Genomic DNA, 453,971 nt, shown 5'->3' on the forward strand with positions numbered 1-453,971 from the left:
GGAAGGTGGCAAAAGTTAAGCAGTCCTCCCTTTCCTTGACAGAGCAGGTGTCAGGACAGCCATAAATATATGCCAAGCAGTTGGAGGACCCAGCCGAGCTTGGAAACAAGGAAAGGAAAGTTGGAATCACAACTCTGGACTTGGGCATGTAGGGTTTGAATGGGCCTGAATAGTGAGCAACTAGAGCTGACCAGTTTTAGCAAGGACGTACGTGGCTCTAGGAGGTGTGGGAGTGGGACGTGCCTTCTCTTGATGTTTCAGCCAGTGGCCACCAGTCCTGGTCCACCTGAGTTTAGAACATATATATTCCTCCAAGCTGGTTCCTCCACCAGCATCCTCTGGTTGTCCTTGAACAGAAGCCTGAGGTTGTCCCAAGTTCTAGGTAGATGTTCAGAGAACTTGGTTTTCTCTTCATCTTATAGATGGGATGACTCAGGCTATATCCCCAGGAGCTATTTATCCAATAACTCTGAGGAGTAGGAAAGCCAAACCAAAGGTTCATATGGGTGGTAGGGCAGGCTTAGTGGGGAAGGGGTCAGATCTGGTCAGGACTATGTGGATTTTCCAAGACACTCCAAAGGGAAAGTTAGATTGGTTTTTTGAGCAGTTGTTGCTATGATAATTTTTCCCGTTATGTTTGCTTACATGTCAGACATTAGTGGTTAATAGTGACCTAGTGAACTTCACTTTCTGCTACTGAAATCTCTTTCAATTCTACAGGTTTCCAGCACTTAGACTGGGAATTAAATGTTTCAATGAAACCAAATAATAACAACAAAATATAAACCAATGTAATTCAAAGGGTGACCCAGAGAAAAGAGTCCTCTAGTATTCCCTAAGGTCTGATACAAGATATGGCTAAAAATCATTTCTAGAACATCCTTTCCTGTAAAGCAACCACACTCAAACCCAGATACTATGAGCAGAAGTGTTAAATAAAATTCTGGGCCGAGAGAGAAATAAAATGTGGCAATCCTACGAAATCTAAGATAACTAAAGCCCTGCAAATATGTGGATCTACTCATAATTTATTTGTTTCTGCCTTGAACTGAATTGCCTTAAGATATAGTATTTGCCAGACTATGGGGGTTGGTTTCTTTTTAATTTTTTAAAACAGGGCAAAACATATAAAATAAAATTCTTTTTCTTAACCATATTTCAGTGTTCAGTGGTGCTAACTGTAGTCACATTGTTGTACAGCAGACCTCCAGAAATTTTCCCTCTTGCAAAACTGAAACTCTGAACCCATTAAACAGCAACTCCCCCTTCCCCTCCCACTACTGCTGGCAACCTCCATCCTACCTTTTGTTTCTTTGAGATTGACCACATTAGATCCCTCACACAAGTGGAATCATACAGTGCTCGTCTTTTTGGAACTGGTTTATTTCACTTAGCATCATGTCCTTGAGTTCATCCACAGTGTAGCATGTCAGAATTTCCTGGTTTTAAAGGCTGAATAATATTCAATTGTATGTGTAAATATCACATTTTCTTTTTTTATAATTTTTTAAGTATTTATTTATTTATTTGGCTGCACCAGGTCTTAGTTGTGGCATGTGGGATCTAGTTCCCTGACCAGGGATCGAACCCGGGCCCCCTGCATCAAGAGCATGGAGTCCCAACTACTGGACCACCAGGGAAGTCCCCACATTGTCTTTATTCATTCATCCTTGGTGGACACTTATTTTTATAGCTCGGCTATTGTAAATAAGGCTGCAGTGAACATGGGAGTGCTAAGATCCCTTAAAGATGCTGCTTTCAGTTCTTTTGGATAAATTCCCTAATGTAGGATAGAGGAATAATATGGTAGTTCTATTTTTAATCTTTTGAGGAATCTCCATACTCCCAACCCATAGGGAATGGGTTTTTCAATATGCTTTTCTCCAATAACCCCTCTGAAAAATTTAGACACTACCATTTACTTTCAATTCAGTGAAAGAGAAAGATGAGTGGAATTAGACCCAACACTGAAAGAAAACACAGTAAAGAAACCAAGAAGTTCATCCAGGACAGTGACCCTCAGATTCCTAGACCCGCTGCCAGACACTCTGATTCATGACATTTGTGACTGTGGTCAGAGCCAGGTTTGGGAGCCATTGACTTAGGGCAGAACGGGGGCAGCTGTCACATCAGACAGTGTCCCAGCTCCAGCAGGCACAGCTCAGGCGGGGAGGAGGTTAGATCAGGCCAGGTCAGCCAGGGTCAAACCAAGCCAAGCAGGACAGAACTTGGTTCAGGCACTAGGCCTTGCCTTCTTTCTGACAAATTGTCAAGTGTTGGGCAAGCAGAGCAGCAAAACGACTACAGAGGGTCAGGTCTACAGGGTCAGCACCCTGGATAGCTCCCCGCTGGCAAAAGTCATCCCAGCAAGCCTGAGGTCTTTTACTCTCAAAGACCAGAGCTTCTAAAAAAGGTCCACCCCTTGGAGGCAGGTCCACCCCCTGGAGACTCTTGCTAAAAGAGTCTCACACTTATGCCAGATACAGGTCCTGTAGTGTACGAGAACCATGCTTTTTCCCACCACCACAGCTCCAGCTTTTGGTTTCTCTCTCAAACAGGAAGGACTCAGGATTCCAGAGGGCAGCCATGCCCCTGGGGACGAAACAGTTTAGTTTGGGTGGCAGAGTACATGGGAAATTTATCTTCCTAGGCTTGAATCTTTTCCAGTTGAATACCAGGTCCTGCCAGATTTTTCCTCCAGTGGCTTTTCACACTGCCATTAATAAAAAAAAAAAAAAAGCTTTTAAATGAAGGCTCATTATGGATAAATTGATACCTGGACACTTTGAAGATAACAATTGATCATGTCCCATGACAACTTCATTTGCAAGACAGGCATTCAACTAAATGAAAGAGATGCTGGTATTGAAAAGACTCAGTGAAATGCAAAACCTACTTTCACCATCCTCCACCAAAAAAAGTTACTGTTCTAGAGGGGCATTGATATAGAAGTCCAAAAAGAAGCAAAGATTTTCTAAGCAAATGTGTTTTCTCAGAATCCAAAGCCTTAAATACAAACATATTATAGAGCAGAGATACTTGCAGTGGCAATCCAAACATGACTTTTTATGTCATTCTCATTCTTCTAACAGATTCTAACTCAACCTGCAGCCAGTAGGCTCTGTGTTGCAAATTGGATGCTGAGATATGGAATAGGATCCTTAATACTCAGTGCTGACAAAGCTGCGAGCTCTTGTGAAATCTCTCAGGCAACAATTGCTACATGGAATTAGCTTGGAGATGGTGAGTTGATCTCTTTAAGGATGCTTAATTTAAATAGGGTGGTAATTTGCCCAGATGGTTACAATGTAAGAAGTTCTCAAAAGATGAGTGAAAATACATTTATGGCACCTCTAACAAAGCATGTAATGAAGAAAAAGACCTTCAGAAGCAGACATTCCCTAGGTTGTACTCTTCATAGTCTTCTGTTATCCCATTAAAGACAAAACCCCAGCCCTACCCACCATCAGTCACTCCCATCAGGAAGCACACCTGAGCCTCCTAGATAGCTTCCTCCACAAGAGGGCAGACAGCAGTATCAAGCAGTGTCAGCAGTATTTTGTCTTGTGGAACTGAAAACCACAGCCACAGAAAGATAGAGAAAATGAAAAAGCAGAGGACTTTGTACCAGATGAAGGGACAGGATAAAACACCAGATAAATAACTGAATGAAGAGGAAATAGGCACCCTTACAGAAAAAGAATTCAGAATAATGATAGTGAAGATGATCCAGGACTTTGAAAAAAGGACTGGATGCAAAGATCAAAAAGTTTATCAAAGACCTAGAAGAATTAAAGAGCAAACAGAGATATACAACACAATAACTGAAATGAAAAATACACTAGAAGGAACCAATAGCAGATTAACTGAGGCAGAAGGGCAAATAAGTGACCTGAAAGACAGAATGGTGATAATCACTGATGCAGAAAAGAATAAGGAAAAAAGAATGAAAAGAACTGAAGACAGTCTAAGACACCTCTGGGACAATGTTAAACGCACCAACATTCACATTATAGGGGTCCCAGAAGGAGAAGAGAGAGAGAAAGTACCCGAGAAAATATTGGAAGAGATTCTAGTTGAAAACTTCCCTAACATGGGAAAGGAAATAGCTCCCCAAGTGCAGGAAGCACAGAGAGTCCCAGGCAGGATAAACCCAAGGAGAAACACGCCAAGACACATAGTAGTCAAAGTGACAAAAATTAAAGACAGAGAAAAGTTATTAAAAGCAACAAGGGAAAAATGACAAATAACATAGAAGGGAACTCCCATAAGGGTAACAGCTGATTTCTCAGCAGAAACTCTGCAAGCCAGAAGGGAGTGGTATGATATATTTAAAGTGATGAAAGGGAAGAACCTACAACCAAGAATACTCTACCCAGCAAGGATCTCATTCAGATTCGACAGAGAAATCCAAAGCTTTAGAGGCGAGCAACAGCTAAGAGAATTCAGCACCACCAAACCAGCCCTGCAACAAATGCTGAAGGAACTTCTCTAAGTGGGAAACATAAGAGAAGAAAAGGACCTACAGAAACAAAAACAAAACAATTAAGAAAATGGTAATAGGAACATACATATCAATAATGACCTTGAATGTAAATGGACTAAATGCACCAACCAAAAGACACAGACTGGTTGAATGGATACAAAACCAAGACCCATATATATGCTGTCTCCAAGAGACCCACTTCAGACCTAGGGACACATACAGACTGAAAGTGAGGGGATGGAAAAAGATATTCCTTGCCAATGGAAATCAAAAGAAAGCTGGAGTAGTGATAAAATAGACTTTAAAATAAAAAATGTTACAAGAGACAAGAAAGGACATTACATAAAGATCAAGGGATCCATCCAAGAAGAGGAGATAACAATTATAAATATATATGCACGCAACATAGGAGCACCTCAATACATAAGGCAAATGCTAACAACTATGAAAGAGGAAATGCAAGGCAGAAATAGAGACACAGGTGTAGAGAACAAACACAAGGACACCAAGTGGGGAAAGCAGGGAGGGATGGCAGGGATGAATTGAGAGATTGGGATACCAAATTGTACACTCTAAATATATGCTGTTTATTTTCTGTTAAAAAAAAAAAGACAAAACCCCAGAAGGTCCAATCAGCTTTGGGTTTTGCCCCATAAGGAACAAACTTAAAGGGTGAAAACCATAATCTTTTGCTTGTGGATTTTTTTCTCTTTATATTGATTCTGAATCACTGTCACCTGGTGTAAAATTAGGTGAAATTGGGTGATCATGCTGGAAGATGTATAAAACCATCTCCACCCTGCCCAAAACCCACATCAATGTTTGTGCCAGAAATGACAGGAAACATTGAACTGAAAGATGCCCAAGAAAACTATGTACATCTCTACTGCCTAAGTTGTTGAGGTTGAGGGGAGGAGAGGACTTGGGTTTTCTGTAAAGGATTAATTTGGAAAAATCAGTCTTTTGTCATCATAACTGACACCTATTTTATGTATCAACATTCATTGGTTTAATTGGAACCACATCAAGCCCCTTGGCTTTATTGTTTAGAGATGGCATTCTAGCCCAATTTTACAATGAATAACTTTCTAATTATTTCCACATCTTAATTTCTACTCAATTATAAGGGGTTTCTTTTTAAGTTTTTGTTAAGGTAGCAAGCCTGTTTCCAAGGTAGCTAGTTGAATTTGATCACCATGTCCAAGTCACTTCCATAAATGCACTTGTTATAACTTTGGGCTGGTGCACCTCATCTCACAGCAGCGCTTCTCTAAGACTGTCCGCGAACACCTGCATCACGTCATCTGGGATGCACATTACACGTGCAGACTCCTGGCCGCTGCCCCAAATGTATGAAATCGGTGTTTCTGAGAGTGGAGTCTGAGAAGCTGCTCATTCAGGAAGCTCTCCAGGTAACCATGTACACAGGGAGGTTTGAGACCCACGGATTCACAGTCTGGAATCAACCTGCACCCCTTCCCATTTCACCACTTGACTCATTCAATAGTCAACTTATGATTGCATTGGTTTTTCATTTACTTGTTCAACAAGTATTCATTGCACAAGCATTATGAACAAAGTACTTGATTGGGCATTGGAGAAACACAAGAGCTCAAGACAGAAATGTTCCCTGGAAGCACAGGGGCCAATTCCGTCAGAGAGGACAATCAAAAAATAATTTCATAAGTATTTGCTCAACTACACTTTTGACAGGTGCTACTAAGGAGAAATGGAAGATGTTTATACCAGGAGGAAGGGACAGCCTGGGAGTTCAGGGAGGTTGCCTCTGGGAATGGATGCTCAGACAGGGATGGGAAGCCTGGGTGGGGAAGAGGGCTCCAGAGAGAGCGGTCCAGGCGGAGGGAGCCTAAGCCAAAGCTCTAAGGAAGGAAGAGCCACAGCAAAGCAGTAGGAAGGCAGCTGCCAGAGTGGGCAAGGGCCAGACCACACCAGCCTTTTCAGTCCTGTTGAGGATTCTGGATTTTATCGTGAGGACGGTAAGGATCTGCTCAAGATCTTTAAATACGCCTGTTTGTCAGTGAGCTCTGCAGCTGTGTAGATGAAGCAGTGAGAGCAGGGACAGCCCGAGCACAGCAAAGGCTCAGGGAGGGCTCTGCCCAGTGACAGTGGGGCAGAGAGAGGAACTGTGCACTAGAAATACTGGGTTGGCCAAAATGTTCGTTTGGGTTTTCCATAAGACTTTACGGGAGAACCTGAATGAACTTTTTGGCCAACCCAATAAAACAAGGGAAGATGTTAAGTTACGTCTGATGGAGGCGGTGCCCTGGAACATTTAAGGATGTTAAAATCTTGAAAACCTACTTTTACTGATTTAAAAAATAGCTCTCACCACTGTAATTGCCTTTTATCCTCAGTGACAGTCATTCATGAGAACAAAAATAACCTCAGTGGATACCCAAATTATTCACTCCATCTCATGCCACCGAACTTTATGTGGTTTGTGGCTGCAGCCTCATGGCTGTCAGAGAAGTTGGATTTGTTTGGGGCCCTCTCTCTGGCGGGAAGCGCCACCCCTATTAACATGCAAGTTGCAATCGTGGTGGCTTTGAGGAACACGACACTCAGATCATGGAATCTATCATTCTACAGAGTAAACACAGGTTTAAGTCAAAAGGCAATGTGTTATTTTTAAAGAATTGTCAACCACTATTTTAGTCAAAAACACAGAGTGAGGTTAAAGCAACTGGAAAGAGGCTGCAAAGGAAACAGAAGGAAATCATTTTGGAACTTCTAATCTGTAATAGGTCAGCCCCTCTTTTTATCCTGGTCTGTAATAAACAACAAAGCCCTTTACTTTCCATCCTCAGCACACTGATAATGTGGTTTGAAACTTTCATTTGGATTATATGCTGTAGAAGCTATACTTTGAAAACATGGTCAGCTATCATAATGATTCTCTACTGATAGAAAAGTATTTGTCAACACCAGACTTCACAAACAAACTTCATTTATTTTACGTCACCACTGAGTCAAAATCTGTGAGATCCAATCTGATCTGAGGTTTACATTTAATATGATTATAATCCAAAAGATTATTATGCAAATTTCTAACATAAACAAAATTGGAAGAAGAATGTAAAAGACCTTTAAATATAAAAAAAAAAAAAAAGTATACTATTCACAGGTGTCATCTATTTAATACGTGAGGGCTAGTGCGATCTTTAATAAAGTTCCCAAACATTTGAGAATGTATAGCATGTTTTTTCTGATAGCCATAGTTAGATAATTAATTCTGATTAATTAAGTATATATTAATAAATATGTAATTATATATTGCGATATAATTATTTTATATTAATAAAATTTTTATATGCCATATATACTACAAAGAATTTACCAGTTCTTAAAAAATTGGATAACTAAAAATATTATTGCCAGAAAACTGGACATAATTAACCTGCTTTTTCTTACTTATTTATGTTTTAAATTTACCTATAATAAAATATCTCACATTCAGTTCTCTGAGCTATAACACATGCAGAGATTCTTGTAACCACCACACACAGGCTACAACATGACTCCATCACCCCAAGAATTCCTTCACGTTGACCCTTTGAAGTCTGACCCTCTCCCCACCCCAACCCCTGGGGACCGCTGGTCTGGTCTACACCTCTGCTGTCCTGGCTTTTTCAGAATGTCACGTTTGTCATTTTTTGAATCTGGCTTCTGTCACTTAGCACACTTCCTGTGAGGTTCACCCACCTTGTTGCCTAGTGCTTTACAGCCCTCATGCCATGGATACAGCAGTATTCACGTAGAAAGTGCATAGAAAGTGCAGTCACGAAAGAAGAAATAATGTTGCAGCAATATGGGTGGACCTAGAGATGATCATACTAAGCGAAGTCAGTCAGACAGAGACAGACAAACACGATAATGATATCACCTACATGTGGACTCTTTGAAAATGATGTTAAGGAATTTATTTTCAAAACAGAACCTGACTCACCGACATAGAAAACAAACTTAGGGTCACCAAAGGGGAAAGCAGGGTGCCGGGGAGATAAATGAGGAGTTTGGGATTGATGTGTACACACTACTGTATGTAAAATAGATGACCAACAAGGACCTGCTGTACAGCACAGGGAGTTACTCAATGTCTTGTAATAACCTTTAATGGAAAATGATCTCAAAAAGAATAGCTATATATATGTGTATAAGTGAATCACGCTGTACACCTGAAACTAACACAAGATTGTAAATCAACTATATTTCCACTTAAAAAAATGTTAAGTAAAAATTAAAACAAGAAAGTGCAGGAGACACAGTGCAGCCAGCTCAGCAGCACCACTGAGTGCTCCTGGGTGTAAACAAGATCTCAGGGGCAGCTGGCAGGTTTGCAGTGTGTTTCTAACAAAAGTGCCTGTACCAAAACCACAGTCGTTATCTGATCTATGCCTCCCCTGCTGAGCTGATTGTCAAGGCTTCCCAGCTGCCCATCGATTTAAATCCAAACTCCTCCTCAAAGTTCTCTCCGAGCATATTCTCAGTCTTATCTCCACCGGCTCCCTAAAACAACCTACTTTTCAGCCAAACTGGGCTGTTCATTCCTCCCTGAAGCACTTCTCAGCCTTGGAACATCGTGCCTTCTCATTCTTCAAGGACCAATTTCAATGCTGTCTTTCCTAATTCCTCCCTTTCTTCCCTCAAGGCTGCCCCACAGTGGACTTAATCTCCAGTTCACGTGGCGTGTTTGGTACCTCTCTTAGGGCACTGTTCACACCCGGTCTCACCCTCTCCACCCCTCCCCTCTGCTGCTCTCCTGCCCCCACTGGGTCACCTGCTCCATCAGGGAAAGCTGTGTCTTTCTCATCTCTGGGAAACAGCACCCAGCATGGCATCTTCAACTATTATTAAAGGGTCGTATTAGAAAATAAATGTCTGGCTCTGGAAGACAAGAGAGAGAAAAGAGCAGACATCTGAAAATTGTCAGAAAAAAAAAAAAAAGGGAATCGTGACTCTCATGCCAGCAGAAAAAATATTTTGCAGCACGTTCCTGTTGAAAAGCATATGACAGTCATTTCTGGATGAAAAATTTTAACTTGTGAAAAAGCGTCTGTAGGGCACTGGTGTTTTATCTTCTGTTAAATAGGGGCCTATATGTTTAACACTCCTGGCCTCACGTGCCGTCAGAGTGAGGCAAAACAGTGTTTCTCACTGGAGTGACTCATGGAAGCCGATCCTCTGGAGGATCAGAAAAAGGGGCTCCACTTTAGCTTCTAAAACATCACACGAGTCGGTTGCCTATGACAGGGCGCGTCATCTCTCTCATGGCCACTGGTGTGACTGTCCTGCCTTCCTCAGGTGGTTTATAAACACTGTATGGGCAGGAATTACATCTTAGGTGTTTTAAAATCTTGTGTCCACTGAAACCCTCCCCGTCCCAAGGTCCTCCTAGATTCCCATCACCCATACATACACATTCATACACAACACACACGCTGACTCCTAAGCCATTTGAGCCTTTGAAGTGCCGTCCCAACCACTTGCCCGCTTCCGGGAGTGACACCCAGCTTTGCAGGCTGCATCCTCCCTCCCACTCCTCCTCCAACAGGTGTGAGTGCTCAGTGGATGTCACCTGGCACCAGTGAGGATGGCCGTAGTCATCCTATGAAATCAACAGCAGCGAGGGAGAGAAGGGGACAAGGTCGTAGCTCCAGCCCCATCACTACCCGGATCCACTGCCTCGGGGAAGTCACCAGCCTGCCCAGGGCTCTGGTTTCCTTGCCTGTAAACTGACAGGTGGTATCGAGTGTGTTAGATCCACGCCCCATCCTAGTTCCAGTGTCTTCTGGCTCTAACCTTGGGGCTCTCTCAATGTCTGCGGGGCAGGTACTTTCATATTTGGCCCTGATCTTCATCGCTGTCTAGCTTTCTCTCCAGACAAAGCTGAGCCCAAACATGGGCGCAGCTTTCTTCCCCGCCCCCCGCCCCAGCCTTTCCTGGAAATAGGAGCACAGGAGGATGGCCCCACTGAGCCATCTTTAGAGTAAAGAATAGGAAGGAAAGAGAAGTCTATTTCTTTTTGTCCTGTTTTTAATAACTTCCAAGTTAGAAAGTTATTGATGGGAGGAGAGCCTCATCAATAGTACAGACATATAGCTCTCAGGAGCTGCAGATTCTGGTATTCACAGACCCTCAGTATCTCAGCTTTAATAGAAAATAAAAATGATCAGACCTTGACTTTATACTCACAGCACGTATCTGAGTGTTTACTCAGAACACATGCCCAGGCTCTGGACAACTACAGGACAAATGTAGGAATTTTTAAAAGTCATCTGCTTAGAGACCTTAGCAAAGTGTCTTTGTCATTTTCAAATCTGATGTTTATAATTTCTCTACTGGGGAAGATGTTGCATTCCAAAATTAGAAGTGAGTTAACAAAATAAAAGCATTTCAGAGTTATCTAAAAAAAAAAAAAAAAAGAAAGTCATCTGCTTAGAGCATTTTTGATGACCTCTCTCGAACATGAAATGGTGTGTGCTCATCGTGATTCAGATGAGTTTGTCTCTATTCCCACAAGGCTTGACATCAGCCTGGTGAGTCAGCAGAAAACCAGCATCTTTACCACATTTACTATTTGCTGACAATCATCCCAGAAATAGCTGCCCTTGAGACACTATAAAAGCTTTCCTTTCCCCTCTTCAGGCAAAACATTTTAGGGGAAGAAGAGAATCTTGGCTGAATCCTGGTGTTCTCAATAGGTAAGGATGTACATCCTTGGCCCATTACAGGGAAGAAGCACGTTGCCCGGGGCCCAGTGATCTGACCCACACTCAGACTGGCCAGTTGATTAGAATTCCATGCAAGGGCCTCCCACTGGAGGGGAGTTCAAATAGTGCCCCCACAACTCAATACAAGACACTTAGGCTTTCTCTCTGAGCCTCAGTTTTCTCATCCCTAAACTGAAACACAACCGTGGCTTCCCCACATCGCTGTGCAAGACGGACCAGCTGGTCCACATGAAGCTCCCAGCACAGAGCCTGGACCACATGACACTCCCAGTGTGTTGTTATCCTCACGGGTCATTTGACTCCATCAAAGTGCCCAGGTGCCCTCTCACTGGCTTTTCAGGAAAGCCTTCTTCTGCCCTTTGGAGTCAGGCCCTTTCAACAACTCAACCTCACCCTCAGGTCGATCAGGAGGGCTGGCAGGTGTAGCTACTATAAATGAACTCATGGTTGGTAAATAAACTGTAATTAGACTCAGTGTTCTTAATAAATTCTCAAGCCATAGGCTGTACATTTGTTTTAAAAATCTGATGATTGACACAGATATTTAAATATTTAAAATCTTATAGGCTAATCAGTGAAAGAAACAGTAACATTTTTATTGAAATATAGTTGATTTACAATGTTGTGTCAGTTTCAGGTATACAGCAAAGTGAATCAGTTATACACATATATATTCTTTTCCATTATGGTTTATCCCAGGATATTGAATGCAGTTCCCTGTGCTCTACAGTAGGACCTTGTAGTTTATCCATCCTGTATGTAATAGTTTTCCTCTACCAATCTCAAACTACCAATCCTTCCCTCCTCCTCCCCTCTCCCCCTTGGCCACCACAAGTCTGTTCTCTATGTCTGTGAGTCTGTTTCTAGAAACAGTAACTTAAAAAAAAAAAACTTATTTCATCCCTGAGGCTGTTTTAGAAAAAAAGTGTTCAGAAAAAAAGATTCGTTTCAAAAGGAATTTTTGTCTCTTTGTCACTTCGTTGAATACTTACACTTCCTCACACTAGTTAAATTAGACTTAAAATTAGATTTTAAGGCAGAAACAATTCTCTGCCTTTAATAACGCTATTTAAAATGCAAATTACATTGCAGACAAAAAGAATTGGAGTTTTTGTAGCTTAAAAATAAATGGAATTCCGGAGTCAACATCACATAAATAGGTGTCCATCTGGCCAACCTTATGATTGCCAATTTCTTCTCTTTCAATTGTTTATGTTTAACAAGAGTTTAAACAGCTCCCTCTTGTGGCCTAAAAAGTCATTTGCGACTCAGAGTTTGGTCAACTTCTTAGGTCATTTTATTCACTGCACATTTTCTTAATAAACTATGTATTTGCTACAGTGGTGGGAAGCAGCCGGGAGCTGGGGTGCACTTGTTGCCTATGGACACAGCACATGGATGGGGTCAGAGTTCAAGTTCCAGGCTGGGACTCTGGCATCACGTTCATGCTGCTTCTAATTCAGGGGCTGTGTTTCTCGAAAATGCTTTAGCCAGAGCCACTCACGGAGGGGATGCTTGCCTCCAGGGCCTGACTGAGCTGCATGGTGCTCAGAATTCCTGATGCCCAGTCTACCCATTTTTAGCTGCAAAGCTTCAGATCATAAAGGTTTAAAGGAAAGTCCCCTGAATACATTTTTCTGGTAAACGTTGTGATGTCAACTTTAATCAGTTGTTCATTCCAAAAATATTTGGTAGTAGGGGTGGGAGGGGGCAGGCTGCCTGGCGCTGGAACAGACACTGAGATACAGCAACCAAACCAGACAAGGCCTGCTGATGCCACAGCCTAGTGGGAAGAGGAGTTGCTGTTTAACGTGGGGTGTGGCCATCACTGTCAATGAAAAAGACAGATTCCGTGTGAACGGGGCGTCTGGGAAGGCAGCCTCTCTGAGAAGTGGCTGAGTAGGAATTTGCCAGATTAAGGAGGAAAAGTAACAGGTGCCCAAGTGGAGAAGAGGGAGGCCCTTGGCTCTTGAGGGACTGGGAGCACACAAAGGTGGGGGTGGTGTTGGGCCGAAGCCAGGGGCTTTGTGACCCTGGGTGGGCAGCAGGCATCATCCTAACATGCTGTGGTCTCTTTGACAGGCCACACTGGCTGCCTGTGCAGACAGGACAGCAGGGGAGCGGGAATGGCAGTGAGGATGCGCCCCAAGGACCATGTGGCATCCAGGCAAGATGCCCGTGGCCTGGGTGGTGTGTGAGGAGAGGGCGGGGGAGCACGTTTTAGATCTATTTGAAGACCACATTGATACACTTTGATGATGAAACCAAAGTAAGAGATGGAGGGGAGGTTTCAAATGACCCCCACACAGCAAAAACAGGGAATAACCCACAACTACGCACCACAAAAATACGGATGAATCTCGCACACAACGTTGAATGAAAGAGCCGGAAGACAAGCCCACACAGAAGACACCTCCGCGCAGCTTCCACCTCCTCCATCCCTGAGGCTGCTGAGCGCCGGGCTCCGCCTATTTGGCGGCATGTTACAACCCCGTCTGCCTTCCAAAGTCACACCCGAGAGAACCCACATGCAAAATCAAAGCCCAAGGTTTGAACAGTAAGAGACAACCAACCCATAAAGAAATTTCTGTGGAACTCCTTGGATGTCCCAAAAACCACTCTGAGCACAACATACGTGGGACATCCTTTTTGAGCATTGTATTCAATGCAGCATAATCTGAACATTCTGACTACAGATTGAGGGGTGTGAAACCAGAATTCATACATTTTTCTGTGAAGATAGAAACGCTCGGTGTGAATATAAGTTGAGAGACCCTCTGTGCCACACGAACCATGAGAAATATTAGTTTAAATTTGCTGCTTGTTTTACGCCCTTTGTATCACACATTTTTTAGCCACTGATACTGAAATCAAAATAGATGTTCTCGCCCCAAAGCAGAAAGCTTCTCCTTTGTCAGGAAAACAAATGCCAGCCTTTTGGATTGTCTGAGAGCTAGAATTAGTTTGAATAAGGAGCCTAAGTCTTTCAGCTGAGGGAAACGTGTTTGAATGTGGGAGGTCGTCTGAGGACACGATCTAAGAATTTCCTCTAAAAGTATCTGGCAAGAACGGGGAGAAAACTAACAGGAAACAAAACATGGCCCAGGCTGTTGGTGTGCAATTTGGTGGCTAAATTTGTTGATTCCCTTTGTCGACGAAAAATCAAGTAACAATCAATCTAAGAAGAAAGAGAAGAGAATTTTATTCGAGCCAAACTGAGGATTATAACCCGGAAAACAGATTCTCAGAAGCTCTGAGAATTGCACCATTAATCAGGAATTAGAGATGCACTTTTATACATTTTTGGGACAAAGAAATTACGTATCATATTGACAAGTTAGCATTGTATCCAGAGTTCCGTCAACAAGTTTGGTTTTTTTTTCAATTATGTATGTACAGACAAGCCTTTGGTCAGTGCGGCCCCTTGTACCCTTGTGTGAGATGAAAAAGAAATATATTAATCAGAGAATTACAATATTACAAAGCTGGCATCTGAAGAAAGGGGGCAACTTTTTCTCACAGGTTGCTTTCATCCTCCTGCCTTGAGGAGGTCCAGTTTAATGTAGAACATAGATGCACACTGCACATTGGGAAAAACCTGCCACAAAGGGGGCACGTCCTTTGTCTTCTTTTTTCTTCTTTCTGTCTTAGTTTGATTGTCCGGACACAGAATATCTGTGAGTTTCCTTATCAGCTTCAAAGGTAGATGAGTGGGTAGTGTTTAAGCAAAATTGTTTTGTTTGTTCTGACAGTTCCCATGCTCAGTCATGAACTTTATCAGCTCAGTCCTATAAAGAGGAAAAACGATCTTTGTTAGGGCAGGAAAGAAACGTTCCTCCATCTGCTTTAGATGCCGTATTACATTGACCGTTCTCAGATTTTGATACATGTGTTTCATTCTTCATATTTATTCTCAAGGAAAAGAGAAAAGCACGACTGTAATTCCTCAAAGAGAAGACAGGAAGCTTTCACAAGTCAGAGAGAGAGAACCACACCATGACTCCATTTTCCTAAGAGCATTTACCACCACAGGCTGGAATCTGCTGCCCTTGCTGGCTTTACAGCAGGATCCCAGGAGAGTGGATCTGAGATGCAGTGGACCCTGGCAGCCATCCTCATGCCCTCCCCCGCCCTCACTCCCCACCCCAGGCGTGCTGTCCACTCTCAGCTCTCCTCTGAGTCCCTCTGGGAATCATTCTCAGCCGAGAAAAGCCAGCTCACTCAAGGTCATGCCCTCCTCCTGGGTCAGCCTGCACCAAGACTGGTCAGTGTGGGGTATAAAAGTTCACACACACACACACACCCCGAAATTTGGGAAACCTTGAAAAGGCTTCAGTGTCAGCTCTCCCTGTGGGGTCAGCTGAGGCCTTTGGCAAGATTTTGCTAGAGTCCACCTTCACCTTTGCACAATCCTGTTTCCCTTCCTTCTGCAGACAGATGAATGGTCTACTGGCTGCCTGCCACGTGGGCGTCCCGGGAGCACAGCTTGCAACGGCAGAGGGAAAAATCTGGTGTGCTGATTCACTTGTTTTCCTAGATCTAGAGGTGAGGGATGGGGGTTCACGGGTCTGACTCCTAATCATCTTTCATCTTTCTTTTCTCTGGGGAATTTGAAGGGCTGGGATGACAAGAGGTCCCATTTAGGAAGACATTCAGATCCACTTCAGGTGACTACACACCAAGGCAGTCCTCAGGCTGTAGATTAATCTCTGTAGCCACAAGGAATTGAGGCAGAAGATACTGCCTGCCCCCTGGAGCTCTCTCCTCCTCTCAGGACAAGAACTTTCTGGTTCTCCTCCTTACCCCATGATTGGCCAACCCTTTTATTCTCCTTTATTAATGAAGAATACACTACCCCAGGTATGCTGACATGAGTGAAAACATTGTGCTACAGAGCTGTTAACACTTCTCCTTCTTCAGCATTTCCACAGTGGTAAGAATAAAAAGATCTGTGGAAAGCATTTACTTAATTAACAGCTATGCATTGAACACCTCCTAGGCACGCCTATGGTTTACAGTTTGGGAAAGAAAAGTGATTAAGAGACATTCTGACCCTTAGAAGTTTAACATCTGGTGCAAAGAATCTCAACCCTATCAAACCCAACACTCCTTCTTAAAACAAATATTTTGTAATACTACCATCATGATTCTGTATAAAATTCCTAAGTAGTTTACCTACAAATTCAAAAAAACCATTATAATGCCCTAATTGTAAATTATAACATAAATTTATAATATAAATTATAAAATATAATATTGTATTTTGTAGTTATAAAATATAAACATAAAGAAAGCAAGTTGTAATTTTTTAATGTAGTTCAGTGTATAGCTACTACAGAAATAATCAGTTGCTATGCCTTAAAATAGCCCCTGCCAATCACTGTGGTAACCAAAACTTCCAGAAATTTTCTAAAATGCTACCAAGAGCTGTTCTGCCTTTCCTAAAAATCACTGATCATTTAAGAGAAGAAGAGGAAATTATTTGCTACGTATTTAAAAGATGGCACCTACTTCTAATATTTTAAGAATCCTGCTTGAGCTTATGTATTTTTATTCTAATTAGAACAAGACTACAGAAGAACAGCTTTTTCAAATAACACCCTGTTCAGGGCTAAATGTGTCCCTACAAAATCCATATGTTGATGCCGTAACTGCTGTACCTCAGAATGTGACTGTGTTTGGAGATGGTGCCTTTAAAGAGGTAATTAAGTTAAAGTGAGGTCATAGGAAGACTCGTGTCCTTATGAGAAGAAGATTAGGACACAGAAAACACAGCAGAAGGACAACCACGTGAGGACACAGTGAGAAGGCAGCTGTCTGCAAGCCAAGAAGAGAAGCTTCGAAAGAAACTAAACTGCTGACAGCTTGATCCTGGGCTTCAGCCTCCAGAATTGGAGAAAAAACAGTTCTGTCATTTAAGCCTCTCAGTCTGTGGTATTTTGTTACAGCAGCCGTAGCAAAGAAATACACACCCCTAGGTGGGATTCGGGAGGGTACACAGCCCTGGATGCCCTGCCCAGAACTGGTATAAGCAAGCAGGAAGGAGAGGACGGAGGAGCACTTGAGCAGAAGCAGCAGAACAGGAGGGCTGAATGGCTTTCGTGTTGAAGGAAGTGCATTGCCTGCTCACTTAATTTAGCACTGCGTGCGGCATTTGGAGAAAGAGAGGCACCGTGCTCGTGGAGAAGTCTGTTAACAATCATCTCTGTGTCAAAGCGGTGAAAGAGCAGTGGTGAGCAAAAACCCAATTCCCAACTGCATTCTCAAAATGTGGCATGTGCAAAAATACATAAGGGCAATGGTGCAAACACATGTCCCATACATGCATGGTTAGCAAAAGTTCGCTCCAACACAATGGGGACAAAAGTACTTTTATTGAATACATTAATCTGTAAAGACTCGTTTTCATTTCTGCGTTCTGTTCTACCACACGTTCACGTCCACGCACAGGTCTGATGCTCCTCCAATCCGCTAGTTTGCCGCTGTGTCGTGTACACGTTCATCATCACTGCCAAGTCACAACACAGCTAAATTTACAAACAAGAAGATTTTCTTTCTTACAATCAGCTTTCCTACGAATCCTCACTTCTTGTTTCAGCACTACTAACATGGCAGCGATGTCTTCCCTAATGTGTAAAAGTCCACATCAGCCCCCTTCCAAGGGACGGTGTGGAGAAGTAAGAGGAGTGGATGGGACACCCGCCTGCTTACAGGGAAAACAGCACACGAGCAAGAAGAGCGTGGACACCATGCGAACTGTGCAGGGGAAATGTCTGCTCCGTGGCATTAATTTGTTTATATCTAGTAAGTCTTTATCATGCTCTGGACTTTGCTGAAGACTGCAGAAATGCTAAAAAAAAAAGTGTAAAAGGACTCTTGCCCCCAAGAAATTATCGTCTACTTGGAAAGACAGCACGAGCATACAAAGCAGTCATCAAGAGGGCAGCTGGGGGCTGAAGTCTGAGATACTGAGCAGGACCTGCCCTGCCTAGGGCACCCGAGGTTAGTCCTCAAGCCCGAGCCAGCTCCTTCATTCAGCGAGAACACAGGATGGAAGCACACCCAGGCCCCTTCACGCCTACAGAGCATTGAGGTGACACCTGTCAGGGTGAGTTACCTCATCAGCAAGCCCAGAGTATCACCATCGCTCCAGTATTATCTCAGCTTTGTTAAAGGTATCTGTGTCTGTGTATTTTATTAATTGTCTTTTTTTAAATAAATAAACATTTATTTATTTATATTTTTGGCTGCGTTGGGTCTTCATTGCTGCACACAGCCTTTCTCTCGTTGCGGAGAGCAGGGGTACTCTTTGTTGCAGTGTGTGGGCTTCTCAGTGTGGTGGCTTCTCTTGTTGCGGAGCACGGGCTCTAGGCGCATGGGCTTTAGTAGTTGTGGTGCACGGGCTCAGTAGTTGTGGCTCTCGGGCTCTAGAGCACAGGCTCAGTAGTTGTGGCGCACAGGCTTAGTAGCTCCGCAGCATGCGGGATCTTCCCGGACCAAGGCTCGAACCCATGTCCCCTGCATTGGCAGGCAGATTCTTAACCACTGCGCCACCAGGGAAGTCCTATTAATTGTCTTTTATTCGTGAGTAATATTGTGTACGGAGGGCAAGGTGGGTAGATTTGAGGCAGTGTTCATGGGAAGGCCCCCAAACCCTGAGCAGAGGCACTGGGTAAATAACTTCCCGGCCTGGTTTCTGGTTCCCCTCGACACCACCAAAACTACGTTCAAAACGCCTATGTTCAGGGGGAAACTGCCTGGTTAGGAAGGAGGGAAAGCTAAGAAAGCAAGGGAAGAAGAGTCTCCAAGAGTCGAAGGATTTTATGAGATCTCTTTTACTGGGGTAACTGGAGTCTCCGAAGGTCTTCCCAGCCTTTCATCTGGATGGGCCGTACGAGATACAGCTCAAGGTTAACTGGTTCCCAGCCTGCTCTTATAATCCACCTTTGCCCCCTGGAAAGCCCCTCAAGCCTTTCTGAGGGTGCTGGGGCGGCTGTGTGTGCACACACAGCCCCTCTGCTCCCACTCCCTGCCCTCGCTGGCAGCATCGGGGCTGGGCCCTCGTGGAATCTGCACCATCTGCCAAGGAGGAAACCCTGGGGACTTTACAGCCTGGGGTCTTTGCTGCACCACAGTCAGTCGCATTGCTCCAGGTAACAGGCAGACAGATCCTTTAGCCTTGCTGGGTCACACTTTTTCAGTTGAGAATAAACACAGAGCTGCCGTGTCCCAGGGTGGAGCAGTCCTCTCTCCTCTGCCAGCTTGACAGGCATCCAGCACACAGGGCTGGAGAGACACAGCCACATTAGCAGGTGGCACTTACAGAGCACATGATCCATGCCACGCACTGCTTGAAGCTGGGTACTGGGATCAACTTAAAACACTTCTAAGAAGGACACAACTGCCAACACCCCCATTTGTAAAAGGAGATTGAGTGGCTTGTCCAAAATTGTCACCAGCTTTGCTACTAGGCAGTAGAGCTGGGAGACCTGACCTCAGGCCCTCCGGCCACAGAATCTGTGATCTGATCCTTCAAGCTGCCCTCAGCCTCCCATCCTTCCCTCAGGCTCCGTGGACACCACTCTCCTCCAGCCAAATCCCTGATGCAAATATATGTCTTGGGGTGTTGGCTGAAGCTGGGGCCCCCACCCCACCAACATCTTACTAAGTTTATTTTTCCCATTGCAATTTAAAAGCAGGTCTCCCATGCTCACTTCGGCAGCACTTATACTAGCGTTGAAACGATACAGAGATCGGCATGGCCCTGTGCAAGGATGACTTACACGTCCCTGAAGCGTGGCATATTTTTCTTCCAGTGTTTTCTTAGGTCAGTCTCCCAAGGCAATAGAGATAAAAACAAAATAAACAAATGGAACCTAATCAAACTTATAAGCTTTTGCACAGCAAAGGAAACCATACAACAAACAAACAAACAAAAACACGAAAAGACAACCTACAGAATGGGAGAAAGTATTTGCAAATGATGCGACCTACAAGGGCTTAATCTCCAAAATATACAAACAGCTCATACAACACAATGGCAAAAAAAACAAACAGCCCTATTCAAAAATGGGCCGAAGACCTTAACAGACATTTCTCCAAAGAAAACATATAGATGGCCAGTAAGCACATGAAAAGATGTTCAACATCACTAATTATTAGAGAAGTTCAAACCAAAACTACATTGTGGTACCACCTCAGACCAGTCAGAATGGTCATCATTAGAAAGTCTACAAATAACAAATGCCGGAGCGGGTGTGCAGAAGAGGGGGCCCTCCTACACTATTGGTGGGAATGTAAGTAAGTGCAGCCGCCATGGAAAACAGTATGGAGGTGCATCAGAAAACTAAAAGCAGAGCTACCTTATGATCCAGCAATCCCACCCCTGGGCATATACCTGGAGAAAACTGTAATTCAAAATTTACATCACCCCTATATTCATAGCAGCACTATTTACAATAGCCAGGACATGGAAGCAACCTAAATGTCCATCGACAGATAGATGAAGAAGATGTGTATAACAAAGGGAGATCAACTGGATGATGGATGATGCCTTAGAAGGCTGGGATGGTGGGGGGGGGGGAGTCGAGGGAGGGAGGGAATATGGGGATATGTGTATAAATACAGCTGACTGACTTTGGTGTACCTCAAAAACTGGTACGAGTGTAAAGCAATTATATTCCAATAAAAAAAAATGTGGTACATGTATACAATTGAATACTATTCAGCCATAAAAAAGGAGGAAATAATGCCATTTGTAGTAACATAGATGCAACTAGAGATGATCACACTAAGTGAAATGTCAGAACAAGAAAGACAAATACCATATGATATCACTTGTATGTGGAATCTAAAAAACTGATACAAATGAACTTATTTACAAAACAGAAGCAGACTCAGGCATAGAGAACAGACTTGTGGTTACCGGGAGGGAGAGGGAAGGACTAGGAATTTAGGGTAGGTAGATGCAAACTTATATTTAGGGTTTTTTTTTTTTTTTTAGTTTATTTATTTATTGGCTGCATTGGGTCTTCCTTGCTGCACACAGACCTTCTCTAGTTGTGGCAAGCAGGGGCTACTCTTTGTTGCGGTGCATGGCCTTATTGCGGTGGCTTCTCTTGTTGCGGAGCATGGGCTTATTGCGGTGGCTTCTCTTGTTGCGGAGCATGGGCTCTAGGTGCACAGGCCTCAGTAGTTGTGGTATGTGGGCTCAATAGTTGTGGCTCGCGGACTCTAGAGCACAGGCTCAGTAGTTGTGACGCACGGGCTTAGTTGCTCTGAGGTATGTGGGATCTTCCCGGACCAGGGCTCGAACCCGTGTCCCCTGTATAGGCAGGCAGATTCTTAACCACTGCACCAGCACGGAAGTCCCCAAATTTACATTTAGAATGGATAAACTACAAGGTCCTGCTGTAGAGCACAGGAAACAATATTCAATATCCTGTGATGAACCATAAGGAGAATACAAATACAAAGAATGTATATATAACTTAGTCACTTTGCTGTACAGCAGAAATTGGCACAACATTGTAAATCAACTATACTTCAATTAAAAAAGAGAGAGGGGGCTTCTCTTGTTGCGGAGCATGGGCAACAACTATTAGGTATAAAATAAGCCCCAAGGATATATTGTACAACATGGGGAAGGTAGCCAATATTTTATTTTATTTTATTTTATTTTTTTATAAATTTATTTATTTTATTGGCTGTGTTGGGTCTTCGTTGCTGCACACGGGCTTTCTCTAGTTGTGGCGAGCGGGGGCTACTCTTCCTTGTGGTGCGCAGGCTTCTCATTGCAGTGGCCTCTCTTGTTGCAGAGAACAGGCTCCAGGCACGTGGGCTTCAGTAGTTGCGGCACATGGGCTCAATAGTTGTGGCTCACGGGCTCTAGAGCGCAGGCTCAACAGTTGTGGCGCATGGGCTTAGTTGCTCCGCGGCATGTGGTATCTTCCTTGGGCAGGGATCAAACCCGTGTCCCCTGCATTCAGCCAATATTTTATAATAACTACAAATGGAGTATAACCTTTAAAAATTGTGAATCACTATATTGAAAACCTGTAGCTTTTATCATATTGTACATCAACTATACTCCGATTTAAAAAGAAAAGAAAAGGAAGCCGGAGAGATGAAAAAACAAACATCCTCAACTTAGTTTCTACCTTTGGCCACTGAACCAGTGGTTGCTATGATGCTACTGCCAAACCTGGTCTCTGTAATTATTACCCAAATCCCTAGGCATTAAAGGCAAACAACCTACCTAGTTCCTATCTCTGCCAGCCCTCAAAATGCACCTTTTCCTCCCCAAGCCAACCTCAACCTCACCTAAGTGAGAGTTCACAATTTCATGTGGAATAATTTGTGAGCGCTGGGTCTCAAATGGATCTCAGGTGCAGCTAATACACATAATAAAATCTCAAGGTCTTCCCAACTAGAGGTGTAACCTATAAACAAACTGCTTCTAATAGCAATTCATTCTGTGACAGACACTGCACGATGAAACCATCCCACAGAATAAAAGAGCTTCTGTTTGCACAGAATACCATGGCAACTGACAATTGCCTCCCAATAGAAACATTAGAAAAAAAGCAATCTAATAGAGATTTGGAAGAATCAGAACTTCCCTGAGAGCCTGGTCAGTTGGAATATTTGCTCCTGGCTTGAGCTGTGAGGCCCCAAGAAGCAAAAGCTGGGCAATGACTCGGAGAGGGAGCTCGCGGGAGATGGCAGGGAGCTGTCATTTGGGGGAGAGAGAAGTAAAAGCCCAGGATCGTGGAAACCACCACATCCTCTACAGCCATCAGGGCAGCTGGAGGGATGGCGGTGGTGGCCATGCAGCGGTGGGCAAGAGGCAGGTCATCCCTCTCATTCCCTGCCCTGCAAACACTTCTACCTCTCACTGCTATTCCACCCGCTAAGGCCACGCTGAGTCAGCTGTTGAAGCTGGTACCTTGCAGCAGGCTCCCTGGGGTGAAATCCCATGCAACCATTCAAACCCACTCTCTGGGCAGCCTCTTCCTCTTGCATTAGACAAAAACTCTTACAGTCACCCTGTAAGATATCAAAAATTCTTCCGGCAACGTTAAGTCATTAAAAATTTGTTTCAATTCAGTGACAACTATACCCAGTCTGGTGCAACAAGTTAAAGTTTCAATCTTCATTCAAAGTTAACACTTTCTCTCGCAGCTAAGCCTTGACATGGCCAAGTGGACCTGGGGCTTCTCTCTCCTTGGCCTCTTACTTCCACACCTGGGCACCCATTCACTCAGGTGCCTCTAGGTTCTTAGGAGCTGAATCCCACCCCAAATTCTCCAGACACGTGTATGGTGGAGGAAGACCACTACTGGTTTCTGACCACCTACACCATTGATTGACTCGACCAATTCATTAAAATATCCATTTGACTTTTTGGTTTAATAAAAATTTAGAGGATAACACTGTGCTAGATACTGCATAAGACACACTCCCTGCCATCCAGAAATTTTGCCTCTAGTTCTGATGAGAAAACATGTACACAAATAACTAAGACCACAAGGCTGTGTATACTATGGCCCTATTGGTCATGAGCACAGTAAATGCTATAAGAAATTAGCAAAGGAAACTATCCTTTCCAACACAGCTCATCGGAGAAGACTGTGTGAGGAAGTGGGATGTGAATTTGAAATGTGAAGGCTGTGTAATAATTATAGTCCTATATGATGTTTTACATGCATGTTATTACTTAATCCTTTCAACAACCTTGTGAAGAGAGTATATTATTATCTGCAGTTACGGCTGAGAAAATTAAAGCCTGGTGATATCAAGTAATTTGTCTAAGTTCTCATAGCTGGGAAGTGAAGGATCAGGGATTCAAACCAACATTGTCCATTTCTGAAGTCTAGAGAGAAGCTTCCAAAATGGGAGGTGGAGGTGGAATAACAGATGAGGGAACAAAGTAAGGAGGGAGAAAGATGGTCCCGGTGTGGCTAATCTGATGCTTGACTGAAGAAGTCATCTCAGCAGGGGCGTGGAAGATGCCCTCGGGGTTAGTCAGGGCAGCGGACTCCATCACCTCCACTCTTAGAAGAGCAGCCTTTAAGAACTCTAACAGAAGAGCGTGTCTGGAAGAGACGTGTCCCGTCTGCGAGCTCCCAGCTCCCCTGGTGCTAGCCACACGACAAGCTTTTCCTGAGCTCCAGCCTAGGTTTATTTCTTTATTTCCTGTGACAGCAGGATTTGATCTAACAGCTCTGTACAGGAGGGTCTCTACCTGCACAGTGCTGTGTTCAGGCATCCGGGCAGCTCAGGCTGGTTCGGCGCCTTTTCCTCAACCCGGATGAATGAAAATGCCAGTCAAAAGTGTCCAGTGCGGTAGGCTGCTTTGGTTTAATCTTCTGGGGTGTTTAGAGGGTGGGAGGTGGAGGGGGGAGACATAAGAGATGCAGGGGAGAGTAACAGTCAATAGACTCAGACTAGGGAATTAAAGAGTGGGATGACCTACAGGATGGATCTGTTGAAACTAAGAAAAATTAATTCATCTGCTTGAAGACAAGTGCGATTTTCTGTGAGTTCTTAAAGTGACGTAAACTGCCATTTAGCCACAAAATGGCCTTTGTAATTTTTTCAGAAAGTATGTATTACCTATTGTTGTGTTTGGTGATTTATGGAGTTAGTTTCTTGTGAAATGATGAGACTAGTGATTTTTCTTCCAAAATTAGCAGTTCACGTGCTGTTCCTTTGTCTCCTACGTGACCATCTCTTCCCCCTGCTGGAGCCCAAGTCTGGGTTCATGTGCTTTAATCCACAAACACAGTCACATTTGTCACCAAGGGTTTGCATTTGCTAGACTCCCTAGCTACTACTTTTCCCCCCAAATAAAAAAGAGACAAAGTGGTAAGTGCAACCCTTGACAGCTGCAGGAGAATGAGCTAGAACTTCAAAACCGGGGGGTGGGGGGAGTGGAGGTGGTACGGTGTTCCACTTACTGCAGGGTCTGGTGCTGTGTTGCAATCCCTATAAGGGTTCCTGTCATTGAGGTCGGGGAGGAAATTTCAAAAGCATCAGGCAATACAATAATGTATACTTTCCACGTGGTTTTCCCTGTTTCTCAGGATAGGTACGGTCTTGGGTTTTGGATGCTTTTTTGATACAGTAATGTTTGAAACCTCGCTTTTATTCTCCAAGAAGAGCAGCAAATGTGAATGAAATGCCTCTCTAGGAGATGCAGAGTGGTTTGCTGACAAGCTCTGTAGTAAAGAATTGTGCTCAATTTTGTTTCTCCTGCAAGTCCTGATAATTTTCTTCTTGTAATAGCTATTGTCTTATAATAGCTTCCTAGCATGTAGAACAGTTACACATGAAAACAAAGGCATGCAGCATTTGACCCATCAGACTGGATTATAATAAAAGTCTTTTCTCAGGACAGGAAGAAAAAATAATGGATAATGCCTAACAATAAGTGTATTTTTCATGCATTAGATACCTATAAATTAACTGCATATCCTGAATATAAATGGCTGCTAGGAATTGTAAGATCCCTAAGATAAAAATAAAATAAATAAACCAGAACTCATCAAGTCTCACTTTCAGGCTATTTCCCACAGAAACACACTCTAGGCTTCCAGGAAATTCTCTGGACTTTTTAAACGAACATTCTGAATATAGCCACGCTCCATGCCCTGGCTTCTTATTTCGCCTGTATAAACAGGTGTGACCCACTGAAAATTGCAGAGATGCACTTATGTGCCAGGAAAATATAACTGCAGACATTTTTTTTTTCTGGAAACTGGGATGGAGCCCTCCTGTGGCTAACTTAATCCAGCAACGTTTCCTTGATCTAAGCAGAAAAGCATGCAAAGAAGCAGCTTCACTGCAGCTGTAGCCATGACAAGGTGCTTTGAGTCTAAGAGGCCTGGGAATAAACAGCTCTATGATAAATACACATTTCCTTAGAAAGAGGAAATAAAGCCTGAGGACAGAAGGAACCGAGGTTACCTCCTTACTTTGTGGGCGGCCTCTGAAGCCATTCTCATCAATTTCATGGTGTGATATACCAAAGGGAAAGGCCTGCAATCCGGAGTTGCATCAACAGTGAGAGAATGTTTGTGCCTTAAAAAAAAAGAAAACCACCTATTTCCATGACTCAAATGTCCCAAATGTTAAACGAAAAAGAACTTTCCATTTAGCCAGAAATAATGTATCTGGCAGGTGCTATAGGTTGAATGATTGTGTCCTCTGCAAGTTCGTATGTTGAAAACCTAATGTGAGGGTGTGGGGAGTGGAGCCTTTGGGAGATGATGGCGTGGTGAGGGCAGGGCCCTTATGAGGGAATTAGTGCCCTTATGAAAACGACCCCACAGAGCTCCCTCACGCCTACTGCCAGTGCGGCTACCGTGAAAAGACAGCCGTCAGCGAGGAAGAGGGTCCTGTGCAGACACAGAATCTACCAGCGCCACGATCTTGGACTTACAGCCACCAGAACTACATGCATAAATGTCTGTTGTGTATAAGCCACCAGTGCATGGTCTTTGTTATAGCGGCCCTCATGGACCAGGGCAGACGCTGGTACCGAGAGTGGGATGCCGCTGTAACAAATCCATTAAAATGTGGAAGCTGCTTGGGAAGGGAGTAACAGGAGAGACTGGAAGAGCTTTGAGGTTCCCGTGAGAAGAAGCCCAGTTGCCATGAGCAGACCATGAAGGGCGATTTTGCTGAGAGACCAGAAAGGAAAGAAGAGAGCTCCAGAGAAGGCCTCAGTCTTCTTAGAGAATACCTAAGGTACCCTGAGCAGAGTTTTGGTGGGAACATGAACAACGAAGGCCATTCTGATTGAGATCACAGACGGAAATGACACACAGATGAGCAGGTGATGGAGGAGAGGCCAACCTTGTTACAAAGTAGCAACGAGCTTGGAGGAATTACTTCCTACCTGAGGGTTTTGGAGGATGTACAACTTCCAAGGGATGAAACTGGATATTTGGCTGAGAAAATTTCAAAGTAAGGGTCGAAGGAACTGCCTGATGCATCTTGACTGCTTTTAATAAAATGCAAGAAGAGAGATCTGACAAAGATGGAATTGTTAATCAATTATTAGTCAGAATCAGGGCTGCCTCTCCCATTACAGGCCCATAGAGCAAGGGCCTGGGGGCAACCGGTTTCAAAGAAGGGGCCCCACGCAGTGGGGCTCACCTGGGAGCTCTGCTCTCCGCGCTCCATCGCCCCCCAAGCTGGGCTCCGGGGTGGGCCCAGGTGAAGCGAAGCTGTGGGGGCGAGGCTGCCTCATCCTAGATTTCAATGGATGCCCCCAAGAGCCTCAGATCCAGGCAGAGAACTGCCAGGGGAGTGGGGCCCCCACTGAGAACACCCACTAAGGGCCGTGCCCAGCAGAACAGCAGAGGGAAACCAGTGGAGTCAGCGGTGCAGTGAGTTCCTGTCGGGAGAGCCGCATGCCTGGACCCCCACCCAGCAAACCCACAGGGGCAGGCCATCCAGAGCCCAGCAAAGGGGGGATCCGGAATCTCCGCCCTAGGGTATCCGGAAGGCAGAACCTCCACCCAGTGGGCCAGAGGACAGAACACCGAGTCAGAGGGTATTCCTGAACCTTGAGGTGTGACGAGCTTGCCCTGTTGGATTCTGGAGACTCTGGGGACTATGTCCTTCCTATCTCTCTTTGGGACTGGAGTATCTGTACTATGCCTGCCTCACCACTGTGTTTTGGAAGCATGGGTTCATGGCTGGAGAGAAAGTGGAGTCTCACCCACATCCGATTTCAATAATGTTTAGCGGAGACTTTGGACGTAGACTTTCGAGTTGATGATGTATGAGAAGGACATCAGTGGCGGGGGCAGAGGGCAAGGTAAAATTTGGTGTTGTCAGCCCAAACAAACCAAGACAGCGAGCCCCAGTTTATCCAAGACACAGCTCAAAACCAGAAAGTAATCGCAGGAAAAAAACACTGTTCTGAACTTGACCTTTCGAACGCCACTCCTTGTCAAGGACCAGAGAGGGCTTGCTGTCCTGCCGGCTGAGACGCACCAGAGGGTCTGCTCACACATCCCCCTCACAATGCAAAGACCATGTCCCACCTGCCTTTCCACATCTCCCTATCTTGGCTCTTCCTGCAGATGCTTTCTCTTCTCTCTGGAGTGGTCCACCTAAGGCCAGAGGTCCATCACTCTTGCCTGTGGACCTCTTCTCCAAAACTGTCCTTGGGTGCAGTGGCTGGCCACACTCCCTAAAAGTGTGTGAGCTGCACAACCTCGAAATCTCACCTCCTTCCTAAAGGAACTGCTTCTGATACGTCTGTGTGGGGTGGACTGCCACCGACTCTAGGTAGGATGGTACCCAATGCCTAGGTTATTTCGGGGTCATCTGAATGTGCTTAGGAAATCACAGAAACCAATTCTCAGTGTCTCACACATGAGTGACCCCCAACATTTGTTAAATGATTGCCTGGATGGATAGATGAATGGTTGAAAATGTGGTTGTGTTAGACATCAATTTCATTCCTAATTTTTAGGTAATGCATTATTCATGTTCATTGTGACATATATATATGGCTTCTACAGTTACAAAGAAAAGGAGCGCTTGGTGTCTTCTCTGTGTGATCATCTTTTACATGGATACCTATGTTGGGGAGGATAAAGCTGGATACTTTATAACAGGTGACTGCCATTTCCATTGGTTAATATAATAAACATTTATTTCTTGCTCATGAAGCAGTCCAATAAATTCAGCTGTGCTTAGCTGTCAGTGGCTTTCTACCCATGATGACTGAGGCATCCAAGTTCTTCTACCTTGTGGCTTTGCCATCCCCTGCGGCCACAGGGCTCTCTCCAGCCACCCAGCAGAGGAAGAGGAAGGGGAGAAGGCTCACATGCTTCTCAAGAAAACCTGACCTGGTGACAGGTGTCTCTCCTGCCTACAGTGTCTCTCCTGCCTACAGTCCATCAACAACCTTGCGTCACTGGACACACCGGGATGCAGAGTAGACTGGGAAGTAAAGTCCCTGGCTGGACTACTGCCTCCTTCCAGTACAAACTCATGCTAAGGAAAGGTGAGCACAAACTTTTGGCCGACAGCTACCACCTCTGCTATTTAACTTCAAAAGAAATATAAAACAATTAGCAAAGATTATTTTTAACGAGAATGCCTGATACTGTTTTGAAAAGAGCACTCTCGGGGCTTCCCTGGTGGCACAGGGGTTAAGAATCCGCCTGCCAGTACGGGAGACACGGGTTCGATCCCTAGGCCAGGAGGATCCTGCATGCTGCAGAGCAACTGGGCCTGGGCCTGTGCACCACAGCTACTGAGCCTGCGCTCTAGAGCCCACAGGCCGCAACTGCTGAGGCCTGAGTGCCTGGTGCCCGTGTTCCGCAACAAGAGAAGCCACCGCAATGAGAAACTCAGTGAAGAGTAGTCCTCACTCTCCGCAACTAGAGGAAGAAAGAAAGAGAGAGAGAGATAGAGGGAGAGAGAGGGCGGGAGGAAGGAAGGAAGGAGGGAGGGAGAGAACGAGAGAACGAAAGAACAAAAGAAAGAAAAGGGCACTCTCACATACGACTTCTAGGTGATAAAACGTTTTTTTGCTCCAATTTCAAACTGCTTTATTTAGAAAGCAATTTGGCAATAGGTGTTATGACTCCAAGTTTTTCACGTCTTGGGATCCAGCGATCCTTCTGAGAATCCACACTAAGATAATATTCCAAAATGTAAGATATTGAATGTAGAGTTACTCATAGCAACAAAAAGTTAGGAAAAATAGTGAAAACTTATGACTGTGAGAATAACTCATTATCTTATTAAACATTTGCCCAATGGCATATTTATGCAGCCATTGAAATATTTATGAAGTATTAAACAATGTTTTTTATGAAGCTTTATTTTTTTAGATCAAGTTGTAAAATTTTAAGAGCAGTATTATCTCAATTACTTAAAAAAGAAACAACTAGAAAAATACTGATGATACTAAATATTAGCTGAGGTTGCTTCTGGGTGGTGGGATATGATAATTTATTTTTCCATACTATTCAGACTTTCTAAAATTAATGTATATTGTAACTGTATACTCAGAAATTTAAAAATAAAATTGGAGGGTAAGGAGAATGACCTCACACAAGACAGATACTACCCAGCAGAATTTGGTTGCATCCTTTCAGTTAACTCCTCCCTGGGCTCTATCTCCTGTTTCCTTGGCTGTTTCCCCCATTCTTGGTCTTGGCCACTGCTTTTGATGACCGCTGTAACATCACTGGCTAACGGAGATTAGCCAGTCGCTATTTATTGAGCATCCACGATGTAGCACTTTGTGCCACTTGACCAGTTACACCCCTGTAACTGATCAAGTCCTCATCTCAACTGAGCTTGGTCCCCTAATCAATATTGCCCTTTGCTGCTGTGTCACTTGTCATTTCCTGGTAATAACACTACCTGCTCAGAATTTCAGGTATGATCAACTCTGTGATCTTCTGAGAATAAAATGATTAGCACAGTTCTTCAAAGGACGCTGGTCTGGAATAAGGCATCTGGAAGACTAGAGTGTGATAAAGACAACATGATGCTTCTACCTTTTTATGTGGATGAAGGAGTACCAATGCTTCACGTGTGGAGGACTCTTCACTTGCCTGTGAGCTCCTAGAACACAGCACCTGCGTTGTCTTGGCTTTTCCAGTGCCTGACACAGTTCTGATCCATAACTGGCACTTAATAAATGTTTCCAATGAGTAAATGACTAAATGGATGGGAGGAAGGGTGAGTAACTACATAATGGTGGTGATGGCTATATGCTGACAGAGATCAGCCAGTCAATATTTATTGAGCATCCATGATGTGCCGCTTTGTGCTTGGAGCTAGATTCCACGAAATTGTAGTAGAAAAAAAAGTGGCTTGGTGCATCAGCTGGACTTGTCATCCAGTGTAAATGTGAAGATTCAGGAATCTGTGAAGTCTTTTTTAGAGGTGTCTGGATCATCCCCCTAGTGCTTACTAAAGGTTACATGGTCTCAGGGCTACTGATTTGGATTAAGCATTGTTAGGCAGACCAGGCAGAGTATGGTCACTGTTTAGCTGGGTAGTCTGCCAGGGTCCAGTGGTCACAGATAGGGTCAGCATGCAGTGTCAAAGATGACGCGATAGTCTGCAGTCCATCAGTGTGGCAACCATCTGGGACAAGCTCTGTCTGAAGCTGCCCTTGACTTTCAACCTGCAACGTAGACAAAAATGGACACTTCCCACTTCTCCCTGTCCTCTGGGTTTAACACAAGCACCTGGGTTTCCCTAATTAGCTTTCTTACTGCCAACACTCCCTACAAGAAGTCCTTTTTTGGCCAGAACAGGTTAGGAATCTGAAAGCCCTAGGGACTCTGGCTTTCTCAATGCTGGTGCTACCCTCCAGGGCGGGGGCAGTGCCTTGTCAGGGGCTCAGTCCTGATTGCTGGGGTTAATGGGCCCCCCACCCAGAGCCTCATTCTGCCTCAGTAGGAGTCTGGCTGCACCCCAGGACCTGGAATTCCAAGTGCATCCTGTCTTGCCTTTTATTTGCAGCAGCTTTCATAACAAACGCAGAAAGAAGTGTTTATTCCAGAGGCCAGATGTGACATCTGTTGTCTTGAAAGCATGAAAAAAATTGGAAATAAATATTCCTTTTAAAATTGTATCTTGGATCAGGAGCTTAAAGTTAGCTGAATCCTAGAATCAATCACTCTCTTAAAGAATACATAGGAATTCTTGATTCCATTTTCATTGTCTTTTATTAATTCATGTTTCTCTAATAGTCTACCCCCTAAATAGTAAACCCAGTGACTTTTAGCTCTAAAGAGATATTCATTTCATAGCTACTATTGTTGCAGTGTGTTTTCTCAATCTCTAGTGTGAATAGCATCCTTTTTATTTTAGCATTTTATTGGGTCTGAGAACCTTCAACTATGTGACCTTAAACATTTCACTGATTTTACTTGTCACTATATGGTTCTGGTAGTCCATGTGTGAATTCTTATTCTTTAGAAGATTACAGAATCAGGTGTGTGTATTTTCTTTTACATATACTTCTATAGAAACATATATTTTAAACTATAATAATTCTTAAAGGGAAAATCAGAAGTCCTGTCAATCAGCAATCACTTCCCGTTTTCATACAAAGAATTTCATTCAGAAGTCCACCAGCACCATCACCAACAAAAATATCTATTTTAAAGTATGTTGGTGATAATTGTGTTACCTCAAATTTGGCAAAAAAGAAAAATAATCCAAAGAAATATCACCTTTTCCCCCAGCAAGGTCAGCAATCTTATACAAATCTGTGGATATACTGTAGGTTAATTCTAGGGAGACTTTAGTTTGTCTCACTGACAAACTTATTAACAAAAAAGAATACCTTTCGAAGATACAGATCTCAAAAGAGGATCTTATTTAAGACCGACTCAGTAGAGTAAAACAAAAGCTTGGGTGGATAGAAATTGTATGATTTCAAACTATTGAAGATGAATCAGGGCTGGGCAAGAAAAACACGGTCCGGGAGGAACAGAAAAGGACTCTTTTAAAGGAGACAAAGGAGCACCCGGCCTTGCCCCAGTGACGGCCTGGGGAGGAAGGCGACCACCACCGGGTCCGAGTTTGGGCCGGGATCCACGAGCCCCCGGGGATGCTCAGGCGGGTCAGCACGCGGGACGCGCACGCGCGGACGGAGGGCGCACCTGCCCGGCGACCGGGGTGGGCGGGGCCTCTGCCGCGCGCTCGGGCCCGGAGGCGGGCCGGGGGCGGGGCCTTCCCTAATGTTTGTGTGAGCGGCCGCGCGGGGAGGTGATTGGTGGCCCTTGAACCGGAAGCGGTCGGCGGCGCGCGGGCTCTGCGCTGCATAGGCTTCTCCCCTCAGCGGCAGCAGGATGGTGGGCGGCGGCGGGAAGCGCAGGCCCGGCGGGGAGGGACCGCAGGTACCGCGAGGGGTGGTCCGGGGGTGGCGCGGCGCGTGTGTCTCCGGCTGGAGCGGAGAGCGGTGCCTGGCGTCTCTGCGTCTTTCGGGGGCGGGTTCTCACAGCCCGGGGGCCTCCCCGGGGGGCGGGTTGCACAGCCTAGGTCCCCCGGGGCCGGGTTGGCGCAGTCAGGAGGGCCTCCCTCGGGGGCGGGTTGACTCAGTCCGGTCCCCCCACACTACCCTCCCCCATCCCTCTGGGCCGGCCGGCCCCGCCGCGTGGAGAAGGCGCCGTGAACGCCCCGAAGGAGGGCGTGTGGAGCCCGCCCCGAAGCGGGAGGCGCGGTGGAGGGGTGGCCGGGCGCAGCGCGGAGCTCGGCTTGGGGGAGCCCGGGGTGGGGAAGGGGAGGCGCTCCCCGCGGAGGGGCGTCTGCTCAGGCTTTCCTGCCACCTCGCACGTCCTGTCACCACTGCAGGAGCAGCAGGGAGTCAGGCAGGAGAGAAGTAAAGGTTTCCCAAACTTCCTCTGGCCACGCTGTCAGCTGGGTGGGGTGAGACCATGCAGAAGGGCCCCATTCTGGGCATTCTTTGCCACGGTCCCGCTTTCTAGAAACAGAAGGGTAAGGGCACTTCCGTCCTAAACTCTGGTTGTTGGGGATGCTGAACTAACGTGTGAGCTCAGGCAGAGCTGAAAACACCCTTATCTCCCTTCGCAGGGGCAGGGAACTGCTTTGGCAGTGTTAGTGTTAGAAATAAAGCCTCAGACATGAAGACTGTGGCCAACAGTAATAGCTGACATTTATGTATTCTGTGCTAGCACTGTTCTGTGTATTTATACAAGTAATTTATTCCTTGTGAGAATCCTGCGATACAGGTACTACACAGGCCTTTTTGTGTAGATGAGGAGACCGAGCACTGAGAGGTTGGGTAACTGGCGGCAGGTGACAGAGCTGGAAATGGGAGGAGTCAGGAATCAACCCGGGCAGCCTAACCATTATGCAAAAATGGCTTTCAGCAAGGTAAACGTAAGGTTCTTCCAGCGTCTTAAGTTTGAGCCAGTCTTTGAAAGTCTAATCAAAGGCTTACACAAAGAAGGGAGGATGGGTCAGGACTTGATATGCTCCTGCTGTTGTGTGTTTGTAGTTGGAGAAACAGCATGAAGTGGTTGAATCTGCCAGGGAGGCAGCCCACCTGGGGTTAAATGCCTGTTCTTCCACTTTCTAGTGAGGGACCCAGGGGAAGTCACTTAACCTCAGTTTCCTCCTCAGTGGAAGGTGGATCTAGCTCATGAGGTACTCCTGAGGAGTAAATGAGTTAATCCATAGAAGGAGTTTAGAGCAGTGACCTGTCGTCATAGTAAGTGCATAACAACTAGTTACTATTGTTTGTACTATTATTATCATATTACTGTTTGCTGTTATCACCATCAATTTTTGGATCCATATTTCAGCAGTCTTTTTGTTCAGTTTTATTTTTTTATGAGCTCGGACACGTTATAATCCTTGACATACACTGTTACCTTGGCCATGGTCCTCTTTTATCTTGTATGTTTAATAATAGGACAAACACCTGTGAGGCCGTTGCCCAGCCCAAGCTCTGAAAGGCTGACAGTAGCGCTCCATCTTCATCTTCCTCACCTGTCCTTTCTGCCTAACTGCTTCCTGTCTCCCCCATTCCATGTAGCTACCATCCTGAATTGTTTTCCCTTGTCTTCTTTTTATAGCTTTATCACCTACGAGTTTATGCCTGAACAATATATATTGTTTTTGAATTTCATAAAAAGGCTATCATGCTGCATATAAGGTTCAGGGACTTTTTTCTTCCTTCAACATTATATAATTAAGATTGATCTATTTTGTGTGTGGCTCTATTTCCTTTTCACTAAGCAAAATATTCCATTGTTTGAAAGTCCTGTAACCATTCTCCCATTAATAGGCCTGTTTCACACTCTTAAAACAATGCCGTTAAGAACATTCTTGTTTATGTCATCTGGTTCATGAATACATTTTGCAGACATTGAACGATACCTAAAGTAACGTCAATAAACTTGAGCCCGCTGGAAGAAAATAAATATGAAAAACATCAGGTTACAGTTTCTCAACCTTGGTTCTGTGGACATTTGAGCCAGAGAAGTGTTTGTTAAGAGGCCTCTCCTGTGCTTTGTAGGGTGTTTAGTAGCACCCCTGGCCTCTACCCACTAAACTCCAGTAGCACACACAACCCCCCTCCCAAATTTGTGCAATCGAAAGGTCTCCAGATACTGCTAAACGTGTCCCCTTGGGGGCACAGTGGCTGCGGGTTAAGCAGCACTGATGTAGATGTAAAGGAAGGACAGGAAGGAAAGGATCCAGGTTCCTAGAAAGAGGACACACTGCTGCTCCCGAGACTGAAGATGTGTACCCTCCAACCAAGCTTTTTATCTTTATGGAAATTGGTCACATCTAATAGGCATTCTAAAGCCTAGCATACTTACAGAACGAGCCTATACGGCAGAGATGCTGGAGGTGAGTTTTATAACCTAGATTGACATTAAACGACCTTTTCTGAAATCATTGTTTTAACTGGTAAATCCCTTTGTATCCAGTTATTTCTGATAGTTTGCTTCTGGTATGATCACTGAGTCTAAGTGAAAGGTGTGATGACTCCTTACAAGGCAAAACCTGCCCTTTTTTTATTCCTCTTTTCCTGCTCTCTACCTTTTCTTTTATACTTTTTGGTTTTTTTTTGTTTTGTTTTCTGTGTTTCCATTATCTTAGAGAAATATGTTTAAAGACTTGCTGTGTATGTCCCTCTTTACACCTGTATATTATGAACTGTTCTTTCCTTTTCTCCCTTGGCCAAAAGAATCCCCAGATTTTACTCAGAAACACCACTTATAGAGTTTTAAAGAAAACTCATGTATTTCATACAGTTGGGTGAGAAAAAAAAAAAGAGCAATATTGTTAAGCTTTGCCAAGTTGCTGAAATTACTTTTGGAGAAACAGTGTTTTGTGTGCCGATTTCCAGTGTGAAAAGCCAGTGGATGTGAAGAAGAGTAAAGGCTGTGAAGCTGACGTGCCTAGTGACCTTCGAAAAGAAGTAGAAAGTCATTACAGGCTTTCTCTGCCTGAAGATTTCTATCACTTCTGGAGGTTCTGTGAAGGGCTTGATCCAGAGCAGCCAGCTGGTGAGTTGCTCCAGAATCTTTCTCCTCCTTCTGCCAGTGGAAAAGACAGTAGGAAACTGGACCCTGGATGTAAATAGTTCATGGAAAAGGAACTTTGCCAAAGATGTTTCAAATGAGAGAAATGTAAAGTAATGGTATCATCATGTCACTGTCACCTGTTACACTGGCGAAGGTACACCTTTCCACTACATGCTGTGATGAGAGCTTGAAGGAGAACAAGCACATACCTGAATGTGTTGCAGGACTTTTAGGTGACTTAGCAGTGCTGCTTCTAGGAATTTGTCTTATGGATAAGGTGAACCCAAAACTATGTTCAACCGTATTGAAACAAAAAGTAGAAAATGGCTTAAATGCTCATCAGTTATGCATCTATTCAGTGGACATTTATAGTTTTAAAAGGATCAGGGAGATTTTTAGGCAGTGATGAAGTATCATGCCTGAAATATTTTAAGTGCAAAAAGGAGAGTGTGCAGCATATGCTGCTGTTAGTCAAGAATACACACACACACACACACACACACACACACACACACACACACACACGTATCCCTATTTACTTCCTGTGTGCCTGTACTATCTCTGAAAGGCACACTAAAAACTGACAACGTTGTAACAGAGTTACTTGTCATTGTTACCCTTTTGTAGTGTTTAAATGTCTTCACATGAGGTGGGGGGAGGGGGGCCGTCCCATACACTGTTGACAGAAATGTGTCCTGGGAAATAACTGAATCTTGGCAGTATATCAAAACACTGCAACTGTGCAGCACCTTCTCTAAAATACTCATGGATGTGTACAAACGTGTTAGCAGAGTGTTCACTGAGGCATTGTTTAGAATAAAAAAGATAAGAAACAGTAAATGCCTATCAATGGTAGACAGATTGAAGAAACATTTAATAGCATGGGAAAGTATTCAGAAGATTTAAATGAGGACAGGATGAAGACTGAAAAACTACAAAACAGCATGATCTCCCTTTAAAATATCTGTATGTTTATATCTTTTCATAGAGGGGGGAAATTAAACTGTCTCTGTGCCATTTTCCACCTTGTTACCTCTTCCAAGAATGCTCTTCCTCTCTCCATCCTCACCTGCTTACATACCCAGGTCCTACCTGAAGTGCCTACCACACTCTTAGAGAAGCACGAGGGCCCATGTGGTGTTGTAAATGTGTACATCTGAGCAGACTTCGTGACTCATCTGTGGGTAGAGAAGGAGGATGGGCTTGTCCAGGATGAGGGTGAGCCGGGTGGATGGTGAAGGAGGCAGGGAATCAAGAAGGATAATCAGCTGAGCAGAGGGACGGGCAAGAAGATACTTGCATTAACCATATTTTTAGTTGAATTGTTTGTCCTCATGTGCTGTCTTGCCTCTCCCTTGGTCTGGCTGTGCTACAAATATTAAGGCAGACAGCAACATAGTAATGAGACAAGGTAAAGGTTTGCAGCTCTAATATGCCCATAGGAACACAAAACAGTCTTGTTTTGGCCAAAATAAGAAACAGCAGGAATGTTTGAAATGTCATCAGTGGTAAAGTTAAGAGAAATCCTGAGTGTAAGTGCCACATCTTCATTGCTCTGATTTCTTTGCCATTGAGTATTTACAACTAACATCTTCACATGTAACTAAAGATTTTTTTTCTTTTACTTTAGAAGCTCTTTTTTAAGACAATTGCTTAGAAATGTTTTCTGAATGGAAGGCATTATTTCCTATCTGCCTCCAGAAAGGTACCATCTAAATAAACTTGTTTAATTTATAGATTCACTTTCTGCAAGCCTTGGACTTCGATTAGTGGGTCCTTACGATGTCCTTGCTGGAAAACATAAAATGAAGAAAAAATCAGCAAGCCTGGATTTTAACCTTCACTGGAGATTTTACTATGATCCTCCTGAGTTCCAAACCATTATTATTGGAGATGGTAAAACTCAGTTCCACATGGGGTATTTCAGGTAAAGGGTCTTTTCTTCTAAAATACAGCTCCTGTCCCTTTAGCAAGTGAAAGCAGATGATCAGTGGCCTCACCCAAGGTGAAGGGCATGTACTCTCCCCTGGTGGGTACACGAGCCATCTGCCATTTTAACCTACTAACCTACCCTGGGATGGGTGAACTCGTTAGGCTTAACCTCACCAGCTTTTCCTCTACGGTTATAAACATTTTTTTCCTTTTGGGTTCAGAAGAGCTCTTTTAGCCCAGGAAAGGTAATTCAGAGCAGCTGCTGTGACTCAAGTTAGCCATGCTCTTCCAGGAGCCGTAGAATTAAGAATGCACTTTGGAGGCAGACTGGTCCTCCTGTTTATTATTACGTGGGTGACCCTGTGCCAGTCCTTAGTGGCTGTGACTTTCTGTCACTCAGTTTCCTGTCTTGTAATCATTAGACACACCTAATAGGAATATTTGGAGGGTTCAGTGGATACATGCAAGATGCTCAGACTGTTAGAAATAGAGCTGGTGGGAGGAGGGACTCCCTTGTCCAGTTGGAGAGATGCTGCTGTTGACAGTGCGGTGGGGAGAACAGGATGTGGAGAAGGGTGCTGGGGTGCCGTGGTTGCACAGGGCTGGGAGCTGGGGCACCTGGACCTTCTGGCTTCCCGCTGCCTTACCAGGACCGTGGCTGAGTCCCTTCATTTCTGTATTGGTTTCCTCACTCTTAGAATAAGAGGATTTGGTCATATATACACATTGGATCCTTTCACCACTAGTATTTTATCATCCTTTCTGTCCTGTTTGTTTTGGTTTTTCCACCTTCTTTCTTGTTTTCACAGACTATAAAACTGGAGTAGAGATGATTGTGTATAATTTCACCTCTTTCTTTTGACAAGCTTTATTCCCCCTTTCTTGTATTCAGGTATAAAAGTAACTAGGTCCTAAGCATCTTAATTTTAGATTCTCCTGTATAAATACGATTTGTCATAAATATTCCTAAGAAACCTAGAGCTAAACCTGGTGAATTCATTGGCAGTTTTTTAAAAACATGCAGATATAAATTGTTTATAGACCTAAAATTCTACTTTCCTGATAACATAAATTGTGGGCAGCTAAATTTTTATTACCTTTTGCTTAAACAGGGATTCTCCTGATGAACTTCCTGTGTTTGTCGGTACAAATGAAGCAAAGAAAAATTGTATCATTGTTCAAAATGGAGATAATGTGTTTGCTGCAGTCAAGTAAGAAAATATTTTATTTCAATACCTCTCCTATTTATATTTGTTTACAGTTTGTGTAACTGTATCAGTCCGTCTCTGAGGGGAATTGAGGTAGCCAAAAATTTAGATACCTGGAGATCGTTTCTATGACTCTTGCAGACATCTTATCCACACTTCAATTTTTCACCAAACAGTAGACCTCTTTTACAACTAATTACTTTATTTAATGAAAATATTACTTGGAGGCCGACAGGACACTGAGACTCAGCTGCCTCTGGGGATGGGGCAGTCAAAGGTCTCTACACACTGTGGAGCCCGAGCTTGGCCTCCAGCCCCTGATATCAGGGCCTTGCGTCTGCGGGGGTTCAGGGGGCAGCTGTGCCCCACATGGAGCAGGAGCTGAAGCACAGGGAGAGTAGGGCTGCAACTCCTGGGGCTGCTTGGAGCCCAGCCCAGCGAGCTGCCCACACTGCAGGGCCACTCACACGGTCCAGAGGCACTGAAGCAGCTGTGCAGTGGACAGTCTAATAAGATGAAGAAAGCATCTTAATCACCTTAAATATAATAAGTAGATTGTGTTTTGTGTGCCCTCTTTTAATACCCTACTATTCAAAAAGACTTTCATTCCCTGTGATTTAATTGCACAAATTTGCAGTAAACAGAACTCAAACAAAGTCGATCAGTGAACCTGCTGGGCTGCTCTGTGCATACCAGTGTAGCTAAAAGGTATGGGAGATGTCCCTAAAACACTCTTTTTTCTCTACTGGTACCTCTGATATTTATATGAAATGTTGTTTGCTATTTATAATTTATGTAATTCTTTACACCCTTCATATTTATTGTTGAGTTTAAATTTGCACCGTCTTTGTTGGAAACTGTAGTTGTTTATTTCCTTATTGTCTGTCTCCTGCACTAACGTGTGAGTTCATGAGGGCACAGGCTTTTCTTTTGCCCAGCACCTGACCTGTGGTAGATGCTCTGTGAGTCATTTATTCATTCCACAAACTCTTTGACAGCAAAAACAACTAAGTTTTCCTTAGTCCTGTTGGTTTTATTAAAAAGAAAGATACAGTTGTTATTTAAGATAATACAAGATTGTTGTGGCATTTTTTTTAGCTAATTGGAAAACAGAAAAGGAAAAAGAAAACAAAAATACATTGGTGATAAATTTACAACGTAGGTGAAGACCAGCAAGTGAGTACCTGTTACTCAAAAAATGTTTTGTACTTCCAATAATTTATATCAAACACAGAGATAAAAAGGTTATAATGCTTTTCAAGTATTGAAGTATACATAGTATAATTTTTTGAGACTTAAATCAGCTAATCAAAACAATTTACTTCTGTATCAGCCTGAGTAAAGTCTTTTTAGGCAGACCATTTGTTAAAAACAAATTATTTTTATGCCCAGGGAAACTAGTTCTCTTTGTGTAAGATTTAATAGTAGTCAAAGAACTGCAGATTCAACTAGCAAAGATGAGTAGAGATTAGAGAGTGGTAATACCCAGTGATGGTTAGGGTGTAGGAAACTTTTCTGATATGTGTTAATTGGTAAAATGTTTATGGAGAGCAGTTGGAATAAGGTTGTTTAAATATTTTTTCAAAGATTTCTTAACAGATAATGAACATTGCCGGATACTGTGCTATACCTTAAGTCAGAAAGTCCATTTCTAGCTATTTATCTGAAGAAATTTTGCATGGGTACACAGATACCTGTGTATATTTCAGATTGTTTACAAAAAATGAAGGATTAGGAAAAAAAACGTATGTATCCTGAAGTAGAGAAAATCAGGTAACTACATAGACAGTATCCATACAGTATAACACCAGGCTATTGACTGCTGGTTTGGGAGGTGTTGATATGTTATGAGAAGAGGTCAAATAACAGAACAGTGTGCGGCGGTTCCCTTGTCATATCCTCTGATGCACATAGAAATCTGGATAGAGTGAAAGTTTTAAAATACTTATCCTTGGATAACAAAATTAGGAATGATTTTAATCTGTTTTTTTCTTTTTCTTCTTTTCCCTCAAATAATTGTAGCAATACTTTGGGCCTCACATACGTCCTAAAAGGTTCACAGACCACTCTGACCACTGCTGTTTAGCTAATGGTTTCAAACCTACCCATGGAAACCTCCGGGGCTGCTGGTTAAAAGTGTTTCTCCTCATCTCCACTTCAGCATGTCTAGAGAAGGACTTGAGAACTTTTTTTAAAAATACGCATTCCAAGTAAATCTTAAGTATAACCCCAAGCTGTACTTCTATAATTTTAATTAAATTTTAAAAATTCATTTCAAATGAACATTTTAAATGAACATTCATTTTAATGAACATGTAATAAACGCTTACTTTGTACAGGGCCCAAAGACCATTTAAAACACTTGGTACTTCGTAAAAAAGTAAATGTAGCCAATATATCAGATCTCGGGTTGAAATGACACTGTCGAATAGTCTCTTTTCCTCTTGTCTGCACCCCCACATTCTCTGCCACCCTACCTTGCTGTACTGCGTACTTTTAATCAGGAACCCAGGAGGTTCTGATGTGTAGTCACATTTAAAACCATTAACTAAACAGCAGCTATCAGACAGTAGGGTGTGGCCCCCCAGGGATGCCTGCCCGCTCCCTAGGAGACCTGTGAGGTGCGAGCTCTGGGTAATGGCAGGATACGGTTCTCGCACCAGTGGTATACAGGTGGAGGCAGGTACATGCTGCTGGCGCCTCAACGGGGATCGGGGCGGCGGCACCGGGGGAGGAGGGGATAGTGTGTTACCACAGCAGCGATGTGACGCGGGGGGTCACTAAGAAGGTCCGTGATGGCGCAGTAAAGGCAGATCAGATCCCTGCCGCTGGGCACATGTCTTCCTAAGGTTCTGTGTGATGGGAGGGGAAGTACGGAAAAGACACTTCACCACTTAGGGGTTTTGGTTTGTCTCATGGAGAAAGGCCTCGTGAGGCCGAGTTGTGAGCTCAGCTTTTTTCCACTTTACTGAAGAGAGTAACTGACAAACACTGGTTACTTTGACATGAGTGTTTGGCAGACATTTTCTCAAATGAACTGATGAAAACAACTGACTCTATTTGTTGCCAGTGGTAAAATTTAAGATTTCAAAAGCAAAGATGGACTTGGGGAACGTTGTAACCACCCTTATGAGCTGGACAGCTTCTCACTTCCTGAAGACTTTTCTCATGAAATTGGTGTGATGTTAATGAATGTGTTTTTTTAATATTGTGATAGAATGGAGTAAATCTGGTGCAGTGAAGAGTCTCACTCTTTGGGAGCTCTGCATAACTTAGTGAAGCGGTGTGTTTCGCATGGCCACTGCAGGGGTCACTCCAGGCTCACGGGCTCCCTTTAGGTGTATTGGAACAGCACAGGACGTTCTGGCTGTTTCCCTGTGCACATTGCATCCGAGTACTGAAGAGTAGCTTTGAAGCTGAGAGACAGAAGCTTAAAAAACTGGAGCGGAAATAGTCCAATAATACAGTAACGCTAGGAAGACCAGTACCGAGGGCTGTCAGTAGAGGTGGACGTCTTCTGAGAGGGCGTTTCCTGTGGGCCTGATGAAGGTGAGAGCCTCGCTGGAGGCAGAGGAGGAAGGGTGCTGTATGTTGTTGTTGTAGTTGGAGTCTGTTGGGACACGGCTGCTGAGACTGCAGGTGTGCTTTACTATGACTCTGTGCTCTAATCGGGAGACAGTGATTTTGGTGGCCTTGGCTGCTGTGGCATTTGAATCCACGTACACTGATTCTGTCAACTTGAGTAAGTTGGTTATCCTCTATGCCTCAGTTTCCTGATCTGTAAAACGGGGGTCAGAATAGCACCCACACCATCCAGCCCTTAGCAAACTGCCGAACATTAGTGGTGGACAGGAGTGGGTTTCCTCCTGAGAGCCTGGTAGTGGCTGCAGGAAGGGGACACACTGTGTCCAGCTGGGCACTGTTTCCAGCTCTTTCTTTCACTCTTGACCTTCTGCTCTGATGGCAAAAGTGGTGTGGGTTTGTTTTTGTTTTTGTTTTTTGGAGTAGAGTTGATTTACAATGTTGTGTTAGTTTCTGCTGTGCAGCATAGTGAATCAGTTATACATACATATTAACTCTTTTTTAGATTCTTTTCCCATATAGGCCATTACAGAGTATTGAGTAGAGTTCCCAGTGCTGTACAGTAGGTCTTTATTAGTTATCTGTTTTGTATATAGTAGTGTGTATGTCAATCCCAATCTCCCAATTTATTCCCCCCCCCTTAACCCCCGGTAATCATAAGTTTGTTTTCTGCATCTGTGACTATTTCTGTTTTGTATATGTAGATAAGTTCATTTGTACCCTTTTTCTAGATTCCACATGTAAGTGATATTGTATGATATTTGTCTTTCTCTGTCTGGCTTCACTCAGTATGACAGTCTCTGGGTCTATCCAGGTTACTGCAAATGGCATTATTTCATTCTTTTATAGCTGAGTAATATTCTTTATCCAGTCCTCTGTCGAGGGATATTTAGGTTGCTTCCATGTCCTGGCTACTGTAAATAGTGCTGCAGTGAACATAGAGGTGCATAATTCTCTTTGAATTTGGGTTTTCTCCGGGTATACACCCAGTTGTGGGATTGCTGGGTCATATGGTAGCTCTGTTTTTAGTTTTTAAAGGAACCTCCAGGACTTCTTAGGTGGCGCAGTGGTGAGGAATCCGCCTGCCAATGCAGGGGACACGGGTTCGAGCCCTGCCCTGGGAAGATTCCACATGCTATGGAGCAGCTAAGCCCGGGCACCACAACTATTGAGCCTGTGCTCTAGAGCCCGTGAGCCACAACTACTGAGCCCATGTGCTGCAACTATTGAAGCCCACGCGCCTAGGGCCCGTGCTCCACAACAAGAGAAGCCACAGCAATGAGGAGCCCGCACACCACAGGGAAGAGTGGCCCCCACTCACCACAACTAGAGAAAGCCCGTGTACAGCAACGAAGACCCAATGCAGCCAATAAATAAATAAAATAAATTTTAAAAAATAAAAATAAATAAATAAATAAAGGAACCTCCATACTGTTCTCCACAGTAGCTGTACCAGTTTGCTTTCCCACCAACACTGTAGGAGGGTTCCCTTTTCTCTACACCCTCTGCAGCATTTTGAACATAAAATTATTTCTGTAACTGGCAATAATATATTGTTCTATTCATATACCTTTAAAAATTATTTTGAATTGTGCTTTGTATTAGCTTATAAAATAGTTTTGCTTCCTTTTATATTTTTTAATTTTATCTTAACACAGATTTGAAGGTAACATTTAAAAGAATCTGCTGATGCTTAAGTATTATAAACGTCCTCTGGCTCTTTAAAAGTAAAAAATCCTTTTTGGTGTCTCCAAAATCTGTCACGTCCGACTTCTCCCAGGCAGTACGCCAGATCTTACCATCGAGCAATGCAACATAAACTTGGCTTAACCTTATTTTGTAAATACCTTATGTCTTTGATGTAGACATTATGGAGGTAATACAAAGAAATCTTATTTGCTGTTTCTGTGACTGGCAGCTGTTTATTAATACTGCTTTTCTCTTGTTTGAAGAATCTGTTAGGGACGTTGAGAGGACTCTGGTGGTTATTCTGCAGTCTTTCCCTTGCATGGAGTTTGATGTCTTTAACTTGGCTCCCCTTAACTTCCCAAGGCCTGTGCTTAATACAGTGGCCTGCATACTAATGAGGGCTTTTACTTCTTTTTCAGATTATTTTTGATGAAAAAACTTAAAGAAGTAACAGATAAAAAGAAAACTAGTCTCTTGAAAACCATAGATGAGAAACTCACAGAAGCAGCCAGAGCACTGGGGTTCTCACTGGAACAGAGAACCCTGAAGATGAAACAGAGAGACAAGAAAGTATGATTTACGTCTGTTAGTCTGACTGTTCTGCTGTTTTAATGGGGGGGTTTCCTCTCTTGCTTCCTTCCCACCTGCACCTTCTCTCCTCCTCTCCTGCCCTGTCCTGAGGAGAGCTGGACGCCGCCCCCATGGGGCTCCCTCTGGGGCTGTGCAGGATCTGGACTGGGAGGGCCTGCGCATTGTTGGCCAGGCTGGGCCACGGGATGCGGTGCCCTTGCTGTGGTTGCAGAACTCGGGCCAGGCCTTCTCACTCTTTTTTAAATCTTGATTTACCAGTTACTCATTTCATAGATGAGTAAAAGCAGCTTTGTACATAGTAGCTGCTTACATTTCTTTTTTCAGTCACTAAGCTCTGTTGATTTCATGCAAAGTGTTTTTTGGGGGGCAGATTTGTAAAGGTCTGCCTTGCAGCGCTTTATGGTGAGCCCCTCAGGTAGTTGGTATTCTAGAGCCGTGTACTGAAGGAGTGTGGGTTTCTCCAGGAAACGGTGTGTAAGGAGGCCTCTCTCATTTGCCTTATTGAGCCCACCAACGCTTCCTTTGGCGTCTGCAGAGTGAGTGGAGCTTTGTAAACAGCAAATACCTCTGCGTTTTGGATCCTTTGGGTTTTTCTCTTATAATTGTCAAGAGTAAGTTAATAGAGAAGCTAGAGGAATTCTGCTTTGGGGTAAATGTGAATTCTGTCGGGGTTGTCCTAATAATCCTGGGGAGGAAGGACATTTATCACTGGAGTGAGGGTGCCCAGCCTCTCCAGCCTCTCACCTGTGTCTCCTGCGTGTGGCTGCTTCATCTGAGCATCCTAGGCCAAACAAAGTACTAGGTAACCCTGAATAAACTAGTACTGGTAACTAAGTATTCCAGCTTACTTATTGAAAATCCTACCTCAGTTCCTCTTCTGATCTTGATTCAGCTGCAGGGGTGATGTTCTGATAAGTTATAGTCGCTGTGTCGCAGTCTAATCAGCTCTTTCTTCAGTCCTTGAGATTGGAAGTCATTTCTAAAAATGTACATTTGAATGAAACTCCTTGCAATAGGACATTTTTCAGTTGCTCTAAGATTTCATATCGCCATTTTACCTTTCTAGTTTTCCTAGGGAGCCTCTCCCACCTTGCTGAGTAGGAAGGAGAGCACTCCTCACCCCATAGTGATGGATCCTGATTTTTCTTGACTAGAGACTAAGTTTCTCTGGACAGAACAGCTGCCAACACATTCTGTCATCAGAGCCTGTTTTATTTTTCTGCCATCAGCCATAATTTATTTCAGATGAGATTTCATTAATTTTTCCTCGTAACTATGAGTCAGATGTGATTGGGGTTTAAATTTCAGAGGAATATTTGTCCTGACCCCTCCCCCCATGAGGTTTCTTTTTCATATTTAGTATTTGTTTTTCTTACAAAAATAGCTGGTAAACACATAAATACAAAGAAACAAAGAACTTCTGAGACAACCATGATTTTATCTTCCCAAAGACAACATGTTGGTGACATTGCTTCCAGATCCTTTTCTATTTTAAGTTTGTTCTTTTATTGTTATTCTGAGATCTTCATTTGATAAATATTTTCCTAGTCCAGAAAAAAATTCAGTTCCGCTAGTATATGTGAGTTAGTGACTTTGTGCTTATGTGTGACAGTAACATATGCATTCTAGGATAATTGAGCGCTCCATGACACACTGGAAATTGGTGATCTCATACCGACTGTACCTTACAGTGCTTTGGCCTGAAGTCCTGGTGAACTGCTCATTCCACCCCTACAACTAACAGGCAAGCAGAGTAGGTTTGCAGAGGCTTTGCTCCTGGTCCAAAGTGACAGATCTGAGACTTCAGTTCACATCTTTCTAGTTAGCGTTCCTTCCACCCTGTCTTACTAATTGGCTATATGCCATGTTACCTTTTATTATGAACATTGAGTTAATGTTGCTGTAAAATGAGGGTCCATCACTCCATCCACCTCTGGTACTTTTTTTTTTTATGTTTATTTTATTTGGTTGCACCAGGTCTTAGTTGCGGCAGGTGGGCTCCTTAGTTGTGGCATGCACACTTAGTTGCAGCGTGTATGTGGGAATCTAGTTCCCTGACCAGGGATCAAACCCGGGCCCCCTGCATAGGGAGCATGGAGTCTTAATCACTGCACCACCAGGGAAGTCTCCCACCTCTGGCTCTGATGCCTCACAACATCACCCACCCTTGTGCAGGGTTTTTCTAAATTGGTAATCTCATTCTTTGTAATAAAATTAGGATTCTGATGGTTTACTAATAATTGATACCTCTTTATGGACAATTAGTACAGTTTATCATCAGGGAAAATATACATAGCAGGGTTTTTGTTGGGTGTCAGCCTGAGTCGGGGAGAAGGCAGTCACGACATCACTGTTCTCTTTTTCCATCGTCGTCAGTACTGCTTTATGAACACACTGTGGGCCTCCGTCCACGTGCTGCATGGCAGGTCTGCCTCAGAAGGGCGCTGCGCTGATGTTCAGAGTTTAGGCCGCCTGCTGTAAATAACTGTTCACACCTTTACTTGCACACTTAGCTGATTATTTCCTTAGAAGAAATTCCTAAACATAGTAGGGCCAGGTCCAAAGTGGTTTTTTTTCCCCCCCCAGATCATTATCTAATTTCTCCTCTTTTTTTTAGCTTTTTAAATTTTTAAAAATTTTTTTATTTTGTACAATAAACTGGATATATTTAGAGTGTACTATTTGGTATCCCAGTCTCCCAGTTCATTCCCCCTGCCCCCGTCCTCCCCGCTATCCCCTCTTGGTGTCCATATGTTTGTTCTCTACATCTGTGTCTCTATTTCTGCCTTGCAAACTGGTTGATTTGTACCATTTTTCTATAGTCCACATATATGTGTTAATATACAATATTTGTTTTTCTCTTTCTGACTCATTTCACTCTGTATGACAGTTTCTAGGTCCATCCATGTCTCTAAAACTGTCCCAGTTTCCTTGCTTTTTACAGCTGAGTAATATTCCATTGTATATATGTACCACATCTTCTTTATCCATTCATCTGTTGATGGACATTTAGGTTGCTTCCATGTCCTGGCTATTGTAAACAGTGCTGCAATGAACATTGGAGTGCATGTATCTTTTTGAATGATGGTGTTCTCTGGGTATATGCCCAGCAGTGGGATTGCTGGGTCATATGGTAGTTCTATTTTTAGTTTTGCAAGGAACCTCCATACTGTTCTCCATAGTGGCTGTATCAATTTACATTCCCACCAGCAGTGCAAGAGCGTTCCTTTTTCTCCACACCCTCTCCAGCATTTACTGTGTGTCGATTTTCTGATGATGCCCATTCTAACCAGTGTGAGATGATACCTCATTGTCGTTTTGATTTGCATTTCTCTAATAATTAGTGATGTTGAGCAGCTTTTCATGTGCCTCTTGGCCATCTGTATGTCTTCTTTGGAGAAATGCCTGTTTAGGTCTTCTGTCCATTTTTTGACTGGGTTGTTTGTTTTTTTGATATTGAGCTGGATGAACTGTTTATATATTTTGGAGATTAATCCTTTGTCTGTTGATTCATTCGCAAATATTTTCTCCCATTCTGAGGGTTGTCTTTTCGTCTTGCTTATAGTTTCCTTTGCTGTGCAGAAGCTTTGAAGTTTCATTAGGTCCCACTTATTTATTTTTGTTTTTATTTCCATTCTAGGGGGTGGATGAAAAAAGATCTTGCTGTTATTTACATCAAAGAGTGTTCTTCCTTTGTTTTCCTCTAGCAGTTTTATAGTGTCTGGCCTTACATTTAGGCCTTTAATCCATTTGGAGTTTATTTTTGTGTATGGTGTTAGGAAGGGTTCTAATTTCATTCTTTTACATGTAGCTGTCCAGTTTTCCCAGCACCACTTATTGAAGAGGCTGCCTTTTCTCCATTGTATATCCTTGCCTCCTTTGTCATAGATTAGTTGACCATAGTTTATCTCTGGGCTTTCTGTCCTGTTCCATTGATCTATATTTCTGTTTTTGTGCTAGTACCATACTGTCTTGATCACTGTAGGCTTTAGTAGAGCCTGAAGTGAGGAAGCCTGATTCCACCAACTCCGTCTTTCCTTCTCAAGATTGCTTTGGCTATTCGGGGTCTTTTGCATTTCCTTACAAATCGTAAAATGTCTTGTTCTAGTTCTGTGAAAAATGCCATTGGTAATTTGATGGGGATTGCATTGAATCTGTAAATTGCTTTGGGTAGTATAGTCATTTTCACAATGTTGATTCTTCCAATCCAAGAACATGGTATGTCCCTCCATCTGTTTGTGTCATCTTTGATTTCTTTCATTAGTGTCCTATAGTTTTCTGAGTACAGGTCTTTTACCTCCTTGGTTAGGTTTATTCCTAGGTATGTGATTCTTTTTGTTGCAATGGTGAATGGGATTGTTTGCTTAATTTCTCTTTCTGGTCTTTCATTGTTAGTGTATAGAAATGCAAGAGATTTTTGTGTGTTAATTTTGTATCCTGCAACTTTACCAAATTCCTTGATTAGCTCAAGTAGTTTTCTGGTGGCATCTTTAGGATTTTCTATGTATAGTATCATGTCATCTGTGAACAGTGACAGTTTTACTTCTTTTCCAGTTTGGGTTCCTTTTATTTCTTTTTCTTCTCTGATTGCTATGGCAGGGACTTCCAAAACTATGTTGAATAGCAGTGGCGAGAGTGGACATCCTTGTCTTGTTCCTGATCTTAGAGGGAATGCTTTCAGTTTTTCACTATTGAGAATGATGTTTGCTGTGAGTTTGTCATATATGGCCTTTATTATGTTGAGGTAGGTTCCCTCTATGCCCACCTTCGGGAGAGTTTTTATCAAATGGGTGTTGAATTTTGTCAAAAGCTTTTTCTGCATCTGTTGAGATGATCATGTGGTTTTTATCCTTCAGTTTGTTAATATGGTGTATCACATTAATTGATTTGCATATATTGAAGAATCCTTGCATTCCAGGGATAAACCCCACTTGATCATGGTGTATGATCCTTTTCCTGTGTTGTTGGATTCTGTTAGCTAGTATTTTGTTGAGGATTTTTGCATCTAAATTCATCAGTGATATTGGTCTGTAATTTTCTTTTTTTGTAGTATCTTTGTTTGGTTTTGGTATCAGGGTGATGGTGGCTTTATAAAATGAGTTTGGGATTGTTCCTTCCTCTGCAATTTTTTGGAACAGTTTGGGAAGGATGGGTGTTAGCTCTTCTCTAAATGTTTGATAAAATTCACCTGTGAATCCATCTGGTTCTGGACTTTTGTTTGTTGAGAGATGTTTAATCACAGTTTCAATTTCATTCCTTGTGATTGGTCTGTTCATATTTTCTATGTCTTCCTGATTCAGTCTTGGAAGGTGATACCTTTCTAAGAATCTGTCCATTTCATCCAGGTTGTCCATTTTAATGGCATATAGTTGCTTGTCGTAATCTCTTATGGTGCTTTTTATTTCTGCAGTGTCCGTTGTAACTTCTCCTGTTTCATTTCTAATTTTAATGATTTGAGTCCTCTCCCTCTTTATCTTGATGAGTCTTGCTAGAGGTTTATCAATTTTATTCATCTTCTCAAAGAACCAGCTTTTAGTTTTATTGATTTTTGCTATTGTTTTGTCTCCATTTCATTTATTTCTTCTCTGATCTTTATGGTTTCTCTCCATCTACTAACTGGGTTTTGTTTGCTCTTCTTTCTCTAGTTTCTTTAGGTGTAAGGTTAGATTGTTTATTTGGGATTTTTTTTGTTTCTTGAGGTAGGATTGTATTGCTATAAACTTCCCTCTTAGAACCGCCTTTGCTGCATCCCATAGGTTTTGGATCGTTGTGTTTTCATTGTCATTTGTCTCTAGGTATTTTTTGATTTCCTCTGATTTCTTCAGTGATCTGTTGGTTATTTAGTAGTGTATTGTTTAGCCTCCACGTGTTTGTGTTTTTACAGTTGTTTTCCTGTAATTTATTTCTAGTCTCATAGCATTGTAGTCAGAAAAGATGCTTGATATGATTTCAATTTTCTTGAATTTACCAAGGCTTGATTTATGACCTAAAATGTGATCTATCCTGGAGAATGTTCCATGTGCACTTGAGAAGAATGTGTAATCTGCTGTTTTGGGATGTAATGTCCTATAGATATGTATTAAATCAAGCTGATTTATTGGGTCATTTAAAGCTTGTGTTTCCTTATTAATTTTCTGTGTGGATGATCTGTCCATTCGTGTAAGTGGGGTGTTAAAGTCCCCCACTGTGATTGTGTTCCTGTCTATTTCCTCTTTCATAGTTGTTAGCATTTGCCTTATGTATTGAGGTGCCCCTATATTGGGTGCATATATATTTATAATTGTTATCTCTTCTTCTTGGATTGATCCCTCGATCTTTATGTAGTGTCCTTTCTTGTCTCTTGTAACATTTTTTATTTTAAAGTCTATTTTATCTGATATGAGTACTGCTACTCCAGCTTTCTTTTGATTTCCATTTGCATGGAATATCTTTTTCCATCCCCTCACTTTCCATCTGTATGTGTCCCTAGGTCTGAAGTGGGTCTCTTGTAGACAGCATATATATGGATCTTGTTTTTGTATCCATTCAGCCAGTCTGTGTCTTTTGGTTGGGGCATTTAGTCCATTTACATTCAAGGTAATTGTCGATATGTATGTTCCTATTACCATTTTCTTAATTGTTCTGTTTTTGTTTCTGTAGGTCCTTTTCTTCTCTTATGTTTCCCACTTAGAGAAGTTCCTTTAGCATTTGTTGTAGGACTGGTGTGGTGGTGCTGAATTCTCTTCGCTGTTGCTCGTCTGTAAAGCTTTTGATTTCTCCATCAAATCAATGAGATCCTTGGCTGGGTATTCTTGGTTGTAGGTTCTTCCCTCTCATCACTTTAAATATATCATGCCCCTCCCTTCTGGCTTGCAGAGTTTCTGCCGAGAAATCAGCTGTTAACCTTATGGGAGTTCCCTTGTATGTTATGTGTCGTTTTTCCCTTGTTGCTTTTAATAACATTTCTCTGTCTTTAATTTTTGTCACTTTGACTACTATATGTCTTGGTGTGTTTCTCCTTGGATTTATCCTGCCTGGGACTCTCTGCACTTCCTGGACTTGGGCAGCTATTTCCTTTCCCATGTTAGGGAAGTTTTCAACTAGAATCTCTTCCAGTATCTTCTTGGGTCCTTTCTCTCTCTCTTCTCCTGCTGGGACCCCTATAATGCGAATGTTGGTGCATTTAACTTTGTCCCAGAGGCCTCTTAGGCTGTCTTCAGTTCTTTTCATTCTTTTTTCTTTATTCTTTTCTGCATCAGTGATTATCACCATCCTGTCTTCCAGGTCACTTATTCGCCCTTCTGCCTCAGTTAATCTGCTATTGGTTCCTTCTAGTGTATTTTTCTTTTCAATTATTGTGTTGCATATCTCTGTTTGTTTGTTCTTTAATTCTTCTAGGTCTTTGGTAAACTTTTCTTGCAATCTTTTGATCTTTGCATCTAATCTTTTTTCAAAGTCCTGGATCATCCTCACCATCATTATTCTGAATTCTTTTTCTGGAAGGGTGCCTATCTCCTCTTCATTTAGTTGTTTTTCTGGTGTTTTATGTTGTCCCTTCATCTGGTACAAAGTCTTTTGCCTTTTCATTTTCTCTGTCTTTCTGTGGCTGTGATTTTCATTTCCACAAGATGAAATACTGCTGATACTGCTTGATACTGCTGTCTGCCCTCTTGTGGAGGAAGCTGTCTAGGAGGCTCAGGTGTGCTTCCTGATGGGAGGGACTGATGGTGGTTTGGCTGGGTGGGCAGAGCTCAGTAAAACTTTAATCCGATTTGATGGGTGTAGCTCAGTGACACTTTAATCTGCTTGTCTGCCAATGGGTGGGCTGTGTTCCCACCCTGGTGGTCCTTTGGCCTGAGGCGACCCAGCACTGGAGCTACAGGCTCTTTGGTGGAGCTAATGGCAGGCTCTGGGAGGGCTCAAGCCAATGAGCACCTCTCAGAACCCCTGCTGCCAGTGCCCCTGTCTCCTCGGTGAGCCACAGCTGCCCCCCACCTCTGCAGGCAACCCTCCAACACCAGCAGGTAGGTCTGGTTCAGTCTCCTATGGGGTCACTGCTCCTTCCCCCTGGGTCCTGGTGTGCACACTGTTTTGTGTGCCCTCCAAGAGTGGAGTCTCTGTTTTCCCAGTCCTGTGGAGGTCCTGCAATCAAATCCCGCTGGCTTTCGAAGTCTGATTCTCTGGGGATTCCTCCTCCTGTTGCTGGACTCCCAGGTTAGGAAGCCTGACGTGGGGCTCAGAACCCTCAGGACTTCTGTGGTATAACTGTTCTCCAGCTTGTGAGTCACCCACCCAGCACATGTGGGATTTGATTTTAACGCGAATGCACCTCTCCTACCGTCTCATTGCAGCTTCTCCTTTGTCACTGGATGTGGGGTGGTTTTTTTTGGTGAGTTCCAGTGTCTTTCTGTCGATGGTTGTTCAGCAGTTAGTTTTAATTCCGGTGCTCTTGCAAGAGGGAGTGAGTGCACATCCTCCTACTCCGCCATCTTGATTCTTCCAAAGTGTTTTTTAAAGAAATTTGTAAAGGTGTTAAAGAAGTTAAGAGTGTGTGCGTGTGTGCATGCCTGTGTGTGTATGAGTGTGTGTGTGCGTGTGTGTGTTCTCTGCAGAACTCCCCCTAGGAATTACTCGTGTGCACCCCACCTGCAGGGTCTGTGTACCCCTCTCCCCGCATCCTCACCAGTACTGGTCTTCCCAGTCCCTGAAAACTATAAAATGATCCGCCGTTGTTTTTATCACCATTTCTTTGATTGTAAAGGACATTAAGTTGTTTTCATTTCTCTGCTGGCCATTGGTATTTCTTCTGCTTGAACTTTGCCCGTTTTTCTCTCAGGTTAGAATTACTTGTGTTTTAATTTGGGTGTTAGTCTATTATTTATAAGACTTACTTTAAATGTTTAAAGACATTCATCTTTATTAATTTTATTCTTATATGTATATATTGCAGGTGGTTTTCATCAGTTCATTTGTTAATTTTGTTCTTGGTTTTTACTTGAATTTTTTTTTTTTTTATGTAGTCAAATCTATGTTTTTTCCTTCTCCAACCCAAAATCATAAAAAAAAAATTTCCTTTCTAGTAGTTTTATGGTTTTATGTTTACATTTAATTGTGGTATCAGGAATAAGATACAGTGTAACTGTGACTTCATGTGTTTCCCAAGTGGTAAGCAGTTGTCTGGGGGCTTGTTTGGAATAACCTGTCCCCTTTGTTGCTTAATGAAATCAACAAGAGGGTGGAGAAGGGGCACAGAGACTGGGTGCAAGGGCCTTAAAGCTGAACACAACCTTCCCTCAGGAATGTCACTGCACGGAGAGATACTCAAGCAGATGATTTGTTCAGGAAAGACCTAAGAGTAATGCCACTAGTATGAGTAAGAGAAAAACGCAGACTGGAAGGGTTATGATGAGAGTTTTGTTTGGACCTCTGTTTGTCTTTAAAAATTAACACTTAAAAGCTTACTGTTTATGTTATTTGCCTCCATAAAGGGCACCACAAAAGTAGAAATTGCCCTACTTTGGGGGAGTTTGCTGACAAGCCTTAATTTTCCAGATAAAAATGGGGGACCTGGATTTCACAGGATGGAAAGTTGTGTCCTCCACATCTTCCTGCTGCCAAAAACCTTCTGGGACCAGCTCCTCGGGCTCTCTGCCTAGAAGATCCTGTGGCCATGGGTGAAACTGGCACGGTGCCCTGCCTCCTGTAGTAGGACGCATGGCGCCCACCTCTAGACGGTTGACACAGTGAATGAAAGCCAGCCATTTTACTGTTGCATAATTACTTCAAATGCCTGGCTTCATGTCCTTGACGTCTAGCTAATTTTAAAGGGAAGAAATAATAATCTTCTGCCCTGGGGTCCAAATTTACTGAAATAAAATGGCACCGAATTCTGTCACAAGTCTTGAGGGTGTGTGTGTGTGTGCTTTAATTTCGGGGTTTTTTCCCCCTGTTGTTGTTTTCATCTATTTACCATGATTAAATTTTGTTTTCTCTCTTTAGGTTGTGACAAAGACCTTCCATGGGGCAGGCTTGGTTGTCCCAGTAGATAAAAATGACGTTGGCTACAGAGAGCTCCCTGAAACGGATGGTAACGTATTTCTCATGAACATGTACGTTATGTGTAAATATATGTGGAGGAAGGTTTCCTTATGTTGAGAAGTAGGTGAGTACACTTGCCTTTAGGAAACAGTGAAGGGCTCAGTCTCTAGGGTCAGTGAGGCCTGAACTGAAACTGGGTTTGCAGCTATGTAACCTTAACGAGTTATTTAACTTTACTAAACCGTGGCTTTTCCATCTGTCACACGGTTAGTAATGGTCAATACCGTTCATGGGGTGTTTGGGGTATAACTGAGCATGTGAGTGCTTAGCACCCTGCTTGCCTGATGGCGCTCAAAATAGAGTATTCTTACACGTTTAAAGAATGCGGGGAATTTCCTGGCGGTTCAGTGGTTAAGACTCCACACTTTCACTGCTAAGGGCAAGGGTTCCATCCCTGGTTAGGGAAGCAAGATCCCACAAGCCAAGCTGTGCAACCAAAAAAAAAGTGAACCTATGGTCTAGGTGACTTTTTCTAAACTATGTCAGAACCTTTGTCATTATTATAGTAACTGCTAAAGTAGTATGCATTTGTATAGTGCTTTGTGAAAAATTTTACATCTGTATAAGCCTGTTTAGCTGTTAAAAGCCAATCCTGAGTTACTTCATCTGTAAGTATAAAAACTTTGAAAATGGACTGTTCATACACAGTCTAATTGTTGCTGTGTTGAAAAAAGGGTGAAATTGCTCTCAACTCTCCCCTGCCCCCTCTCCTTTTGTCCTTGGACCATCCTTGTCGGCATTGCCTTTTCATCATCCTGCTCGCTTGGGGGTGGGGGGTGAGGGGAATAAAAAGGAGAGGAAAATGAGACTTGAAGGCAGGCCCTGGCATCCCCACCCAGCACGTGAAGTGCAGGCCCCCACCCCCTCGTTGAGGACAGAACTGTGGCCTTGCCCGCCCCTCCCCCGGAGGACCCCATGGGGCAAAGCACTGCACGTTGGGCCGCAGTGCAGGGGCTGAGTTTGTAGTCTAGCTTGGTTTTGACTCATTTCAATGTAAAAACTGCAACAGTGTTAAGGTTTTCTTATATTGACCATATGTTTGGCTATATTGGGCTAAGTTAGCTAACAATTTCATATTTGTTTTGATATGGGTGCTAAGGTGGGCCAGAGGGGAGAGGGGCTGTCTTGGGGGTGGGGGGGCCGGGGCTGTGGGCTCTGACTGCCTGCTGGTCAGCCTTCTGCCTGTACCCCAGGCTTTTCCTCCGCCTCTCTGTGCGCTAGTGCACCCGGAACTTTAATAAGCAGCTTTATTGTCTTGTTTGGGAGAGACTGAGAGCATTTGTTGCAGAGATCATGGTCTAAGACATCAGGGGTGTAAAACTGGGTAAACCCCTGTTAAGCTCCCCTGGTTGTGGGTCTGTATTTTATGTCCAAGATCACTTTTATTTACTTGTACTTTTTTCTAACATTCTAGACATTAGATCCTTGAATGAGAAGCGGTAGCAGACATAGTTATGGTCTAGTGTCTCGCTCTTCTGTTTGCCAGAAGGTGTAAGTGGCTGGTGGTCTGCAGCTGTGTGGCTGCTCAGCGGGCCAGAGTGGTTTGCTCCAGTCTCCCCGAGGCTCTTTACACTTAACACTGTAACCTGGCCAGTAGGATACCATTTATTGAGCAATTTATTGGTGTTGTGACTAACGTTGTCAGGTGATGTGTACACAGTGTTACTTAATCTTCACCCAGGTCTTTACAGCGGGTCTTATTCTCACGTCCGGGAGGTACGGGACCTCAGACGTGGCCCTGATTGTCGAGTGATTGCTGAGCCGGCGGCCCGACTGCCCTGCGACGCAGCCTCTGGCTCAGCGTCTGTGTGCTGGGGGTGGTGGCTGCAGGGAGGAAAGAAGAGTTAAGTACTGAAGCTCCAAATTGGGGAGTGTTCTGTGCAGTGACAGTGAAGGCTACTTAGTCTTTCAGCTTGCGTTCTGTGACGTGACCTTCTGCAGAATGTGTTATTGGTGGAAGAACGTATCTGTCCTCCAGTAAATGTCACTACTATTTGTTCAGTGCAATACTGACCTGCCCCCGATGGGGGGGGGGGGGGGGCAGGGGCAGAGCCCACTCCGTTACCCCCACAGGGAGGCTGTGTGCCGTGTGCTCGCATTCTGAGGGTCAAGTCCTGGCAGAGGTTCATCACCGTCATCAGCTTATGTTTGTGGTTAGTGTCAGTAGGATGTATGTATCAGTCCCTCATACGTGACACTCAGCGTCGCAAGTTCCAGGAGTGACTGTTCATGTCAGCCACACCTCGTCCCCGCTGGCACAGCAGCCCCGTGTCCAGGAGTGTGTCTTGTTGCTCCCTGTGAGTGACGGCCTGTCTGCATTATCGGATTTTCTCACTGTCAGAAAGGATGTCTACTTGGGCATCGTTCAGCACCTGCCTCCTGAGAGCTGACGCACACTGGCACCAGAAGGCAGGGAGAAAAAAGTTGATAGCCAAAATAGAAATGTTAAACCACTCTTTTTTTTATTTAGGTAAATGTTAACAATTTTCTCTCTATTCTTACCCTAAGTCACACGTTTGCCATGGCTGCACTTCCCCCACTTTAGTAAAAATATAATTCTACAATGATTTCTTGTCTCTTTTATGATTTTTTTTCTCCCTGTATTTAAGTAAGGTAGGACAAGGGCAAAAAGAGCAAACTTTAGGATTATTATTTTTTTAATCTCATTCATAGTGTGGATGAGCCCAGGGGTGGGCTCCATGCATTCTTGGTCTCTGTGTTGTTTTTTTTTTCAACCATTTAAAAATCGGAAAACATTCTTAGCTTGAGGGTAGTTAAAAACAGAGGTGGGTCAGGTTTGGCCATAGTCTGTGGAGCCTGGACTAGCCCAGGGAAAATCTCTGGAAGCTGGTGCAATTCCTGATTGAAGCTAGAGTCATCAAGAAAGGGTCACACTTTGCTAATACAAGAAATCTTTTTTGTTAAGTAAGCCATTTTTATGCTTGACTCTTGAGTAGAAAAATCATAAAGTTGCTGTTGTAAATTACAGTGCCAGCCATGGAGGCCTCCACTGCACTAGTACAGAGTCACCCAGGTTACAGTCTGCACCAAGGTGGTTACAGGTAACCTTGTATGCTTGGTCTTGCAGCCAATCTCAGGAGAATCTGCAGGACCATCGTGGAGGCCCCCAGCGATGCCGAGAGACTCAAAGCTTTCGCTCCTGTTCAGGAAATGATGACTTACGTGCAGTTTGCTAATGATGAGTGCGATTATGGGATGGGGCTGGAGCTGGGGACGGACCTCTTCTGCCATGGTTCCCACGTGAGTGAGAACACCCCAACCCCTCCCCACACACACACACCTGCTCAGTTCCGTCCCCAAGTCCAGCACGGGTAGGGTATGGATTCAGCTTGAATTTCAAAATGAACTTTTTGAAAAGATTTTTAAGCAGATGTGCTAAGAATATTTTTCATTTGACGTTCATCTTATATTCTGGCCTAGGTGAATGACCAAGATTTTTTGCCTTCAGGTATATATTAAAGTGACTTATTAGCTGTCTACTGCTGTGCCCTCCAATTGGGTGTGGACACACCTTCCCAGCTCCGTCTCAGTGTCCGTGGCGGGGATTGTTCTTGTGCTTGAGTTCCTGGATGAAGAGTAAATGCTGTTTCTAAATGTGCTTTAATTTTGTTAAATATAGGAGATGGTATTTTATCATCAACTGCTTGCTCATTACATAGGAAAAACTTACGTAACAGTTACTGCAGTGGTTCCTCAGCTATAGATGTCTCCAGCTCAGGGAGGCAGGAGCTGTGGTGACTCCAGCAGGCTCCTGGGCTAACCTGGAGTAAGTCCAGTCGCCCCAGGAGTAGCTGTGTGAGCGTGGGCAGCACTCCCCGCACATTTGTACCATCTCATGACCTCTGTCTGCCCACTGTACAGACCACTTAATTCTCCCGTCCCCTACCATGCAAAGCAGAAGGAAACCTTGGTGCTCAGGTCCACACAGGCAGGCAAGTCCAGAGTCAGTATCTAAATCAGAGGTTCCCAGGCTGTGGAGTGCAGTCACCTGGAGACAGTGGCAGGAGGGATGCTGTGGGTCTGCGCCCATCCCTGGAACAGCCCCCCGACTCGGGCATCAGAATCCCCAGGGGCTTGTTCAGCACAGGCGGGTACCCCCCAGCCCCCTGGGCTTCACTGAGTTCTTGGTGGGTCCTGAGCATTTGTGCTTCTGGTAAGCTACTGGGTCAGGCTAGTGCTGCTGTCAGAGGAGTCTGTTTTGGGGACTCTGTCTTTCTCACGTAGGGTTGTTATTAGTAAAAATAATCAAAAATGGTTAGCCAGAAAGAGTCAGTGACCGATCAGAATAGTGCTTGACCTGCCAGAAAGTGAGCCGGCTTCATAGAAGCACGGTTTTCTGAGACTCCAGCAGCATCTAAGAACAGAGGGAAAGGTGGAGCAGGTGCCAGCATCAGTCGTCAGCTGTCCTAGGGGCATGTCTGCAACGCAGGCGTCTAGGCCCTTGATAAACCTGAGGCAGTGACTTCAGGGCTGGAAGCCTACGTCAGGGGTGGGGAGAGAAGGAACTGAAGATACTCAGTGTGCTGTGAAGACCCATTCTGTTCTTACTGACAGTGTCAGCTGACGGAAGTAACGATTAAAGTCTTGCCTGGTGGGGGTGCACTGAAGAGAAGGAAAAAGCATTTGAGTGTACTTGGGAGTGAGGGAGCTTAAAATTTTTACTTGGTTTTCTTCTGAGTTTTCTTCAAGACGTGCCCTTAGTCCTGAGGAGCTGCAGTCTCCAATGGGACTCACTGTTCTAATGCAGACGCTGACTGAAGTCAAACGCTGTGGGGAGTGGCCTTTGTTAAACAGCCGCTTTTTTCAGTATTCTACCTGCTGCAGTCTCTGGTTAATGTTCTCTTCTTTCATTTTTCAGTATTTTCATAAAGTTGCTGGCCAGCTTTTACCTCTTGCATATAATCTGTTGAAGAGGAATCTTTTTGCAGAAATTATTGAAGCTCATCTGGCAAACAGAAGCAGAGAGGACGTGGACCAGCTTGCAGCATGAGGCGGGGGTGCCTCTCTTGGGTGTACAGTATTTCAGAGCTTCAGTATGAAACGTGATATTTTGTTTTTAAGGAACAAGGAAAATAAATGGATGGAAGCATTTGCTAAAAACTTTTCTACGGCTCTTGCAGCTGGTTTTGTTTTCCGTGCTGTCAGGTCATCTGCCTCACGATGCTCTCATCACATGTGGAGAGGGGATACGGCCACCCCGGTCCTCTCCGATGTCACAGCAGATCATGTCTGACGCCTGTGGACAAGCACGTGGTCCTCTCCTCCCAGAAGTCCTGATCCAGCTCTTAACAAGCAGGCAATGAGGCATTTCTTTCCCAGACTTGAGTTAGCAAGAGCTGCAGCTGTACGGACTGGGCTTCTGGGCAGCGGGGAGGGGAAGGCGCCGGAGGGTAGACCCGGGACCCACCCCAGATCCCCCACAGCCACCTCTGAACAGTACCTGCGGGCGCCCTGGGCCTTGCCCCACGAGTGTCCACTCACCCCTTCAGATCCACTCCTTCCAGCGGCCCCTCCTCGGGCTCAGTCTGTACGCTACCAATCAACATAGCACAGGCTACTGATACAGCATGTGGTCAGCATTACCATTAACCTCCTCCACTGCAGATCACTCCACTGGGTTTCCAGTAGAGTCGGTGGGTAGCTGCGTTTTACCAGATTCAGATCCTTTTTAAACCTGACAACATCCTTCACCTTAAAACCTCAGAGCTCAAGGTGAAATGAAAAACAGTACACTGTGGGTTGGACCCTTTAGTGAGGTTTCCCTTGTGAGGTTCAAGGTGGAAAAGCCCACAGGTCACCTGGCTCACCCCCCATCTGGTAGGACTGACTGGCCCTGCCCGTGAAACTCTCCAGAGTTACTGTCTCAGCCCCCTCCTCAGAACAGACCTGAGACCTGTACTCTTCATGGCGGGAGTGGGAGGAGACGGGCAGGAGCCTGACAGCAGGACTCACTCCCTGATGAGGCTGTGGGCTTTGAGGTCCCTCAGTAACGCAAACCTTTGAACATACACACACCTGTTAACCACAGTGCCCTTCACTCAGCGCTAGGTGAACCCACACTAGCATGGTCTGGGGAACTGCTTTGATGAGATGCCCAGGAGTGGGGGAGCCTTGACTTCTGGGGTCACAAGTGCCCTCAGCTGCAGCCCACGTGCAGCACCCGTTCTCCTCTCTACGGCCGTGCTGCTGTCGCGGGTGGTTAAGACTAAGCTGACGGGGTCTTTCTCTCCTTTTCATTCCTGTCCATGAACATCCACATCCTGACAGAAGAGCTCAGATTCTAAGAACGGACACAGTCCCATTATGAGAGGCCCTACCTGCGAGTCCTGGGCCAATCTGAATGCAAGGCTGCTTTATGTTAAAACATGACAATAACAATTAGCTCACATGTGCTTTGATTAGCAAAGGACCAGATCATGTTTGGTCTTAAATAATCTAACCTTTTAAGAAGCTCTTGAGCTTTTCCCCACAGATTTCTTTACTTTCTAAGGTGCTTGTTAATACTGCGGCAGTATTTAGAAATAATTAACATTTATCTAAAATACTGATTATTAAACTCAGGTATTCAATTTGCTAAACTAGAAATCCTAGATTCCTTTAACTTTGCCATTTGTTGACCGAACAACCTCAAATGTAAGTTTTTAAAATTTGCCTTGTGATCAGTAATCCAGATTTCAGCAGGATTTCCTACCAAGGAATAAGTGAAAGGGGACCAAAAAAAATTCAGCTTTTCATCCATTCCTTACACAAAGGTGAGTGCGAATCTTCAGGAAGCTGAGTATATTGGAGCCAATACAGGATTTGGACTCCAGTGCCAAGAACATGGCGGTTACAATTTGGATACAGTAGTTGTGAGCAGGGCTTCCTGAGGACAACAGTCTCGTGAAATAAATACATTTCCAGTCTCAAAGCCCAGCAGTGGTGCCCCAGGGCTGGTAACACATTTCAGGAGGGGCTGGCCTTCTAAGGTCTGAGCCTTGGTCACTAAAGAGCAAGCTCCTGCCAGCCCAACACCAAACCTTCCTTTCTTACCTTTTTCCTGCACTAAAGGCATGGTCCTTTGAAACTTTGTTTATTGGTTATTTTTATCTATGACTCAGTGGCTACAGTGGCCTCCAAATGCCACCTGTCTTTCCTGTTCATTTTAAGTACCTGGGCTCTTTCATAAATAAAGCACTTTGACCCAATCAGAATTTAACAAAACCATTACCCAACTCAAATTTAGCTAAGCTCACACTTGGGACTTAAAAAAAACCTCTCAAAGACATAGAATGATAACACCCAAGAAAAAAGTGGAAACAAACCTCACCCAAGATCATGCTCTCAACTGTCTCCACAAGGACGCACCTGATCAAGGCCATCTGTCCAACCTGCTCCCAGCACAGTGCCTGTTAAGTCCGTGTGTCTGCAGACGAGCCTCCCCACACCCTGAACCCTGCCGTTTACTCTCAGTGACCTAGACTAGTGAGGGCTGGGGGCCGCGTCTTCCCGAATGGAACCTGTGGAGACACAGCCACGCCTCTGCCCTTGGACGTTACCTGTGGCTGTGACATGAAGACCCCGTGGCTCACAGAGCCTAAAGCACTTACTACCTGGTCCAGACAGTGCTCCCCTTTGGCCCCCAACTCCAGAGTCACACCCAGACCTTGTCAGGACCAGTTACGGGAACCCCGCCCCATCTCAACTGCAAGCACCCAGGCTTCAGCATCCACCTTCCCTCTGTTCCTCTTGCAGCCTGGCCACCCACCACCTCCCCCAACTTCACACCGGGCCCCTCACCCGCCCAGGCTCCTGCCCTCCAGCACTAGGGGCAAGCCCAGCCCCCTAGCTACTGCCCTCTGCTAGCAGCTCTCAGGGCAGGACCTTACAAGAGCTGCCCGAGGACGAGGACGCTCCCGCTTGACTTGGGTGGCCCTGCTGGGGTCACACCCGTCTCCCTGCATCCTGCTCAGCTTGTTCTGAGAAAGTGGAGGCAGGAGGCAGCCTCAGCAGGTTCACAGCGGCATCTGCTCCCACCCCCTCTGCCTCCCAGCCCTGGAGTCCCTCCCACGCAAGGGCTCTCAGAGCAGCAATTCTCCCTCTCATACATCCCCACTGCTTAAAACACACCCACCCACCCACACACATACCCCCCCCCACACACCCCAAATGAGTAAACCATGAAGACCTTGCTGGCTGTGTTAGTGATTCCCGGCTTGGGCAGGAGGGGCTCCAAGGGGCGGCCCTCTGGGGCAGCAGGAGAGAAGGTGCATGGTCGGGGGTTCAGGTGACCTGCCTGCAGGGGACAGAGGGGCCTGTGGTGGATGACCTCACTGGTGCTGACCGGGCACCTCCAGGCTGCCTGGGATGGGGGGAGGCAGGGGCTGGACCTGCCATTAGCTGAGGGACTGAGCCATAGTTTGGTGACATGGGCTTGGCACAAGGGATTCCATCGGGGCCTGCTGTGTCTTATAACAACATCAACACCAAAACCACACTATCCTGCAGCTTACAACTCCACTCCCTCCATCACACATCCCACTTCTGAACGTGGTCACAGTCACCTTCAATCCCTTCCCATCTCTGCAGGCCCCCCTCCAGTCAGACTGCTGCCTGACCCTCCTAAATCTGCTCCAGTCAGTCATCAGTTCTGTCCACGGGGCCAGTGCGCATCCTCACTGACCGGCTGTCTGCGGCTGTGACTCACATGCCCAGGGGCCCCCGTCTCCCGCAGCGGGACCCTCCGCACTCAGTCTCACGCTGCCCCCCGGCCACTCGACCGCACGGTGGCCTCATCCTGCCCCACGACAAGGCCTCCACGCTTCCCAGGTGGCTCAGGTGAGGCCTTTGCCCTGAACACGAATCTCGGAGACACCCCCACCTGACCCAGCCGGTACCGTGAGCTCCCTCAGCCCAAAGCCTTGGAGACTTGGATGCCCACGCCCCCGCCCCCGCCCCAGCCCTGCACGTGCCGGCTGCTCCACCCGAGGGTGAGAAGCCCCCACTCGCCCTCACGGTCTATCCCCACAGAGCAGCCTGGAGGTGGGTCTCCCCGGGGACTAGAAGCCAAACTCCTGCCCGGCCCGCCCGGCCCTGCGACCTACCTGGTGTCCGCACCTGCCCGGGGTTCCCACCTCAGGACGCGAGCTCCTCGGGGCGCCTCCCCCGCAGGAAACCAGGTCAGCGCGCTGTCCCCCTGCATGCTCACCTCGTCCCTCTGACACGACCAGCACCCCTGCCTCCCCGCGGCTCGGGCCCCCCACCCGCACCCCCCAGGCGTGGGACTAATGCACGCGGGTGCCCGGGATCACGCAAACACACGTGCTCAACAACCGCAGCAACGAACCCCGAAGCGCGTCAGCCCCTGAGACGCCGCGTGCCCGGGGGCCCCGAGCAGGGAGCGGCGGCGGGCACAGTCGGTGCTCAGTCCTCACCGAGGAACAGCACCCGCCACCGACAACATGAGGCCCACCGGTGCACGCCGCCGGCCACCACCTCCTCGCAGGCCGTTCTGTCAGCAAACCTCCCCGCTGGCTCTTCCCACACACCACGCGCCTTCCGTGCCTCCTCTCAGCTGTGACAGCCAACTGCGGGCCAACTCTCCGCGGCCGCAAGCTGCCGCCGCCACTAGCGCTGGTACGGACGCCCTGCTGCTGCGCCAGCCTCTCGCCCCGTCGCTTCTGCTTGCAAAGGCCAGCGCCGGCCTCGTACCGAGAGACGCGGGGCACCCCTGCCGGGGCTGCGGCCACACGGGGCGGCAGTGACCACGGGGGACGGGGACAGAGGGAATCAAAGGCCACACCACACGTTGTCGTATAGATTTTAATAGATTTTCTGATTGACTCATCACAGTAACCATTTTTACTGTAATGATATGCAGCTTTACTACACTATTATAAATAAAAACAGATAAATACAGCTCTAGGCAACATCACAGATTAACAAACTAAGCATTCTTCATGAGCCAAAACTGAAAACAATTATGAATAAGAGGAGATGCTGACACCCGTGCCCATCCTCATCATACCTTCTCTGAAAGGGTACTCAAATGAGGTGCTCCACCTATGGCCGTCACTCATCCGCCAGCGAGCCAGCCTGTCTACTCCATGGTCTCCAGGGTTCCCTCATTTGGTTGAAAAGCAGACACACCCCAATGTATCCAAAGCAAAAATGGAACAGAGTGACAGAGGGAACCACAAACGCAGTGGAGACACGGCCCACTTCCCGTGTCTCAGCAGGTGGACACACGGAGAAGGAAATCAACATCCACCAGAGATGTCCGTCTCTGAAGCAGGACCTGAAATCGGAAAGGAAACATGGGATACAAAATCCACGTCACGTGTGACGTCCTGAGGCCGCACCTCTACGGGCAAATGCAGGGATGACAGGTCGAGAGGAGACGCACAGGACCATCGTTCAGGAAGCACGGCCCTCCAGGCGCCAGGAAGACAGCATGGAGGCAGCCAAGTGGGGGCAGCGAGGGCAAAACACTAACTGCAGGCAGAGAGCAAAGCTCAGAAGGTCTCCTGGAATCCCTAACATTTTGCTCTACTCTCAACTGTCATTCTAATATGGCTTCATGATCTTATAAATCTTCAGGTTCGTAAAGATCTTCCGTGATCTCATAGATCTTACAGGTATATTAAGAACCAGGAAGTGAAGAACCACTTCCATAATGTAAAAACAGCGCATTGCCAGTTGTGTTTCAGAAAATGTCTGTCTGTAAAAATTCATTTTGCCTTCCAAAATGCATAATTCAGAATTTTTAGGCCAGTGCTTCAAGTAAACTGCCTTTGTCAATAGTGAATTAAGACCATGATTAAGACAGTATTTCCGAAACCCAAAATTCCAAACACACCCCAGTACATTTTCAACTCATTCTGCGAAAAAGTGTGATGTGGATTCCAACCGTCACTGGACACCTGGACGTGACCTATGCAAAAATTCACAGGTTCTGTTCAGATTAACATTTTAATTGCTACCTCTGCAATTCTACTGTTTTCATTTGATTTTTTTTTAAAGTTAACACGATATATTTAACTTTTGGTTTTAATCTGCAAAATATGTAGTGTTTCAGCTTCCAGTTAATGAGTTAAAATGGACAGGTCAGAAGACAACCCAGGGGATGGCAGTGAAAGATCAGAAAAGGTTTCCGTACACATCTGATCACAGAGAAATAACCACAACCATGTCTTAAACCCTTGTTCCCACTGTAAACTTTGTTCATATCTCCATATTCCTAAGTCTGAATTAGTCTATAAAAATCACATTAAAAAGGTAAAATTATTTAAGTGCGATATTAACTGATCTGTATTTTATAAATTTTAATCCATAAAAATATAAATAAGAATGGTAAATTTTTAAGAAAGAAATATACATTTAGTGCAAGTTATGAATTACATTTCTTCTTCAGTGTCAGCAGTAAAACACCTTAAGAAAAAAAAAAGACTGATCTAATTTCAAGGAAAAGAAAGTTCCAGTGTTGAAACATGCAACTCATACCAGGTGCAGCTAAACAGAATACTTCCTTCTTGTCACTGTCAAAGCAGCAGCTCTTGGTTCCTTAGGCTCAACAGTACTTGTGTATTATAGGAGTTTTAGAAACAGAAAATCTGCATAAGACCAGGCCACATTATCCATAAAGTCGGGGGGGGGGGGGGGGGAAGCAAAAGAAAACTGTTTATCCTCACAAGTCAAGTTCACTGTTGTTGATTCTGAACCACACGGCACACAAGCGAGAGCTCGTTTCTGCTCTGTGGAGGTTTTCCCTGCGCCACTGGCCTCTGTCGTGGCGCACGTGACTGTGCCAAGCATCTCGTGATGGGACAGACTACAGGGTTAAGGGCACAAGAAACACTCCCTTCTTGTGATGAAACCTCAGTACAACCTCAGTACATCTCAATATGAGAAAGGACTGCTTCCAAATGGCACACCAACTTACAGAGGCTTTGTTACAGCTCGAGAGAGAAAGAGAGGAGGGGGGAAAAGCCCGTCCGGAATGTAGAAAGGTAATGCTTTAACTGTACACTTCATGAGTTAAACAGAACAGTTTTGATAAAAAAGGGCGAGACTCTGCAGTCTTAGAGATGGCTCAATTCAGAGGGATCCCTCCTGAAACAGGGCCTGCTGGCACGTCTCTGCGGTGCTGGAGAGGAGGCCGGGGCCTGGGGGGCAGGCTCGGGCTCCCTCCCTGCGGAGGGAGCCCAGGCCGCATCCCAGGCAGAGACAGGAGACCCCATGCTGCTCTCGTGGGACGGGAGACACTCACTCGCCTCCTTCTCTCTCTCCTTTCCCTCCCCAAACAATGCCTCCATTCCACCAGCAGTACTTGCAAACCGTGTTGTAGCAGCCTGGCTTTTCTATTTCCTTTTCTGAAGGGAGAAAACCAAGCCGACGCCCCTGGTTAAAGTGTGGTGCTGCCCAGCAGGCGGGCCTCCTCCCCGGGCTCCTCTCCCTCTGACGCTGCGGGGCTCAGTTGAACATTATTGAGGCGGGGTCTTGGTTTGCCGTCTGGGCCATATGACGGAGGATATCTTTTTTTGTGATGATACCAAGGAGGCGTCTAAAAAGGAGAAACAGAAGGTTGCTGTTAAAATTAAAAGGAAAAGAAAAGAGACGCTAAATCCATAGCTAAATCCTTTGTGTTGACAGGAAGAGAGCAAAGCAAGCACCTGATTTTGTATTTTCTAAAAGCATTTGGTTGGTAAAGATAATTAAATCCCCCGCAGCCACCCTTTGACGTAGCGGGCAGGACGTCACTAATAACTTGGTGTCCTTTCCCGGAGACCAAGGACTTGGCCCCCCTGAAGCAGAGCCACTCTGAGCAACGTGTGCCAGTGAGAAAAGGGCAAAGACAGGAGGATGCAGAACAGGAAAGGACACTGGCCTCACATGAGAATTCCCACCACATCAAGAAAGTAAAATGTCAGATGACCAAGTACCCTCAATAGTCCACTTTTTTAAAAGCTAAAATTAACTAATTTGAAGAAAAATAACTTAAGGATTTCCCAGCTGTATGCAGAATCTTCATGAAAGCACACACAAATGAGATAAAATGCATATAAAAGTCAACACAGAATTTCAATCTCAAACTTCAGAATCCCAAGAATAAATCTCTAAGACAACCTAAATTTCTAGTACAGTTATCAGTGTCTTCCTTTTTTGATCTTGGTCAAAAAAGTTAAAATACAGTGCTTTTATGAACATCTGAATTGTTAATGCTTACATTAAAAGATAGGTGAAAAAATCAAGAAGCAGTCCTAAAAGATGATCACAGATGAAGCAGAAAGCAGAATGAATGAGTAGCTACTTCTTATTCTTGTTAGTAGGTTTTTTACAAAGGATGAATGAAACCCTTGTGAAGGATCAGCACACAACAGGGGCGCCTGATCAGTGCTGGACTGAAGTGAACTGGGACAGGTCTCACAGAGGGACGGCAACTGCAGGGCAAAACAGTTCCAGGCATCAACTGCCAAAGCCAGACGACTTACGATTCAAAATCACCTTCAGTCATGACTGCACCGGACACAGAGCCAGCTACCACAACCGCATGGGACCCTCAAAGCTGCTGACAGCATTCTAGAAATGGCCTACAAAGGACACCGGGACCCAGGCCCCAGGATTCTGTGGGTGGCAGAGAATGGATGCCCGGTGCTCTGCTGGGCTAGGGAAAGGACAGTGGGCGTCTCAGCCCACTGAACTGTCTGTGATCTCGACAGCACTGAGCTCGGTGACAACTACGTCTGGGCTTAGATGCCCCACAAGACGGCCAAAGACTAGGGAGACCAGGGCACAAACAGAGAGACGCGGCTGGGGGGTGGCGCATTCTGAGCAGGACAGGGCGTCTGCAAAGGCGGATATTTGCTGCTGTTGTAAGAACACTGAAGAGGATTTGCTCCTCCACTGACCACAACTCCTACACAGCACTAAATCCAAAGACCGGCCCTGAAGGGAGGCGGGACTCCCTGGCCCTTCCTACGATGGGGCATGGACACGCCCCCCAGTTTCCGGGACCGGAGGGGCCAGAGAGCGGGCATGTGTGGGAGGGAGGGGTCACGGTCCCCAGCTTCCCACCTCAGCCCTGGCTGTCTAACAGCGTGCGCTCGGGTGTGTGTGGAGGGAGGTGACGGTCACAGGGCACCCCCCACCCCAGGTCTAGGGGGCAGCTGCGTGATCACCAAGGGCTCGGTGCGCCGTGTCAGCTCCTCCAGGTGCTCTACCATGTTCTTCTTGGTGATGATCCCCAAGACGGTCCTGCAACAGACCACGTGATGCTAATGACTGGGAGAACTTGGCCGGGAGGGCTTCCAATCACAATGATAAAGAATGCGAGAAAAAATTAAAACGTGAACCATAAGAATGCTTTAATGAGCTTTAGGAAAATAAACACAAAAATGATCTGAAATCCCAGGTCCCACTGCATAAACTCTACTGACTTTCCAAAGTGACATGATCCTATTTTACATACTGGTGGGTGGTTACCCTTTTTAAATTAAAAATCAAAAGCTTACAATGAAGACAGACTACCTAAAAAGTACAAAGAAACATTAACACACAGCTATGAAACTCTGAAATGCAGTTTCATTTGAAAAGTGCTCTTCCGCAGAAGAAAGTGCTTTTCTTAGATCTGACATGTCAGCCCACGGCCTCCTCACTGGATCCATTCCAGCGGGCAGGGAAAGGGGAGAAGGCTGGGCCTCCTCAGGCTCTGGCCTTAAAGCCTCCTGCCTATCAACAGACTTAAGAAATCCCTTGGCTTTTACTATTACTTGGAATTAAAATGAAAGACAATGCACACTAAATAAATAAGGCTAATACACGTGATCCCTAATTTCAGGGCCTGCTGAATACCACTTCTTAAAATAAGATTCATAAGGTGTATTTATGGTTAGGGGTCAAAATGATTTTTACTTTATACCTTTTTCTCTAAATAATGATTATTTCTCAGTTAATATTATTATAACATCAAGCAATATAATGGACATAAATTCTCATGAGGGTACTTGAAAATAACAACTGCTTTTAATTATTAAAATTCTGGTTACTGGCTTTATAATGGAAGTGAGTGAATTCAACTACAATATATGACAATATAGACAGTGAATGTCAAGAACTCTAAAACACTTGTTAATTTTTGAATTCTGGAAGTCCACGCAGCATGCCCTTCAGGGTGACTGGACGTCCCTGCAATCTGGTTAAGTCAGCTCTGTTATCACACTGCCTCAGACTGTCCCAGCTTCCTGAAGACTGTCACAGGGGGCCTCGCTCAGTCAAAGGCTCTGGTCCCACAGTGATGTTGTCATAAAGCAGTCACTGGGGGATGCCTGGGGTGGGGCAGCAAGAAGGAGGGTAAGGAATGGAAAAGGCAGAAACAGGTCCTTTGCTAACGTTTTCTCACTGTGTTTTAAAATAACGAATGTATCCTTACAACAAACTGAACAGTTCTCAGTGCACGGGAGCAAGCTTCCCTCCAAAAGGCTCAGAAAATGCACTACATAAAATAAACACTCACTCAGTAGATGTCCTCCTCTGACTAAATATTTGAGGTAAAACAAAAACCATCAATTCACTTTCATTTATAGTTGGAATCAAGAAATGTGAACACCCTGACAATTAAGTAAAAGAAACCCACTTTAATTCTTATTCATTCTTTTCTACCCAATTACATACAGTGATTAATTTCAGTTAATATGTTAGTAAGCTCTGCCAAACTGCAAGGTACACAGTAAGGACAGTCACAAATTCATTAAGGAGAAAATGGCAAATTTATAGACTTATAAAGTAATTGTATTTACAAAGTAACAGCCCTAAAAAGGAAGAAATACATATATTTCCTGTCTTTAGTCACTGGAGAAAAGAGATCTGACAGTAATAAGGGCAAATTCACCGCTGCTTTATTAATTTCAGAAGTGCAAGGAAAATCAATGCAAAATGTGATTGGTGTAAAAAACAATTTTCTGTTTCCTTGGGGGGGCAGACAATGATGTCAGAGTAAACAGGGCACAACCCAGCGTCTACTCTTCCCAAAGTATCGATATTTGTTTCCAAGAAACTTCAGTCCCAGGAGTTCTTCTGCCCCCACCTTCCTCCCCCTAAAAGAGTGCATGTTTGGAAAATCACCCCTGCTGTTCATTCCGTCTGAGAAGCTCCACAGTAAAGAACCTCAACTGTATCTAATTCAACACTTTCCAAATGCACACGGTCACAACACTCCTTCTGAGCAATGCTAGTTAACATCCTGCTGGCTCCACCAAGACTAAAAGACTTTGAGAAATTCTGCTAATGAGAATACAAAAGCTAGGGAATGCTCAAAGTTGACAGACACTACCCCCACCCCACTAGTCTCACTTTCTCCTGTCATCTCAGGGTCTAGGTTCCTCAGGTCTTCTTTGCCCCAAATACAGTTATTTTCCACCTCTAAGGACCCCATACAGACTCTAACATGTTGACCATTAGACTCTCTGCTAAAATGCAGAAGATATGAGCTCTCTTCTTCTATCAATCTATTTTCCTTGAAGGACAGAAGTAAGGAAAATATAAACAAGGCAAATAAAGATATTCCTTTAGAAAAAGCCACCTCCCACCCCAGGCTTTTTTATAAACAGGCAGGGTCAGGTAAGACCCTCATAGCTGTCCCCCCACCCCGCCCCTGCTCCCTCACTTCACTCCTTTCCAGTATCTGTGCTGCTGAGAACCTGGACTCCGTCAGCAGAGTCACAATGGTACTGAACCCGCACAGCCTGTGACGTGCTTCACCAGGACGGGAGGAGGACATGCACACTTGTTATGACATAAGAGGACAAGCCACACCAGGCACAGAGAGCAACACAGAGCAGGTCACCAGTTAAGACAACTCAGCTCAGCTTCCAAGGGAGCCATTTATTACTAAAAGGACCCCAAACCAGTAAAGCGCTACGAAAAGGTACTCCATTTAGCAAATACTTACTAAGTTTTTAAACAATGAACTTTGGTACGTTATTCTTTAAACATTAAACAGGAAAAAAATAGTTATTTACAACACATCTCTCCTCCCGTCATCATCTGTGGCACCTGACCGTCACACTCCCCGCCCTTGATCAAATGATTTACTTCCTGTTACCTAGAGTTATCTTAACTGGTTAGCACAGTGCAAACATCGATCACGGATGAGTGCTCTAGCTTTCTGTTTCTATTCCTAACCCAGTATGGGCTAATATACTGTCTAAGAAAACAGCAGTTTAAGCAATCACAAAGAAAGAAAATAAACCCTACCCGTCAATTACCACATAAAGCAAAGCGGCAGCAAGAGGTGGGGCTTTCGAGCTGGAAGGCTATGTGACCCCTGAGCTACACCGAGCTGACCACGTGCCTGGGCACACCTCTCAGCTTCAAGGACCGCCTCTGTGCAGGGGACCGCAGAGGTAAATGAGAAACACGAAGGAGGTGTTCCAGCAGGAGGTGTTCACTGCCCCTCCTTTCTCTAGAGGGCCATGTGTTCTGTCTGTGCAGGATGTCTGTCAAACTGCTGGGTCCTCTAAGTGGGCAGTGTTTTGACCAGCCTCACGTGGTCCAGGGGAATCATCCCATCCACACGCAGTCCAGCCTGGCTGTCATCAGCCTTCAGGTGAAACACTGTAGCTGAGGATTCCAACTAGGAGGAGCAACGCACTGGGAATCAAGGGGCCCAGAGAGAGCGGGTGGGAGGCAGACCCAGCTCAGGGGCGGGGGCAGCGCTGGGCAGTGGAGCGCGTGCTGAGGCCGGGGCCGCAGAGCGTCTCCCAGCTCCCTGACACCTGCCAGACCACAACTGCCCATACCCGGACCGTGGGGAAACACGGCCAGTTTACATGCAAAGGGCAGAAAAATCAATGTATACGTTTTAAATACACAAGTGCTTATCTGCCAGCACTTTATTCAAAACATCTGTGGATGGAGATCATAGGAAAGTGGAAATAAAGTGCCTGCAAAAGGTTTTCAGCTAATTCACAAACCTCGTTTTAATTATACACCATTTCCCTTGTTACACGATAAATCAAACAAATAGCACAATATTCAGAAAGTTATTACTGTATTAGAGATGAACACCCTACCCATGAAATACTTACAAAAAGAGAACTGGCTGTTGCAGTACTCCATGCAGTGGGGTCCACTGCCCTCTAAGTGGGGAAACACCCTCAGCTTGGAAGCCCCCCCACCCCCGGTCCCCCCACCCCCCCGAGAGGCGTCTGCCTTGCTGCAGCTCTGAAGTGCTCCCGAAGAACGTCACTTTCTGTTTTGGCAAAGACCTGGCAGATGATGCTCTGCTCACTCTTGGAAAGTGGGACTTTGCGCGGCTGATCCTAAAAGGCAGACGTCCCCCCTGCCCCCACCAGCCCAGGGTGGGGGGTGGGGCTGGCGGGGCTCCCCACAGGGCCCGTGTGTGGACCCCCTAGAGGGTCCCGCAGGCCGGCACTGTGAGTTCGGTCACACAGAACTCACCCGTTGTGAGTGACCAGGCACTGCCGCAGGCCCAGCTTCCGGAAGATGTCCACCACGATCTCCATGGGCGTGTGGTCCGTGACCGTGAACGGGCTCATGTCCAGGATGCTGCGCAGCTTCAGGGGCCGGGGGCTCTCCGCAGGGAGGGACGGGGTGTGCTGTGCAAAACACACGCGCGAACTGCCCACGATCCCTTCCTGTTTTTTTCTGGCACTTTCTGAAGAGACAGAGAAGAGCAAAAATTAAAAATGGATAGACTTCCTTGTGTTTGTTTTATTCAGAGATTTAAAACAATAAACAAACATATCCACGTGGTCCCTTCATTTTATCCTATCTTCCTCACCAAGAAAAAAACGGACTGAAAAGCCATTTAGCAATTTCTTATATTCGACAGAATTAGTATCCACCAGCAACAAACCATCCTCACGCAAATAACATACTTTTGGTATAATTATATCATGGTATAATTTTCTTTGCTGTTGTCTAACTTTGGGGGACAAGGAAGCATGCTGGGAATATGGGATTTTAAACCCGAGCAAGTAACAAGAGCACCATTTACTCAGGAACCCACCCTTGAGTGGCCTGCCTGTGCCATGGCCACTCCTGCTGCCTTGGAGGTGGGACCACAGAGAATTTCATCCTCGCTTGGACGGTGTTTGTCTATCCTACCCCTGTGAACCAGCTAGTTCTTTCTCTTCTCAGATGTTCAAGCTTATTTTCTAGGTGAGTCATGAGGTGGCTGAAACTACAATTACACACATAATGGACACTGACCAACTTCTGAGGTTTATCTGTAAAGGCTCTGTTAATTCCTGCTCTCTGGGGCTCTGCTTCAAGTGCTCCTGTCCTGTGGTCAACTTCCTCTGCCACCTCTGAAAGTGTGAGACAAGAAGTGGCCAAGATGCAGAAAACTGCAGAGGAAGGACAGAGACCACAGGGAGGAGAGGAGAAACCTACGAAAGGGAGAGAATACACAAGGAAAATGAAACAGCTTATGCTCCTAGCTAGTATGAATTCAAAACTGTGTGTACAAATATGGTATGTGTCATACTGAACGTATCTTGAACATGAGTTTTGCTACAAAAATATTTAAGCCAAAATAAGCAACAGCGCTACGTTGAGCAGTGCGCACAGCTCCTAAACACATACCGCAACGCTTTCTACTCCTTCTGACCAGCAAGGCCCTGCTTCACCGTGTTGTCATACTCAGTGACATTCTAGCGCTGACTCCCCAAAGCATGAGAAAGGCAGGAGAAGCAGACAGCCCATCAGCAACTGACATAAATGACTCGTGAAAAATGCTCATTAAGCCGCTTTTAGCCTGTAGAAGATTCAGGCAAACGGCCTGTGAATGGAGCAACATAAGTGCCGTTAGCATGTATGACAGTTGTTTTGTGAAACCTCGTAGCGACAGATTCCAAAAACATCCCCCAGCGACCTACAGCGCTTTCATTTGTATTAATTTTAGAAAGCAAAGAAGACTCTATATTCATAAAATGGTGTTTCAACCACCTGAGCAGGTACAAAGGTAATTTTAACTCCCACAAAGACACAACAAAAGGCTGGTCCAGGTACTGCAGTTCAGATTATTGAGTAAATGCTATTTCACGGTCTGGGGTTGATAACACTGCCATGGGGGGAAAGCTTTAGCAGACTCTCTCTCCCAGGTGCACGAGCTAAAGCTTTACTCTGGACAGAAGCTCCTAAGGGGGAAGGAGAAAAGTACAAGGGGAGCAGCCTGTTCCTGCACTACATACCCTTCTAATTGCGTTCAATACGTCAACGGTACTCAAATCCTCATACATTAAGAATCCCTGTAAAACTCACAGCTTCTAGCACATACACAGAAAGCCTCAAGTACACTTTTATACTTTAAGGTGGAAAACAGAAAAGATGATTCAATTCACACTATAATCATAATAAATATATGCTTCATTTTAAACAAATCTATAAAACATTCAGCCTCATTTTTACTTCTGGACACAAAAATGCAGGAGGAATGTTTCTCCATTTGGACTGAATTTTAACACGGTAAACGGTCATTTACTCCTGGTGACAGCACATGGCAGAACCACTACTTAGTGCAATCTGAAAATACCTTACAAAATTACAAATGCACTACTCTCTGGCCCAACAATTCCATTTCTACTATTTTCCTACATTTGTGCATAGGCAAAACGTCAACTACACAAAGTTATCAGATATGTGAGGCAGCAATTTTTATCACAGCAAGGCTGAAAACATCTTAAACGTCCATCAGTGGGAAGCTGATTTAAAAAAATCACGATGTATTCTATGGTAGATCCACTCAATGGAGTACTGTGTAGCTGTTAAAAATAGAATCATCTGGAAAGATGTCCAAGAAAACATTGTTTAGTGAAAAAAACAAGATACAGAACAGTATGTATTGGATAGCACGGTATAACTTGTATTAAAAAAAGGTAAAAACACGTATGCTTATACAAGCAGAGAATTATACCTACAGAAAATGTAAGAAGCCAAGGAGACAGCTGTCTACGAAGCTAAACTGGTGATTACAAGATCATGGGTGAGAGATTTTTCACTATATACTTTTAGTCTTCTGGAATTTGAACTACGTGAATATATTATCTACATATAAACTAAAAAAAAATTCTAATTAAATAAAGTTTAATGCCGAATTTATAAATTTGGAGAAAACTGTTCTTATAAAATCTTGAGTTTTCCCACCCCTAGACATAGTATAGTTCACAATTTACTCAAGCATTCTTTTTTGTCCTTTGATAAACTATTTTATATAAGCTACATATATTTTACATATATTGTATTTTACATATAATATGTATTTTATATATTATATACAAAACCTAGTGTATAGATCTATTTTTCCCACTCAAAAACTAAACTAAAACTTTATCAAAATATGTTGGTAAATAATTAAGGTATGGTAAAAAACATCATGCTGTGACTAACCTTTCTGATACCATGATTTGATACTTCACACATCTAAAGTACCCCTATTCCCTGAATGAAGATAACTGACATTATCTTCTATCTCAAAATTCTATTTCTCAAGACAGTTAATAAAATCAACTTTTAAAAATATATCCACAGAATCAATGGGAATATAAATAATTCTTAACTTTACCACCTTCATCTTTTAAAAATCCTGGGCTGTTTCCTTCAAATTTCTACATAAATTCCAAAATCCTGACCCTTTTCTTTATCGCTTACTATTACAACTTAAAGAATAGAAATGTAAACAACAAAACTCTTCTCTGACTTTTGGTTGCCATGGTGACGGCTCAGAGGCTGAAACACGTGGATGCGGCCACATCAACCACACACTCCGCCCACTCTAGCAACTACCATTCTATTACCTAAAGCAAAACTTGCAATGCTGGGATTGGTAGGCTTTGAAAAAGTCTTCCAAAGCTGTAGCCTTTTTCCTTAACTGAACTGGATATTCTGCATAGGCTCTTTTCTTTTCTTTCTTCCTTTTGCCTGAATAGCTCTTGTAAACTGAGAGCGTCCCGTTTGATTTGAGAAATACTGCCCATCTACACTATCTAGCCTTCCTTCTTCAAATGGCTCAAGAACTGAAATATCTTACAATCCTTTGGCAATGGCCACAGAGGTAAGTTGGAGGGTGGTGACAGGCTCATGGAATAACCTTTGGGGACAGGCCGAACGCTCTACATTTGCAGCTCCAAGTCTTCTGCTGAACAAGGGGAGTATAAAAGCAATGGCTGGACGAAAATACCCTCTATCACCTGTGGGGGTTTGGGAAGAGGAGTTAGATTGTTTTGAAAAGGATAAGAAGCTTTACTGGCCTACGCATCAATACTGCAGGACTACAAGGAAAGGGGATAAATAAATTTTGCAGGAACAAAATTGGTTTCCTCCTCAGAAAAAGTTTATCTCCAAGAAATAAGACAGGATGGCTAATGCCTTTAAACTATATTTTCAGGAATGTCAGCACAGAATACAAAAGGACTTACATACTTTTCCAACCTGGCATTTAACCAAAAATATAATCTGAAAAATGTTTTTTTCTCTTTAAATTATAATATTACAATACTGTAAAATCTAAATCCAAAAATTGAAAAAGTAAAACCCTATGGATCTGATATGAAACAGACAAAAGATGATGGAATTTTCAATAATTTGCATTCAAATAAGCCAACTTTATTAAAATACAAGAGTGTGGGACTTCCCTGGTGGCGCAGTGGTTAAGAATCTGCCTGCCAACGCAGGAGACACAGGTTCCATCCCTGCTCCAGGAAGATCCCACATGCCGTGGAGCAACTAAGCCCGTGCGCCGTAGCTACTGACCCTGCGCTCTAGAGCCTGCGCCCCACAACAAGAGAAGCCACCACACTGAGCAGCATGTGCACCACAATGAAAAGTAGCCTCACCTCACCACAACCAGAGAAAGCCCATGCGCAGCAACAAAGACCCAACACAGCCCATACATACACACAAACGTACACACAAACATAAGAAAGTATTTAGCTGTATGCCCCGGCAGTTACTCAGGCCTCAGAGTACGTGCTATTATGAATACTGCCAACAAGACTTATCTGAGCGAGAAAAGAAAGAGTCTGACTCCAAACTCTGATAACAAGGCCAAATCAAAGATAAAACATTATTTAGCTGGAAAACAACTCATGGAAGTATAAATTCCTTTCCTAAGATTTGGCACTTCCCTGGTGGTCTAATGGTTAAAACTCCGTGCTTCCACTGCAAGGGGAGTGGATTCTGTCCCTGGTCAGGGAACTAAGATCCCACATGCCGAGCTACAGAGACAAAATGTTAAAAACCAAAAAACCTAACATTTTAAGAGACATAAAACATACCACCTGGCCCCACAAACCCAACCAATTAAATTTTATAACTTTCCTTTCTTTCAGAAATCTATTATATATTTATATCTGTCCACCTAGGTGTCTAGATATTGACAGAGCCATAGTTAGATTGTATGCATGTGTGTATTTTTTTTTAAAAGGGTACCTATGGCAATTGTCAGGTCTCTTCTGAGGGCAAATCCCACTAATCTCTGAGACTCTTTGGACATTATGACAGGAAAGCCATTGTAGCTGGTCTCGTTAATCATGTTTTCTATGTCATCCACGGTCATGTTGTCCTGGGTCAGGACAGCCAGGGGAGGGTCGCTCCTCCGGGGTCTCATGACATCAGCAGCCAGGGTGGTATGAGTGAATTCTTCTTTTGCATCCAAGAAAGGGTACCCATTTAGCCGGATGTGAGCTTCATAAATGCCTTCCCTCCCAAAGGCATCTCCAACCCATTTACTGGTCATTACTGCAGCCATAAGGGGAACAATATACTCCAAGCCTCCTGTGAGCTCAAAAACAATGACCACCAGGGACACAGTCATCCTTGTCACACCACCTGCAAAAAATAAAGACATGGGTCAGGAAGGTAAGGGTCCTCACCAATCCATGGTGGCAGGATTTCTGCACTAGGCAGGTGAACACAAATTATAAACAGAACCTAGTGAAAGGGATCATCATTATTTTAATCAGATCTAGAGAAACATCAATCGTCTCTGTTTATAACACAGAAGATTATTAAAATAACATTTCAAATCTGGTTTACTTCAGGTTAAAAAAAAAAAAATCACAGCTAACCAACTAATACAGTTGGCCATTTTGATTTACTCCTATAACAAAGACATAATTTCACCCCTATAAAAGCTTACAATTAATTCTTAAAGAATTTGGTGAAGCACATCATAGTAACTTGTTTACTACCAATTTACAAATTAAACCCATGTAGGTAGAATATTAAATTAATACATCTCTCCTCTAAATCTCTTCAAAATGAATAAAACATTTTGACGCTTTTGTGGTTTTTGTTAACAGTGTAATACCGCTACTCAGAAAACTCATCTGAACTACTCCAAGTACCCACCAAATCACCACGTGAACCCCCCTCTCTGCTGAGGCCTCCATGACCCAGGCTTCTCCACCCATGTTGTGTCTGTCCCGTGTCTCTGGCTACCCACACCTTATCTTACAGCTGAGCTGGTCTCATCTCCAACTGTAAAGACTCTGGGTAACCCACTGTTACAGAAATCACCACATACTCGAAACCAAACTCCTCTTCTTCCCCAAAGAGATCCCATCCCACCCCCCTGACTCTAACACCAGGTACCACACTCCTCCTGACAAGCCAGTGGCCACTCTTGGTTCATCCCTTTACTGTATCCCAACACCTAGACTCTCACCTAGTCCTAGCTGGTTTGCAATGCAGGTATCTATCTAGGGGTCCCATTCTCATATTCTCACTATCACCAACCTAGTCAGGCCCTCAAGACTTGGCTCCTGAGTTTGAATACTGTTTCCTCTAACCTCCCTGACTGCAGGCCCCACTACCTTCCATCCACTTTATAAGCCGTGTCCCCAGGTTAATCTTCCCTAAGTGCTACCTTCACCATGTTGCTCCTTTGCTCAAAAACCTATCAAGGCTTGTCAGTTTATACTGTATCAAGCTTAAGCTCTTCCTTTTCATTTTTTAACCTAAAAATAGAAGGGAGAAAGAACCTACTATATATTAGGTATCTACACGATGCCCTAGGCAGTTTACAAAGGCTTTTATTTTTTTTAACCAAGTATTTATTTTACCAGGCACAGTGCTGACAGCTTTATATGCATTTTATTTTATATAACCCTCAAAAACAACTGTAGGAGATAAGTAGTTATTATTTCCATTTTAAAGATAAAGATAAAAATCAAGAGGTAAAGGAACTTTCCTAAAATCATCACACTAAAAATGGCAAAGCCACAACCCTGTCACAGATCTGACCAATTCCAAGCCCAAATTCATCCTGACATAAATCACTACCTCCTTCTCACAAATCCAACTTTACCTCTCAAAGTGCCCAAAATGCACTACTTCAACACTGCCACTTTCTTCAAAGCCCCACGAATGCTGAGTTCATCCATCCCAATCCCGCTGTGGGCACATTACTATCCTCTTCAACAAAGTCAGTTCCTTCAAACCCTGCTCCTTTCAGAATAAAATGCACATCCGCCCCAGCTGAGCCACTGCCACCCTCCTCCCTCTGGATTCCTGCAGGGCTCACGAGGCTCTCGCACTGGAGCTGATAGCCACGCTCTGTGCTCCCCTGCTGAACCAGCACTGGCCCTGTCCTCCCACACGCCTCTCGCTGGGGGAGGGCCCACGTCCACACTTCTTTCTGTACCACTCACCGCACCCCGCAAGGTGCTCAACAGAAAGTGGATGCATTCTTGCTACTCTGGAAAAAGATTCTTCCTGTCACTTTCATTTGACATTACACAGCTGAAGACCAGTAACTACACAATTTTGGCTCACTGAACAAAACTAAGTCAAAATACCAATTATAATTAAATCTTATAACCAAAGTTTAGCCCACATTTTAAATATAAAATAAAATAAAATAATGACTTTTCATGTCCAAGAGGACGGTAAATAGACTCAAGAATTCAATGCAGATATTTTACTTTTCATTAAAGAGTAGTCACCTTTTTTTCCTTTTGCTGTAAATGCACCTTAAATGGAGACAGGCTGCTAAAAAAACATTTTACTAAGGCGAACAGGGAATCACAGAGCCAGAGTAAAGGTACTCCAAAGCTCTGCTAAGGACTAACCCAGGAACCACACTAGAGTCGCTGTAGGTAAGCCAAGATCCCAGACAACGAGAAAACAAACACCTCCTCGGCCAGGACTCAAATCAAGCCTCTGTTGTACTGAGATGTTTTCTGTCATAAAGCATCACACAACATTAAAAGGATGTTAACTACTCCTACGGTTTTGCATTAACAAATGTTCAGGGACAGGTAAAATGAAAACTAGTTCTGCAGAGGCCACATGCCTCGGCCGTGCCCTCCACCCCACCCCTTTCTCTCAGCCACAGCCACACACACGCACGCACAGGGTCCTGTTACCTAAGCACGCGGCCGCACCAACCATGGCGTACAGGCCGGGGGTGATGCAGTCGGCCCCGACCTCGCACCACTCCTTGAAGATGAACCAGTCGTGGTGATAGTAGGCCAGCTGCTCCACGGCAATGCCCACGATGCGGCCGGCGATCGCACCGATGGCCATGCTGGGGATGAACAAGCCGGACGGGACCTGCGACAGGGCAGACGCTCGGTGAGGCACGTCCTCTGAACACCTGCTTCCGACCGACAGTCTAAAGTGACCCACAGAGTAAGATCCTGGTGCGAAGAGAACTACAGCAAACCCCTGTTCTAATAGGAACCCTAACAATCCCACAAGCTCAGTTACAAAGTAACATGCCACATTCTCCAGCCCAAAGAGAAGGTAACCCAAGGGTTATTTCTCCTTCAGCTCAGGGGTTTCTTAATGCCAGTCCCTTATACACACACATATATGAAATTGTCAAAAGGAGCAGAGTTTTCTTGATTGAATTTAGTGAGGAAACTAGGTACAATACAGACTATTGAAAGACCAACAGCTCCAACCTGCTGGGCATGAAATGAGCCCAGCACAGGGGAATGCATGTTGACGAGGGTTGTCGGGTCATTAAAAGAAGATCCACGTAGAAGAGATCAAAACAGATGTTTCACTCTCCCACCAGGTATGTCCTCAGACAGAGGGCTTTAGCGGTCTGCCCACTGCCTCCAGCTTCCAGTGGGAGAAAGCTGGATTTATAGTCAACTCACTGTAGAAGCAGGGACTTTAGCAGCTCCTCTAACTTGACTTGCTTAGAAAAAAGGGAAAACTTGATGGTTTTTCTATTATTTAACCCTTACACCCAGTGGACTGAGACAGAGGACAACAGAAGAGAGAGACCATGGTTCAAAAACTGAGGCCACCGCAGTTCACTGAAGTGGAGCTGTCCTCCACTTGGCTCACGGCGGTGGAAGCACGTCACTAGTGAATGGTAACGGCTGTGTCAACAACATTCAGAAAGCAGCGGTTCGCAGACAGACATCTGATTCCCCATACACATCACAGACGATCATAAGAATTACATTTACTGGCAAATCACTAACTGATCTTATTCTCACTTTCATAAATTCAAAAGAAGCAACAAGGCAGGGCACAAGGCCTGGCTGCCTGAAATCCTTGGTGGAAAGGCCTGGTGCTCCCAGGCCTAGTAACTGAACTCTGAGCTGGCAGGGCCCTCTCAAGCTAAAATCCCACAGTGACACAGGAGGCAGAGCAAGGGCTCCCCACAGATACCCATACCCTAATTCCTGGGAATCTGGTCTGCCGCACACAGGGAGGAATTCAGGTTGTTAATCAGCTGACCTTAAAGCAGGAGATTATTCCGGATGATGTGGGTGGGCCTGAAGTAATCATGAAGGCTTTTTAAATGTGAAAGAAGGCTTTAGAAGAGTTAGTGTCAGAAGGCTGAGATAAAACAAAGACTTGACCAGCCATGGCAGCTCTGAGGAAGAAGGAAGGGGACCAGGAGCCAAAGCACGTGGAGGCTGGAAAAGGCAAGAAAACGGACTGTCCCCCAGAACCTCCTCAAATGCTTAAGAGCCTGCGTGCATCTTAATTTCAGCCCAGTGAGACCCAATTTGGATTTCTGATCTCTGGAACTAAAATAAATGTGTATGATTTTGTGGTAATGTGTTACAGAGGCAAGCTAATATAAGTGGCTTTAAAACACGGCCACTAATTCTCTGACATCCCTCTCACTTCGAGGTAGTGTGTGTCCTCCCCCTGAACCCAGGGCCTTTGTGACCGCGCAAGCAGAACACAACAGGAGGCCTGCTGCCGCGGGACATCCTTGGCTAGGTTACAAATGGTCCTTTTGGGACACTTGCTCTGGGAACCCTGAGGAATCTACCCACCGCCCTGATGCCACCGTGTGGGAAAAACCAGAGAAAGAGAGACAGACAGATAGACAGCGCAGGAGCCCAGATGGTCCACCCCAGCTGTCTGAACCTGTAAGCCCAGGTGCCTGACACATGAAAGGCTTTGGCATGACCAGCCCGAGCCGTGGCTGATGACAACTGTGTAACTGACCACAAACTCAGCATGCCCAGCTGAATGCTTCGCATCCTACTGACCCAATATCAAGAGCACAGTAAGCAGTTCTCTTAAGCTGCTGGCTTTGGGGTACGTTGTTAACACATCAACAGATACCATGCTCGACAATATACCCTAAAAAATTCTTCTTTTCATTACCAATAATTAAACCCAAAAGATAACTTTTTCAGCCTACATTTTATGAGGCAACCATCTTTAGAGAGAACTTTCATTTCTCATTCCACATACAAGCTTTTGCACACACCAAGATTACTTACATATCACAACACATGAGCACTTACCTTGATACCAAAAGTGAACACCGTCATTATGATTTTAAATATGAGTGCCAAGCACAACTGCCATATGGCTGAATACACTCCAAGGCCTGCTGGACGATCAGGAATGTCGTCAACGATTTTACTGGCATTCATGTCATTTCTGTAGTCACAGAGAGAAGAGGACTCCAGGGGGCCGCAGTCTGTGAAGAGCTCTTTAATCAGCTCGCTGGTGTTGAGCCTCGTGTAGGGGTTAGGGAAGGCTACCACAGCCGTGATGGCTGCAACAACGATGACCTCGAGAACAGGGTACTTCCCAAACTTGGTGGATTTGCGTCGACGACACCAGGCAATATTTGCCCTAATGAAAAAGGCTCCCCATAGCCCTCCAAATACCCCGAGGAGAATAAAAGGAAACAGTTCAAAAAGGTACCACGGGGTATGATACTCCACATAAAAAAGGACCAGACGGCTATTACCAAATGGATTGATGGATCTCAAAACAAATGCAGCCACTAAAGCAGCAAAAAATGATCTCCATAAAGTTTTAAGAGGAAAATAATAGCTAACCTTAAAAAAAGAAAGAAAAATTAATGCTATAATTTTATAAGACATTTCTGATATAACTTGAATGGTAAATATCAACACTAAATTTTGCTGCAGCTAGAATTTACATATAATGGATTTTACTGTGGTAAGAAATACCACTATTTTAGTAACTTTGGCTATCACATCATTACAAATTCACAATATCAAATTGATTGTAAATGTCTAATAATTATTTAAAATACCTAGCATTGTGTTATTTTCAAAATGAGCTTCACGCCAATTCAATCATGGTGGTTAACAATAAATGCACCATCACCAACTCCTGTTAGTTCACAAAGAAGGATTTAGTTTCCCTCTTCTATGTTAAAGCAAAAAGAAGAACATAAACAACTCAGGGAAAAAAGTAAATTTTAAACCATTTTTAAGTCACATTTTTGTGTAAATGTGTAAAAAAACTCTTAAGCATCAATGAGAAAACAAACAAACAAAAGATCCCACTGAAGAGACTAGAATTATTTCCTTAAACAGCAATAACTGCCACAGAAATAATCACAGAAGAACTTAAAAAGACTATTTAGAACCTGATTAAAAATTTTTAAATAAAAACAAGGCTATAACTTACCCAGTAAAGATTGTTTCCAATATTTCCTATGAAGTCAAATTCATTTGTGCTTACTTTTAATTATGTCAACAAGGTTAAATTTTAAATAATCACTAACATTTATACATGAATAATTTTTAAAAGACTTTTCTCAACAAAGAACATACATATTACTTTTTATGACTTTTTTAATGTAAGAAAGAGTAAAAAACAGCTATGAATATAAATTTGAAAACTTAAAAAAGTCTGTATCTATTACATGAGCTATAAAACTGAAGAATGTGCCAAAATACATGTGTAATGGTAATTATACACAATTTTAATTGCTGGTTGTTGTTTTCTCTGAAACCTACCTCTTCCAGGCTAAAAAGAACTCCTCCAATTGGTGCACCAAAAGCTACAGAAACACCTGCAGCTGAGGCAGCTGACAGCACCTACAAAGAGGATGTGGCTTATTTTATGTTCTTATAAACACAAATATACCAAATACAAATTCTTCATGTTACTCAAATGTTCGAAATGCCCTTCTGAATTTAACTCGCATGTCTCCCTCTCTCCAAACAAAGGCAAATATTTCTTCTAAAAAGACTTTCTTCTCTTCTGCTTTAATTGAAAGGTCATTCATATATTCAATAGTCAGAAAACATTTGTGGAAATATACCAACAAAAACAAGATGTAAAGAAGAAACGGCAATGACCACAGACAACCTTCAAGATGTGTGCCTGAGAAGACCAGTGGAGAGAGCCGTAAGTGGGGCTCAGGGAGAGCTGTTTATTTTTAAATAGGATATTATTTCTTCAGATTTCAAAGCTCACTGCTTCATCATTAATAATTACCTTTAAGTCCACATCCTAGTGAAATGTCCGGGGAACTTAAAACCTATTGAGTTTCCCTATATTTTCAGTCCCCTAATTCCTCTGAAGAGAATGCTACTTGCCACCATGGGAGCCTCCTGTGAAGGCACAGATGACAGCTGCCCCAAGAGCCCAGGCTCACCACCCAGAGCCCCGACACGCAGGCCACAGGAAGGAAGAAACAGCACTCACAGTCCTGCCTCCAGCCCTCCAGGCTGCCAGTGGACACTGCCCACCTCCCACCAGTGTGAAGCCAAACACACATATCAAGCCAGTGGGCATCTACTTGTAATTAAGTATTTTTCTAAGAGTCTTTATTCCTTTTACTACTTTACACCAATAAATATCTGAGGCTTCCTCAAATGGTGAATTTTGACATCTCTGAAAGAGAAATCTGAAATAATAAAAATTAAATTGTAAGTGTTGGGAGACGAACTCCATAGTCAGCCTGTTACCTGGTAAACTGAACAAATACTTGTTTTAATTAAATTGTACCTGGCTTTAGAATACAGACTCTACTTATTTGGGGGAGGAGGGGAAGCCAATCTAGCTTACTATTTTGTTTTCCTCCACCAACAGGGCTGCAGACAACACACAACTGAATTCTCTGATTCTATGTTTAATAGAATTTTACAATCAAGCTAGCACCCACATACCTATAAGTCACAGATGTTTTAATCTGTTTCATAGGTATCTAAGAATCATTTAATTTAAACACATCAAGGAAGTGGGCAAAGGAAGAAAGCCAAAATATGAGGCTTAAATGCCCTCAACTGACATGTGAACTCCAGCCATTTATACACCAAGGTGTCAGAATCAAGTTGATGTCATAAACATTACTAATCTTCACAGTGTGCATGTTAAAATCTAGGTGAATTTAATTTCTATAATATTTTCTAATAAATTAATTTTTATACTTATAATGAATAAATAAAAATTACAATCTTACCCCACAAATGTCAAGATACAATAGCAAGTAAAGGAACTGCACTGGGCAGACAAATGCAGATGAGAGTGGGAAACCGGAAGGGACTGGGCTCCCAAAGTCTAGATCTAATAAGAAGGTTCCAGGAGCCCATTTTTCTTCTAGAAAATATCCACAGCAACCTGGAAACATCAGGGAACTCTATGATATATCAAGTTTAAAGGTCTCCTAGAAGATCTCAGGCTGGCCTAAAAAAATGGTGAAGGAAATTGCCCTAAAGAGCAAAATAAAGAGGAAGTCCTCTATCCCCTTTGACGTGAATCTCTGATGTAAACCCCAGGAGGTTGAAGGCCCCCCCAGCTTCCTAAGGTGCCAGAGAGCTCTCTGAGATGACACACCTCTCCCACTGGCATCAGACACCTCCTCCAGAGAAAAACAGCTGATGAGATGTCCCACCTCAGGAGAAAAACTGACTGGGGAGAAACAGGAGTAAAAACAGGGCTACATTTGGGAAACATTTCAGAGGAGGAAAGGTGTCAGGCAAAGCAAAAACAAATGCAAATCTTTCTGAAACTCAACGGAAACCAACGGCCACCAGGCCATCTAAAACGTCCCTGAAATCCAGGAGTAAGTCAACACTGGGGGTGATCTCCAGACAGACACCGGAACGCATTCGAAAAGGGGAAAGGAACACAAACAATTCTCACATTACAACTGTAATCTGAATATAGAACGTACCCAAAAAAGTGACATGTGATCTTTACACCAGGAAATTCTTCACTGATTAAGTGTACCAAACAAATGTTCATGTGTCAAACAACAGAAGACGCTTACCTCTCTTTTTTTAGCTTCATTTGTGCTGTACTTTGGAAAGAGGTAGGAAAAGATATTTCCACAGCAACAGGCAACGTGTACCAGGGGCCCTTCTTTTCCTAAACTCAAACCTGATGCCACAGCCAGTACTAATGTGATGGTTTTAATCATTAAAGTCCATTTTCCCAAGTAGCCTCTGATGATGAATCCACTCAAAATAGTTTTAATCTACAAAGGAAAGATCAAGGCAGCTTAATTTCTTTTAAGAAGCATGAGAACTTAGCAAGTTACTCTCGTTTTACTCACCCTGCAAATTTTGGTGGACTATGGAACGGTTCACTATTCATTTCTCAAAAGCTTGAACTATTATGCTCTATATAATAAATCTGTGACGTATTCTAATTCTCTTCCCCAGCAAGGACAGAAGGCAACCCTATCTCACGAACAAACTAAAATATCAGGCCATATTAAGGGGCTACAGATGTCAATACAAGGGGTATAATTACATCATCAGTAAAGAGTAAAATCTGAGTATTTCTATTATAGAAATACAATATAGTTAGATACATTTCAGACATTCTGTGTCAGAAATATTTTGCCTTTAGAGATATTATGCCTTCTCAGAGTACTGTAATCATATGTAATATTTTCCTACATATTAAGAAGGATGAGTGACAACTGCTAAATTCTACATGGTATTGCTCCTTATTAAAGATATTCTTAATTAATACAGCTTTAAAGTCACTAAAATTGTTTTCAAAAGCAATGCACTAGAAAAAGCTAGTAATGTATTTAAGACAGAAAAATTAAAGGGAAAAGAAAACAAGTTCACATCATGTTCAATCCTACGTACAGTCTTAAGTTATTTTTGATAAAAAAAAATTTGTACAATTGACCCACTATGATCCCAGTATTTATTTTAAAGTACAAAATGGTTGTAAATATTATCTGCCAAATTCAAGGATTATTAACTTATCTAATTAAAAGATAGTTATAAAAAAAGAATAAATGTATTCAAATCCAGTTCATAAGAGAAAAACATCAACTAATTCACCAAAGAACTTTAGGCTGCAAGATATTTTCCAGGCTCTTGGCGTTTAGGGGAGTGCTGATATTCATTTAGCCATGTACTAAATTAGTGGTGAGAAAAAAAAAAATCAACCTCCACAGATAACAATGAAATGACTATGGGGAAGAATTTCTTTGAACGATGTCTACTATCAGCTGACATTTTTTAATTTTTTCTTTTTCATATTACTAACCACTTCCCCAGAAAAACCAATGCTTCCCCCCTAACAGGCAGAAAGACAGGTGTCATGGTCACAAAATGTTAATGACACTAAGCGCTGCAAGGCTTACCTCTGGGATCCCAGAGCCACAGGCATAGGGAGCAAACACCTTCACCAGGGAAACAGCAAGAAAGGCGAAACTCAAGGCCCAGAAGATGTACATTATGTAGTTCATGATGTATGAACCAGGACCCTAAAAAACAAATAGTTCAATAACATGAACTTAATTTATGGGCACCGCTAATTCAAGTGCTTGCCACTTAAGCAGCTTGGGTAAAACTTGTAAAAGGCTCCTGGTTTACTGCCACAATAATAAAAGCTTTACATGAACAAAATATTTAAGTAGAACCTAGAAACATATTTGTATACATACCAAGTAAACAATCTACTAAATATTTTTCCTAGCTTCCTCCTAATCCCCAAAGTCTTGTTGCCAAGAATCTCAGCTGCACGTCAATCTCTGCCAACCCACAAACCACCTCTAGTTGGTGAAGACAAAAGTGCCTTCACAATCAATTCCATTTTGCCACAATTCTCTTGAAGATTAAGGGAGAAACAGCATCCTGCCCATCTCACCAGCAGATATATTCTTTTCAGCTCTAAGATTCAGCTACAACAAAATTTTAAAAACATGTCCATATCGGATCATGTAACCATATATGTATGTATATAATATAATAGTCTAACTTCTAAAACACTCTTTATAGAACATCAACAATAGTAAAATAATCATTTAAATACTGTAATGCCACAAAGAAAAATCTAGGGATTTCTGCAAGATATCTCCAGTTAGGAGGCTTATTTTAACTGAAGTTTTTGGTAATTCATACTTCCCAAACAATTGTGATATAATACGTTAATAAGCAGTTTGTGGTCACACAGCTCCTACTGCACTTCTTTTCTACAATAAGAAACACACTTTACATCATAACCCAGCAGACTTGTGACTGTGCAGTTAACTAATACAGGAGCTTCCTGAAACAATACTTACATTTTACTCACAGCAATGCAGTCTCATATTTTCCATTCTATCCTATTATATTTCTTTATTTTCCTTTAATGCAGCTGCAACCATCTAACATGTGATTAATTCTATAATTAAATGAACTGGAGACTCATTTCACTGTGTCAGTTATTAATTCACTTTGAGACAAAGCAAGACTCACCTCTGCTTGACCTATGATTAGTTCCGCCCATGTTTTCCACTGTGGACATTTATCCCTCTCCTCAAACGTGGTTTCGTTAGACCCCCAGCAGCACTGTTCGTGGTTGTACCACAGTGCACTAAGGCAGATGCCCTCCTTTAGGTCAGTCATCCAGTCGGCAGCAATGTCTATTAATCCAGCCAACGCCCCTGGAAAATATGTTGAAGGTGGTGAAAATAGTCCATTTCTGGGGAGCCCAGAGCTATCAGCTTAAAAGGGTCAAGGAAAGCTGGGGCCTCCCTATAAATAAAGGGTCATAAAGGGAATACTAAACAAATTTAAGGTTTCAAATCTTATTATAAATAAGTTTATATTACTTTTTAAAAACTATAAATAGCCATTCTTTAAAATAAAATTGTTCTTCTTTGCTTGAAATTAAAACTAGTTACACATCATCAAAATTCACTGTGATTTTTAAAATGTGTCTGAATCTTCCAAAGACAGCCACCTGTCAAGAGGGGCTCATCTCTAGTTGTAAAGTCAGAGTTTTTACTAGTGTGTTTTAATCTGAAACCCAAGCCATAGATTTACGAAGAATCTCAAACTCGTTAAAATGGAATATCCATTAGAATTAGTGAAACTCATGGCATTAATGAATTACTGTGACAGATTAACTTTTTTTTTCTTTTAACAGAAAATCAAAAATATCATCTTACTGACAGAATACAAAGAATACACAAATTTATGGTCAAAATCTACGTTCTTCTCACATACAAAGACCAATGGGTCACATAAACACTGGCCATTTAGGGATATCAGTACTTGCCTCTATTCTCTACACAAATTTTAATTTTCCCTATTGTTCTTCGGGACATAATCTTCCATGGTAGAAGCTAAGAGCCAGTAAAACACATCTTCAACTGCAATTACAGTCTCCCCAGGGGGCCTCTGGGTGCTCTGCAGCCCGCAGGGAGCTAAAGTGCAGGCTCTGACCGTAGCCTGCCCACTCTCTAGCTACATGACCTTGGTCGAGTCACTTAAGCTCTCTGTGCTTAGTCCCCTTTTCTGTTAAGACTCAGACAGTAGGACTGCCATGAGGTTTACACACAACGTAAAGCTTTGGAGCACTGCACGACACACAGGAAGCACTCAATACATATTAGCTATTTACTGTGATGTTAACATTAAAATGTACTTCACTGAGCATCTGGTCCAAACCTCGTATTTTATAGATAAAGAAACTGAGCAGGAAAGATCAACCAAATTGGACAGACACACACGGTGACAGAGCCTAGACTAGAACTCTGAGCCTCCTGCTTCCTAGTCTCATAATTAAGAAGATTTTTTGAAGGAAAGAAACAAAACGAATGCTTCTAAAACTCCAAAAGTACCCAAAAAAACTGCAGGAAGGAGGGGAGCATTATTTATATTGTCCTGTTAACCAAAAAAGGATCGCATTAAAAATGTTCTTTACCTGATGCCAATCCGGTTAGTGTTACTACTAGCCATCCTGACCACGCATCATACAAACTTTTTGTCATTTCCCATGCTGATTCTTTCTTTTTGCTGTTGATCTGAAATTAGAAATGTTTATGCTTCATTTTTCAAACTACAAATAGAAGCCACAATTCTAGAATCTAACAATTTTCTCAGTTACTACAAATGGAACAGTACTTTCTAAACTAAATAATGGGATAAGTGAGTCTGGTGTAGAATCACAAGGTCAGACAGTTGCTACACCTGTGAACCAGATGACAAGCATTTACCCAGAAATCTGTATTCTTAACAAGAACTTCAGAATGAGAACAAGGGATCCACAAACCACATAAAGTCTGACATATACTGTTTTAAGTTTAATCAAAGTTAGCTGTTATACATCTTTTATATTAACAGAAATAAGACATTATAGCTTGAAATGTCTGTCATTCCCTGCTCATTCTCTGGGTCTAGCAGTTAAGTGGAATATTATTGTTTTTAAAAGTTAAAGTCAGTGAATAACAGCACTATGCCCATAAAAAATAGTTATGTGAATAAACGGGCTGCCAAAATGTGCAGGCCTGTAACATGCAGTTATGAAGAGCTCCAATCCCATTGGAGGGGGTCCAATCACTGCAAAAGGCAGAAACATCACTACAAATACAGAGGAGGAGGTAAGATTAGAAGGACGGTAATTGATCTGATTTCCAGATCTCACTCTAAGACACAAGAAGGCAAGTCTCTCCTCTCTTAGTAAGAATGCACTTCGTAAGAAACCTATCCCTAACTCGCCCAAACCTCTTCTTTCCTACTACCATGGCCGCTTTACAAAGCCACATTCTCAGACTAGGACTTCAGTGTGCCATCGTCCTGAGGGAGGGCTACAGCCGGAATTCAGTGATCTGCTCTATTTCAAACATTTGGTCTATTTTAAGCCACAAGGCTCCATTCAAAAGACTCAGTAAATTCTAAGTTAAATGAGGCAATTTTACTCCTATATTATAAGCAACCAATAACATATTTTAACCATTCTTTAGGACAGAAGGTACCTCATTCCTTTCAAAAGCAATAAACTTCATGTTGGTTTCTCAATAACTGTTATGTTTAATAAAATATAATATTAAACGAAAATTTAAAAATCATCTAAATGTTCTTCAATATAGTACTGGTTAAATAAATTGCAGTACATCTATGTGATGAGAAACTCTAAAATTGCAGCCATTTTAAAAAAGAATAAGATGAATGCAGTATCATGTGGGGGAGAAAAGCAAGGTGTAAGTGTGTATAGGATGCTACCATTTATCTAAGAAAAGTAAGCATATAAATATATGTGCTTGGGAATTCCTAGGTGGTGCAGTGGTTTAGAATCCGCCTGCCAATGCAGGGGACACAGGTTCGATCCCTGCTCCATGAAGATCCCACATGCTGCAGAGCAACTAAGACCATGCGCCACAGCTATTGAGCTGCCACTACTGAAGCCCACTAGCCTAGAGCCCACGCTCCACAACAAGAGAAGCCCCACTCGCCGCAACTAGAGAAAGCCTGTGTGCAGCAACGAAGACCCAACAACAGCCACTAAATAAATAAATAAATAAATAGATGGAATTAGGTATATGCACTGATGTAGAAAATTTTTTTTAATTCGATGTTTTAAGAACAAGAACTTCCCAGCTTTACTAGATTTTTATGCTTATATAAGCATATGTTAAAGCACTGAAAATGATATTTGACCCACTTAGAAAGAGATGATTGATGTGAATAGCCAGGACACTCACTACTTCACTTATTGTTATATTATTTGAAATGCTTTCAAGGACCGTATACTACTTTCATAACCAGAGGAAAAAAGCATGCGTTGTGGTTTAAGTTTCAACTTTCTCTAAAATTTTATGAACATGGTATCTATGGACCCTTTCCTACCCTTCACTTTAGAACACATTTAAACCCTCCCTGAATATCTCAGTGACTCTGTAAAGTGACATACTTCCAAGTACAACTGTGTTTATTTACCTAACAATCACACAAGACACAGAATTTATAGTATGTCTGATTTTGTTTTGGCACATTGGATTAAAACAGTGGTTCTCCTGGTGTGGCCCAGACACGCTGCAGGTCCCCAAAACCCAGGGGTCTTCAAGGTCAAAGCCATTTTCATAGTAATACTAAAACATGATGTGCTTTTTTCACCGCGTTGATGCTTTCACTGATAATGAAAAAGCAGTAACAAAACTGCTGGGTCCTCCGCAAAGTTAAAAGGGTGGCAATCCAAACACCCTGGCGCTGCCACTAACAGCTAAAAGGTAAGTGCCAGTGTCACCTTGAAAGGTCTTTGATGAAGCAGTAAAAAGTATTACGCCCAGTCCACCGAGTCTTCCTAAGACTATGTGTGATGACTGACCTAGATATAACAGCACTCCTGATGTGCACTGGAGTCAGAGGTGATGTCTTCAGGAAAAGCACCTGTGTGATCTACTTGAGGTGCAAAATAAACCACTTACATGGAACACCGGTCTTACTTGAAAGAAAAACCAAACCATGGTTTTTCAGACCTGGAAATCTGACAGGTATTCTCAAAAATGAACCGACTAAGCCTGTCATTTTGAGTAAAATGTGTATTTGTTTCCAATGACAGAATTTGAGCTTTCAAGTAAAACTGAATTTTGGAAAAATTGTATCCATCACTATAAGAATGACAGATCCCACTACTTAAAGACTTCTCTGAGGAGATCAGTGTTGATACTAACAAATGTAGCTTTTTTGATACTGTATAATGATATGGTATGATGAAAGTGTCAGCTACTGAAAGAACTGCATGAATCAATGAGTCAGTATTATTTTTTTAACTATTTTTCAAAGGATCATGGCATAATGTTACAAAATCATCCATTCAAAGTTCAACAGGAACAAAGAAATTTTAATGTAACAGGAGACAAAAAGTTCACTGATACAGTTTCAGATTACACATTGCATCTGACCTTTAAGAAACTACCACTTGTCACTGTTGCAGTATCAAAGAAGAATATCCACAATGATCTGAAAAGGTTATTAAAATACTCCTGGCTTTTCCAACTACATGTCTGTGTGAAGTTGGATTTCTTCATGTACACGAATCAAAATATATCACAACAGACTGTAGCAGCAGATATGAGAATCCAGCAGTTTTTAGTAAACCAGACAATAATGAATTGTCACTCTTGCTAAATATTTTTTTATTTTGGAAAATATTTTTCATAAGTATGTTTTTTATGTTAACATGTAATGGGTTTGTTATTGCTACTTTTAAATGAATTAATATTTTTGAAATGTCTCTGTTTTAGTATATAATATGGTATTATGTCTCATTTTCAGTTATACCCTACTTATAATGCTTCCAGAAAAGGTAAATATTGACTGATGAATCTCAGAAGCAGTACTTTTCATAAACAATATAATCTAAGTCCAATTTCAGGTTTAATAAACATATACATTATTATGAAAGGTAATACCTAATTTGCACAAGCAATTACTTCATTTACAAATAAATTTCAGAGCTCAAATTTGCAAACAGACTTTTGGAATTTGGAATTTTATTTTCAAGAGTTTTCTCTTTTAGAATTTATTTTTGGATTACACTGTATCAGTAAGGCACAATCAACAACAACAAAGATAAGTTGTAGTGTTTAGTGAAAGCCATTCTTTTTTTGATTAGTGATTCACTGCAACATTCAATATACCCTATACAGGACTCAATATGAGAAATACCTCAGAATTTAAAACCAAGAAAGTAGATAAAACAGCAAAACTCCAGGAAACTATCACCACAGTAAGCAACTTCTTTTCCCAACAACTTAAGTTATGTAATATGTTTCCGCTTCTGCCCAGCTGCTGTGCTGCTCAAAGCCAGATAACCCGAAGGACTGCTACATCTTGAACTTGGCTTCACCCTCCTTCAATTCACATGCCCTGTTCTCCCTTTCCTTCCTGTTTTGTCTTACTATACTTCTTTGATTTTAAGCTACTTCAAATCCTTTCCAGAAAGACACAGGATATAAATAAACTTTTTAAAAATTACGTAAAGGAAAAACATATTACTTATAAAATACAGAAATTTACTTAAATGTACTTCTAATGTGTAACATGTTTTGGCAGCCTGAGATCAATGGCAGAAATATATTATTAAGTGACCTAATTGTGTACTATTATTTAAGGATTAATGAAGACACTTACCCGTCTATGCCTTTCTCTGTCTTTACATTTCTCCCGCACCCAATCAATGGTGTGGAAATCATCATAGGTGCCAACACCCGGGATGGGCTCATCCAGAAGGTCCAGCAAGTGTGTGGAACTGCTGATGCTGCCTCCGTTCGTCATGGTGTAATGAGTCCCTGCAAAGCGGAAAGGGAACAATGAGTGTGTTCTGTGAGAGACAATGGTGAACTATGCAGCCTCCTCAGCAGTTCATTAGGAATTCATAAAGAAATAGTATCACTTGAAATAATTACAATCAAATACAGGAAGGAAAGCATTAAGAAAATTCATCTGAAACTTGGAAACAGGCAAAAAGACTATGGCATGTCCTTTGCAACTCATACTAGAGCATCAGAAATACACCAGCCTAGGGATTTCCCTGGTGGTCCAGCTGTTACGACTCCACACTCCCACTGCAGGGGATGTGGGTTCACCTGCCTCATGGCACAGTGAAATACATAAACACACAAATAAATAAATAAATAATCTTTTAAAAATTTAACCTAAAAAAATAAATACACCTGCCTAATAGTCATCAGACACTCTGGAAAAGGGAATTTTGTTGGACTTACTATTTACTACTGATTAGGGCACAGACTGTGCAAAGTCAGTTAGACAATGACTTACAGAAGATGGATAAGTTGAAAATTATGACTTCCATCTGGCAAAAATGTAAATGAATTCTGTCTAGGAGAAAGAAAATCGTCAGCTGTAGTATTGGTTTTGCTGTTTGATTTTTGCCCCATAAGAAAGTTCTTTTCACTGACTATGTCTATCTCAGTTTCACACATCCTCCTCTAAATCAGCTTTGTCATCAAGCTGGTTCCCTCAGGAGAGTTAAGTAAATATTTGACAAGTGTCCACTATGTTGTTACATAGTGTTACATGTTGCTACAGACTTGAAGGTACAAGGAAGGAGACTGAAAGACAATTCACAAAAAAGAAATAAAAACTAGCTATTAACTTTGAAAAGAAATTCACTCTAATACAGAAAAAGAAATGCAGATAAAACCTACAATATCATTTTCCTCTATCAGATTGGTAAAGATTAAAAAAGGTGGCTAATGCACTGAGTTGGCAAAGTTATGGGGAAAAGAGGTCCTGCCACAAAATCATTAGCTTTAGTATAAACTTGTCTAACCTCTTTGGGCAGGCAAAGCTACACAGATATTCTCCAACCCAGCAAGCACACGGCTAGGAATCCTTCATGCAATGATCCTTGTAGAAGTCCAAAAATCATGCACAGTGTGGGCAGAACATGTTACTAGTGCTCCAGAAAGAAAGCAAAAACAAATGAATGCCAACCTGCTTATAATCTAAACGCGGGGTCAGCAAAAGAGCCAGAGAGTATATCTTTCAGGCTCTGGAGGCCATCTAGTCATAACTACTCAACTCTGCCACGGTAGCACAGAAGAAGGCATAGACAATACATAAATGAATGAATATGGCTGTTTCAATAAGAGTTTCTTTACAGGTGAAGAACGAGATTTGACCTCATCCCTGACCCTATTTTCAAGTGCAGATTAGCATGTTTAATTTGAAAATATTTTGGTATAATTTATTTTGGTTTAACAGTTATGCTTACATGTATATTTAAATACAGAGTAAACAGTATGAAAAGAGATGAAACAACATGTTAACAGTGGTTACCTATGGGAAGTAGATTTGTTAGAAAAAGCAGAGAATGAACTTTGATCTTCTGCATAATCCTTGTAGATGTGTGTGTGTGTGTATATACACACATACATACATGTAATATATATGTATATATACATCACAGTGAAAATTACTTTTCTAAATAAACACACACTATTAACAGAGACATGAATAGGACTGTGAGAATAAAGACATTCTAATGGATCTAACCGTTAGATAAGTGAAAAGAGCAACAACTGCTACCATAAGGCCCAGATTCTAGTCCTAGTTAGCCAAGTAACTTTGGACAACTCATCTTCAAACATTAAGTATCTAAATGATACGTTATACCTTATAACAAAGACATATAAGCAAAGAAGCATTTGAAATTTTTCTACAGCCCTAGAAGCTTAGAAAAGCTGGTACATAATTTCAAATAGGTGATCTTAGCATAAGATCTTCAGATTACACATTACATCTTCAAATTATGTAGCAGTACTATAGATTATATACCAAAAATAATCATCTAAAAGTGTGTCATTTTAATAGAAACGTACTAATTGATATAGAACATAAGGAGTGGCACTATACTAACATTTAAACAAACACACATCTTCTGTAAAAGAGAAACCTGCTTATTTTATTCTGTGGCTTTTAAGGAACAGAGCAACATTCCCAGACTACTCTTGTAGTCTGACTGTACCAGAGCAGAGCAGGACCCCATGGGGGCCTTCCCCCATACCCTCTGCTTTAGCTCCTCTCTGAAGTACTCAGATAATAGTAACTGAAGCAAACTTCCTGAGCTGTTTTGCAGATGTGAACCACCCCCCTCCACCACCACCACGTGGAAGAACTACTAGAGGACCAGGAGCACATAGCCCCAGGCCTCCTGGAGCCTAAGGACTGATACTGTCAACCCCTGTGACACCGCCCTGTTCCTCACCCTCAGCCAATCAGAGAACGGTGCACAGGCTGATCAGGTACCCTGCGACCTCCCCCTCACCTGGCCTTTAAAAATGCTTTGCCAAAACCTTTCGGGGAGCTCGAGGTTTTTTAGGGCATGAGCCACCTCATCTTCTTGCCTGGCCCTGCAATAAACCTTTCTCTGCTCCAAACTCCGATGTTTCAGTTTGTTTGGCCTCACTGTGCGTCGGGCACATGCACTTGTGTTAGCATGATGGTTTAAGCAGACTTGTTCTCTTTTGTGTATACGGAAACTATCATAAATGTTAAGTCATTCACAAAATGATCACGTGGCAAAGCCAGAACCTGAACTTTCCCCCATCACTATAAATAACGCCTACATTAGAGCAGGAGAGGATCAGTGGGGGAGATGAGAGGGAGAGCCACACAGAGCCGCCACGCCAATACAGGGACTCATTTTATCACTGTTCAGGTAAAAGCCAAATAAACACTGTGGGCTGCAAGCTCTGTTTCTTCATCATTCAAAAAGGCAGTAGGAGCAAGCATTAACACAGAAAGGATTAATGTTTTAAACAATGTAATAAATACTGAATATTGTACTAATAAATTTAATGTCTCTACTTCAACCAGTTTACAACAGAACTCTCTCCTACCTCCCTATTTAATACATTTGAACGCTTGTCTTGGAAAGGTGTAAAACTTCTAAAAGGAGACTAGCATACTGATTTCAGTGTTTTGGCAGCACTCCGGGAATAAATAATTTATCATTTTGGCTGAGGGTCTGAAGGCCCAATCACTGCGATGGCCCATGAGCACTTACATAAAACATACGTGCCAACCTTCCACTTCAAACTTTGCATACACTAGCTCTTCCGTCCTCCCTCTATCCTGATTTTATTCACCAATTTCCACTTCGTAAAAGCTAACTGAAAGGCCACAGATTTTCTTAAGAAAAAGGGACTGGAGAGTAAAAATAAGAGCATTTATAATATCTTGACAAATTTCGGAACCCGTGACTCCACCTTCTGTACAATAATATTAAGCTTGGTCACTCTGAAGATGTTTCCGGAGGGAAGTATCAAAAGCTTCTATGATACCACGTAGGAAGACTTCTGGGGTACTCTGCCCAAAATGCATAAACAACAAGACAAACCCAAACTGAGGGAAATTCTACAAGATAAATGGCCTGCATTCTTCAAAAATGTCAAAGTCACCAGAGACAAAGAATGACTGAGGAGCTGCTCTAGATTAAAGGAGACCAAAGACATGGCAACCAAACTCAACCCATGCCCTGGACGAGCAGAGCAGGACCGGGACAAACGTGTCTGCGCTTTTGTATTAAAGGACAGGGCAACAAGCAGCACATCTGAAAACAGCCTGTAGCTTGAATAACAGGTCTGTACTAATGTCAATTTTCCGATTTTGAAAACTGTACTATAGCTATATATAAGCTGTATATCATTCCATAAGGAAATACACACTGAAGTATTTAGGGGTTAAAGTGCATCATGTCTGCATCTTACCCTTACAGGGTTCAGGAAAAAAATAATGTGGTATACATACACACCACATACATATAACTGATAGTACATATTATGTATTACACAGAGAACAGCACATATAACAGACAGAGAAAGAACAAGACAGAGGATGAACAAATGTGGTAAAATGTTAACATTTTAAGAATCTGGGTGACGAGTATATGGGATTCTTTGCACTACTTCTCAACATCACTAAGTCTGAAATTAAAAGAAAAACATTTTTAAGTCTACTGTGATATATTCTGCAAACTTCAAACTTTTCCCCTATTTGTCCTTATCTGGGTAGAGTTGAAGAGACATGAACTACTTATCTTTATTTATAACTCTTCTACGCAAAAATCAAAAGCAAAATTTCTATACCACCTAACATGCATGCACACATTATGTCACCAGCGCCATGATAAGAATTTCCAGCCATCTGCAGCATGAAGGTACTAAGCAAACACAGCATGTACTCCTCCAATAGGCTTCTGAACTAGGAAGGAAAGCAGGAGAGACCACTATGCTTGTTTTCAGACGCAGCAAAAGCGCAGCACCACACACATTCACAGAAGCCGTGTGTCCTGCTTCAGTGACTTTCAAAGCATTAGTCTGTGGAAACTATCCTGACATCTAATTTACAGAACTACGCAGCAATACAAAATTCCAGAAAATTGGAAATAATGTATTCAAACTTTTTAAACAAGAGGACCCTGTGCACCAATGATTTATGTTTTGGGGCTTTTATGTACGTCCCTTGGAATTTCTGGGGCTGCCACTGCATATGTTAGGGTGGGGATTAGTCAGAGCAGTTTCTGTCCCCAACAGACTACTTGAAGTCAGTCTGTCCCCTCATGCCTATTTCTTCCTACCTGACACAGCAATGCTGTTTGAAAAAATGCAGAGTATGGGAGAAATACTGATTGGTCTTCTTGGTTTTGGGGAGCCCACCGAAACAGAGATTCACTGTTTCCCCTCTAAATTATTCCTAAAAGAGGTCTCAGTCCTTCTTGAGACTCTTGCTATCAAATTGGCTTAGAAAATAACCAAAATGCGGGGCTTCCCTGGTGGCGCAGTGGTTGAGAATCCGCCTGCCAACGAAGGGGACACAAGTTCGATCCCTGGTCTGGGAAGATCCCACAATGCTGAGGAGCAATTAAGTCCATGCGCCACAACTACCGAGCCTGGGCTCTAGAGCCCACAAGCCACCACTACTGAGCCCATGTGCCACCACTACTGAGCCCACGTGCCACAACTACTGAAGCCCGTGCACCTAGAGTCCCTGCTCTGCAGCAAGAGAAGCCACCGCAATGAGAAGCCTGCACACCACAACAAAGAGTATCCCCCACTCACCACAACTAGAGAAAGCCCATGTGCAGCAACGAAGACCCAACACAGCCAATAAATTAATTAATTAATTAATTAATTTAAAAAAGAAAGTAACCAAGATGGATTTTGGTATGAAAGTAAAATAAAAACTTTTTGCTAGTTGATTAGAATATTTCTTTGGCTCTGATAAATATAATTAAAAGGAATCTCCAGCAAGAGAAAGGCAGACATTTCTTTTTATTTTTTGGCCACACCACACAGCACAGCACAGAGGGATCTTGGTTCCCCCACCAGGGACTGAACCCATGCCCCCTGCAGTGGAAGAGCTGAGTCTTACCACTGGCCCACCAGTGAAGTCCCAAAAGACAGACATTTCAATCTGGCTTTAAGCTCTCTCTCCTTTCATTCTGTTTCTTTCTTTCTTTCTTTCTTTTTTATAAATTTATTTATTTATTTATTGGCTGTGTTGGGTCTTCATTGCTGCATGCAGGCTTTCTCTAATTGCAGCGAGCAGGGGCTACTCTTTTGTTGTCGTGCGAGGGCTCCTTGTTGCCGTGGCTTCTCTTGTTGAGAAGCATGGGCTCTAGGCGCGTGGGCTTCAGTAGTTGCAGCACACAGGCTCAGTAGTTGTGGCTCACGGGCTCTAAAGTGCAGGCTCAATAGTTGTGGCACACAGGCTTAGCTGCTCCGAGGCACGTGGGATCTTCCTGGAGCAGGGATTGAACCTGTGTCCCCTGCATTGGCAGGCGGATTCTTAACCACTGCTCCACCTAGGAGTTTCTTACTGGGCTATTACTGACAACTGAAAGATACATCATACTGAATGCAAAATCAATTAACATATTTTTTATGTTTAAAGTCTGCTTTAGGATTGCTGAATAAAATTCAAGAATCAGCTGGCTATTAAAAAAAAAGGATTCACATTTTCACATATTTTCTTTTACAGCTTGTTTTGCCAAACATGGAAATCTAAGCAGTACAAAGGAGAAAAGGAAAGACTTTCTGTCCTACTCTAAACTGGGTAGGTAACATTCATGTCTAACAGGATCACAGAAATGCCTATATATCCCACACTAGGAGTAATTTTAAAGCTATTATGTTTCCTAACAATAACAATGGTTTTTAAATATTCCTAATTATTAATTTGTTTGTGTATAGTTCACTGCAACCTAGATTGGTTTAAAGTTCAACTTCCATATGATGAGATGAACATAAATAAATTATATTTGCGTGTTAATAAAATTCTTATAAGCAACAGTGTAAGTTATCCAGCCTCACCTCTACACTTCATCTTATGCACGAACGCAGCACATACTTTGTAGGTAATGCCACAAGCACAAATTAAAGTTCTCGCATATGTGGCACTTCCCTGGTGGTCAGCAGTTAAGAACCCTGCGCTCTCAATGCAGGGGGTCTGGGTTCTATCCCTGGTCAGGTAACTAATATCCCACATACGACAACTAAAACTCTTTTTATAGTGCATGAACACAGAATGACATGATTTACTTGGACTTCCCATTTCTCAAAGCATCTGCAGCTCTTATCGATCTATCTGAGGAGACAGTAGCAGAGACGCACAAGGACACCTTTTGGAAACACTACTAATCAAGGTCCTTACCCGACACTATTTCCTGTCCTCTCCACATGTGTTCCCCAACAACTGAAGAAACACCCACCACCACAGGAAAAGAAGCACACCACAGAACACAGAGAACAAGATTCAGCACTGTGGCTTCTGAGTTTCAAACTCAGGCTTTTGAAACCCAGAGAAAAGGCAAAATCTTAAAAGCCAACACCTTTGGGTTGTAAGCGATGGGTTTCTGGGTTCCAAAACGTTTTAAGTGAAAAAAAGAGTTTCTGAAAAAAGAACAGATGAAAAAGCAATTCTACACAGTTACATAAGGTCCGCGGGGGAAGCAAGGAGAGGGAATAGAGTAAACAAGAGAGTTAAAATAATGAAACTGGCAACTGGCTTCAGCTTTTAACATTTTCTACCAGAAAAAGAGATGAGATCAAACTAGCCACATTTACTTACAAGTTTTTCATTACTTAGCGTATTTTCATTACTCAACATACTTTCTAAAAACCATCTCATGTCATTAAATGCATGTGAACATTGTCTGCAATGGACCTCAGACTACCATAGTTAATTGCTGCAATATACTCTATCATTTAGATTAGTCTGCATTACAAACAGTATATACAGTGAATATACATCTACCTACTTAAGTCATCCTCTTTTCCAATTAATTTTTAAAATTTTAATCTTTCCTGTTCTTAACTTTTTTCCAACCCTATGTCCAGATATTTAATATTAATAACCAGATATATCTCCAAACTTAAAATAACCACATTACCTAGTAACTGTCCTCAGATTAGATTAATATTTAGGTAATGGACACTTATTGTCTCTGCCCACCTAGTAACCCTTTCCCCTTCTTTCTGAAACAGAACCCAATTATTTTTAGGAAACATCTATTCATCACTGCATTCAGTCCTGGTGGGGGCATCCATCAAAATATCTTCCCCTGCCCAGCTAAGAAAACAGCATGCAATCCAAGGTTGGCTAAACAAACCCTATCTCCTGAAAATATAAATCCTGAGCAGAATGATACAAAGACATTAGGAGTCCATTAATTTTAACACCTGAACTTCAAAAGAATATAGGATAAGTCCCTGTACCTAGATCCCCAGATCTCAGAGTATAAGAAAGTATGATCTGAAAGTAGTAGCTCCCAAATTTAAGACAAAAACTTTTCTGGAGGTCTGACTACCAAATGCCAGTGACTACCCAATGGCTGAAAAACAGCAACAAGAAAAGACTAGAGAAAAGATCACTTTCTTTTCAGAGTAGCCTAGTTGAAAAATTCCATGACCTTAACGCACTTTGAAGTCAGAAAGACCTAGAGTCAAATCCCAGCACTGCCACATAAGCCAGCACTAACTAGAACTACGTATTAACCCCTTCCAGGTGATTTCACCCACTTTCAGAGTGTGGTACGTGGACTGCAGATAAAACATGTAAAACACCTACTAATCTATCTGACAAATAGTAGGAAATCAATAAACACAAGTTATTGTTTCGGCTCAAATATTTAGCCATTTAACGTTTCATCAGGCTTTATTATGTTACTCATGTGGTACTTATCTTAACCAAAGGATGACAATATGACAAAGGGAAGAAAAAAGTCTTACAAATTTGAGCAATGAGTTCTTCTGCAACTGTGTACTGAGCAAAAATCCTTCAGATTTTTAACAGATAACTTAATTCATTATGCCTGTTATGGACACAAAAACAAATTTCTAAAACGTACGGTCAATGATCAACCTTTCCATAAAATGGACATCTCATAATTTAAATATCACCAACAATATTTCATAGTTCAAGTATCACTAACACTAAAATATCAATACCTCAGCAAGTAGGAAAAATTATCCAATCAACAAGCTGTAACTGGCTTGCAGCTTTCTTGCAAAAATAACTTTATTGATAAGAGGACTTTTTGCCTTATTTTTTTCCCAGACATAAAACTTTATAACATTCATGCATACTTATGTAAACACAAACTTATTATTTATTAATATCTATAATCTAAACAAAAAGAATTTTTTAATTATCTGCAGGAAAATTTAAAGTTGTTATTTATTTTGTTTTAGATTCATTTTGGTTTTTTGTATTGTAGTATAGTTGATTTACAATGTTATGTTTCAGGTGTACAGCAAAGTGATTCAGTTATACATATATATGTCTTCTTTTTCAGATTCTTTTCCCTTATAGGTTATTACAAAATATTGAGTTACGTTCTCTGTGTTATACACAGCAGGCCCTTGTTGGTTATCTATTTTATATATAGTAGTGTGTATGTTAATCCCAAACATATGAATGTTTATGTATATTTATACATAAACATAATTTATTCCCCCTGCTTTCCCCTTTGGTAACCATAAGTTTTCTAGGTCTGTAGGTCTATTTCTGTTCTGTATATAAGTTTATTTGTATCACTTTTTTAGATTCCACATATAAGTGATATCACGTATTTGTCTCTCTTCACCATGCTTCACTTATGATAATCTCTAGGTCCATCCATGCCGCTGAAAATGGCATTATTTCATTTTTTATGGCTGAATAATATTCCTGTGTGTGTGTGTATGTATGTATGTATATATATATACACACACATACCACATCTTCTTTTATCTATTCCTCCATCAATGTACATTTAGGTTGCTTCCATTTCTTGGCTATTGTAAATAGTGCTGCTATGAACAATGGGGTGTATGTATCTTTTCAAATTATGGTTTTCTCCAGATATATGCTCTGGAGTAAGATTACAAGATCATACAGTAGCTCTAATTTTAGTTTTTTAAGGAACCTCCATACTGTTTTCCATAGTGCCTGCACCAATTTACATTCCCACCAACAGTGTAGGAAGGTTCCTTTTTTCCACACTCTCTCCAGCACTTATTATTTGTAGGTGTTTTAATGATGGCCATCCTGACTGGTGTGAGGTGATATGTCACTGTAGTTTTGATGTGCATTTCTTATTATCGATACTGAGCATCCTTTCATGTGACTGCTGGCTATTTGTATGTCTTTTTTGGAGAAATGTCTATTTAGATCTTCTGCCTACTTTTGATTGGGTTGTGTTTTTCTTGGTATTGAACTGTATGAGCGGTTTGTATATTTTGGAGATTACTCCCTCGTCAGTTGCATTGTTTGCAAATATTTTCTCCCATCCTGTAGGCTGTCTTTTCATTTTGTTTATGGTTTCCTTTGCTGTGCAAAAGCTCTTAATTAGGTCCCGTTTGTTTACTTTTGTTTTTATTTCTCTAGGAGATGGCTTCAAAAAGATACTGCTGTGATTTACGTCAAAGTGTTCTGCTTATGTTTTCCTCTAGAAGTTTTAGAGTATCTGGTCTTACATTTAGGTCTTTAATCCATTTTGAGTTTGCTTTTGTGTATGGGGTTAGAGAACGTTCTAATTTCATTCTTTTACATGTAGCTGTCCAGTTTTCCCAGCACCACTTACTGAAGAGACTGTCTTTTCTCCATTGTATATTCTTGCCTCCTTTGTTGTAGATTCATTGACCATAGGTGCATGGGTTTATTTCTGGGCTTTCTATCCTGTTTCACTGTTCTATATGTCTGTTTTTATGCCAGTATCAAACTGTTTTGATTACTGTATCTTTGTAGTATGGTCTTAAATCAGGGAGCCTGATTCCTCCAGCTCCCTTTTTCTGTCTCAAGATTGCATTGGCTATTCAGAGGTCTTTTGTGTCTCCATACAAAATTTAAGATTTTTTGTTCTAGTTCTATGAAAAATGCCATTGGTAATTTGATAGATAGAGACTGCACTGAATCTGTAGATTGCCTTGGGTAGGACAGTCATTTTGACAATATTGATTCTTCCAATCAAGACCATGGTGAATCTTCCCATTTTTTTACGTCGTCTTCAATTTCTTTCATCAGCCTCTTACTGTTTTCAGAGTACAGGTCTTTTGTCTCCCCAGGTAAGCTTATTCCTAGGTATTTTATTCTTTTTGATGTGATGGCAAATGGGATTGTTTCATTAATTTCTCTTTCTGATCTTTTGTTGTCAGTGTATAGAAATGCAACAGATTTTTGCGTATTAATTTCATATCCTGCAACTTTACCAAATTCATTGAGCTCTAGTGAAACAGGAGGGAAGGGGGCAGGGCACAACCTTTGAAAGAAGGACATAGCCTGGATGGAGGACAAGTCGACTTCCACTAGACCTTAAGCCTCAGTACACACTCACTGTAACACATCTGCAAGCCAAATGACACACCCACAGGCACCAGGACAGTTCCAAGGCCAGACCATAAGGATCAAAAAGTGGGCGGTGGCCCAATTCCTAGAAAGCCCCGCCCCTTTCTGAAATAGCTGGAATACTCTCACTCATTAGCCTATGAAACGACCCACCCCTATAAAAACTGACAACCCCGTACCCTGGTGCCTTTCTCACCTTCTGAGATGGCCCACACTCTGTCTGTGGAGTGTGTTTCCCTCTAAGTAAATCCACTTCTTACCTATCACTTTGTCTCTCACTGAATTCCTTCTGCAATGAGACATCAAGAACCTGAGCTTCATTAAGTCCTGAAACCAGGTGTGTGATCTCAGTTGGAAGACCCTGGGTTGTTCTGGCTAGGTTCGATTCCCAGCTGCATGGGTTCAAGTCCCAATCTGAGGTGCATGGTTTCACTGGTAGTTTTCTGGTTACATTATTATTTAAAAAAACATTTTCACTAATGGGAAAAGAATAGTCTCTTCAACAAATGATACTGGGACAACGGGCTAGCTACATATAAAAGAATGAAGTTAGACCCTACCTACCTCACATCATACATGAAAATTAACTCAAAATGGATCACAACCAAATGTAGAGCTAAAATTATTAAAGTCTTAAAAGGAAACAGGAGTAAATCCTTGTCACTTTGGATGAGGCAATGGTTTTGTAGATAAAACACCAAAGCACAGGCGGCAAAGGAAAAAAAACAGATAAATGATACTACATCAGAATTAAGAAAATCTTTCCCACCAGACACTGTACATAATAATAATGTATTGAGTGCTTACTGTGTGCTAGACACTGTTCTCAGCACTTTACATATATTAGCTCATTTAATCCTCAGAACAACCCCAGGAGATAGGTATTATGAACTCTATTGTATAAATTAGAAAAGGCTGGTACAGTGAGTTAAGAGATATGCCCAAGGCCACACAGTAAGTAGTGGAACACAGATTCAAACTCAAGTAGTTTGATTCCAAAGGCATTTCTTAACACTATGAGTACTGCCTAAAAATAACTTCATGGTTTGTTTGCGTGCATATCTGAAGATATACGGATGCTCTTCTCTGTGAGTAGGTTAAGACTGTTTATGGTGCCTTCTCCCAAAACCTTGTGCTTATGCACTGATCACTCTTACAATTAATACAACCTGACCCTTCACCATCACCAGCCCTCTCTGCCTTTGGCTCCAGACCATAAGTCTGATGCAACAGTTGTCACTGGCACTGCTTTGGTACCAGCACGCACATGGTCGTGCTTCAGCAGAGGTCAATGACAATTCAATATCCCATTCTCATCCTCAGGTTGTTCCAAACTCATCTTAGGCAAAGGAAGCCAAGCCAACTACCCTTCCAGAGGTTACTTAGAAACTGGTTTTCAAACTTTTTAAACTGTGGCCCACAGCAAGAATCATTTCTGACATAGTGTATAGATATGCACTTAAGTAAAACCAAAGTTTAGTGTATTTACTATTTGGCATATACTCTGATGTTTTTACTGTCTACTTCCTTCCTTCCTCTTTTTTTCTTTTTTTAAATACTGGTCACAACCTAACATGCTGAACCCTGTAATTTGACAAACACTGAACTAGAGACATACAGATATTAATGAAATTATCTGCTTTCCCACAAATAAAAACCTTTATATTCCCATCCACTAGTCCTCAACATATATTTGCCGAACTGAGTTACAAAAACAAAACAAAACAAAAAAACACAACTTGTTACACCTTAAACTGAACTAATTTATTAGTAAATCTCACCATCACACATCTTCAGTAGTCTAAGTCTTTTTCTCAAAGGGGAATATACAAATAATAGTTTTATGTGCAAAAGTAGGTATATATTTGTTTACTAAGACTATTACTTATTACCTCTGGGGTCAATCTCAAAAGATGTGAGAGCAGTGATCCTTGCCATGTAAGCTCATAGCCAGATTACTGTCTTATCACACACATGTAAAACATTTATGCTTTTATTTTAAACAATGGAAGAAGGCAGGCAGAAATCTAAAATCCTGCATACTCCCTGACAACCCAGTTTCATCTGTATACTAAGAGCAGGAAGTCTAGTCCCCAATGCATTTTTTTTCCTACCTCTGTGACCTTACTGATAAGAAATGGTCACCCTGGTGAAGGAGGGGAAAGTGGATATTGTAAGTTGATAGCAGAAGTTCCAGAATGTTAGCAGACTTCGAAATGAGAGATTAAAAATGTAACAGCAGGGCCTTCCTAGGTGGCACAGTGATTAAGAATCTGCCTGCCAATGCAGGGACACGGGTTCAATCCCTGCTCCAGGAAGATCCCACATGCTGCAGAGCAACTAAGCTCGTGTGCCACAACTACTGAAACCCATGTGCCTAGAGCCCATGCTCCACAACAAGAGAAGCCACCACAATGAGGAGCCCATGCACCACAATGAAGAGCAGTCCCCGCTCGCCACAACTAGAGAAAGCCCATGTGCAGCATTGAAGACCTAACACAGCCATAAATAAATACATTTATTAAAAAAAAAAAATGTGATGGCAAGCACAGTGTTAGTACTTAGTAGGTGGTCAACTAAACATCTGCTGGATAAATTAATATGATAAAGTATTCGGTCTTTAAATTTGTTCTGCCATCCACAGTCATACTTAACTGCCATCTATTTAAACAACAAAAACTTGGAAATTAAAACCAAATGGCAAAGAAGTTGACAGAAGATATACAACTGGTAAGTAGCAATGCTAAATTACCCAATTCAGTTTCCTTCTCTGTTCTACTAACACCCCAAAACAAAAAGCCACATTCTTATGTAGGGATGATAAAGTCAACATTATGACATCTGTATAACTGGAAACAAGTTCTGTGTTCATTATCTCTGCATATAAGATGATTTGTATATTACATGAATAAAAAGACTCATGAAATTTGTTCTCTTAAATGGAGGAGGGAACAAATTGACAAACTAAAGCAAAACCACTTTTGATCTAGTTAAGGTTGTAAAGGACTACCAAAAAACTACAAACTAAACATATGTTTATTTAAAAAAAACCAAAAAACATTTAAAATACAATTTAAGCCACCATTCTCCTCTGGCCCCTTCTCAGCACAAAACAGAGACCTTAACACTGGGAAAATAGCCAAAATCACAAACCTAATCTACGTGGCAAGAGACCTGCTCATGTTTTGATATTTTGAAACACAAAGCATTTTTAACTTACAACCAGCCGTGAGATGGTATAAAATTAATCATACTAAAAGTGTCAATTTTAGAAAATAGAGCTACAGATAGTAATATGAAACATTTTATTGAAGATTTTAAATTCATATACTGTGGGAGAAATAAACAAAGATAGACTTTGTTTTATACTATTATTTTAAAATAAAAAGACTTTTTGATATCAGATAAAGAATCTCTATTTGTTCTTTTTAATTTACAGACACTTAGATATATTAACTTGCAAGAAGAGATTTAATTTTCTAGTTAGCTAGAAGATTAAAGGTAAGAGAAGTGTAATAAGGACCTGAATCCTAAAATCATTTTACAAAGAATCTAGAGAACGCCCCTATGGCAATATCATCTAACACCTGGATTTTCAAATAATGTACAAAAACGCCAACTACTGATACTTTCAGGAGGGAATAAAAGTGAACAAACTCACCTATTATAATATGAAGAAAAATGCTTTACTTAAATATATCTCTGAGCTAATGGATGTCAAGAAATGATTTCAGGTAGAAGCTTAAAAAAAAAAAAAAACAAACCACCCTTGGGAGTTCCCTGGCAGTTCAGTGGTTAGGACTCGGCATGTTCACTGCCATGGGCCTGAGCTCAACCCCTGGTCAGGAAACTAAGATTCTGCAATCCGCTCGGTGGGTCAAAACAAACAAACAAAAAGAAACCTCCAAACTTTATTTCAAAAGGAAAGCCACACCTCTTGTGATTTAAGACTGGTATTAGTCTAGAGTTCAAGTTCCTCTGGGATCTGGCATTCCTCTATGCCTTCCTATATGGCCCCTTTTACTGACCCAGTGACACGACAAAACTAATCAGGGAACAACATACTAGGTATTTGGTCCCATCAGAGCACTTAAGAGCCTATCCTTCCCCCAAGGAATACGTATCAAATCCCCTGGGGACTTGGAAACTCAGCCCACTTTGATAACACTTGTCAAAAAAAAGACTGATCCCACCCCCCAAACAGACCCAGAGAACACCCAGTCTGTATCAGTCATAAGAAATTTATCAGCTTCCCTGGGGTTTTGTCTGTTTGTTTTCAAACCTGGGAAGCCTTCTTACACCCCTACCAGACAGCACACGCCAAGCTATCACAGGGACATACACAATGCAAAGCGGTGTGTCGCCAACATCTGAGTAAGAGCCTCATCATCTGCATCGAACCCTGACTTTCTTTGAGCAGTTCTTTACCTCGGATTTGTCACCAGGAAATGGGGATTGTAACCATTCCTACCTCACAGTCTGTGACGAGGATTAAAATGGATTGTTACACATCAAGGAGCTGACACACTTAAAGCACTTATTACAACAGGGAACAGGTATTAGCAATAATTAACATCACCATTACCACCCCCACCGGTTCTCCATAGCAGCTGTGCTTGCCTTACACACACAAGAGCTCAACAAAAACTTCAAATGAAACCATATTCAAGTAATGCTAAAAGTCCCAAAGATCAAATCCATTATAAGGGCCTGTAGAATAAAAAAGAATTCAACCTCCAAACTACCTAAACTTCATGAACAAATAAGGAAGAAAGTCAGAGTATAAAACTAAAAATCCAAATAAACCAAAGTTTTATCCCCCCCGATAAAAATAGAAGAAACATTTTATCAAAGAACTTAATAGTGTCTATATAGGAAATTTACCCCCAAAGATAACTATTTATAAAATGTTATATTAATTTCTAATTTCTAATCCATCAATAATACATTAATTCTATTTTTAATCTACACACATTTCTAGTCTCCATATTATTCACTTAAGTTGGAACCGTAATCATTTACCATCTCACCTTGACAAGGAGCATTAAATCTAATTTACTCCACAAAGCTAATTCCTAACTCTAGCACTCAGGGATTCAGCAGCCATGTTTTCTTCATTCATATCCTTTACAATTTTATACTTGGATTATCTGCCCCTTCACTCTTTCCCAGCCCCAAGAGATATTTCTAGTATTGTAATTTTGTCCTTACAGGGAAGCTGATTCTTTTTCTTGATTTATGTTAGCTGCTTGTCTCCACATCTCCAGTTCTTTGTTTTGACCCATGGCCAGAAAAGGTCATAAATTATGCAACACAAATAACCTCTTACCCACAGATACTAGGATACTACAGAACAGTCAAGTGAGCCTAATAACCAACTGATCTGCACTACAAAGACACAATGTTACTTGTAAATAACACTGGCTTAGGTTAATTGAGTAAAGTCTCATCAAGGGATAAGAAACTCATCTGGGCTGCCAAGAGTGGGACTGACTCAGACCTTAAGCAAGATTCCTAAAGGACTATTTCTGAAAATATAATAGAAACAAAAAGCTTCTATTTTACTAATAATCATATCAGGAACCATGCCTACTCGCACATAAGCTTTGGCTTATTTCTTATTACTTGCACACCTTATACAGAGATGGGGTCCATATGTAGGTTATGTCAAAGACTGTCAAACCTAAAACCAGGATTTAAGTTTCCCAACCCCAGATCTTCTAGTTTATTATAAATCAACAAACGGAGGTTGCTGATTTATAACAACACTCAAAGAAAACACAGTTCAATTACTGATTAGCAAATACTGTGACATTTGAACAGTCACCATTCATTCACATTGCTTCCTGTTTAAAGAAATCCCTACCAGAAAAGGGATGATGGGAATGTAAGAAAAAGGAGAGCACAGGAACACATCAGAATTGGAAAAACAAACAAACCCAATTCTGGGTGCTAAGATTATGAGAAAATTTAATTTTCTTCTTCATGCTTTTAGGTATTTCCCCAAATGTTTTAAAATAATTTATATATACATATACATACATATCTTACTAAAAAGGTAACCAAGAGAAAGCACAATATATGTAACATGATCGTCACATAGTTTTGCTCAAAATTCAAAAAGCAAGCTTTTACTAACAACAGAATCCTATGGGATATATACTGTTGCAACTGTTCAGAGCCTAAAATATTGTCTGGAACACACAATTCAACCAATAAATATTTGTTAAATATATTACCACATTTTGATCCTAACAGAACTTAATAATAAAATAAAGGTGTTATCAAAATACAAACCATATTTTAAACAGAAGAGGCTAAATATGCTCAGGAAAATCATGACTTCCTTACTTACAAAATGAGTTTATAATATCATGCAGGAAATTCAAACTAATGTGGCTCATAAATGAAGTCATCTAGCTAAGAGATTTTTCTTGAGGTTCAAATTTTTTTCTAGAACTGCCAGTCTATTTTTAGAATAATCAGCTTAAGAAAAATGAAAAAAGGGTAGTTTAATTAACATGTAATCAATTCTGGCAGTGCCTGCCAAGAGATTTACATGAATGCTGGGCGCTTTGCTGATTTTTTACAAACTACTGACTCTTATTTTTTCTGATGTGTAAAAATGATACTATATGTTTTTATCATATAAATTTTTACCAGATACCTGTGGAAAACAATGTAGTCAGTCAGCTGAATGCACACTAAAAAATATTCGCATAAAACTGTGTTCCTCTTTATTGCCATTTGAAAGTGTTCTAAAACGCAGATAGAGATTCTCCTAGGAATTGACTTAGGTAACTGGCAGCAGCTGAAATCCAATGGCACCTGGACACACACTGGATTTCTCGGTGTCGATTAAGGTAGAGAAATACCACTGCCCGCGCCACCCGACAGGACCTGGGCGTGCTGTGACGGCAGCTGCGATGCGCACAGAGGGAACAGCCGGACCAGGACCCTCCACCGGCCTCAACATCAGCGGCCCCGGACCAGCCCTGCCGCCCGCATTACCTCGCTTGTGCAGCTCCCGCAGGGGGATGCAATCTCCTCCCCCGTCGTAGGGCAGGTAGGGGTCGGAGGCGGCGTCCATGGCCATGGTCCGCAGGAAGAAGCGGAGGGAAAGCTCGCGATCTCACAGCCCGCGCGCTCCCCGCAGCCCCGCCGCAGCAGGTTGGGCAGCCGCCATACCCGACCCGTCGGCGCGCGCAGCCTCGCGGGCTGACGTCACCAAGGCGCCGCGGTTGCCAGGGCGACAGGCTCACCTCCCCATCAATCACGCCCCGCTACGTGTGGCGGTCACTAAGCCGGGGGTGACAGACCAAACAGCTTCCACAGCAAGGGGGCAACCACAGTAAGGCGACAGCTGTGAAAGGAAATTCTGCGTGTACACAAGGAATGAACCTTTTCATTCCTAATGGAGATGAATGGGAGCGACGCTCTAATAAGGCCGTGTGATTTTACAGTATAAATATACTAATTTGTATGTAGTAACGTCACGTGAATCATAAATATAAAGAACTAGAAGATACCAAAGGCTTCGAGAGACTTGGTTTTTAATGTCTATTCTTAATTATCTAAAATGTACTAATCAGACTTCTACATGGATTCAAAAATTTAGTAGCTGGGCCGTTACTAATCCCCTTGAGCTGCCTCTTATTACCCTCCTTCAAGGAACTGGCTAGTAAGACATTCCAGCTCTGAGGAGAAAGAAACCTAACATTTTAATTAACTTAGCTAGTTGTGAAACTATGCAAAAGTGATTTACTAGGTGGGAGATGTTCCTCTCTCCTGACTTCTACCTCACAAAGATTTTTGCTGTGCTTTTAAAAAAAAAGGGGGGGGGATTAGTGAGATATGTCTCAAAGCGTACTGTCTCTTTGCTAGACATTTTATGAAATTCAGAAATAAAGGAACTCTCTTTGTTTCAAAGTGTCATTCCAAAAAAATTAAAAAGCCAATGTTCCTTTAAACTGAGTTCAAATTTTTACAGCTGCCTCTCAGGTGATTCCTCACTAGGAAATTCTCCTGAAATAGCTAAGGTGGAGTAATGCCACTAAACAAAAATGTGCTATTCATAAGAAGCAGTTCAGGACACAGAGGTTTTGTAAAATTTGTTTTCCTAAGTATTGAATGAACCAACCCTAAGGTCTATTCCAATTAAGTGATTTTATTTTATATGAGAATTGGGGGCAAGAGAAGGAAAGAGAGGACTCAGATGGCAGTAAAAGAAATTCTATTCAACTTGTCTAGTACATCTTTGGGGAACTTTTTAAAATATTACATTAAATAAAGTTTTTACATTTCAAAAAGTCTGAACCTCAGAAAGACATACCTTCTTATAAAAATCCCACCTGGGATTTGGGAAAAAAAGGTTCTGGGAAAGGAACATAGACTAGTTACTGCCATAGGAATATTCTATCTAATTCTGATTCTGGCTATTAACACTTAAGATATGACCATGGGTGGTTTTTTCTTTCTCTTTGTTGTATTTTTCAAATTTTCTTGGAAATTTTTTTCCTTTTTTCTGCAAGGAAGAAGGCCTCAGAGCCCAGCCTGCCCCCACCCTACCCCAAGCACGATCCTGTCCTGATGCAGCTCCCAACACCTGAAATGATTTTTTTAAACAAAGAAAGCTAACTTTTAAACAAAGAGCTAACCTTACTAAATTAACTAAGTGTAAATTTGGTCCTTTTTGGTACTTTGGTACGTTAACTTCTACTATTATAAGACTTTTTAAAAATATATGCTATATGGCATTTATAAATAACTTGGTTTTTATACTACTTACATCCTTCCGTGCCTTTTTATAAAATGAAAAGCTACAAGATTTCCTGGTAATTTCCTGGTAGGCACTCTCTTAACCTGTTTTTCCTGATTTACAACTTGGTCATACAGGAAAAATGAAAATGATAGCTAGCTAACACTATCTAGAGGGGGAAGAATACCTTACCTATAAAATACATTGACACTGTTGCATAGGTAAAAGTTTTATAGCGTAAGTACAAAGTTTTGACTATTTTAAAGAACATAACTAAAAAGTTTTAAAGAGAAAGGAATGAGGTGGAAGTGGGGAGGACAATGGTACATTCAGTTTTGTATTTTATATGAAATTCTACATTGTTTAAAATTTTAAAATAAATATATTATTTAATTTGGAAATGATTACTTTTGTAATAAATCTGAAAATTAAAATTTCTCATGGTTATGGGGCCCATGGCTTCCACTTGCTCTTTTTTTTTTCATAAATTTATTTATTTAATTTTTTTATTTTTTGGCTGCGTTGGGTCTTTGTTGCTGCACTCTGGCTTCCTCTAGTTGCCCCTAGCAGAGGCTACTCTCCATTGCAGTGCTCGTGCTTCTCACTGCAGTGGCTTCTTTTGTTGCAGAACACAGGCTCTAGGTGCGCCGGCTTCAGTAGTTGTGGCACACAGGCTTAGTTGCTCCACGGCACATGGGATCTTCCTGGCCCAGGGATCGAACCCATGTCCCCTTAACCACTGTGCCACCATGGAAGTCCCTGCCACTTTCTCTTAAAGTAAAACAATTATTATTCAGGCTGAAGTGCTCCACTTACACTTTAGAAAAGGAAGAGGTAAACTGGAAGATGTGGCCAAAGAGGACTTGCACACAGATTAGGTATTATGAGACTAACAACCAGAATTAAGTTGAAGAGAGCAGAAGACAAATTCAAGAATTCCTAGGAACAGCTGTGGGGCGGGGCAGGGGGATGCTCATGTCACCTACAAATTGGCACTTGCCATCTGGCTCTACAAAGATCAAACTATAAGCCGATGCAGCTGCTGACCTTTAACACCCCCTACTTCTTTGGAGCAGCTCCTCAGAGCTATTGGGAGCTCTGTAGGTAGAGTTCAGGTGGAGATCAGGAATGCTGCACTCTGTGCTCCGGGAAAAACGGGCAGAACAGGTCTTCAGATAGATATTTTCAGGGGAAGATTTTATGAGCCCAATTCTTGCATCTCCTCGTATTTAGAAAAGCACTAAAATCCTTCATGGTGATGTCTCCTCCTCGTGACTAGCAGTAACCCTCACAGAAACCTCTTGTAAGAAATATGTTTGATTGAACGTATTCCCCATTCACCAAAATCACATATATACTGACCTCCCCCCCCCCCCCCCACCTCTTTGGAGCAGCTCCTCAGAGCTATTGCGGGCTCTGCAGGTGACATGAGCATCCCCCTGCCCCGCCCAACAGCTGCGCCTAGGAATTCTTGAGTTTGTCTTCTGCTCTCTGAAATGCTGTTTCCCGGGCTATATTCCTCATTTTGCCCCAAATAAAACTTAACTCGCAACTCTCACGTTGTGCTTTTTTTGTTTTTTAGTCGACACGCAGGACAGAACCTCTTGAAGAACCAAAACACTGAAGTGGCAGCATAAAAAAGGACTTAAAATTTCAAAAGAGGAAGGTATTTCTACTTCCAAATGTACCCCCGATTCTAACCTCAAATTGATGTGGGATTCTGGAGGTGTGTGAATCAGGGAGGCACAGTAGATTATATGTTTATAATCATACACTATAACTACACATGTATAACTATATATAACATTAACCTTTAAGCCCCTCCTAACCCACATGATCCAAGAAATCTACATTAGAAGTACTTAAGAAATAAAAAATGTTTTTTGCCTTTAGATCTAACTACCAATTTACAGGAAATACAGGAAACAGAGAAACATGTTAAATGATAGCTCAGGAACACAAACAGGAAAACTCAAAATGGGAAACGACCTTATTTGTTCATTTCTTCAACAAATAAACCGTAAGGAAAAAGAAAAGGAGGGGGGCCCTAAAGAATTTTTTTTTTAAGATTTAAAAGATTATCAACCAGTTTCAATGTACAATATTTTATGAAACAATTGGGGAAATGTAAAATAGACAAGATCATTGATTATAAGGAATTATTTAAAAATAATTTTATCTTTTAGACATACATAATGCAATATATATAGAAAAACAACAACAACCCAGAGCTGGACAGTAGTTAAAACAGACCTCCATGCAGAACTTGGCTCAATTTTCTTTGGATTAGGGTTTACATGCTTTTTTTTTTTTTTTAATTCCTTTAAAAAAAGACACTTGCAATCACTATTACCATTTAACAGTTTACTAGAGGTTCTAGCCAGTGCAGTCAAGCAAAGGCGGATAGGGAGGGAAAAGCTATAATGATTAGGAAGAAACAAAAGTGCCACTACTTGCCAAGGATATGACTATATCTTAAAGACATCTCAGATAAGTCATTAGAACTAGTAAGAGTTGAACAAAGTTGATGAATTTTTAAAAATCAATATTCAACAAATGAATTTCAAAATATACCAGCATATAGAATATTAAATTTTAAAATAAAAATAGCATTAAATAGCAATAGCAGTAAAAAATTACCTAGAAATGAGTGTAACAAAGAATGAAAACAGAGACTTCCCTGCTGGTCCAGTGGTAAAGAATTCGTCCTGCAATGCAGGGGACGCAGGTTTGATCCCTGGTAGGTGAACTAAGATCCCACATGCTGTGAGGCAACTACGAGTGCTAACCACAACTGCCGAGCTCCAGCACCTCAACTAGGGAGCCGGAATGCCGCAAACTACAGAGCCCGGGCTCTGGAACCTGCACACCCCAACTAGAGAAGAGAAAATCAGAGTGCCGTAGCATTGGGACCACTGGCTATCTCCATGAAAATTTTTTTAAAATACACTCTTATCCATACACACCCACAAAAATCACTCAGATGATTATAGACTTGAATGTGAGAGGCAAATAAAGCTCTTATAAAACAATAGGGGAAAATATCTTCATGAACTCAGGGTAGGGAAACTTTTCTTAATCAAGACACAAAAAGCATTAGCCATAACGCAAAAGATTATTACACAGGACCACATTACAATTAAGAACATCTGTTCAACCTGGTGTACCTCCAAAAAAATAAAAAAAAATAAAAAAAAATAAAAAAAAAAAAAGAACATCTGTTCATATCCCACCAAAATTTATATATTGAAAACTAATCCCCAATGCAGTGGTATCTGGAGGTGGCAGCTTTGGAGGTGATTAGATCATGAGGGTGGAGCCCTCATGAATGGGATATAAGTGCCCTTATAGCAGAAACTCCAGAGAGTTCCCTAGAGGACACAGAAAAAAATGGCAGGCTGTGAACCAGAAGCAGTGCCTCCTCAGCACACATGGAATCTGCCAGTGTCTCACTCTTCAATTCCCGGCCTCTAAAACTGTGAGAAATCAGTGTTTGTTGTTCAAGCCTCCCAGTCTGTGGTATTTTTGTTATAGCACCCCAAACAGACTAAGAGAGTAAAATACCCCCTAAAGAATAAAAGCTATTTACAACACATGTAACAAAAAGCTTGTATATAGGAAATAAGTAACTATTACCTATTTGTAAGACAGATATGCCAATAGAAAACTCAGCAAATGACTTGAATAGGTACTTCAAAAATTTTTCTCAAATAATGCATCAGCAAGAAAAGATGCTGAACCTCTTTGGCCACTGAGGAAATGCAAATTAAAACCACAATCAGCAGATGGACAAAATTAAAAGTTGGACATCAAGTGGCTGGTGAATGTGGAGCAAGGGAAGCTCTCATACGTGCTCACCTGAGTGTACCTGGAACACCACTAAGGAAAACACAGCTCACGACCCAACAGGTTCACAACCAGCCCAATGAAATTTGTGCACAAACCCACAAGGTTACATGGATAATATTCAAAATAGTACTGTCTGTACTCACCAAAAACTGTTAAAAACTCGAAGATCCGCCAGTAGTAAAATGAATAGGTATACTGTGGTATATTTACAAAAGAGTGATATAGTCTAGGGCAACATCACAAGAGCTACTACCTGCAACAAAGAAGATTCTTGAAAATCATGCTGCATAAAAGCAAGAAACAAAGGAATCATTCCATTTATTTAACCTTCAAAAACAGGGCAGTGCTGGACTTCCCTGGTAGCACAGTGGTTAAGAATCTGCCTGCCAATGCAGGGGACACAGGTTTGATACCTGCTCCGGGAAGATCCCACATGCTGCAGAGCAACTAAGCCTGTGTACCACAACTACTGAGCCTGCACTCTGGAGCCCACGAGCCACAACTATTGAGCCCATGTGCCACAACTACTGAAGCCTGAGCGCCTAGAGCCTGTGCTCTGCAACAAGAGAACCCATCGCAACAGGAAGCCCACACACCACAATGAAGAGTAGCCCCCACTCACTGCAATTAGAGAAAGGCCGTGCACAGCAACAAAGATCCAATGCAGCCAATAAATAAAATAAATAAAAATAAATTCATTAAAAAAGCTGAAAAGAAAAAAAAAACAGGGCAATGTTGCATTATAATCCCAATGATGCATACTTAGATGGTCAAACCATAAAGTAAAACAAAAAAAGTGACTAGACAAAGAGAAAACAGCATTTATCTCTAGGAAAAAAGAAGGGGTTGTGATCAGGAAGCTTCTAGAGTACTGTATGCTTTATTTTCTTAACCAGAAAAGCTGGTGAACCAGAGGATGTCTGGGATTCACTTAGTGGTAACATACCAATGTCACCTTCTTAGCTGAGAAAAACGGGCCCTGGACACCTAAGAGGTTAACAGTCTGGGAAACTGAGTGAGAGGTATTTGGGACCTCTTTGTACAATCTTTGCAACTTTTTTATAAATCTAAAATTAGTCCAAAGTAACGTTTATTTTAAAAAATGAGCTGGAGGGCTTCCTAGGTGGCGCAGCGGTTGAGAATCCACCTGCCAATGCAGGGGACACGGGTTCGATCCCTGCTCCAGGAAGATCCCACATGCCACGGAGCAACTAAGCCCATGTGCCACAACTACTGAGCCTGTGCTTTAGAGCCCGTGAACCACAACTATTGAGCCCATGTGCCGCAACTACTGAAGCCCATGCGCCTGGAGCCCATGCTCCGCAACAAGAGAAGCCACGGCAATGAGGAGCCTGCGCATCACAATGAAGAGTAGCCCCCACTCACTGCAACTAAAAAAAAAAAATCCCGTGCACAGCAAAAAAGACCCAACACAGCCAATAAAATAAATAAATAAATAGATAAATTTATTTAAAAAAAAAATGAGTTGGAAAGAGTTAACTTTGGGTTCCAAAGGTGTTTGCCTTGTACTCATTAAGTTGTACAATTTTGCTTTACACATTTTTCTGATGTGTTATACTTCACAATTCAAAAGTCTTTGAGTTAGAAATTTATCCTAAATATCTCTAATTCTATTAATGTTTAGTGTGGATTTATTATTCTTTTTTTCTTCCCTATCCTCAACCCCTCTAGTGGAATCTTATGTACAGTCACAATCAGTTACAGGTAACAGGTTCATAAGTATCTACATTGACTTTCATTTCACCTAAGCACAGATTCTTCCAAGGAATTTCCTCTAAACATTAGTGGTTTAGAATGGTTTAAGCAGGTCCACAGACTTCCTATGATTTTATGCATTTACTTCAGGACATGATTTTATAGGCTTAGTTCACAACTCCTGAACCCTTTTCCAACTGCAATTCTTAACTAGAAGCACAACACAAAACAGGATTTAACTGTTTTCTCAATTCTCCCTTCTATATGCACAGAAGCAAAGTTAATTCATTACACTGACCTAATAATTTTAGTTAACTTTCTATGGACTTCTTTTTGTAGAGCAATGACAATAATTACACGTGACATTTGAGTTACAAATCATCAGGCTCTAAAACTAATCTCACATTTTTCCAATGACCTTTCTGAGAATATCCAACCAGTATTTGATTGGTTTTGCATTGGTATTTTAGGCTAATTTCATCAAGGCACCACTTTACATGACCAAGGTCATTTTCCTAGTTCATTAGCAACATCTTGTATTACAGCACTTCATAAACTTAGTATGGGTTAGTTCTCCCTAAGTGCATGACCTTACCCTTATCCAAGCACACAAATGTGGGAAGTACCCTATTCCACACGTATTAAGTAGGAGATACAGATGCAGAAAATGTTTACAAGGTAGTTGGCAGCAGAATGAGAAGGGTGTCAAACGTATTAGGAACATGACACTGCTTGGAGTAAGTATCAGATGAACCCTAGAATTATTCACTCATTTCTAAAAATAATTCTGAGTAGACTGTTTGAAAGAGTTTTGACCTTCTGCTGACAGAGAGCCATTATTAAGTGGTAGTGGTAGTGCTTTATTAACTTAATTTTAAGAATTTCTAAAAAACCCTTTACTGAGTATTCATGATGCAACCATTTCATGTTTTTTAAAGGGTTGAGTTTATATGAGCCAAATGCCTCGCCTATTAGAACAATGCCACCAATGTTATCGGTAGATGCCAGATGAAACTAAAATCAACTTGTCACCTACTGAAGACATCATGCACAAACATAACCTTTGAAAAGCTCTAGCAAAATCAAATTGTCTTAACTCAGAATACATTTCTTGGATTTCTGAGCTTTTATACACACAAATTTGCTTAAATTTATAAGCAAAAACAAGTTATAAGTTATATTAACTATCAGTAATTTGCTTTTGCTTACAAATCCCATGCAAGGAACTGAGTTTACTAAAAAATTATTTTATTAATGTTTTCTACCTGCAGCTGACATCAAAGAACTTCACTATTCTTATTCACAGAAATTGACCAACTCCAACTCTTACCAGCCTTTAGTTTTCAGCAACAATTCTACCATCCATTTTCAAACCACTGTATTCACTACACATGAACAGATATTAATAAATGCCTTCTTCCAGTAATTTTTTCTAGGAATTTAGAATACATTCGTATATTCAAATATTATGCAACCATTAAAAATTATTAAGGTAAGGTTTTGTAACATAAGGCAATGCTTTTAATATTAACTGAAAAAGGTCCCACCTCATACATGGCACTACCAGCTTCATACACTAGGAATATAGAACATTTACTCTCTCTTTCACCTCCAAACAATCAGCATGTCTGGCTGATTTCACCTGGGAATCTATATTGAATCTGTCTGCTCTGCATCTGTCATCCTGCCCATCAGAGAACCATCACCTCCCATCTAACCTACTAGACTACCTCCCTGCTCTCACTACCTTCCAATCCATCTGCTCACATGGCTGCTGAAAAATCTTTTAAAATTACTAACATCATACTCTTCCCCCCCCCACCATTACTCTTTAGGAAAAAGTGCCAAAACCTTAAGATGCAGGATTTCAACCTTGCTTAACTACCTCTTGAGTTAATCAATTAATTTGGGAAGTTGCAGGATATAAAATTAACACACAGAAGTCTTTTGCATTTCTATACACTAACAATGAAAGATCAGAAAGAGAAACTAAGGAAACAATCCCATTCACCACTGCAACAAAAAGAATAAAATACCTAGGAAAAAAACGTGTACTCAGAAAACTATAAGACATTGATGAAAGAAATCAAAGACAACACAAACAGATGGAGAGATATGCCATGTTCCTGGATTGGAAGAATCAACATTGTGAAAATGACTATACTACACAAAGCAATCTACAGATTCAATGCAATCCCTATCAAATTAGCAATGGCATTTTTACAGAACTAGAACAAAAACTCCTAAAATCTGTATGGAGACACAAAAGACCCCAAGTAGCCAAAGCAATCTTGAGGGAAAAAAATGTAGCTGGAGGAATCAGACTCCCTGACTTCAGACTATACTACAAAGCTATAGTAATCAAGACAGTATGGTACTGGCACAAAAACAGAAATATAGATCAATGGAATAGGATAGAAAACCCAGAGATAAACTATTGTCAATTAATCTATGACAAAGGAGGCAAGAATATACAATGGAGAAAAGGCAGCCTCTTCAATAAGTGGTGCTGGGAAAACTGGAAAGCTACATGTAAAAGAATGAAATTAGAACACTCCCTAACACCATACACAAAAATAAACTCCAAATGGATTAAAGACCTAAATGTAAGGCCAGACACTATAAAACTCCTAGAGGAAAACTTAGGAAGCACACTCTTTGACATAAATCACAGTAAGATCTTTTTTGACCCACCTTCTAGAGTAATGGAAATAAAAACTAAAATAAATAAGTGGGACCTAATGAAACCTCAAAGCTTCTGCACAGCAAAGGAAACTATAAGCGAGATGAAAAGACAAACCTCAGAATGGGAGAACATATTTGCAAACGAATCAACAGACAAAGCATCTCCAAAATGTATAAACAGTTCATCCAGCTCAATATCAAAAAAACAAACAACCCAATCAAAAAATGGGCAGGGGGCTTCCTAGGTGGCGCAGTGGTTAAGAATCCGCCTGCCAATGCAGAGGTCATGGGTTCGATCCCAGCTCCAGGAAGATCCCACATGCCGCGGAGCAACTAAGCCCGTGTGCCCAAAAAATAAATAAATAAATAAATAAATAAAACAAAAAATGGGCAGAAGACCTAAATAGGCATCTCTCCAAAGAAGACATACGGATGGCCAAGAGGCACATGAAAAGCTGCTCAACATCACTAATTATTGGAGAAATGCAAATCAAAACTACAATGAGGTATCACCTCACACCGGTTAGAGTGGGCATCATTAGAAAAATCTATAAACAGTAAATGCTGGAGAGGGTGTGGAGAAAAGGGAAGGCTCTTGCACTGTTGGTGGGAATGTAAATTGATATAGCCACTATGGAGAACAGTATGGAGGTTCCTTGAAAAACTAAAAATAGAGTTACTATATGACCCAGCAATCCCATTACTGGGCATATACCCAGAGAACACCACAATTCAAAAAGACACACACACCCCAATGTTCACTGCAGCACTATTTACAATAGCCAGGTCATGGAAGCAACTTAAATGTCCATCAACAGATGAATGGATAAAGATGTGGTACATATATACAGTGGAATATTACTCAGCTGTAAAAAGGAATGAAATTGGGACGTTTATAGAGACATGGATGGACCTAGAGACTGTCATACAGGTCATACAGAACTGAGTCAGAAAAACAAATATCATATACAAACACATATATGTGGACTATAGAAAAATGGTACAAATCAACCAGTTTGCAAGGCAGAAAGAGAGACACAGATGTAGAGAACAAACATGGACATCAAGTGGGGAAAGCAGGGCAGGGGGGTGGTTGCAATGGGATGAACTGGGAGACTGGGATTGCCATATATACATTATTAATAAGAAAAAAATATCAAATTGTACACTTTAAATATATGCAGTTTATTTATGTCAATTGTATCTCAATAAAAGTTCTTAAAAAAAAAAAACCTTAAAATGCAGGATTTCAACCTCACTTAACTACCTCTTCAGCCTCAGCCCCTCCCCCTCTCTAGTTCCTAACTCCTTCCTCCCTGAGGGCCCCCTACTTGTACCTGCACCTATACCTGAACTCCCAGGACCCCCATTTCACACCCTCCCTCACCTGCCCCACCCCTCATTCTTCAGTTCTCACCTCAAATGACACATCTTAGATTCCCCACTTGTATGTTCTCATACTCACACTGCTTTTTTTTTTTTTTAATATTTATTTTATTTATTTATTTTTTTGGCTGCATTGGGTCTTCATTGCTATGTGAGGGTTTTCTATAGTTGTGGCGAGCAGGGATGGCGGCGGGGGGCGGGGCTACTCTTCCTTGTGGTGAGCACACACGGGCTTAGTTGCTCCGCGGCACGTGGGACCTTCCCGGACCAGGGGTTGAATCCATCTCCCCTGCATTGGCAGGTGGATTCTAAACCACTGCACCACCAGGAAAGTCCCCACACTGCTTCTTTACAGCATTTACCATAACACCACAGTAACTGGTTCTTGTGGGATTATTACTTACTTTAACGGTGCTCTCTCTCTCAGCAGAGCACAGACTCCATAAGACAGACTCACACCATTCTTGTTTGCTGCTCTATCTCAAGCGCCTAGTATCGTGCCTGGCCCATAAAGGAGCCTAAGAATTATTTGCTGAATGGAATATACATAGAATTAAGTCTAGAGAAAATACACCAAAATAATCAGTTATCTATGGTTAGTAGGATTATGAGTAATCTTAATTTACTACCTTTTATTTTTATCATTCACATTTTCTATAATAAGCACATTTTGCTTTTATTATTTACAAGTTAACTGTTTCCAATTCATATTTTAAAATAAACATTACTTTGGACTAATTTTAGATTTATTAAAAAGAAGTTGCAAAGGTTGTACAAAGAGGTCCCAAATACTTCTCACTCAGTTTCCCAGACTGTTAACATCCTATGTGTCCAGGGCACATTTTCCTCAGTTAAGAAGGTAATATTGGTATGTTACCACTAAGTGAATCCCAGACATCTTCTGGCTCACCAGCTTCTCTGTTGCTGTCCTCTCTCTACTCCAGGGTCCCATCCAGGCACCACACTGCATTTAGTTATTACTGCATCTCCCTCCACTCCTCTGGTCTTGACAGTTTCTCAGTCTTTCTTTGTTTTTTGTGAACTTGTCCTACAAAATATGCCCTCAGTCTAGCTATGTCTATTGCTTCTCTTGTGCATAGACTGGGGTTATGGATCTTTGGAAAGAATATCACAAAGGCAAGTGCCCTCCTCGTCACATACTGGGGGTATGTGATATCCGCATGGCCTCACTGCTGGTGGGAACTGCCAGCACCTGCTCATGGCCATGGTGGTCAGCTTTCTCCACTGCAGAGCTACAATCTTCCCCTCCTCTATTCTTTGAGTATAGCCCACCCTCAAAGGTGAAGGAGGTAGGAATTAACCTCCTCCTCCATGAGGGTGGAATAGCTACATAAATTATTTGGAATTCTACATGGAAGATTTATCTTTTTTCCCCCATTTATTTATTTGTTCAATCATTTACATCAGTTTATATCATTTATGTCACATATATGTACTCATTTATATTTACCTTACACTTTGGTTATAATCCAATTCTACCTTATTTTCTTGGCTCAAATGGTTCCAGGTTTTGCCACAAGGTGCTCTCTCAGGTTAGTTCCAGTGTTCCTTTGACACGCCTTCATCTTTTTGTTTTTGAGCACGTTCTTCCGTTACTACACATACTCTAGGCTCATCTTGTATTCTCCCTGCCCCAGTTTTAGTATCAGCACTTCTCCAAGGAAATCCAAGTCATCATTAAGCCTTAAAGTTAACTGTATAAGATTATTATGAACCCAAGATAATCTATGTGAATGTCATGATGTAATCTGTTTGATGGCTACACTAAGTAGAAGTAAGTTTAACCTTTGAGCACCCGAGCCAAAATTGCCACAAAGGACTCTCATGTATAACAGAAACATTTCCACCATTTCTTTTACTATATTCTTTTATTTTGTTTTCAAAACTAATCTGAGTTGGGTGGGTAGAACAGATATTCATATTTTGCCTTCATTTTCCAGATAAGAAAAATGAGAAACTGAAGTGATGACAGTGACTAACGTCAGGGAGCTAGAAATAAGACAGCCAGTATCTGCCATCCTGTGCCTTTTTCCTCCTGGATGACACTGCCACTCTGGGTCCCTGTGCAATACAGCTGTGACAACATGGGTGAATGACAATTCCTGCCACAGCACTGAATATCCTACTGGCTTCACAGGTGTCCAGTTAAACTAAAACTTTTCTCAATAAACCTATATTAGTTCAATAAATAAAAAGGAAAAAAAAACTCCTAAACACTATAAAATAAGACTAGCTAATATGTTAAGTAGATGAATATTTTATAAAGCAGCAAACTTAACAAGTTTCTACTGGATGTATGCCAAGATACTAAATGCTGTACAAGAGAGGATGGAATGAACAGCATCTGTGGCTGTCCACGGTTCACTAATATCCCAGCCCCAAAAAGTTAAGAAATAAGGAAAATAAGATTGCTAATCAAGAGTTAAGATATGTCACCAGTACATAATGGATCAGCCCTACACAGAACAATGCAGACAGAAAAATAAATGACTTACAGGCCAACATGAATTACTAGAATAATTAGACTGAAAGGTAGTGGGCTTAGCCTAGCAGGAAGGCAAACTACAACCAAAACAACTAAGAAAAGTCAAGAAAGCAAACACACACAACAGAAGCAATACAGTTCATGACACAGGAAGGGCCCCTGGGCCAGCCCTGGGAAACAAGGGAAGGCTCTCCAGGGGCATGAGGTGTAACCTGAGAAGCAAAGCACATGTAATAACTGGTATTACAGGCAGAGAAAACATGCACAAAGACCTGGAGATATGTCAGCCCGCACAAACCCAAACCTGACATTTACAAGGCCCAGGGCAAGATGACCAAAGAAGGCCCATTTGCCATATGACTAAGTATTTAAGTTATAAAGCAAGTTAAACCATTCATGAAATATGTTCTATCTTCCTACACTGACAAATACACCTTATAGTAGTTGGACGTTTTGGCTCAGTTTTATAAATCTGAAGACAAATCGGTGACAATTTGGAAAACACTGTAAAGCATTAAAAAGAAAAAGAAAACTCCATCACCCAGAGAAAAACCATTATTTTGGTGTATTTCCCTCCAAATTTGTGTGGGGTATGTATGTGTATGTAGTATTTTAAAAGAACTGGGATCACATTATACAAACAGATTTTATCCTTTCTATATAAGCCCTTCCATTCTTACAGTTTATAATACAACACAGAAAGTCACCTTATTCAGTTACCCAAAGTGCATTTTGCAGCTGGTTTCTCAAGTCAGAATTCTCAGTGTGGTCATGTGTGCCCCACAGACCCCTGGAGATGCCCAAGGTCTTTTTCAGGAGGTCTGTGGGGTTAAAACATTTTCATAATAAGACATTTATGTATAACTAAAATGATACATTTGCACCAGTTTCCTATTGCTGCTGTAGCAGATTACCACAAACTTAGTGATTTGAAACAATACAAATGTACTCTGTTCCAGTTCTGGAAGTCAGGAGTGTAAAATCAAGGTGTCTGCAGGGATGAGTTCCTCTGGACGCTCCGAGGGAGACTTCACTCCTTGCTCTTTTCAGCTTCCTTCCTCGGTGCACGGCCCCTTCCTCTTAGCACTCCAACCTGGGGTCTCAGCCTCATCCTCCTTCCTGTCTCCTCCTTTTAAGGCCCCTTGTGATTACAATGGAGCTACCCAGATAATCCAAGATAAATCGCTCCATCTCAAGATTTCTCACTTACTCAAAACTGCAAAGTCCTTCCATCATGTAAAGTAACACATTTACAGGCTCCAGGAATCACTGGGGGGAAGCGGGAGATTATTCAGCCTACACAACATTACCTGTCTTTTCACTCTACAGTATCTACGGTACACGAGCAATACTAGGTACAAGGCTGCCATCTAGCACAAATCCAAGCAGTGGCAGCAAGATGGACTAGCAGGCCGTTTTGTTCAAAATGGACAAGCAGTGCCACCATGTTAGCACCAGAGAACAGAAGCCTGTTTCCCTTCCAAATGCCCTTCATGAAACAGTAAAAGTTATTTGTCTTATGAAATCACAACTCTTGAGTATACATCCTTTTAATGGGAAGAATACACAAAGCCTTTCTGTGTATACTATTGAACAACGGTTCCCTCTTGAGGAAAAGTGAAAATTAAATTTTGGAAAACTTGTGTTCACCAGTGTGAGCCCGACAGCTTCCCAACAGTTAAAGACTTCTGATGGGATTATGGGACTGGTGGCAACGCTACAAAATGTGACTTGTTGGTTTTGTGTAATAAAATGTGTGAACATTAGCAAGATCTGCATAAATCTGTTATGGGCTGAACTGTGTCTCACCAAATGCATATGATAAAAGTCCTCACCCCCAGCACCTCAGAATGTGACTGGACTGGCAGGTAGGGCCTTTAAAAAAGTAATTCCAGGAACTTCCTAGGTGGTGCAGTGGTTAAGACTCCACCTGCCAATGCAGGGGATAGAGGTTCAATCCCTGCTCCAGGAAGATCCCATATGCCGAAGAGTGTGCCACAACTATTGAGCCTGTGCTCTAGAGCCCGTGAGCCACAACTACTGAGCCTGTGTGCCACAACTACTGAAGCCCATGCGCCTAGAGCCTGTGTTCTGCAATAAGAGAAGGCACCGCAATGAGAAGCCCTCGCACCACAATGAAGAGTAGCCCCTGCTGGCCGAAACTAGAGAAAGCCTGTGTGCAGCAACAAACCCAACACAGCCAATAAATAAATAAATAAATAAATAACTTTTTAAAAATTAAAAAGTAAAAAGGTAATTCCAGTTAAATAAGGTCACCAGGGTGGGGCCTAATCCAGTAGGACTAGTATCCTCAAAGAAGAAGCAATTAGGACACAGATATATACAGACTATGTGAGGACACAGGGAGAAGACAGCCATTTACAAGAGAAAGACCTCAGAAGAAACGAACAACCCTGACAAAACCTCCATCTTGGACCTTCAGCCTCCAGAACTGTGAGGAAATTAAATTCTGTTGTTTAAGCCACCCAGTCTGTGGTACTTTGTTACAGCAGTCCTAGTAAACTAATAAACCAGTGACTCAATTTCCAAATAACTAATGCATATTATAAAAGCATGCGTGGGTAATAGATCCACTCAAAGCAAAAGATAGGCCAATGGATTTTAATTTAACGCAACACAAAAAGTTCATTAGTATGGGTTCACTTGCCACATTGCAATTAAAAGTAGTAATATTTGATACTACTACTTTGGGTGTATTATCAAAGAAGAACATCCACAATGATCTGCAAAGGCTATTAAATTATTTCTTCTTTAACTATATCTTTGTATAAGGCCAATTTTCTTATATATTTCTCATGTTTCAATTGAACAACACATTACACAATGTTGAATGAAGAAACAGATCTAAGAATCTGGATGTCCTATTAAGCTATACATTAGAGATAGTTAGAAAAACATGAAACAATGTCACTCTTCTTACTCAATTTATTTTTACTTTGAAAAATAGTTATTTTTTCATAAAAAATGTTATTGTTATAAGTAGTTATGGTTATTTTTAAGTGAATTAATAAAGGATTGAAATTTAATTTTGAATATAGTAAATACTGATAGCTGTAACACACATTAAAAAAGAAAAAAGCTTGTTAGACTCCTCAATAATCTTTTAAGAATAGAAAGGGATCTTGAGAACAAAAGGTCTGAGAACTATTGCCTTAAAAAGTATACTTAAGAACTTGGTGTACCCCCCAAAAAATAATAAATTAAAAAAAAAAAAGTATACTTAAATATGAGCCGAAGCCAGGCCTTTTGTGGATACGTGAGAGAATGCTTTGTTTTGTTTTACTTTTTTTTTCTTTTTTAAATGTCTGTGCTAGCTATCATAGCTGCAATCATGACCTTGCCACATGGAATGTAAGTTTTGGACATTCCATTCATCATTTACCTATGACTTCCAGTAGGTACAAAATTATTTTCAAAAAAGACCCCCGACCCTGCCCATGAGTACAGCCTCCACTTTTCATTAAGAGTTCTAGTGGCTTCTATTCAGTCTTAGGTTTTGTTATACTTTCCAACTACTTACGGAAAATGAGCTGAATGTAAGTAAATAGCTCTGCTATAATTTTAAAATATAATTCTAAAATCACTGCTATCGGGACTTCCTAGGTGGTGCAGTGGTTAAGAATTCACCTGCCAATGCAGGGGACATGGGTTCAATCTCTGCTCCGGGAATCCCACGTGCCTCGGAGCAACTAAGCCCGTGCGCCACAACTACTGAGCCTGTGCTCTAGAGCCTGTGAGCCACAACTATTGAGCCCGTGTGCTGCAACTACTGAAGCCCACGTGCCTAGAGCCTGTGCTCCACAACAAGAGAAGCTACCTCAATGAGGAGCCGGAGCACCACAATGAAGAATAGCCCCGCTCGCCACAACTAGAGAAAGCCTGTGTGCAGCAACGAAGATCCAACGCAGCCAATAAATAAATAAATAAATAAAGTTACAAATCAAATCAAATCAAATCACTGCTAATATATATTTAACCTTCGGTAAAAAAATAACAACAATAATAGAATTTGATGACTTCTGAAACTCTCCATACTGTCCATCTATTCCAAGATTCTCTGAAATACATCTATGGATCCTGCCAGAACACCATAAATAATCAATGCCTGTGCCATATAATAACAGTACCCTTGTGGAATTGGGTATTGTGATTCAAGTCAGCAATATGGATGGATGTTATCACAAAAGCCCTGTGAAAATCACTGCTGTTTACTCCAAGCATAGTCTTGAAAATCAGTCTAGTATGTAGATAAGAACCACTTCATAATGTTACTCAAAAGCAGATTATCTTAATATCAGTAATAGGGCATCTGCTGAGAAACTGATTGGGTTTTTCTCTCATAAACACTATGAATCACTTAACTAAACAGGTTTCCTCATTTCACTTGCTGCTACAAAGCTTAGAGCCAAATTCCTAGTCTCCCCTCAGAAAGTAAGTAGTATATTGCTAGTAAGTTTTCATTGGCCTCATTCATCTCTACATTTTATGTCCTTGCAACCTGTTTTCCTTTGCTTCATCCTTCTCAAATACTTATGTTAATTATTGAATTTTGTGTGTCTTTATATGCTGCTTTACGTCTTTTCTTTCAAATGAAGTAAAACATTAGTGTATTTCTCACTGAAAATACATTAGCATTTTTAACTAACAAGATCTAAGATCCTGGTTAATATGAATCCACTTTTAAGAAACAACGCAGTTTCCTGGGGCTGATGCCATGCTTCTGTGTCTGCAGAACAACGGGGTGGACCCTGGACTGTGAGGTTTGGCCGAATCCTAAGAGGCATCCTGCAGATGGCCAGTCAGCTTCTGGCAAGGTCCCTCTGCATCCACTTCACCGGGCCCTTCCTTCTGAAATTTCTAGCATAGGCAGTACCGACAAACATATCAATCAGAGCAGTGTGCGACAAATAAGGTCACAAAATTTTGAATAAAGCTAAATCTAACAGTAGATATTCAAATGAGAATGCTGGAACCTCTTGTAACAGCTCAGAAGGTAAGTTAAGTTTTAGTAGAGGTGGAAGGGTCACAAGACCTGGAACAGAACAATCCACCTCTCAGCCCCAAATGCTATGCAGTCATGTGTGGTTTCTGAGTCCTGAGGCTCAGGATGCGACACATATGTGAAATAGAACACAAATTTGTGATGTCTCTGCCTTCTGTTCCCAGTGATTATACACCCCAAGGTCTTGGACAAAAAACATAACACCTGCCATTTGAATTTAGTATTTCTAAAGTTTTTTTTAAGGTTCTCTACAGACAGAAGCAATCAGGAGTGAGCCCTCTGGACACTACTGTTCCTCGCACACTTTCTCTCTCGGCTTGTGACACTACCATCTACACACAATCTAAGAACCTGGGAGTTACTCTTGATACAGCAAGTAAGCCATACTGTTCACAATTCACTCACGGTAAGAAGGGCTATAAGAATCTAAATTTTAAACTCATTACCATCATTAACAGATTAATCACTGAGAGTTCATATGCTGAACAGTGGCTGACTCAAGGTTTCACCATCAGTTTTCTTACTCCCAGTGAAAACAGTACATTTAGAATAACGCTGCAGTTGTACAGAGGAATGCTCGTGTGTTTCATTTTCAATGAAGCAAGAACTATATGGTTCTCTTTATACAACTGTGACAACAAAATCCTGGCCCTCTCTTCCTGCTCTTGTAATGAAAAGTTTTGCATTTTCCAAAGAACCTGAATTACAGACTAAAGAGACTCATTCAATATACTTAATATAAATACACATCAAGTCTAATTTTTCAGCTTTTCACTGGTTTAGATTTTTGATACTATTAATTAGTCATCACTATTAAGGATAACTTCTATTTTTTAATCACAGTGTGTTCTGGATTATTTGGGATTCACTCTGAGCCCATAAGGCTGATTTCATTTTTTGAGATCTGAGTCCATCTCTTTAAGTTATTTTCAAAACAAGGTCTATGCGACAAATAAGTAATTCAATTATCCATTGGAGTCAAGGGAGTCCAAAGTGGTTTATCTCTACAACCTAAATCCTAATCCAGAGTCATGTTTTAGCTTTAGAGGTACATCCCTTTTTAGTACTACTGGAAATGTTCCTGACATCTCACCTGAATGCTATATTAAAGGAAACTGTTCAAGCTGGGGAAAGAGTCTACTACATCCAAAGGGGAAGGAACACAGAAGAAAGGAGGACCACTGCTAGTTACAGAGGGAAAAACTAAGGCTAAGCAACTTGCAGGGGCTACAGAGCCAGTAACTGGCAGAGCCAAGGTGTAAGTTCAGGTCTAAACTTGAAAGCCAATGAACAAAAGATTTCTACTCAACACATATGCCAAACACTACCAGTCCTTTCCAGTGATTATTCCTTGGTATTCTAGAGAGATATTGAGTCATAAAAGAATACTCAGGACTCAATTGCTTGTCCTACTGTCTACTTCCATGCTCTAGACACTGAGCAGACACAAAGATGAACTCTCCCCTTGCACACCTGCTGTGGCCCAGGTCGGGAGGTCTCACTGAGACCCCCACTTCTTCTATTGTAGGACGGAGCTCTCCCAGCTACTGTGAACAGAACCACGTCGGCTCTGCTGAAAGAAAGGATATCACCATCCTACCAAGGACAGTCTCTGTCTCACAACCTAATACCTTTTCCTACTGCTGGGCCTTCATACATTACCTCCCTTTCCAAAAAAAACTCTTAGCAGTTCTAAACATGTATCAAAATAATATCCTTTTTTCGAGATGTAACATTTAGAATCTGTACCACCCAATTTGACACTTACATAGTACTTACATAGTTGCTATAAACTACTGTTCCACAACTTGTACCTTCAACTACCCTAACTCAGGACAGACTCTGTACGGAAAACATTAACATTTGCTTACCCTATGGTCATTCCAACTTCTCCCTTGCTAACAGAATCTTAATTTCATATGGCTGGTAATGTGCCTAAGTGCAGGGAACAAATCATGATTGTTCTAACCAGTCCATAATCCCCCAAGTCAGTGATCAGTCTAGGTGTGGTCATGTAACCCAGTTCTGGCCAGTGATGTGAGAGGAGGTCTACTGACTGGGTTCTAGAAAATTATCCTCCTTGATCTAAGAAAACAAAAAACAAAAAAAAAAACCCTTTTTTGTTCCCTTGCCTTCCTTCCTTCCTACGTGACAGTCTGTCCTATAGAAACCTGTGGATGAAAACCACCAACACTGGATGCCTGTGTGGAAAGATGGAAAGAGCCAGGTCCTCCTGTGTCTTTCTACTGCCCTGAGTTACTTCCCTGCTTCACATACAGGGCCAAGGAGCTACTTTAACACAGGAAAATGGGTATGCTGTTAAATTTCACCTGATTTTTCAAATTATGAATACATGTGTTTATCTGGTTTATAACTCTGTAATTAAAATTAGGAAAAAAATCCATCAATGATGAAAAGAGCACATGACTAAAAATGGCAAAATACTGTTGTTTTTTAAATCACAGAACATTCAAAATAGCCAGAGAGCATACAAGGCAGCAAGAACCTGAAGTGCTAACATTGTGAAAAGAAGTGAAACAGGTAAACCCAACAGCCTTGGCCACTGTTTGCTCTGAGCCATTTCCTGGTTCAGAGCAGCACCGTGACTGAGAGGCCCAGCTGAGAGCTTTCACCAGGCTCACGGCACCATGGAGACAAAACCACCAAGGCAAGTGGACTTGATCAGGCCAATATCCTGGAGAAAAGAGACAGAACAGTTCATTCCATGATGCTTGTCCCTAAAAGTATCTACAATTCCTAAACTTCATGAGCAAGAGGGTGAGAAACCAAGCACAGAGCAGTGGTTAAGAGACTAAAATGGTAAGCAGAACTGTCATCCGTCTCAAAATGCCAGGGAGACAGAAAGTGAATTTCAGGGCCCAATAAAGAGAAAGAGTCTTTGTAAACACACTAGGCTTTCTACTAAAATCCTTGAGGGCTGTGCCCTAAAAATAAAGTGAGCCAAAAATAGACTAACCCTCAGAAAGTCTGAAATCAGGCTGCAAATTTTCTCCATCTTTGATGGGATCATCATAATTGGATCCTAGATTACCAGCCTGCCAAAAAAAACTAAATACACTACTGGTGGGACTTCCCTGGTGGTGCAGTGGTTAAGAATCCACCTGCCATGCAGTGGTTAAGAATCCACCTGCCAGACTTCCTAAGTGGTGCAGTGGGTAAGAATTCGCCTGCCAATGCAGGGGACACGGGTTCAAGCCCTGCCCCAGGAAGATACCACATGCTGCGGAGCAACTAAGCCCATGCACCACAACTAATGAGCCTGCGCTCTAGAGCCCGTGAGCCACAACTGTTGAACCCATGTCCCGCAACTACTGAAGTCCACGTGCCTAGAGCCCGTGCTCTGCAACAAGAGAGGCCACCACAATGAGAAGCCTGCGCACCACAACGAAGAGTAGCACCCCCTTGCCACAACTAGAGAAAGCCCATGTACAGCAACGAAGACCCAATGCAGCCAATTAAATAAATAAATATATATATAAATACATAAATAAACTTAAAAAAAAATCCACCTGCCAATGCAAGGGATAAGGGTTCGATCCCTGGGCTGGAAAGATCCCACATACCATGAAGCAACTAAGCCCGTGTGCCACAACTGCTGAGCCTGCACTCTAGAGCTCGAGAGCCACAAGTAGTGAGCCTGTGTGCCACAACTACTGAAGCCCACATGCCTAAAGCCTGTGCTCCACAACAAGGGAAGCCACTGCAATGAGAAGCCAATGCACCACAACGAAGAGTAGCCCCTGCTCGCCACAACTAGAGAAAGCCTGTACACAGCAAAGAAGACCCAACACAGCCAATAAATTAATTAACTAATTTTTAAAAAAAAGAAAAAAAGAATCCACCTGCCAATGCAGGGGACACAGGTTCAAGCCCTGGTCCGGGAAGATCCCACACGCCTCAGAGCAACTAAGCCCATGCACCACAACTACTGAGCCTGCAAGCCACAACTATTGAGCCCATATGCTGCAACTACTGAAGCCCACATGCCTAGAGCCTATGCTCTGCAATAAGAGAAGCCCACGCACCACAACAAAGAGTAGCCCCCACTTACCACAAATAGAAAAATCCCACGTGCAGCAATGAAGACACAATGTAGCCAATAAATTAATTTTAAAAAATCAAATGGAAATTCTATGGCTGATAAATAACTGAAATTCAAAATTCAATAGAAAACAATAATAGTGCTACATACCTGTTGCAACAGCCGAAATCCAGGACATTGACAACACCAAATGCTAATGAGAATATGGAGCAATGGAAACTCTCATTCACTGCCAGTAGGAATGCAAAAACGGTGTGGCCACTTTAGAAGACAATTTGGCAGTTTCTTACAAACTAAACATATTATTTGATCCAGTTATCACCTTCCTTGGTATTTATCCCAATGAGTTGAAATATTCAAATGAAAAGAAAAAAAGATAGAAAATACAGAAAAGAGTATAAGAGACACAAGGGTCTCAGTGAAAAGATGTAACACATGTGATTGGATCCCAAAAGGAGAGGCAAGGGGGAAGGGCAGAAACAATATTTAAGGACACGCTGGTCAAAATTACCCAAATATGAATTTTAAAGAAAAAATCAAGTCATAATTCGGGAGCTCTAATAACCCCAGCCAACATAAATACAAAGAAAACCACACTTACGCTCACTGTGGTTAAGCTTCTGAAAAACCAAAGACAAAGAAAAAAGCCTTCAAAGAAGCCAGAGTGGGGAAAAAATACAACTGATAGCTGACTTTTCAACAAAGGCAAATGACACCAAAATTACATCTTTAAAGTGTTCAAAGAAATCTAAAACTAGATGTAAATCTAAAATACAGCTCCAAAAATATCGTTCAAAAATAAAGGTGAAACAAAGGCTTGCACAAAACCTGAGTGAATTTATTGCTAGCAGATTGTAATTAAAAGAAATACTAATGAGAGTTCTTCAGGCAGAAAGATAACTATCCCAGACAGAAACATGAAAATGCAGGATAGAAATTTCTGAAGAACAATGGAAAAAGTAAAGTCACGAAATCCAAATAGGCATTGATATAAGAAAACAATAATAATGTCTCATGCAGTTTAAAATATACAAAGAATTGAAATAGAGGACAGCAATGGCACAAGAAGCAGGAGGCGGATAAAAAAAGGTAAAGTATCCTAAGGCCCTTACATTTTCCATAAAGTGGTAAAAGTACTAATTTATAGTAGCACCAATAAATTAAGAGTGCATGTTATAATCTCTAGAGTAACCCACCAAACAAAATATAAGAGAATGCATAACTAACAGGGTACTGGGGGGAAGAGAAAGAAAGCAAGGAAAAAAAAAAAACCAAAAAACCACAACTGTGACAAACAGAACACAAATACAAAGACAGTAGATTTGAACTTCTGTCAGTGGTTACATGGACTACATTTACATAAAACCAATGAGAAAAAGTTAACTCATATATATGCTGGGTTTTGGTATAAAGATAGCCAAATATTTCAATGTAACAGAGTACAAAGTCCAGAAGGAAACCTACAGAAATACACCCACTTGATAGATGACAAAGATGTCACTGCAGTATACTGGAGAGTGAAAGGTTTTTTCAATAAATGGGCCAACTAGTTATCCATATAGCAAAAAATGAATCTGAACACTTAACTCACATCACATATAAAAATTAATTGCAGGTAGATTATAATCTAAATGTGAAAGACACAAGAAATAAAACTTCTAGGAGAAGAGAGAATATCTTCTTGACCTTGAGCTATGGGAAGCTATCTTAAACAGAACACAAAAAGTATAAAGAATAAAGGAAAAGATTAACTTTCATTAAAATTGACCACACCTTCATTGAAAGATTCCATTAAGAGTGAGAAGGCATACCACAGAGCAAGAGAAGACATTAGCAACACATAAATCTAACAAAGGACTGGATCAGAATGCATAAAGAACTCTTATGAAATAGGCAAAAAGACTGAACAGGCACTTCAAAAGAGGCTATCTAAAAAGCCAATCCATATACAAAAGGCATTTAAACTCAAAAGTCATCAGACAAATGCGAAATACGAGACTACTGCACCCATACTAGAATAGCCAACATTTTAAAAACTGATAACATCAAGTACTGGTGAAGATGTGAAGCAACCAGAACTCTCACACACTGCTCACAGAACGTACAGCCTACAACCACTTTGGAACTACCCTTTAACAGTATCCTGGTAGCAATGAGACCCACATATCCTGTCACCTAAGATGCCATTCTGAGGTATAAATCCTACAGAACTGTGTACATGATATGCACTAAAACATAAGTACATGAAAATTCTCAGCACCATTAATAGCCAAAATCTAAAAAAAAAATTTTAAAAATAAAAAATCTAAATGTCCTTTAACAATATAGATGGATAGATAAATTGCAGCATATTTACATGATGGCATACTACATGGTAGTGAAAATAAATTAACTACTGTTATATTCAACACCACAGATGAATCAAAACATAAGTAAATGATACCAGACTCCAAAGAGTTTATACAATATAAATCCACTTATATAAAGTTTAAATACCTGCAAAAGTAATCTATGGTGATAGAAATCAAAATAATAGTTACCTTGAAAATTGGAAGAGAGAACAAGGGAGGATTCTGGGGGAATTGGTCATGTTTTATTTCTTGATTGAGGTATTTGAGTGTGCTCACTTTGTAGAAATTCATTAATTTCCATGCTTGTGAGGTGATGATTATTGTGACAGTTAATTTTATTTGTCAACTTGACTGGGCTAAGGGATACTCAAACAGCTGGTAAAACGTTATTTCTGTGTGTGTCTGTGAGGGTCTTTCCTGAGGAGATCGGCATTTGAATTGGTAGACTAAAAACTTCGTTTTCTGCTTGATTTGGGACATCTTTCTTCTCCTGCCCTTGGGCATCAGCACTCCTGGATCTGGGCCTTCAGACTCAGACCAGGACTTAGGTCACTGGCTCTCCTGGTTGTCAGGCCATTGAGTCTGGACTGGAACTACTCAACTACTCCACCGGCTTTCCTGGGCCCCAGTTTGCAGATGGCATATGGTGGGACTTCTCAGCCTCCACAATCACATGAGCCAATCTTTCGTGATAAATCTCTTTCTATATGTCTCTCTCTTATAGATTTATAAATATTAGTTCTGTTTTCCTGGCAACTCCAATTACAGTTGTATACCTCTCTGTACTATGTTATACTTAAATGTTAAAGTTTATCCCTATATAGGGGTTTCTTTTGGGGTAATGAAAACTAGACACAAATGGTAGTTGCACAACACTGTAAATGTACTAAATGCCACTGAATTGTACATTCTAAAATGGTTAAGTTTATGTTACATGAACTACATCAATTAAAAAGAGAAGTAACCCCAAAATTTAACCTCAGTAAAACAATGTGTATATTTACTAGCAAACATTTATGACTACAAATATTAAGAGCTGTAATGCCAAACTTACCAACTGCTGTGTCACCGTCTAACAAATTGTCATCTTCAGAAGTCTGAAAGTCCATAATCACACCTGCTCCATCTAAAAGCTCCTCATCACTGCTCGCACTTGTTATACTGTTGTAGCTGTTTCTATAGTAGCCTCTATGGAACAGCTGCTCAGACTCCATTTAGCTGTCTGGTTATCTGAAAAAAAGGGGGGGAAGGAACGGCTTAACACTTTCCAACATATAATAAAAATCATCTACTTTAACAATTCAAAGAAAATTTGTGATCTCTGTATTAAAGAAAAAATAATACCAACTTCACTCAACATAGCAATAGCTAACTCTATGGTGTTAAGTCCTTGGGGCTCACTTAATAATTCTATTCTCACCAAGCAGCTGTAAAAAGGAATGAGGAGTTCTTCAGGCAGTGGCATAAAATGATCTCCAAGATCAATTGTTAAGTTAAAATACGAAGTACAGAGAAGCGTTTACAGTATACCACAATATATATGGGGGTTCTCCCCCAAAAAAGGAGGGGCTGCAGTAGAGGGTGAAATGCAGGTTGTGTATGTTCAGACCATCTCTGGAGGGAGTTCCAACAGAGTTGCTTGCCCACAGGGAAAAGGAACAGTGGCTGAAATACCAGGTCTGAGAGGGAAACTGTATGTCTCTTTTGAGTATCTTATCAGATGCAAATACTAACTTTAAAATACTGTCATTTAAACAATTTTAAAATTTCATTCTCCTTTCATCATTTTAAAATTTAAACCTTCAGAGCCCATGGTCAAATATCAGCCATGAAAAATCTGATAACAGGTCACGGATCCCATTTTTTCCCAGCAGATAACAAGCAAGCACAGGTTTTCACTGTTCTTACTCCATACTTTAAAAACAATGTAACTCCTAAATAGTTTGATGTTTTGAATGCATCCACCTACTTGCTCAACACAAAACATAAGTGAGCTAGACACCAGCAACAAGCTTGAGAGGTTCCTGTGTGGGACTTCAAAGGCAGAGTCTCAGGAGCAGTCCAACCAGTAAGCCTGGTAAAGCAAGACTTCTTAGCTTTGTCAGGATGAGCACACACAGAAAGTGAAGTATGACAGAAATGAGGCACACTCCACTTGCAGTGCTGAATTTTAACACTGAGACTTGAAGTGTTTTAAGACAAGCTCTCGTCCTCAGCAAAGTCTCCTTTGGCACGCTGAAAAAACCTCAAAGAGCTATAACAATTAAAAATTATCTGTAAGGCTTTTACACTTTTTAGAAAAACAAAATACTGATAACTACTTTTAAAAGATATATAAATTCCCTAACTTAAAGACCCCCTGAGAGAAGGTGAAGCTTGAGAGCTCTAGTCTCAGCATGTGGCACAGTGACAGGAACATAATATACAGATAATAGTGGTCAAAATGCCAGACTGTTTACTCAGCCAACCAGATAAAATGAATTCAGTCTTCAATAATGAATCCTCTCTACAACAGTGTTAGTCTGGTCTTGGGAGAACAACCAAAACCTAGCACCTCAGTTACAAAGAAAATCTTAAGTATTTACTGCTTTGCAACTTTATTAATATTTTATGATTACCGCTACCAAAGATGGTGTATTATACTGAGATTTGCTAGAAGATACTAATTAAAACAAGAGTTTTATTTCTAGGTAAATATTAGAATACTATAAAAATAACTGTTCATGCTAAGAACTATGTAGTGTCCACAGAGGTGATCAAATTCAATATTGTGGCTCTTGAGTAAGCAACTAAAAGGCTTAAAAAAAAAAAAAAGCACTAATAGTTTGAGTCATTTTAATTTTAATGTAGCAAAGCATGTATGCTAAGGTTCTGCAAAGAACACAGACACTCTATTCTTCACTTTTTTACGTGACAGTCACACTAGAAGTGCTTAAAACATGTGATAACATGCATCAATGAACATTAATTTGCTAGAGGCTACACATCACTGAGAAATCACTCTAAAATAAAACTGTTTGTGTCCTAGGCCCTCAATCGGCAAATTACAACATATCTCCTCCATATTCTCCCTGAAAGTCCCTCAAAAACTATTAGTGATAACTGGTAACTTAACCCTTTCAAAATGTTTAAAGAACTTCATTTCATGAACACCTCTGAGACATCTAGACTGCACCTTTCTTTAAAACAACAGCAACCAACTCTGTTAAAAGTTTATTAAGCTCAGGCCTGCATGGATTCCTATTTCTATAAATACAAAAACTTAAAAAAAAAAAGCTGTTCTTATTAATTCAGAAACTTGTAGAGCTGAACTGTCTGATCAGCAGCCACTAGCCCTGAAACAAAGCTCTAAGGAGAAACACCTACTGGAGTTGGGTGACTTCATGACAAAAAAAGAATGTTGAATGTTTCATTAATAAATTTATATTGATTCCATGCTGAAATAATACTTTAGATATACTGGGTTATAAAATATACTATTAAAATTAATCTAATCATTTTCTTTTTACCTTTTTAATGTGTATACTAAGAAATTGGAAATTACATATGTGACTTGAATTTGCAGCACAAATATTTTTATTGCATGGCACTGCTATAAAATAGTCAAACTTCTATGGTAGCATAAAGCAAATACACAGAAGGAATCTGGACACCAGTGTTTATTTTATTTATTTGGTTGCACTGGGTCTTAGGTGCTGCAGGTAGGCTCCTTAGTTGTGGCATGTGAACTCTTAGTTAAGGCATGCATGTGGGATCTAGTTCCTGACCAGGGATCGAACCAGGGCCGCCTGCACTGGGAGTGAGGAGTCTTAACCACTGCACCACCAGGTAAGTCCCATGGACACCAAGGTTAAATAGCTTTAGGTTCCAAACTCATTTCCCAGGCTTGACCAAAAAGACTAGTTAAACCATAATACAGCAGCTGAAATTTTGCATATAAAAAAATGAAAACAACACTACAAAGTCATTTCTTTGTTTTAAATTTTCAAAAATATATTTAAGGGACTTCCCTGCTAGTGCAGTGGTTAAGAATCCGCCTGCCAATACAAGGGACAAGGGTTCAAACCCTGGTCTGGGAAGATTCCACATGCCACGGAGCAACTAAGCTCTTGTGCCACAACTACTGAGCTTGTGCTCTAGAGCCTGCGAGCCACAACTATTGAGCCCATGTGCCACAACTACTGAAGCCAGTGGGCCTAGAGCCCATGCTCCACAATAAGAGAAGCCACCGCAATGAGAAGTCCGCGCACTGCAACGAAAAGTAGCCCCCGCTCGCTGCAACTAGAGAAAGCCCGCGTGCAGCAATGAAGACCCAATGCAGCCAAAAGTAAGTAAATAAATAAATAAAATTAATTAAAAACATATATATATATTTAAAACCATTTCAAAACATTACAACAGACACAGAGGCTTGCGAATATACCCTTGCAGAGCTATAAAGAGTAGCGCTAACCCATGGAAATCTCCAGGAAGAAGCCTGGTGCACTGCAGTGAGTTCTCAAATGATCTATGCCCAGTGACCTTGACCCCTCTCACATGATCTCCACACTGCAGCCAGCACGGTCTTTTCTAAAAGCAGGTCTGATGGGTCACCTCTGCCCACGCCATGGATTAAGGTCTTAATCACGTCTCACCACACTTAGCAGACAAACTTTTCCACACACCAGACAAAGCCCGTGCAGACCGGCCTGGGCCACCTCTCCTGGAATGCACATCTCCCTCTCAGTCCCACCAGACTAAACCTGGCTCCTGCCCCAGGCTCATGCTCCCTGGGCCTAGAACAGACCCTCCCCTCGTCATCTAGGTAACGCTCCTACACATTCCTCAGCTCTCACCACAAGTATCCCTTTATTTGGTTAACAAACTCTCAAGAATTTACCATATGTCAAGAACCATCCTAAGCACATGATAAGTTAACCCATTTAACTTTGTACTTAACACAATCACAACCCTAAAGCTTCAGTGCTATTATCATCCCCATTTAACAGATGAGAAAACTGAGGCAAAAAGAGTTGTAGTAACTGCCCCAAAGTCATGCAGCTGTAAGGAAAGCCTTCCTAACCTATCTCATATCTGGGCCAGGCTTCCCTGACCAGGTCAAATTCTTACTGTGCATTCTCACACTTCTCCTCCATAGCACTCACCCACAGTGTAACATTACCCCGATTCACTCGATAATTAACATTTGTCCTCCCCTCCAGAAGGTGGAGTGAGGCCTGGCTGTGCCCATTTGTGCCAACTCTGCATGTTCAATGCTTAGCATAGTACCACGCACCTAGGAGGGGTTCACTTTTTTAAATTAAACTTTTTGTTTCGAGATACTGTGATTTCACATGCGGTTGTAATAAATAATACTGAGAGCTCCTGTGTACCCTTTACTCAGCTTCCTCCTATGGTAACATCTTGCATAACCATGACATTGACACAGAACTTTCCATCACAAGGACTCCTCACGCTGCCCTTTACAGTCACACCACTTTATCCCAGTCCCCCACCCCTTCCTTAACCCCTGGCAACCCACAGGCTGCTTTCTGTTTCTACAACTCTGCCACTTCAACAACGCTGTATAAATGGAATCGTGCAGTTGATGACTTTGGGGATTAGCTCTCTGCACTCAGCATGACTCTCTGGAGAGCCATCCAAGGGTTGTGTCTGTCAACAGGTCCTCCCTCTTCGTTGCTAAACAGTGCTCCATGGTATGGACATACCACACATGTTTGTTTAACCATTCACCCACGGAAGAATATCTGGCTCTTTCCTAGATTTGGTCTATTATAAACAAAGCTGCTATCAATATCCATGTACAGACCTTTTGCGAACTTAAGTCTTCATTTCTCTGGGATAAAAGCCAAGGAGTGCAATAGCTGGGACATATGGTAACTGCACATCTGGCTTTTCAAGAAACTGCCAATGTAACATCCCTACCAACAACATATGGGTTAGCCTGTTTCTCTACATCCTTGTCAGCACTCGGTGATGTATTTTTTTTTAGCCATCCTGATAGGTGTGTAGTGGTATCTCATTGTTCTTTTAGTTTGTATTTTCCTAACGGCTAATGATGTTTAACATATATTTATTTATGTATGTATGTATTTTTATATTTTTGGCTGCTTTGTGTCTTTGTTGCTGTGCACGGGCTTTCTCTAGCATGGTGAGCAGGGGCTACTCTTTGTTGCAGTGCACAGGCTTCTCATTAAGGTGGCTTTTCTTGTTGTGGAGCACGGACTCTAGGTGCACAGGCTTCAGTAGTTGTGGCACGTGGGCTCAGTAATTGTGGCATGAGGGCTCAGTGGTTGTGGCACAAGGGCTCAGTAGTTGTGGCTCACGGGCTCTAGGGCTCAGGCTCAGTAGTTGCGGTACATGGGCTTAGTTGCTCCGCGGCATGTGGGATCTTCCTGGAGCAGATATCGAACCCGTGTCCCCTGCATTGGCAGGTGGATTCTTAAGCACTGCACCACCAGGGAAGTCCCTGAACATATTTTTACGTGCTTACCTGACTATCTGCATGTCCTCCTCAGTGAAAGGACTGTTCATATCTTTTGCCAATTTTCTAACTGGACGGTTTTACTTCTGAGTTTCATATTTTAGAATACATATTCTAGGGCTTCCTAGGTGGCGCAGTGGTTAAGAGTCCACCTGCCAATGCAGGGGACACGGGTTCGATCCCTGCTCCAGGAAGATCCCATATGCCGCAGAGCAACTAAGCCTGTATGCCACAATTATTGAGCCTGTGTGCTGCAACTACTGAAGGCCATGCACCTAGAGCCCGTGCTCCACAATGGGAGAGGCCACGGCAAGTGAGGAGCCTGTGCACCACAGTGAAGAGTAGCCCCCACTCACCGCAATACAGAAAGCCTGTGTGCAGCAACAAAGACCCAACACAGCCAATAAAATTAATTTAAAAATAATAATAGAATAAAATTTAAAAGAATATATATTCTAGATACTAGTCCTTTGTGAGATATGTTGTTTGCAAATATCTTCTCCCACTCTGTAGTCTGGTTTTCTTCCTTTTAACAGGGTCTACCACAGAGCAAAAAAATTTAATATGATGAAGTTCAGTTTATCAATATTTTCCTTAAGGATTGTGCTTTTGGTGTCAACTGCAGGAAATCTACCTACCAAAGATTTTCTCCTAAGTTTTTTCTCAAAATTTTTATACTTTTACATTTTACATTTAAGTCTGTGGTCCATGTTGAATGAATTTTTGTTTAAGTTGTAAGGTTGAAGTTTGGTTTTGTTTTTGGACATATGGATGCCCAACTGTTCCAATGCCATTTGCCAAAAAGGTTAATTAGCTGGGTATATTTGTGTGAGTCTATTTCAGAGTTCTCTGTTCTATATCGTTGATCTGCGCGTCTACACCTACAGCAATAATGCACAGTACTGACTACTGTAGCTCCTGAAATTGGATAGATTGATTTCTCATACTTAATTCTTTTTTCAAAACTGTTTTGGTTATTCTAGTTCCCCTGCCTTTCCATATAAATTTTAGAATAGTCTTGTCTATCTCTACAGAATCCTGCTGGGTCAGTTAATATCTACGGTATGAATGAATAACAAATGCACAACAAATGACTGATACATCTGTACTTAGACCTTGTATGAGAACTCAAATTCAACAAGACCTAAGCTGAATACACATTCGCCCTGAACCTGCTCACCCTCCCACTCTCCCTATCTCATTTTACAGGATCACCATCTACCCAGCAGCCAAAGTCAGTTTTCAGAGTCAATGATTACTGTATTTAACAACTATGTGGTGAGCATCCAGCATATGTTGGGGTGATGAGTAAGAAACAGTCCCTGTTCCCAAGGCAGTGAAGGTGAAAGAGACAAACAGCGACATATGGTATGAAAAGTACCATGTGAGAGGTATACACAAGGTACATGATGCAGGAACAAGCTGCTGCCTGGGAAAGTCTGCAAACACTGAAAGAGGAAATGAGTACTGAAGGATTAGAATGAGTTAACTAGGCCAACTATGAGGTGACAAGTCAATAAAGGGAAAAAAAAAAGTACATGCGAAAACACAGTAGCATGATAAAACCTGCTCGGGTAGCTCATGTAAAAGGTGGGGGGTAGTTCCCAGGTCTGGTGGTTGAGACTCTGTGCCTCCACCACAAGGAGCATGGGTTCAATCCCTGGTTGGGGAACTAAGATACCACAAGTGCGTGACCAAAAAAAAAAAAAAAAAAGAGTTGAGGGGCTGGAGAGTAGCTGGGGAGGTGGATGGAGGCCAGAGAAAGGGAGGGGTTCCTAGGTCCTGCTGAGTATCTTACTTACTCATGTCAACACATAGGAAACCATTAAGAGATTTAAATGAAATCATCTGATCAGATATGAACTTTAAGAAGCCAACAGCAGCGGCAGCGTGGAAGGCAGATGAGAAGGGCAAGAGACTGAAGACCATAAATCCAGGGAGGAGTCAGGTGGCCCTTACTCCAGGGAACTCTTGAATAGCCCTGAATGTGGCACAGTGAGGGCATCACTGAACTGAGTCACAGCGACACGAAGGAGCAGGAAGGGCTACGAGAAGCACTTAAGAGGCCATGGTAGTTAACAAAATGTGACGAATGGTGAAGGAGAAATCTAAAGTATCTGCTTGGTTTCTGACTTGATTAATTGATTCAAAACAGTTGGAAGAAACAAAGTGCAGTCTCCTACCTCTTACAGCAACTAAAACCAGAGCATTCTCTCCAACGTCAGGATTACACACCCAGGCTTTAGTCCTATTCAAAGCCAGACTACAGTCAGGGGATGGTGCACCAATCTAGCCCCCAAACTGCACACACTGAGCAGTTCAGCACCAGGACTAGGGGGTGGCGAGCAGAAAGGGTGAGACCCTGGAAATGGGGCTAAGGGACCCAGAGCTGAGGGAGATACACTGATTCTTCACTGCTCCCAACAAGGTTCTGCCCTCTCATCAAGGGGACCGGGTAAGGGCTGAGGACCACGGCTAAGTTTCAAAGGTGTGTCAGTCAGCTATGTGACCGAACAGCAGGCACAATCTGCCATAAAGAATAAATGAAAATCCCAAATGTCAACAACCAGAGAGATGAACAAAAGTCTCAAGACCAATGACAGCAGGGAGTGGAACTCTGACTGATAGAGCCACTTGGAAGTAACGGGCTTTCTCATGTAAATATTTTAAGAACTACGTGTGCAAAATACTCGTTAAAGATTAAAATGTGATGATAAATTTCAACATAATCACTCATTTACTAAAGTTTATAAAATGGCTACTCATGTACCAGGAACTGTAAAAAATATAAATAATTTTTATTAATGGCATATTTGTATAGGCCTTACAGCTTTCAATAAACTTCAGCATAAATTATATATTGTCCTCAAAAGGTATATGGTAATTTTTTTCTGTAAGTTACTATATATCCATATAGTAAAAGGCAACATATGACAGATGTCACAGAAGACACTAGAATTGTTACAAGAGCTCAGAGAAAAGACCACATCCCACTGTAATTGATAAGAAGCCTTCTTTGGAGGAGATACACTTGAATTGGACATTAAAAAGTAAGTGGGGGGAGGTGGTCCAGTGGTTAGGACTCCAAGCTTCCAATGTGGGGGGGCCTGGGTTCAATCCCTCTTCCAGGAACTATGATCCCACAAGACGCACAGCGTGGGGTGGGGTGGGGAGGTAAGTGGGATTTTACGGCGCAGTGATGGGAGAAGAGGTTAGTTAACTGAAGCAACAGCTAGGGTGAATCAAGCTATGTAGCCAAGAAGGCGACGAAGACATTTGGAGATGAGTATGTGCACAGAACACAAGTCCCTACAAGATTTCATGGTCAGTTAAGTTTGGGAAATAAAACACACCCCGTCTAGAACTGTAATGGCTAACAGCATAAGAAAGTTTCTTGAGAAATCCTGTAGTAAACATTAACTTCATAAACAAACTTCATTAAAAGTTTCTGAAATTTATTTTACCAGGGAATGACCCCTCCACCCCTTATAACATCATGAAACTTAGATCAGAACATCACCATATTAAAAAAGAATTTATCCTGATACAAATTGTCAATACTTACAAGAGATGACAATAATGAAAGTGATCTCTCCCCAAAGTAATATTTCTTGATATTTTATTCTACTGTCCATCAAGCTGTCTGCATGTTTAAATTGCTGTGTCTTAGATATTTTTCTTGAAAAAAGTATCAAACAGATAACCTGCTAAAGGAAGTAGCTGTCTATTCTGAAGAAAATTTCCTAGATTCATAATTTCTTTTAGATCCAGTCAAAAGTTAACTGCTAGATGATTTTAAAAGGAAAATCACACACAAATATAAAGCTCAGACTATAACACGTAAAAAGGTAAACAATCCAACAAAAAGATGCTGTGGAAGACTTACACTTTGAAAACTAAATAATTTCCATGACTTTACAAGACATAAATCGTTCAGCTACTTCCCATGAGGACAACAAACGTATTTACATTTACCTGCCTTGTTTCCAAAGTTGCAGATCAAATCTCTGTATTTCAGCAATGCAAATGGACAGTTTCCCCATGTGGGTTCATCTTTCATTTTATACTTCACTGAAGAACACTGATCTTTAAGAATCAAAATGTATCACAGCTACAACATTTTTATACACATGTGAAAGTGCTAACTGAAAAACACAAGAGTTTATTAGAGTAGTAGGATGAGGATTAAAAAAAAAATTTCCCAGAGTTTCTGTAATTTTACATTGCTTTTACAACTGGAGAATAAATGGACCTATGGTGCCAATCTCTCTCACCCTATCCTTTCTTCCAGCATATTGTTGAGTCTTACTCCCAATGAAGTGCAGCCACTGAGAGCAAGAGCTCCGAAATCACACTGCCAGGCTTCCATCTCAGTTCTGGGCAAATTAATTAAATCCTCTATGCCTCAGTTTCCACATCTCTATAATAGGAAAAATGAAAATACCTACTTCAAGGGGTTGGAGTGAGAATTGAGATAATCCACAAAACCACTTAGGAAAGACCCTGAATCACAAATTCACTCAATAAACATTAACATATAATATTTCAGATCCCTGCTGAAATGTCTGACTACAAACTAAGCTGAAAGTTCTATAAAGCAGTGATAGTGGCCAAAACTCACAGGATACTGCTTTCATATCTGACCCACCACAGAGCTCAAACCTGGCTTCCTGAGAGGTCTCAAAATTATTACCCACGTCACAACAGGAAATGGAAAGCCTATCACCAGCATGACCTGTAAAACAGCCAATTCACTAACATAAAACCATAACTTCAGCAGATCTTTCCCCTAAACTGTATATATGCAAAACCAGGTTAAATATTTGCATTCCTAATGAGCTATGTATAACTGAAAACACATGCTAAAACACAAGTTCCAACTAAAGATGTAGGTACTATACATTCATATTGACCTCTTAAAATAATCTGGCCTGTTTTTCAAACAAAGAATCACTCTTTGAAGAGTATGGGGGTAAGGTGTGGGAGGAGATGCAATGGGTTCTGCCAACAGTTGCTGTTCCTATTAACCAGAGGTCTTAAAAGCAAGCTTAATCTGAGTAAATACCTGTAGGGCACACACCTGGTTTTGAAGCCACACTATGTAACAAGAAAACAATCAGCAGCAGCACCTTTTAAGATGAAAATCAACAATCTATACATGAGCATTTTAACTCCTCTGTGTACGCTTGTGCTACACAGACAGTATTTCCTAGTGACTCATAAAGCCAAGTAAAACTGACTTGACATCAAATTATTTCCGTGTAGACCTCGTCAAGAGAAGATTCTTCTAAATTAACTCTTGAGATGAAAAGAAAAGCATTTCTGGAAAGATTCAACAATCAAAGACATAAACCACAATGATGCTGCAGTAACTGAATTCCATGCTATAAACTCAAAACAGTTTCTAGTCTGCAGAACTTAACTTTTCAATTACTAAAAATAAAAATTAAAAAAAGGTACGGTCACTGTTGATTCATTTCTTATAAAAAAGAATTTTCTTCCAAAGGAAACACAAATCTCAGCCTCTGATATGCATAAGGTATACGTAATTATCTTCTATGTGCTCCGATTTTAAAATGCTATACAAATAAAGCACACTATATACAAAATCAATTTCTGAGTCTAAGGTGGTTTCCGGTCCAAGTTTAAGATCAAAACACAAATGTTATATATACACACAAACTATGTCTTGATATACAGATAAATTTAAGGAAATACACACTGAACATAACTTTATACTTGGGCAAATTTCGCGAAACTAAAACCCACAATTACTCTCTTCCTGGCACCTACGTTTACTCTGCTCAAAGGTCTTTCGGCAGCTCCCCAAGGAAGCAGGTGAAAGCTTAGAGAATGCCCGCGGGCCACACCTGCTGCGGGCTAACCTGTCGCAGGACCAGGACGGCGAGGCCAGCGGCCGGCCCCGGCCCCACGGACGCCACGGCCCCCGGCCCCCGGTCCCCGGGCCGCCGCCGCCACTCACCTCGCCGCTCAGAGGCATATCAGCCCCAGGGCCGCGTCCTGAGCCACCGGAGGGCTCCGCATCTGAGGGCGGCCGGCGCCGCCAGCCCCACCGCGACCGCGACCGCGACCCACGGGCTCAGGCGGGCAGGAGCCGCATCAAGTTGGAGCCCCGGCTCCGCGGCCCTGGACTCGACCCTCTGCTGCCCCGAATCAAACACGACCACCTCCGAGCTCACCTCCCTCTGGAGGGACCGCAGCTGCAGCCATGCTCCAACTCGGGGAGGAACTGGAGCGGCCGGCCACCAGCACCTCTCCTCGGCGTTCGGCCCGACTCCGGCCGCGGGCGACGGGACCGCAGAAACGGCTGCGGCTCCGGACCGTCCGGCCCGACCCACCGACCCCGGAAAGCAGACAGGAGCAGCGCGAGCAGGGCCGACAGGTGCGTCGGCGCCTGACGTCACCGCGTAGCCGTGAACTGCCGTTCGGCGTCCGGCCCCCTGTAGGAGCCGCGTCGGCGCCCATTGGGCCGTGTGGGAGCAGGGGGCGGGACGCGTGGAGGCAGGTGGCAGGACTTGTGGAGGCGAGGCGGGCGGGGAGGGGCGTCCCAGTGGGAGCAGGGGGAGGGTCTTCTGGGAGCAGTGGGCGGGTCCTCTGGGAGCAGGGGGCGGGTCTTGTGGGAGCAGGGGGCGGGTCTTGTGGGAACAGGGGGCGGGACAAATGTAAGCGGTGGGCGGGCCGAGTGGAGGCAGGGGGCGGGTCTTGTGGAAGCAGTGGGAGAACCAGGTGGGACCAGGGGGCGGGTCTGGTGGAGGCAGGGGGCGGGGCGTGTGGTAGCACGGGGCGGACCGTGTGGAGTCAGGGGCGGGGCTTGTGGGAACTGTGAAAGCAGTGAACGAACCAGGTGGGAGCAGCATGAGGGCGGTGTGGGGGCAGGGGGCGGACCCAGTGGAGGCAGGGGGCGGGCCTTGGGGAGCAGTGGGCCGGCCGTGTGTAAACTGCAGGCGGGTCGTGCGAGGCCGTGGGCGGGGCCCGAGCGCCAGGGGACGGGGTCGGCTGGGGGCGCGACCTTTCCCAGGTGGTTGGGCACGTCCCTCGCGCTGTGGGGTCCTCCTCGTGGTGACCTCGCGGGAGGACGGAGGCGGCACCAGGCCGCGCTCCCCGAAGGGCGCTGTGCGCAGTCGGGCAGGTGGTGGGATCAGTTTCGGCGCCTGCAAGACCGCGGCGTCCGGCAGCGCGGAGGCGGGTCTGCAGTGGCAGGAGCGCTGGTTCCTTGGGTAGCCAGCCTGCTTGCGCTTAAGGGCGGCCTCGGCTCCGCGCCGGCACCGGTGAGACGGAAGAAGGTGAGGGTAAGTGCTGGAGGAGAGTCTGCTGTCGAACGTTGTACAGCGGGGTGTGCAAGAGAAGCTCCTTTGCCTCCCTACCAAATTGTATCCAACTCTGTATTACACACTACTGCTTTTGCTTATGTACACTTTGGGGACCCTCCAGTAAAATCACAAGTGAGTAATGAACATCTGAACTAAATATGTATTTTTTTTTTGCATCTTGGAGGCACATAGCACTCTGTAAACATTAATATCAACATTCTAGATTCAACTCATCCTTTTTGGTAGCTGCATACAACATATCCCATAAAAGCGCTTTAAGCAGGGTCCAGTGACACGGTTCTATTTGTTGTTGTAGGACTGAGGCCCCTGTTTTGTTGCTTTCTTGCCAGCTGTGAACCAGGGATCACTCTCCGCTCCTACAGATCTTTCTCAAGTCCCAGCGTATGTTTCTCACAATGTAGCAACTTACCTCTCCAAAGCCAGCAGGAGAATTTCTCTTGCTTTCCCTTGCATTTGACTTATTTTAAGGTGGGCAGTGAGGGGAGGGGTTTACATAACTAGGTCAAGCCCACCCATCATAATCTCATTTTTTATGAACTCAAAGTGAATTGACTAATAATGCTATCATGAAAGTGAAATCCACCACATTTACAGACCAGCCCACACTCAGGAGAGGCAGTTACACCAGGCATGTGCACCAGGGTCTGGGAATCTTGGGGCCATGTCAGAATTCTGCCTGCGGCAGCCCTTCCTCTAACCCCTAATGAGTCACAGGTAAAAAAATATAGTCACCCCTTCCCAACATTCCCAAGGGCCGCATCCCAGTACAGCATCTGAGTGAAGTCCAGAACCTCCTCTAAATCTGTATCTCATGTGCTCAATGTCCAAAAGCTCTTCTAAGTCAAGTGAAGATGGGGCCCCAGGGTGTAATCCATTCATTTCTCTTTGTGGACCAGTGACACTAAAGAGCCAAGTTACCTGCTCCCAGTGCTCCCGAAGTACAGGGCTGGGACTGGCATAGGAACAGTGGCAGGCCTTCCAGTCCACAGGGAGAGGAAGGAAGATGGGGGCCTGCTCTCAACACACAGCCGCCTTCCACGGTGGTGGGGGTGCCCCTCTCTTCCGTGAGTGTAGTAGTTGGATTTGGGGTTTGGTTTTGTGTTTTTGAGAAAAGGAAATTCGCTTTGTGTTGCCCTCACTCAAGAGGATTTTGTGCCTTAATAGGCTTAAGCATCAGTTTTCCCAGCTCCTGTATCTGCTTCACTGGCTGACAGCCTCACATTCACTTCCTTACTTAGCGCCGGCACCAGCCCACAAGACAAGTTTCTCTCCACGTGACTTTATTTCATAACCCTCTTTGCCCTTCCTGTCACTAGTCCTCACATGAAGTTATAGGAGTTTACGCAGCAGATTTCCTTAACTCCAAATCTCAGGCTAGGCCATTTAAACAAACAGGCAGAAAACACCGAAAGTTCTTATTGTCTAAGCCCAGAACCGTGAGGCCTAGTCACCCAATGTGTGTGGTAGTCATAGGGCCATTCAGGTCACCTTTGTAGGATCAAGAAATTTAGCTTCTTGCAATTAAAAGAATATGTCCCCCTATTTTCCAAAAAAATGTGAATCTGGTTTATTTGAAAAGCCTAAAGAATCAAAAGCTTTCTAAGGACATATCTTAGAACCTGCCAAAATTAGGGATCCTCTCCCTTGTTGCCAGGAAAGTCTACTCTCCCTTGTATGCTTCTGAGTGCAAAGAGTTGGAAATTGTAGGATATCAGGCAAAAGACTTTAACTCTTTTTAAATTCTTTTTAATATACAGGCCTGAGTAATACCCAGAGGTTACCTGCTTGGTGTTATGTGGGAGGTGACCTCGATGCAATGGTACCCTCCAAATACACAAGCAGACAAGCTATTCTGGAGGTGAGGGAAAGAAGATCAACACACCTGGAGAAGCCAGGGGGAAGGAAAGTGAACATACTTAGAACAGGGTATAAGTGGGGTGGAAAGATTAAAACCTGTGGCCATGCAATGTGCTTACATCCTGTCTCTCTTCTTGGCACGTCAGCCTCCTGTGGGTGGTGGGGTGATTAGAACCAGAGGTGAGGTTTGAGCAAGTGTCCAGAAATGGAAGGTGCCTAAGCCAATGACACACTCTGGCTCTATCAGAGAGATGCAGGGATGAGACTGCCTGGCCACAGCGCCAGGTTGCCAGTTGACCTGCTGAGCACATCTTGGGTGGGACACTTGGGACACAGTAAGAGTGTCACCACTGAGTGGCAGGATTAAGACCCATGAATGTTGGGTGTCTCATGGATATTCAGTGTGCCATGAATATATGGTGCTTGCTCATATTTGATACATCTTGTATGTTTAGTGCCTCCTGAATATGCGGCATCTCTTGGTCTTTCCATCCCTTTCAATCTCTGTTCAAAAGTATCAATATACTCCCAACTGAACTCATCTGTCCACGATGTCTCACAGCTGAGTAACTCACCTATCTGTGCTTAACAGATGAGTTTTGTCCATCCTGTTTATTTCTTTTCTTCCAGGGTGGAATTGAATATTCTCAGACAACACAGTCCTGGGCTTCAGAGTTGGTATTGTGCCCAGGTGGTGATGGGGGTGCCCACAACACAGTCAGACTTCTCAGGACTCTCTCATTGTTGGTGTAATGGTAGAATTCATGGAACCATGGTCATATCCAAGCACAGTTTTCTCTTATTTTACTTGGGACACTGTTGGATAAGTTTCTTAGGTTCTTTTAAAGGAAAATGTTGAAAAGCAAGCAAAAACTTTTCTAAACTAAGTGGAATTTTTCACAAGAGATTTACAGACATTCTATATTTTCTTCTCTCACTGCAGATATGTAGCCTAATTTGGGGAGAGAGGTGCCTAGATTTGAGAACAGACAATAGTCAGAGTCACATCATGGTGGTATAATGTCCAACATGAGGAACTATAGTTAACACTATAGTTAACTCTGGTATATTTGAAAATTGTTCAGAGACGAGATACTAAGAGTTCTCATCACAAGGGAAAAAAACATGTTTTTCCTTTATTTGGTACCTATATAAAATGATGGATGTTAACCTAAGCATTGTGATAATTATTTCACAATATATGTGAGTCAAATCATTACCCTTTGAACTTATGCAGTGCTGTACGTCAATTATATTTCAATAAAACTGGAAAAACCCAAACCAGCCCAAACCAATGAATAAAAATAAATAAAAAGCTGTCAGCACACAGGAAGTACTAGGAGGCAGAGCAAAATACTTCATGTGAATAAAGCCAGGCTCTTGTACTTTAAATCACAATTTCTGGTTAGAACTGAGCTGAAGCACTAATAACAAGAACTCTACCAAGACTTCTATTAGCTTTACTGCTCCTCCACCAGCCAACCAACCAACAAAACCTTTCAGCACTCAAGGAAAGTGAGAAAGAAGAATAACTCACAGTGGCAAGAGTGTACTTATTCCAACCAGGTCTGGTGCCCTGGCAGATGCAGAGAACACATGGTAGACATAGCCAGTGAGTGGACGGGGTGGCAGCCATTCCTTTCTGCCAGTATTTCTATCACTCTGGGAGTGGCAGCTTGTAATGCACTATTTTATTAACCAAGCATTAGCAAAAGAAGTAAAGAGGAGCACTGGGAATCATATTTCAGTTTCTCCTGGATTCTTGGTCTCTGGCCTCAGTCAAGTTGCTCTAAGTTTTCCCTGAAGTAAAAAAAAAACCTGGGGTTGGAATTGCCAGATATATATTACTACTAAGAAAAAAAAAAAACAACAACAAATTGTACAATTAAAAAAAAAAACCTGGAGATAGGATTATTTCCCATAACAACTTTAAATATACATTAAAAAACAGGTCCATCGAAAATCAGAGACAGGAGCAAAGTCATATAGATCTGCTTCATGTATTTGTGAGTTGTTTTGGAAAAAGAACTTTGATTTTTATCTCTCATGTTTCATGCACATTGGTAAGAGGGAGGGAAAGGGACTGAGAAGTTCTATTAGGAAAATAGTGATGTGGTTCTGGTCTAGGATTTCTTCCTGATTTCACCAGCATCAGGGAAGTAATTGAAAATGACCTCCTCTTGTCCTTTGACTTTTTCTCTTGTCCTTTCCCTTTCCTCTAAGGGAGAACTGAAATTGTCTTGAATAAATTTTCAGTCCTGATTACATTTTAAAGGCTTTGATAGGGCAATCTTCCAGTTTCATGATTCTCTCCTACAGATCTCCTATCTAAGCCTCCCTGAAACTTGATACACTCTAACCTGTTCAACCAAGCCCATCCCCAATTCAGTCTCATGGTGAGACTCCTTTCTCAGGCTCTGCACAGCTCAGGGCTCAATGTTTAGCTTTGTTCTTCCTGGAAATAGATTGTGATCTTCCTCCTCAGACAGAGCTTCCCCTTCTCCTAGGAGATCTTGCAGGTGACCCAACCCAGAAAGCCCGAAGCTTAAGACCTAACTGGATAGTGTTTTATCTTTGCATATCAAGCTAGACCTACCAGATTAAGATCCAAAAATGCAGCAGGCTGCTGCAGTTTCAGTTCAAGCCCCGTACAGCTAGTGGCTACTTCTAACTGCACATCTAGCATAAGGCCAGAGTAGGCTTTCAGGAGTGTGGCTTAAAACGAAAAGCTCCCCTCTTAGAATATGAAAAGATGGAGTGCACAGACACTGACTTTTTTTCCTCTTGGATTTGAATATTACATGTTTTCAAGAGGTCTGGATTTTAGAAAATGTGTTTCCTCCTATTTAAGGTTTTAGGTCTTTCTCTTCCCCAATCACAGAAGATGGCTTGTGTGGGGGCTTCCCTGGTGGCACAGCGGTTACGAATCTGCCTGCCAATGCTGGGGACACAGGTTCAGTCCCTGGTCCAGTAAGATCCCACATGCCATGGAGCAACTAAGCCCATGTGCCACAGCTACTGAGCCTGTGCTCTAGAGCCCATGCTGCGCAACAAGAGAAGCCACCGCAATGAGAAGCCTGCGCACTGCAACAAAGAGTAGCCTACGCTTGCCACAACTAGAGAAAGCCCACACGCAGCAACAAAGACCCAATGCAGCCAACAAATAAATAAATTTTTTTTTTTTTTTTAAGAAAGATGGCTTGTGTGTCAGGATAGATCCAATACATACACTTACACAAACACATGGCCTTTCCCTTTCACAAAGGGAAAGCACTCAGTGTAAGTGGACTGCCAACCACCTGCTCTCATTTTTTTATCCTCTCATTTGCCACCTGCTTTCTGGAAAAAACAAACCACAATACCCAGCCCTGAATAGGTCTGTCCCCATCACCCAGCATAGCGCTCAGTTCACTGTGAGTGAATAACAGTGTATATTTCTGAAAAGCCTCAGTAGAAGAGAACTTTGGTAATAGTCCCTTTCTGCTTGCCATGGTATATACCACTACTAATAGACGTTTAAGGAATTTTCTTTTTTTTCTACCAGAAAAGAGGTCCACACGTATAACTTTATAACAATATTTAGGATAGAAGTTCTGTTTAATTATCATAATTAAAAAAATTAATTTAGTGTTGGCAATTTTTTTTCAACTGGAAATATTGTTGAAATCAAGCAGGACCCTGTGGGGTCTTCTGGGGACAGACCCCCTTCCCCACCCTCTGTCCCTTGCCTCTTGTTTGTAGAAAAGCTTTAGCCTCCTAGGCCTTCCCCGAGTTCCAAAGAGCAAATTTAATCAGACGAGTGAGAAAATAAAGAAACAAAAGAAAATAGTCAAATAAGACAAAATTATAAGAGTTTAGCCATAAAACAAAGTCAAGGAACTTTAATTCCTCCTCAAGGGCTGTAGATAATATCCTGAGCCATGTCCTTGTGTTGTTTTACAGACATTAAACCTCCTACCAGTGGAGGAAGTCAACTGCATGCTGCCCACCAGCACGTAGACCCCAGACTGGCTGGAGCTAGAATATTGATAATTGAGTTTCCTGGAGTATCACCCTGTCAGCTCACCATCAACCAATCAGAAAATTGTGCACGAACTGGTCACACACCCTGTGACCTCTCCCTCATACTGTTTTCAAAAACCTTTCCCTGAAAGCCTTTGGGGAGTTCAGGTCTGGTGGTCCAGTGGGTAAGACTCCTCACTCCCAAAGCAGGGGGCCTGGGTTCGATCCCTGGTTGGGGAACTAGATCCTACATGCATGCCACAACTTAGAGTCTGCATGCCACAACTAAAGATCGTGCATGCCGCAACTAAGACCTGGTGCAACCTAAATAAATAAATATAAAAGGATTGAGAGATTCTATTTCTTCCTTCAGTGAAGCCAGCTGTTCTGAAAAGCGTGTCTTGAGACTATAGTGTTGTGTGTATCGCAAGCCACAGTGGAGGAGCATGGAAGCTTCTGGAATCATCCAGGCAGCACAGTCACCAGCTGAAGGAAACAGAGTCAGTGATTCCAGCCAGAGCCACAAGGAGCAGAAGCACTACCGAGCAGAACTCTGCTTGGTTTCCTGGCCTCAAAATTGTGAGAAATAATAAATCGTTGTTTTAGGCCACTAAGTTTTAGGCTGATTTGTTACACAGAAATATATAACCAAAGCACAGAAGTACCTATTAAAGTGGAAAAAAAAAAAAAAAAGCATGCTTTTTGACCCAGCAAACCCTTTTTTCAGAATCTACCCTTCAGAACTAATGATACTACTGGAGACCATCTCTATGTCTGTTGAGTGGAATTTAATTAAACAGATTTCGGTAACTCTATCTCGTGGAGTATTGGTATAATTAACAAGAATTAGTCGATCTCTGCAGAAATGTTCATGATTTATTGTTAAAAAAATTCAGGTTGCAAAATAATGTGCATGCTATAATCTCATTTTAAAAGATTAAAACTAATATATATGAATACAAGCTCATTTATGGGGTTTTTTGTTGTTTTTTAATATAAATTTATTTATAATATTGGCTGCATTGGGTCTTCGTTGCTGCGTGTGGGCTTTCTGTAATTGTGAAGAGCAGGAGTTTGTAAAAGAAAAAATCTTACAGAAGTATATAAACCAGAAAGGGAAATAATCAGGTAATCCTTTTAACTCAGGTCATGAAAATGAACTAAAACTAAGTTCCCTTACCGAGTTTATGCTTCATCTCTCTATCCACAACTTTATTCCCTTTCTTGTCCCCTCTGACCTCAATCCTGTGCTCACTGAACACTCATCAACCAGAATTAGACGACTAAAATTGCTATTGTTGATAACATCGTTAAAGTACTAAAATTGCTATTATAGATATCATCATCAACGTATAAACTCAGGTTTTTTCTCCAGGGCAAGATGAGCTCACAGACAGCCTCCCCCCGCCCTCCCTTGGACCACCTGGCCAGAGAATCAGAAACCAGAGACTCCCCAAACCAGGATTAAGAAATGTCACAGAAATGTCACAAGACAATGATTAACCCCAGCCTCTTTATTCTTCCGCTTAAAAGAAACAAACAAGCAAATAAAACACACAGCTCAAAGACCAAGGGGGAGTAGATCTGAGGATTACCTCCCACCCCCTTGCTTGGAGCCCTCACTTTGCTGCAAACTCCCCCTATTGGAGTTTGGCTTTCCACGCCTCTGGCACAGGAGCCCTTTTCTCTGTTATAGTCAGAGGAACCTGCTTTATTTACTCAACGATATGTCAAGGGCGACTTTCTATGTCAATAAAAATATCTATAGATCCCAATCACCCTTTTTAATGTTTTCAGAATACTCCATTGTTTGGATATATTGTAATGTATTCAGTAAAATCCTTGTTAGGCATTTACATTATGTTTAGTTGCTCTGATTATAAACAATGATGGTTTCCTTATATATACATCTTTGCCCTCCTGTCTCAGAAGTGAACTTGCTGTTAAGGATATAGATATAGCTAGCATGCCTTTTGCAAAGACTATAGCAGTTTATGTTCTCACCAGCAGTTTATGAAAGGAGCCTAAAGAAGTGACTAATCATTCTTCATGAAAGCAGCAAAAAAGAATTTACTTAGATTAGCAATTGGCAATGTTTTCATGTTGCTTTGCTGTACAAAGAAATGTGGGTAGAACTGGGGTTATTATGCATTCAGACACCAAAATTCCTACTGACTGGGTGTGGGAGAGGTCGCAGGAGGTTAGCTAGCCTAGGAGTCGTTGGGAAATGAGGGAAACAAGTCTTTTGCATGGAGATTGAAGAGAACAGATATATCAAAGCAGACTTCCCCAGCTTGCCAGGTTGGATGACTTGCAGTGCCATCTTCTGGCAAAGAAGCCAAAAAAGTTCAATTTCCACACTAGCAATAAAGTATTTCTTATAAGCACGACTAAACCAGGCTGGCAGGGGAACCCAGAGAGGTTTTAGGCATTGGTGTGTTGGGAGGGCATGAGGGGAAAGGAAGCACATTTCTTTGAAGTAAAGATCTGAGGTCTCAGGCAAAATCTGTGGTGTCTCCCCCGTGGTACACATAACACATACAAACAGGTACTACAACCTGGGGAGTATCTAAGGTGGCTACACCACCATCCTCCAGCTTCAAGTCTGGATTCTCCAGTATCTCTGGGTTACTCTAGAGAAGGCAGTTTAGCCAAAGGGCTACTCAGGGCTACACCACACCTGATCCCTTATTACAGAAAAGTCTGTCTCTATCTTTAAAAGTCCTGCAATGAAGAAAGGTACTTAGACCACTAAACCTTTCAGGATAACTGCAAGCAATGCATACACCCATTAGATGTAAAGGTGTAGAAATCCACATTTTGTTTATTTGTTTTTGTTTTAAATTTTTTTCTCTTTAAACCATGTTATACTAAAAACAAATACTTTATTTGCTTTAATTATCCAAAATATAGTAGGAATAGGCTTGCTTTTAAAAAACATTCTATTTTTATTTATTTACTGAGGTACCGTCAATGTACAATATGACATGTTTCAGGTGTACAACACAGTGATTCAAAATTTTAACACGTTATACTTCATTTATAGTTATTACAGAACAATGGCTATATTTCCCTGTGCTGTACAACATAGCCTTCATTATTTGTTTTTTACATAGTAGTTATACCTCTTAATTACACACACATATCATGCCCCTCCCTCCTTCCCTCTCCCCATGATAACTACGTTTGTTCTCTATACCTGAGTCTGTTTCCTCTGTGTTATATTCAGTAGTTTATACTATTTTTTAGATTACACATATAAGTGATTTTTGGGGGGGGTGTATTGGGTCTTTTTTATTGTGAGCAGGCTTTCTCTAGCTGTCGCGAGCGCGGCTACTCTGCTGCGGTGTGCAGGCTTCTCATTGCATGGCTTCTCTTGCTGTGGAGCACGGGCTCTGGGCATTCCAGCTTTAGTAGTTGTGGCAGATGGGTTTAGTTGCTCTATGACATGTGGGACCAGGGATTGAATGCATGTCCTCTGCATTGGTAGGCGGGTTCTTTTATTTTTAATAAGGAACTTATATATAACATTAAAAAAATTAAGTGACTGTGTTGGATCCTCATTGCTGCATGCGCGGGCTTTGCCTAGTCGCAGAGAGAGGGCTTGCTTTTTAAAGCAAAATTAGTTTTAAAATATGGCATCCCTAAGAAAAGGCCCTCAAGTTAAAAAAAGTCCCTTTTTCTATGCAGTATGTGTGGGACGAATTTATCACAGGATTTACTCCACACCAGCTTCCACGGGGTTCTGCCTGCCGCCCGGCCTGGCTCCTGTCTCCCTTTCCACCCGCAGCCGCGCGCACCTGCAGAGCCCGCACCTGCAGTGCCTAGAGCTGCCCAGCCCCTCCCGCCTCTTTCCGCCCAGCCCCTCCCGCCTCTTTCCGCCCCGCCCCCGTCACCGCCCCGCCCCTGCCCTGCCCCCGTCACCGCCCCGCCCCTGCCCTGCCCCCACCGTCTTTCCCGGCCGCCCCCGCTCCGCACCGCCTTCCGCGCGCTGACGTCACACGCTGGCGCCGGGGACGTCCCGCCTTCTGCTCTGGTGCCAGGTTTTGGGGAGCGCTGTGCGGAGTACTGAGCCTAAACCTCTGAGTGCTTCTCCGCGTTGCCGGGTATCCAGCACCCGCTTGGCGAGGCAAGGCGAGGTGTCGAGCCGGCAGGGAGTCCTCAGCCCCAATGCGCCCTCCCCGCGAGGCTGCCGGCAGTCGCCTCTGAGAAGTCGGGGGGCGGCGCCCGGGGCACTCCCCCCACCGCCGTTGCCAGGGGCTCGGGAACTGGTTTGTTTCGTCAGGCGGTGCGGACCCGTGTCCTGGGGCGTTGGCCGTGGCGGCGCGGGTTGCGGTCGCATGCCCTTTCCGGACCGCTAGGGGGATGCCTCTGCCTGTCTGAGCCCCCCAGGAAGGCGGCGACCCCGGACGGTGTCTGCCCCGCGGCCTGGGTCCTGAGGTGAGAGGCACTCGGGGAGGCGGGACGTGCGGAATAGTGCGGTCGCTCTGGAGACGGGAGACCTTGCCTAGACCTCCTTATGTAGGGAGGCTGCGGCAGCCTCCCTGAAGTGCACGGAAAATATCAGTGGTGGCCGCATCTCATTAAATGGTCATTCTTTAAGGGACCGTGTGTGTTACTATGCAATCCTTGGACATTATTTTAAAAGCGGTAATGATCATGGAATTAAAATAATAGAAGCGTTGCTATGGATAAGAAGTTATTTACGTTGCTTATATCTTGTCTGAGATCTTAAGTTACATATACATTTTAATTAGAAAGCGAGTAGCAGTTAACTGGCCAGCCCATAATCTTATATTCCAGTTTCCATAATTTGAAACAATTTCTGCATGTAAGGCATTAAAAGTTCTAGTACTTTTAGAGTTCATCAGCTCTTTTTTTATACAGGCCTAATTTTTATTCTCTAATGTAAGATCCGTCCCCAAGAAGCAAAAAAAAAAAAAAAAAAAAATTTAATGCCATGGTAAGTTACATCAGAAATAATTTGAAGGATTATAAGTAATATCGAATATACGCTAATAATGGCCTTTTCTTATGATGCAGCAGTATTATAGAGATGATGGAGGGAAGCCAGACATGGAGAGTAGTAGTTCTTTGTTTCTACTTTAGATTTGTCTGAAATTAGAGGATCCACAGATCTGTTTTAAGATTGCTCTCTTGTTTTTGGTGAGAGGTAAGGAACCTATTTTTGTGGGAAAACAGCTTTTTGCACATTAAGAGTCACCATTGGGAGCTTAGTAAAGGTTATGGAACTTGGCCACAGGAGTTCTTTTGAGGTCATTTTAATAATGCATTGACGTTGTATTCCAAGTAAATTTTACTCTGCCTAATCCCGTGGACATGACACCATTTCATGAATATAAACTCTTTATTTACCTGTTGGTACTTTCCACTAGGGAAGCTGTTAATTGCTGTCTGAATAGTCTTACAGAGAGGAATAGACTTACAGAGAAGAAAAACAAATATTTTGAAAAAACTCTAATAGGAATCCCTTTTTTGCTTTCTGCTTTTTCAAATTATGAGAAATAAGGCACGGCCTTTCCTCAGTTTAACTGAGGAGTTAAATTAACTGTCTCCCACAACCCAAATGGTATTTATTATTTTGGGAGAACTATACGTGTGGATCTTAGTTGCAGACAGTACCCTAAGGACTTCTTGAAATCTGTTGACATTTCTTTACCAGTATTTCCCTTCAGGACAACTTGCTTGTCCATCGTATAGCTGAAGCAGCTGAAAGGCTTAATGTGGCATATTGGTGGGGATAGAGTTTTTCATTCATATACCCTGACATTTTTCACATTTGGTGCACAAAATTTTATTATGTCAAACACTTATTTGTGACTTAAAGATGTTCTTAGTAAAATGTGAGGAAAGATGTCTAACTTGACTGGAGGCTAAGATATTTTTTCTGGAGCATAGTGAAGCTGTATAGAAAAATTTGATGGACATTTAAGTATTTGATCGTCTGAAATTTGTGTTGGTTTAAAGTGAAGAAAATGGATTTAATTTTTTTCCATATGGCTACCTAGTTGTCTAAAAACTATTTCAAAATCCATCTTACTGATGTAAAATGTCATCACAGTCATCCACCAAATTAAAAAAAATTTTTTTGATATATTTCTGGACTTTCTATGATTTGCTTGTCTAGTTCACAATTATTATAGCTTTATAGTGTGTCTTGATGTCAAGTAGAAAAAGTCTTCCTTCATTGTTCTTTTTCCCCAGTATTTCTGTGGCTATTGCTTCTTTTTTCCATGTTAACTTTAAAAATCAGCTTGTCTGATCACCCTCACCCCCAGAGCTTGTGTTTTTATTAGGGAAGCATTACATTTAGAGATTAAGAATTAAAATCTTTCTGATATTGAATCCTTTCCTTTCCTCTCCTCTCCTTTCCTTTCCTTTCCTTCCTTCTTTCCTTCCTTCCTTCCACGTCTGTTTTTTCATTTTTTCTCTGTTCTTTTGTTGAATATTTTCTGCTGGTTTATTTTTCAGGTTGCTAATCCTGCTGTATGCTGCCTGCTGTAAAACCCATGCAATGTGTTCTTAATTCCAGATATTTTATATTTTAGTTCTAGAAGTTCATTTAGTTTTTAAAGGTAAATTTCAGTTATTTGTTGAAATTCTCCATCCTTTAAAAAAAATCACTTTTGTCCATCTTTTCCTCTTATTTTCTTGAACTTATTAATCAAGGTTATTTGAAGTCCCCGATTTGAGTCATTTGTGAGTCTTTTTCTGTCGTTAGGACTAGTCTGTTTTATTAGTCTTGCCCTCTGTCTGCAAAACTTAGCAGTGGGCTGACTGACACCAGAGGAATTTACAAGCACGTTTTTGGACTCCTGTTCTTTTTCCTCCTCTCCAGGATTTTGGCGGCCCTAAACTGACCTTTCTCCTCAGCCCATAAGGCTGCTGCTTTCTACTTTAGGCTCCATTCTGTTGTGCCACTGTTTGGAAAGTGTTTTCACAGAAAAGGGTGGGATAATGTGGGACTCACTAGAATATTCCCACCTCTCAATGAATTTCTTTCTGTTGTTTTATATATTTTACTCAGGGTTTATGATTGTTTTTGAAGGAAGGGTGGTTTGATACAAGTGCACCATCATGGTCGCAACAGAGTCGCGCTGTTCATTATGTCAGCTTTCACTCAGTCTCCCGGATTGTATACGGTATTTCCAGTCTCATCTGTGTCTGGTATCCCTAATCTGGAGACATCTCTCATCTGCTGCCAAGTTGGGAGGGGTGGTCAGCTAACTGGGAGAAGTGATGGAGGAGCTGTGTGTGTGATAGCTTCTTACCCAGTCTCTGCCAATCCTGTGTTAGTCCTAATAATGTCCTCCCTCTCAGAGCACCTGGTGCTCCCAGTTACTGAGCTAGTCTGTGATGGGAAGTGACTTCCTCCCCACTGCTGGCTGAGGACACAGCTTTCTCTAGCTTCCTAAGTCATTTGCTGCTTGGTCTTGTGTTTGTCGGCTTCCAGAATTTTATTGCCATTGCTGTCTCCCCTCTTCTGCTTTTTTGATCCTTCACATTGTGTTAGTTGGGTTTTGGGAAGAAGTAGAGGTAAATATGTGCATTCAGTCTGGTATCTTAAATTGTGAGTTGCAGTTTATTTTTTGACTTTTAAAGATTTAGGCTAAAGAAATTATTCTTGTGGCATCTTTTGATTTTTCTGAAGGAAAGGCTTTGGCCATCTCTCTGTCATTTCTACTCTTTGTGGCTAATAGTGCAATTTTAAATTGTTAAAGTTTCCTACTTTCTGACATACTTTCTAATTTTCTTTTCCTTGAGTCACAGACTTAGAGTTAGTAAGGCCCTTAAGATAGTATTATATTTAAATCTTTAGTGTTTTTAGATGAAGAAACTAAGGCCTGGGGAAGTCAGGTGATTTGCTTTTGGTCACATAGCTTTTCTCTTCTGAATCCATTGCTTTATTTGTTGTATCACAAAACTCTTGGAAATTGTAAATATAAAAAAATCTTTGTATACTTTGAATATCTTCAAAGTCTTTAATACTTTTGAATATCTTCAGCATCACATGTGTTGATATTACAGGGATTAAATTGATGTAATTGTTAGAGACCTTAAGATATGTCAAGTTGGTATAGTGATTTCTCTTTGATGTTGGTAGCTGAAGCATAGGAAGGACAAATATTTACTTATAATTTGGGTTTATTACAGTTATGAAGTTAGAACAGGATCCATGTGCTTCTTCAGTTACATGTTACAATGATTTTGGATGTGTAAGCCTATAGTACATTTTGTTGTTACCTTTTATTTCATTTGGTTTGAAAAATCTTCAAGGATTGTAATTCAGCTGAGAAGTCTCCTGGCTAGGAAGTAAGTACCTCAGTTAGAGATGTTGTAAGACACTGAAAGTAATCTTTTTTTTAAAAAAAGACTTATTTTATTATTTATTTATTTTTGGCTGCGTTGGGTCTTCATTGCTGCGCATGGGCTTTCTCTAGTTGTGGCGAGCAGGGGCTACTCTTTGTTGTGATGTGTGGGTTTCTCATTGCAGTGGTTTCTCTTGTTGCTGAGCCCGGGCGCTAGGTGCACAGGCTTCAGTAGTTGTGGCTCGAGGGCTCTAGAGCACAGGCTCAGTAGTTGTGGCGCACGGGCTTAGTTGTTCCACGGCAGGTGGGATCTTTCCGGCCCGGGGGGTCGAACCTGTGTCGCCTGCATTGGCAGGTGGATTCTTAACCCACTGTGCCACCAGGGAAGCCCAGAAAGTAATCTGTCTTGCCATGTTTTCTGTTTCATTTCCTGTGATGTCCGATACTAGTCTAGTGTAGACTCTGCAGAATAGGAGGGGTTGTTGGTTGCTCTGAAACTCACCACAAATCTTTCATTGTTCAGAATGGTGTCCGCACTGGACATTATTTGTTGGCAGTGAGAGTCACCTTTCTTCACTTAGGGGGCAGTAGATTCTCCTCCACTTTCCTGAGATGTCGGAACACGCTACTAGTCATGTGGGCAGTGGGCTGCAGTGCTAGGACCCTTGGAGCCTCCATCTTGTTAGTGTTGTCCCTGGAAAGGAATTGGCAACTACATTTTGAGGGAGGGCCAAATGGACTAATTTTTTTTTCTTGGCAAAAGTCACAGAATAATGACGGTTGTGAAATAGTCTCATTATATGGTTACTATTTAATGTAATTTGACTTATGAAATTTAGTTTTCTAAGATGAGTTTATATTTTTTCTAAACAGCATAGTAATGTAATATCATGTCCTGGAGAAATCATTAAATTCTGGCTGGTGCCCACAGAGCTATTGTATTATGCTTGTTGACCAAACTTGGGCTTGAAAGTGTGTTTGGAATGACTTCTTTAACTCCCTAGTGATGCTGCAGTGCTGTCATAATGGTTAATTTCTTGTTTCTCTTACAGTTGCTAAAAGCCATGTCATTTCTTACAGAAATTTTGAAATAGAAAAGTTTTCTAAGGTAGAAGAAGGCTCTTTCCCACAAATTTCTATAAAGCATAATTTTCCTATTGATTTTACCACAGAGTTCTGGCTTTTAAGTCTTACAGGCCCCGGATATGGATTTGGTCATTTATGCAAACTGGATCAATATATTAGAGGCAAAATAAAATTAAATTTAGTATTGATGGGTGAAATGAGACCATGGATTTGTTAATTTACAATGAGAGACATGGTAAACTGTCATAGAAATTTTGACATAGTCTTCACGACAAGCCCATTTTCTCCTAGAAGGGAATCATACATAGAAAGCCTGCTTGCTTTGGGATAGAAATAGAAAAGAACAAGCTATGTGAATTAATATTTTTCAGATTATTTATTTATACTTTTTTTATTGAAGTATAGTTGACTCACAATGTTATATTAGTTTCAGCTGTACAACGTGCAGATTCAATTTTTTTATACATTACAAAGTGGTCATCATGGCATGTTTAGTTACAATCTGTCACCATATAAAGTTATTACAGTACTATTGACTGTATTCTCTATGCTGTACATTACATCCTCATGACATTTGCTTCATAGGTGAAGTTGGTGGCTCTTAATCTCCCTGACCTATTTTACTCATCCCCTACCCCCACCTCTCTAGCAACCACCAGTTTGTCCCTTGTATCTGTGTTTCATTTGTTACATTTCTTCATTTGTTTTCTTTTATAGATTCCATGTATGGGTGAAATTACACAGCATTTGCCTTTCTCTGTCTGAGCTTCTTCACTTAGAGTAATGTCCATGTTATTGCAAATAGCAAATTTCATTCTTTTTTTTTTTCCAGCTGTGCCACGCAGCTTGCAGGATCTTCCCTGACCAGGAGTTGAACCCCGGCCCTGGCAGTGAAAGTGCCAAGTCCTAACTACTGGACTGCTAAAGAATCCCCTTATTCTTTTTTATGACTGCGTGAGAGTCCATTGTATTATATACCAAATCTTCTTTACCCATTCATCTATTGATGGACACTCAGGGTGCTTCCATATCTTGGCTATTTTAAATAATGCTGCATCGGGGTGCACATATCTTTTTGAATTAGTGTTTTTGGTTTCTTCAGACAAATACCTAGAATGGAATTGCTGGTTTATATGCTAGTTCTATTTTTAATTATTTGGGGAACCTTTGTACAATTTTCTATTGTATCTGCACCAACTTACAGTCCCACTGAGAGTGCACAAAGGTTCCCTTTTCATTACATCCTCTGCAACACCATTTTTTTGATTATCTTTTTGATAATAGCCATTCTGACAGGTGTGAGGTGATATCTCATTGTGGTTTTGATTTGCATTTCCCTGATGATTAGTGAAGTTGAGTATCTTTTCATGTGTCTGTTGGCCATTTGTGGGTCTTCTTTCAAAAAATGTCTATTAAGGGTCTCAGCCCATTTTTTAATGTTTTGTTTGTTTTTTGCTGTTGAGTTGTATGAGTTCTTTGTATATTTGGGATATTAACTCCTTATCAAGTATATTGTTTGCAAATATCTTCTCCGTTTCAGGAGACTGCCGTATTGTTTTTGGATAGTTTCCATTGCTGTGCAAAAGTTTTTTAGTTTGATGTAGTTCCAAATGTTTATTTTTCCTTCCATTTTCCTTGCCTGAGCACTATGTAAAAAATAGTGCTAAGATTTCAGAGAGCATACTGCAGATGTTTTCTTCTAGAAGTTTTATGGTTTCAGGTCTTACATTTAAGTCTTTAATTCATTTTGAGTTTTTTGGGGGGTTTTTTTTGTATATGGTGTGAGAAAATAGTCCAGTTTGATTCTTCTGCATGTGGCTGTCCAGTTTTCCCAAGAACCTTTATTGAAGAGGCTGACTTTCCCCTGTATGATCTTGCCTCCTTTGTCTTAGATTAATTGCCCATATTAGTGTGGGTTTATTTCTGGGCTCTCCATTCTGTTCAGTTGATCTATGTGTCTTTTTTTTGTACCAGTACTGTACTGTTTTGATTTCTGTGGCTTCATAGTATAGTTTGAAATCAGGGCGTGTGATACCTCCAGCATTGCTCTTCTTTTTCAAGATTGTTTTGGCTATTTAGGGTCTTTTATATTTCCATACAATTTTTTTTTCCTCAAACCTTTTATTAGGAAAAATTTCGTAAACAGAAAAATTCAAAGAATTACACCATAAACCATATCCTCACCACTTAGATTCTTTCAGTAACTATGTTACATAGTTCCTTTGTTATATGTGTATATATCTATCAATCCTTTTATCCAACACATAATGTATCTTAAGTATTAATGCATTTCAAAGTTTTAGATATTAGCACACTGTCTCCTAAACATTTCAGGATTATTATTAACTGCAGATAAATTGTAATTAAGTTGAGTTAAATACTGTTTTTTAAGTAGAGTTCAGTATTTGTTTACAATTTTTCTGAGGTAAAATGCAAACACTATTCCTAAATGCATTGTTTAATGAGTCTTTGAAGTGCATATACCTATTTAGTCCAGATCCCTATTAAGCTACAGAATTCCCATCATCCCACAAAGTTTCTTCATGTTTTTCCCTAGTCCATCTTCACCTCCACCCCCAAAGACAAATTCTTCAATCTTTTTTTTTTAATAGATTAATTCTGCGTATTACATACCATTACAGAGTATGCTGTCTTTTGTGTAAGGCCCTTTTATTCAGCATATTTTTCAAATTCACCTGTGTGATCGTGTCCTTTTTATTTCTGAGTAATATTCCATTGATGAATATGCCATTTTTATTTTTATTTTTTTATTTTTTTAAGCTCTTTATTGAAGTATAATTGCTTTACACTCTTGTACCAGTTTTTCAGGTACACCAAAGTGAATCAGCTGTATTTATACGTATATCCCCATATCCCCTCCCTCCTGCGACTCACTTCCACCCTCCCTGTCCTGGCCCTCTAAGGCATTACCCATCATTGAGTTGATCTCCCTTTGTTATACAGCAACTTCCCACTAGCTATCTATTTTACAGTTGGTAGTGTATCTATGTCTATGCTACTCTCTCACTTCATCCCAGCTTCCCCTTCAAATATGCCACTTTTAAAAAGTTCAAATTCTTGTGAATGGAAACCTGAGACATTTCCAAGCTTTATCTGTTATATGTAAGCTGTTGTGAACATTCCTGTGCAATCTTTTAGGATACATGCTTTCATTTCTCTTGATTAAATATGTGATTGTGGAATTGTTGGATCATCTGGTAGATATATTTAAATTTTATGAGAAATTGCCAGACTTTTCCTGTAATGATTGCACTATTTATTTTTTTCACCACGACGTACAAGAGTTTCAGTCCTCTGCTTACCTTTTTGGTGGACTTGTAGTTTATCTGAATGTGGTTTTCATTTGCATATCTTTAATGGACAATGATGTTCAGCACTTTTTTATGTGCTTATTGATCATTTGTATACCATCCTTTTGTCTCCAGTGTCTTCCCACCTTTTTATAGGGTTGTTTACTGTCTCTGTATGAAGTTTTTGGCATATTTTACTTATTTAGGATACAAGTCCTTTGTCAGATATATGTTTTGCAATTTGTTCTCCCAGTCTGTAGTGTCCTTATTTATTTCCATACAAATTTTAGAATTATTTGTTCTTGTTCTTTGAAAAATGCCATTGGTATTTTGATAGGGATTGTATTGAATCTGTACATTGCCTTGGGGAGGATGGTCATTTTTACAATAGTGAGTCTTGCAGTCCATGAGCACAGTATATCTTTCCATTTGTTTGTGTCATCTTCAATTTCTTTCATCATTTCCTTACTATTTTCTACATACAGGTCTTTTAGGATACCTCCTTAGTCATATTTATTCCTAGGTGTTTTACTCTTTTTGCTGCAATTGTAAATGAGATTTTTTTTCTTAATTTATCTGTTAGTTCATTGTTATTGTATAGAAATGCAACTAATTTCTGTATATTAATTTTGTATTCTGCACCTTTACTCAATTCATTTATTAATTTTAATAGCTTTTGGGTGGTGTCTGTAGGGTTTTCTATTTGTCATGTATTTCTAGTTTACCACATGGAAACTGTGACAGTTTTACTTCTTCCTTTCCAATTTGGATTCCTTTTTATTTCTTCCTGTATGACTGCTTTGGCTAGCAAAGCTAGCAGTTGCTTTGATTTGACTTTCGATACTAAGTCAAATAAAAATGGCAACATTTGGCATCCTTGTCTTGTTCTTGATTGTAAAGCATTTTTAAGCTTTTCACCATTGAGTATGATGTTGGTTGTAGGTTTATCATATATGATTTTCTCATGTTGAGGTATGTTCCTGCTATACCCATTTTGCTGAGAGTTTTTATAGGTGGATGTTGAGTCTTGTCAAAAGCTTTTCCTTCATCTATTGAGATGATCATATGGTTTTTATTCATTTTTTTTGTGTGGTGTATCATATTGATTGACTTGCAGATATCTCACCATCCTTGCATCCCTGAGTTAAATCCCACTTGACCATAATATATGATTCTTTTAATGTATTGTTGAATTTGATTTGCTTATATTTCATTAAAGATATTTGCATCTATGTTCATCAGTGATATTGATCCTTAAAGTGATATTTTCCTTTTTTGTGGTGTCTTTGTTGGGTTTTGGTATCAGGTGATACTGGCCTTGTAGAGTAAGTTCAGAAGTGTTCCTTCCTCTTCAGTTTTTTTTGTTTGTTTTTTTGTTTTTCTGAATAGCTTGAGAAGGATAAGTATTAACTCTTCCTTAAATGTTTTGTAGAATTCACCTGTAAAGCTGCCTGGTTGTGGATTTCTGTTTGTTGGGAGTTTTTTGATTAGTGATTCAATTTAATTATTAGTGAGCAGTCTTTTCAGACTTTTTTTCCTTCCTGTTTCAGTCTTTTGAGATTGTACGTTTCTAGGAATTTATCCTTCTCTTTTAGGTTGTCTGTTTTATTGGTGTATAATTATGCATAGTAATCACTTACGATCTTTTGTATTTCTGTGGTATTGGTTGTAACTTTCATTTCAGATTTTGTATCTTTCTCTCTTTCCCTCTCTGTCTCAATGAGTCTGGCTAGAGGTTTAGCATTTTTCTTTACCTTTTCAAAGAACTAACTCTTGGTTTCATTGGTCTTTTCTATTTTTTTTTTAATGTAGGAAATGATCATTTTATGTTTATTTATTTGGCTACATTGGGTCTTCATTGCTGTACACAGGCTTTCTCTAGTTGCAGCAAGTGGGGTCTACTCTTCGTTGCAGTGCACAGGCTTCTTACTGAGGTGGTTTCTCTTGTTCTGGAGCACGGGCTCTAGGTAAGTGGGCTCAGTAGTTGTGGCCCATGGGCTCTAGAGTGCAGGCTCAGTAGTTGTGGCACATGGGCTTAGTTGCTTCGAGGCATGTGGGATCGTCCCCAGACCAGGGTTTGAACCCACGTCCCCTGCCTTGGCAGGCAGATTCTTAACCACTACCCCACCAGGGAAGTCCACTATTGTTTTTTTAGTCTCTATTTCATTTATTTATGCTCTGAACTTTATTTTTTCCTTCTACTAACTTTGGGTTTTTTTCTTTTTGTAGCTCCTTTTGGTGTAAAGTTAGGTGGTTTATTTGAGATTTCTTGTTTCCTGAGGTAGTCTTGTATTGCTATAAACTTCCTTGTTAGAACTGCTTTTGTGTGTCTCACAGATTTTAGGTCATTGTGTTTTTGTTTTCATTTGTCTCCAGGCATTTTTCTATTTCATCTTTAATTTCTTTAGTGATGTATTTGTTGTTTAGTAACATATTGTTTAACCTCCAAATGTTTGGATTTTTTTTGCAGTCTTTTTCTTGTAATTGATTTCTAGTTTCCAGCTGTTGTGATCAGACAAGATGCTTGATACGATTTCACTCTTAAATTTATTGAGACTTGTTTTGTGGCCTAGCATATGATCTATCTTGGAGAATGTTCCATGTATACTTCAAAAATGTGTTCTGCTTTTGGATAGACTATTCTATATATATATATATATATATCTATATATCTATCTTCAGTCCATGTGATCTAATGTGTCATTTAAGGCCATTGTTTCCTTATTGATTTTCTGTCTGGATAATCTGTCCATTGATGTAAGTGGGGTGTTAAAGTCCCCTACTATTATTGTGTTTCTGTCAATTTTTTCCTTTGTGTTTGTTAATATTTGCTTTATGTATTTAGGTGCTCCTATGTCGAGTGCATATATATTGACAATTGTTATATCTTCTTGTTAGATTGATCCCTTTATCGTTATCTATTGTTATTCTTTGTCTCTTGTTACAGTCTTTGTTTTTTTTTTAAGATTTATTTTATTTATTTATTTTTGGCTGCGTTGGGTCTTCATTGCTGCTCACAGGCTTTCTCTAGTTGTGGAGAGCGGGGGCTACTCTTTGTTGCGTTGCAGTGTGCAGGCTTCTCATTGTGGTGGCTTCTCTTGTTACAGAGCACTGGCTCTAGGTGTGTGGGTTACAGTAATTGCAGCATGTGGGCTCAGTAGTTGTGGCTCGCAGGCTCTAGAGCACAGGCTCAGTAGTTGTGGCACACAGGCTTAGATGCTCTGCAGCATGTGGGATCTTCCTAGCCCAGGGCTCGAACTCATGTGCCCTGAATTGGCAGGAGGATTCTTAACCACTGCACCACCAGGGAAGCCCCAGTCTTTGTTTTAGTCTCTTTTGTCTTCTATAAGTATTGTTGCCCCAGCTTTCTGTTTCCCTTTGCATGGAATACATTTTTTTTTATGCCCTCACTTTTAGTCTGTGTGTGTCTTAGCACTGAAGTGAGTCTCTGATGAGGCAGCATACATGTTATGTCTTTGGATTGGAGAATTTAGTCCATTTACACTTAAAGTAATTATTTTTTAATTTTTAGTTTTTTTTTTTTTTTTTTTTTTTTTGGCTGTGTTGGACCGTTGTTGCTATATGCAGGCTTTCTCTAGTTGTGGTGAGTGGGGGCTACTCTTCATTGTGGTATGTGGGCTTCTCATTGTGTGGCTTCTCCTGTTACAGAGCATGGGCGCTAGGCACGCAGGCACACAGGCTCAGTAGTTGTGGCACATGGGATTAGTTGTTCCATGGCATGTAGGATCTTCCTGGACCAGGGATTGAACCCATGTACCCTACACTGGCAGGTGGATTCTCAATCTCTGTGCCAACAGGGAAGTCCTTAAAGTAATTATTGATAGGTATGTACTTATTGCTATTTTGTTAATTGTTTTCTGGTTCTTTTTTGTTCTTTTTTTCTTTGTTTGCTCTCTTCCCTTGTGATTTGATGGCTATCTTTTTTTTTTTTTTTTTGGCATGTGCCTTGTGCAATCTTAATTCCTTGACCAGGCATGGAACCTGGGCCCTTGGCAGTGAAAGCGCCAAGTCCTAACCACTGGACCACTAGGGAATCCTCTCATGGCTATCTTTAGTGTTATGTTTGGATGCCTTTCTCTTCTTTGTATATCTATTATAGGTTTGGTTTGTGGTTACCATGAAGTTCATATATAACAGCCCCCCTTCCCCCCAACCCTCTCCCTTACCCGTCTCTTTCTCCCTCTTGCACGCATGTGCATGTGCCCTGTCTGTCTCTCTCTCTCCCTCTCTATTGTACATATATATCCATATGTATATATACACACACACGTATACATTATGATTGTTTTCAGTTGATGATCTCTTAAGTTCTTATGCATTCTAAGAACTTTGCATTTTTTCTCCCTAGCACCCCGCCCAGGTTGAACGCTTTTCTCTTCATTTTTTTGCATGTTTTCATTTACATATCCCTTAACTACTTATTGTGGTTGTAGATGATTTTACAACTTTTCTTTTTTAACCTTCCTGCTAGCTTTACAAATGATTTATCTACTTTTACTGTATGTTTGCCTTTACCAATAAGAATTTTCCTTTTGTAATTTTCATATTTCTAGTCACGGTCTTTTCTTTTCCACTTAGAGAAGTCTCTGTACATTTCTTGTAAAGCCAGTTTAGTGGTGCTGACCTCTTTTCACTTTTGCTTTTCTGTAAAACTTTTCTCTCTCCTTTAGATCAGAGTGATAGCCTTACCAGGCAGAGTATTTTTGGTTGTAGGCATTTTCCTTTCATCATTTTGAATGTATTATGCTACTCCCTTCTGGCCTGCAAAGATCAGCTGATGGTCTTTTGGAAGTTCCCTTGTACATAACTATGAGGGTGAGTCAAAAATTATCAACACTCTGGTTATATTAAAACTTCTGTTGGCCGCACTGTCTTATTAGCGCTTTCCATTCAAGGGTACTGTTTCCCCAGTCACTGCTGTGCAGGTGTGGATGTGTTACATCAGTTCATTTGTAACTGTGGTGCAAGCAAAAATGGATGCCCCACTTGTGATTTGTACAAAAGAAGAGCAGTGCAGTGATTCGTTTTTTGTGGTCTGAGAGTGTGCACCTCCACACACTTCTGCCCACACTGTCGACAATCTGCAAAAACTTCGTTTTGAGTTGTTAAAGCATCCTCCCTGTAGTCCTGATATTGCTCCATCATCTTTCACCTGTTTGGTCCCCTGAAAGCAGCTCTATAAGGATGAAGATTCACTTCTGATGAAGAAGTGGAGACAGCAGTGCATTCGTGGCTCACAGCTCAGCCTAAAACATTTTTTTTTTTAGAACTTTTATTGAGATACAGTTAACAGACAATAAACAGCATATATTTAAAGTGTACAATTAGGTATCACAGTCTCCCAATTCATTCCCCCCCAACCCTCCCCACTTCCCCCACTTGGTGTCCATATGTTTGTTCTCTACATCTGTGTCTCCATTTCTACCTTGCATTTCCTCTTTCGTAGTTGTTAGCATTTGCCTTATGTATTGAGGTGCTCCTATATTGGGTGTATGTATATTTATAATTGCTATTTCCTCTTCTTGGATGGATCCCTTGATCTTTATGTAATGTCCTTTCTTGTCTCTTGTAACATTTTTTATTTTAAAGTCTATTTTATCTGATATGAGGATCGCTACTCCAGCTTTCTTTTGATTTCCATTTGCATGGAATATCTTTTTCCATTCCCTCACTTTCCATCTGTATGTGTTCCTAGGTCTGAAGTGGGTCTCTTGGAGACAACATATATATGGGTCTTGTTTTTGTATCCATTCAGCCAGTCTGTGTGTTTTGGTTGGTGCATTAGTCCATTTACAATCAAGGTAATTATCGATATGTATGTTCCTATTACCATTTTCTTAATTGTTTTGTTTTTCTTTTTGGAGGTCCTTTTCTTCTCTTATGTTTCCCGCTTAGAGAAGTTCCTTTAGCATTTGTTGTAGGGCTGGTTTGGTGGTGCTGAATTCTCTTAGCTGTTGCTTGTCTGTAAAGCTTTTGATTTCTCCATCGAATCTGAATAGGATCTTTACTGGATAGAGTATTCTTGGTTGTAGGTTCTTCCCTTTCATCACTTGAAATATATCATGCCCCTCCCTTCTGGCTTGCAGAGTTTCTGCTGAGAAATCAGCTGTTAACCTTATGGGAGTTCCCTTGTATGTTATTTGTCGTTTTTCCCTTGTTGCTTTTAATAACATTTCTCTGTCTTTAATTTTTGTCAATTTGACTACTATATGTCTTGGCGTGTTTCTCCTTGGGTTTATCCTGCCTGGGACTCTCTGTGCTTCCTGCACTTGGGGAGCTATTTCCTTTCCCATGTTAGGGAAGTTTTCAACTAGAATCTCTTCCAATATTTTCTCAGGTCCTTTCTCTCTCTCTTCTTCTGGGATCCCTATAATGCGAATGTTGGTGCATTTAACATTGTCCCAGAGGTGTCTTAGACTGTCTTCAGTTCTTTTCATTCTTTTTTCTTTATTCTTTTCTGCATCAGTGTTTATCACCATTCTGTCTTCCAGGTCACTTATTCGCCCTTCTGCCTCAGTTAATCTGCTATTGGTTCCTTCTAGTGTATTTTTCATTTCTGTTATTGTGTTGCATATCTCTGTTTGTTTGCTCTTTAATTTTTCTAGGTCTTTGGTAAACTTTTCATTCTTTGCATCCAGTCTTTTTCAAAGTCCTGGATCATCTTCACTATCATTATTCTGAATTCTTTTTCTGGAAGGGTGCCTATCTCCTCTTCATTTAGTTGTTTTTCTGGGGTTTTATCCTGTCCCTTCATCTGGTACAAAGTCCTCTGCTTTTTCATTTTCTCTATCTTTCTGTGGCTGTGGTTTTCAGTTCCACAAGACAAAATACTGCTGATACTGCTTGATACTGCTGTCTGCCCTCTTGTGGAGGAAGCAGTCTAGGAGGCTCATGGGTGCTTCTTGATGGGAGGGACTGATGGTGGGTAGGGCTGGGTGGGCGGAGCTCAGTAAGGCTTTAATCCAATTTGGTGGGCGGAGATCAGTAAAACTTTAATCTGCTTGTCTGCCAGTGGGTAGGGCTGTGTTCCCACCCTGGTGGTTGCTTCGCCTGAAGCTACCTAGCACTGAGCCTACAGGCTCTTTGGTGGGGCTAATGGTGGACTCTGGGAGGGCTCATGCCAATGAGCACTTCCCAGAACCCCTGCCACCAGTGCTCCTGTCTGCTCAGTGAGCCACAGCTGCCCCCCACCTCTGCAGGCAACCCTCCAACACCAGCAGGCAGGTCTGGTTCAGTTTCCTACGGGGTCACTGCTCCTTCCCCCTGGGTCCTGGTGAGCACACTTTTTTGTGTGCCCTCCAAGAGTGGAGTCTCTGTTTCCCCCAGTCCTGTGTAGGTCTTGCAGTCAAATCCCGCTGGCTTTCAAAGTCTGATTGTCTGGGGATTCCTCCTCCCATTGCTGGACTCCCAGGTTGGGAAGCCTGACGTGGGGCTCAGAACCCTCACTTTAGTGGGTGGACTTCTGCGGTATAACTGTTCTCCAGTTTGTGAGTCACCCACCCAGCACTTATGGGATTTGATTTTAACATGATTGCCCCCCTCCTACCATCTCATTGCAGCTTCTCCTTTGTCTCTGGATGTGGGGTGTCTTTTTTGGTGAGTTCCAGTGTCTTTCTGTCAATGATTGTTCAGCAGTTAGTTGTAATTTCAGTGCTCTTGCAAGAGGGAGTGAGCGCACGTCCTCCTACTCCGCCATCTTGAACCTATATCCCAGCCTAAAACATTTTTTAATAAGGGAATATGAAAGCTTGTTGACAGATGGACAAAGTGTGTTGAAAAGCAGGGAGATTGTGCCAAAAAATGATGTATTTGTCTTTTCTAAAAGTTAATTAAAATAAATTCTACAGCCAGAGTGCAGATAATTTTTGACTCAGCCTCATAGTTGCTTTTCTTTTTTAATTTTTTTTTTTTTTGATGTGGACCATTTTTTAAAGTCTTCATTGAATTTGTTACAGTATTGTTTCTGTTTCATGGTTTGGTATTTTTGACCCCAAGGCATGTGGGATCTTAGCTCCTTGACCAAGGATTGAACCTGCACCCCCTGAATTGGAAGGCAAAGCCTTAACCTCTGGACCATAACTAGTTGCTTTTCTTTTGCTGCTTTTAAGACTCTGTCTTAATGTTTAATTTTTGCTGTTTCCATTTTAATGTTTCTTGCTGTGGACCTCTTTGAGTATATCTTGTTTGGGACTTTCTGTGCTTCTTGGACCTGGATGTGTTTTCTTTCCCAGCTATTATTTCCTCAGATAAGTTCTCTTCCCCTTTCTCTGTCTCTTCTCCTCGCAGGACCCCTTATAATGCTAATGTTACACATTTGATGTTGTCCCAGAAGTCTCTTAAACTATCTTCATTTTTAAAAATTCTTTTTCTTTTACTTAAAAATTTATTTTATTGAAGTATAGTTGATTTACATTGTTGTATTAATTTCTTCTGTACAGCAAAGTGATTCAGTTGTATATATATGTGTGTATATATACATATATACATATATATTTTTTCATATTCTTTTCTATTATGCTTTATCACAGAATATTGAATATAGCTCTCTGTGCTATACAGTAGGACTTTGTTGTTTATCCATCCTGTATATAAGTTTTCATCTTCTAATACAAAACTCCCAATCCATTCTTTCCCCACCCCCACCCCCCTTGGAAACCACCAGACTGTTCTCTACATCTGTGAGTCTGTTTCTGTTTCATAGATAAGTTCATTTTTGTCATATTTTAGATTCCACATATAATTGATATCATATGGTATTTGTATTTCTATTTCTGACTTACTTCACTTAGCATGATAATCTCTATGTCCATCCCTGTTGCTGCAAATGGCATTATTTCATTCTTTTTATGGCTGAATAATATTCCATTGTATATATGTACCACATCTTCTTGATCCATTCATCTGTTCATGGACATTTAGGTTGTTTCCATGTCTTGGTTATTGTAAATAGTGCTGCTGTGAACATAGAGGTCCGTGCATTTATTTATTTATTAAATAAATATTTAAATAAATATTTAAATATTTATTAAATAAATATTTAAATATTTATTTATTTATTGGCTGCGTTGTGTCTTCATTGCTGCACACGCGCTTTCTCTAGTTGTGGTGATCAGGGGATACTCTTCATTGTGGTGTCTTCTCTTGCTGTGGAGCATGGGCTCTAGGCGTGTTGGCTTCAGTAGTTGAGACTCACGGGCTCAACAGTTGTGGCACACGGGCTTAGTTCCGGCATGTGGGATCTTCATGGAGCAGGGATCGAACCCTTGTACCCTGCATTGGCAGGCATATTCTTAACCACTGAGCCACCTAGGAAGTCCCAGCCTGCATTTTTTGATTTACAGTTTTGTCCAGGTATATGCCGAGGAGTGGGACTGCTGGATCATATGATAACTCTATTTTTAGTTTGCTAAGGAACCTCCATACCTTTTTCCATATGGGCTGTGCCAATTTACATTCCCACCAGTAGTGTAGGAGGGTTCCCTTTTCTCCACACCCTCCCCAGCATTTGTTATTTGCAGACTTTTTAATGACGGCCATTCTGACTGATGTGAGGTGATACCTCACTGTAGTTTGTTTTTGTTTTTTGTTTTTAATTTATTGATGTATAGTTGATTTACAATGTTGTGCCTATCTCTACTGTGCAACAGAATGACTTAGTTTTGCACATATATACATTCTTTTTTTTAATATTCTTTTCCATTATGGTTTATCCCAGGAGATTGGATATAGTTCCCTGTGCTGTACAGTAGGACCTTGTTGTTTATCCATTCTAAATGTAATAGTTTGCAGCTACCAACCCCAAATTCCCAGTCCCTCCCCCCCCCCCAAGAATCTGCATTTTTTTTTCCAGACAGCTGCAACCTTTTTTTATTATAATTCTTCTGTCTTCCATATATTACTTCCCTGATAGGACCTCTTACTTTTAGTTATATTCTACTAAACCAGAAGTACAGTGTTTTCCCCATATATTTTTTTTAATATGTATTTTTTTTTTAAATTCTTTTTTCTTTTTCTCTTCACCTGGGTGATTTTGACTGCTCTGTCTTCCAGTTTGCTGATCTGTTCCTCTGTATCATCTCATCTACTGCTTATTCCTCCTGGTGTATTTTTTATTTCAGTGGTTGTATTTTTCATATTTGTTGGGTTTTTCCTTATGCTTTTTAACTCCTCATCAAACTTCTAAGAGTGTTCATCCATTTTTCTCCTGAATTTATTGAGCATCTATATGATCATGACCTTGAACTCTTTATTGGGCAGACTGCTTATCTCCATTTTGCTTAGTCCTTCTGGGGTTTTGTCTTGTTTCTTCCTATGGTATGTATTCCTCTGTCTTCTCATTTTACCTAATTCTCTGTCTTTATTTCTATGAATTAGGTAGACTGGCTGTGTTTCCCAACCTTGGACGAATGGCTTTATGTAGATGTCCTATGGGGCCCAGCAGCACACTCCTCTTTGGTCATAAGAGCTGTGTGCTCTAGGAGTGTCCCCTGTGTGGGCCCTTCTTTCTTGGTGGGGCTGGCCTGTGGCCTGGTTGATTGCCAGGTCCTGCCTCCTGTAGTGGCTGCCACTGGTGGGTGGAGCTGGGTACTAGCGTGGCTGACTGCAGGTCGCCAGGGGGTGGTCTTCAGGGCTGTTGCCATCTGGTTAGTAGTTGGGTAAGCCCCTGGTGCTGATAGGCTAGAGGGAAAACTCCAAATTGGATTTTGCACCATCAGTGTCTTCGTGGAAGAGCAAACTTCCAAAAATGGGTGCTGTGAGCATCTGTCCCCAGGGGAGTCCCAGTGGCCCTCCTGTCTTTCCGGGAGGCTCTCCATTATTAGCAAGTGGGTTTTTTTTGTTTTTTTAATAAATTTGTTTATTGGCTGCATGGGGTCTTCGTTGCTGCACGCAGGCTTTCTCTAGTTGTGGCAAACAGGGGATACTTTTCGTTGTGGTGCCCAGGCTTCTCATTGTGGTGGCTTTTCTTGTTGTGGAGCACAGGCTCTAGGCACCCAGGCTTCAGCAGTTGCAGCATGCATACTCAGTAGTTGTGGCACACAGGCCTAGTTGCTCCGCAGCATATGGGATCTTCCCAGATGAGGGATCAAACCCGTGTCCCCTGCATTGGCAGATGAATTCTTTTTTTTTTTTTTTAAGAATTTTTATTGAGATACAGTTAACATACAATAAACTGCATATATTTAGAGGGTACAGTTTGGTACCCGAATCTCCCAATTCATTCCCTCCCAACCCTCCCCGCTTTCCCCACTTGTCCATATGTTTGCTCTCTACATCTGTGTCTCTATTTCTGGCAGATGAATTCTTAACCACTGTGCCACCAGGGAAGTCCCAGCAAGTGGGTTTGGTACAGGCTTCTTTCAATTTACTGCCTCTCAGAGCTGTGTTGCACAGTGGGTGAGATTTTGTGTGTGCCCTCTAAGAGCAGGGTCTTTGTTTTCTACAGACCCATGGCTCTCTTGTATGCAAGCTCTGCTGGCCTTCAAAGCCAGATATCCTGGGGGCTCATCGACCTGATGCAGGAGCCCTGGGCTGAGGAGGCTCATGTGGGGCTCGAACTCCTTGCTCCTTGGGGATAACCTCTGCATTTGTGATGATCCTCCTGTTGTGGGTCACCTATGTATGGCTGTGGGTCTTGTCTGTACCGGATCTCCACCACTCTTACCCATCCCATTCTGGTTCCTTCTTTGTGTCTTCAGTTGTGGAAAATCTTTCCTGCTATTCTTCTGGTTGTTCTTTTTTTAAAATTTTTATTTGGCTGCACCAGGTCTTAGTTGCGGCTTGCTGGCTCCTCAGTTGCGGTATGTGGGCTCCTTGTGGCAGGTGGGCTCCTTAGTTGTGGCTTGCAGGCTCCTTAGTTGTGGCATGCGAACTCTTAGTTGTGGTATGCATGTGGGATCTAGTTCCCTGACTAGGGAACCCGTGGGATCAAACACAGGGCCCCTGCATTGGGAGCATGGAGTTTTATCTGCTGCACCACCAGGGAAGTCCTGGTTGTTCTTATAGGTAGTTGCTCTTTAAGTAGTTGTAATTTTGGTGTGCTTGTGGGAGGAGGTGAGCTCAGGATCTTCTTACTCTGCCATCTTGACCACACCCTCTGAATTAAATATTTATTATTTTTAGGTTAACATAGCAAATTCATGTGTCTTCACAATATGTGTGATCTTGCCAGTAGGCAGTGCTAATGGTTGCTTTGGGGACACTTTTTCTCTCCCTTCTTCTTCCTCCATCTGTCCTCCTCCGCTTCCCTTCGCTTTCTTAAGCTTTCACTACCTAACATATTGTACTCACTTCTGTCTCCACCACTCTCCTGAAATTACCATTGCTGAAGTTATTAATGACCTTAGTCAAATGTCTTACGGCATTTGGTATGGTAAGTATCACATATTTCTAAGTGTGATACCAATGGCAGAAATATAAGGAAAGCATTAATAAATTTGTTCATATCAAAATAAGCTTTTGTATTTCAATAAAACTGAAGACAAGCAAAAAAATATTTGTGACGGAGAAGGGCTAACATCTTCATTAAAAAAGCCTGGTGGCGCAGTGGTTAAGAATCTGCCTGCCAATGCAGGGGACACAGGTTTAAGCCCTGGTCTGGGAAGATCCCACATGCCGTGGAGCAACTAAGCCCGTGTGCCGCAACTACTGAGCCTGTGCTCTAGAGCCCTCGAGCCACAGCTGTTGAGCCCATGTGCCACAACTACTGAAGCCCGCATGTGTAGAGCCTGTGCTCTGCAACAAGAGAAGCCACTGCAGTGAGAAACCCACGCACCACAACAGAGAGTAGCTCCCTGCTCTTAGCAGCTAGAGAAAACCCGTGTGCAGCAACAAAGACCCAATGCAGCTAATAAATATATTAATTAATTAATTAATTAATTTAAAAAAGCTTTTATAAACTAATAAAAAGAAGAACTTGAAGATGGCGGAGTAGAGGGACGTGGAACTCACCTCCTCCTACAAATACGTCAAAAATATATATGGGAAACAATTCTCATGGAATACCTACTGAAAGCTGGCAGAAAATCTCATGCAACCGAAGTTGCAGGAAAGATCCCCAAGTAATTAAGTAGGACAAAGGGAAAAGGGAGATGAGAAATTGGGATGGGACCTGCCCCCTGGAAGGGAGCTGTGAAAGAGAAAAGGTTCCCTTGCTCTGGGAACCTCCTTTACTGGCTGGGCGGTTTGGTGGGACAGATAGGGAGCTTCAGAGGCTTGAGAGGACAGTGTGGAAGCTGGCCTGCTGTTCCACAGGGTAGAAAAAGTGCAGCACAGACAGTCTTGGCCACATCGCTATACTTCCTAGCCTGCGATGCACCTGCTGGTGCGTGCAGCGACTGGATGCTGAAACTTGGGCTTCAGCAGACAGACCCATGGAGGGACTTGGTTTGGGTACACAGAGACAGCCCCATGGGCCTGGAATGTGGCCTGGGACACAACTGGGGGTGTGCACAGGAGGAGCGTGGGTCCGCCACAGAAGCTCCATTGTCAGTGCACAGAGGGAGGGGGCGTGGGCCCACCATAGCAGCCTCACTGTCAGTGTGCTCACAGCAGGGCATGGCCCTGGCCGCCATGGGTTTTGTGAAATTTGTGGGCATGCACACACACAGGTGGGGATGAAATTGGACCCACTTACCGGACCTCCCACAGTGTGAGGGGTGCAGCTGTGGTGGGCTTTCATGCTGGTGGGTGGGTTTTAGGACTATTCATGCCTGTCTGAGGGATGTCCAAGTCGATTGTCCACACTCCTGAAGTGGAGAGTGGCCCCTGAGGGCAGCACTGGGAACAGTGAACTTTGTGGGCGTGCACACGGGTGGTGTCACGGTGTTGCATGTCCTGGTGGACAGCTCCTGGGGAGGAGCACGCACTGACTCCTTTCTCAGAGGGAGTGCTCCAGTCCCACATACCTCATATTGCAGCTTGGAACTGGATCTGGGGACTTCTTCTCCAACAAGTGGGAAGCAGATCCTGTCCCTGACAAGGCTGTGACAACTACAAAGCAATGAAGAGGCCCTACCCAACATTAATTGCAGGCTCTGGTCACCACAGCATCACACACACCCCTTATAAAGGGGACAAGGGCTAGCACACGTTGACGTAAGATGTGGCAAGCATCTATATCAGAAACAGCCCTTGTACCAAATTACTGGACTCACACAGTCTACACAGGTATGCTCGCACATAAAAATAGCCCTTCAAGGCCACAGTAGATAACTGTTTCTCCTAAATTCTTAGAGTCAGAAAAACATAACTAAAATGAAAAAGCAGACGTACAGGAGAGATCCCCTGAAAGAACAAACAGTGAAAGAGACCTCTTCAGCCTACCAGACCCTGATTTCAAAAAGGAGGTAATAAAAATGCTGAGGGAATTAAGAAAGATTATTGATAGAAATGCAGATCACTGTACCCAGCAACTAAAAACTATAAAGAGGATGTAGTGTTCGTTGCAGCACTATTTATAGTAGTCAAAATATGGAAGTAACCTAAGTGTCTGTCAACAGATGACTGGATAAAGAAGATGTGGTATGTATATACACAGTGGAGTATTAGCCATAAAAAAGAATGAGATAATGCCATTTGCAGCAACATAGGTGGACCTAGAGATTATCATACTGAGTGAAGTAAGTCAGACAGAGACAAATATCATATATCACTTATGTGGAATCTAAAAAATGATACAAATGAACTTATTAACAAAACAGAAATAGACTCACATAGAAATCAAAATTGTGATTACCAAAGGGGAAATGGGAGTGGGAGGGATAAATTAAGAACTTGGGATTAGCAGACACAAACTACTGTGTATAAAATAAACAACAAGGACCTACTGTATAGCACAGGGAACTATATTCCTTATCTTGTAAAAACCTATAATGGAAGAGAATCTGAAAATACTGTGTATGTATATCTGAAATACTTTGCTGTGCACCTGAAATTTACACAGTATTATAATCAACTGTACTTCAATTAAAAAACAATAAAGAAGACCATCCCAGTAGAAAATGAACAAAGAACCTGCATGAATAGTTCAAAAGAGAAGAAATACAACAGTTCAGAAATGTGGAAGAATTTTCCAGATTCATTGGTAAGCAAAAGAACTTCCAAAAAAAAAAAAAAAAGAGAGATGCTGCTTCCCACATCAAACATGATGAATAGCAATAGGAACAGATTGTGACACAGTGCTCACTGTGTGCAGGGCACTTTTCTCCAGACATTAATGAAACTGACTGACCCACCCAGCAGTTCTATAAGCAGGTCCTGTTATCCACATTGTACAGATGAACAAACTGCGCCACTTAAAGATAAGTAACTTGTCCAAGGTCACATAGCAAGTAAGTGCTAAGGTCAGGATTTAAACCCAGACTCTCTGATTCTAAAGTTTTTTTGTTTTTTTATTTTTTTGCTGTGTGCAGCCTTTCTTTTAGTTGTGGTGAGTGGGGGCTACTCTTCGTTGTGGTGTGCAGGCTCCTCATTGCCGTGGCTTCTCTTGTTGCAGAGCACGGTCTCTAGGCACGTGGGCTCAATAGTTGTGGCTCACGGGCTCTAAAGCGTAGGCTCAATAGTTGTGGTGCACGGGCTTAGTTACTCCGTGGCATGTGGGATCTTCCTGGAGCAGGGATCGAACCCATGTCCCCTGCGTTGGCAGGCAGGCTCTTAACCACTGCGCCACCTAGGAAGCCCTGATTCTAAAGTTTTAGTGCTTTTTAACTACTACCCTTTATTGCCTCTCAAAGATTTTAGTAAACAGTAACCAGAATTAAGAGAGTACATAAGAGCAGGCACTTTTATTCACTGCTGGTTAGAGTGCAAGCTAGTAGGCATTTCTGTAAAGCAGTTAAGCAGTGTGTTTGAAAGCTTTAAAATGTGTGTATTTCTCTTTCTGGCTTACTTCACTCTGTATGACAGACTCTGGGTCTATCCACCTCATGACATATAGTTCAATTTCATTCCTTTTTATGGCTGAGTAATATTCCATTGTATATATGTGCCACATCTTTATCCATTCATCTGTTGATGGGCATTTAGGTTGTTTCCATGGCTAACACATATATATGGAATCTGAAGAAATGGTACTGATGAACAGGTAAGAATGGAGATACAGAAGTAGAGAATGGACTTGAGGACACGGGGCTGGGGTGGGGGGCGAAGGGGAAGCTGGGACAAAGTGAGAGAGTAGCATAGACATATTTACATTACCAAGTATAAAATAGATAGCTAGTGGGAAGTTGATGTATAACAAAAGGAGATCAACTTGATGATGGAAGATGCCTTAGAGGGCCAGGACGGGGAGCGGGGGAGGGAGTCGCGGGAGGGAGGGGATATGGGGATATATGTATAAATATAGCTGATTCACTTTGGTGTACCTCAAAAACTGGTACAAGAGTGTAAAGCAAATATATTCCAATAAAGAGCTTAAAAAAAAAAGTGTGTATTCTTTGAACTTGGAATGTATATTGTGGAAATCTTTTTAATAACTACATAAAAATGTAGGTACAGAAATTTAATCTGAAGTTCTTTTATAATAGCAAACACTAAAAACTTAAATGTCTAATAAGGGGATTAGTTAAATAACTTTGGGAAATAGTCTTGTTAAGCTTGTATTCTTATTGCCGGTAGTAAAGTAATTCTGCTAATTAATTAGTTCATGCAGGAATAAGTTTGCTTCTTTCTCTATCTGCATTAAGTATATACAGTATTTGACTTTCCATAGTATTATTTTGTTTTATTTTTTGACTGTGTTCGAACTTCATTGTAGTGCATGGGCTTTCTCTAGTTGCAACGAGTGGGGTCTATTCTGTCTTGCGGCATGTGGGCTTCTCATTGTGGTGCCTTCTCTTGTTGCAGAGCACAGCTCTAGGCACATGGACTTCAGTAGTTGCGGTGCGTGGGCTTAGTAGTTGTGGCGCGTGGGCTTAGTAGTTGTGGCACATGGGCTTAGTAGTATTGGCTCACGGGCTCCAGAGCACAGGCTCAGTAGTTGTGGCACGCAGGCTTAGTTTCTCCGTGGCATGTGGAATCTTCCCGGACTAGAGCTCAAACCTATGTCCCCTGCATTGGCAGGCAGATTCTTAACCACTGGACCACCAGGGAAGTCCCTCCATAGTATTGTTATAAAATTGAGATGTCACTAATTTGCTCTTTTTAGCTGTTTCTACGTTGCATGAGTAAAATTGAAGTAAAGTTTGTTTAACCTTCAGTAAAGATTTTATGTATCTTTTTAAGTAAGGAAATCACTGAGAAATAGAATTTGAATTAAACATTATAATTATTATAGATGATATGCTTTATTTCTATTAACTTTTTTTCCCTTAGATATAGCATATCTATTAAGATGCCTTAGAAAAATAACCATGGAGAAGTATGTTAGAGTACAGAAGATTGGAGAAGGTTCATTTGGAAAAGCCATTCTCGTTAAATCTACAGAAGACGGCAGACAGTATGTTATCAAAGAAATTAACATCTCAAGGGTAAGTGTATTTTTTGTTTGGTTATCCAAGTAGAAGTCTGGTTACAAAAGGATTCATTTTTAGAGAATAAAAAAAACATGGCAATGCGTGACCTGAAGCGAAAGACTGCCACAATCGCAGAGAACCAGTATTTCAGAAGAGTCTGTAAATCCTTTCAGATTTTTTTCTGTGATGTGTGCTTGTGTTTATGTGTTTAAAGATACATCACCTATTGTTCTGTAACTTCATCTGGTTTGAACATCTTAAAATGTTTTTATTTGTGCCTTCAATGCATTCTTTTTAACTTCTGGCTATATTTTAATATTTGGGCTGTGCTTTGTCAGTAGCATTGTTGTTAACCACTCTCCTTTTGATGGACTTTTATGTTGTTTATTTACTTAATTTACTGATTTTTCCTTCTATTTAAGATGTCCAATAAAGAAAGGGAAGAATCAAGGAGAGAAGTTGCAGTGCTGGCAAACATGAAGCATCCAAACATTGTCCAGTACAGAGAATCGTTTGAAGGTCAGATAAATTTCGTAAGAGAGATCACAAGAATGCCTGAGTCTTATGACAACTGTTGTTTACATCTGTTTTAAGGGCCTTTTTGTGAATTATTCTCAGGGAGAAAAGTCTATCATTTCTGCTTCAGTGCACATGCATATGAGTGTCACCCTGATTCTCCAATAATACTAACGCCACACTGTCCCTGTGTGGCTTAGTAGTGGCTTGCTGTCCCTGGGGTTGCTTATGAAGAGGCAGTGTGGTAACTACAGAGCTTTAGGCAGAGCAGGAACAGTCATTTACACCTTATTAAACTCAAGTCCCTTTAAGTGCTACCACACTGCCACTGAGAAGATGTTCTGATTTTAGAAAGTGTCCTGCTTGTTCGTGTTCTCATTATCATAATATTGAGGTATATTGAGAGTGTGCTTAAAATATTATAAAGTATTGCTATTTTGGAAATATCTACCATAATATTTGGTAATGCAGGAAGTAAGATAAGACAAAGCTTCTCTAAAGGCAGGTCAGGGTGGTTTATTGAAGTCATTCCCATTATTATCATAAATCCCTGTCAGTTGCAAAATATTTAGAAAGATAATCTAGATTGAAAGTAGAAGACAGTTTAAGCGACCATTTCAGGGTTCCATTACATACTAGTTTCAGCATTTGAATTAAAGTATCCTTGATCCCAAATAAACTTGGTATCTGTTAAAGTGGAACATACTTCGAAAAATATATAGATTGGTCAACACCTTATATCATAAATTACTAGGTTTATTTATTTATTTTATGAGGGCAGTGAAATGAGGCTTTGTAGCTCATGTGAAAGAGTACAATGTTAACCATCTCTTCCTTCCTAGGACCTTGGATTTCCTTTATTTACCTTTCCCCTAGCATCTGTCTTTTAGTTTCTTTTTTCTTTCATCACCAAGATTTTATTATTTAAAGGTAAAAGGTTTGAATGTATGTCAACACATTTTATCAGATGTTTTATATTTATGTTGTATACTTCACCTGGAAACATCTGGATGATTCAAAAGGGATAGCACATTCTTTAAATAGGGTTATATTATTACTGGCGTTTAGGGTTTTTTTTTTTTAAGATTTATTTTATTATTTATTTTATTTTTGGCTGCGTTGGGTCTTTGTTGCTGCACACAAGCCTTCTCTAGTTGTGATCAGCGGGGGCTACTCTTCGTTGTGGTGTGCTGGTTTCCCATTATAGTGGCTTCTCTTGTAGAGCATGGGCTCTAGGCGTGTCGGCTTCAGTAGTTGCAACTCGTAGGCTCAGTAGTTGTGGGTCACAGGCTCTAGAGCACAGGCTCAGTAGTTGTGGCGCACAGGCTTAGTTGTTCCACGGCATGTGGGATCTTCCCGGACCAGAGATTGAACCTATGTCCCCTGCATTGGCAGGCGGATTTAGTTTTAAAGGAGTAAATGCTCATGGTAAACGTATTCGGGAGTGCAGACATGCATGAACCCCAGGCTCTCCGTTCCTCCTACTCTACTTATTCTCGTACCCTAGGAGTAAGCACTGTGAGTAACTCCATGTTGATTCCTTACTGTACTTTCTGTGCCTGTGTGGAGCAAGAATATGTGTATAGCTTTGATGTTTAAAAACAAGTGGGATCGTATGTATATATGTCTGCATCTAGTTCTTTTCACTTTGTATCTCATGGGTACCTTTCCATGTCACTGTGTATTGATGCACTCCATTCCTTAAAACTTTCTTGTAACATCTGCAGTGTTTCCCACTGTATGCACTTTATGACTCTGTCATAACTTGTTTAGCCTGTTTTCTGTTATGGATACTTAGGTTGTGTTTAGTGTTTCACTATTACAGGCAGTATTGTATCTTTATGTCCTTGTAAAGATGTGTGTGTACTGTGGCAGTACTTTAGGAGTGGAATTGTTAGACTGAAGGGAATGAGAGTTCCTGTGTCTCACAGGCTCTCCAACCCTGGCTTATAAATTCATTCTCAAATTTATAAGGTGTAATTTCATCTGGTGATTGTATACATTTGGTCACAGTCCCTGTTTCTGCCTCACCAGAACCACCTTCTCATTTTAATCATGTAGCTCTTTGAGCCTCTTTAGTTTCTCATAGAGCTTTTGGGAGCTCTGAAACACAAATACATAATTTTTCTCTAAAATGATTAAAAATAACTTACATATGTGAACTTTTTTTTTTTTTTTTTTTTTTTCTTTTTTGGCACACAGGGCTTAGTTGCTCTGTGGCATGTGGGATCTTCCTGGAGCTAGGATCGAACCCGTGACCTCTGCATTGGCAGGTGGATTCTTAACCCCTGCGCCACCTAGGAAGCCCCCATATGTGAACATTTTAAATCTCTCAATTTTTAAAAATAAGCAAGTTGGTTAAAAAAGTGAATTTTTGTCATTTTGAATGTCTGCCATGAAAGGTGAGGAAATTAATGCTTTACAGTTCCTCCCCACTGATTTTTGTTCATCTTGACAGGGTAAAAGTATTTAATAATTATCTTTTGATTTGAAATTATAATTCTTAGAGTTGTTTGGCCTTAGTTCTACATTTAGACAGATTCAAGTCTTAATGTTAATTCTTCCATACCTTAGCTCCCCCTTTCTAGAGATGTTTGAGTTTATCTCCCGCTTGTCTGGATTTCATCAGTCGTTTTTCATGATGAGCTTATGGATGCTGTATTCCCTCAATGCAGTTACTGTTTGCATGTCTGAGTGTCTTACTGATGCTTTTACACATGAATAAGTATCTTCGATAACCCCTTTTCCCTTACAAGCACATTATGTCTTCTGGCATTGAATGTTTCCTTAGAAAATTTTGAGTTCAGCATAAAGCTTCTCCTCTTCTTGAAGGTAATTTACTTTATCTTTCCTTGATGCTTGAAGGATTCTTTCTTTAGAATTGAAATTCACTAGAATATGGCTTAGTATTAATAATTCTGATTCTGTTTCTTTTGGAACATTTTGTACCCTTTGTCCCTGCAGATTCTGGTTTTCCTTTGTTTCAGAAAAGTGTTCATTTCACTCTTTAAAAAAATCCGTTTATACCTTAAAATAAGGAAAAATATTCCAAAACTTGTTTGTCAGAAAGTTGTCTTAGCTTACAAATTAATTATTCCTTATAAAGTCTCGTATTATAGGATGGGCTCTCAAATTTTTAAAATACACTAAATAACAAGATGCTTTTGGGAAAGAAGGCTTCACTGAGTTAGTTTTGAGTGCTTATAGAGGTCCTCAGGCAGAATCAGTTTTAAAACGAGGTATCAAATTGAATATTGATGTCATAATTGGAGATATTAGATACTGAAGTAAGTCTTCTAAAGTCACTTAAAAGGCAATACGGTTATGTTGTGACAATCATGTGTGTGAACTCTCTAGGATGATTTTTTTTTTAAAGCCCCAGTATTATGTATATGGAATTAAGACATAGAAAAAATTCCACTGACAGCATAAACAGATTTTAAAATGCTCTCTTTCAATTAAAAGGAAATGAAGGGACTTCCTAGGTGGCTCAGTGGTTAAGAATCCGCCTGCCAGTGCAGGGGACACGGGTTCTATCCCTACTCCAGGAAGATCCTACATGCCATGGAACACCTTAAGCCCGTGCACCACAACTATTGAGCCTGTGCTCTAAAGCTTGTGAGCCACAACTATTGAGCCTGCGCTCCAGAGCCTGTGAGCCACAACTATTGAGCCCATGTGCCGCAACTCCTGAAGCCCACACGCCTAGAGCCCGTGCTCCGCAACAAAGAGAAGCCACGGCAGTGAGGAGCCCTCGCACCACAATGAAGAGTAGCCCCCGCTCACTGCAACTAAAAGAAACCCTGCGTGCAGCAACAAAGACCCAACATAGCCAATACATAAAAATAAATTAATTAATTAAAAAAAAAAGGAAATGAAGATCACGTTTATTGGGAAAATATAGGTGAATCAATAAAAGACATTGATAGTGATGATAGATGTGAAAAATTTGGATAAAATGTAAAACTGGAGAGTGAGGAGAAAATAGTATTCCCAGGCATATAAATGAATAAATTATAACATAAACTGTTATAATTAGACCCTTTACTTTTTTGTGTATGTTCCTAACATTTATCAATTTAAAAAATTTTGATCCTATCATTGAGAAAGTCTTGTGTCACTGTATATTTGGATATCTGTGTTTACATTTTTATTATTCATATATTGCTATTTTTAGTTGTGTGTAGCTCTCATCTTCTAATTACTTTCATTTTTTTTTTGTCTGTATTCCTACAGTCTACATTTTTTATCCTCTTAAGTTTGTTTTACTTCTTACTTTTGCAAAAGTACGAGTAGTTTTTATATCTTTAATGGAAACTTTTCAGTCTCATATACAGAGCTAAGTGTTGACATTCAACTTGTTCCCCATTGGTGCTGCCAAAAAGTAACTTTTCTACCTACCTGTAGAAAGCTTTTCTTTGAGGCTAAATTTGGGCTGCTTTTTGCTGCAGGTAATGGAAAATCTGGCCAGTATTGGCTTAAGTGAGAAAGATATTTAATGCCCTCACCTAACAAGAAGTCTTAAAGATGAGCAGTCTTATATATAGGGTGTATATGGCAGCTTAGGCCCTGTCTGATGTCTACTCTGACATCCTTAACATGCACGTTTTTAAACCTAATGTTGTCACCTTGTCCTGAGAAGGCACGTTGCAACTCCAAGCGGCGCCTGCATCCAAAAGATGCTGAAAGAAGGGGGCAGAGGGCGGCATCAGCAGCGCTGCTCTTATCTGTTCCTGTGGCCAGATTAGCCACTGCTTTCTCAGAAGCTGCCATTCAGATTTCCTCTTAGAGCTTAGTGACCGAAACCGGGTCAGTGACCACCTCTAACTGTAGGGGAGGCTGGGAATTAGGGAATCTGGGATTTTTTTCAGCTTCTCAAGTGGGAGGCGATGAAGGGAGAAAAGCAATAGAATTACAGGGTTAGCCTGCCAGCAGTGCGTGCCTCGGTGAGTGGTCATGGTTCTTGTCTTCCACTAAACTCTCAGTCGTTTTCTAACATGCATCAAGGCTTTGTCACTTGCCTTACAGTCTTTTTTGCCTCAATTTCAAGCCGTTTCTAGGTGGTCATTGTTTTGGGGTTTTTTTGGAGGGTATTTCTTCAATACTGTGTGAGCCCTTGGGTGATAGAGGTGACGTTTTATATTTGTGTATCCCTGACATCTCATGCAAAGTGCCTGGAACATAGTTGGCACTCAGATGCTTGTATAATTGAAGGAATACAAAACAGATTAGTATTTCCCACATGGAGGGAAGACTTTTCTGTTAACCTTGACGTTTTAACTAGTATTTATCCCAAAATAAATGATAGGGTTTTTTTTAATTTATTTATCATTTTATTGGCTGTGTTGGGTCTTTTTTTGCTGTGCGCGGGCTTTCTTTTTAGTTGCAGTGAGTGGGGGCTACTCTTCATTGCGGTGCGCGGGCTCCTCATTGCCGTGGCTTCTCTTGTTGCAGAGCAGGGGCTCTAGGCGCGTGGGCTTCAGTAGTTGCAGCACATGGGCTCAATAGTTGTGGCTCACGGGCTCTAAAGCGCAGGCTCAATATTTGTGGCGCACGGGCTTAGTTGTTCCGTGGCATGTGGGATCTTCCTGGAGCAGGGATCGAACCCGTGTCCCCTGCATTGGCAGGTGGATTCTCAACCACTGTGCCACCTAGGAAGCTCAGGTTTTTTTAATAAAAAAATTTATTTATTTATTTGTTTGTTTTTATTTTTGGCTGCATTGGGTTTTCGTTGCTACGCATGGGCTTTCTCTAGTTGCAGAGAGCGGGGGCTACTCTTCATTGCAGTGCATGGGCTTCTCACGCACTTCTCACTCTGGGAGGGCTGTTCCTTGAGCTGTAATAGCTGATACTGGCCCCTTTTCCTTACCTGGGCAGAAATAGTGTGGTCTTTTTTTTTTTTTTTTTTTTTTTAATTAATTAATTAATTAATTTAGCAGTGTGGTCTTATTTCCATGGAAGAGTGAGGGCGGAGAGAAGAAGTGTTCTTCTCATCCTGTCTACCACAGGAGGGGTCATGGAAGTCTTTTTCTCCTGTGGACTGAGGTGTAAAGGTTATTAGGGAAGTGCCCTATCTTCATGTTTGTTCACAGATTATATATCAGTACCAAGAATGCTCCATGAGAGTAGAGACTGTCTCACTGTTGAGCCCTGAGAGTTCATCACTGCATCTGTTATTGTGTTTAACAGGTAATTAAGTGATGAAACAAAGCTGAAAAGTAATGGTTAACTAAAAATCAAGGTTACGCATCTCTGATAAATGGGTGGAAGAGTGTGGTTTTTTGTAGTTGACGTTTAAGGAAATATACCTATTAAATGCAATCAAGTATATTTGTCTGCAGTTTGTCCATATTCCAGAGGTGTTTATGTCAGTGTGGACACTGCTCTCCAATGGGATGCTGTATTCTTGGTAGAAAAATCATTAATGATGGAGTTGCTTGTTAACCCAAATTATCGCACAGTCTGAACAACGAGTGTACCTTGACTTTACACTTTAACTCTTCTGACTGGTTCTGTTTTTAGTTTAATGGAATGTATTTAGTTAATTGCTGCTTTTTTAGTAAACCTTTAGGTACCTTTAATGTAGCTATGCTTTTGATGTACATTTTAAAAAATGGAATGTAATGTTTATATTTTGTAGAAAATGGCTCTCTCTACATAGTGATGGATTACTGTGAAGGAGGGGATCTGTTTAAACGAATCAATGCTCAGAAAGGCATTTTGTTTCAAGAGGACCAGGTGAGTTAGCACGTAGATTGACTCTTACTCCATAAATGTTGAGAAGTCATTCAATGCTCGTTTGTTTGTACATGTGTTTCTGTGTAGCTGTGAGTGCTGACTGGATGACTGCATGCCTCCTCCAGCATCCCACTTACCTTTCTGCTCTCGTGACCTCCCTCCTGAGTTTAGGTCCCATCTCGTTTCCTGTCTGTAGCAGTGCTGCTGTACGTGTCATATAAGTTGTTCCTGTGTGTGTATATATATATATGCATAACTGTATGTTTATGTGGGTAACTTAGTCATCACAACTGATTGATTATGCTATATCCTGTCCATCGGCTTACTGCTGCCAAACCTGATCTTCCTAAAATTTGGCTTTGCCAGGTACCTCCAGCTCTAGAAGGTAACCCACAACCGCATTAAATCCAATTTCTGTTTTGATTTCAAGGATCTCTAAAATAGGAGCCTGTTCTACCTATGCAGTCTTGTTTTTTGTTACCTAATGGGCACTCTTTTTCATTGATGTACCAGATATTTATCATGCCTTCCTTTTGTGGTTGGCACTGGGTCACAGGTTCTGACTATGACTTTCATTCTTATTCCTGTGTATTTATTCTGATTATTTATTTTATTTTGGTAATACTTTCTCACCTGTACCCCGACTCTCTGTTACTAATATTTTACCATTTCTTTAAAAACTCAGCTCAAGTCCCAGCCTTTCCTTTAGATTTTCCTTAGGTACTCTGATTTTCCGTGATCTTTTCTTGCTCTAAATTCCTATTGCATTTCTCATTATCACCCATCCTTAATTTTAATTGCAGGCTTTTACATAAGAAAATGAAGGGAGCTCTGTGCTAGGAGTGTTGTATTTGGTGTCTCTCTTAATTCTTATAACCGGAATTAGCATACTGTAGTTTTCTCTGTTTAATAGGTGAGAAATCTAAGGTTAAGTAGCTGGCTCGAAATCACAGTTGGTGTTTGAACCTACTTCTCTCTAACACCAGAGTTTATAAAATTTTCTTTTTACAAACTTGAATTGTAAAATTATGCAGCGGTTTGGAGATGGAAAGTTGTCTCTTCCCACTGTTCTGCCATGAGATTACCACTGCTTTTGGTTTGGTGTGCTCTTCCAGACTTTCTTTTTCATATTGCACATACTTGTGTATACACTGAGACACACATATTCAGAAATGGGGTGGTATACTTACTGTTCTCTGTCTTCCTTTTGTCACTTAAAAATTATCTCGATTACTTTGACATGTCAGTTCATATAGATCAGTTGTATTAGGTTTTTTTTGGGGGGGGCGTGCGATATGCGGGATCTTAGTTCCCCAACCAGGGATTGAATCCGTGCCCCCTGCAATGGAAGTGTGGAGTCCTAACCCCTGGACCACCAGGGAAGTCTTGAGATCAGTTGTATTAGTTTTAAGAGCTGCATTATATTGCATTCTAGCAAAGCCCTTGATTTGTTTCTTTTCACTTCCTACTCATTTCTGTTCCACTCCCTTCTGTGCAGAGGCAGCTCTTCCAGTGTCTTTAATCAATATCTCTGTGTATGTTTGCAAAATGGCCATCATTGTTTTGTATGTATGTATTTTAAAATGTGTATGTGTTGTATTATATCTCATTCAGTTTTACTTTTCCCCTAAGGACTATTTCTGATCCATCCTTTTTGCTGTCTGTACATCTGTTGTTTCTAACTTATCTAATAGTTCATGGTATTCATCTCAGTCTACACTTTTACTGCATCATGCACCTTTGTTAATGTGCTCTGAATAATTTCACATGAGAATTATTTTTCTGAGTAAGTTGTAATTTACTGTAGAGCAGAGGACCCCAGTTTACTTACATCATGTCAGGGTACTAAGGAAGGCTGTGTCTGTGGTAGTACCAACTTGGCATAACTAATCAGTTGATTGATAATGTCATACAAATGCGGACTTTGAGGTTCTTGGCAATAACTTGGAAATATGGTAAGATGAGACCTTGAGTTAAAAGTACTGTTGAACAGGGTAATGTCATATTCCTCAAGCTTTCCTTATATCATGTTCCACAGTTAAGCCTACTAGACAGAGCACAAAACTTGGAGTGAGAAAACTTGAGTTTGAGTCCTTGTTATGTTTACAAGTTACTTAAACTGTTTTGAAACTGTCTCCTCATTCAGTAGTGGGGGTATTCCTACCAGGTGGCCGATGGTACTGTTGAGGTGAGGTCAGATAGTAATGTATATTTGTGTACATGTGTATGTATATATGTATGTTTTTTTATTAAAATTTTATCTGATATGTTCCATTGCTTGTGCTTATTTTTATTCTTTTGTCTCTTTTGAGTTTTAAAATGCTTGCTATTAAATTCTGTAATATTCTATTGTAAAGTAGAATAATGTATGGATTTGGTTTTACTGTTGGATAAATATTCTTAGTGCATAACGATATGTGTGTGTGTGTGTGTACATATATGTATTTCTTGTAATCCTAGAAATTATGGAGATTACTCTATTTCTTTTTTGTCCATCTCTGAGAGTATTCCATACTAAGCAGTACAAATTTGGCAAGTTTTCTTTTAAGTTAATAGCATTTTTTCTTACCCTCCAAAATGACAAGTTTTGCTAGCCTATTTAAAATGGGAATTACTTATATAAAAACAACCTGCTACTCAACTGGGCTTTGAAGCAGGAAAACAGAAGTCAGAGGCCATCTTTGTTTTAGGCCGTAGGTTGAAATCAGTCTGAGATGGTTTTGTTCCGTCTGTAGAATAAAAATGAGGGGCTTCCCTGGTGGCGCAGTGGTTAAGAATCCGCCTGCCAATGCAGGGGACATGGGTTCGATCCGTGGGCCTGGAAGATCCCACATGCCATGGAACAACTAAGCCCATGTGCCACAACTACTGAGCCTGTGCTCTAGAGCCCGCGAGCCCAACTACTGAGCCCGTGTGCTGCAACTGCTGAAGTCTGTGCACCTGGAGTGTGTGCTCCGCAACAAGAGAAGCCACCGCAATGAGAAACCTGTGCACCACAATGAAGAGTAGCCCCCGCTCTCTGCAACTAGAGAAAGCCCGTGTGCAGCAATGAATACCCAACACAGCCAAAAATAAATAAATAGATAATAAAATCTTAAAAAAAAAAGAATGGAAGTGGGAGCAGAGACCTGTGAGACAAGGAAATTCTCCAACTGCTCAAGCCATTCTCCTCAAACTTTCCAGTAAAGAGGCAAACAAGGAAGCAACTTGACTCAGTCTGTGACTTTTAATCAGTAGTGAACAGTGAAATGAACTAAGTACCTTCTGCTAAACAATCCTTGGATGGCGTATCCATGTAGATATTAAAAAGATGTGCCACCGACTGTTTTTGGCTTTTTTTTTTTTAATTGAGATACAGTTAACAGACAATAAACAACATATATTTAAAGTGTACAATTTGGTATCCCAATCTCCTAGTTCATCCCCCCCCCAACCCTCCCCACTTTCCCCACTTGGTGTCCATGTGTTTGTTCTCTGCATCTGTGTCTCTATTTCTGCCTTGTATTTCCTCTTTCATAGTTGTTAGCATTTGCCTTATGTATTGAGGTGCTCCTATATTGGGTGCATATATATTTATAATTGTTATCTCTTCTTCTTGGATGGATCTCTTGATCTTTATGTAATGTCCTTTCTTGTCTCTTGTAACATTTTTTATTTTAAAGTCTATTTTATCTGATGTGACTATTGCTACTCCAGCTTTCTTTTGATTTCCATTTGCATGGAATATCTTTTTCCATCCCCTCACTTTCTGTCTGTATGTGTCCCTAGGTCTGAAGTGGGTCTCTTGTAGAAGCATATATATGGGTCTTGTTTTTGTATCCATTCAGCCAGTCTGTGTGTTTTGGTTGGTGCATTTAGTCCATTTACAATCAAGGTAATTATTGATATGTATGTTCCTATTACCATTTTCTTAATTGTTTTGTTTTTCTTTTTGGAGGTCCTTTTCTTCTCTTATGTTTCCCGCTTAGAGAAGTTCCTTTAGCATTTGTTGTAGGGCTTGGTTTGGTGGTGCTGAATTCTCTTAGCTGTTGCTTGTCTGTAAAGCTTTTGATTTCTCCATCGAATCTGAATGAGATCCTTGCTGGATAGAGTATTCTTGGTTGTAGGTTCTTCCCTTTCATCACTTGAAATATATCATGCCCCTCCCTTCTGGCTTGCAGAGTTTCTGCTGAGAAATCAGCTGTTAACCTTATGGGAGTTCCCTTGTATGTTATTTGTTGCTTTTCCCTTGTTGCTTTTAATAACTTTTCTCTAATTTTTGTCAGTTTGACTGCTATATGTCTTGGCGTGTTTCTCCTTGGGTTTATCCTGCCTGGGACTCTCTGTGCTTCCTGCACTTGGGTAGCTATTTCCTTTCCCATGTTAGGGAAGTTTTCAACTAGAATCTCTTCCAATATTTTCTCGGGTCCTCTCTCTCTCTCTTCTCCTCTTGGGACCCCTATAATGCTAATGTTGGTGCATTTAACATTGTCCCAGAGGTGTCTTAGGCTGTCTTCAGTTCTTTTCATTCTTTTTTCCTTATTCTTTTCCGCATCAGTGATTTTCACCATTCTATCTTCCAGGTCACTTATTCGCCCTTCTGCCTCAGTTAATCTGCTATTGGTTCCTTCTAGTGTATTTTTCATTTCCGTTCTTGTGTTGCATATCTCTGTTTGTTTGCTCTTTAATTCTTCTAGGTCTTTGGTAAACTTTTTGATCTTTGCATCCAAAGTCCTGGATCATCTTCACCATCATTATTCTGAATTCTTTTTCTGTAAGGGTGCCTATCTCCTCTTCATTTAGTTGTTTTTCTGGTGTTTTATGTTGTCCCTTCACCTGGTACAAAGTCCTCTGCTTTTTCATTTTCTCTATCTTTCTGTGGCTGTGGTTTTCAGTTCCACAAGACAAAATACTGCTGATACTGCTTGATACTGCTGTCTGCCCTCTTGTGATTTTTTGGCTTATTTTTAAGTTTTGGATAAATTTTCTCGTAGTCTTCTCTCCTGATAATTTCCAAATATATGTTCCTTTAAATAGAAAGTCTGGTCTCATAGGGTTGGTCCTGATATTTAGGTGTCGTCAGAGTGTTAATTAAGCATGTGGGCTTCCATGAGTTTGCTCTGAAAATCCAGAGCCTTATAGAACTGAGTAACTGTGCAGCTACTAAGGCCACAGAATTGATTTCTGTCTAGAAGTTTTCATAAGGAATCTTGGATTGGATTGTTAAAAATATTATTTGTTCTCCTATCCCAAGGCCAGGAAAGCAACCCCAGTACATTCTCCACTAAATTTCACCTGCAGTACCTATGAATTTGGGTGATTTTCTTTCTTCTTGCAGGTTTTCAGATTTGCCAGGTTTTTTGGCTACTGCTAAATGCCCTTGCCACCTATGATGCTGAGACCCTGTAAGTCAGGTGCTAGGCCAGTTCTCTGGTGGCGCAATGTAGAAATTGGTTCTGTGTGTTTTTGTTAGCAGTGGGCTTGTCATAATTGAATGAAAATCATCCTCACATATGACACTCCAAGGTGTGGCCTTGGTTGCACAATTGATTTGTGTAGTTATATTCTGGTAAAAAGGAGTGTAGATTCTTATTGAACCAATGAAAATTACAGTATTCCTGAAAAGTAGAACTCAGTGAAACTGTTTCTTTCTAAATTCTGAATAGGTCATTGAGAGTCAGATAATCATTTTGAGATGTTATATTTCAGTCTACAAAAGCGTAATCCAAGTTGAGGGTTAGAGATAGCTTAAGAAGAAGAAAAAAGGACTTTATATGTTCATTAGTATGAAAGAATGGAACATTAAAAATAATACCAATTGTATTCCAAACAAACACAATTAAATTTCATTTAATTCAGTTCATTCAGTCCTAGTAATTCTTATCCTGCTGGGTTTTAGGTTAGTCTGCTTTTATGATCTATATCAGCTTCTGGACTGAAAAAGCCTTAGAAATGTTGACTCAGTCCATTGTCAACGTGAGCTCAGAAGCTTGTACTTACGAGTCTGTTTTTAGAGGTATCAGTAGTTCAGTGTTCCTAGTACAGTCCTTTCCAGGAGCCTTCTGGTCATCAAAAAGCAATGTCCTGTTTGATAATGAGATTGAAAGGCTGTAGTTAATTTATAATAGTAACCAGTAGTAGAATACAGTTCTCCATAGGGATATTTGATATGGGCTTGATGAATATTTTCCTTAAGGGTGAAAACAGACAGCAAAGTCATTGACAAATCTCTGGGACTTCCCATAAAATATGCATTTTCTGAAATATTTATATTAATATTTTACTTATACAAACGTAACCTAGAAAATACTTAGCATCTTTGTTAATTTGGTGAGTCTTCCCATGCAGCTCTTATAAAAATGTTGAGCTAACTAATATATATGGTGAGAGGTAGCCTACAATTTTTATTTTATTTTTTCTAAATTTAGGATCTAATCTTGGGAAGGCAAAGATTACAGAGTTGTCAGAGATTTGGTCACTTGATTAAGATAGGGTTTTGGATACCTGAAAAGTAATATTTGGTTACCTGTTGAATCAAAGTGATAAAATATTTTAAAGTAAATACAGGTGGAGAAGATTCCGGGAAGATAGTAGAGTAGGAAACACCAGGAATCTGTCTCCCCACCTACACAACAATACAATGTCAGAGTCTATCCAATGTAACTTTTTTTAACAGTTCCTTTCTTTTTTCTTTTCTTTCCTTTTCTTTTCTTTTCTTTCCTTTCCTTTTCTCCTTTCCTTCTTTCTTTCTTTCTTTCTCTTTGATTGCATTCGGTCTTTATTGCAGTGCACGGGTGTCTCGTTGCAGTGGCTTTTCTTGTTGCAGAACATGGGCTCTAGGCATCCAGGTTTCAGTAGTTGTGGCACACAGCCTCAGTAGTTGTGGCTCACGGGCTCTAGAGCACAGACTCAGTAGTTGTTGTGCATGGGCTTAGTTGCTCCGCGGCTGCGGCATGTGGGATCTTCCCGGCCCAGGGATCGAACCCATGTCCCCTGCATTGGTAGGCGGATTCTTAACCACTGCACCACCAGGGAAGTCCTCCAGTGTAACTACTTTGGATCTCTGGAATCTCTTGAAGGCTTGTGACTTCCAAGGGAAGGCTTGAATACTAAATTGTGGTTAATTTCAGTCAATTTCAACTCTAGGTATCAGGGGCTGCTCATCTCCCACCTCCCAGCACTGAGGCATCCAGCTGTGCATGCATCCCAGAAGCAGCTTGCATGCACCTTTGGGAACCAGAGTGGGTAAACAGGTCCCTGTCCTCCAGGTTTCGGGGATCTGTGCTCTGATTGTTGATGGCAACTTCAGATCTCAGAGGTGTGGGGAAAGAAGTGGGCAGCCATTGTTGTGTTCCTCCCCACTTTGTTGTAAGCCTCTCCCCTTCTGGCTGAAGTGACTTCCAGGGGATTTAAAGAGCCAGCACCCCTTTTCCCCCCTGCTTCATTTCTCTTTCCACCTTTGGGGAGCCAGACTTTAAAGCCTTTAGGCATTCAAAGCAACCACAGTATGAGGGAAGTTTGAAAGTCACCATGCATACCCAGAGAAACATGCAGACTCAGAAAAAACCTGAGAGGATTTTAAGTTTGTGCCTCAGGCTGATCTTGACTCAGAGACAACATACAACAGTCAACAAAAACAGAAACAAAAAAACAGCAAACCTTGGGGAAGGAGAAAAAGCTGATTTCCAGAGGTACTGCATTTTTATATTCAAAGGATTACTTTTCAGCCAAAAAAAAAAAAAAATCAGGAAAGTATAACTCATTTGTAGGGGAAAATAAAAAAACAAGACCAATAGGAACTGTCTCTGGAAAAGATCTGATGGCAGATATACTAGACAAAGAGTTTAAAAAAACTGTCTTAAAGAGGCTCAAAGCTAAAAGAAGACATGGAGAAAGTCAAGAAAACTATATGAACAAAATAAACATCAATAAGGACATAGAAAATCTAAAAAGAAATCAAAAAAGAAATTCCAAAGCTGGGAAGTAGAATAACCAAAATGAAGAAATATTAGAGGGATTCAGAGGCAGATTTGAACCTTTCCTGAGGAAGAAGAATCAGTGAACTTGAGGCTAGGACAATGGAAATTATAGAGTCTGAGTAACAGAGATAAAGGATTGAAGAAACATGAACAGAGCTTAAGGGACCTGTGGGACATTGTCACACAGACCAACATGTGCATTGTGGGAAGGAGAAGAGGGAGAGAGGGACAAACAGTATTTGAAGAGTTATTGGCTGAAAACTTTACAAATTTGATGAAAGACATGTATATAAACATCCAAGAAACTCAATGAACTCCAAGGAGGATGAACCCAAAGAGACCCACACCAAGACACACTATAACCTAACTGTTGAAAGCCAAAGAATCTTGAAAGCAGCAAGAGGGAAGTGGCTTATCACATGCAAGGGATCATTAGTAAGATTTCCAGCAGATTTCTCAGTGGAAGCTTTAGAGGCCAGAAAACACTGGGCTGATGTATTCAAAATGCTGAAAGAAAAAAAAAAAACTATCAACCAGAAATCCTTTATCTGACAAATTGTCCTTCAGAAATGAGAGATTTCTAGATAAAAGCCTAAGCTGTTTGTTACTACCAGAGTTGCACTGAAAGAAACATTAAATGGAGGCTTGCAGATTGAAAGGAAGGCATACTAGACAGTGACTTGAAGCCATATGAAGAAATGGAGAGCTCAGTAAAGGTAAATACATAGGCAGTTATAAAAGCTAGAATTATTACAACAATGATTTGTGACTCCCCTTTTTCTACATGATTTAAGAGACTAATGCTTTTTTTAGAAGCAGTTATTAGTCTAAAAGCAATTATTGTAATTGGTTTGTAACTCACTATTTTGTTTTTCTACATAATTTAAGAGACTAATGCATTTAAAAAATTATAAGTTTATATTTTGGGACATACAAACGATGTAATTGTACAAAGATGTAATTTGGTGAAATCAGCAACTGAAAGAAGTAGGACGGAGATGTAAAGGAGCAGAGTTTTCATGTGTTTATTGAAGTTAAGCTGATACACATCCAAATTAGAGTATTGTAATTTTATGGTATTGAATGCAATCCCCATGGTAACCACACAGGAAATAGGTATACAATATATATAAAAGTGAGAGATGAATTTAAATGTTTCACAACACAAAAAGCACAAAAGAAGACAGTAATGCAGGAAATAAGGGACAAAAGAACCACAAGGCATATGGAAAACAAATAACAAAGTGACAGAAGTAACCCTCCATATCAGTCAGCCTTAAGAAGGAAGGGAATTCTGACATGTACTACAGTGGCTCAACCTTGAGAACATCATGCCAAGTGAAATAAGCCAGTCACAAAAAGATGAACACTATGATTCCATGTGTGTGACATATTCAGAGTACTTGAAATCATAGAGACAGAAAGTAGAATAGTGATTTCCAAGGACCAGGGAAAGAGGGGAGTGGGGAGCATTGTTTAACATTTAACATTGCAGGACTTCCTAGGTGGCGAAGTGGGTAAGAATCTGCCTGTCAATGCAGGGGACACAGGTTCAATCCCTGCCCCAGGAAGATACCACATGCTGCAGAACAACTAAGCCCGTGCACCACAGCTATTGAGCCTGTGCTCTAGAGCCCGTGAGCCACAGCTATTGAGCCCCTGTGCTGCAACTACTGAAGCCCATGCGCCTAGAGCCTGTGCTCTGCAACAAGAGAGACCACCACAATGAGAAGCCCGCATACCACAAAGAAGAGTAGCCCCCACTCGCTGCAACTAGAGAAAGCCCGTGTGCTGCAACGAAGACCCAACACAACCAGTAAAATAAATAAATAAATAGATAGATAGATAAATAAATTTATTTAAAAAAAATTTAACATTTCAGTTTTACAAGATGAAGAGAGTTGTATAGGTGGTGATCGTTGTACAACAATATGAAAGTACATAATACCACTGAAGTATGCACTTAAAAATGGTTAAGCTGGTAAACTTTGTGTGATGTGTATTTTATTATAATTAAAATTTTTAAAAAAATATACATGAAGGCAATACAATTATAAGGATCCTTAGCTCTGTCATAGGTGAGGAACTTTTGTTCAAAAACATACATGATAAAGTCAGTACAAAGCAGAGAAAATTATTCTGATAACATGGAATATCTGCTTTCTAGGTAAATTTCGCAGAAGTTAAATAGTGATCTCTTATTACTTCTTACAGGCTAAAATCAATTTATGATTCTATCAGAGAGAAAGCCAAGTTCTGTTTTTCCACTAATATAATATTTGGCAGTAAAAGTTTCTCAAAAATTTTTTAAAATGAATAAACCTGTCAAAACAGCATACTTTAGTAAATTTTAACACATTTTATTGCACAAAGAAACCTAAGTTTTGGAGCAGAGAAAATGGTTTGTGGAGTTGTTTTAGTGCTCTAAGGCAGTCTGTGGTAATGGAAGTAACATGTACACATAAAGCTGTAATTCAGAGAAGTGTATGATAATTACCATGTGTTTAGTTGGGTTGGCTCAGCATTTTATAACATTGGAATTTGGCAGCCTTTTGAGCAAGAGAATGCCATTATCCCAACAATATTTTGTAAATATTAATGTGAGCTAATGTGTATAAGGAAGTGAAAAGGAGAGGTTAGAAGCAGGGGTGTAATTGGATGATCTTCCTTCCCCTCCAGCCCTGATGTAAGATGGGCTGAACTGGACAGACAGAGGGGCATGCTGTGCTCTCCTCCTCCTCCTTGGAACTTCCCTCTGGAGCCTCATTTCTGTCAGATTTTGCTGTATCGCCTGCAGGCTGAGTTGGCTGTTGTGCTCTGGGCTGTCAAAACTCAGAGCATCACCTGTACTCTACTTAACCCATCTCACTCCTAGTCTCTGATGCAGGTCAGCAAACATGGGCCAAGCTCGACCCACATCTGTGTTTGTAAATAAAGTTTTATTAAAACAGTTAACGTTTGGGGGGGCTTCCCTTTTGGTGCAGTGGTTAAGAATCCACCTGCCAATGCAGCAGACACAGGTTCAATCCCTGGTCCGGGAATATCCCACATGCCATGGAGCAACTAAGCCTGTGTGCCACAACTACTGAGCCTGTGCTCTAAAGCCCATGAGCCACAACTACTGAGCCCATGCACCACAACTACTGAAGCCCGTGTGCCTAGAGCCCATGCTCCACAACAAGAGAAGCCACTGCAGTGAGAAACCCTTGCACTGCAGCAGAGTAGCCCCCACTCGCCACAACTAGAGAAAGCCCACATGCAGCCACGAAGACCCAATGTAGCCAAAAAGAAAAAGACGCCCCAAAACAGTTAATGTTTTTTTGTTTGCGTATAATCTCTGGCTGCATTTATAGTACAGTGGCAAATCTGACATGGGGCAGAGGCCATAGGGTCTGCAAAGCCTACTCTCTGGCCCTTTACAGAATAAATTTGCTGGTTCCTGGTCTATGAGCTCTTTTATTAACTTTTTTAGCCAGTTCCTGCACATATCAAGTACATTGTTAGTGCTAAATACATTTTTGTCTAATTATAAAGGAGTACAGGTATGGGAAATATGGTAATGAAAAACATGATCTGTAAAACAAGGTATTGGTGGTTCGTAGGATGCGTCCCAGGCGCTCTGGGTAGACTGCATAATGATAAGACTCACCTGAGCTGAATTTTCATTTTCTTTTGTACTTTTCCTGACCCCTCCCTGCTGGAGTTAATTGCTCTCTCAAGTGCACATTGCTGTTATGACTTGTACATTTTATTAGATATTTGTCTATAAGTGTACTTCTACCACTATGTGAATGAACTCAAAGAACTCATTTCATTTTTCTACTTACAGCGCCTTATGTAAATATGAAAAGGAACTTAAAATTTACGTAGTCCTCAGTAAATATCTACCGAACCAAGAGGGTTGTTTTAGAAAAAAATTAAAAATTAATTTTAGGTTACTTTAATGTAACACTTGTTCTTTAAAAAAAATACTGAAGAGGTAAGAGTAAAATGTAAAGCTTGTTACTTACCTTTCATTCATTCTTCTGAAAATCCACTTCCCTGAGGAAAACACTGTCAACTGATCGGTAGCTGTCCTGTGCATCCTCCCTACACACAGCACACAGTTGTAAACAATTATATAGAGTTCAGGCGTGTAATAGACATAAACAGCCTTAAAAAAAAGGCGTGTGCTATGCATACTGGCCTGTGACTTTCTTTTTTTCCCTTCATGGTGTACATACATAGAAGTACTTCCTTCATAGAATTCTAGTGATACAAATTGTGACATTTCACCAGTCACCTTGATGGATGTTTAGATGTTTAGGTTTAGGTGGACGAACAAAAGGATATGTACACGTCCTTGTACATATCCTTTTGTATTTGTGACACTTTATCTGTAGGATAAATTTGAAATTGTAGTTCTTTCAAATGGTATGTGAATTTAAAATTTTTACTGAGTAACTATAATTAACTTTTTCACAAATAGGGTATGCAAAGACTTATTTCCTCACACTCTGGCCAACATTGTTTATAACTTCATCTTTGTTAGCTTACAATGGTATCTTATTTTAATTGCTATTTTTTTTTAACTTGGAAGGAGATTAGTATTTGATTTATGTGCTTATTGGCTTACGTTTCCTCCGTCATTGGCCTTTCCAGTCTTTTGTCCACTTCTTATTTTGGCTGCCAGCATTTTTCTCAGTGATGTTGAAGAACTATTGTGTATTAGAGAATTAGCAATGTAAGTGTTATGTTGCAGGTATTTAATTGTATATTTTGCCATCCAGATATTTTAAAATTTATGTAGGAAACTTTTCTTGTGACTTGTGGGTTTGGTATCATCTTTTAAAATTCCTGCATCAGTCAAAATTATGGAAAATTAACTCCTATTTTCTTCCTCATTTTGTGCTTTAATGTTTTCATGTTTAACAATGCCAACTTCAGAGTGTGTGTTTATATGTGACGAATGTGGGGCAAGAAAAAAGTCAGTGATGTGTTTCAAATTTCCAGCCTGATTTTTTCCTTTCATGATTTTTACTTATGTAGAAAAAAGATATACTTAACAGCAAAGAAAAGTCACTCACCATCATGCTATCCTAAAATATAAAGTAGTTCCATTTTTCATTCTCTGGAAATTTCTTTTCATATTAATTCTGATTTATAAGAGATTCTTCAGTAGTAGTCTCTTATATTTAAACTTAGTGTGTGCAGTGCACATAATGTGTCAGTTGACTTGAATATCTACCTGATGTTAGTGACATTAATTACAGTGAAATTAAAAATTGTAGCCTAACTTTAAATATATGCAGTTTATTGTATATCAATTATATCTCAATAAAAGTTCTTAAAAAAAAATTGTAGCCTAATTTGTTTAAGGATTTAGTTTCCCTCATCCCCAGATATCCCTGAATCCTTTTAATGATCAAGGAAAGACTACTGTGAAATGTAAATTTTAAAAGAAATGACAGATCTGATTTTCTCCCCTAGATTTTGGACTGGTTTGTACAGATATGTTTGGCCCTGAAACATGTACATGATAGAAAAATTCTTCATCGAGACATAAAATCACAGGTAAGTTTATTCTGTCACTACTTACTTGTATGTGGATGTGGACATGGGGCCAGCGTTGTCTTGGGCCAGAATGTTTGAGCTTGCCTCAGTCTGCATCCAACTGTCTTCTCCTTTCACAGTCCCCGCTCCAGTGTGACACTGGAGATCACACAGACATCCTGTGTTAGGTCTCCTGCCAGCTTTTCATATCTGGCTCTCTCATTATGATGGAAGAAATCCAAAAGAATGGTTGAGTGGAAGGGATTTTTTTTTCTTTTTTTGAGATTTTGCATGTTTGGAGATGACTATTCTCTTACCTTAATGATAATTTGGATGTCAAAGTTCTAGGTTGGAAATTGTTTTCATACAGAATTTTGAAGATTGACCCATTTGCCTTTGGCTTCTTGCGTTGCTGTTTTGGAATTTATGATTTCTTACCCTTATTTCTTCTCTCTGGCCTATTTAGGATATTCTCTCTGTCTCATGGTTCTGAAATTTCATTTTGTGCATTGGTGAGGCTCGCTTTTTATTCATTATGACATGCACTTTTAAAAATGCTTATTTCCTCTAGAACTGTTCTGACAAATGTTTATAGCTATATTTTCTCAAATATTATTTCTCTTTCGGTACTTTCACAGTGGTCTCCTGGATTTTTTTCTGTACACGCGTTGGAGCTTCTTAATCTATCTCTTCAAGTATCTCATTTGCTCTTTCACATTTTATTTCTGTCTTTCTCATTGTATTCTACATGAATTTTTCGACCTATCTTCCGGTTAACTAAATCCCTTTTAAATTTTGTGTAAACTAGTGTTTTTCTCATCTATTGAGTTTTTTATTATGACTATTTTTTTCTCTCCAAGATATCTAAATGGTTTTTCATATACATCTGTTCTTTTTTTTAAATTAATTCATTCATTTATTGGCTGCATTGCGTCTTCGTTGCTGCGTGCGGTCTTTCTGTAGTTGTGGAGAGCAGGGGCTTCTCTTGTTGCAGAGCATGGGCTCTAGGTGTGTGGGCTTCAGTAATTGTGGCACATGGGCTCAATAGTTGTGGCTCACAGGCTCTAGAGCGCAGGCTCAGTAGTTGTGGCGCACAGGCTTAGTTGCTCTGTGGCATACGGGATCTTCCCAGGCCAGGGCTCAAACCTGTGTCCCCTGCATTGGCAGGTGAATTCTTAACCACTGCACCACCAGGGAAGCCCCTGTTTGATTGGTTTTTTTTTAAATTTTGTTTGTTTGTTTGTTTGTTTGGCACACGGGCTTAGTTGCTCCGTGGCATGTGGGATCTTCCTGGAGCAGGGATCGAACCTATGTCCCCTGCATTGGCAGGCGGATTCTTAACCACTGAGCCACCTAGGAAGCCCTATTTGATTGTTTTTTAAAATTAATTCTGTCTGAAGTGAATTCTTGTTCTAGTTATTTTATTGGCTGTTTTTCTTTGCATTAGCTTTCTTCGTGTGTATTGGATTTTTTTTTGTGGGAGATGTTTTGTCCCCTCAGCTCACACATCTTTACATCAAGGTTTCTTTCATGATTGCCTCACTTGGGGTCGCACAGTTCCTAGAATGGGTAATGCAGAAAGGGTTTGTTTCCTGAGGTCAAGGCCGTGTGTCTGTCTTCTTATCTTCTAAACCTGCAGCTTCTTATGTAGCCTAATAGCCCCAGGATGAGTAGTGGGAGGAAGAGGGACTATGGTGGCAACTCCATACTCCCTCTTTCCTGTCTCCTGACCCTCTACCTCCTAAATCCCATTTCAGACCATGTTACTCCATTCTGCTCTACCCCACCTTGTGCCATCTTTGGCTGTGAGCTTGATTCAGATCTGACTGATAACAAAGTTTAATTCATGTTACCCCACAAACTCCTGGATCCGCGATTTGATGATAGAGCACTGGAGTTACCTAGATTCTGGAAACCAGTGGTGTGCTTTCTATCTCTGTGGATTTGCCTATTCTGGACATTTTATATAAATGGAATCATGTAATATGTGACTCTGCCTGTTTTAAAATTGGGTTATCTTTGGTTATAATTGAGTTGTAAGAGTTCTTTATTCTGATTTCAGTTTCTTTGTCAGGTACATGCTTTGCAGATATTTTCCCCAGTTCTGTGAGTTGTCTATTCACTTTCTTGATGGTGTCCTTTGCATAAAAGTTTTTAATTTAATGAAGTCCAGTTTATCTGTATTTTCTTTTTTTGCTTTGCTTTTGGTGTCATAGCTAAGAAATCATTGCATAACCCAGTGGCACGAAGATTTACACCTGTGTTTTCCTCTAAGAGTTTTATGGTTCTTATATTTAGGTCTAGAATCCATTCTGAGTTATTTTTTGCTTATGGTGTGAGATAGAGGTCTACATTTCATTCTTTGGCATGTGGATATCCAGTTATCCCAGCGATATTTTTTAACTGGGTTCATTTTTATGACAGCAGTTGTCGATTGAGAACTAGGCTGTAGCAATATTTCTGGCTTTTTTTTCATCTCTTTTACAGAACATATTTTTAACCAAAGATGGGACAATACAACTTGGAGATTTTGGAATCGCTAGAGTTCTTAATAGGTAACATACAGTTCTAAATTTTGGCTTGATATAATGTCTTCAGTGAAATTTTAATCTATGGTGATATATTTGTGATAATTTATAATATCTTTAAGTATCTTAAGCTTCCCCAATAATTCTCTTTTTGTTCTAGTACTGTAGAGCTGGCTCGAACTTGCATAGGGACTCCATACTACTTATCACCTGAAATCTGTGAAAACAAACCTTATAATAATAAAAGGTATTTAAAATGATATTCATTACATGTTTCTTTTAAATCTTTCTCTGTTGTACTATATTTATTAACCTTCAGAATATTATCTTAAAAGGAGGGCAATTGTAAAGAAGCTATTTTACTATTTTGCTGAAGTAACTATAGAAAGAATCACTTTATTATTTAAGTTACAATGGGAAATAGAGTGTTTTCTTTGTCATTCTCATTGTAGTAGTCACTTCCTATTGAATGATCATAGTTAATATTTATTGAACACTTACTATATGCCAGGCACTGTTGTAAATGCTTTCTATGTATTAATTCTTTTTATCTTCACAGTAACTTTGTGAGTCGTAGGGATTATTCATTCCTCCTTTCCTTATAAGGAAACCAAATGCAGAGAGGGGTAAAGTAACTTCCAGGTCTCAGGCATCTGGCTCCCAAGCCCAAACTCCTAATCACTGAGCTGTATTATGGCTAACAGATTAATATGTGTGTTGGAAAGAGGATTTCTGCCACTGAATTTCAGTTACATTTTATTTTCTCTCTCGTACTCTAGTTTTAAAATCCCAACCAAGAAACACTGGTCTCAATTTCTTCTTCATTAAAGCAGTATTTTGCTATAATATTTAAGAAATTGTGGTATTTTGCAAATAATTGAAGAAAACATTTTCATTTTTGCAAAATAAAAAACTAAATGAAGTGTTCATGAAATTCACTGATTTTGTCCTTTTAAATATTAGATTTCTTTAATGAAACTTCTAAAGTAATTACTTGGGCAACTGTTATTTTTCTAATTTGGGGTAGCTGCTTTTGTCATTTTGTTATGGTTGAAATTTTAAGTTTGAAAGGTCATGTTTTATGGAACACATATTTTTGCAAAGCATTTTCATGCTGCTTTTGTGAAAAAACTTTTAAAGTGAATTCTGATACTTAGAGAATATCTCTCATTTTTCTCTTACATAGTGACATCTGGGCTCTGGGATGTGTCCTTTATGAGATGTGCACACTTAAACATGCAGTAAGTAGAAGTTTCTGAAATGTTTAAAAACTTCTGTCAAAAAGTACATATCTGTATAATATTTTTGATTTAAAAAAATCATATGCCATCCTTCAGATGACCCTCTTATACTAGAAATTCTTCTATGTTGGTTTATAAATTTCTTATATTTTCTGAGGTATAAATTTAAATCAATTTTCCTTTAATATATATGCATATATTACATATGCATATTATATATGATACATATATCATATTTTATTCCAGAAAATTATTTCTAAAGACAAATAAATTTTGTCTTTTTGATGTTAAATTCACATATGAATGTGATATTTCAGCTTAAACTTTATTCATTTCATTTTAACAGTTTTTCTCAAAACATCTGAATTATTTGAATTTGAAATTGAAATTATCTAAAGAACATATCTCAGCATATTCATTGAGGGTTTTTTTTTTTTCCAACTTAGTCTTTAATTCAGAGTATTTAAAGTTTACACTGTTGAGATTTTTTTTGAGATGGCACATAATTCACCAAAAAGGGGGAGTTCTTGTCCAAAATAAGTTGAATTTTAATAACTTTCCTTTTTAAAATACTGCTTTTTAAAAGTGTTTTCCCCACTGATTAAACAATAATATATTTTCATTACAGAAATCTTAAGGGAAGAGATTAAACTATAAGTAAATGAATAAATATCAAAAGCATTTCTTCCAGCCAGTAATGAGTGCTTGTAATATTTTGTTGTTTCATTCTAGACTTTCTTCTAGAATAAGTGAGTTCTAAAATGAGTTCTGTGTTTGGTTTTTTTTTTCCCTCAAGAGTTTGGTTATATTGTGTAAGCAGTTTTATAGCTTGTTTTTATTGCCTGATATTATTTGGGGGGTATTTTTCTTTGTTGTGTTTTTTCATGGTTGCATACTTGTCTACTGTGTTACCTTAAGATTTATTTTTCTTAAGGAAAAAAGCCTGGGCTGCCAAAGTGATATGACCTGGTGGATATTAGATCTGTATTTTAAGGAATTGGTCAGTTTTTCTGTGACATACAGTCATGTAGGTCTAAATTTACATATTTTTAAAAAGTCTTTTCAATTATAATACATTGTTCTGTCACATTGCTTCTGTATTTTGGGATTGTTTATCCTTCAGTGGACACATGAAATTAAGTAATTCATTAACCTCTCTTTATGAAGAGCTTATCAGTTGGGAGATAAATAAAAGAGTAATAACCGATTTCTGCATTTAGGATTCCTTCTTAGGTACATAGATATTTCTAGATGATTGAATTGTACTCAGATCTTAATAAACAATATCATATTTTAAATAGTAGGAGAATTTAACAGAACTCTTTTATACTTGGTATAATCACCAGTGCCCAACTTATAGCATGTTTTGTTTTCTTAATGTGTACGTTAAGAACATATTGACAGTGTACAACTGTTGTATACTATTTTAGCTGAGATGTCTAAAGCTTAATTTTTCTTTCAAAATGAAATCTTCTTTAGATTTTAAATTGCCCCAGTTCTTTTTCCCCCTGCACTTCAGTTAGAGTTTATATTGTGTTTAATCCTAAAATATGTATTCCCATTGATAATGCTTGTATTCCCCTTTGGAATATTTGCCACATTGCTGATGCCATGGCTCTTGGGAGCATCACATTTAAAAATAATAATAATGAGCATTGTATAAAAAGAAATTAATTAGTGCCTTTATTATATTTTTACTAAATAATTTTAGTTCTGTAGTTAATTGTTGAGACTGACATTTTTTGATTTATGTTTCATATATGTTTATTTTCTGGATTTTAGTTTGAAGCTGGCAATATGAAAAACCTGGTACTGAAGATAATATCTGGATCTTTTCCACCCGTGTCTTTGCATTATTCTTATGATCTCCGCAGTTTGCTCTCTCAATTATTTAAAAGAAATCCTAGGGATAGACCATCAGTCAACTCCATATTGGAGAAAGGTTTTATAGCCAAACGCATTGAAAAGTTTCTCTCCCCTCAGGTATGTCTTTTTATTTTATAATTAAATTCAACAGGAGGGTTATGGAGCTTGGCTAGGCCCTGGCCTTCTCTGTTTGGAGGAGAGCATATCGCAACCCTGGGGGGATGCTTGCCTTTACACTGGAGTCAACTTCCTTTCTGTTCTCATATAGCTCTTCCCCTTCCTCTCTGCTTCGCAGTTGTGCATCTGTAGGAGGGAAAACATTCCTTGTGTGTTTCCTCTTAACACCTACTGCTTAGTTTCTGACACTTCTCATCAGCAAATGTGTGGCCGTTTTTACACACCAAGCAGAATTTATTTCAGTGTCCCGTGTACCTGGAGATAGCATCAGATCCCACAGGTTAAGGGCCCAGTCTCTCCACACGACCACCCCCACTGCTGAAGCCAGTTGTAAGTCATAGGTTGTCACCTGTGCTTCTGACTAAGCAGCTTATCAATTAGAGGTTCCCATTACCCCTTCCTCTGGTTTGATTAATATGCTTGCTGGAGCACCTCATAGAGGTCCGAGAAATATTTACTCATGTTCACCAGTTTATTGTAAAGCATATGATAAAGGATACAGATGAACAGCCAGGTGAAGAGGTGCATATCGGTGAGGTCTGGAAGGGTCCTGAGTGTAGGAGCCAGGGTCCCTCCTTGAATGTTCACCGACTCAGAAGCTCTCTGAACCTCATCCTTTTGGCTTTTTATGGAGGCTTCATTAGTAGGCATGATCAATTAAATCATTGGCTCTTAGTGATTGGTTCCAGCCCTTTTCCTCTCCTGGGAGGGGAAGGGAGTGGTATTGGAAGTTTCCCTGGCAACTAGCCCCCATCCTTAGGTGCTTTCCAAATGTCACCTCAATAACATAAACGTAGGTGTGTTTGAAAGGGGCTTGTTTTGAACAACAAAAGACACTTTTATTCTCTTCCCACTTAGGAAATTCCAAAGATTTTAGGGGCTGTGTGCCAGGAACTGAGTGAAGACCAAGTATATATTTCTTAATACAAGTCACAACATCACAGAATTATTACTTTGTCTCTTGGCTTTGTTGTTTTGTTTTCTCTTCTTTTTTATTGGAGTAAAATAGATATAACATAAAATTTATTATTGTAACCAGTTTTAAGTGTGCAATTCATAATGCTGTACAGCCATTACCACATTCAACTCTTTTCATCTTGGAAAACAGGCTCTGTACCCATTAACTGGTAACACCCCTTCCCCTCTCCCCAGCCCCTGAGATCCATCTTTCTGTACTCTCTGTCTTCTTGGGTTTCTGACTAAGATTATTGAACATTTCTGTGCCTCCCTTTCCTCACCTGTGAACAATGGGATTGTAAATGTATCTTTCTACATCATGAGGTGGTTACAAGAACCAAAAGTGACAATGCATGTGAAGTGCTTAATGTCTCATACTTAGTAAGTACTCAGTGTACTCAATATATGTTAAATATTATCAGTATATCACTTTATTATGCTAATATAAATATATTATCTTTATAATTTATGTGATTGTAATTGTTTTTTTAAAAATAAATTTGTTTGTTTATTTATTTATTTATTGGGTCTTTGTTGCTGCACACGGGCTTTCTCTAGTTGTGGTAAGCAGGGACTACCCTTCATTGTGCGTGGGCTCATCATTCCGGTGGCTTCTCTTGCTGTGGAGCACAGGTTCTATGCACATGGGCTTCAGTAGTTGCAGCACAGGGCTCAATAGTTGTCGCTCATGGGCTCTGGAGTGCAGGCTCAATAGTTGTGGCACACGGGCTTAGTTGCTCCGCAGCACGTGGGATCTTCCTGGAGCAGGGATCGAATCCGTGTCCTCTGCATTGGCAGGCAGATTCTTAACGACTGCACCAGCTAGGAACTCCCTGTAATTGTTTTTTATGTAATAGAAAATGGTTGGAAACCACTGTTGTGTGGGCATTTCTTTGTATGTAAATAGATTATTGACTCATGATTTCTGCTCAAGTACTTGCATATAGGTGCATAATATTTACTGAGTTGAATTGAATTTTCATTTGACAGGATTTATCATAAATCTATATCAAGTTAATTAGTGTAAGTTATTGATATAAATATGATCATCTGAAAGTAGAATTATTTTACAGAGTTTGTGTGGCCCTTGTTGATTTAAATGATCACTATTAAACTCTTGTATAAATCAGATATCTAGCAAAATCATAGTTTTATTTTATATGTTCATGAGGGGAGAGGAAAGTGTCATAATCGTTTGGCTTAACAGAGCATCCTTATGAACAAATAATCTTCAGAAAACAGAGATGTGGATTTAACTGTTACTACCAGGAAAAAACATTAGTAAGCAAGAAAGCCAATTAAAATTTGGTGGTTAAAGGCCACTTATATAGGACATAGCTACAGTCTCTGAAGTGTGGGTGTCTCACAAGACTCCTTTGTTATAAATAACATTTTCAAGGACAGATTTATGGTGCAATGTACTATTGCTTTTTGGCAGCTACTGGAGAAGAAACAATGACTACATTTACTCTTGCTGAGTTTCTTTCCCCACATAGCAGCAGTTAGCACATACAGTTTCAAGGCTGAAACACTGGAATTCAGCTAGCGAGCAACAAAAGAAAATACTCAAGCCTAATACACACAAAACCTGTAACATCGAAAGACAAAAGGGCAGATTTTGGCTATTAACAGTGTGTTTCACATACATGCTTAGTAAATACATAGTACCTTATTGCTATTTACGCCCGACTTAGATTTCACTCTTCACAAAAAACTTTCTTTTGTTCTTAAGATTTTTCTGCTATATATCACTTGTTCAGTACTCTCTAATGACAAAGTTTGTGATACTTTTTTTTAAGCTCTTTATTGGAGTACAATTGCTTTACACAGTTTTGCCAGTTTTTTACAGTAAAGTGAATCAGCTGTATTTATACATATATCACCGTATCCCCTCCTTCCCACAACTCTGTCCCACCCTCCCTATCTCACCGCCCCAAGCTATGACCATACATCGAGCTGATGTCCCTGTGTTGTGCAGCAGATTCCCACTAGCTATCTACTTTACATTTGGTAGTGTATCTATGTCAGTGCTACTCTCTCACTTCGTCCCAGCTTCCCCTTTGCCCCCCACCCCATGTCCTCAAGTCCATTCTCTACATCTGCATCTTTATTCTTGCCCTGTCACTGGGTTTATCGGTACCATTTTTTAGATTCCGTATATATGAGTTAGCATACAGTATTTGTTTTCCTCTTTCTGACTTACTTTGCTCTGTATGACAGACTCTAGGTCCATCCACCTCACTATAAATAACTCAGTTTCATCCTTTTTATGGCTGAGTAATATTCCATTGTATATATGTGCCACAACTTCTTTATCCGTTCATCTGTTGATGGGCATTTAGGTCGCTTCCATGTCCTCGCTATTGTAAACAGTGCTGCAGTGAGCATTGTGGTACATGTTTCTTTTTGGATTATGATTTTCTCCAGGTGTGTGCCCAGTAGTGGGATTGCTGGGTCATATAGTAGCTCTATTTTTAGTTTTGTAAGGAACCGCCAAACTGTTTTCCATAGTGCCTGTACCAATTTACATTCCCATCAACAGTACAGGAGAGTTCCTTTTTCTCCACACCCTCTCCATCATTTATTGTTTCTGGATTTTTTGATGGTGGCCATCCTGACCAGTGTGAGGTGATACCTCATTGTGGCTTTGACTTGCATTTTTCTAATAATTAGTGATGTTGAGCATCTGTTCATGTGTTTGTTAGCCATTTGCATGTCTTCTTTGGAGAAATGTCTGTTTAGGTCTTCCGCCCATTTGTGGATTGGGTTATTTGCTTTTTTTGGTATTAAACTGCATGAGCTGATTACATATTTTGGGGATTAATCCTTTGTCCATTGCTTCATTGACAAATATTTTCTCCCATTCTGAGGCTTCTCTTGTCTTGTTTATGGTTTCTTTCGCTGTGCAAAAGCTTTTAAGTTTCATGAGGTCCCATTTGTTTATTCTTGATTTTATTTCCATTATTTTAGGAGGTGGGTCAAAAAGGATCTTGCTTTGATGTATGTCATAGAGTGTTCTGCCTATGTCTTCCTCTAAGAGTTTTATAAGTGTCTGGCCTTCCATTTAGGTCTTTAATCCATTTTGAGTTTATTTTTGTGTATGGTGTTAGGAAGTGTTCTAATTTCATTCTTTTACATGTAGCTGTCCAGTTTTCCCAGCACTGCAGAGGCTGTCTTTTTTCCATTGTGTATCCTTGCCTTCTTTGTCAAAGATAAGGTGCCCATATGTGCGTGGGTTTACCTCTGGGTTCTCTATTCTGTTCCATTGATCTATATTTCTGTTTTTGTGCCAGTACCATACTGTCTTGATCACTATGGCCTTGTAGTATAGTTTGAAGTCAGGAAGCCTAATTCCTCCAGCTCCATCTTTCCTTCTCAAGATTGCTTTGGCTATTCGAGATCTTTTGTATTTCCATACAAGTCGTACAGTTTCTTGTTCTAGTTCTATGAAAAATGCCGTTGGTAATTTGACAGGGATTGCATTGAATCTGTAAATTGCTTTGGGTAGTGTAGTCATTTTCACAATGTTGATTCTTCCAATCCAATAATGTGGTATGTCCCTCCATCTGTTTGTGTCATCTTTGATTTCTTTCATCAGTGTCTTACAGTTTTGTGCATACAGGTCTTTTGCCTCCTTAGTCAGGTTTATTCCTAGGTATTTTATTCTTTTTGTTGCAATGGTAAATGGGAGAGTTTCCTTAATTTCTCTTTCTGCTCTTCCATTGTTAGTGTATAGAAATGCAAGAGATTTCTGTGCATTAACTTTGTATCCTGCTACTTTACTAAATTTATCGGTTAGTGCTAGCAGTTTTCCGGTAGCATCTTTAGGGTTTTCTATGTATAATGTCATGTCATCTGCAAAGAGTGACAATTTTACTTCTTTTTTTCCAGTTTGGATTTCTTTTAATTTTTTTCTTCTCCAATTGCTGTGGCTAAAGCTTCCAAAACCATGTTGAATAATAGTGGTGAGAGCAGGCACCCTTATCTTGTGCCTGTTCTTAGAGGGAATGCTTTTGGTTTTTCACCATTTAGAATGATATTGGCTGTTGGTTTCTCATATATGGCTTTTATTATGTTCAGGTAATTTCCTTCTGTGCCCACTTTCTGGAGAGTTTTTATCATAAATGGATGTTGAATTTTGTCGAAAACTTTTTCTGCATCTATTGAGATCATCATATGGTTTTTATCCTTCAATTTGTTAATATGATGTATCGCATTGATTTGCGTATATTGAAGAATCCTTGCATTGCAGGGATAAACGCCACTTGATCATGGTGTATGATCTTTTCAATGTGTTGTTGGATTCTGTTAGCTAGTATTTTGTTGAGGATTTTTGCATCTATATTCATCAGTGATATTGGTCTGTAATTTTCGTTTTTTCTGACATCTTTGTCTGGTTTTGGTATCAGGGTGATGGTGGCCTTGTAGAATGAGTTTGAGAGTCTTCCTCCTTCTGCTATGTTTTTGAAGAGTTTGAGAAGGATAGATGTTAGCTTTTCTCTAAATCTTTGATAGAATTTGTCTGTGAAGCCATCTGGTCTTGGGCCTTTGTTTGGTGGGAGATTTTTAATCACAGTCTCAATTTCAGTGCTTGTGATTGATTTGTTCATATTTTCTTTCTCTTCCTGGTTCAGTCTTGGAAGATTGTACTTTTCTAAGAATTTATCCATTTCTTCCAAGTTATCCAATTTGTTGGCATACAGTTTGCTTGTAGTAGTCTCTCATGATCTTTTGTATTTCTGCAGTGTCAGTTGTTATTTCTCCTTTTTAATTTCTAACTCTATTGATTTGCGTCTTCTCCCTTTTTTTCTTAATGAGTCTGGCTAATAGTGTATCAATTTTGTTTTATTGATCTTTCTACTATTTCCTTCCTTTCTTTTTGGTTTATTTCTGATCTAATCTTTATGATTTCTTTCCTTCTGCTCACTTTGGGGTTTTTTTGTTCTTCTATCTCTGTTTTGGGTGTAAGTTTTGGCTGTTTATTTGATAATTTTCTTGTTTCTTGAGGTAGGGTTGTATTGGTATACACTTCCCTCTTAGAACTGCTTTTACTGCATTGCATCCCATAAATTTTTGGTTGTCGTGTTTTCATTGTCATTTGTTTCTAGGTGTTTTTTGATTTCCTCTTTAATTTCTTCAGTGATTTCTTTGTTGTTTAATAGCAGATTGTTTAGCCTCTATGTGTTTGTATTTTTTATAGTGTTTTTCCTGTAATTGATATCTAGTCTCATGGCGTTGTGGTCAGAGAAGGTGCTTGACACGATTTCAATTTTCTTGAATTTACCGAGGCTTGATTTGTGACCCAAGATGTGATCTATCCTGGAAAATGTTCCATGTGCCCTTGAGAAGAAAGTGTATTCTGTAGTTTTTGGATGGAGTGTCCTATAAATATCAATTAAGTTGAGATGGTCTAATGTGTCATTTAAGACTTGTGTTTCCTTATTTATTTTCTGTTTGGACGATCTGTGCATTGGTGTGAGTGGGGTGTTAAAGTCTCCTACTATTATTGTGTTCCTGTTGATTTCCCTTTCTATGGATGTTAGCGTTAGTGTTATGTATTGAGGTGCTCCTATGTTGGGTGCATAGGTATTTACAATTGTTATATCTTGTTCTTGGATTGATCCCTTGATCATTACATAGTGCCCTTCCTTTGTCTCTTATAATAGTCTTTATAGTCTAATTTGTCTGATATGAGTATTGCTATTCCAGCTTTCTTTTGACTTCCATTTGCATGGAGTATCTTTTTGCATCCCCTTACTTTCAGTCTCTTATGTGTCCCTAGGTCTGCAGTGGGTTTCTTGACAGCATATAGAAGGGTCTTGTTTTTGTATCCATTCAGCCAGTCTGTGTCTTTTGGTTGGAGCATTTAATCCATTTATATTTAAGATAATTATTGACATGTGTGTTCCAATTACCATTTTCTTAATTGTTTTGGGTTTGTTTTTGTAGGTCTTTTCCTTCTCTTGTGTTTCCTGCCTAGAGAAGTACTTTTAGCAGTTGTTGTAAAGCTGGTTTGGTGCTGCTGAATTCTCTTAACTTTTGCTGTCTGTAAAGTTTTTGATTTCTCCGTTGAATCTGAATGAGGTTCTTGTTGAGTAGAGTATTCTTGGCTGTAGGTTTTTTGCTTTCAAGACTGTTAAGATATCCTGCCACTCCCTTCTGGCCTGCAGAGTTTCTGCAGAAAGGTCAGCTGTTATCCTTATGGGTTTTCCCTTATATGTTATTTGTTGCTTTTCTCTTGCTGCTTTTAATATTTTTTCTTTGTGTTTAAATTTGTTAGTTTGATTAATATGTGCCTTGGTGTATTTCTCCTTGGGTTTATTCTGTATGGGACTCTGCTCACTTATTGGACTTTAACTATTTCATTTACCATGTTGGGGAAATTTTCAACTATAATCTCTTCAAGTATTTTCTCAGACCCTTTCTTTTTTTCTTCTTCTTCTGGGACGCCTATGATTCAAATGTTGGTATGCTTAATATAGACCCTGAGGTTTCTGAGACTGTCTTCCATTCTTTTTATTCTTTTTTCTTCATTGCGCTCTGTGGCATTTATTTCCCCCATTCTATCTTCCAGCTCACTTACTCGTCCTTCTGCCTCAGTTATCCTGCTGTTTATACCATGTAGAGTTTTGTTTTTTTTTAATTTGTTGGCTGTGTTGGGAGTTCCCTGCTGCACACGGGCTTTCTCTAGTTGCTGAGAGTGGGGGCTACTCTTCATTGTGGTGCATGGGCTTCTCACTGCCGTGGCTTCTCTTGTTGCGGAGCACGGGCTTTAGGCATGTGGGCTTCAGTAGTTGCGGCACATGGGCTCAGTAGTTGTGGCTCACGGGCTCTAGAGCACAGGCTCAATACTTCTGGCTCACGGTCTTAGTTGCTCCATGGCATGTGGAATCTTCCCAGAGCAGGGCTTGAACCCGTGTCCCCTGCATTGGCAGGCGGATTCTTAACCACTGCGCCACCTAGGAAGTCGTAGGGTATTTTTAATTTCAATTATTGTGTTCTTCATTACTGTTTGTTTGCTCTTTCATTCTTCTAGGTCCTTATTAAATGTTTCTTGTATTTTCTCGATTTTGTTTTTGAGATTTTGGATCATCTTTACTATCATTACTCTGAATTCCTTTTCAGACAGTCTGCCTATTTCCATTTTATTTATTTGGTCTTACGGGTTTTTATCTTGCTCCTTTGCCTGCAAGTTGTTTCTTTGTTTTCTCATTTTGTCTGATTTATAGTATATGCTGTCTCCTTTCCCTATGCTGCCTAGTAGTAATCCATCTTGTTTCTGTTCTCTGCCTTCTGCGGTGGGGTTGGTTCAGTGTCTTGAGTAGGCTTCCTGGTGGGGGGGGGTCTGGTGCCTGCTTTCTGATGTGTGGATCTATGTCTTTTCCCTTTGATGAGCAGGGCCATCTCAGGTAGTGTGTTTTAGGGTATCTGTGAGCCTAATATGGCTTTAGGTAGTCTGTGTGCTGATGGGTGGGTTTGTGTTCCTGTCTTGTTTGTAGTTTGGTGTGAGGTATCCAGCACTGGGAGTTGCAGGCAGTCAAGTGAAGCCAGGTCTTAGACTCTGATAGAGGTGTCCGTGAGACTTCTCTGCAGTTAAGCTTCCCTGTGGCTGAGGACTTTCATGGTCTAGCGTCCTGGACTCAGTGCTCCCTCCCCAGAGCCTCAGACTTGACTTCTGGTCAAGGAATCCAGACTCCAGAGGTCGCTCGTCCTGGCACTTTTATTCAGCAGTTTCTCTCAATGTTTTTGGTAGCAGTGTTGTTCTTCCACAAACTACTCCATCATATGCACAGATAGAAGTCCTACAATATCTCCTGCTTAGAGTTTTTCCATGGCGCCTCTGTGCCCTCAGGAGAAAAGGCCACCGGTTTCTGGAAGGCCTCAGGCAGGCCTGTGGTGCAGAGCGTGGACGCCATCTCAGAATAGCATCCTCAGTGATACTTCTTTTAATGCTTTAACTTTGAAACAATTTATGAACTTTTACTGCAGCGTATGAACTATTATTTTCAGTATCACTGTAATGTTCTTTACTGTCTTTAAATTTTTAATCCCCAAGTTCTCTCAGTGCTTTCAGCCAGGATCCGTGAGGCCTGGTTCTCAGTCCAGCACATTGTGGAGATGTCTTCCTGGGTGTGGCTTGATAGATGGTGGGCAAGCTCTGTAGGTGCCATTCTGCAGCACTTTCTGTGAGGCTGAAGATGTTTTATATCTGCATTTGCAAACTCACCGATACCAGCCACGTGGTTATTGAGCGCTTAAAATGTGGCTAGTGTGGCTGAAGAGCTGAACTTTAAGTTTTATTTATTTAAAATTTTAATCCAGGTGGCTTCATGTTGGTAGTGGCAGCTATATTGGACAGCACAGCATAGGAATTCCAGAATCTTCTTGGATTCCACATGCCCCATCTCTCAGTTCACATGTGCATTCACACAGGAAAAAGACAGACTGAAACCCAAATTTAGGGCAAGGTGGAGATCGTAAAGCCCCTCTTTTCTTCCATGAAAAAGAAAGGAAAAAACTCACATGTTTAGAAGAGAAAACACACTCACACAGTTGCTCTGAGTTGCCTTTGAAGCAGACTTTTCATGCATTAGTTCTCATACTTTAGCATATATAAAAATTACCTTGAGGACACTGCTGGATACTACCTCTAGTTCTGTTTCAGTGAATCTGAGATGGAGCCTGAGAATCGGCATATTTAGTAAGTTCCTGGTGATGCTGATTCTGCTTATATGAGGCTTTAAAAAACTACTCCTCTAGGGGGATCCCTGATGGGAAAGGCAGCTATCACAGCTCATGGCTTTTTGCCTATTGGAGCCTCTGGTCCCTTCCACTGTGGGGAATCTTACCTTCACTACCCCTCTGTTCTCTTGAAAAAAAGAAAATTCACTTGCCTTTCCCTTCTTTGCCCAGTAAGAAAAAAAGCAGGCCTAAATTGACTTAGCAACATAGTTTTACATTTAAAGAGGGAAAAAATGTAGTGAGTAGGGAGAGAAAATTGCTTGCAGGAAATACTGATTTCTGCTTCTCAAAATAAGTAGTCAAGTGTTGTAGTAATAATAAAAAGAAAAAAAGAAAACATATTATTTATCCAATAATATGTTTACAATTTTATATTGATAAGATTGACAACTCATTGGAGATGCTGAGAAGATTCAGAGTGAAGTTGAAATAACAGAGAGGTTAATCTGGGGAAAGGATAATGAAGTGATTCTTCCACAGTTTGAAAGCAGGTGAGAGAGATGTGTGCACCTCAACATGGAGGTTATTCCAGATGGAGCACAGTGTTGTTAAATCGCTGAGATGCAGAACAGGCAGGCAGTGTGCAGGGGCCTGTGTGGTGCGTTTGGTTAAGGTGAGAAGAGAGCTTGTCCAGAGGAATAACAAAATAAATTGCTAAGATTGGGAAGAAGGTCGCATAAGAGGAATTTGTTGAATGGATAACTTGGATTTTAGTACAGTTTATTTGGCAGAATAATTGTGACTAAAAAAGGGAAAAAATGTGTTCTGATTAATGTCTGGGGTTTTTTAATTTGGTAATTTAACATCTTTTCTGTTTCCCCCCCTCTTTCAATTTAAGCTTATTGCAGAAGAATTTTGTCTAAAAACACTTTCCAAGTTTGGAGCACAGCCTGTACCAGGTAAATGAAATTTAGTACGAATCCTTTCCCCTGTTTATGATAATCAGTATACTAATTATACTAGAGATATCTGTGGATGTAGTAAGTTGGGGTAATCCAGAGGAAATGCATCTCTAAATTTTTTTATGGTATATGGCAATATAAAACACTTTCTGATTTAAAATTTCCATTTATTGTCTGCCTTATTTAAATGAATTCTTTTTTGAAATCTGTCTTATTCAAATGTTCAGCTGAAATTCTGAGCCCATTGTTATAAAATGTTATAAAATGCCCTACTTAAGCGCAAATCTTTATGTAAAATAATTTTCTTTGAGAAATGCTTAATATTATGTAAAATAATTTTGTTTGAAATATTTAGTATTGTAGAATATTTTAAAAGTATATCAGTGTGAAGTGAGGTACCTTAGCAAGGACAGATTTTCTTTGAAATACAGCCAGCAGCAGTGGAATATTTGTAGGCTTGTGAGTGTGGGTATATTTTATGTTTTTGTATGTAAGTATATCTGTGTGAGAGGGAAATTATGTTTTTTCTGCATGAAATGATTTCAGAATGGATTTCTAAAATCAGTGGAAGTTATTTAAGATTTGAAGATTGTATTGTTTTTCAGACCTAATGCTTTGAATGTTCTACTCCATTTTGAGTATGAACACATTAATAAAAATAAATCCCATATCATAAAACTGAGTCCACATCAGCTGGATGTGGTATGGCAGTGTGTTCTCAGGGAGGTCAGCTGGGTTAGCTCTTCTTAAACACCCAGGGGCTCACATTCTGTGAGGGCAGAGGCTGGCAGTCCTGGGAGATCAGCCCACTTGGAACCAAGTTCATGAGATGGATGCAGGGCAGGGTCAACATGTCCCTCCCGGCACTCTCGCCTCACGAGGAGTCACATCTGCATCAAAAGCCTCCTTGTCACACAGGCCAGGAATTCCCATGTCAGCACATTCGTTCCAGTGGGTGAGTCTCCTGGGAAGCAGAGCACCGTTCTCTAGTGAGAGGAGTTGGCTAGAGGAGATGTGTAATTGCAAGGCACTGACACGGGAGGAGTCGTCCTGCTCAGGGCCTTGAGCACCTTGTGGGCTCCCCTCCCGGTGGGCAGGAAGCTTCCTCCTCCTGGGAGCCTTGTCTCTGAGATGAGATGCACTTGACAGCCAGACGAGTAATCCTCCCTCTTCCCTGGTAGGTATTTGTGCTTTTGTGCCTCTTGCCCCCTTTCTGGCACACATGGTATTTCTTTGGTTATGTAAATACACGTAGCCGGGTTCCAGTGGTGTGGCTTTGTATATCTGTCTTCTGATTGGAGTGTACAGTTGAATTCTCAAAGGGGAAATTTTTTCTCTCTCACATTTCCTAGTTCCTATTCTGATACAGTTGGAATATGTATTCGGAAAAACTTACTGTACCACCCTGTATCTCAGATCTTCCACACACATTTAGTTGTGAATCTCTAAACTGCCAATTAAATGGCTCATGTTATTTTTATTTTTGTAAGAGTTCACTAAATTATCTGAAAAATATGTGTTCATTATAAAAATTAAAGAGAAGAAAATAAAAATTACCCTAATGTTAACACAGACCGTTATATTTGGTATATGAGGGTGAGTGAAATGACCCGCACTCTGGCTATAGAATTTATTTCAATTAACTTTTAGAAAAGATTAATACATCTTTTTTTGACATAACGTCCTTGCTTTTCAATACGCTTTGTCTGTCTGTCAACAAGCTTTCGTATTCCCTCATTAAAAAATGTTTTAGGCTGAGCTGCAAGCCACGAATGCACTGCTGTGTTCACTTCTTCATCAGTTGTGAATCTTCATCCTCATAGGGCTGATTTCAGGGGACCAAACAGGTGAAAGTCCGATGGCGCAAGATCAGGACTATAGGGAAGATGCTTTAACACCTTAAAACAAAGTTTCTGCAGAGTGTCAATAGTGAGGGCAGAAGTGTGCGGACGTACATTGTCATGCAAGATCACAACACCCTTGGATAGCAGTCCTCTGCATTTAATCCAAAGTTTAGGCTTCAGCTCTTCAATAAGCATTTCATTCCATTCATACACACTTCTTTGGAACAAAACACTTTCTCCATACTGCTCACAAAGTCTTTGATAAATAACGGCACTAGGTACACCCTCACACCAAAAAAAACCAATCACTGCACGCTGCTCTCTTTCATGCAGATCGCAAGTAGGGCATCCATTTTTGCTCGTACTGCAGTTACAAATGAACTGATGTATCACATCTGCACAGAAGTGACTGGGGAGACAGTAGCCTTGAATGGAAAGCGCTGATAAGACAGCGCAGCCAACAGAAGTTTTTTGTTTTTGTTTTTATTTATTGGCTGTGTTGGGTCTTTGTTACTGCATGTGGGCTTTCTCTAGTTGCGGAGAGTGAGGGCTGCTCTTTGTTGTGGTGCGCAGGCTTCTCATTGCAGTGGCTTCTCTTGTTGCAGAGCACGGGCTCTAGGCACATGGGCTTCAGTAGTTGCAGCATGTGGGCTCAATAGTTGTGGCTTGCAGGCTCTAGAGCGCAGGATCAGTAGTTGTGGCACACGAACTTTGTTGCTCCTCGGCATGTGGGATCTTCCCAGCCCAGGGATTGAACCCATGTTCCATGCATTGGCAGGTGGTTTCTTAACCACTGTGCTACCAGAGATGCCCCAACAGAAGTTTTAATATAAACGGAGTACAGATAATTTTTGTCTCACCCTTGTAATTTTTTCTGTGATAGCACATGCATAATGATTGAAAATTGGGGTTGTTAAAAGGTTGGTTTCTTTTAATTCACAGTATGATATGTTGATCATTTTCTAATACAATTAAATATTCTTTGAAGAACAGAGTCTAATGGTAGTATTTCCTTGTGAACTCCCAAGTAAATTTTTTCCTCCATTTCCCTGTTAAAGAGGAAGCATGCTTGTTGGCAGAGATTGATCATGTGGCTCTAGGACATGGTACACCCCTGGGATGTAGGGCAGGCTGGGTGAGGAGTGGGGCTGAGCAGGGGGAAGGGGTCAGGGAGGAAGGAGGCTTTGGGAAGGCTTCATGCAAATGAGACTCTTTGACCTCCTTTTGTATTTTTGACTGATTAAAGTGTAGGCTTTCTTTTTCATTACTTTATTTTTCTTGAATTTATCATTGTTCTAAGACTGAACCTTGTCTGGGGTTCAATAAAAGTTTAATACAGAGTACTGCAGGGTTTATTCTTGTGCATACATTTTTGTGATTCTCTGATTATTTCTTTAAAATCAATTCATAAACATTTTACCCACTTTGGCTGTGCCTTGCGGCTTGTGGGATCTTAGTTCCCTGACCAGGGATTGAACCCGTGCCCTTGGCATTGAAAGTGAGGAATCCTAATCACTGGCCTGTCAGAGAATTCCCATAAACGTTATTCTTGGTATAAATTGCTGTCTGGAAAGTTTGACCGGTTTACATTCCTACCAGCAGTGCCTAATTGAACTCATTTCACGGGACCCTTAGCTATAGAGATTCTTTTTAAGTACCTGTTTTTCAGTGGGTCTGTAGGTGTAGGCATTACTCAGAGTATATATGAAGCAAATATTAAAGTGCTCATAGTGATGGAATTAATGTTTAAAGTTAATTGCTCTTGAAATTTATGTTCTGATTTTGAAAATAATTTCTAAGACATTGAATTTTTTTTTTTTCTGCGTCGGGTCTTAGTTGCCGCACACAGAACCTTCATTGAGGCATGTGGGATCTTTCGTTGTGGTGCACAGGCTTCTCTCTAGTTGTGGCATGCAGGTTTTCTCTTCTCTGGTTGTGGTGTGGGCTTAGTTGCCCTGAAGCATGTTGGATTTTAGTTCCCTGACCAGGGAATGACCCTGGGTCCCCTGCATTGCAAGGTGGATTCTTTAATGCTGGACCACCAGGGAAGTCCCCTGATTGGTGTTTTTAAAATTTATTTTTAACAGCTTGATTGAAAATATAATCCACATACCATTCAATTCACCCATTTGAAGTCAACAAGTCACTATTTTTAGTATTTTCACAGATATGTGCAGTCAGCATCCACAGTCGATTTTAGGGGTGTGCTTTTTCTATGTGAGAAATTTCAGCATCTTAGAGGAGTGTAGCTTCTTGCTTCCTTCAGAAAGTGTCTTTAGTTGTGAACTAGTCATAATGAAGGCATTGCCATGTGGTAAGGAGTAAGACTTTTAATGAAAAGTCTAAAATTAAATGCTGTCAATGATTGTGAACATGAAAAAGTGCTGTCTTGAAGAATTTTGAAATTGAAGATTTAGTATTAAGAACTCTAAAAATACTTCTTTGTATTTTTTCATGTAGCTAAAAGACCAGCTTCAGGACAAAGCTTGGCTTCTGTTGTGTCTGCTCAGAAAATTACAAAGCCTGCTGCTAAATATGGAGTACCTTTAACGTATAAGAAATATGGAGATAAAAAATTACATGAGAAGAAACCACTCCAAAAACATAAACAGGTATGATGATCATGTTACAAACTATGTATTAGTAATTTGTTCAGTTTGGTCTTATTTTATTGTAGCTCAATTCAGTTAATCTTGATATTCATAGGATTGTTTTTAAGTTATTTAAGAACATTGCTGTTCTCTGCATTACCAGTCTTCTAAAACTTGAGAGAGTTACAGAAGTCATAAAGAAACATTAAGTAGGTGCATTAAGTAAAGTAGCTGGTGCAGTAAAAAGAAACTAAAAAAACATTTTTGAATAACCTAAGCAGAGCCGTTTGTTTTTGTGCATAAAATAAGTAAATATCTGTGATAAATATCATAAAAATCTGGGGAAATTCTGAATTTAAGAATTAACGATGAGATAAATCAAAATCAGAGAGCTGGAGGAATATGATCATACAGCCTGTCATATTTCAGATGAAGATTAAGGCCTGTGGTGTTTAGGTGCTGTGCCTAAGAACACAGAGTATTAGTTGCAGGAATGTGACGTTTTTCTTCCCGTCAGTAACTGCGTTCTCTGGTATATGGTACCTGTTGGTTTTGCACCGTGTGTGTACATGCATACACACACACACACACGTTTAGATACATAGGTATGCATAGTGTTGTAAGACAAACCTCGTAGCAGGGGAGATCTGTCTCTTTGGTTAGAATCTAGCGTAAAGTAGTTCAACATGATTCCTGCAGAGCAGTCTTCAAATAAGTAGTGTAAGTCAGTGTCCAATCAGGAGACAGAAAACACAATGATTTGATAGGAGAGCGTTTAGTGTAAACAATTATCTGTTTTTAGGGAATTGAGTTTTAAGGGGTAAAGAGAACTCTAAAGAATACAGGCCTAGCAGATGGACGCGGGAAGTAGGCACTGCTCCCACTGCGGAGGCAGAGCCCCCTGCCTACCCCAGCCCCGGAGGGACAGAGGTCAGAGTCAGAGTATCTCCCCACACACCCTTAAGGCCAAGACTCAGAGCCTGCTGGGTGTGGATGGTGGTGACCCCTGGGTAGCAGAGTTCAGTGAGGTACCAGGGCCACCCACGGCTGGCAGACGAGAGACTGTCCAGTGTGGAGCTGATCAGACTCCTGGAACCTTCGTAGGGTGAACTGTGCTGGGAGCCTCGTGGAGGAACCTGCCAGGTGCTGCTGGGTTCTTCAGGCTGGGATGCCGGCTGGGGCACCAGGTCTGGTGGGTAGCTGGCCTTGAGGCTGCCACTGAAACCCTCAGGGAGGCTGCCATACTTCCTCTGCCCACAGGGGTGGTGTCAACAGTGTGTTCCGTATCCACAGTGACAAGAGGAAGAGAAGCCCTTTCCTTCTGCAGTATCCCTCCCTGCAGCATCATCTGTGGACAAAGCTTGCATCGTGCTGCAGGCCTGAGGTTTGCACTGTCCAGCCCCACGGTCACGAGCAGGACGGTGAATGGTGAATTGTGAGCTGAGGGGCATTGTGACAGCTGGCACACCATGTTTGTGTTTCTGATTTTTGATATCACATTTATTCAGGCCTAAATGGACCAATTCCATCATAGCCTTTAGCCCTATTGTCTTTAGTCACAGAATGCCCAGGGCCCCCTATATTAATACCCTCATTCCATAGTCTATCAGCTCCCTGAGGCTCTGGTCCTACCCCTATTTGACCCCTGAACCCTTCAACAGAGCCTTTGGATAGCACATTGTCAGCAAAGTCCCCTGGATCCTAAACTTGTCAAGATTGTCTTCACCTCTATGCTCTAAAACCTGGCTTGTCCCTGAACACACTGTCGTGCGGCTGTCTCGGGGACCGTTTTCTCTCTGGTCCATCAGTCCTGCCGGGTCTAGAGGTGACAATGGAGGTGTGTTCCTTGCTGATAATTGCTGGATTCTCCCCTGCTCCCTAAGCCTCCTGCCAAGGCTTCGTGTCCCTGTTCCCAACACTGTCATGGTTCTCAGCGATTTCAGTATCTGAGAAGATGACCCTCCCAGCAGTGCACGGCCTCGTGTTTTCTGGATTGTTCTCTTTCGGTGATCTCGTCTCCTGCCTCACCTTGGACCTCTCCCCTGTATTCATGCCATCACATTTGTCATCAATAATAGCATCTATTTTGTGGTCTCAATTATTCTCTGGCCACTACTTCCTGTATTTCCGGCTCATTCCCTGAGGACTCTGCCTCCAAAACTTCTTTGTTCTGTTTGAATCCATGGATCTTAACTAGTATTTTCATTGTCCATCTCCTCTTCGTTTTTATTTTCCTTTTCCATCTTTAATTTCATGCTCTCTCATTGTAATAGTTTCTAAAACCTCAACTGCCTTGCCCCAGTGGAATGTGGTTGGAGAAAACATGCAGCTGTTCTAACTGGTCTCACTTTAAATTTAAATCCACAGCGTCAGGTGAGCACTGTCACCATCACCATATCATGTTTCAGCAGTCCAATTACTCTCCCACTTTCCGGATGGTTATCTCCTGCTTTCTCCTTGTTTTTCACCTCCGGGTAATGACCTTGCTTCCTGTTTCACTGAGAAAATAGAAACAAGTGGAAGAAGACTGCCCACACTCAGCAGCCCTCCTGCCAGTCAGCCCTACCTGTTTGTAAATATCCTGCCTTTCTTCCTGCTACTTTGATGACCTGTCTTAGTTTTGATCTAAAGCCGACCCTGTGTTTGTGTACCATCTGTTGCTAGTATTTTTGCCTTTTAAAGGACTTAACCCTTTCTTGTGTATAATGTTTTTCCTCTCTCCTGAATCATTCCTGCTAGCAGACAAATGTGTTGTATCTTCAGTCTTCTTAACAAAATCCTCCCCTACCTCTCATGTCTCCCTCCAGCCCCTTCCCTGGATCTCTGCTCCTTTAATGGTGGAACCTCCCCAAGCCTTATCTGTAAGTCTCCGCTTCCTGGCTTCCCCTTTCCTCTCATGTAGTCACAGCTGTTGGGACGCAGCTCCTGGCGAGCACCTCAGGGAGCCCAGGGGTCAGGTGTTTTCTTCCTCTGCCACAGTTTTGGACTCACTTGATAACCTGCTCTTTTTTAAACTTTTTATTCACTTGAATCTAAAAGTATTACCCCCTGAAGTTGCCCTCCTCCCCCTGCGCAAGTTCCTCCTGGCGTCGCTGACCTCTCATGCTCAAGTGCTTCAGGACCCGCCGTGGAAACCTTCTCCCAGGACCATCCTCGCTCTCTGACAGTACCTGTAAACTGACACCCAGATCTACGTTTTGAGCCTGGACTCCTTTCCTGAGTTCCAGACCAGTGCTGTTGTCTCCATTTCTAACCAGGTGTCTGATGGGCATCCCAGCATGAAAGTGTGTAACTCTAAACACCAGGTCGCATGCCTCCCCAAGGCTGATTGTCCTTGTCTCACCACACAGTCTTGGAGTTGCCGCTGATGCCCCATCTCGGTCATATCCTATCTGCCTACCTGCAGAGTCTGTTCATGGTCTGACTGCAGCCCACCACTCTGTCACACACTGGTCCAGGCCACCTCGCCCTCCACGCCTGACCTCACCCTCCACACCTGACCTCACCGTTCTCGCACATGGCAGCCTCAGTGCTGCACTGACATGAAGGGTGATCGCTGCCCTTTCCTGCTTGAAACGTGAGGCCTCTGGTGCCCTTGTTACCTCCCCAAGCCTCATCTCTGTTCCTTCCTTGCTGCTCTCACCCCAGCTGTCTCATGAAACCTTGCTGTCCTCAGACATGCCAAGCACTTATCTGCAGAAGTGCACTTGCACTTGCTCTTCTCCTGGAGGACTCTCTCTCTCTCGCAGCTTTCTTCCTTCCTTCCTTCAGGTCTGTGCTCAAAACTCACTCTATGAATAGAGCCGTCATCCACCCTTCTGCACCAGCCACACAGTTCTGTCTACTGTCTATTCTTCTTGTATTTGCTTGTTTCTGGTCTCCTCCGTGGTGGTGTGAATATGCGAGAGCATTACTGTTCAGCAGTGCCTGGCAGGTGATGAGCCCTCAGTAAACACTGAATGGATAAGTGAATGATGAGTGGACTAGAGAGTACTAACTTAGACTTTGTCAAGTCACTCAAGTGTTGGTTTTTTTTTAATCTTTGAAAATTAAAAAAAAATTTTTTTAACTTTTTATTTTCTTATTTTTTACAATTAACTCCATATATTTAGGGTGTACAGTTTGGTACCCCAATCTCCATATTCATTCCCCTCCCCCCAACCCTCCCTGCTTTCCCCACTTGGTGTCCGTATGTTTGTTCTTTACATCTGTGTCTCTATTTCTGCCTTGCAAACCGGTTGATTTGTACCATTTTTCTATAGTCCACATATATGTGTTAATATACAGTATTTGTTTTTCTCTTTCTGACTCATTTCACTCTGTGTGACAGTCTTTAGGTCCATCCATGTCTCTAAAACTGTCCCAGTTTCCTTGCTTTTTACAGCTGAGTAACATTCTGTAGTATGTATGTACCACATCTTCTTTATCCATTCATCTGTTGATGGACATTTAAGTTGCTTCCATGTCCTGACTATTGTAAATAGTGCTGCAGTGAACATTGGAGTGCATGTATCTTTTTGAATGATGGTGTTCTCTGGGTATATGCCCAGCAGTGGGATTGCTGGGTCATATGGTAGTTCTATTTTTAGTTTTGCAAGGAACCTCCATACTGTTCTCCATAGTGGCTGTATCAATTTACATTCCCACCAACAGTGCAAGAGCGTTCCCTTGTGTCCACACCCTCTCCAGCATTTACTGTTTGTAGATTTTCTGATGATGCCCATTCTGACCAGTGTGAGGTGATACCTCATTGTCGTTTTGATTTGCATTTCTCTAATAATTAGTGATGTTGAGCAGCTTTTCATGTGCCTCTTGGCCATCCGTATGTCTTCTTTGGAGAAATGCCTGTTTAGGTCTTCTGTCCATTTTTTGATTGGGTTGCTTATTTTTTTGATATTGAGCTGAATGAACTGTTTATATATTTTGGAGATTAATCCTTTGTTGATTCGTTTGCAAATATTTTCTCCCATTCTGAGGGTGGTCTTTTCGTCTTGCTTATAGTTTCCTTTGCTGTGCAGAAGCTTTGAAGTTTCATTAGGTCCCACTTATTTATTTTTGTTTTTATTTCCGTTACTCTAGGGGGTGGATCAGAAAAGATCTTGCTGTTATTTACGTCAAAGAGTGTTCTTCCTATGTTTTTCTCTAGCAGTTTTAGAGTGTCTGGCCTTACATTTAGGTCTTTAATTCCTTTGGAGTTTATTTTTGTGTATGGTGTTAGGAAGTGTTCTAATCTCATTCTTTTACATGTAGCTGTCCAATTTTCCCAGCACCACTTATTGAAGAGGCTGCCTTTTCTCCATTGTATATCCTTGCCTCCTTTGTCATAGATTAGTTGACCATAGTTTATCTCTAGGCTTTCTGTCCTGTTCCATTGATCTATATTTCTGTTTTTGTGCCAGTACCATACTGTCTTGATCACTGTAGCCTTGTAGTATAGCCTGAAGTCAGGAAGCCTGATTCCCCCAACTCCATCTTTCCTTCTCAAGATTGCTTTGGCTATTCGGGGTCTTGTCCGTTTCCATACAAATCGTGAAATGTCTTGTTCTAGTTCTGTGAAAAATGCCGTTGGTAATTTGATGGGGATTGCATTGAATCTGTAAATTGCTTTCGGTAATATAGTCATTTTCACAATGTTGATTCTTCCAATCCAAGAACGTGGTATGTCCCTCCATCTGTTTGTGTCATCTTTGATTTCTTTCATGAGTGTCTTATAGTTTTCTGAGTACAGGTCTTTTACCTCCTTGGTTAGGTTTATTCCTAGGTATTTGATTCTTTTTGTTGCAATGGTGAATGGGATTGTTTCCTTAGTTTCTCTTTCTGATCTTTTATTGTTAGTGTATGGAAATGCAAGAGATTTCTATGCATTAATTATGTATCCTGCAACTTTACCAAATTCCTTGATTAGCTCAAGTAGTTTTCTGGTGGCATCTTTAGGATTTTCTATGTATAGTATCATGTCATCTGTGAACAGTGACAGTTTTACTTCTTCTTTTCCAATTTGGATTCGTTTTATTTCTTTTTCTTCTCTGATTGCTATGGCAAGGACTTCCAAAACTATGTTGAATAGCAGTGGCGAGAGTGGACATCCTTGTCTTGTTCCTGATCTTAGAGGGAATGCTTTCAGTTTTTCACCATTGAGAATGATGTTTGCTGTGGGTTTGTCGTATATAGCCTTTATTATGTTGAGGTAGGTTCCCTCTATGCCCACCTTCTGGAGAGTTTTTATCATAAATGGGTGTTGAATTTTGTCAAAAGCTTTTCCTGCATCTATTGAGATGATCGTGTGGTTTTTATCCTTCAGTTTGTTAATATGGTGTATCACATTGATTGATTTGCATATATTGAAGAATCCTTGCATTCCAGGGATAAACCCCACTTGATCATGGTGTATGATCCTTTTCCTGTGTTGTTGGATTCTGTTAGCTAGTACTTTGTTGAGGATTTTTGCATTTAAATTCATCAGCGATATTGGTCTGTAGTTTTCTTTTTTTGTAGTATCTTTGTCTGGTTTCAGTATCAGGGTGATGGTGGCTTCATAAAATGAGTTTGGGATTGTTCCTTCCTCTGCAATTTTTTGGAAGAGTTTGAGAAGGATGGGTGTTAGGTCTTCTCTAAATGTTTGATAAAATTCACCTGTGAATCCATCTGGTCCTGGACTTTTGTTTGTTGGGAGATGTTTAATCACAGATTCAATTTCATTCCTTGTGATTGGTCTGTTCATATTTTCTATGTCTTCCTGATTCAGTCTTGGAAGGTGATACCTTTCTAAGAATCTGTCCATTGCATCCAGGTTGTCCATTTTATTGGCATATGGTTGCTTGTAGTAGTCTCTTATGGTGCTTTTTATTTCTGTGGTGTCTGTTGTAACTTCTCCTGTTTCCTTTCTAATTTTATTGATTTGAGTCCTCTCCCTCTTTTTCTTGATGAGTCTTGCTAGAGGTTTATCAATTTTATTTATCTTCACAAAGAACCAGCTTTTAGTTTTATTGATTTTTGCTATTGTTTTGTCTCCATTTCATTTATTTCTCCTCTGATCTTTATGGTTTCTCTCCATCTACTAACTGGGTTTTGTTTCCTCTTCTTTCTCTAGTTTCTTGAGGTGTAAGGTTAGATTGTTTATTTGGGATGTTTCTTGTTTCTTGAGGTAGGATTGTATTGCTATAAACTTCCCTCTTAGAACTGCCTTTGCTGCATCCCATAGGTTTTGGATCGTTGTGTTTTCATTGTCATGTGTCTCTAGGTATTTTTTGATTTCCTCTGATTTCTTCAGTGATCTGTTGGTTATTTAGTAGCGTATTGTTTAGCCTCCATGTGTTTATGTTTTTTACAGTTTTTTTTTCCTGTAATTGATTTCTAATCTCATAACGTTGTGGTTGGAAAAGATGCTCGATATGATTTCAGTTTTCTTGAATTTACCAAGGCTTCATTTATGACCCAAAATATGATCTATCCTGGAGAAGATTCCATGTGTACTTGAGAAGAATGTGTAATCTGCTGTTTTGGGATGTAATGTCTTATAGATATGTATTAAATCAAGCTGATTTATTGGGTCATTTAAAGCTTGTGTTTCCTTATTAATTTTCTGTGTGGATGATCTGCCCATTGGTGTTAGTGGGGTGTTAAAGTCCCCCACTATTATTGTGTTCCTGTCTATTTCCTCTTTCATAGTTGTTAGCATTTGCCTTATATATTGAGGTGCTCCTATGTTGGGTGCATATATATTTATAATTGTTATCTCTTCTTCTTGGATTGATCCCTTGATCTTTATGTAGTGTCCTTTCTTGTCTCTTGTAACATTTTTTATTTTAAAGTCTATTTTATCTGATATGAGTGTTGCTACTCCAGCTTTCTTTTGATTTCCATTTGCATGGAATATCTTTTTCCATCCCCTCACTTTCAGTCTGTATGTGTCCCTAGGTCTGAAGTGGGTTTCTTGGAGACAGCATATGTATGGCTCTTGTTTTTGTATCCATTCAGCCAGTCTTTGTCTTTTGGTTGGTGCATTTAGTCCATTTACATTCAAGGTAATTATCGATATGTATGTTCCTATTACCATTTTCTTAATTGTTTTGTTTTTCTTTTTGGAGGGCCTTTTCTTCTCTTATGTTTCCCGCTTAGAGAAGTTCCTTTAGCATTTGTTGTAGGGCTGGTTTGGTGGTGCTGAATTCTCTTAGCTGTTGCTTGTCTGTAAAGCTTTTGATTTCTCCATCGAATCTGAATGAAATCCTTGCTGGGTAGAGTATTCTTGGTTGTAGGTTCTTCCCTTTCATCACTTTAAATATATCATGCCCCTCCCTTCTGGCTTGCAGAGTTTCTGCTGAGAAATCAGCTGTTAACCTTATGGGAGTTCTCTTGTATGTTATGTGTCATTTTTCCCTTGTTGCTTTTAATAACATTTCTCTGTCTTTAATTTTTGTCACTTTAACTACTATATGTCTTGGCGTGTTTCTCCTTGGATTTATCCTGCCTGGGACTCTCTGCACTTCCTGGACTTGGGTAGCTATTTCCTTTCCCATGTTAGGGAAGTTTTCAACTAGAATCTCTTCCAATATTTTCTCGGGTCCTTTCTCTCTCTCTTCTCCTTCTGGGACCCCTATAATGTGAATGTTGGTACGTTTAACATTGTCCCAGAGGCGTCTTAGGCTGTCTTCAGTTCTTTTCATTCTTTTTTCCTTATTCTTTTCTGCATCAGTGATTTTCACCATTCTGTCTTCCAGGTCCCTTATTCGCCCTTCTGCCTCAGTTAATCTGCTATTGGTTCCTTCTAGTGTATTTTTCATTTCCGTTCTTGTGTTGCATATCTCTGTTTGTTTGCTCTTTAATTCTTCTAGGTCTTTGATAAACTTTTTGATCTTTGCATCCAAAGTCCTGGATCATCTTCACCATCATTATTCTGAATTCTTTTTCTGTAAGGGTGCCTATCTCCTCTTCATTTAGTTGTTTTTCTGGGGCTTTATCCTGTCCCTTCATCTGGTACAAAGTCTTCTGCTTTTTCATTTTCTCTATCTTTCTGTGGCTGTGGTTTTCAGTTCCACAGAAGGAAATACTGCTGATACTGCTTGATTCTGTTGTTTACCCTCTTGTGGAGGAATGTGCTGGGTCTTAGTTGTGCCATGCGGGATCTTTTAGTTGCAACATGCAGAATCTAATTACCTGACCAGGGATCAAACCTGTGCCCCCTGCACTGGGAGCACAAAGCCTTAGCTACTGGACTACTAGGGAAGTTCCCTCATATATTTTTTTAAAGACTTATTTTTTCCCCAGAAAATCTCAAGCATCTTATAGATTCAAATTCATAATGGCTTTTTAGAATTTTAAACTTAACCTTCTATCAAGCTTGAAGATGAGAAGTTTATAAGGAAAACCATAACCCCTTAATCATATTGTTTGTCTCTCTTTAATTGCAGAAATTTAAGCTCATACACATTAAGTTTTTATTACTCAGCATATCATTAAAATATTTGCATGTCGTAAAAACTTTCTTTGCTCCAGTTCCATTTTCTTTGCAGTTTTCTAAAAGGCTTCTGTTAAAACACAAGAGTGGTTATTACGCCACCAGAGGGAGCTCCATGAATATGTTTCAGTATTGTGGCTCTAACTTTAGTATTGATGATTTATGTTACCATCTTTTTCTCTTCTGTGTAGAAAGAGTGTTCTGAAAATATCTGTGTGATCTCAGAGGAAGAGCTTGGCATTTTTATTTTACGGATATTTGAATATCTCATATGTGAGGTAATCTGGAGCACCAAAGGATGAATATACTTTTTGCTTCATGTGACTTGCCCAAGAGTACATAGCTATCTTAGTTAAACATTCTCTTGTTGCACATGGTTGTGTAGTTTGGCTTAAAGCTGGTCATGTATATATAATGAGATGCTATATCAATCACATTAATATTTTTAAGTTGTTGGGTGTCGTGGTTCACAAATGTTGAGACCAGTACTAGACCTTCTACGTAAGAGTTTACCTGTGGAACTTGTCAAAATGCTGTATGCAGGGCTCTGTGTCCAGAAATTATGATTCAGAAACTCTTGGGGATATGTGTTTTTTTTTAAATAGTTTTATCAAGATATAACTCACATACTATAGAATTCATCAGTTTAAAGTTTGGAATTAAATAGTTTCTAATGAATTTGCAAGAGTTGTCTAGCCATCCCCACAATCTATTTTAGAACATTTTCATTGCCTCCTCCCCTGCAAATCCTTTTCCTCCCCTGCAAATCCTTTTCCTGTTTAGCATTCACTCCCCATTCTTCTTCAGTCTCCATAGCCCTGGGCAACCGCTGATCTACTTCTGTCTCTGTGTAGATTGACTTGTTTTGGACATTTCATGTGAATAAAATCATACAGTGTGTGGTCTTCTGTGACTGGCTTCTTTTACTTAGTATAGTGTTTTCAGGGTTTAGCATGTGTCCATGTGGTTGCATGTATTGGTACTAAGTTCCTATTTATTGCCAAATAATCCTGTTTAATATGGATGGAATATGTATTTTTACAAAGCTTAAGGGTAACATTCCCCACTAGTTTAAATTCTGTATACATAAAACATACTTTGAAATGTTAATTTTGTGTTTGTAGTGCCATGAAGAACGTTATCTGCAATGTTTTTTTCTTGTACTTCAGTAATAGTGCCCCTAGAATGCTCTCTTGACTATTTTAAAAATGGGGGTTGCTCTCTGTTAGTGCTGGCAAAATCATTTTAGTGGGTGAAGAGCAGGGACTTTTTTTTTTTAAAGTAACAGAATAGAAAGTAGCAGCCTCAGCTACACATAGTAAAAGTATTTTATGGAATGTGTGTGTGTGTGTGTGTGTGTGTGTGTGTGTGTGTGTGTGTGTGTGTCTTTATTGGGCCTGGATGTGAAATGTATTTCTCATTGTGGGTTGCTTTTATAGAAAAAGTTTGAAAGCTACTGTTGTTTAAATATTTCAGTATTATCATCTCATTAATCCTAGTGTCTTTCCTGGGGTTAGGTGGTGAGATACATGGTTAGCCTAAGTGACAGTTGAATCGAAATAACTATAAATAAATAAAGTTGAATTGAAATAACCTAATCAAAGTTAGGTTACAAGTTAGGATCTAATAATACAGTGAGGAGGAGGTGGGATAGTTCTGGGAACCTACTGCTTGGGTCATTTCGTCAGGGAGTAAACTTACTGTTTAGTTAGTTACTGTGTGAGATTTAATACTACTTATCACAGTGTTGATGTAGCTTTGAGTTAAAACATATTGTATCAATAAAATGGATTTATGATGGCCATTTAATTAAAATGTCAAACACATTATAAGACAATCATTATTCTCATTTTACCAGTTTATTAACCCATTTGATGGTGTTACATATTCTAAATATTGTTTTATTGTGCTCAAATTTAATAATGTATTCCTTAAAATAAATTAGTTGCATTTCGTAAGGAGGAAGTGATGTTTAAATTATGTATCATGTTGCTTTCTAAAGTAAGCAGAAACTTTAATTATCATTTTGAAGTTTTTTTTAGTGAAAGGAAACTTTTGGTGCCTTTCTAGTTCTTTTTTATGTGTTACGAGCTATATAATATCTTAACAGTGATATATTCCTGGAGTTAATTTTATTAATCTCATGATGATTGCAGGTCATACTTATTTTGTAATATTCTGAATTCACTTTTAGAATTTCAGTGCTTGTCTGTTATGGTCATTTTACGAAATTTAGAAAATTGAAGCAATAAGTGGTATATGAAAATAATTTTGTAACTTTGACTTTTGCCAAAATACAGCCATTATTGAAATGGAATTGTTAGTGGAGACACTTTAATGATTTAATCAAATTTGGAATTATTTTAATAATAATGTAAATGATTATTGAAGTAATATTTTAAAGTAGCATTTGCTTTCCTTTGCATTGAAACCCAACATAGGTAAATAATTTTGTACAGTGTTTCTTTTTATATTCATTTTTCCTAAGGTAGCTGAAAAGTTTAATAACTGGTGCATGATACATAAGTTAGAGTTTCCTGTAAATACTTTTAATCTTTTTTGATATGTAGAATTGTATTTCGAATTGTTTGAAAAATTGGTCATACACTAGGCTTAACATTGATCACAAAATTAAGTAGCTGGCACAGGATAAAAAAGAAGGAAATCCATGGGTCAGTTATACTTAGGAGCACACATGCAGAAATCCTAAAAAATGTTTTTCAAAAAAGTCAAATCAAGCTATTTATCAAAAGAATAATTTAAGAATTATTAAATAGGATACATTTCAGGGTTGCAAGGATGGTTCAACAGTAGCAAACTGGTTAATTTCACTGCATTAGTAGATTAGAAGAGAAAATCATATGTAAATGATCTCCATAAATAACTGGCAAGTTTAGTAAAATTTAACACCAAAAAAAAGCTTCTTTGGTTGTATACGTTAAACATATGCAACTTTTTGTATGTCCATTATACCTCAATAAAATGTTTTTTTTAAAAATCCGAATTTCTTTTGAGTCAAGAAATAGAGGGGAAAGTTCGTAACTTGACACAGTTGTATATACTAGAAACCCATGTCAGGCATTATTCATAATGCTGAAAAACTGGAAGCATTTACATTAAAGTTAGGAACAAGACAAGGATGTTTGCAAATTGTTATTATTTAATATTATTCCAGGAGCCTAGCCAATGTAATTAAAAGGAGAAAGAAATAGGAAACATTGATATGGGAGAGACAAGAAAATAGACATTTACAGATGATATGATTCCCTACCTAGAAAATCCTAGTGAAGCAACAGAACGCTATTAGTGAATTCAGTAAAGTGGCCTGATAGAAATTCGGCATGCAAAAATGAGATAGAAATTCGGCATGCAAAAATGAAGAATCAGAAAAGGAAATGGAGAGACATAGCGACGGACTCCCTCAAATACTTTAGACCTGCTCAGAAAAGAGCAAGGTAACTGTGCAAGAAAGGAATCTGTATCAATGGAATATTGCATATCGATGAAGAAAATAAATGCAGTTAAAAATAATAACATGGATGATTCTGAAAACAATGTTGAGCAACAGAAGTGCAATACAAAGGAATATATATTATGTAATTCCATTAATATACAACTCAGAACAGAAAAAAAACTAAGCTGTATTGTTTAGGAAGGCATATGTAACGGGCAAAGCAGTAAAGACAAGTGAGATGGTAATTAGTAAAGTCAGGGTGGTGGCTACCTCTCTGGTGGAGGCAGGGCTTGTGGAAGGACATGTGGAAGGCTGCGTGTTGGCAGTGTTCTGTGTCTTGACTTGGGTGGTAGTTGCTGGGTATATCTTTTATTTTTGCTAACCTCTGTGTATGTCCTTTATCTACTTTTTCATACGTGGCTTTATATCATAGTTAAAAAAAAGGGGGGGATGGATAAATGGAACAGATTGGAGAATTCCAGAAATTGACCTATGTGTGAGTGTGAATTTATATGATTAATGAAACATTTCAAACTAGTGGAGAAAAAGCTGTATCAGCCAATAAATGGTTATGAGATAATTGAATCTTCTGGAGAAAAAAATTAGATTCCTAACTCATTCCATGAACAAAAATTTATTCCAGATAAATCTAAAAATAAAAATCTAACTATAAATATTTTAAAATCTAAATATAAATTAAAGATATGAGTATAAAAATGAAACTGTCTTAGTGGCAAAAACAAATATTACAAGGTCTAGAATGTCTTCCTTAGTAAATCAATTTATGCACATATCATAAGGAAAAGATTCGCAGATTTAATTGTATATAAATTACAAACTTCCATGCAGTGAAAGATACAATAAACAGCAATTCAAAACGGAATGTGAAAAAATGTCTGCAGCATCTATAATACTCTTATTTTTCATAGTATACAAATAGTTCCTAAAATTGAGCAACCCCAAAATTAGATGAGCAGTTAATATATAAAAGAAGAAATGTGAATATCTAATATACTGGAAAGTATTCTTAGCCTTTCCAAAAATTAGAAATTCAAGACAGATTGATAATATTCAGTATTTGTGAGATTATGGGGAAATGAGTTCTTTGATGGGAGTAGAAGTTGATGCAGCCTCTTGAGGTGGCAGTTTTTCTCAACATTTAAATTATATTTTTACTTTATAATCCTATTACAGAAAATTGCCCTTCTGAAAGACTTGCATATGACACAAAATATATGTACAAGGAAGTTCCTAACTGTGTATAGAGTAGGGGAAAATTGGAACCAACACAATGTCTGTCCCTAGAGAGTGGTTAAATAAACTTTATCCATGGTTTAGAATATCGCCATTGTTAATTTGCTTCCCAAGATGTAGAAATGTCAAGGAACATTGTTTATAGTGAAAAGCATTTTTCTACCTAATAACACATTGTTTATTATGTTTGTGTAAAAAGAATAAAAAGCTAAGACTGTGTGTGTGTAGTTATATATGTATTTATGTTCATAAAACAGTGTCTGGAAGGATACTCATGAAAATATTAACAATAGTTACGTTTGGCGGTGAGGAGAGAAACTAACTGTTAACTCTTGTTTGAATTTTTTTTTTAGGAAAAATTTCTCTCTTCAATGTCGAGCTTTCTAAATGACATTCTATTTTCATAATGTTAGAAAACTTAAAGTTAGCATCTCTATCTGAGCACACACTTTTTACTTCATGATTGAGGAAGAACCTTTTTTCCATGGTTTCTTTGAATCTCATGTTTCTCTTTGTTTAACAACAGCATATCAAATGCTACAGTGGTTCTTTGTTTTAAGGGATAGTATATCTTGAAAGACAGTTATGGCAGTGTTGGCTTTACGTTTTATCCTATTTTAAATTTCCATACATTTGAATTTTTCAAATGGGTACCTCAAAATCCTTATCTAATTTGTAGTTTTACTTTTTGTCCAGGCCCATCAAAGTCCAGTGAAGAAAGTGAATCCTAGAGAAGAAAGGAGGAAACTGTTTGAGGTATAAAGACATCTGTCTGCTTATTTTAAAGCTTTGTAAAAATAATTATTAGAAAAGAAACAAATCTTATAAAACCTCCAAACCTTTCCTCCTTATTTCTTTCAAACAGATGCCTCTAACTTATTTCTGCTTTTTAACTTCCCTGGGCATACATCTACAATTGGTATGCTAGCTTTACTGATGAAACTAGAAAAAGTAGTATTTATTTTTGATAAAAATGTTCTTTTTTTATTTAAGGAACCAGCAAGAAAGGGAAGGTTGGAATTGAATGAAAAAGAAAAGAAACAAAAGGATCAGGTAGTTATTTCGCTCTTACTTTTTTTCCCCTGCCAAGTTGGAGATGATAATAGTTTCAAGAGTTCTAAGAAGTTTGTCTTTAAAATTGTTACAGGTTAGTTTAATGAAGGCTGAACAGATGAAAAGGCAAGAAAAGGAAAGGGTAAGAGGATGATACCGTTTTCCCTGGTGAGCTCCATCACTGTCTCCCTAAACACATACTTTTTTTTTTTAAAGGGATACACTAGATTCCATTTTATTACTAAATGTATTTCATGTACTTTATAGTAGTAAATACTTGAAATGGTGTTTTGTTTGTTTCTTTTCCCCCAAAGTTGGAGAAGATAAATAGGGCCAGGGAACAAGGATGGAGAAACGTGCTAAGTGCTGGAGGGAGCGGTGAGATGAAGGTAGGCCTTCAGTACTGGTGCACTCAAGCTACTGCTCTTTCTCCAGTTTCCCCCTGCTCTTGAGAATGTATACATCTGGCTTTTTTAGGGGGTACAGTTACTTTTTACTAGAGTTCTTCAGTGTCTGTTATGACTTCTTAGTTTTCCCACACATATTTGTTATATAACTTGTACTGATAACAAATGTGTGACACTGTTAAAATTGCTGAAAGAATTTGCTGTGAAGGCTGTGATACACCATTCTTGCCCGAGGCGTCTTTTTAAAATCAAACACCATTTGTCACCACTCTGCCTAAAGTCCTCCTGTAGCTTCATGTAGACCTGAAGATTCTGTTTTCAGAAGACCCGTATTAAGCTGGCCCTGCTGGTCTCTCCACGCTCATCCTGTTCCCACCACGCGGTGCTGTGTGCTCTAGTCGTGCTAAACTGAGGACTATCCTTCAGTTTCTCCACTGCGCATGGCCTGCTGGAGCTTTGTCCTTGCACTTCTGTTTCTTTTTAACTGAAAGCACCCTCCCTCCCTCCTCACTCTCACTCCCTCCTCCAGCCATTTACCTAGGTAACTAATGACCTAACCAGTCATTTAACTAGATAGGTTAATTCAGACATTTCCTTCAGGCAGATCCAGACCAGATAACCTTGGGCAAGTTACTTAACTTTTCTGAGCCTTAATTTCTTTATTTAAAAAAAGAAAGAAAGAAAGAAAAATTTCAAGAGCAGTGCCAGGAGCTCACCTGTTAACTTCCTTTTCCTTACTTTGTTCTGCCAGTCTGGATCTTGCCTTTCCTCTTTTGCTCTCACAGCATCGTTTACATATCTGTGGTAGGCCCCAAATTCCTGACTCCAGGAGTCAGACCTGATATTATCCCCTCCACTGGATCGTGGGGGAACTTGTAAACGTGGTGCGTAGCAGCCCCCTTGGTTGGGCTGTGTTGTATGGCACTGCTGATGGGGTAGTGACTCCTGTGGTCATGTCACAGTTTTATAAGACTCCCTCATAGCAGACTGGAAGGGAGAAGGTCAGAGACACAGCTTCTGCTGGCCTGGGAAAAAGCACATGTTCATGTAGCAAGGGAGTATAGGTATCCTCTACAAGTTGATAGTGGTCTCTGACCAACAAGCAGCAAGAACATGGTGACCTTGGCCATGACAGCCGCAAGAGAGTGAATTCTGCCAGGAACCACTGAACTTGGAAGAGGATCCTGAGCCTCAGGTGAGGATTACAGCCCTTGCTGACGCCTCGATTTTTGCATGGTGAGATCCCGAGCAGGGTACCTGCTGACCACGCCCAGACTCCTGAGACCACGAATGCGTGTGTCTTAAGCTGCTGAGTTTGTTGTAATTTATGATGCAGCAGTAAAAAACGAATATATATTATTATTCCTCTGTATTATCAGTTTTAATTTGTATCATTCAACCAACTGTTACTTAACGTCTTTAAACTGTGAACCCCCCTGACCATGCTCAATAAACTTGGTATTTTGGTGCCCAGTAGATATTAAGTTGAAATGATTACCATTCTTACTTGTTTCTTTTTCCCCCAAAGTTATGATCTGAATAAAAATTTATGTTTTATATAGACATATACGTTCTGCCCTGGCTTTCTTGATTTGTTTTTCAGTGTCTTGAGACAGCACATCTTTCATATTACATATCAATAACCCAGTAGGAGTCACTTTTTCTAAGTCTGTATTAATATAGACTTATACAGGTTTTAGTGATACAATTTTATCTTTAAAATTGTACTCTACTATTTTTGTACTGTACTATCCAATTTACTATGCAGTTGAACTTTTAACCCCCTGAATGATAAGGAATGACTCAGATAGAACTTGGCCCATTCTAAAATAATTAACTCCATATCATATATGATTAGAAATTTACCAAAGTGCAGGCCCTCAGATCTTGTCAAGTATTTTATATCAAGTCCTTAATTAGTGTTGAGAATTTGATTATTGTTTCTTCTCCCTTTGCGTATATCTTCTTTATGCAATAAAACACCTTTTCCCCCTATGATGTCTAAAGCCATATTTAATCCTAAAGTCCAGTTTTATCAGTGTTTGATAACAGTTTCTCAACATTGTGAGATGCTATGTGCTTAATATGTTTCTGCTTCACTTCATAAACTTCTATACTGCTTTCTGTGCGGGTTAATAGAACAATTTATTTTCCATGATGTAAAGCAGATTCTATGTTAGTTTCTGTACTTATTCCCCATGAGGGTTGAAATGTTTTCTTCAGCTGTTTGATTTCTGTACAGTTGATAAGGAAGCTCAGTAAAATGTGAATCAAATTAAGGAGACTCCCCAAAATAAAGATAAAACAAAAAGTACACATTAAGAGAAATATTTCAAAGTTAATATACTATTATTATATACCTCTAAATAATAAGACATTATATACAGTATAAATAACCAACTGTCTTTGATTATTTAGTATCTGCAAAATCTAGGACTTTTTTGCTTTATTCATTTTTTAAAAAATTCTCATAGGTATTTTTTCTTTCTTAAAATTGTAGTTGATTTACAATGCTTTATCCATTTTTGATGTATCTCTTATGAGTGTGTGTTTTTAGAAAAATTATGAAATATTCCACATATATAGTTTGATTTTGTAGATAACCATTATATATATATATGAGGCACATCTGTTGACAGTATATTGAAATACTATTCAGCAATGAAAAGGAGTAGCCTGTTAATACATGCAACAAGATGGATCAGTCAAAAACATACTGAGTGACAGAAGCCAGGCACAAGAGTATATATTGTATGATTCCATTTATATGAAGTGATAAGAAAAGGCAAATCCAATCTCTATGACGGAGAGCAGATCAGTGTTTGCTGGAATGAGGGGGTGTTGGCTGCAAAGAAATGTGAGGGAACTTTTTGGGGTGATGGATATGCTTTTGATTGTGGTAGTGATTCCACAAGTGTCTGTATTTGGCAAAACATCAACCTGCACTTATAATTGGTGAATAAAGTGATGTTTAAAAGATCCTATTGTTTTGGTATTCTAGTACAGTGTTTTCAGCATTATTTTCAATACAGGTGTCTTCACAGAGATATGTACATACATTTGTTTTTGCTTAAGAGAAATCTTAGAATACTCAAACTTAACATGATATTAGCGCCAGACCAAACTAAGGGAGTAACCAGTCTCATAGGAGGTGTGACCCCTTTTTACCAGAATTGATTCTGATCATCTTGCCTTGAGATGCACGTTTTCAAAATGTATATGAAAATAACCTTAGTGAAGTTTCCTGCCTAATGAGGTATCTTCTTTCTTTCTAGCAACTTTCAGCTGTTGCTATTCAAACATCATGAATCAGTTATCTGCATTTATCTTGAGCTGGTTTTTTAAAAAATCAGTCTTATAATATCGTATGCAACTTCTTATGTCAAGATATTAACACAAGTTTTAACTCATTGGGTATAATGAAATGCCTTTTATTTGGTTCTCATATTTTTCTTAGCCAGACTTCTTCCTTAGGATGTCGTCACTGGGAAGCTCACCTCCCTTTCCTGGCAGTGCTCTAGCTTCTGTTCTCATCCATGTTTGAACGCTGCCCCTCCACTGGAGTCACATCAAGTTGTCTTCCTTTCGGTGCTGCTGGCCTCTGCCTTTGAGGTTCCTGATTTCCGCTTCGCAAGTGCAGTTCTTGCACCCTGACCTCTGTAACGTTGTGCACTTACTCAACTCTCATCCTCTCTGACACCTCTGTTTTCTGTGAGTTTTGTGTGCACTTGGGTGCGTGTGTTCTGAGGCTGCATCTTACGCCATCCCCTTCATCCTGCAGGGGATCCACAGCTCCCTTCACCACTGACTTTTTCTCTGACTGCCTTTGTTTACTCACAGGCTTCTTGGCTTGGTGTCAGTGCAGCAAGCCTTTTAATTAGTTCCTCTACCCTTTTCTCTCTTATTCTTACTTATTATGTGTAATTTGACTTACCTTCTTAAAAACTTAGTGCACTTTCCTGCTAGAAAGTGTGTGCGTGCTTTCAGTTGTTTATTATATGAACTCACACACCCAGGCTGAGGGCAGTTACCTGTAACGACTTTTCGTGACCAAGTGTAACACTCCCTATCTGCCTTCCTTCTAGTTGCATTCATACGTCTTCATGCGTCTTATCTCCCTCTACAGCTGGCACCTAAATGTATACATCCAGTGCTTATTTTTACTTTAATTTTTACTTTAATACTATGGTTCATATGTAATAATTTAATCTTTCTTTGTTACAGTGCTTTCAAGGTTGGGTTGAATAATATTTTTCTCCAGTGTTTTTGGGTTTTTTTAGGAATTTTTATTTCTCTTTTTTTTTCTATTTTGTAAATTGGCTCAGTATTTACTACTTTAGAGTGTGCCTACTGCCATTCGTTTACTACAGAAAATGAAATGTTTTTCTAGCTTTATACTTTGTTTCCCAGTTTAAAAACTGCTTAAGGATAGATATGTTCTTTTGCTTCTTTTGTTTACACCTAGAGTATGTTTCAGTGGTGTTTATAAAACTTCATCGCTTGTTGAATTGGATTGGGGTATGTTAAATGCTGTAAGTTTTTGTTAGATAGAATTTTGAGTGTTACAAAAGCAGGCTCTGTTTTATTTATAAGCTATACATATTTAAACTTGATAGGATGGGATCACATAAAATGTATGTTAGAAACTTGTTTGAAAACTTAAGACCAGGTTTTTTCATAGTTACATAAATTTAGTGATATTTTATATTTTTTGTTACATTGAATTATGCTTTATTGTTAGTAACAAAGTATCCTACTTTTTGATTGTTAATGGTTATAATATAGTAGGACAACATTCGTTAAATTAGGTAATTTGCTTTTTAAGAGTCAAGTGCTGAAATTTACTTTTTCTTTTGAGGGTAGTACAGACCTTTTAGGTCTTGTGAGATAAGCATGTGAGAGCTCTTTGTTTGACTCCTAGGCTCCCTTTTGTGGCAGTGGAGGGGCTGTGGCTCCATCGTCTTTTTCTTCTCGAGGACAGTATGAACATTATCATGCTATTTTTGATCAAATGCAGCAACGAAGAGCAGAAGAGAGTGAGGCTAAATGGAAAGGAGAAATACATGGCCGAAGGCTTCCAGAAAGGTATGGCGTGTTCTGCAGAAGTTGCTTGTGCTTTGCTTTAGAGAAAGTGATGGAAGTCATTGTGCATGTTTATCAACAGAGGAATCCCACCTGGAGTACATCCAGGATTTCCCAAGGGAGCTGCAGGTCATCACATTTCCTCTGATGCTGATACTCTTAGTAAAACTTGGGAAAGATTGAAGGCCTTTTCTAAACAAGCCAATATAAACAGGTTGGACTGTGATGATCCATGAATACACTCTCATGTAATTTTGTCTTATGTCATGTACAGCCTAATACTGACACTTTCTGGGTGTTTTCTCCGTTATACGTAGAATACTTTTTGCCTTCTGGATGCAGTGTTTCTTGCGTGCAAATTTGGCCCTTGATTACATGTGGCAAACATGTAGCTCTTCACTTCAGCCTAATTTTTGTAGCTTATATATGTTACAGGCGGAACATACTATTTAAAGGAACGTGATAACATTGAACCAACACGTGGTTGTAATAACTTTATCCACTTGCTTTAAATAAATCAGAATATATTTAAAATGGAGGGACTTCCCTAGTGGTACAGTGGTTAAGAATCCACCTGCCAATGCAGGGGACATGGGTTTGGTCCCTGGTCTGGGAAGATCCCACAGGCCTCAGAGCAGCTAAGCCCGTGCACCACAACTGCTGAGCCTGTGCTCTAGAGCCCGCAAGCTATGACTGCTGAGCCCATGCACTGCAACTACTGAAGCCCATGTGCCTAGAGTCCGTCCTCTACAACAAGAGAAGCCATGGCAAGAGGGCAACGAAGACCCAATGCAGCCAATATATAATGAAATAATTTTTAAAAAATGGGATTACACTGTATGCAGAAGTCCAAAGCATGCTTTTGGGTCTTACTTTTCCTCATCGCTTAGAGCCCACTTTTCTCTTTGTTGTCTTCTCTTCATGTTCATCTCTGATTGATGGCTCTCTATTGTCCTGTTCATTGGGTTTTTCCTTTTCTTCCATTAATTACTTTAATATGGTTGCAGTCAATAGTTTGAATTTGCATAGTTCCTTTTTTTTTTTAAGAAATCATATTTTTTTTTTAGATCTTCCCATTTCTTCTTCTTTTTTTAAAAAATTGATTGATTGGCTGCATTGGGTCTTCGTTACTGCCAGCGGGCTTTCTCTAGTCGTGGGAAGCGGTGGCTACTCTTCGTTGTGGTGTGCCGGCTTCTCATTGCGGTGGCTTCTCTTGTTATGGAGCACAGGCTCTAGGCACATGGGCTCAGTAGTTGTGGTGTATAGGTTTAGTTGCTCCACAGCATGTGGGATCTTCCTGCACCAGGGATCAAACCTGTGTCGCCTGCATTGGCAGGCAGATTCTTAACCACTGCACCACCAGGGAAGTCCCAAGATCTTCCCATTTCTTCTATAAAAACACTCTGCTTAAGGAAGAGCAGATATCATTTTGTGAAAATTTTATTTGTCATTTTATGGAGAATACTTTTGAGTGTGGTAAAAATCTTTATGGTTCTCTCAGTTATAAAAGGTTATTAAAAGATAGTTGAGCAGAGGTAAATAATTGAGGTGAATATAAACTAACATTATGAATTATGCACAGTAGCCTGAAGTGTTAATCTAATTGTAAATATTTCCCAGTTTTGAGAAAAGAGGGTGACAGACTTATGCATATGCAGTTTTTATGAAATGGTAATGAAGATTTTTTGTGAGGTTTTTGTTTTTTAATAAATTTATTTATTTATTGGCTACACGTGGGCTTTTTCTAATTGCGGAGAGCAGGGGCTACTCTTTGTTGCAGTGTTCGGACTTCTTATTGCAGTGGCTTCTCTTGTGGAGCACAGGCTCTAGGTGCACAGGCTTCAGTAGTTGTGGCACGTGAGCTCAATAGTTATGGCTCACAGGCTCTAGAGCACAGGCTCAGTAGTTGTGGCACATGCACTTAGTAGCTCCACAGCATGTGGGATCTTCCCGGACCAGGGACCAAACCTGTGTCCCCTGCATTGGCAGGTGGATTCTTAACCACTGCACCACAAGGGAAGTCCTTTGTGTGGGGTTTTTATCCTCTGCTATTATTGATCTGTCTAGTATGTAATTTGTATGGCTTTGTTTTGTTTAATTTTAATTTTGTTTAATTTTAATCGAGTCTCCTAAAATAATTGTGTATAGTGTAAAGAAAATAGGGAAAGCTATGTCATGCTTCTTCGCACTGTTCACTTTCCAGAATGTTTCTTGGTTCTTCACAGTTGGAGTGGCAAGTAATGGACCAGATTGGTCCCTTTGCATCAGGCTTCCGTGTGACCTTGAAATGTTGGCAGGTGTTTACACTTGAGTTTAAATTGTCTTCAATGGCTTAGTTACTTCTTCCACTAGAACACAGCTTCCATTCAGGTCTTCATTTGAGCATCAGATGTAGTTTCAGTATTTTAATTTTCAGCTTTTAAACCATTTGTGTTTATGAGATCATTTATCATTTCCTTTCTTCCAACTTTGGGGGCTTAACAGTACTCAAACATAATAGTATACATTTTCTTATGTTGCTTTGAACTTATTATCAATGATAGATATTATTTATTGAACACTTATATACCAAGTTATATTATTCATCACAGCATCCCTTTGAATTCGATATCATTCTTTTAATAAAGATAAAGAAATTATAGGACCTGTGGAGATTTAAAACTTGTGCATGGTCAGGTCACTAGCAAGCAGTGGAGGTAGGATTTAAACTAAGTCCGTCTGAGTATAGGGTTCAGCTCCTCAAGCACCATTGTAAGGACTTCTCAGCTTCTTGAGATACTGCTAGTGTACAGGCAAAACAGTTATTGATATAGTTGGTTATAAAATTGTAAAATACTGGGTACTTTAAAGATTAAACATAATACCAAATACTGAGTGAACTTTCATTTATACTCATTGAATTTATTTTGGTTTTATCTGAGGACATAGAAAATGGAAGAATTGGTAGCGAACTGGAGATCATCAAGTATCACGTAATTTTCAAAAGGCAGATTCTATAAACTAGACTAGTTTCCTTTATGTTGATCCCAGGCAAGATTACAAGTGGAGCCTGCAGACATCTTAAAAGGAAGCAGCCACCACTGTAATGCAATATAAATTCACAGAGAATAGATTATGTCAGATACATACAGCCTATATTTCTTTTTAGGGTTATAGGCTAGAGTTGTAGTTCTCAAACTGTGTGCTGAGGCAACTTGGAGCATCACAGTGCCTTGGACATTTTACAGTTGTGAGGGAAACACAACTACATCTGTTGGACAAAGCGTAGACCGTACTGCTAAGCAGTTTTAACCTATTTAATGAATGGGACTGGTAGGCATTTCTGTTGGCCTTGAGGCATTGTAAAAAATTACTCAGATACCTAGTAGGGTGTATAACCAACAACAAGATACTGTTGCCAGGGTGTAGGTGAAGAAATATAAATAAAGATTGTTAGGTGGATTAGTCATTAGTTAAAGAATTATATTCAGAGGATGCTGGTTAATATTTTGATGTTGTCCAAATTAAAAAAGTTTTAGAAGTGTGTCCCCTTGAAACTAATCTTCGTTCTTAAGGGGGACATAGAAAAAACATTCAAAGGATATAGTCATCATATTTCCAGAATACGTAAAGTGGGAAGAAACAGCAAATATATTGTATGATTGATCAGGAAATGAACCAATCTCAGTAGACCATAGCTACAACTAACTTGATTTAGATAAAATTTAATGGAAATTTGATATACTTTTGAGTCTGAAAAATTATCTGACCAAGTAAATATACCCTTGGAAAAAGTGTGTGAACAACATACAGTAAGTAAAAAGTTGAACTAATGACCTTTCATTGCCTCTTGGATCAAATTGCAGCCCCTAAATGGCCTGCAGCGTTTCTTGGAGGCCTGTGTACTTCCTTGGCCTTATCTTGCTCTTCTTTCCAGACTGCTGGGAGTGCAGACTTAAAAGACATGTTTTCCCTCGTCCTTGTTCCTGTACACCTGCTGCTCCCTCTGCCCTTCTGCCTGATTAATTCCTACTTACTATTCTGTTCTTGGTTTAGGTTGACAGGTACTTACTAGGTCTGTAAAATGAAAAATAAAATAAAATTGGAGACCTGATTGAGGACTTCCAACTTTTAATTTTGCCAAGTAAGCTCATTTTTAAAAAAAGTTATTAGTCCTAACTTCATCGTCTGGTAAAAGAATGAACATTTTAATGTGAAAAAAGTAGGATGACACAATCGTAGAATACAGATTATCCTTTTGGATAAAATAAATTTGGATTTGTAAAAAATTATATAGTTGTTTATGTTGTTGACAACTATTGAAAACTTGGTGATAGGTGAACACCGGCCAGGGGATGAACCCAGGCTGGTCATCATGCTCTTCTGAGCCTCAACTAGCTGTGGTCTGGGCTGCTCTCACATCCCACTGTGGGCCTCTGTGTGAGCACATGGGCCTCCGTATGAGGCCCCAGGCTGTCAGCCAGGCAGCCCTCTTGGTTGCTGCTTGGATGGCTCCTTGGGGAGCTTCTCGGGCACCCCCATCACTGTCAGCATCACCACCACTGTGCCACTACTGCTGTCCTCATCTTAGGGTTTTTATTTGTCGTGTTAGTATGATCAGGTTTCACAAAACTCTGCCTTTGTCAGCAAGCCATTCTGTCTCATGAGGGCAGCTTTACAGCTCTTTATTTATTTTTTAGTGTGTTGATTTTACAGTTTAATATTAAGAAGTCAAATTTATTTATTTTATTTTCAGATCTTGGTAGGGTATACACTCCAGTTGGTTGCATTAGGGAAAAAGAAGCAAGTTTAAATGTGTTCATAAATCAGCAAGTTTAAACACGTTTGAAAGATTTCCTTCTCAGGCAAACTGCTTGTGAATGAAAAAGAAAAATAAAAGCTTTCAAACTATTATAATTATATATTGCTGTAAGAATAAAAATGCCCTTATCTTTTATAGCTAGTAATCATTGGTAAGGGAAAGATTCAACTACTGTGTGTATGATATGCTCCTAATTTCATACTTACTAATACCCACCATCTCATATTTTCGTATATATTATAATCCTTTTCCATTGTCATAGATCAGCAACTTTTACTACTCTGTTGAACTTAAGCTGTTGTCTTTGCATGCCAGTGTTTTGCTTTACTGAAAGGCTTTTTTTTTTCTTTTTTCTTCCTCTAATCCTCAAGTTCCCCTTTCATGCTGTTTCCTTTGCTGAAGTCAAGAATGCTCACATATTCCCTGATTTTAAAATTCTGGGAGCTGACCATCCTGTCGTCCCCCTTTCACTTAGGATTCTCAGCCAAATGTTCAGACCTCTTTTTTCTCTCCCTTTCTCTCAAGGAAAAAGGAAACCTGAAAGAAAGACACAGGTGGCTTTTTTGTCTTGCTTTTCTGCTTACTAAGGTGATAAAGGTTAGCTTTAGAAATACTAGAAAGTATAGATGAGTGTTAGAAACAGGAGAGGAAATCACTGCTCATCCTGTATCCTGTTATGTTCTTGATGAGGGCTCTAGAAAGAAATATTACTAAATTTATTTAACTAAATTTATTTATTAACCAAATATTACTAATTTTCTTTCTACAAAAGCTGTGCCAGTTTATGCTCAACCTAACAGTATATGATTGTGCCCATTTTATTGCCACCTGGCCAGTACCAGTTACTTTTAGGAGCTAAAGAAGTTTTTGAAAAATATAAAGTTTAAAATTAAAGTAGTGGAGGAAGTGAAGTTTTCACTGTGTTCTCTATGGGTTATGCAGCAGAATATTGGCAAACCATGTGATGGTGAGGAGGAGCATGAGAATGACGTAGAAATGGGAGCTGCTATTGAATTGAGTACGCTGTGCCAATGCCGCTGCCAAGTAACTTACATGTCTAGTTAGTCCCCATTATCTGTAGATTGTGTGTTTGTGGATTTGCCTGCTTGCTAAATTTAGTTATTTCCTAGTCCTTTCATGGTCGTCCCTGGGCAGATTCAGAGCCCCAAGGACTTTCAGTTGCCTGGTGCACGTGTCCCAGCTGAGGGGAGCAAGGCCAGCTCTGCTCTCCTGTTTCAGGGCTCATGAACAAACGTATTTTCATAGTCTGCCCAGTACTGCCTTGTCTGCATTTGGGGCATTTTGTTGGTAATTTCGTTGTTTAAAATGGCCCTCAGCCTTGTGCTGAAGTGCTGTCTTGTGTTCGTAGGTGCAAGAAGGCTGTGGTGTGCCTTATGGAAGAAATATTTGTATCAGAGAAGCTTCCTTCAGGTGTGAGTTATAGTGTGGTTGGCCGACAGTTCAGTGTTAATGAACTGACCATATAATGAGGTATCTTTAAACAGCAGCACACATAAAACAAGGTTGTATGTTAAGCCATTGGTGAAAATGTAGTAATAGGCTGTCAGGAACCTAAGCCTGTAATTCTCCTTGGGGTAATGGTTCAGTATTCACTAATTCATATTCATGTTGACTTTATGCAACATAACTACGAGGAATAATGAGAGTTGACCATTATTAGCTCGTTTGGTCATCAGCAGTGCTACAAGGCAGGTATTATTCTCACTGTTTTAGAGATTAAGAAATTGATATATAATAAATGACTATAAATAATTTATTGAAAGCCACATAACTTTTTTTTTTAATTTATTGGCTGTGTTGGGTCTTCTTTGCTGCACACGGGCTTTCTCTAGTTGTGGCAAGCTGGGGCTACTCTTCATTGCAGGGCACGCGGGCTTCTCATTGCGGTGGCTTCTCTTGTTGTGGAGCATGGGCTCTAAATGCGTGAGCTTCAGTAGTTGTGGCACATAGTCTCAATAGTTGTGGCTCACGGGCTCTAGAGCACAGGCTCAGTAGTTGTGGTGCATGGGCTTAGTTGCTTCACAGCATGTGGGATTTTCCCAGACCAGCGTTCAAACCTGTGTCCCCTGCATTGGCAGGTGGATTCTAAAGCATTGCACCACCAGGAAAGTCTCCACATAACTGTTTGTTAGTAAAACCAGGAGTTGAAATTGGACAGTTTGGTCTCAAAGTTCACTCAGTTAACTGTTGTGCCATATTGACTTTACTAAGGCTTGAAACATTTTATGAGGAAAATTGGAGAAGCTGGGAAAATTTCACTACCATTAAAGAAAGCAGTCTTGAAGGAACAAGTTCAGAAGAATTGGATGGCTTGTCTTGTAGAAGAGGAAGTAGACTTCTTTGTATTTACACAGTGTAGAAGTACTGTGATTAGAAGTGAATAAGCACATTTCGACCCAGTAGGAGGTCTCTTCAGTGGGTGGGCTGTTGTGGCATTTAATCAGTGCTCTCAAACTGGAAGTATTAAACTAGGGATTTGAATGACCATGTGTCATGGATATTTAGATGGGAATATGAGAATACTTTTTTCAGCAAGAAGTTGGATTGGTTAATACTCAAGGTCTCCTCCGATTTGAATATTATGATTCTTTTGTCTTGAACTTTTTAGCACCATTGGCATTATAGAGTACTGTCTCTACAGTCATAACTTATGGTTTTTATAATTTGTATGTCATTGTCATACCTGGTCATTTCTTTTCCCTGATTCAAACTGAATCAGCAAACAGAAATCTATAGTCATCTAAGACTCATTCAGATTGTCTTTTCCTCATATTTTGGATAGCCCATATTGACCTCTTCCTTCCTCATGGTGTTAATTATTTTTCTTTTTTCCCTTCTTATCAGTAACTCTGACTGGTCCAACTTTGCTTATATCCATGTCTTAATAACACACCTCCTCAATTAGCTTTTTTTTTTAAAAGACTTTGATTTTTTACAGCAGTTTTAGCTTCACCAGAAAACTGAGGCAGGAGGTACAGAAATTTCCCATATGTTGTCCCTGTACCCATTGTCAACATCCCCCACCAGAGTGGTATGTTTGTTACAACTAGTGAACTTACATTGAACTAGCTTTTCGTATTAGAACCTCAATCATGTGAGGCCATCTTATGAAGCCATTGAGTGCCTCTAAACATGTGTATTTTATTGAGCCTTTACTTTTCCACGTCTTTTCCTCTATATTGCTTCATTTGAGTGAAGCTGACAACAATTCCATTCCCTCAGGTAGATATTATGCCACTTAAACAGAGGAGGAAGCTTAATGAATACACCCTCAACATCCTTTTTTTTTTCATTTCATTAGCCCTGTACCACCTCAACTCTTCTACCTTGAACCACGCTGACTCACTTTTCGTTTCTCAGATTATTTCTGCTACCTAGATTAATGCCTATTTTTATGTTGTTTTCACCTCTTAAAAGAATCCATTTTTAATCATCCTTCAAAAATTTTTAAAGTTCCCTTATCAGTAAAAGGTTTGAGCCATGGATATGAGGTCTTACCCAGATCTTGCCACTTATTCATGAATTGGTAATAAAAAAAGAAAATAACATTCTTTTTTTTTTCTTGTCAGGATGACAAAAAGAAGTTGTTTTTTTAAAAAAATTGTTTTATTTATTGGCTGCCTTGGGTCTTTGTTGCTACACGTGGGCTTTCTCTAGTTGCGTCAGGTAGGGGCTACTCTTTGGTGCAGTGCATGGGCTTCTAATTGAGGTGGCTTCTCTTGTTGCGGAGCATGGACTCTAGGCATGCGGGCTTCAGTAGTTGCAGCACACGGGCTCAGTAGTTGTGGCTCACAGGTTCTAGAGCGCAGGCTCAGCAGTTGTGGAGCACGGGCTTAGTTGCTCCGAGGCGTGTGGGATCTTCCCAGACCAGGGATCAAACCCGTGTCCCCTGCATTGGCAGGCGGATTCTTAACCACTGCACCACCGGGGAAGTCCCTAAAAAGGAGTTTATTTCTTTTTAATCCATTTTAATGTCTCTTTATTTCACTTTCCAGATTCCTAATTTCTTACTATATATTTGTGGCTTATGTAGTATTTATATTAATCATTCCTTTACTATTAATCTAGATTAATGTTCTACTAATTTTAAGTGGTATAATATTGGAACTCAAAAGATATAGTCTGTTTAATTTGTCTAAAACAAAGTATGCACATATAAATGCTTAGTAACACCTAAGGAAGAGAATGACTATTAAGAAGTTACTTGACTCTTTCCTCTATCCCTGTGTGCCTTGCACACACATAGTTTGTGTTCACAGTGTAGCACAGTTTTACTACTTTAAAGGGGAGTAAGAATATGAGTATGGGTTCTTCTTTTTGGTATGTATTAAGTAGTAAATAGAAATGTGTGTGAAAAATGAAGACAGTATAGGTTTTTATTTTTTAATTTTTTATTTTTTTTATTGGAATATAATTGCTTTACACTCTTGTACCAGTTTTTGAGGTACACCAAAGTCAATCAGCTGTATTTATACACATATCCCCATATTCCCTCCCTCCGTCAACTTCCCCCCCACCCTCCCCATAGGTTTTTAAATATTATAAGGAATTGTAGAATCAATTAAACTAGTTTTGTCTTTTATTCTATTAATAAGGTATATGACTCTGATTGATTTTTATATGTTGCACCAACCCTGCATTCCTGGAATTCTGTTTTATACATCTTATATCTTCAAAGACAGGTATAATATTGGTAAATGGTTGACACTCAATAATAAAAAAATGAGAAGAAGAAAAAAGAAATAATGATAAGCAAAAATCACTGCAGGTTTTAAGTTTGTGACTGAAAGCAACCAGTTATATACACCTGCTTAGGAAAACACCATTCAGTAAAGCAAAACTTACAGATTACATAAATAAATAGAACAGGTAGTACTATTTATTTACATAGATGGTGTGAACATACATAGATGTGTGAACATTCTTTAAAGCAAAGCTGTTATACATATGATCAGGTTCTTAGTAAAATAATTCTGTGCAACTGAATTATTTGAATTAATTTGATTCAATGAATCAAATCAATCAGTGAATATGAATTAACATATGTCAGCTGGAAGCCCAGACTGACAAACATTGGACATACTCAGTTTCTTAGAATGGGAAATCAAACATAAAAACTTTATAGAAGTTTTATTTCTACAGAGTGAAAAAGAAAATCCTAAAGACTCTACCACTAGAGCTCACCAATGAATTTGGTAAAGCTGCAGGGTACAAAATTAATATACGGTAAAGGCTCTTAACCAGTGATAGAGATGATCTAATCCTAGAAACTTCCAGTGATGAAATTTCACAAGAACCTCTTTTAAGCACTACATAACTTAAATGAATCTTAGGCCACTGTCTTCCATAACTTTATGCTGAACCAGATTTTAAATTTTTACAGCTTAATTTCACATCTAAAATTCTTATATGTCTCAGTACATTTGACCCTTGAACAATGTGGGAGTTAATCTGCATATACTTATAATCAGCCCTCCATATCTGAGATTCCTCTACATCCATGGATTCAACCAGCCATGGCATGTAGTCCTATAGTATTTACTATTGAAAAATATCCACATTATGTGGACCTGCACAATTCAAACCTGTGTTGTTCAAGGGTCAACTGTAATTGTTAACAAAACATGTATAAAAGAAATGACTACTCTATGACATAAACCATAGCAAGATCCTTTTTGACCCATCTCCCAGAATAATGGAAATAAAAACAAAAATAAACAAGTGGGACCTAACGAAACTTAAAAGCTTTTGCACAGCAAAGGAAACCATAAACAAGCCAAAAAGGCAAACCTCAGAATGGGAGAAAATATTTGTAAATGAAGCAACTGACAAAGGACTAATCTCCGAAATACACAAGCAGCTCATGCAGCTCAACATCAAAAAAACAAATGACCCAATCCAAAAATGGGCGGAAGACCTAAATAGGCATTTCTCCAAGGAAGACATACAGATGGCCAACAAACACATGAAAAGATGCTCAATATCACTAGTCATTAGAGAAATGCAAAGCAAAACCACAGTGAGGTATCACCTCACACCCATCAGAATGGCCATCATCAAAAAATCTAGAAACAATAAATGCCAGAGAGGGTGTGGAGAAAAGGGAACCCTTCTGCACTATTGGTGGGAATGTAAATTGGTAAAGCCACTATGGAAAACAGTATGGAGGTTCCTTAAAAAACTAAAAATAGAGCCACTATATGACCCAGCAATCCCACTACTGGGCATATACCCAGAAAAAACCATATTTCAAAAAGATACATGTACCACAATGTTCATTGCAGCATTGTTTACAATAGCCAGGACATGGAAGCAACCTAAATGTCCATTGACAGATGAATGGATAAAGATGTGGTACATGTATACAATGGAATGTTACTCAGCCATAAAAAGGAATGAAATTGAGCTATTTGTGGTGAGGTGGATGGACCTAGAGTCTGTCATACAGAGTGAAGTAAATCAGGAGGAGAAAAATTAATACCGTATGCTAACACATATATATGGAATGTAGACAAATGGTACTGATGAACCTAGTGGCAGGGCAGGAATAGAGATGCAGATGTAGAGAACAGACTTGAGGGCACCAGGGGGAGGGTGGGGAGGGGAAGCTGGGATGTAGTAAGAGAGTAGCATTGACATATACACACTACCAAATGTAAAATAGATGGCTAATGGGAGGCTACTACAGAGACAGGGAGTTCAGCTTGATGCTCTGTGAAGACCTAAAGGGGTGGGATAGGGAAGTTGGGAGGAAGTCGCGGGAAGGAGGGGATATGGGGATATATGTATACATATAGCTGATTCACTTTGGTGTACAGCAGAAACTAACACAATACTGTAAAGCAATTATACTCCAATAAAGACTTTTAAAAAAAGAAAAGAAATAGCTTAAATAGTTAAAAAAAAAAAAAGACTTTAGGGTGTGAAAATCAAAAGTGTTTAAATTTACTGGAAGAGGGAAGGCATTATTTCATGTATTTTTCTGAACATAATGTAGTTATGGTCCATCACAGAGGCTATGGGAAGTTTGTGTGCCTTCGTAGCCAATATTCAAGAAGTTCAGACAGTAACTTTCTCATCTTTCTTCCTTATTCACAACATTACTGCAGTTGACACTATGCAGTGAGTTCTCTGTTTACGGGAGGGTGGGTTTTATTTATTTTTGTATCTTCCTTAGCACTGTAACAGGCACAATATATATTAGATGTTCAAAGTGTTATTGATATTTTTTTAGTTATTGTCTAAGCCCAAAATGTTTACATTCTTTCATAGCTGTCAGAGGAAGATACAGAAAAGTAATTCTAAAAGATTGAAACAAATAAGTGTGCTTTTAGTTTTTTTCCCCAATCTATCCATTTTACTTTTTAATAGTTTTGATATGCAAGGAATTCAGACTTCACTTCTTATTGTAGTTTTGAAAATTCATAAACTTTTCATTTTTTTATGACCTTTGAAATTGCTACTCTGCTGCTTTAATCTTACTTCCATACTGATCAATATATTTGATACAGAGTTCTAAAATAAGCTTAGCTACTTGGAAACTATTGAGATTCTTCTATAAGTATAGTCTAAAGTCGTTTTGTGTCTCTAAGCAGAATAGATTAAATGAATGCAGGAGAAGCCTTGATAAGATTTGGCGTAGTAGTGTAGATTTTTATCTCTGTTTAAAATAATAATGTCTCTGATTTAGATAGTAGATTCTATTATATGTGTAGCTATTTATTCATTACCGAAGACTTTACTTCATATCAGCCTTCATATTTTGTAAATATCTCTAAAAGTATTTAAAATAAGTGTAATTTTAAACTTTTGGAAATATTTAATGTTCAGAATTTCTGCCCTTGTCCAAATCCCTCAGGCACAAGGGACAGCTGGCTGTGGAAAGAGCAAAACAAGTAGAAGAGTTTCTGCAGCGGCGACGGGAAGCGAGGCAGAACAAGGCTCGGGCCGAGGGACATATGGTAGGGTTTTGGCTTTGAGATCTTTGAACATATTGGTATTCAGAGTGAAGGTCTGGAACAGGTAGGTATGAATGACAGGAGTCTTAATCCTTTACAAATTTCCTCTGAATATTTGCAGAGTATTTAAGCTCTCTTCTGCTATTTCTTTTATGCCACGCGTGAAATTCTGTTCTTCCTTGGTTACTTGAGAGTAAGTTCATAGCTGTATCCTTCCTTTTAAAAGAGTCAAGTAGGTATAGCAACCCAGATATTTATATTAAATAAATAAGTTCGTACATTACTTTTTTCTCCCCCAATATGCTTTTGGTTTCAAATACTTTTAAGTAGCAAAGAAGTGTAGAAGAAAAATGAGAAATAAACATTTGGATAAATATACGTGTAACTATGCATTTACTCAAAAGCAAATTAGGAACAAAAATCTTTTAAAATGTCTAATTATGCCAGTTAACTGAATTAAGTTGTATATAAGAAAATATTAACAGTTTTTAGATCATCGTTTTAGTAGTTAATAGTTTTGACTTGCAGAGATACACAAATGTCTTTTCACCTTTCGTCCCCAGAGCAAACGGTGATTGTTTCTGTCAGCTCAGCACCCGTGAAGTGTCAGGCTCACGTAGGAAATAGGTCAATTGTATGGTAATATGTTTTGTTTAGACTTATATCTACTGTAAGTCCATAAGCGATATCTTTATGAGTTAATTAATATAATTATTCAAATTTAGGATATTTTTTCTTTGAAATAATAACATAGAAAAATGTTAAAATTTTTAATGATTACCCTATGTTTAACAACCAACAGCTTGTCTTTCTAACATCTGAAATTAATCTGTATTTGTAAGCTCCCTATAGACAGAGGAGAACCTCCTTTATTTTCCCTTGCCCCATTTCTTCCATGTTAGTAGCGTCTTTAATATTAATTACAGATTTTAAACTATTTTAAAACAGATATTAGACTCACCAAGATTTATGCATTTCTTTCCTCAGCACAGTTCCTTATATTCTACTGTCCTCCCCTCAGTTTATCTGCTTTCGTGCTGGGGGCTATCCTCTCGTAACCTTTTGGAGAGAAACCATCGAAGATTTGTTGGAAAGCTTCTTATTTTGCCGTCACACTTAAATGTTAATTTGTAGTGGTGGCCTGCTGGTAAATTTGCTTAGCATTTGTATGTCTGAAAAAGCATTTTGCCTTCTTTTTTGAAAAATATTTTTGCTGGATGTAGTCTTATAGGTTGAGAGTTCTTTTTCTTTCAGTTCTTTAAAGATGTTTGTCCACTTACATCCTGGCATGTCTGTTCTGACCAGAAGTCTGCTGTCATTCTTGTATTTTCCTCCATGTTTAATGTGTATTTTCTTTCCGATGGCTTTTAACATTTCCTTTGCATCACTAGAAGTGAATTGATTATGGTGTTGCGTGGTGTAGTTTTCTTCATGTTTATTTTGTTGGGGATTCATTGAGCTTCTTGGATCTGTAGGTTTATAATTTCCATCAAATTTGGAAAAATTCAGACATTATTTCTTCAAAAATTTTTTTCTGTTCTCCTTTCCTTTTCCTTCTGGGTGCTCAGTACCCATATGTCAGCTGGCTGATGCTCTGTTCATTTCTTTTTGGTCCTTTTCCTATGTTCGATTTTGGGTAGCTTCCATTACTGTATCTACAAATCTGTTACTCTTTTTGTCAGCTTTTTGTAATCTGCTCTGCTCTTAATCCCATCCAGACAGTGTATATTTTTAATTTCAGATACTGTATTTTTTATCTCTTAAAGTTTATTTGGGTCATTTTTATACTTTCCATGTCTGTCTTTATAATACACTTTTCTCTACCTTCTTGAACATATGACATATAATCAGACTGTAATAGCCTTTTTAATGACCTCGTCTACTAATTTTATTATCTGTGTCATTTCTGAGTCTGTTTGTTGATTGATTTTTCTCCTCATTGGGGTAACCATTTCCTGCTTCTTTATCCACCTGGTAATTTGTGGTTGGATGCCAGGCAGTGTGTATTTTATCTTGGATTTTTTGTATTTAAATACAAATAAGTAAATTTATTCTGGGATGCAGTTATGCTATTTGAAAATAGTTTGAGTCTTTCAAGGTTGATTCTCAGCTTTGCTAGGCAGGTGGAGGACAGCCTTTGGTCTAGAACTCACTTGGCCCCACTGCTGAGGCACTACTCTTGATGCTCTGATGATGCATTGGCAGTACTCCAGTTCTCTGTTGATTTGGAGGCCTTTCAATATGGCTGGTGGAAGTGTGAGGTGTTCACAGCCCTCAGTGAGTCTGAGGGATTGGTGACGTCAGGGTACCTGTCACTCAACAGGAGACTCAGAGGAGCCTCTGCAGATTTCCAGGCCTCTCTGGGCAGCTCTCTCTTCCTTGGTACCCTGTCCTGCAAATGTTAGTGCTCTTTGACCTCCCAGACTCTGGCTGTTGTTTCCTTAACTCAGGACACCCTCTCCCTGTGCTGCAGCCTGGAAACGGCAATTACTGAGCTTACCTCACTTGTTACCCTTCTCACAAGGATCACTGTCCTGTGTTCCCTGTTTGCCATTGTTGGAAAATCGTTGTTTCATCTATGTCGTCCAGACTTTTAGTTGCTGAAGGGTCTATCTGGTCCCTGTTACTCTACCGCAGCTGCAAGTGGAAATCTTAGCTGGTAGTGTACTGGGTGAAGATATGTGGGTTACAGGCTCTCCCCACCCCCCCTTGAAGGTGCTGCCTTATGGTCTCATTGTCACCTGTGAGCCCTGTGACAGTGTTCTCCTCCATGCTCCTCTGTGAGGGGTTTTTCCTCTCTGAAAGCATTTAGGACTGTTTTTCTACCTTTCACGTTCTGAAATATCACTTGAGTGTCCTTGGGGTTTTATTTATTTATTTATTTATTTATTTATTATTTATTAGCTGTTTTGGGTCTTCGTTGCTGTGCGTGGGCTTTCTCTAGTTGTGAAGAGTAGGAGGCTACTCTTCTGTTGCGGTGTGCGGGCTTCTTATTGCAGTGGCTTCTCTTGTTGCAGAGCATGGGCTCTAGGCATGTGGGCTTCAGTAGTTGTGGCTCACAGGCTTAGTTGCTCCGCAGAATGTGGGATCTTCCCAGACCAGAGATCGAACCTGTGTCCCCTGCATTGGCAGGCGGATTCTTAACCACTGCACTACCAGGGAAGCCCTCGGTATTTTTTAATTGACCTGACTTGACCCAGCTGGATGCTTTCAGTCTGAGCACTCATCTTCAGTTCTGGGACATTCTCAGTTAACACTTTTTTCAGATATTGCTTCTCCTTTTTCTCCTTAAGAGAACTCCCATTAAATGGATAGATTGGAACCTCTGCATCAAATGTCTTTTTTTCTGTACTTTTATTTCATCTTTTTTATCCCTTTCTCCCTTCTTACTGTTTTGGAAGGATTTCTGGGCCCGAATTTGAGCTTGTGACATATTCTTTACTTTTGTCTACTCTGCTCTTCAGCTCATCCAGTGATTTTCTCTAAAGTTTAGAAACTTGTATTTTCATGTCCATGAATCTTCTTAGTTTTCCTTGAAAGCTCCTTGATCATGCACTCATTTCTCTGATGATACTATGGTTATCATAAGGTCTTGTTCTTAGTGCTCTCTTGGCCCTGTTTCATGGTACTGGCATTCCTCTCATGTTTGGTGCTCTTGTTGTTGTGTTCATGTTTGGGGGTGTCTGTTTTACTCTTCATTGCCTCTGTTTAGGTGGCCCCCTGGCAAGATGGGTGCACGCTGCTGACCTGTCCTCTGCTCAGTTTTCCATCAGAGTAGAGGATGGGTGGGACACATTGCTGTTCGGCCAGGTTCTGGGCTTTGGAGAGTCCATCCTTCCTGGGTGTCACCGGTCACCTGGAGCACCAGCCTGGCCTTCCGTCTAGACCCTCTCATCACTTGTATCTGAAGGGAGCTGCTCGTGTGGAGGATAGTGTACTGGGCGACCTCTTCTTTAAGCGCTATGGCTGCCATTCCCCTTGTGCCCTGGCTGCCAGCTCATCTCAGAGCAGCCTCCTGCTGCTCACATCTGCAGCTGAGGCCTCTTCCCCACGTGCTGTGCTCACGACACCTCTCATCTTTTTTTTTTAATTTATTTATTTTATTGGCTGTGTTGGGTCTTTTTTGCTGTGGGGGCTACTCTTCGTTGTGGTGCACGGGCTCCTCATTGCTGTGGCTTATCTTGTTGTGGAGCACAGGCTCTAGGCACATGGGCTTCAATAGTTGCAGCACATGGGCTCAATAGTTGTGGCTCACAGGCTTAGTTGCTCCTCTGCATGTGGGATCTTCCTGGAGCAGGGATCGAACCCGTGTCCCCTGCATTGGCAGGCGATTCTCAGCCACTGCACCACCTAGGAACCCCACAACACCTCTCACCTTAAACCCATGTGTGTACTTTCCTTACCTCTGGATTCCTTCTGTTCTTGGGACTGCCAAGAGTTTCGCTTGTTTTTGAGTGCTCACCTACATTCGCATAACACAACAACTTCTCTAGTCTAGAATTTTGCAAGAAGGGGGAGGCCATGGTCACATTGCAATCAGAAATTAGTATTTTCATTTTGTTGCCTTATCATTTTAAAAAAATGTGCTTTAGAAATCAGTGCATTTTGACAGTGATTTTTACACAACTTTCCAAGATTCATTTTGTTAACCTATATAGAGTTTCTTCATTCCCTAGATGACTATATACATTAAACTTTAGAAAAATGTGGGTAAGTGAAGAATTTTTACTTTTCAATATATTTGGGTGTATGCATCATATATTACTTGCTTTATTCACTGATTTAACAACAAGGCAGAGTGTTAAACACTTTGGGGATAATAGGTTAATTAATTGTTTAAAGATGACTTAATTAAAGCTTAATCAGACATAGTTTGTCTCTGGAGTAATTTAGAGTCTTGTGTTAGACAAGAATATATACTCTGAAAATGTGAGATGAGGCAGAGAACAGAGACAAGGGCTAAGGTTAGCTGGGGGGAGAAGAGGCCTCACAGTCTTTAAGTTCTAAATTGGAACTTTTTTATGATGAGGTAAGAGGGGCTGTTTAAAATTGGCCTCTCCTTTTCCATGCTGTGTAACAAATTACCATAAATGTAGTGGCTTCAAGCAGCACAAATTTATTTTTTTGTTATTTTTTTTAAGAATTTTTATTGAGTTACAGTTAACAGACAGTAAACTGCATATATTTAGCGTGTACAATTTGGTATCCCAGTCTCCCAATTCGTTCCCCCCCAACCCTCCCCACTTTCCTCACTTGGTGTCCGTATGTTTGTTCTCCACATCTGTGTCTCTATTTCAGTCAGCACAAATTTATGACCCACAGTTTCTCCGGGCCGGGACTCTGGCAGGTTGTATGGGTCTTCTGCTCGTGTTCTCCCAAGGCTGAGGTGGAGGTGTCAGCAGCTGTGTCCTCAGCTGGAGGTGTGGCCATCTTCACCGCCCCCTCAGCTTGCTCGCAGGACTTCCCTCCCAGCTGCTGTGGGACTCAGGCCTCCACTGTCTGAGAACTTTGCCTGGGACCGCGTGGCCCCTTCACCCCAGCAGCAAAGAACTTCCCGTGCATCAGCCTCCTGCCTGCCGCTTCTGCAACCACCCCGGAAAACTCTGCATTTAATGGTCAGCCTACTGTTTTAATGTCACTCATCCCATTTAATGTGACCTCATCCCGGAGGTACAACCCATCCTGTCCACAGCCCTGGAGATCGTGCAGGGCTTGCACACCTGGGGAGTGGGGGCAGGTGTCAGGAAGCCTTGGGGGTCTTCTCCAGGGTCTGCCCACCACTGTCCCTTTGCCTGTGACTTTAGAGACCGCGTCTGGGGAGAGTAGAGGAGGCAAGGTGCAGGTGCTGTCTTTAGCAACGTGGTTGGTGGTAGAGCACGCCACGCTGGTGTCCAAATAGAGCGTTGTCAAAAGTTGGTTTTGTTAACATGAAGTTTAAATACGGTGAAATTCACCAGTGTTAGGTGTGTATCTGGATGAGTGTTGACATGTGTATGTAGTCATGTAACCATTGCCACAATCACGGGACAGCACCATTCCGTCATTTCTTGGAAGGTTCCGCCTCTTGCCACCAGAAAAGAATTTGTCAGTATGTGACATGATGGATAATAACTAAACTTACCGTGGTAATCCTTTCTGAGTATATGCATGTATCCAGTCATTATGTTGTACACCTTAAACTAACAGTGTCGTAAGTCAGTTGTCTCTCATTAAAACTAGAGGACAAAGTTTCCTCATACCCCGTGGCAGTTAGTCTGCTACCAGCCGTAGGCAACCACTGATCTGCTTCCTGTCACTGTGGTCTTGTTTCTTCTAGAATTTCATGTAAAATTATCATACAGTATACAGTGTTTGGGGCTGATGTGTATCAGTAGCTTTTTTTAATTCCTGAGTCATATTCCATTGTGGGAATGTACCACAGTTTGTTTGTTCATTCCTCAGTTGGTGGACATTTGTGTAGTTTCTAAAAGAGATGCTTTTAAAGCTCATGGGAGTAACTGATCATTAAGTTCACTCAGTTATATGCACACCTGTATAACTGACTAGCCCATGCTCCTGCGAGCCCTTCTTTCTGAGTTTGCAGATCCCTCTTTATTATATGTAACTCAGTTAGTGACTGTTTTTACACTCAGGCTTCCGAACACTGCTGGAGAAAGTTAAAGCTGTGTTGACTAGTGTCAGATGGGTTTATGGCCTTTGGGTTTCAGCAGAGCTGTCAGTCCTTCTCGGCCATCCTTTATTTTTGACTGTGTTGGGTCTTTGTTGCTGCACGCGGGCTTTCTCTAGTTGAGGTGAGCAGGGGCTACTCTTCATTGTGGTGTGGTGGCGTCTCTTGTTGCAGAGCATGGGCTCTAGGTGTGCGGGCTTCAGTAGTTGTGGCTCACAGGCTGTAGACCTCAGGCTCAGTAGTTGTGGTGCACAGGCTTAGTTGCTCCTAGGCATGTGGAATGTTCCCAGACCAGGGATTGAACCCGTGTCCCCTGCATTGGCAGGAAGATTCTTAAACCACTGCACCACCAGGAAAGTCCCCTCAGCCATCCTTTAAGTCTCCATGGTCAGCATCCTCTCCCATTGCCCACAGTAGGGACTTTCTTCAGTGATTTCACCTTTCTTCCCTCTCTGTGAAGATAATCATTACTTCACAGAGAAAACTGGGCTTAAGAATCCCAGATTTCATCAGATTTTCTGGCTCCATGCTTATAAATTTGTGCATAATTGTACCCAATCTCTCCCTGTTTTCTCCAGTCTCAGAGAAGGATGTAACTTCCTCTGTTCAAAAGTAAGCTAATTCCATCCTATTTGATGATTATAATGCTAGTAATTGTTGACATTAGTCATTAATGGGTGCTTATGTGTCAGGTGTAGCTCTTAGGTCTATACCTGTGAGGTACATTCTGTCATGTTGCCAACCCCTCCGCCACTTTCTTTGCTTGGTGTCCATATGTTTGTTCTCTTATTATTCTCTTAATATTTTTGACAAAGCAAAAGATGTTAAGTTTGATAAAGTGTAAGTTTTCATGTTTCCCGTTTAGGGATCATGCTTTTGCTATCATGTCTAAAAACTCTCTGCCTATTCAGCAGTCATAAAGATTTGCTCCTTTTTTTTTTTTTAATTTTTATAGTTTTACTTTTAACCTTTAGATCTATGATCCATGAATGGAAATGTTTCTAGTGTGGTAAAATACACAAAACATAAAATTTTCTGTCTTAACCATTTAAAAATACACAGTTCAGTAGCATGAAGTACATTCACAACATTATCTTCCTTCTGCTTGATTTCTCTTTATTTTGCTCTTTTCTGGTCTTTTAAGGTTGAAGCTTAGATAGCTGAGGATGAGACCCTTCTTATTTTCTAATATTGGTATTGCACGCTATACATTTCCCTCTAAGCACTACTTTAGTTGCACCCCACAAATTTTGCTGTGTTCTATTTTCATTTTCATTCAGTTCAAAAGTTATTCTAATTTCCCTTGTAACATCCTCTTTGGCCCATGGGTTACTTAGAAATGGGTTAATTTCCAAGTGTTTGGACATTTTCCTACTATTTTTCTGTTATTGTTTTCTGGTTTTATTTTATGATCAGAGAACATACTTTGTAGGACTTCATTCAGTCATCTTTTTATTTGTTAGGGTTTGTACTGGGATCTAGGATATGATCTGTCTTTGTGAATGTTCCACATGCACTTGAAAAGAATGTGTACCATGCTGTGATTGGGTGGAGTGCTGTATGTTTCAATTAGATCCAGCGAGTTAATGGTGCTTTTTAGTACTTCTTGATCCACACTGAATTATGCCAACGTTATTTGATACTGAGATAGGAGAGTTGAAGTCTTCAAGTATAATTGTAGATTTATTTGCTTCTCTTTTCAATTCTGTCATTTTTCCTTTTTTTTTTTAGGAGAGTATAAACATGTAGAATTGGTGGGGTTTTTTGGTGAATTGACCTTTTTTTTTATCAAAACGTAATCTCTTTGTTTCTTGTATTAGTGGAGTGGTTTTTGTTTTGCCATGTAACAAATTACCACAAGTTAGTGGCTTTTAACAGCACACATTTATTATCTCATTTTCAACTGCATAAAGGGTCGGCACCCCAAACCCCTTGTTCTCGGTTCAGCTGTAAACACTATTTTACTGCTTCACTTTGGAATGTAGAAAGTTTTTCATCATGTAGGTACCCTTACCCTCTCCCCTTATGCCATAGCCGTCTCATATATTACATGCACATACATTTAAAGCCTCATCAGGCCATGTTATAAATTTTGCTTGCAGCTTCAGACATATTTAGGAAGGCAATAGGACAGGAATACTTTTTTATATTTACACAAATATTTACCATTTTTCTTGATATTCTCTCATTCCTAATGATCCAGGTTTCTTCGTGTATAATTTCTCTCTGTCTGAAGAAATTCCTTTGGCAGTTCTTTTAGATTATGTCTGTTGGCTGTAAATCCTCTTAGTTTTATTTCGTCTTTATTTCTAAACAGTATTTTCGGTGGATATAATATTTTGTGTTGACAGTTCATTTCTATTTTCATTTAAAAAGTTACTTCACTGCTTTTTGTCCTCTGTAGTTTTTGAAGAGAAATCCTCACCTTTTTTTCTTCTGCAGGTATGTCTTATTCTTCTCTGGATGCTTCAAGATTGTTTCTTTGTCCTTAGTTTCCAGTGGTGTGATTAAGTTGCCTCTGGGCATGAATTTCTTTAGGTTTAGCCTGTTGGTGGTTTGCTAAGTTTCTTGAACTTGTAGATTTATGCCTTATGCCATTTTTGAGCCATTATTTCTTCATATATTTTTTCAGCTCTGTGCTCTTTTTCTTCTCTGGTTCTCTGATGACATGAATGTTAGACCTTTTGTTCTTGTTCCAAAGGTTTGTGAAGCTCTGTTCAATTTTTTTACAGTTTTTTCTCTGTTGTACAGATTGGCTAATTTCTGTTGTTTTCAGGTTCACTTCCTCTTTCCCCTTTCATCCCCGTTCTGCTTATTTGGTCTATCCAGTGTGGGTTTTATTTTGGTAATTGTATTTTTTTACCTTGTGTTTCCATCTGGTTTTTCCTTGTTTCTTTTCTTTCTTTGCTAATGTTTTCTATTTTAACCTTTGTTCACCGCTCAATTGCTGTTCAGATACTTTTAAAATAGTTTATTTGAAGTTCTTGTCATGTAATTATATCATCTGTTTCATCTAATCATAATCTGTCTTTTGTATATTACCAGGTAGGTTGAGATTTTTGTGGTTTTGCATGTGCTGATTAATTTTGAGTTGTACCCTGGACATTTGGAATATTACATTATATGACTCTGGATTTTGTTTAAATTTTACAGAGGCTGTTGATTTTATTTGTTTCAGCAGGCTGTTGACCTGTTGGGGTCAGGCTGCCAGCTCCTGCCTTCCTTCTGTCCCTCGTATGCACTGTGCGGTGTGATCTGCCGGGATCTGTGTGGAAGTCTGTTGGCCAGCCCTGTGCTCATGCAGAGCAGTCTGTTGGCCAGCCCCATGCTCATGCAGAGCAGGGTTGTGTCTACACACAGGTGCAGGCAACCCCAGGACTTTATAACAACTCTGGGGCCATTTTCTGGAGCCCTCCCCAGTGTGCCATTGGCCTGATGCCTGCCTGTTCCCTGGGCTTACCTCTCAGTCTGCTAGTAGAGGCCTTGCACACCCAGGACTCCCTCACTCCTGGAGCCAAGCAGTGGGAGGAGAGAGAGACAGACAGAGGCAGAGAGAAACAGAGAAAAGGAGAGAGGGAGAGACCACAGGCTTTTCTCTGCCTTTTTGAAGGGTCAATGTCACAGGACACAAAGGGTCCCTCCCTCACTATTTTAGGTCCTGGAAGCTCCTCTTGCCATCTTGGCTGCCACCACAGCAGTGAGCTTTCCTGGGGGCTGCAGCACAAAAGAAAGAGAAAAAAAGGAGAGAGAGAAAAAAATGGGAAATTTCCTACTTTGTCCCTAAGAGTTCCCTCTCCACACCCAAACTGGAAGAGATAACCAGAGTTACCTCTGTCATTACCAGAGTGCTCAGTTCCAGGGTTTTGGCCAAGTTAGGTTTAGGCCAGAAGATACTGTAGTTTTAATAGTATGGTACGCTCATCCCTTGTTTAGAGGTACTTTGAGCTCTGGTGTTCTCCATTCTGCCTGCTGCTATTGACTTTTCAGGGTCCCCAGATGTGCCCAGACTTTATTGTGTGTTCAGTGGGAAAGAGAGTGTCTGTGCTTCCATCTTACCTGGGACTGGAGCTTTCTGCACCTCATTCTTTTATTTCCAAAACTAAATTCACTTCATTGTCTTCAGACCCACGGCCCTTTCTATATTCCCCATCCTACTGCAGAGAATCACCGTCAAAGATGGCTTGACTTTGGGGTTTCTGGTTTGAAAGCCGTGTCGTAGCGTCTTCTCTCTGTCACGTCCCACCCAACTCATAGGCAGTCAGTGACCAAATCGCATCTTCTGCCTTCTGAATATCTGGTTGCCACCTCCTCCTTTCTGTTTCTGTTTTTTTTTTGCCCTCGATGAGATCCTTACCTCTCGTTAGTCTTTTCATCTCTCTGCTTCTAATTGAGGATCCTTCTAATGCATCCTTGAGCACACTGCACATCTGCTTGGAGTTACTTAGTGGTTGTTTATTGTTTAGAGGTTAAATTAAACCTGGTAGCTTAGCATGAGACTTCTGTCCTTTGTCTTTCTTACTGCTCCTGATTTTTTCATTCCCTTCTTCATCCCTTCAACTTCAGCAATACCAGACTATTTGCAGTACCCTGACGTCACTGTTTCTAGTTTTTACCTGAGATGCCATTTCTCTTGTCTTTGTGGAGAGTTTATGATATCTTTCTGTTGCCTTGTTAGCTTGGGAAATATGGCTGAGAGTGTGGGAGAGATTCAGGGGAAAGGTAAACAGATTTTTACTGCCACTGCATTGGTTTCCTGCTAAGGAGGGTCGGCGATTAACTGTAGAGAAAATTACTATTAATTTGCACAGCATCTTAGGTGGTTTACATAAAGCTTTCTGATTTTGTGGCCTTCGTGTACCGTCACAGAGTAGACATTCCGTTAGTGCCGTAGGAAAACTATTGATTCTGTGCTGTAGGCCTGTACCACACATTTATGCTGCACAGGCTGGAACAGGGAGACACGGCTGTCCACAAGTTTATCAGCTCTAATAAATCATCCAGGGAGCCTCAGGGAGGAGAGGTGTGTGGCAGACACCCCAGGGAGACCTCGCAGTCTGCTCTAAAAACAGCCAGGGGCTTGTGTGAGGTGCTGAGTCAGTCAGCCCTGTGTCTGTGTAGGAGGTCCTCCTTAGCCCAGCAGTGTTCATGTTGGAAAAAGCCACTTAACGTAAATCCAGCTAAAATGCAGACCCACATTTTGTAGTAAAGAGAGAAAAAAGGGTTTGATTGGGATTTTACCTTGAAAAATGCAATTTTAAAAGTATTTTTTCTTACATTTATCAGAATTTTGGATGTATTTCCAAGTCCATATTAATTCTGAAACTGATTAACTTGGGGAGGATTGTAATTTTTCTGATCAAATTGTTTAATGAATACTGTATGTATTTTATCAAATCTAAGGTACAACTGTAAGTCATGTTGTTATTTTATATATGACTAAAAGAGAAAAAATATTACCAATTTAACTTGATACAGTGCTTTTTATAACTTAATCTTTTTATTTTGTTTTTGTTGAAATAACTCTTTTGAATTACTTTATTTTGTTATTCTTGAGCATCCATAACCAGGAAAATATGAATGAAATAAGTTGGTAAAGGTATTCATTCCTAAATCTACTTTATATTCATAATTTGACTTTCTGATCATTCCTTTTTAAAATTAGGGTCATTCATGTTTGTGTTTTCTCAAATAATGTTATCCTCTATGCCACTGAGTGCATTGAGATTTTAGCATTTCTTGAAAGAGAAGCCCTTGAGATTTTCTCTCAAGGAGTCAGCACTGGTCTGCAAACTTTGGTGCTGGTGCTTTCTTGCTCTTATTAGAGGGAATCAGTGGAAGATTTTCAACAACTAGTAGAGCTCCTGTTTCCTCTTGAACAAGCCAATTAAGTAATTTTTCTACTTGAAACCTTGAGGAGTTGCAGTTGTTCAGTTATCACACCAAGAAAGAAAAAAACTAACAAAGTTCATACATTCTCAGACACTAACATCTGTGTTGTAACTGCTGCCTGGCCCACAGTTTATAAGATTATAACAGATCATAAAGATGCCACTGATTATAAGATGCACCCCATTTCAGAGATGTTAAAATGTGAACAGTGTTCATATTAGAATTGGTGAAAGATGGTATACCCTTCACCTCACAATTTTTGTATGTTTTACTTTTATAATTATATCGTAAGAGAGGGCTCTTTTTTGCAAAAACGGCTGAGTTTTTGGCAGTTTTCCAAAGATCATTTCTTAAAATTTTAGTACCCGTAATATTTTGAAGTACCAATATCATAATTACTTGCAGTTTTTAAAAATTCACTTACCTGATCCTGTTGTATTTGTAGATGGTTTTTGCATACGATTTGAACACTTTTCCAGTATCATTGTCATCATCTTCATGAAATCATTCATCTTTGGCAAGATTTGTAATTTTCTTAGTCAGTTTGTATTAGGCATGCATTATACCGACAGATATTTACAACATTCAACAATCAGGGAGAGACTGATCAACAGACCTTGATGTGATGAATGCGTAGAAACTGGTGTTATGTGGAGACTAATTTTATAGTGGTCATTAATGCTTATTTTGGGGCTCTGACAGCATTCAGAATTGTAACTGCAGAGATCTTTATATAACAACTGTATCTACAGCACAGGACAGTGATCGATATTTATGGTAATAACCCTAACTCTTCAGGAATAATATATTAACACCAGCACATAATAATACAGCACATAATAAGTATTTTTCCATTGATAAATATTAATACTCATGATTTGTTTGTACTGTTTGAAAACGTATACACATTTACACTTTGGTTTATCCTTATAACCAGTCATAAAATATCCATTTTGCTGATGAAGAGAAGCAGTCTTAAAGGGATTATGACAGATACACGTCTTGAACCTAATGTGTTTTCTAATACTTAAAATCTCATTATAAATAAACAAACCTAAACAGTTAAGATTAAGTTCTGAGTCTTAAAGATTAATCCTCTGGAATTGGAAAACTGCTGTAGTTAAATTATTTGATTAATATGTTTTATTAACTGCTTTGGGAAATCATAAGGAATTACAACCTTGTTCCTGTGGCAAAATGAAATCAAAGTCCCTGACCCATAAATAAGCATTTGGAACATGAATAATTTTTAGGTTGAATTGTAATTTAAAGTAACCATGGATTTCAGAGTAATTTCATATGCTTGTATGCAAATTCAAAAATTTCCCTGAAATTTGAAATTTTCAAAAAATGCAAGTTAAGGAAACTCTAACAAGTAAGACTTCAAGCCAAGTGGTTTGTTTGTGTTTCTCTGAATAGTATTAATAAAAATTAAGTAAGGTTACTTAGAATCTAATCCTGACAATTTTTTGGGGTGGGGTTTTTTTTTATTGGAATATAATTGCTTTACACTCTTCTACCAGTTTTTGAGGTACACCAAAGTCAATCAGCTGTATTTATATGAATATCCCCATATTCCCTCCCTCCCTCGACTCCCCTGAGGTGGGGATTTTTTATTCCAAGGTCACAGGCTGTGAAACTGACTCAGAGTCTTTAGTACTTGCCCAGGATCACTTGGTGTGTCCAGAGGCAGCGTGCAAACCCAGTGTGTCTGACTTTTGAGATCACTCTTCCAACTATTTTGTTTTGCTGTTTGTTCCTTTTTAAATACCATATTAGTATTTGCTTTCCTTTAGGTAAAACTTGTGGATTTGATAATCTTGTGATGCAGGGGGATAGGCAAACCTTTTCTGTCAAAGGGCAGATAGTAAATGTTTTAGGCTTTGCAGCCCAGATGCTATCCTGAGTAACTACTCAACTCTGCCTTGGTAGTGAAAGCCTAAGCAAACGGGCGGGGTTGTGCTGGTAAAACCTTATCTACACTGTCAGGCAGCTGGCTGGATTTGACCTGAGGATTGTAGTTTGCTGACTCTTGTAGAGTTCTTCAACACTAAGTTGTTTATTTTGAGAAGATTATTATTTTTTTAAATGATTCCCTTGTTGTCCTTCTAAAGTACAGTTTTTGGTGCATAGAAAAGCATATATGTAATATATGTGTAAATTATCAAGCAAAATAATATACCCAGGAGGTAGAACACTAAGTTCAGTCTGTGTACTGTTCCCTAATCTAGGGATTAGCGGGTGTTTTTCTGTAAAGGGCAAGATTGTAAATATCTTAGTCTTTTCAAATCATAAGATCTGTGTCATAACTACTAACTCTGCATTGTAGCACAGTAGTAACTGTAGACGCTATATAAATGAGTGAGCATGGCTGAGTTTCAATAAAACTTAAGGACTGAAATTTGCATTTCATATCATTTTTATGTGGTCATGAAATACTTCATTTTTCTGACATTTAAAAATGTGCAAAACCATTCTTAGCTTATGAAGCATTAAAAAAAAAACAGGTGGCAGGCCAAATTTAGCCCATGAACCACAATTTGTCAATCCCTGTCCTAACCTGTTCCTCTGTCTTCTCCTGAAGGTAACCATTCTCTTGAATTTTGGATATATCATTCCTATGGATTTTTTTTTCTTTTCTTTTTTTTTTTTATTGGCTGTGTTGGGTCTTTTTTGCTGTGCGCAGGCTTTCTTTTAGTTGTGTTGAGTGGGGGCTACTCTTCGTTGTAGTGCGCAGGCTCCTCATTGCGGTGCCTTCTCTTGTTGTGGAGCACGGGCTCTAGGCACGTGGGCTTCAGTAGTTGCAGCACATGGGCTCGATAGTTGTGATGCACGGGCTTAGTTGCTCCTCTGCATGTGGGATCTTCCTGGAGCAGGGATTGAACCTGGGTCCCCTGCATTGGCAGGCGGATTCTTAACCACTGCGCCACCTAGGAAGCCCATTCCTATGGATTTTTAAAAATACTTTTTCCACTTAGATATGTGCTTATGAATGAAGTCTTGTTCTGTTTTGCCTATTTTTGAGCATTGTAAAAATTACATCACACTGTGTATAGATTAGAACTTGCTTTTTTTCATTCATCATTATTTTTCTAAGATTCATTCACATAGGTATAGCTGTATAATATTCTATTTTGTGACTATACCACAGTTAATTCATCTGACAGTAGGTATTCAAGTTGGATCTAGTTTCTGCTTTGAACATTCTTGTACATGTCTCCTGGTACACATATACAAGAATTTTCTTGGTTATCTGTTTTCTTCTCTTGAACAATTTAACAGAACATTTGTGAATTTTATAAAAAATGGTGAAGCAGTATTATTTACCTTGAGAAATTTTATTCTCTTATTAGCTCATCTTAAATCATTCTGTATTTACTTACATTAATGGAAAAATGCCTTTAAATGTGCAGTTAAATGTTAAATATTTAATTCATTCTTTCATTCATTTTTTTAGTATCACACAAACATTTATTGACTAATATATTCGGTTTTGTGCCAGCAAGAAAACCTAAACAATAAAGGAGATAGACAAACCAAAAATTAAATAATAAATAACAGCTGTTTATTGAAAGCTTACTATGCCAGATGTTATGTTAAACAATGTATGTGCATTATCTCTGTATTAGTCTGCTGGAGCTGCTGTAACAAAATTCCACAAACTAAATGGTTTACACAACAGAAGTTTTTTACCTCACATTCTGGAGGGTAGAAGTCTGAGATCAGCATGTTAGCAGGGTTTGTTCCTTCTGAGGGCTGTGAGAAGAATCTACTCCCTATCTTCTGGTGGTTGGTTGGCTGACTTTAGCATTCCTTGATATGTAGAGTCATCACCCCAGCCTCTGCCTTCATTTTACATGGTGTTCTATCTGCATTTGAGTCTGTCTCCAAATTTCCCCTTTTCTCTAAGGATATCAGTCATTAAAGCCCACCCTTACGATCTCTTTTAACTTGATAAGATCTTATCTCCAACTAAGGTCACATTTTGAGGTACTAGGGGTTAGAACTTAAGCATATACATTCTGGGGGAACACAGTTCAACCCATAAGACTCTCTTTTAGTCTTTACAGCGGTTCCAGGTAACTCTCTGGAACCTTAATACACAGCTGACTCTCGAACAATGTGGGGGTGAAGGTACTGACTCTCCTTGCAGTTGAAAATCTGCATGTAACTTAAGCCTACCCTCCACCTACCCTCCGTATATAAGGTTCCTCCAAGTCATGTTTGCAGTCATGTTTCCTCACCCATGGATTCAACAACCGCAGATCATGCAGGACTGTAGTATGTTTACTACTGAAAAATATCTGTGTGTAGGTGGACCCTCACAGTTCAAGTACGTATTGTTCAAGGGTCAGCTCTACTGGTCTTTCGTAGAGTGTATTGCAGTGCAAAACCCCAGCTGTGGCACTTCCCTGGTGGCGCTGTGGTTAAGAATCTGCCTGCCAATGCAGGGAACATGGGTTTGAGCCCTGGACCAGGAAGATCCCACATGCTGTGGAGCACCTAAACCTGTGCGCCACAACTACTGAGCCTGTGCTCTAGAGCCTGCAAGCCACAACTACTGAGCCCACGTGCCACAACTGCTGAAGCCTGTGCGCCTAGAGCCCATGCTCTGCAACAAGAGAAGCCACTGTAATGAGAAGCCTACACACTGCAACAAGGAGTAGCCCTTCGCTCACCACAACTAAAGAAAGCCCGTGCACAGCAATGAAGACCCAACCCAGCCAAAAATAAAATAAAATTAACACACACACACACCCTCAGAAAAAGACCCCAAAAGAACAAAACCCAGCTGCTAAACAATGATTTCTGCACTGTTCCAGTACAAGATGGCATAGACTCACTTTTCCCTGCCCTTACCCTCTAAATACAATTAAGTATTCTGAAAGTTACATCTCCTATATATCATGGAGTGGGTGTTGGACACACCTGCAGTCCAGACCCACCATAGACATAGATGAAAAAACAAAGAAACAAAACAAACAAAAAATCCAAGAAAATCCTCTCACTTGCCAACGTACTGGGAAAGAAGAGTCCCAATATATGCCACAGGGGGGCTGGTGAGTGGTTTAAGCTATAGGTAGCAGTGAAGCCCCAGGCTGTCCCAACCCCTTTCCACAACTGGAGCACCAGCAAGTGACTTGGTGAGCAGTTCGGCCCACCAGTGGCAACAAAGCCCTGGACCATCCCAGTCTACTCAACAACTAGTACATGAGCAGGTGATCCATCTACCCGTAGCAGCAGTGGCCACAGAGCTCTCTGTCCACATGCTGTCCACCTAATGACAGGAGACCAAGCCCAAGTGGCATCTGCCACGCTGCCCCTCACCCTCAGGAGATCTTCACCAATAGCAGGTGGCCCAGGGAACCAGCTTCACACTCACAGAATAACACCAGGACGGACTGAACATGAGCTCCATTAGCACCAGAACAACAAAGCAGACCAGATTAACATTACACGAGTTCAGAAGACCAAACTGTCAGAGTAAAGCCCACAAAACTAGGCCAGGCCCTAAATGACCTGCTCAAACAAAACATATAAATAGGATTGAGAGTCTTCTAACATACAACCTAAAATATTCAGGATATAGTTTTAAAAAATCACTTATCATACCAAGAACCAGGAAAACCACAACTTGACATTGAGCTGACCCTAGGGCCAATCGAATATTGGAATGATCTGACAAAGCTGCTTTAAACGAGTGCTTCAACAAGCAATTAGAAATTCTCTGGAATGAAAAAAGGGGGAAATCTCAGTGAAGGATTAGAAGTTATAAACAGAACCACATAATTGCAAAATATAATAACAAAAATTTAAAATTCACTGAGTAGAGTCAGTGATAGAGTGGAGCTGATGGAAGTGTAATCACTGAAGTTGAAGACAGATCAACTGAATTTTACTCAATCTGATCAACAGAAAAAAGGCTGAAAAAAATGATCACAGTCTTAAGGATCTGTGGGACAATAACAAAAGATTTAATACTTGTATCATTGGAGCCCAAAGAATAATAGAAAGAGCATGGGACTGGGAAAAGTGTTTGAAGAAATAATGACTGAAAACTTTCTACATTTGATGAAAGACATAAAGATTCAAGAAGCTGAGCAAACCCCTGAATAGTATACACTTAAAGAAATCTTCACCTAGGAATATTCAACTTCTGAAAGTAAAAGACATACAAAACAAATCTTAAAATCGCCAGAGAGAAATGACATGTTACCTATAAAGGACTGCCAATCTGAACAACAGCAAATTTCTCGTCGGAAACTGGAGTCCAGAAAGGAGTGGCACAAAAATTTTCAAGTGCTGCAAGAAAAGAACTGTCAACCTAGAATCCTGTGTTTGATGAAACTGTCCTTCAGGAATGAAGGGGAAATAAAGATATTCTGAAATGAAGTAAACTAAAAGAATTTGTTGTTAACATAGGAAACAGAATTACTAGGGAGAAAGAGAGACATTACATAATGACAAAGAATCAGTCCAATAAGAAGTTATTGCAGCCCTTAAGTAGGTGTAGACCAAACAGCCAAACTTCAAAATATATAATAGAGCTGAAAGGAGAAATAAACAAATCCACAAGTATAGTTGAGGATTTGAACACCCCATTCTCAGCGATTGATAGAACTGCTAGACAGAAATCAGCAAGGATATAGAATAGCTAAATACTACCACAGGCCACCAAGATCTAATTTACATCCTACCCAACAATAGCAGAATACATTATATTTTCAAGTGACCGGAGACCATTCACCAAGATAGACTGTGTGCTGGGTCATAAAACAAATCTTAACTCAGAAGAATTAATGTTACATGATATATATTCTTTGAACATAATGGAATCAAACTAGAAATCAATAATAGAAAGATGATAAGAAAATTTACAAACACTTGAAAGTTAAAAACATTTCTAAATAATACAGAGTCAAAGAGGATATCTAAAAGGAAAGTTAAAAATACAAGGAATGAGTGAAAATACACATACCACATATCAAAATAAGTGAGATGCAGCTAAAGCACTACTGTGAGGGAAATTTATAGTGCTAAAGGCTTACATTAGAAAAGAAGAAAAGTCTCAAATCAGTAGTCTAAGTTACTAGTAGTCTAAGTTCCTACCTGAAGATGCTAGAAAAAGAAGAGCAAAATAGACCCAAAGCAGGCAGAATGAGGGAAATCATTAAGAGTAGAAATCAATGAAATTGAAAACGGGAACACTATTGAGAAATTTAGTGAAACAGAAAAACTGGTTCTTAGAAAAAAATGAATTAAATTGATAAATCTCTAGCAAGACTGATAAAAATAAAAAGACAACATAAATCACTGTTAACTATGAACAAATGGAAACTGATACTTTAAAAAGGCAGTATCATTTACAATTACTCCAAAGAAAATGGAAAAAAGTGTAATGAAACATGCAGGATTTATGCAATTAAAATAACAAAATCAAAAAAATAAAAGACAAAATCTTGATCAAACTGAAGATTTAAATGTTCAGAGAATCTTACCATGTTCATCAATTGGAAGATTACCTGCTCTTGGTATGACAGATCCATTTGCAGTTTTAAAAGGGGCTGCCGGAAAAAAGGGGTGGGGGCTGCCAAACAATTTTGTAATGTTGGCTGTATCCTTTAACATCCCTACAAGCAATGTATGGTGGCCCACTTTTTCCACATCCTCACCAGCATTTGTTTTTATCACAATCTTATTTTCACTAAGAAACTTTAAAAAAAATTTTTTTCAAGAATTTTATTGAGATATAGTCAACATACAATAAACTGCATATATTTATACAATTTGATTTTTTATTAGTAATATATATATATGGCAATCCCAATCTCCCAATTCATCCCACCCCAACCCTTCCCCAAAAAAACTTCCTACATAAATGTTTTTAGCAACTTTGTTCTTTTTTTTTTTTTTTTGGTGGGGGGGTAGGAGTGGTGGGTGCTGAAGGCCAGAGCTGCCTGTGGACTCTTCCTGACACTGTGGGCAAAGGAACATGACCGATGGCATCTCTGTTCATCGAGCTGTTATCACAAAATCTTCTCCCATGAGACTTCCAGAGGAACTGCTGTCTCCAGAACTGTCTGTTTTATAACTGTTTGGATGCTAGCAACTTTATTCTTAATAGCCAAAAGTGTGAAACCCAAATGTCCTTCAGAGGATGAATTAATGAATAAATTATGGTATTTTCATACCATAGTTTACTACTCAGCTCTAAGATGGAACAAACCATTGGGTCATGTGTCCAGTGCCTTGGATGGACTGCAAGGAAGTGATAGCAGGTGAAAACAGTCAACCTTGGAGGGATACATTCTGTGTGATTCCATATATACATAGAACTCGTGAAATATCATTGTAGAGATGGAGAACAGATTGATAGTTGACAGGCAGGAATGGGAGCAGTGAATATGGCTATCAAGTGACATACTAATGGTACAGTTAAGTATCTTGATTTGATGGTGGTTATGTGAGGCAACACGTGTGATAGAATTGTACTGATGCAGATACAGAAACATGAGCATGTGTAACTGGTGAAATCTCTCTGGTTCGTGCAGTGCCAGCTTCCCAGTGTGGATAGGTACCACAGTTTTTCAGGATGATACAGTTGGGAGATAGTGGGTGAAGGGTACATGGGACCTCCCTGTATATTACTTCTCACCTTTCTATTGTTATCTGTAATATTTCAAACTAAAATGTTTGAATTCCTACATAGGCCTAGAAGGAAATCTGGGGGAGAATACTCTGAAAGTTTCTCAGATGGTAGAATTATGAATGATTTGTATTTATTTTATACGTTTTCTACAGTGAACACATATGATTTATATGAGAGAAAAAATATGTAAGTTAAGTGGATTCAATCGAAACTAATTTCCAGTGGAAATGTTCATTGCAAAATTTGCTCAAAAGACTCCATTTGAATTATGAACTTGGAGATCATTTGTAGCCTTGGAACATTTTCAGAGTCACAGTGAGAGCAGAACACAGAGTGTAGCAGATTAGAAAATAAATGGGAAGCAGGCAAAAGCAGGGAAATATAAAAAACATAAAAAGTTCCTATCAGCTTGGTGAAGCTGATAGGAAGACGTGAGACATGGAAGTGGGACGAGGGCTTTTCAGTTGGGAGGCTCTTGAAGCACAACTGATGCGCAGGAAAAGAAAGTGGGTAATTATAAGTAATTTCTAATGAGGAGATCATTCCATGCTTGTGATAAACCATGTTAGTCAGTGTGTGGTTGGGTGGGTCATTTGCAGTCCAGGAACAGGACACTCCCAGGCACAGGGAGTTGGAGCTCACATATTCCCTACTGTGTGTGTGTGTTTAGTATGTAAGTGAACATGTAGAAATGATGGGCTTTTGTAGAGGAAGATTTTGATTTGGGGTTTAGCTAACCTCCAAAGCAGTTTTAAAAACCTGTTGACTTAAATGGCTAATAAAAATGTAGCTGGTCTCTATTTGAATAATTATGTTTGGGATTTAATTGCTTCCTCTGTTCTCATCGAATGTGTTGGTTAAATCGCTACTAAAGGAAAATGCCAGGGTCTGTTATCAGTTTATCAGCTAATCAGCTAGATATGCTCAGTATTTGCCACCAGAAATAGTGGCCCCCGGGCTGTTCCTAGGTAAGATGCTGCTGTAGCCTTAGTCATTCTTTAAACTTAGTACATTAAATGATGCACAGGGCATCCTGCACAACCTGGCAGCTCTGTATGGAGGCAGGCCCAGCTCTTCACGAGGAGGGAAGCCGAGAAACAAAGAGGAAGAGGTACGCCTCCCGCATGCTCGCTGCCTCACACAGCCACTTTGAGTTGATTGCCTTCCTTTCCTGCATGGTTTAAATTCTTAACAATGGCTGGAGGATTTTTAGGTCTGTAGGGACCTGTTAATATATTTTGACTGACATACTGTGTCATAATTTTGCCCCATAACTGTTATTCAGAATTCTGAGTTCAGTTTCTTTTCTTTTGATAAAATTAAAAATTTGTCATTGTGATATGTTTTCAGAAATCAATTGACCTTAATCAAACACTTGAAAGCTAATATTACATTTCCATTAACCAAATTTTAAAACTTTTATTTCTTATATTCACATTAATGCTTTTCTTTAAATTAAAAACATTTTAGCAGTGAAAATGGTGGTGGTTTTTCTTTTAAATTAAAATGCTGTGGTTTTTTCTTCTTGTAGGTTTATCTGGCAAGGCTGAGACAAATAAGACTGCAGAATTTCAATGAGCGCCAACAGATTAGAGCCAAGCTTCGTGGTGAAAAGGCAGGTTGAAAATTTATTTTTCAAAAAGTAATCGAATGACATTATAATAACACTGAGGTTAAAAACGCTGTGCCACTAACACAAAATAAAATCTGATGAAGACAGTGAAAATCAAAGACCAGAAAACTATACATAGGGATACAGTAAATTTTATTTATATGACTTAAAATTGATAAGACCTTTTGTTCCAGGGGGATTCTGAGAGGAAAATGTGAGTGGTACCCATGGACATAAAAAATGATACATTTTATATCAGTCTCTTTTTGTCTTTTTTCCCAGTGTCCATAGGAGTGGATGGTTGTGGAGGGTTCAGGTGCAGCTGTGAACTAGTTACCATTTTTCATTTTTAGATGTTAGTTTATTCATATGAACTCTGCAACTCTGCAGTGAATTTGTGCTTCTATCCTAAGTGGTCTGCTCACTACTTATTTTGTAGAAAGAAACTGACAGCTCCGAAGGACAGGAAGGAAGTGAGGATGCTGATGTGAGGCGTAAAAAAGTGGAAGTGCTGAAGGTAGGTACTGGAAGTGATACAGGTTTTCTTAGAGAAAATGGAGACCTGAGACAGAAAGTTGTATTCTTAAGTCTTTCTTCGTAAATCACCTTACTCTCTTGTCTTAACTTTTCTTTCCTTTTTACCCTTCACTTTTTTGTTTCTGAAAAACAGCGTTTTTCTCTCTTTATATTGTATGTATGGGGAGCAATTTGATCAAAGCATGGCATAAATATTGGGTGGGCCAAAAAGTGCCCTTGGTTTTTTAAGTAAAAATAAGACACATTTTTCATTTTCACCAAGAACTTTATTGAACACTATATTCACCCTTTTGTTCTACTACCTTCTGCCATTTTTCAGGCAACTTCATAATTCCATCTTCCCAAAACTTTTTATCTTTTTTGAGCGAAGAACTATTCCAGGTGCCTTTAACAGTCTTTGAGGGAATTGAAATTTTTTCCATTAAGAGAATTTTGTAAATACCTAAACAAATGGAAATCCGAAGGTGCAATATCTGGAGAATATGGCAGATGAATCAGAACTTCCCAGCCAAGCTGTAACATTTTTGCCTGGTCATCAAAGAAACATGCAGCCTTGTGTTATCCTAATGGAAGATTATGCATTTTCTGTTGACTCATTCTCGATGCTTCATCAAGTGCTGCTTTCAGTTGATCTAAATGGGAGCAGTACATGTTGGAATTAATCATTTGGTTTTCTGGAAGGAGCTCATAATAGAGGACTCCCTTCTAATCCCAGTGTATACACAACATCATCTTTGGATGAAGACCGGCTTTTGGTGTGGTTGCTGGTGGTTCATTTCACTTGCCCCATGATCTCTTCTGTTTCACATTGTACAGCATCTACTTTTCATCGCCCATCACACTTTGTTTTAAAAATGGAACATTTTGGGGGACTTCCTAGATGGCGCAGTGGTTAAGAATCCGCCTGCAAATGCAGGGGACCCAGGTTCGAGCCCTGCTCTGGGAAGATCCCACATGGCCCGGAGCAACTTAAGCCCGCACGCCACAACTATTGAGCCTGCGCTCTAAAGCCCATGAGCCACGGCTATTGAGCCATGTGCCACAACTACTGAAGCCCACGCACCTAGAGTCCGTGCTCCACAACAAGAGAGGCCACCACAATGGGAAGCCTGTGCACCACAATGAGGGGTAGCCCCCACTCGCCACAACTACAGAGAGCCCGTGTGCAGCAATGAAGACCCAATGCAGCCAATAAACAAATTAAATAAATTATTTTAAAAAAAGAAACATTTTCATTACATTTTGGTAGAGAATTGCATGTGGAAATATGGTCAAAAGGTTTTTTTTTGCTTAACTTATGTGGAACCCAAACATCAAAGTGATTCACGTAACCAAGCTGGTGCAAATAATTTTCAGCACTTGATTTGAGTATGCCAGCTATCCTCCCGCATGGTATAGTGTTGATTGTTCTCAATTAATGTCTTGAGAACCACTTTTGACACGTTCGATCAGTCAGAGTACCTTCTCCATACACTGTACAAATCTTTTTGTGTGTTTATACCTTTCTCAAAATAATAAAGCATGATATGCTGAAAATGTTGCTTTTCTTCTTCACCTTCGATTTTAAAATGACTACACAAAAATTCACAAATTTTGATGTCTTTTTTTAAATGCACTCTGATATGACAGCTGTCACATACAATCTACCAAAATTGTTTCAAATGAAGTTAACGACAACTAAATGCAACTAGAGCCTTCTTATGGAAAAAACTGAACAAAGCTTTGACCCACCCAATACATGAAACTATCACATAAGTAACCTTAAAAGGAGAAAATGATAACTCTAAAAATGAAAAATATAATGTCCATTTCTGTGAAGACAAGTTTGTGTATAGTAGTCATAGTTGTAAGTTTTTAAATTTTTATTTCCACTTGAAAGCACTGCATTTATTTTCCTTCCAGAAATACTTACTGAACAGTTGCTGTGTGTTGGCAGCCGGTTTAGGTGCTGGGCATGCAGCTTATGTTTGTGTTCTGGAACCACACACACACACATATTTTTTTTTTGGCCAATAAGGAGATGTTGTTATAGACCTGGAAAACCAGACAGGCAAAGCCTGTGCCTTTCTCTCTGCCACTGACTGTGCTGACTGTCCTCATCTGCAGGCCCAGGCGAGTGCCCGAGCGGCCGTGCTGAAGGAGCAGTTAGAGCGCAAGAGGAAGGAGGCGTACGAGAGAGAGAAGAAGGTGTGGGAGGAGCATGTAAGCTTCGTCCCGCCGGTTCCTGCTCTCCCAGTGCTTGCGGGGTGCTGTGCCAGCCTTACAGTTCTGTGGTTCATTCATTTCCCCAACATCTTTGTCTTTCATCATTTAAGGATGATCTATATGGGAGTTATTTGGGGGTTTGATTTCAGATGAGAACCCAATGTGTTTTATTTCATCTTTGTTATTGCCAAGTAGCTAATCACTTAATGCCTGCACCCTTCTTCTGCCCGATCTGTACTGCTGCCTGTGAGAGGCTGGATCCCTGTGTTTCCTGGAGGATGGGTCCATAGCACTAACGCATGGTCTGTTCTCTCAGGGCCTCATTGTGCTGGTAACTATGGGTTTAGAATTTTTTCTCTGTGAGATACAGTTTAGGGTAATTTTTTTTCTTTTTTTTTAAATCCTGTTGAGATTTTGATCATACTACCTTAAACCTACAAATTAAGAAGAACTAACATGTTTATAATAGTCTTTATCCAGAAGCATGTTAAATGTCTACATTTACTTGTATTTTTTATATCTCTTACATAATTTTGATCATTTTAAACTCATACTTATTATAGTTCTTGTAAAGCTCATTTCTTGATGGTTTATAAATCAATTTCTGCTTTTAAAGATTTGTTTTTTCCTGATATTTGGTGAGATGTTGGGTTTTGCTTATCTCTTATGCAGTAAGTGTATCTGTTCTACCAATTTGGCGGGATTTCAGCTTGCAGCAATATCACTGACAAGTAGTAATGATATACATCATAACAATAATTCCTACAGTTTATTCATTTTTTATTGTATGAAGGCAGATTATAACCACTGCGCATGGGTCACTTTGTTTAGTCTTTATGACTTTACAAAGAAGATAAAGAAAGGACAAAACAATTAGATGAGGTCACATTTCCAGGAAGTGTGAAATAGGAATTGGAACCTGTGCCCGTCAGGTGTCAAAGTCTTAGTATTCTTAGGCATTACACCTAATTTCCCTGCTTTCTTTAAGTTTTGTCTTTTATCACCACTTTATTCTTACTGCATTGGCCATAACTTCTAGGACAGAGTTAAATAATAATAGGGATAATATTTTTGTTCCTGTCTTTAATGGAAGTACTTTAGTCATTTTTCTGTTATATATGGTAAAATAGTAAGGAATGTAATTTTACGTCTAGGTTTTACGGTTTTTATCAGAATTGTGTTTTGGAGTTCTATCAGATGTCTTTTGTGTATCTGTTAATATGATTGTTTCTTCTTAATCCACCCACTGATGTCATATATAGGGAGATTCTCCTTTCCATATTCCTAATGAAAAAGAGCCATTTAGCTATGAAGAATGAGTGAAAGAGACAGAACTCCAGAAATCAGAATAAGTGTAAGGGGTTTTGGTTAGTTCCCTTTTGTTTTCTCTTCATAGCAATTTTGATATCTCTGTCCTCTGCTAGTTATGTTTTTCCTCTTTAGTTTCCAAAGTTGAATGGTGAACTCTCATTGTGTTCCCCCCTTTTCTTTCCTGACATCAGACACAGCATGAACAAGTCTTGACTGTGAGACCGTGACTGTCATAGGGTATCTCACCTTCCTCCCAGATCATAATTACTATTACCTAGTACTTATCTCCTGGCCTGTTGGCCCCAGTCTTACATGGCTTCAGATTGTAATGTTGTTTAAATCATGTTTTAGTTCTAGTGTTTTTTATTTCCCCCTTTCTTTGCCTTTGTTTCAGATATAGCATGCATAGGACGTGAGTATGAAATAATTACTATGCTAACGTACCACCTCTTCCCCAAGAGAAAGTTGTAGCAGCCACATTTGTCAGAAGTAGAAATAGCTCATCTTCATAGTCAGAGCCAGTAATTTGTCCTGTTAACCAAGTCCTTTCAGACTTACCTGATCTGGAAAAGAGGGTGAACCTACCTTGAAAGGGCAGCTTCCATATAGTAGAGTGGGGAGTGGGCTGCTTTTGTTCTCTTGAGCCCAAGAAGCAGGAATATTTCACCCTGTGCTGATTTGCACAGTGGGGCAGTTTCTGTCAGGTGAATCAGGGTAAAACTCCCTGTGTTTCCTTTTTAATCAGCTTTCCTTGGGGTGAGCCTGCCATTGCCATCCTTGTGTTCAGCTACAGTTTCACAGCTGCAAGCTTTAAGGGCCATTGCCCCCTTCTAGTTTATTGTTTAGTCTTTAATAATCCAGTCCAGCAGTCTGCATAGCACAAGAAGGTGATTGTGATAATAAGGTAACTATTAAATACAATGAGGAGCTTATGCTTAGTGCAAGTCAGCCTTATTTTAAGACTATGATCCATCATGCAGAACTACATGGGAGCATCAGCGTATTTGACAGCAGCCTGCAGGGTGACACCCTGGAGTCTTAGAGATGGGTCAGTGCTCCACATGCCTCCCGTCATTGTGCATGCAAAGGCCTCACTGTGCTGCCTGTATGTTTTCCCACACAAGGTGGGGTAGAGTGAATGGCCGCGTCTTCGTTCATGTTGTGGTTGGCACGCAGGGCCCTAGAGTAGCTAGCACCTTGATCCTTGGGAGATATTTCCTTTTCTCTCAGTCACGTAGGCACCGCTCACGTTAGTGATTTAGAACATTATGCTACCAGCGGTTCAAGTTAATATATCTCAGAGAACACAAGCATGAGCTTTGTCGTTACATTTCCCCAAATCTTCCCTCGGTGGGTTGAAACATAGCCCACAAGCTCGTTTAAGTATGGTCGTGAGCACATCTTGGACGATGGTTTTCTGAAGTGCAGTTCCCCAAGCAGGCTTCCTTTCTATCGTTTGTTCCTCACTCTCCTGCCAGTTGGACAAGGTCGTGACCTCTGTTGTCTAAGCTGTCACAGCCTGGTGCCTAGTCTGCACACTTCTTTTTTTTAACAGTTTATTTATTTATTTATTTATTTATTTATTTATTGGCTATGTTGGGTCTTCATTGCTGCGCACAGGCTTTCTCTAGTTGCGGTGAGTGGGGGCTACTCTTCGTTGCAGTGCATGGGCTTCTCATTGTGGTGGCTTCTCTTGTTGGGGAGCATGGGCTCTAGGCACGTGGGCTCAGTAGTTGTGGCACATGGGCTTAGTTGCTCCACGGCACATGAGATCTTCCTGCACCAGGGATGGAACCCGTGTCCCCTGCATTGGCAGCCAGATTCTTAACCACTGTGCTGCCAGTAGTTAAGTCCCAGTCTACACACTTCTTAGCATCAGTTCAGGCCCCATGTCAGTGGAAGTCTGCTCTTTGGTTAGGTCAGAGACTGTGTTTTGAATATGATGAGTTCCTCTTTTATTGCATTTCACTCTTTGTTGTGTATTTCATGTCTGTCTTTGTCCCATTCTTTGGACCCAGGCCTATAAGCTTCCCCCTGGGTGGACACACTCCCCATCTTTGGCTACCTCAGAATCTTCTATCCATAGTCTTGCCATCTAATCTCATCCATCTAAATAGATGCATCCTGAGGTCACTTTTGAGACACACTTCCGGAGCCAAGTCTCACTGGATATTAACAGAGTTCCAGAAATCTCTGTAATATATGTTTCTTTGATATCAGAGGATTCAAGAACATTGAAGAAAATCAGAATTCCACTTATGCCGGGGAATCCTCTGATGATCTTCCTAGCATCAAGCTGACTTTCCCTAAGCAGCAGGAACAGAGGTTTCTCAGGTGGTGAAGGAGGGGAGGGGAAGGGGAGCACCTCTGGAAGCACTGTTAGGTTTTATGTTCCAGTAAGTGTACTTTACAGATTGTGTCATGCAATGGTTCGGCTTTGAGCAGGTGCTCTGCATTCTTGTTAGAAGACCTTTATTGCTGGGCAGCTGTACACGTGCACAGTAGCAATTCTGATTCCTCAGATGACAGCTGGAGCTGGCCTGTCCTCTGTCATGGGCGGCCTCAGACCTCATACACCCACTAGCACACTGGTACAGCATCCACGTGCTTATGATGCAGTCCTGGAAAGGCCCCCTCAGAAGTCTTGGCCTTCCAAGCCATGTAAAACCAGTGTAGCGTTTTTTTCTCCCTTTTAATGGCAAATCTGTCTTAGATAGTTCTGAAGTGCACACAAATGACAGATTTTATGGCTATATTATTGATAGATAATACTGGCTTCTAGTATAGCACAACTTTGTATTTACTCATGTTTCTTCAGAAAAGTTTTTACAGAGGCAGCATTAATTAAACTGTGGCAGTGAGCCTGGCTTTTGAGGTCCAACAGGAAAGCAGCCCATTTTCATTTGGGGGAATTATTTCATTGTGTACACTTTTGGAAAGACCGTCAAACAAGGTGCCCTAGCTTCTCCCAGCTGAGGGACAGGCCACTGATCTCAGGTGGACCAACTGAACTCTCCCCAGGGTGTGAGGCTTGAGTGGGTTGGAAGTTGGAGTTAAGTTAATCCAGCGAGAGAACCTAGTGAAGCCAGGAGTGGGCTTCTGCTGCCAGATCCATGCAGCGGCCCCGGCTCCTGCTCTGTCCTCCTGGAGGGCTTCCCTTTGCTCTTGTGATCCGCCTGCAGCTCTCTTCTCCCCACACCCCTCCTCTCTCCCAACTCCATCCCCCACCCCCACCCCCTTCCTTCAAAGTCAGTTTCTTTTTTTTAATTAATTAATTAATTTATTGGCTGCGTTTGGTCTTCACTGCTGTGCACGGGCCTTCTCTAGTTGGGGTGAGCGGGGGGCTACTCTTCATTGCGTTGTGTGAGCTTCTCATTGTGGTGGCTTCTCATGTTGCAGAGCATGGGCTCTAGGTACTTGGGCTTCAGTAGTTGCAGCACATGGGCTCAGTAGTTGTGGCTCGCAGGCTCTAGAGCACAGGCTCAGTAGTTGTGGCACATGACCTTAGTTGCTCTGAGGCATGTCGAATCTTCCCAGACCAGGGATCTAACCTGTGTCCCCTGCGTTGGCAGGTGGATTCTTAACCACTGCACCACTAGGGACGTCCCCAGAGTTAGTTTCTGTTGCTTTCAGCCAAAGAACCTTAACAGATTGACTGTGTAACATGTTCAGCATGGGCCCTGGCAAATAGTAACAGGGGTGAGTTCTCTGGGAATTCAGTGGCCCCTGATGTGCAGAGTCGTGCACAGAGGACGCATCCTAGGATGGGGAGGACAAAATGAGGCCAGGAGTCAGGAGCCTTGGTGTTTGGTCTCATCTCTGCCAGTTAATGAACTGGCTCAGTGTTCACGGGCCTTTGTTTCTTTATCTCCTAAACGGAAGTCTTCATCTCTAATGTTCCGTCTCGATTTAGCCTGCATAGTGTAAGTACTTAGGTCCAGTTTAATCTACAGAAAGTGGATTGAAGTTATTTTACCAAGTAATTATTTCAACAGAAAGTCTAATTTAGGACAATCTAGATGTATTATAGGGCTTCTATGTCTATATTTATTCTAACTCAGAAGTGGCTAGCATGGTATTTCAGGTTGGAGTTAGCTTTATTCAGTTCCCTGAAAAGTTAATTAAAGGTTTGATTGTACGAGGGTGAGTCAAAAATTATCTTCACTCTGGCTGTAGAATTTAATTAGCTTTTAGAAAAGACCAGTACATCATTTTTTGACATAATCTCCTTACTTTTCAATACAGTTTGTCCATCTGTCAACAAGCTTTCGTATTCCCTTATTAAAAAATGTTTTAGGCTGAGCTGTGAGCCACAAATGCACCACTGTCTTCACTTCTTCATCCGAAATGAATCTTCATCCAAAGTGAATCTTCATCCTCGTAAGGCTGCTTTTAGGGGACCAAACAGGTGAAGGTCTGATGGAGCGAGATCAGAACTATAGGGAGGATGCTTTAACACCTTGAAACTAAGTAATTCACGACAGACTTAGGTTTTGAAGTTTGTGTGAGATGGGTACCAAAACAACTCACAGAAGAGCATAAACAGAAGCGTTCAGATATCTGCAAATAAAATTTGGACTGATACTCTAAGGAAGGTGAAAATTTCTTAAAGAGAATCATTACTGGTGACAAAACATGGATTCATCACTACAAGCCTGAGAGTAAACGGCAAATTATGAAACCAGGGCATTTAATAATATTCTGCTAATATACATTAAAATCTTACCATTCAGCATATAGAGATGAAATAGTATTTGTGTTTATACTTCAAGAGCAGCTAAGCTAATAATTTCATATATTCATAAACCTGGCCACAGTATTTGGTGAAATTTTGAATTTTGTCATTAGGTGGCACTGCTGGTTAATTTTTCAGCAAATTGTAAAATTGACAGATAAAATAGAAGCAGTTTTACAGTGATAATTAAAAATCTTTTGTGGAGCTATAAGCAGTATGGAAAAGTCTTGAATTTATTACCCTAGTGATAAAATAGTTAGGGAAAAAATCTTCTAAAGCAATTTGTTTCTTAAACCTGACTTATGAAGCTTTCAGGTCAATGTTTTATTCCTGTTGCAGTTTTTTTTTTTTTAAACTGAATTTTGAAAAACTGTTACAATGAAGTATGTATTCTAGACATAACTGGGTGATCACTTTGTAACAAAATTGGGTTATTTGTTTTTTGTTTTGAAGTTTTATGGTTTTTTCCTTCTCCGAAACTTTTTCTTAAATTAGTTAATTTTTGTGTTTTATCAGATTCAACATCTTTCTGACTTAAGGATTCAATCTAATGTTTTCTCCTTTGACAAATTTAAAAATACATTATTATCTTCTATTTCAAGGTCTGGTTAATATTGAATAGCATTAACATTTCTGGCTAGAAGTAATATATCCATGATGTTTACACCAAAGGCGTAAGTTCTCCTGTATTAGTAAGTTACTGATGTGTGTTACCTTGGCTTATAAAGGTGTTGCCACGTCTCAGCAGTTACACTGAGTTGCCCTTAATTTTTCAAAAACTAAGTTAATTTGTTATTAAGTAATTCTAAGAGTTAGTAGGATGTTTTGTTTGTTCTTTGGTTTAGATTTCATATGTCTGAGTTTCTTTGCTTATTCGTCATGTCAGGTTCTTTTGGTATGTTTAGCTTAGTTGACCCGGGGAGAGACTAGTATATGTTTGATTATAGAACATAAACATTTCCTGAAGGCTGCAGAAGATACTTCTTAGAAAGGTGCCAATGAGTTTCTTACACAGTGGATTGGATACCTTAGAGACTCTGTCTGTACCAGTCATTAGCCATGTATATGGTGGCCAGACAGATTTTAATATAATACAGAGTAGATTTTTAATAGTCATGTGTGAAATATTTCCTTCATTAAAATACCTTCTGTTGATTAAAAGAAAAGATTTCCTTAGATGAAGAGTGTGAAGAGAAGTTCACAGAGCTCTCCCGTATCGTAGCCCAATCCCGCTGGACTGAATTTGATTGTTGTTGGTCTCATGCCCTGTTTAACTCATAGCACTTTATCAATAAACAGATATTTGTTTCTGTTACTTTAGGTTTCTCTTAAGGTTGGGATTAATATAGATATGTCTCTATTCAAAATATTTTACAACTTAAGGTGAAAATAAGGTCAAAATAAAGGGTTTTCAGTGCCTTTATATGTGACTTTGCTGTTAACAAAGGACAAATTTGCTAAGTATTCCATAGAGGCTTTTAAATTTTTCTTAGGTCATATGTCTCCAGTTTCAGAGAGTTGTGCCAGTGCCTTGTTTAAAGTGTGTAAGAATTGTGTGTGTGTGGGTAAGCATTTTTTAAAAAGTGTAGATAAATGAAATGTAATTAGCCAGACAGGGGTATATGGGTGATTTTTTCTTCTTTTATTAAGAGTTTCCTTAATGTTCCTACTCTGGCAACTGCCCAGTGATTTTGGAAATGACTTTTGAGATAGTCTTTAAAAGCATCAATGAAAATTGTATCAGAGGCTGAGAAGGGAGCTTGGTGCTATTCTTACTTCAGCAAAATTGGTTAAATTCATATTATCACTCTTATTTGTTCATACAATTAAAGTACTCTATTGATTATTTTTTATCTTAGATTTTTAAAAATTCATTTTGTCTTTCAGGTTTCTGCTTCCTATTGACTTCTGTGTCATAAAACCTTTGTATGCAGTGCTAAAACTTTCATTTCTGCTTCTGCACAGATGAGAGGGTTTTGTTCTGTGCTGTATTCTAGAGATCAGAAACTTGCTTTGTGTAAGCTTCTGCATCTCACCAGGGACTGAAACCAGATTTTGAGTGTTTAAGGCAAATAACCCTATTTAATGGAAACTAAATTAGTGATTGCTGAATTATAATAATTACTACTGTGTGTTAGGCACGCAGCTGTGCACTTTACATAAATCACCACATTTAATCCCCACAGAAAGGAGACAGTGAGTACCACATTCCCATCTTGAAGAGAAGTTTGAGGTCCAGAGAAGCTAAGAGACAGTGAGGGGTTGTAGGGTAGGTGGGCTGGAGCTGTGGGCCCCTCCCTGTGAGCACACAGGGCTGTGCGCAGGGCTGCCCAGGCCGCTCCCCGGCTCTGCCCGGCCTTACGCAGTTAGCTCTTTCCCTGGTCTGGAGTTTCTTCTTCCCCAGAGCAGTTAGCACACATCTGCTTCCTTTATTTCACTGTAGCCTGCTGACTGGTTTATGTATTCCCTGTTCTTTTCTAGTTTATAATCCTTTCAGAGAAGGTACTTTGTCATCATTTTGATTTTTCCTCCCCCCCCCGCCCCTTGTTTTGGTTTGAAAATCACTTATTGCAATTAGCTCTGGTCTATAAAATATTGGGCTTTTTCCCTAGCTTGATTGAGCTATAACCCTCAAATATTTCTCAAATTCTCAAATCAGTAATTACTGATTTAAATGAAATGGCAAAATTTGTACACCCAGATTAATTTGTTTCCTTTAAAATAATCATCTAGGAAAGTAACATGCTTGTTCTAAAAATGCTGCTGTTTGTTCAGAACCAATTGCAGTATGTTTATATTTCCTCAGAATTAATACCTTTTTGAATATACTCTATGGTAATAAGACAATCAAAGTTTTAAAACATTTCTATATGATTTTTCAGGGAGATAATACTCAGTTTTGTGAGATCTAGATTTTTTTTAAGTTATTTATAGTAACATCTTAAATATCGGTATACTTCTTCAACAGTGCTGAATTATGGGATTAAAGCAGTGTTTCCATCTTCCTCTTCTTTTTTTAATAAAGACTTTATTTTCTTTGGAGCATTTTTAGGTCCACAGCAAACTTGAAAGGACAGTGCAGAGATTTCCCGTATAACCCCGGTCCTCCACGTGCACAGCCTCCCGCATTATCCACATCCCCCACTAGACGGTACATTTGTTACAATGGATGAACCTACACTGACACATCATCACCCAAAGTTCACTGTTTAAATTATGGTTCACTCTTGGTGTTGTGCATTCCGTGGTTTTGGACAAATGTGTAATGATATGCATCCATCATTATAATATCATACATGGTATCTTCAGGCCCTAAAAATCCTCTGTGCTCTGCCTATTCATCCCTCCCACCACCCCCACACCCTCACCAGCCCCTGGCAACCACTGATCTTTTTATTGTGTCTATAGTTTTGCCTTTTTCAGAATGTCATATGGCTAGAAACTTAAAGGACGTAGCCTTTTCAGACTCGACTTCTCTCACTTAGGAATATGCATTTAGGGTTCCTCCTTGTATTTATATGACTAGATACCTCATTTCTTTTTAGCAGTGAATACTATTCCATGTATATACCGGTTTTTTAATCCATTCATCTTGGTTGCTTCCAAGTTTTGGCAATTACAAGTAAAATTTCTATAAACATCTGCGTGCCAGTTTCTGTGTGGACATTAGATTTCAGCTCATATGTGAGTATGTGCCAAGGAGCCTAATTGTGATTGTATGGTAAGAGTATATTTAGTTTTGTAAGAAACCACCAGACTGTTTTCCAGACTGGCTGGGCCATTTTGCTTTCCCACCCGCATTGAATGAGAGATCCTGTTGTTCTACATTCTCCTCAGCATTTGGTGTTGTCAGTGTTGTGGGTTTTAGCCACCATGGGAGGTGTGTAGTGGTGCTACCTTGTTTTAATTTGCAGTTTCCTAATGGCATGTGATGTGGAGCATCTTTTCATATGCTTTAATTGCCTTCTGTATTTTCTTTGGCGAGGTGTCTGTTCACATCTTTTGCCCATTTTTTAATTGGGTTTTCTTATTTTTGAGTTTTAAGAGTTTTTTGTGTATTTTGATTAACAGTCCTTTGTTTTTATTTCATTTGTAAATAAGTTCTCCCAGTCTGTGGCTTGTCTTCTCATTCTTTTGACAGTGTCTTTCACAGAGCAAAATTTTTTAATATTGACGAAATTAGCTTAATTAATTCTCTTTCATAGATTGTGCCTTTGGTGTTGTATCTAAAAAGTTATTGCCAAACCCAAGGTCATCTGGATTTTCTCCTCTGTTATCTTATAGGAGTTTTACAGTCTTGAGTTTTACATTTGGGTCTGTAATCAGTTGTACGTTAATATTTGTGAAGGGTGTAAGGTGGTTTGTTTCCCTGTGGGTGTCCAGTTGTTCCAGCACCATTTGTTGATAAGAAGACTGTCCTTTTTCCATTGAATTGCCTTTGCTCCTTTGTTAAATGTTAGTTGACTGTATTTGTGTGGGTCTGTTTCTGGGCTCTCTGTTCTGTTCCATTGATCTATTTTCATTAGTATCATGCTATCTTGATTACTGTAGCTTCTAGTAAGTCTTGGTAGAAGTCAAGTAGTATCATTCCTCCAACTTAGTTCTTCTCCTTCAATACCGTGTTGGCTATTTCCATCTTCTTTTGAACAAAATAGATATTGGTGTAAAATGAAAGTCCAGAAAACTTAATATTAGAATTGGATTACTATCTTATGCTTAGAAGATGCTCAATAAATATTGCGTTTGAAATATTTACTCATCAGAAATTCTTGTTTACTGATTTGGAGAAGAGAGAGAAGTTGGGAGTGACTTGCTGTCATGTTCCTATAAACATGCTGCAAAATGCCGTTTCCTTATATTTACTGGAAGTTCAGAACATTATTTCACATTGTTTACAGAATCTAAATGGCAAGATAAAAGCAAAAACATATATCAATGTAACAAATGGTATTTTTAGTGCAGTAAATCTTATTACCTGTACTTTTCAGTTCTTCCTTTCTTATTTATGTTGACACTTTTATAATCAGAGCTCTCATGTTGGATGATTGATGTTTAGACTTTAAGATTATGCCAAACTTTTAGAATTTGCAGAAGCATTTCTTTTTAAAGTATAAGATTAGTAAATAATCTTTTTTTCTTCTCGCCAAATTTTATATTGGATTAAAATTAGAGTAAGAGGCCTAATGTTTAATCTTTCAGAAGGCAGTTTGTGAGACATTTTTAATGCAGTGGGAAGGAGTTATTTTGTACCACGCAACATGTGATTATGTTTACATGTGAGGCCAGACATGTTTCTCTGTATTCGCTGATCTTTCCCCAGCACCTAGTATGTTGCCTTGCACAATAAAAACTGAGGAAGGAAAAAAACTCCTTGTGGTTAGAGTGCATAGAGAGTGATCTTACATACACCATTTTATCTCTTCATGCAAATACAAATTCCCCAGTGTACTTACATTCTTTATTACAGTTGGTGGCCAAAGGAGTAAAGAATTCTGATATGTCTCCACCTTCAGTGCAGCAGGAAGCAGGTGGCTCTCCATCAAAGCAACAGATAAGACCTGTTATTTCTGTGACTTCAGCTTTGAAAGAAATGGGTATGGTAAGTTTCCTAAAATTTACCACTCCTCAAAGTCAAAAGATTATTAAAAGGATTAAATTTAATGAAATTACATTAATTCCTAATGTTCCATTAGGTTTTTCAAGGGAAAAAATTACTTCTTAAGATTTTCATGTATGGTTTACGCTGAATATTGGAGCCTCACTGCTCTTAGGTTTTATATCTAAGACCACTTGGTAGGTAAGAATGTATTAAAATGATTCTCTTTTTTTACTTTAAAAGAGTCTTGAACAAAATATATATATATAGAAATGTATGGAAAAAAATGCAAAAAACAATTTATACCCTAGTACTCATAAATAGCAAAGGTTCACTTTTTAAAAAATAGTGTCTCTTTGGGACTTAACTCTGGGAATAATGTCCAAGACGTGTGTACATGTATTTAAAGCTTTTTGGCATAGCAAATGTTAGAGGACTCACCATAATTACACTTAATTCATCAATTATTTCTTTAACCTTCTACTTTTTAATCTCTTATCATGTCATGTGGATAGTAAAACAGAGAACTGTGGGCAAGTAAAAAGTTTAAACTTGGAAGTACGTGTTGAGTACCCATCTGAAATGTGAAGAACTCTGTGCTGAGGTTCAGGGAAGGGGCTCATGAAGTGGAATTTCAGCCTAGAGCCCCGCAGGCCGAGGGAGGAGTCTCCTGAGCCATGTCACACGTTAACCTGACTCTCTCCTTCCTTGCCATTGAAGCCTGAGCCTTATATTTATTGAATTTCACTTAGTTTTTGCAGACAGCACGGAGGTTATTGGCACACCAATTTTTTACAACCTTTGTGTTTATCTTGAAAATAAGATTGAGTGGGAAATACCAGTCTTGGTCACTTCATACGGGAAACCATTGTTGTTCAGGCGGGTTTAGTCTCCTCTTCTCTCTGATAACAACTGTGTGCTGCGTTGTTCACTCCAACTTCAGATGCCACTGTGTGGGCCCTCCCTGGTCCCCAGTCTCACATCCCACGTAGCTGCTCACCTCTCTGGTTGTAGCGACTGCTAATTCCTGCCACTTTACTGGGTAAAATGCTCTTTGTCTGATTTACATGTATTACTTTAAGACTGACCACTGTTTAATAAAATTTGAGGTAATCCATGTAACTGAATGTTTTTTCTTTATATGTTTTCTTGCTAAATATCACTTACTTAAAACTTTGGAAACTGCTTTTCCTTACCCTGAGTCTTCCAGATACCTTTGCTTTCATAGTTTTCACAAGTACTAATTTTTTCTTTTCATATATTTAAAAGTTCTAAGTGGTCTCGATTACTCTGATTATACTAATCAAAAACAAAATTTATTTTATCATTAGTACTAAGGACTCAGAACTCTTTATTTTTACTCTTTGCTTAGGGAGAAAAGCCAGTTCTCAATTATGTTTAGTAAGTAGTATGGCTTAATAAGAATATGTGTACCTGAAACATAAAGACAGCTTCAAAATAACACAGCCTGTCTTGAATTATTCATCCATCAAAACTTCCCTAGCTTTAATTGAGTGTATGCATTAATTTAAAAAATTTCTACAGTAAATTTAAAATTACTAAGAATCAGGTGCCAAAGAGGAAAAGAATATAGTTAAATATGTGATCAAGTAATCCAAAAATACGGCAAATAATTGAGAATTGGCTCTTCTAGTATCTGTAAGATGATCTATAAGATAATATGTAACTATTTCTCATTGCTGATGATAAAGGAAGCTGTGTTAACATTTTATAGGAATGAAAAAATTCACAAGGAGCATGAAATGTTGATGAAAACAAAAAGTAAAAATATCAAAAATTTTAAGGTAGGCTTTTAAAATAACACTATTTCTTACTCTGTAACTATCTGTGTTTAAAGGACAGCAGTTTAACTGATGCCCAGGAAACCTCAGAAGAGATGCAGAAGACTAACAATGCTATTTCAGTAGGTACAATTATCAGATTTTCTCTCTCATCATTTTACTTAATTGTATACCTGTTAAAATACAACATTTTAACTGTTTCAGAGTAAGCGCGAAATACTACGTAGATTAAATCAGAATCTTAAAGCTCAAGAAGATGAAAAGGGACAGCAGAGTCCTTCTGAAACGAGTGTGATAATTGTTCACGAAGACACCAAAGAGCAGGAGAAAGAAAAATCAGTTTCGTCAGATCGCAAGAAATGGGAGGCCGGAGGCCACCTGGTGATTCCTGTGGATGAATTAGCACTGGACTCGTCCTTCTCTGAGACTGAAAGTGCGTATGAGTGCGCTCCTGTCCTGTCTGGTGTGGCCCAGCACACACCAGGCACATTCAGGCGAGGCACGCTTCGAGAGAGGCTGGAAGGATTTCTGTAATAAGTGAAACATGGAGAAAATGATTCAGCTTTAAATAACATGGCAAGAGTTTTTCACAACAGTCTGCAGTGTGAGAGTGGGAACTAATGGCACATGTTTAAACTCTACTACTTTAGCCCTTTCTCCCACATTAGAGTCATCTGTTACCACGAGTCATTCTTGGTAAGAGTCAGAGTAGTAAAACTTCAGCAAAGTCTCAGAATGAGCAGGGGTGTTGAGAGGGTCTCATGCAGTGACCCCTTTGCTCAGCGATCATTCCTGAGCCCCTGCCCTTTTCTCGAGTTGTCCCCAGCACTGGGGGTGCAGCAGGGGACCGACAGAGACTCGTGCTCGTTGGGGGCTCACTTTCTGAAGGGCCGGTCTGTCCATCACCTAACTAACTACAGTTCTACATGAGTTTTCTGATGGACCATTTTGGTAGAATTCTTTCTTGCGCTAGAGACAAGTCCACAGACTCCACAGCAAGCAGTTGTGTACTGAGTCCCACTACCTGACACACACGCTCCTGAGCACCGAGGACACCACAGTGGTTGAGACAGAGCCCCTGCCTGAGAGCAAAGCGCGTGTCAGGGCATCAGTCGGTCGCCAGGAGGTGGTTTCTGGAAAGTGTAGTGTGCTGAGGGGTGAGATGCGTGAGCCCGGGAGGAGAGCATCTGGGACCCGGGGAAGCCAGATGCAGCTCAGCGAGGATGCAAAGGTGAGAATCCCTGAAGCCTCAGGAGAGGGAAAGGCAGGTGGGCCCAGGACACGAAGGGGCTGCAGCTTAAGCTGACCATGCCTACAGAACAGTCTGTCCACGGCCAGGTAGGAAATAGCCTAAGGCTTCGCGGGCCATGTGGATGTGCTGCCAGTTTTCTGCTCTGTCATCACCACTCAGAAGCAGCAGCAGGCGCTGTACAAATGTACTTGTGTGGCTGTGTTGCCGGTATAGTTTTTTTTTAGGGACGCTGAAATTTTAATTTCATAAAATTGCCTTTATATCTCCTTTCTTCTCTCCGACTTTCTCTTTTTCCTTTGCTGTCAGGAGTGCTCATGATTGCCTCCCAGGGCGTTTTTATAACAACTGTTTAAAATCCTTGTTAGATCATGCTCGCATCTGTGTTGCATTGCTGTCAGCTGCTAGTAGCCACCTCCCAAGGGAGTTAAGATTTTCCTGGTTCTTCTTATGCTGAGTAATTTTGACTTGTATCCTAGACATTCTGAATATTCTCCTATGAGACTCTGGGTCTTGTTTACATCTGATGGAGAATATTGACAGTTTTGCAGTAGGCCCAGTTAGAGTCAGGTCACATGTTCCCATCTGCTGTCTGTGTCCTGTGCTTTCAATACCGGCTTGTTTTTCGGAGCCTGGCAGTGCTGCTTTGATCTGTCCGGCGTGTACCATGCAGTGACTGGCCTGGGACCTGGGTGGTCATTGGTTTGTTGGCTCAGTTTTCAGTCTTTGATACGCAGAATAGTTTCAGATCCATGTGTGCACAGGAGGTGAGCTCAGGTAATAGCACACAGCTTCAGGGGGATGCTTTCTTGAGTTCCTTATCTGTACTGTCTCCCTGGTGTTTTCTGTCTCTGGTCCTCTGGTCAGAAAGTTGAGCCTCTGGATACCGCACTCTGCCTTGCACTTGAAGCCATGTGGCCAGGAGCCAGAGGCAGCAGCAGTGGGAGTTGGCCCCACCCTCTGGTAAGGTCTCCACCAAACAGGACAGAAGCATCCTCCCCCAGCTTTACCTGCTCTGGGTTCTGATTAGCCGTCACAGCGTGTGGGGGCTGGAAGGGAGGCGACAGAGGGAAGAGAGAAAGATCCTCACCCTCTCTCTCTCTAAGCATCAGGGTTCCCCCAGGCCCGTTCCTGAGAGTTTCTGTCTTGTTCGCTCATCCAGCTGCCAGCTGCTGCTCGGTGTCCTCACGTAGCTGCTTCCGCCCGGGTCCTGGTCCTCAGAGCTGTGTCAGTGTGGGCATGATTGACGCCTGCTCATCACTCCATCTTCCCAGGAGTCAGAGCTCTCCTTATCCTGTAAAGAGACGTAAATACTAAGAAAAAAAGCCTTTTTTGTATTTATCCATGTAGTTACCATTTCTGGTATTCTTCATTTCTTTGTTCAGATTTATATATCCATGTGGTATTATCTTCCTTCTGACTGAAGACCTTCTTTTAAGATGTTTCTTGCAAATGCAGGTGATAGATTCTTTCAACTTTTGTATACTTAAGAGTATGTTTACTTAATTTTATACCTTATTTTTAAATTAATATAGATTTAATTATATAATTTTATAAGGTAAATTTAATTTTTTTTAATTTAAAAAATGTATACCTTAATTTTTAAAAGAAGTCTTCTCTGGGATAGAGTTCTAGGTTGACAGGGTCATCTTTCAGTGCTTTAACAATGTTGCTGCGTTGTCCACTTACTCTCCTTGTTTCTAACAAGAAATCAGATTCTTATCTTTGCTCCTCTCTCCATAACATGATGTTGCTCTGGGACTGCTTTTAAGGCTTGTGTTTATCACTGGTTTTGAGCAATTTGACTGTGAAGCGCTTTGCTGTGGTCTTCCTCATGTTTCTTTTCCTTGAGGTTCACTGAGCATCTTGGATCTGTGGTTTACTATTCTCATCAGATTGGAGACGTCTTTTCCAATATTTCTTCAGACATTTTTCTGTGCCTCCTCCCCCCTTCTCTGGGGGCTGCAGCCTCACGTATATTAAGTTGTCCAATAGTTCACTGATGAGCTTTTCATTGTTTAAGGTTCTGGTTTTTCCTGTGCGTTTCATTCTGGATAGTTTCAAATTCACTTACTTTTTTTCTGCGTTGTCTAATCTGCTATTAATCCCATCTAATGTATTTTTCATCTCAGATATCGTGGTTTTCATCTCTAGAAATTTCATCTCATGTCCGTACCTAATGTTTTGATTATACAGAGTACAGTTGTAAAAGCTTCATTAGTGTGCTTGTCTGTGAATACTGATGTCTGTCTTGGTTGTGAGTGCATTTTGATTGGTTAAGTTTTCTCCTCATTATGGGTCATATTCTTCTGCTTCTTTGCATGATTGTCAATTTTTGATTGGATGCCGGATGTTGTAAATTTTACCTTGATAATGCTAGGTTTTTTTGTGTTTTTGTAATTATTCTGGAGCTTTGTTCTGGAACATAGTTAAGTTAATTGGGCTCAGTTTGATTCATTTAGGTCTTGTTTTTAATATTTGCTAGGTGAGGGATTTCCCTCGTGGTCCAGCAGTTAAGACTCTGAGCTTCCAATGCAGGGGAGCCCGAGTTTGATCCCTGACCAGGGAGCTAGATCCTGCATGCTGCAACTAAGAGTCCGCATGCTGCAGCTAAAGATTTTGCATGTTCCAACTAAGACCTGGCGCAGCTAAATAAAATAAATAAATAAATATTTAAAAAACAAAACAAAGATTTGTTAGGTGAAAGCAGGGTCACATTTACTCGAGTGTGAATTCTCCCTGCCACAGAGATAACGCCCTTCTGAGTGCCCAGTATACCATAAATTATGATACTTCCCAGTCTGGCTGTTGGGAACAAGCAGTGTTTCATGTCCTGTGTTCCCTGTAGTCTTTCAGGTGGTTCTTTCCCTACCTAAGGTCATTCCTTCACACATTTGCTCCCTTCACTGCTCTGCTGAATGCTCAAGGGCTACCTTCTAGAAGTCTCTGGACTTCTCTTTCTTCTGCCTTGGTCTCCCAAGGGTCCCAGCTCTGTCACCTGAACTCGGGGGATCTGCTGGGCTCTGCTTGGGTCCACCTGCTGAGCTGCAGCTGGAACTCCCAAGGCAGCAGGTAGGGCCATCATAGGAATTGTCTTGCTTGTTTCTCTTCTCTCAGGATCCGCGTTCTTACCTCTTATCTCTTGTGCAGTGTCTTGAAACTGGTGTTTTATATATCTTGTCCAGTTCTTTTGGTTATCCAGGCAGTAGCATAACTCTGGGTCACCCTGTTCCACCTTACTGGGGGTGGACGTGCTTGAGACCAGTTTTTAGAGGCTATTGCACTAATCTAGATAAAAACTGAAGACGTTAACTACGTTCCTGAGGGATAATAAAAGGACATATTTAAGAGATACTCTGGGACAGACTTGTAAGGGCTTCATGGGAAATTCTTCCATGAGTTTGTCAGAGCAAGAACTTTGAGAAACAAACGAGAAAGCATCAGAGTTAGGAAAATTGAGAGTGTGGTATGGATTTAAAAGGAAGAGAGCTGGCAAGATGAGGGCTAGAAAATCTGTCCTGGGTTTGTTGGAAGAGACCTTGTGACCTTGATGAGAGCTGGGGGCAGAAACAGAATCGGGGATTAAAGAAGGTGAGAAAGGAGCCTCTTCTAGAAGCTGAGCTGTGAGGGGAAGAGAGATGGAGGGTTGTGCTGGGTAGTGGAACGTTAATGAAAAAGAGCCTTGAGAATAAAAAATACAGCCTGGCACTCATTTTAGTACCTGATTGACCTCGGTTGCACCAAGCATGAAAATCCACGTCCCTTTCCGGTGCCTGTGCTGGGCACCCTCTGGTTTCCCTGCCACTCACTGTCCTTCTTTCTGCCTCCTCGCAGCTCACTTCCAGCTTGCTGAGGTCCAGCCGCCCTTTCTATTCCATGGCCCTCCTCCCCTCTCCTATTTCTCAAGTCCTCTACCTGGCTGCCTCCATGTTTTCTTTCTGACCCTACTGTTCAACTTTCCCCCCATTTCTGAAGTCCTCCTCGTAGCTGAGCTCTTCACAATGTCTCTGTGCACAGTCCGGGTCCTCTCCTTCCATCCCCCTACCTCCATTTAGATTGCTTTGGCACCTTTATCAAGCACCATATGGCTGTAAGTTATGGGTCTGTTCTGGGTTCTTTACTTTTTTTAACCATCCTTTTAAAAATTGTTCCTTGTTGGTAATCATGTTGCCTGAACAAAACTGAATATTACCTGCTAATTTGCAGGTATTTACTTTCATGGGCTAATACACAAACATTTGTATCAATATGTATTCATCAATATGTATGTTCACCTTTGAAAGTTTATGTGACTTATACCCCATAATAGTATCCTGTGTATTACTGCTAGGTACCTATATGTTTCAGGTATTATTACCAAATGTTCCAAAGACTCAAACTTCAATAGGTGATTTTCTGGTTTTTGCTTTGCTAAATTTTATTAAAAAGGTTTACCCCAAATTATTATTGTCAAAAAGGAAGTATCAGTTGCCTGCTTATGATAAATAAGGTAAAACAAATTTTCTTAGAAATACTTTTCTCTACTTTTTTTTTAAATAGTTGTTTACCCGCCTTTTTTTTTCCCTTAGCTCTTTATTGGAATATAATTGCTTTACCCTGTTGTGCCAGTTTTTGCTGTACAGCAAAGTGAATCAGCTGTATTTATACATATATCCCCGTATGCCCTCCCTCCCGTGACTCCCTCCTGCCCTCCCTATCCCAGCCCTCTAAGTCATGTCCAATCATCGAGTTGATCTCCCTGTGTTATACAGCAGCTTTCCACTAGCTATCTGTTTTATATTTGGTAGTGTATATATGTCAGTGCTACTCTCTCACTTCGTCCCAGCTTCCCCTTCACCCCCCACCCCGTGTCCTCAAGTCCATTCTCTACATCTGCATCTTAGATTCCGTATATATGAGTTAGCATACGGTATTTATTTTTATGCTTACTTCGCTCTGCATGACGGACTCTAGATCCATCGACCTCACTACAAATAACTCAATTTCATTCCTTTTTATGGCTAATATTCCATTGTATATATGTGCCGCATCTTCTTTACCCATTCGTCTGTTGATGGACATTTAGGTTGCTTCCATGTCCTGGCTATTGTAAATAGTGCTGCAATGAACATTGTGGTACATGTTTCTTTTTGGATTATGGTTTTCTCTGGATTTATGCCCAGGAGTGGGATTGCTGGGTCATATGATAGTTTTATTTTTAGTTTTTTAAGGAACCTCCATACTGTTCTCCATAGTGGCTGTACCAACTTACATTCCCACCAACAGTGCAGGAGGGTTCCTTTTCTCTACTTTAATCCATATGCACATTTATCTTAGGAAATTTTTTTCTATTCTCTTTAATGAAATTTACAGAAACAAAGTATTAATTTATATTTTATCTATTTTTGTACTACCCCAAATTATTCTTAGTTATCTTAGGTTTTTAAAAAAATTTTTTTCTCAAATGAAAACTTTATAGAAACATAATTTGTTTTTTCCATTTTTGTATTCCCTAAAACTAGAGTTTAATTCATAAGTGTTTTAAAAGGCAACTTTAGGTATATTTATTAGTAGTAGTATTAGTTACTTCTGTTCTATCATTTATTACTCATTCCCTGAAAGTCCTTTTTTTGGGTTTTGTTTTGTTTTTTGTGTGTTGATGACTTATTTTTGAATTTAATTTTTATTTTATATTGGAATATAGTTGATTTACAATGTTGTGTTAGTTTCAGGTATACAGCAAAGGGATTCAGTTAAGTATATGCATATATCCATTCTTTTTCAGATTCTTTTCCCTTATAGGTTATTACAGAATATTGAGTAGAATTCCCTGTGCTATACAGTAGGCCCTTGTTGTTTATTTCATATAGAGTAGTGTGTTTATGTTTATCCCAAATTTCTAATTTATCCTTTCCCCTCACCTTTCCCCTTTGATAACCGTAAGTTTGTTTTCAAAGACTTAAGTCTGTTTCTGTTTTGTAAAGAAGTTCATTTGTACCATTGTTTTAGATTCTACATATAAGTGATATTATATGACATTTGTCTTTATCTGACTTCACTTAGTTTAGTAATCTCTAGGTCTGTTTTTAAGCACCATCATTATGTTCGCTTTGTGATGTAACCTTTTTTCCTGTGAACCACTCAAGAATATCTTAAATCTGCCTTATAATGGAGTATTGTTATTATGTCCTAACATTGAAATTTTTTTTGTCTTTTTCTTCTAGAACACACAGTGGGAGAGGTTATTAAATTAGATCCTGGTGGATCTCCAAGAAAAGTTTGGGGAAAAAGTCCTACAGATTCTGTTCTAAAGATACTTGGAGAAGCTGAACTACAACTTCAGACAGAACTGTTGGAAAGCACAACTATTAGAAGTGGTGAGCAGAGCAACTAGTTATTTTTCTATATTAGAAGTAATGTTAAAAATCAAATTGTATTTTTAAAGAGGTGTCAATTTTAAATGAATTATTTGTAACAAATTATCTTTTCTTACAATAATTTTCTAGTTAGATGGAGAATGGTTGCATTTTCTGGGGAGCTGTCTCAAATGGTAGTCTTGAGTTTTGATCTGATATAACCTCGGTGGGATCTAAAAATAAAAGAAAGGGAACAGTATTTGGGAGAAGGGGAGCCGGAAAAAGAGAGCAGTCAGAATGCTGTTTCACATGAAGAAAGATGAAGGAGCAGTGTGTTGAGAGGTATCGTGTATGTTTAATGGGGAGTCAGAAGTTAAGTAAACTGAAGGACTAAAAGATACTGTCGTAGGTACAGCAGACGTTATCCTGGGCCTGGGAGGATGTGTTGTTGTGAGGCAAGAGGAACACATTTGTGGTCCATGAGTGTGGTGGGTCTCAGTGTTACAGCTACACAAAAAGGAGAGAGTTTTCCTGTTATAAAACAGGTGTTTTAGGAGTTAACAGTTTATTCAAACCAAGAGGCAGTCGAATATCGTTTTTCTGTTTTGAAGTTGTGTCAAGGCTTGAATGTGTGTGTATTTCACTTTTTCTGTGTGTTCACTCTTGCTCCCGCCCTCTCTTTCTTTTTATCTGCCTCTCCTTAAAGCTTAGAGTGGCACTTATATCCAAAACTGACAGAAGAATGACCTAGCAGGTGAATCTATTCACTTTGTATAAAAAGGAATTAGCCAGATGCTGACAATTAGCTACAGAAATGAACCTACACACTTGTTACTGAAGTAGCAAAAGTAGATTGTTCTTTCCTTATTAAGAGCAAAACTCCCAGCCACTAATCATTATAGCATTTCTTTAATATTAAAAGAAAAAACCCAATTTGAATAAAGTATATATAATCATTTGTTTGAAAAAAAGGGCAAGTACACAAGTACACATATTTGTAAGTAATTCTTTCACACTCTTGGGTCTGGAAGTTGTGCAGTTGATGCCAAATACCAATCACAACCAGAATTACTAGTAACAAATTCTTGCTTCTCAGTCTGAGCCTATTCTCAAAATGCCCCAGGCTTTATTCAGAAAAAATGCCTCCAGGCTAAAACATTTTCAAAAATAATAAAAATTTTATATTATTTTGTAGTCTAAAATTCCTAAATATGTTCATTCTCGTTGGAACTATTACTTTTAAAACACCAGATTCAGATTCCTCTTATGTAAAATTTTTGTTGCTTAAATAAACGTGGTAATGGTATATAATACTTAGGTAGTGTGAAAGTGGGACTTTCCTTCATACAAATAGAATTGGAACTGAAAAAAAATTTTTTTTATGATTTGCCTTTTTTTTTTTTTTTTTTTTTTATTTGTGCATCTGTTGCCATGGAGGGTTTGTCCAGCACCTGGTCTGGGTCCTCCCCCCATTGCCCAGGTTTCCCTGAGGAGGCAGCTCTTCATTGGTGGCTCCCTCAGGGCCTGGTGCCCACACCATCCTTGGCTGTCATGGCTGAGGGAGCTGGCTGCACATGACCAAACAGGCCTTAATGCTCCTCAGGTCACCCAAACAGTGGTGGTCAGGTACCCCAGACTGGGAGCCAAACCCTTAGGGTCACAGTGCTGGTGTGTGCTAGAAGTTCAACACTGCCTCAAGGACTGGTATGGGCCAGTGGGCAGTCTTGGCATTGGCTCTGCACCCTTGGAGCACACCCCCTCCCCCAGCCTGTTCTCGGCCCCCACTTCATCCACCAGCTGCACCAAGGCTGTGTGAGCAGGAGAACCCTGGGGAGAAGGCTGGACTTGCCACTTCCCGTCCGCTGCAGGTCTGATGGTCATACTCCACTGACTGATGACTGGCAAAATCTATGATTTGCCTTTTTAAAATCCAGTGTACCAGCTATTGAATATTAATTGGCTGTGCACACTATTCTGTCTTAGGTGGTAAAGCTACAAAATGTAAAAGATGGTCTTTGCTCTCGGAGGACAGACACATATGAAAACAAATAAAGGATAATATTGCGTGAAAAGGGCAAAAATAGAAGTAACCACAAAGCTAAGAGGTAGTGCAGAGATGATTGTGTAATTGACTTTATCTGCGATAGTGGAAGGCTTCCCGGAGCTGTCATCGCTGTCTTTAAAATTGTTCTTCTAACTACATTTACTTACAAGAATGTGCTCTGTGCTGGGATTTTAAGACAAAGACGTCACAGTTGTTTCCATCATGGAAGTCACATGTGGCAGAGTGTGTGTAGACTGCAAACACTGTCATTAAGGATTATTTTGTGGATTAAATGTCAAACAGGATGGACTTGCAGTGTCTTTAGTCTTCCAATCCTCATGTCAGTGTCTCTTTCATCGTTTTGATTGTTGAAGCTCTTCTGTGATAGATTTCTTAGGAGGAGCTCATGTGAACAGTGCAGCCAGAGGTTTTGCGTGTTCATAAATTTGTGTGAAGACTTTATTCTTGAAGGTAGATTTGGCTAAACTTAAAGTGAATCTTTGACTTACATTTCCTTTCCTTGAATGTCTTTAATGGGTACCTCTGCTGTATTGTGGCATAAAACGTAGCTGTCAGAAAATCTGGTGACAGTCTTACTTTCTTTTTCTTATAAATGACTTGCTGTTTTTGTTTGGATACTCAAAGGGTATCTTTTTCTTTAAAATCCAATTTTCTTAAAATATGTTTTGTCATTGAATTTTGTTTTTATTTTTGCTTTTTTAGTACGTGATTTGTTGTTTCTTTTCATAGAGTTTTGTTTTAGAGTAGTTGCGGTTCACAGCAAAATTGAGCGGATAGTACAGAGAGTTCCCATATACTTCCTTCTTCCTGTACATGCAGAGCCTCCCTAACCGTTGCTCCCCGCCAAGAGTGGTGCATGTGGTATAATCGATGAATCGACACTGACACATTATTGTCACTCAAATCCATAGTTTACCTTAGGGGTTCACTCTTGATGTTGTACTTCTATGAAGTTTGAAAATTATTTAATGACCTTTATTCACCATTATAGTATCATACAAATAGTTTCCTGCCCTAATAAACTCCTGTGCTCTACCTGTTTATCCCTCCCTCCCCCACACTCCTAGCAACCATTGATTTATATTGTCTTCATAGTTGTGCCTTTTCCAGAATGTTGTATGGTTGGAATCACAGTACGTAGCCTGTTCAGACTGACTTCTTTCACTTAATCATATGCTTTTAGTTTCCACCATGACTGTTCATGGCTTGATAGAAGCCATGAAATCACAGAGAAAAAGTTTTTTTAATTTAAATGAAATCTGCTTATTAATTCTCTTTCATGGATTGTGCCTTTGGTGTTGTATCTAAAAAGTCACTGCCAAACCCAAGGCATCTGAGTTTTCTCCTATGTTATCTTCTAGGAGTTTTATAGTTTTGAGTTTTACATTTAGGTCTATAATCAGTTGTGAGTTAGTATTTGTGAAGGGTGTAAGGTTGTTTGTTTGTTTGCCTGTGGGTGTCCAGTTGTTCCAATACCATTTGTTGATAAGAAGACTGTCCTTTCTCTATTGAATTGCCTTTGTTCCTTTGTTAAATGTTAGTTGACTGTATTTGTGTGGGTCTGTCTCTGGGCTCTCGGTTCTGTTCCATTGATCTGTTTGCTATTCTTTCATTAGTATCACACTATCTTGATTACTGTAACTTTTAGTAAGTCTTGAAGTTGGGTAGTATTAGTCCTCCAACTTTGTTCTTCTTCAGTATTGTGTTGACTAATCTGGGTCTTTGATTCTTTAGGTAAACTTTAGAATGGTTTTGTCGATATCCACAAAATAACTTGCTGGGATTTTAATTGAAATTGCATTGAATCCATATATGAAGTTGGGAAGAAGTAACATCTTGACAATATTGAGTCTTCATATCCATGAGCGTGGAATATCTCTTCGTTTACTTAGTTATTCTTTGATCTTTTGCGTCATAGTTTTGTAGTTTTCTTCATAATGGTGTGGGGTTTTGTTTGTTTTTTGGCCACACTGAGCGGCTTGTGAGATATTAGTTCCTGGACTAAGAATTGAACTTAGGCCCTTGGCAGTGAGAACGTGAAGTCCTAACCACTGGACAACCAGGGAATTTCCATGGTGTATTTTTTAATATGTGGTTTCCAGTCTTTTCCCCTTCCAATTTTAGGAAAATATTCTTGAATTATAGTTTTTCGAGTTCTTTGTTCTTTTCCTTAACTCTACTTCAGGGGCTTCTATGTATATCTTGAATCTTTTTTGCCTATCACTTTCTCTTGAATCCTTTTTATCAATTTCTTTCTTTAATTAAAATGTTTTTTCTGTTATTTACCTTCCATGTCTCTTAAGACGTGTATTTTGCTTATATGATCTTGTGTTTATTCTAGAATCTTTTTTTCTCAGATTTTTCCTTCTTTTCTAGAGTTTCTTGAGCTCTATCAACTCTCATTTCTGATTCTTTTCTCACTGTAAATTGTTTTATACTGTACTTTGAATCTTTATGTTGTTCTTTTATATCTTCTATTATGTTCCTAGTTTTTCTATTTAATTTTTAAATGGTAGATTATAATTTTAATATGTTTCATGGTTTTTTATTATCTCTGGCCCACAGAGGACACTTGGCATTGCCTGGAGACTTCTTGGTTGTCACTGATAAGTGTACTACAGGTATCTAGTGGGGAGAGGCCACACAGAATGCATACTCTAACAAGTGCTCCCCCACAACAAAGAATTATCTGACTCAATAGTGCTGAAGTTGGGGGACTTCCCTGGTGGTCCAGTGGGTAAGAATTCGTAATCCCAGTGCAGGGGACCAGGGTTCAATCCCTGGTTGGGGAACTAGATCCCACATGTGTACCTGCAACTAAGAGTTCACATGCCTCAACTAAGGAGCCCGTGCACCACAACTAAGGTCCCGAGTGCCACAGCTAAGACCCAGCACAGCCAAATAAATAAATAAAGATTTAAAAAAAAAAAATAGTGCCGAAGTTGGGAAACACATCTATAGGGACATTATTCTACTTCTTATTCTTTTCTTTCTTATAGTAACTTTGTATAGAATTCAACAATGATCCTATTGTGTTACTTATTTTCATGTGAAATTAGATTTGCTAAAATTTTAGGAAGAAAGAGTGGATCAAAATAGCTTTTCTAACTTTATAACTTAGAGCTTCCTGTCATGTTATTTTCATGACGTGTTTAAAAATCATGGCCTCACAGAGTCTGAGCTCTTGTGTCTCTGCTCCTTTCCCCCTTTCTCTTTCCTTTGTTTCTGTTAACCCTGCACAGATCCATTTGGATTTTCCTTCCAGCAATTTCTCCTCAATGTGGGGCTTTGATCTCGAAGGGAGCTGCAGTTGGTTAGTTTTGAGAATTCTTAGGAGCAGACTGCCCCACCCTTTCTGACTTTTCCACTGGTCCTTCCTTTTAAATGAAAACTGGAATGTGCAAAAACACTTCCTGTTTCAGCTTCTCTCCTTAAATTGGCCCGTCGTGCTTGCCTGTGAATACTTGTCAGGTGCCCTGTTGTTTCCTTCTGCTCTCCTCTGCACAGATGCTGTTACCACCTGAGTCTGGATGTTGGTGATTTGTTGCTGTTCACATGTGTTTTAGGGGTTGTGAGGTCACCTAGATTTTCTTTAGATGTTCTTCATGGGTATTTGGTTCTGTTTTGTGGAGAGGTTCAGGGAAATTAAAAACAAAAAACTATGTTCTTTGCTGTCTTCCCAGAATTTCTCTGTTTGGCTTTAAATATTTAATCCATGGATGATGTTGCTATACAAATTTTTGTTGAATTTGACTATTCTTCCCTTCTTAACATGTCACACCTGTACCCTCTAACCACGAAAATAATTCATGAGAGAAGTTTGCCTATAATTTTCTTTTCTTGTGAAGTGCTTGTGATGGTTTGATATTAAGGTTTTCCTGACTTATGAAACAAGGTGGGAAAAGTCGACTGAAAAAAAATGCACAACCTAAAAGTTGAGAGTTATGTTTTATTTGATGGACAAAACTGAGCACTTAAGCCTGGGAGGCAGCCTCTCAGACAGCTCTGAGAGACTACTCTGAAAAGGTAAGGGAGGAGACAGGATACATAGGGGTTTTTGCAACAAAGACGAGGTAGTCAGAACTTCAAAATATTACTGTTAATTCAAGAAAACCAGACATCTCAAGTTAAGGAATTCAGTGCTTTTCTGTGTATGGGAAGATGCAAGAGTCTTGGCTCACTGAAATCGTTCCTTTGATGTGCATCTCAGCTATCTGGGGCCAGTGTCCTGTGTTCTCTCATCCTGAGACCCTCAGGTGCATCGTGGGAGGCGGAGTCGGAAGGAGGTGGGGGTGGCTGCGCTGGCTGGCTGCCTGATGGTGGGCATCATGTTTCTATCCTGAGTTCTTTCAAGGCTCGCCTTTGGGGCGGCTGTAATGTGAGGCTTGATGGCTGCAGCATCCTTTGTTTACTGATATGGAAGGCAACATTTTTTTATTGACAGAAATATTCCCATTTTTCCTATTTTCTGGAAAACTTTGTGAAAGATTAGATTTATTTTTTCCTTAAGGATTTGTAAGAATTCACCTGTGAAACCTTCTGGACTTAAGAGTTTTCTGTGTGGGAAAATTTAAATTACGAATTTAACTTATGTTGTGATTTCTTTTGTGTCATTGGACCACTTGCAAGTCTTTTGCATTTAATTACCTAACATTTTGAGGTTATTCTCATTATCTTTCTGTTATGGCTTTATAGCCTAACTGTGTTGTGGTTACAGAACATAGTGTGCATGAATTCAGTCCTTTGAAATGTTTGGTACTTGCTTTCTTGTCCAAATTATGGTCGCTTTTGGTAAACGTTTCACATGCATTTGAAAGGAATGTGTATGTCACAGTTATCGCACATATATATGTATATTCTGTGTTGTTTGATCATGATGTTCAAATCTCCTGTATTTTTTACTGATTAACTTGTCTGCTTGTTATATCAGGTACTGAGAGAAAAGCATTAATATCTCCAAGGGTATTTGTGGATTTTTCACTTTCTCCTTTTAAGTCTCTCAGTTTTTGATTTTTAGTATTTTGAAGCTAAGTTGTTTAGTGCATAGCAACTTAGATTGTTGCCTTGAGTTGTTTAGATCTTTGCATTGATCACTTTGCGCATCTTCCTACTGCACTGACCCTTTATTGTTACTATACGTCCATTTTTATCTCTAGTAACTGTTGGGGTCCAAGTATAGGTTGGAAAAGAGTTTCCAGACACAAGGCAGAATGTAAGGAAGATTATTAGAGAGAAAGGGATACTGTAGAGACAGTGGGACGACTTCCTGGCAGACCAGGGAGAGCCCACGCCTTCGTGGGCTCGCAGCAGCTTTTATAACCCCAAGACAAAGAAAATTCCTGCTAAGAAAATGGCATTAATTGATTGGTCAGGGTGTCATAAGGCGAAAGGGGTCTTTAGGTGATAGGCTAGGGTCCTGTAGAGTGAGTATCTTCTGAGTATCTTCCCTGATATGGGGTCGTGTTACCAGCTAGCCCAAGTCATGAATCAAAGATCGCTGTGGGGGTCGGATTAACTCTGGGAAATTAGGTTGCTTTGGGGGATCAGGTTAACTCCAGATTGTGACTTTGGTGTAGGGCTCCATAGTAACCTTACTTCCTTTAAAGGCTGCTTTATGTCCTATTACAGAGCTACACCAGCAAGCATTCTTTTGGTTAATATTTCCTTAGTATATCTTTTTCTGTAGCTTTTTTCTTTCATTTTCTCTGACTCCTTATGTTTAAATGCATCTTATCTGAAATCCAGCCCCACAATCTTGGTCTTTTTTTCAGAGCGTTTAATTTATTTACATATAACATAATTACTGCTTTGGTTTGATTTAGCCCATGTGCAGTCTTGCTGTATGTTTTTTATTTGTCCCATCTGTTCTTTGTTTCTTTATTCTTTTATTCCTTTCATTCTTTCCATTCCTCCTTTTGGATTAATCAAGCATTTCATTTTTCTCTTCTGTTTTTTTTTTCTTCTATATGTTTTTAATTATACGTTTTTCATTTACTCTTTTGTCATGGTCCTAAAGATTTCAGTTTACATCCTTACTTAATTTCTACCAAAGTGCTCATTTATATATACCTAAATTTCATATTTATAGCCCTTCTCAAACCATAAACAGTCCTTTTAACAATATTATGCTATTTATTCCCCTCTAACCCTTTATGCTATTATGATTATATATTCTATTTTTATATCTTATACAGCTCATAAGACATCATCATTATTATTATGGTTGTTATTGTACTAAACAATCAATATTTGTTTACACTGAGTCATCTAGATCTGTTTGTATTGTTAGCTAGATCTCGTCTGTTTCTTTTGCCCCTTTTCTTGGTTTTCAGTCATTTTTTTCCTGTTTCATTTTTATAAACCATGCTTTATGACAGAGAGCAATGAACTTTTTGTGTAAATTCTGAGATTGTAAATTCTCTAGGCTTTGTGAGTCCATATGATCCATATTCTTCTCTTTAAATTTTTCTACAGCCTTTAGAAGTAGATGTTTTTCATCACTTGTAGACTATACAAAACCAGGGCACAGGGTAGAATTTTTGTACCTGAGTTCTACAGTATTTGATTGGATGCCAGACATTGTGGTTGAAAAAATTTAATCGCCTCTTATTAATATTATCTTTCTAAAAAGATCAGGTTTTCTTGTTAAAACTAAATAATGCCAGCAGATTACCTTGATACTGTTGAAGTTAGCTGTGGCCTGCTTGTTTGTGTCCCTGAGTTTCACCTTATTCCAAGTGGTAGCCCTTGTTCCTATGCCTTGATCTCTCTGAGACGTGTCTCAGCACTGGAGATGTTTGTTCACTGCTCCCTCCCCAGTCCGGGGACCTGACCTCCAGTCTTCCTCCACACCAGCTAGCCGCTCATCTTTGCCCAGCGTGTCATCCTCCTGGCTGCTGCTTTATGCTGGTTTTCCTGGAGAGTTGCTTGTGAATGAATGCATAGTTTAGGAGTTAGCTGGAAATAGAGGGGATTTTTTTGTTGTGCTGAGAGGAACTTTTATACAGATTTGAGTTTCTTTCTGGTGACTTTTTTCCTTGAAGTCTGGGTCACTTTGGTAGCCTCAGACTTAGCCCAGTAAGACTTGACTTTTGCTTGTCTCTTTTCTCCGGTGTTGGATTTAGGAAGTGCCCGCAGGGAAGCTGGGATGGAGTGGCGCTCATGTTAGTGTTGGCCACTCTCAATCGTGACCCAGGGCGCCCTGCCTACATCACTTACTCTCCAGCACTTCCAAACAGCTTTTTAAATATATTTTTTTGTTCATCATTTATACTTATTTTCAGTGGGCGATTAACACTGTCATGGCCAGGAAAACAAGTCCCTATATTTTTTTAAACTAACTTTTTTTTCCCCTTGACTATAGTAGTAGATTTTCTTTCTAAAACATTAGAAAATAGCAAAAACTGTTCTGTAGAAAATTGAAATTACCTAGAACCTTGCTACCTAGAGATTATGTTCCTGTTAATCATAATTTTTTTAATGTACAATTTGATATTTTTGTCATATTAGTAATGTATACATGGCAATCCCAGTCTCCCAATTCATCCCACCCCAACCCCCAAATTTTGTTTTTATTTAACAGTCTAGTTCTCTTGTTATAAAAGTTATCTGTACACATAACTAAAAATGCCAAGTAGCCTTGTAAGTCTGTTACCGAAAACTGCAGTTGCTAAACCTCACCTGTCACCTTATTTTCTGCTTTCCAATGTCAACCACTTTCAGCTCTTTTAACTTTTGTTTTCTTATTTGTCAACATAATTATAAATCATTATACCTATACTATTACTTATTGATTTTTAAAAATGTTTACTTTTTTTTTTTTGTAGTTATAGACATTATGTATGGACTTCCTACTTTGGAAGATAAGAATTTAGCTGCCTTTCCTCCATCTGTTTTTTTCTTCCCTGATCTCACCATATACAACTATGCTTTCTATCCCCAGAGCCTCCAAATATATTTGTAATTTTGGTGAAATCATTGTACAGTGTTAGTATTACTTTGACCAGGTATGTTCTAATCAAAGCTGAGGTAACTGTACCATGACTACTTTTCTTTCTTACACAATATTTTGTTTTCCCTTTAGTGAATAGTTGCTTTGTTTTTTACATACTTATTTCCAGTTTGTTGCCACACTCTCCGCTGGATATGTTTATCTCTTCTCAGATCATTCAGATACATTAAGTATTATATAGGTCTTATCTTCTTGGAACCATTTCTTTGGAATCCCCTCTGACCTGCTCCAAACCAGTTTTTCCTTTGACCTGATGGGAAGATATCATCCAGCCTCTCCCCTAACCTGTCCTGATGTTAGAGCTCTGCCTGGAGCTCATGGCTTCCTTTTTCTTGATATATTCCTCCATTTTACTGACATCTATGGGACATGGGGGTGTGTGTGTGTGCACATCCAGGTGTGGCAGAAATTGCTATTATCCAGCATTGTCCAGTGTCCCCAACTTCAGTTTTATGCTAGCCTCCCCCCATGCCCACTTTGGGTTTGGGTTGGTGCATAGCTGTCTAGGCAGAGACATTTCCCAGCTTCCTTTTGCAGCTGGGTGTGGCTGCGGGAATAGTATCCAAAGTAAAACAACCATCCATATGGCTTTTAACTCTTTTTCCAGCTTCACTGAGTTACGATTGACAGATTTTAAAAATTGTGTATGTTTAAGGTGTACAGCATGGTGTTTTGGCATAAATATACCTCATGTAATGATCACCACAATCGAGCAATCACGGCACATATTTAGCATTTTGTGTGTGTGATGTGAACACTTAAGATTTACTCTCAGCATATTTCAAGTGTACTATACATTACTGGCAACTGTAATTAACCATGTTGTGTATTCAATCTCTAGAATTTCACGCGTCTTATAACTAAAGGTTTGTACCCTTTACCAACATCTCTGCATTTTTCCCACCTTATAGCCCCTGGCAACCACCATTCTACTGTCTGTTTCTGTGAGTCTGACTTTTTTAGATTCCAGTTATACGTAATATCATGCAGTGTTTGTCTCTCTTTGTCTGGCTTATTTCACTTAGAATAATATCTTCCAAGGATTTCCTTCATTATTAAGGCTGAGTAATATTCCATTGTGTGTGTGTGTGTGTGTGTGTGTGTGTGTGTGTGTACATACCACATTTTCTTTATCCATTCATTCATTGACACTTAAGGTTGTTTCCATGTCTTGGTTACTGTGAATAATGCTGCAGTGAACATAGGAGTACAGATATCTTGTCAAGATATTGATTTTATTTTCTTTAGATAAACAGAAGTGAAATTCCTGGATCATATGGTAGTTCTAGTTTTAATTTTTTGAGGAACCTTAATAGTGTTCTCCATAGTGGCTGCACCAATTTACATTCCCACCGACAGTGCACAAGGGTTTCCTTTTCTCCACATTCTGATCAGTATTTGTCATCTCTTCTCTTTTTGATAATAGCTATATTAACAAGAGTGAGATGATCTTTCATTGTGGTTTTGATTTGCATTTCCCTGATTATTAGTGATGTTGAGCACCTTTTCATATATCTGTTGGACATTTATATGTCTTCTTTTGAGAAATGTCTATTCAGTTCCTTTGCCCATTTTTAAATTGCTATCATTAATTAATAATGGCAGAAATTTTAATTTGCCCTTTTTTTTGCTGTTGAATTGTATGAGTTACTTAAATATTTTGATGTTAACTTCTTATCAAATATATAATTTGCAAATATTTTCTCCTATTCCGTACGTTGCCTTTTTATTTCGTTGATTTTTCCTTTGCTGTGCAAGTTTTTTACTCTGATGTAGTAGTCCCACTGTGGCTTTTTGTGGTTTTTTTTGGTTGATTGTTTGTTTTTGCTTTGGTGTCATATCCAAAAATTTCTTACTAAGATGTATATGCTCTTTTTTGAATTGCCTACTCAAATGTCTTGACTATTTTTCCATTATGTTGGTTTCTCTTTGGTTTCTAGGAGTTCTCTGTATATCCTGGATAGAAGCCCTTTGTTAGTTACATGTGTTGTAAATATATTTTGTCTTTTAGTGGCTTGTCCTTTTAAACTTGTCCTTAAAAATGCCAAATGTAAAGAAAAGGACTGAATAAATTGAACTATAGTAAAATTAACAACTTCCTTTCAAAAATGCCATTTAGTAGAATGTTGAATAAAAGAGCCATGTTCTTGATTCAGGGGAGTAAATGTATCATATTATCTCAAGTCTTTTTTGAAAATACCCATTTTCAGGTTAAAGAACTCCCTTCTAGTCTTGTTTTACAAAGAGTCATTGAATTTTATCACACTCTTTTTCTGACAATTAAGATGATTGTATGATTTTTCTCATTTATTAATGTGGCAAGTAACACTGGTTTTCAGATATTAAAGTGGCCTTCTCAGTATTATCACTTTTTTTCATTGTTACCAGTCTTACAAGTTAAATGTATTTCACTGATTTCATTTGTGATTTTCTGATTGTGAGTGAATTTCATCATGTCACATTATTTTGGCCATTTTGATTTGCTTCTATGTAAATTGTATTTCTGTTTTTTGTCTTTCTAATATTACATTTCCTATTTGTTTTCTTCTGAATTTTTAATCTGGTATGAATAACCTTTATCTAGTATGTCATCACAGTTTATTTCCACCCTCTGCTATTTCACTTAATTTTTTGTTTTATTACTTTATTTATTTATTAGCTGCCTTTTTTTTAAGCTCTTTATTGGAATATAATTGCTTTACACTCCTGTACTAGTTTTTGAGATACACCAAAGTCAATCAGCTGTATTTATACACACATCCCCATACTCCCTCTCTCCCGCGACTCTTCCCCATCCTCCCCGTCCCAGCCCTCTAAGGCATCATCCATCATCGAGTTGATCTCCCTTTGTTATACAGTCGCTTTTTTTTTAAAGCTCTTTATTGGAATATAATTGCTTTACACTCCTGTACCAGCTTTTGAGGTACACCAAAGTGAATCAGCAGTATTTAGACATATATCCCCATATCCCCTCCCTACCATGCCTGCCTCCCACTGTCCCTGTCCTGGACCTCTAAAGCATCACCCATCATCGAGTTGATCTCCCTTTGTTATACAGCAACTTCCCACTAGCTATCTATTTTACAGTTGGTAGTGTATCTATGTCTATGCTACTCTCTCACTTCGTCCCAGCTTCCCCTTCGCCCCCGCCCCCAACCCAGTGTCCTCAAGTCCATTCTCTACATCCACATCTTTATTCTTGCCCTCTCACTGGGTTCATCAGTACCAGTTTTTTAGATTCCGTATATATGAATTAGCATACGGTATTTGTTTTTCTCTTTCTGGCTTACTTCACTCTGTATGACAGACTCTAGGTCTATCCACCTCATTACATATAGCTCCATTTCATTCCTTTTTATGGCTCAGTATTATTGTATTGTATATATGTGCCACATCTTCTATATCCATTCATCTGTTAATGGGCATTTAAATTGCTTCCATGTCCTGGCTATTGTAAATAGTGCTGCAGTGAGCATTATGGTACATGTTTCTTTTTGGGTTATGGTTTTCTCTGGGTATATGCCCAGGAGTGGGATTACTGGATCATATGGTAGTTCTATTTGTAGTTTTTTAACGAACCTCCAAACTGTTTTCCATAGTGGCTGTACCAACTTACATTCCCACCAACAGTGCAGGAGAGTTCCCTTTTCTCCATACCCTCTCCAACATTTATTATTTCTAGATTTTTTGATGATGGCCATTCTGACGTGTGTGAGGTGATACCTCATTGTGGCTTTGACTTGCATTTCTCTGATGATGAGTGATGTTGAGCATCTTTTCATGTGTTTGTTGGCCATCTGTATGTCTTCTTTGGAGAAATGTCTCTTTAGGTCTTCTGCCCCTTTGTGGATTGGGTTATTTGCCTTTTTGGTATTATGCCGCATGAGCTGCTTGTATATTTCGGAGATTAATCCTTTGTCCATTGCTTCATTGGCAAGTATTTTCTCCCGTTGTGAGGGTTGTCTTCTTGTCTTGTTTATAGTTCCTTATGCTGTGCAAAAGCTTTTAAGTTTCGTTAGGTCCCATTTGTTTATTCTTGATTTTCTTTCCGTTATTCTAAGAGGTGGGTCAAAAAGGATCTTGCTTTGATGTATGTCATAGAGTGTTCTGCCTACGTTTTACTCTAGGAGTTTTAAAGTGTCTGGCCTTACATTTAAGTCTTTAATCCATTTTGAGTTTATTTTTGTGTATGGTGTTAGGAAGAGTTCTAATTTCATTCTTTTACATGTTGCTGTCCAATTTTCCCAGCACCACTTATTGCAGAGGCTGTCTTTTTTCCATTGTATATTCTTGCCTCCTTTGTCAAAGATAAAGTGCCCATATGTGCTTGGGTTTCCCTCTGGGTTCTCTATTCTGTTCCATTGATCTACCTTTCTATTTTTGTGCCAGTACCATACTGCCTTTTTTTTTTTTTTTTTAGAACTTTTATTGAGATACAGTTAACATACAATAAACTGCATATATTTAGAGCGTATAATTTGGTATCCCAGTCTCCCAGTTCATTCCCCCCCATCCCTCCCCGCTTTCCCCACTTGGTGTCCATATGTTTGTTCTCTACATCTGTGTCTCTATTTCCGCCTTGCAAACCAGTTGATTTGTACCATTTTTCTATAGTCCGCATATATGTGTTAATATACAGTATTTGTTTTTCTCTTTCTGACTCACTTCACTCTGTATGACAGTCTCCAAGTCCATCCATGTCTCTAGAAATGTCCCAGTTTCATTGCTTTTTACAGCTGAGTAATATTCCATTGCATATATGTACCACATCTTTTTTATCCATTCATCTGTTGATGGACATTTAGGTTGCTTCCATGTCCTGGCTATTGTAAATAGTGCTGCAATGAACATTGGAGTGCATGTGTCTTTCTGAATTATGGTGTTCTCTGGGTATATGCCCAGCAGTGGGATTGCTGGGTCATATGGCAACTCTATTTTTAGTTTTGCAAGGAACCTCCATACTGTTCTCCATAGTGGCTGTATCAATTTACATTCCCACCAGCAGTGCAAGAGCATTCCCTTTCTCCACACCCTCTCCAGCATTTACTGTTTGTAGATTTTTCTGATGATGCCCATTCTGACTGGTGTGAGGTAATACCTCATTATCGTTTTGATTTGCATTTCTCTAATAATTAGTGATGTTGAGCAGCTTTTCATGTGCCTCTTGGCCATCCATATGTCTTCTTTGGAGAAATGCCTGTTTAGGTCTTCTGCCCATTTTTTGATTGGGTTGCTTGTTTTTTTCATATTGAGCTGGATGAACTGTTTATATATTTTGGAGATTAGTCCTTTGTCTGTTGATTCGTTTGCAAATATTTTCTCCCATTCTGAGGGCTGTCTTTTCGTCTTGCTTATAGTTTCCTTTGCTGTGCAGAAGCTTTGAAGTTTCATTAGGTCCCACTTATTTATTTTAGTTTTTATTTCCATTACACTAGGGGGTGGATCAGAAAAGATCTTGCTGTTATTTACGTCAAAGAGTGTTCTTCCTATGTTTTCCTCTAGCACTTTTATAGTGTCTGGCCCTACATTTAGGTCTTTAATCCATTTGGAGTTTATTTTTGTGTATGGTGTTAGGGAGTGTTCTAATCTCTACCATACTGTCTTGATCACTGTAGCCTTGTAGTATAGTTTGAAGTCAGGAAGCCTAATTCCACCAACTCCATCTTTCCTTCTCAAGATTGCTTTGGCTGTTCGGGGTCTTTTGCGTTTCCATACAAATCGTAAAATTTCTTGTTCTAGTTCTGTGAAAAATGCCGTTGGTAATTTGATAGGGATTGCATTGAATCTGTAAATTGCTTTGGGTAAGATAGTCATCTTCACAATATTGATTCTTCCAATGCAAGAACATGGTATGTCTCTCCATCTGTTTGTATGGTCTTTGATTTCTTTCATCAGTGTCTTATAATTTTCTGCATACAGGTCTTTTGCCTCCTTAGGCAGGTTTATTCCTAGGTATTTTATTCTTTTTGTTGCAGTGGTAAATGGGAGAGTTTCCTTAATTTCTCTTTCTGCTCTTTCATTGTTAGTGTATAGGAATGCAAGAGATTTCTGTGCATTAATTTTATATCCTGCTACTTTACTAAATTCATCAATTAGTGCTCGAAGTTTTCTGGTAGAATCTTTAGGGTTTTCTATATATAATATGATGTCATCTGCAAAGAGTGACAATTTTACTTCTTCTTTTCCAATTTGGATTCCTTTTATTTCATTTTCTCCTCTGATTGCTGTGGTTAAAACTTCCAAAACTATGTTGAATAATAATGGTGAGAGTGGGCACCCTTGTCTTGTTCCTCTTCACAGAGGGAATTCTTTCAGTTTTTCACCATTTAGAATGATGTTGGTTTCTCATATATGGCTTTTATTATGTTGAGGTAATTTCTGTCTATGCCCATTTTCTAGAGAGTTTTTATCATAAATGGATGTTGAATTTTGTCAAAAGCTTTTTCTGCATCTATTGAGATGATCATGTGGTTTTTATCCTTCAATTTGTTGACATGACTTATCACACTGATTGATTTGCATATACTGAAGAATCCTTGCATTCCAGGGATAAACGCCACTTGACCATGGTGTATGATCTTTTTAATGTGTGTTGGATTCTGTTAGCTAGTGTTTTGTTGAGGATTTTTGCATCTATATTCATCAGTGATATTGGCCTGTAATTTTCTTCTTTTGTGACATCTTTGGCGGGTCTTGGTATCAGGGTGATGGTGGCCTCATAGTTTGAGTTTAGGAGTGTTCCTCCTTCTGCTATATTTTGGAAGAGTTTGAGAAGGATAGGTGTTAGCTCTTCTCTAAATATTTGATAGAATTCACCTGTGAGTCCACCTGGCCCTGGGCTTTTGTTTGTTGGGAGATTTTTAGTCACAGTCTCAATTTCCGTACTTGTGATTGGTCTGTTCATAGTTTCTATTTCTTCCTGGTTCAGTCTTGGAAGATTGTATTTTTCTAAGAATTTATCCATTTCTTCCAGGTTATCCAATTTATTGGCATATAGTTGCTTGTAGTAGTCTCTCATGATCTTTTGTATTTTCTGCGGTGTCAGTTGTTGCTTCTTTCTCATTTCTAATTCTGTTGATTTGCGTCTTCTCCCTTTTTTTCTTGATGAGTCTGGCTAATGGTTTATCAATTTTGTTTATCTTCTCAAAGAACCAGCTTTTAGTTTCACTGATTTTTGCTATTGATTCCTTAATTTCTATTTCATTTATTTCTGATCTGATCTTTATGATTTCTTTCCTCCTGCTCACTTTGGGGTTTTTTTGTTGTTCTTTCTCTCATTATTTTAGGTGTAAGATTAGGTTGTTTATTCGATATTTTTCTTGTTTCTTGAGGTAGGACTTCATTCCTATAAACTTCCCTCTTAGCACTGCTTTTGCTGCGTCCCATAGGTTTTGGGTTGTTGTGTTTTCCTTGTCATTTGTTTCTTGTTATTTTTTGATTTCCTCTTTGATTTCTTCAGTGATTTCTTGGTTGTTTAATAGCGTATTGTTTAGCCTCCATGTGTTTGTATTTTGTAGTTTTTTCCCTGTAATTGATATCTGGTCTCATGGCGTTGTGGTCAGAGAAAATGCTTGATGCGATTTCAATTTTCTTGAATTTACCGAGGTTTGATTTGTGACCCAAAATGGGATTTATCCTGAAAAATGTTCCGTGTGCACTTGAGAAGAAAGTGTATTCTGTAGTTTTTGGATGGACTGTCCTATAAATGTGAATTAAGTCAAGATGGTCTGATGTGTCATTTAAAGCTTGTGTGTCCTTATTTATTTTCTGTTTGGATGATCTGTCCATTGATGTAAGTGGGGTGTTAAAGTCTCCTAGTATTATTGTGTTCCTGTTGATTTCCCCTTTTATGGCTGTTAGCATGTGCCTTATGTATTGAGGTGTTCCTGTGTTGGGTGCACAGATATTTACAATTGTTATATCTTCTTCTTGGATTGATCCCTTGATCATTATGTCGTGTCCTACCTTGTCTCTTATAACAGTCTTTTCTTTAAAGTCTAATTTGTCTGATATGAGTATTGCTACTCCAGCTTTCTTTTGGCTTCCATTTGAATGGAATATCTTTTTCCATCCCCTTACTTTCAGTCTGTATGTGTTCCTTGGTCTGAAGTGGGTTTCTTATAGGCAGCATATGGAAGGGTCTTGTTTTTGTATCTGTTTGGCCAGTCTGTGTCTTTTGGTTGGAGCATTTAATCCATTTCCATTTAAGGTGATTATTGACATGTATGTTCCTATTACCATTTTCTTAATTGTCTTGGGTTTGTTTTTGTAGGTGTTTTCCTTCTCTTGTGTTTCCTACTTAGAGAAGTTCCTTTAACATTTGTTGTAAGGCTGGTTTGGTGATGCTGAAATCTCTTAACTTTTGCTTATCTGTAGAGCTTTTGATTTCTCCGTGGAATCTGAATGAGATTCTTGCTGGGTAGAGTATTCTTGGCTGTAGGTTTTTCTCTTTCAGGACTTTCAGTATATCCTGCCACTCCTTTCTGGCCTGCAGAGTTTCTGCAGAAAGATCAGCTGTTATCCTTATGGGCTTTCCCTTATAAATTATTTGTTGCTTTTCTCTTGCTGCTTTTAATATTTTTTCTTTGTGTTTAGTGTTTGTTAGTTTGATTAATATGTGCCTCGGTGTATTTCTCCTTTGGTTTATTCTGTATGGGACTCCCTGCACTTCTTGGACTTGATTAATTATTTCCTTTCCCATGTTGGGGAAGTTTTCCACTCTAACCTCTTCAAATATTTTCTCAGACCCTTTCTTTTTTCTTCTTCTGGGATGCCTATGATTCGAATGTTAGTACGCTTAATGTTGTCCCCAAGGTCTCTGAGTCTGTCTTCTCTTCTTTTTATTCTTTTTTCTCTTTCCTACTCTGTGTCAGTTATTTCCCCCATTCTGTCTTCCAACTCACTCGTTCTTCTGCCTCAGTTATTCTGCTGTTTATTGCATCTAGAGTATTTTTAATTTCAGTTATTTTGTTGTCCATTACTGTTTGTTTGTTCATTAGTTCTTCTGAGTCCTTATTAACTGTTTCTTGTATTTTCTGTATTTTGTTATCAAGATTTTGGATCATCTTTACTGTCATTACTCTGAATTCTTTTTCAGGCACTTTTCCTATTTCCTCCTCATTTATTTGGTCTTGTGGGGTTTTACCTTGTTCTGTCACCTGTGACATATTTTTTGTCATCTCATTTTCCCCCCACTTTGGATGGGCAGGATTGTGTTTGTGTCCCACTGGGTATTTGGCCTGAGATTTCAAGCACTGGAGTTTGTAGACTGTTGAGTATAGCTGGGTCTTGGTGTTGAGGTGAGAACCTCTAGGGGACCTCACTCTGATTAATATTCCGTGGGAACTGGGTTTTACTCTTAGTCCAATGTTTTGGACTCAGAGCTCCCACCTCAGGAGCTCAGGCCTGACCCTGGGCTTGTGAATCAAGATCCCACAAGCTGTGTGGAGCAGGAAAGTGAAAAAAATTAAAAAAAAAAAAGTTAGGAGAACAGCAGATCAATAGCAAGATAAAAAAATACGATAGGAATAGGAAACTAACAGAAGTGTTAGAAAAAAAAAATTTTTTTAAATAAATGGAGCAAAAACTGGAAGGTAAAACAACTGCAGTAGCCGAAGTGAGGAGGTGGAAAGAAAGAAAAAAAAAAGAAAAGGAAAAAAGAAGAAGCCAGAAAAGACCTTGGCTGTGGGGACGGGGCTTATACAAGGCTGGCGGCCAGGGGTTGGGGGGATAGTTAAGCAATGGGCAGGGCCTACTCTTAGAAAAGGTCCTAGGATGGTGGGGAATGGGGCTTAGGCCCAATGAGGCAGGGGGCCCAGGAATGCCTCTGGTCCTGGGGGCACAGGACCAGGTCCAGGTACCCAACATGCTCCCTGGGCCCAAGTTGGTGGGAGAAACGCTAGGCACCTCCCCTAGTCCTCCAATCTCGGAGGGTCCCTCCCCCTTGGGTTGTCTTCTTCCCCACCCCCTCCCTCCTATTCCCCTAGGACCCTCACCGCTGCAGGGGGCACTGGAAGGCAGGAGACCAGACTCTGATGCCCAACAGGCTTCCCAGGGCCAACTGGGCTAGGGTAATGCCTGCGGCACTTCCCCAGATCTCCCTGTCTTGTAGGGTCCCTGTCCGCCTCTCTTCCTCTCCCCTACACCCCACTCTCCTAGGTCCCAAGCAGCTGGAGGGGGCCCTGGAGTGTGAAAGACCAGGTCCGTAAGCCTGGCAGGCTTCCCAGGTCTAGTGGGCAGGGGAAATACCTTCCCCACCTCCCTTGATCCTCCAATCCCAGAAGGCCCCCTCCCCTGCCCACCCCTCCTCTTCTCCTCTGCTTTCCTTCTACACCCCTAGGACCAGTGAGACCTAGAGGCACCCCTGGAGGACCTTAGACTAGGCCTGGGGGCACCACAGGCCTCCCAGTGCCAAGTGGGTAGGGAGATTTCCTGCAGCGTCTCCTCTGATTCTCCGGTCCTTCAGGGTCCCCCCCACCACTGTCTGCCTCTCTCCTTTTTCCCCTCTCTTCCCTCCCTCCCACGCCTGTATGACCCACTCAGCCGGAGAGGGCCCCAGAGACCGAGGGACCAGACTTGGGAGCCCAGCAGGCCCACCAGGCCCAAGTGGGCAGGGGAAAGTTCCTCCATACCTCCCCTGGTCCTCCGTTCCTGGAACGTCCCGCCACCAGTCTGCCTCTTTTCCCCTTCCCCTGCCACACTGCCACGCCCCCCCAAGACCAATGCCCCCAGGACCAGTGTGTCTGGGAGAGGACCCTGGAGAGTTGGAGACCAGGCCCCAGAGCCCAGCAGGCTTTCTGGGCCAGTGGGCAGCATAAATGTCTTCTGCTCTTCGCCCACTCATCCTATGATCCCAGAGGGTCCCTCCCCCCTTCTGCCTCTCTTCTTCTCCCCCCACCGCTTCCCTCCTGTACTTCTAGGACCAACAGCCTGGAGGGGCCTTGGAAGGTGAAGGACCCGCACGGAAGAAATACCCGGTGGCAGCTCCCCTATTCTTCTGACCTGGAAAAATCCCTTCCCACCCCCATTGTCTGCCTCTCTCCCTCCTCCCATCCCCCTCCCCACCATGTCCCCAGGACCCACGTGCTAGGGGGGCCCAGAGAGGGAAGGACCAGGCCTGGGAGCCCAGTCGGCCTCTCTGGACAAGAGGGCAGGCGAAACGCCCTCTCGCCTCCCTGTCCCTCCATCTCAAAGCCCCCACCCCCACCAGTCCACCTCTCCACCTCCTTGCCCTCCTCCTCCCTCCCACACCCCTTGGACCCAGGCAGCCCGGAGGGGGCCTTGGAGGGTGGAGGACCCTGCTGGGGAGCCCGGCGGGCTCCCAGGCCTGGGAACTCAGCAGGCCTTCTGGCCTCCTGGGCAGGAGAAACCCAGTTGCAGTTTCCTGATCTCCCCAGCCCCCAAGGGTCTCTCCAGGTGGGAACCTCCCCTCTCTCCCCAGCCCCCAAGGGTCTCTCCAGGTGGGAACCTCCCCTCTCAGCCAGCCACCCCCCAGGGGTGCCGGTCCCATCCGGCTTCCCCTTCCCTGCTCCCCTGACTACCCCCAGGTCCTACCCAGTTGCTCCGGGGTTCCTCTGGTCTTCTTGGGCCTCAGGTCCCCCGTCGGCCTCCGGCAACTGATCTGTTTTTGGGGAGACACGATCCTCGCGTCTTCCAATGCTGCCATCTTGACTGCCCCCTATTTCTCTTATTTTTATGCTATTTCTGGCTGTGTTTTCTTTTCTTTTCTTTTTTTTAATTTTCATGCAAGTACATCTTTTATTTATATCTTCTGAATTTCCTTTATTGGGTGAAAAATTTTGCCAAATCTTTGGATTAGATGTATAAATAACAGACATGTTTACACATGAGTGCATGCACACAAGTATGTATGTAGTCCTTAATCTAGTTAGAGTTCTAAAATGTTTTCCTTGGTTGTTTTTATTATTATTTCAAAAGAATTTTAAGTTCACGTTATCTAATTGAGTATTATGATTAGAATTGTATTAAATTTGTATATGTTGGTATTTTTTTTTTTTAATTCAAGAATCTACGTAAGTCTTTCTTTCTCCACTAGTCTTGTGTTTTTCAGTTTTGTTCCTTTAAGCTCCAAAACCTTTTTTGGTAAGTTTATTTTTATACAGCGTGTATATTTTTGTCTTTATTATAGGTGATTTTTTTTTCCATTTTCCTAAGTTGTTATTTCTAATTAAAATAAAGCTATTCTTTCTATTATCTATCTACATAAAATTTTATATCCAGACTCCTTACTGAATTATTTCATTAACTATTTTTTTTCTTTGAAATCTTAAATCTTCTAAATGTGTGTATTATATCGTCAGTAATAAGAAATAGGTTTTTTGGTCCAATATTTATTTGATTATTTCCTTTCCTTCTCACTGCATTTGTTATACCTGCCAGAGCAATCTTCAGTAATCGTGGCGCTGGCTGGCATCCTTGTTCCTGGTTTTAATAGACATAATTTTATAGCAGAAGTTTGAGTAAGCAGAGCACAGATGTGACCTCTGCCACTGTCACGTTGTTGATAAGGTTTGGTGAAGGGAAGATGTTCCAGAGCATGAGCAGCACTGTGGTTTTGTTCTCACTGACCAGGAAGAAGTAAGAGGTAAACAACTCACAAATACCTGTGCAAAACTGTTTTCCCTAAGGAGTTAAGTGAACCAGGCAGTTCCTGCTAGCCCAGTGTTGTAGGACTGTGGGCAACACAAAGGCCCCACTTGACTTCAGTGAGGATGAACTGAAGTTGAGACCAGGGAGTAAGGCTCCCTGTGTTTCTCCAGCCGTTCCAGCTGTGTGTGTTCAGACATGACCGGCAGAAGATGAAATTCATGCAGGATTGGGATTTTGCCATGTATACAATGAGTTGAGCATATGTGGAAGAGAATGTTTTTAACTGATGGGTTTTAGATAGATTTTAGTGGGGACAATGGGGAGAGAAACCGTGGTAGGATCAGTGCATTGTAGGTCCTGCGTGGGTAACATTCTTTAGAGTTGGGGTGGTAGAGGGGGATGAGTGGAAACATAGGATGTTAGGAATTAGAAGGTGGGATATTTAACATTAAATTTTTTGAGGAGCTGTATTTAATGATAGGATCTCCAAGATGTGAGCACTGGAGTGAGGAGAAAACACCACAGAGATGACCTGACCAGCCCAGATACAGGAAGGCTTATTGGTGTAGACAGACATCCAGCAGATAGCTAAGACAGAATGGGTGTTGGGGGTGGGGGTGGGGCTCCCAGCAGTGAGCTGGAAAGGAGCGTCTCCGAGGAATGGACGGCACTGACCTGGGCGTCTTCCAGTAACTGCAGTGAGCTGTTCTGAGGCGAATCCATCCTCTGTGAACTCACAGAAACAGTTCATAATTTTAAAAATATCATTCTGACACATATATATATAATTCTGACATTTACATATGTATGTAAAAGGAAAATAAAGGAAAAGGCAAATAAACCGTATGTTAGCCACCTTAGAAATTTATTTTTATTTTTAAAATTTGGTTTTTGTAGCTTTATTGACTATTACAAAGTTTCAGTATGTTTCATATACTTAAATACTGCAACTGGGACATTAAAAATACAAACCAATATGCCAAAATAATTGTATTCTGAATATTATAATAGTACACATTTTACATTACATAAAGGGTTTTATGCATAAAGTTAAGATTTGACTTATGATTATTAAAAATCCAAAATATGTTTGAACAAAACATTCCTGTGCACACAATACACTATCAGTCAACTGGGATAATCAAAACCATACTGAGTGTGGTTATTAAAAAATAAAATTATATTCATACAACAGTCACAAAAATTGAAATCTTTTTATTAATTTGAGTTTTATTACAAAACCACACATGTATGAATGATGTAACCTAATTCTATATGTTTAAGAGTCCTTATGCTTGACGCTGAAATATGTCTCTATCCCATGGGAAATTTTTGATTTTAAATTTTTTTATTTTAAGGGATTCGTATAATTCATAATCATTAAAATATCTATCCATGGGCACAATGCAGACCCAGTCTTAGCAAATAGAAGAGTCATGAGTGCCAGCCATATCACATGTGTATTTCACCCTAGTTTTAGAAAAATATCCTATTCAGTTGTACAGTTCAGTATGTCTTCACATCCAAGCTTGTCATCAGTGATTATAGATGAGGCACAGAGCTGAGGGGAATATATATTACTGTAGAGAACTAGGTACTAGAGCAGCAATATCACTGGGTGCTCACGTGGAGAACACCATCCAGACACGCTAAATTAGTTATTAAATAAGGTGTCAGTCCTTCACAAAGGTAAGTACACTGGTATGTCATACCTTGCTTTAATGCTGAAATATCTAAGTCTAGAACACTTGTCAGGTGAGTTTTAGTACTATCTCACTTTTAAATTTAACAAGAGCTGTGATTTTAAGTAAAGCCAAACATTTTTCTAACTGATCTGAAAAGTCTGAAAAAGAATGTCTTTATAACAAAAATGCCTTTCCAATTTAAATTAAATTTGGCTTTCATGTGCCTTAATCATTAATTAATTTCTAGTACCTTGCAGAACTTAACCAGTAATTACCTGCTGTGAGAATGAACTTTGTTCTAAATGCTGTTACAAATAAAATTCAAGTCACTTTGAGAATATAGCATGATTTTTCATCTTTTTGTTGTTTCAGAGATTTCTCCTGAAAGGGAGAAGTGTAAACCCTTAATTACTGAAGAAGAAAAAATAAAATGTGTTTCATATGAAATGAACCCATCAGCTACTGTTGATTCTTCTGTTGAGACAAACGGTCCAAACTTTAGTGAGGCATCTCCACAGACAGCACTGAAACCAGGAGGAAATTTGGATGGTGTGTTTTAACGGGGCAGAATAAGATTGATTTGATTCAATACTTTAATGTCTTCCTTATAAACAGATCTTCAAAATATATGTATATTTTTGGGTGATTCATGTCAAATTAAGTTCACTCTTTTCCTAGTAACTGATCTTTTTTTTTATCGCCACATAGCAAATCACCCCAAAACCTAATGTTAAAAGAACAGCCATTTTACTCTATCTCCTAATTTTGTATGTTAGGAATCAAGTCAAGGCCTGGCTCAGCCGTGTGGTTTCCTAATCTGTGTGCTCTTCTCTGTGATCATCCAGTCTCATGGATCTGAGAGGGCTTAACTGGTGTCCTGACAGGTACAGCTGAAAAGCTGGGCCAGGCTGGCCCCTCCCTCATCACGCAGTCTCCAGGCTGTTCTATGCATTCTTTCCAGCAGGGTGGTCTGACGTCTTATATGGCTCACAGATCCCCAGGGAGAAGCAGCCTGTACTCGTAGAAGCTTTGTCATGTCAGACCTCACCTTCAGATAGGAAATTCTGTCTCAGTTATGTAGTGCTGCAAAGCAGATTGCTTCCCAAACTTAATGACTTCAAAGAACTGTTTTATCTCACACTTTTGTGGATTAGGAATTGGGAAGGTTGTCTTCCTCCTTATGGCATCAGCTGGCATCACTCAGTGGTGTTGAGCTGTCAGCTGCGCCTCCTTGGAGGGTGGGAGATGGTGTCACTCCCACGCATGGTGTCTTGGCAGGTTTCGGCTGGGCCTGTTCTGCAGGTCCCATTCCTTCTCTTTAGCCTCAGGGCCTTGCCTTGTGGTCTTTCCATGATCATTAAACTTCTTTCATGGTGGCTTAGGCTTCCAGATTCCAGGGTAAAACCTGCCAGTTCTCTTAAAGGCTGGACGTGAAAATGGCTTACAAGACTCCAGCTGTACTCAGCTGGTACAGGCGCTCTCATTGCCAAGCCAAACTCAAGGAGAAGGGCGACAGAGCCCCCTCTAGATGAGATGAACGCTGGACAGCTTGCTTCATGTGACTGTGTTTAATTTCCCACACTAACATAAATAGTCTTATTCATTAGAATCATAGTTAATAGGTATCTTACACCTTTTCCTTAAAAAAAAAAAAAAAAAACCCTTTAGGTATATATGAGGGTGAGTAAAAATTATCCACACTCTGGCTATGGAATTTATAAGAGTTTTAATATGACTGGAGTGTGGATAATTGTTGACTCACACTCGTATTAGAGGCTCTATAGCCTAGTGCAAGAGTTGGCAAACTTTTTCTGCAGAGAGTCACGTAGTAAATATTTTTGACTTTACGGGCAATATAGTCACAAATCTAGTTTGTACAGTGAGTTATATTAATATGGCTTAAGGTGCTAGAGACAGCTATTCATTAAAAAAATTTTTTTAAGGATCCTCCTACCCCAGTTGCTTACCTTGTATGCATGACCAAACAGTCATTTGAGTAAAAGATAAAAACTTTAAAGACTGGTACAACACCGATCGTCTTTCTAAACAGGACAGCTAATTGGAAACTTTTAAAATACAGAGGGAAAGAGTATCTGGAATAAAAAAAAAATGATGGTCATGGTGGCTTAAACAAGAAAGTGTTGATAATCTGAATTGGAGAGGAAAAAAAGAAGTTAACAAATGAAGGCAGAAACTGTCTTCTCATTACTGTTTACTTTCAGGAGCTACTATCAGGTAAAAACTGAGCCACTGCCAGAAAACAGAGGTGGTACCCTGGTTGTTAATTGTTTGAGGGCCTAGGAAAAGAGACTTAGTGCACTCCAGTTATGTTCTCAATATCATTGTAAAAGTCCAGGTAATGGGGTTTTTTGTTTTTTGGAGTTTTTTGTTTTTTTTGGTGATTGAACTTTCCCATCAGTTACTAATCAATGATATGTTTTCTCCTTCCATATTTCTAACCACAGATAGCGTTATTCTTTAACTAGTTTTTATACCTTCTAGAAAGCTATTTACATATTACTGAAATTTTAATGAAGAGAAAATTTTTTATAATCATCAAAATACAGAGTATACTATATTTCTTTGGGGTATTTTTATTGCAGTGAAAATGCAGAAGGAAAAGTCTGTTATTTCAGAAACAACTAGAGAGTCAACATGGTAAGATTAAAGATCTATACATAAAATCTTAAATTTATCATTGTAATTACTGTTAATACCTTAGCCTAAAACTAGGTGTGATACTTTGTAGGAGATTTATTCAGTTTTCTCTAAATGGATTTTGCTTTGAGACCTGTTTCTTGTCATGTTTTTGCCTTGCAGAGCCTGATGACTTGGAGGCAGAAGTGCTGCAGGAGCCCAGTGGGGCAGACAGAGATGGAGGCTTGCCATGCCCTGTACTCGACATGTGGGTTAGGGAGATAAAAGGAACAAAGGAGGCTGAGTATGTTACCTCTTTCCTTACATTTCAAAACTGGGTCCCTTTATAGGATGCCTTTTAAAGAAATACTATAGTAACACAATGTTACATTAAATCCTACTATAATACCTTATAAAATTTTGGAATAGATATTACATTCACGTGGTTCTAAAATCCACAAATGTGTAAACAGTGAAAAAGTCTCTTTCCACGTCTATCCCCATCTAGCAAATTCCTGCTCTCTCCTCTTTCCAGACATATTTAATATATACAGAAATAAAAGCAAATATATAGTCTCCCTCACTTTTAAATACAGTTGTTAGTATTATGTACAGAGTTTTTTCCACCTTTTTTATTTTTAGTCAGTAACCTGGGCATTTTTTCATGTAAATACACAGACAGTGCCCTCTTTTTTGTTTTGTTATGGCTGTGTAGTATTCCATTATATGGATATACCGTAATTCTAATTAGTGTCCTACAGTAGTTGATATTAGAAATGATGCTACAGTGGATAACCTAATAACAAGGTTATTTTGCATGTATATAAGTACAGTCATCCCTCTTACTCCCCCCTTATTTGAGGCTTCACTCTTCATGGTTTCAGTTACCTGCCATCAACCACAGTCCAAAAATATGAAATTGAAAATTCCAGAAATAAACAATTTATAAGTTTTAAGTTGTGTGCCATTCTGAGTGGTTTGATGACATCTGCCATCCCCCTGTGTCCCATCCGGGGCATGCACCATCCCTTCATCCAGTGTGTCCACACTGTGTGTGGCCCCTGTGCAGCAGTCAGTCAGTAGCTCTCTAGGTTGTCAGATCTGCTGTCTGAATGTCCCAGTGCTCATGTTCAAGGGACCCTTGTTTTACTCTATAACAGCCCCAAAGCACAAGAGTAGTGATGCTGGCAGTATGGATGTGCCAAAGTGAAGCTGTGAGGTACTTCCTTCAAGGGAAAGGTGAAAGTTCTTGACTTAACAAGGAAAGAAAAAAAAATCATATGCTGAGGTTGCTAAGGTCTATGAAGAACGAAACTTCTATCTGTGAAGTTGTGAAGAAGGAAGAGGAAACCTGTGCTAGTGTTGCTGTCAAACCTCCAACTGTAAAAGTTACTCCTACAGGCTGTGATAGGTGCTTAGTGAAGATGAAAAGGCATTAAATTTGTGGGTAAAAGACATGAACAGAAGGTGTGGTTTGGTTCTATCCCTGTTTCAGGCATCCATTGGGGGTCCTGGACTGTACCCCTCTGTGGGTAAAAGGGGAGTATTGTGTATCTGGAGGATAGAGACAAAGAAGTGTGATTTTATGAATGCAATTATTGCTCTCCCCAGGAATTGTACTACTTTATGCACTCAGAAAGAATGTGGGAAACCTCCTGTTTTCCCCACAGCCTTGCCAAACATTTATTACCAAAGTTTTTTGTTTTTGCCAATCTGATAGATAAAAAGTAGTATCTCAGTTTGGGGCCTTAGTTTATCTCTTTCTTTTTATTGATAAGGTTGAGCACATCTTTTCAGATGTTTAAGTTACATTTGTATTTCCTTTTCTGTGAATTCCCTATTTACTTCTTTGACCCATTTTATTTGGTTATTTGGTCTTTGATAAATTGATAAGAACTCTTTAAATATTAGAGATATTTGCCTTGGTTATTATGTGAATTGCAACTATTTTTTCACTATTGGTCACTTATGTTTTATTTTTCTGCCAAGGAGAAGGTTTTTTGTTTTTTTCTTCTTTTTCACATTGTCTTGTTTACCTGAATTTTGATCATTATTCAGAGAAACTTTATTTTCTCTAAGGTTACCAAAGAGTCTTTTCTTCTAGCGCTTTCATATAGGTACTTTTTACATTTAACTCTTTGATCTGTTTGGAATTTATCCTGGTGTCTATGGATTCTGTTTTTCTTCCAAATGGCTACCCAGTTATCATAATTACATTTTTAAAAAAGCCCACCTTTCCTGCACAAATTTAAAATGCCACTTTTAATATGCACTGCTTTTCTGAATTGAGTTCATTCTTATACTTTATTTTCCTGTTCCGTTGATCTTTGTTCAGTGTGCTGGTACACACTGTTTTAATTAAAATGTAAAATATATTTTAAGATCATGTAAGGTTTATTTCCTTTCATTGCTCTTCTTGCCTGTGTAATTTTTCATCTGAATTTAGAATTTATTAAATTTAGCCACCTTCCCCCACATAAAAAAACCCAATTTATATTTTATGGGATGTTAAATTCATAAATTAATGTAGGGACATGAACATGTTATGGTCTTCCTGTCCAAGAAGAACAGAGTAGGCCTTTCTTTTTGGTCCAATTTGGAGTTTTCTTCATCTAGTCTTTGTACTTTTATTGGTAAGCTTATTTCTGGCTGTATCATCTTTTGTTTGGTAATAAATGGCACCTATACCTCTGTGAGATCTTGTAACTAGATGGTTGTATGTATGAAAACTGTGGATTTCTTTACATTGATTTTGTACCCCACTATCTTATTGGTCTTTGCTATTGGTCATGATAGATTTTCAGTTGAATCTTCTGCATTTTTCAGATGTACAGTCATATCATATGAAATTAATGATGGATTTATGTCTTTCAAGTTTTTTTTTTTTAACACATTTCTTTCTCTGCAGTTGCATTGCTCAGTACCTTTTATACAGTGTTAAATATTGGAAATAGGGCCATCTTTGTCTGGTTCTTAACCTCAGTGAAATGATTCTAATGTTAAACCTCGTTAGGCAGGAGAATCATAGGAAATCATTTCAAATAGTCTAAATAACCATTAGTAAGGAAGTGGCTAAAAATACTGTTCTTTTCTCAGTATACTGCATAATGGATATGTGGCACTGAAATAAAATGGAGCTCCATGTATTAATATGGAAATATGTCTAAAATATTAAGTGGTAAACAGAATAAAATTATATTGAATGAAAAACATTTCTATATATTAAAATAATGCTATGATAATCCTATTAAAATTATTACATATATCCTTAAGTGAATATGTATATGTATGTAAATTCAAGGGAAAAGTATGGTAAGATGTACACAAAACTGATTTTTGTACAACTGGGATCTAAGTGGTTAGGGGAGTCCTAAAAGAAAGATTTTTTTTAATTGAGATAAAATTTGTAACATAAAGTTTATCATTTTAATCATTTTAATGTGTACAGTTTACCACTACATGGTTGCAGAACATTCCCTCAACCCCAAAGGAACCCCTGTACCCTTAAGCAGCCATTCCCTGTGTCCCCCCCACCACCACTGAGCTGCTTCTGTCTCTGGGTTTCCCTATTCTGGACATGTCTTGTACGGTCGTACAGGTTGTGGCTTTTGTTTCTGGCTTCTTTTACTCAGCATACTGTTGGCAAAACTTGTCTGTGTGGTAGGATGAATCAGCTCTTCATTCCTTTCTATAGCTGAATAATACTCCATTATATGAATATACCCTATTTTTTATCCATTGAGCAGTTGATGATATTCAGCAGATGATGGGTCATTTCCAGGGTTGTTTCTGCCTTTTGGCTGTTTTAAATAGTCCTGCTATGAACATTATGTACAAGTCTGTGTTTGCACACCTGTATTCAGTTCTTTTAGGAATGCAGTTGCTGCAGCATATGGTTATTTTATGTTTCACTTTTTGAGGAACCAAGGAACATTACATTTTGAATGAATGAATGTATTACTTATATGATTAAAAATAAAGAAAAACTTTTTAAAAATTTAGAACTGAAAAGGTAAAAAAATTATTTAAATTTGAAATGGACTAAAAAGTACTAGCAAAATTAAAAATCCCTTATAAACCAAAACCCCAGAAATAAATTACTGGTCCCTTTTGTAATATATTCTTCCAGTTTTTACATTCTTGTTAAAATATAATACATGAAGTTAGTTCCCAGCATGTGTTGAGATAAAACTTGTGAGTTCTTCTTTACGTAAATCAGTTCACTACCTTTAAGGGTTAAAACTTTTTTGTGCATATTATTCTATTCCTTTTACTGTGCTATCCAGCATTTTTTCAAAACCTAACACCATTTAATATAAGTTGGTCTGAAAATTACTTTGCTTATTTAATATATTTTTTTTTTAATTTATTGGCAGCATTGGGTCTTCGTTGCTGCGTGCGGGCTTTCTGTAGTTGCGGAGAGCGGGGGCTACTCTTCATTGCAGTTTGCAGGCTTCTCTTGTCGCGGAGCACAGGCTCTAGGTGCTCGGGCTTCAGTAGTTGCAGCTCGTGGGCTCAGTAGTTGTGGCTCACGGGCTCTAGAGCATAACAAGCTCAGTAGTTGTGGCACATGGGCTTAGCTGCTCCGAGGCATGTGGGATCTTCCCGAACCGGGGCTCAAACCCATGTCCCCTGCATTGACAGGCGGATTCTTAACCACTGCACCACCAGGAAAGCCCATGCTTACTTAATATCTTGACTGTCATTCCATATCTGTTTATACAGATCTCTACTTCATTTTTAAAACAGCTGCATAACATTTCATAGTGTTAATATATCATAGTTGTTTTCTATTCTCTGCTTTATTAAGGGGCATTTTGATTGCTTACAGTAGTGGTTCTCAAACATTAGCAACATTTTAAAGCAACTTGCTCAGCTTTATCCCCCAAAGTTCCTGACTCACAGATCTAGGGCAGGGCCTGAGAATTTGCATTTCACTCAGGTTTCCGTGTGTTTCTGACGTCTAGCGGCCGCACTTTGGGAACCACAGTGATGAGAACGTTGAGGCTGGTTGTTGGGAATTAATGTGACTGGCGAAGATTTGAACAGCTGAAACGTAGGATTTGCTTATGGGAGACAATGTGTGTATAAGTGAGAAGAATATCTGGAAGAGGGGTCACAGGATGATAGTCAACTTGTGTTCCACTTTTATGTATTTGAGAGTGCTTTTATTTCTAGTAAACTGTGTTTTTTCAACTGGCATATCTGTTTGTAGCAGGTTGGAAGATAGGATCACCATACAGCAAAATGAAATTTCTGAAGATGGAGCCTCGAGGAGCGTGGATCACCTTAGTGAAGTTCATGTAGGTGAGCATCACTGTAGTGACCTGATTACTTTCTGGAATGTCGTTAGCACTAACCTGTTCTGTTTGGACTATATGTTAATAGAGAGCATTGCTTACCACTCACCTTAATCATTTAAAAAATGTAGTAGGCATAGAGCACTGGACTCTGTATTTATTTTTTATTATTATTTTTGAAATACAGTCAATTTACAATATTGTGTTAGTTTCAGGTGCACAGCATAGTGATTCATTTTTTTTTAATTTGCAGATTAGATTCCATTATAGGTTATTACAAGATATTGCATATTGTTCCCAATGCTATCGAGTCGGTCCTTGCTGGTTATCTAATTTTATGCACAGAAGTGTATATCTGTTAACCCCATACTCCTGATTTGTCCTTCCCCCTCCCTCTCCCTTTCAGTAAGTAAAAGTTTGTTTTCTATGTCTGTGAGTCTGTTTCTTGTTTGGTATATAGATTCATTTGTATTATTTTTTATTTTCCACATATAAGTGATATCACACAGATTTGTCTTTGTCTGACTTATTTCACTAAGCATTATAATCTCTAGGTCCATCCACGTTGCTGCAGATGGCAGAATTTCATTCTTTTTTATGGCTGTGGACTCTGCATTCATAAGCCTGTATTGTTTGGCAATGTGGGCCGTAAAACTTTTTGGTCAGTTACCTTACTGAATGTTCAAAACAAAAAGAATTGCTTGCCAAAGCTAAGCCAGTATCTGAGGACATTAAATCAGTGGTCTTCTTACTTCTGATAGTATTAATTAAAATATAAGAAGTACAATTATAGTAATGTATAGTTAATATCTAACCTATAGGAACAAAAATAAACTGGAACTATTAAGTATGAGTGTTTAAACAGTATTTTTTCACATGTCCTTACATTGTGTCTACATTTTCGAACTTCTGATGTAATGGAAGTATTTAACAAATTAAATCCCCTTTCTGAAAATAAAACCTATCTTGTTAAAGATTATTTATAAGGTAATAAAATCACATATTTTGATTTTGTTTTTCTGATAGACATGGAGTGCTATAATTCATGTTAAATACTGTACTTTTTCGATATCACTTAGAATGTTGAGTACTGTATAGACTTATCACGTAATCTTTCCTTTATTCCACAGAACCTGGAGGGGATGGTTCTCCACACTCTGAGTGCGATGTAGATCAATCTATGCAACCTGAACCGTTTTTCCATAAAGTAGTTCATTCCGAACACTTGAAAGTCTCTCAAGTTCAGTCAGTTCTCAGTCCATCAGAAGAATCCTTTCCACTTCGATCTCACTCTGATTCACCACCAAGAAATAAAAAACAGAATTCCTTGCTGATTGGACTTTCAACTGGTCTGTTTGATGCAAACAACCCAAAGGCAAGTATGCTTCTCAAATGGAAAACGTTATCCATTTGATAATATTTCACACTTATTATTTTTCTTAGATAAGCTATAATATTGAGTTTTAATCCCTTAAAAACACAAACACACAAACAAATGCACATCAAAATGAACAGGAACAAGAAAAACTCTCCATCTTCTCTCTAACACTGAAAAGAAATAGCCACTGAGAGCACAACTATCGCAAAGGCTGCATCGTTGGCTCCCTCTTCAGGGTCTCTTCATAGGGTCTACTTTTATTTGAGCAAAAGATACCTCTTACACCTTCTTACTGTGTCCCCCTTCCCTGCACCCAATCCAACTTCCATTTTTAGTGCTAGACTAAACTTGGGCATTATATCTTAAATGGATAGAAGTGCCGTGTTGCCTAATTTGTACATAGAAAGATTAATAGATGTTCACCTGCACTTCCTGATAAAAGTTTTTCAGACCTCTTATCTTTTCTCACTTCCTATTTTAAAAATACGTAACCAGTTTTTTCTTATTAAGAGATTAGAATGTTATAGAAAATTTAGAAATATAAGTAATCACATATTTTGTTATATTACCTTTCATATACATAATGGTTACATATATGTAACTTTTTAACAAAATAGGATATTATGCATACTCTTTTTGTAACCTGCTTTTCTAGTTAGTATATATTATAAAATTATTACAAATATTATTATCACAAAAATAGCATTTTTGTCATATTGTCAAATATTCTCTCATATCATTCTTAATGACAACAAATTCCATTGTGCTGCTATATCATACTTTCTTTAATCTGTTTTTATTGTTGGGGATTTAGATTTCAGTTTTTGTTGTCATAACCACCTTCGTCTGTATCTTTGTTCCTATCCACAATTACTTCCACAAAACAAATTTATGCAAATGAAATTCAGAAGGGTATACTGTATACTGCCTGATTTTCCTTCAAGAAACAGAATATAGGGGAATTCCTTGGAGGTCCAGTGGTTAGGACTCTATATTTTCACTGCCGAGGGCCCGGGTTCAATCCCTGGTTTTGGGGAACTAAGATTCCACGTGCCACATGGCTGGCCAAAAAAAATTAAAAAGAAAAGAAAGAAACTGTATATAGTGCCATAAGTGGTATGTGAGAGTTCATACCCTAAGTAGCACTAACAATTATCATCTACTTAAAATTGTGTATTTAAGGAATTAGTATTGTATTAACTTTTTAAAGTTTATATTTCTGTTTTTACCAGTGAGCAGTGGGTTGAATATTCTTCATATATTTGACTCTGTATATGAGTGAATTGCCTGAATTCTTTTGTAATTAACTGTTTTTAAATATTTTTAAATGAAATTTGATTTTCAGTTTAATTTTCCAATTGGATATGTTTTTATTTTGTTTTCTTATGGTTTTCTTAAATATAGAGACTGCTGCATTCTCTCACTTATCTGAGAGCACTCAGATTTTCAGAGGTGTAAACTTGGTGTATCCTTGGTGGGCAGAAAAGGATTATCATGTAATTCATGTATTCACTTTTGTAGTAAAGGTATATGGCTTTCTTTAGCCCAGAGCTTTTTAAATAGCTTACTCCCCTCTATAAAAGTTAATATTCCTCATTACATATAGCTCCATCTCATTCCTTTTTATAGCTGAGTAGTATTCCATTGTATGTATATGCCACATCTTCTTTATCCATTCATTTGTTGATGGGCATTTAGGTTGCTTCCATGTCCTGGCTATTGTAAATAGTGCTGCAATAAACATTATGATACATGTTTCTTTTCGGATTATGGTTTTCTTTGAGGTGGATAGACCTAGAGTCTGTCATACAGGGTAAAGTAAGTCAGAAAGAGAAAGACAAATATTGTATGCTAACTCATATATACGGAATCTAAAAATGGTACTGATAAGCTCAGTGACAAGACAAGAACAAGGACGCAGATACAGAGAATGGACTGGATAACTCGAGGTTTGGGGGGGCGGGGGGTGAAGGGGAAGCTGAGACGGAGTGAGAGAGTAGCGTAGACATATATATACTACCAACTGTAAAATAGATAGCCAGTGGGAAGTTGCTGTATAACAAAGGGAGTTCAACTCGAGGATGGATGATGCCTTAGAGGACTGGGATGGGGAGGGTTGGGGGGAGTCGAGGGAGGGAGGGAATATGGGAATGTGTGTATAAATACAGATGATTGAACTTGGTGTACCTCAAAAAAATAAATAAAATAAAATAAAAAGTTAATATTCCTGAACAATACATTTGATTACTTGATTTCCTTTCATGACCTTAGTTCAGCTTTAGTAGTTCTATAGATGTACTAACTCTGCAATTAAGCACAGCAAAGCAGATTTCATGTAGAGGGAGGGGGTGAAAAAAAACACTTACAGTCTATAGCCATTTAAGGCAAGAACAGAAAGCCATACCTGCCTGTCCCATAAATCACTGAGATCATGAGAGTTCATTACTGTGCCAAAGTAGTAAATAATCAGTGTTCATAATGGTGGCCTTGAATCATGAAGAAAAAGTGAAAACTTTAGGTATTTATGTAATCCGTTTACTAAAATGGGATAATTTAACCTCCTACAGAGATTTTTGTTACAAGTTAGTATTATTGTTTTTTAATTTTTTTCTTTTAAAGTGTCTTTTGGGTGGGGGGGAGCTGCACCGTGCGGCTTGTGGTATCTTAGTTCCCCGACCATGGATCAAACCCATGTGCCCTGCAGAGGAGAACGGAGTCCTAACCACTAGGCAACCAGGGAAGTCACAGGAGTTTGTTTTTCTTTTATTTTGTTAAATGTTAAGTCATACTATTTATGTTCTTTTTTCTTTTCTTTTTTAATAAATTTATTTATTTATTTGGCTGCATTGGGTCTTCATTGCTGTGTGTGGGCTTTCTCTGGTTGAGGTGAGTGGGGGCTACTCTTTGCTGTAGCTTCTCTTGTTGCGGAGCGCGGGCTTCAGTAGTTGTAATGCACAGGCTCAGTAGTTGTGGCTCACAGTCTCAGTAGTTGTGGCTCACGGGCTTTAGAGCCCAGGCTCAGTGGTTGTGGCTTGTGGGCTTAGTTGCTCCACAGCACGTGGGATCTTCCTGAACCAAGGATCAAACCCTTGTCCCCTGCATTGACAGGCAGGTTCTTAACCACTGCACCACCAGGGAGGTCCCCCTTTTTTCTATTAAAGGAAATCCTTCTTGAGCTTTGGATCTTAACTTCCCTCACCTTCTCAAGGAATTCACTCCTTTAAGACTTTTGCCCTTCCAGCCTGTGTCATGAACTTCTTTCTCTGTGGTGGGTCATTCCCTCAGCACACATGTAAGTGGCAAACTTCCCGTGAGCACACATCCTCCCCTCTCACACCCCACTTCTCTTGGTTGTATCTTTGCAGAGCCCTCTCCACTCACTTCCCAGTACATTCCAGTGTGGTTGTCAGCCCACTAATCCACTGAAGCTGCTCTTGCAAAAATCATCCATTACCAGTATGTTACCAAATTCCCTGTACCCTTTTCTCTCACCATTCTTGACTTTTCTTTCCTCAGAGTTGATATGCACCTGTCTGTCATAATCATTTTATCTGTCGGTTTCATATGTATCATACTTTCCTGGTTTTCCTCTGCATTCATTCGTCACTCTTCAGTTTCCTTTGCTGCAGCCACTGCTACTAACAGATCTCCTTAAAAGAATGTAGATTTTTCTGCGTTGGGTGAATTGTTCTGTAAATGTCAAAAATTAAGTCCAGTGGTGTTCATGCTTTAACACTTCTACATTAACTATTAGTTGCTGAGAAAAGAAGATTGAAATTTTAAACTATACTTGTATAATTATCTATTTCTCCTTTCAGTTGCATCAGCTTTTGCTCCATGTATTTTGAAGATCTGTTATTGAGTGAATAAGAATTTAGTATTGTTTTGTCTTCTGTGTGAATTGATACATTTATTGTTATGAAGTATCACTCTGGGATAGTGTTGTTCAAGTCTTCTATATCCTTTCTTGTTATTGGTACTTGAAACAAGTAATTGATACTTGTTTATCAATTACTGGGAAAGCACTGTTGAAATTTCCAACCAATTGAATATAAATTAATATTTATATGTTCTTAATAAATTGACCCCTTTATCATTATGAAATGACTCATTTTATCCCTGGTCGTATCACCTTGTTCCAAAATCTACTTTGCCTGGTGGTTTTAATTCTAGCTTTCTTATACTTAGTGTTTATATGGTATATATTTTTACATCCTTTACCTTTAATCAGACTTATTTCATATAGATTTCTTGTAGTTGTCATGTAGTTGAGTCTTGCTTTTTAACCATTCTGACAGTCTTTTAATTAAAGTGGTTAGATCATTTGTACTTAATGTAATTTTCAGTATATTATCAGTATGATTGAGGTTCAACTTATTTTGCTGTTTGTTTTCTATTTGTCTCATTACTTCTTTTGTTCCTTTTTTACTTTTATTCTCCCTTTTGGATAGAGTATTTTTAGTATTTTATTTTATCTCAACTATTTGCTTATGAGGTAGACCTTAAAAACATAATTAATGGTCATTCTCAGTTTTCAGTACACATTTTTAGATTATCATGGCCTCCCTTCAAATAATATACCACTTCACGAGTAGCATCAGAACTTTACGGCAGTACATTTCCATTTCTACTCTCTTGCCTGTCCTTTTTGGAATTGTCATGTATTTTATTTCTGCATATATTATAAATTCCACATTTCTATTGTTTTTGCTTTAAACATTAAATTATCTTTTATAGAAAGTAAAAACTGAGAAAAGAAGTCTTTTATATTTACATATTAACCATTTCTAACATTCTTCATCCCTTTGTATAGAATTTGAATTTTTATCTGGTATTATTTTTCTGCCACTTTAAGAACTTCTTTAACACTTCTTGTGCAGCCCTGTGGTGATTAATTTTTTTCAGCTTTTGTTTGTTTAAAAACATTTTAATTTCACCTTTACTTTGGAAAGGTATTTCTACTACATTTAGACTTACATTGTCTTCTGGGCTGCATTATTTCTGACAAGAAACAGCATAAATGCAGTGGCAGCTTTCAAAAGGCAGTTGTAACAGAGTGTCTTAATAAAATTGAGTATAACACATAAATGAAGATTATTGAAGGTACATTTGTAATAAGTCAGGATAAAATAGTCTAAAGATGAGACCTTCTCGTGATCTGACATATGTAAGAACAGACGCTAGGTTACCAAGTGGAAAAGCTGCTTGTCCTTCCCGTTAGACCTTCCTTATCTTATGGGATAGTGAATAAGGGGTGGAGAGAGACCAGATGTGTTCCACTGATACTTTTCATGTGGGGAGTAGAGTGGAAGATTGATCTCTATGAAAACTGGAGAATTTCTTTTCTTGCTATAGCAAGTGCAGAGTGGGGGAAAGTATTATTGTACAATTCACAAACAACGCAAGTGCCTTAAATGTCTTTTTGTTTTGCTAAAATATCAGTTCTTAGATAATGTCCATAATTTTTGCCTTTGCTGAGTGTTCATGATTTTTTAATGTTTTAATTCTCTTTTTAACCTTGTTTATGGGTTGAAGTAAGGAAGTATTTGTAGAAGCTATTTTGAGGGTGTAGTGTTATGGGTGAATTGCAATAAGCAGAGACTAAACAAATGTGCTCATAATAAACTATTTTATAGTATAGCCAGAGGATTACTAATACATAATTTTATATGAAAAATACTACAGATGAAAAACTGAGTTGATAGAATTAAGTAGAATATCATGTGAAGTTCTGTTAGTGTAACTAGTACTTAATTTGTTCACTCTTTACGTGGCTGTCTTCATTTTTGAGGAAAAATAGAACCAACAATGAAAAATCTGAAGGAACTGAATTTTTATTTTTTTTAACATTTTAAGGTTTTCTAAAACATTGCTTTCCTATTTGATTTATAATGGTACCAAATGCTAGCAGCATAAATTCTCATGCTACAAAAAGTTTTGGAAAAAATTAGTTTGCGTATAAATGAAGTAAGTTCTCAGGCAACATGTTCTGGATTAATAGCTATTTTCAGGAGGATTTCTTTCTATGAATGTCAGAACTATAGAATATTATTTAAACAATATGAAAAAAATCTACTAGACTCAGAATTACAGAACTGGAAGTGTTCTTATACAAAATTCTTCTGTATGAAGATGAATATCCTGTCTAAAACTTTAACTTTCTGTCAAAGAAGACTGTGAACATTAGGATTTTACATATAGGACCTATAGGAACTGTTGGATTGATGGGTGTGTAAACCTACACCGAGAGGCACATACCACTTGAAATTTCTTTCTAACCCTATTATTTTATGTTAAATTATGAAGATTATCTTAATTAGTGACAGGAATAAACTGGAATTGAGATGATTTTACCAGGGCTAGAATTTATCTCAGCATAAAAAGTATTGCATCCTTTCATGTGATCCCCTTGTATTTAGGTATATAATGCATATATGCTATTTATTTTTATTGATTAACGTGTGTCTGGGTAAACTGTTACTGGCTGCAGATTTTGCCTACTCTGGGTTTATGATATATGTGGCTGAAACCATTAAAATAACAAACAAGTCAAGCGTAAATTCTGCTGACAGTACCATTGTTAAGTGCTTTAACCAGGCAATGTATCTGCACCATCTTGTAGTGCATAACCAGTTTTTTTCTCTCGAGTGCTGTAATATGTAAATTATGTTCAAATAATAGAAATCTATTGCTTGTTATTCTCAAAAACAGATTGTACCAATAAAATTGGCCAAGTACATACATTTTTATTAATATGCTAAACATTGTGTTTTCTGCACAGTCTCCCATCTGGTGTTGGTTCTTATCAGGGCCTTAAGAGTCACGCTGCAGATCTTACAGATTCCTTTAAGGTTGACCCAGCCTTGAAATTGACTTCAATAGGTTTGTTTGTCATAGCCCTGTCTGTCCATCACATTCTGATTGTGAAAAGGGTGCTAGACAGAGGCTGTTCCTGTGATCCTGGTCTTATCCAACACAAACTCAAGATTTAAGCACCTCCACTATGTTATTCTTTCTCCCCTCAGTGTGCTGAGTTACTCCTCACCCTGCTACTCCAGATGCTTCTCAGTGTGAATATCGAGGTGCCTGTCTTTCCAGCCATCCTTTCTGGTGGGAAAGGTACTGCTTGCAGTCCGTTGCTCAAGGAGGCAACAGTGGGCTCTTCTTTGCACTAACTGGAGGGCCTTGATTTAAGCAATGTTGGGCAATCAGCGTCTCCTAGGATAAAGTGATACAAAGGGCCACCAGTTGTGTGGGATGGTGCTTAACCAAGCTTGTGCAAAAATAAATGCAGGGGGACTCCCTAGGTGGCACGGTGGGTAAGAATCTGCCTGCCAATGCAGGGGACACGGGTTCCATCCCTGCCCCAGGAAGATCCCACATGCCATGGAGCAGCTAAGCCTGTGCGCCACAACTATTGAGCCTGCGCTCTAGAGCCCGTGAGCCACAACTGTTGAGCCCATGTGCCACAACTACTGAAGCCCATGCGCCTAGAGCCCATGCGCCTAGAGCCCGTGCTCTGCAACAGGAGAGGCCACTGCAATGAGAAGCCTGCGCACCACAGTGAAGAGTAGCCCCCGCTCACCACAACTAGAGAAAGCCTGTGTGCAGCAACAAAGACCCAACACAGCCAATAAAATAAATAAATAAATAAATAAATAAATAAATAAATTTATGTATTAAAAAAATAAAATAAATGGGTGTTGGACATCGGAAAGTGATAGGAAGACTCAGCAGAGGTGCCATTGCAGAGGGATGGCAGGGCCATGAGGATGTCAGGACCTTCTCAAGGTCCTGACCCAGCTCCAGCTCCACTCCACGTGCACACCCCAGATAAACACCCTCCCTACCTTTTAAAGGCCACATCACGTTGAAACTTAAGCAGAACTCACAAGCTTAGTTTTGTTGCTGAACAAATACTGAGCTGAAGTTCAAGAGAAGTAGGTTCTCAGCTTAGACAAGTCACCCCTGAAGCTTCTAGCTCAAAATGGATGATTGATGCATATATATAAATAACAAAATCATTATTAGCTCCAATTTTCTAATTTTTTCTGTCATTTTGATTTTCTCACTGTCTCATTCCTAATAAGAAATCCGCTGCCTTTTTTTAGATGCTGAGGACGTGTTCACTTCCAGACCTCTCAAAGCTGTTCAGAACGCTCATGGATGTCCCCATTGTTGGAGACGGACGTCAGGACAATCTTGAAATGGATGAAATGGAGGATGAGCATGTTAAAGAAGGACCTTCTGACTCTGAAGACATGTGAGCACAATGACATTCATTAGTTACCAACACTAACAGGATTTCTGAATTTACACGTTCTAGAGATGGTGGCTCACCCACACAGTTTTTATTTTTTTATTTTTTTTGGTAGTAACTTCCATGTGTTTAATTGTTTACATTCTCTTTTAAAAGAATAGATTATTTTAAACCTTAATTTGGAATCATGTGGCATATTTTTAGGGTGAGTCTTTGATTTTGACTTGACAAGCTGAGGAATGGACAAGAACCTGTGGGAGTAGGAGAGGAATCTATTTTAAGTGGTGGCTGAGTGAATTCAGATGGACCTTACCAAGGCTTTCAGCCCAACTGTTAAAAAAATACTACTCTCTCTTTTTCTTCTTTGCAATCTTACCAAACTTCCACCAACAAAATAGGCAACATTTAGTGACCAGGAATATAATGGTTGCCACGCATGCTAGCAGGAAGCCAATCACATCCAAAGAACGGTACTGGTACCAGGTGAGGTCGTGGGCCGCTGGCCGAAGGTGTTTGGCTCCTTTGTGGCGCATGATAAACTCGATCCAGAAGACTGCTCGGTCCAGGGGCTTCATAGGCTGATCATGGTGAATTCTTGATAACCTCATAGCATTCTCTTTATAGGAAGAGTTGTTGATAACTGCCTTCAAAGCATTCAGCAGATCGGAACTTGTCATTGTCTGCAAGTTTACTTCAACAGCTGCCCCTTTGGCTTTTACATGAGCAACGTTATCATGCTGATCACCAAACATGGGAACTCCCACCATAGGGACCCCGTGGTAAATAGCTTCATAGATCCCATTAGTTCCAAAGTGAGTGATAAAAGCTCTGGTTTTGGGATGGCCAAGAATATCATTCTGTGGAATCCATTCATATAGTACACAGTTTTTAAACATGATCTGCAGCTGATCTTTCACTACTCCTTTAACTATTTACAACATATTTAAAGTATAGTCAGGTAAACTTTGATATGTGTATCTGCCTCTAAATACTATAACTTAACCTCACTTGAGGAATGTAAGGATGGGTCATCACTGTGTTCTCTGTCTTACTGGCCTCTGAGCACCCATCACAGTGCTTGACGTGGCTGGTGCTTAATTGAGTGAACGTCAGCAGGATGGTGACTGGTAGTGTGATGCCACATGGTACAGGGATTGGCAGTGGGAAACTGAAGGACTCACTGTGCTCTTACTCAGGACAATGCCCGAAAGCTCCATCCACATCTGTTTCCTGCTGGGTGTGATTTCAAAACCACGGAAGTAGGGAGTCCACAGGTGGAATGGGTGTGTGCGTGTGTGTGTCCATGCGTGTGCACATGCTCACATGTAAGTTCTGCATGTAACTTAACTGCTTTCACAAAATTCCCTTCTTATTGATTCCTGAGGAATTTAGAATCCCAAAGGAAAATTTAACTAGCACTCCTGAAAGAGGTGGGAACTGGCAGCTCCTTAGACAGTAATACACCTTCACCTTCCTTGATATCAGTTGGCCTTCTTAGTCCATCTGACAAATGTTACAGACTTTGGGGGGAAATAAAATTAGAGTGTTAGAGAAGTGTATTCAAGTCACCACGAAAATAGGTTGCAAAATATTATAATTTTTAAGATTAATGTTTTGATTTTTTTTTTTAATTTAAGTTTCTCCTTTTTACCTCTGCCTTTCAATAGAAGGAATGTGTGTTTTGATCTGATTGAAAGCATGGTATCAGTCTCATGATTTTTCTCTCTGTAATTCTTGAGCCGGGACCACTGCATCTGGTGTACTTTATTTTCTGTTTCTGTTTTTTTCTTAAAGCTTACCCATACTTTTTAAATTTCTAGGCCGACTTTATCTTTTAAAGGTTGACTTTTGAATTCCCTGGTTTCCCAGTGGTTAGGACTCGGCACTTTCATTGCGGAGGGCCCAGGTTCAGTCCCTGATGGGGGAACTAAGATCCCGCAAGCCACACAGTGTGGCCAAAAAAAAAATAAAGGTTGAATTTTTTTTTCCCATAGAATTCTATAGATTTTTGCTGGTACCCTCAAAATTTGAAAGAAAAGTTACCTTTTTATCCTTGCTTCTGCTTGGCTGTGGTCATTAAGCACTTTATGTTGTGTTTTTATTAAGCCTATTGGAGAACAGGACAACATTTCAGCATCTCTGGGGTTGACAAAATCCTGGGTAACCGTTTTTTCCTCAAAGTTTTTATGTCATTTTTTAACTGAATGACTATAGCTTATTTGTGGCTTATATTCATTTAATTACTAGTTGATAACAGAATTTTATTTTAAAATTTAAGTTAAAATCTTTTAATATTATTTTTAAAATTTGAAAACTTAAGTTTTTTTCAAGTAAGTTACTCTTATATGCATATAGGGAAATTTCACTTGACATTTTTCTTTGGAAAATGTATGTATTTTTGATCCAAACTTTACTTATGGTCATATGACAAGAAAACCTCCTGAATAGAAAATTCAGGACCAGAATTTAAAGTACCTGAGACAATTTTTTGAGTGCTCATTTCATAAGAGATCTTAATCCTCTTATACATTTCTTACATTGGCATACTTAGCAGCCCACTTATTTTAATACCATCTGTGGTGGAAACTAATTCCTCTGCAGGAAGATTTTACCAACAGGTTAGTGCCTAGTCATATAGCAGTGGTACCTAGCAGATGTGTATGGTGTATAAGACTGATAATTAAATATTAAGCTAAATATATGCTCCTGGAAGGATGATCCAAAAGATTAGACATTCTCTCATTCTAATTAGATGATGTTTGCTTTTCTGTTGCTGCTGCAAAGTCAAAGTGTAAGAGTTTGTACACATAAGTACAAAATAAAGATATTTCTACATTAAAAATTATTCTATTTTTCTGTTAGTGAAAATTTTGTATACCGTCTTGCATAATAATATTTATACGAGGGTGAGTCAAAAATTATTTGCTCTGGCTGTAGAATTTACAAAAGTTTTAATATAACCAGAGTGTGGATAATTTTTGACTTACCCTCGTATTTTAGATCTTCAGTAAATGTTTATTTGATTAGAATCTAAGAAAGGCCTTCATCATCCTTGTGTTCTGCTTAATGTCACTTTTCTGCTAGTTGAAATCATCAGTATGGGTCCATAATCTTTCAGAGGACTTCATGTATCTAAAACTTGAATTAACTCTTAGTCTACAGGTTTTTCCATTTGCGTGCCCCAGGGAGAAAGAAGCGGATCCTCAGAAGAATGGAGTTGTTGAGTGCGCTTCTTGGGTCTTGTAGAAGTGGTCAGGAGGCCTAGATCTCGGTCTTGTTTTTGTCATTTGTTGACTATGTGTCCTTGACAAGTCACTTGAGCATCTTGATTCATAGTTTTCCTGTTTCTAAAGTGAGTTTTGTGTGGATAAAATTTAAATAATAGGATAAACCACTGTAAAAATGAAGGTATTATATGAATGTAAGCTATTACTTGCATAAATCAGTTTATTTCAGCATCTGTAATTGCACAGAAGTAGAATTAATACTCTGGACAGTGCCTGGAGGGAAAGACCCCCAGTGAGGCTAGTGCATGGCTGTCACACATCCACCCCAAGATTTTGCTGAACCTTCAAAACCACATTAAAGAAAAATACTTAGTCTGGCTCTTCAATATTGACACATTCTTTCAAAACTTAAGGAATTAATAATGTTGATAGTTACATGATTCTCTTAGACAAATAAAGACCATTTTATACAAGTCGTCTTCTGGTTTATATATTCGAGATCATGTGTCTTGTGCTTTATTTATCAGTTGTGTGAATCCTCATTTCCTTTGTTAAATAGTATGTGTTTTTCAGATTTCTTTTTATCTACCACAAGTACTTTTAAGTAGAAAGGACCACATGCATATTGAGTTGAAGTAAAATTTCAGAATAAGGTAAAGTTTTGGTAATGTTCCATTTAATTTTTAAATTCAGTGTGTTTGAAGAGGCTGACGCAGACTTACAAGAGCTTCAGGCCTCCATGGAGCAGCTGCTGCGGGAGCAGCCTGGGGAGGACGACAGTGAGGAGGAGGAGTTGGGCCTGAAGACCAGCGACGCTGAGCAGGCCGCCAATGGGACAGGGACGGACGGGGGCGACGAGGACGACAACCCCAGCAGCGAGAGCGCCCTCAACGAGGAGTGGCACTCGGGTGCGTGGTCACCCATACTGCAAGGAGAGTGTGTCTTCTGACCTTAGACGTGAGCTGCTTCCAGCCTTAATAAGGCTGAAACCTGCTTTGAGTCCCTGACTTCTGTTCACTCTGTCTTTTCACAGTCTGCAGATGTAGTTGTCCCATTTCTTTTCCGCTAAAGTATGGAAACACTTTTTTGAAGCATTTTTATTCTGTTATCCTCCACTTCTCAACTTATTTTCCTAGTAATTAAGATAGTAACTTAGTTTTCTTAGCCCTTTATGTTTTACAAAGGGCTTCCACATACAGTGCTTAACCAGCAGGGTTAAACTAAAAGCAGTTTTTAAAACGTTGACACATTTTTTTGGTTTGGAAACAGTTCCTGCTTCATATCATTGACCCTAAGATGCATAGAAAATTTGTGTATTTAAATAATGAGTTATTTGGGAAGAAGAGATAATGTGAAAAGGAATAATTCTGCGTTAATTTTTCTTTTACTAGAATTTTTCAAATTACTTGGGCATGTACATGACATGAAACATAGAAAGCATTTATAATACATTTTGGTGCCTTCCAAGTTTTATAATATGTGTCTTAGGTCATCTGCATACTCTTTCATGTTTTAACCCCATGTTTAACATCAAGTTTTTAAAAATAGTGGTTAGGGTTGGTTGCCTCAATGAAGAACATATGAGTATACTTTTTCCTTTTTTTTTTTTTTTTTAAATTAGGTGACATCTCTTGGAAAGTTTTTATTCTAACGTGATTTACTGTTTATGTCTATAAAAAAAGGTTTCTAAAGTAACATTCTTGTTAAGACAAATTTGTATATACATACGTTGATTACACATGTAAATGGCAAGTATTATGATAGAAACTTTATATTGAAAGTACAGGTAGTCTGTCTCAATGACAGTATTCGTTTGTCACAGGATTTTAATCAATTATGCTAAGAATTATTTTATTCAGTCTCTTAAATCATAAAATGTCTTTTTTATGTTTTTTAGATAACAGTGATGGTGAGATAACTAGTGAATGTGAATATGATAGTGTCTTTAATCATTTAGAGGAACTGAGGCTTCACCTGGAGCAGGAAATAGGCTTTGAAAAGTTCTTTGAGGTTTATGAGAAAATAAAGGTAAGTAAAATGTCAATTAAAACATTTAATTTTGAAATATGCTTTGTTTGAATTACTAGTGAAATGTCAGTGATTTTTATTGGTCAATAGACTTATAAATGAAAAACAAAGTCTCCAATTAGAGAAGATTAGCATCAAATATTAATTTATATTTGGAAATTTGGTATAGGCTGTTCATGAAGATGAAGATGAAAATATTGAGATTTGTTCAACAATAGTGCAGAATGTTTTGGGAAAGGAACATCAGCATCTCTATGCCAAGATTCTTCATCTAGTCATGGCAGATGGAGCCTATCAAGAAGGTAAGGTTTCCTCACATCCTTGTATTTTAAATAAATGTGCAAAAAATAAAATAAGTGTAAATTGAGCTTATGTCACATGCATTTTTGGTGAAATTTATATTGGAATTATATCTAGTACTTTTGAGCAATTAACTGTGTCCTTTTCTTTGATACTGGCATAAACTTTTATAAGCTTAAGTTTTTTAAGTCAGTATTTTAATTTAATTTGGAGGTAACATTTAAATGAGATTTTTTAAAAGCCTCCTTATTGGACAGCTCTAGAAATTAGCATACTTTTTTATCAAGGAGGTGGAATTAAATTTTTAGACACACACGTAAAATTTATCCTAAAAAGTATCAAATGTGGTCTCTCTTATTCAGAGTAAGTGGAGTTCATCTATAGTGATTAGAGTGTAAACCATATTTGGAAAATATTTACCTGTAGAATCACTCAGAATGTGTTAGGACTTTATTAAAAGCTATTAAAGTTCAAAATGTTCTTTCCCCTTAAATTGGTCAATAACACTAAGCATGGAACCTAGAGACCAGAGTTACAGTCCCGGTTCTGTGACAAGCTGGTCACATGGCACGAGGTGATTTATTTTGTCTCAAGTTTGTTTCCTTTGCTATCAGATGGAGCATGACCTCCAATCTCATGAGCTGTGGTGGGTTTTAGAGTGTTTATGGAGGGCCCCCACCCCCACCCCATGTGCCTGGCACTTCATTTCTGTGGCCACTGAAAGGCATGATATGTGTTTACATGTTGTGTACAGTTTCCTTGGGAGATAAGACATATCAATAGGAAAGAAAATGTAAAACTACACAAAGAAGTGCTCATTCTGAAATGTTTTCAGTGCAGTAGGAATTAGAGAAGGGAGGTCAAACTGGGAAAAAAGGAAATAAACATAGAGGGTATGACTTATGGGGAAAAGAACAAACTGGTGATTAATGTGTGTGTTAGGGTTAGACTGACTGTATTAGGAGCTTCCTGTTGAGAATTAGTCTTTGTGATCAGACACTGTGAAGCGTTTAAGACACATGGAGGAAACCAGTGAAGGTTTCTGAAGTGAAAGAACTGACTAGTGGAAGAGGTGCTTTGTAGCCTGGAGTCTGGCCACAGTGCTGTGGGCGGCGGGAACACAGGAGATGGGAAGGAGCACCTGATGGAAACAGTAGAGGCACTGGGCATAAGGTGGTGAGGACCTGGACTTTGTGTTCAGAGGGGTGTTCAGTTCAGGTATTTCAGAGCCAGGATTTTTATTAAAATATTTGACATTTTGACTCATGAAAAATTGAGTTTGCTAAAATTAGAATTCAAGAATGCTTTTTATTTTGGAAGAAACTTTATGGTTATGTGGACTTATTTACGTTGACTGTAAGCTCAACAAAAAATGTTTCTTGAATTGCTTTAATGAAAGTAAAAGTCTTGTTAGAATTCTAATAGTTATGCTTAAATCGAAACTAGAAAATCTTCAGGTCCAGTAAGTACTCCTATAGCTTCAAACCCCACTGCATTTTCATTACTTTTCTCCTTAAGCTAACAGAATAACTGCCAAGGAGACATTCAGGCCATGAGCAGCAAGGAACAGATTAAATGTAAACCAGTGCACTTTATAAGCCAGCAGTTAGTGCTGCCTGTGTGCTTCACTGTGTGGTGGTTCAGATGATCACAGGTAGACAGGCACGAACAGAATCACGTTTCATGCTCATGGTGGTTGCTATGACACCTATCAGTAGAGATTTAAGGGAGCTCTTCTTTATGAAAAAAATGTCAAAGGACGATAAAATAATATCACTTTGGAGAAAAAATATAAGAACGTACTTATCCAAATAAATGTTTGGTATCTTCAGAGATATAGACTTATTCTAATGAAGATATTACAGTGCACAAAATATCTTGAAACCTCTCTTTAGAAATTCCCTGACATCTTATATACCAGATTCTTTTGATTGTCTTTCTTGATACAAGTCTATTCTGAGCATGTAATTTTTTTGGAAAAAGCTTGAAGTTACTTGCAACCAAGTTTAGTGAATGAAGTGGGTAATCAAGATAAATGTGATATTTTTATTTTAAATATCTTACCATGCAGTAATAAGCCTAATTTTTATAATGAGTTTGTAAACTGATTCTGAATATTTTGAACAAGAATTCATTTCTAAAAATATTTGTCAAAAATTGGTACTATTACTTTAAGTATGATTTGTAGACCCAAGTTGAGGATTTAAAATGTTGATGCTTAATTTTGGCAGTATAAACTTTTGTAAGATTTATTTATATTCCAACTTGTTCCCCCAAAAAAGGTTTGACTATGTTATATATAGTACAATATAAGGTGTGTATATGTATAATATATATTATATATATAAATATATACAATATATTTATATTTTACTTTATATTATTTTATATATAATATATAATGTAATATATACAGAGAACAAGAAGAAATTAAGTTAAAAACAAGTGTTTGGGAAAAGTCATCATATCAGGCAAATAAGTGCAAGCAATATAATATTAAGCTAAGTTGAAGTAGGAACACAAAGTTCATGGTCAAAGGGTCTCTACAATTTGGGGAAATAATTCACAAATTTGGTGCTGATCTTTGTAGCAAAGCAGGAAACCTAATTAATTACTTGAGATAAAATATGTCAGTTACTCAGAGGACAATCTTTTTGGTACTGAAACAAAGGAAAAATGTCCAGTGATTCTTAAAAAGAGGGGACTATGATACAGTGTTCCTCAAACTTGAGTAACATGTGGATTCCTCTAAAGGAGAAAATACTTTTTCAGACTCCAAGAATCTAAGTCCATAGACCTCAGTGAAAAACTCAAGTCTTAGTCTCTGAAAATGTCTGTCAGTTGTGAATTATTACTATAAAATATGGGTTTTTTTCTATATATAAAAAATATTTTTATCAAAATGAAAATATAAAATATAAACATTATCTGGAACTTGTGTATTCCTGATTTAATTGAAATCTTGGACACCATTTTGTTAAACAGTCCTGTAATGGCCTGAAAACATTCTCAGTAACTTTTACAATATTTGGGTTTCATGGGGCCCTTTGTCATAATATGGCATGTGTAAGTCAATGGCATGAGGCCAGAAAAATGATTGCATTTGAGTGAATATGTGGAGAGTATCAGACTAGTTCTGTTCATACTCAGACTGCATCCTTCTCACAAGTTCTCACAAGTATTGTTTCAAGATGCTTTCCATAAGTAGTCAGCAACAGTGTGCTTGACAGGTATTTGGAAACCTTGCCCCTTCCGTGGAGAAATACCACAGTCAGCTGAGCCACGAGGTAGAATTGGCACTGTCCTGTGACAGCTGAATGGCTTCAGAAGGACACACGCCTACACAGAAGGCCTTCTCCTCCAAAGCACCACCAATCATGCAGGCTAGTGCACTCCTCACGAAGTAGTACCAGGTTTTCTCTACCACAGAAATGAAAGGGCATGAGGACCCCGAGTTCTGGGTGATGAGGCCTGCAGTAAATCCTTTAGCCTAGAAAAAATGTAAAGCATCTAAACAACTCACTAAGCTGGTTGTAAGATGTTTATTGAATTCTCTAAATCAGCGGTCCCGAACCTTTTTTGACACCAGGGACTGATTTCGTGGAAGACAATTTTTCCACAGACTGGGATGATTCAAGAGCGTTAAATTTATTGTGCACTTTATTATTATTACATTGTAATATATAATGAAATAATTATACAGCTCACCATAATGCAGAATCACTGGGCGCCCTGAGCTGAGCTTGTTTTCCTGCAACTAGATGGTCCCATCTGGGGGTGATGGGAGACAGTGACACCTGAAGTGTGGTGCTTATGTCCAGTCTACTACATAAGATGCAGCTTAATTGTCACTTGCCGTTCACTGATAGGGCTTTGATATGTATGCAGGCAGTTGATTTATTATGGTCTCTGTGCAGTCAAACCTCTCTGCTAAAGATAATCTGTATTTGCAGCCACTCCCCAGCACTAGCATCACCACCTCAGCTCCACCTCAGGTCATCAGGCATTAGATTCGCATAAGGAGCGCACAACCTAGATCCCTCGCATGAGCAGTTCACAGTAGGGTTCGCGCTGCTATGAGAATCTAAGGCCACTGCTCCATTACCTAAGGAGGAGGAGCTCAGGAGGTAACGTGAGTGATGGGAAACAGCTGTAAATACAGATGAAGCTTCACTCACTCGCCCACTGCTTACCTCCTGCTGTGCAGCCTGGTTCTTAACTGGCCGCAGACCAGCACCTGTCCTTTGGCCCCCGGGGTTGGGGGTCCCTGCTGTAAATAAACTAACTTGCTTTTTTTGTATTGTTCATCGTATGATACTTAAATGTTAGACAGTGATTGGATTTAGAATAACTATTTTAAAGTCTTTTTTTTTAAGCTCTTTATTGGAAAATAATTGCTTTACACTCTTGTAGCAGCTTTTGAGGTACACGAAAGTGAATCAGCTTTATTTATACATATATCCCCATATCCCCTCCCTCCCGCGACTCCCTCCCACTCTCCCTGTCCTGGCCCTCTAAGGCATCATCCATCACCAAGTTGATCTCCCTTTGTTATACAGCAGCTTCCCACTAGCTATCTATTTTACATTTGGTAGTGTATCTATGTCTATGCTACTCTCTCACTTCATCCCAGCTTCCCCTTCACTCCCGCCCCCCCAGCCCCGTGTCCTCCAATCCATTCTCTGCATCTGCATCCTTATTCTTGCCCTCTCACTGGGTTCATCAGCACCATTTTTTTTTTTTTAGATGCCGTATATATGAGTTAGCATACGGTATTTGTTTTTCTCTTTCTGGCTTACTTCACTCTGTATGACAGACTCTAGGTCTATCCACCTCATTACACATAGCTCCATTTCATTCCTTTTTATGGCTGAGTAATGCTCCATTGTATATATGTGCTACATCTTCTTTATCCATTCATCTGTTGATGGGCATTTAGGTTGCTTTCATGTCCTGGCCATTGTAAATAGTGCTGCAGTGAACATTATGGTACATGTTTCTTTTTGGATTATGATTTTCTCTGGGTATATGCCTAGGAGTGGGATTACTGGATCATATGGTAGTTCCACTTTTAGTTTTTTAAGGAACCTCCAAACTGGTTTCCATAGTGGCTGTACCAACTTACATTCCCACCAACAGTGCAAGAGGGTTCCCTTTTCTCCACACCCTCTCCAGTGTTTATTGTTTCTAGATTTTTTGATGATGGCCATTCTGACGGGTGTGAGGTGATACCTCATTGTGGCTTTGACTTGCATTTCTCTAATGATTAGTGATGTTGAGCATCTTTTCATGTGCTTGTTGGCCACCTGTATGTCTTCTTTGGAGAAATGCCTCTTTAGGTCTTCTGCCCATTTGTGGATTGGGTTATTTGCTTTTTTGGTATGAAGCTTCATGAGCTGCTTGTATATTTTGGAGATTAATCCTTTGTCCATTGCTTCATTGGCAAGTATTTTCTCCCATTGTGAGGGTTGTCTTCTAGTCTTGTTTATGGTTTCTTTCGCTGTGCAAAAGCTTTTAAGTTTCATTAGGTCTCATTTGTTTATTCTTGATTTTCTTTCCGTTATTCTAAGAGGTGGGTCAAAAAGGATCTTGCTTTGGTGTATGTCATAGTGTTCTGCCTATCGTTTCCTCTAGGAGTTTTTATAGTGTCTGGCCTTCCATTTAGGTCTTTAATCCATTTTGAGTTTATTTTTGTGTATGGTGTTAGGAAGTGTTCCAATTTCATTCCTTTACATTACATGTTGCTGTCCAACTTTCCCAGCACCATTTATTGAAGAGGCTGTCTTTTTTCCATTGTATATTCATGCCTCCTTTGTCAAAGATAAAGTGCCCATATGTGCTTGGGTTTCCCTCTGGGTTCTCTATTCTGTTCCATTGATCTACCTTTCTATTTTTGTGCCAGTACCATACTGTCTTGATCACTGTGGCCTTGTAGTATAATTTGAAGTCAGGAAGCCTAATTCCACCAACTCCATCTTTTCTTCTCAAGATTGCTTTGGCTATTCGGGGTCTTTTGCATTTCCATACAAATTGTAAGATTTCTTGTTCTAGTTCTGTGAAAAATGCCGTTGGTAATTTGATAGGGATTGCATTGAATCTGTAAATTGCTTTGGGTAAGATAGTCATCTTCACAATATTGATTCTTCCAATGCAAGAACATGGTATGTCTCTCCATCTGTTTGTATGGTCTTTGATTTCTTTCATCAGTGTCTTATAATTTTCTGTATACAGGTCTTTTGCCTCCTTAGGCAGGTTTATTCCTAGGTATTTTATTCTTTTTGTTGCAGTGGTAAATGGGAGAGTTTCCTTAATTTCTCTTTCTGCTCTTTCGTTGTTAGTGTATAGGAATGCAAGAGATTTCTGTGCATTAATTTTATATCCTGCAACTTTACTAAATTCATTGATTAGTGCTAGCAGTTTTCTGGTAGCATCTTTAGGGTTTTCTGTGTATAATATCATATCATCTGCAAAGAGTGACAATTTTACTTCTTTTCCAATTTGGATTCCTTTTATTTCATTTTCTCCTCTGATTGCTGTGGCTAAAACTTCCAAAACTATGTTGAATAATAATGGTGAGAGTGGGCACCATTGTCTTGTTCCTATTCTTAGAGGGAATTCTTTCAGTTTTTCACCATTTAGAATGATGTTTGCTATGGGTTTGTCATATATGGCTTTTATTATGTTGAGGTAATTTCCTTCTATGCCCATTTTCTGGAGAGTTTTTTTCATAAATGGATGCTGAATTTTGTCAAAAGCTATTTCCGCATCTATTGAGATCATCATGTTTTTTATCCTTCAGTTTGTTGATATGATGTATCACATTGATTGATTTGCATATATTGAAGAATCCTTGCGTCCCAGGGATAAACCCCACTTGATCATGGCGTATGATTTTTTTTAATGTGCAGTTGGATTCTGTTAGCTAGTATTTTGTTGAAGATTTTTGCATCTATATTCATCAGTGATATTGGCCTGTAATTTTCTTTTTTTCTGACATCTTTACCTGATTTTGGTATCAGGGTGATGGTGGCCTTGTAGGATGAGTTTGGGAGTGTTCCTCCTTCTGCTATATTTTGGGAAAGTTTGAGAAGGATAGGTGTTAGCTCTTCTCTAAATGTTTGATAGAATTCACCTGTGAATCCATCTGGCCCTGGACTTTTGTTTGTTGGGAGATTTTTAGTCACAGTCTCAATTTCCATACTTGTGATTGGTCTCTTCATATTTTCTTTCTCTTCCTGGTGCAGTCTTGGAAGACTGTATTTTTCTAAGAATTTGTCCATTTCTTCTAGGTTATCCAGTTTATTGTCATATAGGTGCTTGTAGTAGTCTCTCATGATCTTTTGTATTTCTCTGGTGTCAGTTTCTCCTTTTTCATTTCTAATTCTGTTGATTTGCGTCATCTCCTTTTTTTTCCTGATGAGTCTGGCTAATGGTTTATCAATTTTGTTTATCTTCTCAAAGAACCAGCTTTTAGTTTCATTGATCTTTGCTATTGCTTCCTTCCTTTCTTTTTCATTTATTTCTGATCTGATCTTTATGATTTCTTTCCTCCTGCTCACTTTGGGGTATTTTTGTTCTTGTTTCTCTGATTGTTTTAGGTATAAGGTTAGGTTGTTTATTCGATATTTTTCTTGTTTCTTGAGGTAGGACTGTATTGCTACAAACTTCCCTCTTAGGACTGCTTTTGCTGCATCCCGTGGGTTTTGGGTTGTTGTGTTTTCATTGTGATTTGTTTCTTGTTATTTTTTGATTTCCTCTTTGATTTCTTCAGTGATTTCTTGGTTGTTTAATAGCATATTGTTTAGCCTCCATGTGTTTGTATTCTGTACAGTTTTTTTCCTGTAATTGATATCTGGTCTCATGGCATTGTGGTCAGAGAAGATGCTTGATGCGATTTCAATTTTCTTGAATTTACCGAGGCTTGATTTGTGACCCAAGATGTGATCTATCCTGGAAAATGTTCCGTGTGCACTTGAGAAGAACGTGTATTCTGTAGTTTTTGGATGGAATGTCCTATAAGTATCAATTAAGTCGAGTTGGTCTAATGTGTCATTTAAAGCTTGTGTGTCCTTATTTATTTTCTGTTTGGATGATCTGTCCATTGATGTAAGTGGGGTGTTAAAGTCTCCTAGTATTATTGTGCTCCTGTTGATTTCCCCTTTATGGCTGTTAGCATGTGCCTTATGTATTGAGGTGCTCCTGTATTGGGTGCACAGATATTTACAGTTGTTTTATGTTCTTCTTGAATTGATCCTTTGATCATGTAGTGTCCTTCCTTGTCTCTTGTAATAGTCTTTAAAGTCTAATTTGTCTGATGTGAGTATTGCTACTCCAGCTTTCTTTTGACTTCCATTTGCATGGAATATCTTTTTCCATCCCCTTACTTTCAGTCTGTATGTGTTCCTTGGTCTGAAGTGGGTTTCTTATAGGCAGCATATGGAAGGGTCTTGTTTTTGTATCCATTCAGCCAGTCTGTGTCTTTTGGTTGGAGCATTTAATCCATTTCCATTTAAGGTGATTATTGACATGTGTGTTCCGATTACCATTTTCTTAATTGTTTTGGGTTTGTTTTTGTAGGTCTTCTCCTTCTCTTGTGTTTCCTTCTTCGAAAAGTTCCTTTAGCAATTGTTTTCAGGCTGGTTTGGTGATGCTGAAATCTCTTAACTTTTGCTTATCTGTAGAGCTTTTGATTTCTCCGTGGAATCTGAATGAGATTCTTGCTGGGTAGAGTATTCTTGGCTGTAGGTTTTTCTCTTTCAGGACTTTCAGTATATCCTGCCACTCCCTTCTGGCCTGCAGAGTTTCTGCAGAAAGATCAGCTGTTATCCTTATGGGTTTTCCCTTATATGTTATTTGTTGCTTTTCTCTTGCTGCTTTTAATATTTTTTCTTTGTGTTTAATGTTTGTTAGTTTGATTAATATGTACCTTGGTGTATTTCTCCTTGGGTTTATTCTGTATGGGACTCTTTGCACTTCTTGGACTTGATTGACTATTTCTTTTCCCATGTTGGGGAAATTTTCCACTCTAACCTCTTCAAATATTTTCACAGACCCTTTCTTTTTTCTTCTTCTTCTGGGATGCCTATGATTCGAATGTTAGTATGCTTAATGTTGTCCCCAAGGTCTCTGAGACTGTCTTCCATTCTTTTTATTCCTTTTTCTCTTTCCTGCTCTGTGGCAGTTATTTCCCCCATTCTATCTTCCAATCACTTATTCATTCTTCTGCCTCAGTTATTCTGCTGTTTATACCATCTGGAGTATTTTTATTTTTGGTTATTTTGTTGTCCATTACTGTTTATTTATTCTTTAGTTCTTCTGAATCCTTATTAACTGTTTCTTGTATTTTCTGCATTTTGTTATTGAGATTTTGGATCATCTTTACTATCATTACTCTGAATTCTCTTTCAGGCACTTTTCCTGTTTCCTCCTCATTTATTTGGTCTTGTGGAGTTTTTTTCCTGCTCCTTTACCTGCATGGTGTTTCCTTGTTTTCTTATTTTGTCTATTTTATAGGAGTTGCCGTCTCCTTTCCCTATGCTGCCTAATAGTAATTCCTCTTGTTTCTGCCCTCTGCCCCCTGTGGTGATGTTTGTCCTATGTCTTGAGTAGGCTTCCTGGTGGGGGGGTCTGGTGTCTGCTTTCCGGTATGTGGCTCTGTGTCTTTTCTCTCTGATGAGCAGGGCCATCTCAGGTGGTGTGTTTTAGGGTATCTGTGAGTTTAATATGGCTTTAGGTAGTCTGTGTGCTGATGGGTGGGTTTGTGTTCCTGTCTTGTTTGTAGTTTGGTGTGGGGTGTCCAGCACTGGCACTTGCAGATAGTTGGACGAAGCCGGGTCTTAGACTCTGATACAGGGCTCTGTGAGAGTTCTCTGCAGTTAATCTTCCCTGTGTGTGAGGACTCCCTAGTAATCTAGCATCCTGGATTCAGTGCTCCCTCCCCAGAGCCTCCTACTTCACTTTTGATGGAGTAGTCCAGACTTCAGAGATTGCTTGTCCCTGAACCAGTTCTCCAGTTCCCACGTTCCAGCTCCCAGACCCCCTGTTCAGCTGTGAACCGATGTCTCAGTCCGGACGCGCTGAGCCGTGGTGCAGACCCTCTGTGTGTTTCTCACTCTTTCCTAAAGTCCTTTTTTATAAAATGAAGGAAATAAAATTATTCTTTTTTTTACTGAAATATAGTTGATTTATAATATTAGCTTCAGGTGTACAGCATAGTGATTCAGTATTTTTACAGATTATACTCCATTAAAAGTTATTAGAAGATAGTGGCTATAATTTCCAGTGCTGCACAATATATCCTGTTTTATCTATAGTAGTTTGTATCTCTTAATTCCCATTCCTGTAATTTGCCCTGCTCCCCTTCCCTTTCCCCTTTGGTAACCACTAGTTTGTTTACTATATCTGTGAGTGTCTTTCTTTTCTGCATGTATATTCATTTGTATTATTTTTAAGGATTCCATAATAAGTGGTATCATGTACTGTTTGTCTGACTAATTTCACTAAGCGTAATATTCTCTAGGTCCATCCGTGTTTTTGCAAATGGCAGGATTTCATTCTTTTTTATGGCTGAGTAATATTCCATTATATATATGTACACATCTTCTTTATCCATTTATCTGTTAATGAACATTTAGGTTGCTTCCAAATCTTGGCTATTGTAAATAATGCTGCTATGAACATTGGGGTGCATATATCTTTTTGAATCACTGTTTTTGTTTTTTTAGGATATATACCCAAGAATAGAATGCTGGATCATATGGTAGTTCTATTTTTATTTTTTCATAATGACTGCACCAATTTACATTCCCACCAACAGTGTACAAGGGTTCTGTTTTCTCCACATCCTCTCCAGCATTTGTTATTTGTAGCCTTTTTAATGATGGCCATCCTGACAGGTGTGAGGTGATATCTCATTGTTTTGATTTGCATTTATCTAATAATTAGTGATGTTGGACATCTTTTCTGTTGTGTTAGCCATCTGTATGTCTTCTTTGGAAAATGTCTAGTCAGATCTTCTGCCCATTTTTGATTAGGTTGTTTTTTAGTTTTGTTTTTGGGTTTTTTTTAAATATAGAATTGTATGAGCTGTTTGTGTACTTTGGATATTAACCCCTTGTCAGTCATATTATTTGTGATATTTTCTGCCATTCCAAAGGTTTTGTTTTTGTTTTGCCTATGGTTTCCTTTGCTGTGCAAAAAGCTTTTAAGTTTAATTAGATCCATTTGTTTATTTATTTTCACTTTTATTTCTTTTGCCTTAGGAGACGGATCTGAAAAAATATTGCTATGATTTATGTCAGGAGTGCTCTATGTTCTCTTATGTGAGTCTTACGGTTTCCGGTTTAACATTTAGGTTTTTTATCCATTTTCAGTTTACTTTTGTATATGGTGTTCTAATCTCATTCTTTTACATGCAGCTGTCCAATTTCCCCAGCACTACTTGTTGAAGAGACTGTTCTCCATCATATATTCTTGCCTCCTTTGTCGTAGATTAATTGACCATAGGTGCGTGTGTGTGTGTTTCTGAGCTCTTTGTTCTCTTCATCAATATGTATGGTTTTGTGCCAATACCACACTATTTTGATTACTGTAACTTTGTAGTTTACAGTAAGTCCCCAACATACGAACGAGTTCTGTTCTGAGAGCGCATTCGTAAGTCCAATTTGTTCATAAGTCCAACAGAGTTAGCCTAGGTACCACAACTAACACAATCGGCTATGTAATACTGTACTGTAAAAGGTTTATTATACTTTTCACACAAATAATACATAAAAAAACAAACACAAAAAATAATACATTTTTAATCTTTCAGTACAGTACCTTGAGAGGTACAGTAGTACAGTACAACAGCTGGCATACTGGGGCTGGCATCGAGTGAACAGGCAAGAAGAGTTACTGACTGGAGGAGGGAGAGGAGGCGGGAGATGGTAAAGCTGAAGGATTGTCAGCGCACGAGATGGAGGTCGAGCTGCAGTTTAACTCTCACCTGATGTTGCTGGCCCAGGTTCTGGTTCCTTGCTGGATTCAATTCTATTTACCCTCTTGAAAAAATGATCCAGTGATGTCTGGGTGGTAGTTCTTTTTTCTCCTCATAGATGACATGGTAGCACTGAATTGCATTCTGAACAGCTGCTACAGCCTTCCTGTACCATTCAGTATTCGGGTCCTGTGCCTCAAAAACTAACAGTGCCTCCTTAAATAAAGAAAATCCACTTGCCATTTCCTGTGTGAATCTCTTTGGTTCTTCAGTTACTAATCCTTCCTTGTCTGTTTTCATCTTGGCACTTCTTAGCAGTACCAGCTACACCACTACTGCTTTTAAGCTTGCCTCCAGACATCCTAGGCTTGAAATAAAAATACTGTACAACTGTACTCTATACAGTAATGTATGGTAATGTACACAAAAGCACAACCACTTGTAGAGGATGCATGTACGTGACAGTGTACACCAGACATGTGAACTAACTTATGTGATTGGACATGAGAATGCACATTTGCATGTTTGAAAGTTTGCAACTTGAAGGTTCATATGTAGGGGACTTACTGTTGTCTGAAGTCTGGGAAGGTAATAGCCTCCAGCTTTGTTCTTTTTTTCTCAAGATTGCTTTGGCATTTCAGGGTCTTTTGTGGTTCCATGTGGATTTTTGGATTATTTGTTCTAGTTCTGGGGATTTTGCTGGAGATCGCATTAAATCTGTAGACTGCTTTGGCTAGTATGCTGTTTAACAATGTTAATTCTTCCAATCCAAGAGCACAGGATATCTTTCCATTTCTTTGTATTATCTTCAGTTTCCTTCATGACTGTTTTAAAGTTTGCAGTGTATAGGTCATTCACTCCTTGGTTAAGTTTATTCCTATGTGTTTTATTCTTTTTGATGTGATTTTAAACAGGATTTTTCTTTTTTACTTTCTGATGGTTCATTATTAGTGTATAGAAAAGTAACAGGTTTCTGTATGTTAATCTTGTTTCCTGTAACTTTGCTGAATTCATTTTTTAGTTCTAATAGTTTTGGGGTGGAGATTTTAGGGCTTTCTATATAAAGTATCATGTCATCTGCAAGAAGTGACAGTTTTACTTCTTCCCTTCCAATTTAGATGCCTCTTATTTCTTTTTCTTGTGTGATTGTTGTGGCTAGGGCTTCTAACACTATGTAAATATAAGTGGCAAGAGTGGGCATCCTTGAGTAGGTCCTGAATTTAGAGGAAAAGCTTTCAGCTTTTCACTGTGGAGTATGATGTTAGCTGTGGGTTTGTCATAAATGGTCCTTATTGTGCTGAGATGTATTCCCTTTATACATACTTTAATGGGAATTTTTATCATGAATGGATGTTGAATTTTGTCAAATTATTTCTGCACCTATTGAGATGATCATGTGATTTTTTTTATGCTTCCTTTTGTTAATGTGGTGCTATCACGTTTGTAGATTTGCAAATGTTGAACCATCCTTGCATCCCAGGAATAAATCCAGTTTTATCATGGTGTATGATCCTTTTTATATATTTTTGGATTTGATTTGCTAATATTTTGTTGAGGATTTTTGCATCTATATTCATCAAAGAGATTGACCTGTAACTTTCTTTTCTTGTAGTGCCTTCGTCTGATTTTGGTACTAGGGTAATGGTAGCCTCATAGAATAAATTTGGGAGTGTCCCATCCTCTTTAATTTTTTGGGTTAGTTTGTGAAGGATAGCTATTGTTCTTTCTGTGTTTGGTAGAATTCCTCTGTGAAGCCCTGTGGTCCTGGACTTTTGTTTGGTGGGAGGTTTTTTTTTTTAATTACAAATTCAATTTTACTACCAGTGATTGATCTGTTCAGATTGTCTGTTTCTTCTTGATTCAGTCTTGGCAAGTTATGTGTTCTAGAAATTAGTCTATTTCTTCTAGGTTGTCCAATTCGTTGGTGTATAACTGTTTGTAGTATTATGATTTTTTGTTATCTCTGTGGTACCAGTTGTTATTTCTTCTCTTTCATTTTGTTTATTTGGGTCCTCTTTTTTTTCTTTGTGAGCCAACTTTATCTTATCAAAAAATCAACTCTTAGTTTCATTAGTCTTTTTTATTGTTGGTTTTTTGTTTTGTTTTTTGTTTTTTTGGTCTACTTTATTTCCTTTTTATTTTTTCCTACCGTCTGCTAACTTTGGGCTTTGTTTGTACTTCTTTTTCTAATTCCTTTAGGTGGTAGGTTAAGTTGTGTTTTTGAAGTTTTTCTTGTTTCTTGAGGAAGGCCTGTATCCCTGTAAACTTTGCTCTTAGAACTGCTTTCGCTGCATCCAGTAGATTTTGGAATGGTGTGTTTTTATTTTCATTTGTCTTGAGCTGTCTACTGATTTCCTCTTAGATTTCTTTATTGACCCATTGGGGTTTTAGTAGCATGCTGTTTGGTCTCTATGTTATTTGTTCTTTTCCCTATTTTATTTCTGTAATTGATTTTTAGTTTCATATTGTTATGGTTGGGAAAATGGTTGATATAATTTCTATCCTCCTAGAAATTTGTAGAGACTTGTTCTGTGGCCTAGCATGCGATCTGTCCTGGAGAATGTTCCGTGTGCACTTGAAAAGAATATGTACTCTGCTGTTTTGGGATGTAATGTCCTTTAGAGATCTGTTAAGACCGGCTAGTCTATTGTGTTATTTAAGACTACTGTTGCTTATTGATTTTCTCTCTGGATGACCTGTCCTTTGATGTAAGTGGGGTGTTAAAGTCTCCTAGTATTTATTGTTGTCAGTTTCTCCCTTTATGTCTGTTAATTTTTGCTTTATATATTTAGTTGCTCTTATATTGGATGAATGTATGTTAACTAATGTAATATCCTCTTCTTGTATTGATCTGTTTAATGTTATAGTGTCTTTATCTTTCTTTTTGGCCTTTGTTTTAAAGTCTGTTTTTGTCTGATATATGTATTGCTGTCCCCACTTTCTTGTCATTTCCATTTGCATGAAATGTCTTTTTCCATCCCCTCACTTTCACTCTGTGTTTGCTTTTAGCCCTGAAGTGAGTCTCTTGTCAGCAGCATATTGAAGGGTTTTTTGTTTTTTGGGTTTTTTAATCTAATCAGCTACCCTATGTCTTTTGAGGAGAGCATTCAGTCCATTGACATTCAGTGTGCTTATTGATAGGTATGTACTTATTGCCATTTCTTACTGTTTTGTGGCTGTTGTTGTAGTTCTCTGTTCATTTCTTCTTTTTGTTTCTTCTCTTGTAGTTCCATGATTTTTTAGTGGTATGCTGTTTTTCTTTCTTTTTGGTTTTTGTGTATCTATAAAGGGTTTGATTTGTGATTGCCATGCAGTTCATGTATGTTGACATGTTGACCCATAATTATATCTACTTGTTTTAAGCTGCTAGTCATTTAAGTTCAAATGTGTTCTAAAAGAGCTTTTACTCCCATCTCCCACATTTTGTAGTTTTTATGTCATATTTTACATATTTATGCTTATCCCTTAACTGTTCATTGTACTTATAGTTGCTTTTAACTTTTTTTTTTTTTTTTGGTCTTTTAATCTGTGTACTGGCTTAGTGGTTGATGTTCAGTTCTTACTATATATTTGTCTTTCCTAGTGGGATTTTCCCTTTTTTCCAGATTTTTACTTCTTTTCCATTTAGAGGAGACCCTTCAACATTTCTTTTAGGGTCAGTTTATTATTGCTGTACTTGTTTAATTTTTGCTTGTCTGAGAAATTCTGTATCTCTCCTTCTATTGTAAATAATAATATTGCTGGGTAGAGTATCCTAGGTTGCAAGTTTTTCCCTTTCAGGTCTCTGAATATATATTGCCATTTCCTCTGGCCTGCAAAGTTTCTGCAGAGAAATCAGGTGATAGCCTTACGGGAATTCCCTTGTATGTGACCCTTTGTTTTTCTCTTGCTGCCTTTACAATGCTCTCTTTAACTTTTGCCATTTTAATTATGGTAGGTCTTTGTATGGGTCCATTTGGGTTCATCTTGTTCGGAACCCTTTGTGCTCCCTGTACCTAGATATCTATTTCCTTCTTCAGGTTTGGGAAGTTTTCAGGCATAATTTCCTCAAATACATTTTTGATCCCCTTCTCTCTCTCTTCCCCTTCTGGGACCCCTATAACATGAATGTTTAGAACACCTAATTTTATCTCAAAGATCTCTTAAACAAATTTTAAAAAATGAAAGTACTTTTTCTTTCTCTTGTTCTGATTGGGTGGTTTCTATTATTCTATCTTCCAGATCACTTGTGCCATCATCTGTATCACTTAGTGATTAATTTCCTTATAGTGTGTTTTTATTTCAGCTATTGTATTATTCATTTCTGATTTTTATTATTTTCTGTATTTTTTAGTTCTTCATTAAAATATTCAGTGTTTAGATCAATTCTTTTCCCTAATTCAGTTAACGTTTTTCATTACTAATGTTTTGAATTTTTTATCTGGTAAATTATTTATTTCTATTTCATTATTTATTTATCCAGAATTTTCGCTTACTCTTTGAGATTAGTTCCTCTGCCTTTTCTTTTTTCCTGTTATTTAATTTTTATTGAGTGTAGTTGATTTACATTGTTGTTTTAATTTCTGCTGTACAGCAAAGTGATTCAGTTTTTATATATATATATATATATATATATATATGTATATATTCCTTTTTTATATTCTTTTCCATTATGGTTTATCACAGGATATTGAATCAGGGTCTTGTGCTATACACACAGGACCTTGTTTACCCATTCTGTTTATATAAAGTTTGCATCTGCTAACCCCAAACTCCTTATCCATCCCTCCTCCCCATCCCACCTTGGCAGCCACAAGTCTGCTCTCTATGTCTGTAAATCTGTTTCTGTTTCATAGATAGGTTCATTTGTGTCGCATTTTAGATTCCACATGTAAGTGATATCATATGGTATCATTTGAGTAAGTGCTAACAGTGGCCCCTGCCACCCCACCCAGGCTCTGCCTCAGGCCTGGGTCACCTCTCCCAAGGTTCAGTCTCTTTCCCCACTTCTGGCTGCCCCAGTTCCAGTGCCACACTGTGGCTTAGAGTGAATGGGGCTGGGGAGTTCACTTTGTTCGGGCTGGGGTGGGGGGGGGGCTGTGATGAGGTGGTCCCAGGAAGAACCTGAGCTGCTAGATCACGCCTCTCTCTGCCCTGCCTCTGGGGCCAACAGCATGCTCAAGCTCCTCTCGAGTGGACTCCAGGCTTTTCCAGCCCTTGTATTTGTCACAACATCCTCCAGCCAGCCAACAGGGCTTGTGTCCTCTGCCTAGGACCCCAGGACTGGGACACCCAGTCAGTGGCTCAGCCTGCTTACTCCCCAAGGCAAGTGTCCACCACTGCAGTCTCCCTTTTCTTCTGAGTCCCCTCCCAGGGGCACAGGTCCTGACTTGATTGCTCTTCTTCCCATCCTACCCAGTCCTCTGAGAATCTTTCTTACAGCCTTGGTTATACAGGAGTCCTGTCAGTTTCCAGTTAGTTTTCAATGAGAACTGTTGCACGTATAAATGTGTTTTTTATGTGTTCCTGGTTGGGGGCGGGGGGTGGTGGTGAGCTGCACATCCTCTTACTCTGGTGTCTTGATCTCTCCCTTTAGAGTCCTTCTTATTGGAAATTCTTATACTGCAGTTCTTTACGTAGACTGTTGTCTTTTAGGCCATGTCTCAGGACATAATAATAAAACCATGTCATCTGCATATGGTGCTTAGATACTTTTATTTTCTGTGTTGGTAGAGGGTAATGAGGGAGGGGATGAGTAATGATCTCTAGTACACCCAATAGTGGTATCAGGGTCATTAAGGTACAAGCTAAAAAGATTGTCTACAACACATTCCTGTTTTATTTAATTGGAAATTATCTGAGTCCTCAAAAGACAACCTGAACTATTCAACTTCCCCGACTGTCACAGTGCAGATTTGGTAAGTACCTACAGTATACAACTCCCTCGACTGTCACAGTGCAGGTTTGGTAAGCACCTACAGTATACAACTCCCTCATATTGTCACAGTGCAGATTTGGTAAGCACCTACAGTATACAACTCCCCAATACTGTCACAGTGCAGCTTTGGTAAGCGCCTGCAGTATACACCTCCCTCATATTGTCACTTTGCAGATTTGCTAAGTGCCTACAGGTGTAGCGATTGGTAAAATTAATGCCTCTTAGTCCTTAGCTAGGTACTAGCTAGGCTAGAGTCAGAAGTCAAATAGAGATATTAAAATGTGTGCACTGTTTTATATTATTCCTAAAAAATTTATTCCACAAGGAGAGGAGGAGCCAACTATAGACAGTGATAGAAAGGCAGAGGCCAGCAGGTCCTCATGTAGAACATTGATCTTAGCAGTCCAAGCTCGCAAATGTCTAAGAAGGAAACAGACTTTCCTGCTACATTAGATAGAATATTGTGCTATGTATGTAATGAGATTTCATACACCGCGTTATAGTGAAGGAACGAAATTTTCATCTTTCACTTGGATAAGCCCCACCAATATGATGAGTTGAATAAGTAGTACATGGTACCATTTATATAATATTTAAAAGTAGTTTTATTTAAATGTGCATATATGTGATAAAAATAAAAAGCCATGGGAAGGAAGAGTACACATCAATTTCAGGATACTGATAACACCCCTCAGCAGGAAGAGAGAGCAGTAAGATGGGAAAAAGGCTGTGCTTTCTCTGTAATGTGTTTTTCCTGAATCAATTATCCAAATCAGTATGGCCAGAAGTTAACTTTTACTAATTCTAGGTATTAGGTACCTGTGTGTTCATTTGTTTATTCTCTGTAATTTTCTGACTATTTGAAACAGTTTGTCTTTTAGAAACAAGTAAATTATAGTACACAGCGATAGGTGTAATATTGGAAGCAGTAAAATGTGTTGCATGAAGTAATGGTGCAGCTATATTAGAAAAAATAAGTGTCAGGATAATTCTTCCCAGGGAAGAGGACATCAGAGCTGGATTTTGAAAAATAAGTGGGGACTTATCCCCCAAGGCAGTAGGTCTACTTGTAGGGTGCCAGCTGTTGTACTACAGGAACTGTAAGCTGTTCAGTGTTACTAGATCATATATTATGGGGACAGCTGGGAAAGACAGGCAGTGGAAGTAGACGAGGCCAGAAGTACTTAAAAGGCCAGATTCTGAAGCTCTTTGCAGTCCACATAAGGAGCACAGGTTCTGTCCTGAGGCAGTGTGGAGCTCATGAGGGGTTTCAAGCAGTGCAGTGATTTGAGATGACACTTCAACTTTATTGGAAGATCTCTTGCTAGAGTGTGAAGATAGTGACTGTTACATAAGGTTAAATTAAGTAGTCTGTTTAATTCATTCCACTGTGTTATTTTAGACTTGAAAAATTAGAGATAACTAGAACGTCTATGAATACAAATGTGCCATATCCATTAAAAAACTACTCCACAGCCATTGAAACTGACATGGGGTAGATCCATGGTTTATTCTTTTTCAATATTTTATTGTAAAATTTTTATCATATGAAAACATTGAAACAGTTTTACAGTTACCACCCATATGCCCACCACCTAGATTCTGCTGTTAACATTTTATAATCTTGCTTTATCACTTATTTATCCATTTTTCCATCCATTATGTGTTATAAAGGGGAAAATTCATATCTCAAAAACTGCATCTTGTTATAATTTTTTAAAACATATTTGTGTGTGGATAGGAAAGCAATCTGGGAAGATTTATATAAAACTATTAGCTTTGGATGTCTTTGGCTTATAAGTGATTTTTTGCTTCCCATTCATACAATACAATTCTTTATTGTATTGTCTGAACATTTTACACTGAGTATGTGATATTATAGTAAAAACCTACAATTAAAACTACATTAAGGCTCTTTTCCTTTAGCATGACAAAGAATGAGTTTTTTAAAAACAGAGAGCTTGATTTGCAATGAGTGAATTAAATTTTTTTCTTTTTTCTACAGATAATGATGAATAATCCTCAGAACATTCTTTAATCTGCAACTGAATGAAAGCATTTAAATGTTGGCTCATCAGAATAACACACTTCAGTGGGAAATGTAGCAACTTTTTATAAATGAAATATTGGATTTAAGATGGGCATGCTGATTGCATGAAAATGATGGAGAAACATGCCATTTTCCAATTAAGATTCTAGTTTTTTATCTATTTTATTTTGTTTGTTGAGTTCTATAGTTACCTCCTATAGAATATATACTTTATTAAATCATCCAACAAAAGTGTAAGACACAGTGATCCAGACTGGACTTAATGGCTTTGAGGAAGATGTACCATGCAGCAAGGTAACTTTTACTTTCAGCAACTGTCTTTAAGTTGAAAGAATTACTTCTGTTTCAAAAGACCTGCCTATGGCTTTTCATTTATGCATTTAAGCATGACCCTTTTTTTCTGTCTACTTGTTTTCATGGCCAGCATTTCTGGATTAAATAACTTTGTCAAGGGCTCTATTTAAATCTTTACATTTCAAAGGTGGAATTTTTTGGCTTAAAGTTTATGTTATTAGTCCTTTTTCAACTAGTGTGTCTCCTGAACTAGCTGAATGGAAACAGGCTATAGAAAAAGTCTTAGAAATCATTGAAAAATTTGATTATGAAAGAATAGCAAAATTATATTTCCTGATATTTAAAAAGTTGGTTAATTACTTTTGTTTCTCTTTGAGGACCAGAATGAGGAAAAATGTATTTAAAAATTAGTCTGTGAATTTTAACATTGACCTAGCATATAGCATAAAGTTGCCGTTTTGGTTTTCAACTTCCTCCCCTGCATATGCTTTTTAATTGAGATTCAAAAGGAGAAAGGAATCATTTTTATTTTGATACTCTGACAGTTTTAGGAACTAGAATTCCAAAGGGGGAAAATGTTTGCCTTTTCAGTTCCATTATGGAAGGATTTAGTTCCATCATTAAGACAGTGGTCACACAACTTCAATTGCAAATGTCAGGTATTACATCACTAGAGATGTCTGAAGTCCAGATGCTTTTAGTAATAAAAACAGAATTTTGGAAACTCTGAGAACAAAGAAGCCTCAGTGGCATAATCTATAATTCAAACAGTAAAATCTCACCTTGCAGCACTATCGCAGTATCAGTACTATGCTGAATTTATTATGTGTATTATTTCTAACATCCAAAATTAAATACTTGTTTTTTATATGTTTGTTTATTTTATGATATTACTATTAAATTTTTATTATCTATCTGAAGTACACTATTGGTTGTCTTTTATTTATTAGCAATATTATCAATAGAATGCTTTTACAGAGAGCTGCGAATACTTTTGATTATTTTACTTGAACATTTCCATTTTTTTCAATAGAAGAATATTTGAATTCTGTACTTTAATTCTCTACAGTCTTGAATAATGAGAATGATTTGTGGGAGTGAGTATTTTTAAATTCTTAACCTAGAAAAGCAAGTAGAAGTATAACACAGTAGAAGGAGTTGTTTAGCCATATTGCAAAAATTGTCATCTATACAAGAATAGGGATGACAGATAGGATATGTGCTGTCTTCAGTCAGTTGGTAGTTAGTGGCTCTGAGGTGTTATTATGGAAAGGTTGTCTGTGCCAGTGCAAAGGAGGGTTTTCATTGTTCAGTAAGGTCTATTGTAGGTGTTGGGGGAGAAGTGTGGAATCACCTATAGATTCATAGAACATAAGAGTGAGCCAGGGCTATCACAATAATTTAGTGTTTTCTACATGTCATATCCAAGGGCACTGAGTTGTAACATGAATTCATTTCTGTAGATGGGCAGGGTCAGACCCATTCCTGGCCTTATCCTGTAGTATTGCTTGCACATTCTTTTAAAATTTGTCTCCTCTAGAGAGAGTGAAAAAGAATGGATACAATAGGAAAAAGTACATTTAGCATTCATGCATTAAGAATTCTATGGAGATGTCCTGTTTCTGGGAATAGCTCACTAATTTACCTCTCTATTGAAAACAACTTTTAAATCCTAAATAAAGTTGGCTTTTTATCCATAAGTTAACATGTACTCTACCCTCTATCACTTTATTGATGTATCTTTCAAGATTGCTTGTGTATGTCTGTGTTTAATATACACCTGAAAACAGAACAGGTAAGAAGATGATTTGCAAGGCCAATGCTTTGGAGAATGCCTCAACCCAGAGATGAATGAAATATTGGAAGGAAATGGGCACTTTTGACTGGAGTGTATGGCCAGTGCCTCTCACTTGGGTAGAGTGGGCTCATGGAGCAAAGGGGCAAAAGGTAAGGCCAAGCCTCCACCACATTGGAGAATCCTGTAGGAAACCCTGTGTCAAGGTGAGACTCCAGAAGTCTACATCCTCACAATCAAGGAGAACCCCAGACTTGGGGACTGTCAGAAGAGAAGAGAAAAGGACCAAAAATCCCCTTGAAGTTGTAGCCACAGACCAGCCCTCAACTGGTTTTGTATCTTGAGCACCAAAACCTGGGTGGGTTGGGGAATTTAGACTCAAGCATAATTTGAGGTGGTTCCTAACTGGTAGTGCCCCATGAACCTAGCAGAAGCCATTCCAGTGCTTCTCTGAAGGAAAGCATGTTTATTTTGTGTCTTGAAAAGCACCATAAATGAAATTTTAAGAGCAATGATGAACACAGAGTTAAAGATATAGTAGTACACAAGAAGTCAAGGGATTTCCTAGGTGGCACAGTGGTTAAGAATCCACCGGCCGATGCAGGGGACACAGGTTCGATCCCTGCTCTAAGAAGATTCCCACATGCCATGGAGCAACTAAGCCCGCGCACCACAACTGTTGAGCCCATGTGCTGCAACTACTGAAGCCCACGTGCCTAGAGCCCATGCTCCACAACAAGAGAAGCCATGGCAACGAGGAGCCCATCCATCACAATGAAGAGTAACCCCTGCTCACTGCAACTAGACAAAGCCCGTATGCAGCAATGAAGACCCAACACATCCAATAAATAAATAAATTTACATATAAAAAAAAGTCAAGACAATGTAAGTGGGAGATAGCAGGAACAGGATATGCACAGACTTTAGATTTGGAATTATCAAAGATGTTTTATAAAACAACTATAGTTACTGTACTTAAAACTAAAAAGTGGTGTAGATTTGTAGAATCAAATAGAATTCACTTACATGAAAAATACAGTAACCAGAATTTAAAAACTGAGTGCACATGCTTGGCAGCACACTGTATGTGACAGGAAAGAGAATTAACAAACTGGAAGAAATTATTCATAATATAGCACACAGAGAGAAAAAGATGGAAAGTATAAAAGAGAAGGAAAGAGATTCAGTGGGAATGTCTAATGTATGTTTGATTGGAGTCCTAGAAAAAAGGAAAGAAAGGGGTAAAGTTATTCATAGAGATGTAAAGGGTGAGAATTTCCCAAACTGTTGGAAAACCAGTCCACAGATTGCAGATGCATTGTGAATTTCAAGAAGGATAAAGTAAGAGAAATGCATTCCTGGTGTCTTCAAAGTAAAACTGTGTAAAATCGAAGACAAAAAGAAAGATCTTAAAAGAGTTTGAAGATAAAAAGGCATACTACCTTCAAAGGAATGTTAAAGACTGACAGTTGGCTTTTCAACAGTAGCATGAAACACTGAAATGATATCTTCAATGGGCTGAAAGAAAATAGTCATTCCAAATTCATATGTGGTAAAAATGTCTCATGGATGGATAAAAATGAATTCTGACTCACACTGCTGACCATGAAGACATAAAAGAGAGATTTACCTTCCCACCTTTAACAACTCAAACACTGGACAAAATACATGAAGCAATGCTTCTCAGACAGTGGGTAACAGACAACAAAGGGAAACACATGAGGTAAACCGTGTGATTGCCCAAGTTTACCACATAGAAATAGCATGGAGGTCAGGCAACCCATAAAAAACCCAGGGCTCTCCCTAAATTGAGGAGGTGGACATTACAATTTAGACAGGTGAAAGCAGCCATAATTTGCAGTGCAGAGTTCCAGAAAGCAGAGAGCTGCACAGAGGAGCTGGAAAACCCCCAAATATATGGCAACTAAACACATGTTTTTTTAATTGTAGTGTTGTTGACTTACAATATTGCGTTAGTTCCTGGTGTACAGCAAAGTAATATTTCAAGGGATGGAAAAAGATATTTAATGCACATGAAAATGACAAGAAATTGGGAGTAGCAATACTTATATCAGACAAAACACACTTTAAAACAAAGACCATGAAGAAAGATAAAGGATGCTACATAATCATAAGCAGATTGATACAAGAATAGGATATTACTTTTGTTAACATACATGCACCCAATATAGGAGAGCCTAAATACATAAAATAAATACTAACATACATAAAGGGAGAAATTGACAGGACTACAATAATTTATTAATAGCAGAAGATGTTAACACCCCACTGACAACAGTGGACAGAGCTTCCAGACAGAAAATCAAGGCAACAGAGATCCTAAAAGAAACAATAGAATAGTTAGACTTAATTGATATTTTCAGGACATTACATTCAAAAACGCTAGACTACACATTCTCTTCAAGTGCACATGGAGTATTCTCTAGGATAGACCACATACTAGGACACAAAACAAGGCTCAACAAATTTAAGAAGATAGAAATCATTTCAATAATCTTTTCTAACCACAGCAGCATTAAACTAGAAATCAACCACAGAAAGAGAAACAAGAAAAAAAATTACCTGGAGACTAAACAACATGCTAATAAAAAACCCAATGGGTCAAAGATGAGATCCAAGAGGAAATTAAAAAATACCTTGAGACAATGATAACAACTATACAAAAATGTATTCAGTGCAGCAAAAGCAGTCTTAAGGGGAAATTCTTAGCAACACAGGCCTTCCCCAAAAAAACAAAGAAACAAAACAACAACAAAAACCCAAGAAGAATCCCCAATAAACAACCTAACCTACCACCTAGAAGAACCAGTAAAAGAAGAACAAACAAAATGTAAAATCAGGAGAAGGAAGGAAATAATAAAGATCAGAGAAGAAGTAAAGTAGAGATTAAAGGAACAATAGAAAAAAATCAATAAAAACCAAGAGCTGTTTTTTTTTTGTTTGTTTTGTTGTTGTTGTTTTTGAAAGGATAAATTAAAGCAACAAACCTCTGGCCAGGTTCACCAAGAAGAAAAGAGAGAGGACCCAAATAAAATAAGAAATAATAACCAATACCACAAAGACACAAAAAATCATAAGAAAATACTACAAACAGTATGCAACAAATTGGACAACCTAGAAAAAATAGACTAATTTCTAGAAACACACAACCTACAAGACCAAATCAAGAAAAAACAGACAGTTTGAACAGACAGATCACTGGTAGTGAAATTGAATTTGTAATTTTAAAAACTGACCTAAAATAAATCCAGAACCAGGTAGCTTCACAGGGAATTCTAGCAAATATATAAAGAAGATCTAATACCTATCCTTCTCAAACTATTCCAGAAACTTGAAGAGGACAGAACAGGACAGAACACTTCCAGATTCATTTACAAGGCTATGATTACCCTGATACCAAAAGCAGATAAAGACTCTCAAAGAAAATAAAATTGCAAGCCAATATGTTTGATAAAAATAGATGCAAAAATCCTCAACAAAAATATTAGCAAACCAAACCCAGAAATATATAAAGAGGATCATACACCATGATCAAGTTGGATTTATTCCAGGGATGCAAGGATAGTTCAACATTTGCAAGTCAACGAATGTGACAGCACACGTTAACAAAGGGAAGCATTAAAAAATCACATGATCATCTCAATAGGTGTAGAAAGCACTTGACAAAATCCAACATCCATACAAGATTTAAGAAAAATAAAAAAACCTCTCATCAAAATGGATATAGAGGGAACATATCTCAACATAATAAGGGCCATTTATGACAAACCCACAACTAACATACTCAACAGTGAAAAGCTGGAAGTCTTTCCTCTGAATTGAGGAACAAGACAAGGATGCCCAATCTTGCCACTTCTTTTTACGTAGTGTTAGAAGCCCTACCAACAGCAATCACTCAAGAAAAAGAAAACTGTCACTATTTGCAGATGATATATTTTATATAGAAAATCATAAAGGCTCTACCCCAAAACTGTTAGAACTAATAAATGAATTCAGCAAAGTCACAAGATACAAGATTGATATACAGAAATCTGTTGCTTTTCTATACACTAATAATGAACTATCAGAAAGAGAAAGTTTAAAAATCCCTTTAAAAATCATGTCCAAATGAATAAACATAGGAATAAACTTATCAAAGGAGGTCAAAGACCTATGCTCTGAAAATCATAAAACATTCATGAGGGAAACTGAAGATGATACAGAGAAATGAAAAGATATCCTGTGTTCTTAGATTGGAAGCATTAAATTGTTAAATGGCCATACTAGGCAAAACAGTCTGCAGATTTAATGCATTCCCCCATCAAAGTACCCTTGACATTTTCCCCAGAATTACAACAAATAATCCTATACTTCATATGGAACCACAGAAGACTCAAAATTGCCAAAGCAATCTTGAGAAAAAAGAACAAAGCTGGAGATCACTCTCCCAGACTTCAGACTGTACTACAAAGCTGCAGTAATCAAAGCAGTATGGTACTGGCACAAAAACAGACACATAGATAAATGGAACAGAACAGAGAGCCCAGGAACAAACCAATGCATATATGGTCAGTTAATCTACAACAAAAGAGGCAAGAAAGTACAACAAAGAAAAGACAATCTGTTCAATATATGGTGCTGGGAAAACTGGACAACTACATGGAAAACAGTCAGATTAGAACATTTCCTCACACCATATACAAAAATAAACTCAAAATGAATTAAAGACCTAAATGTAAAACCTGAAACCATAAGGCTCCTAGAAGACAACATAGGCAGAACACTCTTGACATAAATCATAGAAATATTTTTGGGGGTCTGTTTCCTAAGGCAAAAGAAATAAAAGCAAAAATAAGCAAATGGGACCTAATTAAACTTAAAAGCTTTTGCACAGGGCTTCCTAGGTGGCTCAGTGGTTAAGACTCCACCTGCCAATGCAGGGGACACGGGTTCAATCCCTGGGCCAGGAAGATCCCACATGCCACGGAACAACTAAGCCTGTGTACTACAACTATTGAGCCTGTGCTTTAGAGCCCATGAACTGCAACTATTGAGCCCGTGTGCCACAATTACTGAAGCCCACATGCCTAGAGCCCATGCTCCACAACAAGAGAAGCCACAGCAATTAGGAGCCTGTGTACCACAGTGAAGAGTATCCCCCGCTCACCACAACTAGAGAAAGCCCGTGTGCAGCAACGAAGATCCAACACAGCCAATAAATAATTAATTAAAAAAAAAAATTTTTTTGCACAACAAAGGCAACCATCAACAAAACAAACAGATAACGTTCAGAATGGGAGGAGATATTTGCAAATGATACAAATGACAAGGGATTAATATCCAAAAGATATTAACAACTCATCTAACTAAAACAAACAAAACACAACCACCCACTCAAAAAAGTGGACAGAAGACCTGAATAGATATTTTAATAGACAAGACATACAGATGGCCAACAGGCACATGAAAAGATGCTCAACATTGCTAATTTTTAGAGAAATGCAAATCAAAACCACAATGAGGTATCCTCTCACACCTGTTGGTGTGGCTATTATCAAAAAGTCTACAAATAATAGATGTTGGTGAGGATGTGGAGAAAATATTGTATCCTCCTACAATATTGGTGGGAATGTAAACTGTTGCAGCCATTACGGAAAACAGGATGGAGGTTAGTCAAAAAACTAAAAATAGACTACCATTTGATCCAGCAATTCTACTCCTGGGTATGTATCTGGGGAAGCGCGCACACACACACAAATTTGAAAAGATACATGCAGCCTAATGTTCATAGCATCACTATATACAATACCCAAGATAGGGAAGCAATTGAATTGCACATCAAAAGATAAATGGATAAAGATGTGGTGTATATATGTATGTTTATACATAAAAGAGAATACTACTCAGCCATAAAAAAGAATTTCTGCCATTTGCAGCAACATGGATAGACCTATAGATTATCATATTACATGAAGTAAGTCGGAAATAGAAAGACAAACCTCATATGATATCACTTATATGTGGAACCAAAAGATAATACAAAAAAGTATATGTAGCAGAACAGAAACAAACTTAGAGATACAGAAAATAAACAAGTGGTTACCAAAGGGGAAATGGAAGGAGGGGTGGAAGAGTTATGGGATTAAGAAATACAAACTACTATGTATAATATGGATAAGCAACGAGGGTATATCATACAACACAGGGAAATATAACCATCACCTTGTAAGGTGTATTACTTTTAAAAGTATTGTAATACTTTTAATGGAGTATAATTTATAAAATTAATGAATCACTAGTGCTGTATGCCTGAAATATATTACAAATCAACTATACATCAACATAAAGGAAGGGAGGGAGGGAGGAAGGAAGAAATCGATGCTATTTGCCCTCCAGAATTTTGTTTAAAAAAGAGTTATTTGTCAAGACCAAATGAGATTTATTTGGGTACGCAAAGCTGGTTCAACATTCAAAATTTGAACAGTGTAATCTATGTCAGCAGGCTGAGAAAAGTATCAATTCACAATGAAAAATCTCTAAGCAAGTTAGAAATAGAGAGGAAACTATCTCATCTTGATAAACAGCCTCTACACAAAATCTACACCTAACATCATGCTTAATGGTGAACCACTAATGTCTTTTACCCGAAGATCAGAAACAAAGCTCTCTAATGCCAACTCTCACTTTTAACATAGTATTGGAAATTCTCACCACCATAATAAGGCTAGGAAAAGAAATAAAAGGAGTGTGAATGGGAAAGGAAGAAATACAGAAACAGAATTCATGAAACTAATAAATATGTTCAGAAAACATGCAGTATACAAGATCAATACAAAAAGATTATTCTCATTTTTATAAACAATGAACATGCAGTTACTGAAGCTAAAACACAATGCCATTCACTCACTTGAAAGTGAATGAAGTACTTCCCAAATCATATGCAGAATCGATATGATCTACACAACGAAGATTACAAAATGCAGATGATAAAAATCAAAGAAAACTTGTATAAATGGGGAATCATACTGATTTTGTGAATCTATAAATCTAACATAGTAATTATTTCAATTGTCCCCAAATTGATCTATAGGTTTAATGAGATTTTTATTGAAACCCCAATTAGGATTTTTGGAAACAGACAAGCTTATTATAAAACTAATATGGAAAGGCACAGCCCTAGAATAGCTAAAACAATCTTATCAAAGAAGAATAAAATGGGAGGACTCGCCCTGCACAAGTTAAGGCTCACTATATTGCTATAGTTATTAAGACATTGTAGTGATGGTGCAGAAATAGACATATAGATCAATGGAACAGAATGAAGAAGCAAGTTATAGACCCAAACATGTATGTACAACTAACTTTTAACAAAGATGCAACAGTGTTTCTGTGGGGGAAATTTTACCAAATTGTGTTGGAGCAAATGGACATCTATAGGAAAAAAATGAAATATTCTAAATTTCACAACCTATAAAAGAAGTTAACTCAAAATGCACCATGGACTTAAATGTAAAACACAAAACTATAGAACTTTTAGAAAGAATAGAAGAAAATCTTTGAGATTTAGGTGTAAGCAAATAGTTCTTAGATTTGGCACCAAAAGAATGATCCATAAGAGGAAAATTGATTAATTGAGCCTCATCAAAATTTAAAACTTCTGCTCTGCAAGGGATCATGTGAAATGGATGAAAGACACATATTTGGGGAAATATTTACAAAGTCATATCCAACAAAGGTCTAATATCTAGAACACATAACTCTCAAAACTGAACATTAAAATCAATCTAATTAAAAATGGATAAAAGACACGAACAGATATTTCACCAGAGAGAATATGCAGATAGCAAATATGCACATGAAAAGGTACTTAAAATCCTAAGCAGATTAATGGAAATGCAAACTAAACTACAGTGAGATACCACTACACACCTATCAGAATAGCTGAAATAAAAAATAGTGACATGACCAAAAGCTGATGAGGGTGCACAGAAACCAGACTGTGTATATACTGTTGAAGGGAATGTAAAGTGATGCAGCCACTTTGGAAAAACAGTTTGGCAGTTTCTTATGAAGCTACATGCAACTACCATGCAACTGACCCAAATATCTAAGGCATTTATCTAGGGAAACATTAAAGCTTACATTTTCACAAAAACGTGTATAGAAATGTTCTTAGCAGATTTATTTGCTATAGCCAAAAGCTGTAAACAGCCGAGAGTTTCTTCAGCAGGTGAATGGTTAAATAAAAGTGGTACATCCATACCATGGAATACTACTCAGCAATAAAAACGCTGTTGATACACATAACAACTTGGATGACTCTCCAGAGAATTATAATTTTTTTAAAAAGCCAATCTCAAAAGGGTAGATACTGTATGATTCCATTTACATAACATTTTCAAAATGATAAAAACTTAGAGAATGGATCATCAGTGTTTGCCAGGGGATAGGAATGGGCCAGGAGGAGGGAATGGTTGTATTTACAAAAAGGCAACATGAGGGATACTTGTCGTGGTGGAACTGTTTATTATCTTGACTCTGGTGATGGATACATGAACATATATGTGCTAAAATTGTGAAACTACATACATATATACATACACATGAGCTGGTACAAGAGAAACTGGGGAAATATGAATAATAGGTGGATTATATCAAAACCAATATCCTGGTTGTCACATTGTACCATAGTTTTGCAAAATGTTAACATCTGGTGAAACTGGATGAAGTATACCTAAGACCTCTGTTATTTCTTTCAACTGCATGTGAACTACAGTTATCTCAGTAAACATTTCAATTAGAACATTGTTATTATGGCTATATTACATGTGTTCAAAAAAAAAGTATAGACCTGGAAGAAATAAAAGACCTAGTGAAACTCTTAAAGGTGAAACCCACAACATGCGATATGAAAAATACTCTGAGTAGGATTAATGGCAGGTTAGACATTGCAAAAGAAAAGATTTATTGGGACTTCCCTGGTGGTCCAGTGGTCAAGAATCTGGCTTCCAATACAGGGGACGCAGGTTCGATCCCTGGTAGGGTAGCTAAGATCCCACATGCCGCACGGCAACTAAGCCCATACACCACAACTACTGAGCCCGTATGCTCTAGAGCCCACATGCCACAGCTAGAGAGAAGCCCACACACTGCAATGAAAGATCCAGCATGCTGCAACAACGATCCTGCGTGCTGCTACTAAGACCCAACACAGCCAAATAAATAAATAAATAAATAAATAAATATTTTTTAAAAAGAAAAGATTTATTGTACTTGAAAACATGACAACAGAAACTAGATTTCTAGTAATAAAGCAGAGAAAATAATAATAGTAATAATAATAATAGAACAACAGCAGTGAGCTTTGGAACAAATCTAAGTGGCCTAATTATGACTAATTGGAATCTCTGAAGAAGAGAAGGAAGGAGATATTAAAAATATTTGAAGAAATAATGGCTGAAAAATTTCCAACTTTGATTAAAACTGTAAATACAAAGATTCAAGAAACATGAAGAAAGCTACACCACGGAACGTATAAAGACACAAAATTTAAAAGAAATATCACATGATTTTCTGAATAATCACAGAAAAGTATTTGAGAAAATGCACCACCTGTTCCTAATTTAGAAAATCTGAGCAGCAAGGAATACAAGGGAATTTCCTTAACTTACTGATAAAGGACATCTATGAAAAAGGCCACAGCTAATATGATACTTAATGACAAAAACTATAATGTTTCTTCCCATTTGACATTGTACTGCAAGATCTAGTTAGTACAATAAGACAAAGAAAGAAAATAGAAGTAATCCAGATTAGAAGGAAGAAGTAAAACTGTCCTTGTTTGCAGACAACATGATTCTCTATGTAGAAAACATGATAGAACCTACAAAATAGTTCCTAGAACTAATAAATGAATTTAGAAATATTGCAGGATCCAAGTTCAGTATACAAAACTCCACTATTTTCCTATATGCTCACAAGAGTCAGAAATTGAATTTTTAAATCTCGCATCTAAATTGCATAAATTATTTTAAATATTTAGGGATACATCTGACAAAATACGTGAACAGCTTTATACACTGAAAAGTACAAAATGTCGCTGAGAGAAATTTTAAGAGACATAAGTAAATGGAGAGATAAACTACAGATGCTGACCTCATTTCTATGCAGCATTGTACTGGAGGGCTTAGTGCAATAACGTACGAAAATTTTAGGTTTTAAAGAGGAAAAGAGAATCATTATTCACAGATAAAACCACTATGTGCATAGAAAACCCCCAACTCTCAAATTTTTAGAATTAATAAATAATATACAAAGTCAATATATAAATTATATTTCTTTATATCAGCAAGAAACAAAGAAAATGAAAGGTCCTATTTATAATAGCATCAAAACTATTAAACAAAAGATGTGCAGTCCTCCAAGGGGAAAACTGTAAAACGTTATCAAGAGTCATAAAAGAAAGCCTAAATTGATGGAATACCATATTCATGAATTAGAAGACTCAATATCATAAAAATGTCAGTTCCTACCAAATTGATATATCGATTTAGTGAAATCACAATCTAAGTCTTAATTTGAAAAGCTCATCCTTAAATGTATAAGAAAATAGAAAAGGCCAGATACAGTGAAGACACTTTTAGAAATAAAAAGGTAGATGGGCTAGCTATTCCAGATATCAAGAATTATTATAAAACTATAGTGATTAAGATCTGAGGTAATAGTGCAGAGAAAAATGAGTAGGCCTGTGGAGCAGAGTAGAAAGCCCAGAGACAGATTCATCCATATGTGGATATTTTATAGCACTTCTGGGCTGTGGAGAAATGAGTGTCTTAAGTAAATGGTGCTGGGACAATAGCATATCTAAACAGGAAAAAAAGACACAAAGGAGGGAGAGGGAAGGAGGGAGGGCAAGATGGGAGGGAGGACATGACGCTAATTTACTCCATGCAGAGATCAATTCCAGGCAAAATATTAATGTGAAATATAAAACTGAGGCTTTCCAAAGCGAGTATCTTCTGGACCCGAGGGTAGGGAAGAACTTCATAAGCAAGTCCAAAAGTATTCACCATAAAGGAAAGCTTGATAAATTCAAGTACATCAAAATTAAGAATTTCCATTCCTCAAAAGATACCGTAATGGAAGTGAAAAGATAAGCCACAGAGCAAAAATTTTGACCAATATTTAGAGTACATAAAAAGCCTTGATGGCCAATAAAGAGCTGATGAGATGGTCGATCTCACTGGTAAACAAAGAAATGCAAATTAACCACAATGCAAAGCCATTACGCAGCCATCAGATTAGCAAAAATGAGGTGAATCCAATACTTGGTCATTTTGTGGGGCAAAATAAACTCATGTTGTGATGAGAGGATAAATTGGTACAATCATTTTGGAAAACAATTTGTCACTGTCTTGTAGAATGTTGAAAATAAGCAGATCTGATGCCCAGTATTCCATTCCCAGGTGTATAGCCAACAGAAGTGTGTGCACATGTTCACAAGGAGTCACGCCCAAGAATGTCCATTGCAGCATCGTCCTTAGAAGCTCCCAATTGGGAGAATCCCAAATGACCATCGACATTGAAAGGGGTAGCTAAACTGTACTATGTTGGTGTGAAGGAATGTTACACCACATTAAAAACCAAGAATGAACCTTAGAGTTTTCAATGAACTAAGCAAGATAAAGAATGTAACCAAAGGGATTCCACTTACTCAAAGCCTCAAAGAAGCAGGCCTAGGGAAACAATCGTAAAGGATAAAATTACAGAAACAAGGAAATAATTTATCATAAAAAGGAGGAGAGGTTGTAATTAGAAGGAGACACAGGGCCAGCGGTGGGATGGTAATTTCTGGCCAGCCCGAACCATTCTAGGCAGGTGACCCAGGCTGCCAGATTTGGGATACATGTTTACACTCATAACCGTAACGCACCAGAATGCAGAATGAGTGCTGGTATAGGCGTATTTGATTTTCTTCATGGGCATATAGTGAGAAGACTGGATTCCCAGGCTTGGTTCAGCCGCCTGATGAACTCAGCTGACCTACTTCTGTTACTCACCTGCCAAGTGATGCTCTCCCTGCAGTCCAGTGCTCAGGATCCCACGCTCTCAACTACAAAGTGAGTGGTTTTATCAAAGGAGACATTATCCATGGGAATGTTTCATAAACTGTAGCTCACTGAAAATGTTAGCAAATGTATCTCTTTCAAAATTTTAAAAAATTTACTAAAGGCCTTCGCTTTGTTCCCATTTGAAACAGTTTTCTAGGTGTAAAACTGAGATTTTGAGAGTTTAGAGAAACACTGTTCTCAGCCAGGAACCGCAAGGAATGCTATCTTTCTAAAAACGTTCTATCGATATTAGGAGTTGGTGTCACACACTGGGACAGACTCCTTGGAGCATTAACTGCACCTTCACAACTGCTTACCGAGTTGTAAGAATGTTAGAATACCGTCTTTGGGGGCAGGGAACTGTAGATGGTGAAAATGATAAAAATAAATGGAATGCAGGACACGGTTTTTGAAAATAGTATCTAATATTATTTATCAAGATTTTGAAATGTACATTTGAGTTAAAAACAGTGATAATTATTTAATTATACTTAAATCAGTGTCCCCAATAATTAGAAAGGAAATCAAGCATAATGAGACTGCTTTTTATGACAATTATAGTAATTTTGTAAATTATTCAACAGAAAACATTCTAGAGAATTAACATGAAAATGTTGGTTTTGTGTGCTGAGTCATGATTCAACAAGATGACAGGCATGTCTTAGCTTCTAAGGTAAACTTGCTTTTGCACTTGTTTCCTTACTTGTGAAAATTCTACACCTTGAATGTGTCCAGGGATGGAGTAGCCAACACAATTTCCTTTATCAAAGCCTCACAATTAGCACTGGAACATTTTTTTCTCACTTTGAAGGTATGCAGGACTCTTTCATGAGTACAGTTTACTGGGTGTGAAATCATCTTCCTCCATTTTCCAAATGGCTTTAGACATTCAAATCTCACAGCCATTACCAATATTACTTTAAGGTAAATCACTGAAATTTCTTACTAGTATACAAGTCTCTGTTATCTGTGGCTCCAGATCAGGGTATGGTTATAACCAATTTCAAATGAAATAGGCTTGCAGAACCATACATCCAGAAAGTGACCTGTGAATACAAAACCATCTATTGTTCTTAACTCATGTCAAGCAAGAGACTCCAGATGGATCACCTGTTTCCTAAGGTTACATGTGGATACTCTCAAAGATGCTAATTCTCTTATTTGGTACTTTACCACAATGGTATATTTATCTATTTATTTGAGGAGGCATAGAATTCCATGAGGGTACTTTTCTACCTATCATTACTATCTTTCTAAAGTGAAATCAGAAGCAGGTTAATAAAGATGTCTAAGTAAATAGGGATCAAAAACATAATTTTTGAAATAGAACAGGTACTTAAAAGACCAACACTGAGAAATTAAGGCTCATTATCAGCATTGGATACAGGGTGTGGATGTAACAGGTCCTCAATAAATCCCTTCTTTTATTATCAATACCTAAATAACATGGGCCCTCATTCCAAGCACTGTGGGAAACTCAGCTGGCACTTTCTGGGATGTCTAGGGGCGTACAGTTCTCATGACCATCTCTTGATCTCATTTGATCCCAGTTCTCTCTTCTCTTTTCTTGTGATTGCCTTCTTCCTTCTCCTCCATCCTTCAATTTCTTTTTCCACTTTCCTTCTTCAACTTTTTAAAAGTTATGAAATAACTGATAAATATGGACTATATATGATTTACATACTTTATAAACATGATGATGAAGCAAATGTCTGTGTACCAGCTTAAGAAACAAAATATTGTCATTGTCATGAAACCCACTGGGCCCTCCCTGAACACAGCTCCCATCCCCCCTCCAGAGGTAACATCCTCCTGAGTTTTGTCATCGTTTAGATTTACTGCTTATATATTTGTACCTAAAATATACATTGCATAGTTTTTCTTGTGTTTGAATGTCATATAAATAGCTGTATTATTCTCCTATCATTTGTTTTTAAAATTTTAACATTATATTCATGAGGCTTATCCATGCTGCTGTAAGTAGTTGAAGTTCGTTCATTTAACCTGCTGAAAAGTACTCACATGTATGCATATATATCACAGTTTAGTTTTCCACTGTCCCATCAAAGGATATTTGGAATATTTCCAGTTTTCCCCTCCTGTCACAGACAGTGGTGCTCTTACACATGTCTCTTGATACATGCGTGTGTCAAGAATTCTTACTCCATAGGAAAAGAATTACTGTTAGAAGAATGTTTCACATTTACAAGGTGATATCAAATCATATTCCAAAGCATTTGTCCCAGTTCTTACATTTATCAGTAGTCTTCCCTCCTATTGCACCACTTCACCAACACTTATTATTTTTTTAATAAGTTTATTTTATTTTTATTTACTGGCTGTGTTGGGTCTTCATTGCTGTGCGTGGGCTTTCTCTAGTTGTGGTGAGTGGGGGCTACTCTTCATTGCAGTGCACAGGCTTCTCATTGTGGTGACTTCTCTTGTTGCAGAGCACGGGATCTAGGCGTGCGGGCTTCAGTAGTTGCAGCATGTGGGCTCATTAGTTGTGGTTCACAGGCTCTAGAGCACAGGCTCAGTAGTTGTAGTGCGCGGGCTTAGTTGCTCCTCAGCATGTGGGATCTTCCCGGACCAGGGATTGAACCTGTGTCCCCTGTATTGGCAGGCAGATTCTTAACCACTGTGCTACCAGGGAAGCCCCACCAACACTTATTATTGTCATTTTTTTAATTCTTGTTGGGCTCATGGGTGTAAAATTGTATCCCACAGTGGTTTCCATTTTAATTTCCCTGAGCTGAGCCCCTTTTGATTGTTCCATTAGCCAGTTAGGTTTTCTCTTCTGGCAAATGCCTATTAAAATATCTTGCATATTTTTTAAAATTGAGTTTTTTATCTTATTGATTTTAAAGATTAACTGCTTTCTGAATATTAATATTTGATTGCTATACATACTACATATATCTACTCCAAATTTATAGGTTGATTTTCACTTTTTAAAAATGTAATCCCTTTATAATTTGTGCTTTGGGGGCATTGTTGAAAATATTTGGGGTTTTTTTCATACTCAGAGGTTACGTATATACTTTACATTATTACTCACCAAAAGTTTTCATTAGGTTGTTTAATTCTTTTAAAATGGATTTTTGGTTATAATGCAATCTTTTTTTTTCTTTTCATTTTTTCATATAGGTAAACAAATGTCCCAGCAAAAATAATTGTACGGCCATCCTTTCCCCAGAAATTTGCAATCCCAGTATATATCAAGTATCCAAATACTTGTGGATCTGTTTCAGGGCTCTCTATTTTTAGTTCATTGTCTTATTTTCTTTGCAATGCATAAATGCCAAACTGTCTTAATTATTATAGCTTTAGAATGTATCTGTCCCATACATGATGGAATAACATGGAACAGGTTTACCCTCGGTAAATTTCAGGGCTTGCCAGAGAAACAGAATGAATAGGATGCATTTTTATCATAAGAAATTAGCTCACATGATTATGGAGGCAGGAAATACAAAATCTGCAATGTGGACCAGGCTCAAGATCTAGGAGAGACACTGGTGCAGATCTAGTTCTAAGGCCATTAGCCTGGGGACTGGGTACAGTGGTGCAAAGACTGGCAGGCAGACACCCAGTAAAGCCAGTGGTGCTGGTGGAATCTGAAGACCGTCTGCTGGAGAAGTTTTCTCTTGGTCGGGGAGGCCAGTCTCTTTGTTCTATTCAAGCTTTCACCTGAGTGAATGAGGCCCACCACATTTATGGAGGGCAACCTACTACACTCAGAGTTCACTGATTTAAATGTTAATCTCATACAGAAGCACTCTTCAAGTAAATACATAAAATTAACCATCACAGCCTGCTACCTTAAACTACTTCAAAAACAAAATACAGTTTTCAGACATTGAACACAAAGTCCTACAGAACGATGATCTCTGAGTGAAAGGAAACAGAGTAAGTGAACCCTATCATTACCCAGCTTACTGCTGGAGAAAGCTGTGAGGATACAGCACAGGGAGAGGAAGGCAAACCAAACCATATTGGTCTCCCTTGGATGAGGAGAGGACACCAAGGTGGCTAAAACTCACAGAATAAAGTCCTGGATGGGAGAGAGCTGCATTTGTGGAGCTGAAACCAGCAGAAGGCTTCCCTCAAGTCCTCACCTGAGTCCTGGTTGGTGTGTGTGTGTGTGTGTGTGTGTGTGCGCGCGCGCGTGTGTATAAACTCTGGGGAAGGTACTACTGGAACAGAGCAGGTGGAACAATCTTTAGAGCAAAGAGATGGCCAGGGAAGAGTTCATGTCCCCACTAGCTGGAGTGGAGAAATCTGACAACGCACAAGGCATTGGGTAGACTACTCAGAAAGATATCGCCTCAGTAGCAGTGCAGAATTCTTCCTAAACCCAAGGCTGTTCTGACCCTTAATAACAGGACCATCTTGAAGGTAAACCTCAAAAAGATCACACTGTTTGCAATGGTGAGAGCTTAGGGCCTTCTCAGATCTTTGCTGAGCGTGTCACAGCCCTGTGCAAGCACATAGCCTTCTAAACTCCCAGGAATATGTCAGAGCATTTCAAAGCCCCAGCAGTGTCTCACTCCCCAGATGTTCCTTTTAAGTTAGCCTGTTGACTGTCCCAACTGTTGGCCACTGCCTGAGGCAGCCGTGATTTTCAGTAAGTGCCTCCGATTATTTTCAACACATGCTTTTGGAGAAAAGACTTTTGTACTTAGTGAGCTCTAAGTCAGGTTAAATGAAGACAGCCTTGCCAATGGGGCCTTTCAGGGAACCACCAAACAGGTTATATAATCTGGGAATGAGGCTTTGAAGGAGTTCCAATCCAAATTTCGTCCCTCTGGTGGCTGCCAGGCTGCTGTTTTTCATCGAGATTATGAGCTGTTGGTTTTCCAGGCTACCGCAGAACCGGAGAAAGGGAGATAAGTGTAGGCAAGTTAAAATGCCACGAAGCTCACTGCTCTTATCGAGATTGTCATTCTTCTTAAATAAATGCTCCCTGGATTGCTGAAAGCCTTTGGTTAATTTCCAGAGTTCTGAAAAAGTTGAACTTGACCATTTTTGCCAATTTTATCATTGCTTTTATGGAGGAGAAATTTTTCAGATGTTTTTATTCCTCCATTATTACTTATATTTGACATCAAAAATTTATACTGTAATTTTACATGGTATATAGCAAAGATGTATACTACAAACCCTAAAACATCCACCTAGAGAAAGAAAACGGAGTTGTATACAATAAATCAACAAAAGATAAAATGGAGTTATAACAATAATTCAATTAATCAAAAAAAGAAAGGACAATGGAAACAAATGAGAAATGGGACAAATCAAGCACAAATAACAAGATGGCAGATTTAAACCCAGCCATATCGATAATCACATTATGTGTAAATGGTTTAAATATCCCAGCTGGAAAAGTGGAAATTTTCAGTTTGGATTAAAAAAAATAAGGTCCACGTCTGTGCCTGCGTAAGAAACCCAATTTAAATATATAGATAAAAGAGGCTCCAGTGGCCTGAGAGCCAAGTGTTGACCATTGGAAGCAAACGTACATGAGGCCTCGGGACACACAAAGCGGTGGACAGTGACCAAGGTTAACCCAGTCACTGTAAACGGAGAAATGTCAGAGCACATCACAGACTGAATTTAATCTTCGAAGTGAGTCATTGAGGAGAATAACATCCAGTAAGTAGTGGCATAAATGATATGTAAGGTGAAAATGATTACATTGGCATGAAGATTCCTAAAGGGGCGAGGCTGGTTGGGTGCCTGTTCTCACTTACAGGCTCCATTCAGAGACCAAAGTGCCATCTAGGGGTGGCCCCTTCTGTCTTCTTTGACGTCCTACTGCCCCAGACACTGCTAATTCCTCCTTCCTCTGTGGACACATTGATATCATGCAGACCGCAAAGCTTTGCACTTCCTACACTGCAGAAGAATTATTGATTGAGTATTCCTTCCCGAAAGGCTTTGCAAGGTTCTTACAGCAATGACTGTCTTATTTGTCTTTGCATTTCCGACATCTGGCCCCATGCCTAGCTTAGAGCAAGGATTCAGTGAATGTTTGTTGAGTGGATGAATACAGAAATCCCTTACAGCCTGTGGAAATTCTAGAAAATAAATTTTATCCTCAGTATAAAGTTTGAGTCATATTAATTAGACAAAAGCAATGAAAATGACAAAGCTCCCTGTAGCTGGCCAATAAAAGTGATTGAGCCTCATCAGATAACTTTTACATTTGGCACAGAAAGCTTCTTACCTGAAAAAGGAAACTCAAACCTTAGTTAAGAAAAGCATTCCTGATTAAGAGCACTTGATTAAAAAGAGCTCATTAACGAAAAACAATACTATTTTTATAAGGACTAAGCTCCTTTTATCCTGCCCTGGTTTGGTTTCACGCTTCAACAAATAACACCTTTTGGCAGTCACGGCTGCTTGCACCGCCAAAGGCAGTGTTCACGGCGGGTCAGGCCCTTCCCTGACGTCATTCTGGAAGAGATCACCCGCTAATTAGCTGCATAAGCTGGTCGCCATTATTGCTTCCGAGCTCCAAGTGGGGCCGTCTGATGGAATCACAAGTACCTTATAAAAAAACGAGTTGATTTTTTTTCTTGATGGCAGAAAAACGCTTCTTAGAACATTGAAACGTAGGACAGGTATAATGGAACGTACCTGATGAAGGGTGACCTTTAGATGTTCAGAAGGGCAGGAAACATTTGCTGGGATAGGATGAATACTTTTGACGTTTTCTCCAGATTAGACATGGAAAAAAATATGTTTCTCAGATTTTTAGCTTCTCCCCTCTTCAACTCCTGCTTCCCACTAATATAGTATCCGCCATTCTGTCCACTGTGGCTTCGCACCCGAGTGGAATCTCTCTCCAGGCTCTTTTTCTCTGAGTAGGGCCTCTTCTGCCTGTTGCCTGCGCGAGCCCCCACCCCACCCTCAAGAGGGTCTGTGCATCCCGTTGCTACTTACGAAGACCATGCTTTGGTTTTCTGAGGAAATGCTAGTCAGTTTGGAATCTGTCATTTGTATCTGTATAAATCTTAAGATACTCTGTGTGGACTTCATGGCCCATTGTGGACTGGAAGCAGGGGAGGATCATAGGAAGAGCCAGGGTGAGTTTCGAAGGGTCTCCCTGAATCATAGCGTGGGAGTATTTTAGTCCTTGCTCCCGTCTCCATTCCTCTCTCTGGGACGTTCCAATGTAGAGCTTTGAGCTTTGAAGACTTAAATTTTAATGAGTCAACGAATTCATGATGTTAGCCAAAGGACATTACAAAATACAACATCATCTTGAAAGCAAGTTGAAAGACGTCAACTGTGGCCACAGAAATTTTAAGAAAAGTCTCACATTTGTTTGAAATATGTACTTACCTAATTAGAGTGTGTCACCAGGAACAGCTTACTCAGTTATGAGTTCCATAGTTGGGAAAGGGACTGTATTTAGTTCCCCTTGTTTCCTTGGGGTGTCCAGCATGGAGCTTCAGAAATTCATTGAGTGAATGTTTTATTAATATTCTTGGGGCAGTTAATACAAATGAGAGGCTTCTTTAGGTCACAAACAAAAAACAGTAATATACTCTAAGGAATTCACTTCGACAGATGAAATTTGCTCCAGAAAGAAGGGATTTCTAGCCTGGTGACCTACGTCCAGTCACCTCTCAGTCTGCACATCTGTAAAATGGGGTGGCCTCAAAGTCATGCTGAGTGAAATATCATATAAAATGCCTTGTTGAGTGAGGCACATAAAATGTGTCTGGCCCTCGACAAGTACCCAATAAGTACCTGCGGGCTTCCTTTTTCTTCTTTCATGTTTTGTCTTGAACAGCCCCAAAGCCAATGCGATGTGGTTGCAGATACATGAACAAAATAGAACAGACTGAAAGATCTTCCCTGACTCAGCTCTGCACATAGAGCGGCTTACTGCGCTAAAAATATCCTACAACCCCTTTTGGTTGAGATCTGTGCTTATTTTGTGACATTATACCGTATTAAAGACTCTTGGGGAAATTTATGATTCAGGCTTAAAATAAGAAATAGATACGTTTCTCACAAGTGAAACCATGCATAATTATTCGTCACATGCATTTCACCTGCTGTCACTAATCAAGGTCATTTTAAGACTTGCAGTCCCTCCAAGCAGCACGGAGCCTAAACAATACGATGTTTGCCTGAGTCGTTGTCCAGAAACTTGGAGTCAGCTGTGTCTAATTCGAGCTGAGCTGGCTGAGACTAGTTGGGACCCCAGACCCTCCGACTGAGCCTGCGCCGGAGTCCACTCGGTGACCTTTAGGATGTGCAGCAGCTTGTAACCCAGGTACACCTGCCCTGAATGATGACAGTGCACCTGTTTTCAACCCCCTTTCCCCATGCTCCCCACGCCTCAGACCACCCCGCGTCTACAGTCCTTACCCTCGAAGTACCACGAGCCCCTTGCCTTCAGGGGGCAATTGTGAGGCCTCTTCTTCCTCGTCCCTGCTTGGCTGCCTGGAGAAGAAACCCTCCGCTGAGAACCTTGGCTGTGCGTCGGGCAAAACGAACCTGATTCGGTAACACAAGCAGCTAGTGTGTGGGTGTTTTTGAACCATGAATTGTGTAACCGATCGCATTTTTCTCTCTCTGTTGGCTGGTAGAAGACTTAGAATCAAATCTGCTGCTTAATCTTTAGAAGTATATGCTCTTGGTTAACTTCACTCCCAGTTCTATTTTATCTATGAATTTTTTCACATTGCAGCATATTTTTACGGACATGTAATTACTATGATCTTGATGTATATGTTTATGAGCTGTCTGAAATCCTAGGGAAGAGTATAGGAGACACAGAGAAATAGATATATATTTGTCAATATAACTATATACATATCATTTGTCATCTTCCATGGCAACAAACATCAGTTGGAAAAGGGAGGTTAAAACAAAAAAAATCAAAGTACCTTGTTCATTTCCCTTGACAAACCTAACAATGGAGGATTTCCCTGTTTTCTGTGCTGTTTTTCACCTGAAAGCACACTCATCAGAGTTGTTTATTTAGCTTTACTGTTCTGGTTTTTTTTGTTACAAATGAAAAGGAATTGACTTCAAGCCTGTGGGGTAGGTCAGGAAATCACCAGGTGTGCTGGAAAACCATATCTAAGAAATCACCAGGATCACAGAGGCCAGGCAGCCAGAACCATAGTCCAAAAGACATCCAAAGGCAGTGCGGGTGGGATGCTGCAGCTCTGAGCTGTGGCCCCTGCCTGCACCATCACCTCCATCTCACAGTTGCCCTGTGGCCCCTGGATCAGCACAGCTTCCATTCCTCAGCATCGCTGCTCCTGATTCAGAGTCCTGGGTGGAGCCTCTCACTGGCTGAGCCTCGTCACATGATCCTTCTCTAGTTGCAGAGGAGACTAGGAAATGAGTCCTGGTTTTTAAACATCTTTCTGATGTGATCTTTTTAATCTTTATAGTGAAAGGAGGGTTCTGTGTCTTTCCATATACACCCAATGGAGAATAGCCCCCAGATAAGAAGGTGCAGATCTCAGACAGTGAAATAATGACATCTGTCAACTGCAGTCTACCCCTTTGCCTCCCTAACAGCCCATACATGCTTCTTTCTGCATACCTGCTTTTTTTTTTTAAAAAAAAAGGATATTATCTAACCAAAATATGCAAGAAGAACAAAAAAGCACATTTCTATCACATTCTCTTCCCAATGGGCTATAACCCAAAACTTTATCAGTCACTACAAAGAGCTTCCTCCCCACTCTGGTTTGGCACAACCTCGTCCCAATAGTCTATAACCTATCTAAGTTCCATTGTTAATAACACGCCCTGTATAAAATACTGTGGGAAAGAGAGAAAGAAACTTTCAACTTCATAGGAATGTATAGACAAATTCATTTAGTTAAAAGGAAAGGAGGTGAGAACTATTATTCTATGTGTTCTACAGAAAAACTGTCAAGCGAGCTGGAGAAATTTTGATCAATAGAGGATGTTTCCGTTCCATCAAAATGTATACATAGATAAAGACTTGACAACTGTTTATTTCCTGGTTAAAATTTGAGTAGTAACTGAAAAATACTTATAATTTTCCAATAGGAACAAAATTCTGAGCTGCAGTTTGCTCTTGATAGAATATTTTATTGTGATCTATGAATTCATTATTCTTTAGATGATTGAATTATATAGAATTATATAGTTGTGTCTGTTTTGCACACACGATTTCAGTAAGAAGGACTTCCAGAATTAGAAGGGTTCAAAAATGAAGCAAAAACCTGTGGTTAAGTTATATAAATATATGATAACGATCTCCAGCTTATCTGCTTACTTCGAATGAAATAGTTAACTATTCCTCTCTAAATGTGCACAGTAAAATTTCTTCTTAAAAATTCTCTCCAGAATTGAACAGCACAGGGTTCTGACTTCCATTTAAAATACTGAAATTACCAGACACATTGCATGCCTCCCTCTAGAAGAGTATTAGTGTCAGGGCCATGTAATTCCCTCTATATGACAGGTCAAAGCTGGAGTGGTGTGTGGAAATACACAACCCAGTCAAACACCCCCATTCCAGGTGAGAACAAGGGCCAGTGAGGTGAGCTCAGCATCCCAAGGCCCATGGCTCACATCAGCATCCTCCCTCCCAGGTTGCACGTAGGTTTCTCATGAGGTCTTCGTCAGAGGTGATGGTGGCTGAAGTGGGCTGGAGGGCTGTGGGAGGCACAGTCCTTTAGGAAGAATGTTTCCCCCTCCTGGACCATCCAGTGCTCTGGCATCCTTACACCACGGGGAGTGCTGTGGTCCTCCCATGGGAGATGTGTGGACTCACAAGAAGAGTAACATTAGTAGCGTCTTATGCTGATTCAAGAGTTGTTTGCACTGGGTCCTGGCTGCCGGTGCGAGGTTCTCGCCATGCTGGGGAGGCTTCCTGGAGACAGACTGGGTCCCACAGGGAACCATACATGAGGCACTGACGAGTCCTGGGGCTCTCACCCCCTGGACTGGGTTTAAATGCTGAGGAAGATGACCGACAGGGGGATGAGACTCTGCCAGCGGGTGAAGCTGACGCACCCTGATGAAGCTCGGGAGTAGCTCACTGAGTAAAGGTCCTGGAGACCGGGCGGGCAGGTTGACAATGCTCAGTCACCCCAGTGGTTAGAGAGGAACTGCTGTGCCTTGAACCCCACCACCACCACGTCCAACAGGATGCCCAGAGCCTTCACGGGCTGTCCAGGCACTGGAGAGAGTATGTGCCTCACTGGGCACTGAACTCACTCTCCATTAGGACACTGCGGAGGGGACCCGGACAAGCAGACTGCATAGACGCTGTCCAGGGCTGTGACTTGCTCTGGCTCTCAGCACCACAGGCCCAGTGACCCCTCCAAGCTGGGAGTCCCCGTAAGTGACAAACAGTGGAGCCCCCAGAAGCGGGGGGCAGCCTCCACGCAGAGTCAGCCCTTGGGGTTTTGGGCTTCTTGCCTCCGTGACGTGGCGCCAGGTGCACCTCTTCTGAAAAGCAGCTCTTTGCTTGCCGCTGGGCCCTTGTGGAGACTGGATGCCTGGCCCACGGGGGCCTGTGACGCTCCAGCCTGTGCTCGTATTTGGTGGTGAAGCAACTGTGACTCAGTGAGGACAAGGTGAGAAGGACCCAGCAAGCCTCACCTGTCAGAGTGGACAGGAGCACAGCTGGCTTGGCTCCCACGGCGTGTGGCTTCACGTGGAAACGTGGCAGCTACTTCTTTGGGGAAAAACTGATCCCCATTCTACCAACTGGCACAGTGGAGCCGTCAAGTCGCTGTGGTTTCCCTGAATGCCTGGGCTCAGCCCGCTGCCGGTTCAGCTGAGGCAGTGCCCGGTGGTGTGCCCTGGGCTGCTGTCTGCTCGGCGTCAGCGCTGGTTACACGGAAGCAAGATGGGGTGCCTTTCCACCGCATGGGTGGAAATCGAGGGTGTTCTCCTCACTTGGGCCAGTACCTCTCTGGATGACACTAGTTGTGTTGTTACTGAGTCTTGCGCTGTTGTCCGTGGCCTAGATGCCACTTTTTGGTTTTGGTTTTTTAATATTTATTTATTTGGCTGCGCTGGGTTTTCGTTGCGGCATGCAGGATCTAGGTCCCTGACCAGGAATTGAACCCGGGCCCTCTGCATTGGGAGCTTGGAGTCTTAACCGCTGGACCACCAGGGAAGTCCCTAGATGCCACTCTGAAAACCATAGGCTGGCAGGTTCAAGACACCTGCCTGTGAAACTGTGGACTGTGGAGACAGGGTGGCTGGTGGCACCATTTGGGTCTTCCCCGCAGACACCGGCCCCGGGGCCCCAACTCTGACGAGCCCAGCTGGGGTCAGGCTGCACCGCCACTGCCTGGACCCGTCCTCACACTGGACATGGCCGCACGTCCCCATCAGGGACTCTGCCCAAGTGGAGGATTTGAGGGTCTGATGCCGAGGCCTCGGCGGCAGCTGCATCTGGGATTCCCGCCACAAGCTGCCTGTTTGTGTCATGTGGGGAGGGAGGCCGTTGCCTGGGGTGTTACCTCTGTAAACACCTGGCAGAGGAATCCATCGACGCTTCGCTCTTTCAGGGGCCGTTGGGGATGCCTCACCACGGCTGACATTTTTCTAGGTTGCCGTGTGGCTGTGGTCGTCTGAACAGCTGGGTCTGCCCACAGCACTGCGGCGCTGGGCACGTCTCCGTGGCAGGCTTTTGTCTTTCTGGATGGTCTGTCTGAGGATGGCGCACTTTTGTCACAGGGGCTATTCGACCCAGCGCTGATGGTCAAGGCGTTGGGTGGACCTGCCCCGCCCCCCCCAACCCCCACAGGCCCCCGACACTGCTGACCGTTCTAACAGCTTCCTCAACACCCAGCTCACAAGCGTCCAGGGCAGTGTGGCCACCGAGTCGGCTTCCCCAGAGGGCAATCACCTCCTCTCGACTGCCCCCCACATAATATGTGGACAAAAGTGGGGAGATCTCTTTCGGAAACCCAGGATTGCACCCTGACGACCCCTGGGTGGGGCGTGCCTTTCTCTCCCCCAAGAGCAACTCTAGGCAGGCCTGGTTTGTTCTCTATCTGGCAGGCGCCTGTCCACAATGGGGCCCGAGGAACCAGGCTGAATTCTGGCTCAGATACCGGGGCCTCTGGTTGGGGGACACATCCTGGATCATGAGGACAGTGGCTGAGTGGCGAGTACACTCCTCACGCAGCCTCCATGTGCCGACCCACACGAGCCGACGTGGGGAGATAACGGGTCTCTGGAAAGTTTATGAAAATACCCTCTTCCCTCTTGCATCTAACCTGTCTAGACAAAAGGTCTGGGCGCAAGTGGGAAATTACTGGAAAAAAGAACGAATTACTGAAATGGACACTGATCTCGTGGTGGTGAAACGTGGGCAAGAAATACCCCAGACCCCAGAAAGTAAGAGTTTGAGGGAGGGAAACACCCTGACCACCTTTACCTTTCAGAATCACCCTGAAACCTTCCCCACAAAAGAAAGAACCTAGGGGCATTAAGTGCCTTGCTTTTAACTGGCACTTGGTCTCCAGCCTTTTCCAGAAAACTCCAGCCAGGATCTGATCTCCATCCCCCTTAAACTGACACAAAGTGCAGTTCTTGTAACAGCTCTGGGTGTCTCCACACGCCCATTCTCTGTGGGTATCACTGTCATTCCATGCAGCAAACATAAGCCACCTACTGGTGGCCTGGACGAAAGGACAGGTTGTACTCACAGCCATCAGGCAGCCCCTTCAAAAACAAGGATGAGACTCAGTTCTTCCACTGTAATGGGAGCCCCAGTACCTACAGCCAGCCAGGAGATCGTGTTGGAGGCACTGTCAGCTGTGGTCCCCAGCAATTGTAAACAATGTTTTCTTTCCAGGGTACCACGTGCATCCTGGAGACTGTACTTCTTACGTGGATGCCAGGCATTCACCTGCCTCCCTCCTGGAGATGTAGTGACGTGGACATTAGGAGTCATCTTCAAGATCCAGAAGTGTTTATGGAAACAAACCTCAGTGCTGCAAGGTGTTCAGGTAAGTTCACCCTTGCCAGGCCTGTTCTGGATGGTAGACTTGCACATGACTTCCCTTGTGCAACTGCTAATCATCCTGCCATACGTGGAGTGAGGCCTCCAGCCAGGTGGATTTCCACAGTGGACCCTCATGGTTCATAGGGTTTGTTCAACTTGGGGCGGGACCTCTGCGGGGCACAGTTAGGGCTGCCTGTGTAGTTTGACCTTATCCTGGTGCTCGGAGTCCTGTGAGTAGTAGCTCTGAAGAGGAAAGTTAGAAACTTACACTCAGCTAAAAATAACTCCATGCTTGTTTTGCTTTTGTGAAATATGCTTGCTGCACCTAGAAAAACAGAAAAACAGGATGACCTAACAATCAAATGTAACTTTAAGATGTTTTGCTAAAAAATGGAATGTTCTGCACCTGCTCTTGTAAGTTTCTGTTTGGAAAGTTCCATGGTCTGTAAACATGTGCACTATAAAAGTAAAGCTCACCCTGAGCTTGGGGCCCAGAACTTCGGAGCGTTAGCTCGTCTGGGGCCACCGGCTTAATAAACCTGAGTTCTCCAACACTCCGAGTGTGGTGTTTGGTTTCTTGATGGACCGATTTCTGCAACAGCCCTAGTGAAATGCTGTCAGAAGCAGTTTGAGTAGATTTGGTCTTAGCCTCTGTCAGATGAGTCAGCGTGGCTGATGGAGGACATATTCATGGGAAAATTTACCAGAAGCCAAGATGACTGCGTTGGATGGTGTCCCCCAATCCCCGCGAAAGATACATCCATGTCTTAGCCCCCAAAACCTAGAAGTGTGACCTTCTTTAGAAAAAGGTCTCTGCAAGGTAATTAAATGAAGGATCTTGAGATGAAATCCTCCCGCCTTATCAGATAGGCCCCAAATCCAGTGACAAGTCCTTATAAGGGGCAAATAGAGGAGAGAGAGAGAAAGAGGACACGGGAAGGTGAAGGCAGAGTGTGGAGGGACGCAGCCACAGCTCAGGTGCACCAGGACCTCCAGAGCTGGACAGGAGGAAGGCAGAGCCTTTGGAGGGAATGGGGCTGGGCCATCAGCTTGATTCCAGACTCCAGGCCTCTGTGTGGGAACAAGTTTATGTTGTTTTGAGCCACCTCATTTGTGGTCATTTGCTGGGGCCTTTCAGGAAACGGATACAACCGAGTTGAAATGAGGGTTGGCTATTGTTGGGACACAATTTCCCATGAGTATCTCATTTTTAAAAAGTGAAATATAGTTGATTTACAGTGTTGTGTTAGTTTCAGGTGTACAGCAAAGTGATTCAGTTATACATACATATTCTTTTCTATTATAGTTTATTATAAGATATTGAACGTAGTTCCTTGTGCTTTATGGTAGGTCCTTGTTGTTTATCTCATGATATTTTACATATAGTGTGTGTATGTTAACCCCAAACTCCTAATTTATTACTCCCCCATCACTTTCCCCTTTGGAAACCATAAATTTGTTTTCTATGTCTGTGAATCTATTCATTTTGTAAATAAGTTCATTTATACCTTTTTGTTTTTTAAGATTCCACATACAAGCAATATCTTATGATATCTGTCTGATTTACTTCACTTAGTATGATCATCTCTAGGTCCATCCATGTAGCTGCCAATGGCATTATTTCATTCTTTTTTGTGGCTGAGTAATATTCCCTTGTATATATGTACCACATCTTCTTTATCCATTCATCTGTCAATGGACACTTAGGTTGCTTCCATGTCAAGTATCTCATTTATGTGTATCTCACAAGGCAGGCACTGATTGCCCTTTGTCCTGGATTATCCTTTCAAGGATCAGCCTTGGATACAGTGTTTCCCTTCAGAGCCAAGAGCAGGATGATTACTGCCCCTTATAAAAGATTTGGGTTCCCAAAACTCAGGGCTTCTCTCCTGAAACACAGCCCACCGCATGTTCAGCCATCATCTGGCCCATCTCCATCACATGTGGGGTTCGGGGCTTGGGGGCCATGCAGAATGCCTTCGACAAATGCCTGACTGAATTCCATCGCCTCCCTTGAAATTCTCTAAAACATGAGAACCTCACTTGTCAGAGAAGCAGATCAATTGTAAAGAGGTTGATTTATTGTAACATTTTATATTTGTGTCAGTTAGGGAAGGGAAGCAGAGAGGAGAGAAATTTTTACTTTCGAAAAATCTGCTGAGTCAAGGAGTAGAGACGGGGCACATAGGAACGCAAGCATGTGTTGTTATCTTTGCAAAGTCACGTGGAGTCAAGTGTGCTCTCGTGAGAACAAATCATTCATACTTGTCCCCTCGAGTTAGATGGAGAGCTGATTTGTTGACAGCTCTTCTGCAGGTGAGAGACACATTCCTTTCCCAATGCCCCCACCAGCCCCAGAGAGCTGAGATAAGGAATCATATCGGGGCATGCTGAACTTTATAAAACGACTAATCGGTGTCCTTTGTGGTTAAACGTCATAAACGCATCCTGTCAGCAGTGCTGTCATCATGCAGCACTGGGCAGGAGGAAGGACCTGGAGGATGGGGTTGTTGGCGAGGGCAGGCTGCAGGCAGTGTGGACCGGAGGCTGTTCTGCACACCCTCCTTCCTGCCGAGCGCCTCGGCCAGGCTCTCCCTGCCTCCCCAGCCTCTGATACGTCATCAAAATGCACCTGCCTGGGACTTCCCTGGTGGTCCAGTGGTTAAGACCCTGCGCTTGCACTGCAGGGGGAACAGTTCAATCCCTGGTCTGGGAACTAGGATCCCACATGCTGCGCAGGCAGCGCAGCCCCCAAAACAAAAACATAAACAAAACACCTGTCCGGGAATTTCCGGATTGTCCCTGTTTACAAAGGAATACACTTCACGTCTCTTTCCTTGCTTCCTGAAAAGTCCCTCATGGAGAGCCCAGGATGCCCTGGTGGTAGCATCACAGCCCGAAAGCCACGGGCTGCAGCCTGGGACCCCTTCTTAGATGGGCTGAACTAAGACACACATGTCGGTGGGAGAAGGTCCAGATTGGGATCGTCCTGTACCTTCCCCCACTTTGGGGTTGGGGGAGGTGTGGACCCAGAGCTGCAGCTGCTCCCGCCTCGGGACCCTCCCCACTGCACCCCAAGCCCGCAGGACCCACTCCGGACACACCTGGTGACCCGCAAATCCTGTGCGCACCATGGCCAAGGGGGCGAGGGCTCCCGACCTCGGGAAAGACCCCAAGGCAGTGGAGGCCATGCCGGTGAGGGGAGTCTCTGTCCATCAGTCCTTCTACAGCAGAGACAGACTGACAGCTCTCAGCCAGCATTGGCGTCTCAGGAAAGGAGTCCCTGTGCTGTGCATCAAGACTCTTTCAGTCATAAGGGGCAGAAACCGGACTCAGACATGGATTCATTGAGTCAGTAATCAAAGTCCAGGGATGGAGTATACATCAGGCTCGGGAGACCCCAGTGAGGTCAGGACAGCTGCCTCCCCTCCTCTGCACACGGTTGGCATCCTTGTGTGGAGAGAGTTGGCATCTGCATCCCTGCTCAGTGTCTTAGTGCTGTAAGATGTAAGATGCAGGACAAGGGCTCTGTTCCAGCCTGGGTCACCCTCCCTCCCCCATTCGGGGGCCCAGGCCTGTGCAGTGATGGTCTCACATGCTACCTGGGTGAGGAATGCTGAGCCCCACTGGTGACCAGCTCCTTTGTAGGAAAGAGGGAGAGTGTGGGGCACAGGCCCTTGCAGACCTAGCAAGAGATGCCCGTTCCAAGGCCAGTGCAGACCCAGCTCTTCAGTAGCCGTGAACAAGCAGGTGCTTCCACAGCTAGACCCACAGCAGCTCGGGAGGTTCTGCACTTAAAGAACCACACAGCAGGCCTGGGTTGAGTCTGCTGATCGTTGGGGTTTTGGCCAATTCCTGCCACTGGTGTCTGGGGCAAGCACTTTCCACCGCAGATCCACCATCAAAGAGCGCTGAGTCCTGTGGAACTGAGTCCCTTATAAGCTTCAGGGAGGCGAGGGCCCTTTAAACACACTCCAATTCCTGTATCTTAGGCCACAGCTGTCAACAGCCTTCAGGACTGCAGAGAGCGATGTCATTCTGCCTCTCCCCACTCCTCGCCCCTGGCACATATCACTAACTAATCAGAGTACTCTTTCCCACCAAGCCGGAAGGGCCTCAGAATCCTCCTGGATAAAGCTCTCCAGGCACTCACTCCCTGGTGTGTGATGGGGATGCTGAGGTGAGGCCCACGTGCTATCCCTGTGCTGTGGTCACAAGCCAATTAGAAATAGCCTCTTTCTATTATGCCTCCCTCTGCAGAAGGAGGACCTGTGTGCAGTTTCCAGTGGTCAGTTGCATCTAGACCACACCAGGTGAAAAAGCAGCATGGGTCTGTGCTCCTTGGGGGATGTGGCAGGGGCTGAGCTTTGTGGACAAGACTCTCTTACCAAGGCATCCTGTAAAAAATGCACATTAGAATGATATGGAACCTTCCAGGCATGGCCGCATATTCAAGGTAATAGGTACCAATGGATATTTTCTAACAGTCAATGTACATAGAATCTTTCCAGATTGTCTTGTTTAAGCACGAATAAACTGAAACAACAATACAGGGACCATAAAAATTGTAAAGTATAAACAGCATGGCCCTGAAGATAAAGAATAAGATTAGACTTTAGAGAAGATATACTATAGGAAAAGTGGAAGCCAGCCTTGGAAACCAGCTTGTATGTGATCTCAAACAAGTATATGAAAATACTAACTTTACAAAATGATATGGAAGATACAGATGAGCAATGGGTAAGGATGCAGTCTGAGACAAAGACAGAGCTGGATTAAAAGATTAAAACAAAATCAAAATGCTTATGAAGGCAACACAGAGCAGAATTGACCATGTAGAAAACTGAATTTGCAATGTAACACAAATTTAAGAATCTTTCCAGAAACAAGAAGCATGAGTTCGAAGGACACAGATGACTTGAACAAGACAATTAACAAACTTCAGTTAATGGAGAGATACACAAACCTGCACTAGGTCCGGGTAGTTTTATAAATGAGTTCTGTCAAACGTTTAAGGAATCTTTATTATGTGTACATACATCGTCTTAGAGAATAGAGAAAAGAGTTTCCCTAACTCGCAAGACTACAAATATTCTCAGTGTCAAAACTAGACAAGAATAGTAGTAGAAAAGAAAGTCATTGGCCCATGTTACTAATAAACATAGATTTTACAAATTCACCATAAAATTTGAGTAAATCAAATCCAGCAGAGTATAAAATAATAATACATCATGACCAATGCAAAGAGGTAGCACATTTGAACATTAGAATGTCTAATATAATTCAATACATCAGCAGATTAAAGAAGTAAACCATCTCAGTAAAGCAGACGATGCACTAGATACAATTCAGCGTCCATTATCATTTATGAAAAGAGAAGTTTAGTCAACTAAGACTGGATCAGAGTTACTTTAAAATGGCAAAGACTATCAGTGAAAAATCTACATCACACATGATACTTAATGTTGAAATGGTAAGTCATTCCTTTTGTAAATCAGGTACAAAAATGCCAACTCTTAGCACATCTATTCCACGTTGCACTGGCAATCTCGTTCTTAGCTGCACAGCAAGACGAGGAAAACAACAGCAGGGATAGGGCCTAGAAGGAAGATGCCCAACTCTCATTCACAGATAACATTAGTTTCTACATAGATGAGCCAGGAGAACCCATGGAAAGATTATGAAAGTGTGTGAGACGCATTGTATGTTACACATCAGGATGCGCCCGTGTGTTTAGTGAGTAACAGCCCAGGCTTCCCTCTGCCAGGACTGAGCTCCACGCAGAGTCCAGAGCAGTGAGTAGAAGGCCCATGAGGAGGAGGAGGCAGGCAGTTACACAGGATGCTGATAAAGCAGTGATTATTCCAGGGGAGAATTCGAGATGGCAGCAGGAGCCTCTGATCCTTTGCAAAGAGAGCCAAGGGATCCAATAAATCTTCCCCAAAGAATTGAACTATGAACTGCGGTTTCACAGCTGCAAGGCAGTGGGGGGGGGGAGGGGGGCGGTTCCCACGGGGAGCATGCATCTGGGTGTGCGGAGCTGGGTGTGGGAGACGCAGGGGACGTTGCAAGCGCTGAGGGGAAGGGCCTTAGAAGCCAGGGCGAGTGGTTCGAGCCTTATCCCAAGGGCAGTGGAAGCTGTCCATGGCCTTTCGGCAGGTTGCATTTCAGAAAACTGCCCTGGATGGAGTGTGATGAGTGATGTGTACTGGGGAGGGCTGTGCTGGGCTGAAGCCACGGAGACTGGGTGGAGGGCCTCTAGGGAATGACCCAGGCCGGGCCAGGGTGGCCTGTGCAGCAAAGGCCAGAAGGAGTCGGATGGACGCAGCGTGAGGGAAGAAGGACATTCAGGTTTCTGGCCAGCATGTGCTGAAGACTGGAAGGAAGTACACCCGCATGTTAAAGTTACCTATTAGCTGTGAAATGAGGAATGACTTTCATGTTCTTCATGACAGTCTGCATTTCCCAGTTTTCTATAAAGCATGCATTGCTTTCACCATCAAGGAAAGGTGATGAGGCACTCTTTCCTCGTTCCTAACGTCCACTCTTAGGGCTTGGCTCCCTTCCGGGAGAACCGCTGTGACCCCTACTCACAGAAAAACGGGTTGGCCACATGCTGTTCTCCCATGTGAAATCTTTCGCTTTTTGGCGGTGGTTTCTGATGGCACTTTGTAATCCCGAGGGACTGCATGGCTTGGAGGCTAGCACGTGGTATGAAAACGTGGGGGGAGCCCAGGCTTGGCAGAAACGGGGACCCGCACTGCTTACCAGCTCAGTGGTCTTGGGAGAGTCACCTGACTGCTCTCGGTGTCAAGTGTAATAATGGGGGTGAAGCGCTGGTTCATCAGCATGCAGAGTTAGCAGTGCTGTGGCCTGGCCCACAGGTCAAGGTCAGGCTCCTTTCCTGGCACGGAGGCCCTTGAACAACCTGCCTCTTCAAGGACATAAGTGTCACCTTCTCACCCTCCACTCCTTACGAAGTGCCCCCAGCACCACCCTGCACTCTCAACCCCTGTAAAAGGTGTATTTGCACATGGAGTATTTGCAGACAGAGGCGGTGGTGCATGCACTCTCAAGAGGAGGCCCGGTAGTCTAAAGGACTGTGTGTCCTTTCATCCCGTGCATTTCCCATTTGTCCTGAGTGACCATGTCCTTTGCTGAGCTCAGCGTCAGGACCTCAGACCCACGTAGTCTGCTCAATCCTGGTGGACTGTGGATCTGATCCCCTGGGGCTCAGACCTCGGACAAATGACCTCTCCCTGAACTTCCGTTCTCATGTGTAAACTGGAAGTGATATCACCTCATGGTGATGAGGAATCATATTCATAAAGTGACTGGCCTTCCCATAGCAGGTGCTCAATAAATCAGCACCAGGACTCCAGAGGTGCTGTAGTGATGTGCCTGTGATTTTGTATTTTCTAAAAATAAGCAAAAATACATTATTGTCATCAATATGACTGGCATTTTGGTGATGGAGAAATATAGATTTATATTTAAAATCGTTTTACATATTTTTAGTTTACAATTTTCTGGGCCCAGTCTATGTAATTCTTTCAGAAATTCACTGGATTTAACCCAAGTAAAGGTCAACTGGTCAATCAAGACAAGAAGTCCCCCAAATCTGTAGCATCTGCTGAATAAGTGATCTAAGAGAAAACATCCTTTCAGCCATTACTCCTCTCAACCCATTTTTAGTTCAAACTAGGTGTTTAGATGAGACAGATGATACTCGGCAAAGCTTGGGTGGGGAGGAAAGGTGGACCGTTAACAACCAGCGGAAACTCATCTGTCAGCCTCATCCCTTCTGGGCCAAGGATGACATGGCCTTCAATTAACAGGTCTCTGGGGAAGTACAGAGTAAAGAACTGCACAGTGTAAATAAATGCAAAATGCTTCTTTAAAGTGATATTAAGATTAAGTTTCACGCTTTCAAACATCCAGACTGTGAGTGGGGTCTCAGAACTTGCAGAAGCCGCTTCCCACCTTGGGATAAGAAAGTGTCACCAGCAGCAGCAGTCAAAGTGCTTCCAAGGCCCGGGAATGCCACAGCCGTGGAGGGAGATGGAGGACCAGGAACGCAGGGGAAGGGCCAGGGCTTCATTTGTCAATTGGCCTTTGGGGGAAGCTAGCATTTCTTTGCCCTTTTCTAAGACTGAGGAGGCAAAATTCCATTGTCCATTATCTCTAGAATTCTGGCAAGAATGGTGTCCTGGGGGCATTTGTGGAGCCTGGCTCATGTGGACCTTCAGGCTGGAAGCAGGTCCACACAGGACAGAACTACACAGGCACAGGCCATGAGAGAAAACCCCAAAGATGTGATCTTTCCTGCTTTAGCAGCAATCTTTCGGGGGTTCCCTCTCCCAGGGATGGGCTCAGCCTTATCTCAAGGCAAAATAATTTCTTTCTCTGTCTGCTTGGAAAGCCCTGTGAAAAATAAGTGGAACTATTGACATGGCTGTGTTAATCTCATTCTTATTTTCCTGAGCCCTGTGGGTTCTCTGGCCTGTAACCTACTTGGGTAATTTCAGGAAATTATTCCACTTTTAATTCTTTTTCTGCTTTCTGATGTCTTCCTTTGGCATTTAAGAAAATAATTCATTTACAAACAAGAATGGTTTGCAGATAGCCTTTTTCCCAGAGGAGAAATTTCCAGAATAGACTATAAATAAAGATAATCAGGTGCACTGTTTCCCAGGATTTGATATGTTTGGGGGACTTTACATAGAGCTTTTAAGACCCTCCCGACTATCACTCCTATTTTTCGTCTCACCTCTATTTTTAGGGTTGGAAGGGTGAGGACACTTGTCCGTAAAAATGAAACTGGATCCCTGAGAACTGAGTGTCAGCGGATCTCCAGGAGGACACACTCTGGCAGGAACACGCTGGTCACGTGCTCGGCAGAGAGTCCGAGGCCTTTGGCTGCAGGTCCAGGGAGGAGTTGCTGCCCTGGAGCCAGGACCCTGAGCAGCAGGAGCCATGTGCACTTTGGACCCCCTGGGAGATGTCGCTGAAGTTCAAGGTGGGCCCATCCAGGAGCCTCTGTGGGACTCATGTGTTCCCTGCTAGAACTCCAGAAGCCCATGCTCCTCTCCGGCTCAGTGAATTTCCGCATATTCCCATTCTGGGCTTCAGTTTTAACAGAAGAATTGGCACAGTATGGAAATTCCTATACTTCACTGCAAGAGAAGCATTTGTGCAGACTTTATGCATTTATGAGCTGGAAAACCACGTAAATTATTTACATTTCTTGGGTGAGACCTGAAGTCGGAAGATGACATGTACGTGCATCAGAGGCCCCGGGGAGGGTCCTTCCGCTTTGATGTCTCTTTGCTTTACCACATCATGAATGGACAAAGGGACCAGGATGTTTAAAAAACACAGGCTTTAGGGACAAATGCGGCTCTACTGCTTATCAACTGTGTGATGTCTGGGAAGTAATTTCCTTGGGCTCACCTGTTTCTTGGAGATAATGACACAGAATCTCCTTAGGTTGTCCTGAGGATCACCTAGTAACAGTACATGCCTTGGTGGGCAGTCAATAAAGATTAGGTTCCTTTCTTTACCCCAAATTGTGACCCAACAGCTCTGGAAGATGTTATTCCAGCCTGTTCATCAAGCATAAAATGAAAACCACATGAACCTTTCTGAACACTGTTGATGCACAAGAGACAAAGATACTTCCCCATCCTGCTCTCAGTGTGCTGAGAACAGTGAGGGATAGCTAGACACTCTAAATATACAGAAAACACAACCCAATAGCGAAAGACAACCAATTATCCAGAATATATAAAGAACTCCTACAACTCAACAACAAAAAGACAGCCCAATTTTTTTTCAAATGGGCAAAGATCTGAATAGATGTTTCTCCAAAGAAGACGCCAATAAGCACAGGAGAAGATGCTCAGATTCACTGGCCACCGGGGAAACACAAACGAAAATCACAGTGAGACACACTTCCCATCCATGAGAATGTCTGTGATTAAAAGACAGATAATAACACGTGTTGGAAAGGATGTGGATAAATCGGTACCCTCAGACACTGCTCATGGGAATGTAGCATGGTGCGGGGACTTTGGAAGATAGCACGGCATTTCCTGGAAAGGTTAAATATAAAGTCACTCTATGACTCAGTAATCCCACTCCTAGGTAAGTACTCAGGAGAAATGAAAACACGTCCACACAAAAACTTGCACGTGAATCTTCATAGCAGCATTATTCAAAACAGCCAGCAGTGGAAACAGCCCATTTGTCCCTCAACTGATGGATGGGTAAGGAAAACATGGTTACCCATCTAAGGGAATATTCTTTAGCAGTAAAAAGGAGTGAAGTACTGTGATACATGCTGCAGCATGCATGAAACTTATACTAAGTGAAAACTCTGCAATCAATGAAAGATCACATATTGTGTAATTCTGTTTATATGAAATGTCCAGCATACATACATCTATATCGACAGGAAGTAGATTAGTGTTCGTCTAGGGCAGAGTTCAGGGGGTTGGGGGGAGGGGAGTGTGTTATTTGCCCAGGGCTGCCATACCTGGGTGGCTTAGAACAGATATTTATCCTCTCACAGTTTTGGAGGCTACAAGTCCGAGATCCCTGCTGTCAAGGGCCCTGCTCCCCCAAAGGGCCTAGAGAAGAAGATTCTAGGAGGGGAAGATGCCTTCCTTACCTCATGTAGTGTCTCGTTGCCTGCAGTCCTTGGCTTTCCTGAGTTTGTAGAAGCATCATTCCAGCCTCTGTCTCTCTCTTCCCCTGGCCTTCACCCCTGTGTGTCTGTGTCTCTGTGTCCAAACTTCCCTCTTTTTCTAAGGATACCAGATACTGGGTTTCAGGCCACTTGAATCTAGTGTGACCGCATCTTAACACGATGGCATCTGCAAAGACCCTGTTTCCATATTAGGTCACCTCCCCAAGCTCCAGGGGTTAGGACTCGAACATACTGTCTCTCAGGGGACATGATGCAACCCATGACATGGAGAACCGGGTGGTTACTGCTCACAGGTCCAGCATTTCTTTGGGGGAGTATGAAGATGTTATAGAATTGTGATGGTGGTTGCTAAAAACTGTGGAATTGCACTCTTTACATAGGTGCATTGTATGGTATGTGAATTCTCTCTCGATGAAGCTGTTATTAAAAAACACACCCAGCTCCTGCCCTCCTGTGGTTCGTGGTCCAGTTAGGGACACCAGTTTGCTCGTGTGGAGCAAGTGAACAACACAAGTCACTGCGGAATGAGGTCTAGTTACCAAATGATGTTGATGATGTAGGTGCTTAGAAAGAGGGCGATGCATGAGAGCAGCACGGCCTCCGAGGAAAACCTCGGAGACAAGGCGTGAGTCAAAGCAAGCTGGCAAGGCCAGGAGGATTTACGTTCCTTCTCTGGGGATTTAGAACGGCTTGGAATCCCCCCTTTGCCTGCAGGTGTCTACACAGCCCTTCTGCCCCGAACACTCCTTCCTCTCACCCTTCTTGTGGGGGTGCCTCGGGTCCCTGTCAGAGGCTGGTCCTGGTAAGTGCCCCCCACACTTGGCAAGGACCCCACTGCCCCTGTGGTGCTGGGGTCCCTGGGCAACGGGTGCAGGGAGGGCTGACGGGGGCAGCCTTGGTAGGCAGTAGGGCAGAGCAGACCCAGGGGTCTGGAGGGCGTCTGGTGGCTCCTATGAGGACAGAAAGGGGTTCATTTTCCTGGGAGTGTAAATAACTGGTTTTGCTTCCATTTCTGAGCTCTGTGTGGCTCAGGGGTGATTTTCTTCCTGGTGTGGCAGATAGCTGTGGGCCCAGCTCGAGGCTGTGGGTGCACCTGAGAGGTGTACTGGTACCTATCTGTCTGCAGTTCCACAGGCCACAGCAAGGGCAGAAGGGAGTCCTGTTTGTTACAGCGCCTCCACGACAAGGCCCAGTTCAGACAGCATAGTGGCCCTCAGTAAGTGTTTTATTTTTATTTTTATTAACTTTTCAAATTTTATTTTTTATTTATTTTTTGGCTACATTGGGTCTTCATTGCCGCACATAGGCTTTCTGTAGTTGCGGCACGCAGGCTTCTCATTGTGGTGGCTTCTCGTTGCAGAGCACAGGCACTACACACACAGGCTTCAGTAGTTGTGGTGCACGGGCTTAGTTGCTCCGAGGCATGTGGGATCTTCCCAGACCAGGGCTCGAACCCGTGTCCCCTGCATTGGCAGGTGGATTCTTAACCACTGCACCACCAGGGAAGCCCCAGTAAATGTTTTATTACATGAGTGTATTATTCAGTTTATGTCTAGCTCTTAGGCACTGATTTTTGTTTCACTTAATACACTTGCTTAATACTGTCTTACTTTCTGGAGAAATTATTGTAGAACATTGTGGACGTAACTCTTGATAGAGAACAGTTTTCATACATTGTACAAAGGTCAAGCAAAGGGAAGATAATACAGTAATAATCACTTTAAGTAATGCTGTTAACATTACCTAAGGCCATCATCATTGTATTACATAGGACGTTTTTATATCATAAATTCCCTTTTCTTCCAAGAAAAATATGGGCATATTTTATAGCAAACAACATATAAGACGGGTCAGGGAGTCTCAAATCTAACTGAGCCTTAGAATACCTGGTGTGTCTGTGTACAATGCAAATTCCTGGGCCCCACCTCTAGTGATTCTGTTGAGGGGCTCAGGAATCCCTGTGGCTCACAAACACCTGCAGTGATGGTGACGCAGGTGGTCCCCAGATCACACCTCGAGAAAAACTGCAACAGAATCCAAAGCTGGACATCAATGTCAAAGAGAAGAAAGCATATAAAAATGGTAACTGAAAGTGTCACAGCAGTGACTGTAATTTTTAAAACATTTTATTGAAGTATAGTTTATTTACAATGTTGTGTTCATTGCTGCTGACCGTAAAAGATGAGATGATTGTCATTTTTGCAAGTGGCTTTCAATGTCAGAACAAGAAAATGGCTTACAAATAGGGCATCAGTATTTTATTAATTTTTATTAATGTATAGTTGATTTACAGTGTTTTGCTCATTTCTGCTGTACAGCAAAGGAACTCAGTTATACACATATATACATTCTCTTTTCATAGTCTTTTCCATTATGATTTATCCCAGGATATTGAATATAGTTCCCTGTGCTCTACAGTAGGACCTTGCTGTTTATCCATCCTGTATATACTAGTTCACATCTGCTAACCCCAAGCTCCCAGCCCAACCCTCTTCCACCCCCCGCCCCCTTGGCAACCACAAGTCTGTCCTCTATGTCTGTGAGTCTGTTTCTGTTTCGTAGATAGGTTCATTTGTGTTGTATTTTAGATTCTACATATAAGTGGTATCATGTGGTATTTGTCTTTCTCTTCCTGACTTCCTTCACTCAGTATGATAACCTCTAAGTCCATCCATGGACTACAAATGGCATTATTTCATTCTTCTTCATGGCTGAGTAATGTTCCATCGTGTATATATACCACCTGTTCTTTATCCATTCATCTGTCAGTGGACATTTAGGTTGCTTGCATGTCTTGGCTATTGTGAATAGTGCTGCTATGAACATAGGGGTGCATGTATCTTTTTGAATTATAGTTTTGTCTGGATATTTGAGTGGCTGTAATATAGCTTACGTTTATTTTGAGGTTCTTAGCAACTCTTACCAAAAAAAAAGACAGAGATGATAATTCACATGGCTCTTATGATTGGAAAAGTGAAAGTGTACTATTCCTTAGGAGAAAGTGTTTTTTCTAACACTACACACTAGAATATTTTTGTAAGTGGTCTTCACAGAGGAGAGGCCCAGGTTCGCTGGCAGGGGGCCTGGGGGCTGCTTGCTGAGTGGGGGGCTGGCACCTGTGGCTGTATCTCAGGGACACAGTGCCGAGAGCAACAGTAAGGCCACATGCAGATAAGTCCTGTGCAATAAATATTTACCTGCCGTTTACTATATGCCAGCAAACTACTCCAGCAAACACTGGTGCAATGGGGAGGAAGAGGCCGATGGCCCAGTGACACAGGAGCTGAGCTGGCATCTGGCCAGCAGCTGGACAGAGTGCAAGTGTGAGGAGCAGCAGAGCAAAGGGTGGAGACTGACACGGGGAGCTGGGTATGTGGGTCTGGGCTCAGCTCACAGAGTCAGGGGCCAGAGAGTGGCCCACATGCTGACGTCAGCGTGACCCGCCTTCCACAGGAGCTTGGTTCCCGATCAGGGCGTAAGAAAACATGACATTGAATCAAATTTAGTCCTGCGAAAATCTTTATATTGTCCATATAATAAAGTGTACATAGGGACTTCCCTGGTGGCGCAGTGGTTAAGAATCCACCCACCAATGCAGGGGGCACAGGTTCGACCCCTAGTCCAGGAAGATCCCACACGCTGTGGAGCAACTAAGCCCGTGCACCACAACTGCTGAGCCTGTGCTCTAGAGCCTGTGAGCCACAACTACTGAGCTCATGTGCTGCAACTACTGAAGCCTGAACACCTACAGCACGTGCTCTGCAACGAGAGAAGCCACCACAATAAGAAGTCTGCACACTGAAATGAAGAGCAGCCCCCACTCTCTACAACTACAGAAAGCCTGCACACAGCAACAAAGATCCAATGCAGGCAATAAATAAAAATAAATAAATAAATAAAATTTAATAAATAAATAAATAAATAAAGTGTACGTATATCCAACACAGGAAGAACTATGTAGTATGTGGTACACAGAGCATGTGCCAAATGTGATTTTCATTTATTTTAGGTTACGTAATTTAAACACTTTCCCTCTTCCTCCCCACTGCCCCAGCATAAGTGTTCACTTCACATAAATTAAAATCACAAACAATGAGATGGCACTGAAATGAGTGATGCCCTCAATAGAATTCCTCTTTTTTTGGCAACAAGTACAAGGGTGAGTCAAAAATTATCTGCACTCTGGCTGTAGAATTTATTTTAATTAACTTTTAGAAAAGACAAATACATCATTTTTCAACATAACCTCCTTGCTTTTCAGTACACTTTGTCCTTTGTCCATCTCTCAACAAGCTTTCATATTCCCTCATTAAAAAATGTTTTCGGCTGCACTGTGAGCCACGAAAGCACCACTGTCTTCACTTCTTCATCAGGAGTGAATCTTCGTCCTCACAGGGCTGCTTTCAGAGCACCAAGCAGGTGAAAGTCCGATGGAGCAAGATCAGGACTGTAGGGAGGATGCTTTAACACCTCAAAATGAAGTTTTTGCAGAGTGTCGACAGTGTGGGCAGAAGTGTGTGGATGTGCATTGTCATGTGAGATCACAGCACCCTTGGATAGCAGTCCTCTACGTTTAATCTGAAATTTAAGCTTCAGCTCTTCAATAAGCATCTTAATGTAACAAGCCCTGTTGATTGTCCTGTCCACACGCTCCCTGAAACCTGAACCTCACAGCGTTGTGTGGGGTCCTCCCTTTTCAGTGCTGACAGCTCACGGGGACCCCACTCTGCTCAACAGTGGAGATAGACCAGCTCCTTTCAAGCTAATCCATGAATGGACTTCCCAGACAGTGCTGTCCCGAGAGCCTGAGATTATAGAACATCAGGCTCACAGACACTTGAAACCATCAGAGCACAATTGTGTTATATTCATGCTTCTTCACACAGATTTTCCAAGTGTAGCATTGTCCTGCTCTGACAGTGAAGGGTACTGTTAACTGGGATTTGTCTTCTATACGAGGTTTGCTTTATTATTTCATTTGAGGAGATTATGGCCTCAATTAGCTTTCACACTTGTGTGTTTTTACCAAGTTTGAAATATGCACACAGGTTGGCTGCCTTTGAAGTCAATTTGCTGAGCCCACCGAACGGGTTGGATTACTGTGGCGTCTGCTGGGAGGTGCTCCTGGGGTCTGTACAGACAAGGCTTCTGGTCCAGTCTTAAGGCAGAGTCTTGGTGGTTAATCTATACACACATGAGACCAGTGCACCCCAGCAGGGGTGGGTCTTGTCAGAAGTGATGTGGGTGGTTGTAAAGCTCTAAGAATCTTTCTGAGATGTCCTTACTTGTTTCAAAGGCTTTGTGACTGGGATGTGACTCCAGTCTGTCTGTAAAGTGGTAACCCCTCGGCGCGCATGCATTGAGCTTTGATAGCCCTGGAAACACCAGATTAAATTGGGTTCTTACAGGGCAGACAGGGCCCCTGAAGCTACTTGCGAGGGGCGCAGGATCCTCGGAGGTGGGGCTTCCTATGGACCCACCTGCATCTCCCCTGAAGGGGAAGTGTGGGCCTGAGTCAAACACTTGGTGCCCTTTCTTTGCCGCTTCTGCCACTAGGTCCTTTATACACTAGTTCCTTAAGCCTGGTGACGTGTGTAAGACCCCATTCCTCCCATGGATCAAGAAGCTGAGGTCTAAGCAACAGGCCTGAGGTCACTGGTCTGGCAGGTGGCAGAATTCAGACCTGGGACTGTCTCCCCCATAGCCTCCCAGCCTGCCATCCCGGGGATAATAGAAGAAAATTTATAATCACCTTAATAATTCTTATGAAAAACTACATGTAAAACCTTATCTTTGTGTTTGTGTGTGTGTAGATACGTACATGCTTATTGCTTGTTCTGCAAAGTTTTTCCATCAGATTGTACTCAGGTGAAGGACCTTCACTCCAAACTCGCTTTTCCTCTAGGTCTTTCACAAATTGAAAAGCTAGATGTAAGAATCACTGGTCCAAAGACAGAGAGCATATGATACCACTTACATGTGAAATCTAAAAAAACGGGTGCAAGTGAACTTATTTACAAAATAGAAGTAGAGTCACAGATGTAGAAAAAATCTTATGGTTACCAGGGGAAAGGGGGGAGGGATAACTTGGGAGATGTGGATTGACGTACACACACTATTATATATAAAATAGAAAACTACTAAGGACCTACCGTATAGCACAGGGAACTCTACTCCGTACTTTGTGATGACCTATATGGGAATAAAATTTTTAAAAAGAGTGGGTACATGTATGTGTATAATTGATTCACTTTGCTGCACACCTGAAACTAACCTAACGTGTATCAACTATACTCCAATAAAATTTTTTAAAAATCATAACAAATGTTAAAAAAAAACCCACCAGTCCAATGTGGATCAGAACACACCATTTATACCAATAAGGAGTTTTCATGTAATACATGGTTTTAATATAATAAATGGCTGAGTAGGTCTTCCAGGAGCTGTGCTGGAGAATGTGGCTGGGAACTGGAGTCTGCTGGCGTCTCCTGTCCCTCCTGAGAGCTAGACCTCGCGGGCCACTCAGCCTCCCACAGCACAGCCATGAGAAGCTAAAGCTGGCCTCATCCTACCACCTGCCAGAGAGGCGGAAGAGGAGGCGGTACAGACACACTGGGGACAGGAGGGGACAGAGAGGTCACAGGCTGTCTGGTGACCAGTAGGCCCGAGAGAGCCCCTGGCTGGGTTGCCTGGGACCTGGGACTCATAACCCCGTCTCCTAGTGTGGGCTGGCCCACGGTGCCCCTCCCTGGGCAAGGACAGCAGCTGTGCTCACTCCGCACCCACTCCACACAGGGAACAGCAAATCCTGTCCTGCGGGAGACGTGAGCACAGAGGCTCAGTGTTCTTGAGCATCTGAGCTGTGCCCAGATTCCAGAAATAAATGAGAGGCTTTGAGCCAAGACCGGGTCACGGCGACAGTCTCGTTATCCCAGCAAGCTGCTCGCGCCCGGAACGCGTCAGGCCTGGTGAGCTCCGCCCGGAAGCAGGCGGCATCACCTCCTCACAGCCGTGATTTTTATATACATTTACACCAAACAAATATGAAGAAAAATACCAAGTTTTCCTTAGCATTTGCTTAATATAAATCTACATTTGTAGTGTGAATCTATATTGTTTGCTCTTTTTAAAAAAAATTTATTTGTTTATTTATTTATTGGCTGCATTGGGTCTTTGCTGCTGCACACGGGCTTTCTCTAGTTGCAGCCCCTTACAAGTGGGGGCTACTCTTCCTTGTGGTGCACAGGCTCCTCATTTTGGTGGCTTCTCTTGTTGTGGAGCATGGGCTCTAGGTGTGCAGGCTTCAGTAGTTGCAGCACATGGGCTCAGTAGCTGTGGCTCACAGGCTCTAGAGTGCAGGCTCAATAGTTGTGGCTCACAGGCTTCGTTGCTCCGCAGCATGTGGGATCTTCCAGGACTAGGGCTCGAAGCTGTGTCCCCTGCATTGGCAGGTGGATTCTTAACCACTGCGCTACCTAGGCAGTCCCCCAGTTTGCTCTTAAATTCCCTTTTTTTTTTGCTGTGAAATACAGTGCTGTTTTGGAAAGTATTATACAAAATGACCCAAGAACATTATTTTACTCCTTAGTTTACGCTGACTTGCACAGCCTTCAAGCGTGTGTGTCGACAGAGCAAACACTGGTGTCACAGCCACCACCAAGCTACAGGAGCTCAAGGAACATTTTTGGTTTTGTATTTTATTTGTGTAGTGATACCGTTTTTTATAGTAATTACAAACGTTCATCGTTCCCATTACTGGTTTGATGCTTAAGCGTACTTTTCCCATAGCACGGCGCATTACTTCCGTTCAGCCACACGTAGCTGACACCTCACCATGGGCTGGCACTGTCCTCTGTCCTTAACTCACTCAGACCTTTAAGGTACTTGCTATTATTAGCATCACTTCACAGCTGAGGAAACCAAGGCAAGTAAAACACTGGAAGCCTATTATGCTTTTATGCCAAGAGATGGGGATATAGTCTATATTTTACACACACAGACCTTTTCCTCGTAAGCCAAAATTGTGCGTCTTGTGTGTGTCAAATAGACTTTACTTCCCTTTTCTCCCTGCCCCCACACGTGCATAGCACCCCCCACCCTGTTATCAACATCCCCCACCAGATGGTACACTTGCTACAATTGATGAAGCTACATTAGCACATGTAGATATGACCCAGAAGTCATAGTTTACATTGCCACTCACTCTTGGTGTTGTGATTTATATGGGTTTGGACAAATTGATAATGACATGTGTCCATCATTATATTGTATCATACAGAGTATTTTCACTGCCCTAAAAAACCTCTGTGCTCTCCCTCTTCATCCCTCCCTCCCCCAACCCCTGGCGATTCCTGATCTCTTTATTGTCTCTGTAGTTTTGCCTTTTCTAGAATGTCACATAGTTGGAATCATACAATATGTAGCCCTTTCAGATTGGCTTCTTTCACTTAGTCATATGCATTTAACATTTTCCATGTCTTTTCATGGCTTGATAACTCATTTCTTTTCAGCACTGAATAATATTCCATTGTCTAGATGGACCACAGTTTATTTATCCGTCACCTACTGAAGGACATGTTAGTTGCTTCCAAGTTTTGGCAATTATAGATAAAGCTTCTATAAACTATTTGTGAAGGTTTTTGTCTGGATGTAAATTTTCAACACATTTGGGTAAATATCAAGGAGCACGATTGCCAGATCGTGTGGTAAGAGCATGTTTAACTTTGTAAGAAACCACCAAACTCTCTTCCAAAGTGGCTGTACCATTCTGCATTCCCACCAACAATGAATGGGAGTTCCTGTTGCTCCACATCCTCAACAGAATTTGGTGTTTTCAATGTCCCAGTTTTGGGCTATTCTAATATATGTGATATTTCATTTTTATTTTAATTTGCATTTCCCTGATGACACATGATGTAGAGCATTTTTTCATATGCTTACTTGTCATCTGTATATCTTCTTTGGTGAGGTGTGTGTTAAGGTCTTTGGCTTATTTTTTAATTGGGTTACTTGTTTTACTATTGTTGAGTTTTAAGGGTTCTTCATACATTTTGCATAATAGTCCTTTATCAGCTATATCTTTTTTTTTCTTCAGATCTTTATTGGAGTCAGATATGTCTTTTGAAAATATATTCTCCCAGTCTGTAGCTTGTCTGTTATTCTCCTGATGGTATCTTTTGCAGAAGAGAAATGTTTATTATAATTAAGTCCATCTTATCAAGTTTTTCTTTTGTGCTATTGGTATTATATCTAAAAAGTCATCACCAAACCCAAGGTCATTTGATTGTTCTTGTATGTTCTCTTCTAGTTTTATAGTTTTGCATTGTACAGTTAGGTCAGTGATCCATTTTCAATTACTTTTTGTGGAAACTTTAAAGCTTCTGTCTAGATAATTTTTTTGCCTGTGGATGTCCAGTTGTTCCAGCATTGTTTGTTGAAGAGACTGTCTTTGCTCCGCTGCACTGTCTTTGCTCCTTTGTCAAAGATTAGTTGACTCTGTTTATAGGCTCTCTATTCTATTCCACTGGTCTGTTCTTCTGTTCTTCCACCAATACTTCACTGTCTTAATTACTATAGCTTTATAGTAAGTCTTGAACTGCAATAGTGTCTTTTCCTTCACATTGTATTTGTTGTTCTGGGTCTTTTGCCTCTCCATGTAGACTTTATTTTTTATTTTTTAAATTGTTTTTCTTTTATTTATTTATTTATTTATTGGCTGCATTGGACCTTCGTTGCTGTGTGCGGGCTTTTTCTGGTTGCGGAGAACGGGGGCTACTCTTTGTTGTGGAGCACAGGCTTTTCATTGCAGTGGTTTCTCTTTTTGTGGTGCATGGGCTCTAGGTGTGCAGGCTTCAGCAGTTGTGGCACACGGGCTCAGTAGCTGTGGCTTGCAGGCTCTAGAGTGCAGGCTTGGTAGTTGTGGCACGTGGGCTTAGTTGCTCCATGGCATATGGCATCTTCCCAGACCAGGGCTTGAACCCATGTCCCCTGCACTGGCAGGCAGATTCTTAGCCACTGATCCACAAGGGAAGTCCCATGTAGACTTTAGAAACAGTTTGTCAATATTCACAATATAACTTGCTGGGAGTTTAATTGGGATTGCCTTGAATCTATAGGTAAAGTCGGAAATAACTGACATCTTTACTATGTTGAATTTTCCTACCTATGAACATGGATTATCTCTTCATTTCTGTAGTTCCTCTTGATTTCTCTCATAAGAGTTTTGAAGTTTTCCTCATATAGCTCTTGGAAATATTTTTTTAGATTTATATTGATATTTAAGTATTCCATTTTGGGGGGTGCTAATGTAAATTGAATTGTGTTTTTAATTTCAAATTCCATTTGTTCATTTCTGGTATATAGAAAAGCAGTTGCCTTTTGTATATTAACCTTGTATCCTGCAACCTTACTGCAGTAACTGATTAGTTTCAGGAGTTTTCTTGTCAATTCTTTTAAATTTTCTACATAGATGATCACGTCAACTGCAAACAAAGATAGTTTTATTTCTTCCTTCCCAGTCTGTACACCTTTTATTTTATTTTCTTGTCCTGTTGCATTAGCTAGGACTTCTAGTATGATGCTGAAAATGAATGGTAAGATGGGACCTCCTTGCCTTGCACCTGATCTTAGCCAGAAAGCTTCAAGTTTCTCACCATTAAGTGTGATGTTAGCTATAGGATTTTGTAGATGTTATTTATGAAGATGAGGAAGTTCCCCACTATTTGTGGTTTACTGAGAGTTTTTATCATGAATGGGTGTTGTATTCTGTCAAATGCTTTTCCTGCATCTATTGATACAATTATATGATCTTTTTTTCTTTAGCTTATTGATGTGGTGGATCACATTAACTAATTTTCAAATGTTGAATCAATCTTGCATACCTGGGATAAGTCCCACTTAGTCATGATATGTAATTCTTCTTATACATTGTTGGATTCAATGGCTATTCTTGTTGAGGATTTTGCATGTATGTTCAAGAGAGATATTGGTCTGGAGTTTTCTTTTCTTATTATGTCTTTACATGGTTTTTATATTGGGGTAATGCTGATTTCATAGAATGAGAAAATATTCGCTCTGCTTCCATCCTCTGAAGGAGACTGTAGAGAATTAATATAGTTTCTTTCTTAAATACATGGTAGAATTCACCAGTGAGCCCATCTGGGCCTAGTCCTTTCTATTTTGGAAGGTTGTTAGCTATTGATTCAATTTCATTAATAGATATAGAATTCTTCAGATTGTCTATTTCTTCTTGTGTGAGTTTTGGCAGGTGGTGTCTTTCAAGGAATTGGTCAATTTCATCTAGATTATCAAATTTGTAGGTATAGAGTTGTTCATAGTATTCTTTGATTATCTTTTTAATGTTTATGGGATCTGTGGAGATGACCATCCTTTTGTTTCTAATATTACTAATTTGTGTACTCTCTCTTTCTTTCTTAATTAGCATGGTTAGAGGTCTATTGATTTTATTGATCTTTTCAAAGAATCAACTTTTGATTTCATTGATTTTCTCTTTTAATTTCCTATTTTCAATTACACTGATTCTACACTAATTTTTATTATTTCTCTTCTTCTTTACTTTTGATTTAATTTGTTTTCTTTTTTTCTTGTTTTCTTAAGTGGAAATTTGTTGATTTTATATTTTCCTTCTTTTCTATTATATGCATTCAATGTTGTAAATTCCTTTCTAAGCACACTTTTGCTGCATCATACAAAGTTTGGTAAGTTGTATTTTCATTTAATTCAAAATATTTTAAAATTTACCTTGAAATTTTTTCTTTGGTCCATGCGTTATGAGGGTTTGTTGTTTACTGTCCAAGTATTTGGGGATTTCCCAGCTATCTTTCAGTTTTCAATTTCTTAGCTTATTTCCATTGTGGTCTGGGAACAGACACTGTATGATTTCTATTCTTTTAAATTTGTCAAGATGTTTTATGGTTGAGAATGTGGTCTATCTTGAAGAATGTTTCAGGTGAGCTTGAAAAGAATGTGTATCCTGCTGTTGCTGGGTGATATAGTCTATAAATGTCCATTATATCTATATGATTGATGTTCTTGTTTTCAACTATGTCCTTACTGATTTTCTGCCTGCTGGAGCTGTCCATTTCTGGTAGAAATAAAGTCTCCACCTATAATAGTAGATTCATCTGTATAAGTTTTTGCCTCATATTTTGAAACATTGTTAAGTGCATACACCTTACGGATTGTTATGTGTCTTAGAGACTTGACCCCTTTATCATTATGTAATGCCCCGTTTTAACCTCTGATAACTTGCCTTAGTTTGAAGTCTGCCCAGTATGAAATTAATATAGTTACTCCTGATTTCTTTTTATTCGTGTTTACATGGTATATCTTTCTCCATCTCTTTACTTCTAATCTACATGTGTCACAATATTTAAAGTTGGTTTCTTATAGACAATATATAGTTGGGTCTTGTTTTTTGATCCACTTTGACAATCTCTGTCTTTTGATTGGTGCATTTTGGACCACTGACATTCAAAGTGGTAGTTGATATAGTTAAATTGATGTCTATCACATTTGTTACTATTTTCTACTTATGCCCTTGTTCTTTATTCCTATTTTTGTCTTCTAGTTTGTTTGTTGTTTTTTGGTGGGGTTTTTTTTTTTGTCTTTTGTGGTTTTACTTATTTTTAAAAAATTTTTATTGGAGTATAGTTGATTTACAATATTGTGTTAGTTTCAGGTGTACAGCAAAGTAAATCAGTTATACATATACATATATCCAATCTTTTTTAGGTTCTTTTCCCATATAGGCCGTTTCAGAGTGTTGAGTAGAGTTCTCTGTGCTATACAGTAGGTTCTTATTAGTTATCCATCTTATGTATAGTACTGTGTATATTGTTAATCCCAGTCTCCTAATTTATCCCTCCCCCAACACTCCTCACCCACTGGTAACTATGTTTGTTTTCTACACCTGTGACTCTATTTCTGTTTTGTAAATAAGTTCATTTGTACCCTTTTTTAGATTCCACATATAAGTGGATCATATATTTCTCTTTGTGTGTCTGACTTACTTCACTTAGTATGATAATCTCTAGGTCCTGCCATGTTGCTGCAAATGGCATTATTTTGTTCTTTTTTATGGCTGAGTAGTGTTCCATTGTATATATGTACATCTTCTTTATTCATTCCTCTGTTGATGGACATTTAGGTTGCTTCCATGTCTTTTTTTGCCTTTTGTGGTTTTAACTGAGCATTTTATATGATTCTATTTTCTCCCACTTCTCAGCATATCATTTATGCTTCTTCTTTCTTTTTTAGTGGTTGCTCTAGAGTTTGCAATATACATTCACAACTAATCCAAGTCCACTTTCAAATAATACTATACTGCCTCACAGGTAGTGTGGGTAACTTATACAATAAATGATCCTTATTTCCCCCTCCAGTCCATGTATTATTGCTGTTATTCATTCCACTTATACATTAGCACACATCAGCATTATATATATATATGTATATATGTGTATGTATGTACCTATATACATACATAATCCATTGATGATATTATTATTTTGAACAAGCTGTTATCTGCTAGATCAATTAAGAATAAGAAAAAAATGAAACTGTTTATTCTTTCTCAGATGCTCTTCCTTTCTTTATGTAGATCCAAGTTTCTGACCTATATCATTTTTCTTTTCTCTAAAGAACTTCTTTTAATATGTCTCACAAGGCAGTTCACTGGCAATGTATCCTCTCACTTTTTATTTGTCTGAGAAACTTTTATTTCTCCTTCATTTTTGAAGGAGTACATCACAGGACATGGAATTCTAGGTTGGTGGGTTTTTCATCTCTCTGCTTACATTTCCCACCTGTTCTCGTATGCTGTCTAATAAAGACCAATGTCATTATCCATTAGTGCCCTTAACATATTAATGATAACTGTTTTATATTCCATATCTTCTAATCCCATCATCCCTGACATATCTGAGCCTGGTTCTGATGCTTGCTCTATCTTTAGTATGTCTTGTCATTTTTCTTGATAGCTGGACGTGATATGCTTGCTAAAAGCAACTTCTGTATATGGGCTTTTAGTAATGAGGTGGTGAGGTACAAGGGAGGGGAAGCATTTTGTGGTTCTGTGATTGGGTATTAGCTTTTCGTGAGCTGTGCCTCTAGACAGAGAACTTCACCTGTACTTCTTAGGCATCCCATCCCCACCCCAGGTGGGACAGGATGGCTAGAGGGAGCTGGGGTTGGGTTTTTCCTTTCCCTCAGGTCAGGTAACCTCTGATAAAACCCAGCAGGTTGTTGTAAGATAACCTGGTAGAGCTCCAGGAGGTGAAATTCACAAAATAGTGCCCCACCTCCGTTGTCCACACAGGCCTCCAGCAGTGTGTCAGCTACAGCTACAGTGTGAGTTTTCCTACCTGGCCCCTGGTTCCTGCAGCCGCTTCAGCTGTGGATCTGTGCACCAGTCACTTGCAATCCTCCGTATCTGTCTGTTGGTCTCCAGTTTCACAGGCAGCAGCTTGCTCCGCTCCCTAACGTCTCTGACAGATCTGGGGAGAGTTGTTGATTTTCATATCTCGACTGAAAAAAAAAAGCACAACCTAAAAGTTGAGAATTATGTTTTATTCAGTGGACATTCTTAGAGCTTCAAGCCCACAAGACAGCATCTCAGACAGCTCTGAGGGACTGCTCTGAAGAGGTAAGGGAGGAGCCAGGATATATAGGAGTTTTTGCAACAAAAACCAGGTAGATGGAACATTGAAAGATTGCTGTTAATTAAAGAAAACCAGACATCTCAGGGAATTTAGCATTTTTCTAGGTATGGAAAGATGCAAAAGTCTGGGCTCATTGAAATCATTCCTTTGATGTGCACCTCAGCTCTCTGGGGCCAGCATCCTGTGCTTTCTCATCCTGAGTCCCCTGAGGGCTCACCCTCAGGCGGCTGTAATGTGATGGCTTTGTGGCTGCAGCATCCTTTGTTTACTGATATAGTGGCAACATTTTAGTCCTCAAGTGTGTTCAGCTTTTTACCCTGTTAGAATGGAGTGGTAACCTCCACGTTCCTAACATGCCAGACCAGAACAAAAGATTGCTTTCTCAGTCTGGTTTCCTTTAGCTAGAATGGGTACAGACAGGACAAAGGTGGGAACTCAAAGTTTAAAATGAATTATTTTGAAATCTCAGAAATCTGAATTTGAGTGGGATTCATTGAGTTGATTGGCTTTTAACAAACATCCTATCTCATCCTTCAGATACTGATTTGATTGAAACTAGCCCCTGGGGGTAGGAGTCTGAATAGGATCAACTCTAAGTGAACAGCCAGGAGTGATCTGATCACGTCTTGAATAAAAATTGGCTGGGGGGATGTGTTTCATCTGCTTCCCATCACACCCACACCCCTTCTGTGGTCTCCACACTATTTCCTGCACGGGCATCTCCCTGCTGTGGTCCTGATTCTGCTTCCCTCTGGCCTGGCTCCTCTCCAGACTAACTGCAAGGCCTACACTCTGGAACCTCCCTTCCCTGGCTCCTTGGTTTGATCCGCTCTTTTTCTGATCCTATAGCTTCTTCTCCCCTGTTTTACATCCTTGCTTCCTTGAGCACATTTTCACACAGCTTCTTTAGAAAAACATGTAAGACATAGGCTTTCCAAGTGCTTGTGGGTCTGAAAATAGTTAGCCTGTGTTCTATGTAATTGATGGACTGGCTGGCCACAGAGCTCAAGGAGGAGAAGAGCCTTCCTCACATATTCCACGAGAGCTGCCTGTATCTACACCCAGCAGCGCTCTGTCCTCTCCCAGCTCAGCACCCCTGGGACCTTCTCAGATGGGGGCAGGAGGTGGGGAGGGAGGATGTGCAGGGCCTTTGGTGCTGTGGGGTCCAGTGTGGACAGAGCTTGTACTCCAGGTCAGAGAGTGTTAGGGGCCTCAGAAAGGAGGCTAGAGGCAAGGATCTGAGCCCCAAAGTTGGAGAGAGCTTGGCCCACAGGATCTGTAGATAAGAGGAAGGATTAGAGGAGAACCACCATGGTGACTAGGAAGGCCAGAGTTAGCCAGAGAGAGAAAGAGGCAGGACATCCAGTTAAATTTGAATTTCAGATAAGTAATGAATAATTCTTTTAGTGTAAATGTGTCCCATGGAATCTATTTTATCTGGTGATCCTCAAGTTGACACACCCATCTGGCCCTCACAAAGTACCTGGGAGTTAACAGTTGAGCTGAAGTCTTTGTGAATTAACTAACCTTCGTAGCTGAGGAACCTAGGGGGTTGGGGGGGTGGGGGACTGGCAGAGAAGCTGGGATGAGAAATTGAGAATTTTCCAGCTGACACAGTGTCTGTCTACGGGGCAGAGATCACCAAGCCTCCCATCACTCATGGGATCTCTGTTGCTTGAGTCGTGGCCGCAGGGTGAACAGCATTGCAGGTAGGGGAGGGTGAGCAGAGCTCCCTGGGTGGGCAGCTGCCAGCAGAACAGAGGCTGGAGGAGGGCGTGGGGTTCCAAGGAGAGCATTCAGCTGCCCTCACCGGGACTCGGCAACACGAGCTTTAACTTTAAAAATACAGATGTGCTGAAAAAGAGGACGGCCACTGTTGAGAAGCGAACAGAGGCCTGGAAAAACAAGTGGAAAAAATCTCCCAAAGCAGCGAACATGTAAGGACAGAAACCAGAAAGCAAATATAAGAGGACCAGAAGGTAGATGCAGAAGTTAGTGTACACATAAGTAGGAATTTCAGGAGAAAAAGCAATCGGGGGAGGAGAGGCAATATTTAAGCAAATAGGTGAAGAACGTCTTCCAGAGCCAAAGAAACACTTGAATCTTCAGATAGAAAGGATTCTTTGAGTTCCCAGGAAGGAGCAAAAAAAAAAAAAAAAAGGAACACAAGACAGCATCTGGTAAAATGTCCTCATTCCAAGGATAATGATAAAGTTCCACAGTCTCCCAGACCAGAAAAACAAGTTGTTGATGCAGAAAAAAAGAGTCAGGCTGGCTTTAGATTTCTATCTGCAACTCTGAAATCAGAGGACGGCAGGATTATATCTACTGACAACTGTCAGTGTGGATAAAAAAGCAAAACCTAACTACATGTTACTTTAGAAACCCACTTTAAACAAAGTGAGAGAGGTTGAAATTCAGAGGACGTAGAGAGATGCCATCAGATAAATATAAACCCAAAGAAGTCAAGTCTGGCCGTTAGTATGGGAACAAACAGGATAAATGTCAATACTATGTGACAATAAAAAGCAAATTTATAAAATAGATTAACAACCATAAACCATGTTCACCAGTCAATATAGTAGCTAAATATATAAAGCAAAAATTATTAAGAGAATGTAGTACAAATGAAATTATAATAGGGGATTTTAGTACACATTTTTCAAGATCAGATAAATCTAGCAGACAAAAAAAAAAAGGAAACGCAGGAATAGAATAAAACAACCAACCAATTTGACTTAGAAGACGATGGAACTTTTACATCTCATAAGTATACTTCTTTCGTATTTTTTTATTGAAGGTTTGTTGACTTACAGTAATGTACTAGTTTCAGGTGTACAACATAGTGAGTTGATATTTCTATACATTATGCATCATACAAGATTATTGCAGTATTATTGACTATATCCCTGTGCTGTACGTTATATCCCGTGAGTTAGTTATTTTATAAGTGGAAGTTTGCACCTCTTAATACCCTTCACCTATTTCACCCATCCCCATCTGCTCCCCTCTGGCAACCACCAGTTTGTTCTGTGCATCTGTGTGCCTGTTTCTGTTTTGTGGAATGTGTTCTTTGTTTTGTTTTTTAGCTTCCACATGTAAGGGAAAACATTCAGGGTAGTTGACCCTTGAACAATAGGGGCTTGAACTGCACAGGTGCACTTATATAAGCATTTTCTCCAATACGGATATTTTTCAATAAAATATTGGAAAAACGTTTGGAGATTTGTGACAATGTGAAAAAACTCACAGATGAACCACATAGACTAGAAATATCAAAAGAATTAAGAAAAAGTTAGGTATGTCATGAACACATAAAGTATATATAGATACTACTCTATCCTTACACAGGCATAGATGATGTTTAATATGTAATTAGTAACAGGTTAATTTTCTTACTGTTTTATTTTGCTTTCAGAGAATTACATTACCATACAGTATGTCTGTCTCTCTGTCTATCTGTCTGTCTCTCTTTCTCTTGTAACTGGAGAAACTACATATCAGCCATCACAGGTGAGTGGCTTTTTAAAAAAAATGTAAATCAATTATTCCCAATACTGTTTTATAAATGCAAGTGTAATACTGCATAAAATTACTATAATAATTGATTCATTAGGGTATAGGCTAGGCTAGCATAATTGCTGCTTCTTTGTTATCAATGCATGAATCATTTACCTGTAAAAACTATGAATCTCTTTTTCACCCTATCTTTTCATTTTTGATATTTAGTGTTAGTAATACAAATAAAATCTACAGTGTTTTCTATCATATAATACCATATTGACATTGGTAGTGAAAGACAGACAATTCATCTTATAAACAGACAACGTAAACTTACAATGTTGATAAATACAGTATAATGTAAATGAATTTTCTCTCCCTTATGATTTTCTTAATAACATTTTCTCTAGCTTACCTTACTGTGAGAATACAGTGTCTAATACATATAACATACAAGTATGTATTAATTGACTATTTACGTTATTGGTAAGGCTTCTGGTCAACAGTAGGCTGTTTGTAGTTAAGGTTTTAGAGAGTCAAAATTATACATGAGTTTTTGCACTGCAAGAGGGTTGATACCCTTAACCTCTGCATTACTCACAGGTCAACTGTATTTGTCTTTCTTTGTCTGACTTATTTCACTAAGCGTAATACTCTCTAGGTCCATCCATGTTGTTGCATGTGGCAAGATCTCATTTTTTTTATGGCTGAGTAGTATTCCATTGTATATATGTACCATATCTTCCTTATCCATTCATCTGTTGATGGACACTTAGGTTGCTTCCACATCTTGCGTACTGTAAATAGTGCTGCTATGAACATAGGGAAATATATATCTTTTTGAATTAATGTTTTTGTTTTCTTCAGATAAATACCCAGAAGAGGAATTGCAAGATCATATGGTAGCTATATTTTTAAATTTTTGAGGAACCACCATACTGATTTCCATACTGGCTGCACCAATTTACATTCCTACCAACAGTGAACAGTGGTTCCTTTTTCTCCACATCCTCACCAACACTTGTTATTTCCTTGTCTTTTCAGTGGTAACCATTCTGACAGGTGTGAGGTGATGTCTCATTGCGGTTTTGATTTGCATTTCCTTGATGATTAATGATGTTGAGCATCTTTTCGTGCCTGTGGGCAAGTATGTCTTCTTCAGATAAATATTTATTCAGATCCTCTGCTCATTTTAAAAATTGGATTGTTTGAGGTTTTTATGCTGTTGGGTTGTATGGATTCTTTATATATTTGGGGTATTTACCCCTTATTGAACATATCATTGCAAATATTTTCTCCCATTCAGTAGTATGGCTTTTTGTTTCATTGATGGCTTCCTCTGTTGTGCAAAAGCTTTTTAGTTTGGTGTAGTCCCATTTGTTTATTTTTTGCTTTTGTTTCCTTTGCCTGAGGAGACAGATCTGAAAAAAAATATTGTTAAGACCAATGTCAGTGTTTTCTTCTAGGAATTTTGTGGTTTCATGTCTTACAGTTAGGTTTCATGTCTTAGTGAAACATTTTGAGTTTGCTTTTATGCATGGTGTTAGAGAATGTTCAAACTTCATCCTTTTAGATGTAGCCTGTCCAGTTTTCCCAGCACCACTTATTAAAGAGACTGTCTTTTATCCACTGTATATTCTTGTCACCTTTGTCATAGATTAATTGACCATAGCTGCATGGGTATATCTCTGGGCTCTCTTTTCTGCTCTATTGATCTATATTTCTGGCTTTGTGCCAGTACCATACTGTTTTGCTTACTGCAGCTTTCTAGTACAGTTTGAAGTAAGGGAATAAGATACCTTCTGCTTTGTTCTTTTTTTTTTTTTAACATTTCTTCCTTTCTTCCTTTTTATTTATTTATTTATTTATTTATTTATTGGCTGCATTGGGTCTTCATTGCTGCACACAGGCTTTCTCTAGTTGTGGCAAGAGGGGGCTACTATTTATTGTTGTGCATGGGCTCCTCATTGTGGTGGCTTCTCTTGTGGCACATGAGCTCAATAGTTGTGGCTCATAGGCTCTAGAGCACAGGCTCAATAATTGTGGCACACAGGCTTAGTTGCTGCATGGCATGTGGGATCTTCATGGTGCAGGGATCAAACTGTGTCCCCTGCATTGACAGGGGGATTCTTAACCACTACACCACCTAGGAAGTCCATGCAAAGTTATTCTTCTTTCTCAAGATTGCTTTGGCTATTAGGGATCTTTTGTGATTCCATATAAATTTTAGGATTATTGTATTTGTTTTAGGCTTACAGTCATTTAAATTCAAACACATTCTAAAAGCTGTATATTTTTAACTCTCCCCCAACATTTGATGCTTTGAACATCATGTTTTGTATCTTTTTGTGTATCCCTTTATTACTATTATAGTTGATTTTACAACTTTTGTCTCTTAACCTTGCTACTGGCTTTTTAAGTGGTCGATCAACTGCCTTTACTATTTATTTGCCTTTTCTGATGAGATTTTTTTCCTTCATATATTTTCTTAATTCTTATTATGGCCTTTTCTTTTTTTGCTTAAACATGGTCCTTTAGCATTTCTTGTAAGGCTGGTTTAGTGGCAATAAACTATTTTAGTTTTTACTTGTCTGGGAAACTCTTTATATCTCCTTCAATTCTGAATGATAACCTTGCCCAGTAAAGTATCCTTGATTGTAGGTTTTTTCCCTTTCAGCAATTTAAATATATCATGCCACTCCCTACTGGCCTCTAAGTTACTGCTGAAAAATCAGCTGATAGTCTTATGGAGGATTCTGTTGTATGTGACTCTGCTTTTCTCCTGCTGCCTTTGAAATTCTCTCTTTAACTTTTGTCATTTTAATTATATGTTTTTGTGTGGATCTCTTTGGGCCCATCTTGTTTGAAACTCTGGGCTTTCTGGACCTGGGTGTCTGTTTCCTTCCCCAGTTTAGGGAAATTTTCAGCCATTATTTTATCAAATACATTTTGTGCACTTTTCTCGCTCTCTTCTCCTTCTGGGACCCGCACTATTTACAATAGCCAGGACATGGAAGCAACCGAAATGCCCATCAACAAATGAATGGATAAAGAAGATGTGGCATATATATACAATGGAATATTACTCAGCTATAAAAAGGGGTGAGATGGAGCTATATGTAATGAGGTGGATAGAACTACAGTCTGTCATACAGAGTGAAGTAAGTCAGAAAGAGAAAGACAAATATTGTATGCTAACTCACACATACAGAATCTAAAAATGGTACTGATGAACTCAGTGACCAGAACAAGGATGCAGATACAGAGAATGGACTGGAGAACTTGCGGTTTGGGAGGGGGTGGGGGGTGAAGGGGAAGCTGAGACGAAGTGAGAGAGTAGCACAGACATATATATACTACCAACTGTAAAATAGATAGTCAGTGGGAAGTTGTTGTATAACAAAGGGAGTCCAACTTGAGGATGGAAGATGCCTTAGAGGACTGGGGCGGGGAGGGTGGGGGGGACTCAAGGAGGGTGGAGTCAAGGAAGGGAGGGAATACGGGGGTATGTGTATAAAAACAGTTGATTGAATTTGGTGTACCCCCAAAAAAATAATAAATAAATAAATTAAATTAAAAATAAAAAAGAATGTTGGCACACCTGATATTGTCCCAAATATTCCTTTAACTATCCTCATATTTTATTTTATTTCTTTTTGTTATTTATTTATTTGGTCATACCAGGTCTTAGTTACAGCAGGCAGGCTTCCTTAGTTTCAGCACGTGGGATCCTTAGCTGTGGCATGCAAACTCTTAGTTGCGGCATGCATGTGGGATCTAGTTCCTTGACCAGGGATCAAACCCCAGGCCCCTGCATTGGGAGCTCAGAGTCTTAACCACTGCGCCACCAGGGAAGTCCCTATCCTCATATTTTAAAATTTATTCTTTTTGCTGTTCTGATTTGGTGATTTCCACTATTCTGCATTCCAGGTCTCTTAAGTGTTCTGTATCATCTAATCTGCTGTTGATTCCCTCTAGTGTTTTTTTCATTTCAGTTATTTTATTCTTCAGCTCTGATTGATTCTTCTTTTATCTTTTCTAATTCTTTATTCAAGTTCTCACTATGACCTTTATTTTCCCCAAGGTCAGTGGGCATTTTTATGAGCATTGCTTTCAACTCTTTATCAGGTAAATTTCTTGTTTTTTTTTAATAAATTTGTTTATTTATTTATGTTATTGGCTGTGTTGGGTCTTTTTTGCTGTGCACGGGCTTTCTTTAGTTGCAGTGAGTGGGGGCTACTCTTCGTTGTGATGGGCGGGCTCCTCATTTCTGTGGCTTCTCTTGTTGCGGAGCATGGGCTCTAGGCACATGGGCTTCTGTGGTTGCAGCACATGGGCTCAATAGTTGTGGCTCATGGGCTCTAAAGCACAGGCTCAATAGTTGTGGCGCACGGGCTTAGTTGTTCTGCAGCATATGGGATCTTCCTAGAGCAGGGATCAAACCCGTGTCCCCTGCATTGGAAGGCAGATTCTTAACCACTGCGCCACCTAGGAAGGCCTATCAGGTAAATTTCTTATAACCATTTCATTAGGTTTTTTCCTGGGTTTTTATCTTGTTCTTTAACTTGGAACATATTCTTCCATCTTCTCATTTTGTTTTGATTTTCTGTGTTTGTCTCTATGAATTAGGTAAAACAGTTACATCTCCTGGCCTTAAAGGTGTGTCCTTGTGTGGGAGTGACCCTATGCAGACTGTGTATGCCTGGTGGCTTTGGCAGAGGAGCTGGAACTGAATGGGAGCAGGCTGGAGCTTTTCCTAGGGTATCCCAGAGGCCACTGCCTTGGCAGGGTGGGGCTGCAACTGTGGCCCAGTGTGGGGCGGGGCTTCTCCTGGGGGCCGATGGTAGGTGGGGCTAGAGCTGGAGCCAGAGCTGGCAGGCCAATTAGAGCACAATGTGCTTTCCCATCTGCTGCCTCTATGCAAAGACTCAGAGTGAGTTAGTCTGTGTGCACACCCTTTAAGAGTTGAATCTCAGTTTCCTACAGCCCTCTGGTCCTCCTAGTTTTAAGCTCCACTGGTTTTCAAAACCCATCAAGGGGGCTCATCCTCCCAGTGCTGGTCTCCAGGGCTGGGGTACCCAATGTGTGGCTTGAACCCTTATTCCTTAGGGAGGGCCTTGGAGCTTGTGATATTACCCTCCACTTTTGGGTCCTCCGTGCAGGGGTGGGTCCTGCCTGGATGATGTCTCTGCCCCTCTACCTGTCCTGATGTGACATTTTCTTTGCTGTCCTTGGTTGTAGAAGAACTGTTCTCCTTACTGTCAGGTCATTCTCACAAAGAGTTGTTTTACATGTAGCAGTAGTTTGGGTGCATCCATGGGAGGAGATGAGCTCAGGGTCTTTCTCCTTTGCCTTCTTAATTCCACCTCTCTTTTGTATTTTAATGGAACATCTATAAAAGTTAATTTTGTTTTTGGTCCCAAATAATCTCTAACATATCTGAGCTGATTCACAAAAGTAGAGATTTTAATCATCCACGCTCCCTGGCTGTAATTTTTTAAAAAAGCAATAAGTAATGAAAAGGAACTCCCATCCCCCTTCAAAACTCTTTAATTACTTGGAAGTTAACCAATATCCTAAATAACGCTTCATCAAAATGTAAGTAAAACTGAAATTACAAACCACCTCCACAGCAACGATGGAGGAAACTTCATACCAAAACACAGATGACACAGCTCAAACTATTCCTATTGGGAATTTATAGCCTTACATACTTTATGATTAAAGAAGAAAGAAAAATAAACTTAGAGCTCAGCCTAAGAAATAAGAACAAGAACAACCAAATGAACCCCCCCAAAATAAGATCAGAGAATAAAGATAGAAATTAATGAATAGAAAACAGCAAAAGTAGAAAAGATAAGTCCATCTAAAAGCTGATCTCTTGAGAAAGACCCCCCCCCCCCCCCCAGTAGATAACCTCCCAGCCAAATGAGAGAAAAGTCATGAAAACCGGTGTAAGGACCTCGATCCAAGCTGCCCAACTGGCCAGTCAGGAAGCTGCTTTGCTCCCTCCCACCACTGCCTCACGCATTTTTGTTGTAAACACTTCCTTGCTCTTGGTGACAATTCCGGTAGATCCCATGGCTTTTACCCACTTCTGTTCTAGAAACCGTCCCATTTTTAGAGACTTTGTGGTTTGATCCCATCTAAGTGAAAGTGTATCTAATTAGATCCATGCTTTCCCCTCTTCCCAGCGCTGAGGAAGGGACATGACCGCCCACTGCACCTGCGCCCCTCCCTCTAAACCCCTCCCTCGACCCCAACCCCGCTGGGGCCCTGAGCTTGAGCAGCCGGCACCACTTGTACTTTTTTCTTGGAGCCGGCACCACTTGTACTGTTTTCTTGGTCTTCCTGATACGCTCTCAAATTCTGGTCCTCTCTTGGTGTGTGGAGTCAGTCTTGGAAGACGCCCGTGGTGATCGCCACACCTGCATCTTTCCCTGGAGCAGCTGATGCAGTCGGCCCCCCACCTGTGAGACACCCCAGCCATCCCTCGTCCCTGCCCTCTGCCTTTTGTTTTGTGGGATCTTTGTATGTTTGTTTGTTTTCTCTTTTGGTTGTTACCCTGGCAAGCAGCTCTCTCTCAAGGAATCATTTCAAGATGACTCAAGCCCTGCTACCTAATGGTCCTATGAATAAAACAGAAGCATCCTTTCACTGTCAGATGGTGGAAACACTTGGTATTCTGCAGCCAGCCTCTCCAGCGCCCATTGGAGGGCCTGCTGCAGCCCACTGGCCCCGTGCAGATCCCTCAAAAAGAGACAAGCTCTAGTGCTATATTCACAAGAGACCCTCAAGCTTCAAGACATGTGCCTGGTCCCACAGCTAGGAGGAGAAATGCCAGGGTCCTTTTCTATCAAATGTCCACCCCTACCAGTGCATTTCTTGAAGCTTGCTTCCCCAGGCTTGCGAGCGAGGTGGGGGAACCAGGACCCTTTACACTCCCACCTCGACTGGCAGCTCTACACTGACTCTCCTCCATCCCACATTTGAAATCTAATTCTCTCCTTTATCACCTGGAGGGGGATATGGGGGTAAGTGATGCTGCAGGAACGCCCATCCATCCGGAATAAAGTGGTGAACCTCATGCCATCATGAAAGGTGAATAAGCTCCAGATGAAGTGGAGTACAGAGGAAGGAGAAGAAGGAAATGATGATTTAGGGGGACTGCGACCTAGAATTTGGGGACATCTTTTAAATAAGACAGAAGAAAACCTCGAAGCTATAAATAAAACAACTGATATATTTGAATACAGAAAAAACCATTAAGCACTCTTTCCTCTACGCTTTCTTTCCACCTCTCCTTCCATTCCTGAATAATTCAGTCCCAGAGCTGTTAGGTGAAACTGAATGAGGTAGATGTCCATGGGTGGGGTCTGTCCCTGCCTGAGGACGGCGTGGGTGGGGAGGGGTGTCCCGGCCAAGGTGACAGAGCCTGGGGTGACAATGGTGACGCTGTCCCAACAGAGCAGCAGGCTGGAATAGCTATCAGGGGCTGATGGGTGTGTCGGAGGGCAGCCCAGGGCAGAGAAGGTGTGCATGGGGGTGGGGGGTGGGGCCGTGGTGTGGACACTCAGGTGTGAATGTCAGAGACGAGCAGGGAAAGTGGCTGGATGGCAGTTCACACCAGGAGACGTCAGGGTCCAGGCAAGGTGAGGCGGTCTGTGGAGGAGGGCGTCCTGGTGCAGGTGTCAGAGGGTGGCCTGGCCCGAGGGGTTGGAGGCTGGGCCAGGTAGGGTGGCAGCACAGAGGCAGGGAGAGGGAGTCCTCAAGGAGGCAGGGCCAGCCTAGGGCATGGGGATGGTGACACACAGGAGAACTGATCAAAGGAGTCCACGTGCTGAGGGAAACAGAGATGGGGTGAAGGGAGGTGTACACGCAGGAGGGAAAATATTAGAATCGGCCCTGTGGTATTGATTGGAATTGCAAATATCCCGAGTTCATGAATTTCCATACGTATAGATATAGAAATAAATACAGAAATAAATAGAGAAATGTGTGTGTGTGTGTGTGTTTTCCTTCTCTGTCAACTAAGGTAGCCTGAGGCTGAGGTACTCCAAAAGCAACGAGCACAGGAGTACTAGGATATTGATTTTTGAAAACTGTTCTCCACCGAAAGGAGCCAGGTCTCCTTGGAGAAATGAGGTTCCAAGGCTGAGACACAGTGAGTCCAAAAGGAACCTGAAACATCGCACAGTGCCAAAAAGCAAGGAAGTGCTCCCGAAACTCAGGGACCCAGAAGCCAGCATGAAGGATACCCACAAATCGGGGACAAATTAAGCACCAAAATAACTGATGATAGAAATGCCTGTAACCCTCTGGATGCAACTAAAAACCATGAGAGTATGTATATATGTGTGTGTCTATATATATATAGTACATATATACAATTTATATATACACATAAATTGAAAGTTTGAGAAGTTAAGAGCATTATTTTCACCTGAAAATATTTCCTAAGAAAATACTAGAGAAAGGAAACATAACGTTACAGTGGCGAGCACCGAAGACACCATCTGAAATGAGCTATCTAACTGCACATCACCAAATCCACTTTGTGTGCCCCTGGTGGATGCCATGACAGGAACACAGCATCACTTCCACGAATTTTCTTCCAAAGGGGCATAGCCCGAATCTCATAATGAGGAATAGTTCCAAACCCAAATTCTACAAAGAATCTGGCCTGTAACTTTCAAGAGAATTCAAGAATGAGAAATGATTTCCGGGTTAAAGCAGAGTGAAGAGGCGTGCTAGCTGTGTGCAAAGTGTGATTCTGAACTAGATGAATTTTTGCTCCAAAGGACATTGCTGGAGGGGCTCCTCCTCCTCCTTCTTGTTCTTGTTCTTGTTATTAATTATTGACCAAACTCACTGGTGGTGATGTCTGAAAGCAACGTCCCAGTCTTGAAGGTGGTTATGGGGCTCGTAGGAGAATGCCTGTGAGGTGATGGGGCATCATATTGGCAGGTCACTCTCAGATGGTTCAGGAAAGTTCTTTCTCTTGTACCTGCAACTCTTCTGTGAATTTGAGATTGTTTCAAAATTAAACAAAATTTAAAAGTTACATAGAAAGTGAAAAGACTAACAATTGGGAAAATTCTGAGCCACATCAACCTCACAGAAGAGCTAATATTTTAACATACCAGGGGCTCTGATTAAACTGATGAGATAAAGAGGAAGTAAGAGAAAACCCACGTGGCAAAGGAACAATAAACAAGAAGAGGTTACCTCCTTGTTGTCAGTGACAAGCAATTAAAATATTAGCCACCGATCATAAATAAGGTGCCTGCCAAAGCGAATAAAATTTTAAAGAGTGGAAGCCAGCGAGGGTGACTTGGGAATGTGGAGTGAGTATTTTCATCCTTTAATAGTAGGAATCTTTTGTGGACTGAAATCTGGCAATAGCTGTTAAAAATGGGTATTCCATCACAACTAGTAGAGAAATAAGTTCTGGAGGTTTAATGTACAACATAGTGATTCTAGACAGTAGCACTATTATAAACTTCAAAGTTACTGAGACTAGATCTTAGTTGTTCTCAACACAAAGCATAAATGATGATTACGTGACACGATAGAGGTGTTAGCTAAAGCCACTGTGGGAATCACATCGCAACATACGTGTGTATCAAACCAACACGTCATGCACCTCATACTTACACGTTATATGTCCATTATATCTCAACTTAAAAAACTCTTTAATGCATTTCCATTGACCCAGAAATTCCATCCCAGAGAATCTATTCTGTAAATCAGGATGTAGAGACAAGAATCTTCACTGCAGCTTTGTTTTTATTTTATTTTTTAAAAAAATTTTATTGGGGTATAGTTGATTTACAATGTTGTGTTAGTTTCAGGTATATAGCAAAGTGAATCACACACACACATAATCTACTCTTTTTTTAGATTCTTTTCCCATATATGTCATTACAGACTATTGAGTAGAGTTCCCTGTGCTATGCAGTAGGTCCTTATTAGTTATCTGTTTTATATATAGTACTATATATATGTCAATCTCAATTTCCCAATTTATCGTTCCACTTCAGCTTTGTTTTTAGCAGCAAAAAACAGAACAGTAAATGACAATTAGTAGGAAAATGATTGGGATACAAGCATCCCATGGAGAACTATGCAGCCATGATAAAGAGCGTAAACTCTTTGCCAGCTGACTAAAAGGGATTCCTACAATATATTGGTAGAGGGGGAGAAAAGGCAAGATGCAGAGAAATATGTAAGATATCCTATTTTTTCAGCAAAGTTAACAAAGTTCCCAGTACACATAACCATATATTTTATGTGGTTACATGAGCAGGTAGAGAGATATGGACCCTCCTGCACGTGGTTACAGCAGCATACATTGGTTTGGGGGAGGGGTGGATACAGATAAGAAGGAGAAGAAGAATTTTGATGGTATTGCTCCATTTTGACTAATTTCTATTGCTCTACACACAGTCCTTACAATCTGGATTAATTGATTGCTGAGACACCAGCAGTTTGGATACATTAATTGAGAAAGACAGCTGCTGTGAGACGGTGAGAAGTGTGAGTCTGTAGGTCCACTGCCCCAGCTGAGCAGGCTGAGCCAAAACCAGCAGCTGCAGGCAGGATGGATGACGAACACGCTCAGGAAAGTATCTGAGCAGACACAGGCCCAAGGGGACTATATGAGGCAAGATCTCCAGGTGATGCTCACTTACCAAAGGCAGGTGGGGGGTGGGGAGCAGCGGAGGAAGAGTCTGAGTGTGAGAGGCGAGTACCAGAGGTCAAGGACGATTAGATGCAGGGGCAGCTCTCAGGGAAGAATCGGGTCCTGGTAAACAGGTCTGGAGCTCAGAGCAGGAAGGGCACCGACAGAGCAGGGCTGTGGCACGACCTCCTTTCCCGTCCTCTGTCCATTCCCCCACCCCACCCCAATGTTCACTGCAGCACTATTCACAACAGCCAAAATGTGGAAGCAACCTAAATGTCCACTGACAGATGAATGGATAAAGAAGATGTGGCACATATATACAATGGAATATTACTCAGCCATAAAAAAGAATGAAATAATGCCATTTGCAGCAACATGGGTGGATCTAGAGATCATCATATTAAATGAAGTAAATCAAACAGAGAAAGACAAACATCATGTGATATCACACATATGGAATCTAAAAATTGGTACAAAGGAACTTAATTACAAAACAGAAATAGACTAGATTGTTTACAAAACGGGTTACTAACAGGAAGGGTGGGGAGGGATAAATTAGGAGTGTGGCATTAGCAGATACACTCCACTGTATATAAAATAGATAAACAACAAGGTCCTACTGTATAGCACAGGGAATGGTATTCAATACCCTGTAATAAACTATAATGGAAAAGAATATGAAAAATATACACACACACACAAATATAGTATATATATTTATGTAACTGGATCACTTCACTACACACCAGAAACCAACACAACATTGTAAATCAGCTATACTACAATAATAAAAAATAAATAAATAAAATAAGATAACCCCATCAATACTACTACTACTACTAAGACAAGTGAAGCTTTATTGGGCTCTTACTAAGGGCCATGTAAATACACCGAGCGCTTCAAACGTCTTTTCTCTTTTAAGCTTCACCACAACCTGTGAGGTCCGGTACCATCATCTCCATTTTTCAGATGATGAAACTAAATCTGACAGAGGCTAAATAACTTCCTTAAAGTCACATAAGTAAACATTTCCAAAGCCCTCAAATCCAAGTCTGTCTGAGTCCACTGTCCTAACCATTCTGTTTGTACAGTAACTGATATTTGCAATGATGGCCTGGAGTCATCTGTAAATGTTAATCTTGTGTTTTTTATTTCAAAACTCAGGGAAAGATATACTATCTCTCAAATATTTTCATCCAAATAAAAGTTGGTTTTCCAGAGTGACCCATTTTTCAAGAATTCTGGATAACTGAAGCTTTAACTGTACTTTGCAGCTTCTTACTAAATTTCAATAATTAGAGCTCTACAAATTGGTTGCAGTCGAGTTGTAAGTAAAATTTTTATGAAATGCTATAAAGTATATTGGTTGTAAATTCTGAGTACTACATAAATTCTATCTATTGCATTTCTTCACACAAGTCAATTTTAAAAAGGCTTTTAAATGTTTTTGGCAGAATTTTTTTCAAAATAATACTTCAATATGGACATTTCCTTGGCAATGCATGAGATTTCCTGGAAGTTCCTACTGAGTATACACTTACTATATAAACATAAAATTTGATTCCCCAGTAAAAGCATCAACCATTTGCAAATGCCAATAGGCTTTATAAGCACTTTGCAGCCTCAGAGTAAGGCCATCCTCCTTTTCCCATATTTTTTCTAATGCTTGGAGTATGGGCCACAGAACTCTTGGAAAGACTAGTTCCAAATTCTTTTTTGCTTTAAGACCTCTCCACTTTTTGACCATGACATTCCTTCATTTTCCTGGAGTAAAGAATCTGATTTAAAATCTCCAGTCAGCTTACCTGATCACATTTCCTCCAGTATGTCAATGTAGCTGTAACTGCTTTGAACATCTAACCTTTCCTGAACCCCTAGCACATTCGTACAACCACACGTAACACTGTATACAGTTCCTTTTCATTTATCAAAAGAAAGAATCCTTGGGGAATAAAGATTTGACAGCTCCTGTTACAAGATAATTGTAATACTTAAAAAAAGAGAGAAAGAGAGATGAGACAGATGGTGTACGCTGGAGACATGTGGAAGTTTGCTTGAAAAAGAGCTTCAGAAATTCAATTGACACCGAAGAGAAATTATGCAAATTGACATTTTTGCATAAAAGCATCATGGAAAACAGGGAAATTATCTTAATGTTTAGTCTTCCACAATCTTGTCAAAGAGAGAGAATGTCAAGTGAATTGACACCCCCTTGGTGTACTACTTTTTTTTATTTTTTATTTTTATTTTATTTTTTATTTTTTAAGAACTTTTATTGAGATACAGTTAACATAAAATAAACTATGTACATTTAGAGTGTAAAATTTGGTGTCCCAATCTCCCAATTCATTCCCCCCCAACCCTCCCCGCTTTCCCCACTTGGTGTCCATATGTTTGTTCTCTACATCTGTGTCTTTATTTCTGCCTTGCAAACCAGTTGATTTTGGTGTACTATTTTTTAAAAAGCTCTGTAGCCACTCATTTTTTCTTATTTATTTATTTATTTTTTGGAGCCACTCATTTTGAATCACAATGAAAAGAGATTAAACTGAGCAAGATAATTAAGGACATCTTCTATTTTGCCATGCTTAGGTCTAATTCATTAATATCAACCATTAATACATTTTTGATGAGTTATTCAGTACCTTTATTATACACTGTGTAATTCACATGGGAAGTGCTTTATAATAAATTTATTAGGTATTTCATCAAATTAACTTATGCGGCATTAAAGGATGATGGAAATTTACTTTTAAAAATTATGCTTATTACTTTAAAAAAAGATTTTCACATCACCCCTAAAGGGTTTAAAAACTTTATATGCTTGTCTGATTCACACATTACCTGAAATTTTAAAAAAAGGAAAAATGTGTACAAGAAGCTATGAAGACAGAAATTCTAAGGAAGTGCAAATGTTGGGGTGGAAATTCTAGCAATATAGGTTGAAGGGATTGAAGGACAGAAAATTAGTGGGGAATCTGATTTCGTGAAAGGAGGAAACTTACTTACTGAATTCAGGTAAATTTTCAGAAGAACAGGTTTGAAGTGTAGCACCATCAGTATCTGGTGGCGTGATAATTACATTTAAAGAACATGAATAAACACAAGTTTATTTAGGGGTAAGAGAGAGGTGATGTGTTAGCTGTAGACAAAAGAAAATGTTATGATGGGATCATTTCCACTCATTTTGAGATCACAGAATATAGGCTTGTGTCTGGGTGTACATGTGAATTACGAAGAGTACATGGACAAAGGCCCATGTCTTTCACCCAGTATTGTAATGAAAACAGAAGTCATGCTTTATTGGTCTCCCATGAATTCATGCTTGTTTGTGTGTGTGTGTGTGTGTGTGTGTGTGTGTGTGTGTGTTTAAGCTGGCCTATTTAAATGCCATTAGGAAAGTCAACCTTGGTATTTAATTTGAACAGAGAAAAAGAAGCCTGAAAATTGATAAATGATATTTAATATATAAAGATGGGTTGCCAAGAAAGATGATAGAATTTCATTTCCTGAAGATGGTTAGATAAAGTGACAGATATTCTCTAGTAGTTTGGGCTGGGGAAAAGCTGCTTAGAAGCAAAAAGACCACTTCAAGGTTTAAACTTTTAAAGTGAGAATGGAGTTTGACAAGAGAAAGTATTTTTTCACAGAAAGGAAGACATCCTATTACATTTTCTTCACATAGGTTACATTTGTCTTTGAACTTGGGTCAGCAGTACATTCAGGCACCAGTGCTCCGGTGTGCTACCACTGAAGTTTCACAGTATAAGCACAGGACCTCCTGAGGCTTGATGGGGGTGACCCCGGTCCACATTTGGGTCCTGGCGTAACTTGGGGCCAGCTGTGTGTGTTTCTCTGGGAAAGCTAAACTTTGGGCTCCTTTGAAACTGATATTACTGATAAATTTGTGCAGAGTATATTAAGAGAAGAGGCTGAGCCCCGGATGGTGGGGTGGGCAGGAGTGGGGGAGACTGGAATAAAGGGAGGTTGCAACACACAGAACCTCTCCTGTTCCCCAGCAAATCAGCAAAGGCTTGAGCTCCCGTATCCTTCCTTGGTTTTATTAACCAAAGCCCAGATGGCCCTCGATAGGCTAGCTTCTCTGGTCAGCTCTGGGTGACTAGGTTAGCCTTTCTTAAATTGTGGTCTCAGCATCACTATGTTAGAATTACTTGATTCCTGAACCCACACTGGACCTACTGAGGGAGTGTCTCTAGGGACAAGGCTGGGATGCCTGCATTTCCAATGAGCTCTGCAGGTGATTCTGGCCACGTTACCCCTCAGAACCCACTCCATCAAGGCTGGATTAGAATTAGAGGCACTTAGAGAACTCCAGCTCCCCCCAGGTATTCCACTGTCAAGCAGCTCCTTATCCATGCAGCCCTGTTTCAGAGATGCTGGAGGAAGATGCGGTCCTACACCCACTCCTCGGTCTCTGTCCCCAGCATCCATCCTGATTGGGCTGAAGTCCCTGGGGAGTGCCTATAAATATTCCATCTGCTCAGATTTTTTGCCAGACAGTGGAGTTTGCACCACCTTCCCACTACTGAGACCAAAATAGCTCCTCTGGGCTTGCCTTCCTGGAGCTGCTAAGAGCCCTGCTTCCTGACAACTCTGGTGCCCCAGGACCACTGGCCTTTTTCCATGGGGATTCCATTGCCCTTAGATGTCCTTTATGCAATTAGGATGGAGATAAATATTTAATGTTGGAAAGAACATGAGATAATCCAATCCACTCCATCTTTATGTGGAAACAGATGCAAACAGATACACAGAAGAAGAGGCAGGGAACAAAATTTTGAGTCCCCACAACGTGCTAGAAACATGCCACGCTAGATTTTTCAATGACTTTTGTCATCAATATTTTTTTTTACAACAAGCTTTCAAAGGATAACATCATAACCATTTGTATAGATACGGAAGTTGAAACCCAGAAAATTAAATTTGCAGAGTTGTTCAGTTAACGGTAGTGGATGCAGGATTGAATCTAGATCCTCATGAAAATAATAATATTAACTATCATTTATTAAGTACTTACCGTGTGTTGGGCATAGTTCCAAGCATTGTATTTTTATTAACTTATGTAAGACCATCACATAACCCTTGCCCACTTTTCAGGGGGACACAGGCACAGAAGACTAGAAACTTGCCTGGGGACACCCAGTTAGTAGATGAAGGAGCTCTGATGCCAACGCTCTCTCCAGAATCAAGTAACCAGGGAAGGTAGTTATTGCCCAGGGAGGAGATAAACAGGCCTGAAATAAGGATTGGGAGGAAGGGATAGATCTGAGAAGCCCTTCTGATGATCCCTGGATCACCTGTCTGGATGGGAGGTGTGGGAGGAGTGAAGACAGCTCTGCATTTTCTTGCTTCCTCAGGGAATTAGGGTGATGGTGACACCATTAGCTGAGACCTAAAATGAAGACAAACCAGCATCACATTTATGTTCTGGCTTACAGAGCTGGCCTTTGGCTCTTTCTACAGCTTCCCTGTGAAACATGAGGAAGAACCACCTGTCCTCATTTTCTATATAAAAACATATTGATTGATCAATCGTAAGAAAGACTCAATGGAAGTTGGAACACCATCTGCCTGACTTCCTGTGTATAGGGTCGTGAAGTAGTAAATGTATTTATAGCTTTGGGATGGCAGTACGTACAACCTCTTACTCGATTCATTCCTTATTCGAGAATTATCCTCTGGTTCCCACTGTGGGCTGGCTGTCAAGGATCCTATGGTGAAGAAGACAGCCCAGGTCCTCTTCAAGAAGCTTGTATTCAGGTGAGGGAGACAGGCCATAAGTAAGGAATGAAAGCTTCGCCTGTGAAAAGTACTGTATAGATAACAGGAGTGACATGGGTACAAAACATGCTGACCCATGGGCCAGGTGACGCGGGGGCTTGTCAGATGTGCAAGGTGTTCAACTTTCATTCCAATTGTGGTGGGAAGAAATTGATGAGTTTTCAGCAAGGCACTGACGTGATGTTGTGTGTTTTTTGCAGCTTGCTCTGAATGTTACTACGTCCACGGCAGACTGTGAAGGGCAGGAGTGGAGGCAGAGAGGCTGGTGAGGAGGGGCAGAGGCCAAGGTCGATGACGGCTGAAAGAAAGGTGTAAAGAAGGCAAAGTAAGTGGGTAGAAACTGAAATATATTGGGGGAGGGGTAGCTGGCAAACTTGTGAATGGAGAGAGGTGAAGAGGAAAAGGGAGAAATCACAATGACCCCTGGGTTCCTGGTTTAAACCCCGGATAGATAAATCATGCTGCTATTTACCAATATTGTGGTAACTGGAGCAGGAATTAGGTTTTTTTTTCTATGATAAATATTTATTACGAATCAAATGGAGTTATTTTTTTAAAAATATTTATTTATTTAATTGTGCTGGGTCTCAGTTGCAGCAGGCAGGCTCCTTAGTTGCAGCTCGAGGACTGCTTAGTTGCTGCTTGCTGGCTCCTTAGTTGCAGCGTGCATGTGGGGTCTAGTTCCCTGACCAGAGATTGAACCCGGGCCCCCTGCACTGGGAGCACAGGCTCTTAACCACTGCGCCACCAGGGAAGTCCCTAAATGAAGTTACTTTTAACAAATACATCTTACAAGGTTTTTCTTTTTTAAAAAATATTTATTTATTTATTTAATTTTTGGCTACGTCGGGTCTTAGTTGTGGCACACGGGCTCTTCGTTGTGGTGCGTGGGCTGCTCTCTAGTTGTGGCTCATGTGCTCAGTAGTTGTGGTGCGCTGGCGTAGTTGCTCCGAGGCATGTGGGATCTTATTCTTTGACCACAGACTGAACCTGTGTCCCCTGCATTGGAAGGCGGGTTCTTAACCCCTGGACCGCTAGGGAAGATGCTACAAGCTTTTTGTTTAACCACAAAACTTAAAATCAAGTGTGAAATTTCTGGGAAATTGCACAAATATGTGTTGTTGAAAAATTTATGTAGGTTTTTCATTTTGTCGTTAAATATCAATAAACATAGATTAGAATTGTTAACACAGTAATAATAAACAGAGCAAGCACAGCTTTGCCTCACCTGGATGATTTCCAAAGTGCCTCTTTGGTTGTTATGTTCTTGTGGAATTACCAAAACATAAATATTTTGTAAGTTTCTTTTCTTTAACTTTCTGAGGTGGTAACTAATGGTGCACAACACTTGATTTTTTAATGTATTTATGTTGGAAGAAATAGTTTATGTCTTTCCAATGTTTCTCATCACACATCACTGAATTTTGATTCATTTTAATTTTAAATAGGGCTGGTCACAGCTTCTAATTTTTTTATTGAAGTATAGTTGATGTACAACATATAAGTTATGGGTGTACAATATAGTGATTCACAACTTTTAAAGTTTATACTCCTTTTACAGTTACTATAAAATACTGGCTGTATTCCCTGTGTTGTACAAGACATCCTTGCAGCTTATTTAATCCCTAATAGTTTGTACCTCTTAACCCCCCACCCCTATCTTGCCCTTCCCCCTTTCCCTCTCCCCACTGATAACCACTAGTTTGTTCTCTGTGTCAGTGAGTCTGTTGCTTTTTCATTATATTCACTAGTTGGTTGTATTTTTCAGATTCCACATGTGATATCATGCAGTGTTTGTCTTTCTCTGACTTACTTCACTTAGCATAATACCCTCCAAGTCCATCCATGTTGCTGCAAATGGCATTGTTTCATTCTTTTTTA

General features: G+C 40.3%; 4 protein-coding genes and 1 non-coding gene across 26 annotated transcripts; 3 read left to right on the plus strand and 2 right to left on the minus strand.

Annotated features, from left to right (window-relative positions):
* Nucleotides 1-19,944: 19,944 nt before the first annotated feature.
* Nucleotides 19,945-20,047, plus strand: LOC130847328 (U6 spliceosomal RNA). The gene has a single exon (XR_009052096.1). It is a non-coding gene; the product is annotated as a U6 spliceosomal RNA (small nuclear RNA).
* A 12,964-nt stretch (nt 20,048-33,011) lies between these two features.
* On the plus strand, nt 33,012-60,507 carry LOC130846029 (histone PARylation factor 1). Of its 3 annotated transcripts, none has more exons than XM_057723989.1 (8): nt 33,012-33,140; nt 36,125-36,284; nt 38,040-38,229; nt 39,347-39,445; nt 45,133-45,283; nt 55,283-55,370; nt 58,470-58,642; nt 60,261-60,507. In XM_057723989.1, the coding sequence occupies exons 1-8, from the start codon at nt 33,093-33,095 to the stop codon at nt 60,390-60,392; spliced, it is 1,041 nt and encodes a 346-aa protein (XP_057579972.1). In that variant the 5' UTR covers nt 33,012-33,092; the 3' UTR covers nt 60,393-60,507. The 3 variants fall into 3 exon arrangements, with proteins under 3 accessions (XP_057579972.1, XP_057579971.1, XP_057579974.1); XM_057723988.1 differs by lacking the exon at nt 33,012-33,140 and adding an exon at nt 33,784-34,137; XM_057723991.1 differs by lacking the exon at nt 33,012-33,140 and adding an exon at nt 34,880-35,622.
* A 4,689-nt stretch (nt 60,508-65,196) lies between these two features.
* CLCN3 (chloride voltage-gated channel 3) lies at nt 65,197-152,420 on the minus strand. Of its 6 annotated transcripts, XM_057721172.1 has the most exons (15): nt 152,209-152,420; nt 149,984-150,094; nt 140,579-140,754; nt 95,968-96,125; nt 91,760-91,859; nt 90,307-90,494; nt 89,211-89,333; nt 87,873-88,079; nt 85,612-85,692; nt 84,133-84,678; nt 81,769-81,955; nt 78,830-79,228; nt 73,838-74,054; nt 69,559-69,634; nt 65,197-67,943 (listed from the first exon to the last, which is right to left on the minus strand). In XM_057721172.1, exons 3-15 carry the CDS (start codon nt 140,736-140,738, stop codon nt 67,785-67,787), a joined length of 2,601 nt encoding a protein of 866 aa, XP_057577155.1. In that variant the 5' UTR covers nt 140,739-140,754; nt 149,984-150,094; nt 152,209-152,420; the 3' UTR covers nt 65,197-67,784. The 6 variants fall into 6 exon arrangements, with proteins under 6 accessions (XP_057577155.1, XP_057577153.1, XP_057577154.1 ...); XM_057721170.1 differs by lacking the exon at nt 149,984-150,094; XM_057721171.1 differs by lacking the exons at nt 149,984-150,094; nt 152,209-152,420 and adding an exon at nt 151,992-152,197.
* A 592-nt stretch (nt 152,421-153,012) lies between these two features.
* Nucleotides 153,013-379,731, plus strand: NEK1 (NIMA related kinase 1). 15 transcript variants are annotated; one of them, XM_057721154.1, is made up of 34 exons: nt 153,013-153,318; nt 189,278-189,432; nt 189,840-189,936; nt 196,574-196,671; nt 210,099-210,182; nt 212,649-212,716; nt 212,850-212,936; nt 213,876-213,930; nt 215,713-215,913; nt 226,511-226,571; nt 230,879-231,030; nt 245,868-245,927; nt 246,165-246,224; nt 246,319-246,366; nt 246,539-246,613; nt 251,553-251,716; nt 264,394-264,496; nt 286,727-286,810; nt 287,231-287,318; nt 287,755-287,828; nt 289,955-290,050; nt 301,567-301,698; nt 303,554-303,619; nt 303,702-303,930; nt 310,950-311,102; nt 335,824-336,000; nt 338,272-338,392; nt 343,304-343,395; nt 344,519-344,763; nt 352,878-353,029; nt 356,947-357,161; nt 358,151-358,281; nt 358,451-358,583; nt 378,481-379,731. In XM_057721154.1, the coding sequence occupies exons 2-34, from the start codon at nt 189,316-189,318 to the stop codon at nt 378,492-378,494; spliced, it is 3,732 nt and encodes a 1,243-aa protein (XP_057577137.1). In that variant the 5' UTR covers nt 153,013-153,318; nt 189,278-189,315; the 3' UTR covers nt 378,495-379,731. The 15 variants fall into 15 exon arrangements, 12 of the variants coding, with proteins under 12 accessions (XP_057577137.1, XP_057577136.1, XP_057577140.1 ...); XM_057721153.1 differs by lacking the exon at nt 153,013-153,318 and adding an exon at nt 163,266-163,659; XM_057721157.1 differs by lacking the exon at nt 153,013-153,318 and adding an exon at nt 163,266-163,659 and having other exon boundaries at nt 358,211-358,281.
* Nucleotides 353,371-353,922, minus strand: LOC130846636 (UDP-glucuronosyltransferase 2A1-like). Its single transcript, XM_057724996.1, has one exon. It carries the CDS (start codon nt 353,920-353,922, stop codon nt 353,371-353,373), a length of 552 nt encoding a protein of 183 aa, XP_057580979.1.
* Nucleotides 379,732-453,971: the final 74,240 nt, after the last annotated feature.

The sequence above is a fragment of the Hippopotamus amphibius genome, chromosome 2, assembly GCF_030028045.1.
Source record: "Hippopotamus amphibius kiboko isolate mHipAmp2 chromosome 2, mHipAmp2.hap2, whole genome shotgun sequence".
In the NCBI taxonomy this organism is placed as follows: domain Eukaryota; kingdom Metazoa; phylum Chordata; class Mammalia; order Artiodactyla; family Hippopotamidae; genus Hippopotamus; species Hippopotamus amphibius.

What these genes read in the sequence shown, in the direction of transcription:
- LOC130846029 (XM_057723988.1), top strand. Translation starts at nt 34,018, where the DNA reads ATGAGGAGACCGAGCACTGAGAGGTTGGGTAACTGGCGGCAGGTGACA. An exon ending in CAAAAATGGCTTTCAGCAAG is followed by an intron (nt 34,138 to 36,124) that starts GTAAACGTAAGG and finishes GCCGATTTCCAG; the next exon opens with TGTGAAAAGCCAGTGGATGT. An exon ending in AGAGCTCCCTGAAACGGATG is followed by an intron (nt 55,371 to 58,469) that starts GTAACGTATTTC and finishes TTGGTCTTGCAG; the next exon opens with CCAATCTCAGGAGAATCTGC.
- CLCN3 (XM_057721170.1), bottom strand. Translation starts at nt 140,738, where the DNA reads ATGGAGTCTGAGCAGCTGTTCCATAGAGGCTACTATAGAAACAGCTAC. An exon ending in ATGAAGCTAAAAAAAGAGAG is followed by an intron (nt 85,693 to 87,872) that starts GTAAGCGTCTTC and finishes TCCTCTTTGTAG; the next exon opens with GTGCTGTCAGCTGCCTCAGC. An exon ending in TGCCTGGTCACTCACAACGG is followed by an intron (nt 69,635 to 73,837) that starts GTGAGTTCTGTG and finishes GGTCTGTTGCAG; the next exon opens with GACCGTCTTGGGGATCATCA.
- NEK1 (XM_057721154.1), top strand. Translation starts at nt 189,316, where the DNA reads ATGGAGAAGTATGTTAGAGTACAGAAGATTGGAGAAGGTTCATTTGGA. An exon ending in AGAAGGTGTGGGAGGAGCAT is followed by an intron (nt 290,051 to 301,566) that starts GTAAGCTTCGTC and finishes TCTTTATTACAG; the next exon opens with TTGGTGGCCAAAGGAGTAAA. An exon ending in CCTTCTGACTCTGAAGACAT is followed by an intron (nt 353,030 to 356,946) that starts GTGAGCACAATG and finishes TTTTAAATTCAG; the next exon opens with TGTGTTTGAAGAGGCTGACG.
- LOC130846636 (XM_057724996.1), bottom strand. Translation starts at nt 353,922, where the DNA reads ATGTTTAAAAACTGTGTACTATATGAATGGATTCCACAGAATGATATT.